Below are 525,029 nucleotides of genomic sequence, written 5' to 3' on the forward strand. Positions count from 1 at the left end.
AAGAGAAAAGCTCCTACCACTAGCAACAGGTAACAGACAAGTAGAAGACAATAGAAATCAGGTGTACATGTCCTTCTAAGCACTATGAGGTAGAGGATAATTGTTATGTGCAGGGCCTGTGATGACCTAAGTCCTCTTAAGATGATGACTGATCTCTAGGCCTCATGTAGTAGAGAGAGCCGACATCCCCTAGTTGTCCACTGACTTCCATCTGCATGCCGGGGCATGCATCCACCCCCAACTCCCACATGCTCACATAAGCATGCATATAAAATAAAATGTAATAAAAAGTATGGCACTGTCAGGTATACAGTGTCATTTTTCAAAGGATAGTAGCTTATTTTAAAATGTAATATGAACAAAAAAAGTTTTATTTTAAATCTTATTTATTTTTTCCTATTTTAAATTTGTTTATTTTGTTTTGGGGGCAGGGTTTGTTTGTATAGCCTTGGCTCTGGCTCTCCTAGAACTAGCTTTGTAGTTCAGGCTGGCCTCAAACTCACAGAGATCTACTGGTCTCTGCCTTCCTAGTGCTGGGATTGAAGAGGTGTGCCACCACTGTCAGAATTTTTTTTTATTTTATTTTATTTATTTTTTATTTTTTTAAGATTTATTTATTGATTATAAGCTGTCTTCAGACACTCCAGAAGAGGGAGTCAGATCTCGTTACGGATGGTTGTGAGCCACCATTTGGTTACTGGGATTTGAACTCTGGACCTTTAGGAAGAGCAGTCGGGTGCTCTTACCCACTGAGCCATCTCACCAGCCCCAGAATTTTTTTTAAAGATTTATTTATTTATTTATTTATTTATTTATTTTGGGTTTTCGAGACAGGGTTTCTCTGTATAGCCCTGGCAAGATTTATTTATCTTATGTATATGATTACACTACACTGTAGCTGTCTTCAGACACACCAGAAGAGGGCATGGGATCCCATTACAGATGGTTATGAGCCACCACGTGATCGCTGGAAATTGAACTCAAAAAACTCTGGAAGAGCAGCCAGTGCTTACTTAACCACTGGGCCATCTTCCAACCCTAACTTTTAGTTTTTAATTATTATTTTGATTGTGTGTGCCCACGGAGGTTAGATAGAACATAACTCTGGCTGGGCGTGGTGGCGCACGCCTTTAATCCCAGCACTCGGGAGGCAGAGGCAGGCGGATTTCTGAGTTCGAGGCCAGCCTGGTCTACAAAGTGAGTGCCAGGACAGCCAGGGGTACACAGAGAAACCCTGTCTCGAAAAACCAAAAAAAAAAAAAAAAAGAAACCCTGTCTCAAAAAAAAAAAAAAAAAAGAAAGAAAGAAAGAAAGAAAAGAAAAGAAAAAGAGAAAAAGGTGGAGGAGGAGGAGGAGGAGGAGGAGAAGAAGAAGAAGAAGAAGAAGAAGTAACTCTGCAAAGTCCTTTCTTCCACCACATGAGTCGCAAGGCTCAAAGTCTGTTCATCATTTTAGGAGAACGCACTTTTACTCGCTCAGCCATCTTAGCTGCTCTTACCTATTGGGATAGGGGTGGGCGCTGGGAGGACGTTCCCTAATCAGGACTAGGTGCATTGCCACAGTGAAAAGAAAAACTACATTTCCCATGATGTCCCATACAGGAAGGAAGTGATCTCGGCCACCTCCCGTCATTGCTTATAGACCGGAAGCCGCTGCCTTAGTTCTCTTTCCCGTCTTGCAAGGTAGGAATGGCGGGCGTCTGTGTGGCAGCGGCTTTCGGGACCCCAATCCTCGTCCATCCGAAATTGGGGGACATCCGGGGGCCACTACCCAGGGCCGCCTATGGTCGGGATCACTCGTCAGGTCTCTCGAGAGCTTCATTTCTGTCAGCGTGGGTTGGCGGGGGGCGAAGAACGAGCGTAGCGCCGGAGATGGTCGCTGGGCCCTGTCGGCTGCCGTAGCCTGGGGAGGGTTGGAGGGCCTGTGTGGCGACTTGGGACCCTGTAGTTGGGGTTCCAGAACCTTCTGCTGAGCCTGCCTTGGCCACGTTGGGCTTCGCGACTGAAGGTGGGGAACCGCGTCCCCGGAAGACGCCCGGAGAGCACCGCTGTGGGCTACTTTGCGGAGCTGGGGCCTTCGTGGTGGCTTCGGGACCTAGGGCGACACCAGAGGGGGAGGTCTCAGGTGTTCCGTGCTGATGCATGGGTTTGGATTTATGGCAGGCCCGTTCCCCTGGGTCTGTCATAGTGTCCCGTGCTAGAGCAACCCGTGGCCCCGAACCATTGCCTGGCCTCTGTAGGCTGCTGGCACTGAAGTGGGTCGCACAGAAGAGCCTCGAGGTTCTGGGCTTCCTTGCCTGTGTAGACGCTAGCAAAGATTGTTTTTGGTTTTCTGATCACAAGAAACAGAAGAATAAGATAAGGAACCACAAAAAGATTTTTAGCAAAAAAAAAAAAAAAGAAACCCTAATAGTGCTAGATACTTAACCCTGTGTTTGGAAGGAAGAGTCGTTGAAAGCATCAGAGGATGGTTTTGATACTGGCTTGTTGACAAATGGTTGATAAAATGCCTTTATTGTTTATATCCCTAGATGGCGGGTGAAAAGGCGCCTGATACAAAGGAGAAGAAACCTGCGGCCAAGAAGGCTGGCAGTGATGCTGCTGCCTCCCGTCCCCGGGCCGCCAAAGCAGCCAAAAAGGTTGGCCCTAAGGTTAAAAAGCCCAAGAAGGCGAAGCCCCATTGCAGCCGAAACCCTGTCCTGGTGAGAGGAATTGGCAGGTACTCCCGATCTGCTATGTACTCCAGGAAGGCCTTGTACAAAAGGAAATACTCGGCTGCCAAGACCAAGGTAGGAGAGGGAAGGGATGGCCCACTACGATGCCTTATTCCTGCGTTTGAGGTCTGCCAGGATCCTGGGTTGATGGATTTGTCTTTGTAGGTTGAGAAGAAGAAGAAAAAGGAGAAGGTCCTTGCTACTGTCACCAAAACAGTTGGTGGGGACAAGAACGGTGGAACCCGGGTGGTGAAGCTTCGAAAAATGGTGAGATCTAGTTTGGGTTGCTTTCCTTGGGGTTAGGGTTGAGGCTTGTCTGAAAGAGGCTATGTCAGTCAAGTCTAGTTGGGATAAGTTCTCAGACTGGGGGTGTAGTTCATCGTTGGACCAGCACACTGGGGTTCTGGCTAGTCTATTGCTGGCAAGTGGAAAGTGAATATTTAAACTTGTGGTATTGATGTCTAGTTTTCCTTCTTGAAAAACCTGGGTGTGTTCCTTCTGCCAAGGTAGAAGAGGTATGGCGTCCTTTTGTACCTTTGCCTCAGGTAGTCTGATCTGAAACTCCCTTCTGTCCCACCTTCCCCATATTTGGCTATGACCTTAACTCCGAAGGAAGAAGTATGTTAGAGTTACTAGCCCCAAGGAAAGCTTGGGAATGGGTGGAAAGATGCCTCAGGGTAAGGGGACAATGCAATTCCCAGCCTCTGCTACAGGCTGTTTCCAGCCACCTGGAACTCCCACTCCCAAGGGTAACTCAGTGGCACTTGGCATACCCAGGGACACATACAAACAGCATTTCTTTCATCCCAGCCCTCAGGGGGTAAAGGTAGGCTGATCTCAATGTTCTAAGCCACCCAGGGCTACAGAGAAACCCTGTCTGAGAAAGCAAAACAAGCCAAACAATATTTTTAAAGGTTAGAGTGTCTGTCTCCGGTGTGCGAGAGGTTCCTTTCCATGTTGTTAGTGGGGCTTGACTCTTGGGGTTTTCAAGGCTGTGTCTTTGAATGCAGCTCTGGTGGACTGAGCAGATTGCTCAATGGCGTGTGGTACGGGTGCTCTCTCCAGCCTAGGTATTATCCCACTGAAGACGTGCCTCGGAAGCTGCTGAGCCATGGCAAGAAGCCCTTCAGCCAGCACGTGAGAAGGCTACGCTCCAGCATCACTCCCGGAACTGTCCTGATCATCCTCACTGGGCGCCACAGGGGCAAGGTGAGGAGTGTCCCCAGGGCCTGGCATGGGGGAGCAGCAGATCCTGGTCCTCCCGTGCCTGGTGCATCCTGCTTTTTGATGTACCATAAATATTTTCTTGTTCTCTGTAACAAGCTTTTAACCCCATAGTAAATGCTGTTATGAATGCCAGAGTCTGTTTCTGTCCCATCAGTGCTAGGACGAAAGGCATGTATCACCTCACTTCCTTTTGACAAGGTCTCATGTAGCCCAGTCTAGACTTGACCCGGAGTGAGTGCTGGATGTCTTCATGCTTGTACTTTGGTTAATTCTGAGGGAGGTTTAATTGTCATTTTTTTTCTATTTGACTTCCAGAGAGTGGTTTTCCTGAAGCAGCTGGACAGTGGCTTGCTGCTTGTGACTGGTAAGAAAATCCTTGGTCTTTTTGTTTTGACAGCAGAACCTTGGACTCTTTCCCTTCTCAGATACTAATGCTACATGATAAATGGACAGTGATGTTCCCTTCTAACACAGCTTGCTTAGGTTAGTGGACATATTCTTCTTGAGTGGACTATACTTTTTTTTGTTTTGTTTTTGTTTTTCAAGACGGTTTCTCTGTGTAGCCCTGGCTGTCCTGGAACTCACTCTGTAGACCAAGCTGGCCTCGAACTCAGAAATCTGCCTGCCTCTGTCTCCCAAGTGCTGGGGTTAAAGGCATGCGCCACCACGCCTGACACGAGTGGACTATACTTCTTAAATGATCCGTCCTGGTTTTATATAGGATGACCCCCATTTCTGCCCAGATTCCCTGGTAAACCTGGGTATGGTAGAGCTTCATGGGGACCCAAGCATTTTTATTAAGGACCACGGTCACAGAGCACCACCCTTGGGATTGCAGGTGCATATCACCTGCACTGTGATAGGAGACAGGTCTTGTGTAGACCCGGCTGGCCTCAGATCTGCAGGACTCTGTACCCTGAAATTTAGGTTCATCCCCACCCCCTTTCAGTTTTGGAGGTCAGAGGACGACAACTCAGGCCTTCCTGTCTTGTTGACTGACCATCCCTGTTTTATTTTTCTGTAGCAGTCAAGGGTTTAATTTGAGCAAGAATATTTTTTATACTGGCCAGATGTGCTTAACAGCCTGACTTTGATCCCTGAGACCTGTATAATAAAAGGAGAAAAGGGAGTTGTACAAGTTGTCCCCTCACCTCCAGTGGTGTGTGGCAGACAGATGTACTTGCACCTACGCAGAATGTCCCAAACCCAGCACTGATGCGGATCTCAAGGACAGGTGGTTCAGCCAGCCTCTGTGAAAGATCCTCTTCTCACCTGGGTCCCTTGAAAGGGGGTGGAGTGGATGGCATGGGGTTTTCTCCCCAAGATGAGATGTGAGCACTCAGGGTACCAGGAATGTAAAAAGGGTCATATCTCTGCCCCACCCAATTAACATTTTAGTTAAAGACAAATCGAAAGGACCAGACTGGCCTCAAACTCCAGAGATTTGCCTTCCTCTCTGCTGAAATTACAGGCATGTGCTACCTACCATGCCTGGACCAAATCTTAACTGTTTGATGTTCTTATTCAAATTTGTATTTTTCCTATAGGGCCTCTTGTCATCAACAGAGTTCCTCTGCGCAGAACACACCAGAAGTTTGTCATTGCCACCTCTACAAAAGTTGATATCAGCGATGTTAAAATCCCCAAACACCTGACTGACGCTTATTTCAAGAAGAAGCAGCTGCGCAAGCCCAGGCATCAGGAGGGCGAGATCTTCGACACGGAGAAGGAGGTGAGCTCTTCTGTGAACTCTGGTGGCCTGCTCTCCAGGTGGGAATGGGTAGAGGAGGCTACTTAGTGTTAAACCCATGAAGCGATTATAGTGTGGCAGTCTGAGTAGGCAAGCTCCAAGGAAAGGTTGGGAGTAGGTGGGGCTGTTCCTGCCATCCTGGTTCTTACCGTTTCCTTTTCTCTGTTTAGAAATACGAGGTTACAGAGCAGCGGAAGGCTGATCAGAAAGCTGTGGACTCGCAGATTCTGCCAAAGATTAAAGCTGTTCCTCAGCTCCAGGGCTACCTGCGCTCTCAGTTCTCCCTGACAAACGGGATGTATCCTCACAAACTGGTCTTCTAAATGTTAACCTAATTAAACAACTTCACATGTTCTTTTGGTGTCCTTTTGTGTGTTGTATGTGTACATGTTTGTTGGGTGAGTGTTTTGCTGGTGTTCCAGTGTCTTCCTCTGGCCCATTCTGGGAAGAGTACCTCCTGCTTAGTCTGAAGCATGTGAGCTAGGCTAGTCCACTGGATCCTGCTCTCTCTGCCGCATCCCCAGCTGGCTTTGGATTAGAGGCACATACACTGCCATGGCTGCCTTTTACTGTGGGTGTGGCTTTGCCCCCCTTTTTTTAAGCAAATAGAAAATGCTGCTGACTATACCAGATGTTTTTTGACTAGACTCAAGACTTTCTCAGGGTGAGAATTTAAGCACAAAAACCATCTCCAAGGTTCACAAACCTTGAGAGTGGGGTTGCATGGGAACAGTGTGTGCTGAGGGCCTGATCCCTCAAAGCTTTGTTACCAGTATTCTTGGCTTAAAATTTATTAGTGGCATTTTCTTGCATCTTCAATGGACTGCTGACTTGTGAACAGATCAAAACTAAATTGTGTGAAAGATGACAAGGGTCTTTACAAACCACGTCATCTAGTCATTGCAATTGTGGATTTTGGGTCATTCATCATACTCAGCCCAGTTTTTAGCCAGACAGCATATGTACTATATAGGTAAATGGTATTACTTTGTGGGTACATACTATGACATTCATGGAAAGCATTCCTCTTCAGCTAGGCATGGTGGTAAGTAAATTTCCACGTGTATTTTTGTTCCTGGTGTCCTCAGAGGTCAAAAGACAGCCTTATCCTTTGGGACTGGAGTTAAGGACACCAGATGGAGGGGCTGGGCAGTGGTGGCCCACGCCTTTGATCCCAGCACTTGGGAGGCAGAGGCAGGTGATCTCTGAGTTCGAGGCCAGCCTGGTCTACAAAGTGAGTTCCAGGGCTATACAGAGAAACCCAGTCTCGAAAGACAAAAAAAAAAAAAAAGCATACCAGATGCAGTAAGCTGCCAAGGTAAGGTCATTGCTAGGATTCTAACCCCAGTCTGCTACAAGAGCCATCTTTCCAGCATCACTGTGTGGATGCATGTGTATCACAAATATACCTGGTGTCTAAGGTCAAGAGAGGGCATCGAACCCCACCCCCAACACAACCACAGGCCATGCCAGTAGTGTGCTGTATTGTGAGGTCTTGCTTTGCTGGGTTAATGACTTCTGACTACTAGGGATCCTAGATGACATTGGATGATCTGTCAGTTTTTAATGCCTTGGTAAGTACCAGAATGCCCCATTTTTACATTGTAATGAATGATTCCTTGAGTGGGAGCTTTGCTTTGGGACAGTTCCTCTGTAGTCCTGGCTGCCCTGGACTCTAAGCTAGGCTGGCCTCACCTCTGCCTTTGAATGCTAGGATAAAGGCATGCACCATCACTTCCAGCTACAGAACTTAGTTCTCTTAGATGGTCCTATAATTGTCTTACAACACTATAACTGCATTTCTTAACACTTCTAAGATCAGTAGTTCCCAGCCTGTGGGTCACTGTCCATTTGGGGTCACCTACCAGGTATTTATGACTCATAACAGTAAGATTACACCTTTAGCCGGGCGTGGTGGCGCACGCCTTTAGTCCCAGCACTCGGGAGGCAGAGGCAGGTGGATTTCTGAGTTCGAGGCCAGCCTGGTCTACAAAGTGAGTGCCAGGACAGCCAGGGCTACACAGAGAAACCCTGTCTCGAAAAACCAAAAAATAAAAAAATAAAAAATAAAAAAAAAAAAGATTACACCTTTATAAAGGAGCAAGGGCATATTACGCTTGCAGGGTTTCTGGAACATGAGGAACTGTTGAGGGGTTGGCAGTCGGCATTAGGAAGGATGAGAGGCACTGCTTTAGAATTTGTAGCATGTCACAAAGCATACAGCTTACTGAGCTGCCTGGAAAGTGGTAGCTTACTCCTGTCCCATAGTATTCTAGTGTAGGGAGTGTGTGACTGCCTTAACTGTTGGAAAGCATGTTGAGCTATTTATTACTCATGGATAAAGTCTGTGCTGCTATAGTCTGTGGACATGTTGATTTGCTTGGGTTAAGTACCCCGTGCTAGCCTACATGAGTGTTTTATATATATATACTAGTGTTCTGTATAGTACAGTAGTTAGCTGGCCAATGAGCAGCCTTTCTGATAGTTTGAGGGCTTCTTGATCCTCCTGCCTTTTCCCGGGATTTCTGAGATTAAGGTAGAAATCACTATGTTCCCTTTGTGGACTGCTGATGGAACCTGGAGCTGCATGCCAGTTCTGTAAGCACTATCCACGCATGGACTTCCCCAGCCAGACTATCTGTGAAACTTATTAAGTACCTGGATGGGGACAGGAGGGCAGCTGCACCTGACTAATGCATCTTTGAAGCAAGTCTGTCCCTGGTCTTGTCACCAGTAAGTGGTTCTTCACAACTCTGCTTCCACTGTCCCTTTGGCAGGCAACAAGGCTGTCTGATGGGCCCACCCTGCCAGTTCGCCATGTGGTTGCTGGAAATTGAGCTCTGGATCTCTGGAAGAGCAGTCAGTACTCTTACTGATGAGCCATCTTTCCAGCCATAAATCCCCCCCCCCCAAAATTAAAGGATAATTATTTATTATTATTTGGTTTTTCAAAACAGGGGTAATTCTCAAATGCATGTGGACAAGTGTGTACCAAAGTGTGCTTAAAGAGGTCAGAGGTCAGCTAAGCCAAAGTTAGCAAGTGTAGAGGCTGGGGAGAAGGCTAAGAGCATACTGCTTCCAGAGGACCCTGGTTTAATTCCCAGCACCCACATGGAAGCTCACAGCTGTCTGACACCCTCACACAAATATGTATGCAGGCAAAGCATCAATGCACATAAAAAGTCAGCAAGGGATTTTGCCTCGGAGCCATATTACTGGCCCTATATTGGCTTGCTACCTATATGAATGTTTTACCTGCATGTGTATTTATGTGCGTCATATGTGCTCCTGGTGCCCTTGAAGATTAGAAGAGGACATCAGCTACCCCTGGAACTGAAGTCATGGCAGTTGGGAGCTGTCATTTAAGTTCTGGGAACAGACCCTCAACTTTTGGTAGAGCAGTCCCCATTCTTAACCATTAAGTTATCTCTTCAGACCCTGTATCAACTTTCTTGAAGTTTTTCTCATTCTGGCTTCCTGCTTGCAAACTTAGGACATGCTTTTCAAACAAATGGATTGATTACCCTTCCCCCATGTTTCTCACCAGGAATTAGGCCAGGTCTGTACTTAGCAAAAATAAATCACAATGAAAAATCTGCTTCCCACAGTGCTTCCTCTGGCCTAACCTGAACCCGAACCAGGAGCAAGACAACTCTTTAGATCAACGCCAGGGCCACACTTTAAAAAAAACTGGTTTTTTCCCCATATGTGCTGATGACACAGAAGGTAAGCTTACCAGTGTGAGCAGAGAGAAGCTAAATGTTTCTACTGCAGATTCACCCCAGCTCTTTGGTGCACGCACAGGTATGTCACTGAAACACAAGGGTTCCATTGGGGTTCAGATACTAACAGAAAGGATTAAGAAAGGAATGTGGAAGGTGCTTAGTGGGGAAGAGCACTTGGTCAACAAACATGAGGACCTGGGTTCGAATCCCAACACCTACGTAAGAAGCAGTTGCCTGTGGCCTCAGGATTAGAGGGTGGAGACAGTAGATCCGGCAAGCGCATTGGCTGGCCACTAGGCAGACTAGTGAGCAAGCTTCCAGTTCAATGAGAGACCTTGTCTTAAGGGAATAAAGCAGAGAGTGATAGAGGACTCACGAGCAAAGAGCTGTGCATCAGTGCATTCACATTTGGACAACCATGCATATATATGCAGACATATATACACATGCATATACAAAGATCGTTAGACATGCATATACACATGTGTATACACACATGAATATACAAATAGAGACTCATACATGTAGGGACATACACAGGCACGTGCAGACACATATTTGCATATAGAAGACACTACATAGGCCCTGGTTGTTTTTTTTGTTTTGTTTTGGTTTTGGTTTTAGTTTTTTGGTTTTTTTCCAGACAGGGTAGACCAGGCTGGCCTTGAACTCAAATCCGCCTGCCTCTGCCTCCCGCATGCGCCACCATGCACTTTGTTTTTTGAGATAACGTCTCCCTGCATACCCCTGGCTGTCCTGAAACTCACTCTGTACACCAGGCTGCCTCTGCCTCTGTGTCTGGCTCTGATGTAAACTTTTTTTTTTTTTTTTTTTTCTGAGACAGGGTTTCTCTGTGTAGCCCTGGCTGTCCTGGAACTCACTCTGTAGACCAGGCTGGCCTCGGACTCAGAAATCCGCCTGCCTCTGCCTCCCAAGTGCTGGGATTAAAGGTGTGTGCCACCACACCTGGCTTTGATGTAAACTTTTAATAATTATTTAAACAACCACCAGGGGATAGAGAAATGCCTCAGCAGTTTAAAGCACTTCTTGCCCTTACAGAGAACTCAGGTTCTTCAATTCCCAGAACCCACGAGGTGGCTCACAACCGTCTGTATTCCCAGTCTCAGAAGATCCAACGCCCTTTTTTGACCTCTGAAGGCACCAGGCACTCACATGGTTGCCGCAGACCCTTTTGGTCCCTTGTCTGCGTGGAACGGGTCTGTTGTGCAGGTGGGCAAGGAGTTGGTGGGAATTGATAGACAGACTCGACACAAGGGAGTGTGGATCTGAATGTAATTTGTCAAATCAAGCATCAAACTTTTTATACAGAAGAAAATAGGGAAGCCGGGCGTGGTGGCGCACGCCTTTAGTCCCAGCACTCGGGAGGCAGAGGCAGGCGGATTTCTGAGTTCGAGGCCAGCCTGGTCTACAAAGTGAGTGCCAGGACAGCCAGGGCTACACAGAGAAACCCTGTCTCGAAAAACCCAAAAAAAAAAAAAAAAAAAAAAAAAAAAAAAGAAAATAGGGAAGTTGGGTGACACACTGGCAAGGTACAAAGAGGTTTCTGGTTTCTTACACAAAACAGAGGAATGCAAACACGGAAGGACTGGCAGGAACCAACTGGGGTAAAGTTCAATGTTAACAACTGGGATCAAAAACAGCTGTGTGCCATGCCTGGCTTAAAAAATAATTAAAAAAAAAAAAAAACAACCAAGTATGCTGTACATGTCACTGAGAGAGGGTTGAGGCAAGAAGAAGTTCAAGGCCAGCCTTTGTCTATGTAGTGAGTTTAAGGCTAATCTGAGTTTCAAGAGATCCAGTTTCCAAAAATGTGGGCCACCCACCACTGGGATTGTTTTTGTAGTAGGAATGAATGAATATTTCTACAGATTTCCAACCTGAAATATGTAATTTAAGGCAACAATGCCTCGGCAGCCCACGAGGGGGCGCTGAGGGCACAGAGCATCCTTTGGCTGTCCAAGGGAATGGCATCTTGAAGATCGTAGTATTCAAAGTCGCTTCATCTTGGGGGTTTTCCTCAAAGCCAAGGCTGTTCCTTAGTTCTGCTAATCCAGTGGGGCTCCAAGAAGATTTTCTAGAATCCCTTTCATCGGATTTCTTTGCTTTTCTGCTCGCACTCCCACCCAAGAGCAGAAAAATAAGGCGACCCAAAAATGAACCTGGCCTACCGGATTCCTTATAAAGGAGATAGCAGAGTGTGCTTCCTCTTTGATACCGCGATCAGTGGTATGGGAATAATCGCCGCTCCGGGTTCATGTGTGTTTCACAGATGTGTTTTTATACTTTTTCCTGTCTTTGTCAATTCCCTTATAGATTTGCCTGGCAGCTCTTTCTAGAACTCTCTTTTAGCTGTACTCAGCTTCGGAGCAACTGCTTATCTCCGTGCCACACTTGCATGTTTGGGCACCCAAGACGGATTACAGACCCAGTTCAGACAATCAGCTAGAACAGAAATGCCAACAAACGGGCGAGACATTGCAAAATCCCCGAGGGGCCCTAGCCTGAGCCAAGGCCAGCAGCAGGAGTGCTAAACGTCCATTGATAAACTCACCCTGTCTGTCTTGGGGAGTTACTGCTCCCACACGGGTGGGTGACGGACAGGTGTCTTCCCGCTTGTACCCTCTTCCTCTGAGCTCTTGACAAGGGGCTGTGCCGGGACAGCATGGCCCCTTTCCCCATCTTGATTCTTTGTTCTCCAACCCCCCAAAACAAACAAACAAAGAAAGAAACAAATAAATAAGGTACAGAGGATAATTCCAGCTGGATGTTTGTATCCACTTGTAATCCCAGGACTGGAGGTGGTGGTAGAAGGATTAAGAAGTTTAAAGTCATTCATGGCTACAGAGCAAGTTCGAGGCCAGCTTGGGAGCCCTTGTCAAGAAAGAGAGATGGCAGCCGGGCAGTGGTGGCACACACCTTTAATCCCAGCACTTGGGAGGCAGAGGCAGGTGGATTTCTGAGTTCGAGGCCAGCCTGGTCTACAGAGTTCCAGGACAGAGACACAGAGAAACCCTGTCTTGGAAAAAGAGAGAGAGAGAGAGAGAGAGAGAGAGAGAGAGAGAGAGAGCGAGAGAGCGGGAGTGATGGCTCAGCAGTTGAGAGCCTTTGTTCTCACAGAAGGCTGGCGTTCAGTCTCAGTTCTAGGGAATCCAATGCCTTGCTCTTCACTCTGAGGCCACCAGGCACACATGTGGTGCACACGTTATAATAAAATGAATAAAAAATTAGAAAGAAGGAGGAAGGGCGCAATTAAAAAAAAAAAAAAGAAGAAGAAGAAGTCCTAAGTCATCCATTGGGGATGTAGCTCAATTGGCAGAGGGCTTTCTCAGAGTTCTCTGATGTCACCAGGCTTGCACAGGATGCACAGATATGCCTGAGGAAAACACACCCACTCCTGTAAAATAAGATCAATACATTTGTTTTGTTTTCTCCAGACAGAGTTTCTGTGTAGCCCTGGTTGTCTGGAACTCGCTCTGTAGACTCCTATCCAGCTACTTCTGACCCCATGTTGGGATTAAAGGCATCACTACCCCACTTAGATAATTTTGTTTGTTTGTTTGTTTGTTTTTGTTTCGAGACAGGGTTTCTCTGTGTAGCCATGGCTGTCCTGGAACTCACTTTGTAGACCAGGCTGGCCTCGAACTCAGAAATCTGCCTGCCTCTGCCTCCCAAGTGTTGGAATTAAAGGTGTGTGCCACTACTGCCCGACTTGAGCAGAGAAACTTTTTAAAAAAGATTTATTTATTAGTATATGTAAGTACACTGTAGCTGTCTTAAGACACACCAGAAGAGGGCATCAGATCTCATTATGGATGGTTGTGAGCCACCATGTGGTTGCTGGGATTTGAACTCAGGACATTCAGAAGATCAGTCAGGCTCTTAACCGCTGAGCCATCTCTCCAGCCCTTGAGCAGAGATTTTTTTATCTTGATCCAAACTACAGGAAAAGAATCCATTTTAAAAATTCCCACCAAATAGACTTATTTCCAGAGGGGGTTCTATAAATATTAATTCTTCAGCTGCCTCATCAAGGTATGTTGCAAATTAATTACCATTGTTCAATTATTAAATAATCATTCATTATTCAGTCTAAAGACATTAAGGCCTGAGCGTGGACTGTTTTCACTGATTGGGGAGGGGGATGAGAGTTTATGGGCCTCTTGATTCCTGATCTTAAACTATGAACACAAAATCTTAGAGCCACCAAAGCTGGGCATTGAGAGTTTGAGACCTGAACAGTTTGCTTGTTTAGCGGGTGTGAGTAAAAGGAATGAAGGGGTTCCCCTACAGCCCAAATAAGGGGACCAGGGGTATAGAGGAATCACTCAGGCCTGGGTTCAAATCTAAGATTTGGTGTTGCCTGGCTTTGTGACACTGAGGAGATAATGAGACTTGAACTTTGCCTTGCCAGCTAATGCTGGGACTGTGTCTAAGCTGTGACAAAGCTCCTGAGAGGATGAGCTTACAGATTAGAGAGGTTTCAGCCTGCTCGGCTGACTCTATTGCTTTTAGCCCTCTACTGGGGCAGAACACCATGGTGATAGGAGGGTGTGGATGAGGAAACCACTCACCTTGTGCTGGCTAGCCCAGAGTGGGGTGGGCGAAAGCACCGGGGAGTAGACAGGAGCCTTCTGCTTCCATATCTCCCACTAGGACCCAACCATGTCAGCCATTACCTCTCAATAGCCAAATAAGTTTGGAATGAATCACTCAGTCCATCCCTAGATGAGGTCAGAGCACTGCTGACCCCAACACCACTTCAAGCTCCACCTCCAGACACAGCGAGTTCCAGGACAGCCAGAACTACACAGAGAAACCCTGTCTTGAAAAAACAAGACAAAACAAACAAACAACAACAAAAAAGGAGCCAGGAGGAAAGCATTGCTTTTGTTTACTTTTACTTTTTAATTTTTTTTTATGTGTTTGACTGTTTGCTTGTATGTATGTCTGTGTGCCACATCTGTGTAATGATCTTGGAGACCTGAAGAGGATGTGAGGTCCCTTGGGACTGAAACTCAGGTCCCTTGGGACTGAAGTTATAAAAGGTGAGAGCTGCCCTCTGAGTGCTGGAAATTGAACCCCAGCCCTCTGGAAGAGCAACCAGTGTCAACCTGTCAATCATTTCTCCAGCCTAACAGCAATTGTTGATAGATACTTTATTTTCATCAGATGTCAGTGGCTTTTTTGTACTCTTTTTTTTTTTTTTCAGTAAATATTAACTATCTGCTGTGAGTTTTACCAGGTTCTCATGACCAAGCCTATTGTGTACCAGCCTTTAGTATTTTATATAATTTTATGTATTTTTTCAGATACGGAGTCTACATAGGCCTGGCTGGTCTGGAGCATCTTATGTAGCCCAGGTTGGCCTGAAACTTGATATGTAGACCAGGCTACCCTGCAACTTGCAATGGTACTCCCACTTCTGTCTTCCAAGCACTGGGACAACTGGCAACCCCCACCAGGTTTAAATGGAATATAGGACCTCAGGCATTCTAGGCTAACCCTCTAAGACTGAACTATCCAAGATCTTAGAGAAGACACCTGAACCTATCTCATTTAAAAGATAACAATGTTGATCCACCATAATCCTTCCAGAATGAGTTCTGGCCTGAGCAACCGGTGCACACCGGAGTAAGGAGGAAAGGGGACCAGGGTCATCTTCTCCCGGAGCCTTAGACTTCCTCAGATAGCATGGGAAGCAGGGGTGCCCAAGAGGCCATGCCTCTGAGTGCCTTGCAGCTGGGTTATAAAGCCCTGCCGGGCTGTGGGCGGGGCTAGATGGACAGGAGGGCGGAGCCTGTATTGTCCACCCCGCGGGGCATGCCGGGAACCCCGCCCCCAAGATGGCGTCTTACTGACAGTTGGCTGCGGAGCGGCAGAGGCGGATCCTGCTCGTCAGGGCGGCGGCGGCGGCGGCGGCGGCGGCGGGGCCGGGGGTCTCCCGGGCCAGGGTTGGAGTGCGGAGGGGGATGGCGGTGCGGAACGCCTAGGGCGGAGCCGCGCGGGCGAGACGGGCGCGGCAGGCGCGGCGGGCGCGGCGGTCGGCCATGGGTTGCTGAGGCGGCGGCGGCGGCTCCGCAGCGCCTTCTCTTAGCCATGGGCTCGTCGGCCGCGGCGGCAGCAGCTGCAGCGGCAGCGGCGGCGGCGGACTCGGCGCAGTGGCTTTCGGTGAAGGAGGAGACCATCTTTCTGCACGACGGACTCATCCGGGTCACCGACCTGGCCGAGCTGCCCAGCGAGATCCTCGGCGCTCCGGAGGCCGCCGACACCGACCTGGAGGTGAGTGAGGTTCCCCGGGAAGCCGCAGCAGGTGTGTGGGATCCCGGAGAGCATCTTCAGGCCCCGCGGCCCGGAGCCACGGCAGCCGCCGCCCGGCTGCTCCCCTTCCCCCCACCACGCACCGGGAGTCTCTTGGCGGGCGCGCCCAGGTGCCTGCGCTCCGGAGACCTTTTGTATTTTGAACGCTCGCACGGGCTCTGCTTCTTTTATCATAGTCCCAGCCCGGTGTTGATTTTGTATGCGTGTGTGTGTGTGTGCGCGCGCGCCTGCCTGTGTGTTGGAGGGAGCCCGGAGTGACAGCTGCCAGGGCTTCCTTCCTCCACCATAAGCAATTCTGCAACCTGTCTGTGCAGTGCCTCGGATTGACTTGACACCCGCGCCTTTGTCAGGCCAGCCGGGGGTGGGGTGGAGTGGGGTGGGGTGGGGGTTTGGACAGCGAGAAAGGGGATGCTACACCGCGGCCTGGGAAGGTTCAAGGGCGGGCGTGAGCGAGTATGAGTGTGTGTGTGTGTGTGTGTGTGTGTGTGTGTGTGTGTACGCGTGCGCGCCTCCGCGTGCGCGCGCCTCGGGGGGTCTTTCTCTCTCTCTCTCTCTCTCTCTCTCTCTCTCTCTCTCTCTTCCCCCCCCCCCTCCAGTCTAGGAGCGGTGGCAGGTGCAGCAGCCAGTCTCAGCAGTTGTGGTGTTTCTCCCCCCCCCCCCCCCCGCAAACCCCATCCACCCCGAGGAAACCAAATGTGAATATGGTGGATGGGAACTTTCCACCGACTGCGCTCAGTTTTCGCATTTGCCTAGAAGTGGGAATGTTGGGCTGTCGTGTTTTCATCCAGGCCAGGTGGCTGTTGACCCCCGCTTCCCCGTGGAGTGTGGTGAAATTCGCATTATCGCAGGGAGGGGGGTGTCCCTGGGGTACACCGCAGACGGGAGGGCCTCCCGCACTGGGAATCTTTTGTTTTGCGGTTTTCCATATACTCTGGTATTCAGTACCACCGACATTTATAGACATGGGGTAAAATCCCATTGCTGTGCGTTTCTGGAAGCAGCATGGATCTGATCGCGTTCAGCGAGACTTTGGGACATGCTCGAGATGCGAATGCGGTCCGCTGTTGTTTGTGTCTGGCTTTGAGGTTGCTTCAGAATTTCCGACTGTGAACTCTTAATTGGCATATTTTACAGTCTAGCCACGATAATATGGGAGTCGATAGAGAATCCCTAACGTGGAATCATAATACAATTATGTTTTATTTGAGCCTATTCTATAAAAAGCAAGGTGTGTCTGAGTTAACCACCTGAAAACTGCAGGGCTCTGATGGTATGATGGTAGACTCTTTATTTAATGGGCGCTGCTGTGGAAAGGTGGAAAGTGGATGGTGCTCTTTGTTCCTTAGAGACTAACCTAAATTTCTTGAGCCCAGACCGTTTGATGTATTCGGATTAGAAGAGGTAGACTTATTTTTAAAAACCAAGTTATTCAGTTAACATTACTAAAATGTTTACTGTCTCTGTCCTGAGTGACACATACAGCTAAGGAAAGACTATGGCGGAGTAGAGTAGATTAAGTCTTCTCCAAAAGGAACGCGTGTGAGTAATACACACTGGTACCAGCGGGAATAGGACTGTTTTGTTTTTAGTCTTTTCCAGTTACAGACTACAGTATCTAAGTAAGTAGTCTGCTATGCACACACTTACCTAGTTAATAATAATTCTTAACTGTATCCATCCTGTCAGATGCTATCTTGTTAAAGTCTCAAAGAACTCTAGAAGGTAAATCTTGTTACTTGTTGCAACAGTTGTATCCATTGTGTGGAGCTAGCAAGAACAGAGCAAAGCAAATGTGCAGTTTGCTCAAGATCTTTAATTTTTTGAGACAGGGTCTCACTGAATAACCCTGGCCGGGATGCTATGAAAACCAGGCTGGCCTGGAATTCATAAAGATCTGCTTGTCTCTGTCTCCCAAGTGTTGGGATTAAAGGTGTGAACACCACACTCATCCTTAAATAGTTTTTTTATACTTAGGATTAATTTACAGGGATGCTGGGAATGTAAATTGGATCTCTTTAACTGCCCATCTTATCTGTTTAGCCCTAAACTCAGCCTCTCATGCTGCAGAGCAAGCACCTCTTCCCCAGAACCATTTTTCCTAACTCCACTCTGGTTCCTCTGGCAACTGTTTCTTTTTCATTATTCAGGAAGATTAGAGATTTGTCAGTATTTTAAAAGGTATCTTTTGGGATGTTAGCCCTCCTATGAGAGACTGTCTCCCAGATCTCTCCAGTAGACTCTGAAGGAATAGCAGCTATTCTCATAGGGTCTATAATTATAGAATTCTTCCATTAATGATTTTAAATTATGAGGAATAAGACTGGAGCTCAGGTGAATAATTTATGAGGGACAACCACAGTGCAAAAGATTGTGGAGTTGAAAGCACAGAAGGTACATTGGAGATAATGCACCTTGAAGATAGAAGTGTTTTCCTCATTTTAGAAAGGGATGGGGAGGAGTTCTGCTGTGGTGGGTGTACCAGTCAAGCTATGGTGAGTAATCTGGCCTGGTTCTCCTGCCTCTGGGTTCCAGTGTTCCTTTTCTTCTTAGTGCTCTGCAAGGTTATATGTCAGTTAGAAAAAAGAATCTAAAGAGATGAAAATTGACCTGAAAGAGCATCTGGAGTCAATTTATTTCCAGTAAATTATAGTTAGATTTTTAAAGGGAAAAAACAAACCCACCCAATAAAATAGTGTTCTCAAAAAATTAATGGAAAGAGAGACTGCTACAGAGTATTGGACAAGATTTCATCAGAGACGCTGTTTTTGACCATCCAGGCTAACTCCCCTATAGCTGTGAAAGCTTGTGTACCTTACCTATATGCTATATTGTTAGATAATTTTAAGAGTTAAGATCACCAATCTTGACAAGTCTTTTCATAGTCATTGTAATTCTTGTCAATTAACTAATTGTGTAGATCCTAGTTTAGATAAGGAATCTGCTGTTATGATTTTGTTAAAGAGACCTGCTTATGTTTTGCTGCCTGTATAGTTAGGAAATGATCCTTGGTTTAAATATTCAGGATTGCAAACTTTGAAAAAGTTAAATGAACTTATTAGACCAAAAGAGATTTGTTACAGCTCTGATTTTAGGAATTACTGCTTTAATTGCAATTTTAACTTCCTTTGCAGTATCTACCACAGCTTTAGTTCAGCAACTACGTACCTCTCATTTTGTTATAGATAAACTGGAGGCAAAGGTTAATGCTTTTTAAAAAAGGTAGTTTTAGCAATAGATTGAGACAGGATATAGCAAATATTAAGGCTAGGTTAACAGAAATCTCAGATATTAGCAGAAGCCATTTAGATACTCGGAACATTGATGAATTGGCCAGAGATTTAAAGAATAACCTAAGTGCATTGAATCCCTTGGATTGGGTTCAATATATAATCTTGCTTGCTATTATTTCTGGCATTATTTTATTAGTAATCATTGTGTTTCCACTCATCTTTAGAGTTCTTCTGAGATCTGTAGCTACCATGAGGCAGGACATTCTGGAACTTTGTCTAAAGAATAAAAAAAACAGGGGAAACTGCAACATCCACTCCAGTAGTGACAAGCGCGACAGTAGTGACAAGCGCGACAGGCCCCAAAAACCTGGGCGCTGTCCAGAGGTCAAAAGTTCACGGAAACTTAGTCTCCTGGAATCCTGGCATCCTGTATAAAGAATGCTCCAATGTCCTTGCTTTTGTTGGTAAATGGATCTGTGTGCTTTCCCTTAATATTGCTTTATTACAAGTGCTCCTAAGGATTGATATTTTGACATATAGCTAAGTTAGATTCTAGGCAGTCCTTGATCTGACCTTGGGCATGGATAGCTAAGTCACTGCCCTACACAGAAATTTACCATTATTTAGGAAAAAGGAAGTTTGTGACCTAAAGAGGAACCAGAGTAGATACTTAGAACCTTATATAGCTGAGTTACACCTTTACACAAGTATTTACAATGGCCTAGGGGGAAGGTGGACTATACAGTAGACTAGAGTAGGGACTATGGCAAGGGCACAAAGCCCTTGCTCCTGGCTTCTAAGATTAAGTGGAGTTGTTTTTGGTCCCAGTTGTTAACATTGAATTTTACCCCAGTTGGTTCCTGCCAGTCCTTCCGTGTTTGCATTCCTCTGTTTTGTGTAAGAATCCAGTAACCTCTTTGTACCTTGCCAGTGTCACCCAACTTCCCTATTTTCTTCTGTATAAAAAGTTTGATGCGGGCTGGTGAGATGGCTCAGTGGGTAAGAGCACCCGACTGCTCTTCCGAAGGTCCAGAGTTCAAATCCCAGCAACCACATGGTGGCTCACAACCATCCGTAACAAGATCTGACTCCCTCTTCTGGAGTGTCTGAAGACAGCTACAGTGTACTTACATATAATAAATAAAATAAATCAAAAAAAAAAGTTTGATGCTTGATTTGACAAATTACATTCAGATACACACACACACAAAGAAGTAAGTGAAGTCTAGTGTTTTGGGTACTGAGGGCATGGTAGTGGATGAAATGAAAGCTTTACTCTTTAAAAAGCGTCCATTTCAGTGTGAAGATGTAGACAGCAGTAAATAACAAGTCTCCTACCTACAGTACAGCCCAACAGTGTCCTTGGACAGGATCCAGGATCTGTTGGATACCAAACCCACAGATGCTGAAGCTCTTGGACAAAGTGGTATAGTCTTAGCACAAAGACTTGTACAAGTAATTCGTGGCTATGTGCACAAGGTAGGCAGGGCTGGACTGCTCAGGAGATAATGATGTATGTTTGTTCTATGTCTGTTCCCATTGCACACAATCAGGCCAGGATACTGTCCACATAGTGAGCACTAGGAAGAGGAGCTTTGAAGTGCTGGAGGTGATGAGGGATGCTCACACAGTACTTCATCTGTGTGGATTCAGTAGTGTGGTGCTTGCTACAAAGCAAATTTGAGTTTTGCCTTTGGAAATTCCTCCTCCTCCTCCTTCTCCTCTTCTTCCTCCTCTTCTTTTCAGACAGGGACTCAGTTTGTAGACATAGTTGGCCTTGAACTCACAGGAAATCCCCTGCCCCTGCCTGCCCAGTATAGTATTAAAGGTGTGTACTACCAGCCCAACATTTTTCTGAATATTTTCTATCCACATTTGGTTGAATGGAAAGATATGGAGCCCACTGATGTGGAGGAAAGACTTGTGTATGTGTACACATGCCTGTGTGTGTGTGTGTGCATGTGTGTACGTGTGTGCTAGTACACATGTGTGTGATGACAAGTGATAAGAACTGTGGAAAAGATAAGGGGAGGAGATGGGAGTCTATTTCATATCCAGGTCAGGCAGGCTTTTGAGCAGAGACGAAGCAAGGTGAGTGTTCCTTATGGCTATGGGGCAAAGGACATCCTATACAAAGAGGAAGGACATCAGGAGCCAAGTGTCTGAGCAGAAACTATCCTCAGCTTGTTGGGAGCTCTGAGCCCTTATCCAGAAAGCAGACAGTGGGGGTGAGGGGAGAAGAGTAATGGGAGTTGAGGGATGCTGATGAAGTGGGGCCTCATAAGGGCTTTGAGTCTCATAGTGAATTAGGAATGCAGAGTGAAACGTATTCTTTTTATGTCAAACATGATAATAGATGTCATTGTGATATTTCATACATATGTCTCTTGCTTATCTTGCCCATCTCCTTTCCTTGTCCTTTGAAAGAGCAGGAGCTCTTAACCACTGAGACTTCTTCCCACAAAGATTTAAGCATGAAAGTTCAAGTATATTTTATGACTGCCTCAAACTGGAAACATTCCAAATGTTCAACAGGTGAATAGATAAGCAAGTGTGGAAATGTCCATACAGTAGAATAAAAGCAATAAAAAGTCATGCTCTGGGGAGATGGCTCAGTGGTTAAGAGCACTGACTGCTCTTCCAGAGGTCCTGAGTTCAATTCTCAGCAACTACATGATGACTCATAACCATCTGTAATGGGATGTAACGCCCTCTTCTGGTGTGTCTGAAGACAGCAACTGTGTGCTCATATAAGTAAAGTAAATAAATAAATTAAAAAAAAAATTCATGCTCTATTGATAGTACACAGGTAAGCCAGACAGCATACACTGTGAGATTCCATTGATCTGAAAATACAAGCTAGTCTGTGATGAGTGCCTAAAGAGGAAGTGTGCTGGGAGGGAGGGAGGGAGGGAGGGAGGTTGTAAAGGAGCTAGAGGTTCTGAGGTGATGGATGTTTGGGTTGTTTGCTTGTGTTACCATTTCACGTTCATATGTATATGTGTCAAAACAACTCAGATCCTACGGTTTAAATATGTGCAGTTTATTGTATGCCAATTATATTTCAACAAGCAAACACAGTCGCCGCATGCCCAGAGTGTGTTCTGGGTACTGTTTAGGAAGTGGAAGGCAGCAAGGGTTTGTATGTTGTTTGTTTTGCTTTTTAAAAGAAGAACATTTGGGTTTGGAGCTGCTTGGCTGAAACAGCCAAGGCTTTGTGTGCTGTGACATGCACACAGAACCTTTGGGATGAGGCTCAGGCTTTGATTGGTCTGTTCTGGAATGCTATCAGCTCTTCAGAACTGAGCTGCTAGAATTCCAGATTCTAGAATGGAGAGTGATAATGAATGAATGAACTGTCCCCGGTCACTAGTAGTTCCTTCCTTCCTTCCTTCTTTCTTTCTCTCTCTTTCTTTCTTTTCTTTCTTTTCTTTGTTTTTGTTTTTGTTTTTTTTTTTTTTTATATTTTTATATATTTTTATTACATATTTTCCTCAATTACATTTCCAATACTATCCCAAAAGTCCCCCATAGCGCCCCCCACTTCCCTACCCACCCATTCCCATTCTTTTGGCCCTGGCATTCCCCTATATTGGGGCATATAAAGTTTGCAAGTCCAATGGGCCTCTCTTTCCATTGATGGCCGACTAGGCCATCTTTCGATACATATGCAGCTAGAGACAAGAGCTCCAGGGTTCTGGTTAGTACATCATGTTGTTCCAACAATAGGGTTGCAGATCCCTTTAGCTCCTTGGGTACTTTCTCTAGCTTCTCCATTGGGATGTTTTTGTTTTTTGAAACAGGGTTTCTCTGTGTAGCCCTGGCTGTCCTGGAACTCACTTTGTAGACCAGGCTGGCCTTGAACTCAGAAATCTGCCTGTCTCTGCCTCCCAAGTGCCGGGATTAAAGGCCCCACCACCACCCGGCCACCAGTAGTTTCTTACTGGCATGCAGCCATCAAGTTCTGGTGGAAGCCACTGTGTTCTGTGAGTTAAGGAAAGGCTCAGCAAGCCACAGCATGAAGTAAGGGTGAAGGCAAGAGGGCTGTGGGGCCAGTTTGGCCAGCAGTTGAAAGTCACTTTTTGTTGTTTTCAGATTGAGCCGTATGTAGACTGCCCAGCTGGCTTTGAACTATTAAGGTAGCTGAGGATAACCTTGAACTCCTGGTTTTTCTGCCTTATTTACTTTATGTATATGAATACACGGTAGCTGTCTTCAGACCCATCAGATGAGGGCATTGAATCTCATTACAGATGGTTGTGAGCCACCATGTGGTTGGTGGGAATTGAACTCAGGACCTCTGGAAGAGCAGTCTGTACTCTTAACTAACGCTGAGCCATCTCTCTGGCCCCCACATTGTCAACACTTTTACCACCACTAGAGCAACAGCACATTGCACTTCATGCCAGGCTTTTGTGAGATGTTTCATGACTGTTCTCTAATTTAATCCCCACAAAAGCCTTCTGAAGTTGGTTATTGTTATCTACTCCATCCCCAGTGCAGAAACTGTAGCATAGACAAAATTCAGTGACTTGATAGAGAGCATAGTGGCAAAGCTGTCATAGCGACTGAAGTCTGTCTGGTTCCTGCCTAGGGTTCATCTTAACAAATCAGTCATTATTTCGGAAATCGCTAGGGATGTAGCTCAGTTGGTAGAGTGGTTGCCGCATGTACACAAAGCCCTGGGTTTTATCCCTCCTGCATAAACTAGAGTGGTGCCATGTCTCTTTAATCCTAGCATTCAGGAAGTAGAGACAGGAGGATCAGATGTTTTAGGTCATTCCTGCCTGAGTATCAAACTTAAAGGTAGTCTGGGTTACAGGGGACTACCCACCCAAAGCACAGGCAAACAACAAGCAGACACTGGCAAACACTGAGTCTGCGTTACAGGGGACTACCCCACCCAAAGCACAGGCAAACAACAAGCAGACACTGGCAAACACTGAGTCTGCGTTACAGGGGACTACCCACCCAAAGCACAGGCAAACAACAAGCAGACACTGGCAAACACTGAGTCTGGGTTATAGGGGACTACCCCACCCAAAGCACAGGCAAACAACAAGCAGACACTGGCAAACACTGAGTCTGCGTTACAGGGGACTACCCACCCAAAGCACAGGCAAACAACAAGCAGACACTGGCAAACACTGAGTCTGGGTTACAGGGGACTACCCCACCCAAAGCACAGGCAAACAAGCAGACACTGGTAAACACTGAGTCTGGGTTACAGGGGACTACCCCACCCAAAGCACAGGCAAACAACAAGCAGACACTGGCAAACACTGAGTCTGGGTTACAGGGGACTACCCCACTCAAAGCACAGGCAAACAACAAGCAGACACTGGCAAACACTGAGTCTGCGTTACAGGGGACTACCCACCCAAAGCACAGGCAAACAAGCAAACACTGGTAAACACTGTCAGGTGCCTGACTACAACCCTTGCACGCAGGACACTGAGGCAAGAGTATTGGTATGAGTCAGAGGCCTTCCTGGGCTGCAGAGTAAGATGAGCTGGGCATGGTGTGCATACTTAGAACTCCAGCAGTTGGGCAGCTGAGGCAGGATTGCCATGAGTTAACTATAGAGCCCAGACCCTGTCTCAACACTTCCTGAGCCACCATAATAAAAATGTATATTATTATTATTATTATTTTATTTTGGTAAGGTGCTATGTTGCTGTTTCTGGAAAGTTGTGGCCTCGAACTCACAAATCCTCCTGTTTCTGCCTCCCAAGTGCTGGGATTAAAGGCTTGCACCACCACTGCCCTGCTCAGATTTTTTTTTTAATACATAATCTGTTTAACTTTATTTTATGTGTATTGGTGTGAGGGTGTCAGATCCCTTGGAACTGGAGTAAAAGACAGTTGTGAGCTGTCATGTGGGTACTGGGAATTGAACCTGGGTCCTTTGGAAGAGCAGACAGTGTGCTCATAACCACTGAACCATCTCTCCAGTCCCCAGATTTCTTTTCCTAGCAGCAGAGATAGGTTTCATTTAGTTTTTTGGAGATCCCTGCAGTGTTCTTGCCTCACAACCTATTGGCAGTATGTTGAGGTGCGTGAGGTAATGGCTGGTCTCCACTTCAGTCCTTCTCCTTTCTTGTGTATGCTCAGAATCTTTCTGAGTAAAGCAGCCTTGATTAGTATCTGTCTTATAGGCTTCCATATCGATAAAACGCTCCCTCTTGGCCAGGGTGGGGTGTCCTTTGCCTGTTCTTCCCTAGGCCATAGGGTGCCTATGGTGTCAGTTATGTAAGGACTATCAAGTCCCCAAAGCATCCTGCTTTTTCTCCTTTCCCCTGCCTCCAGCTTTCTTTACAGCAGTCTTTGTGGGACGCACACTAGGAGTGTGTGAGCCCTCTTCATAAGATGTTCATCAGTCAGTAGTTGCTGATGACTGTAAACAACAGCAAGCGACTGATTATGGGATTAGCACAGTTATTTCAGATGGAGAGGAGGCTGCCGGAGCTGTGTAACTGCTACTTTTTTTCATGGAGTTGAACTAGTTACCAGTGTTAAAGAAGACGGCATTAGGAGTTGCATTCAAACACTGATACATTTAATAGAATGACTTTATCCCTCTTGGTTTCTCTGCAAGTCATCGAGGCCCTGCAAGGTGGAAAGGTGGAACCTTGGAGGAAACTTTTTCAGGATGAACTATATAAAGAAAAGTTTCTTTTTTCCTCAGGGATTTTTTTTTTTTTTTTTTTTTTTGGTTTTTCGAGACAGGGTTTCTCTGTGTAGCCCTGGCTGTCCTGGCACTCACTTTGTAGACCAGGCTGGCCTCGAACTCAGAAATCCGCCTGCCTCTGCCTCCCGAGTGCTGGGATTAAAGGCGTGCACCACCATGCCCGGCCCTCAGGGATTTTTAATCTGACTAGAATTGAGGGATCTGTGATCTTAGTTAGTGAGAAAGTTTCACATAGTTTGAGCTGAAGCGCACCATTTTCTTCAGTCATGAGTGTGGCAGACCAAGAGCCATATTGGCAGGAGCTGTAGAAGCTGTGGCTTTGTAATAGTTGAAGTTATAGGTGCTGTCACTCATGGCTCCTGTGTCTCTGAGCTGGCTGGTACTGCTGTCTATGCTTACTGGTGTTTAGGATGAGTGTGTGATCCTTCTTAGAGCTTGTTCAGTGTGCTGACAAATATGGGGCCTATGTGATAACACCACCATGGGAAGCTTTCTTCTTTGGCTAGTTCTGGAACCTGTATTTCACTATACTATAATAGGCTTCTTACAAACCATGTTTGATTCTGCCTTTCCCCCCTTTCTCCCAGTGCTGAGGATAAACCCAGAGCCTCCTGCATGCCAGCTAAGCTCTACCCCAACTGTACCCCTAGTCCTTAGGCCCGGGAGTTAACTTTTGACTCATTTGAAACTGTTACCTGGGCAAGGCCCATAGACATCTCAGCTGGAAATGAGTAAGAACAGACTCCAGTGAAGATCACGGGGTGTGCAGTTATTTGATGTACAAATGACCACACATCTGGAAACCTCTGCATAGTTTCTGTGGTAGGAAATGTTACTTTTCTGTAAACTTTCTATGATCTGTTGATGTTGAGCAGACCTGGTTTTCTTGTATGATCTGTCTGACTTCCTCCCATTTGCAAAACATTGTACCATTAGTAAGGAAGCTGGTTGTGTCTGTTTCTTTTGTCCCTTTGAGTCAGGCTATGAGATGTAGCTCAGATTGGTCACAGGTATGTCTCACCCAACCCCTAGCAACAAAGCAATTTTTTTTTTTTTTTTGGTTTTTCAAGACAGGGTCCTTGGCTGTCCTGGAACTCACTCTGTAGACCAGGCTGGCCTCGAACTCAGAAATCCGCCTGCCTCTGCCTCCCAAGTGCTGGGATTAAAGGTGTGTGCCACCATGCCCGGCTCAAAGCTATTATTTTAAAAAGAGATTTTAAATTTTTTATTTATTTATTTATTTATTTATTTATTTATTTATTTATTTATGGTTTTTCGAGACAGGGTTTCTCTGAATAGCCCTGGCTGTCCTGGAACTTACTTTGTAGACCAGGCTGTCCTCGAACTCAGAAATCCGCCTGCCTCTGCCTCCCTGGTGCTGGGATTAAAGGCGTGTGCCACCACTGCCCGGCTGAGATTTATTTTTATTTTATGTTTAAGGTTGCTTTGCCTGCATGTATGCACCATGTCTGTTCCTGGTGTCCTTGGAGGCCAGAAGAGGGCAGTAGATATCCTTTGGAGCTGGAGAGATGGTTGGGAGCAATCCTGCTGGTGCTAGGACTCAGACACTGGGTCTTGGAAGAACAGCCAGTGCGCTTAACTGCTGTGGGAGCTGCCTGGCCCAGGGAGCAATTTTTAAAGAAAATAGTTAATTAAGTGACCTTATGGAGTAGTTGCCACAAGTGTTTTTAAATGAGTTCGCCCCACTTTGACCTCTGTAGAGTATGATCATGCAATTGAGTTTTCTTCATTCTTTTTTTTTTTTTTTTGGTTTTTCGAGACAGGGTTTCTCTGTATATTCCTGGCTGTCCTGGAACTCACTTTGTAGACCAGGCTGGCCTCGAACTCAGAAATCCGCCTGCCTCTGTCTCCCAAGTGCTGGGATTAAAGGCGTGCGCCACCACGCCCGGCTTCTTCATTCTTTAAAGTGGGCTTTTAGACTTGCACGGTCAAGGTTCTTCACTCGGACCCCTTCAGGAGTTCTGCAGTCCTGTTGTCACTGCTATCCGCTGTTGCGCACTAGAAATGTGGCCAGTTCTCTATCCTACCTCACCCCCAACTATGTCTGCTGTTGTGAACTAAAGTCTAACACAGGCTATCACCTCAATGGCTGGGGATTTAGTACAGTTAGTTTGTTGATACAAGGTGTCACTGTGTAACCCTGGCTTTCCTAAAATTCCCTAAGTAGGTCAGGCTGGCCCTAAATTTGTAGTGATTTTTCTGCCTTGGCCTCCCTACTGCTGGGATCACAGGTGTGCACCAATTTGCTGCTGTTGTTGATACATAACTCTAGTTATCTCTCAGTCCTTGTATTTGGTGCCCACACCTCCCCTTTCTGCTTCTGGAGCTAAGTCCATATCTGGCGCAGCACTGGCTGTGCAGCACTGGCATCTTCACGTGCAGCCCAGCCAGTGCTCACTCTGCTGCATTAGATGCTTTGAGCATCATTTGGAATAGGGGAGGTTCTTCCCCCTTCATAGGTCCCAGGACCTTGTTCATTCCAGGTAGATGTTGTACCACTGAGTTGCTCCTCCACCCCTTGCCTGTCGGTTTTTGGAATGTAGAGTAATGTGGAGCTGCACAGACTGCTGTGCCCAGGCATTAGAGGATGATGGTATACTGAGTCAGTGGCACCTGAACTTGAGACTGAAGGAGGCTTGAGGGGCTTGTGTAGACACGGAGGGAGCGAGTGAGGTGAGGACATCAAGTTCATATCTAAATGACTTCCTGCTGAGCACTGCCACTTATCAGAACTTGTACTGCTCGGGGCGGGCATGTAGCTCATTGGTAGGATGCTTGCCTACCATGTGATGTCCTGGGTTTCACCCCCAGCACCACATGAAGCCGGATATATTGGGTATGTTTTACCTGTAATTTGAGTACTTGGGAGGTGGAAGCAGGAGGATAAGACATTCAGCAGCATCCCTGGCCACAAGGAAAGTTTGAGGCAGCCTGCCTGGTCAGGAACAGAGAAACTGAAAACTTCCACTTCCTGTTTATGAGATATTGTCCTGTAAGGATAAATGATAAAGTTATTAATGAAATAAGTGAATGGAGTTAATGAGGCAACTCACCCAGAATAGCAACTAGTATATGACATTTAATAATAACACCGTATGTGGGATGCAAGCTTTGATATTGAAACACCCATTATAATTCCAGTACTGGATCCTTCAAGGTTTTATTGGCATGGTGCATTCAAAACCATGCAATAGCGTGGATGAATAGATATTGATAGAGTTAAATAACTACATACTGATTTGATTGTGTCTTCAATAGAAATAATATAGTTTACTATTTTACTGTAAACATACGAGGCAGCCAGTGCTCCTAATGGCTGAGCCATCTCTCCAGCCCATGACAGGACTTGCATGTTACTTTCTTGAGTAAGAGGGGAAAAGATTGAGAGTTACTGGGCTTTCGTCAGTTCCCAGTCAGTCAGCGTTTGGAAAGCAGACATCTACAGTATGAGATAGCTGTAGTACAGCTGAGGCTTATTTCTGTTTGGACGCAGTGTCCTGTCAGCTGTGATGCCCCTTTTAGTTTTAGCAGCCCTTAGATATTCTTTGGGACTGAAGTGGTTCTGTCCTTGTACTTTAGTCAAATCAAATTGTGAGTTTATCTCTGACAATAAATATAAACTGGTGGCTGTTAACAGACAGTGGTGCTAGCCAGTCGGAGGGATCACATAGGGTGGAGATGTTAGTGACTGAACCCGGTGGCCTTTTGTTTACTCTGTTACATCCTTTTTTGGGACTATGTTACATCTTGATCAGTTTAATAAACAATGTATTGGTGGCAGGAATGTGCCTTGGTCAGTAGGACACTTGCCTTATGTGCATGAGGCCATGGGGTCAGTCACCAGCTCCTCATAAACTGAGTGTGGTAGACCAGGCCAGTAATCCCAGCACTTGGGAAGGTGATGACCAGGGACTCAAGATGACCTTTGACTATGTATAATATTGGAGATCAGACTAGGCTATATATGACACTGTCTCAAAACAGCAACAAAAAAATATCTGAATGTTAAGAAACCTGAAAGAATTACATTTTTACATTACATCTATGTGGTAGCATTAGAATGTGACCAAATAAATCTACCCATGTAGTAGAATGGAATAGCACGTTTCTTAAGTTATCGGGAGCTGGGTGGTGAGGTGCACATCTTTAATCCTAGCACTCAGGAGGCAGAGGCAGGGAGACCTCTATGAGTTCAAGGCCAGCCCGGTCTATAGAGTGAGTTTCAGGACAGATAGGGATACACAGAGAAACCCTGCCTCGAAACAAAACAAAACAAAACAAAAATAAAAACATGTAGGCTAATTTCTTTCATTAAATATGGACAAACATTTGATCTCTGTGTTCACTATTCATCTTTTTTGTTTTGTTTTTGTTTTTTTGTTTTTTGTCCCCCCCCCCCCCCCGACAGGGTTTCTATTGAAGGCGTGTGCCACCACGCCTGGCCATCTTTTTTCTTTTTTTTTTTTTTTTTTTAAGATTTATTTATTTATTACATGTAAGTACACTGTAGCTGTCTTCAGACACACCAGAAGAGGGAGTCAGATCTTGTTACGGATGGTTGTGAGCCACCATGTGGTTGCTGGGATTTGAACTAAGGACCTTTGGAAGAGCAGTCGGGTGCTCTTACCTGCTGAGCCATCTCACCAGCCCCATCTTTTTTATTTAAACAAAATTTAATTACAAAGTGCCAAGTTTCTTCTTTCTTTCCTTCCTTCCTTTTTCTCAGAGACAGAATTTCTTTGTGTAGCCTTGGCTGTTCTATCTCTGTAGACCAGGCTGGCTTAGAACTGAGAGAGATTTGCCTGCCTCTGCCTTCCCAGTTGAGATTAAAGTTGTGTGCCACCACTGCCTGGCTTTCTTTCATTTTTGATGTATTTTTATTATGAATATGTGTGTCTGTGCATGAGTATATGCATGTGACTGCTGATGCTCACAGAGCCCAAAAACTCCTCTGGAGCTTGAGGTGGTTATAAGCCAGCCACCCAAAGAACCAATCCAGGTCCTCTGTAAGAACAGTCAGTGCTCTTAACCGCTGAGCCATCTCTCTAGCCCTGCTTCAGTTTGTTTGTTTGTTTTTGTTTTTGTTTTTCGGGATAGGGTTTCTCTGTATAGCCCTGGCTGTCCTGGAACTCACTCTGTAGACCAGGCTGGCCTCCAACTCAGAAATTTGCCTGCCTCTGCCTCCCAAGTGTGTGCCACCACGCCCGGCATGAAACCCACTTGTATCTATCTAGATACTAGTAGCAGTTAATAGATCTAGAGTTTCGTGAAATGGTTTTTGGTGTATCTGCTTAAGTAGTTTTCTGAGCCACTCATGTGGTTTTTCATCATTAAAGATTATTTAAATTGTTTAGCTAGAAAGCTCTCCATGCCGTGGTGAGTCATGTTATGGAGACAGCAGGAGGAAGCCATCTGTACCCATCTCCTTATCTGTGTTCCAGCAGGCAGCAGACACGAGTCTTACTACTACGCCCTCTGCGTTTGGAGAGCCTGATAGTGCTCAGCCACACTTCTGACCAGTTGGTTAGCTAGCCCTGGAGCCCTCTCCCTTCCTGCATCTTGTTACTTTAGAAAGAGGAGATTTGAATTCTTTCTGAAACGGATAAGGCAGTTTAGAAAGGACAGCAAGGACTGGCTCTCTGACGCTCCTACATGGACAGTCAGGTGCCTGCCTGATATTTACTATCGGATTCATTGCTTTAGCTGTAAGGTGGATCTTTTTCTTTACTCTGGCTTGAGAGATGCTTGCACAAAGGAGGAGATGCTAGTGCCATCCCACTGAAGTGGGCTCCATCCTTTGGTAGAACTCCTGTTTTAAAGTGAGGCATTCTGGTTCTCAAAAGATTAGAAGTCTGAACTGGAGTGAGACCTGTCTCAAATGAAAAACCAAACTCTTGTAGTTTACATATCCATATCAAAGAAAATAAGCCAAATGGGTCAATCTTTCTGTAGACCAGGAAACAAAGTATCCAGTGACCCATGGACTGCCATTTCTACTCTCCTGGATTTCTAATATGAAAGCACTCTTCCTTATTTACCAAACTAGTGATGTTAACCAGAACTGACCAGCCTCTTACTAAGAGACCTAAGGATCTGGTGACATAGGACAGTCTGCTGCAAAGGCCTAGGGGATCAACCTCAAGGTCAGAGCAGCCTGGGTGTACATGGTGGGCATTGGGAATGTGTCCTGATGGAGCCTTAGACTTTTACATTTTTTTATCAGATTTTTTCTTGTTATGAAATAGTCTTACTTAAGGACTCTGTTCAGGTCTTAGATTGTTTGAGGACTCAAAGAACGAATTAATCTAAGAATTCTAATGTGTAAAGCTTGTAAGGACTTAATAGATTTCATGTAGTTACTGTTTCACCACATGGGCTCCTGGGTAGCATTAGCACACCGAGAAAAAAAAAGCCAAAATAGATGCCTAGAACCTGGCAGAAACAAATCCCCAAGTCTGCATTTGACCAGTGTAGACGAGAGACAGAGAGTGCAACAGCTGTGCTGTAGAACTCAGCAAAGCCAAAGCCAGAGGAACTACATGAAGTAACATTTTCCATTTTCTCTGTTTGTTTGTTTGTTTATTATTTGGTGTGTGTGTGTGTGTGTGGAAATGCATGCCATGAGTATGGAGGTCAGAGGATAACTTTCATGGGTCAGTTTTCTTCTGCCATGTAGGTCCCGGGGTTAAGGTTTAGATCATCAGGCCTGGCATGGAGTACCTCTACCTGCCCAAGCTATCTCATGATGCAGTGTTCTTTTTTTTAGCAATTCTGAACTAGTGTTCTTTTAGTAGTAATTCTGCAGATATTCTTACTGGTTTCATTGTTTGGGTATACTATAAATATATTCATGTTATTTTAGGCTTTTAAATTTTTTTCTTGATTTGTGACAAAGTCTCTGGGCCTGGCCTTGAACTCAGAGACTTGCTTCCCTCTGCCTCCCAGTGCTAGGCTTAAATGGTATGCATGTTTTGAATTTTAAGAAGACATTTTATACAAAAATAAAGACTACTATGTTCTTACTACCAGTAACCTTTCCAAAAATATAATGTTTTAGAAATATAAAATTGTTGAAGGTATTTCTGATGTTCCTTGTTTCATTTCTGGAATTAAGCAGAAAGTAACAATTCAGTGTTCTCCTTTGCATCAACTCTTGCCAGAAATAAAACCCTCCCACACCTGCTCACCATTCTCACTCCACCACATCCAGGAGCTATTTCTAGGAAAAGGTTGAAATGAAGAATAATGTATTTCCTGCTGTCTGCCATATTTGTACCATCATAGTGACACTTGGGCCAATTTCTTTTGCCATCTGTTCTCAGCATGGCTAAGTTGAGACTCATAAATCAATAAGCACAACAAATCTGTGTGTTTTCCTCTGACTTCGTCCATAGCATACCCTATTCACATTATGTCATAGTCTAATGATTTTCCTATGATAATTTGCATTCCTATTAAAGGGAATTTGTGTTTATTGTCTACATGAAAATGAGATTAAAAGTCAGCTATAATTTCTTCATTGCTGACTTTATTTATTTTGGTTTTTTGAGATAGGGTTTCTTTGTATAGTCCTGGCTATCCTAAAAATAGTTTTGTAGACCAGGCTGACCTGAACTTATAGAAATCCACCTGTCTTTGCCTCCCAAGTGTTGGGATTAAAGGTGTGTGCCACATTATCAAGCTATTGTTGACATTTTTGATGCTCTTTTTCTCTTCTGGACACAGAAGTGTATCAGAGAGGCATATTAAAGTCTGCTTGGTGAGGTGTGTTTCTCTCATCCATAAAATTGGTCAGTGCTTTTATTGTGCCTCTAAACTTACTTATCCAAATAGAGATACTGTGGTCACCATATGAAGTGTAGGGCTATTTAATATGTGTCCCTTCATTAGAATATCTCTTGAGTTAAACAATTTGATTTGTTCCAATCTTTTTTTTTCTGTGTTGTAGTGATCTGACTAAATATAAAATATAAAATTTATTATTTTTTCTAAAGATTCACTTACTTTTATGTGTTGTGCCTACATGTATGTCTGTGGGGGCTAGGAGAGCACATCAGACCCCCTGGAACAGGGGTTACAGACAGTGGTGGGCTGCTATGTTGGTTCTGGGAATTGAACCTAGGTCCTTTGAAAGAGCGGGCCATGCTCTTGCCCTCTGAGAAATTCATCTTATCTCAGTGTTTATTTCATGGCCTAACATCTCTGGATAAACTAAGAAGAGAGCTGTTTCTGCGGGTGTAGCTCAAACAGCATTCTATGTATTGTCCTATCACACGTCACTCATAAATGGAAGTGTTTATAGGTTCATCTGGCAAGCAGTTGGCACGAGAGCAAGCACAGCTTGGGACAGCATACTGTCCTTATGCTGTAAGTCAGCAGTTGTCACCGCCTGCCACAGGCTCTGCTTTGAGCATCATTGCTTTAGGGATTGGAGTGTGATATCTTTCTCCTCCATCCATTGGAGATAAGGGAGCTTGTGAAGCAGAGATGTGAACTCAAGCATCCAGAGTGCTCCCTGCACACTGATGGTCAGCAGGAGGGACAGTGTGCAAGCTGCTTCTGAAGTTTTCTCACCTTATTCCCCATTCCAGTCTCTTGGTTTTCTCATCTGTTTCTTTTTTTATTTTTAATTTAATTAATTAGGTTGTTTTGTTTTGAGACAGACTCTCTTTGTACAGTCTTGGTTATCCTAGATCACTAGGTAAATCAGGCTGGTCTCAAACTCACAAAGATCCACCTAGCTCTCTGCCTCATGACTGCTGCTCAGGCTAGCCTGAATTTCTTGCTCCTCTCCTGCCTCAGCCTCCTAAGTGTTGGGATCGCATGGCCAGCTCAGAAATGTATATCTTCTATAATAAACATGTATTTGTGGAAAAAGAAAGTAAATATGTAGTAACAATTCAATATTAGAGCCCTTGTAATACATAAATGGATATTTTATATAGCAAGTACATATGTTTATGGGAAAACAAACCTACAGCCTGAACAGTGGAGGTCCACCAAGACTGCAAGCTGCAGTCAGTATGCTAAAGTGGGGTCACAGCAGTTTGTTTGGCATTGCAGTGGTCTGTCTCTCTCTCTGTCTCTCTGTCTCTCTCTGGCTAAGACCATGTGAAAACAAATCAGATTGTGGCTGCAGAAGGGCACTGTGAGTCAAGTGTGAGGACCTGAGTTTGGCTCCCCAGCAGTAATATTAAGAAGGCAGGCACAGTGGCATGTGTTTGCAGTCCCAGCACTGGGCAGGAGAGTCTCTAGAGCTGCTGTCAGCCAGTGTAGCCAGTTGAAGAGGTGTATGTAGTTCAGTGATATGTTTAACAAATGCAGGTCCTAAAGGGTGAGTTTGGGATGGTCGAGGAATTGGACCTCTGACCTGAACATACACATGTGCAAACACACAAACACATTTGTGCATCATACATGCAACACATATGTATACGCAGTGAGGACAGTCAGGTAGGTAGGGCAGTCACTCAACACACATGTATTCATTTGCCCACCTCTGAGTTCAGATTGGTGAGGAGAAGACTCAAAGCAGTCACAGGAAGTGTAGGAGCCTCAGTCTTTGCTTCATGTATTGTTGCTGGTCTTCTTGAGATAAGGTTTCTCTGTGGAGCCCTGGCTGTCCTGGAACTAGCTCTGTAGACCAGGCTGACCTTGAACTCAGAAATTCTCCTGCCTCTGTTTCCCAAATGCTGAGATTAAAAGCATGCACCACCACTACCAGGACTGCTTTCTGTTTTAAAGTGATCCATTCTTTGTGGAAACCCAAATAGCTTCAACCCCTAGACTCTTATATTTGTTCATTTTCCTGTTGAAGAATACCTGTCTTGTGCTTAAACAGCAACACTGGCCATTTCATTTGAGGTTATAGGTTTCATTCTAAATAAAGTTTGGGTGGCAGTTGAGGGTGGGGAGATGTCTCAAGTTGTATCTGGTGAGACCTAGTATGGTGTGACAGACATTTGTCACAGAGCCTCTGGAAAAAGCCTAGGTGGGTATGGCCTTCAAACTAGTTTCCTGGGTGCTGATTAGGAAGCCCGAGTAGGAAATGTGAGGGGTGATGCAGAATGTGGGACAGCCATCAGTGTGATCTACAGCAGCACTTTCCTTCTCCCGCTGATGTGTGGTTCTCCAGGTGAAGGCCTTCAGTGAGTGGAGCCTTCTTAGTGTAGCTTTGGGTTCTAGTCAGTGTGAATATTGTTTTCCTGCCCCCATTACTAAGCTTACTATGAACACCCTTTTTGTGGGGCTGGAGAGATGGCCCAGCAGTTAAGAGCACTGGCTGCTCTTCCAGAGGACCTGGGTTCAATTTCCAGAACCCACATGGGAGCTTAGATCTCCCATATGGAGTCTGTTACTCCAGTTCCAGGGGATCGGACACCCTCACACAAATGCAGGCAAAACACCAATGCACATAAAATAAAAGTGAATCATTAAAAAATTCTTTGTGTATGTGTGTTTGTATCCATGTTCATGTGTGTGTCATGCACAAAGGTCAGAGGGCAGTGTCAGCTGTTGGTCCTCACCTTCCACCTTGTTTGAGACAGACTCTTTCATTTCCTGTGTCCACCAGGCTAGCTGGCCCACAAGTCTGGGGATGTTCCTGTTTCTGCTTCTTATCTCACTGTAGGAGTGCTGAGTTTACAGGACTTCACACCCACATACACCTTCACCTGCATTCTAGGGTCTGAACTCAGCTCCCCATGCTTGGATACAAGCACATTACACACTGAGTCATCTCCCCACTCATCTCTTCCTCCCCCTCCTCTGCCTCCTCTCCCTCCCTCTCTGTCTCCCCCCCCCCTTTCTTCTTTTAATTTGAGACAGAGCCTTGCTGTGTAATTCTGGCTATTCTGATACTCTATATACGGCCCAGGCTGACCTAGAACTTATGGCAGTTCTCTGCTTCTGCCGTCAAGAGAGCTGGAATTACAAGTTTTCTTAGGAACTCTTGAGCCTTGCTCCCAAGAGCAGGAAGGACTGCTGTTTGTGTTTTGATCTTTAGAACAGCATACTAAAGTGTTCCACGGTGCCAGCAAGATGGTTCAGCAGATAAAGGCATTTGCTACCAAGCCTGAGGAACTGAGTTCCATCCTTAGGACCTGCATGGTAGAGATAAAGAATCCATTCCTGCAAGTTGTCCTCTGACCACATAAATATCTCCACATGAACTTTCCCACATAAATACATAAACTTAGTATGGTTTCTTTTTATTAAAAAATGTGTAAGTTTCTTTATGTGTATGAACTTTGTCTGCGTGTATGTCTGTACATCACATGCATTCCTGATGCCCACACAGGTCAGAAGGGTGCACCAAATTCCTGAGCTACTGTGTGGGTGCTGGAAACAAAACCTGGTCCTTTGCAAGCACAAGAGCTCTCCATTACTGAGCCAACTTGGCAGCTCTTCCTTAATTAATTAATTTATTTATTTATATTTTAAAAGATGTGTTTATTTTATATATGCAAATATACTGTTGCTCTCTTCAGACACACCAGAAGAGGGTATTGGATCTCATTACAGATGGTTGCGAGCCACCATGTGGTTGCTGGGATTTGAACTCAGGACCTTCAGAAGGGCAGTCCATCCTCTTAACTGCTGAGCCATCTCTCTAGCCCAAGATAGGCTTTTATATTATGTAGCCTTTGCTGGCATGGGACTTGCCATGTAGACCTGGCTTGCCTTGAACTCACAGAGATCTGCCACCTTAGTGCTGGGATGCTAGGTGTGTCCCACCTACCTGGCTGAATATTTGTATGCATCTAGCCTGTATCATTTCTAGACAAACAGTTTGTAACTCAGAAGTGAAGTTGAAAGCAGCATTAAGAAGATACATTTTGTCTGGGGTGGTGGTGACTGAGAGGGTAAGATTCTCTCTCTCTCTCTCTCTCTCTCTCTCTCTCTCTCTCTCTCTCTCTAACACACATACACACTCACACTCAGCACATTTAAAGAAGATGTCAGGCTGCATGGTTGAAGTTTAGGAGTGCTGCTGCCTGCTCTTGCAGGGGACCTGTATTTGGTCCCTAGCACCCTCATGGCTTTGAGTCTGCATAACTCCAGTTCCAGGGAATCCGGTGCCCTTCCCTTGCTTCTTTCTGTAGGTACCCCACTCAGGTGGGGCACAGACATGTGACTCAGCAGTTAAAAGCACTTGCTGCTCTTGCAGAGGACTTGGATTTGATTCCTATTACTCACATGATAGCTAATAACTGGCTGTACCTCTAGTTTCATGGGGTCTGATGCCCTCTTCTTTCCTCCAGACTCACCAGGCATGCACATGTTATACATACATATATGCAGTTAGAACACCTATACACATAAAAAAATTGAAATATGTAGATCTTTGGGTCTGGAGAGGTGATTCAGTGGTTAAGAGCATTTACAGCTCTTGCAGAAGACAAGGCTTGATCCATAGCTATCTATAACTCCAGTTCCAGGGGACCTGATATCTTCTGGCCTCTGTGAGCACAGCATGTATATGGTTTACAGACAAATGTGCAGACAAACACACAAAATACAAATAAATAAATCCTTTTTAAAAAGAGACATTTTTGTGTATTTTACTCTTACTAACTTATGAAACTTCCATTGTTTTTTATCGCAGATGTGCATGTCTGCGTATGTGGAGGTTAAAGGACAACTTTTGAGAGTCCTCTCCTTTCACATTGGGCTTTGGGGATCAAACTCAGGTCGTCAGCCTTGGTGGCAGGCCCTTTTATCTACTGAGTCATGTTGCTGGCCTGTAACTGATAAAGCTTTTAGAAACATGAAATTGTGCTTCCAAATAAGACCATAGAAGTTGATTCTTTCTCTGATCACAGATAGGACAGGGCCAGTAGTTGAGCATATACTGACAGCGAAGCTACACCAGTGTGCGCTTTCCAATGTTCAAAGGAGAATGTCTACCCTTGGCTGGTAGTACTAGAATTTTGTGTAAGCAATGTTTGATGAGTCAATTTCACAAGAAGTTTCTGGGTTTTCCTTAGTTTTGCAAAGATGGGAATTGAAGAAGACCCAAGGAATATAAATTGTGTTCTTTTGTTTTGTTTTGTTTTTGTTTGTTTTTTTCCGAGACCGGGTTTCTCTGTGTAGCCCTGACTGTCCTGGAATTCACTCTGTAGACCAGGCTGGCCTTGAACTCAGAAATCTGTCTGCCTCTGCCTCCCGAGTATTGGGATTAAAGGCGTGCACCACCACGCCCGGTTCATAAATTGTGTTCTTTTGGTGGCTTCTCCTGGAGTATTTTGCTCTTGCCCTGTCTTCCTTCAACAGCACTAAGTCTCAGCTAGGAAAGGTACATTTAATTTTAGCTAGTCAGTAAGTTTTTCTGCACATTTGTTCTTTGCAGTCTGAAGTGACAGATGGATGTGATTTCTAATGTGAGGTCTTCCAATTGAGAAGCACTAGCTAGTGAAGCAATAGGTTTTCAGGCAGTTTTCTTTCAGCACAGCTGCAGTAGACATGGAGAAAGGCGTACACCCATGGCGTGAAGCAGCCAGTGCTTCTCCTGTTTCTTAGAGGTCCTTAGTGGGGTGCCATGGTCCTCAGGGATCTCGACTGAGTCATGCTCTTGCCTAGCACAGCACAGCAGTCAGCACACATGGGTGTAGATGCACTCAGTGTCCCTGAATTGGTAATTAGCTGTGTATGGTACTCATTCTGGGTCCCTTGTTCAAGTTAGAGCCTGACTGTGGACACTGGGGCAAGGGCGGTGTCTCAAAGGGAAGTGCGGCGTTAGAGTGCATTTGGAAGGGCGCCTACCTGTGTCCAGTGCTTTTCTCTTATTGTGCTCTGGTTGAGGGGGAAATGTGTCTGCTGTAGGATAGCACTGTTAGTCCTCTGCGCGTTCAGTACCTGTCAGATACTGGCACCCAATAGTGCCAGGTTCTCTGGTGCTTAGAGATGTATTAAGGTGGACTAAAATATAAGATATAATGACGGAATGTAAGGTGATTTTTGAATGCTCTTTTGCAGTGATATTATCAGGTGCTATTGAGTGCTTGATTGTCTTGTGCCAGGTGCTCTGCATTAGGATTTATGAACATTCCAAACAGCTCTTTCAGTGCTAGAGAGAAAGATGAACGAATCTGGGGCAGCATTCTTGAGGCCCTTATAATCTACCAAATCCTCCTGGTAGCTAACAGTTCTCTCTATATGCATGTTCAGCACGTAGTTAGTATGTCTGCTGGGTGAGAGTCTGAGGAGTGGAAACTTTCACTAAGGTGTTGTAGATCTCTTGTGGGGAAGCTGTCTCATCATGTTTCATGTGGGATGGCAGCAGCTAGCTTTCTTAAAGACACTACTCTCCCAGGTGGTCACTACACACCAGATTTTTCAACCTTAACACTGTTGATATTTGGGCCAGATAATTCTTGACTGTAGAGCTGGCCTGTACATTATGAAGTTTACTAAGTTGATGGTCTCTGTTACCTGCTGATAGCACCTTTGTACTTGAGATAACCAGAAATGACTTTTCTAGGCCTGGCCCGCTGTCTTCCTAGTGGCAGTCTCCCTTACTACTCCTTTCTTCTGTAGGCTTTACTGTTCCTTCAGACAGCAGGTGGCCCCTTGTAGAGAGAGAGTGAGGGATCACAGCAATACCCCAGGCCTGGCTTGTGCATCAGCTTTTGGGCACTTTATATCTTATGATGGGCATAGTCTCATTATATGGGGTATGTCTCTAAGGAAACCATTGAATTCTTCTCAGCAGTGAACTTGGTGACCACATTTTATTTTCCAGGTTGGGATAATAGCTACTGCAAGCTGCAGTGGCTTTTTTCACTATCATATATCACGGAAAGTGTGAATATGGCATATATGCATATGCATGCATATATGTATATGCCATATACACCCTTTTCATGGTGTGTGTGTATATATATATATATATATATATATATATTTGTATTATGTGTGCATGGTATTGTGTGTGTGTTTGATTTCCTTTTGAAAAAAAATTGCTTTTTTTTTTTTTTGCAGTCCCATTTTATGTTTAAAGAAGTAGAGTCAGCTGTGGTGGCATACAATTTAATCCCAGCACTTGGGAGTGGAGGCAGGCAGACCTCTCATTTAGAGGCCAGCTTGATCTATATGGTAAGTTCCAGGTTAGCCATGGCTCAAAAGTGACACCCTGGCTCAAAACAGCAAGGAAGGAGCAAGTCCTCATCACTGTCTTCAGAACCCCTGTGGCCTCTACAGTTTAGCCTGCTTTCTTCCTTAGAGACACTGTTGAATTTTTTTTTCTTCTTCTTCCTTGTGGTTTTATCATATTATGCACAAACCCCTAAGTAATAGAGAGCTGGGTTTTGTGTGTTTCTGAGGTTTCATTGTGTAATAGTCTGCCATGTGACATTTGGGCTGTTTTTTGGCTTTTTAAAAAATTATTTATTTTTTTATGTATATGAGTACACTGTACTTGTACAGTGAGCCTTCATGTGGTTGTTGGGAATTGAGGTTGTTGTTTTTTTTTTTTTAGATTTATTTATTTATTATATATAAGTACACTGTAGCTGTCTTCAGACACATCAGAAGAGGGCATCATATCTCATTACGGATGGTTGTGAGCCACCATGTGGTTGCTGGGATTTGAACTCAGGACCTTTGCAAGAACTCTCAGTGCTCCTACACGCTGAGCCATCTTGCCAGCTCCATGTTTCTGGCTTCTTGTATTATGAACCTTCCATGTTTTGCACTTCTGTTATTTCCGCTGCTGCATGTCTGTTTGCATAACTGAGAACAGCGTGCCTGAGATCATCAGCAGTGGGGCTGTGGCTGCCGTGACTACATGCATATGTGTTTCTGTGGGAAATCATTTAGGAGTAGTCAACTGCTGGGTGTTGCATGCTGAACAGTGACCCCTTAAGATAAAAGGTCCAACCCTAGGGACACAAGACTTCAATCTCAGCTACTTGAGAGCTGGAGGCTGGAGGGTTGCAAGTTCAAGGGTTGCAGAGTAAGTTCAAGTCCAGACTAGACAACTAGGTGAAATCACCACCATCATCATCATCATCACCATCATCATCATCAAATTGCTTTATTGCAAAGACCTCTCAGACAGCCCTGGTTGGTTTTGAACTTGTAAATATAGCCAAGGCTAGCCTTAAACTCTTGATTCTCCTGCCTCCATCTCTCAAATGCAAGAATTATATATATGTCTCATGTATGCCAGGTTTCAAGGCCCTATCTTCAAATAAAAATGTATAAAAAGGACTTGGGGGTACAGCTTGATAGCAGCCTGCTGATCTGGCATGTGTGAGGCTCTCGGTTCCATGCTCAGTTTCTGAGTACTAGGGAAATACCCTGGACCTTGGAGCCTGTAACCATGTGTTTCTTTCTAAGGAAAACAGGAGACTTTGTAGCTGCAGTAGGCCTAGATACAATCAGGTACACTTACAAGAGAGGCAGAGGGAGGCTCCCTGCCTGGATAACTAAGGCAGAGACTGGAGGAGTACAGCCACCAGCCCAGGAACGCTGGCTGGAAAGGAAGCTACAAGAGGTAGCTGGCAGAGCTATAGATGTGAGCCCCAGGATAGTGATCTGGGACTCCAACCTGCAGACTGTACAAGAAGATCTGTTGTCTTGAACATTTGTGCTGACTCGTTAGAGCAGCTACAGGAAGTCAATGAGGTGCATTTTTTCCCTTTTTAGCCTTTTGTAACAGGGCTTTAATATGTAGCTCTGGCTCACCTGGAATTTGCTGTGTAGAACAGACTGGCCTTGAACTTCCAGAGGTCCACTTGCCTTCTGCCTCCCAAGTGCTATATCTTTTATATTTCATCAGTAGGATAGTTCACTAAACAATTCTGCAAAAGTCATATAAATCATTGTTGGTGTTGGATTTTTGGGGTAATGGCTCACTGTACAGACCAAGCTGTTCTGAGTCTTCAGGTGTGTGTCACTGTGTCTGATTTAAACTTACTTGATATGTGTCTGGCCTTATTGTTTTGGCAAAAATACTCTTTTTTCAGATGGGCTATTCTTTATTTCTTTTCCTCCCCACCCCGCTTAGTACTAAGGATGGAACACAGGGTCTTGCTCTAGCTGAGTACTCTGTCATTGAGCTGGACTCCCACCCTTGCACTAGTCCTTTCCCAAAGAAAGATGCAAATATCTTTAGTGGCCACAAAAATGTAGATTAAGCCATGGGAGATACTAGTGCAGGTGCTAGCATGGCTCTGGTGAGAAGAGGTGGAGATAGCAGAGTTAGCTGCTGTGTGGGGGGAGTTGGGATTCTCACACACTGAGTGAAGTGTGAAATGGTGCAGCCATCTGAGATGTCTGTTTAGTAGGTCCTCCAGCAAATGGCAAGGTCTGTCCTAGTCTTAGGGTTATAGCATGGTAAATGAAAGCATGTCTACCCCACCTGCACATGGATGCTCATGGCAGCATTCTTCATTAGTGCTACCATGCCATCTACTGATGAGAGAGTAAACAGACACGGGTGGGTCTGCACAGGATGATGGAGTGAGAGCTGACGCATTGCACAGCATGGGCCTTGAAAACAAGGTGCTGAGGGAGACAGGCCATGAGATGTCAGGAAAAGGCGACTCTAAGAGTAAAACAGACCTTTCCAGGGTTGGAGCATTTGGAAAGTGTGGCATGACTATATTAGGTACATGGTTTCTTGTGTGGAGCGGTGATGACAGTGGTCTACAGTGTGAATATACTAAACACCTCTTGAGGGAAAACAGTCAAAGTGGATGGATTTTACCATATGTCAGTATATTACAGTATATCTTTAATAAAGGTGTTACTAAAAAATTACCTAGAGAACCTTTTTTTTTTATTTAAAAAAAGATGTATTTATTATTTGTACTGGCTATTTTTGTGTCAACTTGACACAGCTGGAGTTATCACAGAGAAAGGAGCTTCAGTTGAGGAAATGCCTCCCTGAGATCCAACTGTAAGGCATTTTCTCAATTAGTGATCAAGGGGGAAAGGCCCCCTTGTGGGTGGGACCATCCCTGGGCTGGTAGTCTTGGGTTCTATAAGAGGGTAGGCTGAGCAAGCCAGGGGAGGCAAGCCAGTAAAGAACATCCCTCCATGGCCTCTGCATCAGCTCCTGCTTTCTGACATGCTTGAGTTCCAGTCCTGACTTCCTTTGGTGATGAACAGCAGTATGGAAGTGTAAGCCGAATAAACCCTTTCCTCCCCAACTTGCTTCTTGGTCATGATGTTTGTGCAGGAATAGAAACCCTGACTAAGAAATTATTATACACAAGTACACTGTAGCTGTCTTTCACACTCGCCAGAAGAGGGAATCAGATCTCATTACTGATGGTTGTGAGCCATGTGGTTGCTGGGATTTGAACTCAGGACCTTTGGAAGAGCAGTCAGTACTCCTACGTGCTGAGCCATCGCGATAGCCCTAGAGAACCCTAAATAGAGATTTCATGGTCCCCGGCTAGACCTTCTGATTGAGAAGCAGATCTTTCTGTGCCTGAGGCTTTTGTAAAACAGGTTCACACAAGGACTCTGAGGCAAACTGTGAACTGTTAGCTCCTTACTAATTTCTGTTCCTGATCCATGGCAGTAGAGGCTCTGACTTCCTCTTCTACATGATAGCTTTTACATTTCAGAGAAGCAGCACCCTCATCTCATTTCTTTTGCAGGCCCTGCAACCCCCACTTCTCTAAACATTTCTCCTGGGACATGTTTTCCATGTTAGTTGGGTCACCCTCCTCCACATACTCTTCCTAGTTTCTTAAAAGCATCTTAAAATAGGGTGCTTGAAACTAAACAAGAGGGGCTGGAGAGATGACTCAGCAGTTAAGAGTTCTGAGCTCGGGCTGGTGAGATGGCTCAATGGGTAAGAGCACCCGACTGCTCTTCCGAAGGTCCAGAGTTTAATTCCCAGCAACCACATGGTGGCTCACAACCATCTGTAACGAGATCTGGCGCCCTCTTCTGGAGTGTCTGAAGACAGCTACAGTGTACTTACATATAATAAATAAATAAATCTTTAAAAAAAAAAAAAAAAAAAAAGAGTTCTGAGCTCTTCTAGAGGTCCTGAGTTCAATTCCCAGCAACCACTTGGTAGCTCACAACCATCTGCAATAGGATCTGATGCCTTTTTCTGGTGTGTCTGAAGACAGTCAATGTTCTCAACAGTTGAACTATCTCTCCAGCCCATAAGGTGGCATTTAATATCACAGATACCAGTTAGGTGAAGGCCCTTTTGGAAAATAGGAGCTGTTGAGAATGAGTTTGAATGAGCACGTTTTCAAGTGGGTGTGGAGCCATGCAGCTTAAGGGTTTGGTTCATTAGATTTAGTGATCCACCCTGAGTTTCAGCTTCCCCACTAGAGATTGGGTGCCACCCTTCCAATCACTGTTCATTCATCTGGTTCACGGGTCTTTTTTGTCTTCTTTGAACTTCCAAATACAGTCCCATTTGGCATGATTACTATCTGCATACCATGAACAATGGTAGAAGAATCAATAGAATGGATTAAGAAGTCAATTTGTGAAGGTTTAAAACCTAAAACTACTTAAAAACTCAAGTTTGCCAGTTGATCTTTGAACTCATGCCTGGTCCACCTGATGAGCTGATTTGGTTAATGTGCCATAGTGGGGACACAGTGTATAAAATAATGGGGCTCGTCTCCCTGGTTGTAACCAACATTTCTTTCCAGAGACTATAGAACTGTGGTGTCGTTGCTGGTGCCCAGCACCCAGCATCTGAGATGTGTTTTCTGTTTTACTTCCTACCCGTTATCCCAAGCAGGAGCATAGTCAGTGGGTGGTGAGGGGAACAGTTGGATGGTGCTGGAGACAACTCTGTCAGGTGTCAACTTCTGTCACTGGTGTCTGACTATGAGACATTTAGAAGATTGTTTTTTATTAGGTATTTTCCTCGTTTACATTTTCAATGCTATCCCAAAAGTCCCCCATACCCTCCCCCCACTCCCCTACCCACCCACTCCCCCTTTTTGACCCTGGGGTTCCCCTGTACTGGGGCATATAAAGTTTGCAAGTCCAATGGGCCTCTCTTTCCAGTGATGGCCGACTAGGCCATCTTTGGTACATATGCAGCTAGAGTCAAGAGCTCTGGGGTACTGGTTAGTTCATAATAATGTTCCACCTATGGGGTTGCAGTTCCCTTTAGCTCCTTGGGTAATTTCTCTAGCTCCTCCATTGGGGGCCGTGTGATCCATCCAATAGCTGACTGTGATCATCCACTTCTGTGTTTGCTAGGCCCCGAAGATTGTTTTTTATTATTTAAAAAAATCACCTCTAATCACCACTTAAAAAAACCTGTGTCTGTGACTCTGTGTGTATGTGTATGTTTGCTTGTGTGACTGGTTGTGTGTGTATCTGTGGTCGTATATGTGTGTGGCTGTGGCTGTGTGTGTGTGTATCTGAGTTTGTGTCTGACTGCATGTCTGTGTGTGTGTGTGTGTGTGTGTGTGTGTGTGTGTGTGAGAGAGAGAGAGAGAGAGAGAGAGAGACAGTGTACATGCATGCAGTTGCTTACAGAGGTCCAAGAGAGTGAGACAGATTCCCTGGCGGCACTGGAGTTATGGGCAAGTGTGAGTTATCTGATGGGGATATTGGCCACCAAACCTGGGTCTTCACCGAGAGCAGTAACTACTCTTTCCTGCTGAGCCAGCTTTCTAGCCCAGCTTGTTTATTGTTTTGAGAAAAAGTCTTATGTAACTAGGTTGGCCACAGTCTCACTGTGTAGCCAAGGGTCCCCTGGCTTCCTTCTGTACCCCAGGGCTGGGCTCACAGGTATATATTAGCACACCTGCACATGTACCTATTCTGACTTTAGCTATTGAGTCTTGATCAAATCAGATTTACCCCACAAAGAATATTTTCCTCCCTTCTATTAGATCCTTCAGAATAACTGTTATCTGAGTTTAAAAATCCGTACTCATAAAATAATAAAATTGTATTAAAGCTAAGAGTTACTTTGGAAGTCACTTCCTTAACTGAGGTGACGGTAGCATTAACCACTAAAGTACTTAGTGACCATTATGATTAAGGGTGACAGGGAGCTTCCCTTTTCTATAGCTTTCTCTGTTTTAAAGAGAAAAATGTTAATTTTCTAATGACATTTTGGTCAGGACCAGTGGTTCCATAGAAGGACCTGAGAGAAGTCATTCAGTGTTCCTAAGTACAGGAAGAGCATGCCCTGAAGCTGATTTACCAAACCCAAAGGTTTTGAATCTGCAGGAAATGGCTTGGGGCCATGACCTTCAAACTGGAGGATCTGAGAGTGGACGGTATCTGCAGTGGAGAGTGTCACTGCAGAGGTCACGGGCGGCTCTGGATGCTGCCAGGCCTTGTAATAAGCACAACTGCCACTGAAGTGCACAGACCATGCAATACCAGATTAATTATATCTTGTGGTTTGTGATTTCTTGCACACAGTTTGAGTCCTGGATATACCATCCACATGTGTGCACTTTTACTGCTATACACTGCTCTTCTACTTAGGGTAGCAGAAGTAACACATTCAAGACAGGTGTTTTCTTAACTCAGGAATCAAAATGTAATTGAGTACCATTAAATCCAGCAATTTATTCTTATTAGAAATCTACGGCATTAAAAAAGAAATCTGTAATATTGTTTCTGAAATACATGAATAAGCATGAAAGAATCTATAGTGAACTCCAAAATATAAATAAATATATATGAGGTTTGACATAAATAATATTTAATAGCAATATAAACTCAAAATTTAATATTTAATATAAGTAATAAATATTATAAGACTATACAGTATGTTGTATATTTATCTAAAAGTTCAATGGGTCTGGAGAGATTGCTCAGTAGTTAAGAGCACTGACTGCTCTTCCAGAGGACCTGGGTTCAATTTCTAGCAACCACATAGCTCACACCTATCTGTCACTGCAAATTTGTACCGGTAAGCTAGAGCGGCTGGACCAGCCCTGGGAAAAGTTGGGTGGCAGAGGCTTGGAGAAAAGCAAAGAAATTTCTGTATCCTGGATTTTGTACCATGTTCCCTCCTTCCTCTTTCTGGCCTTGACCTCCCCATCCTGCCCCAATCACCTCTGGGTGCTGAGATTATTAACCTGGACTGCTGACTGTCTTGGGGACTCTGTTACATCTGGTCTCTGTGCATGCATGCATGTATGTATACATGTATATGTGTATTTGGTGCTGAGGATTGTACCAAAGCAGGTTCAGCATGCACTCTACTAGTGAGCCATCCTCTTGCTGCTCTATTCTGGATTTTAAAAGGAGCAAACAGGAAAGCCTGGCACAGGGGCATCTCCATCAGTGAAGAACTAACTTTACTGTTCATGCTTTCTGTTTGGTTGGAATGGAAATGCATGCATACACACACACAGACACACACACACATCTACTTATCTGTCTGTCTGTCTATCTATTTTTGAAACAGGGTTTCTCTATGTAGCCCTGGCTGTCCTGGAACTCACTCTGTAGACCAGGCTGGCTTTAAACTCAGAGAGATCTGTCTGCCTCTGCCTCCTGAATGCTGGGATTGAAGGTGTGAATTACGATGGAATGGAAATAATTTTGATGTGATTATTTTTACTTTTAGAACTATTTCTGATTTGCTTTTCTTCATGTGTTTTTGTTTTTTTTTTTAAAGATTTATTTATTTTTATTATATATAAGTACACTGTAGCTGTCTTCAGACACTCCAGAAGAGGGAGTCAGATCTCATTACGGATGGTTGTGAGCCACCATCCATGTGGTTGCTGGGATTTGAACTTCGGACCTTCGGAAGAGCAGTCGGGTGCTCTTACCCACTGAGCCATCTCACCAGCCCATCATGTGTTGTTTATGTTGTATGTGTTAGGGGCTGAGGTTGACATCAGTGTCTTTTTTTATTGCTTTCAACTTTACATTGAGATGGGGTCTCCTAGTTGAACCCAGAACTTGGTATTTAGCTGGCATAGCTATCCAGCTTGCCCCAGGATTGCTCTGTATTTGCTTCCCAAGCACTGCAGGATTACAGGTGGCTGCCATGCCTTCCTAGTGTTTAGGAGGAAGGTGGAGGCCCTCTCCCAGGTTCTCACACAGACAGGGCAAGCACTTCATCCCCTGAGCTGTTTCCTTAGCCCCTTGTTTTCTCTTTTGAGAAGGGTGTCCCTCTGTAGCCCAGGCTCTGGAGAGCTGGAGTTAAAGGTGTGAGCCACATGCCCAGCACTGTGGGTTCTTTGTAGCGTCTACTGAACATATTTGCTTCCATGATGTCTCTGGGGAAGGCAGTACATAACCACTTCTCTATTATTTATTTATCTTTTTAGATTTTAACATTCGAGACCAAGAACCCAACGGAATTAGCAGAACGTTTGCGCTCTGTTTGTGGGAACCAGAGCAATGCCTATGCCCGCCTGCTGGAATACCGCCTGAATGCCTTGCGCGGACTATGGAATGCCCAGCGCCAGCTGGCCCTGGAGGAGCAACATGAAAGGGAAGGCTCAGGTGACGAAGAGACCTTGGCCCTGCTCAAGCGCCAGGGCTTGTTGCAGCAGCCTGAACAAGCCCCCTTCACGTCCCGGGTGGGCCTCCTGTTGGTCTTCCCCCTTATTCAGTCCCAGAGTAGAACAGACCCTTCCCTCTGTAACATAACTGCTGAGGTGCTATTAAACTGCCTGCGAGACTGTCAGCCTTTGAGCTTGACCAAGGAGCCTGCTGATTGTCTCAATGGGATAGAAACCTTGCTGTGCTCTTGGCTAGAGGAGACCTCGGACACAGGCCGACACATCCCACACAAGCAGAAGGAGAACGCTGCTGCTGCCCTGGTGGCTTTGGCGTGTGCCAGGTAAGGAGGATGACACGACACGCCACCTGGCGACCCTGTACTTCTGCATTTGCACCAGGCGTATTTCTTGGTACCGCAGCATGCACTTCTGTCTCAGTGTTGAAAGTCACAGCCTCAGTCATACATGTCCAGATTTTGGTGTGCTGCTCTGCTGTATTGACAGCCTGGAGTAGTAGCCTTGCCTGTAGCTGATGGCTCTCAGGTAGCCCATCTTCAGCCTCAGCAGAGGGTGCAATATCTGCATTTCCTCAAGGAGAAGGAAAATGTTGTAGAGACGTTCTTTCTTTCTTTCTTCCTTTCTTTTCTTTTTTTTAAATGATTGTCAATAAAGGATGTCAGCAAATTTCAGGATTGAGTTCTCACCTGGTTACAAGACTTAAGTGTGTTTCTGGACTCCTGCTTCATATATTCTTAATGTTTTATATTTATCTATTGTGTGTGAGTGTGTGCGCGATGTGGATGTCAGAGGGCAACTTTCGGATGCAGTTCTCTCCTTGCACTGTGTAGGTTCTGGGGATGGAATTCGGGACATCAGGATGGTGGGGAGCAGCATCCCCTGCTTGCCTGCTGAGCTATCGCAGCTGGGCCCCACTTTAACTGGATGGTGTCTCTGTGTATGTAAAGATGTAGTAGCCTGTGGTCCTCTGCTGATGTGACTGACACACTGTCACTAGGAAATATGCTTGGATGCTTGGAGTTGTTCCCTCCCCACTCAGGGCGATCTTACTGTGGGGTGATCTTCAGGCTGGTCTGCAGCTAGCCGCTCTCTTGCATATGAGGAGGAAGTTCCCTGCCCTCGCCTCTTGCTGAGGGAATTTTCTAGGAACCGTTACAACTGTGGCCTGCCTATTTTTGTAAAAGGATTTCTCTTTCTCGCCTCACAATTGACCTTTAGTTGACTGTCTACCTATCTAAGTATCTATTTAATTATTATTTTGGTTTTTCAAGACAGGGTTTCTCTGTGTATCCCTGGCTGCCCTGAAACTCTGTAGACCAGGCTGTCCTTGAAATCAGAGATCCACCTGCCTCTGCTTCCTGAGTGCTGGGATTAAAGGCATGCATCATCACTGCCTAGTTCTCTAGTTTTTGTTTTTGTTTTTTTTTTTTTAAAGGCAGGGTAGCATCATCCTACACTGTCAGCTTCTTTGCCTAAAGCAAACCATTAGAGGTTAGTCTCTGTTCCTGAAGATTATAGCTGACTTTGCAAACTCTGACATGACCTTCGCTCTAGACACTGGCTGATACAGGAATGAGACTGTCTGTAAAGGTTTCAGAGCAGATTGATTGATTTTTCTGCATATGCAAAAAGCAATTTATACCTTGGATAGATTTATTATCAATGTAAAAGTTCCATTTTGAGAAAATTCCCACTTATTACTACCTTTAGGCAGGATGTTGGGAATAATCAGCCCTTTAATTTTGAGCATTTCAACATTGGATGATTAAACTCACTTTTAAATTATAAATCAGAATTTATTCTAATCACAGATAGTTATTAAAATTGTTGTGTGTATTTGAGATTCCTAATTCTCTTTGGCACAAATGTGGAATTAATATTTCACTTCTTCCACCTCAGCCTTCTTCTCCTCCTCCCGCTTCTTCTTCCTCCTCCTTTCCCTCCTCTTCTATTAGGCCTGCTTACAGGAGCATGAGTGAGGGCTTATTTATATGGACATCTTACCAAAGGCTCAATCACTGAAGAAAATGTTTTCCTTTCCACAGCAACCTTTAACTGCCTATAGATCTTCAAAAAGGGTGAAGCCTCCTCAGCCCCTCTCCCCTCCATGGGGAGGATGGCTCAGTTTTGTGTAGGTCTCTCACAGGCAGGCAGCCAGCAGCTGCTCTGACTGTCATGTTACCAGACAGCACTGTCCCACAGCACTCCATTCCTTCCCAGCCTGTCTTTGTGCCCTTTTACCAAGATGTTCCCTGAGCCTTGGAGGAATAATATAGATGTCCCATTTAGGGCTGAGCATCCAACAGTCATTTTTTCTCAGTACTGTACCCAGTTATAGTGTGTAACTGATATCCAATGCAGAGTGAAGCTTTTCTGACCAAAGTTGACAGCAGCATTAAGCTATGAAGATGAGCATAAATATTTACAAGACAATTTGGTGGGCACAACTTATCCATAACAACCAACCATAGCACATTTCCCACGAGGACCTGTTGTCCTCCCAGCCACAGGCCTTTGATCAGGTTTGTTGTAGTGAGTGTGACTGCCCCCCCCCCCCCCCTTAGCAGTTATGCCATTATTGCACCAGTGAGGACCATCCTGCCTGACAGGTGAGTAGGGTGTGCTTAGGCTTCACAGCTGGATGGGACTGTTGATGGCTTTTCTTCCCAGCAGCCCACCTGGTACTGCCAGCACCGTGAAAGCTAGCCAGCAGCGAGGACACTTCCAGTTTCTCCTGCATTTGGGGGAGAGGATGTGTGTGTGTGTGTGTCTCCCTATGTAAGCCAGGGCCGACAGAGAAGGAGACCATGCTTGTCCCATCTCAGCTGTGTTCCCAGCATTAGCCTCCATGCCTGACTTACAGGTGATCCTTGTCTACCATCTCTCTGCGTGTAGAGCCTTGCTCACTCTTAGGCTGTGAAGATTCAGGTCTATAATTTTACAGAGCTAGCAGTTGACTGACCCAGGGATGATTCATTCCATAAGCTCTTCATGTCCACTGACAGGCATTCTCTTCCATGCTCAAGACACTGGTGAGCAGGCAGGGAGATTTATATAAGAGTGAGTCGGGTGGTCTCATACATGGATCAGAACGTTTCAGAGAGAGAAATTCACAGGGAGAGAAAGGGCAGGACGGATGGGTGTTTTCACCTGTGTGCCTGGTTCCTGCAGAGACCAGAAGACAGTAATGGATTCCCTGGGACTGGAGTTAACAATGGTTGTAAGCCATCATGTGGGTGGTGAACCCAGGCCCTCTGCAAGAGCAGGAAGTGCTCTTAACTCCTGAGCCTTCTCTCAGGCCTAAGGCAGATATTTTGGTAGACAGTGGCTGAGAGCAGGTGGGGAAGGATTGACAGGGTGTCTAGCATTTAAACTGTGGATTGAGTGATGAAAAAGAACTAGCACAAGAGCCAGCAGCACAGTACCCCACAGAAGAGCAGCAGCAAGTGGCAAAGAAGCAGGGTCATTGGACTGTAATGGAAGGCAGAAGACACAGGAGATGAAGTTGGTCTAGCCCAGGTCATATATGGGTTGAGAACCATTGAAGGGTTTTACATATTCCTCTTAAAAATGTGACTAAAAACAGCAGGTTAGACTGCTGTACAGTTAGTGGCTCTGCATTCTCCAAATGTTGGTGGTGTCATCCCTGTGTGTCTTGGTGCTCTCCCAGGGCACGGTGCCTGTTCAGCAGATGAAGGAAGGAAAATTGACAAGACTTAGGTGACAGGACAGTTGTACAGTTGTGAATGGGAGTGCACTGCTTCACCGCCAGCTGCCCTGGCTGCAGGTGGTGCCTTTAGACTGCGCTGCCTCCCTGCCTTGCCCTGTTCTTTGAGCCAAGGAGCAAATTAAAAAGAAGCCTGAGGCCTACGTGGCCTCCTGTTAGGTACTCCGTTTCTGTTGAGGTTTAGGCGCATGATACCCTCCAATTAAGGCCTAGCTAAGAGAAGAAGGCAGCAAGCAGAATCAGCCCATCACCTCCAGACGGTCATTAGTCTGGGCAGGTGCTGTTGGTTACCTGGGGTGATGCCAGGTGGGCCTTGTGCATCTTGAAAGCACCTTCTTTTCAGTCCTACTTACCTCCCAGACTCCCCAGAGCCTCGAGCTTTGTGAACGATGAGGACATCAGTGTGTAGTGAGCCCTGCATGTGAGATGCCGTGTGAAGTGGATGAACATAACCACATCACAGATCAGTTTGGCCACAGCGTTAGATGAGATCCTCTTCCATGGGGATCAGGTGGTACCGGACGGAGACTCAGTACGCGACCCTCCCCGGTGCTTGGTGCTTGAGCCTGGTGCTTTTCACTTTGTGTCTCTGCAGCTGTGAGGAGAGCATTTCCATAGTTGGAATTGTGTGGGGCTACTCACATCCTACCAGAGCCAGTGTTGTGGTGACGATGCTGAATTGTGCAGAGACCTATAACAGCAGATAGGCCTGTCTTGGAGCCTTGCCCTATGGTTAATAAAATCAACACTGGCTGCCTGCTTGCTTGGTTTTCAGTGTGGGTGGCTTTTCCATCCCTTCCTTTTCTCTCTAGGGGGTCACTGAAGACCTTTGTCCACACAGTTCACCTGCTGCAGAGACAGACTGAGCTGGGCTCCCTGCCTGTCGCCGATGTTTTATATAGGTAAGTTGTCCCTTCCTATTAAACAACTCGTTTCTCTAAACAAGAGTGCATAGAGGCTCTTAGGGACAGATTATTAAATCTTACCAATTAATAATTCATAGTTTTGACTAGATATAGAATCATAGTTAACTGTTAAAGGATGTGAGTGTTCTTTTCATTTTTTAATTTAAAAAAGACCTAGTAGTCTGTAATGAATTCTTACTGTAATATGAGACGACAGTGTGTTCAGTGTAGAGAAGAAATTGAAATCACTCATGATCTCACTATCCAGTAAGACCCACTTATATTGTTTGGGTCTGTGTTCTTCCTAACACAGGGCCTTCTTTATCCCTCATACACATTATTTAGTTATTTAGTAAAGCATATATTTAGCTATTTAGTAAAGCATATATTTAGGCTGGGGATGCAAAGTCAGGTGTGGTGGTTTATGTTCACTCTGGCCCTCGGAGATAGGGGCGGATTGATCAGGGCTAGCCTGGGCTACATGAGGCATAGTACTAAAATGTAAAGCCAAAAAATTTAAGTAAATAGAAATAGAATGAGACAGCTGGGCGTGGTGGCGCACGCCTTTAATCCCAGCACTCGGGAGGCAGAGGCAGGCGGATTTCTGAGTTCGAGGCCAGCCTGGTCTACAAAGTGAGTTCCAGGACAGCCAGGGCTATACAGAGAAACCCTGTCTCGAAAAACCAAAAAAAAAAAAAAAAAAGAAAAGAAATAGAAATAGAATGAGTATATATATATATATATATACATATATATATATATATATATAAATATATATATATTTAAAATTTTAAGCATGTTTTTATTTGCTTGTTTGTTTGCCTGGGTGTGGGTATGCACACATGGTGTGGAGTGTGTGTGGAAGAGAGCTAGTTACAGGACTCAGTTCTTCCCTTCTCATCATGCTGTGTCAGGGTCTCTTTTGCCTCTGTACACGCACTCCAGGCTACCTGACCACTCTCAGTGTTCAAGTGCTGGGGTAGAGAGGTGTATGTCGCCACATGGCATTTGCACAGGTCCCAGGACTTGAGCTCTGGCCTCAGGCTTCCAGAGCTGATGCTTTTGTGTACTGCGCTGTCTCCCTGGCCCAGCACCTTATAATTACTGCCTTGTAATTTTTCACTAAAATACACTGTAAATACCACTCAGATCCATATTTCTTTAAACCATTTGTGTTTGTTCTCTGAGCTGCTAAGTAGACTTTTAGTTCCTGGAATGGACATGCTCAGGTCTTTGTAATTCACCCCTTCACAGGTTGCTGCTTTTGGAAGGGGGACCTGGATCCCCATCCTGTTTGCTTGGGGGCAAACACATAGTATCTTGGGGATATGAGGACATGCTGCCAGCACCAGACAGCAACACTGGCTCCGGCTCTGAAAACAAAGGTAACACAAGGGCTTTGCTCTGGGATTGAAGTTGGGCTGTGAGAAGAGTGGTTTCAGATCACTGCGGCAAACCTTTTAGTGCAGCCCCTTGTTCCTCTCTACGAAAAGCTGAAGATCCCTGCACAGTGTGCTCATTGTTTGCTTGGTCAGTGCAAGTCTAAAGGCTGACATTCAGGGAGACAAGCCGAGGGACAGGCGTGACATCCCAGCCAAGGCCTTCCTGGGACCCTAGCAGGGTGACATGGCTTACTTCACTTGGTTTCAGGCTGTTTGAGAGGTGCAGTGGACATTTATAAGAGGGTCAGACATGCCCCGATGCCATTTCTTCTTCTTTTTTTTTTTTTCTTTTTTTAAAACAGGGTTTCTCTGTGTAGCCCTGGCTGTCCTGGAACTCACTCTGTAGACCAGGCTGGCCTCGAACTCAGAAATCTACCTACCTCTGCCTCCCAAGTGCTGGGATTAAAGGCGTGCGCCGCCACCACCCGGCGTCATTTCTTCTATTCATTAACTGTGCTCATTTATGATCCCTCTGTCCTAAAACAAAAGAAGGCTCAAGGAAGCTTGAACTGTTAAGTCCCTTACACAATGTAGGCACTGTTGGGATATTTTTATATAGTTTTGTAGGGTTATATGCCAGTTTTTTACATGAACTCAGCAAAAATGGCAGACACTCTCTTAAGTGACTGACTTGCCATACTTTTCAGGTGACTAGGGCCGCTGCATTGGCATGGGAACTGTTTAGATCAGCACCTGTGCTCATCAGTTCTGCTCAACACTTGGTACTGCCTCCCCTCTGGGCAGCACAGCACTGCTTCCAAACTGGTCTGCCACTGGGATTGGCCATCAGTTATTATAATGACCTTACTTACCATAACATTATAACTTAGAACATCATCATCTGTTACATAACTGATGAAGTAGGACTAAGAAAAGAAAACTCCCTAAAGATTCAGAGCCTGTCTAGCACACCTCTTCATTCCCAGCCCTCTGTGAGACTCCTTCCCAGTCAGCCCCAAGGCTGCTCAGCATCTTGCTTGCTCACTAGCTCAAGGCCTGGAGCCATTTTCTGATAGCCCTTCTGGAGAGGCCTAGGAGGAGGAGGTGCAAGGAAGGCTCTTTCCCTCCTGGACAGGGTTGCCAGAGAGCATGCCACCTGCTGGGCCCAGGTAGTGCTCAAGTGTGCTCTAGCCTCTGCGTGGGGCCTTAAGCTATTCTCTCTCTGAGGGGGGCTCCTGAGGGTGGCAGCGCCAGGCTGCTGTGCCTGCTTTTGTGTTTAGGTGGAGGGTGTGTTTCTTAGAATACTCGTCATTATCTTCTGCTCCTGGCCTCATTGCCCCCTTCCTCCTTTTTCCCTTCTCCTATTCTAATTTTCTTCCTTCCTCTTCTCCACTCCACCCCTTTTCTTCCTTCCTTTCTTTTGGGGACAGACAGACTCTTGTTGTGTGGCCCAGGCTGGTTTTGATTTTCAGGATTCAAGGAACCCTTTTTGTCTCAGCTTCTCTGGCTAGAACAGTTCTGTGTAGCTTGTCATACGGAAACATTCGGCATTGGCAGGATTTGTGAGGACGCTATCATAGAGCCTCTGGATTATCAACCAGTGTTGTTTAGTTGTTCCCCTTTGTTCCCCTTCACTCCCGTCTCGGCAGACTTGCACACGGAAGGACTTGGACTATGATCAAAAGTTGGGCAAGTAAATGGACCTTACGGGTTTCCAGTGAGGACATTTAAGGTGTCACGGGGTGGTGGGGCAGGTAGATCTCTGAGAACTGGAGGACAGCAAGAGTCTGCTGTCCGTGTGTCTCTCCCAGAGGATCTGGTTTGATTGCCAGCATCGGCACGACAGAGAACATCTATCTGTCTCCTGGTCTCGCCAGGAAGTGCATGCCATGGTGAGCATACATGCAAGTAACTGCCCATATGCATAAAATAACCTAAGTAAATCTCAGAAATACTATACAACGTTTAAGGTGTGAAGTTAATAATCTAGAAGGGTTATCTGCTTTCTTGTTTCTTCCTTCCTTCCTTCCTTCCTTCCTTCCTTTTTCTTTTTTTTTTTTTTTTTTTTGGTTTTTCGAGACAGGGTTTCTCTGTATAGCCCTGGCTGTCCTGGAACTCACTTTGTAGACCAGGCTGGCCTCGAACTCAGAAATCCGCCTGCCTCTGCCTCCTGAGTGCTGGGATTAAAGGTGTGCGCCACCACGCCCAGCTCCTTTTTCATTTTAGGATTAGTAGTTCCCTATTGTCCCAGATTAGACTGAAAATTTATGACAATACCAGACTCAGTGTGGGTTTGAGTGTTAGGACATTGAATTTCCTCTAGAGTGGTATGCTTCAAGCACACAAACTCCCTTGAAATACAGCGAGGGGAAAATTGTAAAAGTAAACACTGAAAGTTACCAACAGCCTCAATTTAAGGCTTTTTTTTTTTTTCTTTTTTTTGAAAATAGGTTAGTAAATCATTTACCACATAGAGAAACTTTTTTTTTTTTTTTTAGAATGGGGAACCAATAGGGCAGGTAGGAGATATAATTGCTGTTCTTTTTTTTTTTTTAAGATTTATTTATTTATTATATGTAAGTACACTGTAGCTGTCTTCAGACGCTCCAGAAGAGGGCACCAGATCTTGTTACAGATGGTTGTGAGCCACCATGTGGTTGCTGGGATTTGAACTCAGGACCTTTGTAAGAGCAGTCAGTGCTCTTAACCACTGAGCCATCTCTCCAGCCCCTATAATTGCTGTTCTTAAAAGAAAGGAGGTGACCGGGCACTGGTGGTACATGCCTTTAATCCCAGCACTTGGGGCTTGGGGGGAGGGGGGCATTGACAGGTGGATTTCTGAGTTCGAGGCCAGCCTGGTCTACAAAGTGAGTTCCAGGACAGCCAAGGCTACACAGAGAAACCTTGTCTCAAAAAGACCAAAAAAGAAAAAAGAAAGAAAGAAAGGAGGTGGTTGGGGAGATGGCTCAGTAGGTACAGGTGCTTGCTGCCACATCTGACACTTGACATTGGTCCTCAGGTCCCACATGGAAGGAGAGAACAGAGCCTGCATGTCGTCCTCAGACCTACACACACACATACACACACTAGATTAATAGATAAATGTAATAAGACATAAAAGGAAGTCATGCTTTCCTGCTATTCTCTCCAGATAGAAATGATGAACCCAAAGAACATGACTTTATTTAGTTCCACATTTGTTGTTAATATAACAACATAATTCCATTTCCATTAGGGAACATTGGCTTGGCACCAAACAACAACTTAGGTGCATTCCTGTGTGATCTGAGCTAGCCGCAGCTTAGCCCTTGAGGTACATGTTATTACCCTCATCTTAGAGATGAAGAGACTGCGGTTCAGAGAGGCCCCCAGTCCTGCAGTGAATGCCTGGTTCCCAAGAGCCCTTCTTACTAAATGCTTGTTCTCAGTCATGTCAGGTCAGTTAGGGTTGTAAACTTGACGCAGGCCTGTTGCTTTGCTTTTTGCAAAAGAGAAGAAAAATCATTTGGCAGGTGGACCAAGTGGCCTTCCAATAACCATCTGTCTTTATTCCTTGAAATCAATCCCAATTGCCACATGCTTTTTTCTGTTAGATTTTGGGGTTCAAGCCATCTACTACGGAAGTAACATTAAGATTGTTTTTAAATTAGGAATTCATGTCAGTTAATTCCTAAGGCTTTTTTTTTTAAATTAAAAAATCACTTTTTATAGCCTCATTCATTCTGTTGGGACTGCTTTCAGATGCTGACTTGGGACGCTGTCTCACCGCAGACGGGCATTACCTGTACACTACCAACTCAGCCGGAAGAGGAGTGAGCAAGCTGGGCTCTGGACTGCATGGCACGCTCAGGTCAGTGGTGGGGCTTGCCCACTGAGGCTCCGACTCTTCTCGAATGGTCAGCAAAGGAGGCACCAGCCAGTGTCCTGATCCCTTATGCTAGTGATGAAGTAGCAAGACTGAGCCTACAGACAGGTTCCTCGTCCCCACTCTGTAAGACCTCTCCAGCTTTGCTCTCACTGAGGCGCCTGCTCACCTGGCCAGAAGTTCCTCATAGGGACCAGCTTTTTAAAGAGGGCTTTTACTTAATACAAGACTGACTTATTTTACTTTCTGTGCATGGATGCTTTACCTGCCCCTGAGTATGTATATGCACACCAAATGTGAGGAGCCTAGTGCCTGTGGAGTCAGAAGTTCCCTGGAGCTGAGCTGCCACGTGGTTGCTGGGACTGGAATCTAGGTCCTCAGCAAGAAGCACTTTTAACTGTTGAGCCATCTCTGCAGCCTAAGATTTTTATTTTTAATGTGCGTGTGTGTACACACACACACACGCTCATTAGTGCAGTGTCCATGGGCCTGGCATCCCTGGGGTTGGGAGTTACAGGTAGTTGTGAGCTACCATATAGGTGCTTTGCAAGGGCAGGGAACATTCCTACTGATGAGCCATCTCTACCCTCTATCCCGTCACTCCCAGCTTCTTCAAGTCAGGGTAGCCCTGGCTGTCCTGGAGATTGCTTTGTAGAGCAGGTGGCCTCCAAGTCAGAGATCCTCCTGCCTCTGCTAGAATTAAAGGCCTGTACTACACCATTAGTCTTTCTTTTTTCTTTCTGGTCTCATCATAGCCCAGGCTGAGCACAAACTGTCTGTGTAGTCAAGGGCAACACTGAGCTCACACTCTTCCTGCCTTTACTTGCTGGGCTCTGGGATTGCCGTCTAAAAGGTCTTCTTATAAGGGGATGCCGAGACCTTGTTGTAAATGGACATGTTTCTGGTGAAATCATCTTTGTACTTGGATTTGTCATTAGACTAGCGACAATTTTCAATTAATAGATAAGATATGTGAATTCTGTCAAACCATCCTTGAGATGTTTTTATAGTTGAGATATATTTAGTCAGACCTTTTCTCTGATTTGTTTCCCTCCTTCCTCCATCATTATGGGGAATTAAATGTTTGCTGTAGTTTGTCAGTTCTGAAGTTAATATAAATTATGTTCCTTAGGTGAGAAATGTTTGTATTTGTGAAGGCCTGTGTAGTGTTGCAGCCTGAGATTCCACTCGTGTCTCTTGTGTCTTCCAGAGGGTTTGTGTACTGTCGCAATGAGGAGCTGGAGCCAGGGTGGGTGGCGTACGGCAATGGCCACCTACTCCATCGGCCTGTGTCTTTTGACAATAAACCTCACTCCCTTTTCCAGGTCATAGACCAGAACACCCTGCAGGTGAGTATGGGATACTCATAGCCAGCTCTTCTCCCGCATGGCCCCTTTCTGTTGGTATCCTTCAGGGGTTTCCCAGGCTATTTGACTGAATATGCTGTTTAATTTGTCTTAACCTTTCTTTATTTGTTCTTTATTTCTACTTGAATGAATTTGTTTTTTGTTTTTTTAGAATTCTTTCTTATTTTATGTATGTAAGTACACTGTAGCTGTCTTCAGATACACCAGAAGAGGGCATCAGATCCCATTACAGATGGTTGTGAGCCACCACGTGGTTGCTGGAAATTGAACTCAGGGCCTCTGGAAGAGCAGTCAGTGCTCTTAACCACTGATCCATCTCTCTATCCCTATTTAAACTATTTTTATATCTATTTTTATTATTACATTTATTTATTTATTTATTCATTCATTTTGGGGGAAGACACTTGCTTCTGGGGGTCTATCTTTTTCCATCCTGTAGGTCCTGGGGATGGAACTCAGATAGTCAGGCTTGGTACCAAGTGGATTTAGCTGTAGGACTGGTTAGGTTGACATCTTGCCATCTTGCCCATGAGTGTTCTTAAATTTTTTTTTAAAAATTTATTTATTTAAAATTTTTATTATGTGTGTGTGTGTGTCTGTGTAAATGCATACCATCTGAGCACAGGAGCCTATGAGGCATGAAGAGGGCATCATATCCCCTGGAGCTAGAGTTACAGGTGGTTTTGAGCCACCTAGCCCAGCAGTTGTATGAGTGTGGTCACTTATGCCACAGTTGATGTGTCCTGATTAGAGGAAGTGGCTTTTCTTCCGCTCTGAGACCTGAAGCTCAAAGTCAGGTGGTTAGATCTCACTGTTCTCTCTGAGCCAGCTGCCCACCTGCCCAGACCTGGGTTTTACGCCTAGCTGGCCTCAGGTTCATTGTGTAGGTGAGGATGACTTTGAACTCTGAGACTACTGCTAGGATCATAGATCTGGTACCCCACCAGTGAGCAAGTGTAGTTTGCTCTTGTTTTTGGGTCTTCCTACATATGTAGCCAGAGCAGTGGCTGAGCCAAAGAAAGGACTGACTGAGAACTGTCTTCCCTGTGCCCTGGAGGCAGCAGTAGGCTGCTCTAATGGCTCTTATTTGGGATTTTTCATCTTTTCTTTTTTTCCATTTTCTTTTTAAAAATCTGGTCCGTGCCTTTATTGGTTGTCATTTCCTCTTATATTAAGTGCCAGTGTCTGGTAACAGGCATCAGGGTGCTGGTGCACTTCATGCTACAGGCAGTGTGTACAGATTAAAGAGAGTAGGTCTGAAGTGTGTGTGTGTGTGTCTGTGTGTGTTCATGGAACAGCCTTCTTGCCTTAGCCTTTTTTTTCTTAATTTAGTATACAGTGTAGTACACTGTACTGTCTTCAGACACACCAGAAGAGGGCATCAGATCCCATTACAGATGGTTGTGAGCCACTATGTGGTTGCTGGGAATTGAACTCAGGACCTCTGGAAGAGGAGTCAGTGCTCTTAACCGCTGAGCCATCTCTCCAGCCCTTGCCTTAGCCTTTTAAGTTGCTGGATTAATAGGAGTGTGCCACCACATGTGGCTTAAATATATTCTTCCCCCAAGACAATCTCATGTAACCCAGGCTAGCCTTGAACTCATTGTATAGCCACAGATGAGCTTAAATTTCTGGTCCTACCTTCATGCTTTTGGTGCTGAGATTACAAGCATGTACTCCATGCCTGTTTTTTAAAATCTCGTTCTCAATGTTGGAATATCCATGTAGAGCAGATTTAAAAAACTTAGTAAATATTTTTCTATCACAGTATAACTTGAGTTAATGTCCATTTTCCTTTATTGTTTGGCTATTGATGTTTATTTTACAGTCTATTTTTTGAACTTTTATGTTCCTCCCATATAATTTTATGTGTTATTCTTAGATATAAATAACAGTTTTATTTTGATAAGGAACCTAATAAATTTTCCTTTTCGACTTTAAAGTGTCAGTGAGATGACACATCAAATTAGAATTTTTTTGTCCTGTGCTAGGCATACTCATGCACTGGGGAAGCAGAGGCAGGTGGATTTCTGTGAGTTCAAAAGCCAACTGGGTCTACAGAGTGAGTTCCCAGATAGCCACATCTGTCTTGAAAAAAACCAAGCTAAACAACCAAACAAACAAAAAGAATCTCTGCATCCCTCTAATGAAGGGCCTTTTTCCTAATCAGGTGTGCCAGACAGTGCCCATGCCCACCAGCCCCCTTCCTGTGGGCAGCACCATGAGCACTGTGCACCTTTCCTCAGATGGCACTTACTTCTACTGGATCTGGTCCCCTGCCAGTTTAAATGAGAAAACCCCAAAGGGACATTCTGTCTTCATGGACATTTTTGAACTTGTGGTAAGTTTGAATTCATTGTGTATCACTGCAGAAGTGTTTCTGTTTGCTTTCCTTTCAGGTCTATATACAAAGAACCTGCCACTTAAAGTGCTCAGTCTCCTCTGCACCGTTTTCCTCTTGCATGCCCTTGGAGGCTGCTGCTTTAGGGCTGTGTGGGGTCAGTGCAGTCTAGCTTTTTGAAGGCTCATCTTGCATGAGAGGAGGTAACCTTACTGCGTGCATTGCAGTGGATGGTCTTAGCAGAAATGTGTGTGGGTATAACTGAAATATCAAGACGGCCCCCCAGACAGAAGTGAGCACCTGGGAAGTTACAGTTGGAGCTATGAGGAGACAGTGGATGTCAGCTGAGTACTCACTGAGCAAATAGTGTTCTACCCTGCGGGTGGAACATAGCGATGGCCACGGGAGGTCCGCTGCTGATCCAGTGGAGCTTGAGTCCTGGTGCAGGGCGGTTGAGCGGTTAGGGGTGATGGTAGTGGAGAAATAAAAGATTACCCATAAGCAACTGAGAAGATAAATGATGATTTCAGGCCGTGAGGGAACCAGTGTAGTTTGCTAGATAAAGAACTTGGCAAAGCCAGGTGTGATGGTTTCCAGAAGGCTGGAACCAGAGGAGTGTCTATTTGAGGCCAGCCTGTGCTACATAATGAGTTTAAAGATGACTTGTGCTGCACAGCAAGGCAATGACTAAAAGAGGAAGAAAGAAGAGGGGCCTGGAGAGATGGCTCAGTGGTTGAGAGCACTGCCTGCTCCTCCCAGTGCCTACATGGCAGCTCACAAACATGTGTGACTCCAGTTCTAGGGGATCCAGTGCCCTCATCTGGCCTCCATGGGCACTTCACAGACATGGTGCATAGACATACATGCAAGTGAAACACAAGAGATTTCAGAATAAATTAGTTAGATTAAAAGATATCTGACACAAGAATAGAAAATGTCCACACCATGGTACGTTACTGTGAAATTTTAAATTACTTAGAATAAAGTGAGAATTCTGAAGTGTCTAGAAATAAAACATACACACATAAAGGTGGGTGAGGAATTAAGGAAAAAAATAGCCTAGTTAGTAGGTTTCTTGGTGCAAAAGTAGAGATGTGTTTTCATAACCCATAGGAAAATGATTCTCCAAGTGTGAAGACAACACATGGCTGTTCTTAGGTATCTGGCCGGATGGAGGGGATGTGACAGCTCAAATAGCCTTGCTGCAGCAGGAAGCAAATGCAGGAGAGGGGTCTGCTTCAGGTTGAAAGGAGGCCTTTGAATCATTTGGGGTCCTACTCAAACAAATCACCTGAGGACTTTGTGACTTCATCTCGTTCCTTCCACTGGGACTCACTTGGCAGCACCTACACCTGCCGAGGCATCTTGCAGGTTCTGCCTTAGACTCTTGATCTTCCTAACTTGAGTGCTGGGATTAGGAGCTGAGCCACTAGGCCTGGCTAGCTCCTTTCTTCCTTCTTTCCTTTCTTTTTTGTCTTTGAGACAGGGTCTCACTATCTTAGTTAGGGTTTCATTGCTATAAAGAGACACCATGACCAGGGCAGCTCTTATAAAGGAAAACATTTAATTGGAATTGGGACTGGCTTACAGTTTCAGAATTTTAGTTCATTATTGTCATGGTAGGAAGCGTATCAGCGTGCAGGGAGATGCTGAGAGTTCTACAACTTGATCCTCAGGCAGCAGGAGGAGACTGTATGTCACATTGGGCATAGCTTGAACCTACGAGACTTCAGAGTCTACCTCCATGGTGACACACTTCTTCCAAAAGAAAAAGACCACACCTATTTCAACAGGGCCACACCTCATAATAGTGCCCCTCTCTGTGGGCTAAGCATTCAAACACATGAGTCCATGGGGGCCATGCCTATTCAAACAACTGCACTAGCCCTGGCTGTCCTCAAGTGTCCCGAGGTCTGCCTGCCTCTGTTCCCTGAGTACTGGCATCAAAGGCGTGCACCACTGTTTCTGGCTTTCTGTCCTTTCCTGAACCTTCTCGAGGCATGCATACCACACCACCGCATAACCTTTCCCAGTGCAGAAGTGGCTTACCTTTGGCTGTTAGGTGGTCAAACAGCCTTTTCTTACTTGAGCTTGTAGCTCTGTGCAGTGGTTGATTTTAACACTATTACAGAAACTGTTGACCCTTCCCTGCAAAGGCAGGCACTTCTGGTCACTCTTTCTTCCTAGTCTTATGTGCCCATCACCCTAGCTGTCATGCGCCACAGCATGTTTCTGAGACCCTCCCTCCCCTCCACGCTGACTCCTCTTCCCTCATTTGACATGTGGCTTTCTCCTGCAGGCACTCAGGCAGCTTCTCAGCCGGAGCCTGTCCAAGGAGCTCAGGTGCATAATTCACAGGAGTCTGCTGTCAGCAGGGCCTAACTAACCGGATGGTCTTTCAGAATACCTTATCATGACATGCCCTTTATGATTACTAAGTAACTAACCAGTATAGGAAGATAGTTAGCTTTATGATCTAAATAAACGGAGTGCAGGGGCCAGAGATGACTCAGCAGCAGGTAAGGGAACATGGTACCATGCCCAGTTACCTGTGTTCAGTCCCCACTGCCCCTGTGGTGAAGGGGAGAGTCACTTCTATAAATAGTCCACTGACCTTCAACAAGTACTCTGATGCAAGTACACACACATACACACACACACACACACACACACACACACACACACACACACACTGTTTTAGTTAGGTTCTATTGCTGTAATAACACTTTCCAAAACCAACTTATAGTCCATCATGCCAGGAAGTCAGGGCAGGAACTTAAGGCAGGAACCTGGAGGCAGAGCTGACACAGACCCTACAGAGGAAAGCTGCTTCCTGCCTTGCTCTCCACTGCTTGGTCAGCCTGTTTGCTTTCTTTCATTTTTTAAAATTTATTTTAAAAGATTATTATTTATTTATTTTACATTCTGACCAAAGTTTCTCTTCCTTCCTCTCCTTCTAGTCCCCCCGCCCCCACTTCTCCTCTGTCCCCTATTCCCTTCCCCCTATATCCATCTACTCCTTGTTCTTTTATCTTCAGGAAAGGACGGGCAAGCAAACATGGCATAGCAAGCTGCCATAAGCCTAGGCACCTCCTCTCACTCGTATTAAGGCTGGATGAGGCAACCCAGTAGGAGGAAAAGGATCCCCAAAGCCTGCAGAGTCAGAGACAGCCCCTGCTCCTACTGTCAGGAGTCCCACAAGAAGACCAAGCTTATGCTGAGGGCCTAGGCCAGTCCCATGCAGGCTCCCTGTTGTTGGTTCAGTCTCTGTGTCAGCTTTCTTTCTTTCTTTCTTTCTTTCTTTCTTTCTTTCTTTCTTTCTTTCTTTCTTTCTTTCTTTCTTTCTTTCTTTCTTTTCTTTCTTTTTGGTTTTTCGAGACAGGGTTTCTCTGTGTAGCCCTTGCTGTCCTGTATGGAACTCACTTTGTAGACCAGGCTGGCCTCGAACTCAGAAATCCACCTGCCTCTGCCTCCCAAGTGCTGGTGTTAAAGGCGTGCACCACCATTGCCTGGCTGTCAGCCTGCTTTCTTATACAGTCCAGGATTGCCTGCCCAGGGGTGTCTCCACCCACAGTGTGCTGTGCCCTCCCACATCACTCAGATAATTTGAGCCTGGTTATGTTTGCGCTCACCTTTACTCCCAGCACTCTAGGAGGCCAAGGCAAGCAACCTCTGTAAATCTGAGGCCAGCTTGGTCTATGTAGTGAGTTCTAAGACAGTTAGGGTAAATAGTAAGACACAGTCTAAAAAAGTCACCCAGGAACACAAAACCTTAGAGGGGAGGGGAGGGAGGGAGGGAGGGAAGGGAAGGAAGAAAATACCTACAGGTCAGTTTTATCTTCTGGGGACATTTTCTCAGTTCAAGGTGTTCTCTTCCAAGGTGACCTAGCTGTGTCAGGTTGACAATAAAACTAACCAGCACACACAGAAAGGAGGAAGGGAGGGAGGGAGGGAGGGAGGAAAGAAGGAAGGAAGGAAGGAAGGAAGGAAGGAAGGAAGGAAGGAAGGAAGGAGTGCACAGGGGAGAAGGTTGAGCGAATGCGGAGGGCATCCTGCATAGCTGACTGTCCCAATCAAGAGACTTCTAGCAGTGGTGATGTGTGGTCACAGGCAGCTCCCCTCTGCTGGGAGCTTGACTGGCCTGTGACATTGAAGGTGGCCTCTCATCCCCAGGACACCCCACCACTGCCCAGTAGTCCAGTCTGAAGCAGAGGGGAGTTCTTCAGGGAGTGGAGTACTCACCAAGCTCCTGTGAGCCTCGTGCTAATGTGCAACAGTCACATGGTCAAGTTCAGAGTGGGAGAGAGCACAGCTGTGTGGGAACACAGGATAGATCACCCTGCTCAGGGTGCAGCCTCCAGAAACTCTGGACCTTTGAGGCTGCAGAACAGCCTGCTGGGCCCCGCTGGGCGCCCCTGTCTCTGTGCTTACCTCCAGAGCTCTCCTTAGGGCCTGGTGCTTTTGCCCTGGGTGGCTCCAGCTCCTGTAAGTGCAGCTTCACACACTGGGACTCAGTGTTAACTTGATCCTGTCATCTCTCACATCCTGGCTCTCTTCCCCTTCTCCCTAAGCTGCCCTCCTTTAGTCACCCAAGCTTTTTGTTTCCTTTTTCTGAAGCAGGGTCCTTCTATGGAGACCAGACCTGCCTCTGCTACCAGAGTGCTGGATTCAAAGCATTTGCTACCAGGCCTGGTTCTTTTTTTTTTTTTTTTTTTTTTTTTTTTTCGAGACAGGGTTTCTCTGTATAGCCCTGGCTGTCCTGGAACTCACTTTGTAGACCAGGCTGGCCTTGAACTCAGAAATCTGCCTGCCTCTGCCTCCCGAGTGCTGGGATTAAAGGTGTGAGCCATCATGCCTGGCTCAGGCCTGGATCTTAATTCAGTTTTAAATGAGTAATTACTGTATTTCTCTGGGTTTGTGTAGGAACATGGGAGCTAATCAAGAAAAAGAGAATAAAACCATAAATGCAGCTGGTGCTAAATGTTTGGGAAAAGTTGGGCAGTGGGAGAAACCAGGGTCTCCTTGCCGTAGGCGGCTGCTGGGGCCCTTCCTAGCAGTAGGCTGCGTGGTTTGCTTGGGACTAAAGGAAGTCTTGGGACCTGGCATCTCGATGCTACATCTAGACATTCCTGAAAACTGCAGACGGTTGTAGTGTGTAAAGAGGGGACAGAAAGTAACAGCCTGCAGCAGTAGGCCAGTGCGGCATCCAGGAGGAGGAAGGCTGGGACACTGTGTGGGATGGCCAGGCAGAAGCAGCTGAGGATTCAGCACCCACAGAGGCCAGGGGCACCAGATCCTTGGAGCTAGAGTTAAAGACAGTTGTGAGCCACCCTAGATGACGGCAACCAAGTGCTCTTACCCACCGAGGCATCTCTCCAGCTTGAGATTTATTCATGTTTTAGAATGGTTGTTGGTTGGTGTGTGTGACAGATTTACAAGGTGGCAGTGTGTCCTGGCCTGGGGAAGCCCCCAAGTCACTGCTAACTCACTAAGGCTCCTCCCAGCTGTGCCATTTTTTGAGGTCAGCAGCCATTCACCTCCCTGAGCTGCCTGGCTAAGAATTGCTAACCGGCCATGCCAGGAACCAGTGAGGGCATAGGCTTCCTTACAGACTATACAGGAGACCCGTCCCCTATCTCCTCCGAGTCTCTTCACTGTAGCCCTTCCTCAGGCCCAGGAGCAGTTGAGGCCGAGATGCATACAACAGGTGGAGTGGCTAGATACTCAAGTGAGGGTATCTGCCCTTCCCAACTCCTCCGTGAGAGATTAGTTAACAAACCAAGGGATAACCCTTTCTGCAAGGGTGTACAGCTGAACTCTCCAAGACGGTGGTTGCTTAGCCCAGAGTGCAGTCGCCCCCTACACTTAAGGATCTGCCAATTAAGTCCTTGTGCCCTAACTCTGCTTTTCCTTGCTGGTCACTGATGCTTTGTCGTCTCAGTTTGCAAAGCACTGCATGTACTGAGAGACTGTTTTACATTAGCTATTGATTCCTCTGAGGGCCAGATGGATAATGCTTTTGAACACCAGCTTAAGGGGATTGATTTTTGTCTGGGATGCTTTTACAGAGTTATATTTAGAGTTGTGTAGCATAAATAGAGCATGGGGTTTGGGTAGAACAATGCAGGTAGGAGGGGGTGTGTTAAATTTTAGGGGCAAAGAGGGACTTAAGTAGAAATGCAAGGCAGGGGTGAGAGCAATGAGACTGGGAGACATGGCTTAAGGCAGATGTAGTAGAGAAAATGGGGTGTTACCACAGAGGTGTTTGAGGGAGGACCTATGGGGAATGCCTTCTTAGTGCTGGGGTGTTGTATGACCAAGGCTGGAGGCAGGCTCCTCTCAGGCACCTGGCATTCAACGGCAGGCATGAATGAGTTATTGTGTGGTCGTTTCAGAAAGGTGAGTATGCGCAGAGGCTAAACAGTGGTGTAGTGTGCTCAGTTGGGGATGGTGGGAAGCTGGCTGCTAGTCAGGGACTGAGTTGGTGACTAAGGTCTGAGGAGGGGAATGGGCTAGCCCTAGACGGTCACAATGTGCCAGCTGATATCTTGGACGCCAAAGGCAATGACTTCTGGGAGCAGAGGTGTGGAGCTAGGAGGCAGGAGAGGAGGGGGCAGTGTCCCTGGGCTCTGCTTACTAATGCAAAGTAAGTGCTCACAAACACAAGCCAGAGTAAGCAGATGCCATGGACAAAAACAGGGGCTCCAGAGGGCTGTGGCCAAGGCCACCCGCAAGGGAGTCAAGGGCAAGGCAGAGCGGTGTCTCAGTCTTTAGGCTGCAGTGGGCTGTCCAGAGTTCTGCTCATTTGAGGTAGAGTTAAGAGGTAAACCTAGGAGGAGTCAGAAGCAGAGGGTGTGGGAGCAGAGCCGCAGTTCGGGGGGTGGGGGGAGTCCCATGATTTTTGGACTATACTTCTCAGTTGTGTCTTCTCTTGCCATTTGTATACCACCAGCCTTTCCTACTGGACCCTGGCTTTGCTTTCTTTGGGCTTCTAAAGACTTAGTCCCTGGCACCCTCATTTCTTTAAGGGCCGGAGCAGCAGGCCAGGCTTGCTGTCCTCCCTGCTGGGATGGATTTCTGAGGCCCTCCATGTCCAGGAGTCTAGGTTTGCAGAAGCATTGGTTATACAGGCCTCCTGAGATAGAGCAACATTCTTAGATCATTGTTTTATAAATGCATTCTAACACACACATGAACATGCACACATGCTGTTGTGTGTATGGAGGCCGTGGGACAACTTGTGGCCATGGGTTTCCTTCCACCGTGTGTCATCAGGTGTGGCAGCAAGGACCTTTACTTTCTGAGCCGCCTCACCAGCCCAGATCTGAGTCATTTGGCAGTGAGTTGAAGCAGACTGTTCTATGTTTAAGAACAGAGAAGGTTGTCAGAACAGAGAGGAAGAGGACAGTAGAGAGGAGCCAGGACCCGGAGGTAATCTCAAGTGCCTGTGTAACATGCTGCTTCTTAGGAAGTTGCCGACGGGGAACCTCAGGGTCTGGGCCTTGAGTTAAGAGAGAAAACAAGCCGGGCATGGTGGCGCACGCCTTTAATCCCAGCACTCGGGAGGCAGAGGCAGGCGGATTTCTGAGTTCGAGGCCAGCCTGGTCTACAGAGTGAGTTCCAGGACAGCCAGGGCTACACAGAGAAACCCTGTCTCGAAAAACCAAAAAAAAAAAAAAAAAAAAGAGAGAAAACAAGGAAGAGAAACGTTCTGGGCAATACCCTGAACCTTTAACAGTAAGGTAGGCTAGGGAAGGTTTTGAGAAAAGAAGGCAGACACCTCATGTGCAGCTCTGTAATCCCAGTGCTGGAAGTCAGAGCAGCAGGAGTTCAAGGCCAGCTTTGGCTGCATATGAACTTGAGGCCCTCCTGGATTACATGAGATCCCAACTCAAAAGTGGAAAAGAAAGGTGGAGGGAAGGAAAAAAGGCAGGGAAGGAAAGCAAGCAGGTGCTGTGCTTCGAGTCAGACTCCGGGTTGTTGGGAGACTTGGAAGCATCAGTGCTGAGTGAGAGAACTCTGTGCCCCACCGGGGCGCACTTGAAGCTTGGAGGGTGTTTTAGCCAGGCTGTCTTGTTCCAGGACTCCTCTGCCATGGCCAGGCAGCTGGCTACTGCAGGAAGAGTGTTTCAGTATTAGAACTAGTTAGGTTTCCAAAACACATTAGCCTCACAGTAGTCCTCGGCAGCAGATCACAGACTCGTGGGTTTGTCCTCCCCTGCCTTCCGTGTACCTGTCAGAAGGCTCCTCATTAGTGAGCAGTGACCTATGGGACTCGATACTTGTTTCTATAAACAATGTTTTGCAGATTGTATTAATGTTGGCTGATTTCACTTTGATTATGGGCTGCCATGAAAGATGACAGCTCTGAGATTGAGTTTAGCCTTCCCTGCCTGAAGCAGCATCTCTGGAGCATGGGAGTGGTCTATATGGTGAGATGTGTTTGCTCAGGTGGATGGGAAACGCTTTGTAAACACCCAGGTCACAGACGTAGTCTCAAGATACCTGCTGACTGAATGGAAGTATTATCTCAGGCCCTCTTTTTTCTTTAAATATCAGGTGGAAAATGGGGTATTTGTAGCCAACCCGCTTCAGGAACGCACAATCCTAATGAGAAAAGAGGGTGAGTCTGCTAAAAGCATTAACGAGATGCTCCTGAGCAGACTGTCTCGGTACAGAGCCTCTCCATCGGCGACTCTTGCAGCCCTGACTGGCTCCACCATCTCCAACACGCTGAAGGAGGATCAAGCAGGTGGGTTGTCTCTTCCTGACCACCTGCACACGCAGGCGCTGCAAAGTGCCCAGCTCACCTCCCCTGCGCCTCTGGGCTATGGGCACCGTGGAGCCCTGGGCAGCTCTCCCTTCCTGGAGCTCTCTCCGCCATCACTGTCAGGGAAGGTGTGCAGAAAAATGCAGCTAGCTACAGCAGTACACAACACAGTCCTAGCACTTAGGAAGGTGAGGCAGAGGGATCATGAATTGGAGGCCAGCCTACACTGTGAGATCATCCCAAACTCCCCATGCTCTCAAAAAAAAAAAAAATACAAAAAGATTCTGGCCGGGCGTGGTGGCGCACGCCTTTAATCCCAGCACTCAGGAGGCAGAGGCAGGCGGATTTCTGAGTTCGAGGCCAGCCTGGTCTACAAAGTGAGTTCCAGGACAGCCAGGGCTATACAGAGAAACCCTGTCTCGAAAAAACCAAAAAAAAAAAAAAAAAAAAAAAAAGATTCTGGATCTGAGCTAAAATTGGATTTGATGTTTTTTTGTTAATCCTCCCACTGTTTAAAATACTAGGAGGAAAAGCTCTTATGGTGAACTTCTATGAAGCTGCCCAGTAAATACTTACTGTGTGTTAGAATGTAAGGACATGGTGGCTCATGCCTTTAATCTCAGCACTCGGGAGGCAGAGGCAGGCGGATTTCTGAGTTCGAGGCCAGCCTGGTCTACAAAGTGAGTTCCAGGACAGCCAGGGCTAAACAGAGAAACCCTGTCTCGAACTCCTTCCCCCGCTCCCCCCAAATGGACATTGTTGCCATGGGCCTCTGTGGTGTCAGTGTGAATACTTTAGCCTGGATTAGTCCATTCAAGTTAAAGGAGATAGTTTGCACAGAACAGTTCTTTTTTTATTGTAAGTGAATGTTTTTGGAGTTGGCAAGATGGCTCACTGGGTAAAAGTACTTGTGGTCAGGCTGGTGACCTGAGTGTGGCGATTGGGACCATGGAAAGGGAAAGCAGAGAACTGACTCCACAGAGTTGTTTTCTGCCCTTCATATGCAAACATCCGCATACACATAAACACACACTCGCACACATGCACATAAACAACATACACATAGACACCATATAAACAGACCACACACACACAACACACACACACACATACATAAACATATGCACCACACAGACACACAGAAAACAAACAAACAAACAAACAAACAAACAAGTGTAAGGAGCACAGCTCAGAAAGTAAACACTTTCAGACAGGCTAAAATCTTCATCTGTATTTATACCTCCATTCTCACTGTATGCCTTTCAGTATATTTATTAAATCTTCTTTCTCTAAAGAAAGAAAACAGAAAAAGAAAAAGAACAACCTGTCTCCTGCCTCTACAGCAACCGTCCACCAAGATCTCATGTAGTCAAGGATGGCCTCAAACTCTAGGTCCCTGTCTCTACCATCTGAGTAGGGCGCATAGGAGTATACTACCGTGCCCAGCAGCTAGAGCTGTGTGCGTGTGTGTTTTATTTATTTATTTATTTATTTATTTATTTATTTATTTATTTATTTATTTTTTGGTTTTTCGAGACAGGGTTTCTCTGTATAGCCCTGGCTGTCCTGGAACTCACTCTGTAGACCAGGCTGGCCTCGAACTCAGAAATCCGCCTGCCTCTGCCTCCCGAGTGCTGGGATTAAAGGCGTGTGCCACCATGCCCAGCATGTGTTTTATTTTTATTTCTGTTTATCACACTTGGTTCCTCTGGAGGCCAGGAGAGAGTGTTAGATCTCCAGGGACTGGAATTACAGATGTTCCAGTACCCACCATGAGGGTATTGGAATTGAACCTGGATCTTCTGGAAAATCAACAATGGCCGTGTCTCCGGCAGTGTGTGTGTGTGTGTGTGTGTGTGTGTGTGTGTGTGAGAGAGAGAGATATTAATCGATCCCTTGAACCCCAAAAACTGTATATAGTTGTTTTTTGTTTGTTTGGTTTTTGTTTTGTTTGTTTTAAAGACCTTAAAAGGTGATAGTATGTTGAGCATTTTTAGCAGGGTGTGCTGACTCAGTCCTGTGATCCCAGCACTTGGAGGAAAGAAGCAGAAGGATTGCTGTGTGTCTGAGGCCAGCCCCAGCTACAGAAAGACTCTATCCTGCCTCAAAATCACACACACACACAAAACTGCAACAGAATACATTTAGATTTTTGTGAAAACTGGTATATTTATTCAGACTGTGACTTTGTTGTACCTTTATATGAATTTTTGTATTCATTTAACATGATGTTGTACACTGAAAACCTACTAGCTCTGATCTACATGGATCTGTGAAAATTAATTAAATATTCACAAAGTCTGAAGCTTTGGAGCTAGGCAGATAGCTTAGTTGCTAAAGTCGTGCCAAGCAAGAATGAGGACCTGAATTCAATCCCTAGCATACAAGGAAAAAAAGCTGGGTATGGTGGTGCATGCTTGTACTCTCAGAACTAGGGGTCTGGATCTCTATGGATTCAAGCCAACATGGTCTACATAGTTCCAGGCCAGCTAGGGCAACAAAGTGAGAACTTCCCTCAAAACAGAAACAAAAAAATAAAGTTGACGACTCCTTAGTAATGTCACCTGAAGTTGACCTCAGGCCTCTACACCCATTCATTTACACACTTGATACATACATATGCAAATATATATGTATATCCCACAATCAATAAATAATAGAAATAAAAGTAATTTTTAAAATGTAAAGTTCTATTTTGTGATAAACTAAAACATACTACTTGACAGTTAGTCAGTCTGTGAGAACCTCTTAGCGAACATTAGACTATGAAGCCGCTGAAGTTTTCTACTCACTCATAACTTTATGGATTTTTGTTATCCCAGAAATTGATGTCCTGAAGGAAGAACATATTTGTTGAGGGCTTATGTTGTTTTGTTTTGTTTTGTTTTTTAAATGGAGCTGTTTGAAATAGAAGCATTCACAATATCAGAGCGAGTAGGTTTCCATGCTGCTCTTGCACAGTACTAGAGTTGGGTTCCTAGCTGCTCACAGCCACCTGTCACTCCAGGTCCAGCAAGCCAGTGCCTTCTCGTTTCTGTGGGCAAACTAAAAAAGAGAAAGATTTCATTTTGCATATTCTTTTAACCTAATTCCCCGAGAATGGTTTTCTGTTTGTGAGACCTTGAACAATTCGACATGTTTTATAGCCTGACAGCTTCCCAAAGCTCTGGTGGACTTCCCGCTAACTTGGTTGGCCCTCTCTGAGCTCACCTGCTCTACACTTCAGTGCCAGGAACTGGGGAGGTGGTGTGCATCTCACACCTCCTGAGTAGACATTATTCTGTATCTTCTGTCACTGACCCTCAGAATACAAGTGTGTGTGCTATGGATCACTGTAAGCTATGTGGATTTAAAATTCCCCTGTGAGAGAGACGCTGAAAGCCCGGGCAGCTGGAAGACTTGGTTGATGCTGTGATAAGAGCTGTTTGCAATGACTGTAAAGTCACAGACTTATCAAGGATTAGCCTTAAGCTGGGCACTCTGGGACCAGAGTCAGGTGGTTATCTGTAAGTGCCAGGCCAGCCAGTGATATATTGTTTCAAAAATTGTTTTTTTTTATAAGATGAAAAACAACTAAAATAGGGTATCAATTCCCAGTTAAAGCTCAAACAGTAGGGATTCTGTTTTGAGATTTATTCCAACTGAGCCTTTATTCTTTTGGAAAAATTTTTCGGGCCCTTAGGCATACTGGCCATTGGGAACAACTTGAGGACAGTCAGACCATCCCATAGGAAGGAGACTTGGGGGTCAGAAGATAATTCTTGCTCTTTCTGCTTAATCTTTTTATATTTATTTTATATCACGTATGTGTGTGCTTTGCCTACATTTATGTCTGTGCAACACTTGTGTGCCTAGTACCCTCGGAGGTTAGATGAGGGATTCCGATCCCCTGAACTAGAGTCAGTTGTGAGCTGCCATGTAGGGGCTGGGAATCAGAGCCCTGTGGGTCCTCGGGAGAAGCAGTCAGTGCTCATAATCACTGAGCCATCTCTCTAACCCCCTCTGCCTAGTTGTAGCCTGTCTTTGTTTCAGTTTGGACTCCTCATTATAGCCAAGCCAATTTATAATCCCGTTCATAAGAATGTGAAAGGCTTTCAGTAAGCATTTTCTTTCCTTCTCCAGCAAATACTAGCTGTGGCCTTCCTCTGAAAATGCTGCGGAAGACGCCCATGTACACCTGTGGCACGTACTTGGTGATGCTGGTGCCACCTCCAGGAGGGTCAGGCAGCTCTGCCACCCGCTCTCTCTTTGGTGGAACAAGTGGTCTGTCATCTTTAAAGAGTAAGTATGTTTTATTTGGAATGCTTCTTCTGATGTATCTCTGCAGTCGTCACTCTTCTGCTGCTATGATCAACACCATGACCGAGGCTACTTAAGGAAGAGAGGGTTTAGTTCTAAGGCTCTAAGGGTCTGCCTTGGAAGGGGAGGTATGGCAGCAGAGCAGGAAGCCAAGAAATCACATGGTTTGGTTTTGTTTTATTTTGTTTTTGAGACAAGGTCTGTCTATAACCTTGGCTGTCCTGGAACTCTGTCCATAGACCAGGCTAGCCTTGAACTTCCAGTTATCTGCCTGCCTCTGCTTCTGTCTCCTGAATGCTGGGATTAAAGATGTGCCCACTACAGCCCGCTCAGAAAGTCACATTTTTCATCTCAAGCACGAAGCAGAGAGAATGAAGTGGGAGTGTGGCTGCCTTGCAGCTCTCCAAGCCTGCCCCAATGCCGTCTTTCCTCCTGAAGGGCTGTACCTCCTCTTACTTTCTCCAAACTGAGGACTGAGTGTTCAAACGCATGAGCCAATGCACACCACCACAGTCTCTAACTTTGAAATAGAAAGCATTCTTATTTCTTGTTTTAAATGTACTCTGTTACAGTTGCTCTCTGATAACACAAAATAATAATGGTTGATAAGTTATGGGCTGAAGATCTATTAATTTATGTGGTGCTGAGAATGGCACCCAGGCCACGTGTTCTGCCGTTCTTGCCCGGAGCTATTGCCCAGCCCTCAAAATGTAACTTTTTAAACTTGGTTTTATTTTTTCCTGCATTGTCTTACCATGTAGCCATATCTGGTCTCAAACTCGCAGTAATCCACCTGTTTCTGCTTCTTCAGTTTTGGGATTATAGGTGTGGGTCACCATGACTGTTCCCAGCGTTCCATTGGTCTCGTTAGCATAGCTGTTCACTGACTGGAATTCAGGCTCATTTGATTAGAACAGCTCTTGGCAGACCGTTACCATGAGAATGTGGTTGATGCGTGAAATGCTTCCTTCTGTGGCCTGCTCCATGTTGGTCACCATGGGCATCAGCATGAGGAGACGCCTGGCTTTGCCCTTAGACCATGGGGTTGCTAGGTAGTTGAAGGCACCTGAGCTTGCCTTCAGGAATTCTGAGGAGTGATGGTGTCTATGACGACTAGAAATGGTCATTAATACTTCCTCACTGTTAGAAAGAGGGGGCAAAGCCGGGCGTGGTGGCGCACGCCTTTAATCCCAGCACTTGGGAGGCAGAGGCAGGCGGATTTCTGAGTTCGAGGCCAGCCTGGTCTACAAAGTGAGTTCCAGGACAGCCAGGGCTACACAGAGAAACCCTGTCTCGAAAAACCAAAAAAAAAAAAAAAAAAAAAAAAAAAGAAAGAGGGGGCAGGTATACATGTTACAGACCGTGAGTGTAGATATCTTCGTGGAGTGGGACAGAAAGGAGAGGCTTCTTGGGCTCTCAAGTTGGAGTGGTGAGAAATAGGCAGTTATCTTTGTGCGGGCAGGGGAGGGAGGGAGGGGCTCCTGTGATAAAGCACACTGGAGAAGAGATGTGGTGAGCAAGGTCACTTTGTGAGATAGAACCGAAGGAAATATAAGAGGAGGGCTGGGGGCACATCTCAGTGTAATATTTACCTAGTATGTCCAAGGCCCCAAGTTTTATCTTCATGGGTAGAAGGAGAACTAGATAGTATAGTTTAGTCTAGAAATCGTATAGTTCCCACTGCTATGATGGGGAGGAAGAAAAGGAGAGAAACATAAGAGGTCCTAAGACTGTGGAGAAGGAAGAAAGGAGCCATGAATGGTGGAGCACACCCATAAACCTTAGTACAGGGTTCTCAGCCTTCCTAACGATGCCGGGACCCTTTAGTATAGTTCTTCATGTTGTGGTGACCCCCCCAATCATAAAATTATTTTGTTGCTACTTAGTAACTGTAATTTTGCTATTGTTATGAATTGTAATGTAAATATCTTATATATAGGATATCTGATATATGACCCCTGTGAAAGGGTCAGTCCACCCCCAGAGGGTTGTGACCCACAGGTTGAGAACCACTGCCTTAGTACTTGGGAGGATGGAGAGTCATAGCTACTTAGTGACTTTGCGGCCAGACTGCGAAGGAAAGACCACAACAAGAGAGAGAGAGAAAATGGTGCCTCACACCTGTAATGTCAGCATCTGGGGAGCTGAGCAGGAGAACCAGGCGTCTGAGGCTAGCCTGGGCATCATGGTGAAACTCAAGCAAACAGGGTGGGTGTGATGTCAGCAGTAGTAACCAACACTCATGGGAGTGCATGGCAGCCATGAGGTAAGGACCTCTCCTAGTTAGGATTGTTACTGTTATGATGAAACACCATGTCCAAAAGCAAGCTTGGGAAGGAAGAGCTGTATTTCATACTTCCACATTGTGGTCCATCACTGAAGGAAGTCACAGCTGGAACTCAAGCAGGGCAGGAACCCAGAGGCTGAACCCGAAGCAGAGGCCGTGCAGGGGTGCTGCTTTTTTATGGGATCCAGGACCACCAGCCCAGGAATGTCACTATTCATAGTGGGCATACCTTACAGGCTTGCCTCCAGTCTGACCTCTTGGAGGCATTTTCTCAGTTGACACTCCTGTCTCTCAGATGGCTATAACATGTGTCACGTTGACATACAGCTGTCCAGCACAGCACTTTATATTATCTCTGCTTTGCAAGTGAGAAACCTGCAAGGTTAGTAACACCCCCATGCCATGGAGAAGAGGTAGAGCCAGAATGCAAACCCCTACCCTACAGCCTGTCCTCTTCACTGCCCCGTTCTCCTGTGTGTCTGTAAGAGGGACAGCGAGAGCCAGGAGGGAGAGCGACCTCATAGCAAGGCTGACAAGGCCAGCTGAAATCCTTCCTACAAGCACTGCCACTCAAGACTTCCTTCTGTGCTTTCTCTCTTTTGACCTTCTAATATGGAAAAACACCTTCATGTCAACATTGCTGCTTTAAATCACTCTCAGAAACAGTTTAATATCAAGGTTATGAAGACGTTTGGTCAACATTGCTTTTAGGGGTCTTCTATCTGTGTGTATTTTCTGTTTTTTTTTGTTGTTGTTGTTGTTATTATCACTAAAAAACAACAAAATAGGAATTTTCAAAAGAAGTCTGATTAGGAGCCTAAAATGAAAACTTTAAAGAGTAGTCTTCAGGATCATTAAATAGCTGTCTGTTTTCATAGTCCTGGCCTCCAGTTTGGTGTATAACATCTCAGATGGCCAGTTCGCAAGTCGTGCAGATCTCATAGATGCTGCTGGAAGCTCTCTGGGGCGTGGTGCTCTTGTACCAGGATTGGGTAAGATATGCCTGTTTCCTTGGAGCCTGAGTGATTGATTTTGAAGAATCTTGTCAAGTCTCTGTGGCACTCCAGTGTCCTTAAAAGAGAGAAATGCTAGTACCCTTTAATTTAGGGACTCAGTGTGCAAGCTCCCATGTATAAACTTGTCAGGTGAGCTGCCATTGAAGACACTGAATATTAGGTTGTAAAACGATGCCATCACAGTCCTTTCCATACAGACGTGTTCCTCTGAACACATGGTAGCAAATGACCCGGTGCTGTACATTTGGCTTGCTCTTTGTCCCAACTACTAAGGAACACACCGAGGGGCTTTTGACTCATTATTGTGCGTGGTTGTTACCTGTTCCTATGGTTTCGTGGGCCTTTCATGAAAACCACCTGAGTGCATCCGTCCCAGGAACAGACCATATGGATGATCTGTCCCTTCTCACACAGGAGCTGAGCAAAACTACAAATTAAGTTTAGATTTTATGCTCAGTCCCAATTTAGTCTGTTGTCATGTAGATCTTTTGGGCTGTTGTGGGAAATATGTGTTGGGGTGTGCAGTGGCACAGCAGCTGTGTGAGCCGTGTTGTTTGCAGGTGCCTGTTATGATACCATGAACAACATGCTATGGACTTGCTCAAATGACTACATCGACCAGTGGTGCAATCCTGGGAACCAGGCCTTCCATTACGTGTGCCAGAGACTGGGTGTCAGCCATATCATCACCGAGCCCAAAGGTGAGCAGCACGCTCAGACCCAACTATGACAGACTAGAGGAGCAGCGGTAGCTGGGGACATGGCGACAGCTTCCTTCTTAGAATTTGAGGAGAAACCTGCTGTTGTCTGTGGCAGGGAAGGCTGGCCGTGTAGAAGGAGAAAGCATGTAGTTCAGTGGAGGTTTGAGGAACTTGTAGGGTTCTAAAGAGAAACCCCTATTTCCCTCCCACAATCTAAACTTAGATGTAAAATTTAATTCCTGGTGCTAGAGAGGCCTCGTGTAATCTCAGCACGGGACAGGCTCAAGGAGGAGGACTGCTCTGTATTCTAGACTGCCCTGGGCTACAGAGTGAGTTCTAGTTTAAGCTGGGCCAGACTGAGGTCTTACCTCAAAACAAAACCCAAAACACAACATTGATTATTGGTTCTCAGGCTAGAACCCCCTAAGTGCTGGGATTAACGATGTGGGCCGCTGTGCTGGGCAGTGTTGACATTATTAAGAGCAACTGTCTTGATAAGGGGAAGAGAATAACTCCACTCGGGAGGCAAATTCTCTCTCTGTAAAGTATTATTAAAACAGACATTATCAACAAAGTAAGAACCATCTATATCCAGGTTTTGGAAATTGGTCAGTGGAGTCACCATATTATAAATAACTACAGGGGCTGGGGAGATGGCTCAGCAGGAGAGAGCACTGACTGCTCTTCCGAAGGTCCTGAGTTTAAATCCCAGCAGCCACATGGTGGCTCACAACCACCCATAATGAGATCTGATGCCCTCTTCTGGGATGTCTGAAGACAGCTACAGTGCACTCACATATAATAATAAATAAATCTTTAACAACAACAACAGAGTGCTGAAGAGATGGCTCAAAGATTAAGAGCACTGACTGTCCTTCCAAAGGTCCTGAGTTCAATTCCTAGCAATGACATGATGGCTCACAACCATCTGTAATGACATCCAATGCCCTCTTCTGGTATGTCTGAAGACAGCTACATTGTACTCATATACATTAAATAATTCTTTAAAAAAATAAAAACAACAACAGAAATAACAACAGCAGCAGCAACAACATTCAGGAGGCAGAGGCAGCGGATCGCTGTGAGTTTGAGGCCAGCCTACTCTACATAGTTCATTCTAGTCCAACCAAGGCTACAGAGTGAAAGCTTAAGCAACCAACCACCTCCACAGTCCCCTCAGCCTGCTGGGTTAAGGCAGTGCAAGCCTGAGGTGTTTTTAACTGAGGCTGCTCTAGTCTCCATTCAGCCTTGGTCTCGATAGCCATTCTGCCAGGGTGGGGCCTATTGGGAAATCTGCAGCTTTGCTTCCTGAGGGCTGAATGGATTTGGGGCTGAGCAGCTGCAGCAGCAGCACCACCAACACCACCACTACCACCAAAACCAGCACCAACACCAGCACCACCACTGTCTTTGGTACCAGAGAGAGAAAACCAGACTCAACAGAACAGCAAAGTATCTGGAAATTTGATGAATCTCTACAAGGGCCTCCATATGGTGTCCTTAGTAAGGGACCCTGAAGGACCCTTGTTATATGCTCATGTCTAGATAAATGTAAACTGAAAACATTGTCAGAGGGCCAGATGGAAGTTATATCTCAGGGCAGAGTTTACAATTGCCAGAGCTGGCACAACACACCCATCCTTACAAACAGATCCACATAGAATCAAAGTCTTACTAGCTCAAGAGGTTGGGATGCCACCTCTGACTATTGGTTAAGTCACCAAGTCTTGAAATAAAACCCAGACCTGGGAGTATGGCTCAGTGTACAGCAGACTGTCAGAAGGAGCAAGACCCTGGCTTCCATCCCTAACACCAGACGCAAGAATAGTAACAATAGTGAAACAAGGGGTTAAAGAAAAGAAGCCCAGCTACACTAGAGATACTGGCTTTTTAGAAGATAGATTTATAGCAGCATTATAAATATGTTAAAAAATAAAAACTAAGCTGGGCGTGGTGGCGCACGCCTTTAATCCCAGCACTCGGGAGGCAGAGGCAGGAGGATTTCTGAGTTCGAGGCCACCCTGGTCTACAAAGTGAGTTCCAGGACAGCCAGGGCTATACAGAGAAACCCTGTCTTGAAAAACAAAAACAAACAAACAAACAAAAATAAAAACTAACGTAAAATGTCTTGGAAATTTTGAAGAAAAGTGTGATGACTATGACAAGTGAATAGAAACTCTAATAAAGAACTACACAATTAAAAATTGAGGCGGGGGGTGGGGGCTGGAGAGATGGCTCAGCGGTTAAGAGCACTGACTGCTGTTCCAAAGGTCCTGAGTTCAAATCCCAGCAACCACATGGTGGCTTACAACCATCCTAAAAGACATCTGATGCCCCCTCCTGGTATGTCTGAAGACAGCTACAGTGTACTTACATATAAAATAAATAATAAATAAATATTAAAAAAAATTGAGGCAGAGTCTCATGTATTCCAGGCTGGAATCACATTCACTATGTAGCCAAGGATCTTCAACTAGTGACCCTCCTGCTTTCACCTCCCAGTGCTGGGTCAGACACCCAGCTCTGTTATGCTTCATGCAGCTAGACAAACACGACCCACTGACCTACATCCCCACCCTCAAGAAATTCTTAAAACCCAAACCACTATAACTCAGTGTGGTAAGTGTCCAGCAGAGCCAGGACTATCTGGAGGAATGGGAGTTTGGCTACCTGGTGAATCTGGGGCTAGCCTGGCTCTTATGAGCCTGTGTCTAAACTCAAGTTCTAAGCTGTGAGAATAGCACAGAGGGCATGTGCCTTTCACTCACACTGTGTCCTAGGATATACCAGCCTGACAAGTAGGTGGGATGCTGACACTGACATGACAGCCTGCTTGCTGCACTCTCCCATTGCTGACAGTGGTTAGGAGTCCTCATCATACAGAAGGGCATAAGTCCACCCCACAGAGAGAGAACCTGTAGCAATCACTTCAGTGAGGAACATGCTATTATTTATTGTGTGGGTGCATATAGGTGTGTATCCGCTCCACCATGTGCATTCTCTACCTGCTTCACCACCCTGCCAGCCCCTGCAATTTCTTTAATATTTGTAGAGTTAGTGGTGATTTCTCTGGTTTCATTTCTCATTTTCATATTTTTGTGAACTTGCTAAAAATGATTGGCTTGCTTTGTCCCTGTAAAGTGGGAAGGACTTTTTTTTTTTTTTTTTTGGTTTTTAGAGACAGGGTTTCTCTGTATAGCTCTGGCTGTTCTGGAACTCACTTTGTAGACCAGGCTGGCCTCGAACTCAGAAGTCCACCTGCCTCTGACTCCCAAGTGCTGGGATTAAAGGCATGCGCCACCACTGCCCGGCCATTTTTTTTTTTTTTTAAGTTGTGTCTTGTTTCATGTGCTGGGGTCGGAGCCAGGGCTGTTGGGAGGAAGCAAGTGCTGTAACAGCTGACAGTCCCCGTCCAGGACTGTTTCTTCACGTCCCCAAGGGACCTACTTGTACTTTGCTGATTTAGATTATTTTCTACCTCCATCCTCTGAATGCCCAAAACCATCCATGAGCCATATATAAGAAAATGCTTGCTAATTTTTAATTGATACACATCTATCTTAATGGGGTAGAAATGGGGGGTGCTATGAGAGGGGTACTTCTTCCACCCGGCAGCTTGAGGGTGGCTCCACTTCTTGTATATTAATTACCAGCATGGGCTGAGCTGGCCTGAACTCCAATCTGAGCTCTCCCACTTTGCAGCTGTGTGATTTAGGGTAACTTAACCTCTCTCACTCATTGTGTACTCTCCTGTAAAACAGGGCTAATTATAACCATGTATGTCAGACTTTATCTCATTGTTAAGGACGTATAACCAGCCCAGGAAGTGATAGCTTATCACTCTCTCCTACAGTTCTCCCATGTTTTTGTTTGTTTGATTTTCAAGACAGGATTTCCCTGTGTAGCCCAGGCTGTCCTGGAACTCACTCTGTAGACCAGGCTGGCATCGAACTCAGAAATCCACCTGCCTCTGCCTCCTGAGTGACGGAATTAAAGACATGCGCTACCACTGCCTAGCTCAGTTCTGTCATATTTACATTCCACACTCTGATGGGAAAGGTTTGGAACAACATTGGCACTTTTGGGCACCAGGAGCCTGTCGTTGTGTGTACACAGCTTCTGTACCCTGGAGAGTTGTTCTCTCCTCACCATGATTCCTTTGCATCTTCCAGAAGAGGCCATTAGCACAAATGAAGTCATAAACCAGTCACTGCACCATGTAGGCGCCATGTGCATTCACCAGCTCAACCTTCTAGCTGCGAATCCCAGCCTTCCCATCACTAGTGTCCTGGGCAAGCAGCACCCAATTGAGGCACGACATCTGAGCAGCATCTGTGACATCATGGAGAAGGCCATGGTTAATGGCGACACCTGCATTGTACGCTGCATCCTCGTCGTCTTTCAGGTACATGTCAGCATATGTGAGCAAGATGGCAGGCAGGAGGTTGTCCTCCATCCTCTGCGTTGTACATGGATTAGGGGATGATGCGGTAGCCCATCACTGCCAGTGTGTGGTATTTACTGTGTGCTGTTGTGCAGTCGGAGGGTCGAGTTTGAAGTGCACCTGCTCTCTTCTGTAAGCAGCATGTCCATTCCTTTAGAGGGCTGTTTTTTACCCCTTGTGGAGTGAGCACACTTAGCTCTGCCCATTATGTTTCTGTAGGTGGTGTTTAAATTTTTCTTCAGCCCACAAACTGAAAGGAACCGAGACATCATTCGGCGGTCAGGATTGCTTCTTTGGCAGTTGTTGATGGCACCAAAAGATCAAATCTGTCCTGAAATTCAGAAGGAGGTCTGTCTTGCCATCAGGTAAACAGCAAGTGGGTTTTCTTAGTGCTCTCCGCAAAGTAGGTAATGCACAGGGACTCTCTCTGTAGGTTGAAGCCTGCATAGCTCAGCTCATCTGGAATCTGGACCTCACCAACTGAAAAGCATTTTCCGCAGCAAGCAGCAAAGGCAGCCTGCAGGAATTAGCGATCCGCCTGCCTCAGCGTCCTGAGTGCAGGGATTAAAGGCGTGTACCAACACCACTACCACCACCACCACCTCCACCGTCACCTGCCTGGCAAAGCTCTTTCAAGGGTTGCAAATGTGCAAGCAGCTAGGTTGTTCAAGTGTGAGTGTGCAAATGTGCAAGCAGCTAGGTTGTTCAAGTGTTAGCATGCATATGTGCAAGCAGTTAGGTTGTTTAAGTGTGAGAGTGCAAATGTGCAAGCAGGTAGGTTGTTTAAGTGTGAGCATGTCTGGGCATTTTGAAGCATGCTTTGGTGTGAGCAGCCCTAGTGTCTAGAGTTTGCTCTGCCATTCACATCGGCTGTGACTTCTTTCTCCTCAGGAGTTTGGTGACTCATAGGACAGTGCTTAGTTATAATAGTTCTTGTCCGAATCTTGTATGGTTGCTGAGATGGCTCACTGGGAAAAATCACTTACCACCCAAGCATGATGACCTGAGTTTAATCCCCAGAACCACTGCAGGAGAGAATCAACTCCTGGGGGTTGTCCTGTAACCTCCAGACATACACTGTGGTATGAACATACCTGTAGTCACATCACACACACACACACACACACACACACACACACACACATACAATTATAATAGTAATTTAAAAAAAATCTTGTTGAGATGAGCATAGCAGCGCACACCTTTAATCCCAGCACTTTGGAAGCACAGGCAGGCAGTCTCTGTGAATTCAAGACCAGTGTGGCCTACATAAGTGAGTTCCAAACCAGCCACAGCTAAACTTCATCTAAAAGAACAACCAAAAAAATAAACCCTCATAGATTCGGTACTGATTTTATTTTTCTTTAAACATGTTTTTTAATGTGTGTCTATGCCAGAGTTCAGTGTTGAGACAAGGTCTCCATGGAACCACTTGGCTAGATTCGCTGGCCATCCAGCCCTAGGAGCCCGCTAGGCTCCACCTGCCACCAGTGGGGTCCGGGCATTGCTGCTGTGTCCAGCTTCTCCGGTGGCTTCTGGAGAGAGAACTCAGGTCAAGTTCTTTCAGAGAAAGCATTTAATTCAATGGTCCACCCTCTCAGCCTCCTTACTGGTGAACTTAGAGGCTGGGGTCTAGTGAGAGTTGTTGTTTTGTTTATGGCTTTGGGAGGTGGCATTTTCTTCTTTTTTGTGTTTTTGTGTTTTGTTTTTTGAGACTGGGCAGCCAGACTGACCTGGAGGTTGAGATTTTCTTTTCTTAGCCTTTCAATTTCTGGAATTACAGGCATATGCCCTCATGCCCAGCTATTATTTATTGTGAATTAATGAATTAATTTTTGAGACAGAATCTCAGTATGTGGCCCTCCCTACATCCATCACTATACACACCAAGATGACCTCAAGTGCAGTCTTTTTTTTTTGGTTTTTTGAGACAGGGTTTCTCTGTATAGCCCTGGCTGTCCTGGAACTCACTTTGTAGACCAGGCTGGCCTCGAACTCAGAAATCCGCCTGCCTCTGCCTCCAAAATGCTGGGATTAAAGGCAAGTGCACCACCACCGCCCAGCCTCAAGAGCATATTTTACCTTAGGTGGCCTCAGTATTGTTTTTTTATTTGTTTATTTTATTTCCATCCATTTTCATAGAAGTAGAGCTGTAATATGACCACATGTAGCATAGAGGCTACTGGAGACTGGGACAGTTGGCTCATAGGGGTCCTCTGGCAGGAGTGAGTACAGATGGCAGGATTTAGGGTTGGTTTGTTTTCCTTCTCGGTTTTTTTCACAGAATGTTATGTTTTGAGTTGCTTCCTGTTGAACATTAAATCCATAAATCAAATGTGGTGCAGGCAGATACTCCTGGAAACCGGATAGTCTTGTGCTGTCCTTGTGATGGCCTTTTAAATGCATGAGACATAGGACACATTCCAGCTATGTGCTAAATCTGCAAACTTGATTGTATGCCATAGCTCAGGAAAGAAAAAAAAAAATCTCTGATGACATTTTCCTCCCTGTTGTCCTAGTATTCTGAGAAAGCTGAGGTAAGGAGTTGTCTATGCCACGTGACTTGTTGCACAGCCTGTGTAACAATTGGCTTGCCCATACTGACTTCTCATAGCTCTCAGGTTCCCCTTTAATGGTTATTCATGGAGTCTGTCATATGTTATCATTTTGGTAATTCACTGGCAAAAGATTGGAAAGATGTCTTCTATCAGAGAAGTGATTGGGGTAAACTCATGTTGATGAATTTAGGTCCTAGCTTCTCCTGGGTAGGGAAGGTGAAGGTCAGCATCTTCCTGTTTGTAACCCAGCTGGCCTTGAACTTGAAATGAGATCCTCATCTCTCAGTCTCCCAGGAGCTGTAGTTAAAGGTGCATACCACCATATCTGTTTAGACTGGCATCTTTAAAAAAATTTAAATAGTTTGTATTTTCTAGAATTTTTTAACTTGTTGACTTTCCTGTCATTTCAGCTCTGGTTTAAATATTTTATATCCGGGTGAAACAGAAATTAATAACTTACTTAAGCTGGTCTTAACAGAAGGTGAGAATTTTCAGAATTATCTTTGAACAACTATGTGTGTGTGTGTGTGTGTGTGTGTGTGCATGTTTACTTATAAGAATTGAACCCAAGGCTTTGAGTGTATTAAGCACTTACTCGGGCACTGATTATATTACAAAGCCCCCCCCTTTTTTTTCTTGGAAAATAATTTATTCACATTCTATATCCTGGGTACCGCACACCTTCAGTTCTCATGGAGTGCCAGAAGTTGTTAGATTCCCCCGAAATTGGAGTTATCCATGTGGGTACTGGGAATTACTGAGCCACATCTCCTGAGAGAGACAGACAGACAGACAGAATCACTAAGTTTCCCATGCTAGCTTTGAACTTTGAGTTCTCCTCCTTCAGCCTCTGAGTAGATGAATATACTATTCTTTCTTGTTCATTTTCTTTCTATTAGTCAGCATACTTGAAGAAAAATGTGTATTTAGAGCTGGTGAGATGGCTCAGTAGTTAAGAACACTGGCTGTTTCTTAAGGGGACTTTGGTTTGGGTCCCAGCACCCAGATGGTGGCTCACAACCATCTGTAACTCCAGCTGTCGGGATCAGATGCCCACTTCTGCCCTTTGCTGGCCCCAGGCATGTACTCAGTGCATATACATACATATAGACAAAACACACATAAAATATATCTTACAGCACACAGAAAAGCTGTTGCTGTCATTCATGGAGAGAATGTTTGCTTACCATGCAAGAGTTTCTAGCTTCCTCCTGTCACTCAAACAGCAGCAGCACGTGCATGTCCACAGCAGCCCCACTTCAGGGTGAAAGCGGAGGCTGTGATTCGAGAATTTTTAAGCGTTATCCCTCTTCCTATGTCCTGACTCTAAAATCTGGAGGATAGATGTTTCTCACATTTAAAAATAACCAACTTCTTATTCTAGCATGGTGTCACATGCCTGTATCTTGAGCACTCAGGAGGTAGCAGCAGGATGACAAGGAACTCCGTGTCATTTTCAGCATACAGAGAGGTCAGGTCATCCTGGGGTGTTCCAGACTCTGTCTCCAACAAAAGAGAACCAGCTAACCAGAAACAATCTCATGATGATTTCTAACCCAGGGTGTGTATGTGTGTGTGTGTGCTTGTTTTTTCATATATTTGAAAATATGTTTTAATTTAGACTGAACACAGCAACAGAAGACATGGCAGCACTAGTCTAAGGAAGGAGCTAACCACCCGGCTTTCTGACCCAGCAGGAGGAAAAGTCAGACTTGCAGCGACGTCCTGGCGAAAGCTGGGCTGGAGGTGCTGCTTTCTGCACGAGTGCTCCTAGGTTGTGCTCCTAGCTTGTCCTCCATCTACTTTTTTTGGAACCTTTTTAAAAATAACATCAGTTTTCTTTGAGCAGGAGGTGCAGTTTGTTAAGATAGTGTTCCAAGCTGACCTTGAACTTGTAGCAGCCCTCCTGCCCCAGCCTCCCAGATGCTGGACGTACAGCCCAATTAGATAGGTGGCTTTTCTAAGTACCGTTGCCAGGGTCACTCATGGCTTTTTGTCCTGTATCAGGAGAGAGAAACAGTGGACTCTCCCAGCTTCGTGATGTGATCCTCACCAACCTGGCCGAGCAGCTTCAGAACAACCGATTCGGCAGTGATGAGGACGATCACTACAGGTGAGACCATTAGTTCTCTCTCTGTGCCTGTGACTAGACCCCCCCCCCAACCCCACCACCACCAAGAGCAGCTACAGAGGAAAGGATTTATTTGGGCTTCGCAGTTTCAGAAGTATAAGGGTGCATCCTGGTGAGGAGGCCAGTCGCAGGTGTGACAGCAGGCGTAGGAGGCAGAAAGCGTGAACTAGAAGTGGTGCAAAGCCTTAAATCTCAGAGCCTGCTCCCAGGGACACTCTTTCTCTAGCAAGGCTACACCCATTAAGACCTCTCCAAGCAGCACCACCAAATGCCCAAGCCTAGGGGGACATTCTTATTCCGACCACAACATATCTATGCTGGTCAGGACTAGCCATTTTTCTAAATGATAACTTACATTTAAATGTATTTGATCATTAGTTTCCTGCTATAGCTAATAAGGTGACCAGCATGTTGAATCTAAATTCTGGGCCTACTGAAATGTATTAAACCCTGCAGCTGTCCTAAGAGCTGAGGTAACCTGTTTCAGTGCTTCGGGCCTGGGGATGTCCTTAGCAGAAGAGATGCTGAAGGAGCCTCGTGGGCAGCAGGCTTGCTCTCTGGGCTAGAGTCCATGGGGGATGCCTTTTCTCTCTCTATTGTATTCACTTCTGAAATACTTGCATTGGGTAGGGCAGCATTTGGCTGCAGAGTGTCTGATTAGTTGGATGGCCTGCTGACAGAGTGAATTAGCCTCCAGTGGTGCCATACCACGTGTGCCGTGTGTGCTTTCATGCTTTATAGACTCAATGATGAGCTCTTACACTACATCCTGAAGATTGTCGTGCGGGAATCCTGTATCCTAATCACCAAGTGCCAAACGGTCTCCAAGGACGACTTCCAGAAGCTCCTCTCGACGGTGCCTGTAAGTGAGGACTTCACTGAGGCAGTGACTGAGCTTACCCCGGAAACGCACATGTGGGCGAGTCTGCTCACTCGGAGAGCTTTCCTAAGAAGGGAGAAAAGACAGACAGAGGCACTCCTTCCTGAGGCTGCTCTCCAGTGTCAGATGCCTGATTGTTTGACTATGGAAGTTTGGTTTTTTTGTAGTGAGAGTTTCCTCTGTTAATTTACTGGTTTTTAAACAGCCTGTTTCAGAGGCTGATGGGAACCAGGAGGTTGGTTCCTGAAGGGTTGGGGTGGAGTCTGCTGTAGAGATGTGAGAGACACAGGGAGAGTGCTGAGGGATGAGAGCTGAGCCAGTCTCAGAGGCCAAAGGGGGCCACGTGTGGAAGGCAGGAAGGCCAGTTAGCGCATAAGAGCCTGCACTCAAGAGTCGTGCGTCCACGTCCCCAAGAAGCCGTGTGCTCTTGTGGGTGCTTCCTCTTTTGTTTCCCTTGTGGATGTCTTTTAAAAACACAAAGAGTGTACAAGCCCTTTCAGTCACAGGGAGGTCACTTACTGTCCTTATTTGTGTTGAAGGCTGCATCCTCCTGCCTGCGCTATCTGATGGCGGTTCAGAACCACCTCCTCAGTAACACTGTTTTGATTAAGCCTGATGAGAACGAGGACAGTGACAGCTCCTTGCAGGGAGAGACATTGAAGGTACAGGTAAACACCGAGCTTTATTTCAAAGACGCTTTCTCCACAGCTGCCACGTTGCTGCACACTGTGACGTTCACAGTGTCGGTTAATGTTTGTGAGAAGTATGAGGCTGCTCACTGCTCTGTCGTCGCCCAGTGGTTACATGTCTGTGACTCTCATGATGTGTTCTCATATGCTCTGGTGGTCTCTGTGCCTTTGTTTCTTTTTGTTTTTCAAGAATTACAAGTTTTGCATTCGCTCACAAGTGATCTCATTGCACCTTAAAGTCAATCTGAGAGCATTACATTTGAGCCACTTCCAATATTTGGATGATTTAATTATTTTTTATTTAAATAACTTAAAATGATAAATTTGGTCTTTGTATGAGAATTTCTAGTTATATAGTTAATTTAATTTTCTGTTACTATTTTTAAAGTTCGCATCTGTATAAACTCAGTCATTTGTTTGCATATAATAATATGGCACTGCACAGATGGTTTTTATAGCAGTGGTTGTTGTAAATCTGACAGATAGTCAGGGATCTCATTTGCATTGTTGTTGACAATTTCATCTTTGAGAGCTAGTGGCATATACCCATAGTCCCAGGACTTGAGAGGCTGAGCCAGAAGGATTGTGGACAAAGGCCAGCCTGGGATACCTCGTATGTTCTAGGCCAGCCTGAACCACAGTCTGAGAGCTGGTGAGATGGCTCAGTCGGTGCTGGCTGCTAAGCATGAGGAACTGAGCTGTGTTCCTGAGACCCACGTGGAATGAGAGGGCAGCTCTCAATGGTCTCTTCTAACCTCCACAGTCAAGCCATGCTCTTGCATGATCTGGGTTCAGTCCCCATGGCAGTTCACAGCCACCCCTCACTCCAGTTCCAGTGGCTCTGATCTCTCTTCTGGAATCCATAGGTACCGTCACACTTGTACACATAAATTCATGTAAGCTCACGTACACATATATAAATTAAAAAAAATAAACTGGAGCTGTGTGTGGTAGTACATGAGTTTAATCTTACCTTTTAAGAGACAAAGGCAGTTCTGGGCAGTGGTGGCACATGCCTGTAATCCCAGCACTTGGGAGGCAGAGGCAGGCAGATTTCTGAGTTCGAGGCCAGCCTGGTCTACAGAGTGAGTTCCAGGACAGCTAGGACTGCATGGAGAAACCCTGTCTCAAAAAACCAAAAAAAGGAAAAAAAAAAAAAAGAGAGAGAGAGAGAGCGAGAGACAAAGGCAGGTGGATGTCTTTGAATTTAAGGCCAGTTTGGTCTTACATAGTGAGTCCTAAACCCACCAGGACTACATAGTGAGACACTTATTTAAAACAAAACAAAACAAGAACCAAAAACAAAACCAATTTTCAATGAAAATATGGAAAGCCTGGTGTAGCTGCAGCCGCCTGCAACTCCAGCCCGCAAGAGGGAGACAGAAGTGGACCTGGCACAGAGCACTGGAGCTAGAAGAGCTCACCCTCTGGTGGGTGCATGGGCGCTCACAGCTAGTCTGGGGTATGCAAGACCTGGCTCACACAAAACAGAAGGAAAAGTAATCATTGTGGAAAATTAGAGAAATTGGTATAAACCCTGAAAATCCCTCTCTGTAAGTGCCAGTCCTGTGCCTGTCACTTGTCAGGCCTGAGTTCTTAAAACACATTTCTGTGAGTTCAAGGCCAGCCTGGTCTACAGAATGTGTTCCTAGACAGCCAGGACTGCTCAGAGAAACTTTGTCTCAAAACAAGCAAACAAACAAACAAAATGAAATAAAAAAGACAAAGAAAAAATTATATACAGACATAGAAAGACTCTTTGCAAAGGCAGAATGGGCTAGGTGGTCTGGGCTAGGTGGTCTAGCATTTTCAAAATAAGCAAGACCCAGAGATGCTATATAGAGATAGTTCACTAGTATATTTTTTTTAAAATCATAAATGAACTGAACAGTTAAGGGCTGTTGCCTTGTTTATGTTCCCAGACAGTCTATGCCATTCTTTCCTGTTCAGTATCCCATAGCTGCTGCTGCTTAGCTGGGCTTTGTAACTTGGTGCATTTAAAATGTGCTGGGCTAAGACTTTAGGACAAGGCCACTTGTCCAGTTTGAGCATGCTGTGGTTTGTCTCATCTTACTCAGTGCCTGTCCATACGCTTTTTACTGTTGTGTTTTCTCTTTAGCTGTGCTCAGACCTACCAAGGCAGTCCTTCACCTGGGCAGCGTCTGGGCTTCCATGTGCTGGATGGGACGGGAGCTAGGCCTTGCCGCTAGACACACAGTGCCTTCCTTCCCTGTGAAATACTGCGTACTTTTAGCTGCACTCCAGACTCTGGCCTCCTAAATCAAATTCCTACCTGCCACCCAAGAGGAGCTCACTGCACTGAGTTTCTACTGGCCTCATCATTTCATCTGGAAATGTGTCATTAAATAAACATGTCCCATCATGTTGTCTTTATAAGTGTGCATTACTCATCACAAGACTGGAAACTAATCTTATGGTCTCTTCTGCCCAGGAGTTAAAGACCAGTATCTTGGCTCTTGCCACCCAGATCCTGACTGGCTGTGATGAGGTCCTGGAAATGCTGCAGCAGGTCACCACAGCCCTCATTAACAGTGACATACCTGACCGAGAGCAGAGGTGAGTATGGGGGTCGCCGGCTACGACTGATCAAATGAGACCCTTAGCCTGGCCCTCCAGGTGATCATCTAGTGTACAGGCATGTTTGCAGGAGGGGCTGGGATGGTACTGCATAGCCCAGGGCAGTGGGAGCAAGGTTCTGCTGGGCAGCCCAGCTCCAGTGTGATCAGCACTTCAAACTGGCCTTGCTTGCTTTCCTTTCCTTTTCTTTTGAGTTTTCCTTCCTTTTTTGCTTCTTTCCTTCCTTCCTCTCTGTTTCTTATTTCATTTATTCATTCATTCATTTTCTAGACAAGGTCTCTCTACTCATTATATCTACTCTTTCGGACTCATTATATAGATAAGGCTTGAACTCACAGAGATCCACTTGCCTCTGCCTCCCATGTCCTGGAATTAAAGCATGCACCAAGACTCCCAGCTCAGGTTTGCCTTTCAACCATTTGCCTTAGTGCTATGACGAGTTCCTTTGGGGAGGAAGTGACTTATTGGCACAGCTAATCATCTGCTGCACAGAAGATGGCACTGACACAGCGCATCAGCATTGACTCACATTGACTCTTCCAGACGCAGGGGACCTGTAGAGAGTGAGGCTCTTCCACAGTAACAGCCTTTCCTCTGCCATGTTTGCTTTTCCAGATGTTAGACACTGGATTTTTATAATGTGGACATTGAGATATATTGACCTCATGTGAACCTGGTACAGTCTTTGCTTCAGGGTGTCTGTCCTGTGTCTCGGTTGTTGCCCGTTTGTAGATGGTAGATGGGAATTGGGCTGAGAACACTACAACTCAGGGAGGCATTGCACCAAGACTTGTGAAGATGTTTGTTCTCTCCTGCCAGCTCATGGGACCTGGTAGGGTGTAATGGGGGACACTGAAATGGAGCACCCAGTTTTCCTTCCAACAGCAACATCCTCAGTAACTTTGGAGAACTCACAATCCCCCAGCAGAGAAATGCAATATTAAAAGAGTGATTTTAAAGACTAAGTTAAAATATGCCGATTTAGTAGTCGGTTCATACACAAAGAAAGTTGAATGGTAGTTACTGAGGCCAGAGCAGGGGAGTTATTACCAAACAGGTGTAGACTTTGGGTTTTACAGGCTAAGGAGAGTTAGAAAGATGGTCAGTAATAATGGCTGTACATTATTCTAATTCTGGAATGTATGCTTCAAAGTGGCTAGGATAATAAATTATGTTAGGCATTTTTACCACCATAAAAATTATTTAAACAAATCTACCTGCTTCTATGATGTACATGTGCCTCAGGTGCTACTCAGGAGTGGTGGTCTCAGAGGATAAGCTGGCACATCCACTTTGTAGCCCTTCACCCTCCAGCACAGGACAGAGGCAGCAGCCCAGAGCAAAGAGCTCTGGAAGGGCACTAACCACTTAGAGAAGTCACAGCATTTCAGGACCTGTTTATGGAGGGCTGGGCGGGGCCTGGACATGCATGCTCTGGACTAAAAGCCTCCTCCTCCTCTCCCTCCCTGGTGGGTTTGCATAGAATTGACTAGTTTAAAGAGATTGTTTAAGAGGATGGGCCGGGCACAGGATGCGATGGTTGCTCTTCATGCTGAATTTGCTCAGAATGTGTACTTTCCTGAACTTCTAGGTTAAAAGGCTTGGAGCAAGTTACCAAGGCCACTATGCTTGGTCACCTTCTCCCGGTGTTGCTGACCTCCCTGATGCACCCCAATCTACAAACCCTGACCATGGCCGACGCCCTGATGCCTCAGCTTGTGCAGCTGGTGCTGTACACCAGCCAGGTGGGTCCCATACTCCACTGACAGCTCTCAGCTTGCTCCACAGGGCGCTAGAAACACAGCCAGTCCTTTACCAGAACCAGGAACACTTTCACACCTAAGATACAAAGTCAGTGTTTGTGTGACTTAATGAGTGGCTCTGGTCTGACCAGCTGTGAGCGTGCTAGTGTCAGACTGACAGCCTACTGGATATACATTGTCCTGAGTTCTTGCTAGCTGAGAGTTAGGTGCAGGAGGGGACTGGGAGGTGGCCTCACTAGTGGGCATACTGAGAGAAGGATGACAGCTAGGACTGTGAGGATGCAGTGTGACTTGCAAGTTCATGTCGGGAGCTACCTGGGTAACACACAGATGGTTTAGTCTCTGGCAGTTCTGGGGGTAGGGGGTGAGGGGGATCTGGTTAGTTGATATTGTTCTTCCAGTGGGGTTGCAATCCCCTTCACTCCTTCCCCTAACTCTTCTATGGGGTCCCTGGGCTCAGTCCAGTGGTTGACTGAATATCTGCATCTGTACTGGTCAGGTGCTAGGAGAGTGTGGATGGGTCCATGGCTTCAGCTACATATGTAGCAGAAGACAGCCTTATCTGGCATCAGTGGGAAGGGAGGCCCTTGGTCCTGTGGAGGCTCAATGCCCCAGCGTAGGTGGTTGCCCAAAGGGGTGAGGGGTGAAGGGAGAACCCCTTAGAGACAAAGGGGGGATGGGTTGGGGGGTTTGTGGAGGGGAGACCAGGAAAGGTGACAACATTTGAAATGTAAATAAATAAAATAATCAGTAAAAAAAAATTGCAAGAGTTAAAACAAAAAATTAACCAAACAAGCAAAAAAAGACTCACAGGTGGTTTATGTTTTAGACGGCCTTGCTGCTTAAAACCCAGTGTCCAGTGTTTGCCGAGGTGAGCTGTTCCCCATGTGGCACCTCAGACCAGAAGTGCAGGCTTTTTCCTGATGAGAGGTAATGTGTGCATGCGGTGAGAGCCTTGTACTCCTTTTACGAGGGTTAGCTAACTGGAAAAGAAAATACTTTAGGGCCAGGATTCCATAACTACAAGAGTAGTCTAAATTTAAAGGGACAAGTTAGACTGCATTCCCCTTTAAGTGAAGGAACCTGCTCAAAATTGACTTGAAACTCTTACTATAGTGGACATACAAGAAAGATTGAGTTTGGTAGATTAACTTTCTTCTTTGTTCTTTGTGGTTCTCATTGTAGCTGTGAGTTGTTGTTTTGTTTGAGACAGACTCTCACTTGTATAGTCTGCATAGATACAGTCTATCTATGCAGAAGACTGGTCTGCCTGCCCCTGCCTTCTGAGTGCTGGGTCTGACAGTGTGCACAACAACCACCCTGCCCCCCCCCTCCTTGTTTTTGGTTTTGATTTTGGTTTTGGTCTTTAGTTTTTCAAGACAGGGTTTCTCTGTGTAGCCCTGGCTGTCCTGGAACTCACTCTGTAGACCAGGATGGCCTGGAACTCAGACATCCTCCTGCCTCTGCCTCCTCAGTGCTGGGATTAAAGGCGTGCGCCACTATACCCAGCTGGCTCCCTTGTTTTTAAGGAGACAGGGGATCCAGGGCAGAAGTTTCCTTGTGTACAAGCTCACTTGGGGAGCTCAGGCTGCCCTTGGACCCTGAGCCTTCAGCATGTGCCTCCTTCCCCAGTGCTGGGCCTATCTTCTTACACATCAGTGAGCCTCTGCTGTCAGGGCAGATCTGTAGCAGAGCTGAAACAAAGGAAGTGACCTCATGCAGCCAAGTCCAGAGTTTGAGTTTGTGTTCCACAGCCTCAGGCTCAGGCTCTTGCAAGCTCAATGAGAATGGAGAAGGGGCTTTCATGGTCACCTCTCCTGAGTGAAACTACACTGGAAAGAACTAGATACTCGTGGAAAGCAGCCCAGCCTGAAGTCCCACCCTAGTCACTTGTGATGGGCGATAGTGAGGCCTTCTCCTGGCTGCTGTTGCGCATCCCCTTGGAGGAGTAGGAAGTGCATGTGTGGAGCATGAAAAGTGATGCAATGCCTACTGACAGGACAGGAGGGATGTGAGCACAGAACATTTCCAAATACTTGCTTCTCAGTGCTTCCATGGTAGAGTGTTGTCATGCCGTGTGGGCAGGGAATTGAAGAACCGTTTCTTAACTTGTGTTCTGCATTTCAAGTTTGTTTTGTTTTTGTTGTCCTTGTTAAGCTGCACTGCTTTCTCTTTCTCTGGTTTTAGAATGCTAGAAGAAAAGGAAGAGCCAGGCTTCCTCACTGGCTTAAAGATCCCCGCACCATGGGCTGCTGGGAAGACCGTGGAAACAGTACACCCTGTCAGAGACAACTATAAGTTTAAAGAGACTGTTCATATCCCAGGAGCTCGCTGCCTGTACTTACGATTTGACACCAGATGTTCGTCACAGTACGACTATGACAAAGTAAGCAGGAGCCAGTTGTCACTGCTGCCTCGACTTAGCTGCTTCTTATTTTCCTTTGCATTGCTCTCCATGCCTCACTCATTTCTGCCTCGGGGCCCTCTCTGGAGACTCCCTCAGGTAGTGCTTTGGCTGGTGTTGACTGAGGAAGTTGAAGAGCCTCACCTCTGTGTCTGACTGCAGTGCTGTAGGCGTGCAGACAGTGTCACTCTAAGTACCCATGAGCTTGATTGTAGATAGAGGACTTCCTGTGGCTCTGCTACCTTCTGCCTTCCCTCTTGACAGTCGTGTAGGTGTGTGGTGGCTGTTGATCTGGAATGGTCTCACTGCCCTCTTCTGGAGGCTTCTTATGTGTCCTGTGGAAGAAGGTGGCTTTTAGAAAGGTTCAGATAGGCCTGAGTCTGGCTTGGTTTTTCTTCTTTGCCATTATTTCAGACACCTACATAGACTTTGAGGAAAATCAGTTTCCAGCTGGCGACTTAACGACCATTCAGAAAGGGCAGGGTTTTCTTCTATTGCTGTTGAGTTGGAGTCCTGAGGAAAGAACACACAGACCAGCGCTGCGCATGCTGTCTGCTGCTGCTGCTGGTGGTCAGCCATAGGGCACCTCTGCCCGGGGCAAACAGAGTACAGACAGATGTCTTAATCTCATCATAGGAGGTTTTTAGATTAAAGGTAACTTAGCCACACTTGCCTTGAGATGGTGAGACACACAGCCAGATGTTAAATCTTCTTCCCTGTTAGATTTTAGGAGAGTCAAGCATCTCAGATATTTGGAGGAGTTGAAAATGTGTCCTGAAAACTCACCTCAGCCTGCAGCTAAGATGCTTCATGGAGCCTGGCTCTGGCTGTCCTTGCCTCTTCTGTTCAGGTGGAGTGTCTGCAGTGCCTCATGTGCAAGCAGACGTTACCCCTTTAGTTGGTATTGTTTTGGTTTTTCTTTAAAAAGTGATAATTTGCCTCTTCTGGTATGTGCTGAGTTGTGCCTGCTGCATACATTACAATTATGATGCACAAGGAGGCTTCCCACATAGACAAAAATATATTGACTTTCCCCATGGTCCCTGGCTGGTGTCAGCGAGAGGTGTAAAAGGACAGAGCTTGCGAGCTGACAGGCATCCAGAGTTAAAGATGGAGCTCTCACATCCTGGCTTAGCTGCATCTGTGTACCATACACTCAGGCTTGCTAGTTACAGAAGCCAGAGAGAGTGCTGTTTCCCCCGGACATACTTGAATGCCAAGTGACTTGCCACTCTCTTCTGTGATAGAAGCAGCCAGTGAGGGCCAGATGACTCAGTAGGAAAGGCTCTTACAGCACAAGCCTGATGGCCTCACATGTATTCACCAAAGCCCATGAAAAAGAGGAAGAGACAACTAACTTGACAAAGTTGTCCTCTGGCCTTCCCACATGGGCCGTGGTACACAATCCCCCCATGCACATATACCATGCAAACACAACTTTAATCATAAACAAACCAGCCAATTAGATAAAACTGGGTGATGGGAGGACAGTATTAACAGATGAAAATTGTCCCTATAAGCAGCAGTCACCTATATTTGTGTCATTTCTTTATGCCATTAAGCAATGTTTTAAGAATGTGTGCTTGTTTTCACTTCGTTGCATTTTTAAATCCTTATTTCTTCATTTTTTGTTGCTTTTATTTGTATTAGGGATCAGAACCTGCCTATATTAGACACTACATTCATTTTGGGGAGGACTTAAGGGCCAAACTGCACCTGTTGTTAATGAGTTCTGATAACTAGGATGAAAATAGCAATCTGAGAACTACACACACATGGTATGATTAGTTAGATCTTAGTGTCCCTGTGCCAACTGAGATTTGAAAATATGAGAAATGTGCCTGTGAATAATTTCACTCATTATTTTTCTTTCACTGCCTTATAAATACCAATAGCTGATTGTCTCCAGACTTATATCAGCTAGACTTCAGATATGATGATCTATTAGTTACATTATAATGAATGATACCAGGGTCTGGCTATAAATGTATTTTTTACAAATATTTTTTTGCAGCCTCTTTATTTGTAGATGTTGTTTTTGTTTTTCTTTTACAGTCTAACGGTCTATTTTCTGTTTTGAAGTTGGTGATTTATGCGGGGCCTAACACAAACAGTAGGAAGGTTGCTGAGTATGGAGGCAACACTCTGGGATATGGCAGCCGGAGTGTCTTAGGAACTGGCTGGCCGAAGGACTTGGTGAAGGTATGGGATCAAGTCACAACTTCTTTCTAGAAAAAGGAAGGTGGTCGTAGGTTCTTAATGGGCCTGAGGACTAAGTGTAACCCAGCAAGCATTCGCAGTGGGACTTGAGTTAGTTACTGCCACATTGCTAGGCCTATAGTTCATAGTTAGTCAGGCACATAGTTAGCTAGTTAGGGCCACATTGCTATGGCTGTTGCCTTCCCACTTCTATTAGAATTACCTTCCTTTTGCTTGTAGGACATCAGACCCCTGTCCACACTGGAGCTTCAATCCATCCACAGGGTTCTTTGTGGTCACTGGTTGTCAGAACTATTTCTTGGGGGTGGGGCTGCTAGTTTTCCCAGGGTCCTTTTCTGGACATTGACCATAGAACATTGCAGTTTAAAAGTTTTGAATTAATGTTTTAAAGTGTTTTCCTGAACCTGTGAGTTGCACATACAGTGTACCTACTTTAGCTGGCCAGTGACAGTCACTGCCTGGGGTGTCTGGCTGAGCCATGTCCACAGCTGCTGCTCTTTGCCTCGTCACTGACACAGTGGGCTTGGAGAAAGACAAGGGAGGGAGCAGAGCAGAGTGCAGATGGATCTCTGTGAGTTCTCAGACAGCTGGGCTGCACAGAGACCCCATCTCAAAAAATCAAATAAAAACAAATAAAGCAATCAATCAGTCAGCCAATCTCTGAAATATATTGCTCTCTTGGAAATTGTTTGACTTTTTTTTTTAAAGTTCATTTCCTCCTTCCCCTTAAATCTTAAGGTTGAAGGCGATACAGTCACCTTCTCCTTTGAAATGAGAAGTGGCCGTGAACACAACACTCCTGACAAAGCCATGTGGGGTTTTGCTTGCACAGTCCGCGCTCAGGTACTGACCGTAACCCTGCTGTGGGCAGAGTGAACTCTCCTGTGTGCCTTGCTGACATAGGTCATATTTGCCTTGGGAACGGGGCATAATATGAGCCACTCTTCCATGTGTCTCTTCATCAACAAGTAGGGGCTGAGCAGGAGTGAGTGGGCATTTCATGGAATGAAAAGAGCTATAACCTAAAATCAGCTCAGCAACGCCAGAGCCTCTGTGGCCAGGACTCTGAGGCCTGGCAGTGACCAGACTCCAGCATGTTCGTTCAGGGCAGAGGCAGCTGGGACACTCAGTTGACATAAGCACATAGATTTCAGGTTAAGACATGAAATCCCCTTGGGTTGGACTTGGAGGTTGCCTGAGCTTGACCCACCATAGACCTCTGAGGCAGAGCTGTGGGCTAGCATGTGCACCCTGTGAAGCAGACAGGGGACTCTGTCCTCTGTTTAATCAAGCAAAATGGCTGCTTCTCAGAAAGCATGTGGGTATCTTGAGATGCAGTCGTTGATGAAGTCGAGGTCTGCATTTGACTATACAAAGCTGAGGACAAGCAGCCTCGCTTCCTGCACATGATTCTTGTCTTTTCTGATAGGAAAAGACCTAATTCTGTGGTTACTCCAGGGCCACCCTCTATTCCTGATTCCTAATTCCTGGGTTCTGTACCTGGTTGCCATAGCAGCTGCACTTGGTGCTGCTCTACAAAACCTGGTGGGGATGGTCCAGTGTGGTGCAGCTAGCTTGCAGTACTCTGCCAGACTCCACCGACTCATGCATGTGGTTTGCCCCTGTCTGCCTTGTAGGAGTCCTCGGAGGATGTCTCCGGAGGCTTGCCCTTCCTGGTAGACCTGGCCTTAGGTCTGTCTGTGTTAGCTTGTTCCATGTTAAGAATCCTATACAATGGACCAGAAATTACCAAAGAAGAGGAAGCTTGTCAGGACCTGTTGCGATCCAAACTTCTACAAAGGTAACAAGGTCTGCATGGAGCTAGTTCTGCCCACAAACAGAAGTCGACTTCATGTGGAAAGCTGCGCTCAGCGCACTTCCCAGCTAGCTGTGCCCAACCCTCTCGCTGGTTCCTAAGTGTCTTAGGAATGGCCTTAAAATGGCACCCCTGCCTTCCACTTGCTACCTTTTCGTTAACATCTTGGAACTGCATACATTTTTTTTCTCCGGCCTAAACCCCATACAATTGAAGGCTCCCCAAAAGGAGGGTAGATGTCTGGTGAACAGTCAGACATATAGGATGGGGGTGGTAACCACGTGATGCTTTCACCTTTACTAGGTTTCCTAATAACATTGGGAAGGAGGTAGACTCCCAAGATTCTTCCAGCAGTGGTCAGCGTAGCCTCTGTAGGTTTGCTACTACGCACTGCATACATCTTGTGAGCTTCCACGTGTCTCATGTAGCTGCAGCCATCCAAGTAGCTTTCCAGAAATCTTAGTTACAGGGCAGTGAAAAGCCTTGTCTCTCTCTCTCTGTGTCTCCCTAGGTGCCAGTGGCAGGTGGAGGCCAATGGTGTTATCTCCCCTGCCCTTACTCCGAGTCCCTCTCCACTGCCTCTGACCATAGAGGAAGACAGAGAATTCACCTACCCCGCGGATGTCCTTGTGCCTCCAGTTGGGAACTACTTCGACCTGCCTCGGATCAGGCTGCCTCCAGGAATCATGATAAAGCTCAGGGAAATTTCTGGCCGTGCACGACCTCAGTTTAGACCAAGTATAAAGTATGTTCAGAGAGTGGGGGTGCAAGCAAACCATGAACTTTAAGTTTACCTGGGGTGGGGGGTAGCTCAGTGGAAGAATGTTTTCACCTTAGGTGTAAGTCTCTGGGTTTGGGCCCCTTCACCATAAAAACATTAGTTCAGTTAGATGAAAATCTTGTATTTACTTGATGGACCAGAGCCAAGTATTTAGGTGAGCCCACCAGGTGGCCAGCGGGTCTCCCTATGTGGCCCTCCAGTCACAGTCATAGACCCCGGAGCATTGGTATGCTCCACTTCACATTTGTTGAAACTGAGAGTCTGGGTCTGTGCGTGGGTTTAAGTTTCCAGTGGGATTCCGATGCATGGTAAAACTTGGCAAGTTCTAGATCTTTCTGACAGTTTGACCTTGCAGTTGACCTCAGCTTCTACTTTTGATTTCTGTATAGTCTGGTAACTCATCTTTATTTGTGATTCCCTGGGAAGTGACAAACCTGAGCCTTAGAGTCACATGTGTGCTGTGCTGTTCTTAGCCTGAAGCCTTCCTGCACGGGGCAAAATCACCCATTTCAGAGAAAAATTTAAAGAGTAGATAAAATTTTTAATTAAGCAAATACATAAAACATTTTTTGTTGTATTACTTTTTTGTGGGATGGGTGCATATGACACACGTGTGGAGGTCAGAGGACAACTTGCAGAAGTTGGTTCTCCTTCCATCACGTGTGTTCTGGGTCCTTGTACTTGGCCACAAGCCCCATTCTCCAGTAAGCCCTCTTGGCTCCATAAACTGCACTCTGTTTAAACCTGTATCCACATGCACTACAGCAGTCTCAATACTGCATGAAACCAGTGCCAGAAGGCAGGCGAGTAGTGCTGAAGCTCTGCGGGGGTGGGGGGTGGGGTGGGGGGTTGTTTTGTTTTTTCTTTTAAGTTCACTTTACATCTTGATCACACCCTCCTTCCCTCCTTTCTTCTCAGTCTCACCCTTACAAATCCCTTTCCCTTGTAGCTGTTATTATTCTGTGCAGCCTCACCTGACTCTTCTGTGGCCACCACAAACTGGCACTCTGGTGCTCAGACTTAGTATCCAAGCCAGTGAACCAGCCCCCAGCTTCCAGAACATCTGCTCAAGAGCCTTAGTTAGACCTGTTCCCTCTGCGATAAGACTAGCTCAGAATAAACACATCTCACCAAGGGAGAGGGCTTTCATTTTGATGTTTGCCTTGGTCAGCCAGTGTCAGTTTTATTAGCTGATATACTAAGCTGGTTGCCAGCACATAGTGTCTGCAATGCCACCGTCTCTTCCTCTAGTGTAATACAAGGGGTACAGCGAGCCAGTGTTTGAGTTGAAGCCTACAGTTTCCAGCCTGTTGCATATGGTGCTACTGAGTTCCATTTGTACACACCTGACTGATGTCCATTGTCACCGCAGAGAAGTGATCCAGCCCGATGTCATGGAAGAAATGGTGGTGTCCTGTGTTATTAAGCACTTGAACTTGGTTGACGCGCTGCAGTCACTGATCAATTTCCAGTATCAGGAAGAGCATGCTGAGGAATATGACTTATTGTGTAAAATTATGGGAGAGACCTTTAAGAAGCTCAATGCCATGGAGAGACAACTGCAGGTGAGTGAGAATGGAGCCATGAATCCGCTTTTGGGAACTGAAGGAAGCGGTCACTGGCTGTCACCTAATGCCATGCTCACAGATTGCCCTCATTTTGTCTTGCATCTCCGACATGTTGTATGGTCAACCTTCCTAGAGTGTGGCTGAGCTGGAACAGAAGTGGCAGAGTGAGGCTGAGGACGCCATGCAGGGGAAGCTGGAGAATAACATGCCTTTCTTTTATGACTACCATTTTAATGAGGTCAGTGCAGCATGTGAGTAAGCACGGGGGCATGCCACTTAGAGGGCAGCGGGGCGCTCACACATGCGTGTGTGCAGAGAAAGTAGTGCTACTTTCTGAAACCTGAACACTGTGTGACACACCCATCCTTAAAAGGTTAAATGAAAAGCAGCTAGATTGATACATTAGGATATACAAGTAATTGCTTTGGAACTGGTTGGTAGCCTTGTACGAAGGCTAAAGAAGTTATTAAGCTGGTGAAAGCCTAGTGACCTGAGTACCAGCCCCAGGAACAATGGTGGAAGGAGCTGTCCTCTAACCTCCACACAGGCACTGTGGCACAGGTGTGCACAGTCCCACACTCACACAGTATTATGTAAGAAATAAACAAATGTGAGGAAAGGAAATTACCATTATTATCAGATTTTGCTTTCAAACCTTAAAAACCAAAACAAAAATTTAAAAATATGGTTTGAGTTGGAAATTCCCAGAAAATAGACCATGGAATTTTTTTTTTAACGTTTATACTATCATATAAAAGTATACAGTTCCAGGAAGATTCTGGGTTCAAAGTCATCATGTGTTACAAATTGAGACTCTGTCAAAGAGTTAGGCCTAAGGCTCTAGTGCCCTGGTAGAGCACTTGCTTCTAAGGCCAAGGCACCGGTTTAATTCTGCAGTGCAAAAGTGAGAGCAGAGGCAGGGATCATTTGTAGAGCAGCAGGGGGCACAGAGCGGATGTGGTAGCTGGTCCGACTTCCGTTTCTCAACAGTGTACCTTGAGCTTGGTTCCTGCAAGTCATGTATACCATCTTTTCTTCTTGATTTTTCCTTCTTTAGAACAAAATGAAAGAACTAGAGCTTTTGTGTTCCATGAAGGAAGTCTCCTTTGATGGAAATGATCTTGAGAACATGGTCCTCTCACTGAGGTTAGTGATGCCACTCACCCGCCAGTCTGACTTCCCACCTTGGTGCTCAGGACACCACGGGTCCAGTCCCTCTTAGGTTTTTCAGGGTTGTGGGCTCACCAGATACTCAGAGTTAAGCTTACCGGTAGGTCAGCAGCTTTGGCTTGAACTCTGAGAAAATAGCAAAGGCATTTAGAGGATCCTTGGATGGAGCAGGGGCAGGTGAGCAATGTTCCCTGGGAGACAGACTGCTTACTTCCTGTCCTTGTCCCAGAAGGCTGTGTGTGGTGAGCCAGAGAACGACTAAACCCACCCCAGTCTCTCTCTTTAGGGAGAAGTTCCTCCAGGAAGTGAATTCTCTTGCTCAGAAGCCCTCCCACCCACTGGCCAAAACAAAGACCCTGGTGAGGAGCCTGATGAACCGAGCAGAGCTGCTGCTGCATGTCACCATTGCGGCCCAGGCCGGACTCACCAGGAGCATCTCAGGGACGCCAGCAGAGACGCCTGGTACTGTGCCAGGCTCTGGCCTGACTCTGTTCATAAAGCACACATCAACTATCTTTACAGAATCCACTCCTAAGTTCTCCTAAAACAACAAAATAGGGGATGTAAACACGTTCCTTCTTGTCTCTGTACTCTCTATAGTCTCTTAAGACTGGATCCCTATGGAGTCATCCTGAATGGGTCTTTGTTGGCTAGGAAGAACCCCTGGGGCATCTGAGGAGAGCAGTGGCTGGCATTTAGTGCCTGCCTAACTAATGAATATGCAGTTGGCATAGAGTTCAGTCCCATGGGGGGGCGAGGTGTCCAATTGGTGCTTCCGTTTTGCACCTTCTTGCCTTTTTTTCTCTGTTCAGTCTTGGACACTGAACCTTGGACTTTCTGCATGCTAAGCAAATGCTGGACCACTGAGCTATAGCCCCAGCCCTCCTGCTTTTCAGAGTGCTTATGATGAAGTGAACACAGATAGTTATTAAGTGAAGTTTTGTCCTCTCTTTGGAAAACCACTTTAATAAAAGGACTTTAAATTTTTAAGCTAAAATACAGTCTAACAACATAGTTAGGTTTTTAAAATGACTATACCACACTCTCTTTGCTTTGCTTTGCTAGCTACAGGGTTCACTGGCTGAACCCTGACTGAAAGTGAAGATGCAGTTAGCATTAGCCTTCCATTCCTCTTAGCTGTTGCTCTGCCTCCCTACTAATAATCAGACAGCAGAAATGAGCAGTTTCCCTTTTTCTTGCAGCGTGCAAATCAGCTTCAGAAACAAAGGTGGCGTCTCACGCTGTCCGGCAGCCTGTTTTCCTTCGAAGCATGTCTGCTCCTTCTGACCTGGAAATGATTGGTAATGAAGACTTGGAATTTACTAGAGCAAATCAAAGGTAACAGTCCTTGGCCGGAACAGGACCCTAGGGTGTGGTTGCACATGGCTTTCAGCTCGGCCTCCCTAAGCGTGGCTCTTGATCTATTACAGTCTTGTTTTCTGTAGGCGTCGGCATGTGACCAGCCACCGCAGCAGCTCCTTTACACTTCTGCAGTCACTGGCCATCGAAGACAGCAGGGACAAGCCCACTTACAGTGTCCTGCTTGGGCAGCTGTTTGCTTTCATTGGCACCAACCCTGACCAAGCGGTAGGTCAGAGTGTGCAGACCTCTGGAGTGGCCCCTGGCAGCTGGGGGATGTATGACAGTGGAAGTCAGTGTCCTTGCTGTTGTGCATTTCAGGTGTCCAGTAGCAGCTTCCTTTTGGCTGCACAGACAAGATGGCGGCGGGGGAACACTCGGAAGCAGGCCCTAGTGCATATGCGGGAGTTGCTGACTGCTGCTGTGCGAGTTGGGGGAGTCACACACCTGGTAGGGCCAGTGACAATGGTCCTTCAGGGTGGACCCAGGTCAGTGGTTCTGTTACTTCACACTATTGCATCCACCATGGGCAAGAGCATGTAGTGAAATTTGCTAATGTCTTTCTTCAAAAATGTTTTTGAGGGGTTAAAACAGCCCTGGCTATCCTGGAACTCATCTGTAGATCAGACTGGCATCAAAGTCAAACTCATAAATCCGCCTGCCTCTGCCTCCCGTGTGCTGGGATTAAACGTGTGTACCACCACTGCCCCTCTATACTCAACTATTTTTATAGCGGTGTTGTATCCTGAGATGTTTTTCAAAATCATTACAGAAGGTGAAGGTCTCTTTTATCTCTTCAGTCCTAAATTGTCCCTTATTCTTTTTTTGGGGGGGTTGTTGTACCAACGATATGCATAAAGACCTTCTTAATTCTCTTTGTGCATGTATGTATGTACATGTATAATGTATGCACATAGATGGGCTTTGGTTACAAGGTTGCCCCTATAATTATGGTTGTTTTTCTCAGTACATCTTCCATATCACTGTCTTTGGGTTTTTTTTGTTTGCTTGTTTTTTTGGTTTTTCAAGACAGCCCTGGCTGTCCTGGAACCCACTCTGTAAACCAGGCTGGCCTCAAACTCAGAAATCTGCCTGCCTCTGCCTCCCAAGTGCTGGGATTAAAGGCATCCTCCACCACGCCCAGCTAGGGATCTACTTCTTTATTGGTTTTTTTGTTTGTTTGTTTTGTTTTTAAATTTTTATTTATATGAGTACACTGTAGCTGTCTTCAGACACAACAGGAGAGGGCATGGATCTCATTACAGATGGTTGTGAGCTACCATGTGGTTGCTGGGAATTTAGCTCAGGACCTCTGGAAGAGCAGTCAGTCAGTGCTCTTAACCTCTGAGCCATCTCTCTAACCCTGTCAGGCTTTTGAAATCAGACTTTTACCCACTAACCTGTCTCTCTGGCCCCCAGTTTCCTATTTTTTTGTCCCCCTCCCCCAGTTTCCTATTTTTAAACTCAACATTATTTATGTTTACAAATGCATTTATATTATAAATCTTTGTAGATAAATTTGATAATTTCAGTCCTCAATGAATACTAAGTAAGATAGACTCAGCTCATGCTGAGTTTGTACTGGGAAAGGCTCATTTCCCAGCACCTGAGCTCTCATGCTCCAGTACCTGGAGCACGACCTTGAAGGAGACTCTTAGCTAACTTGTCTAGGCCTTCGCTTTTGCATTAGTGTAACTACAAGTCCAGTCCTCAGTGCTGCACACGATATGACAGACATGTCTCAAATAATTGGTTTATTATCAAATACATTTGAGAAACGAGTAGCGGTTCTTTGCTCTTACAACTGTTGTGTGTCATAGCTTCATCAAAGGTTCTGACAAACCTGCAGCAGAGAGCCCTGTGTAACGTTCCCTAACCCAGAGTGCCTAGGGCTTTTTATTGTTGTTGTTGTTGGTTTTCGTTTTGTTGTGATTTGCTGTGGGCATCTTGTTTGAGGAACCCCTAGGAACCCTTCTCAGCACTCCTCTGTCTCCTGCAGCAGCTGAGTCCACACTGAGCCTGGTGGTCTCCAAGATGCCGTTAGCTCCAGATTCTTGGTGCTGGGCTTCAAAAGGGCTAATGTGCTTCCCTTGTTAATGTCCCTTATCATTGATGTCTTTGGGAAACCTGAACTTGATTTTGTCTCACAGAATTGAAGAGCTCACCTGTGGTGGGATGGTGGAGCAGGTCCAGGAAGCCTTTGGTGAGACCATGACCTCTGTTGTGTCTTTGTGTGCTCGGTACCCTATTGCTTGTGCGAACAGCATTGGACTCCTGTGTACCATACCTTACACCAGGTGAGGAGTGTGATGTATCTTTGCCATATGGAGGTCAGATTCAATGTGGCCAAATAAGTAGAAGGCAACTTTTTTGTTTTGTTTCATCTTTTTTAACTTATAAAATTGGATTTTTGGGAGCTAAAGAGATGAATGAACTGTTAAGAGCACATATTGCAATGGAAGAGGATATGAGTTCAGTTCCTAACTCCAGGGGATTCTTGTGTGTGCAGGCACCCAAACACACAAAGTATACACCACACTAGGCACTGACACACACATAAATAAAAATAAAACCTTAAAATTGAATTTATTTGTTACAAACCTCCTAAAGCTTTTGTCCTACTGTGAGGAATCTAAAGTTCATTGCTTGAGTTGTCGTGTGGCCAAATGTTGCCACTAGAATTATATTACACTACATAGATTTAGAGGTTCAGAAAAAAAGACATATCTGGCAAGAATCTTTTGTCTTGGCACATTTCTTTTATTTCTTGGGTCACTTAATTAGTAGCTTGGAACTGTTAAGTGTTCATGGGCTCATTCTTTGAATGCTCTTATAATATATATAATGCTTATAATAACATCATTACTGGAGTGCCAGGTGTGGGAGAGTGCTCAGTTGTGTAGATGGCTGGCTGCTCTTCCAGAGGACCCACGCTCAGTTTGAGGCACCCGTATGGTGGCTCACAACTGTCTATAACTCCAGTTCAGCAGACACACACAGTGCACAGATAAACATGGAGATAAAAAACATGAATAATTATTTGAAAATAGATTATTATTTGGTCTGTTACTGAGATGACTCATCAGCTTCTGGCCTGCTATTCTGTGTTAACAAACCTGGTCTCCAATGACATCACCGTGACAGGAAAAGCGTCCTGGTTGATTGTACATGGCAGCACCCTTAACACAAAAACATCCCCGATACCCAGAGGCTTCCTGACCCTTCACAAAGGCTGTCAGTGTGGTCCATCCCTCTCTGCTGTTCACCAGGAGTGAAGAGAAGTGTCTGGTCCGAAGTGGCCTCGTGCAGCTCATGGACCGACTCTGCAGCCTGAGCAGCCAGACCGAGTCCAGCTCCAGTGAGAAGCAGACGAAGAAGCAAAAGGTGGCCACCATGGCCTGGGCTGCCTTCCAGGTGTTGGCTAACCGCTGTGTGGAGTGGGAGAAAGAGGAAGGTGAGCAGCCTTCTACTTCCTTTCCACTCCCCATGGGTGTAAGGGTGTGAGGGGAGGTCTTTATTAAACTAATCATCTGGTGGCCTTTGCTGGCTGGCAAAGTCAAGCGACTCTGCCCAGTAGGGATGATGCCGGATCATTTCCATATAAATGTTCTTATGGCACTAACAGTCTCCATGTAAATATTTCTGAGAAATAATTGTGCCTTTGTATTTTAAAGAGAATATTTTCAAATTCTATTTTCAGTGGGCAATCCAAAGTTAAAAGTTAGCTAAAGGACTGAAGAGTTGAGTCAGTAGTTTAGAGTACTGTTGCTCTTACAAGGCCCCAGGTTCAGTTCCCAGCAGCACCCACATCTTTTTTGTTGTTGTTGTTTTGTTTTGTTTTTGTTTTTCAAGACAGGGTTTCTCTGTGTAGCCCTCGCTGTCCTGGAACTCACTCTGTAGACCAGGCTGGTCTTGAACTCAGAAATCCTCCTGCCTCTGCCTCCCGAGTGCTGGGATTAAAGACGTGCGCCACCACCGCCCGGCAAGCATCCACATTTTGGCTCACTATATATGTAACTCCAGTCCAAAGGGACCTTAAAGCTTCCTCTCCTCTCCATGGGCACCAGGCACACACGTGATACACACACATACATGCATATAGTTAATGCTGTCATTTTTATTAATTTTATTTGATTTTTTGAGACAGGATATCTCTGTGTAGCTTGGCTATGATGGAAGTCATTCTTTAGACCAGTCTGGCCTCAAACTCAGACATCCACCTACCTCTGCCTCCCGAGTGCTGGGATTAGAGGAGTGCGCCACCACTACACTTAATTTTTTTAAAGTTAACTAAACAGTAGTTTTCATTAGTGTTCATGGTCTGTGAACATACCTTGCTTTTGTTTTGTTTGTTTTTAGTCAGCATACAATGTGGTACCCACTCTATGCTATGGAACAGACTGGCTGGGCTGGATATCCAGCAAAGCTCCTGGGGTGGGGTAGGGGATGTGAGCCAGAGGACTGAAGAGCATAGGTTCAGGTTCTAGACCCTCATGGGAAACTCAAGATATGCTGCGCCCTTTACAAAGGACACTTAGGAAGTGAAACTACGGTGACATGGAAATTGGTGTTACTCCTCTATTCTATATGAGTTCATTGTAATTCATTCTCAGGAGAAGGTCTCCTCTTAGCACAGAATATTTATGTGTAGATATTGTCTACTAAGACTGACTGGTTAGTAGAACATTGAAGAAGATAAAATGTGTCCATAGGACGCTTTAATAAAGGCAGGGAGAGTGAGAGGGGGACTTCACCATGCCAACAGTCTGGGGTGCTTCCCTCAGTACTCACTGTTCTTCTGTTCCTCTGTCAACTCTGAAGGTGGCTCCACAGAGGCTGTGCACTCAGGGCTGGCCCGGCAGGTGTCCAGTCTCCTCACCAACCACCTTGCCCGAGCCACCGAATGCTGTGGCAACCAGGCTGCTGGGAACGACGCCCTCCAGGATGTCCTGAGCCTTCTCAATGACCTCTCCAGGTAGGGAAGGCCCGGCAGAGCTGATGAGCAACCTGTTTCCCCCAGTGTTGGGAATAACTTTTGCTTCTGTTGGTTTTTGGAACATCTAAGTTCCTAGACCTTTTAACACACTGGTGCTTGAAGAATATTTGTAGAGAATCTAGTCACTGAAACAGCATCTCTAGTCTGAAAATGTAAGGATTATCTAGAGGAACAATGCACTGTTGCTTGCACTTGGTGGCATCAGCTGCCGGCCTGGCAAGCATTCCACCACACTTGCATTCAAACCTAAATGTCAGCTACTCCGAGAGGGATGTAGAGAATGAGCCAGGCTGGTGAGTTGAATACAGCGTTATGTGCACAGAACCCCAGCCGGTCTCAACACTGTACACTCAGAGCCAGTCAGGACCTGTAATTACTTTGTTCTTTTGCGCTGTATCCTTAAACAGGAATGATTCTCTGTGGGGTTAATTATCCCACATTCCCATGTCATGTACACGACAGTGTGTTCTTTGGCTTTTGCTGGCTCCGTAGGTTTGGCTGTGGCAGGTCACCCATGTTGGGTGTTGTAGCACTGTGTGACAGCTTTGCTCTTGGCACAAGTTTTGAGGGCACAGGCGTGGAATTGCAAAGCTCCTAGTTCAGAGTTCTAGTTTTTGTCCTCTTTGAAATACTGTGAACATGTGAGCTTGAGCTGCCAGAGGTCAGAGAGGATGAGGAGACCCCCCTTCTCTGGTGTTAGGGGTCAGTTTTATGAGCACCTATTAAATATTTGCTGCAGATCATCACTCCCTGCACACAGAGTCTCAGGTCCCTGCCTTCCTCCTTAGGTCTCAGCTCGATGTTAGTCCAGCTTCACAGAGAACACTTACCTCTGATGTCTGCAGTGACCTCAGCAGAGCACCCTTTTCTTTTCTCTTCTTTGCTTTGCTTTGCTTTTCCTTTTCCCTTTCCCTTTCCCTTTCCCTTTCCCTTTCCTTTCCTTTTTTGTTTGTTGTTTTTCGAGACAGGGTTTCTCTGTGTAGCCCTGGCTGTCTTGGAACTCACTCTGTAGACCAGGATGGCCTCGAACTCAGAAATCTACCTGCCTCTGCCTCCCGAGTGCTGGGATTGCAGACGTGCTTCACCAACGCCCCGCTCGCCCTTTTCTTCTTCATCTTTCAGGAGCCACATAGGGAAAGCCATCTTGAGCCAGCCAGCCTGTGTTTCTAAGCTCCTCTCACTACTGCTGGATCAGCGTCCATCCCCAAAGCTGGTATTGATCATTCTTCAATTGTGCCGGGCTGCTTTGCCTTTGATGAGCGTGGAGGACTGTGGGAATGTAGAGCTCCCACCCTGGAGCTACTCCGTCCCCTCCCTGAACAGCGAGCAAGAGGACCCCAGTGACCCTGCCTCCAAGATCGCCTCTCTGCTCTTAGCCAAGCTGGCAGACTATGTGGTCCCAGGTGAGGTGTGCCTGCCCGTTCATCAGGATGGTCTGGGAGTTAAGTCCTGCTTGTGGCCGGGCCCCCAGATGTGTCTGTGTGTTCTGTGATAAAGGAGAGAGATGGGAAAGGGAGGGGAGCCTCACAAATAATTCTGCAGTGTTTCTGAACGGGACTTGATGTTTGCTTTAAGGATGTCAGACGGTTCTCTCTCCAACTGCTTCTGAACCTGACACCACACTGACAAAAACCAGTCCTAAGAATTCCTTAAAAGGAGATAAAGATCCTGGAGAAGAGAGTGAAGCAGTGGATGGCAAGCTCTCCATATTTATCCACAAGCGGGAAGACCAGTCCTCCCATGAGGTCCTCCAGCCACTGCTGAGGTGACTGCAATGACTATGATAGCTGCATGACATCAGAGGCCACCTGTGTCACAGCCACTGTGCCAACCCTATGCTGTGGTCTGCCTTAGTCCTCTTGACAACCCAAGTAGGCACAGGCGGAGTCTGCCACTCCTAACTGCAGGCCCGGGCCTCTCGAACCCCAGTGTGAGCCAGCAGAGGTCTCAAGCATGTGGTGAGCCTCTTGTGTCCTCTGGGGTCCGCAGTGACTTGCTGCAAGAAGGACAGTCAGTGCTTCCCTCTGCAAATTCGGCCATGTCACCTTCTCCTTTCAAAGAGGTGGGGAGGCCTGCTGTATAGCCCAGGGGCACTTAGATGGCAGAGCAGTCTCTTCATACAGTGATCTTTGAGCTCATCCTCGTGGGGTGAGTCCCTTATTTGCCACAATGGCATGTGAAGGCAGGTAGCCTCATCTGAGCATGGTCACGGTAAGTGTTCAGGTACAAGCCGCTGCAGCACTGATATATTGACACTCATTCTGAGGAGAGGGCACTGGATTATTAGGATTGCAAGTTGGGCCTTCCCTGCAGGCCCTGCAGGCCCCACATGCATGCTGTTGTTGAGCCTCCTGACAGACTGGTATAGTGTTCAGAGGTCCTCCTGTATACCAGGGTCCTAGCCACAGCTGACTTCAGGGTCTTGTGTTTGCCCTGTTCTTTTGTTTGTGCTTCATTTTCATGTAGGTGTTTAATATCAGAATTCTTTTGTTTTGTTTTCCAAGACAGGGTTTCTCTGTGTAGCAGCCTTGGCTGTCCTGGAACTCACTCTGTAGACCAGGCTGAGACTCACAGAGATCCGCCTGCCTTTGCCTCCTGAGTGCTAATGTCAGAATTCTTACAAACAGACATCATGGGGCTGGAGACATAGCTTAGAGCACTGCTGTTCTTCCAAAGAGCCAGGGTTCAGTTCCTACGACCTACATGGCAGCTCACAGCTGTCTATAACTCCAATTCCAGTGATCTAAGACCCTCACACATACATGCAGGCAGGCAAAACACCAATGCACATTAAAATAAATCAATAAATCAAAATCATTTAAGAAAACAGCAGAAGCAGGGCAGTGGTGGCGCATGCCTTTAACCCTGTCTTAAAAAAAAAAAAAAAGAAAAAGAAAAGAAAAGGAAAACAACAGACTTTGTTTTAGGTCATAAAATGTCTATAATTATGAAAAAAGTTATTTTTTTTAAAAGGGAGATTTTGTTTTATTTTATCTTTTTTATTGGTTTTTCGAGACAGGGTTTCTCTGAGTAGCCCTGGCTGTCCTGGAACTCATTATGTAAACCAGGCTGGCCTCAAATTCAGAAATCCACCTGCCTCTGCCTCCCAAGTGCTTGGGATTAAAGGCACCACTGTCCGGCCAAAAAAAGGGATATTTTTTAAGAGATGGATTTTAAAAGCTACTTTTAGATCCAGCAAGATGGCTCAGCAATAAAACTCACTGCCACTAAGCCCGGTGACCTGAGTTTTATCTCCAGAACCTACTTGATAGAAGGGGAGAACCGACTCCCATAAGCTGTACTCAGATGTCTGCATCCACAATGCGGTGCATGCACACATGCACACACTAAAGCCAGTTTTAGCGCTATACAGGGCCTGCACATGACTTGGTTACTTGGTGACACAGGCCCCTTGTCACATTCCCCTGCAGTGGCTCACTTTCTCTGCCTTCCTTCTTGCAGTAGCTCAGAAGGTCGGCCCTTTCGACTCGGCACTGGTGCCAACATGGAAAAAGTTGTGAAGATGGATCGAGACATGACCAAGGTAACCACACGGCGGAAAATGACACACACACCTTTGCCACACTTTGGAACTTCCAGAAGAATTCAGGGGGTTTTTGTTTTGTTTTTATTTTTAAGAAATTGCTTTTTAAAAAATTGATTCAGTTGGATTTGTTAGCATGACCTGTAGTCCCAGCTGAACTGAAGCTCAGACTTACTACGTAGCCAAGAGTGATTTCCAAGTTCTGATCCCACTGCCTCCGCTTGCCATGAGCTGGGGTTACAGATGTGTCCCTGGTGTATGCGGTGCTGGGGATGAGGTTACAGAAGTCTTCCTGGTGAATGTGATGTATCCGTGGTGTATGTGGTGCTGGGGACTGAGCCCACAGCCTCACACATACTTGGTAAGCATGTTCCAACTGAGCCACATTCCTCAGAAAAGGACTCAGATTCCACCTACGATTTCTTCTTAGCCCTTTAAAGAAAGGTTTATAGTCTTAAAATCATTTGGAAATTAAAAGGGTGAAAGGCTGCTAAGAGAATAACACTCAAGAATTACCAAGGCTGAGGGTGTGGCTCGGTTGGCAGAGCACTTGCCCTGCATTTAATCCCCAGCATTTTATAAACCAAGAGTGGTGACATGTACCCATGGTCCCCATGCTGGAGAGGTTAAGGAGGTAAGAGAATCCGAAGTCAAGGTTTTCCACCACTATATCTCAGTCTGAAACTAACCTTACTCTAAAACAACAGACAAAAGGAATTATAGACAGAAGATCATAAAGGTATAAAATATGTTCATATTCACAACTCATTAAAGGAATAAAAGCAACAGTGATGAACAGCTTTTTAAACCTGCATTTTCACAATCAGGTGTGGTTATCAGAGATGTAGTACTCATTAGTATCAAGTGTGGGTGAATGCACATCTCAAAGTCCAGGGTGAAATACACGGTGGATGTGTGCGCCTTTTATCCCAGCACTCAGGAGGCAGATGCAGGCGAGCTCAGAGTTCCTGGTTCACCAGGGCTACATAGTGAGGTCACAGCATGTTCTTTGAAAACCAAGCAGAACATTATGTATCTAAAAATAAGGGATAGCTAAAGACATTAACACACTTGACTAATGAGATGCCAGGCATCTAGAAGCAAAGTCTAAAACCAGTTCAGCAGATTGTGATCTGTGTGTAGAGTCGGACAATGTAATCACAAAAGTTGCTGTTTACAAGGATGAAATCTACAGAATTCAGAGTGTAGGGAAATTGTAACGTGTGCATGTTTTATGTGGTTTATGGGGATGGGGGAGAGATCTGAGAGGGTCTGAGCTGGAAGAATGAATGAGCAATGCAGGTGTCTTCAACCCAACCCCAGGGTGGCTGCTGTGAAGTGATCACAGAAGAGGCCTCAGCCGCCCTCAGGAAAGCAACCAAGTGGGCACAGTCGGGCCTCATTGTCAGTGTCGGGCCACCAGTGGAATCCATCAACCCAGAGACTGTGAGTGGGCTGTCTACAGGTGACAAGAAGAAAACTGCCCAAACCTCCATCTGCCGAGAAAGAAACTCTGAACTGGCCAGGTGAGTCTCTCAGGGTGCTCCCCTGGTGGTGCTCTGCCAGACACACTGCAGAATGGTTTGTTAGTAGGATTTGAATCTATACCATCTCTTGACCTGCTGAAAATAAGGAGAAGGGGCAAGAACTACTCAGTGTTGTAGAGGCTGCTCCCAAACACTGCCTAGGACTGTTCCAGGGGAGAGCCTCAGAGGCAGTGCTGAGGCTGAGTGGGAGCCTAGGGAGTTGCTCCCAGCCAAGAGAACACGGAAGCTAAAGGGGCCTTCTGATGTCAGTGAGCTGCTTGCACATAGTGTTTGCTTCTCCAGTCTCTTACCCAGGGGTAGAGTCAAGGGCAGTGTTGCCTGGACGGAGCTTATGGTGCTGTGCACCTGCAGGGAGTAACAGCTGCAATCTGTGACTGATCCCCAAGGTTTCTGTGCTAAGACCCTTGGGGTCCATTGTTCCAGGGTGTGCTAGTGAGCATTCCCTAACTTATTTAGCTCTGGAGTGGAGGGTCAGGGGACTGCATTGTCCCAGTTTTGACTGTATCATACCATTACAGATCCTGTGCATGAGCAAAGTGACCATGTAGGAGCACAAGAGAGTTGACGGAGCCAACTCAGGCTTTTATAGAGCCCTCCTGAAACTAACCCTTGCCAAGCCAAGTCCCAGTGATTCACAGACCTCCAACCTTCCCCAGGTCTCACTGGCTCTGTTAGTGCCATCCCAGGAACACACTTGAATCACTGTGGATCCTTGGGAGACAAATGATACTTAGATCATAGCACAGAGAATTCTTCACATACCACACAAAAAAAAAAAAAAAAAAAAGAAAAGAAAATTTAGGAAGTGGTTTCTTCCTGGTGTTCATTTTGCTTGTCATTTGTTAGTCAACAAGTTCTGTTTGTCATGTGTAAACCATGCATTGTGTAAACAAGAAATCTTTCCATCCTACATTAACTCTGAAACCACTTTTCTATAACACTCCCCCTTAAAACTCTCCCTCCTCACACACACACGCACACAAACACACACAAGGTTTCTCTGTGTAGCCCTGGCTATCCTGAAATTCACTCTATACACCAGGCTGGCCTTGAAGATCCACCAGTCTCTACCTCCCCACGTGCTGGGATTACAGGCGTGTGCCACTATGCCCAGCCTTTTTCTGTACTTTTAACTATCACTGAGCACTGAAAGGTTTCTGTGTTCACACTTGCAGAACTGACCCCGTGCGACCCTTCATCAGTGGACATGTGGCAAACAGCATGGCTGCAGAAGTGATCGCCTTGCTTCACAGCCTGCTAATGGCGCCAGAATCTAATGCTGCTCAAATATGGACCACAACGGCAGAAAAGGTTAGCAAGGGGCTTCTGCTCATCCGTGGGAGCGAGAATGAAGCAGCATGAGAGTCATGCATGACGGGGCCATCCAGGAGAGAGCGCTCCCAAGTTAGCCAGACACAGCTACTACACTCCTAAGTCTCCCCTGCCCTACTGGGGCTGACTTTGCAGAGAGACCTGGCAGCCCTTGTTTGTTTTTGTTTGCCTCAGACTGGTACTGATGTAATGATGTTATGTATTCTTGACTTATTGGCCATGGTCATTCTGGCCATGGTCAGAGCCCTAAGGAGGCCTCTGCAATTGCACTGCTGAGGGCTCTGGCTTGCATTGCTCTGTCACACAATGGTCTAGGTGCCTGAGCATCAGCTCTATAATAACCAGTTCCACCTTTTTTTTTTTTGAGACAGGGTTTCTCTGTATAGCCTTGGCTGTCCTGGCACTCACTTTGTAGACCAGGCTGGCCTCGAACTCAGAAATCCGCCTGCCTCTGCCTCCCGAGTGCTGCAATTAAAGGCGTATGCCGCCATACCCGGCCTAGTTCCCCTGAAGCATGCCCTGGAGCTGAACACTGGAATGCAGACAGTGGGGATAGTTTCCCTTGGGTGAATGCCTGCTTGATTTTAGTTGGTAACACAGTGATAGCTTCTCCCGTATTATAAAGTTGTATACTCCTAGCTCTGTCTGATACCATGGTACCCATCACTGGCTACACTGGTAGCTTTTGTCTCTTCTATATCCAGAGTTTCTGTGATAGCTGGGCCCTAGGGCACTGTTAGTCATTTCATTAGTCTTGGGACCAGTAGCCAATTTCCAAAGCTTTAACTCCCAATGCTTGCCCCACTCCATCCTCTCTCTCGTTTGTTTGTTTGTTTGTTTGTTTGTTTGTTTTTGAGACAGGGTTTCTCTATGTAGTCCTAGCTGTCCTGGAACTCACTCTGTAGACCAGGCTGGCCTTGAACCCAGAAATCTACCTGCCTCTGCCTCCCAAGTGCTGGGATTAAAGGTGTGCGCCAACACCACCTGGCCTTCGCTCTCTCTTTTTAAGATTTATTTTATCTTACGTGTGACTGTTTTGCCTATATATATGTATGTGCATACCTGATGCTTGTGGAAGTCAGAAGAGATTGTCAGATCCCTCACTAGAGTTACAAATGATTGTGAACCAGCATGTGGGTGCTGGGAACCAAACCCAGATCCTCAGTGAGAGCAGCAACTGCTCTTAGCGACTGAGCCATCTCTGCAGGCCTGCCATCCTCCTCCTCACCCACAGGTTCTGTCTCGAGCATTGATGTACATTCCACAACTAGGGAAGTATGCAGAAAGCATCCTGGAGAATGGGAGCAGCAGTGGCAGGAAACTCGCCAAGCTTCAGAGGATTGCACGCCAGGCAGTTGCCGCCCTCTGTGCACTCGGAGGCTTTAAAGAGACAATCAAGATAGGCTCCGAGGTCCAGGTAACCCACCGCTGCTTTCCCTGGGAATTGCTATTACCCTCCCCCAAACACTCACCACAGCTAACCAGTGCTTCCACTGTCGTTTACCCAGAAGGGCAGCAAGCCTTGTTCCTTCAAACTCAGGAATAAAAATCAGAACTTGCTGAGTTTCTGTCGACATCATTCTGTACATTGCTCAAATGCTAAGGCAGTGCTGTCTAATGTTACCTATGGGACTCATGTCCTAGGTATTGTTACTGCTGAAAGCTTGGGATGACAGCATGTCTCGTTGTTGAGCGTTGTGGGCTTGTGGGTTTTTTGTTTTTTTCAAAGATTTATTTTATGTATGTGGACAGTGTCGCTCTCTTCTGACAACACCAGAAGAGGGCATCAGATCTCATTACAGATGGTTGTGAGCCACCATGTGACTGCTAGGAGTTGAACTCAGGACCTCTGGAAGAACAGTCATTGCTCTTAACCACTGAGCCATCTCTCCAACCCTTAGACTTGTCTTTGGCTTAGCTCCACACCAGAATCAGTGGTTACTATAGCTGCCAAGCCCTCCCTCTTGTCCTGTTAGATAGCTGTGCTCACTTGATCCTGGCAGGTGGTACTAATAATCTCTGTCACCAGGTTTTAGGTAGAGGAATATCAGGAAGCATTGGAGTTGTGGCTTCTATCAATGAACAGGAAGGTATAGCTACAGTCCGGTTCCCTCCTGTAGACTGCCGAAGGACGTCACAAGCGGCAGACACACTGACTATTCCGTTGTCTAGACTTTGTGTTCCAAGGTCAGAGGTAAGGCAATGCTTGTGCAGATGCTGACTCTGGCTGTGGGTGGGCAAAGGCGGTAGAGAAGTGAGGGGCTTCACTTTCACCTGGGATACCAGCTGTAATGGGTTTCACAGTGACGATGGTAGGAAATTTTTCATCTAGATGTTAGCTAGGAATATTCCACAGTATATGCTATTTTTGGTTGTTTTGGTCTGGTTTCTGATATTCTTTGGTGGTTCTGGTCACATACTGATAATGCCTTTGTTTCCTGTGCCTTTGCCTTGGCCTGCCCGTCTGCTGCAGGCACTGCCTCTTCATAAGCTGTCCATTACTGAGAAGGTAGTCCAGGCAGTGCAGTCCATGCTGCTCCCTCAGGAAGGAAGCCTCTCTATCCACACCTCTCTTCCTGCAACAGGAGATGGCTCAGCACCTGTCATGGCAGTTGTCCGGCTTCTGGCTGAAATCAGAACCAGGTAAGTTGGCCTGGCCTTAGTGGGTCCATGGCCCGAAGCTCATGTCATCTAAGTAACAGGCACTGTAGTTACGCGCCACCTACTGCAGCTTTCATTCCCAGGTCTTCCACCTCTGATTGCATCCTAATACCGTAGTTCAGAGGAAGGCTGAGCTGTTCGTTCACCTGGGAGAGGCAGCTGCTACAGTGTGCTATGCTGTCACGCTCACACTGGCTGTGCACTGACTGCTCTGCTAAAAGAACCTGATTGACAGCAGGAATTACATGGCCACTTTTTCAAGGAACTCAGTTCCATCACTTTCCAATCTAGTGATAGGATAATGCGGGAGTTATATCGGGGTAGTGTCAGAGAGATGTCTGCCTACACATTCGTTCACGCTCCACTAAAGAAGAGGAACAGGGTTCTACTGCAGAGATGTTTCAGGTATATGCTGCCCTACCTGAGAGACATCAGATGTAGGTTTTCTGTATCTGGGTCTGGTCTTCTATAGCTCTTTCATTGCTCACAAGGCATAGGGAGGCAGACCCCATACTTTGTGTCTCTTAGTGGGAACAGCATTGCAGCAGTGACTGGGCAAAGGCAGAAGGCTTCTTAGACATCTCCTGGTGTCTGTGGGGAGTGGTCACAGAGCCATCCTTAAATTCAGAACCTGCGGCTGCTCACATCTGTATATGGAGTGGCACAGCACAGGTGTGGCGCCCGCAAGTACTCCAGCCTTGTCAGATGTCCCTGGTTTTCTGAGCTTCCTTGTGCGGTGCCGATGCTGTGGAAGGACTGCAGTGCCAGCAGTGTTGTTTGGGGACAGTGGCCAGCAAGGAATGTCCATATACATTTACTATGGGAGAAGCTTTTCCAGATATTTTAAGTTTGGAGGGTCAGATCCATAGGTCCAGTCCCCATGGGTGTGGAGGGCCAACTATATATCTCAAAGCCAGTCTGCTGGGAAAAAAAAAAGAAATAGAAGTGACAAATTTGATTGGAGTGTTTTCACAGTTGATGTCTTAAAGAATGAGCATTGATGACTCTGAAATATTGTGAATCTTTTGGCATTAAGAGCATGCCTGGTCATGGCACAGCTTTTAGAAGACAGCCTGTTTTGTGAAGAGTTCATACAGCAGTGTCCAGCAGCTGTGGAAGTTCTGAACCTCGTAGCCCAGGAGTGCAGTGCAGGTGAGTGCCAGCGAGCCACTGTGCGGAGTCTCAGGGACTGTCCACATTCATCCCATGCTAATCTCAATGACGGTGCTCCTCACAGCTGCCCCCCACCCCCATACACACACATACAGGGCCTTCAGCCTTTGTGTAAGGTCCAGGGCCATGTTCCCATGAATGTGCATTCTGACTGTGGGTTGGGGACATTTGGGGTCTAAGTGCAGGCTTTGTATTGGTGTCCTTCTTCAGGACAGCCTGCATTTATGTAACTGCAGCAGGTCTGGAACTTGTGATTTCGACCAGGGTCGCCTCATACCTCGGTTCCATCTGCCTAAATGCTAGGATTAAAGGCAGTACCGCATGCCCAGGCAACATTAATATTTAAAATCAGTTTAGATTTTTACATGCAATGGCCTTCACTTGGCATGAGTGGGGCATGCCAGCAATCCTATAACTATGGAGTTTGGGGCAGGAGGGTCAGAACTTCCAGGCCAACTAGAGCTAAATTGTGACTTTTAGGCCAGCCTTAACTATACACAAAGGCCCTATTTAAAAAAAAAAAATAGGGGCTGGAGAGATGGCTCAGCATTTAAGAGCACTAATTGGTCTTCTGTAGGTTCTGAGTTCAAATCCCAGCAACCACATGGTGGCTTACAACCATCTGTTATGAGACCTGATGCCCTCTTCTGGTGTGTCTGAAGACAGCTACAGTGTACTCTATAATTAAATACATCTTGAAAAAAATTAAAAAATGAAATAAGAGAGTGGGTCTCCATTTCTGAGATGATAAGAATCATAAGTATCATTGCTAAGTGTTTGTCTTATGCCTGAGGCTTGTGTACGGGCTTCGCTTAAATAGACAATCTCACCCTCAAATCCCTTGTGAGCCTAGGTGCTCCCAGTGCTCTGGGTTGGGGTTGGAGGCCGTGGGGAACCCCAGGCTACCCTACTTCAGGCTTGTTACCCAGTGAGCCTAGCTGTTGAGCTTTGTGAGGAGACAGAAGGCTCAAGGTGGTTCCTCTTGTGTAAGGAAGAATGTAAGAGGTCTGTGTGTAATGTTGTCATTTGGTGCCACTCCTGGAAGCTGTTCTGTGACTTGCTGTGTCCCTGCACAGGAGAGCGGCTGGCAGTTGTAGAGATGCAGTGTGAGAGGCTCAGGATGCTCTACAGGGACTGCGCTCGGCCCCCTCCACCTCCGCTGCAGGCTGACCGGAGACAGGTGAGACACTTGTGCCTTCCTACAGGCTGTGACTCTGCTGCTGAAGAAAGGCAGGCAGAGGGGTATGACATTAGAAAGAGCACCTGGGGCTGCCTGTACTCTGAGTGGAGTTTCTGTCTAGAAGGAGCATGTGCAGACCTTTGGTAGCTACACTGTCACCTTTGGGTGTCCAAGAATCCTGAACTGACATTTTGAATGTTGAAACATCATACTATGCAGCCGAATTTATTAACATCTTTGAAGTCTGAATAAATAAAAAGACAGCTTTAAGCAAAAGTTAGGGAACTGGAGAGATGGTAAAGTGTTTGGGCTTCCCAGCCCCGGGCATGGAGATGTGCCCCTGTGACCCCAGTGCTGCGGCATCAGGAACAGCAGAACCCCTGGGGCTCCCTGGTCAGCAAGTCAAGCCAAATCAATGAAAGACTGTGTCTCACAAACAAAGTAACTGGTGGGGAGAGACACCCGGTGCTTCTATGTGGATGTATGTAAAACATACAACACTAAAAATGTTACATATGTGTATTAGACTGTAATACTCTAATAAACTGTGACTGAGTAATAGCAAATGTGAAAAAATTGCCACATTTATGTTTGTAGCAGCTTTAGTCACAATACTCAAAAGTGAAAACTGGCTCATCAACTATTGAATGAATTAGCAAAATAAGATAATATCCAAGCCCTGAGTCATGACATAACCACATACAGGCCACCGCATGGTCCCACAGGTTTCCAGATTCCACTTATGTGTATAGAAAACCCAGAGAAGAAGCATCCGGTTGCTGTAACAGGCTGGAGGAGGAGAGAAGTGAGTGAGCGGCTAGACCTTAGTTTCTGCTGAGTGTGTAACTGCTTACAGCAAGGGAACACACGCTCTAGACCAGAGTGTGGGGTGGCTGCTCAACTCCACGAGCATGTCAAGAGGCAGGCATGTGCAGCTTGACCTGGCAGACTGTATGTTGTGAGAGGCAGGGGTGTGCAGCTCGACATGGCAGACTGTATGTGTGAGAGGCAGGGCTGTGCAGCTCGACCTGGCAGACTGTATGTGTGAGGCAGGGCTGTGCAGCTCGACCTGGCAGACTGTATGTGTGAGAGGCAGGGCTGTGCAGCTCGACCTGGCAGACTGTATGTGTGAGAGGCATGTAAATAAATTAGTGCACATAATAAAGCCTGCACCAGTGTCACTTGACATCTAGCCGTCTTTAGTTACCTGGTAAACACATTGAGGTGTGGTTTAAAAGGCAAATGGTTTCTTCCGTCCTTTGTGTTTGTGTGTCGCATCCAGCTCTTTCTTCCCAGCAGAAGTGAATCGTATCAACAGCAGTGTCCACCACATGCTGTGCACACTAACTCTCAAGGCTGCACTGTCAGGCTTGTGACCTCATGATGACCTGGTAGCCATATCCTTTGTTGGCTGCGATGCTTTGTATAGGGTGTGTTGGACTTGGTGAGTGGAGAGAAACTCTCTCATAGGAAAGCCTGACTCTTGAGCAATAAAGCATGAGAAGACAGGGAGACAGACAGCGACCTAATAAAAACACTGTCACCCATCTGAGCATGTCCTCAGATGCAGCTCCTTAAGCACTGAGCTAAGATGGTCCTGTGCATCTGTGCGACTGGGTGAGGATGAGCATGACGAGAGAGAAATGTTGTTTAGAGAGAAAACCAAAGAGCAGCTTCAGGAGCCTGAGAAGTAGCCATGGGAAGATGAGCAGCTGCAGCTCAGGGCTCACCTCCATGGGGCAGGCACAAAGAAGGGGTTGTCTCTCTCTCTCTCCTTCCCTTTCCCTTTCTTTCTTTCTTTCTTTCTTTCTTTCTTTCTTTCTTTCTTTCTTTCTTTCTTTCTTTCTTTCTTTCTTCCTTCCTTCCTTCCTTCCTTCCTTCCTTCCTTCCTTCCTTCCTTCTTTTTAAAAATAAAAACAAAATAAAAATCAAGTTCTCATTGAGACTTTAAAAAACAAAACAAAACCATAAAGTGTTCATGCTAAGTGTGGTGGTGCACACCTTTAATCCTGAGCATGCAGAAGGCAGAGGCAGAGGTAGGCTGATCTCTGTGAGTTTGGGGCCAGCCTGGTCTGCAGAGTGAGTTCTAGGACAGCCAGGGCTACACAGAGAAACCTTGTCTTGAAAAACCAAAAACCAAAACATAAAGCTTCTCTTAAGATTTATTTTGACTTTTTGTGTCTGGTGTCTCTCCTGCCATGAGCGTGCAGTGTGAGACCAGAAGAGTTCCCAGTGCTCTCGCCCCTGGCCATCTCTGTAGCCCAGAAGACAGACTTGCATCATGTATGATGCTGATGCACAGGGAGGGTGTCATTGAATGAGAAGCCATGAGTAGCAGGTGTAAGACTTTGGAGTCCATTCCCAGCATTATAACAAAAATGCAAAAGAGAAAAGAGAACCCAAATTTTGATCATATAAGATAGAAATTATTTCTTCTCTGAGAGACTAATGAGATTTATCTGCTTTGTTGAGTGGAATCCTCCCTTTTGTCCCCAATTGCAGCCCAAAGAGATCACCTGGAGCCCTTCTCGAGTGTTCCCTCCAGTTCGTGCCTGCATGTTCTCATCTCACCTCACCTCTGTCACCTTCCTGGCTGACCCCAGCGCTGGAGGAGGTCTTCCCCGGGGCACGTTCATCTATGCCACCTCCCCCCTGCCTGTTCAGGTGAGAAGGTTCCTGTCAACCTGCCTTTTTTCATACCTCTGACTGGAAAGAAGCGGCAGGTGCTAGGCCTGGCCACCTGTCCCCTCTGACATCACCCTCTGCTGCCGTCTCTTCAGGCCCCATCTTTCTACTGGGAAATTGAGATTGTTTCCTATGGAGACACTGATGATGACACTGGACCAATCGTCTCATTTGGCTTCGCTACAGAAGCTGAGAAGCGAGATGGGGCATGGACCAATCCAGTGGGCACTTGCCTCTTCCACAAGTAAGGAAAAGTGCTGCCCAGCATGGGTGGGCTCCCTTCATCCCAGCATTCAGGAGGCGGCCAATTGTTGTGAGTTTGAGGGCCACCTGGTCTGTTAGTAAGTTCCAGGCTAGCCAGGGCTGCATAGTGATACCCTTTCATGGATCAGGATTCCAGGGAGAGTGACTTCCTGTAGGTGTTATGGGTATTCAGGGAACCAAAGCGGGGCTGTGCAACTGAGGAAATGTGGAGAGAAAGTGATATTTTCCTCTCTGGTGCTTGTGTTCCTCTCCATGGTTCCTTCCTCGTAGCCCTGCAGCAGGAGCGCGTCTTTCTTCTTCCCATTCCGTTCTGAATTCACATACCATGCTGCTGCTCTGCAGACTGGCGTCTGTTGAGCTGTTATCCTAAAGCAACAGCAGAGTAGCCTCAAGCCAAGTGTGGACCTTGCTAGTTGGAGTCTGTTAGTGTTTGGGAAAGCATTGCTCTTGATTGCAGGGGGTTCCTTCCTTGCCGGCCCCTGCCTTCTCTCCCTCCTTCCCTCCACGAGTCTCAGCCTTGACTCTCTTGTTCTCCTTCCAGCAATGGTCGAGCTGTACACTACAATGGCTCCAGTCTGCTGCAGTGGAAGAGCGTCCGCTTAGATGTCACACTCTCTCCTGGTCAGTGCGGTGGGGCCTTCTTACCCTGCATGCCTCTGTGGGTGCCAGCCTTGGACCTAAATGGTTTGAAGTTAAATAAACTTAGCAATTGGAAATGGGTCATTTGTCATTGAGTAAAAAGTAAACACTTGCCCTTGTCGTCTGAGTTTTATACCACAGCTCTCATATTCTGAAGCCCTTCCCTTAGAGCCTCTATCTTGTAACTCAGGGGACAGATGGGGCTGCTTTTGGCTCTCATCACATAATTGCATATTAGAAGGTCACCTGATAGTAAACTGGGAAAACGTGTGTATCCTGCTCTCTGCTGTAGGTGATGTGGCAGGAATCGGCTGGGAGAGGACCGAGGGGACTCCACCTCCTCCAGGGCAGCCAGCCAAAGGTCGGGTGTACTTCACATACTGCGGGCAGCGCCTCACACCATACCTAGAAGATGTCTCTGGTGGCATGTGGCCTGTGGTTCACATTCAGAAAAAGGCAAGTCACATCGATAGGAGAGAAGAACAAATTGTTTTCAGAAATATATCCTGACCAGAAAGGGAAAGAAAGGGCTTTGGTATAACTATTCCTGCACAGTGATGGGCACAGGCAGCCAGGATGAATGTGCTTCCTTCCTGGTGGACCCTGCAGGCTTGGATCTGTTGAGCTGTGTCCAGGGCTTAGTGTGGACTTGCTCTCACCTCCCCTGAGCCATCCTTCCTTAACAAGGAAAGGAGCACTCCTGAAATGTCTGAAAATAGCTTGTGAGTCACAGAGAATGGCAGATCCTTAGAGAGTTCTCTGGGGAAGACTCAAAAGTTCAGCACTCCTCTTCCCCAGCATCCAACACACACACAGTCACACACACATACACCTACACTCATATGCTCACATACATACATGCATATACACACAGTCTCTCTCTCTCTCTTCCCCCCCCTCTCTCTCTTCCTCTCTGTCTCTCTGTCTCTCTGTCTCTCTCTCTCTTTCTCTCTCTCTCTCTCTCTCTCTCTCTCTCTCTCTCTCTCACATACACACAGACACGGGCTGCTGTTGACTTTGAAGGAGTACCTAGGGAAGCCTGCTGCTCTGTCCGGCATTGTTACTGGTGACATGCTGCAGCCCCTCATCTTCATGCACTCCACAGTCCGTAGCCAGATGCCCATCCTCATGAACTCGGCACAAGTCAGCAGCAGGACACAGGTTCAAAACAGAGAAAGATGCTTCTCTGGGCTTCCTGTCTCAGGAGAAGCCATTTCTCTCCATGCCCCATGCTTTCATTCACTCAACAGATGTTTACTCAGCATCTGTGTGTGAGCACTGTGTTGAACTTAGGCAGAGTACAAGGCGTTGATGCTGTCGCGCTGTAATCAATTGGAGCAACTAGACATTAGTCAGATAATCACAGGAACATGTGGGTGTAATCACAAAGAAATAAATCCTCAGAGTGTGGATCTAGTCTCTAAGTGCCAAGCATATCCCTGCCCTCTGCAGTCGTGGTGTGTAGGCTAAGCCTGGAGCTCTCCATTGTCTCAGTGGGAAGAGTGGGAAGAGTGTCCCGGGCTCAGAGAGAGAGAGAGGAGCAACATACAGTGCTGTTGGGTAGAGCACAGCCACTGGCCCGTGTGGTGCTGCAGCCTTGTAAGCCAGTTCTTGAGAGCCAAGTCAAGACTGATGGAGCTAGAGAGATGTTCCTCTAGCTAACACTAGTCCCAAGGGATTCCACACTCTTTTCTAGCATTCTCTAGACACCAGCCACACATGCGATATACAGCATACATATGGGCAAAATTTTCGTACACATTAAATAAGTAAAAGAGGATGGTTCTTGAGAGTCTTGAGGCTAGCCTGGGCTACATAGCAAAACCCTGTCTGTCGACCAGGAGAGGGTAAGGTGTCAGATACAGTGAGTGGCAAGGAACCCGAGCACGTGTAAAGGGAGGGCCGGAGGGGCAGACAGCCACGCAGCACGGTGCTCCAGGCACAGCTCACACAAGCCTACTCTGGGCTTGCTTCTCCCGCCTGCCCACTGAAGTGTACTTCATTGTTTGTAAATCCAACAGAAAGAAAGAAAATCTAGATAATTGTAAATCCTTTATTTGCTCTTTCTAGAACACAAAAACTCGAGCCAATTTTGGCTCCCGCCCATTTGCGTATGCTGAAGGACAGGCCCACCGAAATGCTGCCGACCTGTGCACTGACCTGGCAGAGGAGATCAGCGCTAACTTTGAGGCCTTGCCATTTGCCATGGCATCTGACAGTGACAACGATGCTGGCACCAGTATTGCATCAGACCCAGGCACTCATGGGCCACCATGCCGGATTGCAGCAGTGGCCACAGCCCAGCAGCGTAAGCCTCTTCATTGCCCCACCCCACCCCACCTCCCACCCCCTGCTGCTAGTGCTGTTGGGGCTAGTCCTCAATGCAGGGAGACAGTCTCAATAGAAAGACTTGGGAGGGGAGGCAGGTAAAACTGGAAGTGTGCCCACTCCACGGTGCTGACCCTGTAGGTTTGGGAGGTATAGTACAGGAACCTAAGAGCCCAGACATTTACGTGAAATCACTTCACTTGACTGTGTTACTCATTTGTTTAAATCACTTCTTATTAAGAATCTCTTTAAACTGAGGTCATCAAGTAATAATAAAATGGTAGAATTACAGACATGGGTAGAAAGCTATGTGCTACAATGTTTCCTGATCATGTAAAAAACTTATAATAAACCAGCTCGGGTGATTTAGGCCTATAATCCCAGGTATTCGGGTGGCTGATGCAGGAAGATAATAAACTCAAGGCCAGCCCCATCTCAACATTTAGATAGATAGGCCAAGAGATACATAGAAACATGGCTAGATGCATAGATAGATAGATAGATAGATAGATAGATAGATAGATAGATACACAGACCATAGATGCATAGATAGATAGATACATTGACCATAGATGCATAGATAGATAGATACACAGACCATAGCTGCATAGATAGGTAGATACACAGACCATAGATGCATAGATAGGTAGATACACTGACCATAGATGCATAGATAGATAGATAGATACACAGACCATAGTTGCATAGATAGATAGATACACAGGTCTTAGATGCATAGATAGGTAGATACACGGGTCATAGATGCCTAGATAGGTAGATACACAGACCATAGATGCATAGATAGATAGATAGATAGATAGATAGATAGATAGATAGGTACATACATACATACACACACACATAGATATATAGATACATACATAGACAGACATACAGAGGCTGGGGACATATCTCAGTGGTAGAAGCCATGCCTAGAATGAACAAGACTCTATCCCTAGCCTTGTGAAAGAAGAGAGGAAGGAATGGACTGTGTTTTGTTACAGAATACGACAGTGACACCTCCTGCCACTATAAAGTAGAGCTCAGCTATGAGAATTTCATCACCTCAGGCCCAGACCCCCACCCACCTCCCATTGCGGATGATGAGAGTGATGATGACGACGATGATGACATTCCTCAGGTAAGACTCACAGCCTGGCTCATGGCTGGGACTTGGGACATGGCTATGTCCTTGTGTGAGGAGTTATCTCATCTCTCTGAAATGCCCATGAGTAGCCATGTCTGCTAGGCAGAGCTGCCAAGGCCCATGTGTTGCAAGGTGAAGGACCTTGATGGTAGCTCAGCAGGAACCCAAGCTGCAGTGAGAATGCTCCGGTGCCTGGGAAAACAGGGAAGAGCATGCCGGGAGGGATGGGGGAAGGAAGGAGAGGTGGCTGGGAGGGACCTGAGGGTCTGTGCTTAGGCCAGGCTTGAACAGGGCAGTTGCTTGCGGTAGAGCCACACGGGCCTGCGTGAGGCTCTTCCTCGGCTCACAAGCTCCCTTTCTGTACAGGAGGACCACTACGCCTTGCTGGTGAAAGCATGGGAGACCAAGGTTTTCCCTACCATCCGGAGACGCTTCCGCAATGAAGCCGAGCGAAAGTCGGGCCTAGACCAGATCAAGGGTGCTTTACAACTAGGTCTGCTGTGGTTTGTTCTCCTGAAGGGTCACTGAGATACGGTTCAAGGAGAGACTCTCCTCAGATGGGACGTCTGGCTTGATGGTTCTTATCCTATTTGTCACCGAACTCAGGGTCCTTTGCCTTCCTGAAGTCCTCAGTGCTTTCCGTTTTGTTTTGTTTCCAAATTTGTGGACATGTCTTTACTGGCTTACTATCATTAATACAATAATGCCGTTTCTGCTATAAAGTATAACTGTATCTCCTTCCTATGGGAAGAGACAAAGCAGCTGGATACTAGACAGGAGGGTGCAAGTTCAAGACCATCCTGGGCTTCATAGTGACCCTGTCTCAAAAACAAAGCAAGCAAGCAAAGGCCCTGCAGGACATGAGTGGGTAGGAGGTGCTCAGCACCACTCTCTGCCTCTCTCAGCAGTGTTTGTTGTAGCACAAAGATGGCAAGACAGAAACACACACTGCTCTCACACTCTCCTGCCTCCACAGTTGCCCTGTTGTTTGTTCTCAAGAGTTAGCTCAAGTTAAACGCCACCACAGTCCCGTGTCCTTGTTGGTCCTGAGGAACTCCAGCTCCTCCCGCCCTGTTGCTGCCCTGGCTCAGGTGCTTTCGGCCTTTGTCACACTGGGCAGGACAGACCTGAGGCCCTAGAAGTGACACAGTTAATATCTAAACAGGGTACAAACTGTCCTCCCAGCCAGGGCACAGAATGCTCTGCATCCATCGGTTCATTCCAGGCACCCAACAGTGCTCCCTTGGTCTGAAGATTGTGTTCCCTGAGGTGTTACTTGGTGTGCTGTGTTTGCAGGCATGGTGGACATCGCCCGGCAGACCGTTGAGTTCCTCTATGAGGAGAATGGCGGCATCCCCAGAGACCTTTATCTTCCTACCATTGAGGACATTAAAGACGAAGCAAACAAGTTCACAATCGACAAAGTTCGAAAAGGTTTTGTTTTTGCTTCCTCCTTCCTCCGTGTGTGACATTGCCCTTGAACGGAGCAGCTGCTGGCTCCCCTAGGACACTCTTACTCTGAGCGATTGACCTGTCCAGGCTCAAGTGTCCTGGTGGGCCTCGAGAAGGCTACACATGTGTAGCCACAGGTAGTTTCTCCCTCCCACACGCCCTAGAGCCCACTGGCATAAGCAGCTGTCAGGGCTGGGAGTAGAAGAGAACTGAGGGCTTCAGATAAGCTTCCTGGCATTGGCATGGGCCCATTCAAAGTCATCCTTGCTACGCAGTGAGCTTGAGGACAGCCTAGGCTAGGTGAAGCCCTTTTTAGAGTGGCCATGTGCTCTCCCCTAACACAGTCCATGACTCTGAAGAAACAACAGAAAAGCACACACACAAAGATCTTAGGCCACTCATTTTCTTCTGCCTCGAAATCTTTACAAAGCTACATCATAGCTGAGGGTAGGGAAATGGTTCAGCAGATGAGAGTACTGACTGCTCTTGTAGAGAACCCCCGTGGCAGCTCCAGGAGCTGACACCGTCTTAGCCTCCAGGCACCTAGATATGTGGCATACATACACAGACACGCAGTGTTTACATAAATAAAAATACAGGTACAGCCGGGCGTGGTGGCGCACGCCTTTAATCCCAGCACTCGGGAGGCAGAGGCAGGCGGATTTCTGAGTTCGAGGCCAGCCTGGTCTACAAAGTGAGTGCCAGGACAGCCAGGGCTACACAGAGAAACCCTGTCTCGAAAAACCAAAAAAAAAAAAAAAAAAAAAAAAATACAGGTACATTTTAGTGCCAGGTATGGTGGCCCACACCTTTAATCACAGCACCAGGGGTGAAGAGGCAGATAGCTCTCTGTGAGTTTGAAGCAAGCCTGGTCTCCATAGTGAGTTCCAGAGTAGCCAGGGCTACACAGAGGCCTGTCTCAGAAAAATCAAGCAAGGACAGTGGTAGTCACATCTTTAACCACAGCAGTCAGGAAGCAGAAGCAGGCAGATCTCTGAGTTCCAGCCAGCCTGGTCTACATGGTGAGTTCTAGAACAGACAGGGCTACACACTTAGTTTGTCTCAAAAAACAAAAAGCAAATAAAACCACAAAATAGTACCTCTCAAAAAACCACATCACAGAAAAGTGGACGAATATCTGTTTCTGTGCTCCCTACCCTGTTTATTTTCTCTTCCTTTGGAGGCTGGGAGAGTGTGGCTCACTGGGAGAATACTGAGGTTTGGGGTTCAATCCCCAGCATGACTACCAACAACAAAGTAGTTGCTCTCAAATGTTTGTCTCAGTGGTGCTCACGACCATCACGCAGCTGTGTAACCACCAAGCCATTTCCTCTCTTTCTTGAGTAGATTCATATCGCCAGAGAAAGTCTCAGCTCCCCTACCTGCCCATCCTTCCCACTCCCTAGACTCCAAGAACTGTGTCTCTGCTTCCTGTCTACAGACTTAACCTGTTCTGGACATTTGTGACAAATACACCCATTTAATATGTGATCTTTCAAGCCTGGCTGCTTTTTCCAGGCTCAACCATTACTTCATTTGTTGTATTGTCAAGCAATACTTCATTGTATAGTTATATATACCCCTTAGTTGTTTCCATTCATCACTGATGGGCTTTGAGGGCTTTGAGTTGGCCCTACTCTTTTTTTTTTTTTTTCTTCTTTTGGTTTTTCGAGACAGGGTTTCTCTGAAGTCCTGGCTGTCCTGGAACTCATTTTGTAGACCAGGCTGGCCTTGAACTCAGAAATCTGCCTGCCTCTGCCTCCCAAGTGCTGGGATTAAAGGCGTGCGCCACTATGCTCGGCTTGAGTTGGCCCTACTCTTTAGCTGTGAGGATTAATGTTGCTCTAAACATTTGTGTTCACACTCTTGTATGGGCATACATCTTCATTTCTCCAGAAGAAATATACATGTACTATAATAGATTGGCATCTGTAACCATAAGTACAATTGTTAGGTGATACAGTAACTCTGTGTTTAACCGTTACTTTGAGAAACTGCCAAATACTTCCCAAAGCAACTGGACCGTCCTACATTCCCAGCAGCTCACCAGCTACGCATGAGTGCTCCAGTTTCCTCACATGGGTGGCAGGAAGTTCCATCTGTCTTTTTCCATCAGACCTTGCTGTTGGTGTGAGGGCTCTCACTGTGGCTCTTATACACAACTCCCTGGTAACAGACAAGCAAAAATGAGCATCATTTCATGTGTTATCTTTTCATTTCTCTTTGGAGAAGTGCTTATCCAAGTCCTTTGCCTGTTTTTAATGGCTTGTCTTCTTAACTCATAAATTGGAAGAGTTTACCATTTTATTATCACCTTACAGGCTGAGCTGTGTTCCTTTTACTGTTATAATGAAACTGAGGGTATTGTCACATGCTACAGAGCAATGTTAGACCCTACAGTGCAACCTCCCAAGGTGACGTGGTACTTCTTCTACCTCCTCAGGTCTCACGGTTGTAACCCGCTCTCCAGACAGCAGCAATGTAACTAGCAGTACCGTGGGAACTGCTCTGCCAAAATTTGCCATCCGAGGGATGCTAAAAACCTTCGGCCTTCATGGAGTCGTCCTAGATGTTGATTCAGTAAGTAAATAGCCAGTCAGGGTACTCCAGTCCTGTGTGTGGAAAGTGGCTCCCGTGCCCATACAAAGGGACTATAGGATGGGGCTCCTAACATGCACATGTACAAGGTCCTGGGGTTCTGTCTTCAGCTCCATGCCGACACGTGAAAAATGGATTTTGCTTTTAGATTTCTTTTCAAGTTAAAAACAAGGAAACCAGGCTGGAGAGGTGGCTTGGTAGCTAAAAGCACTAACTTTGCTTAGTCATTAGGAACAGAGTTCAAATCCCAGGACCCATGTCAGTCAGATAGCTCACAGATGCCTTCACTTCAGCGCTAAGGGATCAGAAATGTCTTCTGGCCTCTGTGAGCACCCAAACCCACACACGTGCATATAGTCAGTCACATGGAAAAACACCCAGAAATACACATAACATAAATCTTAGAAGAGAAAGAAGGATACCAAGTGGAAGTGCATCTGTGGGAAGGCTAGGTGAAAACGTGTAATGACTATGGGAGTGAGGCTGCACCCAGCTCACATCTCCAGGACAGAGCAGAGCAGCCCATAATCCTCAGGCTGTGTCATAGACAGAAGTCAGAAATTAAGGCTTAGGGTCCGGGATTGCGGAGATGGATGGTAGGAGAGAAAGAGATGGTTCTGGGCGATCATCGTACTGACTCGGCGTCAGTCCCTTCTGTCAGGTGAGCGGCGGTGCCCATCAGTGGTTGTCTCCATTTTACAGAGATCTCTCCTAAGGCTCAGGAGGACTCAAAGGGGCAGGAGTAGCAGGCAGACAGCGACTGACATGAGGGAGGCCAGAGGTTTGAAAGCTGCACCTGAGCCTCATTCCCAGCCCCTATGCTAATAACTTTTAAAAAGCAGAGCATCTGACAGCTGTGTTTTATTGGTGGCAATTAAAAGTAAGCTCATACGTATGCATTCTGGATTCAAATACCAATATAATTTTTACTTAGGGATTATGAAAGATTTACTTAAAATATAAGCTATACAAATTACAAAATAACACAAAGGTTATTTTAACAAAATTTGAGTTTTCAAATTTTTACTTTTAAAATTTTTTCCTGTTTTTCCTGAAGACTTTTTTCTTTTTTCATTTTTTAAGATTTATTTATTTTGTGTATATGGGTACACTGTAGCTGTCTTCACACACACCAGAAAAGGGCATCAGACCCCATTACAGATGGTTGTGAGCCACCATGTGGTTGCTGGGAATTGAACTCAGGACCTATGGAAGAGCAGTCTGTGCCCTTATCCACTGAGCCATCTCTCCAGCCCTCCTGAAGACTTTTTTTTTTTTTTTGTCTTCCCGAGACAGGTTTTCTTTGTGTAGCCCTGGCTGTCCTGGAACTCACTCTGTAGACCAGCATGGCCTCGAACTCAGAAATCCTCCTGCCTCTGCCTCCCAAGTGCTGAGATTAAAGGTATGCGTATGCCACCACCACCCAGCTAAGACTTCTTTTTAAGACAGTGTTTTACATGTTTTATTATGTGTTAATTTATAATTAAGAATGTATTGAGTAAGAATCCTTAACAGGTAGGAGCACTTGCTACTCCTATAGAGGACCTACCCAAAACTGCAGTAACTCCAGTTCCAGGGAACCTGTCACCTTCTTCTGCCTCTGTGGGCATCAGCACACAAGTAGTATACACGCACACATACAAGTCAACACTCAAACAAATAAACAAAAAAATCATCTTTAAAAGAAAGAGACATTTGTGGGAAAGTATCTCAGTCAGTAAAGTCTTTGCAGCTCCAGCACTGGGACCTGAGTTGAGAGTCAGCAGTGTATCCATGACCCAGGGCTGGGAGGAGGGTCTGAGACAGGGCAATCCCCAGGGCTTGCCAGTCAGCCAGCCACAGCAGCCAAAGGGGAGCTCGGAGTTCAGTTAAGGGGTTGTCTCAAAAAAGTGAGGTAGAAAGCAACTACCTTAAAAACACCAGCCTCTACACATGTATGTACACATGAGCATATGCTCCCTCACACACCACACATATGCACACACCAAAACACAAAAGAAGTTGTAGTACTGTACACCAATAATCTCAGTAGTCAGGAGGCGGTGGGAGGGGAATTGAGTGTTCCAGACCAGCCTAAGCTATGCAGCAAGACCCAAAGGAATTGTGTGTGAGGCTCAATAGTAGAGTAGATACCACGTGTTCATGGCCCTGGGTTTGATCTTAACACACACACAACCCCAACAAATTGAACCTTCAGAGATGACTCAGCAGTTAAGGGCCTGCACTGCTCAAGCAGAGGACCTGAGTTTGCTTACCAGCCTCGACGTTTGGCAGCTCAACACCTACTGCAGTCACAGCTCCAAGGGCCCCAACAGCCTCTTCTGACCTCCAAGGTTATCTGTTCTCAGTGTGCATACACACACACACACACACACACACACACACACACATACATACATATAGGGGGAGAGGGAAGGGGGCACAGAGAGAGGGAGAATCTTGAGTTCCAGGCCTGCAAGGGGTACACAATGAGACCATGGCTTACAAACAATACTTTGGTGATAGGGAGATTAAATAAATATGTGTACTGTAAATTCTCTTTGGGCTCATTAATTTTGTTTATAAAATAGCAACTAGATACAAAGTATAGCATAATATCTGGAGATTTAATATCTACGTATCTTTGCATGAGCTTGAAAAACTGAATCAGGTCTCAGGACAGCAGGTTGAATGCACACTTCTTCCTGCAGGTGAATGAATTGGTGCAGGTGGAGACATACCTGCGGAGTGAAGGGGTGTTGGTGCGGTACTGGTACCCCATTGATATGCTAGAAAGGCCCCCTGCAGGCTACCGGAGGACTGCCACCAATGGCCTGGTCACACTGGACAATACCAACCTTCAAATTCACAGGTAAAATGGAGCCTTTCTTTCTTTAAGGGAACAGATGCACAACTAGAAGACTTTTCCTTCCAAGCTAAGAGTTGGCAGGAGAGACATGGCTTGTGTCCCATGTACTCTGCTGTATACTTGGGACGGAGCCCACTAGAGAGAGAAAGCCAGGGAGATGAAAGAAGTCAGGAGGGACCAGATGACACATCCAGTTCAGCCATGGGGGGAAACAACCAGCTGTCTCTTTCTTGGTGACCAAGTGTAGCCTCAACACTGGCTGTGTATATGGTACCATGCACGATTCTAGATGGGACAGGACTGCAGTGGAGACAGGCCTGCCCTCTACAGATAAAAACTTAGTGATGACAGTCACCATTCCCTGCCACACACTACTAAATAATGCCCCTAAGACTCAACAGACAGAGGCAGGAGAATCTTTGTGAATTGGAGGCCAACCAAGGGTTGTGTTTATTAAAAATGAATCATACATAAAAATTACTGCATGACTCGTTCCTTCCCTCCTAGAAATCCCTGCTGTAGTTGAGAAGAAGGCAGAGAAACAAGTGCATTCTCTGCTAAAGGTCTCTGCAGATCACCTTCATGCTCCCTGTCCCTTAGCGTCACAGTTCCTCCTCTTCACACCCGTGTGTGCCCATAGCTCAAGGGTCACTCGAATTTGACACATCGAGCCCTAACTAAAATGCAGTCAAGGACAGCACACCAATTTCCCTCCAGGGCATCAGTGTGGAACTGAGCCTAGTATACCTCTAGCTCCCCCTCCCCTCTCCTAAGAGTATATAATCCTGGCTAGCCTCAAACCCTCATAGCCAAGCCTCTTGTCACTGTCACTGTCCCCAAGTGCTAAGATTACCGCAGCAAGCCACCATGCTCAGCTTGGCTCTGTCTGGCCATTCCACTGGAATAGTACATTATTCTGTGGAGTTGTCTGAAACTCGGTCATCAGATCCAAACAGGCCTCGGCCAGGTGTAGTGAAGCACTTAATCCCAGCACTCAGGAGGAAGAGGCAGGCAAATCTCTGTGAGTTCCAGGCTATTCTGGTCTACAGAGGGAATTCCAGGACAACCAGGGCTACATACTGATAACCTATTTCAAAAACAAAACAAAACAAAAAAACAGAAATCAACAACAAAAAACAGAAAACAAAAACCAGGCCCCAGTGGGAAACACTTAAGCAGACCACAGGACAGGAAGGAAGACCAGCAAGCACAGAACTGGCACTTCCACAGGGGTCAAGTGACAGTGCAGGTGTGTGTGCACACCAAATCAGAGCCAGCACCTTTGAGACAGCATGAGGTAGAGCTCTGAGCTCCCCTGCCTGTGCAGTTCCTCTTCTACACCTGCAGTGCTTTTCAAGGGCAGCTGGACCAAGGCTGTGTGAGGCTGAGGAAGGGTTCAGATAACCCAAATGTAGCGTGAGGTGGAAGTTAGATCTCATCCAAAAGCTTCCTTCTCTGGTCCTCTCAGTCTGCAGGGTCCACATGAGCCATTTCTTCCTCGGCTGTGAGCTATGACCTCTCAGCCCTCCACATCCTTCTAGACCAGAGGTTCTCAATTTTGTGGGTTGAATGACTTTAACAGGGGCTGTGTATCAGGTATCCTGCGTATGAGATATTTATATTGCAAGTCATAACAGTAGCAACATAACGGTTATGAAGTAGCAACAAAATGATTTAGTGGTTGGGATCACCTCAGCATTAAAGGAGCAGCATCAGGAAGGTGGAGAACCACCACTGCGGAGGCAGCAGATGCTCTCGAGCACTTTGAAAGGGTGGGGTCAGGGCTGAGTCAAAGCTTGCTCCTCTAGTCAGAGCTTCCTGTGGCTTCTCAAATAGAGGCTTAAGAACTGTGCCTCACTCTCATCACCCTGTGAACCTCTGAGGCTGCTTCCCTCCTTGGCTTTTCCTGTTCTCTGCGCACTGGCCTCACTTCTTCATCGGGGATCTGTGTGCTTCTCTTGTGCTGACTGTTACCATGCTTTGTCAGTCAGTCGTGTGGAGCTGTCGCTCTATATGGCTCTTATAGACACTGTTGCTATGAATTTATGCTAAGCTTTTGTGCAGATGGATATTTTCATTTCTTTTTCTAGGATGTTTTTTAAATTGGGGTAAAAAAAAAAAATAACCTAGAGAAAACTATTGTGGCTTTTATTTAAAACTCAATTGAAAGCTGGGCGTGGTGGCGCACGCCTTTAATCCTAGCACTCGGGAGGCAGAGGCAGGCGGATTTCTGAGTTCGAGGCCAGCCTGGTCTACAAAGTGAGTTCCAGGACAGCCAGAGCTACACAGAGAAACCCTGTCTCGAAAAACCAAAAAAAAAAAAAAAAAAAAAAAAACTCAATTGAGTTACTTGAAACACAGATTATAGGGCCAGAAGAGAAGCCTGCGATGTAGTGACATCATCCTAATTGTTGTTGATCCCACACCGCCCCAAGAGCTCTGCTCAGGTGTGAGGACCAGACACACTCAGGCTGTTGCCTTTTTCCCTTTCCCTCAGAGAGCTGCTGCGATGTGAGGCTGCACTGGCCCGACTGTACTGTCGCATGGCCCTGCTCAACATCTTTGCCCCCAAGCTACCTCATTTATTCACTCGGCTCTTCCACATCCCTGCCATCCGAGACATCACATTAGAGCACCTGCAGCTCCTGTCCAATCAGCTCCTTGCTCCTCCCCTCCCAGGTAAGACACTGCTCGAGGATAAGAGCACCAAGGTTGAGCATGGTCACACAGAATGCATCCTAGCATCCTAATTCTCCATGGAGACTCACGGAGGCCTGTGGTAGCCGTGCTAACTGCTCTTAGACAACTGAAGGGCACTGTCACCATAGTCATCTAATGACCCACTGAGTACTCACTGAATCCGGGACTGCTGTCACACATTCTGCTTGGCCCTGGAGAGTCAGACCGAGGTTCCCTTGCAGGACCTGCTCTAGCTGTTCATGTAAGACACTAAGCCCAGGATGCTTTAAGTGAGGACTCCCTGTGCCCATCTGGGCAGGGCTAAGTGAGGGAGTCCTTCATTGATCCACCCTGGACTAAGGACTCCTGTCTACCCCTGATGCATCAGCTTCCCTTTTACCTCTGAATACTCAAGGCAGGAGGCACAGGCACCCTACCCAGACCCTGTCCCAAGCAACACTGAGCTCATGGCATCCTCAGGATCCCAGTCAGTGTATGCCAACCACCTCCCCACTAGCCTGACACCGCCAGCCTCCACCAGCCCACCTAGGGGAATGCATCTATAAGAGGAGCGTCACACGTGCCTCAACATACCTTAGTAGAGCCCAGGCTGTCCCAGAGCAGCTGGATAGGCCGTCCCATATTGGTCTCTAAGAAACTTAGCAGGGGGGCTGGTGAGATGGCTCAGTGGGTAAGAGCACCCGACTGCTCTTCCAAAGGTCCAGAGTTCAAATCCCAGCAACCACATGGTGGCTCACAACCATCCGTAATGAGATCTGGCGCCCTCTTCTGGAGTGTCTGAAGACAGCTACAGTGTACTTACATATAATAAATAAATAAATCTTTAAAAAAAAAAAAAAAAGAAACTTAGCAGGGAAGATGGCTACAAGGGTAGAACCCTAAGTTCTAGTCACCAGCCCCCACATGAGAAGCTGGGCACCTTGGTGTGCGTCTGTCACGTCAGTGTGAGGGAGACCGAGATAAGTGGATGTCTGCGGCTCACTGACTAGCCATGTTAGTCCAGTCCAGTGAGGGACCCTGTCTCGAAAAAATACGATGAAGAGCTACTAAAGAAGATACCCAACACCAGCCTCTGGCTTCCACAGCCATGCACACACATGCATACATGAACATGTTGTGCATACATATTTGAAGCACTGTGTTACTGCTAGAAGGAAAGCACAGGTTTCAAGGCCAGTGCCCGAGACTCCCTCCCAGTACCCTGATGGCCCAGGCCGCTCTGTCTCCCATTTCCTTCTTGGGGGTCCCTCCGTCTGTGACTGGCTGCTGCGGTTGTACTATTGACCCTTCCCTTTCCTGTCCACAGATGGCACCATCAGCTCCAGCTCCATCCTCCTGGCACAGTCTCTGCAGCACTGCATCCACTCCCAGAGCTGCTCCGCCACTGACCTCTTCTACCAGGGCAACTCGCAGACGCTGAGGGAGTGGCTCAGCGTGGCCATCACCCGCACCCTGCACCAAGGAGAGGACAGCCTCCTGGAGCTGACAAAGCAGATCTGCGCCTTCCTGCAGGTACAGGCCTGAGCTCACGGCCCCAGCTCTGGACACCACTGAATAAGCATTGCTCTGTCATGCTCCACCCCTGGGCAGCTTCTGCTGGAGCTTTTCTGCTCTAGGCACCCTTCTCCCCAGAGGCTGCCAGCATCTTGCATGGGTTACAGCATGTGTCCTGGATAACGCAAGATGATGGTGTGTGCCCTGTGTCGGTCGGTCAGGGGCCACATTTGCTCATTGTGTGTGTCCTTTCAGACAGCACCAGAGCAGTTCCCCTCCGAGGAATTCCCAGTGTCCGAGTCCAAAGTCAGTATGGATGTGAATTTCCCTGGAGCAGCTTTTGTTGTTGTGTCTTGCAAAGAAAGTCAGTCTGGATTCCGCAAAGAGTAAGTTATCTTTTCTGCAGAAGATGGTGCTGGGGAGAGAAAGGCTGAGTGGGTGCGTTCCAGCAGCACTGCTCAGGAATGGGTCTCCAGCTGGCTTTGCCCTCAGTTGCACACTACCTTTAAAGCTAACTTCCTGTATCTGCTTGTGTGGGGAATTAGGCTAGAGAGAACAGCCTTCTAAAGGTGGTGCCAATGACTTATGCCCAGTGCATGGCCTGGTCAAGTCTGTCTTAACCCCCACTTCCTCTCAGCTCCTCTTTGTACAAGGCTCCGTGGGCACGTGTGCTCGTCTATGGGCTTGGCCATAAAGTGAAGCGTACCGGCCAGCTGAACCTCATTGAGGCTGCCTGCTACCCTCGAGACGCCTCCCCAGCCAACACTGGGCTCGCCCCTCCACCCACAGCTGACCAGTACCCTTCTGTGGTTCTTTCCACAGACAAAGTCCACATCAAACTAGGTGAGTGTCTCTCGGCTCACACTGTTGTGTGGTGGGCAGCAGTGCTCTGCTGACCTGCTTTTGGGGGCTCCCAGGCCCAGTGGCTGAGTGAAGAAAGAAACAGTCGGAACAATGTGTTTGAGACATCAGATTACAGGCCTAGCGGAGGCTGCCAGGCACAGAGGGATGGCCTTCTACCTGAGCCACCTGCACAGGGCAGCAGGCTCATCCCTCAAGCCCTCACAGGCGCCAGCAATCCCAGTTTTTGAATGGTCCTGGAGCTTTTGTTATAAATCCTCTGGTCTCTGACATAAGACGAGGCCTATGAGCACCTACTGCTCTTCTCTCTGGCCTCCGGGCTTTTGGGTCTTGAAGCTGTCCTCATCAAAGCCAGCTGAAAGGAGAGAAATCTTAAATCCAGACTTCCGCTCTCCCTCAGTGTATCTATCTGTCTGGTATGGGTCCCCAGCCTGGCCCTTGAGTCTCGTGCCATCAGGGGATGAAGGGATACTTCCTTATGATCTTGTCACCACTCAACAACTTCACAGTGTTTTCTCTCGATTTTCTTTACTTCCTCTTTTTTGTCTCTATGTAGCCCTAGTTATCTGGGAACTCACTGTGTAGACCAGGTTGGCCTCAACCTGGCAGAGATCCACCTGCCTCTGCCCCCATGTACTTGGATTGAAGGTGTGCACCACCGCCTGTAGCTGTGGGTCTCAAAGCACTGGGTAGCTTTCCTTGCCTCACTTACTCCTTCCTTATTTATTTTGCTCTGGAGCCCAGACTGGTTCCAAATGCAAACTCTTCCTACCTCAGCCTTGCAGGGGCACAGATGGAAGCAACCATGCCCAGCTGCCCGTTAGCTGCCCTTGTGTTCCACAAGAGCAGGTGTAGTACAGGGCTGGCTTCTGGCTGCCACACCCGTAGATGCGTCTACCTGTAGACCCTGGGCAGCAGGTGCTTTCTTGGTTGTACTTGAGTCAGATGCAGCCAATCACCTGTTTTTTTCTGGGCCCTTCTCTTAGGAGTGTCCCCACCACCTGGAGCAGTGCTGGTCTTGCATTCTCTGCCCCTGGAGTTCCCGCTGGCGATGGCCTTTGCTGAGCAGCTGCTGTCCTGGAAATCAGAGGACAGTGACGGGAAGTCAGAGGATGAGCCTGACAGCATCCCTGCCTCTGTCCTCCTGCACGTGGTGGAACTGCTGGGTGAGGTGCTCTTTCTTGGAACAAGTATAGAGAGGTGGATGGGGGGTGGGCAGTGGGCTACCCATCACCCCACAGCTACAGCCTGTCAGAGCACTGCCGCTGAAGATAGGCTTGGGAACAGATGTCACACACAGTCCTGAGTCCAAGTCTGTGCTCTACCAGGTTTCACCACTATACTGAATACATACACATACACACACACACACACACACACACACACACACACAAACACAGTGGCAGTCACCTATGAAACAAAGAATAATATTGTCATGCCTTAAATTGTTAAATGTTTGCCAGGCATGGAGGGAGAGACAGGCAGATATCTCTGAGTCTGAGGCCAACCTGGTCTACATGGTGAATTCATTCTGGCTAGCCAGAATTACGTAGTGAGACTCTGTTTAAAAGCATGATATCCTGTCTGTCATAACTTGACACTGAAGAGCGACATGGATGTGAGGAGTGCCCAGATGGAGCACGACAGCCACAGAGCTGCTGACAGACTTCAAGCACACTGAACTCACAAAATGGCCAACTTTCATGTGCAAACTTACTTGAAGTAAACATTAAACTTTAATCCAGAGCTGGCCTGTTGATGGTTTAGGGGTGACTTCCACTGATGGCTGTTCAGATGAATCAGGACATAACGTGGGGCTGAGTGGCTAGAGGTACAGATGAGCGTGTGCTCAAGCAAAGCCAGCAATTTGGTGACGGTGGAGTCAGGGTGATGGTTAGAGAGGAGTGAGACCCTTCCTGCTGACAAGGAAAACAAGCCAGGCGGCCTACACCAGGGCCTCTGGGCCATGGGACTAGCCCTCACTGTTCGCTGATGACTTGCCAGGCCTGTGTGCATTTGTCACAATGCTTTATTTTTTTATTTTTTTTAATGTAGACAGTGTCTCATTTTGTAGCTGCCCTATGAAAACCAGGTGGCCTCAAACTAGATGTACACAGCCATAAATTTTTATTTTTATCTCAAAAAAAAACCAAAACAAAACCTAGAGAAGTAAAAATTTTATGATCTTCCCTATTTTTCAACAGTGGCATCTACATTAAGGAAGGTTGGACAGTGCTTCTTGCAGGAGCAGATAATTTGTGCCACTATGAACGTGGGCGGTAGGGAAGGAAAGACATGGCAGGGGTGACATAAGCCTTGAGCCTAGACACAAGGCAGGCATAGGAACCCACAAACTTGTTTTCAGTAAGGACTTGCAAGCAATGTCCTCCCAGGGAAGCAGGAAGCTCACTGCCCTCCCTGGAAGGTTCTGCACCTGAGCAGAAGCAGCCTTGGGAGCCCCAGAAGAGCTCTACCCAGTGCAAGCCCATCTGGATAGAACCAACTGCAGCCTGCTCCCTTGCAGCTGTGGACTCAGCTGCCTCCATGGGACATGGGCCAAAAGGTTCACTATCTCCTCACAGCTGATCACATACTTCAGCTTCTACCTCCTTCATCTAGGTCCAGGCAACATGAATAGCGTTGGGGAGCCAGAGCAATAGCACAATTGGCCAAGTGCCTGCCTAGCATGTACAGCGCCCTGAATTCCATTCCCTAGCCCTGCAGAGATCATGTGTACATTTGATGTCGAGAGCCACACCACCACGCCCGGCCGTCTTGGTTGTTTCTTATTTGTTGATTATTTTTGAGACTAAATCTCATTTAGCCATCCTGGTCTTGTTTTTGTTTTTATTTATTTATTTATTTATTTTATTTTATTTTTCGAGACAGGGTTTCTCTGTGTAGCCCCGGCTGTCCTGAAACTCACTTTGTAGACCAGGCTGGCCTCGAACTCAGAAATCCGCCTGCCTCTGCCTCCTGAGTGTTGGCGTGTGCCACCACGCCCAGCCAGCCAGCCTGGTCTTGAAATTGCTATGTAGCCAAGGATGACTTGAATTCCTGCTCCTTCTGCCTCTACTTTCAGAAGAACACTGGAATTATAGACATGCACAACCACACTTGACTCCTTTCTTTGCTGTGTGCGTGCACTGTGCGAGTGCCCATGCATGTGGAGATCAGAGGCCATGGTTAGGAGTCTCCCTTGGTTGTTCCCCACTTTAGTTTTTGAAACAGTCTCTTACTGAATCTGGAGCTGGCTGCCCCCTGTCTGCCACAGAACTGGAATTCTACTGTGCCCAGCTTACATGTGGGTGCAGGAATCAGACTCAGCTCTTCATGCTTATTCAGCAAGCACTTTACCAACTGAGCCTCCTCACCAGCCTCTTTCTTTTCTCTAAACTTAATTTCAAGGAATTTTTACATCCCTATTCTAGAGGGAAAATCAGTATACCTTTGCCATAACTATAAACATGAGTATAAGAGAAATACAAGGAAAATAAATACTATTATGAAATTTTACCTAAATGCTGTAATCCACCAAAGGCTGCTATGTTAAAGATATGGGGGTATGGGAGGACTCAGCAGTTAAGAGCATTTGCTGCTCTTCCAGGGGACTGGGATTCAGTTCCCAGCATCCATGTGTAGCTTACAACCACCTATAACTCTAGTTCCATGGAATTTGAAATCATCTTCTGGTCTTTGTGGGTGCCTGCACACACATGGCTGACAGACACACTGATATAACACATACAAATAAATAAAAATAAAAACCATGAGCTGGAGAGGTGGCTCTGTGATTAAGAGCACTTACTGTTCTTTCAGAGGACCTGACATGAAACTCTGGTTCTAGGAGCGCTGACACCCTCTGACCTCATGGATACCTGTACACATGTGGTACAAACAGTTATTCAGGGGCACACATACATAGAAATGAAACATTTATAAATTTTACTTAAAAAAGTAAAAACCAATCTTTTAAAAAAAGATTTTCTTAAGGTCCTTCCTTCCTCCTTCTGTCCCCCATCTTCCCTCCTTACTCCCCTTCCTGCTCTCTATTCCCTGCCTCCTTTTTTTCTCGATTCCCTCCCCTCCCCTCAGTCGGTCCTCTCTGTTCATTCTTTCTCCCTCCCTTTCCTGCTAGGCAGTACTAGGGGTGAAACTTAGGGACTTGAGCGTGCAGGGCAAACACTGACCCTGAGCTGTGCCCAGCCCAGAGCAAGGCTCTCTAAGGTGACTAAGTTGTCAGCCTGTGTTTGGGAAGTGAGCTGGGTTGTTCATCCCCTCGTGGCAGGCGTCTAGTATCTTGGGAAATATTCTATTGACTTCTCACCACTCCTCCACTAAGCAGTGCTGTCTGTCCTGTGCTCCAGAAGCAGGTGGCAGGGCGTGCTGTCCCAGGCATGGGCTAAAAGCCATGGCCAGTCTGCATTGGAGCTCCGTCTGTAAGTTCCATCACAGCTCAGAGCTATTCCTGGGAAGCAATGAGCAGTGCTTGCGTGCTTACTGTGTTTTCTGTCTGTCTCAGGAAACTTCCTGTGGACTACAGACATGGCGGCCTGTGTGAAGGAGTTGGTCTTCCACCTCTTGGCTGAGCTCCTACGTACAGTACACACCCTGGAGCAGCGGAAGCACCCAGCAGGCCTGTCCTCCTCCATCGCCCTCCAGCTCAACCCCTGCCTGGCCATGCTGATGGCCTTACAGTCAGAGCTGCATAAGCTGTATGACGAGGAGACCCAGAGCTGGGTCTCGAGCAGCGCCTGTGGGGGCTCTGGAGCAGCAGCTGTGGGCGACCAGGGCAGGTTTTCCACCTACTTCCACGCCCTCATGGAAGGATGCCTGGCAGTTGCGGAAGTAACCCTACCTACCAATATCAGTGTCACAGCTAGCGGGGTGACCTCAACGACCACCCCAAATCTCAGTGACTCGTCCTCTTCCTCCTCCTCCTCCCCAGGACAGACACCACAGAGCCCTAGCCTACTGTCCAAGAGAAAGAAAGTCAAGATGAAGCGGGAGAAGGCCTCCTCCTCCAACAAGCGACAGTCCTCCCGTGCCTCAGACGCAGACTCCACAGTGCTCAGCATTGGGGGAAGCAAGCCTGAAGACATGCTGTGGTTCCACCGTGCCCTCACCTTGCTTATCATCCTTCGGCACCTCACCAAAAAGGACCCACAGGGCCTGGGTGTAACGAGCGATGCCATTGCTGATGCCTGCCAGGCCCTGGTGGGCCCCACTGCCCATAGTCGCCTGCTTGTGATCTCTGGCATTCCCACCCACCTGGATGAGGCTGTTGTCAGAGGGGCCATCCGCAAGGCCTGCAATGCCCATGGCGGTGTCTTCAAAGACGAGATCTACATTCCACTGCAGGACGAGGACCCCAAGAAGCCAAAAGACAAGGCTGAGGGCAGCGACAGCAAGGTGGAATCTGAGAAGCTGCTGGGGTTCCCCAGTGTGGACAGCCTGGAGGGGAGCACGTCGAGCAGCCTGGCCCCCGCCATGAGCATCAGCGCCTCGGCCTCCACCAGCCAGGCCTCGGTCTGCAGTTCACAGTGTGTCTCACAGACTGCCAGTGACCTCTCAGTGGACCCACTGCCCTCAGGCCTGGAGCTTCCTGTTCCTCCTGTTCTGTTGGAACCCCATGTAGTGTCCAGTCAGGAGAGCCTGGACATTTCCTTATGCAGCACCGGCAGCCTGGGCAGCCTGGGCAGCCTGGGGGAGCCTCTAGACAATCCAGAGACAGCATCTGTGTCCGACATGGGCTCAATGTACACGGTCACTTCCCTGGATACCCAGCCCCTCGCAACGCGCCCTATCAAAGGCTTTGCAGTGGTGGAGGTAATAGCTCTCAGCCCTGAAAGCTGCTGCTTAGCCCTGACCTAGCCAACATGGCTTCTCCATGTTACTTCCAAGGTGTTAGCTAGCAGGCAGCATGGGATTCTGGGGAGCTCCTGGGCAACTCTGAGCAGCTGCTTTTCTTGAGGTCCAAGAGGGACATCCTGTGTGGTATTAGGAGGCACAGGTAGCTCATTGCTGTGAGCAGGGTGAGGGTCTCTGGCAGGTCCACTCCAAGACCATGGCTATGTTTTGAGAGGCACTTTGCATGGTGCCAGCGTGTGCTCCAGGAATGCCGTGTACAGGTGCCAGGTGTGCCCCGGTGATGGCTACTGCAGATGCCACAGGTTTCTTGGGCTACCTTGTTTAGAAATGAGGCATCTAATGACTTCCTGCACTCTTACAAGAGTTAAGCTCCAAGGTAAAACCCAGCCCTGGGGTGCAACACTTGTTGGTGTTCAGAAAGCCCTGGGCTCCCGCCCCAGCACCTCTGTAAGAGTAAGTGCTCACTCTTTTGGCTACATAAAGCACAGGGGCAAGGACTTTTATCAGGGGCTCCCCCAGCTGGGCCACCTTCCTGGGGACTGGGCAGCCTTTAGGCTCCAGAGCTTCCCAGGGAACAGGGTCAGCAGTGCCCATGGCCCCCACGCAGGACCCCTCAGAGCTCACCCTTCCTCCTTGTTCAAACAGATCAGGTCCCGAGCCAAAATTGAGAAAATCAGAGCAAGTTTATTTAACAATAATGATTTGATTGGTCTGTCAAGTCTGGATGGTGAAGACGAACTGATGGAAATGTCAACAGAGGAGATTTTGACGGTGTCAGTGGTGAATCAGAGTCTGTTTGACACTCAAGGGAGTCCAGGGCTAGAAGATTACTTCAGTGACAAGTCAATTAAAGGTGAGTTGTGGGCTGTGTGTGTTTAGTGTTTATAGTTTCATTTTTATTTTTTATTTTTAAAGATTTTATTTCATGTATATGAGTACACTGTTGCTGTCTTAAGACACACCAGAAGAGGGCATCAGATCCCATTACAGATTGTTGTAAGCCACCATGTGGCTGCTGGGAATTGAACTCAGGACCTCTGGAAGAGCAGTCAGTACTCTTACCCACTGAGCCATCTCCCCAGCCCTCCCTTTTATTTATTAATTCCATGTATGTATGTGTGTGTGAGTGTGCATGTCCATTGCCATACTTGTATAGAGGTCAGAGGACCACTTGTGGTAGTCCATTTTCTCCTTTCTCCGTGTGGGTCCCAGGGATCAAACTCAGTTCCTCAAGCTCACAGGCAGGCACCCCTACCCACTGAGCCATCTCACAGGCAGGCACCCTTACCCACTGAGCCATCTCACAGGCAGGCACCCTTACCCACTGAGCCATCTCACAGGCAGGCACCCTTACCCACTGAGCCATCTCACAGGCAGGCACCCCTACCCACTGAGCCATCTCACAGGTCCAGATTTGAGTTTTTAAATAGAGTCTCACATAATCCAGGTTGGCTGTGGATTCCCAATGTAGCTGACACTGGCCTTGAACTCCTTGCTCCTCCTGCCTCTCCCATTCAAGTACTAGGATCATAAGTTTGAGCTACCACACCATATCAGCTTGAGTTATGTTCTTTTATTTAATTTTTATGCCTTTAGTGAGCAGTTTTAAGTATACAGAAATTTTGAGCTCTATGCTGGCTGATAGTGGCTGATGGTGTGATTCTCTGTAGGGTATGAAGAACGCTCGAATTCAGCCCCAGTACATGGGGCTTTGTGTTGTGGGTGGGCAGGGAGCCACAGCCCTTGTTCCAGCTAGAGACTCTGAGGCAGGCTCTCCATGGGAAGCCCCACCGTGGGCTTCCTTGTTATAGTATATTATTGTGTTCTGTCCTGTGCAGACTCAGACGGGACTGCTTGTGTTCACTGGACTAACCAGGGGCTGGAGTGACAGCTCAGCAGTTAAGAGCACTGCTACTCTCCCAGAAAACCTGAGTTCAGTTCCCAGGGCCACATCATAGTTCCTATAAGACCCCATCTCAAAGGAGGGCTGGCAAGATGGTTCAGTGGCCAAATGTGCCTGCCAGTAACCCTGGTGGCTGCCTAAGTTTAATCCCTGGGACCTACAGTGTTGGAAGACTACAGTAGTTGTGCTGGTGCAAACTCAAACACACACACACACACACAAACACTCTTTCATAAATAAATACATGGGTCAAATGCCAGTGACTGTTCATAGCAGGCAAATGTAACACGGCACTGCTGATGTGGAATGTCTTGTTGGTCATAGGTGCCTTACATGGTCTGCCTTAGCAGCTAGCTGCCTTGCTGCCCACAAGGGCTCCCAGTGTTCCTTTGAGGGTGTATTCTGCTGCCCCTTAGGAGATGAGCGGCATAGAGTTTATTCACAGATGCCCAAGCACTTCTTGTTATAGCCTAGGCTTCCCTACTTTGAACCTGGAATGCACTTTTAGCTCCTGATTCTTTTGCAGTCAAGCCAAGTACTGCTGGTGCTCAAAGCTTTGCTAATGCACATTTGGGCCTCATTTTGCCCCTGCCTCCATCCTCACCCCCTCCTACATACACACATGCACAGTGGTCTCACCATGTAGCCAGTATTGATCTTGAATTCCAAGTCCTCCTGCTTCAACTTCCCAAGTGGTGAGATTCCAGGTGTATGGCACTGTGCCCAGCCTGAGAGAAAGAGCTTTTCTCTCTGTGCACCCTGCCAGTCTTACACGCTCTCTCACAGCACAGTGGTCCATTTCCTCACTCTGAACAGCCACAGGCCCTGACTGCCTGGGTGTTCTTTTTCTTCTTTGGATTATCTAATCCATTGCTGCTGCTTAAATTAAGATAAGCTGGCGCTGAACAGATGGCTCACTCAGAGGGTATTCGTTGCTCCTGCAGAGGACCTAGGTTTGGTTCCCAGCGCCTACATGGCAGCTCACAACCATCCATAGCTCCAGTTCCAGGGGATCCAGTGTCTTTCTTGCCTCCTCTGACACTAGGCATTCCTGTGTTACACATACTTACATGTAGACAAAACAGTCATGCACAGAAAATAAAAGTAAGTCTGAGAGTAGACTCAGAGTGAGTGTGGTAGTACACTCCTTTAAAACATAAAATAATGGGGCTGGGGAGATGGCTCAGTGGGTAAGAGCACCCGACTGCTCTTCTGAAGGTCCGAAGTTCAAATCCCAGCAACCAAATGGTGGCTCACAACCACCCGTAATGAGATCTGATGCCCTCTTCTGGTACGTCTGAAGACAGCTACAGTGTATTACATGTAATAAATAAGTAAATAAATAAATCTTTAAAAAATAAATAAATAAAATAAAATAATAAGCCGGGCGTGGTGGCTCATGCCTTTAATCCCAGCACTCGGGAGGCAGAGGCAGTAAGATTTCTGAGTTCGAGGCCAGCCTGGTCTACAAAGTGAGTTCCAGGACAGCCAGGGCTACACAGAGAAACCCTGTCTCGCCGGGCGTGGTGGCGCACGCCTTTAATCCCAGCACTCGGGAGGCAGAGGCAGGCGGATTTCTGAGTTCGAGGCCAGCCTGGTCTACAAAGTGAGTTCCAGGACAGCCAGGGCTACACAGAGAAACCCTGTCTCGAAAAAAAAAAAAAAAAAAAAAAAAACCAAAAAAAAAAAAAAAAAAAAAAAGAGAAACCCTGTCTCAAAAACAAAAAACAAAAAAACAACAACAACAAAAAAAACAAAACTAAATTAAGGTGTGTTGATGTACGGGGACAAGTAGACCTGAGTGCACGGCAGCTCTGAGTTCAGAGCCCAGAGAGAGCCAGGAGGCCTATGGCTTCCATGCAGCTGTGACAAAGAACAGAGGACATGGCTGAGTTCTGTCCTCACTGCAAGAAAGGTCGAGTGTGTGACGAGGGTGAGGGCCTGAGGACGAGGACTCAGGTGGCTCCTTCCAGCCAGTGTGTGCTGTGCAGAGACAGCGCAGTGAGCACAGAAGCTCTCAGGGAAAGCCTGGCTGCCTGGTGCAGGCTCCTGAGTCCCGTGTCATGTTGACCAGAGGAAATTAATTCTACTCCACACACATGGTGGTATGCACACACTTCCACCACGTACACAGCACACACATGCGTTAATTTTCTAAATGTGTGGTTGCTAGCTAGGCAAGAGAATCAGAAGTTCAGAACAAACCTCAGCTATAAGACCCTGTCTTTGAAAACAAAATGTGCAGTTGCTAGAGAAGATGCCTGCAGAGTGTGGCCTAGCATAGCATGTTCATGAGATTTACTTAGCCTTGTCCTGTTTTGTAACAGGTGAGAAACTGGTACCTGGGGCCAGAGAGGTCCTGACAGAAATATTTAAAAGCTGTGCCCACTCAGAGCAGACGCTGAGCCTGACACCAGCCAAACCCATCAGGGTCTCTGACATCTATCTTAGCAAAGAGCAGATCAACTCCCAGACTCCAGGCAACCTCCTACACCTCTTCTTCACCAATGTCCGGCCTCCAAAGAAAGTGCTGGAGGACCAGCTCACACAGGTACCAACCACGCCATCCACATGCCCTCTATGCTGAGAGCCATGGGTTTCTCGTCTGGACTGGCCTGAGAATCTTGCTCTTCACTTTTGTGCTCCACAGATCCTGAGGAAATACGGTGTGCCCAAGCCCAAACTGGATAAGAGCAAGTACAGCAAGGCTGGGAAGGAGCAGCACCCGGTGAAGGTGGTGAGCACCAAGCGGCCTGTCACCAAGCCGCCTGCCAAGGACAAAGCCGTGCTCAGCAGCCTCAGGTGCACCTTCAATGAGCTTGGGGACAGGGTGGCTGTGGGCGGCCTTCTGCTCCTCCTCCTGAGCTCCATTCAGCCCCCTCAGTCCTCAGCTCCATTCACTGCAAGTTAACATTTCACCCTGCCTGTGAGTGGGGTAAAAAGCGAACAGGTATTGAGTGCTGAGATGAGAACACGTGGAGAGCGCATCATCCAGCCCAGCCCACATTATCCATGCACAGAAGCAGTCATTCTAGAAAGGTTTCCTGATGCGAGTAAGGAAGAACTGACTTGGGCTGGGGACACAGCTCAGCAGCAGAGTGTGCATGCAGCAGGTACAGGACTCAGGTCCTTCTGTATATATGCATGTATCACTTTCTTACTTGGCATAAAATTCAGAAGAGGCTGTGACAGAAAGATCAAGGGCTACCTGGCCAGAGAATGAGTTCCTAACTTGTCTCTCTCAAAGCAGAGAGTCAAAAGAGCACTGGAAATAGCCAGACATGACAGCAGGCACCTTTACATTTAGCTCTCAGAAGACGGAGGCAGTTGGATCTCTATGAGGCCGGATTGTTTTACATAGCAATCTTCAGGCCAGCCAAGACTACATAGTGAAGCCCTGTCTCAGATGAATGAATGGGTGAATGAATGAATGAAAGAATGAGTAAATAATAAAGTAGGGCTGGAGATATAGCTCAGTGGTAGAGCATTTGCCAAGTGTGCATGAGGCTCTGGGTTCATTTTCTAGCACTAGATAGATAATAAGTTAATTGATGCTCTTTCCTGACTTCAAAGTCCCCTTTCCTAAGTATTCCATATTTGAGTTTTCATGTATGTGTAGTATAATTTTCTTAAGGTGGAGTCTCGAGGCTATCAAGGTCAGTGGTGCATTCCTTGTGAGTGTACACAGAACCAAGAGTTCAAGGTTACTGCACAGTGTGTCCAACCTAGTCTGTGTGAGGACCTGTTTCAAACACACAAAGACAGGCTCTTACTCTAAAACCCCAGCTAGACTCAGACTAGTGACTGCCCTGCGTCAACTCAGGGATCACACAGCTAGGCTGCCATGCCTAGCTTTAGTTTATGACTCAGACCCTCACTGTTCTGATAGGCATTGCTCAGGGTGTCTAGAGAAGTCGTGTGAGTGACCAAAGCAATCCTCCACCCTTTCCTTAACCAGCTGTGTGCAGATGGCCCTGTCCTGCACTCAGAGCTGTCTGTCCATCCGTGTCCTGCTCAGCACTGCTGCTCCATGGTCTCTTGGGAGCATAGAGAGTGGGAGTAGAACTGAGAACCTGAGCTTGTGAGTTCATTCAGCCCGACTTAATCTAGGTAGCTAGTCTTGTACTGGCTGCTTCATCAGACAGTGCCACTCTGCATATATAGGAAATGACTGAAAAGACTCTCAGGAGCCCTCACATCTTAAAGTGTTGATGTGTCTTTAGAGTGGACTCGGCCTGAGTTGGGGGTGTGAGGTTCGGTGTCTCCTGTTGGAGGCAGTGTGCACATGCCCATCCTAACTGCTGAGCTCTGCTCTGTAGCAGGACTGCACTGAGTGAGAAGAAGCCGACTGTGAAGCCAAAGTCACCCGAGAAGAGCAAACCAGACGAAAAGGATCCAGAGAAGTCACCCACCAAAAAGCAAGAAGGTACTTCAGTGGCCGGAGAGCCGGCTTCCGCTCTGGGGACAGCAGCCCATTCTAGGACAGGTCACCCACTGAGATGACCCAACTCTTTATGGTCCCTGCTTCTCTGAGGCTTAGCTGAGACAGGACAGTGATGGCCATCAGCTTAAGGGAGGTAAAAATAAGGTGTGTCACGTGGGTGGTTACAGCTGAAACAAAGAGTTGGAAATCTGCTCCAGGCACTTCCCTGAATAGTGAACCAATGAGGGGCTCTAAGACAGCAGAGACAGGGGAAGCTGTGTGTGCTGTACAATTGTTATGTCAGCCTTGTGCTTCTGAGACTTGGGGAAACTAGGGAGATAGAAAGTCATGACAGAGCCTGCATGGCAGGCTGAGTGCGGAGGCTGCGTCATACTCTGGCTGAATTGGGGACAGCAAGAGCACCCCCGGGAGCACAGGGAGGGGCGCTAGGTAGAGCCACAGTGTGCGGGCTTCCCACCCGTGACAGTGCATGCTTTTCCTCCTCTCACTGACTACATGCAATGCTGCACCATCAGTTCCTGAGGAAAAGTACCTAACTCTGGAAGGATTTCACAAATTTGTCATTGACCGAGCCAAGCAAGACATCCGCAGTGTCTGGAGGGCAATCCTATCCTGTGGTTATGATCTTCACTTTGAGAGGTGAGACACTGTCCGTCCTGTAGGTTGAGTCCTGGTTTTGACTGGAAGATGTCTTAGCTGTGGTTCTGCTGGGAGATTACAGGCACCAACAACCAGCTCTCTTTTTTCCTTAAAAGCACATCAGGCCTGTTGTCCTGGGGCCCATTTGCATGATTTCATTTAGCTTTAATGACTTCTGTAGTTATCATGATTCTCCAAATGCTACCAGACTGCATTTGTGCACATGATATGGTCCATGACCAGGACACTGCTTTTTCTAGAGTCTTCTTCAGATTTCCTCTGCCCTCTATTGTCCTCCAGCCTAGGAAGGACCCAGCAAGGCAGGGCTCGCCAGCCTCTCAGGGCCCACTCCTGTCCACCGATAAATCCCAGGCAGGCAAGGAGCGTGCAGAACTAAGGAGGTCAGCACTCTAAATCACAGAGGTCCTGCAGCCTTGTCTGCAGTTGGGCTCGCTGAGTCAGAAAGGAGGAAGTATCCAATACAGACTTTCTAAGAAATCGTATTTCAGAGATTTACTTGGCCGAAGAGATCCCATGATCGCAGGGTGCATTTCCCTGGGTGAGGATTATTCATTGCCTTTGGAACATGCTGTCCCCTGTAATTTAGCCAAATGTGGGAAACCCAACCCCATCATTTGTGGTCCTGGGAGACTATGTTTGCACTCTGCCCTGATTTGAGATTCCACTTACTTATTGTAGACATTAATTAGCTTAGAGGGACTTTCTGGACTAAGAGCTGTAGTCTTCAGTGGGAGGGGACCTACAGGGCCATCAGTGGAATCTGTAGAGTGTTCCTGTGTGTGGCAGTGGGAGGAGTCCCCCCTCCTCACCACAGACTTCTCTAAGGGCAGCCATAGCTGACACCAGGTCAGCTCACCAAGTGGGGCTGTGCAAGAACTCACCAGTGAGAAGGGACTTGTGTGTCTGAGACCCTAGTGTGCGGCCAAGCTGGCCTCCAGTGTGAAGAGAGCAGTGCTACACCCTCCTTTCCCCTCCCAAGATGCTGTGGCCACCTGCACACATGGCTTCTGGCCACTGGGCAGCCCAGCCTTTCCCACCTCAAAGCTCTGGGTTTGTGGAAGAAGCATGTGCATACTGACCACATAACTGTTCTGTTGATGACAGAAGTAAACAGGAGACCCTGTGGCTGTGCTCAGGAACCGGCTCTCCCCATGTGCTTTAGAGGTTGGTGTCTTCAGCCCTGTTGAAGACATTGCCAGCAGCCTGACTTGTTCAGGTTTTCACACCCTTGATGCTATAGGGATCCATTGAGGTCATTCTCTTGGTCGCCTAGAGTTCCACTACAAGGTATAGCACAGTTAGGAGCTCTCCCTGTGAGTGGGCATGGACTAGTGTAACTGTAACAATACAGCTTGGTAGGGAATCCCTGGTGACCATACCTTGCTCTGTCTATCCTAACAGCTGAGCAAGTAAATGGTGGAATGGGGTTGCCCAACTAGGGCAGCCATGTTGGTACCTGGCTGCAGCAGCTGACCAGTACATGGGTGAGCTGGGCACCATGCCACCTGCTTCACAGGCAACCTCACATTGAATTCTTGTGACATGGTGTACCAGTACTGTTCTGAAGTCATGTCACGGGTGTGCGCTTGCCTCAGGTCGCTGAGTGGGCTCCATGTCACCTGAGGACCCTATTCCTCCACCCGATAAGAGGAAAGCACAGAACATGTGGGTTTCCAGACTTCCCACAAGGCTCTTCCATGCCCATACCCCTGATCTACTTGTACTTTGAAAGAGCTTTCCCTTTCCCCCCACATCCCTAAAGAACTCTCCCTGTCATGCCTCAGGTGTGCCTGCATTGATGTTCGACATGCACAGAAGGCCTCCAGGAAGTGGACCTTGGAGATGGATGTGGCTCTCGTGCAATACATCAACCGGCTGTGTCGCCATCTTGCTATCACACCAGCACGGCTCCATCCTCATGAGGTGTACCTTGACCCAGCGGATGCTGCTGACCCCAGGATGGCCTGCCTCTCAAGTATGTGGCCTCCAGGGGTTCCCCCACCATGCTGCAGAAATACTTATGGCTCTCCATGTACATCAACTGAAAGGCTGTAGGGGGCTCTTAAACTGGCCACCTTAGTCTCTAGCCTTTGTTTAATGTTCATTAAAACAAACTCAAGGTGGGGTAACAGGCTCAGAGTAGACAGACACCTTCCCGCATGCCCGCCTACTGTGGTCAGGCTGCTGTGAAGTCAGAGGTCAGGTCTCTGATCTGCACTAGAGGGAGAGTCCTTCAGGGAGGTCCATTTCTCTTAGAAGCATGGGATGAACAGCAGCAGAGCACTGGAGAGTCCACCCCTCCACGTAGGCAGCATCCTGATAGAGCCATGGCAACGTGGCACACAGGCACCTCAGGGCCACCTCCCCTGGCAACAAGGGCAGGATCCTTGCTCTTCTGGTTGCCAGGAGACAAAGATGGGCAAGTTGTCCATGATGGGAGTCTCTTACCAGGGAAAGGGCACAGCTGAAGGGGGCCCGGGAACTAGTTAAAAGGCAGTGTATAGTGGCACAGTTTCCTTGTCACTACTGAAGGCAGCTGGGTGACAAGCATACCAGGCTCTGCACTGCTTTTTGCCACTTCTTATAACTGTAATTATTTCAAAGTTTAAAAAACATGTAGGGTCAAGAATGTAACTGAGGAGTGAGTGTTTCCCTGCGATGCAGAAGGCCCTGGGTTCTATAGCCACAAGATTTCCTAAGACCTTATGCAGCCCTGGAATGGCCTAGGGAAGGCTAGGGATAGGACTTGAATCCAGGGCCTCACTCCATACATCTGCTTGTCACTGGCTTCTGTTCCTTAGGAGCCCCTCCCAGGGATAAAGTCCTCTGTGGGAAGCCCCTGATCCCACTCCAGTCATCCTTCCTAGGAACAGACACTTCCTCAGTTTGCCTGTCGGGGCTCGGGTGACACTCAGCCTGATCACCTTTTCCCTGCAGATGTGCCTATTGAGAGCTTACGCCTGCGCTTCGCATTGCTCCAGTCTCTCAACACCACACTGGAGACCTTCTTCTTGCCCCTGGTAGAGCTGCGTCAGACACCCATGTATGCACACAGCATCGCGGCCCTGCTGAAGGAGGCCAAAGGTGAGTGCTGACAAGAAGGAAGGTCCCGCCCCTCACAGCCATCAGGCAGGCCTTCTGTCAAGCTGCAGGATCCCCAAGAGGAGCTATTCAAAAGTAGCCTGAGCTTGGCATGGTGGCGCACGCCTTTAATCCCAGCACTCGGGAGGCAGAGGCAGGCAGATTTCTGAATTCGAGGCCAGCCTGGTCTACAAAGTGAGTTCCAGGACAGCCAGTGCTATACAGAGAAACCCTGTCTCGAAAAACCAAAAAAAAAAAAAAAAAAAAAAGTAGCCTGACAGCCAGGGCTATACAGAGAAACCCTGTCTTGGAAAAAAAAAAAAAAAAAAAAAAGTAGACTGAGCTCTGAAAAGAGAAAAAGTGTAAAAATTCAAAGCATTCATTAATAAAGTTGGTGGCATCTCCCCAAGGTGTCCTTAGGAACTAGTTGGTGTGAAGTTGTCTGTTCAGTCCTTGTTTTATACTTGGCATGTCATAGGACAGGAAGGGCAGAAGCAGATGGAGTCAGGGAATAAGGCAGAGAGGGTGACAGGAAAACACTAGCGCCCCCCTCTGGTCATTCTGCATGTAAATGCGCCCTCACACCAAACAAGAGGAGCACTGATAGAAAAGACACCTGTGTTAATTTCCGTCCTCCATATAAGCACACACACAAGCAGATGGCATTTTACATGGTGTGCTTGACCAGACAGCATTCCAAAGGGTTGGGGGATTAGTCTGCATGACCCCCTCTCACCCTCTCAGTTACAGGAGTGACTAGGAGTCAGGAGAAACAACTATATCCTCACCTCTCTGCCATATTTCCTTCTTCAGGGCTGATCTTCTATGACACAAAGGTGACTGTGATGAATCGGGTGCTAAATGCAACTGTACAGAGGACAGCCGACCATGCAGCACCTGAGATCACCTTGGACCCACTGGAAATTGTGGGAGGTAAGGCTGGCTGCATCCTGGGAACTTAGTACTTAGACAAGTGGGCCCTGAAACCCCAGGGACCAGAGAGCGGTGAGGCGCTCCAGCCCTTGCTCATCTGCTCTTCTGTCTGTGCACTAGACTCCTGATGTGTGCCTTCCAGGTCCAGACGGGCAAACAGAGGTGCTTAGCCCTCCCTGCTCCCACTGCCTTTCCTCTCTGGCTATAGCAGGGGTACAGACGCCATTGTAGCTGGTAACAAGCCCTGCTTCTGTAGTTAAAGGCAGGGCTGTTGTGTAGAGCAGGTGTGAGTTCTAGAGAAAGAGATCTGGGGTTCCCTGAGTCAGCTGCCCAAGCACCACATATGTACAGCACAAAGCTCGGCCTCTAGACCTTATTACGATCCCTTCTCACTTCCAGGGGAGATCCGAGCTTCTGAAAACTCCTACTTCTGCCAGGCTGCCCGGCAGCTGGCCTCCGTGCCATCTTCTCAGCTCTGTGTCAAGTTGGCCAGTGGCGGCGACCCCACATATGCCTTCAATATCCGCTTCACTGGGGAGGAGGTTCATGGCACCAGTAAGTGGCTCTTGGGCTGGGTGCAAATGCACAGGCCTGGGTGGGCTGTGGGGGTGGGGCACAACATGATGATACCCCGCTATCAAGGAGAAAGGCCACAGTCAGGTCTGTAGCATAGTCCTGTCTTCCCAGTCATCTAAGACAGGAACATTATAAAGTGAAGACCAGTTAGTTTATTTACCCAGAATTAAGTTCAAGGCCAACCTGGGAAATTTAGTGAAATCTTGTCTCCAAATGTAAAACGTAGAGAAAGGGAGGGCTGGGAGTGGGAAGAGCTGGGTACGTAGGGTGTGGGGAGTATAGACTGTTGGGACATAGAGGGGCTGGAGGTATAGGAGACAGGGTCATAAACTGATAGAAGTGGAGAGGAATAGGGTGTAGGAGCTGGGGAAGCAGAGAACTTAGGGTAGAGGGATGGGGTATAGAGGCTGGGTGACTAGAGAGCACTGGGGGTATACAATACAAATGACAAGGTAAATGTCCTCCTCGTTGTCCTAGGCTACAGAAGTCAGGCTAACCTCCACTGACTCGTCCTGCCCCCCCAGCCACCATTCCAGGTGTGGGGAAACCACACCCTTTTAGGCACATTTGTCCTACTCTTACTGTGACATTGAACAGCCACCCACAAGCCTTTCCCATCGAGAGGCCCAGCTGAGCAGCTGCTTGAGCCCAGTTGCTCCAGTTGCCCGTGAAACGGAGACATTGGGATCTGTCCATTAAAGCAGTACCTGGCATCATGACACTCATTGGCAATGGGGAAGATAAGCAGAGATGTCCCTTGGCCCTGCCATTCACTTTGTTCCCAGCCACTCAGGACTTTTTTTCCTGTTGTAAGTGGGTGAAGAATGTCCTCTGCCCCCACTTCCCTCTGTTCTGCACCATAGGCATACAAGCAGCCTTAGTCTGGGAACCCCGTAACCAGAGCCCTGCTTCTATGAGCAGCTGCGTTCCCAGGTGCCAGGCGCAGGCTCCCTGCTCACTGAAGACCAGTCCTCACCACTGCACAGATAGGAACTGGGACAGCAGGAAGCTCGGCATCCTCCCAAGTCAGCCAGGCTCTGCAGCTCCATGCTCTCAGACCTTAACAATCTGCCCCAGATGGACCTCCCCAGGGCTCACACCCAGCCTACAGTGTCCTAAATTGCCTGTAGCCTTCTGATCCTTGAATGCCAGCAGAAGCATCCTGAATAGGCAAGACAGGGGGGTCCCAGAAGTCTCTGCAAGGCTGCCACTGTGGCCATCATCTGTATTCACTTACCAGGGCCAATTCTGAGAGATGGTGGGAGGGAGGAGGCACTGGACAGAAGCAGCTCCCTCTTTACTTGTCAGCCTTCAGGTTCCATTCCTTCCCTGCCCCTCCTCCCATGGGACAGGAGACAGTTAGGCTGGGCACAGGTACCTTTATAGAGAGCTAGGGTCAGCATCTCAGCAGGCTCAACCTCAGGACTCCATGCGAGGCTTCGGTGCATACACTGTAGGCACTGGTGAGTGGCCTGGGACCCTCCACAGAAGGCTTGTCTCAGGGCCTAGCCTCTGCCATCCCACATAACTGACAAAAGCAGAGGCTGCTGCTGCCACCCTAGGATGGCATGTCCATAACCAACATACATAACCATGTCCACTGCCAAGTGCACAAGTGACTTGTGGTCCCAGCAGACCATGGCATATGGAGGCAGTGCTCTCCAGGTAACTCTTGAGTCCGCACTGAGACCTGCCTGTCTGTGCTCTGCAGGCGGCTCCTTCCGTCACTTCCTGTGGCAGGTGTGTAAAGAGCTGCAGAGTTCCTCACTGTCGCTGCTCCTGCTGTGTCCCAGCTCTGCAGTCAACAAGAACAAGGTGAGGCAGGGGCTGTGTCCCTGTGGTCCTGCCCCCTCTCCACACACATTTCTGGCCCCGGTGGGTCAGCTTTGATGCCCAGCTGACGGAGCATGAGAAGTGGGCGTATCTTCACTGCAGCCTCCCTCCTGCCTTGGCACGTGCTCACAGGTGACTTGACCTCTCTCGTGCAGGGCAAGTACATCCTGACACCAAGCCCCATCACCTATGGGGAGGAGCAGCTGCTACACTTCTTAGGCCAGCTGCTGGGGATCGCCATTCGTGCAGATGTGCCTCTCCCCCTGGACCTGCTGCCCTCCTTCTGGAAGACGCTGGTTGGCGAGCCTCTCGACCCTGACCAGGACCTGCAGGAAGCAGACATCCTCACCTACAATTATGTCAAGAAGTTTGAGAGTGTGAGTGACACCAGGGCAGGCCCCAGGGTCATCTGGGCCAGTACTCTGTGAGGACCCATGCTTCCTTCCAGGGAAGAGAGCCTGGGACCCTCCACAGAAGGCTTGTCTCAGGGCCTAGCCTCTGCCATCCCACGTAACTGACAAAAGCAGAGGCTGCTGCTGCCACCCTAGGATGGCATGTCCATAACCAACATACATAACCATGTCCACTGCCAAGTGCACAAGACAGTTGAAATGCTGCAGGCAGCTGAAAGAGAGGGCATGCAGATATATGTTTGGCTTGAGTGTCGAGCTGTTGGGGGCTTCAGGAAGGGAGCAAGAGGTGCACATGGGGCCCCTCCAGACCCCAGAGACTTGAGGATATGGCATTCCTGCCTCTCTTTTGCTCTCTTGGAACAACACGAACTGAGGCAACTCATAAACAAAGCATTTTCTTGGGGACTTGCAGTTTCAAAGGTTAAGTCCATTATTGTCATAGCAGGAATCAGACAGGCACAGTGGTAGACTAGTAGTTGAGAATTACATCCTAATCTGAAAGCAGAGAGGGAGATCCTGGGCCTGGCATGGGCTTTTGAAACCTCAGATTCCACCTCAAGTGACACTTCGTCCCCCACCTCCTGACAGCCTGGGCTTTGGGTTCCATGAGCCTGCTCCAGAATGCAGGCACAACTCTGAGCTGGCGGCAGCTCTGTCGAGGCCTGATGTGGGCCCATGAACATGCCAGTGTTTGCCAGCTGAAGGACAGAGTTCCACTGCCTTGGCAACAGAGCAGCAGTCAGCTTCACCCTGCCTGTATCCCACAGATCAATGATGAAAGCGAGCTGGAGGCCTTGTGTGCCGAGATTGCCTCCCAGCACCTGGCCACCGAGAGCCCTGAAGGTCCCAAGCCCTGCTGCCGGTTCACCTACCTGACCATGACTGGCGAGGAGGTGGAGCTATGCAGCCGTGGCCGGCACATCCCCGTGGCGTGAGTGTGTGACTTGAAAGGGCTGCACCACACTAGTGAAAGGGGATGTTCCCAGGGGAGGGCGTGAAATCGGAGGAAGGACACAAAGTCAGAAGAAAAGATGATCGTTAACTAATGGCTTCCCTTAAGGTAGTGAGTGGTTCTCAACAGTGGGTCCTGACCTCTTTGCTGTCAAAGGACCCTTTCATGGCATCATCTAAGACTATCAGAAAACACAAATAAGCTGGGCGTGGTGGTGCACACCTTTAATCCCAGCACTTGGGAGGCAGAGGCAGGCGAATTTCTGAGTTCGAGGCCAGCCTGCTCTACAGAGTGAGTTCCAGGACAGCCAGGGCTACACAGAGAAACTCTGTCTCGAAAAATCAAAAAAAAAAAAAAAGGAAAAGGAAAACACAGATATGTATATTAGGATTCATAACAGTAACAACTTGACAGTTATGAAGCGTCAGTGGAAATAATGTTGTGGTTGGGGTCACCACACCATGAGGAACTGTATTAAAGGTTCTCAGCACTAGGAAGGTTGAGAACCACTGCCTTAGGGCAGTAACCGCTCTTAAGGAGTGGGGTGAGCCGTGAAGCCAGGGCTGGACCAGCCAGCTGGGGGGATGTACCGTCATAGCTCTCCCCTTGCCTCACTGGTGGTCCTTGACCCAGCAGTTGGGAGAACAAGGATATCTACGCCGCAGCCATCCGGAGCCTGCGGCTGCGTGAGCTACAGAACATGGAGTGCGTGACAGCCGTGCGTGCTGGCCTGGGCTCCATCATCCCCCTGCAGTTGCTCACCACCCTCAGCCCACTGGAGATGGAATTGCGTACCTGTGGCCTCCCATACATCAACCTGGAGTTCCTGAAGGTAGGTAGCCCTTCAGGTCTGTCTCAGCACTCTGCCCTCACCACGGCTGCCTGTGCTCTGGTCCACATGCAGCCCCTGTCCCACCCTGCCTGGGATCAGGCCAGGCCTGCTCACACCTGGGCCTTTCTTCCCCAGGCCCACACCATGTACCAGGTGGGGCTGATGGAGACAGACCAGCACATCGAGCTTTTCTGGGGGGCATTGGAGATGTTCACCCAGGAGGAACTGTGCAAGTTCATCAAGTTCGCCTGCAACCAGGAGCGCATCCCCTTCACCTGCCCTTGCAAGGATGGGGGCCCTGACACTGCCCATGTGCCGCCGTACCCCATGAAGATTGCCCCTCCAGATGGCACAGCAGGTATTGCCCTTCCCAGCTCCTGTTGGAGGTGGAACCCTTAGGTCCTCATGGAGATCAGTGACCAAGACCCAGGTCAGGACTCTGCTGTACGAGGAGGCTTGGTGAGCGCTGTGGCCATGCAGCCCCGATGCTTTGTCAACATTTAAAAGCAGCCAAGGAACCACAGCTTGAACATTGCTTACCATTTTCTTACGTTCAGCTCTGCAGCACTAGAGACTAATTGCAGGGACTCATGTGAGCTGGGGAAGCTGGGGACCTCCAAGACACCCTAGATTCTCACCTTTCAAATACAGAAAGATGATTTGTGTTTCAGGTTTGTGATAGCATCGTATGTATCATAGGCTGGCCTCAGACTCACTGTGTAGTTGAGGGTGACCCTGAACTTCTGATCCTCCTGCCTCTACCTTCCAAGTGCCAGGATTATAGGTGTGTACCACCATGCCCAGTCAAAAGGACAATTTTGACTCCGTGTTGGGGAATCAAACCCTAGTCTGACAAGTAGGGATTTTTACCACTGTACTGAGGACAGTACAAGTTTGACCCATGGAGCCCACATTTTGAAAAGGAAGGCAGGCCAGACAGGATGACCAAGGACCAGTAAAATGGCTCATACCTGACTTAAATTCTATCCCTGGGATCCATGTGTTGAAGAGAACTGACTACTGCAAGTTGTCCTATGACCTCTACACATGTGGTACACAACACATACACACACATACACAAAACAATTTGTGTATGTGTGTGTGTGTGAGAGAGAGACAGAGACAGGGTTTCTCTGTGTACCCCTGGCTGTCCTAGGACTCGTTATGTAGACCAGGCTGTCCTTGAACTCACAGATGCACCTCCCTCTGCCTCCTTAGTGCTAGGATTAAAGATGTGTACCTCCAACGTCTCTGCCATCCCTCCACCTCTGCCCTGTTAGACCTTTTTTTTTTTTTAAGATTTATTTATTTATTATATGTAAGTACACTGTAGCTGTCTTCAGACATCCCAGAAGAGGGCGTCAGATCCCATCACAAATGGTTGTCAGCCACCATGTGGTTACCAGGATTCGAACTCAGGACCTTTGGAAGAGATGGCTCTTAACCTCTGAGCCATCTCTCCAGCCCCCCCTCGTTAGACCTTTTTTTCTTTTTTTTTTTTTTTTTTTTTGGTTTTTCGAGACAGGGTTTCTCTGTGTATCCCTGGCTGTCCTGGCACTCACTTTGTAGACCAGGCTGGCCTCGAACTCAGAAATCCGCCTGCCTCTGCCTCCCGAGTGCTGGGATTAAAGGCATGCGCCACCACGCCCGGCTCGTTAGACCTTTTTAAAGCCAGGCATGGTAGCATACTTGTGATCTCAGCCCTGGAGAAGCAGGGATAGGCTTACTGTAGCCAATCCAGCCTGCTTGACCATCTCCAAAGTCAAAAGATAGGCTGCTCCTTCTGTCCTGCAAACATGCAGAAATGCATGCACAGAGTGTACCTGCACAAATAGGCACACACAGACCGGTTGCTAGATAAACAAGTGAGTGTCCATGAGACCAGCCTGGAGGCAGAAGCCCGTCTCCAGCCCTCTAAAGTTGGTGTTGTGTCTTGTGTAGGTCCCCCCGACTCACGCTACATCCGAGTGGAGACCTGCATGTTCATGATCAAGCTCCCCCAGTACTCCTCCCTGGAGACCATGCTGGAGAAGCTGCGCTGTGCCATTCACTACCGCGAAGACCCTCTCAGTGGCTGATGGGCGTGAGCCGAAGGATTAGGCTGTCACCAAGGCACCATTCTGCCGGCTTGGGAAGCTTGCCAGTTGAGGCACATCCCTCCAGGGCCCGAGTGAGGAGCTAGCGCCGTTTGCTTTCTGAACTTTCCTCCGTGTCCCAGGGCCACCTGGAAGACACTTTTTGTATGTGTCCGTTTTGTGAGGGTCCGTTCCTTTGCTGCCTGTTTGTGGTACATTTGTAGGATAGTTTAGTTCGCAGACAGTTTATGTCAATTTGATCTTCCTGGACACTGTTTGTTCTTGGTGGCTTCCAGATGCTGGTGCCACAGGTTCAGGTGGTTCCTCATCACAGAGCCACTCGTGGAAAGCTGAGGGTGAGATGACCTCAGCCACACAAAGTATCCTGTTCTCTCTACAGAGTATCTCCACAAATGTGTGAGCAGTCCTCAGTCCTGCCCTCCTGCCCTGAGCTGGCAGGGCCCCTCCTTCCATCTTGAAGTGGTTGAGCCAGTGCTCAAACATTCAAGAGACACAGGGAACTCATGTGTTAATCTTCCTGCTTTACCGTGTGTTCCTGGCCTTGGTTTTTTTTTTTTTTAGAAGTCCTACAGAGGCCCCCCTGTCTCCTCCCATCAGGCAGCCCTATCTGCCACCTGTCTCTTCTGGGCCCCTGGGCTGAGTCATCTGTGGACACCTCAGGAGCAGACAGCCAGGGGCTACTCCAGGCCTTAGCTCACAGACAGGTTGGGTACGGCCTGATGGCTGTAGTTGACAGACAGTGGAGCTCGAGGGGTAGTGCCGAGTGGTTCTCTCTACAGCTGACTGCACAGGAAAGCACACGACTCAAGCCTACCCCACTCTGTGCTCAGAGCCCAGCCCTCCTCACTACAGTGCTGTAAGACGCCCAGGGAAGGGTTACAACCCGTGTCTAAAGACTGTCTGAGGTGCTCTGCCCAATCAGGGCTGCATCAGTGACCCAGGCAGAGACTGCAGGGGAGTCCTCTGTGCCCTGGCTGGCCTGCCCAACACCCTTTACAACCAATGTGTGTGTGTGCCAGGGCTGAGCTTCCTTGCAGGCTCACCCACTACCCCAGTGCATTTGTGCCCCAAATAAGTCTTTGTCCAATGGTACTTTGTTCAAGAACAGCACATGCCAACTGTCGGACACTGTCACTCGGGCCTCCCCAGTTGTCACAGAATGGCAACACTGTAGCTATTGTATGATATTGTGCACACAGAAGTTCTGAGGAGCGTGAGGAGCTCCTCTCTCCACGGCACCTGGCCTGCTTGGAAGGCGCGCAAGCTTTAGGGCTGGCACGCCAGCACCCATCTCCTCCCTGTTACGCTTAGGAAATGCATTGAGGACCATTACAGAAAACACCCCACCCGAGGAACTGATACACCCCAGCTCAGTGTGTGGGCCACGCCAGTCACTGGGCTGTATGGAAGTGAGTGCCCAGAGCAAGCCCTGCTCTCCCTGAAGATAGTGGCCGCTGCTTGGGACCACCCCAGTGGCCTCAAGGATCCTGACTCCGTTCTCCAGAAGGCAGGAGCCTCTGAATTTTAAAGTGGGTTTTCATTCCTGTACCTTCAAATCCGTGGTTCCCCTCAATTCTCTGCCCTTGAGAGGACTTGGGATTCTGTCAGCTACCTCCCCAGGAGGGTTCTGGAAGCATCTGTTAGCCCATTCCTTGATTAGATGACAGCTGTGAGTGAGATATCTGCTGCTAACTCAGCTGCTTCTCCTAGAGAGCACACTGAGGTCCAGACAGATCCCAGCCTTGGCCCTGAACAATGTGTGCTGTAAAGTTACTTGATGTATATTTATTATAATTATTTATGACTGCATTAACAGACTTCCCATCCAGTCTGATGCTATTTACACTCTGCTGTGTAAAGGAAGCTCACTACAGGAGAAAGTCACACCAATAAATGACCTTCATCTGACTGACGGACCTAAGAGAGTGTGGTCACCTCCTCTGACTGACGGACCTAAGAGAGTGTGGTCACCTCCTCTGACTGACGGACCTAAGAGAGTGTGGTCACCTCCTCTGACTGACGGACCTAAGAGAGTGTGGTCACCTCCTCTTGCTGGCACTGCTAGGTGACTCTTGACACCCAAGTGTCACAAGTGCCTAGGAATTAACATCTGCACTCTCTGCACTCCATTAGCTTTTGAATTCCCTTCCTCCTGTTCCAGGGTGCCACCCACTCTGTCCTGACAGTTACTCTGTGCTCATAGAGCCTGGGGTTTTCCAGAGCCAGCTGTCACCCTAGATGAGTATGGATGTTCCCAAACAGTCCTTCTGGGGCAGCAGTACATCTAGACCTGCTTGAACAGCAACCACCCACCCCAGGGAGCCCCTGTTGTCTCAGGGACCCCTCCCACTGCTGCATGGTCATCCTCACCCAGACTCCTAAACACAGCTTCATCATAGGGACAGAAGGGACCCAACCAACCAACCAGCTCTCCTTCTTCATCCTATTGCTCGAAACAGCACAAGCCACCACTCACTCATTGCTATGTTCATCAAGGCCTCCCTGCTTTACAGCACCGCAATCTTCTTACAGAGCACGTTCAGAAGGCTCCTCAGCCTGTGCTCCCCTTGGCAGAGGAGCCTGGTCTACATATACTGAGTTCCAGGCTAGCCAGGGCTACACAGACCCTGTCTCAAAAAAAAAAAAAAGTATAGAATTGGAGGGCCTGTGTACCAGGACAAAACAACAGAATTTCAAGCAGATTTGGGGACCAGGGGACTTTCAAGTGACCCAGAGGAAGAACCTGTAAGTACAGGCTTCTGGGGTGTCCGTGGCAAGTGCCAGCTGATGGCCACAGTGAAGGCTGCTGGGAGCTGCCTTAGGGCTTTGTGTCTCTCCTGACATGGAGGAGAAAGTCTACACTAGAAATGGACACCAGAGATGCAATATCCAAACCCTAGCAAAGTATTCATTCCATTAAATCAGAAAAAAAAAAAAAAAAAAAAAAAAAAAAAAACAGATGTGAGACACAGCAGACAGGCTTTGAAGATTAGCATTGAAACAGTTTAAGGATGAAAAAAAGTTACCGTCTATGGAGACAAAAGGGACATTTTTACATTGTTAGGATTGGATCAGGGCAGCAGTAAACACTTATGCACAGGGCCAGCCGACTCCCAGTCCCACAAGAGTACAAAGCGCCCTGTGTCAGAATGGCTTCAGACTTCCTAACCTACAAAGTGAAAGACACCTTCTAACCCTAGCTGAGCCAGGCTCAAACCGGCACACCAAACAACTGGGACAGTCACATCTGTGGTACCAGGGAAGGGCAAAGTTCAGATGGGGTGAGGCATGGGGGTGCACTAAAGGGAAAAAGGGAAAGTGCAAGGCCAGCCTGCTCTACATGAGACACCACCATCCCAGAAAAAGAAAACGGGCATGTGACTAGGATCGGAGTTCATTAGATGGCAGGGCATGTGCACTGACTGGAGCCAGCACCAGGAGGGCAAGGGCTGCCACAAGACAAGGCCAGTCTGGTCTACTGTGAGATGTCTGCTCAGCCCCACACAAAATGCACCTTTTATGAATGAAAAAGCCATAATGAAACCCATTTCTTAGAACATACACTAATTTAAAAATACATTTAAACAACTCTGAGAATGCAGAGGGAATGACAGATACCTAAGCACACATGATAGTTTGAACAAGAACAGTGTCAAAGGAATGGCTTGGAACCACAGCTGTGAACACCAGAATTGCTAAGACATTAAAAAGTGCAAGCCAGGGGCTGGCAAGATGGCTCAGCGGGTAAGAGCACCGATTGCTCTTCCGAAGGTCCTGAGTTCAAATCCAAGCAACCACAGTGGTGGCTCACAACCATCCGTAAAGAGATCAGACACCCTCTTCTGGAGTGTCTGAAGACAGCTACATTGTACTTATGTATAATAATAAATAAATCAAAAAAAAAAAAAAGTGCAAGCCAGGCGTGGTGGTGCACGCCTTTAATCCCAGCACTCGGGAGGCAGTGGCAGGCAGATTTCTGAGTTCGAGGCCAGCCTGGTCTACAAAATGAGTTCCAGAACAGCCAGGGCTATACATTCAGAGAAACCCTGTCTCAAAAAACCAAAAACAAAACAAAAAAAAAAAAAATGCAGACTCCTGAGAATACAGGGAGATTAACTTCTGGCTACACTTGTCTTCAGTTTCATGGCACGTGCCTTTTCCTAACACGCTGCACACTCAAGCTTAGGTCCCCACCAGGAGAAGATGCTTCTCACTCTGAGATCCCCAGAAACTGCCACTTAGGATAGCAGATTGCTAATGGCCCACAAGCCAATCCATTGTCATTTTACCATGTCCAATCCACACGGTGTCCTGTGAGTTGAGAGTTCTCCTTCCTGGGAGCCTGTGCTCCATCCTCACCAGGAACAGACCCAAGTTGCCCTGAACCCTTTCTGCCACCTCTTTCAAGTCCCACGAGGAAGTCGGTGACAGCAGAAGCCATGTCCTCTGGCTCCTGAGGAAGGTTTTCTAAGCCACCCTTGGTGAACCTGGTGTCTAAGTGGTATATCCTGGCTACAGTATGTCTCATTTGGAGAAAGACTAATTCTCCGTGTCCTGGCTTTGCCGAATGAGTATCAGCAGAAGAGTGTACGGCATCTGAAGGAAGGGGCAGTTCTTTCATCTTAATCCCTGACAAGGCTGCTGAAGCAGGATCGCTTGTCCTTCAAAGGCTCCTTCTGGGGTTCAGGTTTTGTGTTTTGCTTTGAGACAAATCCTAAGCTATCTTCTGCAGTCTTCTAATGGCTACAAGTGTGCATCCCCATGGCTGGCCCAGGATTAAGACTTCTAAGAAGAACCCTCCATTTTCTCTTTTGTCAGAAACAACTCCCTAGGCACCAAGTATTACCACAGCTGCAATGAACTCTGAGTCTCCTCCAAAGTTCAAATCTTGGAGGAGATGATTGGCAGCTCTTAAGGTGAAGGAATGCAGGAGAGTCAAAATCTTGAGGCCAGCCTGGTCTACATGGAATGTCTTGGGGGGGGGGAGCATAAGCCTTGAATTCTGAGCCCTCTGAGTAGGAAGCCATGCTGGGGCATCCAACAAAGAGCTCAGTCATCAAATGTGCCTGCAGCCTAGAAGATGAGGCGGGAAGATTTTAAGTTCAAGGCCAGCCTAGGCTACACAGTGAGACCATGCATGCACACTCCCCTCCATCTCTATGGAAAGAATCACAAGCTGAGCTCTAAATACAAACTTTATTTCTATTACAAGGAAATAGACAATTAGAACAGTAAAATAAAAAGGGGAGGGGCTGGCGCCTCCGTCCTCATGAGGGCAGGAGTGGCCCTGGTGGGGGCAGCATGAACAAAGCAGTACATTCCTCATCAGGAACAGAGAGAGGGGGTGAGTGACCCGCAAGGACGAAAGTGGCCTCCAGTCCGTGTCCCCGCCGGACACGTGCCTTTTCCTAACACGCTGCACACTCAAGCTTAGGTCCCCACCAGGAGAGGATGCTTCTCACTCTTGAGATCCCCAGAACCCTCGTCTCTGTCCATCAGGACCACAAAGCACCAAGAAGCAGTGGTGATGACATCACTAAGGATGGAGCCCTTATGGGCCAAGAGGACCACAGACGCGCAGTGCTGATTTCAAGGCTGTTCAACAATGGCAGCTCGGGCCTCCCAGCTAGCCCTCCCTCAAACCCAAACCCCACAGCACAATCGCAAAGACACAAAATGGCCATAACCTAGGAAAAATTACAATCTGGTGTCTCTCCTGCCCAGTGAGCCCAAGAGGCAGTTGGACATTGCACCAGCACGTTCTGTTATGCGTGGGGTGGGGGCTGCAAGAGCCCCCAGAGTCACCATTACTCCTCTTCCTCCTCCGCATCCCCCGCTCCCTGCTGCTTTGGAGGCTTTGCCTGTTGGATAAGTAGTGAAAGGACAGACATATTGGAGCTGCCTGGTTCCCAGAGTGCTTCCCTCAAAAAAAGCCAAAGAATGGACCCTAAGCTACTGGGTGTGTACCCAGCACATTCTCTGAATTCATAACCCCACCAGCCCCAGCCATGTCTGCATCTGCCCTGAACATCACTGCGGGATCCCGGTTACCTTTGCTGCTCTGCTGTGGTAGCTAGCAGCTTCAGGGCTGACCCGAGAGCTCCGACCACCTTCACTCCTCCCACTGTAAACAAAGAACATGAGTCAGCATGCTGACATGGGAACTCAGAGGAGATAGGGTAGCAGCGACATCAGACAAACCCAGACCCCTCAATGAGCCTGGTGGGGGCCACCTAGGTAAAGCACAGGCTGAATAAGGGTGAGGTTCTGGGATCCTCCCCTAGCACCACTGGTGAAAAAAAGGCAAAGCCCTCCATGGCTCTCCTTTCCTAATGTCTGTGACCACGCGTGGAAATAAAGGTATGAGTTTTTCTAAAGTCCCCGCGTTAATTATTCTGCATGTGTGCAGTGTGTAGATGCACGTGCTATGATGTGTGTGGTGTGCAGTGTGTAGATACACGTGCTATGATGTGTGTGGTGTGCAGTGTGTAGATACATGTGCTATGATGTGTGTGGTGTGCAGTGTGTAGATGCATGTGCTATGATGTGTGTGGTGTGCAGTGTGTAGATACATGTGCTATGATGTGTGTGGTGTGCAGTGTGTAGATGCATGTGCTATGATGTGTGTGGTGTGCAGTGTGTAGATACATGTGCTATGATGTGTGTGGTGTGCAGTGTGTAGATGCATGTGCTATGATGTGTGGCGGTGGCCAGAGGACAACTCAGTTTCTGAAGAGCAAACTCCGGCCATCACACTTCCATGGCAGTGCTCTGAGCACAGATTCCTCCCAGCAGCACCACACTACCTGCCCCTGCTTTCCTCAGCCACTGTGGGCTCCATCCTGGGGCTGCTGCTTACCCAGCTCCGTACCTCCCAGGGGATCCATGAGGAAAAGAGGGCGCAAAGTTTTCTGGATAGAGATTTTGAATAGAGTGGATCACTGGAGCGTGCCTGGATGCTGTGGGCCCATTCTGGCTGCCCCGCATCTGCCCACGCATGTCCTGGCTGTCAGAGTTGTTGAGTTTCAGCACACCGGGAGGGCTACGCTGGCAGTCAGACCTGGGCCCTGACGGTGAGTTCAACAGTCGGTTGCAGGAAGCCACACTGTTCATGGTTCTGTTAGGAGACATCGAGTAGGTGGGGCCTTTCACTGATTCCGGCTTGACATCATCCATGTAGCCAGATGACAGGTCTCCTGGGAAGAGAAGGTGGCAGTGGCTTTAGGGGATAGGCTACCCTAGCTGTTACTAGCAGACTGTCATGGCGGACAGCCCACTCTACATGCTGATGTTATGATCCTCAAGGCCAGCCTCCTAACTGCTCAGCAAACAGATGTCAGCAAACTATGAAAAGCCATTTGCACTTGGCTTTGTGGTGTGAAGTTTCAGAAACATGCACCCAGCTAGATGGTTTAAAAAAGCAGTCAGGAGCCACAGCTTACTGTGGCACTGTGATTCACAGCTGTCTTGGAAGCCATAAGCCTATAAAGTCTGCACTTAGGTCAGCTTGGGGTAATGTGGGGACCACTTAGTCTCAGCAGAGTCCCCCAAGAGACCCTCATGCGTGGGAACGGGAGGCACAGGCAAGCCTCCCAGGGAGCAGGAATGTGAAGCAGGCTAAGGCGGCAGTGGCTGCAGCCTCACTCCCTAGCTCAGCCCCAGTGGATACCCTGGTGTTTGACCCGCCTCCTGGACAGCTCTGCTGAAGCGTTTTCTGGCTGCGAATCCTGGGCTGGGATGCCCTCGACTGCATGGTGGTTTGCTGTGGCTGGGCGTTGGTCACACTGGTCCTTTAAAAGAAAAGAAAAGAAAAGAAAAGAAAAGAAAAGAAAAGAAAAGAAAAGAAAAGAAAAGAAAAGAAAAAGGAAAGAAGAAAATGAGTACCTGGGATGCTGGGAAGAGAGGTGTCATCAGGTTGGGAGATCATCCCACCCCACACACAGCAGACACAGACAACCAGGAGGAAGCCGAGTCCTGGAACTAGAGTGAAGCCATCATGGGCTCCTGAGGCTCTGGGCAAGGAAGAAGCAAAGGCTGGTGGTCAGAAGAGCATGCTCTGTCTATAGTGTTTGTGTCATGGCTTAGGTGACAAGCAGCGGTTTTGTCCTTGAAGTGGGATATGTACAAAGAGCAATGAAAGGCTGGCGCCTGCCCCACTGGCTCTTTATACAACTGACGGCTTTGGGCGGGTGGGGAGCATTTTTCCCCCCACTAACCGCATAGGATCCCAGACTGGAGAAACTGAAAAAAGGACTTTCAAGTATGCAGTGTAGCACCCTTCTTTCCAGAAGCCTTGGAAGGAGTTCAGAGCCAGGGCACCACAAAGGCAGAGCTGGAGCCCAGGTCTCATGGAGCACAGGAGAGCCTGCTGGTCAGTCAGACTGCATCTGTCCGCTCAGGGACATGCTTTCTCCGCCCTCTACTTAGCCTGTGATACCATGAGCTCAGCAGGGCTCTGTGGACGGAGTGTAGCTGGAAGGTGAAGAGCACCCCAGGGATTCTCACCTGATGGTAGAACAGCACCTCCTCTTCCAGCTGCACCCCACAGAACTCACAGGGGATGATGATGCTGTCTTCCACAGCAGCTGAACTGCTCAGACCCATTAAAGTGTCAAACTGGTTACTTGTTGCTTGTTGTAGAAAGTTCTGGAAGATGGTACCAGGATCTTCCACACCCCTGACGGAAGAGCTGCCCGTATTGAGTGAATGTAAGGCATGAGAAGGGTTGCAGCTTGTCTGTCATCCAAAAGACATGTAAAAAGTAAAGAGAGGTCAAGGAAAAATTACATCAGTAAACACTTTCGCCAAGAAACTACTGCCCCTGAGTGCTGCGGTGCTGGAAAGGCCAGAGAGCTCAGCTCCACGCTACTGTTCCCTATTGGGCCTGTGCCATCCATCACACGGGACCATACCATAAATATGGGCCAAATAGTCTTTCATCCTTACTAGAGGACCAAACACTAGATGCATTTAAAGTATTCAATCCCATTTCTCAAAGAAGGATATGTCCTGTCACCCAAAGCAGAGACTACATGGCACCTTTAGATATGCTCACCACTTAGACCAGTCGACTAGAAAGGGTTCATGACTCCCTCAGAACCAGACAGTGCTGTGTGCCCATGATCCCAGTTGCCTGGGACGCTCAGTAGCACAGCCACAAGGTGAGGTACTTGTGTCACACCTTACAGAACTCAGTAAGGCCTCTTGCAGCTTGTTACACTGACCAGAACCTGCTCACAATCCTGTCTGGCGCTGTCGAGTACCACACACCTGATGGTCAATGAGCAGTTCCTCTGGGTACAGCTCCTCACAGAACTCACAGGGCAGCAGAGTCTCGTCAGCAGCACCTGGAGCCACAAACAAGCAAGTGCCGGTCACCCTCCCTACCCTGCAGAGTACGTGACACCCAAGTCTGACGCGCAGGTGGGTGTTGGACTGCCAATGAAAAGGACACAATATATATTCCAAAACCAATTCAAGGAGAGGTTTCACAGGCAAAGAAACAATTAGGTAAGGACAGAATGAGCTCAAGATACGGAAGAACCCTGTAAAGAGCTACCAAGCAAGAATCCATGCATGATGGCACACGCTGGAGCCTCAGCACTTGAGAGGATGAGGCAGGAGAGTGAGTTCAAGGATAGCCTGGGCTACACAGAGATAGCTTTAGAAAGAAAGAAAGAAAGAAAGAAAGAAAGGAAGGAAGGAAGGAAGGAAGGAAGGAAGGAAGGAAGGAAGGAAGAAAGAAAGAAAGAAAGAAAGAAAGAAAGAAAGAAAGAAAGAAAGAAAGGAAGGAAGGAAGGAAGCAAGCTGTAGAAACACCAGTACAAGGAGGTCCTGACTGAACTGGATCCAGACATGAGACATGGGAACCAGCCAGACACAGGGAAAACGCTCTGTGGACTTTCCAAAAATGCCCCTTTGGCTGGCATGGCACATGACTTTCATCCCGTCTGTCCCCCAGAGGCAAGGACAGGCAGCTCACTGTTATTTCCAGGCCAGCCAGGACTGCATAGTGAGACTCTGACTCAAAAAAAAAAAAAAAAAAAAAAAAAAAAAGATTTAAAACAACAAAATCCAAAAGTACCAATGCATAAAAACTTGGAACAAAGTGCTACATAACAATATATCAGAGTGAAGAACTTGAGTCAGGCAGTGGTGGCGCACGCCTTTAATCTCAGCACTTAGGATGCAGAGACAGGCGAATTTCTGAGTTCGAGGCCAGCCTGGTCTACAGAGTGAGTTCCAGGACAGCCAGAGCTATACAAAGAAACTCTGTCCCGAAAAACCAAATTAATAAATAGATAGATAAATGGAAAAACTCAAGAAAAGAAAAGAAAAGAAAAGAAAAGAAAAGAAAAGAAAAGAAAAGAAAAGAAAAGAAAAGAAAAGAAAGGAAGGAAGGAGGAACTTGGCCTGGAGAGATGGCTCAGCAGTTAAGAGCACTAACTGCTCTTCTAGAGGTCCTGAGTTCAAATCCCAGCACCCACATGGTGGTTAACAACCATCCGTAATGAGATCTGACGCCCTCTTCTGGTGTGTTTGAAGACAGCTACAGTATACTCATGTGTGTAAAATAAACCTTTAAAATAAAAGAAAGAGGAACTTTTGTGGCATTTGTCTTCTTTGCATAGGAGAGTGCTCTTGTTGAACACATGCCACAGTATTTAAGCACAGAATACCCTGTGCCTATTAATCTTTTTAAAGAACTTAGGGGAATATGTGTGGAGGTTGGTGTGAAGAGAGAAAAGGGAACACAGACGAGGGGCAGGTGGGGATCTATACAGTTCTCAGAACAGTTCAGAATAAGGTCAGAAAATCAAAAATAAGGTGAGTTCTATCTCATTAAGTATTTCTGGTTTCAGAAACTCTATCTCGAAAAACCAAAATAAATAAATAGATAGATAGACAAATGGAAAAACTCAAAAAAAAAAAAAAAAAAAAAAAAAAAAGGAATGAGGAACTTGGCCTGGAGAGAGCACCGACTGCTCTTCCAAAGGTCCTGAGTTCAAATCCCAGCAACCACATGGTGGCTCACAACCATCTGTAATGACATCTGTTGCCCTCTTCTGGTGCAACTGAAGACATATAATAATAAATCTTTCAAAAAGAAAAAAAAAAAAGGGCTGGTGAGATGGCTCAGCAGGTAAGAGCACCCGACTGCTCTTCCAAAGGTCCTGAGTTCAAATCCCAGCAACCACATGGTGGCTCACAACCTTCTCTAACAAGATCTGATTCCCTCTTCTGGTGTGTTCAAAGACAGCTACAGTGTACTTACATATAATAAATAAATAAATCTTTAAAAAAAAAAAAGACAACCCATTTTTTCAAGACAGTGTCTCACTAAACCACCCTATCCTGGAACTCACAGAGACCTGCCTGCCTCCGCCTCCTAAGTTTAGATGTTTGTCTGTCGTGGGAGAGGGGCACAGTCAAGCCATGTGCAGCTCTCGTGGTGTCAAAGACCAACTATGGGAGTTACTCCAAACCCAGACAAGTGCTTTTACCCACTGAGCCTTCTCACCAGCCCAGTATTTTCAATTCTATATGAGTCATATAATGTAAGACTAACAAAAATTATAGTGATTAGGGGCTGGAGAGAAGGGCACTTGCTGTTCTTGTAGAGGTTCAATTCCTGGCACCTACATGCTAGCTCACAACTGCCTGTAACCCCAGCTCTGGGGGATCCAACACCCTCTTCTAACCTCCCAAGGCACTGAATGCATATGATACATGAACATACAAGCAAGCAGAACATACATAAAAATTAATAAAAAAAAATGTTGCCGGGCGTGGTGGCGCACGTCTTTAATCCCAGCACTCGGGAGGCAGAGGCAGGCGGATTTCTGAGTTCGAGGCCAGCCTGGTCTACAAAGTGAGTTCCAGGACAGCCAGGACTATACAGAGAAACCCTGTCTCGAAAAAACCAAAAAAAAAAAAAAAAAAATTGTAAAGACTATGCAAAAGAAGCAATCTTACCCTTTATGTCACCTAGAGATATAGGCCCAGCACGAGCTGGATCAGGCACAGACTCCCAGAAGCCCTGCTCTACCATGCTGGCGGCCTGTCCCTCATTCTGCAGACTCAAGGCCAACATGAAGTCCAAGTGTGCATTATTCTCAGCGCTGTCCTTTGGGGACTGCCGGCTTCTGTTCCTTTCCTGCCTTTCTTGTTCTTCAACTGGGGAAGAAAGCAAGCATGCATGAGCACACTAGAGATGGGCACAAGCCAAGCCTGACAGGCTGTCAAGACCAGCAGAAGCCTGCCAATTCACTGGCACCCTGAGCCCTCTGCCTTCAGGGATTTCTGAACTTGACATGTGCCATCAAACAATAAGCCACTGGGATCATACAAGTGACCAATCAGCAGGGTCACGCTTGGTAACTATGAGACAGACTGGCACTGGGCTCAACACTGCTCTCATCTCATCTGCCCCGTCCCTGTGCTAATGAGCCCTGGTGACAACCTGAGAGCATGCTACAGGTGCCTCAGAGACTAAGGACTCCGTCAGCCCATCGCCATCCATCCTAACAGCAACAGTGTACCACAAGGCTCATTATTCCTGCTGTACAGGCAAGTGTGGTATCCTCCCCATTGTTACCCAGTGACTGTCATGTTTCTAGCATCAAGATCTATTTGTCTCCAAAGTCCTGTTGCCCTTTGGTCCTGGGATGGTGGCACCACCCACTTTCTAATGCCAAGCACAACTCACAAAGATTATTTTGAACTGGAAACTGGACTGCCATGCTCCTCTGGTTGGCAGTCCTACTGTAGAAGGGGTCTGCCTCAAAGGCTTGCAGGGGCCTTCCAGGGAGCCTCATGGGCGGGTCCAGAGCCTCGATTTGTCTGAGGAGCTGGGATGCGATCCAGATTCTGTCCTGACTCCAGGGCTCGTCGTAAGCCTCCGGAGGGATGGCAGCCTCCGTTCTCTTTTCCTCCTCCACTCTCCCACAGACTTCAGGGTGAGTCTTCAGCTCCTTCACAAGCACGTTGCGCCCACAGCTGCCACACAGCTCTGTCCGGGCTCCACAGTAATCTTCATGCTCCTTCAACTTGACAACAGAAAGCTCCAGATCACAGTGCTGGCAGATGGCGAGCCGCAGAGGACACTCTGTCTCCTGTAAGGCAAGGTGGCCAGGGTGTATTATACACACACACACATGCTGGAGTTCAGCACTGGGCAAGAAACTAAGTATCGACTTCAGCCTTCTCTAACCTGGGCAGGAATGCCTTGCTTTCTAACAAGGAGCTGGAGGTCTGTGGGATGGTTTTACAACTATAGTTACTTGCTGCCAAAGCTGGACAGCCTGAATTTGAGGCCCAGGAAGGAGAACTGACTCCCACAAGATACCCTTTGACCTCCACATGCACACATTATATATGACCTCAACATATAGAACAAGCCAGGAAGGCACCAATAGGGGCAAGAACGCAGCCCAAGGAAGGAGTACAGGAGCTAGGAGCCCATCTGGCAGGGTCAGTAAAAGTTTCAACTGGGCTATAAGCAAAGGTTTGCATGCAAGGTGATGGAGAACAGGCTTATACAGGCTTGCTTGCTGCATGAGGCTCTGTGGTCTCAGCAGGGCCTGGCCCCAGAAGTGCATCCCTCCTTCCTTCCCACGGACACTAACCGCATGCTGCTTTAACTGCCTCTTCTCCAACTTCTTGTTGCATTTACAGGTCACCTAGGATGAAAAGAGTCAATCCAGTGGCCCTGTCACAACACCTTTCCCCGGGGACATCTGGGGATGGGTGGGTCACCTGACAGTGCTCTGCAGCCATGTGAACGTCCATGTCAGATTTGGGGAACGGTTCCTTGCAGACAGGGCACACACCAATGTTCCTTTGACAGTGGATTTCATGGATGGTAAAATTAAATACAGGAATTTCCTTCTTGCTGCAGAAGTAAGCGGAAAGAAAGGCAAGCATTACTGTGTGACCCACACCCTCTCTCACACAGTACCACCACATGGACACATGCCCTGTCAGTGTTTGGTCCCCAGCGACATTTTGGTTTTGTGTTTGCCTTTTCACACAGGAACTCATGGAGCCCAGGCTGGCCTCAAGTCACTCTGCATAAAAGACCTGGATTTTCCTCTCTCCACCTCACAAAGGTGAGGCCTGTAGGTGAGACCCAGTGTGCCCAGCTTGTGTTTTGAGACAGGTTCTCACGCTGTCACTGTCGTATAGACAAGCCTCCCATTCACAGCCATCTTCCTGCCCTAGCTTACTGAGTGCTGGGAATGGAAACCCCCTGGCCTGCCTAATGACTGTTATCTCTGTGTGTTTGACTTTCTCGAGTCACACTCTTGCTAGTGTAGTTCCAATTGGCCTGGAGCTCCTTCCTCAGCCTCCAGGTACCGGGAGGCTCCTATCGCTGATCCTCCCATGGCCTGGAATGTCCAGAACCAGAAGAGAAGAGGTGACAAATATTTCCATGTTGGTGTGATGGTTCAAGCCTGGCAACCCAAATGTCACCCCAGGATCCACAGTAGGTAGAAAGGACTGATCCCCAAAGGATATCTATCCTCTGCCCTTCACTTGCACACCATGGTACACATGTGCGTGCATACAGAATAAATACATATAGTATAATAAATAGACACCATTTAGGACAAAAGCATTTTTAATCACAACAGACTTTTCTTTCCTACTAACTGCCTAGTTGTACCTCATGCAATTACAGTGCGGAGGATCCTTTTCTGAAGATGACAGAGAGCCAGATCCAGGCATGGTCGCGTACAACTTGGCAACCAAGAGGATCCAAGTTTGAGGCCAGCCTGGTCTACAGAGCAAGTTCCAGAATGACCAGGGCTACACAGAAAAACCCTACCTCAAAACACCGAGGGGAAAAACGAGAGGTGGCAGAAAAGGCTCCAAAGACCTTTATTTTATGAAACAGGGTCTCTCTATGTAGACCAGGGCTGGCCACAAACTCATAACAAATCCATCCACTTGCCTCTGCCTCCCAAGTGTTAGAATCAAAGGTGTGGCCACCATACTTGGCTCAAAAACCAACAGTTTTATTAGATGTACTGACGTTGTGTATAAATGGTTTGCCTACATGTATGTATGTGCTCCATGTGCGTGCAGTACCCATAGAGGCCAGAAAGGGCATCAGATCCCCTGGAACTGGATTTATGGATGCTTTGAGCCACAGTGTGGGAACTGAACCCTGGGAAAACTGAGCCTAGGTGCCCTGGAAGAGCAACAGGTGCTCAAGTGCTCTTACCCACCAAACCATCTATCTAGCCCCCCCCAAAAAAAACTTTTACAAAAGATATAGTTAATATTCTTACATGCATGCATACATGGGGACGTGCGCAGGAGGGCAGATGCCGAGAGGCCAGAGGCATCCGATTCCACCTACAGCTTGAGTTATAGGTGACTGTGAGCCACCATATGTGGGTGCTAGGAACTGAACTTGGGTCCTCTGCTGTAGTAGCAGCAGCTCGTAACCACTGAGCCATCTCTGCAGCACCCCCAGAGCAGCTTTCAAAACCTGCAGTGTGAACAGTTGCTCAGACAGGCTGCTGTGGCTAGGTCTGTCGTCCACGCTAAGCTGCTAAGCTGCTTTTCTTCTGTGCGTTGCTCTGCACCAGGCAACCTTGCTCTCACTAGCTCCTGCACTGTGCCTTCTGAATCCCTTAGCAGTTATTTATACACTGTCCCAGACTCCCTCCAATGACAACAGACTGGGAATCAGGATGGCTCAGCCACATGCCATTTTGCTTCTCAAGTGACATTTTCTTATTTTATCCACATCAATGGTGACAAAGCCACTGACTTATGCAGACATGCAAATGACACTTGGGGACTCTCTGAAGTGGCAAGCAGGGAGCACCAGTGAAAAGCTACTCTCTAAACTATGCCCTTCAGCCACCCACGAGGGCAGGGCGAGCAACGGAGCTCTGCTCAAACTCCCCATCAGCAGGCCAGTCTCCCCCACCAGTGTCTCCCCACTACATCACGTGGTAAGGGAAGCCCAAAACCAGCTACTGCACTGCGCTCACTTAGTGGGTACAGCACTTGCTGTGCCAGCTTGAGGACCTGTGTTCAGATTCCTGGGCACGTGTAAATGCCAGGAATCGTGGCAGAGACAGGCAGACTCAGGGCTCGTGGCCAACCAGTTTTGCTGAAATGGCAAGCCACACTCTCACACATGTGCATGTATGCACACAAACAGAATACACAGTTCTTTCTCCATTAGTTTTAAGTAAGAGCGTTACAAGGCTGGAGAGATGGCAGAGCTCTGGCTGCTTCTTCAGAGGTCCTGAGTTCAATTTCCAGCAACTGCATGATGGCTCACAACCATCTGTAATGGGATCTGATGCTCTCTTCTTGCCTATGGATGTACAGTGTATATGCAGCAGAGCACTCATACATTAAAAAATAAAATTAAATTAAAAAAAGCAAATCTTAAGGGGAAAAAAGAGCCTGTCTTCTTGAGCTGGAAAGATGGATTCAATCCCCAGCACCCACTTGGCAGCTCACAACTGTCTGTCTACAACCTCAGTTCCAGAGGATCTGACACCCTCACACAGACATATGTGCAGATAAAACACAATGCACATGAAGTAAATGAATAAATAAATCATAAAAAAGAGAGAAAAGAGAGAATTAGTAGACCTAGGACCAGTGATGCAAGCCTGTGATGTGAGCATGCGGGAGGCTCAGGCAGGTTGGAGGACCCGGAGCTATACTAGTCTATGAACCAAATGTACAGCTAGTCTGGGGCTACCCACCTTGTAGGCTACAGCAAAATCTTGTCTCCAAGGAAGAATACCAAACCAAACTAAGTAAAATGCAGCATGTACCAGCAGGAAAACAGCAAAATAAATTCTTGAAGAAGCCACATCAGGCCCCGCAGGTAAAGATGCTTCCTAGACCCGAGTCCTGCACAGTGTCCTGAGCACAGCTTGTATGCCCTCTCACTCACAGACAGCATAGCGGTGCACGCGCATGCTGTCAGTCCTCAGGAGGACCGCTGAGAAGCCCTGGGTCCCCTCCCCACCCCTGAGAAAGACCAGTTACTACTGTCGCTACATATGGCGGCTCCCAGTGCTTGGAGGGTAAGACAGAAGGTCTTCGAATTAGGTCATCTTTACTTCGGAGCCCACATATCCAGTCCCAGGCTAGCCTGGGCTATGTAGGAAGGCCCTGCCTTAAAACACCCTCTACAACAAAAAAAAAAAAGGAAAGAAAGAAAAAGTTCGTCCTGAGCTGCTCAGCAAATTTTTCCATCACTACATATAGAGCCAGGTCAGGAAGACTTCGTCCCAGGCACCCCAAGACAGCCTCGTGACCACTGAGGGAAGTTCTTCCTTCTACAACACTGGCAGACACACATGTGGATCTCTATGAAGCTCAATGACAGCTTGGTCTCAAGCAAATGAACAAAAATGACCACACTTTTTCGAACATATGAAAAAAATCAGTTCTCAGCCAGTGCTGGCACACACCTTTAATCCTGGTGCTGGGGACCCAGAGGCAGGTGGATATCCCTGTGAGTTATCAAGGGCACAGGGTGAATCTACAAAGTGAGATCCAGGACAGCCAGGGCTACCCAGAGAAAGCAGGTCTCTGGGGAAAAAAAGTTAGCTCCCTTCTTATATGTGAGTAAGGGCTGAGGGTAGCTCATTGGCTGAGCTGGCCACATGACTGTCTGCCGTCCCTACCACTACCCACCCCCACTCCCAAAGAAGGTGAGTGAGAGTCCAAACCACTCCAGTATTACTTGTTTGGTTTTTAAGAAGGGTCTCCCTATATAGCAAACTGTAGACCAGACTGGCCTGGAACTCACAAAGATCCTCCTGTCTCTGCCTTCTGAGTGCTGGGACTCAGGTGTGCACTGCCATGCCTAGCTAAGTATCTTTAAAAAAAAAAAAGTTTTATTTCTTTTATTTTATGTGTATGGATGTTTTGCCTGCATGCGTGTCTGTGTCCCTGGTGTCCAGAGAGTCCAGAGGCTATTGGATCTCATGTAAAAGGAGTTCCAGAGACTTGTCAGCTACCACTGGAAACCAAACCTGGGTCCTCTGAAAGAGCAGGCAGTGCCCTTAACCACTGAGCCACTCCTCCAGCCCGGGACCCATCTTATTAAGTTATTAAAGACAGAACAGAGCCCCCCAAGTCCCAGTTTTACCATTCCACTCCCTCTTCTACCCAGAGAAATCTTCTTGTCAAATTCTAAACAAGCCATCTGCCCAAATGATTAAAAGGCTGTAGTTACAGTGACTTGCATAGTTTAGAATCACATACGGCCAATAAACACAATACAGCCTGCCAATAAACCACCTAAGTCTTTACAGAGCTGCTTTGTCCTCTAACTATGAGATTCTATGTCTTACCAGTTGTCACACAGCCTAGAAGCCTGGTCATCTCGAAACTCGGCCATCTCAGCTCTTCCTGAAAACTGCAAAGGAAAAGGTATCACTTTCTGTTTCATTTCTGCTCTCGGGATGACAAGCAAAAAAATAAAAACCTGGGGTATTCCTTTTCATCTTCAATGTAAAAAAATAGGACTTACAAAATGTTGCCCCCTCCCCAAAGCCTTAAAATACAAAGAATTCCCTTATGACCTTCACCCAACTTCAGTAAAAGTTAATGTTATTAAACCCTAATTCTTTTTTTTTTTTTTTAATGTAACCAATCCTCAGGCCTTATTCAAATGTCAGTGAGGAGACCACCTATCCCCGCTCTCTGGTTCAATTTCAGTCCTGGGTGGCATAAAGCTCTTAGATGTTACTACTTACTCTAATTTGAAAGCTCTCTCGTGTCTAATCTCTCACAGCCTTGACCGGCTAATTAGTACCTTAATCAGAGCCTGCTAGCGAAGACTGGCAGTTACTAAGAGTTTCTAGCTACTGGCTAGCTATTTTGTAACCAATCCTTCCATTTGGGGGCGGGGGTTGTCTGGTGTTTTCTTGGACTAAATTCAGGCTCTACACATTTGGCAGGAGTATTCATCAAACTAGCAGGGGCTCAAGCGATACGGGGCTCTGTGTTCCCTGACCAGGCATAAAACTGGGCATGATGGTACATGCCTGTAAATTTACCACTAGGGATATAGAGACAGAAGAACCACAAGTTAAAAACCTTCTTGGCGACCTAGTCAGTTCAAGGCCAACCTAGGATGGATTCGACCCTATTTCCAAAAAAAAAAAAAAGCAAAACCAAATGTAAGCAGAGCGCTAATATTGGACATCTTATCAAATGGTACGATGCTGACACTGTCTACTTAGGTGTTTCTCCTCGGCCAAATCTGAGGCCCTCCCACCCGGGCTCGCAGGGCAAGAGCAGTCAGCTCCAGCCCTTTCTCTCGCTTCCCGTCCAGGATACAAGGCAGCTCCGATGTTTACATCACTCTTTCCCACGACACAGAAATAGACTTCACTGCTAACAAAGCGACAGGCTGATCTGGACACTGTCAAGTCACCCGCCAGCAGCCTCAGCGCCCGAGCAAACTGACACTGTTTAACGAATCCAAGAGTCCAGTGTAGCAAAGCCCGGAAACCAAGCAAAGGTTCCTTTTCAATACCCTAAGGCGAGTGTCTGCGGGAAAGCACGCAGACAAAGAGGGCGGCGGGACGGACTGACAGACCTCTAGCGACGGCAGGGAAGACTCAGCGGACCGGGAGGCCGGGGGAGGCGGAGGCAGGCCCGGCCACACGCCACCGCGGCGCCTCGGGGAGCGGCCGCTCTGCACTCCGCGGGCCCGGGCGGTTGGAGCGGGCTGGGCCTCCGCCTCCCGCCGCGAGCCTGGGTCACGGCCGCCACCTCCCGCCCCGCCCCGCCCCACCCCGCCGCCCGCGTTCACCTCCGAGCCCAGCGGGAACGCTACCGCCACCGCCGCCTCGGCCGCCCCGAGCCAACAACCGCCCAGCTGCCCAGCCGCTTCCCACCGTCGCCGAGGGCCACGCCCATTGGCCAGCCGTGGGGCCCTGATGGAAGTCCATTGGACCGCAGCGCTGCCGTTTCCTCGGGCCCGCCTCCTCATCCTCCATTGGCTCACAGCTCAGGGGGCGGATTCCGAGGGTCATTTCCCCGCTCCCCACACACACACCTCTGGAAGCGGTGGCATCTGCATTGATTGCCAGGATGGTGCAGGGCAAACGTCCGGATGAGCCTACGATGACTGTGGGTGGCGTTTGCGCTCTGTCATGGGCCGTTAATACCCACTCCTTGTCATCCTTGTCATGAACGCTTCCTCCTGCCATACCTCTTTGAGGTGTCAGAGATTCCGATGTGCCAGCCAGGGTCTCCTTGCGGGGCCTGGTGGCTTCTTCCTGCGCCTCGTACCTTATGGATACAAAGGGGGGGGGGGGTGTGGAATTCTAAGTCTACGCTGGCGTGTAAACTGCAAACAACATACAGCTGTGGGACTGGAGAGACACGTCTCCACAGCTAAGAACGCTTGCTACTCTTGGAGAGTTTGGTGTTCGGCACCCACAACAGGTGTTTCAGAACCGCCTGTAAGTCCAGCTGTAAGTCAGGATATCAAGAGATTAATCATCATCTCATCATCATCGTCATCGTCGTCATCATCGTCATCATCTTAACAAAAGCAGAGCACAGAGGCCCATGCTTTTAATCCCAACATTTTGTCCTCAAACTGCCTATGTAGTAAGGATCACCTTAAACTCAATCAATATCCTCCTGCCTCCATCCCTGCCAGTGCTGGTTTTGCAGGCTGATGCTACCGCATCCAACTAATTGCCACGTGCTTTTATTTCCCTCAAATAATATTTTAGGGAACTGCGGGCTCACTGCTGGCTCTGCGGCTGCTGCGGGTGCCCGTGTTTCTGTTTTGTTTGGGGCTTTGGTTGTTTTGAACTAGCAAACTGTTTCTGAACGCGATGGCATCGTTTAACGTTCCCATTGGGAGTGGAAGAAAGTTCCAGATGCCCCCCCCCCACGTGTTCCCAGGGTGATATAAATACATCCTGAAGAAATAAACAAGAGAATGGCAGTCATCCTCGTGTCTCCTGGAAACAACTCACAGTCCTCGATGTGAAAGTGACTCAGAGGCTCCTCTGGAGTTTACTGGGGGAGGAAAGGACAACTCAGGAGGAGGAGGACAAACAGCGAGGAAATGCTGAGTTACCTCAGCCTCCGCCTCCGCCTTGGCTTAAAATTTTGGGTTTGTTAAAAATTAAAGATTTTGGCTCGGCATGGTAGCACACGCCTTTTACCCCTCTCCCTCCCAGCTCTGAATAGGCAGAGGCAAGTGGATCTCTGTGAGTTCGAGGCCAGCCTAGTCTACAGAGGGAGTTCCAGGACAGCCAGGGCTACACTGAGAACCCCTGTCTCAACTATTTCATACATCATGTGTGAAAATGTCATGATGGAAGCATGTGCTACTAAAAACACTTAAAATTAATAAGATTTGGTCGTGGATATCCCCCCCCCCCCCCCCCCGGTCTCCACACGCGTAGCAGATTAACTGAATCTGAATGTCCTAATCTAAACATCCCCTCTGGGCTCAGACAGTTTCCACACTGACTGTGGAATTTTGGATAAAGCCCCAAGGGAGGTGGTGCCCTGCCCTCTGAGCCCAGCCAAGCTCCAGGCTTTGCCAGGCTGGGGGAGGGGAGCCCCTTATCCTTGCAAAGACTGGCATTACTACCAGCACCCCCTCCCCCCTTCACGCCCATCTTCCCAAACCCTGCCTCAGCTCCTGGCTCAGCCTCTCCCTGACCTGAAACTTCCTGTGCTGGTACTTGCCACTAGACCCTTCCCTTCCTCCCTCTGTGGATCCCAGCAGCTGCTGAAATTCACCGATCCCTGGCCTGAGGCCCTGCTTGTCCTAGGACCTCATGGAAGAGGCCCCATACTTGCTGAATTAGATCAAGTTGTGCGTGGCTTTTAACTCTAGCTTCTCCCACTTGATGGTTTGGGGTTTGCTGCTTCCTGATAGACATTAACCATTACCCACGGGGGAGGGCTGAGGGGGAGTGGCTGGAGAGATGGCTCAGCGGTTAAGAGCACTGACTGCTCTTCTAAGGGTCTGAGTTCAAATCCCAGCAACCACATGGTGGCTCACAACCATCCGTAATGAGATCTGACGCCCTCTTCTGATGTGTCTGAAGACAGCTCCAGTATACTTACATGTAACAATAAGTAAATCTTTTTTTTTGCCGGGCGGTTGTGGTGCACGCCTTTAATCCCAGCACTTGGGAGGTAGAGGCAGGCGGATTTCTGAGTTCGAGGCCAGCCTGGTCTACAAAGTGAGCTCCAGGACAGCCAGAGCTATAAAGAGAAACCCTGTCTCGAAAAACCAAAAAAAAAAAAAACAGTAAATCTTTTTTTTTAAAAAACAAAAGTCACCCTCCTAGTCACTGACCAACACCAAATTTGTTTTCTCTTGAGACAGGATCTAACTGTATAGCCCTGGCTGCCCTGGAGCTCCCTGTATCGACCCAACTGCCCTCAAACCCTCAATGCTGTCTGCCTGAGTGCTGGCATTAAGGACATGCACCACCACACATGACTCCAAATGGAAATGAAATCGAATTCCCCTTGGAAATGTCTTTTTACTCATTAGTGCTGTTGTGTGTAGCAGGGATGCTGTTAGCGTGGCTTTGGGTCTGAATCAGGCCCCTCCTCTCGCTGTGTAGGTTCCAGGGATTAAACGTTAGTTATCAGGAGTAAACAAATACATTTACCCTCAGAGCCATCCCAAGAGTCCTAGGTTCCTTTTTATCTTGCAAGAAGTGAATCTCTGGATCCTTGGCAATGGAGGCAGTGCCCAACCCATGCCGTCTCTTCCTCCACCCATCTTCTTCTCCAAAGCTGCTGGGACAAATATAGTGTCTGTCTGTGTTAGTTTACATTTTATTGGGTTATAATTACATACAGTAAAGTTCATAAATATTTTTATTATATTTATTAATTTGCAAGTCAGTGGTGATAGTGTACAGCTTTATGCCCAGCATTGCGGAGGCAGAGACAGGTGGGTCTCCAAGCCAGGCTGGTCTACAGAGTGAGTTCCTGAACAGCCTAGACTACACAGAGAAACTCTGTCTCAAAAATAAAATAATAATAGTAATAATAATAATAATAATACACACACAAAGGAAATGTATTCACAATTGTACATCCAAGCCATTCTGTTGTCTGATTGTCTTGTTAGCACCTATGGTAGTAGCTCCATCCTCGCTCTTTTCTCCATTAATTTCTGTGTCCATGGACTTGCCTGAGGATTTCATATGAAAGGAAGCATACAACTGGCAAATCTTGTGGCTGGATTTATTTAGTTTATCTATCTGTCTGTCTGTGTATATATCTGTCTGTCTATCTTCCCATTCATCTATCATGAGTGTGTATATCTGTCTGTCTGTCTGCCTGTCTGTCTATATGTCTGTATGTCTATCTGTCTACCTATCTTGCAGAGCATTTTCTACCTCTGCCTCCCAAGTGCTGGAATTACAGGTGTGTGCCACCACACTTTTTATGTGGTGCTGGGGCTCGAACCCAGTGCTTCGTATTTGCTGGGCAAGCACTCTGTCCACCCCTTTCCCATGCTTTCTTTTCTGTGCTGAAGGTCACAAGCTACACTGTGCGCTGAGCACCTGCCTCAGCCCTGGTTCCATTTTTTGTTTTTTCATAGTCGCAGCAATATCCATTATTACTGGGGACACAGTTGTGAAACTGGCGCTAGAAGTCAGTTCCCCATGGGAGGCACTCGGCTCTGGAACATTCCGGGGGTGTGTTTTCTGAAATGCAATGTGCACACTATTTTTCCAGTTCTAAAACAGAGAGCCGTTGGTGACGCCAGCTATTGAAGAGAAGGAGGAATGATTGGGGGTTAGATTGCGGGCCAGCCATGCTGTTTGGGCAGGAAGGAGGGGGTTCAGCTGACATCTGGGGACTCATACATACTCATACAGAAGACAGGGATTGGACCAACATCCTCAGAGCATGCTGGGACACCTTCCAGGCTGTCTGGTTACCAGGCAGAGTTCCCTGGAGTTGTGGCTCTATCCCTCCCCTGATAGCTTCATCCTTCAGTACCTGCGCAGAGCCTTCTGGTGTCTGCAGCGGGAGATGCCTCACAATCACGTGCATCTTAACCTGTTTAAGTTTTTTTTTTCCAGAAAACTCTCTCTCTCTCTCTCTCTCTCTCTCTCTCTCTCTCTCTCTCTCTCTCTCTCTCTCTGCTCTACCTAAGAAAGTAAACACCCTACCCAGCATGATGGCACACACTGTAACCTTAGCACTTAGGAAGTAGAGGCAGGAAGAGCAGGGATTTAAAGTAATTCTCAGCTACATAGAGAGTTCAAGGCCAGCCTGGGCTACACAAGACCTGTTTTAAAACTGAAAGCTGGGGGGTTGGAGAGATGGCTCAGAGGTTAAGAGCACTGACTGCTCTTCCAGAGGTCCTGAGTTCAATTCCCAGAATCCACATGGTGGCTCACAACCATCTGTAATGGGTGTCTGATGCCCTCTTCTGGTGTGTCTAAAGACAGCTACAGTGTACTCACATATATTTTTACAAAAAAATCTTTAAAAACAAACAACAACAAAACTGAAGCTAGGCAGCCAGGTGGTGTCAGCATGCCTTCAATCCCTGTGAGTTTGAGGCCAGCTTGGTCGACAAGGCTATGTAGAGAGACCCTGTTTCAAAACAGCCCAAAATACAAAAGAACCTGAGAGTAGTGGCCTCACCTTAATCCAACAATCTGAAGACATAGGGTGGGGAAGTGGGAGGTTGGGGGATGGGGAGGTGGGAGGATGGGGTGGGGAGGGTATATCTATGAGTTCCAGAATGGTTACAGCTACACGGGGAGACAGACACTGTCTCAAAAGCTAAATAAATAAAAATCCAATGGGAGTAAGGCAGGCAGTTTACAGTGTGTGTGTGTGTGTGTGTGTGTGTGTGTGTGTTGGGGGGGTGGTGTTGAAATGCCTACCTTTAGGTTTTTATCAGCTTGACAGGAGCTAAAGTCATTCAAGAAGAGGGATCTTCAGCTGAGAGAATGCTTCCATTGGACTGGAGTATCTTCTTGACTAAAGATTCATGCTGAAGGGCACAGCCCACTGTGGCTAGTATCACCCCTGGTCAGGTTGGTCTGGGTATAAAAGAAAACAGAGCAAGCCACGGGGAGCAGGCCAGCATGAACCTTCCTCATGGCCTCTGCATCAGATTCCTGCCCTGAGTTCCTGTCCTGACTTCCCTCAGTGACCTGGAAGCTTAAGACTCTTTCCTCCCTGGGCTGTGTTTGGCCATAGTGTTTATTCCAGCTATAAATACCCCAACTAAAACACCTCTTGATGGCATAAAGCTAAGCTCCTTTGTAGAGATGGCTTAAAGGCTGCTTTCACAGAGGGCCCAAGTTCAAGTTATCAGCCATCCACACAATGGCTTATAACAGTCTCTGAACAATTCCACGGCGCCTGACACCCTCTTCTGGCCTCTGCTGGAAGCGGACAAGCATGGGGTATCCAGACATACATGCAGGCAAGGCATCCATGCCCATAAAACATAATAATGAAAAAAGTGTAATACAGAGAACAACACTAGGGAACCACAGAATATGATCAAACTGATCAAAAGAATAGAAACACACATGTATCCAAAGCAAGGGCTACAGAGATGGTTCAGTGTTGTTCACTACAGAGTGCTTGCTGATCTTTTTTTTTTTTTTTTAAGATTTTTATTTATTTTATGTATGAGTGCTCATTCTGCGCCATTCTGTACACCGTTGCGCCAGAAGAGGGTGTCAGATCTCATTACAGATGGTTGTGAGCCACCATGTGGTTGCTGGGATTTGAACTCAGGACCTGTGGAAGAGCAGTCAGTGCTCTTAACTGCTTAGCTATCTCTCTGGTCCTACTTTATTTGTTTTTTGTTTTTGTTTTTCTGCAAACCAAGTTGACTTCAAACTCTTAGAGATCCGCCTGCCTCTGTCTCCCAAGTGCTGGAACTAAAGACGTGTGCCACCAAGCATGCTTAGAAACACACTTTCACCACAAAATCGACAAAGATCTAAAAGTTTGAGAAAGGACCGAATGGACAAGAGAAAGTCACTCTTTACCTGCGGATGCTAAGTGCAGATTGGCACCACCTTGGTGGAGGAAATACTTACCTAAGCCTTAAATGACAAAGCAACTCAAGTCTCAGCGACTAGAAATCGAGACAGCAGGAGGATAGACGTTCAAGGTCTTTAGTGGTAGGTTATCTTGAGTATGTAGTGAGTTTGAAACCAGCCTGGTCTCCAAACAAAACCATTTGATGACAGTTGAACTACATACATCTAAATAATGTGTAAAAGAACTCTACATATAAGGCTGGGTATGGTGGCACATATTATTAATCCCAGCATGTGGAGCTAGAGGCAGGAGGATCTTTGTAATTTTGAGGCCAGCCTGGTCTACATATTGAGGGCTAAGACAGACAGACAGGACTACACAGTGAGAGCGCAACCAAAAAAAAAAAAAAAAAAAGAGTCTAAAAGGCCAGACAAGGCAGCTCACAACTTTTTAAAGGTGGTTGAGTCAGGATTATTGATGTGAATATCAGACAAGCGACAAGCTTTAGATCCATAGTGAGACAGTCTCCAAAATTCCATAAACAAGGCTCAGTGCTTACGGAGCAAATGAGCAAAGTTGAGGACCTGGGTTTGACCCTTCCAACTTGTGTAGAAATAAAACCATGTATAGAGACGCAGGCTTGTATCCCCAGCGCTGGGAGGGAGAGACAAGTAGATCTCTGGGGATGTCTGACCAGGAAGCCCATGGTCGAGTTGGCCAGCACCATGTCCCAGTGAGAGACCCTGTCTCAAAAGGCAGTAAAGAGAATAAAGTCAAGAACGCACACATATGTGCACCCATGCAAGCATGTTTTGCAACACACCTAAATTCCAAGCACAATTCTGAAATAATATACATCTGATCAAAAAATCGCCTATGGTCTGTTTTATTAAATGAGAAAAAATAAGACATGTTCTTTCTAATATTGAATATTGGAACATGGCTGAGGCCATTTGCTCTCGTTTGTCACCTAGTGGACACAATTAGAATTGCAAGGAACCTCGGCTCCGGATTAAGCCAGAAAGGGGATGCAGGTCGAGCCTCTCCATTTTGATGAGGAAAACGGACTCCTTGAATTTTTGCAGGTCAAGACCATAACCAGTTTATCTAAACTCTTTTTTGTTGGTAATATTTATTTTCATTATTTTGGGAGCTGGAGAGATGGCTCAGCAGTGAACACTGGCTGCCCATGCAGAGGACCCAAGTTCAATTCCCAGCACATAGTGGCTCACATCTGACTGTAACTCCGGCTCCAGGGTATCTGACGCGCTCTTCTGGCCAGTTTATTCTGTGAAGAGTGAAAGGTTAGGAGGAGGTACCAGGACGTCAAGACCGACTTGAAGAGTCTTTTGGGCAAGACACCCAGAGTCAACACATCCAAGTCCTGCATCGATATCGCTTCCTGTACCCCCCAGCTGTGGTGCACAGTGTGGTGCATCCGTGGCTCTTCCTGCCCATTAGGAAGAGGACCTCTTCCAAGAGCAACTCCTTTAGCCTATCTGGAAAAGTTGAAGACACCATTTAATTAGCACCTGCTGTATACCGTAACGACACCTAGAGGTGTTCCGGGTTCTCAATAGCAGAACAGAGGTGGGGTTTTACGTTCATAGGGAGTCACTTTGTGCCCTGAAATGACTCAAGCCTTTCTTTGAAAGGGTGTGGAAGCTGTCTTTGCAGAGCAGTTAAGGACAGGCCTACAGTTGGCTCCTGGCTTCCCTCTCTCAGGCTCTGGGGACAAGGGATAAGAATGATTCACCCTGCTTAAATTCTAAACAGACTTTAAGAATACAAGGAAGTGTATCCCATTGAGGGCTGACCTGACATTCTAGAGACTTCTCTTAGGAGGCCTATAGCACCCTAGCCTTGTCAAGTCCAGAGCTAGCTGCCAAGCCAGTCTATGTTCCCATAGAGCACAGACATCTGAGGTAACAGTAAAGACAGGGGAGAGAGGCCATAGGTCTGGCCAAGAACCAGCTCAGCTCCACCCTCCCTCTCCCCACACCCACAAGTAGTAAATTTTTCCACTCTGAAAATTCTTTTCATTATTTTTTTTTTCTGACAAGGTTTCTCTGTGTAGCCCTGGCTGTCATAGAACTCATCCCATAGACCAGGCTGGCCTCAAATTCCGACTTACCTGTCCTCCCAGTGCTGGGATCAAAGGCAGACCCCACACTACCCGGCTGTCCATTTTGCAAATCCTTGAGTCTCAGGTTCTTCACCCATTCCTTTCCCTTGAGTCAGACTGAACCCTTGCCTCCTTCCTCCTCTCCCATCTTATCCAAGCCATTCCTGGTCACATCTTCCCAGAATGGTCTAGAGTCACTTTATCTAACTCCTGCCTTCCTACTTAGCTGTTCAGGTGATTTTGCTTTGCTTTGCTTTGTTTCTTTGGAACCAGGGCCTCATGTTGCCCAAGCTGGCCTCAAATGGGTTATGTACATAAGTCTGGGGTTAAATTTTTTTTTTAAAAAAAGAATAAGCATCTGTATTTACATGTGTTTATGTGCACTGTGTGTGTGCAGTGCCCATAGAGACCATAAGAGGGCGTCAGATCACTCAAAACTAGTTACAGGGAGTTGTGAGCTAACATGTATGTAGGGAAGGTATTGATTCCCTAATTGGTTTTTGATTGTGTCAATAAAGGAGGTAGAAGCTAATGGTTGGGCAAAGAGAAAAAGGTGGAATACACCTTTAATCCTAGCACTTGGGAGGCAGAGGCAGGAGGATTTCTGAGTTCGAGGCCAGCCTGGTCTACAGAGTGAGTTCCAGGACAGACAGGGCTACACAGAGTAACCCTGTCACAAAAAAACCAAAAAAACCAACCAAACAACAACAACAACATTTTGAGCCCAAGGTTTGTACAGGAAGAAGTGTTAAGCTCATTATGAGAGCAGAGTGTTTGGTTCACAAAGTTTCATGGGAATCAGGCTGGCATGGTAGGTCAGGCCTGGCGTCCCAGCTTCCTTGAGGGCTGAGGGAAGGGGATCACCCGGACTGCAGAGGAAGTTCAAGCCCACCGTGGACAAGTCCTGTGACTCCCGTCGAAAAATCAAAAGTAAAGAGAGTGTTAGGGATGCCATTCAGTGGTAGAATGTTTTCCAAGTATGCATGAGGACCCAGGCCCAATATCCCGATCAACAAAAACAAACCAACAATAAACCCCCCACCAAGCTAGTGTGGCAGCATACATCTATGCTCCTTGAATTGAGGAAGTTGAGGTAGGGGGATCAGGACTTTGAGGCCAGCTGAGACTATGTCTCCAAAATCCAACACAAGAGGCTGGAGAAGGGCTGGCAAGATGGCTTGGTGGTTAAGAGCACCAACTGCTCTTCTGAAGGTCCTGAGTTCAAATCTCAGCAACCACATGGTGGCTCACAACCATCTGTAATGGGATCTGATGTCCTCTTCTCGAGTGTCTGAAGACAGCTACAGTGTACTTATAATAAATGAATCTTAAAAAAAAAAAAAAAGAGGCTACAGAGATAGCTCAGCAGTTATGAGCTCTGTTTGCTCTGCCGTACGACCAGAGTTTGGTCCCCAGCGCTCACGCTGTGGCTCACAATGTGCTGTGACTCAAGTCTGGGGATCTGACACACTCTTGTAGCCTCTGATATGTAAGGGAGTGTCTGTACACATAAAAAGAATAGGGCGGGAGCGGGCTCCAGGGATGTGAGATTTGGATAAGCAAGCATGATGTCTTGGCTTCTGATCCTGAGCACACATGGGAAAGGCTGGGCTTGCCTTACTGTAGCTTTAATCCCAGTGATTGGGGTGTGGTTGGGAGCCAAATGGAGGATGGCAGAAACTTGCTGACTGCCAGCTCAGCTGAAAAAAATAGCCCACTCCATGTTCAGTTGAGAGACCCTCTCTCAGGTGAATGGGATGAGGACTGACAGAGAAGGACAAACGGCCACCTTCTCTCGCCTCTTCAGGTACTCATCACCCCCACACATGTATGCATACATACAAAAATACTGAGAACATTCTGTGTACTGCCTGGGTCTATGTAGTTAAAAATTCTGAGCCTAGGCTGATTCAGGCGTGTATATGTGTGTGTCATTTTCAATGTAAACTTTAATTAAAAACATTTATGTGTATAAGCATTTTGTCTGCATGTACAACTAACTGTGCAGCACCTATATCCAGTGCCCAGAGGCCAGATGAGGGCCTCAGATTCCCTGCAACTAAAGTTACCAACAGTTGTGCTGGGAACAGAACCTTGGTTAGTTTTCCTTCCATTCTTCCTTCCTTCCTCCTCCTCCTCTTTTTCAAGACAGGGTTTCTATGTGTAGCCCTGGCTGTTTTGGAACTCAGACCAGGCTAGCCTAGAACTCAGAGATCCATCTGTCTCCACCTTCCAAGTTCTGGGGCTAAAGGCCAGTGCTGCCAGACCTCACTTTTGTCTATAGTTTCTAAAAGATAGAATCAGCTTTCACATTTTTACAGTGGATTACAACCTTTCTGAAGCTGCAACCTTTTAACACAGGGCCTCATGTTGTGGTGACCCCCACCCCCAACCATGAAATTATTTCATTGCTACTTCATAACTGTAACTTTGCTCATGTTACCAATTTTAATGTAAACATTTGAAATAGAATGAGAACCACTGGGGCTGGTGAGATGGCTCAGTGGTTAAGAGCACCCGACTGCTCTTCTGAAGGTCCAGAGTTCAAATCCCAGCAACCACATGGTGGCTCACAACCATCCGCAATGAGATCTGGCGTCCTCTTCTGGAGTGTCTGAAGACAGCTACAGTGTACTTACATATAATAAATAAATAATAAATAAATAAATAAATCTTAAAAAAAAAAAAAAGAATGAGAACCACTGTGGTAGCCGGAGAGCCCCTCCACACTTTGGGTATTGGGAGTGCCCACACAGAAACACACATGAAATAAGCCTTTAAAACTTGTAAGGGACACATTGAAACAGTTATACATCTGTACAGGGTACTATGTATTGCCCCATACTTTTATACATTGTGTAATGTTTAAATCCCTAAGCTAAATCAGCTCAAACATGTACCATTTCTTCTCCTTCTTTTGAGACAGGGTCTTCCTATGTAGCTAGCCCAGTCTGACCCTTACTAGCCTCTTGCCTTAGCTCCTTCAGTGCGGTAGTTACGGATATACACCTTACATACCACTAAAGCTACAAGATTCACTGGTCTGTGAAAGTGTTACAAACGTCAAGTCCAGTTACATGCTGCTGGAGAAGAGGCACCATGAACCGAGGGAAAAATTGTTGGGGCAAGGAGGAATGCCAGCCAAATGGGGCAAGCAACCACTTGGTGGGAGAACCTTTTTATTTTTATCCATTTCTTTATAGGGACAGGGTCTCTACATAGCCTTGGCTGTCCTGGAACTCATTATGTAGACCAGGCTAACCTCGAACTCAAGGAGATCCGCCTGCCTCCGCCTCCCGAGTGCTGCGGATACCTTTAGCTCCTTGTCACTCTCGCCTCCCAGATAGCACTCATACATAACCCTGGGTCGTGCGATTTGTAAATCTGTACAAAGAAAGCTCATTATTCCGTCTAGCGCCGTGGGAATGTTAAAAGCAACCTACTTAAAGAGCTTGCACTAGTGTCTAGCCACGCACAGCACTGAGTTCAGGGAACGGGTGGAGGAGGGCTCGCAGGCTTTTTCTACAGTTTCACTGTTGGGCAAGCACGCTCCCAGGGCTCCCACTCAACAAGTTCCAGGTTGCTTCACCATCAAGGGCCAAAACCAACTGGTTCTTCTAGCTGTTACAGTCAGCGAGATTAAACCGCATTCTCGCTCTCCAAGCCTTCAACCGCGACAACCGCCCCTGGGGTCCCGATGACTCCTCAGGCAAAAAAAGAAGAAAATCAAACCACACCGCCAATTAAAGGAGAGGCGAGCCACCCTTTCTACGCAGGCGCACTCCGCCGTACCTCCCCTCCACTATCGCGATACGTCGGCGAGGTCGACGCTGGCCCTTTAACGGCCCCTTCCCGGGGACCTGCTCAGCGCGTGCGCACTGCGGTTCTGCGCTTGTCATCATGGCGACGCGGGGCCATGTGCAGGACCCTAACGACCGGCGCCTCCGGCCCATTTACGGTGAGTACCCCGGAGCCGGTCTGTTAGCCACCACGGCGAGACAAAGCGTGCCCCGGTTCGGGCGAAGGCCAGGGAGGGTCGCTGGGGCCGCGCGCGGGGCGGGGCGGCGAGGGGGCGGACCGCGCGGTGCGCTAGGCCGCAGCCTCGCCCTCGCTTAGGCGCCGACCCCGGCGTCGCTGGTCCCGGAGGCGACACGACAACGGCGGGTGCGCGCCGCTGTCAACGCTGCGCGGATCGCGCCGCCGCTTGGAGACCGGCGCTCCCGGCAGGTTGCTTTATTCCAGCCGCTCCCGAGGAACCCCCGCGGGGTCTTTCTTGCAGGTGACAAGCGGTCCGGCGCAACGGTGGGAGCGCTCGCCTCGGGAGGGGAGATACTCCAGTGATGATGGCTCTGGGTACCAGGATGAGGATACTGGGAGGGCTGTCTTACAGGATGTAGTCTAAGTGCACGTGGGGAAACTGAGACCCGGAGAAGGGAAGGGGCTGATGCAAGGTCACTGAGACCCGAGTCCCATCCTGATGCTGGAACAGCTGCTCTGGGCACACGTGGGAGGCGGGGGGGAGGGGGTCGCGGGCCCAGAATAGCGGGCAAGAGATGGCAGGAGCTGGTGTTGCCCGAGCGGTCGGCCAGGCTGCTGGAATGGAAGGTTTTTTTGTTTTGTTTTGTTTTTTTTTTTTTTACCTTTTAGCACCGTGTCTGAGGTTTATTCTGTGCCTCTTGACTTCCTCGTGCTTTAGCTTGCGTGGACTCCTCTCCACGGCGCGCATCCCAAACCCCGCAGGCTTTCAAGATGTGTCTTTATCGTCATCTCCCACCGTAGTAGAATAAAAAGAATCACCTTTGCAGTGACTGAGATGTTCTGTTATTGGAAGTGGTGCCTTATTTATTTATTTATTTAATTTTATTTTGCGATGTCTCGCTCGCCTCGTTGATGGTTGTATGGTCTTGTCTCAGGTAATGATGAGGAAGGGAGCTATATCAAGGTCAGTGCTTTTTTTTTTTTTTTTTTTTTTTTTTTGCTACAGCAGACCTCAGTTTTCAGTGTGGCTATGGGTTTTGGGCTCTTTCGTTTTTAGGGGTTCCCCCCTCCCCTTGGCAGAGTGGGTGCTTGTGTCTCTAGCAAATTGGTACAAATGTGGGTTCTTGCCAGTTTGATGTCTGTGCACCACATGCATTCCTGGTGCTTGAAGAGGGGCATCAGGATGTCCTGGAGCTGTAGTTACAGACTGTTGTAAGCCAGGATGTGGGTGCTGGGGCTGGAACAGGACCTCTCTATGTGGCCCTCGACTGTGTGGAACTCATAGAAATCACCTGCTTTCTGCCTTCCGAGTGCGGGGATTAAAGGTGCCACCAAACCCAGCTGCTCCTTCCTTCCTTCCTTCCTTCCTTTCTTTCTTTTTTCTTTTTCGAGACAGGGTTTCTCTGTGTAGCCCTGGCTGTCCTGGAACTCACCTTGTAGACCAGGCTGGCCTCGAACTCAGACATCAGCCTGCCTCTGCCTCCCAAGTGCTGGGATTAAAGGCAGGCACTACCACTGCCCGGTGCTCTTTTCTTTTTTTAAGTACCAGGTCTTGAACTCCTTAGAACTGGACTCAAGCTTTCAGCTCCCCTGCCTGTGCCTCCCAACTGTTGGGATTACAGTCACATGGCCCTATGTCCAGCAATCACACTTTCATATGTGTGTGTGATGACATTTTTTTTTAAAGATTTGTTTATTTATTATATGTAAGTACACTGTAGCTGTCTTCAGACACACCAGAAGAGGGTGTCAGATCTCGTTACTGATGGTTGTGAGTCACCATGTGGTTGCTGGGATTTGCACTCTGGATCTTTGGAAGAGCAGTCGGGTGCTCTGAGCCATCTCACCAGCCCGACATTTTTTTTTTATTCTATTTGTTGAAGAAATGTTTTTTGGGCGTGTGTGTGGTGGGGTGTGGTCACATGAATGACATTGTGAGCCTGTGGAGTTCAGAGGACATCATGCAAGAGGAAGTTGGTTCTTCCCTATCATAAAGGTCCTGGGCTATCATAAATGTTATCAGGAATGATGGTAAGTACACCTCACCTCGCCATCTCAACAGCCCTTGGTGCTCTGTTGTTTGATGGCTTACCTTCCCATCACTTGTTTCTAGCAGTAATGGCCCTGTGGTAATCAAAATGAGTTCAGAACACTTAATCCAGTCTGTGCCCTTGAGCTTTCAAGGCGCGCGCGCACGCACGCGCGCACACACACACACACACACACACACACTCCCTGTAGACAGCTGGAGCAGGAATACTATTGCTCTTAAGTGATTTATCCAGCTCAGATACATCCTGGACTTGGGATTTGAACTCCAGGCTAGGTGTCTTTTTTTTTTTTTTTTTTTTTTTGGTTTTTCGAGACAGGGTTTCTCTGTGTATCTCTGGCTGTCCTGGAACTCACTTTGTAGACCAGGCTGGCTTTGAACTCAGAAATCCGCCTGCCTCTGCCTCCCGAGTGCTGGGATTAAAGGTGTGCGCCACCACGCCCGGCCAGGCTCTTAACCACTGTGTTAGAAGTTGCGTCACGTTGATTCTTCTAAGATTGCAGGGGTGGGGGCTAGCGGGAAGAGGACTCAGATTTCCCCATGGCTGCACATCCTGCTTTTGCAGTCCCCGTGTGGACCAGGCTTGTCTCTGACTTTCCACTGTCCTGCTTCTGGGTAATAGAAAGTAAAACCTAAGTTAAGGGTTCATGGTTTGTGAATCACATCCTTACACAGACAAGGAATGTTGACTTCTCCTTTTTCTGAAAAGTCTTTTATAAAAAGACTAAAACCTTTTTTTTAAGAATAATTAGATTTATAACATTGTTCTTGAAGACCAAGGGGAACTTTATTGGTCTTATATTCAGTTATGTTTTGAATTGCTCAATAAAAAGTACCATTTTACATTGCCAAACATCAGGATATATTTATTAATCAGAAGCGACAGGTCATATTTTCAAAGTGAAATCTGAATTATGTGGCTTTTGTTAACAGCTAGTAGAGAGAGTAGAGGAGGGCTTCTGAGGGGCTAACATAAAGTGGATAGGCCTTGCTACAGGCTTCGTACTTAGAGCTCCTGAACTGTATTCAAACACATCAATGCTCCCAAACAACTGGTAATCCTCAAATCCAGACAGTACTAGCTGACCCATGAGCAAGCTCATCAGCTTGTAGCTCAGCCATAGATTGATGTTCAGTGCTGAGAGCTAGTCACTGGGAACTGGAGGCTGGACAGATCCGTGGGCTCAGGCTGTAAGCAGTGAGTTGTAGGTTGGGGTTGAACACAGGCTTCTGTAGTCCAGACAGGCCTGCAGCTTCCCTGAGTTGCTCCTGCTGGTCTCAAGCTCAAGACCCTCCTGTCTCAGTCTGTGAGGGCTGGGATTAGAGGCTAGTGCCAAGAGCCATCCTTCTGCCTTTTTGAGATAACCTCTTGCCAGTTCTCACCAGTTGACACTTTTGTTTGAGTTGGGAAGCCCGGTGCTTTTTTCCTGCTATTATTGCCTATGTTGGGGCTGTGAGGTGGCTCAGTGCACAAAGGCACAGGCTGCCATTCCTGATCATCTGAGAGTCATCCTGGGAACCCACATGGTGTTAGGAGAGAACCTTCTCTGGGAAGTTGTCCTCTGACTTTGAGACACACAGCACCAACCTGTGAACACACACATGCACACACAAAAATCCTTTGTTCTAATCTGTTTTGCATTGCAGTCTTAGATTGGATCAGGTGTAACACGGTTACAGCAGACTCCAATGACAGTCACTTCATTGATGAGGTAGGATGTTTCCCTTGGGTGTCTAGTCAAACCATAGGGCAGGTAATTATTCTACTGTAGCTCATTAGTAAAAACTTGAAAGGTCTTCAGTCAAGGGTAATTATTTATTCTGAGTCTTTTATTGGGCAGTGTCAACTGTGAATCTTAGAAGTGATGAGGTATAGGGTGAGTGGTGACTGTTGCACGTTTGCTTGTGTGCGAGAGTGTGTGTGCAAGTGTACCTGTGTGCACATGTAAAGACCAGAGGTCAACCTTGGGTGTCATTCCTCAGGTACCTTCTACCTTGTTTTTTTGACTTCGGGTCTCTTTGGCCTAGCACTTGCTAGACAGACTGTTGAACTCCCAGTGACTGACCTGTGTCTGCCTCCCCAGCACTGGGACACACGTGTGCCACTGTGTTATCCTTTTCACTTGGTTCTAGGGTTCAAACTCAGCTCTCATCTGTCTGCATGACCAACACTCCTGAGCTATTATGCCAGCCCATTTGACTTTCTGTAGAAATTTCACTTGGTGCAATATCTTTTCTTAGCTGGGCAGTGCTGTTGCCTGCCTTTTATCCCAGCACTTGGAGGCAGAGACAGGAAGATCTTTATGAGTCAAGGCCAGCCTGGTCTACAGAGTGAGCTCCAGGACGACTGGAACTACATACTGGACTACTGTGTAGCTAAGGCTACAAAGCTGGGGGAGGGGTGCAAAACAAAACACCACCCAATATCTTTTCTTCTTTAGTGAGAATATAAACACCCCAAAAGCCATGGTAGTGTCTCTCCAGTGTAAGTATGCCACAGGTCAGTGTTTAGCACTGGGGTCAGGGAGAAAAGAAAACAATTGTTGGAAAAAGTTACATGGGATTGAGGATAATAGAATCCTGATAATGAGAGACCTGTTAACCCACTAACCAACCCCAAGAGTTAACAGCAGCCCTAGAACCAATTTGTAGACCAGGCTGGCCTCAAACTCATTGAGATTTACCTGCCTCTGCCTCCTGAGTGCCAGGATCAAAAGCAGGCGTGCGCCACCACGCCCAGCTGTGACCATAACTTTCTTTCTTTCTCTCTTTCTTTATGGTTTTTCGAGACAGGGTTTCTCTGTGTAGCCCTGGCTGTCCTGGAACTCACTCTGTAGACCAGGCTGGCCTCGAACTTTGAAATCCGCCTGCCCCTGCCTCCTGAGTGCTGGGATTAAAGGCGTGCGCCACCACGCCTGGCTCTTTTTTTTTTTTTTTTTTTTTGAGTACACTGAAGCTCTCTTCAGACACACCATTACATTCAGATCCCATTACAGATGGTTGTGAGCCACCATGTGGTTGCTGGGAATTGAACTCAGGACTTCTGGAAGAGCACTCAGTGCTCTTAACTGCAATCTTTCCAACCCCTGTAATTAACAATTTTTATTAACCAGATGAACTGTCATCTTGGAGGCTTTACTGCTGAATAAGCTCACCATTTCCAGTTCTGTCTGAACACTGGCTGGTTCAATTCAGCTGTTCTGACCCAAACTCTTGTCCAAGCTGACTGATTCAAACTTACTTCTCACTGAACTGCTCTGCTGGGCCTCAGAGCAGCTCTGGCAACCTGTTCTAGTCAGCTGGCTCCTTGTCATTCTCTGGCAGGTTCTGTCTTCACCTGCTGCCTGTCTGTAAAACCGTCCCAGTAAAACTGCTTGCTCGCTCTCTCTTTCTCTCTCTCTCTCTTCTTCCCTTCCCTATCTCCTTCTCTCTCTCTCTTCTTCCCTTCCCTATCTCCTTCTCTCTCTCTCTTCATCTCTCTCCCTCTCCTCCATTCTTTCTGTGCTGTCCTCTTGAGAGTTGGGCATATCCTATCTTCATTCAGTTCATTCTGTCAGATCTTTCTCTAATCTGTCACTTTCACACATGACTGCATCATTCACAACCTTAACCTTCGTTGTTTGGGGTTAAAGGTGTATGGATGGCATGTCTGCATTCTAGCCAGGTCACACGAACCTAGGTCTTTGGATGTGATTCCTTGCCAGAGCCGCCTGTTACTAGATTAAATTCCTCTACAGGAGGTGCTAGAGTAGAAATGGAACCAGACAGCAGAGGAACAGGGTCTGGAAAGCTCTTTTCTTTGAGAGGTTGGCCCTTTCCATTTCGTTCAGGTTGACCACACACCAGTTTGTAGCCAGGGAAGACCTTGCGCTGCTGACATTCCTGCCTCCATTCCCTGGATGCTGGAATTGTAGGTGGCTGGCCTCTTGTTCTGGTTTAAAAGGCAGCAGGAAGCACTGAAGGGTTTGTCCACTCATCAGACTTGTGTTCTAAGAGAAAGCTCAGAATATTGGGTCTAAATATTAGATGTTTTTATCGCACTTTTGTTGTTGTTATTATTGGATGTGTTCAGGTGTTTTGTCTGCGTGTGTGTCTGCATCCCATGCTTACCTGGTGACTGGAAGTGAGAAGAAGATGTCAGCGTCTCTGAAGTGAAGGTGTTTGTGAGCAGCCGCGTGGTTGCTGGAAATCAAATCCCACTCCTGTGGTGAGCAGCCAGTGCTCTTGCGAACTGAGCCATTCCTCCAGCCCCCTCTGCTTTTTAAAAGATGGCAAGGCTGTTAGGCTCAGTTCAAGAGGATATAGTCCGTCCAAGTGGGCAAGGCACGGGAATGGCTTAAAATGGGCAAATGATGGACTAGATCACATGGAGATATTCTTTGGTCCTTGTGTGATCCTCTTCCCTCATCTTCCTGATTGCTGGAATGGCAGGCATGCACCACCATGCCAGGCTGGCATTTTATCTATCTATCTATCTATCTATTTATGGGTTTCATGGTGTGGCCCTGGCTGGCCTGGAACTTACTATATAGACCGGCTAGCTTTCAGATCACACCGTGGCACATGTGTATTCCACACATATACAAATAAATACAAAAGTACAATATTTTTTTCTCTTTAATCCTAGTATTTGGGAGGTATAGGTAGATAGATTCAAGGCCAGCCTGATGTACATAGCAAGTTCCACCTAGCCAAGGTTACATTGAGACCCTGTCTCAAAAAAGAAAAGAAGAAGATAACCAGGAAAAAAAGAAAAGTTGAAGGTGATTTTGGCTGCCTATTTTGGCTAGGATACATGCATAAATCCCTAGGTCACCCCTCCCCAATAGTTATAATATGTATCCTTGTTAGTAACAGAAACTTGTGTCTTTTGTTGGGAGGAAACAATAAAAACAAAATGTCACTAAATTCTTGTCTGCACCCTCCATTAACAGAAACAAAGAGAAGTAAAGGTACTAGTGACAATGTAAGAGAGGCATAGTGGAGCCTCGCTGCTGGCTGCAGCAGAGCCTCGGGGAAGGGCTGGTGCTTCACCCTGTGAAGCTTCGCTGCTGTCTGACTTCTTTTTTTTTTTTTTTTTTTTTTTTTTTTTTGGTTTTTCGAGACAGGGTTTCTCTGTGTAGCTCTGGCTGTCCTGGAACTCACTTTGTAGACCAGGCTGGCCTCGAACTCAGAAATCCGCCTGCCTCTGCCTCCCGAGTGCTGGGATTAAAGGCGTGCGCCACCACGCCCGGCTGTCTGACTTACCATGGGGATCCAACAGTCCCCTACCAAACCACAATTACCTGTGAATAACTTAAAAAGACTTACAAACTTAGGCTATCATTAACTAGTGTGTGAATGCTGACCTTAAGATAGCACATATTTACAGAGCAAAATACTATTGAGTTTTTTGGGAGATAGGGCGTTGTGACTACCTGGAGGTCATTGCTAAGTGACATAGGCCAGACACAAAGGAAAGTGTGCCTGCCAGGCCTTGCACTGTGAACACACAGAAAGAGTATTACAGGGTTGTAGGGTCGGTGGGTAGGGATACAAATGGGGCAGTCACTTGGACAGCTGTGTCTAGAATTTGTTGCAGGATTTTCTTTGTCCAATCACATTAGGGCAGTGGCAGGGCAGGCCTGTGATTGGACAGGAAAAGGGAGGTGGAGCTAGGAGTTTGGGGACACAGAGAGAGGTAGCAGGGGAGAGAGAAGAGAGAAGCCAACATGGAGGCAAACGAACAGGAAGATGATCCTGATAGTGGTTTTAAACAGCCACAAGTAGCTAAGATGTTCACAAGGCTAGAATAATTGGGTTAAAGCTTTATCTTTATCAATTGGCTCTGAAATTACTGTATTGGCATCTTGTAAATTGTGATCTTATTGTTATATAAATCTGATTGGATAATTAAGCTTTAAGAGTCATGTTTCTTCTGGGTAACTAGGTATTGAGATGGCTGATCACGGGGTGTGGGGGGCGTTGTGTGGAAGTGAGATGAACTCGATATCTGGGAGAGGTAGCTCAGCGGTGAGAACACGCCGAGCGGGAGCCCACTGGGACATAGTGTTGTGGCTTGCCAGTACCCGTACTAGAGCCGGAACACGGACTGGTGAGGCAGGAGAGATGGCGGGTTGACTTTAATATTTCCCACAGCAAGAATTCCCGTGTCTCTGGGCTGGAGAGATGGCTCAGCGGTTAAGAGCACTGAGTGCTCTTCCAGAGGTCCTGAGTTCAGTTCCCAGCAACCACATGGTGGCTCACAACCATCTGTAATGAGATCCAAAGCCCTCTTCTGGTGTGTCTGAAGAGAGCGACAATGTACTCACATACATAAAATAAATCTATTTAAAAAAAGAATTCCCGTGTCTCATATGCTAAACATGTGTGACTGCACAGGGGTGGTTGGGTACCTGTGTGAGGCCGTGGGACACCCGACTGTGGTAGTCATATCAAAAGTGTCGTGGCATACACCTTCACACACAATAAGCATTGGTTTTAAATGGGCAGAGAGCCCGGGTTCCTCACAGCAGAACCTCGTTTGGGTTTTGGCAGGTGTACTCGCACCCTGCCGGCTTCCTTTCTCCTCCCCGAGGCTTTGGGTAAAATGACCGTTATGGTTTTTTTCACTGTATTAGAGTGAGAAATAAATTAGGGGCAAAATAAACACTTGATGTTTTATTGAAGGAGCTTTGAGGCCTGTGAGTTAAAAAAGTAATTCTTACTGTGTGCTGTGCACTGCACACCTGAGGTTAGAAGGCCACTTCGGGAGTTGATTGTCTCCTACCATGCCGGTCCTCAGGTTCTAACTTGGGTAATCCAGCTCAGTGGTGTGTGCCTTCACCTGCTCAGCCATCTTGCTGGCCCCAAGGATTCCTTTAAAAACAAAACAGTAAGTGGGACTGGAGAGATGGCTCAGTGGTTAAGACTACTGGATGCTCTTTCAGAGGTCCTAAGTTTAGTTCCCAGTAGCCATATGGTGGCTCACAGCCATCCCTCTATCATGGGGTCCGATGGCATCTCTGGCATGCAGGTGTACATGCAGACAGTACTCATACTAAAAAATAATATTGTAAAAAAAGATTTTAAAAACTCCAGCTTTATTGCTTAAAGATATTTTAACTTTTAACCATTCACTGTTTTCCCAGAGATTGAAAAAGAAAAATCAGGGGGCTGGATGGCTCGGTGGTTAAGAGCACTTGTTCTTCCAGAGGACCCAGGTTCGGTTCCCAGCTCCTACATGGATTCTCACAACCACCGTAATTCCAATTTCAGGGGAATCTAATGCTTTCTTCTGACCTCCTCTGGCACAGCATACACATGGTAGACAGACAGACAGATAGACAGACATGCAGGCAAAACACCCATACACATGAAATAAGTAAAATCTCCAAAAAAACAAAACAAAACAAAAAAAAAACCCACCAGGAAGGGAAGAGAGAACTTGGTGACTGTGAGCTACCACATGGATGCTGGGAATTAAACTCAGGTCATCTGCATGAGTTGCAAGCTCCTGCCGCAGAGCCATCTCTCCAGCCTGTCTTTGCTTTTTAACAGAGAAGTTTAATTAGTGCCTGCTAGGGTGGTGCCAAGCAGCAACCGAAGAAGCCATCATCAGAAGAAGAGTTTGTGGGGGCCTCGAACTCAGAGACGAGTGCAGGGATTACAGTTGTGAGCTGCCACGCCCAGCTTCAGGCCTAATGTTTAAATAAACAGTTAAGGTGCTCTCTGAAGACTGAGCAAGCTGTGTTTCCTGTGTTTAATGCCGAGGGATTATGATGACTCATTTTTTTCCCCATAGATTATCTTGATAACGGAAATAATAAAATGGCGATTCAGCAAGCTGATAAACTGTTGAAGAAACACAAAGATCTTCACTGTGCAAAGGTAACTACACTTGCCCTGTAGTTGCTCATATTTGTGCCCATATTGTACATATTTTTTGAGGCAGGGTCTCTAAATAGCTCAGGTTACCCTGCTGTGTTGGCCAGACTGACCTCAGACTTAGAGAGAGCCACTTTCTACTGCCTTCCGGGGGTTGGCATCAGAAACCTGTGCTGTGGTGCCCAGTTGTGAGTTGTATTTGTAATTTTTTTATTTCTCCTTTTGTTTGTTTGCACATGGATTTTGGTGCACATGTGAGTACATGTAGAGGCACAGGTGACATTTTAAAGATTTTATACCCTGGCAGTGTGGCACATGCCTTTAATCCCAGAACTTGGAAGGCAGAGGCAGGTGGATTTCTGAGTTCGAGGTCAGCCTGGTCTACAGAGTGAGTTCCAGGACAGCCAGGGCTACACAGAGAAACCCTGTCTCTCAAAAAATCAAAAACAAACAAAAGTTTTATTATGTGTGTGTTTGTGTGTATATCACCCCCCCGGCCATGGAGACGGGAATGGGCATCAGGTCACCTAGAGCTGGAGTTACAGATGTTGTGAGCTGCCTGACCTGAGTGCTGGAATCCAAAGTTTGCTCGTCATTATAGACCCGCAAGTGCTTTTAACTATGGATCCACTTCCTCAGCCAAACCTGTTTATTTATTTTGAATCAGAGTCACACAGGTCTGGAATGTGCCAACTAGGCTAGGCTGGCTGGCAATGAGATCGCTTGCCTCTGCCTTCCCAGCACTGGGTTAGGAGCACACGGTGGACATCTGGCTCAGCAGTAGTGCTTTAGGGAGCACTTTGCTGGGCTCGCCCTTTGCCCTCTAGCCCCCCCCTGGCTTCACTGTGGCCCAGGTGCAGGACCAGGGCTCGTCCTTTCACCTTAGCTTTTCTTTCTTTCTCTTGTGTCAGGTTCTCAAGGCCATTGGTTTACAGAGAACTGGCAAGCAGGAAGAAGCCTTCACCTTGGCTCAGGAGGTGGCTGCCCTTGAGCCCACAGATGACAACTCCCTGCAGGCCCTGACGATCCTCTACCGAGAGATGCACCGGCGTAAGTGACTTTCCTTAGCACCCCTGACTTTGAAGATGACAGTAGAGATGAATGTGTCAGTTGTGGCCAGAATAGCCTTGACTTCAGTCCATAGCCATGCAGACCTTACCTTCCTACTGAAGGCTGGGGTCACAGGTGTGGTATGAGTTAGTAAATAGATATGAAGGCCTTCGCTTTCCATGGGAGCTTAACATAGCAGAAGAGACGGTGATCAAATCGAGGTGGAGAACTAGACAGGGCAGGCCTGCAGAGGAGACTGATTGAGCCAGTTACTTCAGTGGGTCTAACTGAGGGAAGAGAGCACAGGGGAGTCTGGGCTCTGGGAGAAGCATGAAAGCCTAGGACATGACATCACAGGGGACCCTGGGAAGCGACAGTTGGTGTCACTGCACGGTGAAGGCCTGGAAGTACAGGACAGTGCTCAGATGGGACAGTGCCTCCTCTTTTAGTGGCAGGAGGAGCCCTTAACAAGCCAGCACTCTTAACCCATGGGTCAAGACCCTTTTGGGGTCAAATATCAGATATCCCAAATTCTAGATATTTATATTACAGTTCATAACAGTAACAAGATTATAGTTCAGAAGTAGCAATGAAGTGATTTTATGGTTGGGGGTCCCCACAACATGAGGAAAGTCTCTCAGCATTAGGAAGGTTGAGAACTGCTGATTTAACCAGACAGGACAATGAAGGGCATTAGGACTTTTCTCACGGAGGCATAATTGAATCCTGCTTCTCTTCCTCTTAGCGGAGTTAGTCACAAAGCTCTATGAGGCGGCTGTGAAGAAAGTTCCCAACAGCGAGGAGTACCACTCTCACCTCTTCATGGCCTATGCCAGAGTGGGCGAGTACAAGAAGATGCAGCAGGTAACCACACCCAGACGTGGTATGGCATCAAGTTCAGCCAGTTACATCATATTGTTCAGGGTTTTGAAAGGCTTTACTTGGAGAAGTGAGCCTCTGGCTGGCTGCAGGTGTGTTTGCTTTGCTTTAGTGTCAGCTCCAGATTGCTCTCCTGGGTGACATTGCTGTTCAAGTTCCAGAAAATGAATGGGCAGAAGTCTCAGAGCACAGTGACAGACAGACAGACAGACAGGGTTCTAAAGTTAAGTTTATATCCATCCAGTTAATTAAGCTGTTTTAGCTTTCTGAGAGCTTAATAAATTCACCAGGGGAGAAGTACCCATGGCTGAAGTTTTTCATTCTTGATTGCCAGAGGTGGATTATTTCTAGTGATCTTATTTTAGGAATTTTTTTTTTTTTTTTTTTTAGTTTTTCAAGACAGGGTTTCTCTGTGTAGCCCTGGTTGTCCTGGAACTCACTTTGTAGACCAGCCTGGCCTCGAACTCAGAGATCCACTTACCTCTGCCTCCCTAAGTGCTGGGATTAAAAGCGTGCTCCACCACTCCTGGCGAGGAATTCTTTGTGTACATTTGATGAAGTCTTTTTTGGGCACAGGTTTGAACTGGCTTCTGAATAAAGCTGATATTCTAGAAAAATGAAACCTGTGTTCTGAAGCGAAGTAGCTATGTTATGCTAATATTTATGTATTACTGTTTCGGGGGTTGGCGTGTTAAACCAGGGAATGCATGCTGGCTATGTTCTCAGACCTTTAGAAATTGCATTGGGGCCTGGAGAGATGGCTCAGCGGTTAAGAGCACTGAGTGCTCTTCCAGAGGTCCTGAGTTCAATTCCCAGCAACCACATGGTGGCTCACAACCATCTGTACTGGGATCTGATGCCCTCTTCTGGTGTGTCTGAAGACAGCTACAGTGTACTTACGTACAATCAATCAATCAATCAATAAATACTTAAAAAAAAGAAATTGTGTTAGGGCTGGGGATGTGGCTCAGTCAGTGAAGTGCTTGCCTGGTGTGCACAAAGCTCTTGGTCCAGCAGAGGATGAGCTGGTGTGGTCGTGCGCGCCTGTGATCCCAGCACTCTAGAGGTGAAGGCAAGATAGAGCGCCAGCTTGTACTAGAGAAAGACCCTTTCTTGCCCAAGAAGACCTTCAACTTGATATACTCCTGCCTCCAACTTCCTGAGTAGCTGGGATTGTAAGTGTGTGTTACAAAGGTTCTGTTTCTGCCTGCTGAGTGCTGGGTAGGTGTGTATGACACACCTCTTTTTAAATTTGAGTTTTTGTTTTAACTTGTTCTTTGCCGTAGTATCACATTGTAGCAATAGGAAGTCAGGTAGGGTAAAGAAACTGAAGTAGTACAATCCTCCCTCAGGGTCAATGTGTATATTCCTATAAATTTTTCCAGTATAAGAATTTTTTGTAGTTTTTTTCTGTTCTTCCAGAAGACACAGCTTTAGTTCCCAACACATGGTATTTCACAACCATTTATAACTGCAGGTCCAGGGGGTCTGACCCCCTATTCTTATCTCCTTGGGCATTTTTATTTATCTGTGTGTCTGTGTGGGTATATGCACATGAGTGCTAATTTCCTCTGAAACCAAAGGCCTTAGCTCCCTTGGAACTGAAATGGAGGAGATGCTGGGCCTCCTGATGTGGGTGCTGGGGCTTGTACGCCTGAAGGAGGAGCATATATTGTTAGCTGATGAGCAGTCGCTCCAGCCCTGTCTATGGCTTCCCTTTAGTATGGAATGGAAATAGTCTTTAATTAGCAGCAGTAACACATACATACACATTTTTCTCCCCGTGATTTTTTTTGAGAGCAGATTTCATTTCCCAGGCTGACCTCCGGCTTGCTGTGTAGTCAAGTGTCCCCGAAGGGCTGCTGCTCCTGCCTCCACCTGTCAGGTGCTGGGACTGCATTCCAGCTGCACTGTGTTGGACCCGGTCTGTATGGATCCCAGCACAGTTTCTTCTGGGTATATTTCCTTTAAGGCTGTTAGACACATGTCTGTAGCATAGCACTAATGGAGTTAAGGTTCTTCTCAATGGGAAAGGCCTCCAGAACCTCCAGATAATACTGCATATTCATTGTTGATTTAGGCTGTGTCACAAACTCCTCCCTCCCTAAAGTCTTCACAGTGAAGGTTCTAGCCCCAAGTGTGAAACATGGTGACGAGAAGTAAGAAGTAAGGCTCCACTTGCACACTTAGTTCTTTAAAGGTCTGTATTTATTTACTTAGAGATAGGGTCTCAGTGTTGCTCTCAGTGTGCTAGAACTCACTCTGCAGCCCAGGCTGGCCTCGAACTCAGAAATCCGCCTGCCTCTGCCTCCCAAGTGCTGGGATTAAAGGTGTGCGCTACCACTGCCCGGCAATTTTTATATTTATAGTAATCAAGATGTCTTAATTTCTCTTATAAATTTCCCTTAAATTATATATAAAACTGGCTTTCTAACAGTCTTCACCATTCCTCTAGAGTGCATATGCCCTAATGTTAGGCATGGGAGCTCCTTGCTATCTGCCTCACACTGGGTGTCTGCTGTCTCCTGCCTGCCCTGGTTCTCCTTCCAATGTGCATCAGGGCCTCTGTCCACCATGCTCTATCCTGGTGCAGTTTCCCTCACCTCTTTGGTTTCCTTGCCTCTTTGCAGTCCTGTAAAGACACAGACTTATAAATATAATTTTTCCATCTCTTTTAGATTCTTTTTTGAAGACTTTACAGGCAAAATAGTTGTGTTTCTTCCCCATGAAATTGTTTTCTTTCCTTACATTTTTGCTGCTGAGATTGAACGTAGGGCTTTGCAAATACTGGGCATGTACTCTTCCTACAATGCCTAGCTTTTGGCTTCTCTTTCTTTGGTAATTCTAGAGATTGGATCCAGGGCTTTCTGGTTGTTAGACCAGTGTTCTGCTAAGCTGTCTCCAGCCTTCTTGGTCTATCAGAAAGACAGCTCTTAACCACTGAGCCATGTCTCCAGCCCCATGACTCGGTTTCCCTGATTTTGTTGAGACTAAGTTTCCCTCCTGAGAACTGGTTGACTTTCTCACCTGCTTGTGTATCATAAATATCTTCAGCCTGGTCTAAAGCTTTGCTTTGTCCTGTGAGGTCCATCTGAGATGGTATTTTCCAGGGCATTTCATTGTAATACTTCCCCATTTTCTCTTAAAGAGGGGAGGACAGCCTGTGTATCTCGCCTTTCTTGGAATCACCTAGCATGTGTTTTATCTGTACATTGTTACTTTCATTAAGTGTATGTACTTGCTTGTGTATGCTTATGCTCATGTAGGTACAGGAGGCATCAGATCCCCTGCACTGGAGGAACTGTGCCCTGCCTGACATGGTTGTTGGGATCAAACTCAGGCCTTCTGGAAGAGCAGTGCATGCTCTTAACCTGAACCATCTCTCCAGCTCCTTTTATGTTTATTTATCTGTGTGTGTGTGTTGCTGCGTGCTGCATGTATGTCTGTGAACAGATTCCATAATCATTTCCTATGATTATGAAAGGTTGTAAGCAGCCGTGTGGGTGCTGGAAACCAAACCTGGGTCTTCTGGAAGAGCGGCCAGTGCTCATAATGGCTGAGTCATCTGTCCAGCCCTATGGTATGCAGTCTTAGTCCCTGAGCTGTATACTTTTTTGTTGCTGGCTGAGTAAATTTTAACTTGTTGGGTGTGTTGTGCACCTGGGAGATGAGTTCAGGAGAATCAAGAGTGTGGAGTTTTTCTCAGCTCCACAGCAAGCTTCGGCTGCATGATAAGCTGGGCCCGGAGAAGAATCTAGGGATTGATAGATAACTTAGTTGGCAAAATGCTTGCAGTGTACACATGAGGCCTGAGTTTGATTTCCAGTACTCAGGTTCAGAATAAAACAAAACACCCATCACTGTGGTAGCTTGCTCCTAACCCCAGTGCCGAGGAGGGAGATAGTCCTTGGTGCTTTCAGGCTAGTCAACCCAGCTTATGACAAGCCCCAGTCCCTGTGAGGACACAGTCTCAAAAAGCAAGGTGGGCAGCTCCTAAGGAATGAGCCCGATGTTGCCCACTGGCCTCTACATATGCACACTTCTGCCCTTATCTGCATGGTCACACACCATCCCCGCATGAAGAATCGTTTGTGTAGTTTACATTTTGCCTTCTCTCCTTTGTGCTGGATTTTGCTCATACCTGGCAAGGGTTCTTTTCTTTGAGTTTTAAGGGATTTGTGGACAGCAATTTATTTAATCTCAAGTATGCTTGACTCATTCTAGTTACCTCTGTTTCTGTGCACCAGCTCCGAAGTGTGGGAATGTTGTATAAACACAACAAAGGGGTTAATTTTTCCATTTAGTTTTTGTTGTTGGTGGTGGTTTGTTTGTTTGTTTTTGGTTTTTCAAGGCAGGGGTTCTCTGTGTGGCCCTGGCTGTTCTGGAACTCACTCTGTAGACCAGGCTGGCCTCGAACTCAGAAATCCGCCTGCCTCTGCCTCCCGAGTGCTGGGATTAAAGGTGTGCCCCACAACTGCCTGGCCCCGTTGTTTTTTTTAAGTAGAGTCTTAAGTAGCACGCTTATTCTGTAGCTAAGGAGACCTTAAAATTATTGTCTTGGCCTTGAACTTTTTTTTTTTTTTAAGAGTTATTTATTAGAGGGCATCAGACCCCATTACAGATGGTTGTGAGCCACCATATGGCTGCTGGGAATTGAACTTAGGACTTCTGGAAGAGCAGTCATTAGTGGTGCTCTTACACTCAGTCATCTCTCTATTCTGGCCTTGATCCTCTGTCTCTGCATCTCAGGTTCTGGGAGGCTTGCTCATTCCAGGCTTGCCTCACCGTGCCTGGTTGATGGGCTTGGCTGTAACTATTGGTAGCTTGGAAGGAACTAAAAACTTGAGCTCAGCCTCTATCTGGCTTACCTTCTTTGCTGTGTTTGCTTCAATGTTGACTTCAGTGAGGGTTGCTGCTGTGGCTTGTTTGCTCTGACAGAGCCTCAGCCCAAGTTGGCTTCAAATTCCCTACACAGCTGACTATGATCTTGCCCTGCCTCTGTCTCCCAAGTACCTGAGACTAGCAGCATTTGTCCATGAGCCTGTGTCTGGTTGTGCAGTGTTGGGCATTGAACCTGGGGCTTTATGCATGGTGGGCAAACACTGCCAACTGAATTCCACCCACAGCCTGAAGATCACATCAACTGACACAGTCAGGTTCTGTGGGTTTTGGTGGTCTTCCTAGGACTATTTTGGGATGAGTTTTGGACTTGCCCTTTAGAACAAGGGTTCAAAGGTTGAGCTGTCACTTGGCATTTATTTCCTTGTGTTTCTGTTATGAGGAGGTTACTGGGTACTGCCACCAACTGGGGTACGTAACTGTGTTGCTGGTCTCCTCGGGAATGTGCCGCACATTCAGATTTATTTCTGTTTTCTTCCCAGTTTATTCGTCGTTCTCCAGTTGATGTTTTCTAAATCAAGCTCTCTGTCTTTCAGGCTGGCATGGCTCTGTATAAGATTGTCCCCAAAAACCCTTACTACTTTTGGTCGGTGATGAGCTTGATCATGCAAGTAAGTATTCAGCTCAGGGTGGGGTCCAGGCCTGTCTTTACCATCATTGTTTGTAATGAACTTTGAATTTGAGTAACACATTGTACCAGTGTCAGGAGGGTCTTTACAAATCACCTGTTGGTAGTGTTTGGTAGTCTCTGTTTAATTTGTATTGTATGTGCCTAGATATTTTTCCTGTACCATGTGTGAGCCTGGTGGCTGCTGGAGCTAGAAGTGGGGATCTCATCCCCTGGAGCTGGAGTGACAGACATTTGTGAGCCACCATGTGGGTGCTGGGATCAAACCCAGGTCCTCTGGAAGAGCAGCTGGCTCTCTTGACCACTGAGACAGTTTTTCAACTTCCTTTATTTAGTGTTTCTGTCTTGCTTTGAGGCAGAGTATCTCCTTGTACTTGCTATGTAACCTAGGTGACCTCAAACTCAAGCTCCTGCTGCTTCCCCGTCTTGATTTTGGGGTGGCCACGATGCCTAGTTGCTGGGATTCTCTCAGTTATTCATCAGTTCATCCCAGGCTGCCTCCCAATTCAGTATGTGACAGTGGAGGACTACAGATGTGCAGCCCCACAGCTGGCTTGTGTCTGTTACTTCTGAGCCTCAGTTTCCTGTTTTACAGAACGGGACATGTGTGTGAATCACAGTGAGCCCCTGTGAGGAGAAAGGGGGTGGGTGGCTGTGGCCAAGATAACCCGTAATAGACTTGGGTATGGTGACACACACCTGGGACCCCCAGCACAGCAGGAGGGTCTGGAGTTTGAGGTAGAACTAGGGTTCAAGTGAGACTGTGTCTGAGAAGACAAAAAACGGCCTGACAGACCATGGTCCGGAGTCAGAATGACTTTCACGTTTGTGGGGCTTCAGCACATACCATCCAGCTACTAGGGGAGTGAATCACCTTCTCCTAGTTTCTTTATCTGCAAAGTGAATGTGCATTTAACTTGTAAGGTTGTTTCCTCAGGGTAATGAGCCCTGAGCAGAATCTGCACTGCAGGGTTAACAGTGGTCCTGGCTTTAAAATGGCAGCTATACAGTAATTCTTCTAGCTGTGGAACGGCTTCCTTCTTGGTACTTGGGAAATGTATGTCATACCCAGCGGACACTCATCCCTTTTTGAATGGTTGTAGATGAATGTCAGATTAGCCTGTCAAAGCTCTAGGTCTTAGAGTGGAAGCTGGGATTGTAGGATTTGTGGGATGCAAAGGTAGCTACTATGTAGCGTATCCAAGTGGTGGATCCAGATTAAACCGGATATGTACTCAGTAAACAGGACAGAGTCACAGGGCACAATGGTTCTCTGCATGGTGACATGATCAGAGCAAGCAGGAGAGAGATCAAAGCAAAACCCGTATCTTTCCTCTCACAGTCTATATCTGCACGGGATGAAAACCTCTCCAAAACCATGTTTCTGCCCCTGGCGGAGAGAATGGTAGAGAAGATGGTGAAGGAGGACAAGATAGAGGCTGAAGCTGAGGTGAGTACACCGTCCTCCATTCCCCAGTGTCTGCTGCTTAGCTGTGACCCCATAGGGGCCTCCGGTAGACAGTACTGGGCAGCCTCAGCTCAGGCACAGTGAAGCCAAGCTATCTCTAGCAAGTGCCCCCGCCAGGGTTTGTGTGCAAAGGGAAGTCTTGCCATGGTTCTGAACGTTAAATAATTGTAACTGTTTGTGTCTTCTGCAAGGTTGAACTTTATTACATGATCCTGGAGCGCTTGGGAAAGTACCAGGAAGCCCTGGATGTCATTAGAGGAAAATTAGGAGGTAATTTATAAAGTTTTCTATTTTGTCTTTAATTTGAAAATGAAAATTGGGGCTGGTGATATGGCTCAGCGGGTAAGAGCACCGATTGCTCTTCCTCCGAAGATCCTGAGTTCAAATCCCAGCAACCACATGGTGGCTCACAACCACCCATAATGAGATCTGACTCCCTTTTCTGGGGTGTCTGAAGACAGCTACAGTGTACTTACATATAGTAAATAAATACATCATTAAAAAAAATAAAAGCAAAAAGGTTTCTGGCATAATTAGAAGCCAGAGAGATGGTGTTTGTTGGTGGTATAAAGAAAAACAATTTGAAAATGAAAATTATTTGTGGTTAAAAAAAAAATGCTGGGCATGGTGGTGCACGCCTTTAATCCCAGCACTTGGGGGGCAGAGGCAGGTGGATTTCTGAGTTCAAGGCCAGCCTGGTCTACAAAGTGAGTTCCAGGACAGCCAGGGCTACACAGAGAAACCCTGTCTCGAAAAACCAAAAAAGAGAAAAAAAATCCCATGTAGCTCCGGCTGGCCTCAGATAGTAACCCTTTGCCTCAGTCTCCTAAGTATTGGAATTACAGGCCAGAGTTATTAGTCCTGGCAAAGCTATCCTTTTTGGATTTTGGAGACAGAGTCTTGTGCAAGTAGGTCTGACAGGTCTGGAATTGATTATATGGGTCACAATAGCCTCCAGCCTACCCTGGCTGCTGTCTTGTGAGCTTCCAGATAGGCATTGACCGTCACACCTGCGCCAAATTATCTTATTATTTCCTAAAAGGGAGTTTCTCTGTCTTTCAAACATTTTACTTCTACATGATGTGTGTTTTGTCTGAATGCATGTCTGCATCATGAGTGTATAGTTACCACGTAGGCCAGAAGAGAGCATCCGATTCCCTAGAACTGGAGTTAGTCACAGTAGTGATGACCTGTAGTGTGGGTGCTGCGAACTGAACACTGGTCCTCTTCAAGGGCAGCCCTCTGGAATGACGTGTCATCTGCCTCCACCTTCTTTAGAGAGACGCAGGTCTGTCTCTGTTTTGAGCTACATTGATGATGTACTTGCTACATCTCTACCTTTAAACTCTTCTAAGCAGTTTTTGACTTCTGCTTTAAAACCTCATCATTCTTAACTCATTTCAGTTTAATCCTCATCAGTGCTTCAGAGATGTGTCACTTGAGCCTCCCAGTCCTGATTGAGTACACACACACACACACACACACACACACACACCCCGAAGCCCAGTATGAATCATCAATAATTACCAAAATTCCTTGCCAGAGAGTAGTTTTGTATTAGGAAGCTGGTTTTGTAGGATAGTAAGTAGTATGTGTTCTGCAGTGAGTTTATTTTCTCGCAGGAGCAGGGTAACGCAATGTTGTCTTTCCTATGATTGGATTTTATTCTGAGACATGAAACCAACCCACCACCTTTTATATTTTTGATTTTAGAGAAGTTGACAAGTGAAATTCAGAGTCGGGAAAACAAATGCATGGCCATGTACAAGAAGCTGAGCAAGTGGCCGGAGTGCAACGCCCTTTCCCGACGCCTCCTGCTGAAAAAGTGAGTCGGTGCCACTGCTCGAGAGCCATGAGCCTGTGAAGGCTTCTGGGCTTCTAGACTGATGCTGGCGTGGGTCGTGAGAGGTGATTTATTTTGGGGTAAGGTTTAACGGTGCCTTGGCAGTGATGGCTGAGTTGGGTCTTGAGGATGAGCACTGTATCACACTGGCCTCCACCCCAGCCTCTACTTAGAGTTCACCGGGAAGTGTTTCATTAGGTTTTTGACTATCTTGAAAAGCCTCAGCCTCTCACAGTCTCTGCATTGCCTTCTTGGGGGGCGGGGGAGGGTACATGGAAGGCATGATTAGAAATTCAGTTGCAGTCACGGTTCCTCAGGCAGCTTTGTTTCAACGTGGGTTTAATCCTTTGTGCATCATCTGATCTGATTTTAGCTCAGATGACTGGCAGTTCTATTTGACTTATTTCGATTCTGTCTTTCGACTGATTGAGGAAGCCTGGACGCCGCCTGCTGAGGGGGAACAGTAAGTGGTCACCCTTCTCACTTTCATAGCTTCATGTTTTTATTTTTCTTTAAGTAAGGAGTGATATATATGCTGCATAGTTTATTGTATTTTAGGAGTCATTTATTCTACTAGCGTTTGTGTGCATATATATATATATATATGCACCATGTTATGCCTGGTGTTCAAGGATGCCAGAAGAGGACATTGGATCTTTTGAAATGAGAGTTGTTGACAGGCGTGAACTAGTATGTGGGTGCTGGGAACTGAACCCCTGTAAGAGCAACCAGTGCTCGTAACTGCTGAGCTATCTCTCCCGCCCACACATTATATTTTAGAGGGGTTGGTTTGGTCAGCTTTCATTGAATGACACCTTGGGTGGAGTTTCTTTCTTTCTTTCTTTCTTTTTTTTTTTAAAGATTATTTATTTATTTATTTATTTATTATATCTAAGTACACTGTAGTTGTCTTCAGACATTCCAGAGAGGGAGTCAGATCTCGTTACGGATGGTTGTGAGCCACCATGTGGTTGCTGGGATTTGAACTCCGGACCTTCGGAAGAGCAGTCGGGTGCTCTTACCCACTGAACCATATCACCAGCCCCCTTGGGTGGAGTTTCTTAACCTGTGTTCTCAGATGGTTGTTTTCTTTGTGGAGTTCCAGTGCCTCTTTCTGTGCACTGGGAGTTGACCCTATGCCAAACCTTTGCAGCACTGAACTGTATCCCCAGCACAGAGCTGCTGTTTTGCCCTAGCCTGAGTGCTGGGATTATAGGCATGTACCAGCATGTCCGGATTATAGTGGTGCTCTGTGATGGAGCAAAAGGACTTCCTTGTGCACCAGCAATGCTTTATCTTCTAATAATACATTCCTTTCAAAATAACCTTTTTATTTTGCTGTAATAAACACATACATCCTGAAAGGCTCCTTTACTGTAATGAATGCATGCACCCTGGAAGGCTCCTTTTAGTCCCCATATGGCACTTGGTCTCACTTGACCTACCAATGTGACAAATCCTGACAGTACCTTGCTTTCCCACTTGCTCTTGTTGTTTGTTAGGTTAGCGCTGTGTGCCATTAGAGAAGGCATTCTGTTGTTGTTGTTTTGTTTTTTTGTTTTTCAAGACAGGGTTTCTCCGTATAGCCCTGGCTGTCCTGGAACTAACTCGCTCTGTAGACCAGGCTGGCCTCGACTCAGAAATCCGCCTGCCTCTGCCTCCCGAGTGCTGGGATTAAAGGCGTGCGCCACCACACCCGGCTTGAGAAAGCATTCTGATGTGTCTTCTTCCCTAAGATGCTCTTTCATAAGTGCTAGATGGAAATCTGCTTTTTTTTTTTTAAGTGGCTCAAGAGTAATCTCTCAGATATTTCATAATTCATCAATGTCTCTGCTAATGATAGTAATTGGGTTATTACAGAGTTTTTCTTTCTCCTTTTTTATAGGTAATACTAAGCAAGTTTGAATTGAATCTTTTATTTTTTCCCTAAGTAAAAGACTTATTTATGTGAGTACACAGTAGCTGTCTTCTGACACACCAGAAGAGAGCTTCAGATCCCATTACAGATGGTTGTGAGCCACCGTGTGGTTGCTGGAAATTGAACTCAGAACCTCTGGAAGAGCAGTCAGTGCTCTTTTTTTTTTTTTTTAAATATTTATTTATTTATTATATGTAAGTACACTGTAGCTGTCTTCAGACACTCCAGAAGAGGGCATCAGATTTCCTTACGGATGGTTGTGAGCCACCATGTGGTTGCTGGGATTTGAACTCAGGACCTTTGGAAGAACAGTCAGTGCTCTTAACCGCTGAGCCATCTCTCCAGCCCGCAGTCAGTGCTCTTAACTGCTGAGCCATCTCTCCAGCCCTTAAGTTGAAGCTTTAAAAAATAGTTTTTGTTTTGTTATTTTGAAAAGCTTCATAGCTGGGTGTGGTTGCACACGCCTTTAATCCCAGCACTCGGGAGGCAGAGGCAGGCGGATTTCTGAGTTCGAGGCCAGCCTGGTCTATAGAGTGAGTTCCAGGACAGCCAGGGCTACACAGAGAAACGCTGTCTCAAAAAAAACCACAAAAACAAAAAAGCTTCATTTAGCCAGGTGTTGAGCACACACCTTTAATCCTAGAAATCAGGAGTCAGAAGTAGACGCATCTCAGAATATGAAGCCAGCCTGGTCTACAGAGCTAGTTCCAGAAGAGTCAGGGGGACACAGAAATCCTGTCTGGAAAATCCAAACCAAAACAAAAGCTTTATCTTACCTGTTTGTGTGTGTGTGTACTTGTGTGCCACCACATGTGTCAGAGCAGACCTCGTGGAGTGTGTCCCTCCTCCTCTTCCTGTGGGTCCTACCATGGAGCTCAGGTGCGCAGAGCCTCCGTCAGGTGCTTTGACAGTGGTTTCTTTCCTCAGTATCCAGGACCGAGGTTAAGTGTGATTTTGTAGCTCGTTACCTATGGGATCAGGCTTTCTCACATCTGCTTGCTCTTACCTGCTGGCTCCCTGGGGCTACACCACTACCACCCAAAGCCCTGCTGGGACAGACACAAGCCCAGCCCTCTGAGCATGTGAGGCAGGTGCACATGCTGTCTTGCTAAGCCACACTTCTGGCCCTTGAGTTTTCTTTTGTGTCTTTGAGATAGGGTCTGTGTAAGTAGCTCTGACTGTCTTGGAACTCTGTTTACTGGCCTGGTTTAGAACTCACGGAGATCTGTCAGCCCAGCCTCTTCCCTCTGGTGCTGGCAGTCCTTGGCTTTTTTTGCTCAGTGTCCTGCTGCTTCCTGCAGGAGGGGCTGCAGCGTGACATATGCCGCCACTGTTCGCCTGTTGCTGCTGCTGTTCATAATAGCATACTGCTGTTTCTTAAGATCAGTCTGACTTGTGTTTCCTCCCAGCTCCTTAGAAGGGGAAGTACACTGCTCTGCAGAAGATGCTGTGAAGTTTATAGAGGACAGGATAACGGAGGCATCACAAAGCTCTCGACATGTCCGAGGCCCACACCTAGCTAAGCTGGAGCTCATCAGGCGCTTGCGGAGCCAAGGCTGTAATGATGAATACAAGCTGGGTAAGAAACCTTAGGTGGTGGTGAGCCCTGAGAAGCTGAGGCCACCCCCAAATCTTGAGTGCAGGCCTCATTATCAATATGCTTAATATGCTTATTACCTGAACATAGCTGCCAAAGATGGTTGATTTACAAGATCCATCTGCTGACCATGGTCGGCTTGGCTTTTTATATTCCTGAATGTTTAGTCCATTGGGTCCTTGCTGACCCAGTTTAAAGAGAAATTCCAGTCTCACCATTTTTAAATTTCTCAGACGGTGTGAATGTTCTCTGCTTTTGCTTTTTTAAGAATGGATCTCAGAAAATATGTAATAAAAAAATATTAAAAATTAAAAAAAAAAAAAAAAGAATGGATCTCACTCAGTAGCGCAAGCAGCCCTGGAACTCCGCCTTTCTGGTGTGAGCTCCCTCGAGTAGCTTTACTTTTTAGGAGGTGGGAGGGTGGCCTGGAGGTGCCCTGTAACTGAGGAGAACTTTAATCTGCCTCTCCCTCCTGAATGCCGGAACTACAGGTGTGCCCTCCTAACTCGTACTTTTTTCTTTTATTATAATTTTTATTTTATTTTTTGAGATGGTGCGCTGTGGTTAAAGTTGTGTGCCACTGTTTCTGGCTTCAGACAAAGTTAAAGTAAATAAAATAGATCCTTTTCCATCAAGTGTGTCACTCTAGACATTGCCTCAGTCTGTGGGTAATTGAGTGTCCTCCTCTTTAAGGTGACCCAGAAGAGTTAATGTTCCAGTATTTCAAGAAGTTCGGGGATAAGCCATGCTGCTTCACAGACCTGAAGGTGTTCGTTGACCTCTTGCCTGCCGCCCAGTGCACACAAGTACGTGGCTGGCCCTTGGTTCTGCTCGTGCCTGAAGTGTCTGCTTGCATGCTAGTTCAGGGGTGGGCAGTACAGTAACTGAGCTACGGCCATAGTGCTTGGCATTGTCACATCCTGTCAGTCAGGTCTAAAACCAGCAGAGAGCCACACTCACGACTTCTCCCTAGCAGTAGGGCTGGCTCAGATTTGTCACCTGTCAACAGGAATTTCATTTTTATTTTTCTGAGCTAGGATCACATGACCCGGGGCCCTGTATCCTCAGCCTTTTAGTGCTGAGATCCAGAGTGAGCAGTGTAGCCTGGCCAACTTCTCATCTAGAAGCTGGCACTTTGTAGCCTTGACTGCTTGTGTCCTTACCTGCAGGGCAGCCATCTACAGCCATCCATACATACCCCCTGCGCTCTAAACCACCGGCTGTTAACCTTCCCAGTGCTGCAACCCTCTAATAGAGATCCTCCTGTTGTAGTGATCCTCAACCATAAAATATCTTGTTGCTACTTTATAACTGTAATTTTGCTACTGTTATGAATTATAATGGTATACAAGATATCTGATACGTGACCCCTGTGAAAAGATTGTTCACCTCACAGAGGGGTCACAACCCTGGTTGAGAACTTCTTCGCTAGACTGTTTCATACTCAAGATGCTTAGTGCATGTTCCAGAGCTATCCTTGGAGTCCTCTGCCAACCGAAGAGCAGTGTGCCTGCAGTGGGACAGAGCACCAGGGCAGCGATAGGGCCTGGAACTTACTCACTAGTAACCAGTGAGTGCCGGAAGCCATGCTGCCCGTGCCAAGGCTGATGCTGTGTGACCTTTCACCCCACAAGGGTCGAGGGAACTGAGGGCAATGGACTGCCATGTCTTTATCCACTAGGATGCAGCACTTCAGTGAACTTGGGTGACTGTCTAGGGCACATGTGTGGCACAAGCCTTGTCCTAGATCCACTGAGAAGCCCGTTGTGTCAGTGGGGTTCTGAAAGACTCTCTCCATTGTCTTAGTGGAACTTTTCTTGGGATGCTTGTGTACAGGACTCAGACCTACATACAGCCTCTGGGATAAATTGTAAAATGCAGAAAGAGTCAGGGTTCTAGGAGCATTTGAAGGTTTACACGAGAGAGAAATAGTTGAGTGGGAAGATTGGTCTGGGAAGGCTGTATCTGAATGGCTGTCCTATAGAAGAGCAAGTAGAGCAGGGAAGACGTGGTTCAGAGAAAAAGGAAGTAGTCAGGATCCCCCAGAAGGAGAGTTTTATTTTGGAGGAAATGAAAGTGAGAGTCCAGGTGGTCATCTGGACAGATCACTCAAGCACTAGTGAGCAGGTCATGAGCTGAGCAGCAGGGGCAGTGGTCGGCAGTGGCTCATGCCCAGCAGTGCTGATGTCCTGGGTGGGGGGGCACAGCTGCTCTGAGGCCTGCTCCTTCCTGTGCTGCTGATGGGCCTGTGTAACGTTGCCTTCTGAGCAGCCATGTTCAGTGAGATCTCAGTGATCAAGAGTGCTGGCTGTTCATAGAAACCCAGGGTTGATTCCTGACACCCACATGGTGTCTCACAGCTCTCTGTAACTCCAATCCTAGGGCATCTGTAGTGCTCATGGAAGCATCTCGTCTGCTCCACATAGTAGTGCACAGACAAATGAGGCCAAACACCCACCAATACCCACAATAAAATGGGTGGACAAAAAGGATTTCTCGTGGTCTAGTCTGTATAGCAGTGGATGACCTTGAACTTCTAGTTTTCTTTTTGCTTTCATGTCCCCAGGCATGTAGCATTACACGTGGTCTGCGTGAGCTAGGGGTTGAACAGCAGCTGGTAGTAGAGAATGCACAGTACAGCAGTCCTTTTTTTTTTTTAATTATTTTTAAAGACTTTATTGTATATGAGTGCTCTATCTACACATATGCCTGCATGCCAGAAGATGGCATCAGATTCCTGTATCATCATTGCAAGACACTACATGGTTGCTAGGGTTTGAACTTGGGACCTCAGGGAGAGCAGACAGTGCTCTTTAAGAGTATGTAAGGTTAAGAACCGCTGGGCCATCTCCCCAGCTCAGCAGTTCTCTCGCAGAGTCTCTCAGGTGTCCTAAGTGCGCTTGCATGGTGTGGCCTTTGTTCATCCCATCTGCAGTTCATTAACCAGCTCCTTGGAGTTGTTCCATTATCGACGCCGACAGAGGATAAGCTTGCCCTGCCGGCCGACATCCGAGGCCTGCAGCAGCATCTGTGTGTTGTGCAGCTGACACGGCTCCTTGGCTTGTACCACAGCATGGATAAGAGTCAGAAGCTGGATGTGGTCAAAGAACTGATGTTAAGGTACCAGCACGGACTGGAGTTTGGTGAGTAGCAAACGTCAGGTAGTGTTCATCGCGTGCCCCTGCTTTGTGAGTACTGCTCAGCTTTCTTAGTCCTGCTGCCGCCGCCGCCGCCGCCGCCGCCGCCGCCGCCGCCGCTGCTGCTGCTGCTGGGTGGTTTCTGCTCCTCTCGTCAGCTGGGCTAGACCATGGCTCTTAGATGAGCTCATGATTTGTGAGGATTTTCACACTTGGGAGCTGTGATCTTATATCCTCATAAAGGCTGTGTGAAGCAGAATAGTGTATACTGTAAAGGAAATGTTGAGTGCAGAAGCAGGGGCTTCAGACAGGGTTTGCTCTGCACCTAATGCTAATGCACACTGCTTGGTAGAGGCGTCTCAAGAGCACTGCTGTCCAGAACTGCTTGGCAGGGGCGGTTGGGCCCTGGTTCTTTCCCTTCACCTCAGACTTCTTTAGATCATCCTATTGTGGCTAGCATGTGTTCCTTCTCCCCTGGATTCCTGTTCCAGTTGAGTGTGGCTTCTTTTAAACCTTTGGTTTGTGTTGTCCCCCCCCACCCCCAGTCCATCTATCCACTCATCCATCCATTCACCCACCCCACCCATTCTTTCCCCCATCCATTCCCTTCTTCGCAGGGATGGAGGCCAGGTCTACATGCACACAACGGCAAGCAGTCTATGCCCATTCTGCATCCCAAGTTATTATTAAGGCTCATATTTGTCTTCAGTACTCCTGCTATTCCCACTTTCCTACTTGTCATTTTTCTTCTTTAAAAAGCAAACAAGAGCTTCCTGTAGCGGTACTTGTTGAATAACTATTAAAACCAGGTGTGTTTTTCCCCTCCCAGGGCGCTCTTGTTTGAAGACAGAGTTGCAGTTTTCAGACTATTACTGCCTGCTCGCTGTTCATGTGCTCATTGATGTATGGAGAGAAGCAGGTAGGACATCTGTGTCAGCTCCTGAGCCTGCTGGACGTGGAGGCTCACACTGTGCAGACCACGCATTGGGGCCTTAGGCCTAGCTGTCCCTGCCTTCTGATGAGTGTGACTCAATCAGCAGCTATCTGATTGGTTTTTAAATGTATTTGATTAACAACTAATCACTGTGAAACAGATCTAGGGTTAAAATAGAACCACACTGATTCAAAAGCAGATGGGCAACCCCACAGAACAAAAAAAAAAAGCCCTTTTTATTTAGCTTTAAAAAAATAGTAATAAGTGATTTTTTTAAATTGTTTTTTGAGACAGGCACTCACTTTGTAGCCATGGCTCTGAAACTTGCTCTGTAGACCAGGCTGGCCTGAAACTCAGGGATGTACCTGCCTCTGCCTCTGCCTCCTGGGGGCTAGGATTAAAGATGGGGACCACTACAGCCCAGCTTTTTACATCCCCCCCCCCTTTTTGAAGATTTACTTATTTCTCTATATGAGTGGTGTATGTGCATGTATGCATTCATGACAGAATAGCCATCAGATCCCATTACAGATGGTTGGGAGCCACCATGTGGGTGCTGGGAATTGAACTCAGGACCTGTGGAAGAGCAGCCAGTGCTCTTAACCTCTGAGTCGTCTCTCTATCCTCCAGCTTCCTTTTTTAAAATATCATTTTGTATGTTTGTGTATATATGTGTGGATACGTGTGCCGTCACTCATGAGTTACAAAGATCACCATGTGGGACCCAGGGCTCAGACTCAACTGCAGGCTTTGGTGGCCTTATGTGCTGAGCCATCTCTCTGCTCCTGATAGCAGGTTTTTTTTCTTTTAAATATCATGTGATATTTTTAGTACAGTTACATAAGGAATAAAATGATATATCTTGTATGGTCTGTCTTGTGGTTAAAGCCCTTCAGGAGGAAGGCTAGCTAGCATCCTCTTGTTCTTCAAAGTCCTTCTCTTTTCCGAATCTGAGATTCTGTGAGAATCCATGATTATCTTTCCAATATATACACATCCTGGATTACTTTTGCACAGCTCTATTTAAGCACTGATGTAACTACTCGAGGACTTTGTATTTAGGGGAATTCCTCTTTTTTTTTTTTTTTTTAAGATATATTTATTTATTATATGTAAGTACACTGTAGCTGTCTTCAGACACTCCAGAAGAGGGCATCAGATCTCATTATGGATGGTCGTGAGCCACCACGTGGTTGCTGGGATTTGAACTCGGGACCTTTGGAAGAGCAGTCGGTGTTCTTAACCACTGAGCCATTTCTCCAGCCTGGAATTCCCTCTTTTGATCCCAAGTCTGTGTCTAAAATTTTTATGCATCCAAACTCATTCATGATTCATTGTTGTTAGGAAATTCCGTGCTCTTAAAGCTGAGTGGATAATGTGTTTTGATTCTAGGTGAGGAGACTGCAGTCTGGCAGGCCCTGACTCTGCTGGAAGAAGGCTTAACCCATAGCCCATCCAATGCTCAGTTCAAATTGCTACTTGTTCGGATCTACTGCGTGCTGGGTGCATTTGAACCAGTGGTGGATCTCTACTCCAGTCTCGATGCTAAGCACATCCAGCACGACACCATTGGGTTGGTAGTATACACTCAGAGTACCGAGCAGGCAGCTTCGTCGAGCCTAGGAAGGTCACTCGTGTAGACTGTAGCAGTGCAGGGCTCCAAACACTAGCCAGAGCGCAAGGGTTTGTGTCTCCGACTGCTTTAATTAGAAGGGTCAGATGCTTTCCCCAGAGATGGTGCCGGCCATCGTGCGAGGCCTGCTTGTGCTCTTTTGCTGCGTGAATCCTTCAGACTTTCTTCTATTGCCACTGACCCAGGACTTCCTTTTGAGTCTGAGTTTGGGCTATGCTATGTAGTTATTCGAATCGAGGAAGCGAATGTCGTGATCGTTCTAGTTATTATCAGGGTGTAAAGAAAGAGCTCTCTTGATTTTCTTTTAATTTGATCCCATGAGCAGGATCCTTCTGGCAGGGGTTTTTGTTTTTGTTTTTTTTTTCGCCTACTCTCTCTTTGCCATAGTAACTTGGTGCCTAGTATTTGACAGTAGAGGGAGGTGACTGATGTTTTCTCTGTTCTTCCTCCCTAGCTATCTTCTGACCCGATATGCTGCATCCCTGGGTCAGTACGCTGCTGCCTCCCAGTCCTGTAACTTCGCACTCAGGTTTTTCCACTCCAACCAGAAAGATGTAAGTGAAACCCACTGGTATCGTGGCTTGCTGCTGACTGCCTGGTGTAGAGTGCACCGCCTAGGGTCACAACACAGAGCCCCCGGCGCCTGGCTCTTTAACTGGCAGGTGCCCATAGACCACTAGGGAGAGGTATTGAATTTGCTCAGTGCTCATGTCTATAATTGAATCCTTAGAAATGTCCGTTTCTAACGGGGCACTAACAGACTGAGACATCTCACGTCCCTCAGCTTTGCGTTTCACATGCTATCCAGGGACTTCCCAAGATTTCCAATCTTGGAGCAAGGGGCTCCAAGTTTGGGCCAATAGCAGCCCCTACTGCATTTAAGGGCCAGTTTGTTAGAGCTGCCCAGGGCGGAGTCTAAGAGGATCTGCATGTAGTCATCCCTGCTGCTCCCTGGGCCCACGTGGTTAAAGTTCTTTCAGGAATCCACATGGTCTCAGTTGATGGTCTTGCAAAACTGGAGCAACACCAGGAGCTAGTATGTAGAGACGGTGTGAGTCTTTAGAGTGGCCACTACTGCTATTCTTCTATGTGTGGCTAAGCCTCACTTCTTAGAGTTTGGCCATGCCTGGCTTAGCCAGGAGCTTCCTAGTTTCCTGGTCTCTCAGCATCCTTGAGCTTGGTGAGGAAGTTGCCATCTGTGACTCATCTTGACAAATACTCTTGAGTCTTGAGGTCTTTCCTTTAAAGTCTGTCTTCCACGTGCTTCCTGAGAGATGTGTTAAAGAATAAAGAAGCAGGGCAGACGCATGTCTGAGCAGTGTGTGTTCTGTGCCATAGGTGTGAAGCAGCTGAGGATAGCTTTGATCCTAGAGAAGGCTGGCCTCTGCCTCAGCCCACTCCATCAGCTGTCTGTCTGCTTATCCTATGGGGATTGGTAGCTGTGCAGACCTTCTCCCTGCTGACAGAGAAACCTGTGACCGCACAGCACATTCAGGAATGTGTGCTTGCCATCTCTTTCTGAGGGATTTACTAACTTAAGAACTGCTTCCTCATCTTTCATTATTCTCACTCTTCTGTATTTATAAGAAGAGGTTAAAGACATTTAATTTATTGAATACTCTTAAAATTTGAGACAGTGTCTTGCAATGTAGGTGAGGCTAGCCCCAAGTGCTGTCTTCTTGCCTGGCCTCAGAGGAGTCAATGTTTTGCTATGTTGCCTGTGGCAGGAATCACTAATGTAGTTAAATGTACATGATGCTGAGCCTGATAAATTACCAGTTTACTAGTCAGGGAATAATAATCCTCTCCTTGAGTTTAACTGGGGCTACTTTAACCATTCTCAAGTAGACCATCTGTAAGGACCAGAGGCAGTGCTGATACCCATAGCTATAGTAAGGAAATGGAGCCCTGCGCCTGTTGGGGTAGCTCTCTGTAAAGCCCAAGCATAGTCTTCTGCAACCTTCACTTGTTCTGGGGGTCCCCAGATGCTTTTTCCCTTGGGCTACTAATTTATTTCCCTTCCTAATTAGTTCTTTAACAAAGCACTTCTTAAATAGGCAATCTGCTGTTGTTAGGGGTTCAAAGTTACCCTTGGATGGTCCTGCTGTCTTGTTAGGTGTCACTGTTAGGTCTTACCATTGCCAAAAGTCAGGTAGTTTTAAATGCTCCCTTTTGGGGGACAGAGACATAGGGCAGTGGTTAAGAGCATACTGGGTTTGCAGAGGGCCTGAATCTACGTCTGGTGGATCGTGACCATTTGTACCTCCAGGTCCAGGGGATCCACCCAAACATACATTGGATAAATACAAATAATAAGGATATTTTAAATTTTTTTCTTTGAAATCTCTATTTTAGATATTCATATTGGCCATCATTTAAGGTCTGATACCTATGTGTTTTGCTAATTTTCATAGCACTCAGGGTTCATTTTTAGGGATTCTTCTGGTGTCTGACCGGGAGTAGGTGTGGATGCATGCTCTGGTCAGCAGTCTTTAGAGTGCCTATGGCCGCTTGTTTGGCTGTGTCCCATGAGGTGCCAGGCTTCAGCAGGGATGTTCTCAGCCTCCTGCTACTGCTCCCTGGGCCCTTGACTAGCCCTGCAGAGCCACTATAATGTGGCATTTGAAGAGGACTATCTCAGGCAGATGCACAAAAACTGCAGCCACTCCTGGTGTGTTGAGACTGTAGTTTTCTTCTGGTTTTCCCTTGTTTCTGTCATGTAAAAGCTGTTGTCTGTTTTCTCAAGTGAAGTTCTGTGGACTGCTCAGACACTGAGCTCCCACTTGAGGGAAGGCTTGTCTCATGTTGGAACTGCAGTCTGCCCAGAACCACCCAAGTCTTGTTTGCATCCTGGCTAGCTGGAAGTGTTTCCAAGCTGTAAGCTCCCATTACAAGGGTTGGCAGTTAGCCCTGCTGTGTCTTCTAAGTTGGGGACTATAGGAGAGAAGTCTGACTAAGTGTGGGCCTCTTGATGAGGCATGCCAGTGTCCTCAGTCAAGCTGGCAGTCAGTCCTACACCCGCAGGATCACACATAATCTTTTTAATTTTCTTGTGTCCGTCCGTCTTTAATCTCTCCAGATACTGCAGGCAAACAGCTGACCGAGGTGTCCCCTGGGGGTTTAAAAGCCGCATCGAATGCAGTTGACTTAGCGCCTGTGGCGCAGCCCCACGGCTTGAAATGAACCCTGCGAGGCTGTGTATCAGAGGGTATGTTGTTGACTATTGGCCTATTTTTCTCCTGGGCAAATTACTCAGGCATAGTGGAAATGGGGGCAGAGCAAGAAACAAAAACTAGGCAAAAACTAGCTTTTCTAGTAAGTGTCTTTTGTGCAGACATCAGCGTTCAGCTAAATACTTACTTCCCTTGGCCCAAAGGGGTGATCTATCTTCTGATCCTAGTGGCCTGGGCCCACTCTGAAATGTTCTTCCCTGAGATTTGCTTGTGTTGTGCCAGGACTTTGTGTAGAACTCTCTATCTTGGCTCTGCTCTGCAGCATCTCATCCGATAATTTTAATCTGAGTCACAGTACACTTGGGAGCGCTCCCTTCACTTGCTTGTCTGGGGCAACTGAGCAGTTTGTGTGCTCAGGAAACTTGGTTCTTGATGGCTTCCTCAGCGTTCATTATGACAGTCCTATTGGTGTCTTGTTTGGTGTGTTCTGTCCTGCTGCAAGGCTCATCCATCACCTTGTGTCTGGTACCCACCTAGGAGCAGTGTCTTTCTGAAGGAGAGTGGTTTCATTTTGGGTGGGCTATGGTCGTGTGAGTATGGCATCCTTAGAATCTTTGAATATAGCACAGTTTGTCTTAGACACAGACTAAACGGTGTAAGATTCCTGTTGGAATGACATTTGCCAAAGTCTTGGCTGTTGTGATAGAAGATCCTCTAGGTCTTGAAAGACATGACTGCTAAGTCAGGACTGGAGATAGTAACGGCTGCCTCAGGGCTAGCTGTGTAGTAAAGGAGACATTGACTCCGCTGCAAGATTAAAGACAAGGGCCGGGAGTGATGGCGCACGCCTTTAATCCCAGCACTCGGCAGGCAGAGGCAGGCGAATTTCTGAGTTCGAGGTCAGCCTGGTGTACAGAGTGAGTTCCAGGACAGCCAGGGCTATACAGAGAAACCCTGTCTCGAAAAAATCAAAAAAAAAAAGATTAAAGAGAAGGAATGTTCCCCATACCTGGGACCACTCTGTGGCCCAGACCTCCAGAGACTGACTAGGCCAGCCTTGCTTCTAGTTTGAATGGTTAGCTTGCTGGCAAGTGGTGCTTGCTTACATTGCCTGACCAAGGGAGTATTTATACCAAGGTGATGTCTTTCCTCCTCAGACCTCAGAATACATTATTCAAGCTTACAAATATGGTGCATTTGAGAAGATCCCAGAGTTTATCGCTTTTAGGAACAGGCTGAATAATTCTCTCCACTTTGCACAAGTACGCACTGAGCGGATGCTGTTAGACCTTCTACTTGAAGCAAACATGTGAGTACCTGATGGGAGGCAAGGATGGACTGAGGGGCCAGACCTAATATTCATGGCTGTCAGTAGCACGGTTAAGGGAAAAGGGAGGACAGGAAGACAGGGGAGATACAGAGCCTTGACCCTGTTGTAGAGAATGCTGGAGGGCTCTGGCTCAGATCCAGTAGGAAAAAGGTCTGCCCTGGGGACCAATCCGGCTGCTTACCCACTCTATCCTGCTGGTTTTCACTTGCTATGTAGTGAGATGCCATGACTTGTCTTGGTTCCATTTGCCCTCATTTGAGACCATGTTTTCTAAAGTAAATCCTTTCTCTCGTTCCAGGAAAAGAAAGTCCTGCCTAATGTTTTCATGACTATATTATTATAAAAATAAAACTTTAGTACAGGGGAAGACAGCTCAGTGTGTAAAGCACTTTGGTGAGGGTGTGAGTTCTGATCCCCAACATCCATGTGTAAATCAGGCATGGTAGTGCATGCCTGCAGCCTGGTGCTCACAGGAGGTTCTCTGGGGCTCACTGGCCAGCCAGCCGAGCCACATGGTGAGGTCCAGGTTCAGGGAGAAACCTGTCTCAAAACACAAGGTAGATAGAGACAGAGGAGAACACCTGGTGTAGACCTCTGGTCTCTCTAGGTATACATAGTCTTGCACTTATCTCTCCTCCCTGCCCCCAAGTCTAAGCAAACCTTCTGTATTACAGATCAATTAGCTTGGCAGAAAGTATCAAATCAATGAATCTGAGGCCAGAGGAAGATGATGTTCCATGGGAAGATTTGCGAGACAACAGAGACTTGGATGTTTTCTTCAGTTGGGATCCAAAAGACAGGTAAGAGGAACTCAGCAGTGAACAGTCAAACGGTGAATCCAAAATGTTAGGAAGATTCCTTTATACACAAACATGTGTTCACCGTTGGAATCAGAGAGCAGGGACACAGCCCATCCCTCTCTGTGCTGGACTGCCAAGCTGGGTCTGTCCTTGGCGTGCTGTATGAGCTCTAAGTGGAGGGAGACAAGCTTCACCAAGATGCAGTCCTTAGGCTCTGGAGAGGAAGGCGAGACATCTTCAGTGATTTTGGCTTTCCTAACATCTCAACCTTGCATATATAAATGCTTTTAATCTCTGTTAGTTTTGAAAGGGTTATGGCAAATTGACAAATTGGTGTCTGTGTCTGCATATATGTGGTGTGTGAATATATGTATGTATACATAAGTACAAATTTATTATTGTTTTTTGAGCAATACAGAAGATAAGTATATTAGCCAGGTATGGTTGTTGCCTGGAGGCAGAGGCAGGCCAGAACTCTGAGGCCAGGGCAGTCAGGACAGCCAGGGCAGTCAGGACAGCCAGGGCTACACAGTGTGATCTCATTTCAGGAAACAAAAAGGTAAAAATACTTAACAACTGATGTCTTATTCTAAGCCACATGCAGACATGAATAGCCCAGGCACGACACACTGACAGACATGCCATGTGCTGCCGTTCTGCCCTCTTTGCATCATGTAGTTGAGCCAGGCCTCTGCGTGGCCTGTTTCCCGAGTATGTTTTAGCAGCAGTTTTGTTTAAAACTTTCCTCAGAGCCTGGCATGTTGATGCCCACCAGTGATCCCAGCACTTTTGAGAGTTGAGGCAGGTGGATCGGGAGTTCAAAAACATTCTCAGCTACACAGCAAGTTCAAGGCCTGTGTTATAAGAGGCCCAGTGTCAGTGAGAGAAAACCAAACTTTCTGGGACGGTTCTGTCATTTTTTGGAAGCAGCTCATCAGCCACTGCGAGAGCTGCCTCCGCTTTGCTCTTTCCCACCTGCTCGGGCAGCCTGCAGATTGTTATCCTCTAGAGTGGCCTCTGGTCACACAGATGAGAAGCACAGTCTTCAGAAGAGTCAGAGGGACCAACAGCTCAGTGGGGCAGTGGGGGAAGGGCTCGCCATTAACCCGAGTTCAGTTCTTGAGATCTTCCTGATGGAAGGCCTCCATAACCTACAAACACAAAATAAAGAAGTTTTCATTTTAACACTGCTCTCTCCAGTTCAAGAATGGAAATTAAAAGGACTCCTGGCCACAGACTTTCTGACCAGGCTGAGACGGTGTCTGCTAGTTGTGGAACCTGATACAGTGTCACTCTGCTATGTTAGAGTCCAGGACTTGGGAGGCAGAGATGCAGATGGGTCAGGAGTTCAAGGTCATCTTTTATAGCAAATTTGGGCCATCTTGGGCTATATGGCCGTCTCAGTTTCCTCGTTTGGATTGACGTTCTCGGGGTAACTAGGAACTACGCAGGTGAGGCTCTAACTACAGCTTCTCTTCTAGCAGAGATGAAGGGATGGCTGCGGGCAGCAAGGCTCTGTAGGGATTGGTTACTGCCTTGTATTTAGGTGACGTGTAAAATTTATAGCCTTCTAGAGGGGGGGTTAAAATTCAACCTGTCTGCCTAGGAAGTTAGGGCACAAACATGTAAGACCTGTGTATGAGGGCTTTGCACACACTGATTTGTAGCTTATCAAAATTACACTGAGTAAGCTGGCAGAAAGACCTGCAAGGCAGTGTGTAGTTGCTATACTGCACCACTACAGCTCATCCCAACCAAGAGTATGTGGAGGGCCAGGGAAAGTCTGGGGCGCTGGTTTCTCTTCCCTCCATCCAGGAGCAGAAGCAGTAGTCAGGAGGAAAGGGTGATATTGCGCAGTGTGTGCTGTTTCTGCCAGGGCAACTGGGTGACGAGGGTACAAGGTGTTTAGCAGGCGGCTCTGTCACCAGTACTAATGATGTGTTCTCACGGCTAACCGTGCAATGGTCCTTCTGCAGCACACTGCAGCATTTATTTATCACTAAAGAAATGTGGCAGCCGGGCGGTGGTGGCGCACGCCTTTAATCCCAGCACTTGGGAGGCAGAGGCAGGCGGATTTCTGAGTTCGAGGCCAGCCTGGTCTACAAAGTGAGTTCCAGGATAGCCAGGACTATACAGAGAAACCCTGTCTCGAAAAACCAAAAAAAAAAAAAAAAAAAAGAAATGTGGCTCACAGTTAAGACAGGTCGGCCCGGTGCCATCCGTTCCTTTCTCAAGAAGAGAGAGGCCACTGGATCTAAAGAGACTGTGCCTCAAAAAGAGATGGTGCAAGTGTTGCCACCAATTTAGGATTTTGTGTATTTTTTGTTTCTACTTGGAATTGAGCCCACGCCTTACAAAGGGTGAAGGTGTCCTGTGCCATTGAGCTGAGCCCCAGTGCAGTCCTGCGCTCGTATACTTGTATATGGAGAGATCTGAGGCTCTGTGGGAGCCTGTGGACTCCTGCGTGTTTGAGTAACTTGGCACTTTTACCACCTACCCCGATTGTCTGGCGTCTGAACTTTTTGTATCATTCATGTTTTAATCCTCAGAGCACACATTCCTCGTGGGGAAAGGACCTCTACAGGCTGCCGTGCACAGCCTTTTGTTGTGAGGCAGGTGGTAATCAGAGGCTTGCACTGAGCCCCAGGTGAAGGCAGAAACTGTACTGAGGTATCCTGATAGGGGGAAACCAAAGGCTCAAAGCTTTGGAGGCAGCAGGCTGAGTAAAATGGACGGTCTGGGGATGTTTCTGTTTAAGGAATGTTTCTGAAGAGCATAAGAAACTCTCCTTGGAGGAGGAGACCATGTGGTTAAGAATTCGCTCCTTAACGTTGAGGCTGATCAGTGGACTTCCAAGTCTTACCCACCCTGTGGAGCCCAAGAACTCAGAGAAGATGTCAGAGAACGGTGTGTCCTCCCGGATCGACATCCTTCGTTTGCTCCTCCAACAGCTAGAGGTGGCCGTGGAGATGGGGAAGCGGTTTATTGAGAAGGAAATTCAGGTATTATCAATAAGTATTTGCTGTTGGAGGCGCAATAATTATCCCACCAACTGTGGGTGTAACAGAGAAGGAGGGATGGACAGTCTTGGTTGGGTATTGCTCTGTCTAAACCCATTCGTCAGGAAAAGCTAAACAGCAGCTGTTGGAGGGCTTTTTCTTTCCCTTTTTTCCCTTTGAGATGGGTTCTTGGTGTATAGTTCTGGATGGCCTTAAATTTGAAGTCTTCCTGCCTCAGTGTTGGGACCACGGGAACACACCACCCTGCTCCACTAATACATATGGCCTTTTCCTTGGTACTATGGGAGTCAGTTGCTGGCTTCCTGATGGATGGATTTCTGTTTTATTCAGCACTTATAAGCCCTGTTTCATACTTTGGTTTTCTGTCTTTTTCCAGTACCCCTTCCTTGGGCCTGTTCCTACCAGGATGAGCAGGTTCTTCAGTTCTGGCTGCTGTCAGTGCCAGGTCCAGTCCTTCCATCTGGTCAGTGACGTGTATGAGCTTGACACCAGTGGCTTAGGTAAGTATGCATGCAGGGGCCCGTGTTTACTGGACCTTTATGATTAAGAATGTAGTAAGTGCCAGAAATGCTAAACGCTAAACTTACGGGGAACCAGACAGACTCATATGTTGAGCCCCAGCTGCATTCCTGCATGCTGATGGATCTGCAGTTCAGGCAGCATAACTGGCAAGTCCTGCTGGAGAGCCTGAGACAGTCTGTGTCCAGAGCAGCAGCCAGTGTCCCTCCTCCATTGACAGCTCTGCCTTTCTGCCTCTGTGTCTTTCAATCGTGGGATTAAATGTGTGCATCTCAGGGAAAAGGCCCTGCTATGACTACTTGTTAGAATTGAGTTAACTGTTGCACCTTTTCAGATTCTTACTACTTCAATTTATTTTATTTTAGTATGTGTATGGCTATTTTGCCTGTGTGCATTTCTATGCATAATGTGCATGTCTGGAGCCCTCTGGGCCAGAGTAGGGAGGGTCATATCCTCTAGACTGGAGTTATAGTTGTGAGTCACCTTGAGGGTAATAGGAATTGAACCTGGTTCTTCTACCACAGCAGCCAGTACTGAGTTCTCTCTCCAGCACCAACTTTTTGGGGTGTGTGTGTGTGTGTGTCTCGGGGTGTGCAGGGGAGGGCAGGTGCCTATGGAGACCAGAGTTGTCAGCTGGGTTGGAGTTGGGGATCCAGGCCATTATGAACATCCTGAAATGTGTGCTGGGAATATGCCGAGCTATCTCTCCGGGCTTGCTGCTGTAGGTATTTGTCATTTGTGTGTTTGCTTACTTAGTCTGTGTGTACCACAGCACTCACTCTCCTTTTACCAACAACTGGATCTGGGGGATCAAACTCGGCTTTGGTGACAGTGGCTTTCCCAGCCCACAGGTTTTTTTCAGCATAGCTTGTGGGCTGGGCTCGAACTCAGTCTGGTTGCCGAAGTGTGCTGGGCGCTGGGATCACAACTCTATGCAATCATGCCTAGTTTGTTGCTTTTTCTTTAAAAAACAAAACAAAAAATTCCCAACCCAATGTTGATTGCTTGTTTTTCATTTCAGAGGGTACAGTGGATATCCAGGAGCGAATAGAAAGTGGTCTTACGTCTTTACTAGAGCTATTGAAAGGTGAGTTTTTATTGTCGATTCCTGAATTGTGCTTGTGTGTCTGACAGGAGCTCAGGGTATATAAATATATATGGAAGGGTTTGGAAATAATAAGCTTTTCTTTTTAATTTTAAAAATTATTTTTTCATCTTTAAAGTTAAAGGTAGTTGTTTTTGTGTGTAGATGGTCTTCATGTATGTTCCAGACTTAGCTCACACGTCCTGTGCAGCCCAGGTGCTTGTGGCCTGATGACCCTCCTCCTTTACCCTAGCATTACAGGCATGCAACAGCATTGTGCCTGAGAGTTAAACTTAGTACAGCAGGACTTGGAAATGAGCATAAATGGGATGGTAGTGGGTGTGAGCTTCCGTGGACTCAGTTGGCCAGTCTTAACAGTATGAAGTGAATAGTCTCAGTTGACATGGGCGAGCGTGTTTGTGGAGGTGAGAGAGGTGGGTGTGTGGGAGGGTGTCATGAATGTGCAGAGGCTGGAGATTGAATGTACCTCTTACCTCGCTCCACCTTATTCTCCGACCCGGCGCGAGGCGACTCACTGAACCCGCAGTGCATTGGTCTGACTAGTCTAGTGCTGGCCCAGAGACTCTGCTGTGCCTCACGTTCATGTGGCTGCTGGTGATCCCAGCACTTCATTAACCAGGCCCTCTTTCCAGCCCCATGCAGATGCTCTCCTCTGGTGGTCTTCTGAGCCTTTTAGGTCACAGTGGCACAGGGCTGCTAAACCACCCAGTCTGTAGTTATGATAGCCTGTACTTCAGATCTCTTAGCTGATGGCTAGCATGCTTTTTTTGTGGGTTTTTTTTTTTTTTTTTTTTTTTTTTTTTGGTTTTTTGGTTTTCCAGACAGGGTTTCTCTGTGTAGCCTTGGCTGTCCTGGAACTCACTCTGTAGACCAGGCTGGCCTCGAACTCAGAAATCCGCCTGCCTCTGCTTCCCAAGTGCTGGGATTAAAGGCGTGCGCCACCACTGCCCGGCTATAATTTTTAAGACTACTTTTCATATTTTGTCGACTATAGCACGTTAATTGTTAAGACTAGTTACTTTATATGCCTTGACGCTTTGTGTGAGGGAAGTTTTATCTTTTGTTTTCTGATGGTTCTGAGGACGGTGTCTGAAACTGAGAGCAGGCCAGGCAAGCACTGGTGCTCAGCTCCACTCCTATTCACTGGAGCTTTAATTTGTTTGGTTTTTTTGTTGTTTTTGTTTTGAGATGGAGGTCCCATTTTGTAGCTCTAGGCAGCTTGGAACTTAGTATGTAGACCAGGCTGGCCTCAAACTTACAGATCTTCCACGCCTCTGACTTCCAGTGCTACCAGGCAGACCTGGCTTGAATTAAGTTTTTATGTTAGTTATTTTAGATTCTACATTCTAAAAGCATCAAAACTTACAGAGAATAATAGCATAAAACCTTTTCTCCCCCTCAGGTGTCTTCAGCACATGTAAAGGTGACCTCTTAGAAGTTACAGATGGCAATGTGAAGACCCAGCCTGCAGTCCTAGAGAATCTGGTCTTCTTCGTTGAGGTGTGTCTTCCTCCTGCTGAGGGCCTGGCTTGTTGCCTCTTCTCCGCAGCAGAGCATGGGCTTTACACCTGCAGCTTGTCACTGATTGTTTAGGACACTAGATGCCATTTTTGTCATTTTTGAAAGTGTTAGTTCGTGTGTAATCGAGACTGGCCTTGAACTCTGGACTCAGCTGCAGCCTCCTAGGAGTCATGGGCATATGCCAGCACCCTGACAGCAGCAGGACTCTTGATTTTAGTCAGATTCTTTCTGTTGTTGTTTAGATTTATGTGTATATTGTGTTCCTGTGTGAGTTCGTGTCTACCTTGCATACAAGTACCTGCAGAAGGCCAGAGCTGCCATGTGGGTGCTGGGCACTGAACCTAGGTCTTCTGTAAGAGCAGACAGCCCTCTTCAGTGCAGAGTGTTCCCCCAGCCAGTGGTGTTGAGTAGTCAATGAGCACACACATACCGTACCACAGTGTGGGATAGGAGCCAGCTGGATGCTCAGGACACACAGCCACTAACTGCTTTGTGGAGAGCTCCCACATGCTGGGATGTGGGCTTTCCACTTAGCAAAGGGACACACATATCCTCCCTCTCCTTAGGGAAGGGAAGGAAATGGAGACTAGCAGAGGGAGAGCCAGGAGGAAGGACAATGCGGTCAGCTGTTAGAGCAGCAAACTGGGACAGATGCATAGGGGATACCTTCCAAGGAAGAAGTGTTTGTGCTTGCGCATAGTCACAGCTGCCATCCTGGTTGGCTTATCCCTTTCCATGGTCACTGGTTGGCGTCTCTGGCTGTTGTGCAGATGCCTTAGTGTACCTTGTGCTGATGACCTTGCAAACTTCCTCTTTCAGACTGTTTCTGTCGTCCTTTGGGTGTCCAGTTACTGTGAAAGTGTCTTGCGACCCTACAAATTAAATATCCAGAAAAAGAAAAAGAAGAAAAAAGAAATGAGCATCATTATGGTAATGACAAAGAGCAGCCGACCGCCTGACCCGGCCCGATTGCCTTGCCTTCCCCTGTTCCCTACACATTCTTAGAGCTGTCAGGTCTCTGAGGCACATTTGCTGCAGCCTTTCCTTTAAGGGCTGTGCTGTGTTGCCTGGGCTTGTCCTGACTCTTGATCCTCGGCCTCCCCAGTAACTGGGACACAAGTATGTGTTGGTTTTAAGACAGTCTCACTATGTAAGGCAGCTGTCTCTCAACTTACATTGTCCCTGCCACCGCTTCCCAGGTTCATCCTTACAGTAACATGAAGATCCTTCCCTAGGTCCACTGAAAGAACAGTGCAGTGTGTCCCAGGAGCTAAGTTAGCAGCTAATGGGTTTCTCCAAAGTGTATCCATTCATCCCTGTGCTCACAGCATCAGACACTGAATGCTAGGAAGTTATCATACCATGCTAGAAAAATGGGTTGTTTGGGAAGCTGATAACAGCTTTGTCATCTTCTTCCCCAGCCTCCAATCTTCACCAGTTTCCAAGACTACGTTACTGGACTTGAGACTGTAATTTCCAATGCTGTGGATCACATTAAAGGACTTGAAGCCCATCTAATTGCACTTAGACTTGAGGAGCTCACGTTAGAGGAGACCTGTATCTCTACGGTAAGAGATGGATGGTGGCAGGCAGCGAGGATTGTGCACAGGTGGAAACTTTCTCCTGAGGGTCAGCTAATGCCCAGTTCATCACAGATTTATTTCACTTATACCCAGCTTGTCATAAAATAGCTCTGTGTCTGAGCTACTTGGGAAGACTCACATTTTTCTTGGTCTGGGGTACACACCTGTTGATCACAGCCTGTGCCATGTGTGCCTTACATGAGTCACTTGATGCCAGAAATGGCTTTCCCCTTCCATAATCTTTATGAACTGAAAATGCCATTGGTGGTGTGCGTGAGGTCACTATAAACTGAGCGACTGATTTTTGAGCAGACTACTTGTTTGTTTTGTAGGAAGAAAGAAAATTTTCAAGGACTGTGCAGGGGAAAGTCCAGAGCAGTTACCTGCACTCACTTCTGGAGACGGGGGAGCTGCTGAGAAAAAGACTTGAGACTACAAAGAAACTAAAAATTTAAGGAATTCTGAACCATAGGCACCGAAGGTTCCGCAGCAGAAGATGACAGCACCTTCCCCAGCAAACACAACATCTGGCTGGCATTGTTCCAATCCAGAACTTCCTCACAATGCATGAAGGACTTTGGTCGTGAATTAATTTTTGAGGTATTAAATATATACAACAAATTAAATTATTGTATATAAACCAGAAGCAGGACCCTCATCTGGGTTTACCACTCTTTATACCTGTCCATACATACAGGACAGCAACAAGAGCACCCCACCTCACTCCCAGCACCAGGAATGGCTGGGGCGGTCATTTCTATACAAGCAGCAATAGAGAATAAGTATAGCATCGACCTCAGAGCAGGTGGGCTGCTTTGTCATCATGCAGTGGGAGTTTGGGTTGGGTACTGTAGCCGTATGAGGCAAAAGCAGGTGTAGGAGACCCGGGAGCCGGACCCTTCCCTTAGTGGCAGGTTCCTTGTGCCGTCCCACAGAACCGGGATGGGCCCACAGAGGCTCAAGGGAGATGTGGCTGAGTTCGTGCCACCACAGGGCACCGCACATGACACAGGTGCTCAGTTTTGGCTTCATAGTCCCAGCAGCCAAGACATCCCCAGCCCCACTCCTGGGAGAGCTCAGCCTTAGGGCAGTGAGGAAGTCTGAGTTCTGCCCACTTTGAGGAGGAAATCTGAGCACAGCCCACCGTGAGCTTCGTAAGCTGCTGAGACTGAGCCCCGCTGCTCTTCTGGGAAAGGTGGAAGAGCTGTTGGAAGAGGTTGTACATGGTGTGTGCAGGCGAGTCTGATATTTGTGTCGTCGTTGTTAAGTCACATTGTGCAGCCGATTCATGAGTCACACACAGATACGCATATGCATAAATATGCTTGGAAACAGATTTACTACTCTAGTGCTTTTAACGGGGGAGCTTTGGGACGGAAGGAATTGTATATGGGTTTAACCTAGGTTTTAAGTTTTAGGTTGAAAAAGGTATGTTTTATAATGGGCCTGATGTTTGTGTTTTGTTGACACTTAAGAACTGCATCAGGTGTATTCATGTTGTTCACCTAAGGTTGGTGGTCTGGTCCCTAAGCCTCCAGCTTAAGAGGCTGGTCTGCAAGAAGATGAAATTGCTCTTGATTATGTCATGCCGAGCTCCGACAGCGCTTTCATGACTGTTTTGTGTCTGAATCTCCTCTCTCACTTCTGTTCTTGTTCCCTGTCACTTTATTCCTGAGTGTAACTGTAAGGTGAAAGATGACTTGGTGAGGATTGGTCTTTGTGCTCCAGCACAGCATTGCATCCTTTATCGTGACTGTCTGGGATTCACAAGGCAGCATAGTGGTTAACTAATTTACTTGTAAGGAAATGTGTGCAAACTACTTTCTTACCTGTAGGATGTGCTGGAGCCTACACCATGGTTGCATCAGAGTATCACGTGCTCCATCCCCAAAGAAAGGGCCTTTTTGAATAAGATGGGTTGAAGACCCTGATTTTGACTTGCCTCGAACACCACCTTGTGGTACTGTTCTGTAGTTGTGGCCTGTTTCCCATGGGACTGGGTGGGCATTTGCTTGCACTGCCCTGGCTCCTGGAATAATGTTTCTTGGGATATTCAAATTGTGCTGTGTGTTCACGGTCACACATGCTCTAAATCAAGCTCTGTCAGCTGACCATGGTCCGTATGGACTGCATGGGCTGGCTATGACCCTCAGGCATAGCTCCTTCCTCTAATGGTCTATCCTGTCAGTCTCCTGCTCTAACATGTAGGGCCTCCACTGGTCTTGTTGACGAATAATGTCATGTTGGGGTTACACTTCCTCTGTTACTTGCTGATTTTCTTACTAAATGTAGCATTTCAATCAGATCTAATTCTTACATTTTGAGATAACTGTAAAAAGAGTGAAATTATGAAATGGCCACTATCTTTTATCCGTTTATTCTTTTGGAAGCTGTCATGCACTATACATTGTGTACAGTTAAAGTATATATATATATCTATATTCTTACTGAGTGAACGCCTCCTCTCCCCACGCCTGTATGTCACTAGCATCTAAGGAGAGTGCTCAAGGCCCAGTGCTGCTGCTGCTGCTGCTGCTGCTGCTGTGGTTTATATGGGTTTTGTTCTGTTTTGTTTTTGTGTGGTAAATTGATATTTAAAAAACAACAAAAACCACGACTACTGTTTACAGACTGAAAAAAAAAATCACTGCTTTTTATACTACTGAGATCCTAAGTCAAGACTTTGCAAAGCAGGAATGGTCGGTTACTACTTTGCTGTGGGCGGACGGTCCTCTGTAGTCTCCACATGATGGAGAGTGCACAAACCTAGGTGTGCTGCCGCCGACTTTGTATATTTTCATAATCTTAACTGTTCGAAATTGCATTATATTTTGCAGTCACCACATTCAAACTGTATATGTCTTTCATTTCAACTTTTTCAATACAAAAAGGGGTTCAATTTATCTGCAGGTTTGTTGAGACTCTTCCTACTTTTTTATGTGATTTATTGGTATGGGAATTCTGCTCTTGAGAACTAAGTGCAGGCAGGAAATCAGCTTTAACTGGACAGGCTAATTTACATAAATGTTTTTATTTTAAGTTGGCACTTTTTCCTGTTTCGTTTTTGTTCAGTCTTAAAAGTTAGAGCTTCCAAAACAGTGTACCTCATCTCAGTTCTGTACTAGTAGCCCTAAATATGGGCTAGCATGGGGCACTCCTGTAGATTCAGCTTTAAAGAGGTGGAGGCAAGAGGATCAGGTCAGAACCATGCTCAGCTACTAGACACTGATTAAAACAAATAAATGAAAATAAACAAACCCCAAAAGATTAAAGGTCAGAACATAACAGATGTTGCACACTCCCATTATTAACTAACGGGTGAATCTGAGCAGGTGTCATGGGCCATATGTTCGTTGCTGAGCCCCTAGGTCCTACTGGAAGCTGTGTGCCGACGTATGTCAGAATGTGTGCAGATCTGAATGAGTCGGGGGCAAAGGCCCCTCATAGCAAAGCACCCCAAGGTTTCATTCAGGCAGTCCGCTAACACGGTGGAAGTGGGAGCTGCTTTCCTCTTTGTCCTGATAGTACATGCCCTTAGCAGGAAAAAGATGAGTGCTCGCCTGTTCTTAACCTTCCTGACACGGTGCAAATCTGATTACTGCCTTGTTGCCAAACATGGGACAAGTCATATAATTACACGTTATTTGGGGTTACGCACAGCACATTATGTTCTGGGGGGAAGAGGAGGGATACAGCTTTATTCAACTCTAGCTTCTCTGTGTCCCACAAACATTGCATGAGTCCCATTAAGAGTTAACACTGAGATCCTTTTTTTCAAGACAGGACGGACTTAGGGCTTCCCTGTACAGTCTTGGGTTTCTTGTCCTGCCCTACTCTACCCTATTTTCAATGGCATTTTTACTCCTGAATTAGAAAGGGCCTCTTTACACTATTTGAAAAAATTGCAGATTCTTTAGAATAAAATTCTTTATATTAGATCCAGTGTATACTGGTTCGGGCTACTGAGGAATTCCCTTAAGCTGTATGTAGCTGCTTAACCTTTTTTTTTTTTTTTTTTTTTTTTAGTTTTTCGAGACAGGGTTTCTCTGTGTAGCCCTGGCTGTCCTGGAACTAATTCTGTAGACTAGTCTGGCCTCCAACTCAGAAATCCACCTGCCTCTGCCTCTCAAGTGCTGGGATTAAGGCATGTGCCACTGCTGCCTGGCTGTTTAATCCTAAGGAGGACTCTAGGCAGCCACTATGAGAGCCAGGTGACTGCCCTGTCCCAGTGCTGCTGGACATGATCATCTGCCTGCAGAATACGTGGAGACTGCATTGCCGTGACATATGCAAATCCCTTAAACACATTCAGCTCAAGATAGGAGTCATAGTAACTTAAGTCTTTCTGCTCCCAAGCTCTTGAAGTTAGAAATGGCTACAGTGAGCCCAAGCCATCCTGTCAGGGCTCAGGGGTAGACTGCCAAGGTCCTGTTCTATCTCAAAAAAGAAGAGACTGGAAGAGACTACTTTGTTGTTTAGATTTAGCCTGGCCTAGATACATATACAAACCAGAACAGCTAAGGCGAGTCTGTGTGCTTCTGAAGCACCTAAAGAGAGTCTAAAATAGACTACAACTAAAATTAAACTAAAAATTAAAATATTAGCAGCTAGAGAGATGGCTCAGCAGTTAGAAGTCCTGGAGGACTCTTCTAGCGCCTACAAAGTGGCTCACAACCATCTACTACTTTAGTTCCAGAGAATACAGCACCCTCTTCTGGCCTCTATAGGCACTGCAAGGACACTGGATATACAAACATGTAGGCAAGCAACACTCAAGACACAGAAATTTAAAAAAAAAAACAAAAACTGAAGATTAGCCGGGCAGTGGTGGCGCATGCCTTTAATCCCAGCACTTGGGAGGCAGAAGCAGTTGGAATTTCTGAGTTCGGGGCCAACCTAGTCTACAGAGAGAGTTCCAGGACAGCCAGGGCTACACAGAGAAATCCTGTCTTGAAAAACCGAAAATAAAAAATTGAAGATTAAAATACTAGTCTTTAGGTATCACATATATTCCTGAGGTGTAAATCCTGTGCACCCTGGACATGGGCCACTCTTGCACAGATGGTTCACATTGATGGCCTCCGCTACAGTGTGCACGGGGTTTCATCTGCTTTGTTTCCAGGTCACTTTGAATGGCAGTCTGGGGGAAGTGGAGGAGCTTGAATGGCTCACACTTCTGCCAACTGTGTCGAGCACACTTGTATCTGCTGAGGAGTTCCAGTCCCTACCTGGCGGGTGGATCAAAAGCTGGGAGTTTATAGCAAGTGATTTTTGTGGGAGAGTAACTTATATTTTACATGTTGGAACTGGAATGAATGCTCATGTGATTTTTGTTTTTGACACAGTCTTAGGTAGCACAGGCTGGTCCTCAGATCACTGAAGCTGACCTTGACTCCCAATCCTTGTACCTACCCCACTAGTGCTCAAAACAGAGATGTCACCACATTGGCTTTCGTTGTATAAATTCTAAAAACAGTACATTAGTAAAAGAATTTGCTTGCTCTATAGAGATATGAAACATGATACCCTGTTGCTTGTTCACATAAGGTCTGAGTATAGACTGCACCCTGTATCTCACCATACATGGGCGGCCATGGAAACATAAGACCTAAGGAAGGGTCTTGCAGAATAGAGTGCACAACAGCAGCTTACACTCAAAGCTGAACTCTGATCATAGGCTAAAAGTATTATCTAAAAAGAAAACCATCTAACCAAAACAGACTTTTATTTGATGAGAATTACACTCGTCAAGGACCTGGGCAGCAGCACCTCCCTCTGTAGCACCGACTCCTGGGGGGGGCGGTGGGGGGATCTCACTGCCATCTTGACTGAGCACACAGGCTCCCCACAGACTGGCTCTGGGGGTGTCCTAAGTATGCTCTCAGCAGCATCAATGTCTAGGCACACTCGAGGCACAGGCTTTTGGCTCAGGCCTGCTTTGCTCCACTGCCCCTTTCACCCCACAGGGGTCACACAGCCGGCAGGTAGCTAGCTCTCCTTTCCTGCCCCCGGCAAACCCTGGGGAACCCTTGTGCCCGGTCACAGCTCCTCCTTCTCAGCCCCCTTCTTCCGGAAGGCAGTCAGGATGTTTAAGCTCTTCTGCAGCTCTTCTTTCTTGCTGTCACTCATCTTGTTCTCTATCAGCTTACCGATCCGGGCCATCTCTGAGGCTGGAAAGTCCTCACCTTGGTCCAGGATCTTCCCCATGATCTTCAGGTACTGGCTAGCCCACTTCTTCTCTGTTTCCTTCACACTTAGGAGGCCATCCTGTCCCTGTTTCAAAATGGCCTGTCGGGCCTCTACGCTGGAGGCCTTGATAAACTCGCCTGCCAGGGCATCGTATGCAGGCAGGCACCCAGGCATGCCCAGGTAGACCCCCTGCCCCTTTAGCCAGCGCTGGATGGCTCCAACCTTAACTGCCCCACTGTACAGCACAGGGTTCTCCAAGTCCCCGTCCCGGAAGAGGTAGAAGACTGGGTAGCTCTCCTTGTCCAGCTTGTACTTCTCACTCAGCTCCATGTTCAGCTTGTCGCCATAGTCTGTGGACAGAAAGCAGACATGAGGAAGGAGCAAACTCAAAGCTAAGGTGTAGTTGAATGTGAAGCTTTGCCGGAGACCTGGGTTCGAGTTCTTTTCCTTAGCTGTATGGCTTTACTCTGCCGTTCAGTGATGCTTATCTTCCTTTGGGTGTTTTGGTTGGTGGTTGTTTTTTTTGGCGGGGGGATATCTTCTGAATACCGTGTCCAGTACTTGCCAGAAACTGTGGGTGTGAGGGCCCAGTCAAGCTCTGTGACACTGCAGGGATACCACTGAGGAAGCATGTGGAAGGGTGAAGTGTTAAATACATACATGGTGGTAGCTGGAACCCATCTCTGAGTTCCAGGACAGCCTGGTCTACACAGAGAAACAAGAAAAGACAGAGTAGTAGTCTCCAGGCAAAGTGAAAGTACTAAATCTCTCTCTCTCTTTTTTTTTTTTTTTGGTTTATTATTATACATACGTACACTGTAGCTGTCTTCAGACACACCAGAAGAGGGCATCAGATCTCATTAAGGGTGGTTGTGAGTCACCATGTGGTTAGTGGGATCTGAACTCAGGACCTTCAGAAGAGCAGTCAGTGTTCTTAGCCACTGAGCCATCTCATCAGCCCCTCTTTCTTTTAATGATTTATTTTTCTATACATCAGTGTTTTCTCTGCATGTATATTTGTGTGAGGGTTTCAACTTGAAAACAGATTGCAGACATTTGTGAGCCACCATGTGGGTTCTGAGAACTGAACCCAGGTCCTCTGGAAGAGCAGTCAGTGCCCTTAACTGCTAAGCTATCTCTCCAGGCCCCTAGGTCTGGCATTTAACTGCCCCCCCATCAAGTCTTAAGGATCAGGCCATAGGTCTGTGATGCAGGGTACAGTCCCATACTACTTCCTTCACAGAGGTATCATCAAAACTCGTGGAAAGCCGCAGTGGTCTGGCCCAGAGTAGACACAGGATCAATGCAGTTACTCTTCACCAAGCTCTGAGGGAACTGACTGGAACTTGAGACAACTGTCTAGCTGCCCTGGAGAAGTGTGCTAGCCAGCTAGCTCTACTGCCACCAGTCCACAGTTGGGAGGACACAGGGAAGGTCCTGGAGCTGCAGGCCTCCCAGCTGAGGTGATCTTAGTCCTCAGGTAACAGTCCAGACAAGACTGAAATCTGGTGTCTTCGGATCTCTGAGCTGTCACCACTAGATGCTGGTGACCACCACAATTGTAGAAACTGCCCTTCAATTAGTGGTGGCTCGGGCTCATTCCAGCTAACCACCACAATCCAACACTGGCACAGAAACTGAAAGGAAGACAAGAACAAGAGGAAGACACTCCTGTCCTTGCCTTACATGGAGGGATGTGGTTCTGAGGGAACAGTTTTCTGTGGGACAGGTGAGGGTTTGGTAGAGGGGCACTCGCTCTCTCTAGGCATCATCTGTAGGCTGCTCTGGGTCAGCACCTGCTAGAGCGCAGCTTGCTGCAGGCACCTGGTCCCAACAGACCACAAAGCCAGCTTCCTCAGGGAAATGGTTCAGAGTTATTTAGTCCCCGTCCCCAGTTATCCTGGACTTGTCCATACCTGAGATCCCCACCTCTGCCACCAAGAGATCCTCGCTGGAGGCTGAGTTCTCAGCCAGACGCTTGAACTCATCTTGCTTCTCTCCATAGGGGTACTGGGTGTCGAACTTCACCAAGACGAACTTGCTTTTGGGAATGACCTGAGGGTGCACAGAGCTGAGCGAGTCGGGTGTTTAGGGACGTTGAAGGCCAACCCCCTTTCCCAAGGGGCCCCTGTTTAAGAGACACAGGGAAAGCAAGCCTACACAGGAGAAGCTGTCCTAGGCTAATTCCCTTAAAGCTTAGGACTTGCTTTCTTTACTGTCACACTGGGTATAAGTTCCCACTAGCAAAAGACTGTCGCAGAAGTGGTGGTGCACGCCTTTAATCCAGCACCCAGGAAGCAGGGGTAGGTGGACCTCTGAGTTCCGGGACAGCCTGGTCTACACAGAGAAACAAGACAAGACAGTTGTTCATAAACCTTTCCCTCAAATGCAAGGAGACCCATGCAAGCTCCCGATAGGTCTGCCATCTCAGGAGGTCCTCAGTACACACCAAATTACAAATCTGCTAAAAGCAAACAGCCACATTAAGGTGTCCAGACCACTCAGGCTGTAGAGGTCAGACTTCCGTCAATGCTCCTAAGACCACAGTACCACAGTACCTTTTTGCTACTTGTGTCTTAAATTGTCCAGGCCAGAATTTTTTTAAAAAAGATTTGTTTTATGTTTGAGTGCTCTATCTGCATGTAAATCTGCACACCAGAAGAGGGCATCTAAAGTCATTTCAGATGGCTGTAATCCACTATGAGAGACTCAGGACCTCTGGAAGAGTAGCTGGTGCTTTTAACCGCTGACCCATTGAGCCTGAGGCCAGAATTTTTTATGACATAGTTCACAATCTGAATGACTTCAGTTTAGCCAAGTATAATGGTGTTTGTCTATAGTCCCAGCCAGCACATGGCGCACGATGTAGGTCAGCTCCCAAGAACTAACCCTGATGGATACCTATACCCACTGAACGTTCCTTACCATCCTTGTACCCCATCTCTCCTTTGTCTATTCAGAACCACAGCCTTCTGTGTCTCATTTCTTTGCTACCATGTTTTAAAAACTTGTTCACTTTATAACACGTGACAGTACTTAAAGCCTCCCCCCCCCCCTTCTTTTGGAGTCAGGGTCTATTTAATTGAGGCTAATTTGTCTCGTTTCCCAAGTGCTCATGTGTATGTCAGCACACCTTGCTTAGCATGCTGGATATTTTTCCCTCCAAGTAAACCACACTATCAAGTAATAGCTGCTTGAGTTGTTTCTTCCCCTTATTATTGTAGATAGCACTGCCCTGAATGTTCACACATGTGTTTTGCTTGAGCACACAGATTTGATGCCAGCTGGTTTTGGACAGGAGTTTTGCCTTCTCATCTTCAACTTTAAAACAATTACTTTTGGGCGGGTGAGATGGCGCACCCGACTGCTCTTCCGAAGGTCCAGAGTTCAAATCCCAGCAACCACATGGTGGCTCACAACCATCCGTAATGAGATCTGACGCCCTCTTCTGGTGTGTCTGAAGACAGCTACAGTGTACTTACATATAATAATAAATAAATAAATAAATCTAAAAAAAAAAAAAAAAACAATTACTTTTAATTCTATGTGCATGTGTGGCTGTGTGCATGAGTACAGGTACCAGAGGAGGCCAGAAGGGGGTGCTTGATTCCCCCTGGAGCTAGAGTCACAGGCAGCTCTGAGCCACCTGACATGGGTGCCAGGAACTGAGCTCACATCCTCTGCAAGAACAGTGTTTGCTGTTAACCACTGAGCCCTCTCTCCAGCGGCCACCTCCAGCCCTTCATGCCTGTAATGCAGTGGTCCCAAATTGTCATTTTTGTCACAGGCAAATACTGTAGATTAAAAGAACTTAATGCCGGGCATGGTGCCGCACGCCTTTAATCCCAGGACTCAGGAGGCAGAGGCAGGTGAATTTCTGAGTTCGAGGCCAGCCTGGTCTACAAAGTGAGTTCCAGGACAGCTATTCAGAGAAACCCTGTCTCGAAAAACCAAAAAAAAAAAAAAAAAAAAAAAAAAAAAACCACCAAAAAACCTTATTTTTGCCATCTCCTTGGTTTTTCATTTTTAAGGATAACACTGCCTGGGGACATGAAAGACAGAAGCCATGGGAACAGGTCTCTGACACAAAAAGTCCAGAGCTCTAAGGGCCCAGCAGCAGGAGAGACTGAAAATATAAACCAGAGCATATCCCTGTGGCCCAGCTGGCCTTGTTTCTGCCTGGAGGCTCCTTCCTGGGTTCTCTTCTGGCTTCCTCTATCACTCAAGACTCAGCTATTTTCCCTTCTAGTGGACAGAACTATGCTAGTCACCTATCGCTTCATTCTCTTAACGCTCTCCTCCCATCTCGCTCAGAAACCGTATTGTTATTTCCTGTGCTTTCCACTAAGATGTGTATTTCTAAGAATAAGGACTGTGTTCTAGTGCACTTCTCAAGCCCCCATGTCTGGCAGGTGGCAGGCACTCTGAGGAATGAACACAACTCTAGGCTTCTTAGAGAGCTGACACTGCATGGTGTCGAGTCAGGGCGGGTTGAAGCAGGGTGGTGCATCAAAAGCCCAGCACAGAATCCCTACCCAGGGGCATACATCTGTAACCACAGGATGGTTGGACACTGAAGTAGAAAGGAGATTATGGCTAATGGGAGGTAGTAGTGGTGTTCTGTACGTGTGTTTACGTGTGTGGGTGCCATGGGATGATTGAGGTCAGAGGATAATTTGTGGGGGTCTGTTCTTTCCCCTGACCACGTAGGTCCAGAGGATTGAACTCTGGCCACCAGGCTTGGTGGAAGCTTGCTGAACCATCTCACGGGCCCTCCACTGGCTTTAAGACATGGTCATTAAGTTTCCTAGACTGGCCTTGAACTTTTGACCTTTCTGTCTCTCCCTCCCCAGTGTGACACCATGACTGGCTGAAATTTTGTATTCACTGAAAAAGAATCTGCTAAGAGCCCATCACGCCCCAGACACCATTCTAAATGGACACAGCAGTGACCAACACTGGGCCTCTCTGATGGAGCCTTCTAGTGATGGTCGGAAAGAGCCATGAGGAAACAGTTTTCTTTTTTAAGTTGGAGATCACTGAAAGGCGAGGCATGTAACAAGATTCCTGGACATAACACCAGGAGGCGCCCTTTGTCTTTTAAGAGAGAACAGTTTGGAAGAGACTGGAGAGGACACCTGTTCACTCACGGGAATGCAACTCATTTGGTATGCTGTGGAGAGTCAGAAAAATACCTCAGGTACCTCAGGGCATTGGTGGCACACACCTTCAAACCCAGCACTAGGGAGAGTGGCAGAGGCAGGCAGAGCTCTCTAAGTTCGAGGCCCGTCTGCTCTACAGAGGTAGTTCCAGGACGGCCAAAGTTACAAAGAAAAGCCCTGTTTCAAAAAAAAAAAAAAAAAACCAGACCAAAAAATAAAAATCATATCAGGTACTTCATAAACATGTCATTGTCTATGAAATATGAATGAGAAGCTGAAAATGGCAAGGAGTGCCCTCGCAGGTACCAAAGAGAGCAACAGGTCAGTCTGGGCAACTGAGAAAGCGAGGGGACGAGAGAAGTTAACATTTAACCTAAGACAGAGCCATGAGAAGTAACCTATTCCAAAGATGGCAAAGAATGTTCCAGTCACAAGGAACGGCCACAGCGGATGGACTAACAGCTGTGAGCTAGGGGTAGTCAGAGAAGGCTTGTGTTGCCTGGAGATGATTTGAAAAGGGAACAAATGACTAGGAAATGAGATGGAATAAGGGACGTTCCCTATAGGGCTTGCTACTGTATTAAGTAGAATCTCATGGTGCTGCCTGGTGGCCTGTGGGGTTGAGGGGAGGGAGATGACACCCTCAGGGCAGGTCCTTAAAGATGGAGAAGCAGCAACTGACTAAACCCATGGTGCAAAATGTCCTTTTTATTCACACTTGGGCTGTGGTATTACTAGGCTGCTATATAGGTTGAATGGATGACTAATAAGATGCTTAATTTTTTTTTTAATAAAAAACTTGAATGGGTTACACGTGTAGGGGGTCCTAACAGCAACCCTTTCCAAAACAGCCCTGTCCAACCCCTCCACATAGGCGCCTTTAGAGTCCCCTTCTGCGTTTTCAGTTCCTCATTCTGATACAATAAGAAAATGACCACGTCTCTCCGCGCTGAGCCAGCCCAATAGAGGAACTAAGAAGATTCTGGTAACTAGAGACATGCACGAAGAACTGTGTCCACAGAGGCCACTGCACTCAGCCGGCAACATTTCTACCGTCCATTTGCCCAGTCTTCGAAACCAATTTTTGTTTTAAAATAAATAAAATTGCTGAGGGTAGTGTAGTTTCTTTCATACCTTGACCGGGTTTTGTTCATTTCGTTCTCCACTCCCCCAAGATGCTCTCTACAGGTAGGAGACCTGCAACCTTTTTAACCCTTGCACTTTGTAGGGGGGCCGTGTGCGGTCTGAACCCCGTTTGCATATGCCCAAGAACGCTACAATCTATCCTCCGAGGAGCAGACTGGCATGCTAACCCAGTTCCCTCGGCCATCTCCACTCCATCGGAGAGCCTAGGAGCGTCGACCTCGCCCCGCCCTCCGGTCTTCCACTTGTGACTCGTGGATTGGATCTTTCCTGTCATTATCTTTTTCCTCTGTTGATGAAGGGAAAGGGACACTTGGTTCCCTTTGACTGCGCTTTGGTAGCTTTTTGTTAAAAAAAAAAAAAAAAAACAGATGTAGCGAGTACCGGGGCTGCAAGGATGCCGGGTGGTCAGGGTGCGCCCCTGCTCTGTCGACACTGGGCCTAAAGGATGGTGGGGCGTCTAGGGATGGTCCCCAAGGACTGCCTGCTGCTGCCACCCATCGGGGCCCAACGTCCCCGTGGGCTCGCGCTGCCACGGGCGTCTATCTGCACCTGCACACGACCCCCCTCGCCCCCCGCCCTCATTACCTTGTAGAAAGTGACTGTGTCCAAGGGAAGGGCGCCCTTCGTGTGCAGGCCGCTGCCGCCGTGCGGAGCAAAGAGGAGCAGCAGGCCCAGGAGCACGGACAGCAGTGGGGAGAGAGAAGCAGCGCCAGGCACCCTGGCGGCGGCGGCCATCACGCCGGATGGTGGGAGCGGGAGAGACAGACTGGCAAGCTTCAGGCGGAGCGCTCCGAGTGGGCGGTCACATCACGAGGAGGGCCGTCCTGCCGGCGGCGCGCATGAGCGCACGAGGCCACCGCCACAGCGAGATGCTATGGCCGCCTCCGGGGTGGAAGGAAGGGGCGGCAGAGGGGCGGGGCAGAGAGAGGGAGCGGCTGCGCACGCGTGGTAGGCAGGCGGGACGGGAGGCGGGGCGCGGCAGGCCTGCCGCGCACGCGCACTTGGCGCCGCTCGGCTAGGCCGGGTTTTGCTGCGTTCTCGCGCGAAGCGCCGCTTCGACCCTTCCCCTCGTTGTCTTTTCTCTCGCCTCGGAAGAAGACGTGGCGGCGTCCCTGCCTTCCCTGCGCTGGGCCGTCCTGCGGTCTCTTGAGACCCGCCGCCTCCCTCGGTTAGTCAGCTGTTTGTCACTGGTAGTCGCTATCCTGCCCTTGTAGACCCCCGGTTGCAGCTCTGGTCAGGCCCGCGGGGACACTTAGGCAATGTGACCTCCCATGTCGCAGGAGGTTGGGGAAAAGGCCTGTTCGCCTTCGTGCTTTTTGGTCAAGTGTGGTAGGTGGCACAGGCCTAATTTCAGCATGAGGCAGGGGGGTGACAAGACCAGGCTGCGCTGTCCCGTTTACAAGGACTAGCTTATGGCAGGTTCTGATTGTCTTCAGCACAGGGATAAAGGCTCGAAGGAATTCCTTATTGGAGACGACAGAGGGATCGTGGCCAGTAGGCTGTGTGACCCAACACAGGACCTTCAATCCCAGTGCTAGCTGGAAAAACTGGCAGGCTGGTCTCTGAGTTGGAAGCCAAACCTCATCCACATACTGTGTTCCTGGAACTAGTACCTACCACATCTAAGTTCCATCCTTAGCACCCAAGGGGGAAAGCACGTCTTTAATCACACCACTCCCAAGGCCAAGGGTGGCGAACCTGAGTTCAAGGCCAGCCTGGTCTACAGAGTGAGTTCTAGGCTATTCACAGTCAATGAGGGTCTTCAAAAGACAGACAAAAAACAGGCTGGGTGTGGACTACTTGCCAGTACTGGGGAGGCAAGGAGGATGCCCAAATCGGGTTGGGGGTGGGGGGAGAGGGGGAAAGCGAATGATGAATGAAGATAGGTTGGTCAGTGGCCTATCCATGTATACAAATTCGCACACACACACCTGTAGAATCATGAAAAAGCTAGACCATGTTGTGCTTTTTTTTTTTTTTTAAATTACTGTTAAATCTCAAACCCTGGGTGAGATAAATGGCTTCGGTGACTAACATCAAAGTGGACCTGGCCATAAGGTTCTCCCAGAATCCCTCAGGGTATGACAGACATGCCCTGCTCCCTACCCTAAACTTCTCCAGTCCAAGGGCTGGGCTGCCCTTCCTCCAGCCACCTTTCCCTATAATAATCCAGCCATTTAAGCTATGGCAGTCTCTTGGTCAGTGTCTTGACCCAGGCTGCCCCTCTTAACTGGGACTCTCCTCCCCTCTCTCCTCCCTTCCCCCTCTCTCCACATGGCTCATGGTCATGTTCACTCCGGACTGTGATCTTCCTTTTTTAGCTGTGCTTTTTACAGCTGCTGCCTTATGACCACCCCTCTAATAGACAGCTAGGTGCCCTGCATTTGACTGGCCGTACTGACACATCTAACATCTAACACAGACTGTGCAAGTATGATGCACCACTGGTCATTCTGCCGCAGTGTGACACGGCTATGTAGGTCCTTCTTTTTGACTTGTGTGTGTGGTGTCCAGACTGCTATCCACCCAGTAAGTATTAAAATCTTTCCTCCCCGTCCCGTGCCTTTTCAAATCCCTGCAGAGGTATATCCTGCCTTTGAAGAACCTGTATTACGAGTCCGTCCTGCTCACGCATGTCAGCACAGTATCCGGGAGATACTTTGTGAGCATGACTTTGAAAAGTAGCGAGCACTCATGAAGCAGTAGGAATCAGGATGTGGTGCCGCACGCTGAGCACTGTGAACCTATGTAAAGGCCAACTCAGGAGCGGGGGCAAAATAAAGTCTCTCACTGACCTAAGGGGTTTACAGCCACCAGAGGCCTCCATTGGAGTGTTGCCAGATTTGTGTATGACAACATTCCACAGAGATGAAGAAATGGCTGGGTGTGGCTTTAGTCCCAAGCCTTCCTGGGAAGGAGAGTGCCGGAGACCTGAGGAAACCTGAAGACTTTGGAATAAGCAGTATCCTCGACGTGGACTAAGTCCTGTGCCTCCGATGCACTGTAATTGCATTTGGAGAGAGAATTACAGTAATTACAGAAATAGTTAAACCTAAATGAAATCCTACAGGGGGGCCCCAATCCAGTGGGCCTCGTGTCCCTTTACGAAAAAGAGATTACAGCTGGACATGATGGCCAGCGCCTTTGATTCCAGCACTCAGGCGAAGGCAGGTGGGGCCCTGTGAGTGGGAAGCCAGCCTGGTCAACCTGGGTTGAATGGTGTGACCCTCTCTCGCTATAAAAATGACTGAAGAGAATGCATCAGAAGGGAGAAGACTGAGGCTGAGGGCAGTAGGGTATCTAGTGCAGTATTTAAAGGAGGTGAGAGACGTTAGCTTTAAAGGAGGTGAGAGAAGTTAACGTCTGGAAATTAGGAATGGCATAGGGAGTCGGGTGGGAAGGGGAGGGGCAGGGATCTGGGAAGAGCTGGAGGAGAGAGGTAAACGTGCTCAAAATGTACAAGCCTCTCAAGAACAAACAGTACTTGCTTTAAGACGTGCCTCAGTTGGCCTGGGTGGAAGCTGAGACGTAGGCCGTGTGTATAACATTCCATTCTCAAGTGTGTGACTGAAGAAAAGTGCAATCAAGAAGCTTTGGCAGGATGTCTGGACTTGGTGGCGTACCCCTTTAATCCTAGAACTCTGAAGGCACATACAGGCAGATCTGTGTGAGTTTAAGAACAGCCTGGTCAATAAAGCAAGTTTCAGGCGAGTGGAGTGTGGCCACACAGTGAGACCCTGTCTCAAACAAACAAACAAACAGACCCTTCTGTAGGAGAGAGTTTGTAAGGCTTTGGTAGACAAATAGATTGAGGTAGAAGTAAGAACCATATGAGCCTGCTCCAGCTCACTCTGCTGTGTAGAACTGCTGCTCTCAGGCTGTGCAACACTCTGGCCACACACTGAGGCTAAGCTCCAAGGAAAAATGACTCTACGACATGTTCACACAAGTCAACAACTGCTGTCTGCCGCCACACCAGAATGTATGAAGTGATAAATCATTCCTTTTGTGTGAATAAACAATGCTCCCTGCCTGTGACTATCAAATCAAAGCAGAGACTGTACTCATGAACTTACCTGTTGCATTGGGTATAACCCCTCACGTGGCACTGTACAGAGTTCCCCCATTTTGGCCAATCACTTGTCATGAGCCTTATCTAAGAAACTGGCTGAAGTGAAAGACTGTTCTGAGACTCCAAGTGTAACCTCTCTATCCTGTGGTGCTCTGTCCGCTTCAGATCAGCAGTTGAAATGGCCAGACACCTGGGCCTGTACTGAACGCTGAGCCGGAACAGCTGTGTCTGTGTATCTGTTCAACTTCAGGAGAGCTTCCCTAAACTCCGCAGCATCTGTAACCCCCGTGGCCATTCTGTAATTGGTATAAATATATCATTGTATGACAGGGTGATGTGTGATCTAAGAGTTAATACTACTCACTAATCCTGGCCTTAAAGGACCCGTGATTGCTAGGATCGTGAACTCAGAACTACTTGTAAAGTTGCAGCCAATGGAACTGACGTAGCTCTGAGAATGTATTTGCATAAGAGGAACTCCAGGTGCTGCTGGATATGACCTTAGAAGAGGAGAGGATGTTTAACCTGGCTACACCACCTTCCGTGGGGCAGATGGGGGATACAGGGATGTGTGTGCCGGGACGTGCAGGTCTGGGGGAAGGGAGAGGGACCCCATACCTGCCGATCTCAGGAAGAGGTTTCTGGGGTTTGGACATGCTTTGACCCCATTCTTGCTCCTGGCTCCACGGGAGGAAGATTACGTCCATTAGATTGGCCTGTATTTTCTTGATTGCCAATTGATATAGGAGGTCCCAGTCCACTGTGGGCGGTTCCATTCTGAGGTAGGAAGGCCAGAGCCATATAAAAAAAGGTGGCTAGCTGACAACGAGCCTGGCAGTAACCTGGTAAGAAGTTGCCCCTTAATGGTTTCTGTTCAAGTTCTTGCCTTGAGTTTCTGCCTTAGCTTCCCTAGATAATACACTGTAAAGTATGAGATGAACTAAACCCATCCATCTCAAATTATCTTTAGTCATGATGTTTATCACAGGGACAGAAAGCCAACTAATACACATTATAAAGAATTTAGCTAGTCTGGTCTACAGAGTACGTTTCAGGACAGCCAGGGCTACACAGAGAAACTCAGTTTCTAGAAACAAACTAGCTGAGCGTGGTGGCACATGCCTTTAAGCCCAGCCAGCACTTGGAAGGCAGAGGCATTTGGATTGCTGAGTTCGAGGCCAGCCTGGTCTACAAAGTGAGTTCCAGGACAGCCAGGGCTACACAGAGAAACCCTGTCTCAAAAAACCAAAAGAAAAAAGAAACTAACAAACATAAGATAACTTAGCACTATAATTAATTATTGTATATATCCAATAGGTATGTGTCATCAAAGATAGCAGGATCTAGTCTTTGGTAAATTTGAGACAAGAACTCAATGTGTATATTATACAAAATTATCTTTAAGCCGAACTGCCATCTTTAGGAATTCAGGTGTGTCCCAAGGCCAAAAGATGATCTCAGCTTCCTTTCCAGAAGGACAGATGAGCCTGGCGTGGTGGCGCACGCCTTTAATCCCAGCACTCGGGAGGCAGAGGCAGGCGGATTTCTGAGTTCGAGGCCAGCCTGGTCTACAGAGTGAGTTCCAGGACAGCCAAGGAAACAGAGACACCCTGCCTCGAAAAACCAAAAAAAAAAAAAAAAAGAAGGACAGATGAGAGCACCATAGGACCCTCACCTGAGTATCCAGCCACTCCTCCCAACCAGTTGTTTGCAATTCTGCCCAAACTGTATGTGGCCTTAGGGAGGAGCTCCAGTCCCCAGGCTGGGAAAGACCAGGAAGGAAGCTTCATCTGGCCACAGGCCAGCTTTCATCCATACTGGGTGCAGACCTAGGGTCACCAAGGCTCCTAGTCTTCATGTATGCCTTGTAAGTAACCCTAATAAACCCATGGTAGGTTCCCCAGGGTAGACTATGGTAGAATCAATCTTTGTTTTGTCATTAGAAACTTGTGGCAAGGGGAGAAGACATTGTTTAGACTTCCTGCACCCCAAGATGAGAATAGAGACTTCTATAGATGTGTGTGTGTGTGTGTGTGTGTGTGTGTGTGTGTGTTCAGAAAGTGCAGAAACAGTGTTGACTTTACCTTAATAAAAGAGAAAATGAGCCGGGCGTGGCGGCGCACGCCTTTAATTGGGAGGCAGAGGCAGGCGGATTTCTGAGTTCGAGGCCAGCCTGGTCTACAAAGTGAGTTCCAGGACAGCCTGGGCTATACAGAGAAACCCTGTCTTGAAAAAACCGAAAAAAAAAAAAAAGATTCTTATAATCCAATAAAGTCTACAGGAACCATAAAGCAGATCCTGCCCATATGGGTTTTGCTGGGAGCCAGGCTGACATCTCCTCGAGAACACTGAGCTGTAGCCAGGCTAGGAACCTGACCTGACCATGCACACGTCAAGGGCACAGACTATGCCAAGTTTTCCCTACTGGCAGCAGTATATGCAGGTTCCTACTGGAAACTGGCCTGGAACTTACAGAGATCTGCCTGCCTCTGCCTCCTGAGTGCCAGGTGGGATTAAAGGCATGTACAACCATGCACAGCTAAATTTGTATTTATGTTATTTATATGAGTACACTGTTGCTCTCTTCAGATATACCAGAATGGTTGTGAGCCATGATGTGGTTGCTGGGAATGGAATTCAGGACCTCTGGAATGGAAGCACAGTTAGTGCTTTTAACTGCTGAGCCGTCTTTCCAGCCACAAATTTTGTTTTGTTTTTGTTTTTTGTTTTTGTTTTTGTTTTTTTGGGTGGTTTGGTTCGGTTTGGTTTGGTTTTTCGAGACAGGGTTTCTCTGTGTAGCCCTGGCTGTCCTGGAACTCACTCTGTAGACCAGGCTGGCCTCGAACTCAGAAATCCACCTGCCTCTGCCTCCCGAGTGCTGGGATTAAAGACGTGTGTCACCACACCTGGCTTAAATTTGTTATTTTTATATCATGAAATTTCTTACCAATTACTCTGTTCAAATTTTAGATACAATCAATGTAGTTATTCACTCCAAGAGAATACATTAGTCTGGTACGATTTTTTTTTATACACCCATTTCATCTTAGTGGTTGTCCAAATATACACTCTCTGGGAAGTTCATCCTAAAATCCTGCTTCAGATGAATTAAGTCCCTTGATTTCTAGTTGCAAGTTCTACCCACTTCTCAAAAAACATGGCCTAGAGGTACACACCAGTAGTCCCAGTACTTGGGGCTGAGGCAGGAAGATAGTGGGTTTGAGACCAATTTGGGCTACATACATACATATATACATCACAGAAAAAAAATCCCCAACAATAAAAAATATTTTTTAATTTAAGAAAATGTTTTCATTATTAACCAGTTTTCTGTCAAATTTCTATTTTTTCATGAAATTTTAAATTTTCCATTATTTTGTGGGGTTAACCTGAAGACACCATAAAAATTCTTACAATGTAATTTTTCAGCCCAGGAATAATGGATTTCTTTTGAGAAGTTAGATGTTTTCATGTAAGCTTCATCTTTAATTCCCTCTTCCAATGTTTTGTGCTTTTAATGTTTGTTTGAGGTTCCCTGCCCCCAACCAGGGGAAAGACAAACATCTGTAGGACTCATTATACCACAAATTCCAGCAATTTGACATTTCTTTTGTTCCACACTTTATTTTTTTATATAACCCATACACCATACAATTCATCTTTGCACAGTTGTAGGCTTAGAATTTTCAAGACCTACTTTAAAGGTAGGGAGGAAGATGGTTAACAGGACTAGGGGATGCCGGCCTGTTTAGAAGTAGTTCTTTGAAGTGATTCCAATCTTCATTGTCAGCAGTCCTGTCCACTAGCAAAACACCAAACCAGTCAGCAGCAGCAGCTGGGTCCGTCTCCACTGACCAGCGTGAGTCTGAGGAAGTGGAAAGAAGCCTCAGCAACATCACGAGAAGTTCGGCTGTGTGCACCTCTCCCCGTGAAGTCAGACAAGTGAAGATCAGTGAAGAAAGCAAGGCGAACCAGTGCCAGAGCGTCCTCAGCGAAGCCCAATGAACACCAGTTCTGTTCACTGTCTGTTAGGCTCTGTGCAAACATCACATGTCCTCTCAAGCGGCAGCTCCAGCAACACATCCCAGGCCCTTTCACAAGGCAGCTTCCAGAGAAACATCTCATGATACAACTTGGTCTCCAAAGAAACCAGATATTTCCATGTCGCACCGTACACAGTGTTTTCTAGTATACTCAAGTTTAGCAGCCACCATTACTACCTAGTTCTAGAACCTTTGTCACACCCAAAGAGAACATTTGTGTCCATGAATAGTCACTCTAGTGGGGCAGTGTTGGTGCTGGACTTAATCCCAGAACTGGGGAGACAGATGCAGACAGATCTCTTGAGTTCAAAGCCAGCCTGGTCTACCGAGTGAGTTCCAGGACAGCCAGGGCTACACACTCCAACTCCTTCCTAAAGTAGCCATCTAGTTCCAGGCAGGCATGGGTATGCACTTCCTGTCTCTAGAGATTTGCCAGTTTTAGACATTTCTCCTGAATGACTCCTGAGTGTGCACCTGGTTCTTTCTTCACGTGTGTCAAATTTATCTCATAGAATATAACAGCACTTTTTTGCCGGTTGTATGATTCCCTACATTGTTTTTATCAATTTACCAGTTGACAGACATTGAGTTATTTCTAATTTGAACATGATTACATTTATTTATATTTCCTTTTGTGTGGCAGTGTGCGTGTGCCACAGCATGTGTGTTAAAGTCGGAAGACATTGGTTCTCCTCTTCCATCCTGCAAGTTCCAGGGATTGAGCTCAGGTGGCAGCCCTTTTACAAAACTAAGTCATTCATACATTTGTCTATTATGATGTTCAGGGTTTTTGAGGGACGTGTGTTTTGGGGTTTTTTGGGTCATGTACCTATTAAAGCTGAGACTATACATGGGACTATGTTAGCCCATTAGGAAGCTGCCAAAGTAGGAGCTGGAGAGATGGTTCAGAGGCTGTGAGCACTTACTGCTGCTCTTCCAGAGGATCCTGGTTTTGTTACCAGTGCCGGCATGGCAGCTTGCAAATACATGCACATGTACACAGGCATATGTACACAGACACATGTGCACGTACAGGCACATGCACACACAGACATGTATATGTGCATTCAGGCACATGCCACATGTACATACAGGCACATGTCACATGTACACACAGATATGCCCATGCACAAGCACATGCGTACATATGCACATACACACATGGCCACACAGACATGTACATGCACATACAGGCACATACACAGGCATATACACACAGACAGGCACATGCACACACAGGCAGAGGCACACAGACAGGCACATGCACACAGACACATGTATATACATGTACAGGCACACACACATGGATACCACATGCATACTTGCACATGTATACAGACACGTGCACACAGACACAAATATATGTACACAGACACATGTATACACACACACACACACCCTCACATGCAGGGCAGTAGCATAGACACTTTAGGAATGTGCCAAAGGGAAAGGTTCTCTGAGGCTGACAGTCAGTAGACTGTTCTCTGAACAATCTAACTTTGTCTTGAGGAACAAAGAAGCCTTTGGTCCAAGAGCATTTTCTTATCATTTTCTTATCACTTGGTGACAGTCATTAGTCTCCACACCCTTAGGAGGTAGACATCATTAAGGACCTCCAAATGTTCCCAAGACTCTTTGCTACTGATCTGTGATGTAGATGCCTCCCAGTACTTAGATTACCATAAAGACCGTTACTAAAATGTCCCACTAACCAGCACCTGCCCTTCCACTCCTGACTGCACTCTCTCTCTGATATGAACTCCTACCATGCAAGTGATTGCTAACATAGTCAAGAGTTGGGACATAGCTTAGTGCTCAGCATGCATGTGGGACATTTGCCAGGCTCTGGGCTCAGTCCCCAGCACTTAGACACAAGAGAGATGTTGCAGAAACATGTGAAAGGATGGTTAAAGCAATGAGAGCTTTTGAGTTCCTTTTCCCCAGGCTCTGCCAGCTCTCTCCACAGCTGTCCACAGGCTCTTCTATACCCTGCCACCCTATCCAGACTGTGTTCTATACCCTGCCACCCTATCCAGACTGTGTTCTATACCCTGCTGCCCTATCCAGACTGTGTTCTTGGTACTCAGACCACTGCCCACGTGATATAAGCTCCTGGAAGGCTCTGTCTACACTTTGTCTTTGTGTCTCCCATAACACGTTGATTTATACAATATGTACATATAATACATATACATATATACATATTGTGTGATATAATAACATGTTAATGTTGAATATAACAAACATTTAATGACCTCTTATTAATTTTCACTACTACTAAAACTTTTAATTGAATGTGCCATCTTCCTTAATCACTGTGTCCCCAAACAGGGACAATTTTTAACAGACCTCTGTTTTACCCCATTTCTTTCTCTTCCTTTTTTCCCTGTTCCATTTCTCTTTTGAAAGTTTTATTTTTTTAATTGTGAAAATGCTCTTTGCCTTTTATTGTTCCCGTCTCTTGCTTCATTTATTTATTTATTTATTTGTATCACAATTGCCCCCCTTCAGCCCCCCCCCAAAGTGCTTCCCCTATGCCTCTGAGAGGGTGCCCCCCCCCGGGTATGCTCCCAGCCTTGAACTTCAAGTCTTCAGAATTAGGTATCTTCTCCCACTGATGCAGGACAAGGCAGCCCTCTGCTCCATATATGTTGGGGGCCTTGGTCCAGCCAGTGTATGCTCTTTGGTACAATTTGGTTTCTTCTGTCACCTGCTTCTTCTATTTTTGGCTTTGTCCTTGGCCCTTCAGTCTCCTGCCCTTAGGTACAGGGCAGGATTAGATGGGGTGGAGCCCAGCTGAGGTAGGGGTGGAGCTACCTGTTCAGAGACTGACTGAGAAGGGCCTGGGCTTGGAGGGTAGCAGGAACTAAAGTCTTTATGGCCTTCCCACTGGAGACCAGCCGCCTGGAAGGCAGATGGGAGCCTGTAAGTTCAAAAGCTGACCCCCCACCCCCACCCCATTTCTGCTCCCTTCGTCCTGTCTGCTGCGTGTTTTACTCACAGTGGTTCTCTCCTTACTAATACCTTTTCCCCTCTCATCATTTCCCTTCTTTTCTGTCTTGCTAACTTTCTGTCAGTCAGTCAGCCCTACTTGGTGTTCTCACCTGTCAGTCCTCAGACGCTAGCTAGCCTTTCCTCTCTGTTTATGCTTGTTCCTGGAGTTTCCTCAACTTGGCTTTCTCATTCAGTCTGCTCTGCTCACTGCCCTCTTACCGTTTGAGTGTTTTTTAAGGACTTGGGTTGAGGGCAGTACAGGCCCTGCCTTCCTCCACAGGCCTGTTTAGGCTCCACTACTTGAAGGTCTGTGCTGAAGAAATGGTTAATAAACACCAAAAGGAAAATTAGGTTGAACATTAAATGTAAGAGACTGACACTCACTCTCTCTTTCTCTCTCTCCCTGTCCCTCTCTCTCCCTCTCTCCTTTAGCTTTTTCCTGCAATACAGTGGATACAGTTTGCTGTGGCTACTCTGAGGTATGTTTTTTTAAGTCTCATATGACTGTTGAGCTCTCGTGACCAGCCTGGAGAGCTGTTCAGCTTTCCCCATAGTCTTGCTCCTGAAGACTGCAGTCTACTTTTTAGTTAGAAGTTCTTTCCCATGTTGATCATTCCTGACTAGTCAACTCGGGGCCTGGGGAGATGTCTTGGTGAATAAACTGCTTGTTTCTGGCCCATGAGAGCCCAGATTGAGATCCCCAGCACACACATGGCAAGCTGGTTGTGTTGTTTCCAACCTGAATCAGCTTTGGGACGCAGAGACGGGGTGGGAGCTAGCCAGTCTGTGAATCTGAGAGCTTCGGGTTCACTGAGGGAGTACGGCTCAGAAACTCAGGTGGAGCGTGATGGAGGCTGACAGCAGCCTCCCTCTTTTTTTTTTTTTTTTTTTTTTTTTTGGTTTTTCGAGACAGGGTTTCTCTGTGTAGCCCTGGCTGTCGCTCCTTTTTTAATTTTTTTACTTTTATTTATTTATTTATTTATTTTAGCCTCCCTCTCCTGACTGCTCACCACACCTGTACCCAGGAACAAGAACTGGAGGGAGGGAGGGAGGGAGGGAGGGAGGGAGGGAGGGAGGGAGGGAGGGAAAGCAGTCATCTGAAGTGAGGACTGGCTCAGGCAGCCTGCATCAGGCATTTGCCTCAGTACTGTGTGTGGTAAACGCTGAAAGACAACATGGTGGCTCAGATCTAATCCCAGCACTTGGGGACTGAGGCAGGAGGATTACTGAGTTTGAGGCCAGCCTGGTCTGCACAGCGGGTTCCAGGCTATCCAGAGGCTACATCCTGAGAGAAATTGGAATGGTAGTGAGAATATGGGCACTGCCCAAAACAAGATGACATGCAAATGTACAAAGCACTCTAAAGTAAAAAACGTGTGTGGTATATTTTATATCAACTATGTCAATAAACAGTAAAAGTCGGAGTCTCATCATTGTGATGTAATGGTCGTGGCCTGTGTCTCAGTGTTATAGGCTCCAGTTCACTTCTCACCTACATCGCGTTCCAGAGCCCACAGAAGTCTGCAGAGGTGAGCCGTCACTTTCTGTTGAGTTTGACCTGTTAGTGACTTAGCCTTCAAAGTAAGTGCCAGGAAAGCACCTGCCTGTGCACAGTGGAATAGTTTTATGCTGGTTTTATCAAGCCCTCATTATTATAGATGGGATTGTTTTCCCCTGTTCACAGGCAGGACTGCAGCTACCCCCCAGTTACTTGAGATTAGCTATAAATGTGGGTCTTGAGTACTGTGAATTGTTAAGAGTAAGGAAGCTGCTGTCTGAAGTCTGAGGCCAGAACTAGGGCTAAGTGTGCTGAGGCCCTCCTCCAGGTGAGCAGTTTGTGCTCCCACAGTCTGTCTGTCTGTCTGTCTGTCTGTCTGTCTCTCTCTCTCTCTCGTTTGTTTGGTTTGGTTTGGTTTAAGACAAGGTATCTCAGCCAGGTGTGGTGGTGCACACCTTTAATCCCAGCACTCAGGAGGCAGAGGCAGGCAGATTTCTGAGTTCGAGGCCAGCCTGGTCTACAAAGTGAGTTCCAGGACAACAGGGCTACACAGAGAAACCCTGTCTCGAAAAACAAACAAACAAAAAAAGACAAGGTATCTGTACATTATCAATTCTCAAACTATGGGTGTGATGCCTCTGAGGATCCATGACCCTTTCACAGGGTCATCAGAGACCATCTGTAAACCAGACATTTACATTACTATTCAAACACTAGCAAACTCACAGTTATGAAGTAGCAATGAAATCATTTTATGGCTGGGGTCACCACAACATGAGGAACTGTATTAAAGAGTATCAGCATTAGAAAGGTTCAGAGCCACTGGTCTTATATAGTCCTGGCTATCCTGGAATTCAGTCTGTAGAACAGGCTGGCTTCAAACTCACTAAGATCCTCCTGCCTCTCATCCAGAATGCTGGGACTAAAGGTGTGCACCACCATGCCTGGCTTAGGTGAGCTTTCTGATCTTGACCTTGGGAGAATCATTGGAGTGATTCAAGAGTCCTTTGAAGACTTGGATCCTTGAAATACACTTGTTTGTTGTCCTGTCCTCCTAAGCAATTACAGTTCCAGAAAATAAATCCTTGATAAAAATAATCACACCAAAATGTTAAAGTTAAAATCTTCCTGTTGGGCATGTTGAGACTCTACCTCAAAATAACACACACATGCACACACACACACATACACACACATAAAAAAAGTACTGGCAACAACTTGCTAGCTCAATAAAGACCTTAAAAGACTGGGAACAATTATTGCTGTAGTCAGAAAAAATGGCACAGAATTAGCCACAATGTGGTTCAATCTGTAAGTGGAGAGTTTCTGATTTAGCCCATTACACATATGAGGAAACTGAGGCCCAAGTTATGTAGCAGGAAGCAGAGCAAGGCTTTTCAGAACACCAATTCTCTCTGAGTTAAACAAATGTAGTATTTATTATAGTCTAGGCATATTTTTGTCAGTGCTTTAAACTCTAATATTTCTTTGTCAGTCTTTTTATGAATCCCAGGTAGTCTTGCTGTATTCTGGGTAGCTTCTAATTCTTGATTCTCCTGCCTCTGTCTGCTGAGTACTGGGAACGCCAGTTTACCCTGCCACACCTACCTACATACCTGGTTAATACATTTCAGATTTCAAGTTAGCTTGTTAAATTCCACCAGGGAAATCTGTAGAGAATAAAGTGCATCTAATTTATAGTCCATTTAGAGAGAATTGCCACTTTACAATATCTTACATTCATGACCACTACCTATTTCTTAGATTATCTCTGGTGTGTCTCCATAAACATTTTATATTTGTTATATAGAATAATCAGAAAAGATGCCAGCTGGTACACATATTTAATCCCAGAACTCAGGAGGCAAAGGCAGGTGGAGGCCAGCATGGTCTACATAGCAAGTTTCAGGCCAACCAGGGCTATAGAGTGAGACCCTATCTCAAAAAATAGCTAACAAGTAATAAAATAGCTAACTAACATGTAATAAAATAGAGTGATTAAAGACTGTTGGAACCTGGAAGACACAGAGACACTAAAGCAGCTGAGGGCTTAGGGATGGTTCAGTGAGCAAGACGGCATGCTGTGTAGGCCGGAGGCCCTGAGTTCAGATCCTGGTGCTCAGGTAGAAGGTGGGGCTTGACCAACCAGTACTGTGGTTTCTGGAAACAAGAGCAATGTGGGCGTTGCTGGCCATCAGCCTAATGTGGACAGTGAGGGACCCTGTCTTGACAAGTGAGGTGTAGACTGGAAGAGCAGGAGTCCTCCTCAGGCATCCACACACCATGCCCAGGAACACACTTCCTCCAATATGAGCACACATGCAAACATGCCATACTCACACAGATACATAAAAAACAAGAAAAAATAAAGACTTTATCAGTGTAGTCAGAAGGCAAAGGCAGCACACACACACACACTATATGCCAATATGGTATATATATGCCAATATGGCATATATGTATGTGCCGATGCCAATATGACATACACACATCATATCGGCATCCCCCTCAGCTCCAACTGTAAACATACAGCTGATGACATCATTGACCTATAGCACTTATGTCACAGCTCGACCATAAAGCTTTCATCTGCTCTATCTTCAGCCCGGTGACTGAGGAAGGAGTGTCCTGTGGGTGAGAGCCCTCTTAATCCAGGACACAGATGCCTTCCTATCTGGAGTCTTATTTTTACATTCTCCATAGTCAAGCAATGGCAGAAGCCCCAGCAGAGTGACACCCAGTTCATAATCAAAGCATAAAATGTAAAGATAATTTGTTCTCCTAGGTACATCACTGAACTAAATTAAGATTTTGTGGCTTTTGACAGATAAAGCCACTCTTGTATCTGAGCTTCTCTGACCTGCTCCTGGGAATTTGCTGGCTCATAAAGGCACTTCTGTATGGAACTGCAGCAGCCCACAAGGACAGCATCTGCTATAACCTACAGACCGCGGGGGAGGTAAGCACCCCTAGACTCAGCCGACACGTCACCATTCAGATCAAGCACAATTCAGATCGGACAATGGACACGCATACTCATTTTTTGTTGTCACACTTTGATACAACTGCGAAGGTGGACATTGTGCCTCACAATGTCCCAGCACTCAGGAGACAGAGGCAGGAGGATCTCTTTGAGTTAAAGGTCAGCCTAGTCTATGTTGTGAGTTCCAGGGCAGCCAGGGCTACATTAAAAAAAAAAAAAAAAAAACTGACATCAAAAATAAAATAATCAAAAGAAAAGAAAAGAAAAAAAGAAAGAAAAACTACTGCCAAGACTGAGTGATGACTCAGTGGGCAAAGGCACCTGCCACCAAGACAGGACTTCTGTTGTACACACACACACACACACACACACACACACACACACAAAACCTGTATGCATGTGTATGCTTGTGGGTACAATGAACAAATAAATAGAATTCAAAAATGGCTACTGCTGTGAGCAGTCTGAGAGATGACTCAGTGGGCAAAGGCACCTGCCACCAAGACAGGACTTCTGTTGTACACACACACACACACACACACACACACACACAAAACCTGTATGCATGTGTATGCTCGTGGGTACAATGAACAAATAAATAGAATTCAAAAATGGCTACTGCTGTGAGCAGTCCAGAGACAGACGTGAGAGGATCTAAAGCTCCAGACCCATTTGGGCTATGCAGAAAAACCCTTTCTTGCTGAGGTGGTGGCGCATGCCTTTAATCCTAGCACCCAGGAAGCAGAGGTAGGTGGTAGGCTGATCTCTGAGCTCCAGGCCAGCCTAGTCTACAGAGTGAGTTCCAGTCCAGCCAGGGCTACACAGAGAAACCCTGTCCCGAAAAAAAAAAAAAAAAAGGAAGGAAGGAAGGAAGGAAGGAAGGAAGGAAGGAAGGAAGACCCTTTCTTAAAAAATAAGTTCAAAAAGGGCAAAACAAAACATTATTTCTAATATAATTTTTGAAAATTCAGAAAGATATACAACACAAAACTGCCCACACATAGTCATATAAATTTATATATTACAATACTTTTCAGAATTTTTATTTATATATGTTTTATAAAATAACAGATTAATGTTTTGGGGTTGTTTTGTTTTGTTGTTTTTTTTGGGTTTTTGTTTTTTTTTTTTTAAAGATGTATTTATTTATTATATGTAAGTACACTGTAGCTGTCTTCAGACACTCCAAAGAGGGAGTCAGATCTCGTTACGGATGGTTGTGAGCCACCATGTGGTTGCTGGGATTTGAACTCCTGACCTTCGGAAGAGCAGTCGGGTGCTCTTACCCACTGAGCCATCTCACCAGCCCTTGTTTTGTTGTTTTAAGACAGGGTTTCTCTGTGTAGCCCTGGCTGTTGAACCTCACTCTGTAGACCAGGCTGGTCTTGAACTCTTAGAGATCTGCCAGCCTCTGTCTCCCGAGTGATGGAACTAAAGGCATGCACCACCAAAGCTGGCTCAGGAGGTTACCTTGGTGTTTTTCTTCCTCTCCCCTGTCCCCTGTCCCCTGTCCCCTGTCCCCTGTCCCCTGTCCCCTCTCCCCTCTCCCCTCTCCCCTCTCCCCTCTCCCCTCTCTTTCTCTCTCTCTTTTGGGGTATGTGGCCTCTTTTTTCTTTTAAAATGTATTTATTCTTTTTATCTCATGTATATGGATTTTCTTTTGCCTATTTGTATGTACGTGCACCATGTGCATTGTACGCCTGGTACCCAAGACAACCAGAAGGTGTTTGATCCCCTGGAACTGAAGTTAGATGGTTGCAAGCCACACTGAGGGTTTAGGACCTGAATGCTGGTCCTCTGTCTCTCCAGCCCTTCATTTAAATATTGTTTGTTTGTTTGTTTGTTTGTTTGTTTGTTTGTTTGAGACAGGGTTTCCCTATGTAGTCCTGGCTGTCCTGGAACACTCCACCCCTCCTCTCTCTCGATGTAGACCAGTCTGGCCTCGAACTCAGAGTCATTTAAGTAGTGTTAACAACCACTGGATCCTTTGATTTAAGATAACTGATGGCCTTCAAGCTCGGTCCACATTGGCATTGAAACCAGGAGTCCCTATGTACATGTTCTAGTCTAGCTGCTGCTATGTGCCTTGAAACAGGGCGTGAGTCAGAACATTACAGTCTGTTCTCTACCAGAGTGCACAACATCTCTTCACATGAGTGTGAGGATTGGCTGGCTAGTTCTCATACTTATAGTGCTGGTTCAGTTTTCTTTTCATCGGGGTTGGATAGGGCATGTCTTTTTGTAAACACAGTTTTATATGTATAGTTCTGCAGAGCATGGTAGCCACGGGAATGGGAGCTAGAGGATGTCTTGTTCATATTATGGCTGGGAGGTGCAGGGCCAGCAGGCACCAGCCTTTCTCCCTCTCCCTGCTCCTCCCATCCCTGCCCTTTGTCCCAGTCACTGTTCTGTTGCTGTGAAGAGACACAGTGACCACAGCAGCTCTCACAGAGGAAAGCAGTTAACTGGGGCTGGCTTACAGTTCAGAGGTTGAGTTCATTATAAGCATGGCAGGATAAGGTGGCAGGCAGACATGGCAGTGCTGGAGAAGGACCTGAGACTTGTACATCTGGATCAGCAGGCAGTAGGAAAGAATATGAGCCACTAGACCTGGATGGAGCTTCTAAGACCTCAAAGCTGGCCCTCAGTGACACACTTCCTCCAAGAACACCATACCTACTCCAACAAGACCACACCTCCTAATCCCTGCCAAGTAGTGCCACTCCCTAATAATCAACCATTCAAAACTACGAGTGTGTGGGGGCCATTTCTCCTGTGAGCACACTCGTGTGTCATACTCAGTGTGGCACCCATGTTCTGTGTGACTGAGACATTGGAGAAGCTATCCAGTGATGTTCAGCATTGTCCCCTTCTCACGTGGACTTTAGATTAGGGATGACAGCATGAGGAGACTGAGCACAGCCCACAACATTATATACAATTACAAATGGATGTCAAGGTGCTGGGGCCTAGGAAGACCAGGGATCCTGCTCTCTTCACTGTCTGCATGATAGTCAGAGACCCGCGGGGCCAGTCATATCTACATACCTTTCACCCTGACACCCACACATCAGCACACTCATCAGACATCCCAAGTGCACACCAGCTTCTGAAAAGGAGAGAGAAACTGCCTCTCTTGGTCGTCTGAACAGTTCTCACTCTGCCCCCTCTGCCACTCATGAGCAGGTGGCATTCAGTAAGAACCAGGCCATGCTAGTGATGACACAGAAGTCAGGCTGCTGTCTCCCTTCCCACACCCTCCGCAGCCTCTGCCACAGTGACAAGGACCACTGTTCCAGCTATGCAGTAGCACTATACCCCGAGGGCCACCCCATTCGTCCCCTTTCTTCCTGGACGTCTGATTACTCCTAGCATCTGATTCCATCTGAAGCATCCACCCCAGGTGACTGAACTAGAGCTACTTCGTAGCAATTGTAGACCCAGGAAAGTGGGTAGAGTCAATGTGGCTAATATATTTTTCCCATATACATATCTCTATATTTATATATTAGATATAGGCACAGAGAGGTGGGAGGGGCACCGGCTCGCCACGAGCCCCACCTCCATATCCAGTCACCCACACACAGAAGCAGCAAGGCGTTACATGTGGCAGTTTGAGAGGGAGAGGGTGAGGCCTGGGCTCCTCAGGGAAACTAGCCCTTGAGACTTAGGAATGTTCTGTCAGGGAAAATGGGGTGGGGTTTCAACAAGATGAGCAGGGCAGAGCTTAGGCCGTGTTCCTACTCAGGGCCCTCCACCCCTCCGTAGCACAGGTCCTAGGGCAGTCATAGCCCCTCCATTCCAAAACGGTCTACCAGAGCAGGGACTAGCAAGGGTAGATAAAGACTCAACAGCAGAGATCAGCTCTGGGGCCACCTCATCACTCAGGCTATGGGGAGATGGGGCAGGGGGTTGGAGTGGGAGAAGCCTGCTTAAAGCAGGAGACCCCAGCACAGTAAGAGAAGGTGGCCAGGCACACCCTTGGTCCAGCCTGGGCTTCCGGGGTCTGAGTTGAGCAAAGTTCAATGATACAATTAAGGTCCTTCTGGAATGGGGAATCCAGGATACCTAGAATGTGATTGAGCTGGTCCAGGTAGTGCTTGCCTGGGAAGATGGGCTAGCTAGAGAGCATCTCAGCCAGAATGCAGCCCACAGGCCAATGTCAATGGATTCGGGGTACCCTTGGAGTTATGCATGATCTCTGGGGCTCAGGACCAGCGTGTGGCCACATACTCTGTCAGAAAGCCAGTGTGGTCATGCTCACGGTCAGCAATCTGGGCCAGGCCAAAATCACAGCTCTTAAGGTCACAGGTGGTGTTGATAAGCCGATTGGCGGGCTTCAGGTCCCAGTGCAGCACATTGGCTGAGTGTATGCACTTGAGGCCCCAGAGGATCTGGTAGAGGAAGTAGCAGATGTGGTCACTGCTCAGGGGCTGGCTCTTAAACAGTTTGCACAGGTCTGTCTCCATGAGGTCCTGAACAATGTAAATGTCTCCAATGGCTTTCAGGGTGGGTGCTCTGAGGATGTCTCAGATGCCTATGACATTCTCATGGCAAAATTGCAGCAAGATCTGGGTTTCCCCTCAGCGTGCGCTGACAGTAGGTTTGATGCTCAAAGGGGCTGATCTTTTGATAGCCACTCTTGTCTTGCTCACATGGTCATAAGTTGAGCTGACCATGCCATACTCGCCCTCCCTCACTGATGTACTGCAGCTGCGTGTAGTGTGGGCCCATGTCGAGTGGCTGCCCCTTTACCCCCTCCATCTCCCCCAGGACCACCAGAACGACCCCAGCAGTTCCCGTGGGCTCCCTGCCCCTGCAAGCTCCACAGCCACCTCTGTCGCCATCTCCACTCCTCCCGCCTCCTGTGGCTAATATCTTAGTGAGGGTTTCTGTTGCTGTGAAGAGACACAGTGACAACACAACTCTTATAAAGGAAAGCATTTAGCTGGGGCTGGCTTACAGTTCAGAGGTTGAGTGCATTATCAGAATGGCTGGGAGCATGGTGGCACACAGGAAGATATGGTGCTGGAGAGGTAGCTAAGAGTTCTACATCTGGATCGGCAGGTTGAAACCTTAAGGCCCACCCTGAGTGACACACTTCCTCCAACAAGGCCACGCCTCATAATAGTGCTGCTCTGTGTAGGTTCATGTGCTGAACCCACCACACCTGGCTTCTTCAGGTTTGTCCCCACCCCACCTCTCATGAAGGCTATGATTCCTATGAGCTTCGGTTGTCTGAAGGTATCAGTCACCCTCCATTCTCAAACTTTCTCTTACCATGTACCACCCTGCCTGTCCCCAATACTTGTCTGGCTTTATAGAGCTGAGGATTAGCCACGGGCCTGCCTCACTCTGGGTTTTGTGATGAATACAGCTGTGACAGGTCTGGATTTTAGAGTCAGAGTTAGCCTACACATGTCTCCTTCTGCTTTGTAGATGAGGGGACACAATCCAGAGAGGCTAATTGACCCAGCCAAGATCATATATCAGTGCTGGGAGTCTGATACCTTGACTCCTAAACTCTTTCTGCTACCCTAAAAGATTTTCAAAAGCAACATTCTGGAAGAGAAAGGTACTAGTTTTTCATGAGTGAAATTTCTTGAGAGGCAGAGCCATTGTTGGAGGGACACAGCAGAGGGGGATGAATGTTTTACACATGGGCTGAACTGCCACACTGCCACAGTTCTAAGACTCAGCCTGTCCATGGGCCTGCCACTCCAAAGGGAGAACTCACATCGTCCATTTTCTTTTTTTTTTTTTTATACTTTTTATTTTTTATTTTTTTAATTTATTTATTGATTATATGTAAGTACACTGTAGCTGTCTTCAGACACTCCAGAAGAAGGAGTCAGATCTCGTTACGGATGGTTGTGAGCCACCATGTGGTTGCTGGGATTTGAACTCTGGACCTTCAGAAGAGCAGTCGGGTGCTCTTACCCACTGAGCCATCTCACCAGCCCCACATCGTCCATTTTCTCACCACAGGAAAATCGGCAGTGCTGTGCAGCCACAGTGTCCCCTGCTTCTGTGTCTCTAGTGGACCACACTGAGGGTGTGGAAGTTCCAATTTAACCAAAGAAATGAGCCTCTTGCAGCCTAAGCGGCCAGCACAATGTCTTCCCTGGCTAGCAAGTCGAGCTCTGACTTGGGCCCCCTCCCTTTCCTACAACACATAAAAGCCCAGTGCAGGAGGACAGGGAGCAGAGGGGCCCAGGTTACCCCACAAGCTTGCTGCCGACTTTGCGTGGGGCAGGTCCTTGGAGTGGGGTTATGGTCACCAGTGGACTGGTTCTTGTCTAGTTCGGCCTAGTCTTCATCCTGGCTTTGGCTGTGTTACAGCTTTGGGAGTCAGGGTACTTTATCCTTCTGTAGTCTCTCCACAAGGTCATCGGAGCCTCCAAGTCCTGGGCTTCCAGGTTTGGCTGTTAGCACCACCCTCTCAGCTCCCTCTGGGAGGAGACCTACTTCTTCCCACTTCGTCCTCTGCAAGGCCTGGGCCTGGTCGCTGCCTTGAATTCACTCTGAGAAGATAGCTACGCCTGTCACTCTGCCTCTTGCTCATTATCATGTCAAGTATCATTTTTCTTGTTGTTTGTTTTGTTTCTTTGAGACAGGGTTTCTCTGTGTAGCCCTGGCTGTCCTGGAACTCAGTTTGTAGCCTAGGCTGGCCTCACAGAGATCCACTTGCCTCTACCTCTCGAGTGCTGGGATTAAAGGTGCCCCCCACACACATATACACACGCAGTGAATTTCCTTTTATTAGCTCATACTTTCACCCTTTTTTTTCTTTCTTTCTTTTTTTTCGAGACTGGGTTTCTCTGTGTAGCCCTAGCTGTCCTGGAACTCACTCTGTAGACCAAGCTGGCCTTGAACTCAGAAATCCGCCTGCCTCTGACTCTGCCTCCCAAGTGCTGGGATTAAAGGTGTGCACCACCACTGCCCAGCTGTGGATGCTTTGTCTTCTCCTGGAGCAGCTCCATTACCAGTCTGTGGATGGCGCTCTTGGGCTAAGCAGCTTAAGCTTTAGGAATCATCAGGCTCTGCCTTGATTGTTTTCCTTCTGTGCCAGATGAATAGATGGACATGGGGTAGAAATTAGGTTGGTTCACCTTTTGTTTGTGTAGCTCAATCATGTGACCACTGTGCCCAAACCTGACTGAGATAATGGGAGTTGTTCAGGGAGCCCGGGGCTGTGAAGACAGGCTTGGTCCGGCTTGAGTGCCTGGGTCCACTTCACCGAGCTGGAACACAGGAAGTCAACATTGACTCAGACCCAGTCCTCCATACGGGATCTTACTAGGAAGCCGATTGCTCAGAGAACCCAGCTGTCAGGAATAATTCTGGTTTTGACTGATAGGATATTTGGGGTTTTCTAAGGGTTATTTCTTTTGTCAACTCAGCCAGTCAGTGAACAGGTCTTCTGGTGCCACAGTCTGAGTGAGGCCTCTTCTCCTCCTGCAGCATCTCCTCTACTCCATGGTCTGAGCTGCTGAAGTGTCCTCATTAGACTATGTGCTTGTTCTAAATTGTCCCCTAGGTCAAGCCTGGGGTAGGAACAAATTCTGTGTCTCCTCCCCAAGACCCCAACACTGATGGGCTCTGCTCAGCTTCTCTTTGGCAGGAGCAGCTGAAACAAGAGCAGGGGGCAATGACAGCGTCACAGATGGGTGTTCTGAAGTGATGGGTTTCTAGTTCCTGAAAGAGCTAGCAAGCTAATGTAGAGATGTCAGTTTGGGCCACAAATGGTATGAGGTTTGTGAGTTACAGTTAAAGTTTAGTATGCTCAGCCGCATAGTCCTGAACTGAAATTCCATCCAGCAATAAACAGGACAGCAATGCTGGGTGGTAGGTGGTGGCAAACGCCTTCAATCTCAGCACTCAGGAAGCAGAGGCAGGTGGAGCTCTGAGTTTAAGACCAGCCTGGTCTACAGAGTGAGTTCCAGGACAGCTGAGGCTACACTGAGAAGTTCTTTCTCAAAAAAGAAAAGAAAAGAAACCTTGGTAGTGACAAGTAGCCATGTACTTTTAAACCCAGCTAAAATAGCCAAGTCACAATGTTCTCACTTAAGCAGGAATAATGATAAATTCTTAGGGGGATAGTGAGGACCAAGCCAGACAAAACTGAAGAGTGCTTGCCCACAGTTAATGTGTACTAGTATATTTGTGGAGCTGAAATAATGTTCACTTGCAAGTTTGATGTTTGCTTCACGTGGTTAATGGTCTGTTACATTCTTCATGTCTGTCAATAGAGAGCATGCTGTTGTTTGAAGTCTCCCATTAGATTTCAGGATCTTAGCTGGTTACTATGTTCTCAGTGCCTGTCTGACCTCTCAGGCTTACCTCTCCTAACTTCAAGCCTAACATTTTACATGGTACTGTGCAGATCTCTGCAATCTGAGGGGCCATAGAGTGCTGGTCCTTGAGAATCAAGAAGGAAGTCAGATTCAACAAGACTCAGTAGCCAGTGTTGGTTCAGACTTCTACAGTCTGACCTTGGCAGATTATTTTAGCCATATTTAAGCATGGCATAATTCTGGAAAAAAGTTTCCTAATAATAATTAACTCAACCCTGAGTGTGCAACAAGGCTTAAGGCATGTTTAAAATGCTCAGTGACTCAGAATGCTCAAGATAGATAAGGGTCTAGAGAGAATGGCTGGAGTCAGGAGTGGCCTTGGCCATACAGATAACATAGAAGTTACCCAGGCCATACCAATAACATCTCCCATAAAGATGGGTTTTATTGAGTAAGAAACAACACTCAGGATAAAGGTGTAAGGAGGAAGAGAGTCTGGGATAAACTTATCATATCGTCTCTGTTGAGTGGTTAACATTCCTGGTTTCTCCAGTACTTATCTGTGAGCATAGGGACTTTGTGCACTCTGTGGTGAGGGGCTAGTAGTATTATCATTTTATCATTGTTTTGTTTTGGTCTTTTGTGTGTGTGTGTGCATGCAAGCTCACGTGAGGGGGATCCTCCAATTATTTAAATATAAAGGTGGTATAAAACCCTTTTCAACATTGAAAGCATATGATAAATAATGAGATTATTGACATAATTGACAAAAGTTGAGAGTAAGTATATACTTAATTGGAGACTTCTCTGTGGGAACCTTGATATGTTTTTTTTTTTTTTAAAGATTTATTTATTTATTATATGTAAGTACACTGTAGCTGTCTTCAGACACTCCAGAAGAGGGCATCAGATCTTTGTTACAGATGGTTGTGAGCCACCATGTGGTTGCTGGGATTTGAACTCTGGACCTTCAGAAGAGCAGTCGGGTGCTCTTACCCACTGAGCCATCTCACCAGTCCCCCTTGATATGTTTTACTAAGAATTAATTTTAGGTGCATTCATCTTATAAATAAGCTATGAAGAATATCAAGATTTGTTTATTTGACAGGATCCCATAGCCTCTCTAATGTGGAGCTTGCTTTGAAACCCAAGCTAGCCTCAAACAAATGGCAGTCTTGCTACCTCAGTTTCCAAACACTAGGATTGCAGGTATGTGCCACCACCTGACACCTCAGGGTTTTTCTTTTTAAATTCTGGTTGAATACCAAGATTGTGAGCCAGGCTTGGTGCCATGTCTATAAGCAGCATTTTGGAGGTAGAGGCAGGAGGAGTTACAGGTCATGCTTACCTGCATAGTGAGCTCAAGGCCTGCCTCGGAAACAGGAGACCCTGCCTCAAAACCAGAGCCAAAAAAACATAAAGAAGATCAAGACTCTGGCCTTTGCCGTTTGGATACACTTAAGCGACTCCGACCTTTGCCGTTTGGATACACTTTAGCGACTCCGACCTTTGCCGTTTGGATACACTTTAGCGACTCTGACCTTTGCCGTTTGGATACACTTTAGCGGCTCTGACCTTTGCCGTTTGGATACACTTTAGCGGCTCTGACCTTTGCCGTTTGGATACACTTTAGCGGCTCTGACCTTTGCCGTTTGGATACACTTTAGCGACTCTGGCCTTTGCCGTTTGGATACACTTTAGCGACTTTGACCTTTGCCGTTTGGATACACTTTAGCGACTCCGACCTTTGCCGTTTGGATACACTTTAGCGACTCCGACCTTTGCCGTTTGGATACACTTTAGCGACTCTGACCTTTGCCGTTTGGACTCTGACCTTTGCCGTTTGGATACACTTTAGCGGCTCTGACCTTTGCCGTTTGGATACACTTTAGCGGCTCTGACCTTTGCCGTTTGGATACACTTTAGCGGCTCTGACCTTTGCCGTTTGGATACACTTTAGCGACTCTGGCCTTTGCCGTTTGGATACACTTTAGCGACTTTGACCTTTGCCGTTTGGATACACGTTAGCGAGTGTGGGGAAATGTGGGCGGGCAGCTCATTTCTCCTCGCCTTGGCTTAGGTTATGAATGTAACGGTAGAAGAACAGTACCTTCCGATGCTGGATGCGCCTTTCTTTTTTCTTTTTTTTTTTTTTTTTTTTTTTTTTTTTGGTTTTTTGAGACAGGGTTTCTCTGTGTAGCCCTGGGTGTCCTGGCACTCACTTTGTAGACCAGGCTGGCCTGGAACTCAGAAATCCGCCTGCCTCTGCCTCCTGAGTGCTGGGATTAAAGGCGTGCGCCACCACGCCCGGCTTTGGATGCGCCTTTCAAAAGCTCTTTCCTTTTGAGCTGGTGAAGCGGTTCAGTGCTTTAGAGCACTGGCTGCTCTTCCAGGGGACCTGGATTTAATTCCCAGCACCCACATGGTGGCTCACATCTGTCTGTAACTCCAGTTCCAGAGGATCTGACGCTCTCACAATGACACACATGCAGCAATACACCGATGCACATAAAATAAATATATAAATCTTTAAAAAGAGAGAAAGCTTTACTTCTCTTATGAAATCAGGACGAGATGTTAGCGTGCACTCTGCTGAAAGGCCTGAAGTCCAAATGCAGTTACTGTGAAAGGCTCTCCTGCCTGCCTTCCTCACATGATGGAAATTAAATTGCTGTTTGCCTGATGGAATTCTGAAGACAAAGGGTGAAGGGTTTGATGAGTCGACTCATGTAAAAGACAAAGCAGGGCAGGACGTGATCATTCTCTTTGGTAATGAAGACTGTGAACGTTAACTATAATAACCCACACTTCTGACACCGTCTTTCAGGCTGATTACAGATTTTTAAGACTTTAAAGGAAGGGTTAGTATGTCTGTCTGGTTCAGGAATCTGTTTCATGATATCCTGGCTCCCTCTACTGGCCCTGAGTGAAATTACCTATTGGGTTTTGTTTGGTTTTTAATATAGGATCTCACCCTAATACAGGTTGCAACAGAACTCAGTATGTATCCCAAGCAGGTTTTTTTTTTTTTTTTTTTTTTCACTCATAGCGATCCTCCAGCCTCAACCTCTCAAGTGCTGGGATTACAGACATAAACCACCTTACTGGCTTGCTGCTTTTTCCTTCCCCTCTCTTCATCTTCCCTCCTTTGGATGTATGTCCATGAGCAAGTGTGCATGTGTGTGATTAGCAAGTGTGCATGTGTGTGATGTGTGAGTGTGTGTGTACCTGAGATTTGAAATCAGGTCGTCTGCTTGTGGGGCACCCGCCCTTACCCACGGAGTCATCTTCTAACTCTCTTGGAATTTTTAGATTGGGTTTCATTCATGTAGCCCAACTGGCCTGGAATTTGTACTATGTAGCCATGCAGGAGGAACCTGATGTAATAAAATTGATTTGGTGCTATAAAGGATTCACTAAACAACTGCTTAGGAATATTAAGTCACACTAAGTAGAATCTGGCTCAGGCGGCCCTGCCTGTGCTGTGTCTGGAGATGAGTATAAACCCTGACTTGTTAGAGAAAACTGAACCACACGGAAATTCACAGTTGCTGAGGAAGCCTGTTAATGTTTGTTTACCAAGACTGACCTCTGATTAGGTACCAGTTCCAAAACAAGAGGAGATAACCTTAATTTACAACCAGCCATTAGGCCCCTCCCCATATCAAAGAACTTGTCTCCAATAGGCAGCTCAAGGGGTCAGCTAGAGGTCTCTGCTGTCAGTAAGTCTCTGGGGAACCCTGGGTAATGCGGTGCACACCTTTAATCCCAGCACTCGGGAGGCAGAGACAGGCAGATTTCTGAGTTCGAGGCCAGCCTGGTCTACAGAGTGAGTTCCAGGACAGCCAGGGCTACACAGAGAAACCCTGTCTCAAAACAAACAAACAAAACAAAACAAAAAACAAAAACAACAACAACAAAAACAGCGCTGGTTCTGGCACTATCCTTGTTGTTTAAACTCACATCTGCCTAAGAGGCCAGTCTTACAGTCTGCCATCTTTGTTTAAGTTGTTTAAAGTGTAACCTGTGGCCAGGACCTGGGAGAGGTTTAAAGATGGCAGTTTAGGTGGAATTATAGGCCTCAGGTCTGTATAGGATGTCAGTTTCCCCTCTAAAGCTGCTCCTCTTGTCTGCATTTGTCAGAACTAGTCATGTGCTATTACTAAAGGGGTTTCTCTTCATCAACCTCTAAGTTTATTTAGGGATTTCTTTCTGGGAAAGTGTATTAATTTTGTTATAGCCAAGGATAGCCTTGAACTCACCACCATCCTCTCTCTGCTTCCTAAGTACTGGGATCCCTGGCCACCACATGTTGAAAGTGCGTGTGCATGCACTGTTATGGTAAGGTAACTTAGGAGAACCTTTATACTGAGCTTATTAATTTACTTTGGGGGTCAATTTTTACCTTTATTTCTGTGGGTTTGAAACCAAAATGGCCTCACCCTCCTGTAGTATAGCCCCATGTTTATCCTTCCTTTAGTTGTCATCAACTCCCCTTTTCTTCTGCAGTGTAGACCCCAAAATGTACATCTCCCCAATCAATTTAGACACTGTGATTCTCCTCAGACCCTGTGGGGGTCATCCCGTTACTCTCCAGAGTGCACTGGCAGTCAGATGCTTCTCTTCCTGTCTCCCTGGCAACCGATATTTCAGTCCACATTCTGGCCCTGTAAGCCCTATCTGTAGTAATGGACCTTCTGGGTTGTTTCAGTTCTTTTTCCTATATGGGTAAAATTCTGTTTCCCAGAGTTACTTATGCTAATTACACTAATTATGTCTCTCTCTGTGTGTGTGGTGTGTAAGTCCCAAGGATTGCCAAGCTTGGTAGCAATTGGGTCTACTTATCTCGCTATCTCTCTGGCCTCTGTAGGTGCTGGGGATCTAAACTTCCCTCATGTTGGTGTGGTAAACATTTTATCCAGTGAGATGTCTCCCCACTCCAGGTTTTGCTTCTATGAGACTGAAGTGTAAATTCTGTTACCTTACCTGTAACACCAACTCATCCCCTACATGGTGTCATGCGGATTCTCTGCTAGCCTATGAATTAGCTCTTTTGTTCTTTTTAAAGATACATTGTATTTGTATTTAAAGATACATTTATTTTATGCATATATGTGTGGGCACGCACGCACACACACACACACACACACACACACGCATGAGGCTGCCTACACAGTCATGAAGAGGGTATCAGATCACCTAGAGCTGGAGTTACAGACAATAATGTGCTGCCTGATATGGGTGATGGTAACTGAGGTCCCCTGCAAAAGTGGCTTTCTAACTAAGTCATCTCTCCAGTTCCCATAAGTTCTTTTTTTTTCTAAATGTTATTACATTTATTAGAGTATTTTACCTATCTAAGCTTACATGCCATGGTGTGTGTGTGTATGTGTGGAGGTAAGGAGACAACTTGCAAGAATCATTCTCCCACTTTATAAATCCAAATCTCAGCTCTGATGTGAGGTTGTAGTGAGTGCCTTTCCCTGCTGAGTCGCTGCTCTAGTGCCTGATTTTAAAAAGATGTCTTTAAAAATCACTGCTAGGGATATATCACTCAACAGATTACTTGCTTTGCACAGATGAAGCCCTGAGTTCAGTCCTGGCACTCCATAAACTTGGAGTGGTACAAGCTTGGGAGGTGAGGCAGGAGGATCTGTGTGAAATCAAGAGGCTAGCCTGGTCTACAGAGTGAGCTCTAGAACAGCCTCAGAAAATTTCAGGGTTACGGCTCTTATAGAAAGCAGCTCTCTCAGATGATAGGCCATGAAACACCTTGTATGCATGCACTTTATTTGGGGTGAATTAAGGGCCGTGTGTGTGTGTGTGTGTGTGTGTGAGAGAGAGAGAGAGAGAGAGAAAGAGGGAGAACCTTAGTGGGAAGGGGTTCTTCTTAGGGTCACATTTCATTAGCTGAGGCCTGAGGTTCTGGGGATGCCTCATTTGTACGGAGAGGCATTCCAGGGAGTTGACCCTGTAATGTTGCCAAGGACTATGTGACATTCCTCAGGTAGAAGATTGGGGTCAGGCTCCCCAGATCAGATGGAGCAGGGGAAGCCCTGCTAAGGGAAGGGAGTCCTCCGTTTTACACCAAACTCAGGAAAGCTGTCTAGACATGGTAGGAGTGAGGAAAACAGCAACAGTAAACAAATGGAAAATCACAGTAGAAAAGGATTCCTGAGCATGGAATGGTGGGTGGGTGTGGTTCTGAACAGTCTGAGAGGTGAGGTGAGGCTGAATGGTGTGGGGATGTGGAGCTCACCTGAGATTAACAGATGAAGGAAGCCGGAATGGGACACTGACAATGGTTATGTGACTTTCATCTAGATTTTCTACCTTGCCTCACTCCTCTACACCGTCAGCTACATCTGGTGTCTGTACACGGAGCTGAGGAGGAAGAGCGGCCAGAGTGAGCGGAGCACTGTTGCCCAGGTAAAGCATCTGTGGTGCCTGGAGCTAAGAGGAGCTGCTCCCAGGTGCTCAGTGAGCGAGCACAGGGGTGAGTGTGGAAGCTGACGACATGCACTACCACACCTGACTCCCACCAAAAGTTTCCGTGTAGGCACACTGCTGACGCTACGGCCATTCCTGCTGCGCTAGAGTCAGTAAGGGGAATCTTTGGCTCTATGTCAGCCATCGGTGTTACTCATACAGGTCAGGAAGAAGACTGAGCGGGTGCTGTACTTGCTGACTCGGGTGTCAGGGTGACAGATGTCAAAGGATCATGTTCTGCTCTGCTGTGCGTGTTCAGTATATGGATGAGGGACAGCTGTTGGTTTACAGAAAGGCAGAGGGATGCTTCCATGGTAGTCAGAAGCCAGGAAGCAGCCAGAGAGCACTTGTCACTGTCCAGTATTACAGGAAGAGAGAAGACCAAGCCCACAGTGTGTTCTTTAGTGTGTGTGTGTTTCACACAGCATGCAGTCCATCTGTTCTGAGTGTGACGATCCACTTCTTGGTAAACTTGTTGAGTTGTAGTCGTCATACCCACTTCAAGGTATGTCCTTCCCCAATGAAATCTCTCATGATATTTACCATTAAGTCCTTTATATCCTCTGCTCTAGGCAGTCAAATGAATGTCCCTTTCTACAGACCTGCTTCAGGATCCTTCATGTAACAGTAATACTGTATGTGTGTGCCGTGTGCATGCAAATGTCTGTTATCATTTAGCATGGTGCTTTTATTATTTTTTTTTTCTGATACAGAGGAACATTTTCCCTGTAGGTATGACAGAGAGTACCCTATAAGAGTGTGGCACCACAACTGGTGGCAAGCAGTTTTTCCATCAGCAGCTACCTCGAGTGACCACAGAGCACTTCTAATGTGGCTACACAGTGAAGGAACTGAATGGGGGACCTCAGGCTTTGAGGCAGAATCTCTCTCCAGAGCCCTGGCTGGGGCAGGACTTGAACTTGCTCTGAAGTTTAGAATGACCTCTAACTTGCCTCTGCCTTTCCCATTCTGGACTTGGAGGCATATGCCATCACCTTTTTGTTTTATTCAGTGTTAGTTTTCATGTAAATCGCTATGTGGTTGCCTATACAACCCACAACTCCACTCCACTGCCATTTTCTTTTGCTTGCTCTAGTGTTCCACAGGCACAGGCATTCTGTAACTTAAGCTTGCATGGTTTCTGCAGTTAGGAAGGACCTGTGGCTACCTACACCTTCACATGCTTGTCTGTGTAACACTGGAGTCCTTGAAATGAAAGCGCTAGAAGGGCTGGGCATCTGCTTCCTTCCGTCTGCCTAAAAGCCCAGCAGCTCCCAGGGCATCGTTCATTCCTTCCCTCAGAGCAGTGGGGCTCAGCTGGTTGAGTGTGAAGTCCATGAACGTTTCCATTGTAATATTGAGTTCAGAGCAGTCATGCTGCTGTAAGTTGTTAAGTATCTGATGCAAGTGGGGAAGTACTCCTTTGTCTGCCTATTTGAGAGTGCTGTGGCTTTGAACCCAAGACTTTTCTATAACAAGTACATATCCCACCACACTATGTAACCCAACAAATTGTGTGTGTGTTGTATGTGTAGTGTGTGTACCTGTGCTTCAGTGTAGCACTCAGAGGTCAGCACCTGCTACTTTCCTCAGTTGCTTGCCACCTTTTTGCTCTTTGTTTTTTGAGACATTGTTTCTCATTGAACCTGGATCTTGCCATCTGGTTTGGTTAGCCCTCCAGGATCTGTCTGCCTTCCCCTGCCCTCTCCACAGTTCTGGGGCTTCTGGCATATGCTCTTGTGCCTGGTATCTTGCCTGGTGCTAGGGCTCTGAACCCAAGTTCCTGTGCTTGCTCAATGAGTGCTTTATCTATGGAGCTGTCTCCTAGGTCTGCAGATTTTTAAATGTTCTGATCTCTAAAATGCACTGATTTCTATCCAAGGGCCCCTTCGACTTCGTCATGCCAACATTGGCCTGCTAATACTTAGTACTGGCTGATTTATGCATAGCTTCATTCATCTATACCTTTCTGGGTGTAAAAGCAAAACGCAACCCTCTGATTTCGTGCATGCGTTTATTCCTTAGAGAATCTGATTCAGCACTCAGACCCTTGGTTAAATTACTTCCTGTATGTGTCTCTGTGGATTCTGTTGGTGGTGGGTGGTGGTTTGTTTTTAGCATAGCAGTATAGATAAAACACTGTCATCTCCAGTACCAGGGAGAACAGACTCTATAAAGAGCACGTTACAGAAGCAGCAAGGCTGCTGGAGATGCGTCTGTGCACTGGTGAGTGGGCAGCTGCCAGCGCTCTAAGGTCTTTGGCACAGTCCTAACATTTTTCAATCTGCTTTTTTCCCAGGTGACAGATTATGTTTGCCAAGGTGGTCACATATTGTTCCTTTTGTCAAGGTAAGGTTGTTGTTCTTCCTAGTAAGGTGGCAAGGGAACAAATGGCCTGTCATTGCCACTGTCACTCCTGTGTCTTTACAGAGCGCTGCATGATAGAAAGCAACAAACACGTGAGCAAGGAGTCCTTTCTTCCTTCCCTGGTTGGATATTAGCTCCAACCCTGTAACACCAGTCCTGTGCAGCTTTGAACCAACCTCTCCTTTGCATTTCAGTATGTGTACAGGTGTTTGTGCATGTGGGTGCACACTTGTGTGCATGCCTGCAAGCATGTGACGGCAAAACTTGGTGTCAGCTCTTTCCTTCCTCAATCTCTAGCTTATGCATTGAGGCAGTCTCTCACTGAACCCAGATCTCAGCATACCTGCTAGCTGGACCAGGTGCCGTATGCTGGGGAGTCACGTCTGTCTCCAGTGCCAGGATAACAGGCAGGCCTCACTATCTACCAGGTTTTTTTTGTTTGTTTGTTTTGGTTTGGTTTTTTTTTTTTTTTTTTTTTTTTTTTTGAGACAGGGTTTCTCTGTTTTAGCCCTGGCTGTCCTAGAACTCACTTTGTAGACCAGGCTGGCCTCGAACTCAGAAATCCGCCTGCCTCTGCCTCCCGAGTGCTGGTCTACCAGGTTTTTAAGTGGGTTCTGGGTAACCCACTGTACCCCACTGTCCCCACCACAGTCCCCAAGCTTATGTGGCAAATACTTTACTCTGTGAACCCAAATCTCAAGTTATGAACCTCAATCTCAATCCTCCTTCAGAAAGAATCTAGTGGTCACATCAGTTCTAGATTTTATAACTTTTGCCCCAAATCCCTTCTAGGGCAATGGCTGTATGTAAGTGGATCCACCGCTGTCTGCTTAATGAGTGGGCACACAGAGAGGCAAGGAAGAGAGGGACCTGGCACTGCAGGAAGGAGGCCGGACACACTTGTTCCAGAGTTTTCTTTCACTTAGTTTTTCTCAAGTACATTTTGTTTTGTTTTGCTTTTTTAGACAAAGGCTTGCTATGTATGCAGTTCAGGCTGGCCTCAAATAAAAGATCCTCCTGTCTCAGCTTCCTTCATGCTAAGATTACAGGTTTTCTTTCTTCCTTCTTAGACTATGTGTATGTTTGCATGTGTCCATCACATGCGTGTGAGGAGTGTGTGTGTGTGGAAGCCACAGGTGTTGAGTGTCTTCCTCTGTCCCCCTGCACCTTGTTTTTTTTGAGACAGTATCTCTCACTGAAACTGGAGTGTACCAGTAGGCAAAACCACCTAGCCAGTGAGTTCTGAGGACCCATCGGCCTAGCCCCAGGGGCACAGATGTACTACTGTGCCCTGCCTTTTCATGGGGGTCTGACTTGGTGTTTCTGCCTGCATAGCTAGCAACCCTTACCGAGAGTGCCAACTCCACAGCCCACCTTACCGAGAGTGCCAACTCCACAGCCCACCTTACCGAGAGAGCCAACTCCACAGCCCACCTTGAGGTCCTTTAGACTTTTATCTGATTAAAATTCCAAAGAGTCTGAAAAACTTCTACATAAAATCAATTTCCCACCTCAGTTCTCCAGGGAATAGAAAACGAGGATGGCTGTGGTATTCAGTGTTTTTCTTCACATATGTTGGGGGCTGGTGAAGGAATGTGGTTGGGGGAAGGGCATGAAAATTCTGGATTATTGCACAATAAATGATCTTCTTCCAGCCTGATACCTCCGCTGCTGATGACGCCTGTGTTCCTTTTGGGCAATGTCAATGAATGTTTCCACAACTTCAGTGAGAGCCACAGGTAAGGAAGGACCACCTCTCTGATTTTCATTTGTTCTTTTCTATAACAGTATAAAAGGGGTGGGTTCTAGCCAAGGAGTTTGTTTACTTGTGGAGGTAGGTCCACTGGTAGAATGCTTGCCCGGCTTACACAAAGCCTTGGGTTGGATCCCAGCACTGCAAAAAAATGTGTGTGGTAGTACACACCTTTAACCTCAGCATTATAGGAGATAGAGACAGAAGATCAGAAGTTCAAGGTCATCCTGAACTACTTTAGTGTGAAGCAAATCTGGGCTGTATCAGACCCTCCAAAAAAAAAAAAAAAAAAAAAAAGCTAGGTTTTTGTTTGTTTGTTTGTTTGTTTTCTTGACAGGGTTTTTTTGTGTAGGCCTAACTAGAACTCACTCTGTAGACCAGTCTGGCCTCAAATTAGAGATCTATCTGCCCTGCCTCCCAAGTGCTGGGGTTAAAGACGTGCACCTCCACATCACCTATCTAAAACTGCTTGTTTTGAAAATGAATTATAGTCATAACAAGATGCAGTCAGGCTGAAGAGACACAAGGAAACATACAATATAACATGACTTCAAGATAGTCATCTGTAGGAAGGAACAAGATGCTATAGTTGCAAGTATTGGGATCTGGGAATCGCCACACAAACCACATGAACTCCAATCTCAGTTAAGCAAGAATAATTTATTGAACACATCACTATACTGGACGTCCAGGACTACAGTAAGGAAAAACCTAACTGAAGCACCAGTCTGTCTTCAGGGCAGGTTCTTTATAGGAAAAACCAGGTTCAAACATTTGAAGGCAAGCAATGAAGTGGTGTAACAGTTCTGGCTAAGGAGACAAAGTATCATCAGCTAATCTGTAACCTGATTGGTCCTGAGTGAAGTAAGAAGGGTGGTGGGGGCAGGAGAGATGGCTCAGGGGTTAAGAGCACTGGCTGCTCTTCCAGAGGTCCTGAGTTCAAATCCCAGTGGCCACATGGTGGCTCACAACCATCTGTAATGAGATCTGATGCCTTCTTCTGGCCTGCAGGCATAATGCAGGCATACATGCTATATACATAATAAATAAATAAATAAATAAATAAAAGGGTGGGGGACAGGTGGTGAGCAGGGAATTTTAGAACATTGAGATAACAGAGTACAAGTGATCCAGCCATAACTTTTTGGCTTATTAATAGCATTCTTTAATGTCAGCTATGGATAATTGCTTCTGCGAAGTGGAGTCTGAGAACCTGAACCTAATTACTCTTTATGAGCAAAATGGAGACTGAATACAAAATGACTGCAGTGATGTTAAAAGGGCAGGCCTCAACCGCAGCAAGAGCCAGGAACATGAGAAGCATAGTCACTCGCTGTGCTGGCGGAGGGAGCCTCAGCTGAGGAACTGCTTCCATAAGTTAGGGCTGCAGGTGAGCCCTTAGGACATTTTCTTCATTAGTGATTGATGTTTGCGGCCTCATTCAGTGGTGGAGCGATGTGGAAGTGTCAGATGGCTTATGGCTGTGGTGGTTCATCCCAAGGTGACTCTTGGGCTCTATAGTACCGTCCCGTCCGCTGCTTCTCTTCCCAGGTGTATCCTAATGCACTCACCGCCATCAGCCACGCTTGAGCCCCTGCCTTCTACCAATACATCTGTCTGCAGCACGCTCTATTTTTATGGTGTCACCATTTTCCTGGCCAGCTTCTTCTTCAGCTTCCTCACCATCATGGTAATGTACTATCCTGTCTGTGGTTGGGGAAAACAAAGACTGGGAGAGACAGGCTGGAGTGATGCAAGAGGCATTGCCTATGGTCCCAGCACTAAGGAAGGGGCTGTGAGATTGTAGCTCAGTTGGGAGAACTGAGTGCCTGACTGCATAGGAGGTTGAGGCAGGGGATCAGAAATTCAAGGTCCCCAGCACTTGGGAGGCAGAGATAGGCAGATTTCTGAGATCGAAACCTGCCTGGTCTACAAAGTGAGTTCCAGGACAGCCAGGGCTATACAGAGAAACCCTGTCTTGAAAAAAACCAAACCAAACCAAAACAAAACAAAGCCAAAAAAAAAAAAGAAAGAAAGAAAGAAATTCAGGGTAAGAAAAAAAAATAGAAAGAAATTCAAAGTCCTCTTCAGTTACACATAGCCACTAGCTGGGGTGTGTATGAGATCCTTTACATAAAATGGGAGTTACAGAAGGATGCTGATGTCGGGAGCGTGGTGGTGCACGCTGTTAATCCCAGCACTCGGGAGGCAGAGGCAGGCGGATTTCTGAGTTCGAGGCCAGCCTGGTCTACAGAGTGAGTTCCAGGACAGCCAGGGATACATAGAGAAACCCTGTCTCAACCCCCCCCCCCCAAAAAAAAAACAAGGATGTTGATATTAAGTTCAAAGCAGTGTTTCATCATAACATACTCAGAGCAACAGTTTTACATGGTCCTGCCTTATCATTATGCATGCCTGTGACTTTATCCTTGGACCTAAATGTTTTTCTTTGAACACTTCTCTTATTAGTGTGATTATGAAAGCTCATTGTATTTCTTATTATGCAGACTTTACTATCTGTTCTGAGGAGTGGGCACATTCTCTTCCTGACTCTAACTTTATTCTATCTTTCTATCAACTAAGTCCATCTCTAAAACCTTTCTTCCTAAAATTATTTGAATCAAATTAGGAATTCTATAGAATTATTATCTATTTGTCTACATAGCATCACTACAAGACAGTACATCTTCATAGGTCTACAGAGATCTTCTCAAAAGGGTGGGCTAATGCCTAGTGATAGTTATATATTTAATAATAATAGGAAAAGCATATTAATAGTAGGAATCTTTCCTAAAATAGATCTTTCCTGGGCCTTGCCCACCAGAACCATCATAGACTTTAATCCAAGGCAGACCTGTCTCAGGAAGGTCACCTGCTGGTTTTTTGCTTCTCTGATAGCTCCCGACATGGGGACAGTGCAGACCTATGTAAGGAGCTTGACTCAATCACTTACTTTGCAACTCATGACTAAGTGGATGCTGGGTTATATTTGGAGCTGACTGAGAAGAGAGATGAGTCTGCTCAGGTTAGGCACTCTGACAGTTCTAGGCTTAGGTCTAAAACAAGTTAAAACTGCCCTGGAGCTGGTCATGATGCAATCCAAACTGAGAGGTGAAGCAGAAGGATATCTGGGGGTGGGGATACTGAGGGGGTAGGAGGATGGGGGATGCTAAACAGTGAGCCCAACTCAACACGATAGCCAGCCAGATCTTATGGAAAACACCTGTATTACCAGCACTTGGACCAAGAGGTCAAAACTATGCCCTATGCCCAATCATAGAGCAAATGTGAGGCCAGCCTGGGCTACAGGACACCCTACCTCTGAAGACAAACAAACAAAACCAAAAACTAGAATTGAAGTTCTCAGTGTTCCTTAAAGCCTGTGGGTGTTAAACAGGGGACCTGAGTTGTCAGTACAACTACTCAGATTTGGTAAGATTTTTTATCAAGATTATTGGCTGTTCGTGCTTCTGAAATGTCCCCTGGTTCTTCAGCTCACCCTTGGCAGATCCCTGGAAAGCGGGGAGAACCATTGCATTTCTTGTAAGGATGAGAAGAGGGTTTCTAAAACTCCTTTTTGCTCCGAGTTGAGAACTTAAGCTCAGCCTCTGCACTAATGGACCTCAGGGTACTAAGCATAAGACGTGCTAGGAGGATATCTAGTAAACCATTTGAAGAGATGGCTAGTTAGAACTTACCCTTAAGTTCCTGGGTAGGAAAGTAGCTCATTAGCAGTCTGTGTACCAACCAACCACGTGCAAGTCCCACCTCCACAAGAAAACAGCAGCCTTCCTGTGCATATTGTGATTTGTCTGAGGGCTGGGAAAGCTGGGGTTGACGATACTCACTTATGAAAACCAGAAGTCTGGTGCATATCTGTTCCTCTAAGCGAAACTCTGGGTCTGGGCCAGTCTCCAAAGCTTGCTTGCATGCTAAGGGTAGGAAGATGGTTTTTCCGGACATGACTCCTTATAGAGTAGCTCTCTAAAACATTTGCCAAGCCACAGGCCAACTCTTCACGTTCACACTCCTGTTTAGGTCTTACTCGTCCATGCCCAGACGTTATATAAGAAGTTTGTGAAGTCGACGGGCCCTCTGGAGAGTGAGCAGTGGGCAGTGATTCACACTGTGGGCCAGCGAGTGCGTTTCTTCCCAGTGGCCTTTGTGTGCTGCTGGGGTCCAGGTCAGTACCTTAGTCAAAAGAGTTGGCGGTGAAGAAGACGACTGTAGGGTTGGTCAGACAAAATCCTGCCTGCGCATTCCTGTCCAGCTTGTAAATTTTATTTACTTATTTTTTGTTTTGTTTTTGGTTTTTTTGTTGTTTGTTTTTTGAAACAAGGTCTCATTTTATAGACTAGGCTGGCCTCAAATTCACAGAGATCTACCAGTGTTGGCCTCTGCCTCTGGCTCAAGTCCTGGGATTGAAGACATGCACCACTACACCCGGCATTAATCTGCAAATGTTAATCAGAAAGGACTAGAAGTCAAAGGCCAGGGGCTCAGAGGCTTATATAATCGATTATATAATTGATTAGCACTGACCTTCAGCATCCTACAGCTCCTACCCAGGAAATGCACATGCACGAGGGCTGACAGCATCTCACACACTGTGTTTGCAGCTGTCACCCTGCTGATCATGAAGCTGACGGAGCCTCAGGAAACTTCCCTGCACATGGCCCTCTCTGTGCTCCAGGTAATGCCTTCCAACACCACGGTCTCTGTCTGCACCGCTGGGCCCTATTCTCCTGCCCTACCATTTTAGAGCACACAGTTTTCCTTCACTGTACAGCTTTGTGCATTGCAAAGAGAACCATGTGATTTTTATGCTTACTTGTAAGGAATATTAAAACCTTCTCAAAGGCAAGCTAGTACCAGTACTTCTGGGTATCGTGTGCAGCACGTGTATCTCTGGGCAACTTTGTTTTGATATGTTGAGGCCATGGCACATCCAGAGTAAAGCAAATGGTGCAGACTATGCTTAGTGAGCACCGGACAGTAAAGGGATGCTGGTCCTCTATCCTCCATTATCAGAAGAAAGCTTGTGTACTGTGCTGATTTAGAACGGTGTTCTCTGAGAAACGGATCCATAGTGGAAGCTATTGGACTGCCATCATGTATACAGCAAGCAATCTAACTAGCTGTGAGCAGTGTACAGCAAGGCGCAATGCTAAGTCTGTATGAGCTTGGGTATCTATTGTTCAGTAGCTCAAGTGAGAATGTTGCACTTGGGGTGGGACCTCCCACCACCTCTCCCCCCATACACACACACACACACACACACGATGTGTAACTATGCTTTAAAAATAAGGGCTAAGGGACCTACCTGTTCCTGGACTTAACAAGACTGAAGGTTGGGCTACCACTCTTCATCTCCTCTAGGCTCTCACAGCAGCATCCCAGGGGCTGCTCAACTGTGGCATTTATGGCTGGACACAGTGCAAGTTCCAGCAGATAAAGCGTGAGCCTCGCCGTGACGCAGACACTCAGACCCCACTGCTGTGCTCACAGAAGAGAATTTATAGCAGAAGCCCAAACCTACTGGAGTCTCCTCTTGCCCTTGCTTCCAGTTCCTCCACCGTTCTTTGAGACCCTAGAACGGGAATGTCAGGGAGTGAATGTTTCACATGAGTGGACTCTCCTCTGGCCATACCCGAGACTGAAGAGCTGAAAGGAAATGTGGGCTCATGGTCAGTAGCAATTCTGGGTGAATTCAGAAGCAGCTCTCTAACTGCTCCTTCAGAGAGATACAGCCGCTTTCCATCTAAGAGACTCATTGCTTTGACAAGTACTAGATCTCCTGAAGAAAAAATAAATTTCAGGTTCATATGTATGTGTGTCATTTGCAAGCTCTCTGCTCCACAATGGCAAGAGAGGTAGGAAACCATGCAGCAACTTGTAGTTGTGTGGCTGCACCTATTGCAGTAAGGTGGCGTGGAGGCCTGAGGCTGCCCACACAGCCAGATCTTGTCACAGACCTCATTCTTACTGGTTTAGTGCTTTTCAACTACTTTAATAGAACTGTTCTAGTTGGGTTTTTGGGGGGGACGGTTCGAGACATGATTTCTCTGTGTAGCCCTGGCTGTCCTGGAACTCACTCTGTAGACCAGGCTGGCCTCGAACTCAGAAATCCGCCTGCCTCTGCCTCCCAAGTGCTGGGATTAAAGGCATGCGCCAACACCGCATGGCTAGAACAGTTTTTATATACTTTTTTTTTTTTGTAAAAGTTTATTGAACACAGAAGTAGGCTTCCATCTGAAGTATTTATGCTGGGCAAAGCTTTCTCAGTGGTCATTACAGCCATGGCGGCAGAATCATGTGCCCTGTCCAGGGTCATAGTTGCTGTGGAAACCACAGAAGTACCATAGTTACAGCCAAAATTCCCAGACGGACAGGAGCAGTAGTCACCACAGCTCAGCCAGCCCCAGGGTCTTCAGTGTTCCCAACAGCATTACTCCCTGAGCCTTACCAGGCCTAAGGCAGCTCTCTTGCTTTCTACATAGCATCAACTGTCAGCCCAGCATGTAGACAGCTTCCTAAGGTTTGTTTCTCTCTCTCTCTCTCTCTCTCTCTCTCTCTTTCTTTCTTTCAAGATTTATTTATTTATTTATTTCATGTATGTGAGTGCACTGTAGCTCTCTTCAGACACACCAGAAGAGGGCATCAAATCCCATTACGGATGGTTGTGAGCCACCGTGTGGTTGCTAGAAATTGAACTCAGGACCTCTGGAAGAGCAATCAGTGCTCTTAACCGCTGAGCCATCTCTCCAGCCCTGCTTTGTAAGGGTTCTATTGCAGACATATTGATAGAAATGTATTTCTGGGCAGTGCTGAGATCGGAGGGTCTCCAGAATTTGGGTCAGAGACACAGGTTTGTGCAGTGAGCACAGTGACCTAAACTGAGGTTCCTGAGCGCACACCCATCAGTCATTGTCGTACAGGTCAAGAGTTCTGCCAGATAGAGGGGTGGGGAAGGTCCCAGCAGATACATAGAGCTGAACCCAGAAGAAACCCCTGTGCTTTGGCTTGTGGGTCTCATTGGCATCTAGTCTGTAATAGCTAAAGCCAAAGCAAGAGTCATATCTATGTATGAGAATATAGTTTAAGGCTGGGAGGTGGTGGCACACGCCTTTAATCCCACCACTCGGGAGGCAGAGGCAGGCGGATTTCTGAGTTCAAGGCCAGCCTGGTCTACAAAGTGAGTTCCAGGACAGCCAGGGCTATACAGAGAAACCCTGTCTAGAAAACCAAAAAAAAAAAAAAAAAAAAAAAAAAACAACAACAACAACCAAACAAACAAAAAACAGAATGTAGTTTAAATAACTATGGAGATACTAATATCCCATGGGACACTAGTAATAACAAATAATATAAGGATCATTGAGATGGGGCTGGAGAGATGGTTCAGTGGTTAAGAGCACTGACTGCTCTTCCAGAGGTCCTGAGTTCAATTCCTAGCAACCACATGGTGGCTCACAACCATCCGTAATGGAATCTGATGCCCTCTAGTGTGCGTCTGAAGACAGCTGCAATGTACTCATATAAATAAGAAATAAATCTTTTTTTTTAAAGAATCATTGAGATATAAGACTTAGTGAGTTGCCTACTTTAGAAAAAAATAATTGGCTTATTTATAAAAGATGGCCCTGAATGTAGATGGTACACATATGTATTTATATGAACATGGAAGGGGGGTTGGAAAGTATGGAAATAGGCTCCAGAACAAAGGTTTAGAGATCTGTAGTCAGTACAGACAGGAAGACGGGATATGGTGAGCAAGAGAAAGGAAGACATCATTTGTTAAAGGGAGGAGCATGCAGAATTGGAGGAGCACTGGGGTGGGAGCTAGTGTTGTAACAAACATACACTGAGCCCAGGGTGGTAGGGTGTGCTCACCACTGATTGGATGCTCCATAGGCCATGATCCTCCAGGTGGGGTTGCCTCCAACATCCTTAAACTCCATTCTTAGGCCTGGACCCTCATCCCGACTTTTGTGATGCTAAAGTTCTTTTTATTTGACAGTGGTAAACATCATAGCAAACTCAAGTATGGACACTTCCTTATCCACATTGTAACAGTTCAGCTATGCGGCAAGTGTGTAGATCTTGTCCTCACCAATTCGAGGAAAGTGAAGTGTTTGAGATTTTCCTTTGTATGATGTGAAGTTAAAAAAAGCCATTTTCACACATGTAAAGACAAGTTTTATCTGTGGCTCTGACTAAACAAATAAGTAAGACTTTGAAATGTCTGTAATTATAGTTCATTATGTCCACAAGCTTCACAGACCCAGAATCTACCACATTGGGTGGGAGGGGCATGGCCAGAGCATTGGAATGCTCTCCTGTGCAATGGGAAAGTTTTCTGTGGTGGCTCACTAGATGATACAGGGTGTGTGCTTATGGAATAGGGCAGTGGAAGACAGACAGACACACACACATACACATCAGGAAGGCACAATTAGTAAGACACAGAAAATTTTGAAAGCTGAGTTTCAATGCTATTTTACAGTTTTGTTTAAACCAATTTTTTTTCTATTGCTGGAAGATAAACTGGTTTTTTTTTTCCTCTCCTTTGGGAAAAAAAAAGCCATTTGATTGAGTTGTTCCCCATTAAACCATAATGATAAAATTCTGTTTCAGAAGAAATTTGGAAGCCGGGCAGTGGTGGCTCAGGCCTTTAATCCCAGTACCTGGGAGGCAGAGGCAGGCAGATTTCTGATTTTAAGGCCAGCCTGTTCTACAGAGTGAGTTTCAGGACAGCCAGGGCTACACAGAGAAACCCTGTCTTGAAAAAAGAAAAAAAAAAAAAGGAAAAAGAAAAGAAAAGAAATTTGGAGGAAAAAGCAGCCATTTTCTTTTTCAAATAAATGTAACCCTTTGAGCTGTATGTGGTAGTTTACAAGTGTAATCTCAGGATTCCAGGGCCTGAAGCAGAAAGATTACTGTGAGGTTGAGGCCAGCCTAGGCTACATAGTTGGAAACCTGTCCCTAGGCTACAAATATGAGACACTATATAAAAAACAAAAGTAACACTTTAACCTCATCAGCCACAGAGCTCTATCAATTCGGGGATATCTTGTTATTTTATTTTTCTTCAGTTGCACTCCAGACAAGGGAGTGCAGTTTGACTCAGTGGAATAAGAAAAGATGAGGTCAGGCCCAGTGAGAGACACATTTGACCCTGTTCCCTCAGGGAGAGGCACAGTTGATCCTGGTCCCCCAGGGAGGAGCATGAGCCCTGGACTCGAGAGCATCGCTGTCTTCAGCGTGTATTCTACACTCTCATTCCCCTTTGTTTCTCTCTCTCAAGTCTGGAGGCAAATACAGAATCTGGAATTGACTTTAGGAAACTAAGGGAAGTGCCAGGCTCTTGGCTGGCTTGAGGCAGGGAGAGGATGGCAAGCCATCACTAACTAGGCACTGTTGTGGAGTCTGTAGCTGAATGCTATGGGGATACTGACATGTAGACTACTGGACATTCTCCTCATGCTTCCATAAACACGTGGGCAAGATGACTCATGAGAAAGGCTGTCCTGTGTAGAAACAGTGATAGCGCAAAACAACATTGCTTTACTTTATGTTGGTTTTAGACTAAGCCTTGCTGGGTAGCCCAGGCTGGCCTTAAACTTGCAGTCTCCTCGTCTCGGCCTTCTGAACGCTGTCAGTATGGCACACACCGCTGCGCAGACGGTCTTAGTGCTGGTTGCTTCTCCTCTTATTCTATAACATGCATGCTTGCATGCTTGTTTGTTGCGTGGTGCTCATATGTGTCTAGGTGTGGGAGTGTGTGTGCTCACACATGCAGCATCTTCCTCTCATGCCCCCTGCCTGTTCCTTGGAAGCAGGGTCTTTCCCTGAACTGAGAGCCTGGATTTTCCAGGCTAGAAGCCACCAAGCTCCAGTGATCCCCTGCTTCGGCCACACTGTGTTCTGGGCATGTATAAGATGCCTGTGTTGCAGGTGAGTGTGGAGATCTGAACTCTAGCCCTCATGATTGTACAGCAAGCACTCTTTGACCCTGAGCTATGGCTGAGGTCTATAATGCTGGCCTCTCTATTCCAGATGTAAAGTCAGGCATTCCTCCTTAATGAGTACAGCCCTGCACACAACAAAATGGACTCAACACATACATCCATGGGTCTTGAAAACATGTCTAACAGTAGTAATTTTATTTAAAGACTCGTCCTTGAATATATATATTTTTGGGCAAGTTAGAAGAATGAATGTCATGGAAATTGTCCTTACATAATAGGTAATTGTTACTTGAAAGTCCTGGGAACAGTGAGAAATTCGGGAACATAGTATATTGCATACAAAAAAAAAAATCTATGTGGAAGAAAGCATTTTCTGGTGACTAAAAGATCAGCCCAAAGATACAAGAACAAGAATATCCAAAGCTATAGGAGAAGTTCAAATGAAATGTGTAAACTAAAGTACTGAAAGAGTATGTAAACACCTGTCCACCGAACACTAGTGACAGACGGCGCCTTCCTCCCTTGCCCACTGAGAGAGGCAGCTTCCCACAGCCTCTGCTTCCTGGAGACTCATTCTCAGGGCTGCGAGAGGCTCGGCTACTTATTGGCTTTATCTCCCCCACTTATTCCTTTCCCTCTTCTTCATCTTCGTCTTTCTTTTCTGCTGCTGCTTCTTCATTTGCCTCTTCTGCTCCTTCCCCTTCTACTGCTCCTTGCTCTTCTGCTTCTTGCTTCCAATACTCCAACTCCTCCTCCTCCCCCCGTTCAGCCTCTTTTGGTAGGACCTCTTCCTGCTCCTCCTCCTTCCCTTCTGGAAGCTCCTCGAGCGCTGAAGGCCCTGCTTCAGAAACAGTCTCTGACTTGGTGTAGGCACTTATGATGCATATGATTATTAAGAGTATCATGAGCACTAGAATGACAGCCAGGACGATCAACTTTAAGTTAAGGATCAGCTCCTCTGTACTAGATTGGGTAGAGTTTGGTCCTGTACTACTGTCATCTGACAGAGTAACAGTAGGACCACTGTCCACACTGCCCCCAGTACCTTCCTCTGTGCAGTTAGGAGGTGCAAAGCCGACTGAGCAGTGGCAGTTCCCCAGGTCATTGCACACCCCGTGCTTGTTGCATTGTCTGTTTGGATCACAGGGCAATGTGGGTGGGGTGAAGTCCCCACAAGTGAAGTTCTTACAGACTTTGTCTTTGCCACAGTAAGTGTTGTCCCTCACGTATTCCTCATTGAGGGCATCCTTCATGTCAAACACAGCTAGACTCCAGCACCAGTCCTCGTTCTCAGGGACCTGGATCAGCAAGTCGTTCGGTTGGATTTGTGGCAGGAAGGCCACCTCTGTACATATAAGTTTTCCACACATTGAGTTTTTATCTGAACACTTGGTATACGTTCTTGGAAACTTAGAGGAGAAGCCACAGTTTCCAAACCGGTCTCCTCTTGAGTTCAGAGAGGTGTAGCAATAATCTGAGGCAGATCTTGAACCGTGCCCAAAAATATGTGAGCACTGAAAGGTAGGGTCCATGCACTGACCATTAAAGCACAAGAAGGATTCGTGGCACTCAGAGCCATCCTGGGCTTTCCTGTCCTGGGGACATGCTGCAGAGGTCCCATTGCAGTATTCTTCCAGGTCACATGGTCCGTCAGCAGGACGGCAAATATCTCCTTTCTTTTTAAAGTTACATTGAAAACAGCAAAGTTCATTGCTGCACACTGAGTTGTCCTTCAGTTTACAATTTTCATCACAACACTGGCTTTTCTCACAGTCACTGCCGCAGTCACACTCCTCCAAGTCCTCCACCACACCATTCCCACAATTGGCAGCTCTGCGCATGCGGCTCTGGCGCCCAGGCTCGTCAAGCAGGCACGCCCCTCTGTGGTCGCGGAGGAAACGGAGGAAGTGGTCAGAGCTGCAGTTACTGAAGCCACTGTCCTTACTGATCTTCTCACGCATGAGGCAGAAGTGCTTGGGACCACAGGTGCAGGTCGGGTGGTCGTGCTGGATACCCAGGTTGTGCCCGAGCTCGTGGGCCATGAGAGCCGCGAACAGGAGGACATCTTCATGATGGAAGGCCTCCACGGCCGCCGCAAACTCACCCGAACAGGCACCGTGGAGAAACGCCTGGCCCTCGTTCTCTCCTGGGCGATGCCCGACGATCAAGTGTGCCACATCGTGCCTGACCCGGCCCACGAGTTTCTCCTGTCTCCAGAAGTTGAAATTCCTGAGTGTGGTCCGCAGGTCCACTGGGACCTCTATCGGGTCCCCCTCTGTCCAGATTTCCAGGCCCACCAGCACCACCTCTGTGTTTATCCCCCTAGTGAAGCTGTTGGCCAGAGCAATGATGTCCACTACTGCCTGGACCGTCGCGTTGATGTTACTGCCCCACATCTGGAACCGCTGGTGGTTGACCACCACAAACATCTCCACATACTTGGTGTGTGACCACCAGTCAGTCAGAACCAGTAGGTCATCGGGCTTCCTGCTTCTTGGTGGGTGGCTGGTGTCCCCCGGGCTGTCTTTGGGAGTGACACTGCAGGAGACCACAGGCTGATGCTCCATGGTGTAGAGGATGTGTTCAAAGTTTTTGGAAGAGAGCATGGGCTCAATGCCATAGGATGTTTCCTCTTTAATCAAGACCCCCCTGAGGCCTGAACAGATGTTGACAGAAACAAAGGAGCCTGGCACCCCTTCCATGTAGCCTTCATAGTGGCAGTCCTGGGAGGGGAGGGGCATCTCTTGCCCCAGGATGCCATTGTGGTAACTGTAGACTGGGAAGTTACTCTCAGAGTAGTGTCCCTTTACCTCGAGGTGAAGCAGCTGCTTTTGGCCTTGCATCAACAGCATGTAGGACACCTTCCCTCCAGGGTCTTCCCCCCACTTGCCTGGCAGTCTCTCGGGGATGACAGTTTCATAGGAAGAGTTATATACAGATCCAACGTCACAGAACGTGCTCCGGAGAAAAATTATTGCCAAGAGCAACATGGCCACCAGCCTGATACACCAGTGTTCTGGGATTTTCCCCAGCTTTAGTCTCTCCATCTGGGGAGGCCAAGTCTGAAGTGTTCCTCCAACCTCTTACAAAGCTGCATGGGGCTCTACTTGAAAGAGAAAGTGGACGCTGAATGTCTCGCTGTGGCTGAGTCTGCCATGATTCTTCTGACTCAGTTGATTCAGTGGGGCCTGCGTGTTGAATGTCAACGACTGCAGTAGCTCTCCTGATCTGGAGGCCCGGGTATTATCCCTACATCTATGTTACGTGTTTTAAGTGTTGGTTCCTCCCACCTCCGTGAGCTCAGCTTTCTGGCTGGGTCTGGTCCTGATGAGTCTGACCTCTGTGCCCTTTCAGACAGTTTCTGTTCTTGGTTGCTTCTTTCAAAGTCAGCTCCTGTACTCCATCTCTAAGTCCCTTTGACAAGATGGAGAGATGTGCCGCGACAGACTGACTCTACAGTGTGGGACTGTACCTGACTCAGCAGGAGCCACACACGGAACACCCCTCCCCCACTGCTCTCAACTCTTCCTGTTGTCAGTTGCTCAGCTAACCCCAGATGTTCCAAATCAAGGAGCTTGGAGATACTCTAGGTGGGCACACTCTGTTATACCTGGTTCCTGACCTCTAAGACCCTTGCTCTGTAGACAGGAGCATTCTAACCCAGGACAGGTTTTGAGCTCTGAGAAGCATGATGGATAAACACAGATTTAGGAGACCAGACTGAGAGGTCAGGCCCCTGAGCTGTATGATGGAGCACAGAGTGGCTAGGGGCACGGCCTGTGGAGAGGAATAGCATCACCCTTCACAGCCTCCAGACCCAGCTTCTCAGAGGCCATGGAAGATGCATGGTAGCCTCCTGCTAACATGTCCACAGTGGCTGGCATCTCAAAGGCCTAGCTCCAACACACTGATTCCCTAAGGTTATGTGTGGTTATATGTGTGTCTTTGTTTATGTGCCAGTGTTGTGCCAGGTCGCCTGAACTCTTAATCTTCCTCATGGTCCTGGCAGCTTATAAGATTACATGTGTTAGCCTTTCTTCTAGCCTCTATGTACCCATGTGTACATGGGTCACATGAACTGAACTCATTCAGGTGTGCGCACAGGCACACTAAGTCTTCACACAATATCTTATTTGTGTATCTTATGAGACGCAGTACATTAATCTTACATATATAAACATGAATGATAAAGGGGGAGTGCTTTTAGTCTACAAGTGGCACACCACAAAACCTGTCAAAGCAGCGGCTTGCTTCTCCTTCCCACCCCAGGCTACAGCCAAAGTAAAATGCCACTTCAGGAATAGTTAAAAATGGAAGCTCCTGTCAAAATGGCCCCACCAGGACATCTCAGCCAACAGCCAGCACTGGAGCCTTTCCCACCTCAGCAGGAGAGGCCCCTCAGGAGCTATCCATGGCCCACTGCACCTCCTCTCAGCCTCTCTGAGCAGCCCCACAGACATGGAGCAAAAGCCAGCTGAAGCCAGGAAGGACTCCCTAGCCTGACCCTTGGATGCAATGCAGGGAAAAGCGGGTGAAAAAGGCCACCAATCCCTGAGCTCCCAAGCTTAGGATGTGAGTCCTTGCAAGCAAGCCACAGCCTTTCCTGGATTCATCCCTTCTCCTCCAGGATTCTTCCCTTTAATAAATCTCCTTTATGAGTCTTACTGTGTGGAGTGGCTTTCTCATCAGAAGAAACCAAGAAGAAAAGCTAGGAGAAGAAGAAGTGAAGAGAAGAAGGAACAGGGCTGGGGCTCTCAAGCTCCTCAGCTCAGTCAGGGGTGCCCTCCCCTGGGACCTGCAGCACCTCTGCTAAGGAGGCTGCCATGTCCCAGGAGACCCGCCCATCCAAGCAGAGACGCTTAACAATATTTCCAGCTCTTCAAATATTAGTCACTTCTATATGTTGGGGATCTCATAATTTTCTACCAACTTTGAAGCTTGTTAGATTGTTTTTATAGATAGTTTTACCCACTGTGCTACCAAACATTAGAACTAAGAAGCAAATCTCTTGTCAGTGACCCTTACTGACCTGTTTTCCACCTCCCTCTCCCTACCCCGTCCCTGGTGAGCATTGTCCACGATGTTCTTGATCAGCCTTTCAGTTTCCACAGAGGATTAGCACCCGTGGTCTTCTCTTGCTTTCTGACTTCCATCATTTGGTGTGATCTCCAGTGCCCTCCCCATTGTAAGAAAATGAGGTTGGCTGCATGGTGTGAGCCCAGCTGCAGTCGCCACAGGAGAGCAGGTGTGTGTATGGCACAGCGATTCATCTCTGGAAGTCTAACCGACTGTGGAGCTGCTAAGTCCAAGAGATCCTGTAGTGTCTTGCATTTGGTGAGGATTCTCTCCATGGTGGTGTCTGTGATAACAATGCTGATCACTTCCCATCAAGAACCCTTGCAAATTCCCCTCACATCCAAGTTTGCTTTTGGTCCTTCAAGATGTCTCCTGATTTGATTTCTGATGCCTCAGTAACTACTGAGGATGTGCAGTGTTTCATACGTTTCTTGGCAAATTGGGTTTTTGTTTTTGTTTTTGTTTTTTTCAAGACAGGGTTTCTCTGTGTAGCCCTGGCTGTCCTGGAACTCACTTTGTAGACCAGGCTGGCCTCGAACTCAGAAATCCACCTGCCTCTGCCTCCCAAATGTTGGGATTACAGGCATGCACCACCACTGCCTAACTTTTTTTGGTTTTTTTTTTGGATGGAATGTTTGTCTTTTGAGACAACATCAAAGGATGAAGCACAGGTTAGCCTGGAAGTAATTAGGTAGTCCAGGATGTCTTCCAATTAGATATCCCCCCACTTCAGCGCAAAGTGGTGGGGTTTGAGGCACTAGAGTCTCTTCTTAATCCTCCAGCCCCCTGCCCTCATATCGAGGATCAAATCTATGTTTTGTATGTGCTATGTAGGCTCTACCTCAGAACCGCATGAGCAGCTGTGTCTTCTCTGGAGAAGTGTCTACTGAATTCCTTAGCCCATTTAACAATTTTGACTACTTTGGGTTTTGATGTTGAGTTTTGTGTTCTCATCATCTGCTCTCAGAAACTGAGCCCTTATCAGATGAATGGTTTTCAGGTATTGTCTTAGGCTCCACAGGCTTGGGTCTTGCCTCTGTAGTTTATTTAATACATATTTAATTCTCCTTTTTTACTTGCCTGAGTCCTTGGAGAGGTTTCTTAGAAAAGGAAAGCATTGTCTACACAGTGTCTACCATTGTCTACAGCAGTTCTCAACTTTCCTAGTACTTCCAGGCTTTAAACACAGTTCCTCATGTTGTGGTGACCCCCCCACACACACACCATAAAATTATTTTCATTGCTACACCATAACTGTAATTTTGCCATTATTATGAATCATAAGGTAAATATTTGATATGTAGAATATCTGATATGTGAACTCTACCCAAAGGGATCACAATTCACAGGTTGAGAACCGCTGCCCCACACCTTTGCCTTGCAATTTCACCCATGCTGTCTGTGGCTCAGTGTTGGCAGTTTTACATTTCCCTCGAACTCACTAGGACTTGGAGTCTTTGAACCTCTCTGCCTTCCAAGCGCTAGCGCCACCACAACCAGTTTATGGGGTGCTGGGGAGCAAACCCTGGGCTTCATGCCTGGTGGGCAAGCACTGGACCACAGCCCGGGCCCTTACTTAGATTTCTAATACATTTTGAGTTGACTCTTGTGTATGTTTGAAGGGTATCCTAGCCTTCTTCTCTCACATGTATTATCCGACTTTGCCAGGGGTGTCTATTGACGGGACTGTCTTTTCCACTCTGTGTTCTTGGCACTGTTGTCACGTGCCGTGCTGATGGTTGAACAGAGAACTTTTATGACTGGTCAGCTTGCTGCCTCTTGCAGTGTGCTAAAGAGAACAAAACCCCAAAGAAGGGATCTTTGTCTGCTAAGCTGCTGGCTCTCTGTCCATTTCATCTGTCTTTGTATCTAGTCGCATGCCGGTTCCTTTTTTTTTTTTTTTGAGACAAGGTGTCACGTAGCCCAGACTGGCCTAGAACTTGTTATGTTCTAAGAATGACCTTGACCTCCTGAATCGCCTTTCTCCCAACCTGAGAGCTGGGATTACAGAGATATATCACCACACCCAGTTTTCCGATTTCTTCAACTAGTTCTTTGACAGTTTCATATATGTGCAGGACAGTCTGGTCACGCTCACCCTCTGTGCTCCTTTCTCTTATGTCCACCCAACACCGTACCCCTACTGTCAAATGCTCAGCCTCCTTTCATGACGTTGTTTTGTCTTTGTTTTTGCACTGTGGTCCAGACCCACTAGGTTGAAGCATGGCCTCTCTTGGGCATGACTGGAATGCTGTCCACTGGCACACAAGTAACTCACAGTGGCTACTTCACTGAAGACAGTGACCTGGTCTCTTCCCATAGCCACTAGCTCCTCTGGGTGGAATGGGCCGCGTATGCCCCTCCTGTCTGTATTGGAATGGTGACGACCTCAGACCTGGGTAACTGCGACTAGTGTGAATTTCCTGCGTGCTTCCACCGCACCATAACCTTCCTCTCAACCATCCAGGCTTCTACATTCTTTCTGCCCTCTCTTCTGCAACATCCCCTCATGCTCGGAGGGAGGGGTGTCAGTACCCCACTTAACGCTAGCACAGTGACAGTGTGTCTGTCATTAACCACCAATTGCTTCACAGAGAAGCTGCTCTGACCAAGGCTGAGGGCAGCACTCATCTGAATAGGAGCATGAGTTTGTAGGAAGTTCGACACTTTCGCTTAACAAAAGGAATAATAGGTTTCCTTAAGTTTTGTGGTCTCACTTGTCATAGGCCTTTAACTTGGTCCATAGAAGTGGCATGAACTTGCTCCTCCAGAGCATGCCTCGGATCTAATCAGAGGTCAGGGCCCCAGACAGTGGTGAGCTGTTGTACTGGTATCTCATGCTTGGTGAGTTGGTACTGTAGCATCATGGAAGGTCTGAAGCTGAGGAAGAGCAGTGCTAACCTTTCTCCCTGTGTTCGTTACTGCTCTATTACTGTGACAAAACACCATGACCAAGGCCACTTACAGAAGAAAAGGTTTATTTGGGGCTTACAGTACCAAAGGAATATGAGCCCATCGCCATGAGGCCCGTGGGAAAGTATGACGACAGGTACCCAGCATGGCAGCATAAAACACCTAGAGTTGGGGCTGGAGAGATGGCTCAGCAGTTAAGAGCACCGACTGTTCTTCAAGGGGTCCTGAGTTCAATTCCCAGCAACCACATGATGGCTCACAACCATCTGTAATGGGATCCGATGCCCCCTTCTGGTGTGTCTGAAGACAGCAAGAGTGTACTCACATATATAAAATAAAGGGAAGCTGGAAGGAAATGATTGTATGCAAGAATAACGTGTGTGTGTGTGTGTGTGTGTGTGTGTGTGTGTGTGTGTGTGGTGGGTGTGGGTGGGTGTGGTGTGGGTGTGGGTGGGTGTGTGTTTAAAAAAAAGCACCTAGAGTTCACATTCTCAGTCCACAAACAGGAGAGACAGCACACCAGAAATGGCAGAAATCTTTGAAATCATCAAAGCCTGCCTTCAGTGACATACTTCATCCAGCAAGACCAACCACCAACTAGAAGCCAAGTCTTCAAACATCCAAACTACAGAGGGACATTTCATTCAGTACACAACAGTCCTGCAGCTGCCTGTAAAGCAACTCCCAACACTCCATAAGGAAGATTCGAGCTAAACTGGAGTTCTGTTTTGTTTTTTTTTTGGGGGGGGTGTGTATCATGAAACCAAGACACGTGGTGTCTTCAGTTATAGGATCTTTTTTTTTTAAGATTTATTTATTTTATTTATATGAGTACATTGTACCTGTCTTCAGACACACCAGAAGAAGGCATCAGATCCCTTACAGATAGTTGTGAGCCACCATGTGGTTGCTGGGATTTGAACTCAGGACCTTTGGAAGAGCAGTCAGTGCTCTTAACCACTGAGCCATCTCTCCAGCCCCAGTTATAGGGTCTTACAGTCCAATTCTGGTGGCTAACCCAGAGCAACAGGATGGCCTGCATGCTTTGGGGCCTCTGGGAACTTCCTGGCTAGCACTCCTGAAGAGGTTTTATTGTGTTGTAGGGTTGAACCCAGGGCTCCCTGCATGCTAGGCAACCAACCATTCTTTGAGCTGGGCTGCGTTCCCAGCCTGCTGCGTGGATTACTATGACACTGAGTGAGGGGCACTGACTTACTGTTGTTGCTGCAGTTCAGAGCTGGTTTTTGATATCCTATGCTTTTTGCTTGTATATTTGTGTGTGTGTTTTGTCTGTTGTGTGTGCAGTCTATAAAAATTTTAGAATTCCTTTTTCTATTTCAGGAGAGTCAATAGTTTTTTGTTTTTGTTTTTTAGAAATTGCATCACATTCATAACTCATTGTTTTAGGTTTTCAAATTTTGGACTCAGCCATTAAAGGCTAGGCTCACAACCAAAAATAAAGATTTTCAAATTTTATCAGTGAGAGCATTTTGCCTGTGTGTATGTGTACACCAGAAACTTGGAACTCAGAGAGGCCAGAAAACGGCGTCAGGGCTGGTGAGATGGCTCAGTGGGTAAGAGCACCCGACTGCTCTTCTGAAGGTCCAGAGTTCAAATCCCAGCAACCACATGGTGGCTCACAACCATCTGTAACAAGATCTGACTCCCTCTTCTGGTGGGTCTGAAGACAGCTACAGTGTACTTACATATTTACGCCAGGCGTGGTGGCGCACGCCTTTAATCCCAGCACTCGGGAGGCAGAGGCAGGCGGATTTCTGAGTTCGAGGCCAGCCTGGTCTACAAAGTGAGTGCCAGGACAGCCAGGGCTACACAGAGAAACCCTGTCTCGAAAAACCAAAAAAAAAAAAAAAAAAAAGAAAACGGCGTCAGATCCCACAGAACTGGTGTCACAGACAACTGTGAGCTGTCATGTGGGTGCTGGGAACCGAACCTGTATCTTCTACAAGAACAAGTACTCTTAACTACCGAGCATCTCTCTGGTCATGCTCACTGGTTCTATCTGGCTTCTCACTCAATTGTTCTACTTGGCCTCAAACTAACTCTGGCAATCTGTTCTCTCATCTTCTGGCTCCTTCTCACTCTCTGGCTGGTTCCATCTTTACCTGTGCCTAACTGTTCTCTCTTCAACCTGTCTCTGTAAAACTCTCCTGATAAAACTGCCTCCTCTCTCTACACACTCTCCTAAGTGACTTCCCTTTCCTCTCTCTTCTCCTAAGAGTTGGGAATATCCAATTCTGTCAAATCTTTCTTTGATTTGTTACTTTGTCTGCCATTCAATTAGACATCTCTTTTACACATGGCTGCTTCCTTCTGCAAACGAACTTTACATTTATTGTTAGGGATTAAAGATGTGTACTAAGGGCAGGTCTGTATTCCAGCCAGAAGGATTAAAGGTGTATACTAAGGCCGAGCCACACCACAACTAGAAACAGGTTTTTCCAGTAGACAACACAATCTCGGGGTTCAGAGTGTGATCAAATATCCTGCAACCATTAACTGTGCACGTATCCACTGGAGATTTTGGACTCTGTCATCCATAGCAATATGGACCTACCATAGAGTTCTGGTTGGCACCTGACAGCCATAGCAAACACTCTTCGTTAAAGAAGCCACCTTTTCTTCAAGGTGCTTGCTTAGCATTTTTGTCAAAAAATCGGTTCTATGGCCGGGGGGTGGTGGCACACACCTTTAATCCCAGCATTCAGGAGGCAGAGGCAGGCAGATTTCTGAGTTCAAGGCCAGCCTGGTCTACAGAGTGAGTTCCAGGACAGCCAGGGCTACACAGAGAAATCCTGTCTCAAAATACCAAAAAAAAAAAAAATCGGTTGTAGCTGAGTGGGCTTCCGCGTGCGTTCTGTATCCCAGCCCATTCATTGTTCCACATGCCTTTTTTGTGTCCTGCTGACACTGCTTTGATTACTATGACTCTGTGGTTTACTTTGAAGCCATGTATGACAATATCTCCATTATTTTTGCTCAGGATTGCTTTGGGTATCTGGGGTCTTTTGTGCTTCAACTATGAAGAATGATGTTTAGATTTTAATCCAGATTCTTGAATCTTTAGATAGCTTTAGGTAGAAAGCCATTTTATAATATTAATTCTTCCAAAATCCGTGAGCGTGGGAGGTCTTTCCATCTTCTATTGTCATATTAGTTGGGATGACTAAGTCTGAGTGTGAGGCTAGAGAGAGTCACAGAACACATGGAATGTGTCTATATATTAAGGGAATTTATCATAATGCCTTATGGTCAGTCTGTAGTCCAACTAACCAACAACGGGCAGCTGTGAATGGGAAGTCCAAGGCTCTGGTTGCTCAGCCCCAAGAGGCCGGTTACTCCAGCTGGTCTTCTATAGGAGTTCTAGCAGATTTGCTGGCAAGGAAGAGCAAAGAAGACTGAGTTGTCCTTCTTCCAATGTCTTTATGTAGGCTTCCAGCAGAAGGTGTGGCCCAGATTAAAGGTGTCCATCACATGATCTGGAACTTGCTTTGTCCAAGGCTGGCCTTGAACTCAGAGATCGACTTGCTTCTGGGATTAAAGGAGTATACTGCTTTGCCTGGGCCTAAGCTTTTGATGGCCACTATACTTCAAGATCTCCAGCCTCAAGATTTGCCCTCCATTTCTGGATTGTAGTTCATTCCAGATATAGATAGTCAAGACGACAACTAGAAATAGCCCTCACAAGTGTCTTCCCCGATTTCCTTCTTCGGTATTTTGAAATTTTCACTGCAGAGATGCTGGGCCTGGTGGTGCATGCCTTGGAGGGCAGAGGCAGGAAGATTTCTGAGTTTAAGGCCAGCCTGGGCTACAGAGCTAGTTCCAGGACAGCCAGGCTAAGCAGAGAAATCTTGTTTTGAAAGGAAAAAAATATTTTTTTTTCTCATTGCAGAGAATTTATTCCAAGGTATCTTTGAGGCAATTGGGATTGGAATTATTTCCATGATTTTTCCCAGTGTGTTTGTCATTGATACACTGGAAGGCTGCTGATCTCTGTGTCTGGGCTGTGTCCTGCCACCATGCTCACCCTGCTGAGAGTGTTCATCAGCTCTCAGAGCTTTCTGCTGAAGCCCACTGAGTCTGATACACAGAATCTTGTCTACACACAAGGATGCTTTGACTCTAGCTAAGACTTCAAGCATTCTCCCCAACAAGAGCAGACTCTCTTGCTCCTGACCTTAGTGGGGATGCTTGTGAGTTCTTCTTCCATTCACGCGATGTCAGCTAGAGATCTGACCTATAGAGTCTACCTACCATTGAATGTTCACTCCCTCTGGGTTTTGTTTTTGTTTTTTGAGACAGGGTTTCTCTGTGTGGCTCTGGCTGTTGTGGAACTCACTCTGTAGACCAGGCTGGCTTCTGGTCCTGCCTCTACCTCCTGAGTGCTGGAGTTAAAGGTATGTGCCACCCCTGCCTGGCAGCTTGCAAGATCCGAATAGGGAATTTTGCACCTATATTCTAGGTAGATCTGTAAGTAGCTTTTCCTTTTGGTTGCTGCTGTTGTGTCTTAATCTGGTTTTAGGATCAGGATAACACTAGCTTTGTAGTGTGAGCTTCTCTCAAAGCCTGTGGCAGATTTGCAGGGACATCCTTTGGTAGGGATTTTTTTTATATATAATTAATGTATTAATTTAATTGCCTTTTATAGATCTGTTTAAATGATCATCTCATTTTGGTTTAATTTTGGTTAAGTCATACGTGTCTAGAATATCACCCTTTTGTAATTTCAACTTTGGTGAGATGTAAGTTTTTAAGAGATGTCCTATGACTCTAAATTTTATTGGTTTCTGTTAGGCTGGCTCCATTTTTACTGATATGTTCATTAATGTAGGGTTTTGCTTTCGTCAGTTTGGTTAAGGCCTGCTCACTGTTTGTCTTGGCAAAGAACCAGTTCTTCATTTCACTGATCCTGTATTTTGCATTTTTAAATTTCCACCTCATTAATTCTTCCTATATTATTACATTAATACATTAATTATTCCTACATTAATACATTAATTATTCCTTCACTATTTTCAGACTTAGCTTTTTCTTGTTTGCCCAAGACCTGAAAAACATCATTATTTATATGAAATCTTTATAAAACCAGGAGAGAGTGTCAGATCTCTTGGAGCTGGAGTTGCAGCCAGTTGTGAGTCCCCACATGGGTTCTGGGAACTGAGCCTGGGTCCTCTGAGAGAGCAGCTAGTGCTTAGTGAACTTTGCAGTCCTTGTCTCTGGGATTATTATTATTTTTTTTTAAATGAAGGTACTTACAGCTGTGAACTTCCCTTGTAGGACTGCTTTCATTGTACACCGTAGGTTTTGGTCTATTGTGTCTTCACTTTTGTTCAGTTCTGCAACTCTTTTATTTTTACCTTATGCCTATGAATGTTTTCCCTGCATTGGGTATGTGCACTGCATACATAGCTGGTGTCTGCAGAGGCCAGAAGAGGGGGCTCTATCACCTTAAACTGGAGTTAGGGACAGTGGTGAGCCACCCATGGGTGATAGAAACCAAATCTGGGTTCTCTGCTGGAACAGCCGGTGCTCTTACACTGAGCCATCTCTTCTGCCTTTCAGTTCTAGGAATGTTTTGAGTTTTCTTTTTCATTTAATCAACAATTCATTTGTCAATAGTCTCTCTCTCTATATATTTGTTTTTCCTCCTCCTCCTCCTCTCCTTCCTTCCTTCTTCTCCTCCTCCTCTTCCTCCTCCTCCTTCTTCTTCTTGTCTTTTGTCTTCTTCTTTTTCTCCCTACTCCTCATCTTTCTCTTTCTCTTCTTTTTTTGAGACAGGGTTTTTCTGAGTACCTCTAGCTGTCTGGAACTCACTTTGTAGACCAGACTGGCCTCAAACTTATAGAGATCCTCTCTGCCTTCCAAGTGCTGTGATTAAAGGCATGTGACACCACTGCCAGCTAGTAGTGTTATCTTGATGGATTACTCTACTAATAAGTAGGAAATTACCCTCTTAACCCCTCCTCACGAGTTTTTGTTGTACACCCATTACTATTAAAATACCGATGCCTTCTTGTTTCCTAGTTCCATTTGCTTGGAATATTTCCCCATATTTTCTTCCTCAGATAGGGTTAATCTTTAAAGGTGAGCTAGGTTTCTTATAGGGAGAAATAATTACTGTTTTGTAATTGAGTCTGCTAGTTTGTGTCTTTTTATTGAGGAATTGACACCACTTACAGTGACTAGTGAAAGTGTATTTTAATTCCTGTCATTCTGTTGGCTGTGCAATGGTTAGTGTTCTCCTAATCCTCATTTGTTTGCTGTTGCTCTAGCTCTTAGTGTTTCTCGGTAACGGAATCTGATTTATCATTCTCTTTTGTCTACAGAATTTCTTCTAGAACGCTCTGTAGAGGTAGCTTAGTGACATAAACTTTGTTGGTCTGTTTTTATCATGGTGCATTTCTATGTACCCATCAGTTATAACAGATGACTCTGCGAGCAGTAGCAGTGTGCGTTGCCCTTTACATCATCATCTTATGCCCTTCTGACTTTAAAGTTTCTGTTAAGAACTCAGCCCTTAGTTTTGTTAAGGCCGACTTTATAGTGACATGGTTTCTCACCCCATGCAGTTGTCAGGACACTTCCTGTGTGCTGTACGGCATGGGGAATTTCTTCCCTGATCCCTACACCTGCTGTTGTCTTTTGTACTTGGATGAGCCTCTCTTTCCCTAGATTTTGAAAACTCTCTACTTTGATTGTATTGAAAATACTTTCTCCAGGAAGTGGTGGTGCATGCCTTTAATTTCAGCACTTAGGAGGTGAGGCAGGCAGATCTCTGAGTTCGAGGCCAGCCTGGTCTACAGAGTGAGTTCCAGGACAGCCAAGGCTATACAGAGAAACCTTGTCTCAAGAAAAAGAAAAGAGGGCACTGGATCTCCCCTGCAGTAGAGCAGTTTGTGAGCTTCAGACACACCAGAAGAGGGTGTCAGATCCCATTACAGATGGTGGTGAGCCACCATGTGGTTGCTGGGATTTGAACTCAGGACCTTTAGGAAGAGCAGTCAGTGCTCTTAACCACTGAGCCATCTCTCCAGCTTGACAGTAAGCTTTTTTTTTTTGTTTTGTTTTGTTTTTTGTTTGTTTGTTTGTTTGGTTTTTCTTTTCTTTTTTTTTAAAAAAAGATTTATTTATTTATTATATGTAAGTACACTGTAGCTGTCTTCAGACACTCCAGAAGAGGGCGCCAGATCTCGTTACGGATGGTTGTGAGCCACCATGTGGTTGCTGGGATTTGAACTCTGGACCTTCGGAAGAGCAGTCGGGTGCTCTTACCCACTGAGCCATCTCACCAGCCCTGTTTGGTTTTTCGAGACAGGGTTTCTCTGTGTAGCCCTGGCTGTCCTGGAACTCACTCTGTAGACCAGGCTCCACACAAACTTTTTAAAGACAGACAATTTCTGCTTCATTCTCATTACTGATTTTCATTGTTTAAGTTTTCTATTTTTTAAGAACAAGGTCTAACTGTATAGCCATGGCTGGCCTAGAACTTAAAACTTGCTTTATAGACCAGGACAGCCTTGAACTCAGAGTTCTGTCTGCCTCCACACACCACTACCATGTCTAGCAAGGCTTTTTAGTCTTAATTTAATTTTGGTAGGCTACATGAGTTCACATAATCATTTCTTCCAAGTTTTCTTCATAATGTCTTTGTGTGTGTGTTTGTGTGTTTCTGTGTATGGGTGTGTGTGGTGTACGGGGTATGTTGTATGCAGTGGATATATTTGATGTGTGTATATGTGTTTGGTGTGTATACGTATGGTGCATGCATATGCGTATGCTGGTAGCTGTACTTGTGTGCAAGCTTTGTACAGCCCAAAGCAAGGCATCAAATTTTTTTCCTATATTTCTGTTGCTTTCTATGTTCATGGTGTTTCTGCATGGCCCATAAGCTTTCAGGTTTTGCCCTTCTTACTCTCCAGGGCTGCTCTGCAACCATGCACAGTCATGCTTGGCCTTTTCTGCAGTGCTAAGGATTCAAACCCAGGTCCTGTTGCTCGTGGAGCAAGTGTTCTTACCAATGAGCACCTGAAATCCACTCGAGACTTATTTCAAATGATAAAAAGTTCTTTCATTTGGGGAGCAGTACAAAATTTAGGCATGGTATGAAGATGTACACCTCGAATCCCAGCAGCAGAGGCAGGTGAATCTCTGTGAGTTAAAGGCCAGCTTTGACTATGCACTTGAGTTCTAGGCCAGGAAAGGTTTCACAGTGAGACCCTGTATCAAAACAAAACAAAACAAAACAAAACTGGAAAATATTAAAAATGGGTCCGGATAGATAGCTCCTTAGTTAGGAATCCTTGCTATTCTTGCAGAGGGCATAGGTTCCACCAATATGGTAGCTCACAACCTTTTATAACTCCAGTTCTAGGGATCTGATGTCCGCCTCAGCACCAGCCACACATATGGTTTAGGTATGTACATATGAGCAAAACATTAATACATATAAAATAGAATTTAAAAATCTAAAACTAAAATGTTTTAAACTACACCAAATTTCAGGAGATACGCACTGAAAAAAACAAAACAAAACAAAACAAAAAAACAAACAAAACCCCCCCAAGAAACAGTCTCTTTTACAATGAAAGAAAGCTAATAACCACACTTGATCCTGCCACCACCTCACAGTTCTCTTCTTTGAGTTTGCACCATATAATTGGGCCAGTGACCTGGCTCAGTGGGTGAGGGAGGACACTTGCTGCATCTTCCTCATTTCAACAACATGTCCACAGGAGATGTCCCTCCTCTAGCAAGATAGCATCAGTCAGCCCCACAGCTCTCCAAACACGCGTGGATGGCCAGCTTGTCTGCTGATTGCAGACACAGACACCTTGCTGTCTAGTGGACATACCCACTGTGTCTTTAGCTGGCATCTCATACTGAACACAGCCGTGTCTGCTAGTCGCACTTCTCCCCATCCCAGCTGAAGGCAGGTCAGTGAGTCCACGTTCTGAGCTGTGTTGCTCTCAATGAGTCTGCTCTGTGGGCAAATCCTTTTAGCTTTGTAAGGTGCTGTCATATCTCAAGGGATTACAATATTCCCAGAGCAGTGGTTCTCAACCTTCCCAGTGCTGTGACCCTGTAAGGCGGTTCTTCACGTTGTTTCCATTCCTATTTCATACCTATAATTTTGCTACTGTTATGAATTATAATGTAAATATATGATAGCAGATGGTCTTAGGAGACATCTTAGGACAGACCCCCGTGAAAAGGTAGTGCACTCCTAGGTTGAAAACCACTGCAAGGACCTAGATTCTACTATCTAAGGTCTGTCATGCTGAAGACCAGAATCTTCTACTTGGCAAAACAAAGCAAGAGTTGATAAAGTTCTCTAACTACACAATAAATTGCACATTTTATTTTCATTTATTTTGTTTTTCCAAGACAAGACAGGGTTTGTGTAGTTTTGGCTGTCCTGGAACTCACAAAAATGTAGTTCTCTATGTAGACCAGGCTGGCCTCAAACTCAGATATCCACCTGCCTCAGCCTCCCGAGTGCTGGGACCCAGCTGAATTGCACATTTCTATTGTAAGGGTATTTATTACTCTGTAGTACAGGCCAGCCGTGCATTGGTGTCAGTTCTCCTGCCTCCGTCTCCCTAGTGCCTCCTTACAGGCACAAGGCCCCAGACTTACCTGGGAACTGGATCTAGGGCACTGCTTGTCAAGACACCACTGACCTCCATTCGCAGCTAATGGTCAGTTTCAAGATACTTTCCAAATAATCAGATGCTGCAGGAGGCTCTTAATACATTCCTCCTTTTCACTGCAGGGAAAGGCTCGAGTGACACAGAATGTAGGCTGCTGGCTAGAGTACCCACCACTTGCTCTGCTTGCCTGTTTCTGGGGAGATTAGAACAGTGACCGTGGTGTCAAACCTTCTGTCACACAGAAGGAATTGTGCTTTGTACTAGCTCTGTGCCTCAGAGGAAATGTTCACAGTGCAGACCTTGCACATGCAGACCCTGGCAACCCACAGGGCCACAGCTGCCAGGCTGGAGGTGGAGAGACAGATGCAAACCAGCCGCCCATGCAGAGGACCCAGCTAGCACTCACAGGACCGATCACAGCTGCCTATAGCTCCATTTCCACAGGAACCAATGTTCTCTTCTGGCCTCCTTGGGCACAAGGCATACAACTTGTACACATACAGATGTGCAGGCAAATATTAATACATACAAAATAAAAATAAAATTTAAAAATCAAATTCAATAGAAAACCTGGGAAAAATAAGTGCTACAAATCTGAGCTCCGCACTGGTTGGAGCTGTCCCTGAGGCTGCTTTTCTGTGCCCAAGTACCTGAGATCTGGTCTTGTCCCATGAGGGTGCCTTAAAACAATAGATCCTGCTGGGGTGGGGGCTGGGGGGCTGGTCCAGGCCGAGCACACAGGCCTTTAATCCCAGCACTTGGGAGGCAGATGCAGGGGGATCCCTGTGAGTTGGAGGCCAGCCTGCTTTAGAGAGTGAGGACCAGGAAACAGAGAAACCCTGTCTTAAAAAAAACAAAACCAAAGGAAAAAAACCCCTAAAGATCACACAGTATGAGGATGACTCGTTTGAAATGTTTCATCTGAAGTAGAAAAAAAAAAGGCCTTATTATTTATATTTATTTAAAATGCCTTCTATTTTATGAACAGGAGCTGACAGGGCAAGTTAGAACATTTAGATCCCTTAACATCATTCAGGATATAATACCAGTTGTTTCTGAGATGAGCAACACAAGTATATAGACCACACATTACACTGAGCAGTGTAGATGCCGCATGCCCTAAAATCCACTTAGGCAAAATTGCCCTGCAAATACAAGACATCGATAGCAACGATCCATGAGAGGATCTTAAAACTTCACTGAGAGTCAGAGTCTGACCAGGACGATGAAGACGAAGACTCTGATGAACTCGGTGGGGATACTACTTCTTGTACTTCAGACCAGAGGTAGGCGATCAGCATTAGACAGCACAGTAAAACGACAAGAAATATAGGGACCACAAGCACCATCACTTTCAGGTTTACCTCTTCATCCTCCATCTTATCATCTGGACTCTCTTCAACCAGAAAAGAGAGACTCAAGTTTCGATCACCGGGCTTACCAACAGGACCACTGTCCACGCTCCCCCCATATCCTGGACTGCTACAGTCAGGAGGGGCGAAGCCAGCATCGCAGTGACAGTGCTTGAAATTGTTGCACACTCCATTCCCATGACACATTTCCTGTGGCTCACAGTCGTACTGGAGCACCCCATGACCAGTGCAGATATACTCCATGCAGACTTTGTTTGGGGCACAGAAGGTGCCGCTCTGTACATCTCCGTCATCCGGGACATCTGTGATGTTATAGGCATCCATACTCCAACACCAGTCCTCTCCATAAGGAACCTGGAGGAGTGAGTGTAGGGGTTTGACTTGCGGCAGGTATCTAACATCTGTACATACCAGTTTCCCACAAAATACATCCTCATCGGAACATGTTTCATATCTTAAGTTAGCGGAGGTGGGATGGCCACAGTTTCCAAACCGGTTCGCCTTAGTATTAACTGAAATATAACATTCCTCAGGGGCAGATCTTGCAGGATACCCATAGATCCTTGAACATTGTTTATCAGGGTTCTTACACCAACCCCCCGAGCAGTAATAAATCCTATCACACTGTGTGCCATCCTGCATGTAGCTGTTTGCAGGGCATTCCTGAGCACTGCCATCACAGTACTCGGGAAGGTCACACACATCCTCTGCAGGACGGCATAAGCTCCCTTTCTTCTTGAATGTACATTTGTAGCAGCAGAGTCCCTCACTGCACTGCGCACCCTCCTTCAGCGTACATGTTGGCGAACAACATGGGTGACTGTCACAGTCACTGCCACAGTCACACTGCTCCAAGTCCTCCACCACACCATTCCCACAATTGGCAGCTCTGCGCATGCGGCTCTGGCGCCCAGGCTCGTCAAGCAGGCACGCCCCTCTGTGGTCGCGGAGGAAACGGAGGAAGTGGTCAGAGCTGCAGTTACTGAAGCCACTGTCCTTACTGATCTTCTCACTCATGAGGCAGAAGTGCTTGGGACCACAGGTGCAGGTCGGGTGGTCGTGCTGGATACCCAGGTTGTGCCCGAGCTCGTGGGCCATGAGAGCCGCGAACAGGAGGACATCTTCATGATGGAAGGCCTCCACGGCCGCCGCAAACTCACCCGAACAGGCACCGTGGAGAAACGCCTGGCCCTCGTTCTCTCCTGGGCGATGCCCGACGATCAAGTGTGCCACATCGTGCCTGACCCGGCCCACGAGTTTCTCCTGTCTCCAGAAGTTGAAATTCCTGAGTGTGGTCCGCAGGTCCACTGGGACCTCTATCGGGTCCCCCTCTGTCCAGATTTCCAGGCCCACCAGCACCACCTCTGTGTTTATCCCCCTAGTGAAGCTGTTGGCCAGAGCAATGATGTCCACTACTGCCTGGACCGTCGCGTTGATGTTACTGCCCCACATCTGGAACCGCTGGTGGTTGACCACCACAAACATCTCCACATACTTGGTGTGTGACCACCAGTCAGTCAGAACCAGTAGGTCATCGGGCTTCCTGCTTCTTGGTGGGTGGCTGGTGTCCCCCGGGCTGTCTTTGGGAGTGACACTGCAGGAGACCACAGGCTGATGCTCCATGGTGTAGAGGACGTGTTCAAAGTTTTTGGAAGAGAGCATGGGCTCAATGCCATAGGATGTTTCCTCTTTAATCAAGACCCCCCTGAGGCCTGAACAGATGTTGACAGAAACAAAGGAGCCTGGCACCCCTTCCATGTAGCCTTCATAGTGGCAGTCCTGGGAGGGGAGGGGCATCTCTTGCCCCAGGATGCCATTGTGGTAACTGTAGACTGGGAAGTTACTCTCAGAGTAGTGTCCCTTTACCTCAAGGTGAAGCAGCTGCTTTTGGCCTTGCATCAACAGCATGTAGGACACCTTCCCTCCAGGGTCTTCCCCCCACTTGCCTGGCAGTCTCTCGGGGATGACAGTTTCATAGGAAGAGTTATATACAGATCCAATGTCACAGAACGTGCTCGGGAGAAAAATCAATAGCACCAAAATCCCTACTTTGACAGATGGCACTAGTCTCAGACCCACGTTCCAGTGCGGTGCCGCCCAGATGAGAGGTGTTAGCTTAGCTTCCTTTACGGCTATTTGCCTGATCTGTGGGGAAGACAGACTGGAGGCAAACCCTCTCCCCGCTGCTGCCACTGACATGGCTCCAACAAACTGCTGATGATGGAGGATCTCTGTCCATCAGCGGCAGCGCTCTCTGCTTTTCCCAGACCCAGGCACCCAGACCTGTGCCTGTGCCTTACTGGGGAGCTTCCCAAGAAACCGTACGGCCTCAGGCTGTGTATCTCTCCTTTCTTTCTCCTGGCCTTGGTGGATATGTGCAGCACAGGGGCTTCTTTCAAGTGGAAGAGCTTCAGTGTTGCTTAAGTTCCTTTGACATTCATGGAGATGAGCCCTGCATCTACAGTGGCTCAGCCGGTTCTGTGCGTGTCACATCATCTTTCCTCCTCCACAGGTCATGGGCCCCTGACATGTTAACCAGCTCATACTTCCAGACTCAACATTCTGCAGGGTCTCGGGGGAGGGGACAGAGTTCTCTGGGTTCTCTGAACAATTAAGAGTTCTCTGTTGTCCTGCCTCGTTCCTCATTCTTACAGTGGTCATGTTGGATGGATAGCTAGTTCTCTTAGACTGCCTGATTCCTTTCACTGGTACACGCGAGCACGCTCACGCACACACACGCACATAGTATTTAGATGTTTTACTTTCCTGTATCCTGTGTCTACCAAATGAATTTTGGCTTTAAAATATGATTCTTCTCTATGGAAATTTCTAAAGCATAAGTGTTATATGATCTTATTTTTACCACAGAAATATATTAGAACCTGAAATCTAAGTTAGTTCTCCCAATGGTCTCACCATAAAAATGAAGACAGACTGGTGACTCTAGTTAAAGCAACAAAGAAAATGGAAGTGGGCTCTGGAAGAACTCTCACACTTGCTGACTGCAGTTGGCTTGCACGTCCCATGCAGGTCCGAAGCTTTAGTTTCCCCTTAGTGTTCTCCCTGTATTTAGCATTATCCATTAGAAGGAAAACAGAAGTTGTGTGGGCACATGCCTTCCCCCAGTTCTTCATTTTCATGCATATACACTTTAAGATTAACTAAATGAAACTCTGTCTTTTAGGTGGTATAAAAATAATTTTATGTTCTAAGCGAAATATTTACAACCTAAATCATACAAGGTATAACACTTGGCATTGGAGATTCAGAAAGGTGGTACATTACTGTAATCCCAACACCCAGGAGACAGAGACAAGAAGATCACAAGTTCAAGGCCCATATGGTCTTTGTATGAGTTCCGAGCCAGCCAGCCATCCAAAGCAAGACCTTCTCTCAAAAAGCAAGGCCATCACCACCAAAAAAAAAAGGAAGGAAGAAAAAAAATGGAATCAGATATTGGATGCCACCAAGAAAATATATATATTATATATTCTCTAATAATGGAAAAACAGTCTAATATAGATATATAGATATGTACACATATATATCATATATATAGATATATAGCTATATGTATTATGTGTGTATATGTATGTATATATATATATATATATATATAAACTTGTGGTTTCTCCCCTCAGCCAGTGATGCTTGCTTCCTATCAGACAGCATTAGCATTTAGCAGACAATGCATACTCTCACTTCACAAACTCACTTGACAGTGGGCGGGAAAGTGAGGGTCCTCAGCCATCAGCCACTGAGTAATTCAAAACCTCTTCCAGTACCTGTTCTGGAAATGACCAAAGCTATTTATCCCTCTGCTTCCCTGTGTCAGAACTAACAAACGTAACAAAGGTTAAGGCATAAGACAAACAAGAATCAATAATGGAAAAACAGTCTACTTTTTAAACTTAAAAATATGTAATTAAAATGAAATACTTAATTTTCCAGTTCTCAGATTGAAACTCATTTTCTGTGGTAAGCAGGCAAGAATTTACCAGGAATAGAAAGGTTTAACTTCCAGCTAGGGGTAGATTTTTTAATTATTAGCAAAACTGATTCATGTTAAAACATAACTTACTGACCTAGAAATACACAAACCAAATTGTGCTCTGACTTAATGTGCCTAACCAGGTGAGTGACGAGAGCCAGGACATCTCCAGAGGGGTTTTACAGATATCCACCATAGTTCTCATCTGGACAAACACAGATACAGACTTCATCATGGGGCAAGAAGAATGTAGCTGAAAGCTGCTGAGACATGCCATGCATAGGAAAAGGGAAAGAAGCCAGAAGATGTGTGTCCCTTTCAGCCGTTGTACACTTCACCGCAGTGAAGGGGGAAACACCCGAAGCTTTTACAAGACATCCAAAGTGACATTTCTAAGATGAACACTAGAGTTGGTGTGCCAATGGTTTCTCTAAAGAGAAGACTAACAGCTAACTCGTCCCCAAGGAAACACTGGATTCTAACCCCAGGAAAGGTGCACTGGAGGTCTGCAGGCACCGGAGAGCAAGTGTGGCCTCCCTGATGATCTAGGGGACAGGATTTCACTGAAAACATGCCCTAATCCAATTCTCAGCTACAGTTTTCTGGCTGGAAATTTTGTGTGAGATTGTTTTCCTCTGCTAAGTGAGTTCCTGCTACCCTGGACAGTAGCCCCACTTCTCCTTACAGCACTACCCACCTAAGAGTAACAACCTGTCCTCCCCTGCGACCCCAACAACACTGCTCTTCTGATTTTATTGCACAAAGCATCCTTACTACATGGTGGCATCCTTCTGACACCTACCTACACTTCAGGAGTTAGGAAGTCACAAAGCCCCGAGGAATCCTTTTGATAAGGATTAAACAAAAGTGAACATCTGGGGCTGGTGAGATGGCTCAGTGGGTAAGAGCACCCGACTGCTCTTCCGAAGGTCCAGAGTTCAAATCCCAGCAACCACATGGTGGCTCACAACCATCCGTAACGAGATCTGGCGCCCTCTTCTGGAGTGTCTGAAGACAGCTACAGTGTATTTACATATAATCAATAAATAAATCTTTAAAAAATAAATAAATAAACCTTTAAAAAAAAAAAAGTGAACATCTGACAAAGGGCTTGTCTTATCTGTGTCCATTAGCTCCTCTGGGTGCCAACAAAGGCAACTACAGCTCTAAAAGCCCACCATGAGTACAGGGACTGGCTGTGCCTGTATACACAACAGTTAACAAAAGGAAACAGCTACTATCTGGGCAATAATTCTATTTCCTGAGAATAAAAAATACTGACGAGCCAGGCATGGTGGAGCATGCTTTTAATTCCAGCACTCGGGAGGCAGAGGTAGGCAGATTTCTGAGTTCGAGGCCAGCCTGGTCTACAGTGAGTTCCAGGACAGCCAGGGCTATATAGAGAAACCCTGTCTCAAAAAACAAAAACAAAACAAAACAACAAAAAGATACTGACGAAAATAAACACAGCCTGGAGGATGTCATTGTCTAGGCAGAACCACTGCTCTGGACAGGCATGAGAGAGAAACAACCAAAGAACAGTGAGTGGGTCCTCTGATGTTGTTTCTCAGCAAAGTCCGACTAGAAAGCAGTCAAGGGAGCAGGGCAGGTGGTGAGCGCCTGTACAGTGAAGCTTGTTCTGGAGCAGAGGCCAGATGGGTGCAAGGATGACAAAGAATAAGCCAAAGCGAATCCCAGTGGGCCTTGGGAACACACCCACCCGACAGGACCCACATGAAGTAGGAGATGAGGGAGGGGTGAGAGAGCCGAGGCCATGCTCTTTTGCTTCTCCTGCAGGTCGTGAGTGTGCGCACCCCGGGGGCTGTGGCAGGCAGCTGACAGCACTTGGTTCAGACACAGGTCAGGGCTGGGACTCATCTAGCCGAGGTGCAAGGAGCAAACACCCAGAGCAAAAGGGACTGAGACTCCACAGTGCTCGATGCAGCAATTTACTGGGCGGAACCATGGCATGGTTCCTTTACCTACCTCTGGCAAGCAGCTGTAGTACTTTACTAAAACAAACCAATCTTCCGTAAGACTCAACCATCCTACATTAATATATGTATTACTGGAACTGAGCTTGTTAAAAAACAAAACAGTTAACTGTTAAGAAACTTGAACTTAAATCTATATAGCAACTTAAAGCAATAAGGAAATGAAATTATGATTTATTAATTTACATAAAAATTACTTTTTACATTAAGGAATAATTTTTCCAATTGTTAAAAACAGTTTTAGCTGTTACTGCTGGGGCTCGTGGGGAAGGGTCTGCTCTTCAATCACCTGCTTTACAACCTCTGCCAGCTTCAGTCGGTCAACTTTATCTGTGAATCCGCGACCTGAAAGGCAAGAAAGAACAAGATGAGCACAGTTCCTCACAAGCCGAAATTCAGTCCACACTGTCCAGAAGCAGTTCAGAGGCCCCACTTTCAGGCAGCAACCGAGCTCTGAGCAGTTTCTCTAAGCCAGAGATCACTGTACGTCTGACAATAGACTCATACCCAAGCATATAAAACTCCCACACATGTGTAAGAAAGCTACAAGTGGGTAGATGACAGTCCAAAGATTCCAACAGGTACGTCACAAGGAAGCAGACAGCAGACATGCCTGGGAAATCTCAGTCGTGTGTGCCCCCTACCCCGTCTCTACACACACCATCCTCACTAAGCTCTGGCCTCAGAGACCATCTATGTCCTAGTAAGCATGGGGCAGGGGCTGCATCTCACCATTCCAGCTAAAACTCTGCAGAGCATCCCTCAGGAGCTTGCACTCGCGGTTGTACTTCCAGGCCTCCTGCATTACCTCATTTAGCTTCTCATCTTCATTCTCTCCTGTGGGCAAGAATGGAGAGGAAGTTTGACTTCTCTGTAGCATCATGGGATTTTTGTGTTAAAGACAGAAGGTCTTTATGCTGTCCCACTAGCTGAGAAACTGAAATAGCACATACAAGCTGCGAGCAACCGGCTCCCCAGGGCACCAGGATGACCCTCCTATCACTGAGCCCTTCCAAGTCTGCATTTTCACACAAATGTGACGACATCCCAGGCTGAGATGTGAGATGTTTCTGAGCAAAAACATCTGGCCAAGTGAAGGAGAAGGTAAAGGGCTGTGTGGGCTACCATTTTCCTAAGCACATCCCTTGCTTCTGAATGCTCAGGCAAGTTCTCTGAGTGCTCTTAATTCCCAAAGGATTTAGGGAGACGGGTTAATCTAACCTTTTGTGACCTCATCTACCATGAGCATCTCCGTCATCAGCTGAGAACAGCCCCTCACTTCACAGCCGGCGAATCCCTAGGGAGGCCTTGGGATAAGAGGTCCCTCCGGCAAAGGCAAGCATAAGGCCGGGACAGAAGCCACAGCAGGGCTAGTCATGAGCTTGTGCAGTGTTCTTTTTACACTCACAGAACAAGAGACACAGTGTGTCACTGTAAAGGTTCTGGAAATGATGCTGATGGCCTCTACGCTATCCTCGGACCCTGTCCACATCTCCATTTTTCACTCTCTACTTTGTGACTTCATTGTGAGACTAAGACAACAGAAAATCACAGGCCACAATCTGGCACTGGCAGTTAAGCCTAACCTAGAACATCAGAGAAGACCAAAGATACAGAACTTACCATGTATCTATCTGCTCACAGTGTATTTCCTAGTAATGTGGACTCATTTATATAATGTACTTAAAAGACAAATCACAAGCTAATCTAATCCTCTTGTCTCTCTCTCTCTCTCTCTCTCTCTCTCTCTCTCTCTCTCACACACACACACACACACACACACACACACACACACGCAGAACATTAGTAAGTGGCATGACCTTTACCAGCCTGGGGGAGGATACACTGGGCAATGACATCTCGAAGCTTTTCCAAGGCAACATTTGAGTCCTCAGTTCCATTCTCATGGTCGTGTATATAAATACCATCCTTTGGCTTGGTGCTTTACAAATGTGGGAAAGACAAGAGCAAGGTAAGACCTCAGAACCCAGCTCCAAATCACGACACCAGGGTATTCAGAAAAGTAACTACAGAATGTGTCCAACTCCTGGGTAATTTAAATGTCCACACTTTCTGTAGAAAGCAGATGAAGGCAGACTCCCCACTGAGCTCTCAGCACTCACCATTAACCATGCCTGCCATGAAGACGATCAAAGAAATGCGCTCACTCACCCCAGCAGCTTCCTCTTCCTGAGAATGGGGTTGTTGACAGAGTGCAGGGGTTTGAGGCTGACCTTGAGGTCCTGGATCCTCATGTTTGCCAGCTGCTCGGCGTGCGCCTGCTGGATCCCCGCAACCACCGCCTGCATGCAGAGACTGCTATCAGTCCAAGGCTGCCTTGCCTGCTGGACTTTGCTATTTTTGCTGTTACCCATGTTCGTCTTGAACTCCTGGACTCACATGACTTGCCAACCTAAGTTTCCCAAGTAAGTGCTGGGTGTGCTGTGTCACTGAGCCTGACTTTGCAGCTTGTGTCCACATTTGTTACTTGGCACTAAAAAGGTGATCTAAGGCAAGGAGAACATAAAGCATGCTGTGACATTTGGTCAGGCAGAGGAGTCTCCCCATGATTAGTGAGGCCCAGGGAACAGTGGGCCACAGTCCAATTAGTCTTCTTCCTTGGCAATGAATGGGGACAAAAATTTCAGTAAGAATTTCTGGGGCTGGTGAGATGGCTCAGAGGTTAAGAGCACTGGCTGCTCTTCTGAAGGCCCTGAGTTCAAACCACATGGTGGCTCACAACCATCTATAATGAGATCTGCTTCCTCTTCTGGAGTGTCTGAAGACAGCTACAGTGTATTTACATATAATAAATAAATAATTAACAACAACAACAAAAAAGAACAAAGGAGCACAAGGCCAAGTTAGACTATATAGTAAAACACAGTCTCAAAAAAAACAAAAAAAAAAAAACAAAAAAAACCCCGGGCAGTGGTGGCGCACGCCTTTAGTCCCAGGACTTGGGAGGCAGAGGCAGGCAGATTTCTGAGTTCAGGCCAGCCTGGTCTACAGAGTGAGTTCCAGGACAGCCAGAGCTATACAGAGAAACCCTGTCTCGGAAAAAAAAGCAAAGCAAACAACAGCAAAGAATTTCTAACAGTGCTGGACAGATGGCCCTGCAGTGATGAGCACACACTGTTCCTACAAAGGACCCAACTTCAATTCTCACGCCTTGTACGAGGCAGCTCACAACCGCCTGTAACTCCGGCTCAAGGGATCTGAATCCCTTCTTCTGGCCTTAAGGCACTTTTGTGCACATGGCATACAGATAAGAAAATATGCCTTCATATTCCTCAAAACAGAAGGCAGCCTTCTTCCAGGGTGATCTACCTCCTCAGAGATGTCCCTGATTCTAAATTCCCACAGCATGGAAGATCTGGTTTCTACAATCCTTACTTTGTTTTGTTGGCCTGATTTCAAAACCTTGCAGTGAGGATCTTTATGTTCTGTGCCACTAAATCCACACCCCAAGTGGAAATGCTATTCCTTTGAGCCTTCTCTTGGATTGACTTTTCAGGACGAAGAGCAGTAACATGTGCTTGCCACTGTTTCTCTACATCCATATTCAGTCACCATAACTTCCCTTTCACAACTTAAGCATCACTCACCTTATCCATCATCAGCTGGGCAGAGGGTAGCACATTATCCAGGGCCTCTGTTGAGTTGAGCCAGGGATGGTCCAACACTCCCTCGATTGTGAGTCTTTCCTCTGGTTTGACTTTCAGAAGCCTTCAAAGAAAACAGACCAACAGAGACAACATGCACAGATTGTTCCCAAAAGAAACAAAGGAAGGTCTTGGGCTGGGCTCCAAATAGCCCTGGCTTCTTTTGACTTTCTACCAACTCCTACAGGCCTAGAGCTTCTAAGATCAATGCAGGAAGGGATGCTAGTCACATGTAGTGTGTATGGGTAGATTAAGGCTTGAGATTTCCTGGGCAGCAGATTGAAAGTAGTACCAGAAGTTTTGTTCAGAGCACATCATAGGATGCAGCAGAGAGGCCAGCAGGCCTGCCTGTATTCAGTCCCCACACTGGGTTTCTGGGACAATCCTTAACTACTTTTGGTTGATAGTACCTGTGACTTAGCTGGGAGTCACGCCGTTTCAAACAGGAGGCTGTTATCGCAGATAAATCTAGACCCATCAGATGGTAGGGCCTCGGCTTCTCTATGTTCCAGTCAGTCAACCACTACGACCAACCATCACATGGCACTTTCTTCAAAGCCCAGCAGTCTCTGGACCAGCCACATTTTGGTCATTCGCCTAGCTCACCCCAGCATACTCCTGGGCTCTCTGCAACAGCACCTCATTCCAAATGTCTGAGTCAGGAAAGCCTACATCCCTTGGAGAGGCCCAGGTCAGTGAGAGATCTTTGTGTCAAGGAATAAGCAGAGGAAGAAGAACAGGGGGGGAATGTGGAGAAGGCCTTAAGAATGACCTCTGACCTCTACACGCATGCATACCTACACTCACAAGAGGCAGAGAGCCCCCAAGAGGACACCAAGGTTGACTAGAGAGCTGGGCATGTGGTATGAAAGCAGTATGAAGATTGGTGGGATTTCAAACCCTGCTCTTACCTCATGAGCAGCCCTTCTTTATAAAGACTCCTGAACAACCATCTCACTTCGTTCTTAACCACTGAACCATCTTGCCAGCCCACCACTCCACTTTTTTAACCTTTTTGTTTTGATACAGGGTCTCTGTGACCCAGGCTGGCCTTGAATTCCTAATTCTCCTGCCTCAGCCTTCCATAGGTTGGCAATACAGGAAGGCATGAGCACAGCGCAAGCTCACTCTTGGAGGGCCTGCAGTGACCAGGACAGTCCCTTCCTGCTTCCCTTCCTCTCAAAACCCAGAAGGAATCTGATGAGTCAGGCACAGCCCTGCTTTCCCCACAGGCAGCAGAAGGAAATGTGTGTTGTTTTACACTCTGCGTCCTTTATCTCCTTGCTAATAAAGTGCTGTAGCAACTCTTTTTCCCCCCCATAGGCCAAGTCTTGATTTTTATTACTTAAAAAAGTAGCATTTCGAGCTGGGCAGTGGTGGCGCACGCCTTTAATCCCAGCACTTGGGAGGCAGAGGCGGGCGGATTTCTGAGTTCAAGGCCAGCCTGGTCTACAGAGTGAGTTCCAGGACAGCCAGAGCTACGCAGAGAAACCCTGTCTTGAAAAAAAAAAAAAGTAGCCTCTCTATTTTGCTTTCTGACTCTGTGCTATGCCTTCAACATTTTCACAAGGATTCTGCTCCTCGATAAGGAAAGCCCACTTGATGCTGTCACAGACACACTTGGCAGCACACATGGACCCACCACAGGCCCCACTGACATGCTTGTCTTAGACAACCTCCTAAGGACTTTGGGTCTCCCAGCACGGACCCCTCGCAGTACGCCTGGGCGCATGCCACATGTGGAATTAGGAGCTTTCCCAACCTCCTTGGTGTAAAGGTAAACAACCCCGTTGCCAGGCGTTCCAGACAGCCTCGTTTTGTTAGAGGCTGTGTAGGTCAAACGCTGGACCACCCTGAGTGCCTCTACCCACCATCCCTGGAAGTGGAAAGGAAAGCGCTGTATCAACTCTTAGGCAGTCACTACCCCTAACGCTTTTCAACACTTATTTTTATTTTATGTATGAATGTCTGGCTGTATGCATTCCTGTGCATGGGTGCAGTGCCCAAGGAGACCAGAAGAGAGCATTAAGCACTATAGGACTGAAGTTAAAGGCAGCTATGTGCTACCACGTGGGTGCTGGGAACCTAACTGTGGAAGAAGCAGTGCTCTTAAGCATTGAGCCCTCAGCCCTCAGCCCCTGCTATCCCCAATTCTTAATGAATCCCCAGTTTAGTGTTTGTCAGAGCCACCACATGGCACAGAAGACTGGGTGTGGTCCTGAGACCAGCAGCACACACTGCAACAGTAGAAAAGGAGTAAAGGGCCGGGCGTGGTGGCGCACGCCTTTAATCCCAGCACTTGGGAGGCAGAGGCAGGCGGATTTCTGAGTTCGAGGCCAGCCTGGGCTACAGAGTGAGTTCCAGGACAGCCACGACTACACAGAGAAACCCTGTCTCGAAAAACCAAAAAAAAAAAAAAAAGAAAAGGAGTAAAGGCCAAAGATCCTGTCCTGAAACCCTAGCATCAGCCCCACCCACGCTGGCTTATAGATGAGAAGACACAGGCTAGCATGGAGTGTGCATACTAACACTCAGTCCAGCCTCGACCACACGGTGAGTTCTAGGCCAGCCAGAGCTAGAACAAGATCCTATTTCAAAGCAAAAACAAAAACAAAACCCAAACAAAACAAGATGACAAAAGAGAGATGTTGAGGAGGGAAGGGGAGAAGGACACGGCAGGAGGCTGGTCACTTAGACCCGGGTCTAACAGTCATGGAGACTTACTTCCTCACAACATCTTTAGCCATCTCTGAGATCTGGCTCCACTCTTCTTCTGGGAACTCAAAACTTCCTGTCATGATCTTTTTCCGCATATCCTTTGGGATAGTTCGACTATGGTGTTTGGAGTAAAAAGGAGGATATCCGCACAGCATCACATAAATTATCACCCCTAGGGACCACAAGTCACAACTCTGAAAGCAAAATAGAAAATAATCACTCCCATTAGAGAAGAGTCTCAAATTAAGGTTCAGGTGTCCCAACACCTAAAGGCTAAAATCACCAAACTTCACAAGGACAGTGACACCTGTTAGCCACCAACAAGGCACATTTCTCATGCAAATGAGGCCAGCCTGGAGCAGAAAAGCCTGCTTGCACTTGAGTATGCACTGTGTCAATGTGGACCAGGGAGGATAGAGAACCACTGCTGGGCACATGTAAGTTGGTGTAATGTGACAAAATTTGGAGGTCTAAAGACACTCTGCTGGTGACACATGACAACCATGTCTGTCCTACTCTATTCTAATTCAAAGATTTTATTTGAATTTTTTAAAAAAAAATACTATCTGAAGAAAAAAAAAACACTGTAAGAGCAGAACTTCTCTAGCTACAAGCCTCAAACAGGAGATTCCTCTCTCAACGCTCTCCAGAACACCGGATGTAAGACACGGAGGTACGAGTCACATTTCACACCACCTGTCTCTAAAACAGTTCTGGTGAGCCTCATGGTGAGAGGCCACACAGGCAGGCAGTTGTCTGGAGCCACTGCCAGCAACTGCGCCTGGCTCACTCAGATGGGTCTGGGTATGCAGTCCCATGTCCTAAAGGCTGCATACCATACAAGCTCCATCAGGTCAAGTGTACAGCAGGCAAGGATTCTCCCAGTGAGCCCTCGGCATCACAGTGCTTTGGTGAGTCTTGTGTGATGTGTATCTGTGCTTATGGGGGTGGGGTATGCACATGCCTATGCACTATGCATGTGAAACCAAAGGATGTCTGGTGTCCTCCTCTATCACTGTTGGCATTGTTCCCTTGACCTGCCATTCCACAGGGGCTCTGAATACTCCTGCCCAAAGTGCAGCTTAAGCTGGGCAAAAGTAGTGCACACCTTTAATCCCAGCACTTGGGGGAGGTAGAAGCAGGTGATCTCTGTAAGTTTGAGGCCAACCTGGTCTCCAGAGCAAGTTCCAGGACAGCCAGGGCTACATAGAGAATCCCTATATTGACCCGTTCTCCCCACACGCACACACTAAAAGTGCAGCTTGGTGGCTTAAACAAAGCCACATGGCTGGAGTGTGTGGACCCACAGCAGCAGCTGTCCCAGGCCACTGTGTCACCGATACCTAGTTTGAAGTGCCCAAAGAGAAAACACACATTAAAATCTAGTCAGCAACTCCAAGATCCATTTCCAGAGATGCTGGCCTCCCTCCACACAGCATGTTTGTCCATGGCTGCAGATTCAGAGGGCACCACATAAAGCATTTGCTATGCTCAGAAGACAGTGTTCAAATTAGACAGCAGCTGCTTCAAAATGTGCCTTTTTATCTTTTTCAAATTGGCATTTTACAAAGTACCAAAGGATGGTTAATATACAACAGCAATGTGCTCTGGAGTTTCAGTTTCTCAAAAATGGCCTTTATGTCTAAAATGACTGCCAACCATGTCACTTCAGTGTCATCAGAGGATAACTTCCTATCTCATCAGATTAGAGACTGGGATCCCAGGTCACTTGCTGTATTCCAACTGCAGCAGCAGCATGAACATCTCACAGTGGGAAGAAGCTAAGCACCTCTCCCTTTACCTTGTTGTAAGTGTAGGGTGTTGGCGAGGTAGGTATGATGCCAGACTTCTCCTTCTGGTGCCTTCTCTGCGCTTCCAGTACCTAGAAAGGAGTTGGACCAAATGTTTGTTGGAAATCACATCACCAACATCCCACAGCTTGAGACAGACTACAGGAAGGCTAAAGATGAACTGGCAATCAACAATAAAAAAATAACTCAACATCAATTTAACACGTCCAGCCAGCTATGTTGGCACACACCTTTAAGCTCAAGCCTGGCATACACAGGGAGGACATAGCTTCAGAACATGATTGAGACCCTGTCTCAAAAACAAAACCCCCTCTCCGGGTAGTAGTTGCTCAGGTCTTTAATCCCAGCAGAGACAAGCAGATCTCTGAGTTCAAGGCTATATATACAGCCTGGTCTATACAGTATGAGCCAGGACAGCCAGGGCTACCCAGAGAAACCTTCCTCATGTTCCCAAACCCAGGAACCCTAAACACCACCTATGTCTTTTCTCCCCAGCTATTGTTACCAATCAGAATTGGCTGGGAGCAGGGTCCCTCAGTATCTTATGAGAGGACTGTCTCCAGCTAACAGTCTTTTTATCCAAATTAACATTAGAAACACAAGCCTGGCAATGGTGCCGCACACCTTTTAATCCCAGCACTTGGGAGGCAGAGGCAGGCACATCTCAAAATTCAAGGCCAACCTGGTCTACCGAGTTCGTTCCAGTTCAGCCAAAGCTACACAGAGAAACCTAGTGGGGTGCTGGGGCGTTGGGTTCAGGCAAGTTGGCAATACACCAAAGAAGAAAACAGGCTTACCTGAGGTGCTACATAGTAAGGGGTAAACTGGGGTGTCATCAAATCACCTTGGTCAACTTTAGCAAACCCAAAATCACATAATTTCACTGGGGCGTCCTGAAAGAAAACAAACTGGGGTTAATACCACATAGCTGTCAGTAAACACTTTATGGAAGCTAGGTGTGGTGGCTCATGCCTGTAATCCTAGCACTGTGGACTCTGGGGCAGGAGGATTACCATGAGTTTCAGACCTGGCCTGGGAAAAGCATGTGAAAGCTGTCCTTAGTGCAGGGGCTGTAGTGTGCTCAGCACCTAGGAGCACTTCCTGCTCTTGCATAATGCTTGGCTTTGGGTCCCAGTACCCATGCGTCAGCTCACAACCACCGGTAACTCTAGTTCCAGAGTATTCCATGCCCTCTTCTGGCCTTCCCAGGTACTGCATGCACCTTCAGGTAAACTGCTCATACACATAAAACGCATCAGTAATCTAAAGTAAGAGAGAAGCAAATCTACGAGGTCAGCCCCGACATATACTTGTGAGCACAGCTCTGAGTTCAGAGTCTTAACAGGCTGGCCCTCCTCTCATCCACCCAGCCTCACTCTGAAGACTGGCAACTGGAGCAACTGACTAGTATACTGAACATGGACAGGAATCCAGGAAAAGAACACAGCCTATCAGGGCTAACAGCAACTCTAACTGAACTATGTCACAGCATGTTAATTCCTGCCTCTCCCCAAAGACTGTCCAGACAATACGCAAGTTCATAAGCCCCACAGATGTATCTGTACCATCCAAATCACCCATGCCACCGGTGTGGCAACAGTTTTGAGGCCCTAACAAGGAAAGAGTGGGACGCTGAAGTATTAGAAGCACATGCCTAAACCTCCTGTGCACGGGCTCAGTACAGCAGCAGGAAGCACACACCTGCAATCCCAGCACTCAGGAAGCAAAGGCAGTTTTAGGCCAACCTAGTTTACATGGGTTCCAGGCCAGCCTGGTATGACAAAAATTAAACCAGCCTGAGGATGTACATCAGTTGGCACAGTGCTGGCCTACTGGGTGCGAAGTACTGGATTCAATCCCCACAGTCACATAAACTGAATCTGGTGATGCATACCTGGAATCCCAACACTCAAAAGGAGGTGGAGGCAGGAGATCAGAAGTTCGAGGATATCTTCAGCTACAGAATAAGTTCAAGGCTGGCCTGGGATAGACAGACCCTATCTTTAAAAAACAGAAACTGAACAAAACAAAACAAAGTGACAGCATCAAATGAGGAAAAGCAGTCGTTCTCACCAGAGAGTTATCCTTGAAAAGCAGATTTTCAGGCTTGAGGTCTCTGTGCGCAATGTTTAGCAAGTGACAGTGCTGTAGAGCCAGGGCTATCTGGAAAAGGGCACAGTGGACCAGCCACCTCTTAGAAAAGCACCATCTCTAACACCCCTAGTGTGAGAGCTCAGGGGTTAAGTCAGTTACAACTGTGGCTAGTGTTGCGTACACAAGAAAAACTAAGAAAGACTTGGGACACCAAAAAACACAAATACATTGGCCTTAGTTTAACTATAACCTACATTTTCTGAACAGGCATGACTACAAAGGATCCTCTATCAGAATAAAGCGGTGGACACATCCTGTAAGAGGCCTGGCCACTCCTTTACCTGTGCTGTGACAAGTACTGTGGGGTCCCACAGGCAGCAGTCCACAATAAGAAGGGCTTCCCAGTGGACCCCTGCTGTGACCCCAGGGCTGCTCCTCCAGATATCTGCACCCTAAGGAGCTGAATGGCAGGCAATACCTTCCAACCAGCCAGCTTGACTTCCTATCTCACGAAAATGCATCTGTCTGTGTAGACTGAGACAGCTTTTATTTTACAGATGGTCACATCTCATCCTTTAGTCTTAATGTTGAAAAATGAATGGTGTAATTTAAAAGTTAAATAGTTCCTCAACTCTTGTGATTCTTCTCAGCACCTCACACAGTGGTTAACCCTAGTCAACCAGAACGGAGGGATCCAGAGACACTAGAGAATGGAGGTGGACACTCTGACGAGCTTTCTCACAATGCTAACTGTTGTGGCCTCATGCTTTCCTATGGTCTACTTGCTTGGTATGAAGACAGGCCTGTCCCCTCTATGAGGGAATTGTATGGGACATAGAATGTTTCTACAGTAAATAAAATACAATATAACCAAGAATCACTCACTATCACAAACCCACAGAAATGATGGGTGATTCATGCAAGAAACATCTTAGGTACAAATTCCTGAGAACAAGTTGATCCTAAAGGTCTTTTAGGTGATAGCAACAGCATCAAATGCTACCGGCCCACAGCTGTCCACAGTTAAGACGGTGGGGGAAACTCTCAGAGCACCCTTGGGAAAGGTGACAAGCAATTAAAAATCCAGTCCTCCCTCCCAAAGTATAAAGGGTCAGTGGCACTTTTAGGAAGATGTCCTTCCTTTCTGATTATAACAAAGCAGGCAATGAGAGGTCAAATGGAGCTTTTCTTTAAGCTTCCCTTCCCACAATGCAATTGTACTGCTTTACAAGGTAGTCGCAGTTTGGCTGGTACCCGGGTCGGGTTGGGGTCAACTTGCCTGCTTTGTTACTTGGCTGGCTTGCTTCTCTGTAAAGTGCCGGTGCTGGCTGATTCTGTGAAATAGCTCTCCCCCTTCCATCATCTCCATTACAATTAAGAGTCGAGCCCTGTTTGAAAGCATTTGATTTTGTTAAGTTAAAAAAAAAAGAAAGAAAGAAGAAAGAAAAAAGGAAAAGGAAAACCCTGAAGCATCAAACACTGACCTAAAGTGACCTCATCCACAAAATATGCAGCCACTGTGTCCAGGGTAAGCTAGCCACTAACTAAGTGCAATGACTCTCATATTCTCAACTAAAATGTAAAAAGGAAGAAAAAGAAAAAAAAAAAAACAAACAAACACGAACTTCTGGCTCCTAGTCCCTAGGACTATGAATGCTTCTGCTTGCATCCAAATGCTTTCAGCATCAGAGCACACTTGGGAACCACAATCGACTTCCCACTGGCTTTACCAGCACAGCTTCTGCACCCCCTTTCCCATGTGCATTTCCCGCAGCCTGAGACACTGGCCTCACAGACTGCAGACTGCACTTACACTAGCTCTGCTCTTTAAGGTTCTGAGTGCAAGGGAGGAGGTGCCTTGCTTGCTGCCTGCCACACTGCAATGACAGGGTTCCCAGCTCAGTCTCCACCTAAGGGACTTCCCAAACTGAAAGAGTGATCATGGTTTCTTCTTTCAGAAGGCAAGTCAGGGCAAGCAGGGGGCATCTCTGCTGCATTACTTCTAAGACTTGACCTGGAATGCTGGAATGACAGTTAGGCCCTTCTTGCTGATTTGAAATAGAATCTATTTTAATTCCTATTTATTTATTTAGAACATAGTTTTACTATGTAGACCAGGCTAGACTGCAATGCATGATCCTCCTGCCTCAGCTTCTCAAGGGCTAGGATTATAGACATGCACCAACTATACCTGGCTCTTTAATGTTTTATTTTCTTTTTAACTACACACACACATGCGCGCGCGCGCGCACACACACACACACACACATACACACACACACACACACACACACACACACGGCATTAGAGAATAAATCCAGGGCCTTAGGTACGCTTGGCAAACACTCCATCACTAATCTATAATCCTCAAGCCCTTAAACATTTTTTGAAAAGAGAAAATAATCAAAATAATGGTGGAGGAATGGAGCAAATGAAATAAGATTCCCCAGGGGCGACTGCCGAGAGCTCGGTGACGAGAGCCCAGGCACTGGGTACAGAATTCAGCTTTTACAACACAAGAGAGACAGATAGGGAAGGGCAGGGCAAGAAAAGAGTGCACGTCTGCAAGTGTGACTTCCGTGGGCACATGGTGATGGCCCTGTCCAGTCTTACCTGGGGCTGGACTCATGAGGGAACTGTACACTGTTAGCAAACACTTCAATAATCTCAACTATGTTGGGGTGTGTGGCACACATCATGTGCAGGCGCACCTTAAAGAGAACACAGGAAACATGCATGTGCAAAAGAAATGCCATCATTTTCCCCACAAACACCCCATGCTAAAAAACCTGACCATGCTAAGTCCAAAAGGAAAGGCCACTTTCTGTAGAAATCCTCATCACCCAGAATACGACGACCCAAGTGTTTCCCTGTCCAGACCATCTCCTCAGCCTTCTCCGAACAAATAAAACCGTACAACACATTTACTACACCCTCTGGTAACAAATGAAAACATACATAACTCACTGTATTTCACAAATTACTGCTACTAATTTAAAAAAAATTCGTGAGGTGACTAAAGACGGTCTGCTAGCTCTCCATATCAATAGAGCGCTTGATAATGGTGATGTGAGGAGAGCTGCTTTATGCATCTCTTTATTTTCCAGGGATCTGCCTCCCTTAACTGTAAATACATATATATTCTTAGGCTCTAAAAACATTTAAACAAGGGCAGGACAGACAGCTAAGTGGTTACAAGTGTTCCCTGCTCTTCCAGAAGACCACACCTCAGCCCCAGAGCTCACACTGCCTGGAGCGCTGAGGCATCCAATGCTGTCTCAGGCCTGCATACTCTCTCTCTCTCTCTCTTTCTCTCTCTCTCTCTCTCTCTCTCTCTCTCTCTCTCTCTCTCTCTCTCTCTCTCTCTCTGTGTGTGTGTGTGTGTGTGTGTGTGTGTGTGTAAGCCAATAAAGGAACATACCTCATTTCTAGCTTTTGGACGATCGAGAAGAATTTTCAGTGCAAACCGTTCTTGAGTAGATTTCTTCACACAGACTCTAGGTTTAAAAAGAAGTCCCAATGCCAGTCTGGATCTCCATGGCAAGGCCAGGACAGCATGGCCTGACAGAGCCCATCTCAGACGCACAGGAAATGAATACAAACGCCTTCCCCTAGAGCAGCGGGTGGCAAAGGAGTCGCCTCTTCCTCTCCTCAGCCACCGCCCCTTACCAGAGTCTCATCCTCAGCAGGTAATGTCAGCCTACTACCAAAGTACTGAAGAAATGACAGCCTCTCAAAATGGCCCACACTCTTATTTCTTACTTCTTTATATCGTATGACTGTTGTGCTGCATGTAGGTTTGTTCACCACCTGTCCCCAGTGGAGATCAGTAAAAGTCATCAGAGCCCTGGAAGAGGAGTTCCAGTGGCTGTGAGCCCCCTTATAGGTGCTAGGAATCGAACCTGGGTCCTCTGCAAGAGCAACTAATGCTCTTAACCTCTAACCCATCTCTCTAGCCCCACCTTTTATCTTTTTAAATTTGCATTTAAATTCATTTTCTGTGTGTATGGATATGCATATGGAGGTCACAGAGGAACCTGCAGGGATCAGCTCTCCCCTTCCAGTATTATCAATGGACTCAGAGATCAAAATCAGGCCATCAAAATGGTAAACGAGAACCTCTACCCAACAACCCATCTCATTGGTCCAATATCTTAACATCTTAAAATTAACCCATAAATACTACAGATGATGTGACTTTGCTGCTTAGCTGTTTCTAGCTATAAACAGTAACAAAAAGCGGGGCAGTGGTGGCGCATGCCTTTAATCCCAGCACTCGGGAGGCAGAGGCAGGAGGATTTCTGAGTTTGAGACCAGCTTGATCTACAAAGTGAGTTCCAGGACAGTCAGAGATACACAGAGAAACCCTGTCTCAAAAAACAAAAACAAAACAAAACAAACAAACAAAAAAAACCCAACCCCCCCCCAAAAAACCCACTAACCAAAAGCCTTTACAAAAGGGCCAGTGAGATCCCCAGGACCCACACAGAGGGAGAGAACCACCCGCTGAAAGTCATCCCTTTGACCTCCACACACCCACTCATAACAACGCAACAAACAGGTGAATAAAGTGAACACCCGTTGCTGGAGCTCAGTGGTATGTGTGTTCAATACACACAAAAGCTGACACTAAAACAAGTCCAAAAAAACAAACAAAAACTCTACAGTTTAAACTCAGGCCAATTCTTAGGGCGCATCCCAGGCCTGTAGCGCAAGGCATTTTCCCATGTCTGTTTCCAGAACAACATACCTACTTCTCAACACTGGCTTACCTAACTGGACCACTAATTCCGGCTCCCAGTTTCTGAGTCCAATTGATACTATATTCTTCTAAAATGGAGGTCTCCTATTAAAAAGAAGAAAATGAATAGGAGGGGCAGAGATAACTCTACTGTTAAGCTAGATTATTAGGCAGAGGCAGGACAGCCATGGGTCAGCACCTCCCCTCCTAAGGCAGTCTGCAGGCTTTATAATCGTACACTTGTCTACATGACTGCCACTGCCTCCCAACCACTACCTCCCAATAACATAGGTTCGAGAATAAAGGGAAACTAGATAAGTAACCCGCCTGAGTGGTCTATTTAAGTAGACAAATGATGCTTTATAGACAGTGTATGGGACAGACATTAGGACTTTAAACAAGTGGCAGAACATGTCTTCACTACAAATGACAATCGAGTGTAATTTCTGAGAGTCCAGAAACTGTGTCAGTTATCTGTAGAAGCTTACATCCTTCAAACTGTTCAACGTGTATGGATGGGAGAGTGTGGTGCTTGGCCCAGGGAGTGGCACTATTAGGAGATATGGCCTTTTTAGGGGAACTGTCACTGTAGGGGTTGGCTTTGAAACCCTCTTCCTAGCTGCCTGGATAACAGTCTGCTCCTGGTTTCCTTTGGATGAAGATGTAGAACTCTCGCATCCTCCAGAACCATGCCTGTCTGGACGCTACCTTACTTCCTGCCGTGATGATAATGGACTGAACCTCAGAACCTGTAAGCCAGCCCCAACTAAATGTTGTCCTTTTAAGAGTTGCCATAGTCATGGTGTCCCTTCACAGCAATGAAACCCTAACTAAGACAGGAGGAGAGTGAACTCTCAGGCCTTATCATATAATAAATAAATTAAGAATGATAGGGCTGGTGAGATGGGTAAGAGCACCGACTGTTCTTCCAAAGGTACTGAGTTCAAATCTCAGCAACCACATGGTGGCTCACAACCACCCATAAAGAGATCTGATACCCTCTTCTGGTGCGTTTGAAGACAGCTACAGTGAACTTATACTAATAAATAAATCTAAAAAAAAAATTAAGAATGATAGTTTGGGCTGGCAAAATTGCTCAGCAGGTAAAAGCACTGACTGCTCTTTCCATGGTCCTGATTTCAAATCCCAGCAACCACATGGTGGCTCACAATCACCGGTAATGAGATCTGACTCCCTCTTCTGGTGCGTCTGAAGACAGGTACTGTGTACTTATGTATAATAAAAAATAAATCTTTCGGCCGGATCGAGCAGGGATTGAGCGAGTGGATTGACCGGAGCAAGCAAAGGTCCTAAAACTTCAATTCCCAACAACCACATGAAGGCTCACAACTATCTGTACAGCTACAATGTACTCACATATATAAAATAAATAGATAAATCTTAAGAAAAAAGAATGATAGTCTACTTGACAGCAGAGTATTCCATCCACATTAGAGATGGGGTCAGACACTTGCTTTCACAGAAGGGAGAATGGCACTTTTACACCCATCCTAGACCACTTGTCCTTGGAGACAACCCACTACAACCACCTGAGAATGTTGAAATTAAAAACAACCCAACTGGGGCTGGAGAGATGGCTCAGAGGTTAAGAGCACTGACTGCTCTTCCAAAGGCCCTGAGTTCAAATCCCAGCAACCACATGGTGGCTCACAACCATCTGTAGTGAGATGTAATGAGATCTGATGTTCTCTTCTGAGGTGTCTGAAGACAGCTACAGTGTACTTACATATAATAAATAAATTAATTTAAAAAAAAACAAAAACAAAAAAACCCAACGTCCACGATGGAGTGGATCAAGTATGCTTTCTCCACTCATCTTTACCTGGGTAAGCCATCAACATTCTCTGGGGCTCAATAACAAAACAGGGAATTTTCATAGTCATAGTGTGAAAGGCAGGCAACTGCTTTCCATAAATATATTTAAAGTTAGACAAAAATGTCAAAAAACAACAAGATTGTCAGCCATGAGGGTTCTCTGCTCTCCTTCCAGCACACAAGAGGCAGAGGCAGGCAGACTTCTCTAAATTCAAGGCAACCGAATCTACATGAGTCCCAGACCAGGCAGAGCTACACAGTGAGACAGTGTCAGTTGTCAAACAGTATAAACAAACTGAGAACTGTCTGTTTTTATACCCACTAGAAGTGAGGTCAAAAGCCAGCACACAGCCTGGCTCCTCCAGCTTCCATCCTCCATCCAAACCCCCCAAAACAGTCAGTGGGGTTGTTTGGGGTCATTTTAGAATACAGGGTACTTTAAACTCCCCAGAGCTTGTGTGAAAGGTAACAATGCTGGTGCTCTAGGGGGCAGGGAAGAAAAGGGGGGCAGGACAGGTGAGACCAGGTAAATGTGTGAGAGAAGGGGCAGCTGTGCTGAGCTCAGAGAACAGTCCTGGCCAGGAATGCAGACTATATGGGTTTAGAGGGCAAACTGCTACATAGAGTCAAAGAATAAGGCCAAAGTGAGCTCTCCACAAAACTGATAAATGGACTGGAGAGAATGAGAGGCCAGGGAAAATCTAAGGCCAGAAGTGACTTTGCAAGTCAACTCCATTCAGAAAGGACTCCAGAACCACAGGGGTTGAATGGCAGGGGGTAAAAGCCTCAGGAGTTCAAAACACTGGATAGTCTCAGCCCACATCAGAAGCTAACTTACTCAGAGGCCAAGAACAACAGCCCTGATTTGACATTAGCATGCACAAGGAAAATACAATTCCCTTTAATTCTAGGCAGCTACAAATACCGGGAAGAGTGAAAGTCCAGCGTAACTATGTTACCTAGTGTCCAATTTTTGAACAAAAATTATTAGATATATAAAACCCAACTTACCATCTTATGCGGTGGTGGTCTGAATCAGTAGCAACTATCTCTGAGCACTGGATACAAATTGATAGGCTTTGCAAAGATATGATGGATTCTGTTTTGTTTTTTGAGACAAGTATCACTATGTAGTCCAGGCTGGCTTGTAACTCTCCATGTAGACCAAGATAGCCTTGAATTTACAGAGTTCCAGGCCTCTGCTTCCTAAGAGCTTAGCTTAATGGTATGTTTCCCCTTGTCTTATCTATTTGATTTTAATTACGTGTGCGCTCTGGAGGCCAGAAGAAGGTGTCAGATCCCTTAGAGCTAGAGTTATAGACTACTGTGACTGTGAGCCACCTAATGTGACCTCTAAGAACCAAACTGGAGCCCTCTACAAAAGCAATACATCCTCTTAATCACTGAGCCATCTCTCCAGCACTCCCCAGAAAAAGTTCGGGATTTTTGTTTCCTTTTTTTTTTTTTTTTTTTAAATATGCCCAAAGAGGATTCAGTAGCCAATCGGAGTTGGATCCTTGGAACCCACATGATGGAAGAAGAACCAATTTCCATGTGTGTACATGTACACACAGACACACAGACACACAGACACTTAAAATGTATAATACATTTAAAGACTAAAAGAACAATATTGATACTGAGTCAAAACTAAGGACATTTCATTTCTTTTTTGTTTTGTTGATCTGTTTTTGTTATGGCAACTCACTGTGTTGCTTAGGCTAACCTTGAACTCCTGGCCTCAAGTACATGCCATCATAGCCCAGCAAATATACATTATTTTCAATGGTGAAACAAAATCAATGAAGACTAAATGTATGAAATTGTCAAATACACAGAAAAACATGAAGAATGTTGACACAAAACAAAGCTGTCACTTTAAATTTAAAAATACTCTAAACAAAGTCGACTTTAGTAGGTGGTGGTGGCGGGGCGGCAGCAAATACCTTTAATCCCAGCACTCAGGGAGACAGAGGCTGATGGATCTTTGAATTTGAGGCCAGCCTGGTCTACAGAGTGAGTTCCAGGACAGCCAGGGCTACACAGAGAAACCCTGTCTCGGAAACAAAACAAAACAAAAAAACAGAAAAGAGTTTGACCTCTTAACTCTTTGTGGCCAAAGACAACCTTGAACTTTTTATTTCATTTTTTTTTTGGGGGGGGGGGGGGTCTCCGAAGATGAGAGGGCAACTTGCCGGAGTTGGTGCTCTCCAGCCATGTGGGTCTAAGGATCTTACTCTCTCTGGTCACCAGGCTTGGGCTGAGGCTCCTCTTCCGAGCCAGATATTAAATCACAGCATTGGCTGGGATCCTCAACTACTGATCCTCCCGTGTGAGGGGTGGGAGGTGACCCCTCACCGTGCCAGTTTTATGCAGTGCAAGGGATCAAACCCAAGGGTTCATGCATGGTGAGTACTCTACCAGCTGGCTATATTCCCAGTCCCGTTTGGGTCGTTTTAGAATACGGGGCGCTTTAAACTCCTCAGAAATAAACTCTTGATTCTTGAGAGTAGACAAGAGAACAGAAGGAAATGAACGCACAGAGGAGGGAAAAGCCAAAGAGCAGGTTTTGGGCAAAGGTAAAGCAACTCCTGAAGTTGAAGGTCTCAAACAGGCTTGGTTCAGAACCATCAGGAGGGGTCAGAGCCACTGCCAAGTGTCGCAGTGGGTCACTAAGATGCAAATGGACGCAGTTGGAGGTGATGGAAACATGAGAGTCCTAAGAAGCCCTCTTAAATCCCACTCATATGAAGTATCTCCACACTACTCAACTTCGTTCTAGCTGAGTACGAATTGCATCAACCAAGGAGGCTAGAGGGAATCGGAGACTCCACCCTACACAAGCCAACACTCTGGGCCTTCAAATGCGGTCCCCTTCCCCGGGAGGCCGAAACCCGAACTAGATTCTAGGAACTACAACCTCTGCCTCCCATTCAAATTCTCTCGATTTCCCAAGGCCCACGATGAGCGGAATCGCGGGACAAAGCAGGGGACGGGTTGCATCTCCCGCTTACCTTGATGGCTTTCTCCATGTCGCTGTCCTCCGACATGCTCCGCTGGGCTCCCACAGCCCGAAGCGGCGGAGGCTGCGCGGCTGTCCCGTCCCCTGGCAGCCGAGGAAGCAAAGGGCTCGGAGCACGGGGAGACGGGCAGCGACCGCCCCTGGGGAGCGGAGGGGATGAAGGCCCGGGTGCCGGCTCGGCTTCCGCAGGCGGCTCTAAGCTGGTGGCGGCGGTGGTGGCGGCGGCAGCGGCGGCGGCCCCTGGGGACAAGCCTTTGTGCTGGGCCCCGCGCAGCCGCTTCCCGGCCTCATCCCCGGCCGGGGAGGCAGGCTCCCGGGGCAGGGCGAGGCGGGGAGGGGCCCGGCCTGGAGCGCCGTGCGGGGCTTTGGCGGGGCCGCCGCTTAGGCCCGGGTTCGCCAGCTCCTGAGAAGCCTGCGCCGCCGCCTCCGCCTTCCCCGCCGCCGGCACCAGCACCGTAGCGAAGCCGAAGCCGAGCCCGCCGCCGCTGCCGCCGCCGCCGCCGCTCCCACTGTCGCTCCAGCGCCACACATCGCCGGGACGCCTGCGCCGGGCAGTCCGCCGCCCGCCCGCCCGCGCCGCACCCTCTGCAGCCTCACGCCAGCCATGCTGCCGCGGGGCTCTACGACCACCCAGCCCCGCGCGCCCCTCGCCGGCATCCGCCGGCCTTTCCGAGGCTTTCCCGAGCCGCGCGGTGGATGTGCAGGCGCCAGCCGGGTCGTCCCCGGGGCGCGCCGCACGCAGCACAGGCCCCCGGGCCTTCCACTGACGTGGCGCTGGGTGAATGACGTTAGACGGCGCGAGGGCTTGCCTGCCGAAAGAGAAGCGGAATGCAGGGAGGGCGCATGCGCGGGAGTCCGCTGCCGGGTGTCTGTGTTTTGAGCGAAACCTGTGGCTGCAGCCAAGGAGTTGGCTGGGAACTGGGAGGGTAACGTCGGACGTACAGAAATCTGGCTGTGTGGGAACCAACCTGATCGTGCTCGTCCAGTTTATGAAGCAGAATTGAAGGTTTGGTTGAGTGATTGATTGATTGATTGATTGATTTTTCGAGATAGGGTTTCTCTGTGTAACCCTGGCTGTCCCGGAACTCATTCTGTAGACCAGGCTGGCCTCGAACTCCGAAATCCGCCTGCCTCTGCCTCCCAAATGCTGGGATTAAAGGCGTGTGCCACCACCGCCGGGCTTGAAGGTTTTATTAACGATTGCTTAAATGGAAGCTTATCCATGAGAGAGTCATAAGAGACGAGAGTATACACAAAGGAGTTTAGTACACGTCCTTTCTGTTAGATTTCTGAGGCAGCTCAAAGGAACAGACAGGGAGCAAAAGAGAGATGGGAGCCTGACCTCTTAACAGTCAGGACTGTGTTTACTAGTGCGCACAGCAGGGGGCACAGTCCTCCTCCTGGAAGTTGGACTTCTCTACCAGAGGAAAAAGCTGGCTTCGAGGAGCCTATATAGTAAGGGTGTTAAGAATGCAGAAATATGGGGTGAGAGGCCTCAGGCCACTCCCCATTTCGTTTCGTGAAGTTATCTAAATCAATTTAGATATTAAAATCAAAACTTCCAAGTTTTGGCCAGCAGTGGCCTTTGTCCAATGTGCATGGAGGCTAGATTGGGACCAAGAGCTGAGCAAGTTAGTGTCTTGAGGTCTCCCCAATAGAGAGCTCTTTTAGATTAGCCTTCAGCCAGGCTAATGGTATGTCCTTTGGAATGGACAGTTTGGAACCCATGGCAGGCGTGCAACCAAGGTAAAAACATGGGTTAAATTGAGTCACCCAGGGGTATCCCTCAGATTTTCTATTAACCAAATGTAATGAACATAGTTAAAAGAAAGAAAAAAAAAAAGCCGGTAAACCTGAAAAAAAAAAAATAGCTTAGTTAGGAACTCCACTACACCCAGTGCTGCACCTGATAACCAGAACCCAGTGACATCACCCAAGATAACTAGACACAGCCCTAGAACCCCATGGCCTCCACTGGACAGTACTTAAACAGAGACAAGAGCAATGCTCTGCACATCTGGAGAGACCTTGATTGGCCCTGCAGCTGGACAGTCTTCCCCAGGATCCTGACCCTTGAATCAGAGTCCACTATTAGAGACTGCACCTGACCTTTTGCTAATATGTCATACAGGTGAGCAGCCTAATACAACATACCTTGCTATACCAACTACCTGTGTCTACATTCTTGCTCACAATAAACGTGCTTCAAAGGGAGAGTGAGCAACCCCAGTCTCGCACATTCCCAGGGGTCAAGGTACGGGAAAAAGTACAGGAAAAGTTCCTAGAGCTTTCTGTCAACCAAGTCAAGCAGGCTGTATCAGTCAGGGTTCTCTAGAGTCACAGAACTTATGGGCAGTCTCTATATAGTAAGGGAATTTGTTAATGACTTACAGTCTGTAGTCCAACCCCCAACAATGGTCAGCAGCAGCTGTGAATGGAAGTCCAAGGATCTAGCAGGCGCTTAGTCCCACAAGGCAAGCAGATGAAGAAGAAGAAAGAGAGAGAGAGAAAGAGAGAATCCTCCTTCTTCCAATATCCTTATGCAGGTCTCCAGTAGAAGGGGTGGCCCAGACTAAAGTTGTGTACCACCACACCTGGATCTGGGGCTTGCTTTGTCCCAGATGACTGTGAACTCAGAGACCTTGCCTTAGTCTCCTGGGTTTCATAAGCCACTATGCCTCAAGATCTCCATGGCAAGGTCCAGGTCAGAAACTTGTATCTCCCAGCCTCAAGATCAGGATCACAGGTGATCCCTCCAGTTCTGGATTGCAGTTCATTCACACTGACAACCAGGAATAGCCACTACACAGGCCAATGAAGAGTTCCCAGAACACCAGCAAATGATCCCACTGCCAGTGGAAAGCCACTGGAGCCTTTGAGCCAGTCTCAAAGATGGAAGGGCCCTCACAGATGTAACCAGGTTGCCTTGGAGTTAGGACCCTCAGGTTATCTTGTCTGAATGCTTTGGCTGTGTTAGATACATGATCCAGTTGAATGGCGAGTTGGCCTCCTCTTAGGTTCAGACTGTCAGAGCAAAACTGAAAAATGAGAAAGACGCCTCAAAGAGATGTGGCCCTTACAGGCCACCCTAGGGCATGGGACCAGCAAGCTGAGGAGATCAAGGGAAGTTCATGAGGGTCCTTGCAGGTACTGCTGTTTGGGCTGTACTACAAAGCTCTGATGCTCCCATGACTACAGCTCTCACAGTGTCTTAGTCAGGGTTTCTATTCCTGCACAAACATCATGACCAAGAAGCAAGTTGGGGAAGAAAGGGTTTATTCGGCTTACACTTCCATACTGCTGTTCATCACCAAAGGAAGTCAGGACTGGAACTCAAGCAGGTCAGAAAGCAGGAGCTGATGCAGAGGCCATGGAGGGATGTTCTTTACTGGCTTGCCTCCCTTGGCTTGCTCAGCCTACTCTCTTATAGAACCCAAGACTACCAGCCCAGGGATGGTCCCACCCACAAGGGGCCTTTCCCCCTTGATCACTAATTGAGAAAATGCCTTACAGTTGGATCTCATGGAGGCATTTCCTCAACTGAAGCTCCTTTCTCTGTGATAACTCCAGCTGTGTCAAGTTGACACAAAAATAGCCAGTACAATTGACCCCTTGTCAACTTGACACACAAACACATCACTAGTAAGCCTCAACCCTTACATTCTTATTCATCCCCAAGATCTAAATAACTTTAAAAGTCCCACAGTCTTTACATATTCTTAAAATTTCAATCTCTTTAAAATATCCATCTCTTTTAAAATCCAAAGTCTTTTTACAATTAAAAGTCTCTTAACTGTGGGCTCCACTAAAACAGTTTCTTCCTTCAAGAGGGAAAATATCAGGGCACAGTCACAATCAAAGCAAAAATTAATCTCCAACCGTCCAACATCTGGGATCCAACTCACGATCTTCTGGGCTCCTCCAAGGGCTTGGGTCACTTCTCCAGCCATGCCCTTTGTAGCACACACGTCGTCCTCTGGGCTCCAGATGCCTGTACTCCACTGCTGCTGCTGCTCTTGGTGGACATCTCCTGGTACTGGCATCTCCAAAACACTGCGTGACCCCTTCAGTCCTGGGCCTTCAATTACAACTGGGGCTGCACCTTCACCAATGGCCTTCCATGGCCTCTCACAGTGCCGAGCCAGAGCTGCTGTGTGACCCCTTCACGCCTTCAAAACCAGTACCACCTGGGTGACCCTTACACATTACCAAGTCCCACTGCAGAAGGAGTACAACCTTGCCTATCTCTGGAACACAGCCTCTTTGTGCTTTCAGAAAACACTTCCCAGAAGATGTCACCTCAATGATGCTGGTCTCTTCTTAATCACCGCTAATTTCTTAGCTCCAGCTAACCAGCATCAATAGTCCCAGTACTGCAAAGTTTTTGCTCTAGTAGTTCTGGTATCTTGTTAATCACAGCTGATTCTTCAGCCCCAGCTAACCAGAACTACAAAATCTTCACAATCAAAACAGCAATGGCCCTGAAAAAAGTCTTTAATTTTCCCTCTGAAATTTCACAAGCCAGGCCTCCATCTTCTGCACTGTTCTTAACATTATCTTCCAAGCTCCTACACAACATCTGACAGAGCTCTTAACAACGAATGGATCTTCAAGCCCAAAGTTCCAAAGTCCTTCCACAGTCCTCCCCAAAACATGGTCAGGTTGTCACAGGAATACCCCACTCTGCTGGTACCAATTTGTCTTAGTCAGGGTTTCTATTCCTGCACAAACATCATGACCAAGAAGCAAGTTGGGGAAGAAAGGGTTTATTCGGCTTACACTTCCATACTGCTGTTCATCACCAAAGGAAGTCAGGACTGGAACTCAAGCAGGTCAGAAAGCAGGAGCTGATGCAGAGGCCATGGAGGGATGTTCTTTACTGGCTTGCCTCCCTTGGCTTGCTCAGCCTACTCTCTTATAGAACCCAAGACTACCAGCCCAGGGATGGTCCCACCCACAAGGGGCCTTTCCCCCTTGATCACTAATTGAGAAAATGCCTTACAGTTGGATCTCATGGAGGCATTTCCTCAACTGAAGCTCCTTTCTCTGTGATAACTCCAGCTGTGTCAAGTTGACACAAAAATAGCCAGTACACACAGTTACCCTTTGCCAGCAGCTATAGGCTAACTGTCTCCCCACTGCACCACATATTAACAAGGGAGGTATATTTGTGGGAGGGCTCAAGTCACTAATGGACCCTGGATTCCCTTTCTGAGTTTCTGTGCTGTGAAGATTTCTGAGGCAGGGATAGAGAGATGGCTCAGTGGTCAAGGGCACCATCTGCTCTTCCAGAGGTCCTGAATTCAATTCCCAGCAACCACATGGTGGCTCACAACCATCTGTCATGAGATCTGATGAGGTTCTGTTATGTCTGAAGACAGTGACAGTGTACTCACAAACAAAAATAAATAAATAAATCTTTTTTAAAAAATTCTGAGGTAGTTCAAAGGGACAGGAAGTGGGAAAGAGAGAGAAGCCTGACCTTCAAAAGATGGGATTGTATTTATTGGCAAGAGGCAGACTCTTCCCGAGGGAGAGGAAGAGGAAAGAGATGGCTTCTACCCTTTACGTGGGGTCTACGGGCATGTGGAAATGTTTGAAGCCTGTTCCTTGCTACAGTCCCTGTCACTCAGGATTGCCTCTAACCCCTAGAACAGAGTCCTTCTGCCACACCAGCTCATATAACATCCACTCTTCAAGATCCTGGCAGGACTTTGCCTGCATTGCAAACAGCCAGGACACTGGGGAGTGGACTGCCCTTGGAGGGCAACCAGCACCTGTCCACTCCTATCGGATGATGGCCTGGTCTGACTTCTTTCATGCCAACTACAATCAGACAACTGCTCTTCAGCCATCTCCACCAAGGCAGCCTCTGTAGACTCCCTGCCCCTGCCCTCTCGTTCCAGCCACGGTTAAAATAACATACCCTCATCACCACTGAATTAACCTTGTCAACAGGACTGTCCTCCCGGTAATAGTAGACACTCCCTGTCTACTCCCCAGTTCATGTCACAGGGCCCTCTACTATCAAAGCCTTGGCTTTTCTTTTCTTCACATAAAGGCGTTCTACTCACAGGCCCTGCTCTGAGAACACCCCAGAAGCCTCTTTTGTTGTTGTTTTTCCAAAACAGGGTTTCTCTCTGTTGAGGGGACCAGACCCAACAGTCAAGTACTGAGGCAAGGCACAGATAGGTGATCCAGAGAATGATGACCTCAGGCCATTAACTCTCTCTTACTGCTCTGGGGCTAGAGACTAATGGCATATGGCAATTTAACTCTCTTGCTATTCTGGGGCCAAAATCTGGCTTCTGGCAGCTAATTCCTGCTGATAGTAGCAGGGGATTAAGAAAAGAAACTTAGTTACTTCAGGCTCTTTAGTCTTTGACTCAGGGACCTCTCAGCTGGCCAGGTGAGAGGCTCTGAGTTCCTTAACGCTTTGTGAACCAGAGAGAAAAAAAAGAAAAGAAATTCAGGCACACAAACACAGTGGACGAAGCACAGAAGGTTTACACCACCACTCTGTGGTTCTTAGTTTTTATCCTTTCTCAGGATAATTGGTCACATGGTTTTTTAAGCATTTTTACATCCCATAAGTTCATAGTAAGTTTAAGGCAGTAGTTCATATCATAGGTCGATAAGGTTTAGGGAGTTACAGTAGAATTGTTTACACGTCTTTCCATTAAGACTAGTACCTAACTGAACATTCCTTATCTATTTTTTAGCTCCTCAAGTTCATTTAAAGTTTAAGACAATAGTTTTTATGTCACAAGTTAGCACAGTTTTGTCAAGAGACAAATCACCTGCCTTGGGTCTTATTACTTTGAAGTCTTGTATAGATAGACCGAGCAGTCCATCATTTATTTTCTGTCCTTGCACCTACAGTACATTGCCAAATCCCTGTCTGGGAGCTTTAATTAGCAGATAGTGACCTCATTCCTAACCTAGAAAGAATGTTTTCCTTGATCATAAATTTGTTCCAAGCCTGTTTTCTTCTTTTCCTAGTTCTTTTAGCTCATGACACAAGAAGGTACACAGACCTCTATTTATGGCTTTTATTCTATAGGGGGGCTTGAGACTATTTATGTCCATTTAGGAGTTCTACAAAATCATTATCAGGAATTATGAAATCATCAATTCCTTTAAACAGCATATTGATTCAGTAGGAAATCTGCCCAACAGAGTAGATAAATACCCAGGAAATCATTAAGTTATGTAATAGTGGCGGGAAAGGCAGATCAGCTGGAAGCAATCCTGGGATGAAGTCTCTGGGGGGCCTTGCCTCTCGGAGCACACCCACTGTAGCCATGCACAATGGTGGGCCACCTCCAGAAAACTCACTTGTGTGTCATAGCCTTTCCTAGATGGCTTCTGACATGGTGCATTCTCGGCTGTAGACCAAGCTGGCATCACACTCAGAGATCTGCCTGCCTCTGCCTCATGAGTGCTGGGATTAAAGATGTGCAGCACCAGTGCCCAGCAGAAACCTCATCTTTTTAACTGTTCTTGCACAACTACATTTCTCCCAACGCCCCCCCGCCCTGACCCCTAGCTATCCTCTTCCCCTTCGCACTGTACTAGCACAGGACGTATTCAGTCTCAGTCCCTCTCCCTCAGTATGGGAATTGCCTTCCCAGCCCTCAGCTGGAGAAAAAGCGAACAGAAAGTAAATGTTTTCCTCTCCCCACTCTCCTCCATTCCTTTTTCTTTGTGGACTGTCAACTTATCTCCTGCTTATGAAGAGGCAAAAAGTAGCAAGAAAGATTCCATCTTTTTTCTCTAAAGTCTATTTTAAGCTGTCGTCCTTGGGGAAACCTTGGGGAAAGCTGCTGTCTTCTGTTCTTGGAATGATATGGCCCCCACCCTTGGGCTCTGGGAAAGAGACCACCAAGTTTTCCCAGTAGTCAAAAATAGATATAACAGCTTACAACAACAGGAAAAACTGATTCTGATAACAGAATTAGCTAATCATTCCCAGATCAAGATGCCCCCTTTTCAGATGTGTGATCTCTCCTTGTTGTTTCAATAAACACTATCAGTTTGAAGGTTAACATTCTTTTACCCATTTACCCAATCATGTAAGGCAAAGGCTTGAAAGCCCAAGCTGGCAAATTTTCCCTATATAAACCCTAAGCCCCTAGAACTGAGTGTCATTTTCCCTGTTCGTAGGGAGGGTTGTGACCGGAGTCTAAACTCAAATAAAGACTCTCATGTCCTTACATCGGAGTTGTGGTCCCTGGTGGTCTCTTAGGGGGTCTCGCAAACTGGACATAACACTTGCCCACCAACTGGACAGGTACCTGTACCCTTGGTCACATCCACCCAGACGGTTCCAACGGACTGATACCTGTCTCCCCTCCACACAGTTGATCCAATATCATTGGGTTATGCAGATGGTCACTCTTCTCAATGTTCTCAGGATGACTATAGGAGTAGACTAGAGTATGGGTAGCTTGTCTACCTCACTATTCTATTTCAGAGTGTTGTCAGAGGATCTTCCTGACTCTCTAAAGCAAAGTTACTTCCTGACTCCCCACAAATATTGTCTGAATCCAGGACCAGCTGGACTCCCTGAGAGGCCTGGATCTCATCATGACAGAAAAGGGTTGCCTCTGCCTCATTCCACAGGAAGAATGCTGCTTCTACCATGATCAGTCAAACTAGAGTTAAAGCTAAAGGAGAGGCAAGAAAGACTCTTGTATAGCTCTATAGCTAGCCATCTTCCTGGAACTTCCCTGGCTCCTGCCACAAATAAGCTCTTTTGCTGTCATAATTTTGTTCCTGGCCTCCAGGTCATGCTTTTCTCTGTCTCTCTAACTACAGGAACACATGCAGGCCTTCACCAACCACAAGGTGACTCAGGTGGGGTGTTCTTCATAACCAAAGGAGCTTGTTATTCCTAAGCCTCCCCTGCCCTCTACTACATACAAGGTCCATGGGAAATAGCCAGAGAAAACTGCCCTTATTTCTTATGACTGAAAAGACAGGAATGGCATAGCTTAACATCAGCGACACCATCTTCTCTCGGTCTGCTGACTGGGGTGCCTACAACATAGTAACAGGCTTCAATTCCTCAGATAGACAACCCTCTAGGAAACACAAAACCTACTGTCTTCCACACAACTTTGTGGGATTATATCTCTCGACATTATTTGGAAATGTCCCTCCTTGTAGTTGTGATGGTTTGATTAGGCTTGGCTCAGGGTGTGGCACTATCAGGAGGTGTGGCCTTGTTGGAGGAAGTGTGTCACTGTGGGGGTAGGCTTTGAAACCCTCTTCCTAGCTGCCTGGAAGTCAGTCTTCTCCTGGATGCCTTTGGATCAAGATGTAGAAATTTCAACTCCTTCTCCACCACCATGTCTGCCACCATGCTTCCTGCCATGATGATGATGGACTAAACCTCTGAACCTGTAAGGCAGCCCCAATGAAATGTTTGCTGTGTAAGAGTTGTCTTGGTCATGGTGTCTCTTCATAGCAATGGAAACCCTAACTAAGTTATCAATCAAGGTCTGACCAGCTAACCTTAAGCTTACCCCTATCTCACTCCTAATAATGCTGCCTTCTGTGACTCTCTCTGGGGTCACTCTCTGTGCCTTCTGTGGATTTAATAAAAGCCTGTCAGTACCTAGTTAGTTTCTCTGGGAGCATTTTCTTTCAGGGGTGTATTTATTTTTATTTTTCTAGTGATGACTTGTAACCATATTGACTCCCACAATTATCTTGCCCCCTAATGGAGTCCACTATATCCGTTCCATGGATGCTTATATATAAAGACACACCTTTGGTTTGCCTTAAAACAAACCTCAAGGCATTAGGTCTAGCAGGCCTTTGGTACACCTGCCAACTGACGTCTGGGGCCAGTACAAACTGGACAATGAGAACACATGGCCTGAACGTGATACTCTTGATTTTCAAGTTCTCTTAGACGCGGACAGCTTTAGGAGACAGCATGATAAATGGCCTGAAGTTCCTGTGTACTAGCTTGCTTTACCTCTGAGGACATCCTTTCTGCCCAAAATGTTCCTTGTATTGTAATATCCAAAATAAATTCAAAACTACCCAGTACCTTCCCCCTTCAAAAGGACTTTCAAAATTGTACTAGCAGGACAAGTACAGAGTCAGATAAAAAGCTGGCTGACTAAACAAATATAGAAACATAGTTTGTTGTTTTGTTTTGTTTTGGTCGAGACAGGGTTTCTCTGTGTAGCCCTGGCTGTAGACAGACTGGCCTCAAACTCAGAAATTTGCCTGACTCTGCCTCCCAAGTGCTGGGATTAAAGGCGTGCGTCACCACTGCCCAGCAGAAACAGTTTTAATGGTCAAAATTACTGAGCTTCCAAAACAAGATTAACAATTCCCCTACCACACCTCACACTAAAAACTTCAAGGATAGACAAAATGAGAGTCACCCTATACAAATCAACCAATGTCTAAAAAGGTTATAGGCTACACCAATTAAAATAAGCCAAACTACCCTGGTGCCTATATCCAGCCCTTACAAAGGTATACAAAGTGTTCTGGGTCTCTCCTCCGGCCTGCATACTGAGAGGGGGCTCCCCAACATGTTGGATAAGTAAAATCCTCATGCATTTTGTAATGATGGCGGTCTCTATGGTCTTTGTGGGTGAGGGTCTTTTGACAAGCTACAACAGTATCAACCTCTTCTCGGATTCCCTCTTCCAGCCCCCAGAACTGCCCAGACCTCTTCCACTTTCTCTGACCCCACTTATGAACCCTCATCTTGTCCAATTTACTGACACCCAAACACACCCCAACTCCACCTACCTCACCCAGTACATCCCTAACCCATCTCCCTGTCACCGACTGCCTGACTGCCTCTCCCTGACTTCCCTGGCTTAGACTCCCACAGGTTTCTTCCTCCCTCCACCCCTCACAGACAACATCCTCCCCAGCCCACACGTTTACCCTGAGAGGTTGTAAGCGGAACGCACACATCCTGTTCTGCCTTGTGGACAGGGGCCAGATCCAAACAACATGGAGATCTCTTTCCAAAAACCCTACAAAATATAGAAAAGAATTCCTCACCAAGGTTTATCACTTAACTGGGGAAAGAGTTACAATATCCTCACCTCAACCCCGACCCCATTTTAAAAGGAAAGTATCTGGCCATAGGCTCAAGCCCATGCGGATTGTGGTGACAATGAACAAAATTCAGCCATCAGTTCAATAGCAGACAAAGTGGTCCTTGCTGTCCAGCCTGACCACTGCGCAGGCCCTAGCCTGAATCTGGCGCCAACGCCTCCCGAGCGGGTGCATGCAAATTAAGGTGCCGGCAGACTGACCAATCCCAGGAGGACACAAAGCTTTTCCCTGTGCTGGGGTGTATATAAGGAGTCCTCCCTGGGTGCCCGGGGTTCCCGAAGCATCGAGGCATTCCTGCAATAAAGCTGTTGAGAAGAATCCAACCGTGTTGCGTTTTTCCTTGCCGGACGAGGTGAGCGCAACAAATTGGTGGCCGGCACAGGGACCTGAGGATCTCGTGGATTCAGAACTCTTCAGCTGAGGAACGGCGGTACCGGTAAGTCTCCCAAATTGATCCCCGGTTAAAAGGGGGGATATGTTTTTCTTGTCCGTGGACCCAGTGTGGGTAGCTCTTATCCTTGTTTCGTTTTTTGTAATTTCTGGCCTCTGCTTTTGTTTGATAGAAGCAGTTAAGGCAGGTCAGAAAATTCTCACAGAACAACAACAAAGTATGTCAGAGGAAGATAGGAAACACATAAGCAAAAGAAAGAAAAGGGGTGAAAAAGAGAGAGAAAAGGAGAAGGGAGAAAAGGCAAATTCAAAAGGAAAAGGAAATAATGAGAAAGGAAAGGAAATAGCAAAAATATATCCCTCATTAAAAGACTAACAATAAGTTCAGCAAGTTCTGACTCCAGTGACTCAGAGCTTGATAAAGATGAGGAAGCTGACCTAGAAGAAGAGGCAGCTCGGTATGAGAGGGATGGGTATGATCCAGATTGGTCATACAAAACCAATCCTTTAAAAAAAGGGGGGTCAGCTGGCAAAAGAGTAAAATCGAAAGTGCCGACCACTCCACCTTTTAACCCTGAGTATACAGGAAAAAAGGAATCCACAAAAGCTGGTAAACAAGGTACCTCATTTTGCCCAGAGGTTTGGAAGGAAGTTGGACTGACTTTCCCTGTCTTCTTAGATGGCCAGGGACGACGGTATCATGAGCCAATAGATTTTAAAACTATTAAACAACTGGCTGAGTCAGTCCACACCTACGGGGTGAGTGCGACCTTTGTAGTTGCACAGGTCGAGGCGCTTGCTAGATATTGCCTCACCCCGGGGGACTGGAATAATATTACTCGGGCTTGTTTGTCGTCCAGACAGTATTTAGACTAAAAGTCCTTGTCCTATGAATATGCAAACAGTCAGGCAGCAGCAAATTTAGCCACAGGACAAGATCCTCAGAGACATTGGGATGCAGACATGCTTCTGGGTTTAGGATGTTTTGCTTTAGATCAAACAAATTATCCTGAAGCAGTCTATGCCCAAATAAATGAGGTAGCTACCAAAGCCTGGAAGGCATTGCCAAACAAAGGCACAGTCTCAGGCAATCTTACAAAAATCTTGCAGGGTCCCACAGAACCATTTTCAGATTTTGTAGCACGCCTCGTTGAAGCAGCCGCTAGAATTTTTGAAGCAGCCGCTAGAATTTTTGGAGACCCTGATACAGCTATGCCTGTGGTGAAGCAGCTAGTATATGAGCAATGTACTAAAGAATGCAGAGCAACCATTACACCCTATAAACATAAAGGTTTAGAAGTATGGATGAAGGTTTTCAGAGAACTAGGGGGCCCGTTAACCAATGCAGGCCTAGCGGCAGTGGTAATACAGTTGGGCAAGTTTGGCAATGATGCTTGTTATAAGTGTGGCCAAAGAGGACATTTTAGAAGAAACTGCCCTGAAAATGAAAAACGGGCCGCATTAGATAAACATAGACAGCCAGGCTTATGCCATAAATGTAGGAAGGGAAAACATTGGGCTAATGAATGCAAATCTACAAAGGATAGAGAAGGCCGACCATTACAAGCAGGATATGGTAGCACCAGGCCAAAAAACAGACAGCGGGGCCCACGTCCCCAGGGCCCTCAAATATATGGGGCTCTTCAGAAAGACCAGAAGAAACCTTGACCGTCTCTCCATCATTGGAGAGACCACGGAGAGCCACTACTGGCTCCGCAGGATTGGACCTCCACTCCACCACCAGACTCGTATTAACCCCACAGATGGGGGTACAGCCCATAGATACAGATTTTAAAGGCCCCCTTCCCAAAGATACTGTAGGACTATTGCTTGGCCGCTCATCTTCTGCTTTAAAAGGATTACAAATTACCCCTGGAGTGATTGATCCAGATTATACGGGGGTTGTGAAAATCTTAGTGGCCTCCCCCAGTGGCATTTCAGCTATCTTCCCAGGAGATAGAATTGCTCAATTATTTTTTTTTTAAAGATTTATTTATTTATTATATGTAAGTACACTGTAGCTGACTTCAGAAACTCCAGAAGAGGGCGCCAGATCTCGTTGCGGATGGTTGTGAGCCACCATGTGGTTGCTGGGATTTGAACTCCAGACCTTCGGAAGAGCAGTCGGGTGCTCTTACCCACTGAGCCATCTCACCAGCCCGAATTGCTCAATTATTACTGTTGCCAAGTTTGCATAAATATTTTCCAGCAAATAGTAAAATAAGAGGAAAGAGTGGACTAGGTTCTACAAGTTCTCGGTTCACTTTCTTATCAATGGAATTAGGAGATCGCCTCATGTTAACTTTGGAGGTTGAAGGACGATCCTTTCTGGGGTTATTAGACACAGGTGCAGATTGAAGCATCATCTCCACTCATGATTGGCCGCCAAAATGGCCTTCGCAAACCTCATCTCAAAGCCTCCATGGCCTAGGTTATGAGACTGCTCCCCTTATAAGTGCTAAGGAATTGACTTGGAAAAATGAGGAAGGTAAGTCAGGGAAAATTTTTCCTTATATTGTAGATATTCCTGTGACCCTATGGGGTAGGGATGTCTTAACCAAAATGGATCTTAGACTAACTAATGATTATTCCCCACAAGCCCAAGAAATTATGTCTAGTATGGGCTACACTCCAGGAAAAGGGTTAGGAAAGTCATTACAACGCATGACTATGCCAGTGCCTGCAAAGTTCAAACAAGATAAAAAGGGATTGGGTTTTTCCTAGGGGCCATTGAGGGTGGTATACCCATTACTTGGAAAACAGAGGAGCCTGTATGGGTTCCTCAATGGCCTCTTTCCTCTGAAAAATTAGTAGCTGCCAGAGAATTAGTAGAGGAACAATTGAAATTAGGACATATTAAACCTTCCCAGTCACCTTGGAATACACCCATTTTTGTGATTAAGAAAAAAATCAGGCAAATGGAGGCTCCTGCATGATCTTCGAGCCATTAATAATCAAATGCAGATTATGGGCCCCATACAGAGGGGTCTGCCCCTACTTTCTAGTTTGCCCAAAGAGTGGCCTATTATAATCATTGATATTAAGGATTGTTTTTTCTCTATTCCCCTTGCATTGTGTGATAGCGAGCGCTTTGCCTTTACTCTTCCTTCTGTGAATAATGAAGAGCCTGATAAACGGTATCAGTGGATAGTTTTACCTCAAGGGATGGCAAACAGTCCTACTATTTGTCAACTTTTTGTAGGAGAAGCCCTACAACCTGTCCGTAATGCATTTCCAAAATTAAGGATAGTACATTATATAGATGATGTCCTTCTTGCCTCAAAGAATAAAGAAAGTTTAGATGAAGCCTATATTAAGCTAGTAAAAGAATTAGAAATGGAACAATTATTTATAGCTCCTGATAAAGTTCAAATGGGAAATTTAGGAGAGTTCTTGGGTGCTCGATTTACTCCACATTTTATTACACCTCAAAAGATAGAATTACATAAACATCATTTGAAAACATTGAATGATTTCCAGAAGTTGTTGGGAGATATAAATTGGATTCGTCCATATATGAGGCTATCAAATTTTTAATTAATCCCTCTTTTTGATATATTGAAGGGCGATCCACAGCTTTTGTCACCTCGTTCTCTCACCCCTGAGGCACGAGTAGCATTAGAAAAGGTAGAAAGGTGTTTAGAAAAGGCCAAGCTGTATAGATGAAAAGGAGAGGACATCCTCCTATGCGTTTTGAAGACATTCCGTCAACACAACAGTGTTGTGGCAGTCAGGTCCTCTATTGTGGATTTATCCTCATGTGTCTCCCAATACAACCCTTGAATATTATTCCATTGCTGTAGCTCAATTAGTGATTTTGGGCATTAAATCGTGTATTCAACATTTTGGAGCACCCCCTCAGAAAATCATTACACCTTATAATGCTAATCAAATACAGATCCTAAGTTCTTTGATAGATGATTGGGCCATATTGTGCTGTAGTTTTGATGGGGAATTAGATAATCATTATCCCAAAGATCCTTTGCTACAATTTTTTAGTGAACATCCAGTGATTTTCCCCAAAGTCACAGCATCTAAACCCATATCGGGTGCATTGGATATTTATACAGATGGTTCTAAAACAGGTATTGGTGCCTATGTAGTTAATTCTCAAAAACCCGTTCTTTTTCAATACAATCCTGGCACCCCACCACTTACTGAATGTAAAATTGTGTTGGAAGTATTCAAAGCTTTTAAGGAATCTTTTAATCTAGTCTCTGATTCGGCTTATGTAGTAAATGCAGTGCGTGCATTAGAAATTGCAGGACCCATTAGACTCACCAGCCCTGTGTGCACCATCTTATTAGAGTTACAAAAATTGATTTGGAAAAGAACACATAAATTCTTTATTCAACATATTCGAGCTCACTCTACCTTGCCACGCCCTATGGCTGAAAGAAATGCTTTAGTGGACGCTAGCACTCGCATGGAATTTATTTTTCACGCCACCCTACTGGAGCTTGCAAAAGATTTTCATCAATTGTATCATGTTCCTGCTGCCACACTTCAGCAGAAATTTGATATCTCTCAAGCCTCAGCACGAGATGTGGTGTTACGATGCCCACAGTGTGTACAATTTCACCACCCTCCTCATGTTGGTATTAACCCTCGCGGATTGATCCCTTTAAAACTGTGGCAAATGGATGTTACTCATATCTCAGCATTTGGAAGATTAAAATATGTTCATGTTTCAATTGACACCTCTTCAGGTGTCATTTTCGCCTCCCCCATGTCCGGTGAGAAATCCCGCAACATGGTTGGCCATTGCCTAGAAACCTGGGCAGCTTGGGGAAAGCCAGATAGTTTAAAAACTGATAATGGCCCCGCATATACATCAAAATCATTTCAAAACTTTTGCAAGATAGTGCAGATTAGTCACTCTACTGGCCTTCCCTACAATCCACAGGGCCAAGGTATTGTGGAAAGAGCACATTGAACCTTAAAAGAACTCTTACAAAAACAAAAAGGGGGAATCGCCAATGGCCGGCCACCCAAAGAACAATTATCTTTAGCCCTCTTTACTTTAAATTTTTTAATTCTGGACAAACATGGTCGTTTGGCTGCAGATAGGCATGCCATGACCTCGCCTAAACAGGATGTCAAATGGAAAGATGTCTTAACTGGAAAATGGTATGGCCCAGATCCCGTTATTTGGAGATCCAGGGGAACTGTTTGTGTTTTTCCACAGGGTCAAGAACACCCGATTTGGGTACCAGAGAGCCTGATGTGAAAATTGCTCCCCCGACAGAGATATAGATTGTAATAGTTCCGGAAGGACATGTTTTTTAGCAGAGTGTTGGCAGGGTATACTGCTGTCGTTGTGAAACTTCCCACCTTTGTGCCTATAGTAGATTTTGAAATATTTGCCACCTATGCCCATTGGTGCTACTTACTGAGTGGTCCAATTTGAAACTCTTTTCTTCAAATCTTTGCTTCTGTTTGAGAATGAGTTCATTCACCAAGAAATTAGGATAGAGATGGTCAATATTGTCCACAACATAATTACACTTGGGACATCTATTATTGTCCTCTAAACTCTGATGAATACACTTGTAGCAAAAGCTGAGGCCACATTTTGTCATGTATGCCTCCTCAATCATATCAAAGCAGATGGGACTCTCTCTTATTTAATAGACTTAGTTCAAGAACAGGTTGAAGAATTGTATAAAGTTGTACAAGCTAATTTCTCTCAGTCTCTCAAACAGAGTCGCCTCTTATCTGAGTACCTTAAAGAAAATTGGTCGGCTAAAGCGGAGCAGTTGTCCAGAAAGCTGCTCCTCCAGATTGCCAAACACAACAGCACTCAACTGGATCCTGTCACCTTGGGGGACTTCACCTCCTGGATCACCAATGCCTTCTCATTCTTTAAGGAATGGGCAGGAATGTTAGCCTGGGGGGGGGCAGTGGTCCTCCTGGGTTGTGTCTTTTGTATCTGGCTATTGTGTCGACTCAAACGAGAGCACACTCAGTATAAGGCAGTGGTGTACCAAGCATTGATGGCGATTAAAGATGGCGCATCTCCCGATGTTTAGCTGGCCTCTTTAAAAAATTAAGAATTTTCCATAGGTTGCCTGGCAGTCGTAATCACACAGATCCACGGTATCCAGTGATGGGCAACTTTCCTTATGCACAGACCAACCTAAAACACGGGACCTGGAGGTGATAGGGTAACCCTATGACGGGTAAGGCTGTGACATGAAAGGATTGACCTAAGACAGGAGCTGTGGCCGATGGACAGACTTGCCCAGACCTAGTCCAGCATCATATTATTAAACAAAAAAGGGGGAGATGTAGGTAGCCTAAAAGATGGCGCTGGTTTCCGGTACACCATGGCTGTAAACAACACCACTGCATAGGCACTAGCCCGAATCTGGCGCCAACCCCTCCTGAGCGGGTGCATGCAAATTAAGGTGCCGGCCGACTGACCAATCCCAGGAGGACACAAAGCTTTTCCCTGTTCTGGGGTGTATGTAAGGAGTCCTCCCTGGGTGCCCGGGGTTCCTGTAGCATTGAGGCGTTCCTGCAATAAAGCTGTTGAGAAGAATCCGACCGTGCTGCGTTTTCCTTGCCGCAACAACAAAGGCTGAATCCTGATAGCCTTCCAATACCCCGACAATTAGATTCTCATGAGTAACCAGTTTCCCCTCCAATGACCTCTGCCCAATCAATACCTTGCCTCTCGTGACCCAGTTATCCAACTCCTGTCTCTCCTGCCCTGGAAACAGGCACGTCAGGGGTATCCACATCTGCTAACCACTTTCAACAAACCCCAAAGGCCTTTTCCAACTCGCAAGATAAGATAACAGCCGCCATCAATACTTTTCAAAGCCAAATAGATTCCCCTCAAAGGGGTGGCTCCAAAATAGCCTTCCCCTGGATCTCCAAGTGTCAGGAAAAGGGAGAACATACCCTTTCTCCAAGAAGAGTGCTACTTCTATGTCAATCAACCAGGGACCCTCTGAGACATCCCCCCAAAAGCTCAAAGACTGGGCATCAGGATTACTCAAGTATTCAGAAACAAAAGAGCCTGGTCCATTTTAGGAAAATGGGTATGCTGGCTGGGAGTTTGGATTTTTGTTGGTTTTAGTGTTTTGACACAGGGGTTTCTCCGTGTAGCCCTGGTGTCTGTGGACCAGGCTGGCCTTGAACTCTAATTGCATACTTTCAAAGGCATCTCCAGGAGAGCACAGCTACCAACACATGAGTCACAGACAAGTCAAAACTCTTCACCCACCCCTATAAGCCTGGAGAACAGCCCCTCAACACCCCAACCTCCTAAGCAGAAAGTATGTGTCCCCCACACACCTACACCCCATATCTGTCTTCATGATTTGGAACAAAGGGTTAATGACCTTAAAGCAAAGAGCCTTAGGAGGGTTGAGAAACTCCTGAGAGGAAATCCAAAATATGGATGAGACATGTGCTAGCATTTACTAAGCTGACATCACAGCAAACAGACCAACAGATGAAATTTCCACCCCCAAAATAGCCTTTTGTCCCCTCCCCTACAACTTTCAAACCCAGTGTGTCCTGGCTCATGGTCTACCCTTGAAGAAATACCCCTGCCCTTCACTGTTCTGACTTAAGGGAGGTCCATTTCTATGAGGTCAGTCTCCTGTCTCATCTTCATGCTTCTGGGTCAGACCCTTGTGTATAGACCCGGAATCCTGGTCTGTACTCTCTACCTGGGTTCTGGGAAAGGGGCCTCAGGACCAGCTTTACCCCTTAACATCTTAGTGGCTTTTCATTCAGTCATTTACTGAGGTCACTGTACCCACTGGGTCAGGCCCACTAGGCTGGGGAGAGAGTAGGAAAGAAGCAGGGGCACATGGGCAAGAAGACAACACACTTAGGTAAGAGTAACTCTCTGCTAAGTGTGTATCTCTCATGTGATGTCACACGAGTCTCAAGAGGGAACATCTGGGCTGAGGCCACTGCAAGGAAGAGGAGGAGGTTACGGACATCAGAGGAAGAGGGGTTGGCAGAGGAACAGTGAGAGACAGTCTGAAGGGACAGTGTGGTGGTGCACACTTTAACCCCAGCACTTAGAAGGCAGAGGCAGGCAGGTCTCTGAGTTCCAAACCAGGGCTACATAGTGAGACCCTATCTTAAAAAGGGGGGGGGGTAGGTAACACTGGAGAGATGACTCAGGTTAAGAGCACTGGCTGCTCTTCCAGGAGACCAGGTTCAATTTCAAGGACCCACATGGGAGCTCAGAAGTGTCTAACTCCAATTCCAGGGGATCTAACACCCTCACACAGACATACATGCAGGCAATACACTAAATCACATAAAAAATTTAAAAGATCAAAAAAATTGTGTCAGGCACACGCCTTTAATCCCAGCACTTGGGAGGCAGAAGCAGGAGGATTTCTGAGATCGAGGCCAGCCTGGTCTACAAAGTGAGTTCCAGGACAGCCAGGTCTACACAGAGAAACCCTGTCTAGGAAAAAAAAAATTGTGGCCAGGCAGTGGTGGCAATTGCCTTTAATCCCAGCACTCAAAAGAAAAAGAAAGAAAAGGAGGAAGAAAGAAAGAGGGGTGGCGAGATGGCTCAGCGGGTAAGAGCACTGACTGCTCTTCTTAAGGTCCTGAGATCAAATCCCACCAACCACATGGTGGCTCACAACCACCCATAATGAGATCTGACGCCCCCTTTTGGTGTGTCTGAAGAGAGCTACAGTGTACTTATATATAATAATAAATAAATCTTTGGGCCGAAGTGAGCAGGGTTGACTGGCACAACAAAAGGCCCTTAAAAAAAAATTCAATTCCCAACAACCACATGAAAGCTCACAACCATCTGTACAGCTACAGTGTACTCATATGCATAAAATAAATAAATCTTTAAAACAAAAAAAAAAAAAGAAAGAAAGTGGAAGGGAGAAAGGAAGGAAGGAAGGAAGGAAGGAAGGAAGGAAGGAAGGAAGGAAGGAAGGAAGGGAAAGAAAGAAAAAAGAAAGAGCGAGCCAGGCAGTGGTGGCACATGCCTTTAATCCCAGCACTTGGGAGGCAGAGGCAGGTGGATTTCTGAGTTGAGGCCAGCCTGATCTACAAAATGAGTTCTAGGACAGCCAGGGCTACACAGAGAAATCCTGTCTCAAAAAAACAAAATAAAAAAACAAAAAACAAAAAACAAAAACAAAACAAAGAAATTCATATTATGATTCATAGAAAGTAACAAAATTACAGCATAGTGAGGGCCCTAAAGCAGTGGGGTGGTCCCCACAGCAAAGAGCTGCCTGCCTTGCAGCCAGTTTCTCAGCAAAAAACACAAACCAGAGGACTGACAAAGACAACTTGTCAACAAAATTACCATGCCCCGGGATGGAGCATTGGCTGCTCCTGCAGAGGACCCAGGTCAGGTACCCAGCATTTACATCATATATACACTCATATATATTAAGGGTCCTTAAAAAACCCACTATACCCTGCAAAAATCATCCTTCAGAACCAAGAGAGAAATAACGGATATGTAACGGATATGTAAGTACACTGTAGCTATCTTCAGACACACCAGAAGAGGGCGCCAGATCTCATTTCGGATGGTTGTGAGCCACCATGTGGTTGCTGGGATTTGAACTCTGGACCTTCGGAAGAGCAGTCGGGTGCTCTTACCCACTGAGCCATCTCACCAACCCGAAATAACAGATTTCATAGGTGAGCAGAAGCTAAGGGAATTCTGCTAGGTCACTCCTATAAACACCCTTCAAGGGACAGCCAAGGAGCTCCACACTCGCGAGAGCGAGATCATCAACCACTCTCAGGAAAACACACAAGAGTGGGAAACTCACTACAAGTCCCAGTATGCCGCAGTTGGCACAGTGCCTGCCTAGGGGTCAATCCTCAGATTCAGGAAAACGAGATGTGATGCACATCTGTAACCCCAGCCATTTGGCTGTAAAAGAAGGATCAGAAAACCAAGGCCATCCTTGGCTACCTGGTTTGAGGCCAACCTGGGATACATGAAACTTTGTTTACAAAAATATTCAAGAAAATGTATACATTGTAAATACACATGCACCTACGATGGAACCACTCAAATACAAATGGCATATACTGTGTCTTCTACTGTGAACGCACATCATGACCAAGGCAAGTCTTACAAAGCACAACATTTAATTGAGGCTGGCTTAGAGGTTCAGAGGTTCAGTTCAGTATCATCAAGGCGAGAGCATGGCATCATCTAGGCAGACATGCTGCAGGCAGAGCTGAGAGTTCTACATCTTCATCTGAAGGCTGCTAGCTAGTGTTAGACTAACTTCCAGGCAGCTAGGGGGAGGGTCTTAAGCCCACGCCCACAGTGACACATCCACTTCTACGAGGCCACACCTCCAAATAGTGTCACTCCCTGGGCCAAGCACATACAAACCATCACACTATGAGAGCTAAAAGTAAAGAGTCCCACACCCGACTCGCTTGAATTTATTGTCATCCACGGTGACAATCAAGAAGGAAGCAGCTGTTTCACCACACTTTAGGACTTAGGACAAATGTCCTGGGAGACAGGACAGACACTTCCTCCAGCGGCAGAAGGGCACGTTGTACCCATCAGCATAGAAGACTTCTCTAAGATAAATATTATATAGGTTAGAAATCTTGGAGCCAGGCAGTGGTGGCCCACACGCCTTTAATTTCAGCACTTGGGAGGCAAAGGCAGGCGGATTTCTGAGTTCGAGGCCAGCCTGGTCTACAGAGTGAGTTCCAGGACAGCCGGGGCTACACAGAGAAACCCTGTCTCAAAAAAAAACAAAAAAAACAAAAAAAAAAAAGAAAGAAAGAAATTCATATTATGATTCATAGAAAGTAACAATTAACAATTAATTAAAGTAACAGTACAGTTATGCTGTAACAGTGAAATAATGTTATGGTTGGGGTCACCACAACATGAGGAGCTGTAGTAAATGGCCCTAGCATTAGGAGGGTTAAGAACCATTGCCCTGAGAAGTGCTGAATGAATGTAGCCCCTCACCCTGCCAACTATGGCTGCCTCCCTGTCCTCGGAACACATTTAGGCCCTGCCAATGCACCCTTTCTTCTCCTTCCTATTTTTTTTTTTTAAGATTTACTTATTTATTATATGTAAGTGCGCTGTAGCTGTCTTCAGACACACCAGAAGAGGGCATTCGACCTCATTACAGATGGTTGTGAGCCACTATGTGGTTGGTGGGATTTGAACTCAGGACCTTCTCCTGAAGAGCAGTCAGTACTCTTAACCACTGAGCCATCTCTCCAGTCCCTTTCTTCTCCTTCTTAAACCTCACCCTGAATCCCATTTCTCTTTTCAGGAAGATGAGCCAGACTTTTGCTTAAGCCAGGTATTCTCATCTCATGGCGTTCTCCCCCAGTTCTAACTTACATATTGATTTGGTATCTGTCTGCCCTTCCCTGGCCTTCCCTATTGAATTATAAGTAATCTCCACGTGTCTGGTCAGACTTGTCTTCAACTCCCAGCCATCAGCAGGTGTTAGCCCACATTTATGAAAGGGCAAGATGGTAGAGACAGATCCCTGAAGTGCAAAAGCTTTCTTCCTGTGATGTTTCTACCATTGTTTGCCAAGGACGTGGCTGTGGTGGGCAGCGTGGTTTTTCTCCATGCACCCCACCTTCTAATGGCTGCTCCCAGAGCTCAGACGGTCCCAGGGTCAGGACCTAGAAAGACACAGCCTCTGCCTTGGGTGTCTTCTCTCTCTGAAGGTAGCCAGCTCCCCGTAAGAGAAATACCACAAGAAGCTTATTGTCTCATTAGATGCAGAAAGGGCATTTGGCAAAATCCAACACCCCTTCATGATAAAAGTCCTGGATAGATTAGAAGTACAACAGTGTAAATAACTCAGTACCCAAGGCCTGGGATCACCATCTTCTGATGTCCCCTAAAGAGGTCACATCTCCCACTTTGCCCTCTATAGCACACACAGCTTGTCTCACAGGCTCAGGCCAGCCCCATTCTACTGCAGATGTTCTTGGCAGTCATCCTATGGCATTGGCACCTCTAAAGCACCAGGCTCTCCCGCTGCAACTGGGCTGCATTTTCACCAATAGCCTCTCATAGGCTCTCTTCATGGTGGCAAGCTTCAACATCTCAGCATGACCCCTTCAGTCCTGGGTCTTCAACTGCTACTGAGGCTTTTTCATCTTCACCAGTAACTTCTCCTGGACTCTCACAGTCAAGCCTCAGCTGCTCTCTGTGACCCCTCTGGGTCTTCAAAACGAGTGCCACCTGGGTGACTCTTACACATCACCAAGCTGCCCGCATGAGGTGCAACCTTGGCTGTCTCTGGAACACAGCTCTGTGCTCTCAAAAAACACTTCCCAGAGGATTTCACCTCAATGATGCTGAGTTCTTTTTTATTGGGGGTTGGGGAGAGAGGGTCTCTCTCTCTCTCTGTGGCCCTGGCTGACCTAGAACTTACTCTGTAGACCAGACTGGCCTCAGACTCAGAGATCTGCCCCACTGCTGCCTCTCCAGTGCTGAGATTAAAGGTGTACACACCAACATCACCTAGCTAGTACTGGTCTCTTCTTAACCACCAATAATTTGTTAGCATCAGCATTATTGTTCCATCAGAGCAAAGATTTCATTTTAGTCATTCTTGATAAATTATCTCTCTGCTAGAGGAATGAGCCAACTCAAGCCAGATTAGACTATAATAAATGCAAGTTTATTGAGAAGCTGCTCTCAGGCAAGTTCACTGTCCCCAAGGGCTGAGGCCAGGGAAGTCACCATGGGGAGAGACAAGGGGCAGTGGGAGAGAAGGAGAAGGCGATCAAGGAGACCAAAATAACTGGGTTATATAAGAAGGAGCCTCTGAGGGAAGGCCCCAGCCGGTGAACTGGAAAGTTCAAGGTTGGGGGCAGGGTCTGCCAGGTAGGGACTGAGGGATACTGGGAGAACCTGGAGCCAGGTCTGCTTTGATATGTAAAATATGTACCTCAGTCCCTTGTCCCTATTTTTGGGTCTGAAACCAAAGAGTTAATCTCTTGTTAATCAGCTAGCCAGAACCACAGATTTTTTTGTTTTGTTTTTTTGTTTGGTTTGGTTTTGGTTTTGGTTTTGGTTTTGGTTTTGGTTTTGTTTGTTTGTTTGTTTGTTTGTTTGTTTTGAGACAGGGTTTCTCTGTGTAGTCCTGGCTGTCCTGTAACTCACTCTGTAGACCAGGCTGGCCTCAAACTCAGAAATCTGCCTGCTTCTGCCTCCGGAGTGCTGGGATTAAAGGCGTGCACCACCACTGCCCAGCTTTTTTTCTTTCTTTTTTTTTTTCAAACTATACAATAGCCCCCAAAATCTTTTTTTTAACTTTCTTTTTAGATTTATTTATTTTATGTATGTGAGTACACTGTCCATCTCTTCAGACACATCAGAAGAGGACATTGGATCCCATTACAGATGGTTGTGAGCCACCATGTGGTTGCCAGGAATTGAACTCAGGACTTCTGGAAGAGCAGTCAGTGCTCTTAACTGCTGAGCTATTTCTCTAGCTCCTCTGTAGTCTTTAAATGACTCTCACACTTCCTTCTGGAATGTCACAAGCCAGGCTTCTGTTCTCTGCCTCACTCTCCACACTGTCACCTTCCAAGTTCCCACAGAACAGCTTGCTCAATGGCTTTTCTAGCCCAACGTCCCAAAGTCTTTCCACAATCCTCCTCAAATTAACAGTCAGGTCCATCACAGCAATACACTACTCTCCTGTCTTAGTTTCATGCTGTGATGAAACACCATGACCAAAAGAAACCCGGGGAGCAGAGGGCTTATGTCACTCACAGTTCCAAAGAACACAGTTCATCATCGAAAGCAGTCAGGAGGGGGTGGAGAGGTGACTCAGTGGTTAGGAGCACTGACTGCTCTTGCAGAGGATTCTGGGTCCGTTCCCAGTAACCACATAGCATCTTGGAGCTGTCTGCAGCTCCAGTTCCATGGTATCTGACCCCCTCCAGAAAAAGGCACATTTGTGGTGTATACACACACACACAAGCAAGGCACCCATGTACATAAAAGAACTCAAATGCCAGGCAGTGGTGGCGCATGCCTTTAATCCCAGCCAGCACTTTGGAGGCAGAGGCAGGCAGATTTCTGAGTTCGAGGCCAGCCTGGTCTGCAAAGTGAGTTCCAGGACAACCAGGGCTATACAGAGAAACCCTGTCTCAGAAAAACCAAAAAAAAAAAAAAAAAAAAAAGAACTCAATCAGGGCAGGAACCTGGAAGCAGGAACTGATGCAGAGGTCATGGCGGGGTGCTGCTTACTGGCTTGTTCCTCATGGCTTGCTCAGCCTGCTTTCTTAATAGAACGCAGGACCAACAGCCCAGGGATAGCCCCACCCACAATGGGCTGGGCCCTCCCCCACTGCTCGGCCTCAAACTAATTTTGGAAATATATTCTAGTATCTGGTTCCTTCTCATTCTCTGGCTCGTTCTGTCTTCACCTGTGTCTATAGTCTTCTCTCTTCAACCTGTCTTTGTAAAGCTCTCCCAGTAAAACTTCCCCCAGACCACCTCTCATTTCTTTTTTTTTTTTTTTTTTAAAGATCATACAGTATGTTGCTTTTTGCACCCTGGTTCTTCCAATTAGCACTGCTCACCAGTTTGATCCACATTAAAGCATGTGTCTGCATTTAATTTCTTTTCAAAGCCAAACAGTACCCTACTGTATAGATCAAGCACATTTTATTTATTTATTTATTTATTTATTTATTATATGTAAGCACATTGTAGCTGTTTTCAGACACTCCAGAAGAGGGCATCAGATTTTTTTGTTACAGATGGTTGTGAGCCACCATGTGGTTGCTAGAATTTGAACTCAGGACCTTTGGAAGAGCAGTCGCGCTCTTAACCGCTGAGCCATCTCTCCAGCCCCCCCCCCTCATTTCAATGCTAACACTGCGCATGAGTAGGCCCCTCCCCTCCTGCTGTTAGTTACTGAATCCAACCTGTCCCCACTGCTCTGATGAAGTTTGGTCTTGCTGTGTATGGCAATGCTAAGTGCCCCTGCAGAACTTGCCCTGCTTTTCAGCAACTTACAAAACAATGAGATTGTGTCTGTGTGACTCTCACCTTTAGCTCCTTGCTGGTACTGCTTACAAAGGAGTCTACACTAGACCCAAGTGATACTATGTGACCTCTGCCCCAAGTTATTTCTGATTGGTAAATAAAGATGCTGACAGCCAGTAGCTGGGCAGAAGAGACATAGGTGGGGTTTAGGATTCCCAGGCTTGGTCAGAGGAGACCCACAAGGAGAGGAAGAAGGTGAAAGAGGATGAATGTGGGGCACCGGATGTGAGGAAATAAAGGGAGTGGGAGAGATGACCTGCGTCCCACCAGAGCTCCGGGGCTCTGGGCAGGCAGACATGGGGGACTGCCTGGATCTCTCCATGCAACCCCAGGTGGGCATCTGGCTGTGGGAAACCACGAAACCCCAGTCTGCGGGGTTTCGCAGACTTTCATGGTCCAACAGAGGAGAAGTCTCCATGGGTTAGGAGCCAAGAAAATATGGCCCTGAGGGCTGGCCTGTTGGAGTTAAAAACAGCCCAGTTGAAACATGGTGTAAGATTTGTGGTAGCTCAAAATGACCACTGTTGTAAAAAGTTAAGTAAATGTCAAGATGTTCTTTTCCCGGAATTGGCCTCCGGTCCTTAAGTTTCCTCACTAAGAGACAGACCTCTGATTGTTTAGAAAGGCTCACACAATGCCTCTGGTCCTCAAGTTTACCCACTAAGAGATAGTCCTCTGAGTGTTTAGAAAGGCCCACACAATGCCTCTGGTCCTTAAGTCTGCCCCCTTAATGCGGTTAAAGGTTAACCAATGATAAACTGCCAGCCCTAAACTGTGACTGAGAACTGTTCTAAAAAATGTATTAAAGGTGTGTGCTTTAGCTACTTGGGGTTGCTTCTATCCCGATTTCAGGACGACCCCAGCATGCAGGATCAATAAACCTCTAGCGTTTTGCATCGATCTCCGTCTCTGCGTCTCTGGGAGTGAGATATCCCGGACATAAGGCTTTGGGGTCTTACAAGAGTCAGTGATAACTTAGGGATATGGATTGCAGAGTAGATTCTAACAGCAGAGAGGGTAGATATCTACCTAGCTCTTGTGCTGTTTAAAACTTATTGTAAGTAATGAAAGTTGTGTGTCGTTTATCCAGGAACTGAATGGTCAGAGGCAGGGTAGAAATCCTGATTTGGGATTGTTTACCTTCTACAACACTGCTCTGATGTCATCACTGCTGAGTGATGTCACTACTCTGGTGCCATCACTGCTCTGATGTCATCACTGCTCTGAGTGATGTCACTGCTCTGGCATGCACTGAAGAAAGGAAGGGAGAGATGGGGAAAAAGATGGTGTTCTAGGGACAGTTGGGTAGTATGATGGTTTGTATATGCTCAGCCCAGGGAGTGGCACTATTAGAAGGTGTGGCCCTATTGGAGTAGGTGTGTCACTGTGGGTGTGGGCTTTAAAACCCTCATCCCAGCTGCCTGGAATCCAGTATTCTACTAGCAGGCTTCAGATGAAAACGTAGAACTCTCAGCTCCTCCTGCACCATGCCTCCCTGAATGCTGCCATGTTCCTGCCTTGATGATAATGGACTGAATCTCTGAACCTGTAAACCAGCCCCAATTGAATGTTGTCCTTGTAAGAGTTGCCTTGGGCCAGGCGTGGTGGCTCACGCCTTTAATCCCAGAACTGGGGAGGCAGAGGCAGGCAGATTTCTGAGTTTGAGACCAGCCTGGTGTACAAAGTGAGTTCCAGGACAGCCATAGCTATACAGAAAAACCCTGTCTTGAAAAACCAAAAAAAAAAAAAAAAAAAAAAAAAAAAAAAAAAAGAGTTGCCTTGGTCATGGTGTCTGCTCACAGCAATAAAACCCTAAGACAGGTAGGGTTCAGCGTGTCCCCCAAAGACTGCTAGCTTGTTCCTCCGTGGCTTTCTTCTATGTCTGCTTCATCTGTGTGATAGCTGCAGTCTCTTATGTCATTTGTTACAAGACCTTACCCTTCCAGGACACACCCTGTGCGTCACCCTGTTCAGTGTCGATGGTATGGATCCAGCCTGGTCAAACTCAAGTATCTACTCTGCCCAGGGGAAGGAACAGAGCAGAGCCCCAAGAGCCAGTGGGGAAGACAGTTTCAAAGTGGGGGTGGCTAGGTGGGCCTCTCAAATTCACTGCAGACTGTGAGGAGACAAGGGAGGAGCAGGATCAGAATATCCCCACCCCCCACCCCCCACCTCCGCAGATGTCTTCAGTGTAGATATCCACATTGACAGGTATCCTGTCCTGTTGATCGGACTCCCCAAATCTGTTATGTGAACTGTGGTCATGTAAGAAAACAAACTAGGTAACAAACAAACACGCAATACAGATGGTGGGCAGGTATAATGTTGGCAATCCACTGGGATAAACTAAAAAAGGAAGGGGAAATGAAAGACAGCAAGAAAATGGGGGAGGAGGGGAGGGAGGGAGGGAGCAGGGCATGCCTGACCACATGGGCCAAAATATCGAGAATGGATACGTCATCTTTACTTCCAAGATTCAGGGGCAGAACTATGAGGATCTTTGAGAGTTGCAGGCCAGCCTGGTCTATAGAGTGAGTGCTAGGATACTCAGGGCTACACAGAAACTTTGTCTCAAAAGCAAACATAGAAACAGAGAGGCCCAGTGAGATAGCTTTAGTGGGCAACTGTTACCAAGCCTGATGACCCTCATTTCCTCTTGGGTGTGGGACAGTTCCATGGAGGACCAGGCCACATTGTGATTCATCTGTTGGTAGATGAAATGTTGAGTGAGGTTTAGCATTTCCCTTCGGCTGCTGTGAAGATCCATAGGAAGGTTTTTGTTGGGGATCCCTATTTTCTTGCAGTTCTCGATTCCTTCCACCTCGTGGGTTCTAGGAATCAAACTCAGGTGGTTCTGTTCGGTGGCAAGCTTTCTTTACTGCAGAGCCATCTTGGAAACCCTGTTTTCAGTTCCTCCCTTTAAGCCAACTTGCGGTCTTGATCCCTTCAGAGGATATCGCTGTGGTTCGGCCATTGGCCACCAGGCGGCGCTAACATCTGGGTCTCCGCTCCAGTACCCGCGTGCCTTTTTGTTGTGCTCAAGACCCCAGCATTTCCTCCTGAGGATCAGAGAAGGCCAAACCCACAAACAACGGCTTTGCACCCAATACTCCTGTGATCGGCCCATATCCAAGTACCCAGAGAGATCAGGCTCCTCCACGGAACCTGAGAACCTTGTTTTCACCCCTAGACAGCTGCTTCCGGCCCAGAGGGTTCCTTCACAGAGGAAGGATTACCGTGTCTTGGGTGTGGAAGCCTGTGCTTCAGGCTGCTCATCACACCTGCCTGCTTAGTTCCGGATTAACTGCTTGTCTCGAAATGAGTTGGATTCACACGCCCGGGGCCAAGAATTACCACCACCACCACCACACACACCCCATCCCATTCTCCCTACTGCTCTCTGTCTCACTGACTATAAGAGAATGCGTGTGCATCAGACTGGGGCTAATTTCTCACGTTGCAAGTTCTAGTCTTCTTTGGATAGTGGGGATGCGTCTCCTGGTGGCGGGGTGGATGGTATGACTCGGATCTAAGCTTCATCCCATCTCTATAGCACTAGCTTGATGGAGGTATTCCACATCAACCGGACCAGACAGTGTAGACACCAGGGCCACAGGCATTCTCCTTGCAGGGTGTTGGGGAGGAAGGCTGGCTGGGCAGCAATTCTAAGGATCCAGACACATCAGAAGCCAGAATGGGCAATGAAGCTGGACGGAGGTGGAGCTTGAGAGATGAGGAAGCCCTTTGGAAGTGGAAAGAAGCAGTTTCCAGCCCTCCAGGACTCTCACCGAAGACCCCTCACTCCCCCCACTCCCTCCCTTCCTCTTGTCACCTGAGAGGAATTTGGCTTCTTGAGACTACAGTAATCCTCCTGCAGCAATTCCATGACACACTTGCCAAATGTCATGCAGTCAGTATGTGCAGTGTGGTGCTTGGATTGGCGTTTCCATGCTAAACTGTGCACACTATGAGGAAGGGAGGGCCCACTCCTGCAGGTTTCAAGTGCTCACTTTGCTGCTTACTGCTTACAGTGGTCACTGTGGTCGCCAAGCTGCCTGGTGGCCTGACACCACCCCCCCCCTTTCCTTTTTTTTATTGAGACAGGATTTTTTTAAGTCCAAGCTGGCCTCAAACTCTTGGTAATCCTCCTGCCTTCTCTAAACCGTCTTCTAAATCTTGGGATTACAGGGTGTGTCATTACAGGCAACCACCCAATTTTTTTGTTTTTTCCAGACAGGGTTTCTCGGTGTAGCCCTGGCTGTCCCGGAACTCAATTTGTACAACAGACTGGCCTTCAACTCAAGAGATCCAAGTGCCTCTGCCTCCAGGTACTGGGGTTAAAGGTGCGAGGCACCAGGCCAGGCATATGATCTTTAAAAATTGTATTTACTTACTTATTTCATTGAGTGCGCATGCGCATACAGGGATGTGTATATGGAGGTTGAAGGACAACTTCAGGGCGTCATCAGCCTTCTACCCTCAGCTCTGCCTCTGACTGGCTAGTTCTAAAGCTAAGCCCACCATCCCTTTCTTGTGCCCATGAGGGCAGCTTGCTCTCCACACCCTGTTCACTCACTAGGTGAATAAGATCTGTGACCTTCGCCCCTAAACTTCCCGGGCTCCTGTGGACCTTGGACAGGGCAGGTACCAGGCAGCTAATCGTCATGCATAGCATAAGAGTATAAACGGAAATTCTGAAAATAAGCACGCACTGGTGCGGGCTGCATGCATCGGTGTGGCCCTGTGCTCGGTGTGAGCATCATGCCTGCAGCTGTTGTACCCACATGGCATATTTGCCCACCTATCAGCTACTAGCAACCATCTTGGCTCCTGGGCTTCCAGGATTGAGTACTGCAGCACCCATGCAGAGCTAACCCAACACCCCAAAACACAAGCGTGGCGGCACCAAGAGTTGTTTAACTTCTCACAATCACTATTGCTAATTGCTGGCTTAATTTTTTTTTATGCCAATCATCATGAGCATTTCTGTATAGGGAATAATCACAGGTTGGGCACAAGGTGGCCCTTGAAAGCACTTTAGGACAGGGCAGCGTTGAGATGGTCACAATAACCCCATTTATACACAGGGCAGAGGTCACGGGTAGCTAAAACCTCTAGGAATGGAACCTTCTGGTACAAGAGGGAGAAAGCTCACATAACTGGAGCCCTGCTCAAGAGCTCTCTTGGCCTTCCACCGGGAGTGGATCCCTCTGTCCTTCAGCAATGTCATTACATCTGTCACACATCCAGGCATCTGCAGTGACCATAGCCTGAACCAGAGTCTGCATTGCAGCCGCCAGTCACTGCCACATTCTTATTCCCTGAAAATCTACCTCCGCGGGCCATCACCTGCCACCTCCATCAGGTCACTGTCACTAATACTTCCAGGCTCTCTTGGTTCTGGTAGTTCGAGAGGCAGACCTTGCACTGTGCACATGACATGGCTCTGCTCTGCTCTGCTCTGTGCCCCAAAGAGGCCGCAGAACAGATTGGGAGAATAGAGTCACTTCTGGAAACTGTCTTTTGGCTGAATCGACTCCAGGTTAGCAGCATGCCAACTGATGCCGAGCCGTGAGGTCCCTTGGTTGAAAGCTGACCTGGCTCACCCTTGGAAAGGATCAAATGGGTGTCACTACCTCCTCTGGCCTGTGAGATAGGCCAGTGTGAAATTCCAAAATGTAGCCGCAGCCAAGGATAGTGACTCCCCTCTCTTTAGCTTACATCCCTCCTCGTCAGCCTAGAATTACTTGTGAGAACCAAGGTCCCAGGTACCAAGAGGGGGATGAGGCTAATAAGATATACATGATACCATCAAATAGTGGGGACATCCTGGCATCCCGCGTGTCCAGGAATAGAGGGGGGGGTCTTGCCTTTCATGACTTCTAACCAGTAAACACCAAGACGCTAGTGTTCCACAGAGCTAATTCAATTCTAAGGACAGCCTTGTCTCCTCCCAAAGCAGGGAGTTACGGAATGCAACAGAGATAAGACTCAGAATTTATGTCTTAGAGAACTGACCCCGTGGCTTTGATCTGCTGATTTTTATTGCTCATTTGCTGCTTAGGGACTACGGGTAGAAGGCAGCATCCTGCACATCTGGATGCGTGAGCAGTCTGCATTGAGCTTCATCCCCTACCCAGTTTATCAGGAGCTTTCCCCCCACCAGCCCAGCCCTGTTTATCAAATTCTGACTTTCTTGGCCCAAGACACTTTGGTGAAGGGGTTTCTCTTTGGAGGCGCAGTGTGTGTGGCGGTTTTTCTCAGTATATCTTGTTGGGTTTTTGAGAACTGCAGGCTGAGGAAGCTGGCATGCCGCTTTACGAGTTCTTCTGTGGCACTTTGACGGTGACCTGTGGAAGGTTCGGAGAAGCAGTTAATTCTTCATAATGCCAGGAGGTCCCGTTGGGGACGAGAGCCCCTCTCTTCCTTCTCACATCTCCTTGACAGCAGCCTGACCTCTGCAGGAGATCGTAGTGTATCTCCTTCCCGGATGCTCACCCAAGGACCTAGGGGACATCTGCCAGTGTCGGGGAGGGGGGCGCCCTTTCTGGGGGATTGGATTGGAAGGCATCATAGTTTGGTAGCATCTGGTGAGTTAAGGTCAGGAAGCTGCAACATCTGGCACTGTATAGCCCCCAACAAGGAGCCCTCAGGGTCTCTCTGAGGAAAAGGCTACGTCCACAGGCGTCTCATCAAAGAAAGGCCCTCATGGCCCAGGGCTGCACCTCAATTTGTAGGTATCACAAAGTGTTCTAAAATCTGCCTCTATCTGCATTTTCTTTACTTTGCATTCTTTATGTCAAGAGACAAGCACTTCCCACATCAAATGTGCAGTAAGCCATTTTTAAAGGGATCTATATTCCCTTTAATGGCTGGTCAGACATTAACACACTGGGATTTATGTCACACCTGACTTTTCTTTTTGGACAACCTGTGTCCACATCACTGTCACCCTCTTTGTGCTTCCAATGGGGTCTGGGCTATGTTCCCGTGGGCAGAACTGGTGCCTTGGATCTGCGCCTGCTCACGCTCCTTACTGGATGCCCCTCACTGCTCTACCCACTGGGGTCCTGCCTCCTCTCAGGCTGACCAACTCTGTGGCAAGTGACCACACAGGCCTGTTGTGGGCAAGATCCTAGAGACTGTGTCTGAGCCCCTCTGTGGCTTCTCTGGCTTAAACTATAAAGTAATCACAAGTACTAGCTTCCGTGACCAGGAGAGGCCAGGCCACGGAGTCTGAAGGCTGTGTACGTACCGTCTTCACTTCTGTGTACGCCTGCAGGCCATACTCGCCCAGCTCCCTGCCACTCCCTGACATCTTATAGCCCCCAAATGGAGACTGGGCCCCAAACACATCGTAGCAGTTGATCCTGTTATCGGAGAGAACACACAGGTCAGGTGAGGGACTGTGTGCGGTTCCAGGCTGTGGATAGCCCCACCATCACCACCTTATATGGAAAATGGAGGCAGGGGCAGGTCACGAGGAACACTCCCTGTCATCCTTGTTGGTGCAGATGTGGTCACAGATGGGTATCAACACAGCACACCTCCCTTTCTTTTCTTCCTTATCTTTTTTTTAATTTAATTTTTTTCTTTCTTTTTTTTTTTTTATCATTTAAAACTGAGTTCCTCTGTATATGTAGACCTGGCTGTCCTGGAACTTGTTACATAATCCAGGCTGGCCTTGAACTCACAGAGATAAATCCGCCTGCCTCTGCCTCCCAAGTACTGAGTTTAAAGGCATAAGGCATGCGCCATCACCACCCCGGCTCGCTCTTTTAAGTTAAAAATTAATTTAAAATGTTTGTGAAAACTCTGCACTTCAAAGCATTCGGCTCAGGCTAGCAACATGAGTGGATGGGTAGGTGAGAAGGGTCTGCTACCGAGCCTGGCTACCAAGTTCAATTCCTGGGACCCACATAAAAGAAAGAAAACCACTTATGTCTTATGACCCACATACATTCACTGTGGCAGGTGTATCCCTGTACATACATACAAACACACACACACACACGCACACACACGCACACACACACACACACACACACGCACGCACGCACACACACACACACACACGCACACACGCACGCACACACACACACGCACGCACACACGCACGCACGCACACACACACACATACTTAAAACAATGTTTTTTAAAGAAGGTCCCAGCTTGGTGGCAGTACCACACTCATGGGAATATGGTCTAACCAGAAGTCTTCTGGATTAGGCCCTAACTGTCTATCTTCACAGTATTAGTAGCATCCTAAAAAGAAACATTAATGGTCTCTTCCTGCCCCCTCCCTCCAGGCCCAGCATCCACTAATGGAGCACCCCCGTGGGGCTGTAGAGTCAGTCAGATGATATGAAGGTTAGCAGCACCGGACTCCTGTCACTTAGCGTCATGTTGCCATGGTTACACACACTTCAACCAGCACCAGGACTCCATTCCTTCTGAATCACTTTCCACTAGGGACGGGCTGCCTTCTGTCTGTTTACCCACCAGCTCAAGAACACTTGAGTTGTTGCTACCTGTTGGCTCCCATGCCCGCCACCTGTGCACGCGGGTCCTGTGAGAATGTATTATTTTCCACTGGCTCACACCATGGCTTCTGGCCTTTAGCCGTTACAGGGTGCCGATGCCTACCCACAGGAGCACAGAAGGCTTCTCTGGACACAGTCACCTATGATGAACTTCTTGAGGGCCTGCCAGAGCCTGTGCTCCACAGTAGCTGACTATTTTATTCCAACCAGTCAAGCCGAGGGTACTGATCTCTATGCAGCCCCATCCACGTTTGCTCTTTCTTTAATCCTAAGTGATGAAGCAGGCGCTGAGCAGTTGTTTATGCTCAGCCTGGGCTCTCACAGTCACAGCTCGGGAAGGGAGCCCATCAACCGCTTCGTGGGATCTGGAGGGGGCGGGGGCAGTGTCCTTCTCCGGCACAGGAGAACCAATTCTGGGGTTCTAGATATTTGGGGAGATATTTTACTGGGTTGAGGAGCAGCTCTTACCACACAGTGCCAGCCTGCAGAGCTTGGGACAGGTAATTGGCTTTATCCAGGTCCTTTGTGAAAACGGCGGCTGCCAGCCCGTACTTAGAATCATTGGCCCGCCCTACAACCTCCTCAATGGTCTTGAATTTGAGGATTTGCATCACTGGTCCAAAGATCTGGAGGGAGCAACAGAGAAGGAAGGATGGAAGGAGGGGGGGGCCTGCTCCCCACCTTCAGGACTGAAAAGTGTCAGGAAAACACAAATACTGTTTAGCCTGAGACCTGACCTAGCCAGTTTGGGACTTCAGCAGTATCCCAGATCCTGGACTACAAAGGAAGGGGACAAGGACTGGCAGCACTGGCTACCTCCTGGGTAGTCTGTGCTTTGCATACAATTATCTTATTTCTAAACAGGCTCACAGGGAATGAAATATGTTAGCATGTGAACTTAGCCTAGAGAATTTAAGACTGGCTCCCATCCAATTTAACCCAGGGGACAAGGCACAGGCTGGCTGCTGAGCAAGCTATTGTGAAATGGCCTCTGGTTTCTCTTGCTTTTTTTTTTTTTTCCAGCAGTTTCCAGAACAGGCCACTTGTTCACGTAGCTCCTCTTCCCATGATGGAGAATGAAATTCAGAAACCAAGACCTACGTGCAAGATGTGCTGCGGTGGCAGTCGGTGCCGCCACCTCTGACCTGCCCAGAAGCCCACTGAGGTATGGGCCATTGTATGAGCACCTACCATGAAACCAGCATGTTCATCGAGCTGGGGCAGAGGAGCCTTAGAACTGGGAGCCAGGAAGGAAGTCGCTGGGAAGTGGCAGTCTGCAGTGACTGGGGATGAGGGGAATGGGGTCCGGACTCCACAGGAAGAGGAACTATGTCTCCACAATGATTCCCAGAGGGGACAGGGGACAGGGGACAGAGCAGAGGAGGGGAGGATGCCCAGGAACCTCAGAGTCTGGATGGGAACTAAATCAAGGTATCACAGGCTGATGCAGAGCACACTCAGGCAATCGAGACCCTTGACACTGTGCTGTCCTGCATACAGCTTCCTGGCTGAACAGCTCCATGCAAGCTCAAACAGAGAGGAGGCGTGCAAGAGCTATCACGTTGGGTAAGAAGTCAAACACGGGGCCTCATCTGATGTCTTACTTGGGTCAAAACTATGCAAAGGGCTAGATGAGCCCATTCCCAGACTCATGACTTCCAGGGGAAAGAATATAAAGTCCTGTGGGCTGGGCTACGTTGGGGAGACGTCCCAGAAACCTTAAGGGAACAGCAACATATCCGAATCTTGGTGTAAATAACTTAAGGCATGGAGAGAGCGCAAAACCAGAGTTTGGGGGACACCATCAAAACTGGACCAAATCACCCATCTCTCCTTCCTACTAAAAGCAGCAGGGCCCAGGGGCTCACCTCCTCCTTGGCAATGGTCATGCCGTCTTTTACGTCCCCGAACACGGTGGGCTGGATGAAGTAGCCACGGTCCGCGGCAGCGCCCCCACCACACAGCAGCTTCGCCCCTTCTTGTTGTCCCGATTTGATGTAGCCAAGGATCTTCTTAAACTGAGTTTCATCCACCTGAGGGAGAAGCACAGAGGACTGAGAAGCTAAGATCAGGGCCTCTCTGCAGTTTTGGGCTGAGAACCTACAGCCAGAGGTAGCTGGGAGGGAGATGCAGGTCTTTTAAGGAGCAAGAGTCAAAGAGAAAATGGCCAAGGTCAGAAGCATAATGCCAAAGAGAGACGCCACATCCTTTACCACTAGGCAAGGCACATCATACCATGGTGTTTCTTTAAATTCAGAGATTAGCAAAATGAAAACACAAAAAACATAGGCTATTAAGGGAGTGGCTCCTTAGCAGGTTTGGTGGCCATTCTCCTGCCATGGTCTATGAAGAATAAGAAATAACAGGCCGGGCGTGGTGGTGCACGCCTTTAATCCCAGCACTCGGGAGGCAGAAGCAGGCGGATTTCTGAGTTCGAGGCCAGCCTGGTCTACAAAGTGAGTTCCAGGACAACCAGGGCTACACAGAGAAACCCTGTCTCGAAAAACCAAAAAAAAAAAAAAAAAAAAAAAAAAAAAAAAAGAAATAATAGGACTCAAGACAGGAGCTGGGGTCTCCCCTAACAGGATACACAGGCAGTACCCTGCTGAGGAGACACTTGAACCCAGCCCCACCGAGGCTGAGCCATCCAGTCCTTTCTGCTTCGGCACGCTGGCTTTGGACTCCAGGCTTAGCAGCAGCTGCCTGACTTACCTGAGGCCCCTGCTCCGTCCGGCTGTCGAAGGGGTTCCCCACCACCCGAGACTTGGCCCGGGCCACGCTGCGTTCCACGAATTCGTCATACACATTCTCCTGCACGAAGGTCCGGGAGCCTGCGCAGCAGCACTGGCCCTGGTTGAAGAACAGGGCAAAGTGGGCCTGCTCCACAGCCCAGTCCACTGTGGGAGGAGAGAGTGAGAGAGAGAGAGAGAGAGAGAGAGAGAGAGAGAGAGAGAGAGAGGTGAAACAAGGAAATGTTAACTGCCAGTAATGCTCACCCACAAACCCTGTTCATAACATCAGGGGTTAGTGCCTGCTGGGGGCCAGTGCCTGGCCAGAAGGAAACAGAACCCTCTTCCCTTTCTGAAGACTGTCAACTGTGAAAGAGACAGAGGAGGGGCTGGAGAGATGGCTTAGTGGTTAATAGCACTGACTGCTCTTCCGAAGGTCCTGAGTTCAAATCCCAGCAACCACATGGTGGCTCACAACCATCTGTACAGTTACAGTGTACTCATATACATAAAATAAATAAATAAATAATTTTTTTTAAAAGAAAGAGACAGAGGAAAGGAAGTGTCTCGTAGAGAGGACGTGCTGAGGTATGGTGGTCTAGGGGCCTGTGCGTGGGCAGTACAGGGCTCAGGCTGGCCCTAATGACAGAACGGGTAGCGACTACGGAGAGAGGTCAATGTCAGACCACACGGGCCCCCCAAATCAATCCCACTGGAGCCAAGGCCTCGCTGCAGCCCCCGGAACTTACTGTCAGCGTCAGACATGATGATATTGGGACTCTTTCCCCCCAGCTCCAGGGTTACTCTCTTGAGGTTGCTGCTCCCAGCAGCCACCTGGATTAGGTGACCAACCTGCGGAGACACAGACACCATGGACTGCTGTTAGCAGGGGGAAGGAAGCTAGATGCTCCACACACGCAGTCACTGGGTCCCAAGAGACCCAAGAATTCACCTTCCTCTGCTGCCACTGAGCTCATGACAAGAACCCAGATCTGTGCCAGGTGCTGGGTCTTGGACTCAGCCCTCCTGATGCCCTTAGAGGCCGGGATGGCTTGAGGATGAGGGGACTGAGGCTAGGAGTAGCCAAGTCGCATAGCCAGTTACCCCGATAGCCAATGAGGAGGCAGGACCCAATCAAACTATTGTGTGGCCTCCTTCCTGGCTCAGTGCTGTCCTGTCTGTGAGGGCAAGCACAGATTACCACTCTTCCCCAGATACCCAGAGCCTGGCACAAAGATGACCCCACACATGCCTCTACAAGGAGGCCAGCCCCTCTGTGAAAGCCTCCGACTAAGGCTGGGTGTGGAAGGGGCCAGGAGGTAAAGCTGTCTGGAAACCACTCTTGTCTTGAAGGAAGATGAAATATTGTATGAAGCCAGAGAGTCCCAGCCCCCTGGAGTAAGTGCTGACACCATCCCCGCCCCCACCTGGAGGCTGCATCCAGGAGGCTGGCAGACCACAGAGAACATAGTCCTGAGCTGCCTTCTGGCACACATATGAGGGCTGTCATTTAGGGACCCAGAGGCATGAAGGGATCAGGTCCTGAGCCTGAGCCACCATGCTGCAAACCTGAGGGCCTGAGACACCTTACCTCCGTGGAGCCTGTGAATGCCACTTTGTCCACACCCTCATGGGATGCGATGGCAGCCCCGGCGGTAGGGCCGAATCCGGGAATGATATTGACCACACCAGGGGGGAAGCCTGCCTGTAGGGGAAGCCAGGAGATGTGGATGTCAGCCTTTTGCTCCCGGGGCGTTGACAAAGAAAACCTATTGTCCCCAAAAGTGATCTGGGGACACATGCAAATGAAGGCCACTCCATACTACACGAGCCACCCTACAGGGACTCCTAAAAGTGGCTGGGACAAGGAGCCTGGCTATAGGGTCCTCAAAGGAGCTGACAGTTCTAGAACAGTGCCTTTCATCCTTTAGAGAGTCTTGTGCCACAGGCCCCAGTGTGAGAGACAGTAATATGCACCCCTCTGCTAAAGGTACTGAGGCCCAAGTTCCCCTCTGACTAAGGTACTGAGGACCAAGTTTCCCTCTGGATAAAGTGTGAAAGACTTCATTGACTCTGGTTAAGGTACTAAGGACTGAGTTCCCCTCTGGGTAAGGTACTGAGGACCAAGTTCCCCTCTGTAAGGTACAGAGGACAGATTTCTACGACAGTCTCAGGGGTCCAAGGCTTTCCTCAGATCTCCTCCAGAGCAAGCCATGCGAGGACATTCAGAGGTCACAGCAGAAGCAAGCCACCCACCTCCTTGATCAAGTTGGCCACGTAGAGCGCGGTGAGCGGTGTCTGCTCGGCCACCTTCATCACCACCACGTTCCCGGTTGCCAGGGCTGGGCCCAGTTTCCATGCTTGCATCAGGAGTGGGAAGTTCCACTGTACAAAACAACAGTCAACCAACTGCGGGTGCTCCTCAGAGAGACACAGCAGGTGGCAGGAAGGACCACTCCTGAGGGGCCCTACTACTTAGCCATGGGTTGGGACACTGGATGAGACTGGTAGCTGATAGGGACAGAGGCTCACACCTATTAGCCTCTTGGGTACTAGGTACCCTGAGAGTTCCTGACTCCCCATGATCAATTGACTGCCACTATTCAGATGAAGAACTGAGGCTTTATAGGGGATAAACGATTTAAACCTATCCCACTAGACTCGCCAAAGCCTAACCATCACCCAGTCACCTTCAGGTGATACCTCCAGGAGAATCTCCCACTTCGCAATGGACATACCCCATTTTTACCCCAAATGAGCATGGTTAACCCAAAGTTTCCCCCCCCCTGGCACCATGACTTCCAGAAGGGCTAGTTAGTACACACTGGAATGATCTGTCCACACACGCCCACAGGCTCATGGCGGGTGTAGCTGAAGAAGTCGCCGTCGATGGGAATGGTTTTCCCATGGTACTTGTCAGCCCAGCCAGCGTAATAGCTAAAAGAAGAAAAATCCAAGCATGTCTAGCCTGCACTACACGGCAGAGAGATGCCCTCGTACTGCACTGACAACAACCCTGGCATTTGGCTTATTCCCAGAAGGAAACAGATGACCACCAAGACATGGGGATCTACTCTCTCGAAGAAACTTCGGAGCCCCAGACAAATACGAGGTCCACAGCCTGGGCTGTTTCCCACCTATTCAGCATACTTGATGGAGACTCAGTCTTTTAACTAAGTGCCTGGGTTTATTAACAAGTGTGTAGGGCCAGCCCAGCACTGGAGGATCACAGGTATGACCAGTGGAGGAAGGCAGACACATCCTGGACTAGCCTCTACCCATGATGCTCATTATCCCAATCAGGGTACACAGATGACAGAAAAGCAGAATTGCCAAGGGAGAGCCAGTGTGTGGTCATGGCGTGTACGGTTAGCCTTTAGGAAAGGGAGGGACAGGGAAGATTCAGGATGAGGCATGGGGGTTTGTAGAAGAAAGATTCCTGAAGTGAATAGGGTCTGCCAAAGCTGAACAAGTTGGGACTTGAGTTTCTTAGGCTTAGCACATCTGACATTTTGATTTGGACAATTCTTTGTTGCAGGGACTCGTTCTGTGGGTCTCAGGATATTTAGCGGTGTCCCTGGCCTCTCTGAGACAGAGCTAGCTGCACCATCCCTGGCAGTCATGACAGGACATGCCTCTGGAAGCGCTCACTGCCCCTGGGGATATGATGACCTTGGCTGAGTCTCCCGCGTTATGGAAGACAACTCCTGCCATTTGGGCACTGCTGCTCTCTGCCAGCCACTGTCCATACCACAGTCTGTCCAAACAGCCCCTGGCTGGGCAGACGCAAAGCAAGCAGGTTGCAGACCCTTCCCCAGGATGTTGGCATTTGGTCTAAGGGATGACAACATAAAAGCTGGCCCTGAAGAAGCCACATGTGGCAAAAGAAGAAATAAGGGAGTGGGGTTGAGACGCAGGCCTTTCACTCTGAGACATGACTCTTGCTATTGTCTATAATGGGCAAACGCCAAGGGCTAATCAGCCACCTCATTGGTCATTAAGATGATGATCAGGCTGGAGAGATGGCTCAGTGTTAAGAGCACTGACTGCTCTTCCAGAGGTTCTGAGTTCAATTCCTAGCACCCACATGGCGGCTCACAACCATCCGTAATGTGATTTTTCTTTTATCTTTTTCTTTTTTTCTTTTGTTTTTTTTGAGACAGGGTTTCTCTGTATAGCTCTGGCTGTCCTGGAACTCACTTTGTAAACCAGGCTGGCCTCAAACTCAGAAATCTGCCTGCCTCTGCCTCCCAAGTGCTGGGATTAAAGGCATGTGCCACCATGCCTGGATTTGTAATGGGATTTGATGTCCACAGCTACAGTGTACTTATATACATTAAAAAAAAAAAAAAAAGATGTTGAAAAACAACAGAATCAGCAAGCAGAACAACTGTCGAGCCTTTAGCCAGGCTAAAAGAAGAAACCAAAGCAGAGGACTGGAAAGACTAGACTGCCGGAAACCATGAACAACTGAAGATCAACACATTAGATCCCTTAGTAACTGGCCATTTTGTTCCGAGGACCACAGAAATTATGGACCACAGCTCAAGACAGAGGAGAATCTCAGAGGGCTGACTTAGAAGGCTGGTCTACACCGAGGGATTTTCTCATGAGAAGGACCCTGAGTGGAGGGTCCAGTCCCTGTGAGCTTCTGCATCTTTTTAACTGTTTCTCCCTCCTGGCATTGTTCCCTCCCTCTTCTCGACGGCCAGAACAAAGCCCATACCGGAGACATTTCAGGACCATGTCCAAATCCACCAGGTACGAGATGACATAAGGCTTGCCGTTGTCCAGGGTCTCCAAGGCCTGAGGAGAGACCAAGGTTGGCAGACATGTTGGTGCAGGAATAAAGGGAAGTAAACGGATGACCAGTGACCCTGGGCCTGACTGGACAGGGACGGTGGAGGCTCAGGGTGAGTCTCCTCTGGACCACTGACTGTCTCCGGTATATTTGGACCATTGCCCCAGCTTCTCCGAACAGGGAGAGGGGTTGAGAAGGCGTGAGGAGCTAGCTTCACCCACTTCACAGACAGACTTTTAAGTTTGGTCCTCACCCAGATCCAACTGTTAGGAATACAGAAATGGTCAAAAAGCACGCTGATGTGGAACGCCTGTCACACATATTAAACATGCTAGGCAAAAGAACAAGTCTCCCCAACTCCACCTCAGAAACTCCAACGAGGACTAACCCTGAAGGATGGGGAGGGGGCAGCCTGGATGCAGGGAGATGAAGTCATGAGTCCAGCAGGAGGGGACAGTGTGTGCAAAGTTTCCAGGGCTCCAAGAAGCCTGGCTGTCAAAATAATGAAGGGGAGCCAGGCAGTGGTGGCGCACGCCTTTAATCCCAGCACTTGGGAGGCAGAGGCAGGCGGATTTCTGAGTTCGAGGCCAGCCTGGTCTACAGGGTGAGTTCTAGGACATCCAGGACTATACAGAGAAACCCTGTCTTGAAAAACAAAACAAAACAAAACAAAACAAAACAAAACACCCCCTCCCCAAAAACCCAACAATAACAACAACAAGAACTAACCAAGGGGAAGCAGGAGGGTCTGAACCAGTGAGTGGCACAGCTTGCCCAGCAGTGGAGCCTGCCAGGTTAAAGACTTTGTCCCCAAACTTCATGAATTGAATGCCATGGTGTACCTGGACAGTTTACTCTGGTGACCACCATAGAGAATGGGGCTCCCTTTGAGTTTTCCCATCAGGGTGGCCAAGATAAGGGCCTGGCCCACCATGCAGAGTGGCCCAAGGGAGGTGACCAGCTACAAAGGGCCTGTGTAAGAGAAACACTCCTCCTCTTCCAGAACTCTTCCATCTTGGCCACATCAGGGCAGACACGGAGATCTTAGCTGGTTAGGGAGAGGTAGATCCCGAAAGTATCTGTCCATCAGATACCATTATGATCCACGAGCAGCAAGGCCTCTGGGCATCCAGGGGATGCTATGAGCTTCATTCGCTATAGCTCACTTCAGCTGTAAAACATGTGGGCAAGAGGGCTGAGGACTCACCGCTAGGTAGGTCCGGTCCCGTTCGATGAGATCCGCCAATCGATACAACAGCCGGCCCCGGTCAGATGCATCCATGCGGCGCCAGGGTGAGCCCAGCTGGAAGGCTGCACGAGCGGCCTTCACTGCCTTGTCTACGTCCTCCTGTAAAACAGTAACCCTGGGAGCTCAGACCTCAGCGGTGAATGCCTCCCAGTCCTGTACACCCCACTGCCAAGCACTCCATGGGCCAGTCAGTACAGGCAGTGCAGGAAACCTCCCAACACAGTCCTCCAGGGCCCCGAACCTAAGCCACCAACATACACCCCCACCTGGGGGTGTGATGGGAAAACCTCTGGCCATTAGGAGCAAGAGGCTCCTATGACTCAATCCTTAGAAAGGGACCCTGTTTCCGTGCTTCCAAGGAAGCAAGTCCAGCCGAAGGAACCATTCCTTGCAAGATGATGGGATTCGGGGCTGGTGAGATGGCTCAGCGGTTAAGAGCACTGACTGCTCTTCAGGAGGTCATGAGTTCAAATCCCAGCAACCACATTGTGGCTCACAGCCATCCTTAATGAGAAACAAATAAAAAAATCCTATGGGCCGAAGCGAAAGGGAAGGGGGGAAATAAAGGGGAAAAAAAAAGGTGATGGGATTCCCTAACAGCTGGAGGCTGGGCAGCCTAGCATATCCCGCACAGGGGGAACTGTGAGCTGAGAGGGGGGCACAGGGCTTTCATTTAGAATAAATACATCTACCATCGAGATACCCCATAAGCCAGAAAAACACAGTAGGTCCTTTTCTCAGTAGGTATAAAGGAAAGGACCATCTCAATACGGAGGCCAGGAGCACTGTGTGGTAGCAATACCTGTAGATCCTACACTCGGAACACAGCTTGGGAGGACTGACCCAAGTTCCAGTATATATATAGCCTGGGCTATATATCAAGTTCTAAGCCAGCCTACGCTGCAGAATGAGACTCCACCCCAGAAACAAACAAAGCCCAATCTACAGGGATATAAGTCACCAGGTCTTACCTTGTCCCCTTCGGCCACCTGGCAGATGACCTCCCCTGTGGAAGGGTTGACGGTGGGGAATGTTTTCCTGCTGACGGCGTCGTGCCACTCATTGTTAATGAAGATCTGCAACGAGAACAAAAAAAAAAAAAATTGTTCTCAGGTCCTGCTTTCAGCTCTATCGAGCACCGGTAAGGTAAACAAGAAAACAAAATTAAACAGAATAAGCACGGAGATGTAGATCAGTGCCAGAGAGCTACAGATTCCAGGTTAGAAGCACAAAAAATATGCACATGTCAAAAGCAGAATCCTACTGACCCCATGACTTTTTGCGGAATAACGAGACTGTTCCCGATGTGTCAGTCAACCACCGCCGGGTAACAAACACCCCCAAACACAGTGGCTTGAGACCATTCACTAAGAGCTGTGCCCATGGGTTGAGCTCCTCATGTGACTGCAGTCCATGAGTCACCTGGGCAGGATGAGCAAGGCATCTCTTCCTTTATTCACCCAGTACCATATGGACCCTTGGTTTCCTGACAGCATGGCGGAGCCAGACTAGTCAGCTGTCCGGGCAGCTGGCCTTTCTCTCCAGGGAGTCCCAGAAGCAAGCAGAAATGTCTCCCCCGGCCTCGTTTCAGAAGCTGCTCTCTCCGTTTGCTGAATTCTATAGGTCAGAACGTGCACGAGAGAATATCTCATGTATTGTACGGATACGTCGCCTGTCAATTAAAAAGCCTACAGCTTACGCAGGAAATAGAGGTGGAACATTCCAGAAGAGAAGGATTCTGGGATAGAGCCAGACACACAAGATGGACCTGGGAAGATGTGACGGGACGGACGCATGGGACCTGAGTACAGGTAACCAGCCACATGCCAGAATGTGGGCTAGAATAAATGAGATACTTTTAATTATATCAAGTCAGAGAAGAGCCTAGCTCTATGGCCAAGGTATTTGTAAATATCGTTTTGAGTCTGAGTCTTCTTTCTTCGAGCATGGTGCTAGGAGGAAGAATCAGAGACTAACTTCAACCAGAATGTGTCACAGGCCCAGTCCAGACTCACAGAAGGGGCATGAGCACCCCTTTTCTCTTGGACAAACAAGAAAACACTTAACAGCCAACCTCTTTAATTATTGTTTGTTGTTTTGAGACAGGGTCTCTCGGTGTGGCTCTGGCTGTCCCAGAACTCATTCTGTAGCCCAGGCTGGCCTCAAATGTACAGAGCTCCACCTGCCTCTGCCTTCTGAGTGCTGGGATTATGAAAGACTCACAACGTGAGGACTCCCCCATGTTCTGACTCAGGAGAGGCGACACCCCAAAATCACCCACAAGAAACGATCTTGCTGCAACTGCAAGAGGATTTTTATTCGAGAGCGTTCTCGGGCCCATGGTCATACACCACACAGGGGTAGAGGACCATGGCGCCCCGAGTAGCTGAGTAAGGGGGTATTTAAAGGAAGAAACCACAACTCATGAAGGTGGGGAGGGTGTTGTTGGAAAATACCAAAAATACCAGTTAAGAGTCACAAGGAAGTATAAAGTCACAAGTGTCAGGTTATCTCTCAAGACAGTTTCTAAGAGCCCCTAACAATCTAAGAGCCCCTAAAGATAGCACATTTGCATTGTAGGTTCCAGTAATGGTCAGGGTGCCATTCTTTGAATTGAACCCAGGAAGCGGGTGGGTGGAGGAATGTCGCTATCTGTTTTATGACCAGCACCTGGAGCACTAAGCCACAAAGGCTACACTCCCAAGCCTGGGCCCAAAAGCCTCGAATTTTGTTTTTACTTCTTCAATTAAAGGTGTGCGGCACCATATCCAGCTAGCCATCTTTATTCTAGGGAGAGATGGTCTTCAGTAGATCCATTCCCCTCTGCAGCACACACTGAATAACTTCCAGGTCAGGCTCTGTCCCATGCTGGGGACAGTGGCCCAGTTCAGTGATTAAGGACATAGGCTGAAGGTAGAATTTGGACTAAAGACTTGGACATTTCTTGGACCTGGCTTTGTCGCCAGGGTTAGGGACTTCTGACCCTGAAGGTGGCCCAGGCTTCTTTACCTCCAGAGCAGATTCCACGATTCCCCTTCTAAGGTGACGTGCCCAGGCATGCCCTGCCATGAGCAGCTGGCTATGTTGACTGCAGTGGGCATTGGGCGTCTTGGGTAGCTGAATTTTCTACACCAGTCACAAATTTCTCTCAGTGAACTGCACTGTGCAGCTGTTCACTGCCCGAATCTGACAAGATACATGTAAAGGTGAACTCGACTGTCAAGCTATGCTTGTGTGGTTTCAATATCCACCAATATTCATCTTTAATTAATTAATTTCCTAGACCCATATAGTTCCCAGTGAGGGACTTGGGTGTGAGGCTCAGACTTGAAACCCCCCCCCCTCTCTCTCTCTCTCTCTCCCCTCCCCCCTCCCTCCCTCCCTCCTTCCTTCGAGGTTCAAGTGAAGCAAAGGGGAGGAGGGATCGGAGGGGAAGTGGAGAGGACTTGGGGATGGATGCAGAGTGCCACAGGCTCACAAATCCCTCCATGGCAAGGCAGCACAGACAGACGTTAGGAGAGTGCTGGAGGGCCAGGCTAGAGGGCAGGGAAGCATGGCATGAGCTGCTCCTTGTCTACACTGCACGAGCTCCATCTGCAGGCACACCTGTGAGCACCAGCACCAGTCTTTTTGTATGTTTTTCCAGACAGGGTTTCTCTGTGTAGCCCTGGCTATCCTGGAACTCACTCTGTAGACCAGGCTGGCCTCCAACTCAGAAATATGCCTGCCTCTGCCTCCCAAGTGCTGGGATTAAAGGCGTGCGCCACCACTGCCGGGCTACCAGCACTCGTCTTAATTCTCTCCGCTTCACCATGTATAGGAAGGGACGGGGGAAGCCTGGCCATGGGTTCACATCCACAGCAGAGACAAGCGTTCAGATGCCAAGACCTTGTTATCTGCCCTCTTCCAACTCCAGCCATGGCCCAGATCTACCTGCGAGGTTAGAATACTCGTCCCCAAAGTATCTCCTCAAAGCTAAACATGGAGGCGCATGTATATAACCCTAGTACTTAGTAGGCTGAGGCAGGAGGATTGGCTTAAGGCCAGCACACAGCACATAGCAAAATCCAGTCTCATAAAGTCATAATAATAATAGTAGCACCCAACAAAAATACAGTTGCCATCTTTCTGTCTTACTCACCACCCCCCACCCATGACTCACCCCACCCCCACCCCACTACACTTTATTCTGAGGCAGGCATAGACTGGAGTCCAGCCCCTCCCCATTGGGAAGCTGGGGAAATGAGTCTCAGATGTCTGTATAAGAATTGTCTGTATGAGAGATGTGCAGTTCTGGGCCAGGACTCCACCACAGGCTGTTTTTTAACACTATCCTAGAAGAGGACAGCCATCTACAACTGAAGATCTCAGACCAGGAGTGACTCAGCCACCCGGCTCTCCCCTCCAGACAGAATTCATGAATTTATCCCCAAGAAGTTCTCAGGGCAGTTTGCAAACATCAGGAAGTTGGACAGAGAGAGGTGGCCTAATCAAACTAAGTGGTCATGGAGCACTGTCCCACCCTGCCTTGTCCCTGTGCTTGGAGGCAAGGCTGGAATATGCTGTGTCATTCTTCCAGTCTGTGGGAGTGACTGGTCAAAGTTCTGTCCTTCCTTCCTTCTTGGCTGGTGAAATAAGAGATTGCTGAGTTCATGGTCCCCATTTCCTCCCCGCCACGCCCCTCCCCTTGACCCCCAGCCAAGCACTGGTGGGGAGCCAGGAGGGCAGGGCACTCTCACACAGCCCAGCACAGCCAGCGCCTTCAGACCACAAGAGGGCAGAATCCAAGCCACAAGTCCACTGGCTCCTAACCCTCCTGGCCCCCAACCAAGGCCTGCCTTTCTTATGTAAGGTGCTGGATGCATTTGCTCTTCAGTTGCTAGAACACACAGGTCAGGAGGTGATGCTCTGAAATCTGAAGTAAAATCCAAACAGTGTCTGCCCGTGTCAAGAGGGTTTCACAGACTCTAGGTGTCCTCTAAGCTCTGGCAGTAAGTCAGAGCCGCCACCATGACAGGCACACAGGGCCAAGGACCCCAAGAGTTTTGTGGAGGTACACACCCTTAATCCCAGTATAAACTTTATAAATATAAGAGCAAACCTTTAAGAAAACTCAGCTAGATACATTGGCATTTTATTAATTTAATCCTAGAAATCTATGGGCCAACACGGGGGGGGGGGGGGAGGGGGCGCGGCGGCGTTCCTATTCAAACCACAAGCTGAGATATGTGGAAATTCTAGAAAGAATTTCAAGTTGGTTGTTTGATTAACTGTGTGTGTGTGTGTGTGTGTGTGTGTGTGTGTGTGTCACAGCGGACATGTTTTTGGAAGTCTACCGTCCTTTCCTTCTACCATGGGCCTTCGATGGCTAGAACTCAGGCCATCAGGCCCAACCACAAGCATCCTTGGCCGATGAGCCACGCCGTAGGGCATCAAGTTTGTTTTGCTTTTAAACTAAAAGAGTCAAAGAATTTCGTTTTCACACTCACTACAGAAGTGAGACTTGCACTTTCTGGTCCCAGCCCCTTCTGGAACTGTCTTTTCTTTTTTTTTTTTTTTTTTTGAGACAGGGTTTCTCTTTTAGCCCTGGTCGTCCTGGAACTCACTCTGTAGACCAGGCTGGTCTCGAACTCACTCTGTAGATCCGCCTGCCTCTGCCTCCCAAGTGTGGAACTGTCTTTAACGGGAAAGGGAATGAATCTTCCTCCTCAGCATGGCCTCCAGTGATGGAAGACGATGATAAAGAGCCCCTGTGCCTTTAGCTGTAGAGAACACTGCCAAGGGGCAAACAAGAGGACTCATTGGCAATATTCTCTCTCTCTTTTTTTTTTTTTTTCTTTTGGTTTTTCGAGACAGGGTTTCTCTGTATAGCCCTGGCTGTCCTGGAACTCACTCTGTAGACCAGGCTGGCCTCGAACTCAGAAATCCGCCTGCCTCTGCCTCCCAAGTGCTGGGATTAAAGGCTTGTGCCACCACTGCCCGGCAGTAATATTCTCTTAAGGGTGGTCCCGGTCCAGGAGGAGCAGCATCACACTGTGAGAGGGAGGGTCCATCGCTGGCTTCCCAATGGAGCACTATCATCCCCGCAGGGAGGACCCAGGAGTCTGGGAGACAAGGACCATGGATCTTGGCCCCCTGAGAATAGGAGCTGCAGGTGTCTTTCTGGATCAGATGCAGCCATTGTTTTGTGAATCCTACTCTATCTAAGGCAGCAGGCAAGCTCTTCCATCCACTTCCTACAGCTGTCTTTGCGTCTTTGCAGCAGGACTCCGGGGAGACGTGCAGTCCCAAGGAAACCTGGGCACTAGGTTCTGCGGGCAGATGGCTGCCCAGTTTGCTAAAGAAAGCACCATCCTGGGAATCCCTTTCAAATCCTGATGCATGGAAGTCTCCTAGGATACCCACGATCCTGGAGTGCTTCACCTCCCACACGGGTGATTCCAAAAAAAAAAAAAAAAAAAAAAAGTTTGGTTTAGGGAATTCTTCTGGCTTTCTCGCTTTTTCATTCCTTCCTTTATTTTTATTTTAGTTTATTCCTCCTTTATTGAAGTAGATTAGGCTAGCCCAAAATCCATAATCCCCTTGCCTCAGGCTCTTGAGCGTCACCACGCCCAGCGCCTACCAGCGCTGCCCAATCTCTCCCACATCTCTTTACTCTGCTTCTCCTCTTTGCTATAATCAAACCCAAGGCCTGCAGCACGAAGCAAGCGCCCATCTGCTTCTTAAATGGCAGTTATGTAACCAACCAGTGAACAGCACCAGATAGCATTTGCATTACAAGATCCCAAGGGGGTCAAGTTCCAGATAAGCACAGACTGCCGCACATATAGCTGTACTCTTTAACATCAAAAGCGCCTAGGGTCAGCTTGTGGTCAAAGCTAAGGGGAACCCCTGAGAAGTTCAGGCACTGAACCCCCCGCCCCCCAGCTCCCAAGCCAGTGCTTTTTGTACTGCCAAATTTATCGTCGCCCCTCCCAGGAAGGAGGTGGGGCTTAGCTCTATTTTGGAACTTTTGCCAGGATAGTGAGGTTTTAATTTGTCCCTGTGCTTAAACAGCTAGTAATTCTGTCTCACCATGACCCCTGACCCTGGCTCATTCCACCGCTTTCCCACCTCTTCCCACACTCTGCTCATGTTAACTCCCAGATATTTCACATTGGTTCCCTAGGAAGTGATCGTATCTCTGGCTCCTTCGGCACAAAGCCACAGACATTTTCATAAACAGCAAGCATTTGTAAATTCAATATTTACTCTAAGGCAGTTCCTTGCCAAGCAGAAATACAAACTAGACCACAGAAGCGGCTCCTCCCAGCTGATTTCAAAGCCTTGATCAAATGTCTCCTTAAATATTTACTCTTTTTTCTGACCCAGAGGGGCTTCATCCTGAGGTAGCTTATCTGTCTGTGCTCAAGCTAAGCGCAAAGCCTGGTTTCAAACCTATGGCCTTCCTGAAACCCATTTTGTGGCAGGGATAACAGTAACTCATAGACTTAAAGAACTGTGGATAGGCCGGGCAGTGGTGACACATGCCTTTAATCCCAGCACTTGGGAGGCAGAGGCAGGCGGATTTCTGAGTTCGAGGCCAGCCTGGTCTGTAGAGTGAGTTCCAGGACAGCCAGGGCTACACAGAGAAACCCTGTCTAGAATAGTGGACAGGAGCTTGGAGCTCAGGATGTAGCTGACGGGTGAAGGAAGGTTCAGGAAATAGCCCTCAGTCCAGGGCCAGATGATAGGGCTTGGTTATCAGGCCAGGCATTATGGAGACATGCCCAAACTCATGCTAGACTCACCTTGACCCCACCACAGACAGGACTGCAGCCACTGCCTTTGAGTAAATATTGAATTTACAAATGCTTGCTGTTTATGAAAATGACTGTGGCTTTGCACCAAAGGAGTCAGAGATAGGGTCACTCCCTATTGTAACGTATCTGAGAGTTGACATGAGCAGAGTGTGGGAATGGGTAGGAAGGTGGTGTGGAATGGGTCAGGGTGGGTCATCCATGTGGTATCCATGGTGGCCAAAGACATCTCCAGGCTCTGTGGGTCACCCCTAGCTTTCTATAAGAGTAAACCAGTGCTGGGTATGGTGGCACACACCTTTGATCCCAGCACTCGGGAGGCAGAGGCAGGCGGATTTCTGAGTTCGAGGCCAGCCTGGACTACAAAGTGCGTGCCAGGTCAGCCAGGGCTACACAGAGAAACCCTGTCTCAAAAAACCAAAGGAAAAAAACATAGTAAACCAGTGGTGTAACCAGTGTGGGGGGCCAGTTCAAATAAGCTATGGTCACACTCTGTATCCCAGGTTAGCCCAGCACTCACTCTGTTGATGTTGCTGGCAGGGTATCTATCAATCAGAGTCCTATCATCTTTGTCCACAACTTCTCTCCGGCCCTGCCCCCTTCATCATCTCTCCACCTCCGCCCCCTCGAATTCAGTAGTGTAGGTTTGTCTAGCCTTGAGCCTCCTGCTTCTGCATCCGGCATCCCCCATGCCGAGATTGCAGGTATGCCCCTGCACCATATGCCGTATTTTTTTTTTTAACTATTTGATTACAGCAAATGCACTTGAAGCAAATAAAATACAGCCAAAGTCACCTCTTCCCACAGGCGTTCCCTGCCCTTTCTTCCCCGACCACTCAGGAACACACCAGGCTCAGCTCACCCTAGAGCAGTGGTTCTTATCCTTCCCAATGCTGTGACTCCTTAATACAGTCCTCCACGATGTGCTGACCATAAAGTCATTTCCGTTGCTCCTTCCCAGCGGTCTGCTACTGTTATGAATCCTAATGTAAACATTTTTGGAGACAGAGGTTTGCCAAAGGGGTCTCAAGCCACAAGTTGAGAACCACCACCCTAGACAATATTCCCTCCAGTCTGCTGGTACACGCTGTACACGGTGAAGTGTCCAGAGGCAGGTCTTGGTTGGTGAGCTTTAATTGACTTAATGTACTTCATATTACAAAGAACGAAGGCCGATGGGTCTTCCCCTTGCAACATAGTCTTTGAGACCCAGCTGACTCTGCCAGCCACCCAGAAGCATCCACCTGCAAGTGCTGCCTATGGGAACTCTTGCAAGTTCAATCAAGGGCGGTGAATGTTTCCCGAGACCTCCCACCACACTACAACACTTTCTATACCGCAGGTGTAACAGTGTAGCAACTGAGAAAAACCCTGGGTGCTGGAGACGTGGCTCAGTAGTCAAGAGCACTGGTTGCTCTTGCAGAGGATCTGGGTTCAATGCCCAGCACCCACATGGCAGCTCCCAGCGGTCTGTGACTCCAGTTAACCAGAGATTCTGATGCCCACTTTGCTCAGGTACCAGGAATGCACACGCACACGGACATACGTGTAGGCACATACACTCACACATGTAAAATAAAAAATAAATCTAAAGAAAAGTTTCTCTGTAGGGAGATTGTCTCTGGCTCCTTTCCTGACTGTCGGTTCTCCTTGATTCCTGGGTGTTGGGTTAAGAGGCTAAGAATAAGGACTGAAGTTTAGTGAACCCAAAGCTCCCACTCAGGCTCCCCACAACTAGTTCTCAGTTTTAAAGACAAGCCCAAGTTCACCAGCTAATGTTGGTGTGGCGCAGTAAACTAAGCAACAAAGTCCTTACCCAACTGGGACATGCAAGACCATGGTAACCACAAGCAGGCCCTGCTGAGGGCTGAGGAGCACACCCCCACCCCCCTTTTGTCCTCACAACCACCCTGCGACAAGGGGGGGGGCGGTTATTGACCCATTTTACAGATGTGGCCACTGAGGTCCAGACTTGCCATTCACCAGACTTGACTGCACATTCCTCCTGGGTTTGTTACTTGCCACTATGCGGAAGCTGCCGCTTTTCACTTGGGACTTGGGACCTTCTAACTCCTGAGGCCCATCAACAGGGGGTGTGGCAAACAGTTAAACCTGAGGTGGAACTGTATATGCTTTTTTTTATTGTTTTTTTTTCCCCTTTTGAGACAGGTTCTCCTATAACCTAGGCTGACTTGCAACTCACTATGTAGCCAGTAATCTCTCTGGCCTTCCCGTGCCTCCATCTCCTGAAGGCTGGGATTGCAAGAGCTCACACCTGGTTTATGCATTGCTGGGAATCAGACAGGGCACGGGGGGGGGGGGGGTGGGGGGGGGTGGGGGGGGCAGGGGTCACCAACCAAGCCCACCCCTCTCTCTCGATCTTGTTAGTTCCTGATTTTTGAGGCAGAGTCTCGTGGTGTTCCCACTGGCTTAGAGCTCAGGATGTAGCTGACACTGACCTTGAACTCCTGTCCCTTGGCTTCCCAGGTGTCGGGATTAAAGGGAGCCTCGAGGGAAGAGAGGTTCACCAGCTTTGGAAAGAGGAGAAGCGGGCAACCATGTGAGATCTCAAAATGCAATGGCCACAGAGGCCGCTCCTACAGGCCAGGGGAGCTTAGCAACTAAAGTTTAGGGCAGGTGGAGAGATGGAGATAAGAAATTGGTAAGGGCTTTTCCAGGCGGGAGATAGTAGCGCCCAGCAATTGTGTGCTAAGGCAAGTTGAAAAAGAACAAATTTTGTGTGTGTGTGTGTGTGTGTTTTCTGAGGATTCAAGGGAAGCTGGGTGGGGGCTGGTAGTGCGGTCCACTCCCTGGAGGTAGAGGTGCCGGTAGAGCATTAAACGACACACTATTGATGGTACCCAACCTGGTTTGCACATTCATTACAGACTCTGGCACACAGAACTGGTGATGCTGAGGCCCAGACAGAGGCATGAAGCCATCCATACACCCATGGTGCCGAAGGTATCTTTATATATCTTCCATGCTTGCATCAGGAATGGGAAGTTCCACTGTACAAAACAACAGTCAACCAACTGCGGGTGCTCCTCAGAGAGACACAGCAGGTGGCAGGAAGGACCACTCCTGAGGGGCCCTACTACTTAGCCATGGGTTGGGACACTGGATGAGACTGGTAGCTAATAGGGACATATCTTAACTGTTCTCCAAACAGCGACAAAATAATTAAATGTAAAAATGAACTTCACTGATACTGGGTGGATTTCAGGCCTTGAGATCTGAAATTCACATAGGGGTAAAATGTGCTTCTTTCAGAAGCCACACTCAGGGATCCGTTCTGAGGGACGCTGAAGTCACAGAAAGTATCACCCACCCAAGAAGTTTACCTAACCTGTGGTCGCTCTTGGGACAGAAGGTGAGAGGACTCCAGAAAGATGAGCCAAACCTCGTTTAGCCTGCTTTGGTTAGGCAAGAAGGTGAGGACATTCAGATGGGGCCACGAAGCTTGAAGAAAAACATCCCTACTGGGATGCTTGGGCCCTGCAGGTGCCCTTGGAAGCAAGCCCAGAGTCTGGGGAAGCAACCTCAAGGCCACACTGGCTGCTCCTTGGGGCAAATGGCCCTAGTGACAGCCATAGAGATTATGCAGGGACACACAGAACCCAGAGCCACTGCTTCCAAGTCCTGGTGTCCCTGGCAGCAGGGTTTGCAATGATGCCACACTTTTAACACCCCAAGGTTTCTAGTGTTCCCTCCACAAGCTGCCTGGCTTAGGGCAGAGAGCTTGTGTTCTCAAAAAAAAAAAAAAAAAGCCTTAAAAGCAGCTGAGAAAGATAAGCAGTGTTCCGGAGACAGAGTGTTGAGGGACCCGAGTGGCAGGTAGCCAGCACGCTGTCTCCCACACAAACTCATAAAAACAAAGAATGGAGCAAGGCCACTCGCATTAACAGTGCTCTTATGAGGTGTGCAATAGGTCAGTGCCATGAAACTTCTGTAATGAACGTGTATATCCTTGTGATGTCGAAAAAGGCAGCAATGGGGGAGGGGATTCACTCTAAAGCCCCCACCCCCACCCACGGATCACTCACAACTGAATCAAGCCAGAGCACGCATTAGGACCTGATACTTTGTGCCCTGCCTCCTGGTGAACCAGAGGAGCAAAGCTATTGATCAGGTGCTTCCTCTTGCGGTCAATTCCGGCTCTTTTTGAAGTTCAGCTCCTTCAAGCCTGACTGATTGCCTCAGCATCAGCTGCCAGTTAAAAAACCAGCAGCTACTGAAATTTACAGCTTGTATTATGCAAAAGATGGGTTGTTTTGTTTTTGTTTTTTTTTTTTTTCCCCTTGGATTGACTCCTTGTAGCACTCCTCATGGGCATTTTCAAACAGGTCCTGCGCATGTGTAAATGGCTGCCAGGTCCTGGAAGTACACACTGCAGAAAGCCAGAGGCTAAGGCTACAACACCGGTGGTCAGCAGTCCATCTGGAGGATGCCCACGTTCGACATGAGATCCGACCACTGCTCCTACCCGGAGTTGCAAGATACCATGGAATGTTTTGGCTAAGGGCTTACTTTTGGAATCCCAGAAGAGAACCCAGACTTCACCATAACTTGGCTCTTTAGGAACCTGACCTGACCTCAGTCTCTTGGGCTGTGTAGTGGGGATAGTTATAGCATCAAATTCCCAGTTCTAAGGCTTATGGGTTAAAGACTGAATTGTTTAGGACACTGCCCTGCACAAAGGTTGGGGGAGGGGACTTTTGGGGAACCCGGACTGCAGCTCACACCAAGTGCCAAGTGCACGAGGCCCTGTAGTATCAAGAGACATGGGATCACTGTCGCCCAGCACTGGGAAGCCTGGGGCAGGAGAATTACAAGTTCAAGGCCAGTTTGGACCACTTAGTGAGATCCTGTTTCAAAGAAAAAGTAGAGAGAAAGCTGAAGACCGGAGGTGGTAGCTGCGTGTCTGGCTTGCACAAATCCAAAGTGGGGTGGGAGTGGCTGACGGAAGAAAACAGAATTCCGGGCCAGCCTTGGCTACAAAATGAGATCCTCTTTCAAAATAACACATCAAGATACCATCCCTGACTGCTTTCCCATTTTACAGAAGAGGGCAGCCAAGTCCCACTTGTTGCACAAACAAAAAGAATACTTCACAACCACGTTCTTTCATGTGATTCCAGACTTTACCAAAACTCAAAAAGCTAAGACAACATTCCAAAGTCCCGGTTGGGTAAGAGCGGCCACAGAGGGGTCCTGATCCAGCTTTTGCTTCTGAACTCTGGCTCGGGTCTGCGTGAGTCGGGTAGGGGTGTATGGGAGGTCTCGCAGAGAGGAGCTGGGACGGCGGGGCCTTCCTGGGTGAACCCGGACCGCGCAGGGAAGGAGCAGGCTGCATCGATGCGGGATAAAGAGGCCCAGGACTGTCCCAGGACGAGAGGGGACACAGTGCGGCCACATGGGCAAGGGAAAACGCGCGCAAAGATCGCTGGGCGCGGAGGGGAAACTGAGGCCGCGTCGCCCGCTCCGTCCCGCCCTAGGGCCCGAGGAGGCGACGGCGAGTCTCACCTGGTTGCAGAAGACCTCAGGCTGATGGTTGGGGGCTGGCACCGCGCTGGTGGCGGCGGCAGACAGCAGGCGGCTCAGGCGCGGTCCGCGGCGGACGGTGGTGAGTGCGGCGCGCAGCATGCTGAACTGAGCGGAGCTTAACTGACCCGAACTGAACTGAGATGGGCGAGCCGAACGGAGCCGAGAGAAGCCTTGCCGATCGGAGGGCGACTGCAGCGTTGAAGAACAAGTCCTCGCCTCCTCCCCCTGCACCCGCCAATGGGAGGCGGAGAAACGGGGGCGTGGCCAGGGAGTCCCAGCCCCACACGGCCTAAGGGGCGCGACCCCTGGCTCCCAAAGCCAAGTCAGAGATGGAGTTTGCAGAACCCTGAGAAAGCCTAGCCAGGGTGGTGTGCGCTCCTAGCAGGGTGGCTGGCGCCTAAGGCTCACATCTGTGTAGATATGGCGGCGAAGAGAAGTCATGAATGCGGTTATTTCATGAACAGCCTGGGAATGGGCACTTGAGGTGCAGGACGGCATTGGCTAGAAAGAGACGTGGATGCCTGGTCACTCATGTGCCTTTCAACCAGGTGAATGCAGCACTAGGCTAAGGAGATGGTGAGAATCTTGGCAGGGGCTTCTGGGTAGTGCAAAGAGAAGTGTTTTGAAACCCAGGAGCCCCAAAATGGGTGGAGCCCTTGGAAGCTGAGGCCCAGCCTGTTTCTGAAGCACCCAGCAGGAAGAGACTGCTGTGTATGAGCGTCGGCCTGCTTTGGTGACTCGAAGGATATTGCCACCCGCGCTGTAATAGCCAGTGACCAGACAAGGTGTCTGGGCGCGTTTCCTGGTGGGCCTCTCATTTTAGCACCGGACAGCTGAAGTTGTTCCGGACTCCGCACCATTAGCACAAAACATGAGGAAAAAAGCATTTAAGAACCTCACAGGCTGGTCACATGACCCACCGTAGGTGCAAAGGAATCTGGGAAACTGAGAACGCTGTTGGGAGAAATTAAAAAGCCACTGAGCAGATGTCCAGATTCCCCGGGGGTCTGCACTTACAGAAACCCAAAAGATATGCTCGAATTTCATATCTCCCTGGAAACTGTGCAGCTCTGTATTAGTCAATCAGGTCAGAATGAAAGCTTGGCTCAGAGAGACACACAGGACCTCTTTGTTTTCGGGAATTAAAAAAAAAAAAAAAACCAGCAGAAAAATGGGTCTGGGCTTTAATCTCAGGAAGTAGAAGCAAGCAAATCTCTAGAAAGCTCGAGGCCAGCCTGGTGGTCTACATATGAGTTCCAGCTAGCCATCACTATATATATATATATATATATATATATATATATATATATATACACACACACACACACACACACATATATATAGTGGACCCTTCAAAAGCTTCACCTGCAGGACCCCTCTGGATGTGTTTGCTTGTTCGGCATGGCAATTTTGCCTTGCCAAAATGTTTTGGATAGGATTGTGAATCTCCACACCCATTTCCTGCAGGAAGATGTCCCCATTCACTGTTTGTAAAAGGGCTACTTGCTGTCTCATTGACTACAGGCCCATTACCATTTAAAGAATTTTCTATGGGTGACATTTAGGTGGCTTCCAATCTTGGGCAACTACAAACAAAGCCCCGGTTTGTAGAGCCACTGAGTCACGGGACATTTCCTAACTAAATACTGATAGTGCTATACACACGCTCCTCCTCCATTTATGACTGGGTGTGGCCTTTAACCCTTCTCTGGTTGGAAGTATCACAAATCAAGAATGCGTTGAAAGTCTACTTTCGGGCTGAAGAGATGGTTCAGCTGTTAAGAGCACCAACTGCTCTTCCAGGGGTCCCCAGTTCAATTTTCAACAACTACATGGTGGCTCAGAACCATCTGATGCCCTCTTCTGGTGTGCCCGAAGACAACCGCAGTGCACTCATATACATAAAATTTAAAAAAACCGCCGGGCGTGGTGGCGCACGCCTTTAATCCCAGCACTCGGGAGGCAGAGGCAGGCGGATTTCTGAGTTCGAGGCCAGCCTGGTCTACAAAGTGAGCTCCAGGACAGCCAGAGCTATAAAGAGAAACCCTGTCTCGAAAAACCAAAAAAAAAAAAAAAAAAGAAAGTCTACTTTCTCGTGGTACCTGCCCTGTAATGTCAGCATTCAGGAAGTAGAGTCAGGAGGATCAGGAGTTGAAGGTCAAACTGAGCGACATAAAGAGTTCTAGGCTAGTCTGGGCTATAGGAGACTCTATTTCAAACAAATACATTACTTCGATACCCCACCACAGAACACAGCTTATCTACTGTCATGTCGTCTGTCTGTGCCCAGCCCTCATGAGGTCGGGCTGACTGGGAGCCCAGCTGGCTGAGCATCTTTTGGGAGGATTTTTTTTTTTTAATTTATTATATGTAAGTACACTGTAGCTATCTTCAAACACTCCAGAAGAGGGCATCAGATCTTGTTACGAATGGTTGTGAGCCACCATGTGGTTGCTGGGATTTGAACTCAGGACCTTTGGAAGAGCAGTCGGTGCTCTTAACCACTGAACCATCTCTCCAGCCCCTTTTGGGAGGATCTTATAGTTAGCTAGGGGAAAAAAAGAATCTGTGTTCAAAAAGTCTATAGTCTTGCCAGGCAGTGGCGTTGGTGACACACTCCTTTAACCCCAGCACTTGGGAGGCAGAGGCGGCAGGCAGATCTCTGAGTTCAAGGCCAGTCTGGTTTACAGAGTGAGTTCCAGGGACAGCCAGGGCTACACAGAGAAACCCTGTCTCAAACAAAGTCTTTAGCCTAGTCTGTCAGCCCAAGTGCTGCCACACCTCTACCCCCTTCTGGCTATTGTTATCATCAATACTGTTAGTATCTGTTCTGATAGCCAGCAGTATTGCTCTAGCCAGCATTTCTGAGGAGTGAGATTAAATGTCTTTGTCTGTGTACACTTGTGTTTTCTACTCTAGGTTTTAAATGTTCCTGGGCTGGGGGCTGGAGAGATGGCTCAGCGGTTAAGAAAACTAATTGCTCTTCCAGAGGTCCTGAGTTCAGTTCCCAGCAACATGGTGGCTCACAACCATCTATAATGGGATCTGATGCCCTCTACTGGTGTGTCTGAATACAGCTACAGTATACTCATATAAATAGAATAAATCTTTTTTTTTTTTTAAAGATTTATTTATTTATTACATGTAAGTACACTGTAGCTGTCTTCAGACACTCCAAAAGAGGGCGCCAGATCTCGTTACGGATGGTTGTGAGCCACCATGTGGTTGCTGGGATTTGAACTCTGGACCTTCGGAAGAGCAGTCGGGTGCTCTTACCCACTGAGCCATCTCACCAGCCCCAATAGAATAAATCTTTAAAAAAAAAAATGTTCCTGGGCTGGCTCCTTTGTTTTCCCATTTGGTTGATGATTGTTCTTTTGAACTGGAGTCGTAAAAGCCCTGTGCGAAGTGGGTTTTTTGTTTGTTTTTGTTTGGCTGATTTTAGACAAGGTCTCTCTATGTAGACCGTGTTGTCCTCCAACTCAGAGGTACACACGTGCTACTATACCTAGTGCTCTGTGTGTGTGTGCGTACACTCCTCAATGTAGTTTCATTTATCATTTCTTATTGGCAAATGATAAGTAGTCAGAGATTTCTGAACTACAGCTTGTTTATCTATCACACACACCAGTGTGACAGCAATTTTTATTGATTTCTTGTGGGAGGATCCTATAGTTAGCTAGGGGAAAAAAAAGAATCTGTCTTTTTTTTTTTTTTTTTTTTTATTTATTATATTTAAGTACACTGTAGCTGTCCTCAGACACTCCAGAAGAGGGCACCAGATCTCGTTACGGATGGTTGTGAGCCACCATGTGGTTGCTGGGATTTGAACTCTGGACCTCTGGAAGAGCAGTCGGGTGCTCTTACCCACTGAGCCATCTCACCAGCCCGAATCTGTCTTTTTAACCTTTTTGTTTGTTTTCTTGTTTATGTATTCTGAGTCAGGGCCCTGCTGCCCCTTGGGATTATCCTGATGACTACCACACTGTTTGTACGCTGAAGGGGAAACCCTGGGCTTCCAAGGATGCCAGGGAAGCACTCTATCCACTGAGCCACATAACCCTTGCCCCCAACCCTATTTTACTACTGTGAAGAACCCCCTCGCTCAATTTTAACCTGCACCATTCAATGCCAGTCGTCCAAGGGACAGGTCTGTGGCTTAAAGGCTAGCCTGGGCTTCATAAAGCGATTTGGTTTCAAAAGCCAAACTTTGGAATGGAATCAAACAGAAGAAAACCAAAAGCTATCATTCTGGGGCGAGGGATGTAACTCAGTGGCAAAAACCTTGCCTGCCGTGCTGTAAATCCTACTTATCAAAACTCAGTAAAAGGACTGGGTAGGATGAGACCCCAGTGTCGGACAGTGCCACCGCCCTACGGGAATCCATCCTGTTGCTTGCCAAGAGAAGCACAGGGGATATGTTGCTATCCCTGTTCTAGGATAGACCGCGGTGGTGAGAGAAGATGGTGCAGGATCGCCCTGCCTTGATCATCTTCATAGACATGTTGGCCATGTTGGCCTGGAGCCCATAAAACTGGTCAGACCGGATCATCACCAAAGCAAGACCATTGGGTCCCACAGCAGGTTGCTCAAAGTCACGTGTCCTTCCCCACTGGGTACCAGGACAGTTCCTGATGGACACAGGATGGTCAGGGGTCATCATCAGATCCTTCCCTTGTATCTTCTGAAGCCATGGTGTTCTCTCTCTCTCTCTCTCTCTCTCTCTCTCTCTCTCTCTCACACACACACACACACACACACACACACATCTATTCTTGTGGGAGACTCCACTGGGAGTCCATGGATGTTGGGGGAACTTTACCTTGAACAGATGGTAAACTTTTCTGAGAGGCTCCTCAGATCAATTCTCCTGATAAATTCAGGAGGAACTGAGAATGGAAAGCAGGAGACTCCGGGCAGCTTCCCAGCAAGCGAGTGCAGTTTTGCCCAGCAAGGGTCACTTTTATTGTTACAGCTGCTGTAACAGGTCAAATCTGAAGAATTCAAGAACAGCTACCCAGGCTTGCACGCAAATCTCCTTCCTCCATGCCTAAAGCATGTTCGAACTCAGTCTCTCCAGAAACATCTTCTTGAAGAGACTCCCAGGAGGCTCAGGTCACAGTAACTGTCGCAGACTGAGCTGCTGGATAGGATGTAAGAACCACACATTGTAGGCCATGCCAAACTCAGCATCTACACTCTGGGCGCTGCTGGCTCCTGCAGCTTGGACTGATTCTTCAGTTCCATCTTAGCCACCTTCAGCTGGTCATCACCTAAGCGCAGGGTTCGGGCCCAGCCAAAGAACTGAGCCAGGGGGTAGTCACTGCTGAGGCCCGCTGCTCCAAAGGCCTGGAAGACACAGAGTGGAAAACAGAAGAAAGCCTGAGTTCTAAGAGTGAATGCATGCTCAAAACAGCTGGCAACAGCTGTCTCAATACTTGCAAGTAGAATGCACTGAACAAGGGACATACTGTTCTGGGAGGCCTGGGGTGGGAGATGGGGTGGGAGATGGGGTGGGGGCGCTAGCTCCGTTTGAAAAAGAAGGTAGCAGGCACAGCGGGAGGCCAGTCCAGCGCTGCTCACCTGAATAGCACGGTCAATTACTTGATTGGCCATGGAAGGGACGACCATTTTAATCATGGCCATCTCTAAAGCTGCAGCCTGTAGGAAAAGGCAGAGGAAAGAAAAACACGATGAGGAGCTAGGAGGACAACAGAAAGCCAAACTGACTGTCAGGGTAGATGCTGGATACAGTGCTGTGGTCAACAGTGGACCAAAGCTAGACCTAGGCATCCTCAGGCCGCCAGCAACAAGGGCATCAAAGAACCCGGGACAGAATATCTGGCTCCACTACCTGATAGGGCAGCTCTTGCCTGGGTCTAGGACCCCTGCATAAGAGGCCGGATAGCACAACAAGCCACATGCATCATGGTCACCCACCATAGGAGATGGGTAATGTTGCTATGGGAACAGGCTCCTGTGTAGACTAATGCTGTATTTGGACCATGTCTGCGGGGGTCCTTTCTCCCAGCTCTCCTCCTTCATCTACCTCCATGCACCAGCATGGTCCAGGGCTGACCACTTGGTGGAAGTTCACCTTTCTCCTGGGGCCTTTTCTGGTTTGCAATAGATGACCCTCTAGAGTTCAAACAGAACAGTAGCAGTCATCATTGTCCAAGAGCTGAGCCTTCCCACGGTTTGCCAAACAAGGAGAAACGAGTAGATTCCAGTGTTACTTCAGGGTGACCCCTATCATTTCTGAAGACTCCCACCTTATTTCCAGCCACATCCATGAGGTGAGCAGCTTTCAGCACCAGCAGCCGGGCCTGCTCGATCTCCACACGTGACCGGGCAATGTCTGCCAGGATGGTGCCCTGCTCCACAAGGGGCTTCCCGAAGGCCATGCGGGACATCACCTACAGACACCAGAGGGACAAGGCTAAGGAAGTAGGCCTAGAGAGGCCCTGGAAGGCTCTGAGTGGATGACTACAGAGGAGCCAGGCACACAGGACAAGAGAGAGCAGATGTGGGAACTGCCTGCCCGACAGACAGCTAACTGGGGTTGAGGGTCTGAGGTAGGCAATGCAGAGCTCACTACAGATGACACACCTATAGAGAATGTCCTGCAGAGGCTGGTGGCTGATTACAGCTACAGTGATCCTGGAGAGCTTGGAATGGTACAGGTCCAGAGCCTTGAATCTTGGGCTATCACTCACAGGACCTCAGTAACCATTTATTGCCCACTTCTGTCATGACAACAAACCTTGTGACCAAGGGAAATCTGTCTGGAATGTGAAGATCGCTACCTTCCACCAACCCAATAGCTGAGAAGGTTATCAGAGACAGACAGCAGAGATGTGCCACACACTCCGGTCAAGTCTGCTTGGCAGGCTGAGAAGCCTGGAAGCACTCACGAGGAAAAGTTTCATGGAAACTCACCTCCTGGAGCTTTGGCGTTCTCATTTATCCATATACTCATACCCTATTCCCACATTAGTCTGGTGTATGGAACTACGAGCTTTCTCTTAGTATTTTATTATAAATGCCTTTTAAGATTAAATTCTGATATAGTTAAGCCTCCCCAGTGTTCCAAGATCCCAGAAGCCAATGAATTTGGGTTCCAGCAGGAATGCAGTAAAGAAGTTACCTATTCAGTAACTAATTAAGCATTACAAAAGACAGAGCCGCAAGCCTTTAATCCCAGCACTCGGGAGGCAGAGGCAGGCAGATTTCTGAGTTGGAGGCCAGCCTGGTCTACAGAGTGAGTTCCAGGACAGCCAGGGCTATACAGAGAAACCCTGTCTCAAAAAACAAAACAAGGGGCTGGTGAGATGGCTCAGTGGGTAAGAGCACCCGACTTCTCTTCTGAAGGTCCGAGGTTCAAATCCCAGCAACCACATGGTGGCTCACAACCATCCGTAACGAGATCTGGCACCCTCTTCTGGAGTGTCTGAAGACAGCTGCAGTGTACTTACATATAATAAAAATAAATAAATCTTAAAAAAAAAACAAAAAACCAAACCAAAACAAACAAACAAAAGACGGAGCCAGTAGCTCAGAGCTGATCTGCAAAATATTTACTAAGGACAGTAGCAAATATCACCCAAACAAGGGACTACCATGAAAGAGCCAGGGAAAACCACTGAGATAGAAATCTTCAGTACAGTGCATTGCATATTAGAAGCAAGTTGGTGAATTCTCCTGACAAATGGAGATTTTCCAGATACTTAAAAGTTACACTCATATAAGAATTTAGCAAGGCCTAGGAAATAGGGGGGTTGTGATATTGCATTATTCCTGAGGCCTGCTAAGAGCAGAACCCCCTGGTGCTAGCCTTCACAAGGTTCTAAGGTATAGCACTAGAGTGTGAAATCCTTGCCTGTCACTAAGCTGACCCTAGGCAGGACTGCTTTATCTTTACTGTAAACATTTACCTGGTTCCTGTAAATCCTTTTGAAGTTATTCCTTTGTTTTGTATCAGGTAACTTCAATGTACCTTGCCTGCTGTGACTTCCGGACCCCTTGTATTTTCTGTACTATATAAGACTGGTGTTCACTTTGTGAGACTACATTCAGATTCTACACAATCGAGTGTTGGTCTGTCTGTCACCCGCCGACGCCTTGCCCACCTGCCCCAGAGACTTGTTCCATGCAGACAAAGGGACCCAGAGGGTCTGCGGCAGATATGTCTCTGCCTCGTTTGCTTGAAGCACCATCAACACAACTGAAAGTGTTCTATGACTTTCTCCTTTGTTACTATACGAACTGCATGAAGATGGATGTGGTAGCACAGATGCTTAATCCCAAAGGTGGACCTCTATGAGGTCTATGCTGTGTGTATGTGTGTGTGTGAGAGAGAGAGAGAGAAAGAGATCACAGTTAGATCAAGTCTTTCAAGAAAAGAGAGCCAGGCAGTTGTGGCACATACCTTTTATCCTAGTGCTTGAGAGGCAGAGGCAGGGGGATCTCTGTGAGTTTGAGGCCAGGCTGATTTACAAAGCAAGTTAGTTCCAGGACAGCCAGTGCTACAGAGAGACACCATGGCTCAAAAAACAAAACAAAACAAAACAACCCAAAAATGCAAAACAAAACAAGAAACATTGTAAACCTTAGCAAGGTGGAATCTGAGGTAATCTAAATCTATATTCCTGAGCAGTGCACACTCACATGTGGCTCTGAAATAAGCTCCCTTTGAGGCTGAGGAGAGACAAGGTGTTTTGTATTGGTTTTCTTTTTTCTTTTTTTGGTTTTTCGAGACAGGGTTTTTCTGTGTAGCCCTGGCTGTCATGGAACTCACTCTGTAAACCAGGCTGGCCTCGAACTCAGAAATCCGCCTGCCTCTGCCTCCGGAGTGCACCACCACGCCTCGGCTTGTTTTGTTTTTCTTTTTTTCTAAATATTTTTTATTAGTTATTTTCCTCAATTACATTTCCAATGCTATCCCAAAAGTCCCCCATACCCTCCCCCCAACTCCCCTACCCACCCGCTCCCACTTTTTGGCCCTGGCATTCCCCAGTACTGGGGCATATAAAGTTTGCGTGTCCAATGGGCCACTCTTTCCAGTGATGGCCGATTAGGCCATCTTTTGATACATATGCAGCTAGAGTCAAGAGCTCTGGGGTACTGGTTAGTTCATAATGTTGTTCCACCTATAGGGTTGCAGATCCCTTTAGCTCCTTGGATACTTTCTCTAGCTCCTCCATTGGGGCCCTGTGATCCATCCAATAGCTGTGAGCATCCACTTCTGTGTTTGCCAGGCCCCAGCATAGTCTCACAAGAGACAGCTATATCAGGGTCCTTTCAGCAAAATCTTGCTAGTGTATGCAATGGTGTCAGCATTTGGAGGCTGATTATGGGATAGATCCCTGTTGTTTTGTTTTTCAAGACAGGGTTTCTCTGTGCTGTCCTGGAACTCACTCTGTAAACCAGGCTGGTCTCGAACACCTGCCTCTGCATTCCTAGTCTGTGATTAAAGGTATGTGCCACCACTGCCCAGCCCAGTTCTTCTCCCACCCCTTTACTGACAGCCAGACACAGCTTCTGGCCAAGACCACTCCCAGGGAGGAAGGAAGGAAGGACTGAGGGAACTCCACCAAGGCGCACATCACCACCTGCTGGTGACTGCAAGCCTCACAGTCTTGAGCTCCAAGGGCAACGAGAGTCAAAAGGATGCGTGTTTTATTTATCTATCCCTAGGATATTAATTTTTACAAAAATAATATATCCTGTGAAGTGACTGTCAGCTTTAATTCAAAATACAGGAAAAAATACCGAGTATCCCACCACCTACCTGATGATAGTATCTGCTTGCTTCAAATGATTTTCCAAAGCTTCCAGGAGATTGGCTAAGACCTCACCTGAAGCTCACCACAGAGGACTTAAGCCTTTGTTGGATGTTATCAAGGGAGATGCGAATTCACTGGTGAGAAACCAAAGGCTTTGCAAGAAAGTAGAGGAAGTTTCTGCAATCAACTGTTATCAATTGTAACCAATGGTAATCAAATATTAGCTGCGTATTCTAGTTAATGTGACTCAATGTGCCCACAGCAATTCTTTGGCAAAAGAGAATATTAATGTAGAATCATCTTTCTTCGTCTCCAAGTAAAGATTGTTTTGTTTTGTTTGTTTGTTTGTTTGTTTGGTGCGCCACCACACCCGGCCCAAGTAAAGTTTTCACATCCTATTATGACACTGTTGTGGTGTTAAAAAAGAATTACAGGATAAAAACATGAAGGTATTTAAAAAAAAAAGTCTTAAAAACCTGCCTGTTCTTTGTTTTGAACAGCAATTAAATTGGTTATTGCAGCCGGGCATGGAGGCGAACACCTTTGATCCCAGCACTAGGGAGACAGAGGCAGGCAGATTTCTGAGTTCGAGGCCAGCCTGGTCTACAGAGTGAGTTCCAGGACAGCCAGGGCTACAGAGAAACCCTGTCTCGAAAAACCAAAGAAAATAAATAAATTGGTTATTGCAGAACATTGATACTTGGCCTATTGCACAGCAAATTTTTTAGGTAAAATTGATAATCATTATTCAAAAGATAAGTTGTTAAAAATTGCTTCTATGGCTGGGCGTGGTGGCGCATGCCTTTAATCACAGCACTCGGGAGGCAGAGGCAGGCGGATTTCTGAGTTCAAGGCCATCCTGGTCTACAGAGTGAGTTCCAGGACAGCCAGGGCTACACAGAGAAATCCTGTCTCAGAAAACAAAACAAAACAACAACAAAAAATGCTTCTATGAATGCTTTTGTATTTTCTGTAAATTTATGTATGCATCCCATGAAGAATACATCTACTGTATTTATAAACAGCCCTTCTTCCAGAGAGAAGTATATGTGACAAGATCACATGTTTATTCTTTTGAATTTCCTCCTCCTTCAGCACAGATAATTGAATTGTGTGCTGTAGCCAGTGTTTTGAAATGTTGAAAAATCAAGTTTTAATTTGTATACTGAAAGCCAGTATATATATATGTATATGTGTGTGTATATATTTGTATATATATACACACATATATACATATATATACACACACACATACACATCTCAGGGCTTACAATTGCTTGAAATTGTTCCCTTTTTGGATACTGCTAATTCTCAAAATTGCAATTGTTTATGCTTATATGAATCAAGTTAAGAAAAAATACTGTTCCTTTAAAGGACTATCTTTGGACATTTAAGAACTCATCCTAGATTGCCTGGACAAGACCTCTTAAGGTGATGTTGCCCCAGATTTATATACCAGGCAAATTATAAGCCTTATACAAGAACAATTGGCCATTTAATCCCCTTCTTTACATCATCACAATAGTAATGGTGTGAGATAATGAGGCATTGTTAGAGAGTGTGCGTGTCAAACGGTAAAGACTTGTTCTCAGTGTCCTCAGTGTCTACCTGTTCCACATAATGGTGTCAATTCTCCAGGAATTAACTTATACTTAATCAATTACTGCAAATGGACACTCCTATTTCTGATTTTAAAAAAATAACATATGCACATATGACTATTGATACCTTTTCAGGCTTTCTAGTTGCTACTGCTCTAACAGGAGAAGCAAGTATAAATGTAACTAGTAATTGCCTATGTTAATTTTTTTATGCTTGTTTTTTGTTGTTGTTGTTTTTTGTTTTTTTTTTTGAGACAGGGTTTCTCTGTGTAGCCCTGGCTGTCCTGGAACTCACTCTGTAGACCAGGCTGGCCCTGGTTTCTCAGAGCTTCCTGTATTTTTGATTTACACGTAGGGTTTACTCATCACCAGAATAAGTTTTCACCAAATTGTGCACTGCTTATAGAAGCCTAAGACAAACTGTGAGCGAAGACTCCTGAAGTTTGAACCCACACCAGCTTGGTCACACCTAACTGAACCCCCTGCAGATCCTCACTCTGCTGCCATGGTAGTAGCAGAGTCCCCAGCCTTTAAGGGGCCCATGCCAAATGACTTTTGTTTGAGACAATGTCATACTCTAGTCTGAAAGTTTCAGCAATCCTCCTGCCTCAGCTCACCAGTGCTAGAACTAAAGGCATAAGACACCATGCCTGGACATACTGACCAAGGAAGCTGTTATGCACAGGGCCAGTTGCTGTGACCCCAGGGGCACAAACAGGCCATGCATGATCTAACCTCGGGATGTGCTGGGAACAAATGGTTCCTGTCTGCCACAATCCTCTGGGGTTGGGAACCTTGCCCTCAGCCACCATGAAGCCAGGCCTTGGCTTCTGGCCACCTAGACAGAGAGGTGCCCATCCTACTCTAGAAGCCAGCTGTAGCCATGTAAAGTACATGCAAAACAGAGATGCAGATTCCAGGCATGAACACTGCCCTGTGAGCTCTGTTCTTAGAGGGAGACCAGTGCTTGAAATTCCTCAGCCAGCAACAGTGGGTTTGAGTCAATGTGGGTACAGGGGTCTTACCCGTGTCTTCATGAGTGCCAAGGCCCTCTCTGAATACCCAATCAACCTCATGGAGTTATGAATCCGGGCACGCCCCAGCCTGCCCTGAGCGATCTCAAGGGCTCTGCCCGGGCCCAGAAGTATGTTTTCCTTGGGCACACGCACATCCTTGAACCGTACTTCAGCATGGCCACCTGAAACACCAATATGCAGTTTCTTTGGATGTCTGTATACCTTGCTTTGGTTAGGGCTATCTACAGGCACTGGCCTTAGGCTTCTAACTGGGTCACAGCTAAGGGAGGGACAGTGGACCAAGAAATACAGAAAGGGAGTTGATATCTACAGTAAAAACAAGTTATTTTATTTGTTTACTTGTTTCTTTGTTTGTTTCTCCCTTTTTTTTCTTTCTTTTTTTCTTACTTGAGACAGGGTTTCTCTGTGTAGTTGAACTCAGAGACCTACCTAAATCTGCTTCCCAAGTGCTGGTATTAAAGGCATTTGCCATCACTGCCTGTATATGATGTCAGCATATAGGCATGGTACATTTGGGAAGATCAGAAGAGAACTTTCAAGAGTCAGGTCTCTTCTACCATGTAGGTCCTGAGGATAGAACTCAGGCTGCCCGGCTTGCAGCAAGCATCTTTATCTACTGAGTCATCTCACTGGCCACAAATTATTGACCATTTGATTTATTTTTACTTGTATTATGTGTTGGTTGTGTGGTGTGTGTGTGTGTGTGTGTGCATATGCCCAAGCATGTGTGAGGAGCTCAGAGGACAACCAGCAGAGCCAGCTAGTTTTCTCTACCATGTGGGTCCCAATGAATCAGGCTTGGTGTGAATGTGGTCAGTGGAGAGGTCCCTCCCTTCACACAGGTGAGGGAATCTCATGGGGCTGTGGCCCACACAAGACATTTCCAGGAGGATGCAGGCCTGGTGCTTCTGCCTGCCTGTCTCCTTTCATGGAATCTTGCTTATCTTCTGAGATCAGAAGGGTAAGGCAAGCAGAAACACCTACAGGCAGTCTGCTGGGCGGCCATGCTCCTTAGGAAATGAAAGTCTGGGCTGGGCCTCACAAATACCTTCAGATCCTTAGCATGTGGCAAATTCTGAACAGAACCAGGGCTCCCCAAAGTGCTGTCAGGTATTAGAGCCACACTCAGGGAGACTGACTCCGGGAGATCTAACCTGGAGGATCCTCCAAACCAAACACCGACAGAGGCCGGATGACTGTGATTCCTGCAGAGTCCATGGGAACCAAGAGCATAGATTGTTGCTGGTGCCTTGGGGCCTGTGGGTCTGTTTTTCCCATAAACACACAGAGTTTGCAGTGCGGATGCAGGATGCCTGTCAGGAAGAAGAGGGACAGAGCCTATCAGTGGATTCCAGGACTATGGATCCTCTGACCACATGGAGCCCCGGCCTGTGAAAAGCAAACCTATGACCTGATAGATCTATAGGATCAGAGAGCCAAGTATAGGCCCCAGAATGCACATAGAGCCACAGGATCAGAGATGCACATGCGGCCTTCAGACCAGACAAAACTTATCACAGGGAGATGGGAACCTACCACAGTTACTATATGAGCAATGTTTTAACTTTCCTGTGTAAGTGTTTGTATATGTGTGTAATGCTCACAGAGGCCAGGAGAAGGAACCAGAGTCATATCTAGTTGGGAGCTGCACTGTGGGTGAGTGCTGGTCTTCTGCTAAAGCACTCAGTGCCTTTAACTGCCTAGACCTCTGTCCATCTCCATGAGAAACAAAGTTTAAAAACTATCATGTTAGACTTAAAAAACAGAAACAAGATATCAAAGCAGGTGTTCACAGTGCCTCTGGAATGCTAAGCTCCACATGAGGTAGTGGGCCACATGGAGGATGTCCACCATGGAAGGGACAAAACAGCTCACAAATCCATCCCCAGGGGAGCAACCAAGATAGAACTGGTTAAAAAAGCCTTAGATGAGAGTGCGCCCTCCTGTGGACACTTGTGGTTGTACACTGAGGACAGAGGCCCTCCTGGAAATACCACACAGACCTCTGAACTGCTTCTCAGGCTTCCCTTCTGGTGTGTGCTTCAGAAAACTGCTTCAGACTCCAAGAAACCTCTGCTCTTCCAGCAAGCCATTGTTGTGTTTTCTGGGAGGCCTGGAAGCTTCTCTGGCTGGCCTCTGTGAGAATACCAGCTCTGTTCTCTCCATGTCAGAAGCGTAACATGTAGGCTGGAGAGATGGCTCAGTGGTTAAGAGCGCCTACTGCTCTTCTGAAGGTCTTGAGTTCAATTCCCAGAAACCACATGGTGGCTCACAACCATCCGTAATGAGATCTGACGCCCTCTTCTGGTGTGTCTGAAGACAGTTACAGAATACATACATATAATAAATAAATTTTTAGGCAGGAGCAACCAGGGACTGAGCAAGCAGAGTTGACCGGTGTGAGCAGAAGTCCTAAAAAATCCAACTCCCAACACCCACATGAAGTCTCACAACCATCGGTTCAGCTACCATGTACCCCATATACATTAAATCAATCAATCAATCAATCAATCTTGGGGAAAAAGTGTAACACGTATGCCCAACTGGCACACTGAGCAAACAGAGCGAGTAGTTCAGAATCCACCGTGATGGAGAGAGGGACTGGGGACACAGATCGAGATGGAACACGTGCCCAAAGCACAAGACAAGGCACACTTCTCTCTCTCTCTCTCTCTCTCTCTCTCTCTCTCTCTCTCTCTCTCTTTCTCCCAAACCTGCCCTACCCCCTTCTCCCTTTTCTCTAGTCATAGGTGGTTCTGAATATTGGATTTTCCCACGTGGTCAACAGGTACCTAAGAACATGAGAAAAGAGGAGGCAGGATGAATTCTGAGGGTGCTTCTGTAACATGAGTCAGAATCTATTACAGAGGGGGATGGAGGAAAAGTCAAATGTCTCAGTGAGCAGGTGGTAAGCATTCACTTTATAACAATCATAAGGTTAAAAACATTAATTTTGGGCTGGTGAGATGGCTCAGTGGGTAAGAGCACCCGACTGCTTTTCCGAAGGTCCAGAGTTCAAATCCCAGCAACCACATGGTGGCTCACAACCATCCGTAACGAGATCTGGCGCCCTCTTCTGGAGTGTCTGAAGACAGCTGCAGTGTACTTATATAAAATAAATAAATCTTAAAAAAAAAAAAAAAAAAAAAAAAACATTAATTTTAGGGCTGGAGAGATGGCTCAGCAGTTTAGAGCACCGACTGCTCTTCTGAAGGTCGTGAGTTCAAATACCAGAAACCACATGGTGGCTCACAACCATCCGTAATGAGATCTGATGCCCTCTTCTGGGGTGTCTGAAGACAGCTACAGTGTACTTACAAAAATCTTTAAAACAAAACAAAACAAAACAAAACAAAACAAAACAAAAAACATTAATTTTAGCCGGGCGTGGTGGCACACGCCTTTAATTCCAGCATTCAGGAGGCAGAGGCAGGTGGATTTCTGAGTTCAAGGCCAGCCTGGTCTACAAAGTGAGTTCCAGGACAGCCAGGGCTACACAGAGAAACCCTGTCTCAAAGAACAAAAACAAAAAACAAAAAAAAATTAATTTTTGTGTGTGCTTTGCCTGCATGTGTGTATGTATGCACACCACAAGATGGGTGGTGCACAAAGTCAGAAGGGGGCATCAGATCCCCTGGAATTGGAATGATAAGATGTGAGCAGCCATGTGGCTGCCAGGAACTGAACCCAGGTCCCCTATGTGGGGCATTGGGCTATACACAGTCTGGTCTCCAGTTGAGCTGAGATCTGAACCCTGGAATGGTGATAATTCACCTACATGCCATGGTAGGTGTTCCCTCATGTCTCCTAGACTCAAGGCTCCTGTCGAAGTTACCGCCCCCACAGCCCCCACAGGAGAAGTGTGGTTAGTAGTCACATAGACAATGTCCCAAGCTTCTGACCTCCAGGCTGCACTCCTCCCAAGTTACCTAGCAACACCATAGATAACAGCCACCATAAGAGGAGTTGCTTGGCCCCACCTCACTCTCTTACTCTCTCCTCTTACTCTCTTACTCTCTCCCCCTCTTCCTCTCTTCCGCTTTCTCTCTAACCTCTTACTCTCTCTCATCTCTTACTCTAGCCTTTCTTCTCTTTCTCTTTCCCCCTTCTCTCCTTTTGGTCATGGCCTGCCCCTCTCTCTCCCTCTCTCTCTCTGTCTCTCTCTCTTCTCTCCTTTCTCCCTGCCTTACTAAAATAAAACTCTAAAACATAGACTGTCTCTGTTCATCAAGGCCCGCTGCGCTTGGACATGGGATAGGCTTTCTCCTAATGAGTCGTTTCTAATCTCCCAATGGAAAGCCTTCCTGTGCTCCAGTCAAGGCCTGGACTAAGTACTCTCACCTATGTGGGAACTTCTCTCCCTCTGCCCTCTCTCCCATAACCCTGGGGCCAAGGGTGTCACCTAAGGGCCCCTGGTATCAGGGGCTGCCCCTTGTCCACACCCTGTCAAGTGGGGTCGGTGGCTTAGATGCCCACCCAGGGCCTAGTGGAAAGTGTCTGGCAGCCCCCCCCCATGTCTGCCTGCCCAGAGAATGGGAGGAACTCTGGCTGGATGTGGGCTTTTTCCCTCCCCCTCCAAGAAGACTGCCAGCCAAAATGGCAGGGGCAGAATAAAGAGAGAAGGTTCAGTTAACCGAATCCAAGCAATCTGCCTGCAGGGGTTCAGCCATAGGTGTGGTCATTTGGTCCTCAAGAGCCTCCAACACAGCCCCCCACCCTGACATACTGCTCAAATTGGGCCCCAGAGGCCTCCTCATCCACACAGACTGAAAAGTTTAAAAAGCATATTCCTCTCCAAGTACCTGAGGTCCACCACTTGTGACCATTTATGACATAGGAGCCATCTTCCTCTTTGATGGAAGCCTCGATGTTAGAGGCATCTGAGGAGGCCACCTGGACAAGAGAGAGCACATGCTGGTTAGAGTTCCTAAGGACCTACATCACACAGGAGCAGACAGCAACTGCAGGCTAGTCAAAGGCAAAGAAACAAACATGGTACCTTGCGATCAGTCATGGCGAAGCATGAATGGATCCTGCCTTCCAACAGCGGCACCAGCCAGCAGGCCTTCTGCTCCTTAGTGCCATACCGCACTAGGATCTCCATAGTCCCCATATCAGGGACAGTGCAATTAAATATCTGAGGAGAAGAAAATCATTTGTGTCCCCTATGTCTCCGACCTCTTGGAAGAGGCACATTTCTGACTCTCTGACAGACAACTCATGAAAGTGTTTCCTCTCCCCTCAGAAGAGCCAGACCCACATTGAAGTTTAATCTTAAACCCCCCTCTCTGAGTTTAAGGACCCGGAAACAGAAGCCCCTAGGTGGTTCCCCTGAGTGGATTATCTATACAGGCTTTTTTCAGCTGCCTAAACTTGCCTGCCTTGCCCATAGGAGATTCCAGCTGTGTGGAGCCCTGAGATGGACTTTCCACATGCAGTGGTTTCTGCTGGCCATGTGTGTATGTGTTTGGGGGGTAGGGGGACGTGTTCTCACAGGCTGAGAGAACTGTTAAGACTGTACCTCGGCCGGGCGTGGTGGCGCACGCCTTTAATCACAGCACTCGGGAGGCAGAGGCAGGCGGATTTCTGAGTTCGAGGCCAGCCTGGTCTACAAAGTGAGTTCCAGGACAGCCAGGGCTATACAGAGAAACCCTGTCCGAAAAAAACCAAAAAAAAAAAAAAAAAAGACTGTACCTCAGAAGCATACAGAGACATGCCCATCACTTCACACAGATGTGCATATTCCACGTTAGTCAGCCCTGCTCCGTACTTTTTCTCAGGATCAGTCTCCAAGGGTAGGAAAAGATTCCAAAGTCCTTCAGCCTTGGCTTTCTCCTGTCAGGGAAAAGGCGAGCAATATCATTGAATCTTACCTTTAAAAGTGTATATAGATATATAGATAGATAGACAGGTAGACAGACAGATATACATACATATATATTTTATATATACACATGTATAATATATATTTCATATATATACACACATATATAATGTATATTATACATATGTGTATATATATACATATATATATATATATATTCATACAATAAAAATTTGGTCAGAAGTGGTATTATCTATAGTCTCCCCTCCCCCAGCCTGGAACCTGCTTGCTCAGGGGTGGAGTTTCCTGCTCATTCGTTCTGCCACGCCCACTGCTGGACCGTGCAGCTTTGCTGTTTGGAGCCACACACGTGTTCACCCTGCTACTGGACCCCAAGTTATTTGGCAGGAATCGGGTCCCCTTCCCCCTTCCTTTATAACTGAGTGTCTGAACAAGTAAAAATGGTGCTTTGATCAGAGACTTGGCTCCGTTTCTTCTTTCGCCACGTCTAGTTCCTCTCTTTTCAGCTCGAGTTGCCATCTCAGTCGTTCTCATTGCGAGCTGCTGGCCAGCCGCAACAATTATCCATCTTTAACCCCAGCACTTGGGAGGCAGAAGCATGTGATCTTTGAGTTTGAGGCTAGCCTGGTCTACATGTTAAATTTCAGGCCAGCTGGGGTTGCACAAAGAGATGCTGCCTCAAAAAACAAAATGAAACAAACAAACAAACAAACAAAAAAACCAAAAAAACAAAATCTGGGTTGTAGTGGTGCACACCAGGCATGCAGAGGCAGGAGGCTCTCTGTGATTTCAAGCCTAATTTGTTCTACAAAGCAGATTCCAGGACAGCCAGGGATACACAGAAAAACCCTGTCTCAAAACAAACAAACAAACAAGGAAAATAACATATGTGTATGAATGTGAATGCAGGGCCCATGGAGGTGAGAGGTGTGGTGTTGGAATGTCTGGACCTAGAGTTATAGGCAGTTGTGCGTCGCCTGATACGGGTGCTGGGAACTGAACTTGCATCCCTACAATAGCAGAATGTTCTCTTAACCTTGAGTCATCTCTCCTGCTGAGGTCAAATCTTATCCTGCGCAGTGGCGCACAATGGGGAGTGAAAGGTGCAGTCAGAGACACAGCATATACCCAAAGCAGTGCCAAGGCAGACCCACTGGCTGGATACAAACCTGCAGGCGTGGGTGGCATAATGAGAGAGAACTAGCAAGGCCCATGTGAGTTCATTCCATGTCTCCCTATCCAAGGCCCGGTGATGCCTCGTCATGATTAACACTGTTTCTGTGACAGTCAGGAATCCTATTGGAACACAGCCAGCTCCTGAGGGGGACTTCTGAGACCTCTGAGGGCTGGCCCTGAGCAAGCGTCCTTTCCAGAGTTATTTACTCAACTAAATAGTGAACCTCTCTACTGATGTGGGCAGCACCAGCCCCTAGGCCAAAGGTCCATATGGAATAAATGGTGGAGAAAGGAAGGCATCTGGTATAGGTTTACGTGTCCCCTTCTGCCTCTGACTGTCACCCTGAGGTGAGCTGCCTTCCACAGGCTCCCTACCTGTGTTGTCCTGACTGACCACAGGCACCACAGACTGAAGGTGTGTGTCAGAATGGTGAGAGAACTGTAGCAGCCAAAGCAGGGTGAGGGGGACACTTTACAAATGCTCTGCTTTCTGCTTCTGATACCATCTCTAAAGAGAATTTGGCTACAGAATTCCCCTAATGTGGCTTGTTTCTGAACTCTGTGTGACAGATGTCCATTTGACCTGATGAGTCTCTCTAAGCCACAGGTCGTATTACTCCATCTTGAGACAGGGTCTCAAGTAGCTGGGGTCAGTGTGAACTTTTTACCCTCCCACTTCCATCTCCCAAGTATGGGGATCACAGAAGAACTTACCACTCCCCTTTCTCATCCCAGCCACACATGCCCCGCCCCCAGTGACAGGATGAAACCTGATTAACCAGCAGCTGCTTCTCCCTAGTGATGGGATACCAAGAGGATTCCTGTCAGCCTCCTTGCCTCTGGCCTCAGTGGCTAGGGTCAGTCACCCTGAAAGGCTGGCTTACCTTGAGGTCTTCTATCAGCGGGGAAGGGCTCCACCTGTCGGCCGAGGCCTGGTGTCTCTGCAGCTCTGGCTCCAGCGGGTACACCTTCTGTTCTATAAACTGCATCAGCTGCTCACACAACTTTCTGACTGGAGGAGACAGGCCCTCTGGAGAGACGACCAGGCCTCCCTTTGCCTCGTGAGAAGGGGAAGCAGCTGCTACAGTGCTGTGACCCCTCACACCCGTGGGAGTCCTCGGGGACCTCGGCCCCGCCCAGGCATGGTAGGATCTGGTCAGTGTTTTGGTGGCTGGCATCTCTTTGAAAACCCGGAACCCTTCTTTGGTGGCAAAATCCCAGGCCAGCTCAGCCATGGACTCAGTGAGCTTTCCACTTTGTTGGGCTGATGCCGAGCTTGCCTGGCCTATGGAGAATGGAGGGAGAACTGATTACCCATAACCACCCTGCGGATGTGTGAGTCAGTGACATGGCCCACACTCTGAGGGCAGACACTGCCACTGGCTGAACACCGGTCCCCACCAGGGCCCTGGACTTCCAGGCAGCACTACGATCTGTATCTGAACTTGGTGGACGGGGAGACTGAGGCTGGAGAGGGTGGTAAGTCTCTAAGCCTGGGAACCAGAAATTGGAGGTTGGATGTCCCCTGCTACTTGGCCTTTCTTTTCCTAAAGAAACGAATTTAAGCTGTGGTGGTACACTCCTTTAATCCTAGCTGTTAGGAGGTGGTGGCAGGCAGATCTCTGGGACAGAGCAATTCTAGGACAGCCAGAACTACACAGTGAAACCCTGGCTCAAAACAAAAACAACAACGACTAAACAAACAATTAGGGACACCCGAAATCACTTCTGCAGCACCAGGAAGCTGTAAGAGATTCTACTTGTTCCTAGATCAGCCCCGTGGAGACGATGATGACAGGGCCAGTTTCTAGCACCATTTTCTCTGGATAATAATGCCAGTGGCATGGAGCAGGTTGGCATTTTCCTCTCTCTGTTTTTTGTTTGTTTGTTTGTTGTTTTTTGTTTCCCTGACAGGGCATCCTGGAGCTTCCCAGATACAGGTGAGGATGCTCCTGAACTCTCCATCCTTGAAATCCTTTGATAGAAAACCAACATTTCTCAGTGCAGATGGCTCCTGCCCTTGAAGGGAGCAAGGACCAAACATCCTTAAAATGATAAGAGGCCTACTCTTGGACCATGAGAAAAGGACAATTAAGTGTTCCCAGACAGCTGTGACAGTTTGTAAAAATACACTAGCTCCTGACAGCACCATAAAGTTACTTCCCAGGTCAGGAGGGTCCCCTCCTGGCTCCATGGTTCCTCCCCTCTGTCTGAGCAATGTTATCAGGTTTGAAGGATGGCTTTCCCATGTCACAGACCAGTTTGAGGATTCCAGCTTATACATATATATATATATATATATATATATATATATATATATATATGTATATATATATATATATACACACACATATATATTCTCTCTATATATACTATATATACTCTCTCTATATATATCTATAGATAGATAGATATCTATAGATAGATATAGAGAGTATATATAGTATATATATATATGTATCTATAGATCTCTATCTATCTCTATCTATATATACTATATATGTATATAGATAGATTATATATATATATATATATATATATATATATATATATATATATCACTGCCACGTACTTTGGTTGAGTCAGTTTGACAAAGCGAAAGCTGGGAAGCTGGCTCATGAAGCAAAGAGTTTCAAGGAAACTCTCTTCCTGGAGTCTGGCACTCTCTCCCTAATCCATATAACCCATAAAAATAATTTTCCACTCCCGCATTAGTCTAGTGTATGGATCCACGTGCTCTCTATTTAGTATTACCTTATTGGTAAATGCCTTTTAAGATTGTATTCTGAATTAGCTAAAACCTCTCCCAGTGTTCCAAGATCCCAGATAGCAGCAAGGAGCTTAACCTATTCAGTAACTAATTAAGCACTACAATAAATCAGAGCCATTAACTCAGTTGTCTGCAGAAAGAGACTGGAATTCTCACTGAGATAAAAATTTTACCACAAGCTACATTCCATGCCAAGAGCAAATTAATATACTATCCTGATAAATGGGGATTTTCCAGACAAGATAAAATTTAACAAGGCCTAGAGAATTTCGGGGTCAGTGACACTACATTATTCTTGAAGCCTGTCAAGAGTTAATAACCCCCTGGTGCTATTAACACTAAATTGTGAAACTCTTGCATCTGTGCTAATCCCTAGTGTAAACATTTATCTGGTTCCTTTTGAAGTCACTCCTCTTGCACCTGGAAAACTTCAATGTACCTTGCCTGTTATGATTTGCAATTTTTGATATTCGCTGTAATATAAAAAGTCTGAGGCTCGACCAGAAGATTACATTCAGATTCTGCACAACCTCTCCTGTGTATGTCTGTTTGTCACTTCATCCGACTCTTTGTCCATCTGCTCGAGAGACTCGTTTTACGCAGACACAGGGGCCCAGCGGGTCTGCGGCAGGAAAGGCTTGCAATCTGGGTCTGATTCGTGAAATAAAGGCTCTCTTTGTTTTTATATTTGACTTGCAATTCCTGATGTTCTTCTGGGGTTCACGAGAACTGGGCAGAACAGGAGGAAGCCAACAAGCAACAGTCCTCCATGGCTGCTGCTTCTGTTCCTGCCCTCAGGTTCCTGCCTTGAATCCCTGCACTGAGTTCTCTCCATGATAGACTCTGGCCTGGGTGTGGAACTCAAATAAAGACTCTTTCTTCCCACGCTGCTCTTGCTCATGGAGTTTATCATGGATGGCAATGGGAAGGGGCAGGGGCAAGATGACAACAAAGCAGTTTCTGTCCTGGCACTCAGACCCAGGTCTGTGGTACACAGCTGGGAAGAGGCTGTGTGACCTTCGGCTCCTCCCAGTCTCCTCCCCTCTTCCCCACTGTCTTCTTGCAGAGCTGAGAATGGACCAAGGGCCTGGTGGGTAGTAGGCAAGCCCTCTACCACCGAAATACATCTCAGCCCAAGCCATGTATTCCCAGGGCCTAGTCGGTCAGCCTGTGCCACAGCTAGCCACTGTCACTTTTATTTATTATTAATTAATTTATTTATTTATTTATTTATATGTACTACACTATAGCTGTCTTTAGACACACCAAGAAGAGGGCATCAGATCCCATTCCTGATAGTCGTGAGCCACCTGGGAATTGAACTCAGGACCTCTGAAAGAGCAGTCAGTGCTCTTAACCACTGAGCCACCTCTCCAGCCGATTGTTTAGTTATTTTTTGTAGTCTCCCTTCCTCCAGCCTGGAACCTGCTTGCTCAAGGGTGGAGTTTCCTGCTCATTCGTTATGCCACGCCCACTGCTGGACCATGCCGCTTTGCTGCTTGGAGCCACACACGTGTTCACCCTGCTACTGGACCCCGAGACCATTCGGCGGGAATCGGGTTCCCTCCCGCTTCCTTTATAACTGAGTGTCTGAACAAGTAAAATTGGGCTTTGAACAGGATGAACTTGTCTTGGCCTCGTTTCTTCTTCCTCCCCGTCTAGCTTCCTCTCTTTTCAGCTCGGAGCTGTCATCTCAGTGGAACCGTTCACGTTGTGGGCTGCTGGCCGGCCCCCAACAATTTTTAAAGGAGGAAAGATTTACGTGGACTCAATTTTGAGGCTTCAGTTCACTGGCACGGCAGAAGAAAACAGCCCACATCATGATACTGGGGCAAAAGACAGAGTTCCTTGTGTCACTATTTATTTATAGACAGTGTTTTGTTGTAGCCTCCAAACTACTCTCTGCAGTTAATTGTCCTGTTTCTTGGAAGCCTCACCAAAGGGAATCCAGTGTTGTGTGCAGACAGTCTGCCTCTGTGTTTTCCTCAAAGAAGCTCCCATTTTCCCTCCTGCCGGGGCAAATACAGTATGCAGACAGCTGGTTTCTGTGCTGAGTCCCCCCTGCAGCAAGCTCAGGGCTCCCTCCCCCTCCCTGACCACTCTGAGGGAACCCAGTCTGGCACTAGAATGGCACTGTCCATAAAAACCTCCCTTAATGCTGGGCGCATCCTAGCACTCCGGAGGCAGAGGCAGGCAGATTTCTGAGTTCGAGGCCAGCCTGATCTACAAAGTGAGTTCCAGGACAGCCAGGACTATACAGAGAAACCCTGCCTCGAAAACAAAACAAACAAACAAACAAATAAACCAAACCAAACCAAACCAAACCAAACCAAAACCCCCCTTAATGAAAACACCCTGAGCAGCCACAAATGCTAGTTTGAGACAGCCTCCCCATCTCTACATTGACAAAAACTAGCTCGCTCTCTGATAAACGGCCGAGCTCTCCAGGTGCCTGTCCTTGGGACCTTAAACAAATAACAAACTCAAAGAAGACTAAGGCCCCATGTCTGAATGATAAAACAAAGGCAATCAGAGTTCACAGACAGTAATGGCCAGCCAGAAAATTAGTTCCTGATAACCCCACAAAAGGTACTTTTTTTTTTTAAAGATTTATTTATTTATTATATGTAAGTACACTGTAGCTGTCTTCAGACACTCCAGAAGAGGGCGCCAGATCTTGTTACGGATGGTTGTGAGCCACCATGTGGTTGCTGGGATTTGAACTCTGGACCTTCGGAAGAGCAGTCGGGTGCTCTTACCCACTGAGCCATCTCACCAGCCCCGAAAGGTACTTTTTAATTCTCTTCCCAGCTACAGTTCCGTCCCACCAAATAGTATCCTGTTTGACTTACAACCTAAGCCCGCCTCCACTCCCCTTCACCCTAAGCATTCAAAGAATTCCTAACTGCACTATATATAAACTCAATGCTTTCTGGACTCGTGGTTGCATGCCAGCACCTACATCGAGGTGGGGATGCTTGCAATCTGAGTCAAGACTCGAAATAATAAAAAGATTCTTTTGCAAGTTGCAGCTGACTTCGAAATCTGGGGCTCCTCTGGGTATCCCTCAGAGTCAGGACGTAATGGTTTCATCTAGGTCAGGCTATCCTTGAATTTACTGTTTAGCAGAGGATGACCCAGAACAACTGATTCTCCTGCTTCAACCTACCAAATGCCACATCTGGCTTATGTAGTGCTAAGGACTGAACCCCGGGCTTCACGCATGCTACCAATTGATCTACCTTATTTTCCATAGGTCATTAAGAAAAACGACTCTGGGCAGCTGAATAATTTTCCTCAAACACTGCCCTTAAGTGGGGCTTAGAATTTGACCCTCAGGCCTATCTGTCTCCATTTTCCCACTCCCACTTCCTAAGAGTTAAAAAGAATAAGGAGCTTACCCTCAGCCACTGTCCCTGGAGAAGGCACGAGAACTCCGCCCATGTCAAAAATGACTGCTCTGTAGCTTCGGCCTCCAGAATGTGACCAGCGGAGGACTCCCTGATGCCTGCCCAGGGGATGGTTCAGGGCCGTGGTCCTCCATGCCCAGTGCAGAGAGGAAGGCTGGAAAAGTCTTCTTACCCACATGGTGAGATGGAGGCTGTGTGGGGAGAAGGTTCAGGGCAGCCTGAGCCACAGCTTCTGTCCAGGGTTGGGGTTAAGTTAGGGTAGGGTATCCCTGAGCTGGCTGCCACCCACAGCTCCCGGCTAAGGTCCAACCAACGCTCAAGCCCCACCCACAGCTGGCTTCAATGACTGTTCACAAGGGGCCTTCACCCTCAACTGCTATAACCACGGAAAAGGGGGGTTGAGCCCTGAGTTTCCTCAGTCCCAATTCACCTGCCTCAGCCCTGTCTGTGCTTGCTCCTGAGACCCCAATCTCCTGCCTTCTTCTCTCACTGCAGATGTCTCTTCAGGGACCCTGGTGGCTCCCTGCTCTTTCCTCCTTCCTCCCTCAACAGCCAGAGAAATCCTTCAAAGCCACAGATGTGACCACATCTTAACCCCATTTTGTTTTCATGGTTAGTTTGTTTTTGTTTTGTTTTTGACACAGAGTTTATTCATGTAGCCTTGGCTGTCTTGGAACTCACCCTGTAGTCCAGGTTGGCCTCAAACTTAGAGGTCAACCTGCCTCTGCCTCCCAAGTGCTAGGATTAAAGTCCTGCATCACCAGCCTGTCTTATCCCCATTTAAAATCTTCACTGGAAACAGTGTGTGACAGTCCAACTGCAGGAGATACTAGCTGACCTGGAAAACTTAAAGAACCTGTGTGTTAGTAACCCTTTTCATTGCTGTGACCCACTCCCTGACAGAGTAGCACAAGGGAAGGATTTGTTCTGGGGCAGAGTTTCAGAGAGCTTATTTCGTGGCTGTGCATGCAGCTCCATGCACTTGGCCAGAGCATCATGACAGAAAAGAGGTTTGTACTTCATGGCCAAGCAGGAAGCAGAGAGGGAACATAGGAAATGGCCAGGGCAGGACCCCAGGGCACACACCAGTGACTTGCTTCCTCTAGCTGGTCTGCACCTCTCAGGATGCAACAGCTCCCAACAAAGATATCTCAATACAAATCTGTCGTGAGATCAATCCACTGACTGGGTCCAGAGCCCTGAGAGGTAAACTGTCTCTGGACCCCATCGCTAGAACACCAAGAGGCCTGGATTCCTAACTCTGGAGGCCCTCTTATTCAACAATGAGAAAGTAGGCTTTTATTGGGGCTTGCAGGGCTACACCTATAATCTCAGCACCAGGGAGACAGAAGCTGGGGGTGTCTCAGTGTCTCCAGGCCAGCCTGGGCTACATGAGACCCTATCTCAGACACAGAAACAAACTCTGAATAGACACAGAAACTGACTAGCAAACAAAACCAAGACCTAAAAAAGGAACCTTTCGGGGCTGGAGAGATGGCTCAGTGGTTAAGAGCACTGACTGGTCTTCCAAAGGTCCTGAGTTCAAATCCCAGCAACCACATGGTGGCTCACAACCGTCTGTAATGAAATCTGATGCCCTCTTCAGGTACATCTGAAGACAACTACATTGTACTTAGATACAATAATAAATAAATCTTTGGGAAAAAAAAGAAAGAAACGTGAGAGCTTAAAGAGAAGAGGGCCCATTAAATCTTTGGGAAAAAAAAGAAAGAAACGTGAGAGCTTAAAGAGAAGAGGGGCCAAGCAGCTCCTTAAAAAAAAAAAAAAAGAACCTTTCGTCTTTTTTCTCTTTTATTCTTGAGAGAAAAAAAAAATCTTGCTCAACAGCCCAAGCTGTCTCATGTGCTTGGGTCCAGGCAATCCTCCTGCCTTAGTCTCCTTACATAGCTGGCAAGGGAGGGACATATGGACTGTTGTGCCCAGCTAACAAAAGATCAAATAGTAAACCATGAAAATCTCAAGATGTACCAATTCATCAAAATTTGGCTGCATTTTGTAGTTAAAACAAAACAAACCCCAAACCCCAAACTCCAGACTCATGAGCCTCTTTCAATTTTCGTCTTTCCATGCTGAGGCCGAAGTCTATGAAGGACAACACCCTGATGTGGAGGCAGAGGTTCCAGGCTTATGCTGCCACTTCTGTGTTGTGTATCCCTGGGGAATCTGGCCTTTGTGCACACTAGGCAAGCACTCTGTCCTGCTTCTCTCCAGGCCTTGGCACCTTTGTGCCGCCAGACCAGAGCCTGTTCCCCTGCTTCACCTGGTTGGTCAATTTCTACTCACTGTTACACCTCAGCCTTGCCCTCTTCTCTGTAGATTTTATTTCTTTTCCCCATGCTGACTGTGGCATTTTTGTGGTGGGCTCCCACCCCCAATGTCCCTTTTTCATAACTGTCATGGAGTATTTAACCTCTACAAACATTAACAGTTCTCCTAACTGCTTCTATGGTAAGCCCCACAAGACAAGGACTGCGTTGTCTTTTAGACAGCCATTCCCTGGGGCTTGGTGCTAGAGTCAGAACAGCTCCTCAGGCTAAATGACCTGAAGGATGAGAAACAGGATAGATCAGAAAATAGCATGGAGTCCTGAGGATGCATGGCTGTATCCCTAGCACATCAGAGGCAGAGGCAGAGGCAGGGCAGCCTTGAATGTCCAAGCTAGCCCAGGCTAGCCAGCAAAGAAAGGGAGAGAGGGTGCAGGGAGGGAAGAGCTAGGGACAGGCTTGAGTGGCTGACATCCAGGAAGAGCTGTGACTCCTTGTCCCCTCCTGATTAGCAATGCTAGTTTCCTGGCACTGGCATCTTCTATACCACAGTGCATCTTTGTTTTCTCTTTGTCAATCAGAATGAGGTTAGACTAATGTAGGCTTCCTGCCTCAATCATATTTCATAAACGACCACACGGTGTATAGTTTTATATTATTGACATGGTGTTGTAAAGACATAAGTGATCTTGTGTTTGACTGGTTTACACATCTGCTTCTGCTATCCACTGACAGTGAGGTCCTAGATATGTTAGCCTCTCTGAGCCTCAGCTTCTTCCTCTGTAAAATGGGGACAATTACAGTACCTATTGCAAAGGTGGGGGCAGGTTTCCATTGCCTAAAGTACAGAATGTAGAACTATCACGTTAGTGTGTGTCACACTACTTAGAGTTATCTAACACTTGACTTGGGGGTGTGCCTCAGCAGAATGGCTTGTGCTTAGCATGATGAAGACTCTAGGTCAACCTCAGCACCATAAACTAATGTCCGACACAGTCAGATGATCTACACTGTGTGGATGCATGGTGCATTTTTATATATGCCCATTATTCTCCATGAGGGAGGTGTGATTTGGCGAGATCCATGCAAATTTTTTGGTGGTCATCATGAGTTGACATTACTACTGAGGTCTATGGTTCATAGACACACATACATGTACCCAGAAAGGGTTATTAGGACATGAAATGTGAGCAGAAGTTGGGAAACCCTGGCATTAAAAGGATATGAGACATATTACATAGGAAATAGTGTGAGTACCTCTATATATTGTATGTTCCTGTTACAGGTACCATTTGTATACATGGTCTCTCCCGGACCTCTTACATTATAGCATGTACATAATATTATCTGCCCTGTCGTGTCATGTTTTTTTCTCCAAATATGCACTTATCTTACCTGGTTTTTCTCTTTCTGTCTGTCTTTCTGTCTTTCTTTCTCTTATGTGGGTGTGTGTGTACTGGACATCATGTCGATTATGTCGTCTGTGTTTGTGTGTTTATTCTAGACACTGAACCCAGAGCTATAACCCAAGCATTCTAACACTGAAGTGCATTCCTCAGTGTGTGTGCTCACTATAGCACCTGCACAGAGGACAATCTTGAGTTAGTTCTTTCCTGCCATCTGTGAAGCACAAAGCCTTCAGCAGAAGCCTGTAACCCTGGCACTGGCGAGGTGGAAAAGGCAGGAGGGTCAGAAGTTCAAGGACATCTGATTCCAATACATAGAGAACACAGCTTATTTTTCTCCAATATATAGGGTTCTCAGTATCTTGGGCTACACCAGACATTGTCTCAAAACAACTAAACAATGGCCAGAAGGTGGTGAGGCAGGACTGTATCCCACAACTCCGGAAGCAGAAGCAGGCAGATCTCTGAGTTCGAGGACAGCCTGGTCTACAGAGTGAGTTTCAGGACAGTTAGGCGTACTTGGAGAAACTGACTGGGAGAAGAAAATAATAAAAACAAACAAAAAAATAAAACCAAACAGAATCAACAACAAAACCAAATTTAACCATGACCTCTAGGCTTTACAGTGTATACCTGTCTCTATACATCGTTTCATTTCTCAACCCTGCAGTTATGTAATAACTAGCTCAGGATCGCACGAGTGCCGAAGCTTGTCCTGTCTGGGGCTCTTTTCTTTTTTCTTTTCTTTTCTTTCTTTCTTTTTTTTTCTTTTCTTTTTTTTTTTTTTTTAAAGTTTTTTCGAGGCACGGTTTCTCTGTATAGCCCTGGCTGTCCTGGAACTCATTCTGTAGACCATGCTGGCCTCCAACTCAGAAATTCGCCTGCCTCTGCTTCCCAAGTGCTGGGATTAAAGGCGTGCGCCACCACACCCGGCTCTGGGGCTGTTTTCTGTGTCCGCAAAATCATCATCCCACGCAGCCCCGCAGTGCTGGGCTCTCAGTGGATTATCTGTGAAGGCACTGCGCTCCTAGCCAGCCCCTCGCCATACCTGCAGAAAGTTACAACCCTGAGGTCGAAGACCCAGGAACCCTCAGATTCACGGTGAACCCTGCGGGAAAACTAGGGAGGACAAACGGAGGAGACAGACGCAAAACAGAAACGAGAAGGCTCAGCGTGCACTGCGCACGCTCCTCGGACACTGTCCAGACAGCCAGGGGGGTGGGGGTAGGGGGATGGGGGCAGAAGCGACTGACGAAAGCGCATGCGCAACTTGGGCCGCGCCCCCTCCTACCGACCGGTGCGCGTGCGCGACCCCGCGGGTCAGAGACGGCGGCCGACAGGCGGAAGCGGAGGTTGTTGTGGCTCGGCAGGCTGCTGAGGCGGCGGCCGCGGCTTCTGAGGCGGTGGCGGCGCTGCCGACCGCGGGCCGCTCGGCCTCTGGGCTCGGGCCGCAGCCTTCCGTCAGCCCACCGGGGCCCACGCCGTGCAGGTGACCGATCTTTCTGTACTTTGAGCTAAAGATCGGAAGAGTGGGAGTTTAAAGGCAGCCAGGGGTACAGTTGTGATCTCACGCCAGAAAAGACAGGAGGTCACGTCCAAGTGTGGCGGTCGTCCAAGCCTTTATCCCAACTGGATTCTGGATGGAGCTTCAGTCACTCTGTACACTTGATGTCTTCATGGATGGTTTGCTGTGTCAGCATGTCCTCACTGTGTGCCACAAGAGTGTGGTTTTACATATTTCTTCTAGATTCAGGTACCTGTCCAGTGTCTGCCACAGCTACCGCACAAGGCATCGGTGCCCGGAAGCCGCTGTCCACCTGGGCAGCTGCTCTGCCTACGACAGCAGCCATTTCTAGCTCTACTTTTAGTTTCTTTCTGTCTCCCCCTTCCCTCTCCTTTCCTCTGTCTCTCCCTCTCTCCTTGCCAAGTACAGTTCTACCCCTAAACTCTCAGTCCCTGTCTGTCTGTTTTAATGGAAGCAAGGTCTCAGGTCTAGAGATGAAGTTCTGTTGATGAATTCTTGCCTAGCATAGAACTGAGGCTAGCCCCCAAAAAAGGATACCCTGGGTGGAATTCCTAGCACTGCCTAAAACAGACATGTTTTAGGGAGTTGGACGCTTGAGGACCCGAAATTCAAGGTCATCCTTGGCTACATAGAAAGCTTGAGGCTAGCCTAGTCTACATAAGACCCGTTTCAAAAGCAAACTAGGGCCAGGCGTGGTGGCGCACGCCTTTAATCCCAGCACTCGGGAGGCAGGCAGAGGCAGGCGGATTTCTGAGTTCGAGGCCAGCCTGGTCTACAAAGTGAGCTCCAGGACAGCCAGGGCTACACAGAGAAACCCTGTCTCGAAAAGCAAAAAAAAAAAAAAAAAAGCAAACTAGGGGACCAGGGAGGTGCTCAGCAGGTAGAGCATTTCCTGCTCTTGCAGAGTCACAGGTTTGGTTCCCAGCACCCAGGCTGAACAGCTCACAGCTGGTTGTTACTTCACAACCAGGAAGCTGAAGGTCTCTTCTGGCTTCTACAGGTACTGTTTCACAGGTTGTATAGAATATACTCAAGCACACACATGTGGACAGGTATTATAAATCATAACTCTAGGATGGAAAGCAAGCCCTCACCACATAAATCTAGCTGATGTGGCACTCATGCAAGCAAAGCTATCCTTGAGCTTCTGGTGTCCTTCACGTCTCCTCTGAGTGCCCCCTACACACATGCCCCTCTGCACCTGCCATCTTCTTCATGTCTAAGGAGAGGCAGGGGCATTGGAGCTTCCTTCTTGCCTCTGCCTACTCTTGCCTTCTCCTTGCTCTTCATGACCGAGCAAAGATGGAATGGGTGCTTGATACACCTTGAACTTCCTCACTTGGTGGCACTTCGGTCACTTACAACTGTATCCCACTTCCTGACACGTTGACCCATCCAACAAAATGTGTTAATGACCAATGAATATTAGTTCATTATTTGATTGTCGTGGAAAGGGTTACCCTAGTGGGCATGCTGTCACACCTGTAATGCTATCACTTGGGAGGTGGAGGCAGGAAGATCAGGAGATGAAGGTCATCTGCTCTGAGGGGCAGCGTTTCCTGTGTGTGTCTGGAGAGGAGAGCAGCTCAGCAGTTAAGTGCACTGGCTGCTCTTGCAGAAGACCCAGGGTAGGTTCCCAGGACCCACATTGGGCTAGTCACAGGCACTTAGAACTCCAGCTCCAGAGGATCTAACACCTTCTTTTTGCCTTGGTAGGTACACACATACACATGACTATAAGCCTGTTTAGAAAATCTGGCTCAGGCCAGGTGTGGTGGCACATGTCTTTAATCCCAGCACTCCGGAGGCAGAGGCAGGCAGATTTCTGAGTTCGAGGCCAGCCTGGTCTACAAAGTGATTTCCAGGACTGCCAGGGCTACACAGAGAAACCCAGTCTGGAAAAACCAAAAAAAGAAGAAAAGAAAAGAAAAAAGAAGAGAAAAGAAAGTCTGGCTCAGAACAGGGTATAGTTGCAAATGTATTTAATTCCAGCACCTGGAAAGCAGAGGCAGGCAGGTCTCTGAAGAGACCCCAGAGAATATCTTCTTGAAGAGACTCCCAGGAGGCTCAGGTCACAGTAACTGTCGCAGACTGAGTTGCTGGATAGGATGTAAGAACCACACATTGCAGGCCATGCCAAACTCAGCATCTACACTCTGCATGCTGCTGGCTCCTGCAGCCTGGACTGATTCTTCAGTTCCATCTTAGCCACTGTCAGCTGGTGTACTTCATCAGGGCCATCAGCGAAGCGCAGGGCTCGGGCCCATCCAAAGAACTGAGCCAGGGGGTAGTCACTGCTGAGGCCCGCTGCTCCAAAGGCCTGGAGACACAGAGTGGAAAAACAGAAGAAAGCCTGAGTTCTAAAAGTGGCAGGCTGCTCAAAACAGCTGGCTACTGCTGTCTTGACTGAGGTCCCCTGTGTCACTATGTGTCCCAGACTTCACATAGGGCCATATTGTCATCCTTTGGATGCCCTGCTCACCAAGCCCATTCTCCATGGTTTGCTTCCACTACTGAGAAAGTTCTGTGTGGGACCAGGTGTCAGGATGTACACCCCACAGAGTCAGGGCACTGGGTATGAACAAGAACAGGGCTCCTTAGGCCTGAGGTCCACTAATGCAAGAAGAATGCACTGAACAAGGAACATACTGTCCTCGGTGAGTGGGCGTAGGGTAAGGTGGGGTGGGGTGGGGTACCAAGATCAGTTTGGAGAGCCAGGCAGTAGTGGTGCACGCCTTTAATCCCAGCACTTGGGAGGCAGAAGCAAGTGGATTTCTGAGTTTGAGGCCGGCCTGCTGTACAGAGTGAATTCCAGGACAGCCAGGGCTACACATAGAAACCCTGTCTTGAAGAAAACAAACAACCCCCCCAAAACAAACAAACAAACAAACAAACAAACAAATCAGTTTGGAGAGGAAGGTAGCAGGCACAGAAGAAGGCCAGTCCAGTGCTGCTCACCTGAATAGCGCGGTCAATTACTTGATAGGCCATGGAAGGAGCTACCATTTTAATCATTGCAATGTCTAAAGCTGCAGCCTGCAGGAGAAGGCAGAGGAAAGAAAAACATGATGAGGAGCTAGGAGGACAACAGAAAGCCAAACTGTCAGGGTGGCTGCTGGATACAGTGCTGTGGTCAACAGTGGACCAAAGCTAGACCTAGGCATCCTCAGGCCGCCAGCAACAAGGGCATCAAAGAACCCGGGACAGAATATCTGGCTCCACTACCTGATAGGGCAGCTCTTGCCTGGGTCTAGGACCCCTGCATAAGAGGCCGGATAGCACAACAAGCCACATGCATCATGGTCACCCACCATAGGAGATGGGTAATGTTGCTATGGGAACAGGCTCCTGTGTAGACTAATGCTGTATTTGGACCATGTCTGCGGGGGTCCTTTCTCCCAGCTCTCCTCCTTCATCTACCTCCATGCACCAGCATGGTCCAGGGCTGACCACTTGGTGGAAGTTCACCTTTCTCCTGGGGCCTTTTCTGGTTTGCAATAGATGACCCTCTAGAGTTCAAACAGAACAGTAGCAGTCATCATTGTCCAAGAGCTGAGCCTTCCCACGGTTTGCCAAACAAGAAGAGACAGGTAGATTCCAGTGTCACCTCAGGGTGACCCCTGTCATCTCTGAAGCCTCCCACCTTATTTCCAGCCACATCCATGAGGTGAGCAGCTTTCAGCACCAGCAGCCGGGCCTGCTCGATCTCCACACGTGACCGGGCAATGTCTGCCAGGATGGTGCCCTGCTCCACAAGGGGCTTCCCGAAGGCCATGCGGGACATCACCTACAGACACCAGAGGGACAAGGCTAAGGAAGTAGGCCTAGAGAGGCCCTGGAAGGCTCTGAGTGGATGACTGCAGAGGAGCCAGGCACACAGGACAAGAGAGAGCAGATGTGGGAACTGCCTGCCCGACAGACAGCTAACTGGGGTTGAGGGTCTGAGGTAGGCAATGCAGAGCTCACTACAGATGACACACCAATAGAGAATGTCCTGCAGAGGCTGGTGGCTGATTACAGCTACAGTGATCCTGGAGAGCTTGGAATGGTACAGGTCCAGAGCCTTGAATCTTGGGCTATCACTCACAGGACCTCAGTAACCATTTATTGCCCACTTCTGTCATGACAACAAACCTTGTGACCAAGGGAAATCTGTCTGGAATGTGAAGATCGCTACCTTCCACCAACCCAAGAGCTGAGAAAGTTATCAGACAGTGCCAGAGACAGACAGCAGAAATGTCTCTGCCTTGTCTGCTTGAAGCACCATCAACAAAACTGAAAGTGTTCTATGACTTTCTCCTTTGTTGCTATACAAACTGCATGAAGGTGGGTGTGGTAGCACAGATGCTTAATCCCCAAGGCAGAGGCAGGTGGATCTCTATGAGGGGTGTGTGTGTGTGTGTGTGTGTGTGTGTGTGTGTGTGTGTGTGTGTATGTGTGTGTGATTCATAGTTAGATCATGTCTTCCAAGAAAACAGAGCCATGCAGTTGTGGCACTTGCCTTTAATCCTCGCACTTGAGAGGCAGAGACAGAGGCAGCGGGATCTCTGTGAGTTTAAGACCAGGCTGGTTTACAAAGCAAGTTAGTTCCAGGACAGCCAGGAAAAACATGAGAAAAACCATGTGTTTAAAAACACACACACACTCTCACTCACACACTCTTTCTCTCTCTCTGTCTCTCTGTCTCTCTCTCTGTCTCTCTCTCTCTCTCACATACACACACACAAAATGGACTTTTGAGATGACTCAGCAGGTAAGAGCACTAACTGCTCTTCCAAAGGTCCTGAGTGCAAATCCCAGCAACCACATGGTGGCTCACAACCATCTGTAATGGGATCTGATGCCCTCTTCTGGTGTCTGAAGTCAGCTACAGTGTTCCAGCTTAGAAAGGGCTGAGAGTTGGGCCTGGAGGGACGGTTCAGTGGTTAACAGCACTGACTGCTTTTCCAAACGTTCTGAGTTCAATTCCCAGCAATCACATGGTGAGTCATGCAATCTCTAATGACATCTGATGCCCTCTTCTGGTGTGTCTGAAGACAGCAACAATGTACTCAATAAAATAAATAAATAAATCTTTATTTAAAAATAGGGTCTGAGAGTCAAAAGCATTCTTCTCTCATGTGTTTTATTTATCCCCGGGTACGTAATTTTTACAGAAATAATATATCTTATGGCATGACTGTCAACTTTCATTCAAAATAGAGGGGAAAAAAATACCTACTATCCTACCAGCTACCTGATGATAGTGACAACAGGTGGCTTTTCAGGGCTTGGTGTGTCTGTAGAGTGAGCTGTTTGGAAGGCTGAAGTAGGAAGGTTGTTTGAGTCTAAAAGTTTGATACCAATCCGAGCAGTACAGTAATCCCATCTCAAAAAAGCACGATTGTTATTTGTGCTTCCAAACTTCCTGCATGCATTTAAATGTGCACATAGATGCAGTTTCAAAGTCTTAGTATATATTTTGAACATGAGGGGCAGAGGACCACTTGGAGGAGTTGGATCTTTCCTGCTATGTACGTCCCAGGAATCAAACTCACTTCATCAGCCTTGGCAGCAGATGCTGAGCCGGCTTACTGGTCTCGCTCCCGCCATTTGTTCTGCCCATTTGTTCATTTGAGACAGGGTCTTTCCATGTAGCCCTGGCTGTCCTGGAACTTGCTATGCAGACCACACTGGCCTCTGTCACAAAGAGACCCACCTGCCTCTATCTACAGATTGCTTGGGTTCAAGGCAAACATCATGACTTCTGTCCCTGGCAGCCTGCTTTAAAACCATATACTTTAAGATCACAATGAGTTCATTTCTATACTAAGAAGTTAGGTTTCAACCAGGGATGGTGTAGTGCCTGCACCCGAGTCCCAACAAGGTCATCCCTGCCTACGTGGAGATTTCCAGGCCAGCATGAGCCGTAAGAGACCCTGAGCTGTAAGAGAGGATGCTGTTAGTAGTCTGGAAGCCTTTGTGCTTTGTGGGTAGGGACCACACCTGATCCTCTTGCAGAGACACCCTGCCCCAGAGCCTTAAATCCTCTTGCAGAGGGACCCTGCCCCAGAGCCTTAAATAGGTTTGTTTTTCTCAAGCAATGTATAGAACCACCTCTATGAAAGGCCTCACATGGTCTTTACAAAGAGTCTCAATGCCAGCCAGTAGTGGCGCATGCCTTTAATCCCAGCACTAGGGAGGCAGAGGCAGGCAGATCTCTGAGTTTTAGGCCAGCCTGGTCTACAGAATGAGAGGACAGCTGGAGCTACACAGAGAAACCCTGTCTAAATTTAATAAAAAAAAAAAAAAAAAAAAAGGTCTCCATGCCATCACTTCTGATCTATATTCAGCTTACTGTGTTTCTCAGAGAGCTTCCTGTATTCTTTGATTTACACGCAGGGTTTACTCATCACCAGAATAAGTTTTCACTAAATTGTGCGCTGCTTATAGAAGCCTAAGACAAACTGTGAGCGAAGACTCCTGAAGTTTGAACCCACACCAGCTTGGTCACACCTAACTGAACCCCCTGCAGATCCTCACTCTGCTGCCATGGTAGTAGCAGAGTCCCCAGCCTTTAAGGGGCCCATGCCAAATGACTTTTGTTTGAGACAATGTCATACTCTAGTCTGAAAGTTTCAGCAATCCTCCTGCCTCAGCTCACCAGTGCTAGAACTAAAGGCATAAGACACCATGCCTGGACATACTGACCAAGGAAGCTGTTATGCACAGGGCCAGTTGCTGTGACCCCAGGGGCACAAACAGGCCATGCATGATCTAACCTCGGGATGTGCTGGGAACAAATGGCTCCTGGCTGCCACAATCCTCTGGGGTTGGGAACCTTGCCCTCAGCCACCATGAAGCCAGGCCTTGGCTTCTGGCCACCTAGACAGAGAGGTGCCCATCCCACTCTGAAAGCCAGCTGAAGCCATGTAAAGTACATGCAAAACAGAGATGCAGATTCCAGGCATGAACACTGCCCTGTGAGCTCTGTTCTTAGAGGGAGACCAGTCTTGAAATTCCTCAGCCAGCAACAGTGGGTTTGGGTCAATGTGGGTACAGGGGGGCTTACCCGTGTCTTCATGAGTGCCAAGGCCCTCTCTGAATACCCAATCAACCTCATGCAGTGATGAATCCGGCCAGGCCCCAGCCTGCCCTGAGCAATCTCAAAGCCTCTGCCAGGGCCCAGAAGTATGTTTTCCTTGGGCACACGCACATCCTTAAACTGTACTTCACCATGGCCACCTGAAAGACCAAAATACAATCTCTTTGGATGTCTGTATACCTTGCTTAGGTTATAGCTATCGTCTGGCACTGTTCCCAGGCCTTGGGCTTCTGACTGGATCACAGCTAAGAAGGGGACAGTGGACCCAGAAATACAGAAACTGATGTCTACAGCAAAAACAAGTTATTCTATTTGTTTCTTTCTTTTTTTCTGTTTTTGAGATAGGGTTTCTCTCTATAGACCAGACTGACTTTGAACTCAGAGATCTGCCTGCCTCTGCCTCCCAAGTGCTGGTATTAAAGGCATTTGCCATCACTGCCTGTATATGATGTCAGCATATAGGCATGGTACATTTGGGAAGGTCAGAAGAGAACTTTCAAGAGTCAGGTCTCTTCTACCATGTAGGTCCTGAGGATAGAACTCAGGCTGCCAGGCTTGCAGCAAGCATCTTTATCTACTGAGTCATCTAACTCACTGGCTACAAATTATTGACCATTTGATTTATTTTTACTTGTATTATGTGTTGGTTGCGTGGTGTGTGTGTGTGTGTGTGTGTATGCGCATATGCCCAAGCATGTGTGAGGAGCTCAGAGGGCAACCAGCAGAGCCAGCTAGTTTTCTCTACCATGTGGGTCCCAAGGAATCAGGCTTGGTGGAAATGCCCACTGAGCCATCTCACTGGGCTTGTGGTTAAAATAGGATGCAGGACAAAAGCCTGCAAAATGAGAAATGGTGCATCAGTCACCTGGAGATGGGCAGAAGTGTCGGTGTGAATGTGGTCAGTGGAGAGGTCCCTCCCTTCACACAGGTGAGGGAATCTCATGGGGCTGTGGCCCACACAAGACATTTCCAGGAGGATGCAGGCCTGGTGCTTCTGCCTGCCTGTCTCCTTTCATGGAATCTTGCTTATCTTCTGAGATCAGAAGGGTAAGGCAAGCAGAAACACCTACAGGCAGTCTGCTGGGCGGCCATGCTCCTTAGGAAATGAAAGTCTGGGCTGGGCCTCACAAATACCTTCAGATCCTTAGCATGTGGCAAATTCTGAACAGAACCAGGGCTCCCCAAAGTGCTGTCAGGTATTAGAGCCACACTCAGGGAGACTGACTCCGGGAGATCTAACCTGGAGGATCCTCCAAACCAAACACCGACAGAGGCCGGATGACTGTGATTCCTGCAGAGTCCATGGGAACCAAGAGCATAGATTGTTGCTGGTGCCTTGGGGCCTGTGGGTCTGTTTTTCCCATAAACACACAGAGTTTGCAGTGCGGATGCAGGATGCCTGTCAGGAAGAAGAGGGACAGAGCCTATCAGTGGATTCCAGGACTATGGATCCTCTGACCACATGGAGCCCCGGCCTGTGAAAAGCAAACCTATGACCTGATAGATCTATAGGATCAGAGAGCCAAGTATAGGCCCCAGAATGCACATAGAGCCACAGGATCAGAGATGCACATGCGGCCTTCAGACCAGACAAAACTTATCACAGGGAGATGGGAACCTACCACAGTCACTGTAGGAGCAATGTTTTAACTTTCATGTCTAAGTGTTTGTCTGTATATGTGTTTAGTACTCACAGAGGCCAGAAGAGCGTATCTGATCTTCTGGAATAGAGTCATAGAGAGTTGTGAGCTGCACTTGGGTGCTCTGCCAAAGCACCCAGTGCCTTTAACTGCCTAGATAGATCTCTGTCTATCTCCATGAGAAATAAAGTTTAAAAACCATCATGTTTGACTTAAATAAAAGAAGCAAGATATAAAAGCAGGTGTTCATAGTGCCTCTAGAATGCTGAGCTCCAAGTGAGTTAGTGGGCAAATGGAGGCTGTCTGCCACCAATGGTTCAAAACAGACAGCACACAAATCCATCCCTGGAGAAGCAGCCAAGATAGAACTGGCTACAAAAGCCTTTGAGGAGAGTGCGCCCTCCTGTGGACACTGGTGGTTGAAGACCGAAAACAGAGGCCCTCCTGGAAATACCACACAGACCTCTGAACTGCTTCTCAGGCTTCCCTTCTGGTGTGTGCTTCAGAAAACTGCTTCAGACTCCAAGAAAGCTCTGTGCTTCCAACAGGCCATTGTTGTGTTTTCTAGGAGACCTGGAAGCCTCTCTGGCTGGCCTCTGTGAGAATACCAGCTCTGTTCTCTCCATGACAGAAGTGTAACTCATACGCCAAAGACAGCCAATGGGCACACTGAGCAAATGGATCAAGTGGTTCAGAATCCACCGTGATGGAGAGAGGGACTGGGGACACAGATCGAGATGGAACACGTGTCCAAAGCACAAGGCACACTTCTCTCTCTCTCTTTCTCTCTCTCTCTCCCAACCCTGCCCTACCCCCTCCTCCCTTTTCTCTAGTCATAGGTGGTTCTGAATATTGGATTTTCCCACGTGGTCATCAGGTACCTAAGAAAAGAGGAGGCAGGATGAGTTCTGAGGGTGCTTCTGTAACGTGAGTCAGAATCTATTACAGAGGTGGGATGGAGGAAAAGTCAAATGTCTCAGTGAGCAGGTGGTAAGCATTCACTTCATAACAATCATAAGGTTAAAAACATTAATTTTTGTGTGAGCTTTGCCTGCATGTGTGTATGTATGCACACCACATGATGCCTGGTACTCAAAGTCAGAAGAGAGTATCAGATCCCCTGGAATTGGAATGATAAGATGTGAGCAGCCATGTGGGTGCCGGGAACTGAACCCAGGTCTGCTGCAAGAACAAGTGCTCTTAACCCCTGCACAATCTCTCCAGTCCACTGCTTAAGAAACATAATGAAGCTGGGTGTAGTTGCCTAAACCTTTAACCTCAGTACTTGGAAGGCAGAGACAAGTGGATCTGTGGGAGTTCAAGGTCAGCGTAGTCTACATAAACAAGTTCCAAGGCAGACAGTCCCTAGCTCAAAAATAACAACAACAACAAAATCCATAAACAAGCAAAAGAATCATGAAATCTGTTAAAATCCTGTGGACAACGTAGCATTTGATTTCTTCATTTTTGTTTGTCTGTTTTGTTGGTTTTTTTTTTTTTTTTTTTTTTTCGAGACAGGGTTTCTCTGTGTAGCCCTGGCTGTCCTGGAACTCACTTTGTAGACCAGGCTGGTCTCGAACTCAGAAATCCGCCTGCCTCTGCCTCCCGACTGCTGGGATTAAAGGCGTTCATTTTTGTTTTTTTTTTTCCAGACAGGGCCTCATGTAGCCCAGGCTGGCCTCAGACTCATACATGACCAAAGATGACATCCCCACATTTGTGTTAACCTCTGCCACTATCTCCCAGGTTCTGGGATTCCAATTTGCACAGCACCATGTCTAGCAGGTATATGGATTTTTGACAAATACATAAATTTGAGCCTGGTATAGTGGCACACACCTGCAATCCCAGCACTTGGAATACAGAGACATGAGGATCCAGAACTCAAGTCCAGTGTCAGCTACACAGCAGTCTGAGGTCAGCATAGACTAAGTGATACCTTATCTCAAAAACACTTGCCAGCTGCTACAGCCCTAGGTAAGTGACTGGTCACCCCAAGTCCTAGTTTCCTCCTGTGATATGGGATGGGGTCTGGGGAACCCTCCCTTAAGGGAAGTATGGGAGCTCTATGAGCTGAGGCGCAGAGACACTCGGAAGCCTCTAGTACTCAATGCACCTAACCGCAAGGGAAAGAGGAAGCCACCAAGAAGACTACCAGCCAAAATGGCAGGGGCAGAATAAAGAGAGAAGGCTCAGTTAACAGATTTCTAGAGATCGGCCTGCAGGGGATCAGCCATAGGTGTGGTCATCAGGTCCTCAAGAGCCTCCAACACAGCCCCCCACCCTGACATGCTGCTCAAATTGGGCCCCAGAGGCCTCCTCATTCACACAGACTGAAAAGTTTAAAAAGCATATTCCTCTCCAAGTACCTGAGGTCCACCACTTGTGACCATTTATGACATAGGAGCCCTCTTCCTCTTTGATGGAAGCCTCGATGTTAGAGGCATCTGAGGAGGCCACCTGGACAAGAGAGAGCACATGCTGGTTAGAGTTCCCAAGGACCTACATCACACAGGAGCAGAGAGCAGCTGTGGCCCAGCCAAAGGGAAAGATACAAACATGGTACCTGAGGCTCAGTCATGGCGAAGCAAGAACGGATCCTGCCCTCCAACAGCGGCACCAGCCAGCGGGCCTTCTGCTCCTCAGTGCCATACCGTACCAGGATCTCCATATTCCCCGTATCCGGGGCAGAGCAATTAAATATCTGAGGAGAAGAAACTCATTTGTGTCCCCCACATCTCTGACCTCTTGGAAGAGGCAGGGCAGAATCTATTCCATATCACTACACTGTGACAACTCATAAAAGCGTTTCCTCCCCTCAGAAGACAGGGTTTCTCTGTAGCCCTGGCTGTCCTGGAGCTCACTCTGTAGACCAGGCTGGCCTCGAACTCAGAAATCTGCCTGCTTCTGCCTCCCAAGTGCTGGGATTAAAGGCGTGCGCCACCACGCCCGGTTCACACATTGAAGTTTAATCTCAAACCCTCCTCTCTGAGTTTAAGGACCCTGAACTAGAAGCCCCCACAGCCCACACCCCTAGGTGGCCCCTCTAAATAAATTCTCTATACAGGCTTTTGTCAGCTGCCTATACTTGGCCGCCTTGCCTATATGAGATTGCAGCTGTGTGGAGCCCTGAGATGGACTTTCCACATGCAGTGGTTTCTGCTGGCCATGTGTTTATGTGTTTGGGGGGGGGTAACGTGTTCTCACAGGCTGAGAGAACTGTTAAGACTGTACCTCAGAAGCATACAGAGACATGCCCATCACTTCACACAGATGTGCATATTCCACGTTAGTCAGCCCTGCTCCGTACTTTTTCTCAGGATCAGTCTCCAAGGGTAGGAAAAGATTCCAAAGTCCTTCAGCCTTGGCTTTCTCCTGTCAGGGAAAAGGGAAAGCACTAATCACCGGATTTTACCTCAAAAGGTGTGTGTATTTACGTGTGTGAGTGTGTGTGCGCGCACGTATGTGTGTATATACACACAAACACACATACATATACACATACATATACACATACATATATGTGTGTGTGCGTGTGCATGTATGTGTGTATATACACACATATATATGCACATACATATACACATACATATATGTGTGTGTGCGTGTGCATGTATGTGTGTATATACACACAAAAACACATACATATACACATACATATATGTGTGTGTGCGTGTGCATGTATGTGTGTATATACACACACACACACACACATATATATATATATATATATATATATATATACACATACATATACAAATACACATATATATGTATGTGTGTGTGTGTGTATCCATAAATGGTATTATCCATCTTTAACCCCAGCACTTGAAAGACAGAAGCATGTGGATCTCTGAGTTTGAGGCTAGCTTGCTTGGTCTACATGATGAATTTCAGGTCAGCTAGGACAACACAGAGAGACAATGTCTAAAAAAAAAATACCAAAACCAAAAGCTGGGCTGTGGTGATGCACACCAGGGAGGCAGAAGCAGGAGGATATCTGTGAGTTTGAGGCCAACCTGGTCTACAAAGCAAGTTGCAAGACAGCCAGGTCTACACAGAGAAACCCTATAGGCCACCCTGAAAGGCTGGCTTACCTTGAGGTCTTCTATCAGCGGGGAAGGGCTCCACCTGTCGGCCGAGGCCTGGTGTCTCTGCAGCTCTGGCTCCAGTGGGTACACCTTCTGTTCTATAAACTGCATCAGCTGCTCATACAACTTTCTGACAGGAGGAGACAGGCCCTCTGGAGAGATGACCAGGCCTCCCTTTGCCTCGTGAGAAGGGGAAGCAGCTGCTACAGTGCTGTGACCCCTCACACCCGTGGGAGTCCTCGGGGACCTCGGCCCCGCCCAGGCATGGTAGGATCTGGTCAGTGTTTTGGTGGCTGGCATCTCTTTGAAAACCCGGAACCCTTCTTTGGTGGCAAAATCCCAGGCCAGCTCAGCCATGGACTCAGTGAGCTTTCCACTTTGTTGGGCTGATGCCGAGCTTGCCTGGCCTATGGAGAATGGAGGGAGAACTGATTACCCATAACCACCCTGCGGATGTGTGAGTCAGTGACATGACCCACACTCTGAGGGCAGACACTGCCACTGGCTGAACACCGGTCCCCACCAGGGCCCTGGACTTCCAGGCAGCACTACGATCTGTATCTGAACTTGGTGGATGGGGAGACTGAGGCTGGAGAGGGTGGTAAGTCTCTAAGCCTGGGAACCAGAAATTGGAGGTTGGATGTCTCCTGCTGCTTGGCCTTTCTTTTCCTAAAGAAACGAATTTAAGCTGTGGTGGCACACTCCTTTAATCCTAGCTGTTAGGAGGCGGTGGCAGGCAGATCTCTTGAGTTTGAAGGCAGGCTGGGACAAAGCAATTCTAGGACAGCCAGAACTACACAGTGAAACCCTGGCTCAAAACAAAAACAACGACTAAACAAACAATTAGGGACACCCGAAATCACTTCTGCAGCACCAGGAAGCTGTGAGAGATTCTACTTGTTCCTAGATCAGCCCCGTGGAGACGATGATGACAGGGCCAGTTTCTAGCACCATTTTCTCTGGAGCACACTAGCATTGTCCTCTCTCTGACTTTTTTTTTTTTTGGGGGGGGGGGAGCAGGGCTTCCAGGAGCTTCCCAGATATAGATGAGGATGCTCTTCTTCTCTATCCTTGAACCCTCACTTTACAAGTGTGTGCCACCACAGCTGGCCCTACACACACACACTTCCATGATGAAGAGAAAACTGAGCCTTCTACCATTCTGACCAAACCTATCTCCTGGAAACCTCTGTGGCCATCAGGCCAAAGCTTACCTGTGAGTGACCGCTTATAGACGCCTTGTAGGATTGCAGCCACACGGAAAAAGGAGAAAGCCATATAGAAGTTCCAGTTGTCGATGGGTGGGATGCCCATGTGAAGACAGTACATCCTGAAGTATTCCTCCACAGTGGGGATGCCCAGCTTTGTCACATCCTGGTCTCTGAACCCTGAGAGGAGAGACAGAACCATCCCTGAGTGGTTGGTAACTTCATTCCCCTACCACTAGCCACCCTGATATTCTGAAGGCCACCATGCTCCTGAGTGTAGGCTTTCACAGCCATGAGGCCGCTGGGGAGTCCTGTGGCTCCTTGCTCTAGCCATGGCCTAAGGTAAGCTACTTACTGATTGTTCCCTCTAGGTTTCAGACCAAATTAACAGTCAACAAAGGATCCCCCCCCACCCCCCCGCCCAGGCCACAGCTCCCAAATGGAGTCATCCCCAACTGGTCATTTGATCAGAAACAGTCCCCGAGGGGCCGCTGGTGGAGGCAGAGGAGCTGCGGGCAGAGATCAGTGCCACAGCACCCGCCTAGCGTGTGCCAGGCCCTGGGTTCACGTGATGCCTGCCTCACGCTCACAGAGAGACACCCAGATACAGATGTATAGACACACAGAGGCATAGGCATCAGGAGAACAATCTCACTGTATTATGAAGCAGATAAAGATGGCAGGACACTAGCTTTACTGATTTGCTTGCACTGTGACATGTGACACCTGACTAGAAGCCTGAACAGAGTATCTAAATAAGGAATAAATCAAGGGCTGGAGAGAGGCTCAGAGGTTAAGAGCACTGGCTGCTCTTCACCTGAGTTCATTTCCCAGCAACCATATGGTGACTCACAACCATCTGTAATGGGATCTGGTGCCCTCTTCTGGTGTGCAGGCATGCATGCAGGAAAACTATTATATACACAATAAATATTTTAAAAAGAAATATGAAGTTTTTTATGAAAAAAGGAAATAAATGCCTTAAATTACATCTATGTGATAAAAGTTGTTAATGCAAATTAAGTCATCAAAGAAATATTTAATGAACATCTGTCCAAGCTATACACCTAGACTGGACATGGCAGCACAGGCCTATAACTCCAGCACTCTGAGGCAGAGGTAGGAAGATCATTAGAGTTTAAGGCCAGCCTGGGCCACAAGCAAGTTTCAATACACTCAGGGCTACATAGTGAGACCCTGACTCTAAATAAATAAATAAATAAATAAATAAATAATAAATAAATAAAGGGCTGCAGAGATGGCCCAATGGCTAAGAGTACCTGCTGCTCTTACAGAGGACCAGAGGTAGGTTACCAGCACCTATGCCAGGCAGCTGCCTGTAACCAGGGCTCAGGGAGTTTCAGTGCCTGCCTCTCAACTCTATGGAACCTACCTGTGTACACACCCACCCACATATGTGCACATAATTAAAAATAAGTCTTAAAAACAAAACAGTTGGACATGCTTGGAGCATGACTTCAATCCTGACACTTGGGAAAAGCAGGGGTTTCTCTGTAAGATCGAGGCCACCCTGGTCTACAGAATGAGTTGCACGACAGCCATGGCTACGTGGAGACAACCACCACAGTGTCACCCCCACCCCTAGTCCAAACCAGACTGAAGCAAGGTATCTGACTACATAGAATAATGAGATCATAAAATTATATGATAATGCCTTTTTTCAATAGTAGACTGGATGCAGTAACGCATGCCTGAAATCCCAGCACCCAGGAAGTGGAGGCAGGAGGATCAGGAGTTTGAAGCCAGCTTCAGCTACACAGGGAGAAGGACAGCCAGCCATGAGAGCCTATCTCAGAACAAACAACCCAGAAAGAACAGACACAAAAGACAAAGACAGATGTGCAAATGGAAAGGAAGGCACAAAATGCATCTGGGCAGATTGGCAAGAGCTTGTCCAGAACCTATGGTAAAATGCAAGCTGATGCGCTAGAGTGTCAGCTGGCATGCAGGAGAGTCAAGATGCACCCACAGTGCCAAAAGGAGGAGGAGGAGGAGGAGGAAGAGGAAGAGGAGAAGGAGGCAGAATAAACTAAGTAATTTAATGGATCATTCTATTCTTACCCCCACATTCCAGGGACAATGTTACTGGAACCCCTTGGACCTCACTTTGGAGCCCCAGCCCAGTGACATCAGCCAGTGCATGCCACAGGACTTGCTGTGGAACTGGCTCCTACCTCTCAGCATGGGAAAGCTGGATGGCAGGTAGTGAGCCAGGCAGCTGTAGGCCACATCAGCAAAGGGGTCTCCTAAGGTGGAAAGTTCCCAGTCCAGGACAGCGAGCACTTCTGCCTTTTCAGGATGGAATATCAGGTTGTCCAGCCTGAGAAACCATAGAAGGAATGGAGACAGCTGGAGACACTATTTGCCCTTCCGAGTCCGCCCTCCACCAGCCTGTATGCTGTACAAGGCCAATCTCTAGGGCTCCCAGGTCCTCTGGTTCCCAGCTGGCCTCAGTGAGTCAAAATCATCAGCAGGGCATGGGATGAGCTTAGCTGTTCATTCTCCCAACTTCCCTACTGAGGAAAGCCAAGGGCCACATGGGATTCATAGCCTCTCTGTGATGTCCCTAAAGCAGGCCGACAGAGTTTCTGGACACACTTGCCAATTCTTCACTCCATGAAGTACCCGGCTTCTGATAAGTGCCAAGCGATGCTGAGGGACTTCCGGGGTGGTGGAGGTCATGGAGACCCAGGGGCTACGATGCTGGGAAATCACAAAGCCACAGAAGATGGCCTGGGGAGCCCAGCTGTGGGCAAGCCTGCAGAGGACTACAGTCCCAGCCAGGAAGCCACCATGGTGGACATGGCCTGTTGTGTCCAACCTGTCAGCCAAGGGGCCTCGGCGAGTTTCTTGGGCAGTAAACTACAGCAGAGCATGGTGGCCCAGGCAGAGCCAGCTGCTTAGGAACCCCACTAAGGTTCCAGTCTGTTCAGTGGCCTCTGAACCACAGTGCACTCCTTCCTAAATTCTCTAGTGGTCTCCGAGTCCTTCTGATCCCTGACAGAACTCTAATGTAGGCTTGATTTACAATAAATAGGAGGGGCTGGAGAGAGAGCTTAGTCCTTATGAGTAAGCATGTGCTGCTCTGGCTAAGTCCTGAGTTAGGGTCCCAGCACCTGGCTGAATTTGGCCTGTAATCACCAGTCCAGGATCTAACTCCCTTCTGGCTTCCATGGGTATCTGCACTCACTAATATACATATAATCAAAAGTCAAATTAATCATAGAAAGAAAAATAATCAAACATGCAATAAAATATAGGAAGGACCACATGCCGTGTTGCTGGTTTTCCTTCAAATCTCTAGCAGACAAACACTTCAGGTTCAGCTAACGGCCCCCACCCTTCCTCCTTCCCTTCCTTGAGTTTGGTGGGCATTTGTCTCACGGTTTTCTGTCTCTTTTGGCTATGTGGGCACTCAGAAGCCACAGACAGCATTCTCTCACTCCTTGGTAAACCTGCATAAGTATCACACATACTGATTCTTTAAGAACTGAATCTTTGCCAGGTGTGGTGGCGCATGCCTTTAGTCCCAGTACTTGGGAGGCAGAGGCAGGCGGATTTCTGAGTTCAAGGCCAGCCTGTTCTACAAAGTGAGTTCCAGGACAGCCAGAGCTATACAGAGAAACACTGTCTTGAAAAACCAAAAAAAAAAAAAAGAAAGAAAGAAAGAAAGAAAATCTTTTCTCCTCAGTATGTGCCCCTTGAAATTTATTTAGGTTGACTGAAATACAGCCAATCAGCATATTTTAGCTGCTAGGTAAGATCCCAACACACCACCAAACATGGCTCATCATGTGCTACAATTACCAGCATGCTGGTCTCTTTGCAGCGACAGGCTGTACTGGAGGAGAATGGACGGTTGTGGCGGGCTCCCTTTGCCTGCTTTAATGGCTGTAGTGTTCAGATCCAGCAGTCTTAGGTTCCTACCTCCATCAAGATACATGCCCTCTGCCATGTAGCGGCAGATGAAACTGTCTGTGATGGCCAATATTACTTCTAAGGGGATCTTGGTCAACTGTGTCGTGGGCTTCCCCACAACTGAGAGGCCGTTAGACCGCTGCTGGCTGTCTCCTGCCTGCTTTTGTTCTCGGTCGCGTTTGTGGACACTTGAGAGGTGGCACGGACAAAGACCATGGAGCAGTGGTGTCCAATGCTCACATTTTAGCTACCCTTCCCTGCCACAGAGGGAGGGTTGCATGGGGGTGGGGGCGGGGTTTTAGAGTCCTAGGTAGAGGCTAGTTAAAGACGTGGAGGGTGGGGGAGAAAATTCTCAAGTAGGGTGGGGCCTGAATGACAAGTGTGGCTCCACAGCAGACCTGCAGAAGCTTCTGGAAGCAGGGAATGCTAAAATGTCCCCCAAGTGCCACAAGAACAGAGTCCAGGGCAGCCATGGGAGGTCAGCTGGAAGGCACACTGATGAAGGCGGGGTCCTAGACTCAGCACACGCCCCAGCAAACCCCATCTACTCCCTGACCACTCTCACTTCCAACGCTGACCCCAGAGGAAGTGGGAATGCCATAGTTGTACCTGATCTCAATAGTGTTCCCCCACCCAGCAGGCGCCTCCTCCCTACAGGCAGATGGGACAATGTCTGCATGTCATTGTGGTGGTCACAACTTGGGAGCGGGGCTGCTCTTAATATTTAGCGAGCAGAAGCCAGGAATGATGCTCCATCTCCTAAGGAATGATTCCCACCTGCAATATGGACGAAGACCACTGGCTTGATCTTCCCCTGCACAAACCTTGCCACATCAGTTTGCACATGGGCTGCTCAGCCCCCTGGCAGCTATGTCTACCTGAAGTCACCATGCACCACTGTGGTTCTCTGTTGCCTGGGAAGGTGCAGTGGCAACCACTGGATAAGCCTCTCCATCGCTGGGATGCTGCTGGTTTCTGCTGCTCGGTACTGCTTGGTCCAGGTTTGCACCTGGCGAGGAATATAGTCCCCTGAGGGAAAGAGGGTTAGGACATGGGATGCTATTCCAACAGCCTTAGACGTTTGGCAAATTCACCAGAGCCATGAAAACATCAGCAGCTCTGTGCCAGGGCTATGTGTCTCAACACGTTCCTGTGACAGCGACAATTCCTATGAGATGCTACTGCCAACAAGAAAGCCACCAGCTACTTTGCCTCAGCCAGCTCAGCATAGTCTAGGCATTATTCCTCCACAAGGAAGCTTCTATCCTGACCTCTTTGAAATTTGTGAGCTTCTCAAACACAGCCGAGGGGATCTTCTTGGTTAAGTCTAACAGCATCAGGCTTAGAGCATGGAATCCAGCTACACGAGTGGGATCCAGCCCTGCCGCATTCCATCACTGTGATGACGGGCACATGCCTAACCCTGCTGTGCCTTCCTTTTCTCCTCTTGAAAGGCTCTGCCCAGAGCCAAAGGGAAGATAAAATGCATAAAGTTGAGTCTGGCATAGTGACACACTCTTTTAACCCCAGTACTTGAGAGGCAGAGAGAGGCAGGCAGATCTCTTGAGTTCGAAGCCAGTCTGGTTCATAGAGACAGTTCTAGGACAGCCAAGGTTACACAGAAAAATATCTTAGAAATCCAAAAGAAATAAATAGTATTAAATTAAAGATGGGTGAGAAGATCATTTGAGACAAGTTCAAGGCCAGCTTGGCAATCTAGTGAGACTCCTGACATAGTAAAAATAAAAAATCTTTCTTTTTTTTTTTCAAAAAATGAGGCCAAGTGTAGCCAGCAGTGGGTACACCTTTAATCCCAACACTCAGGAGGCACAGGCAGGTGGATCTCTGTGAGTTCAAGGCCAGCCATGTCTACAAAGTGAGTTCCAGGAGAGCCACAGAGAAACCTTGTCTAGGAGGAAAAGGGCCAAGTGTGGTGGCATACTTGTGACCCAGCACTAGTGAAGCAGAAGCAAGCGGATCAGGAGTTCAAAGCCATCCTTAGCTACATTTGTTTGTTTGTTTATTTTCCTTTTCAAGACAGGGTTTCTCTGTGTAACCCTGGCTGTCCTGGAACTCACTCTGTAGACCAGGCTGGCCTCGAACTCAGAGATCTGCCTGCTTCTGTCTCCTGAGTGCTGGGATCAAAGTTGTAAACCACCACCGCCCAGCTCCAATAAAATAAAATAAAATAATAAAATAAAATAAAGATAACTTTATAAAAAGAAAGAAATGAAGGACGGGGTGGGAGAGGGAGTCTGTGCTAAGCAGTATGATCAGCATGGGAAAGAAAGGAAGGATTAAGCAGTTTACTGACAAGAAGCACCAAGAAAAACAGAGTCCTCAATTAAGCCCGGGATGTCCTTATCTAAGGATGAAATGAGCAGTGAGCAGAACCAGTTATGATTAGCCTGGATTTAGAACGTGAGCGGGGTTGTGTGTCAGCACCCGAACCTCCCAGAACCTGACAGCAGAGCTTTGCTTGGTGAGAGGAACTGTCAGTGAAAGATGGGCTGTCCCTGCCAACCTTGCTTGCCGAAGCTGTCCAGGCTGGTGGCCTGCAGGTCCACACTGTGAATTCTGCACAGGACTTGGTTCATGGCAGTGTATATGGCTTCCCGCCGGTTGGGCTCCAAGCCGGGCAGGGAGGGGTCTTTGTAGATGATGCCCGGGCAGTACTCCATCAAGTAGAAGGGGGTGCCGATGATGCTGGCAGGGACACAGGCGGGGCTGTCAGCCATGGGACCCCTCAGTTTCTGGGAGGAGATTTTGGGAGAGGGGGCACAGGTCCTCTCCTCTCCTTTGTGCAGAGAACTGAGATTCCCAACGCCCCTCAAAACACCCAGCTCGGTGTGCACACACCCACTTTGGCCCGTGTGCAGAAACCATGGAAGAGGTAACGTTGATGTGGTAATTACAAAACCCATTTACTGAAAGGGGAGTGTGGTCTGGAGTCTGGGAGCAGCTTGAAGTCTCACTTCTGCCCTTGGCTGCCTGTTCTCACGCCCAGGAGACTTAGTAAGAAACCTGTCAGAAGATTTCTCTCTTTCATTTGCTTCCTTTGACGCAGGGCCTCATTCCATAGCACGGGTTATCTTCCAACTCTAGATCCTCCTGCCTCAGCCTCCAGCGTGCTGGAATTCCAGGCCTGTGCCCTATGAGTGTCTGTCTATGAGCAAAGACGAAGGCACATACATCACGCAGCACAGGTAATGGGGGTCAGAGGGCAGCCTCCTGGGCGGTTCACCTTTCACCTTGTCTGAGCTAGCATCTCATTTTCCGAGTGTGTGCAGCAGCCAGCTAGCTGGCCCACAGGCTCAGAGATTCACCTGTCTCTGCCTCCCTTCTTGCTGCAGGAGCGCTGGGATGGCAGGTACTCTGTCTTATGTGGGATTTGAACTCGGGGTCTCATGCCTGTGCAGCAAGCGCTTGTCCCCACTGAGCCACCTCTCCAGCCCCTGGTGCCTTTCCCCCTTTTGTTTTATTTTCTGTGTATGGCTGCTTTGCCTGCACCATGTCTGTGCCCCAAGTGCCAGTGGGAGCCAGAAAGGGTGTGGAACAACCTGGAGCTGGGGCGACAGGGGGCTCCGATTGCTTCATCTGTAAAACCTTCTCAGCTTTCAAACAGAGAATGAGTGCACAGAGGTCCTGGGCAGCCATCAGCATCCCTCCTTATTCCTGATGATTTCATTTTCCATTGAATGTGAGCAGCATGCACCATTATTTAAAGGCACTGAAGGCACATGAGCCACCTTATGGTATTCAGGAGATGAGCCATCCATTAGTCATGACTAGGCAGTATTTTATAGCTCTAAAAAGTGGTTCTAGAGCCAGGCATGGTGGAACACGCCTTTAATCCCAGCATTTGGGAGGCAGAGGCAGGTGGATTTCTGAGTTCGAGGCCAGCCTGATCTACAGAGTGAGTTTCAGGACAGCCAGGGCTATACAGAGAAAACCTGTCTCAAAAAACAAAAAAACAAAAAAACAAAAACAAAAACAAAAACAACAAAAAAAGTGGTTCTAGGGCTGGTGAGATGGCTCAGTGGGTAAGAGCACCCGACTGCTCTTTCGAAGGTCCAGAGTTCAAATCCCAGCAACCACATGGTGGCTCACAACCATCCGTAACGAGATCTGGCGCCCTCTCCTGGAGTGTCTGAAGACAGCTACAGTGTACTTACATATAATAAATAAATAAATCTTTAAAAAAAAAAAAGTGGTTCTAAAATCTCTTCAATTATGTGTGTTTATCCTGACTTGAAACACATTCTTTCTTTCTTTTTTTTTTTTTAATGTATGTGGGTGTGCACCATATATGTCTGTGCACCACAGTGTGCTAGGTGCTTGTGGAGGCCAGAGAAGGACACTAGATCCCTCAGAAATGGAGTGATAGCCATGAGCTGTCATGTGGATGGTAGGAATTGAACCCACGTATTCTGCAAGGCTGGCAAGTGCTCTTAACCACCGAGCCATCTCTCCAGCCTCATGGAAAACATTCTTAGAGGAGCTGAGGAGATGGCTCAGTCAGTAAATGTTTGCTGCACAAGCATGGTGATCTGAGTTTGGTTTGCAGAGCTCACAGGAAAAAAAAGGTATGTGGTCTCCCTAGCAACTGAAGCACTGGATAGGTGGACAGGTGGATCGCTGGGGCTCTGGCAAGCCAGCCTAGGCTAGAGGGCTGGAGGTCCCAGTGAAGGACTCTTTGTCAAACAAACAGATGGCCCTTGAGGAACCACACTTAAGGTTAGTCTCCACATGCTTACACATACGTGTGTACTGATACTCATGAACATGCAATGCACACATAACATTCCTGGGACACACTTGGAGTAATCCTAGCATTGGGGAGGCTGAGACAGAAAGAACTAGGAATTAGAAGTCAGTCTGGGCTACACAGTAAGACCCCGTTTCAATAAATGAACAAATAAATGACTGGGCATATAAATTTCTTCAAATATTAACAGCATTTTTATCTACAGTGTACACAGATGTTTCTGTGTTGTGTTTTCTTTCGATTGTTCTGTATACTTGAAAATCTTTCTAATCAAAAATGAAGGAAAAAGGGAGGCTCAGCTGGGAGAACAGCTTAGTACGAAGGAGCAGTGCTGGCTTAGCACAGAGCCCTGGCCCCATCCCCGCTCCCAGACAGGCTGTGTGCTGCATGCTCCAACCCTAGCTCTCAGGAGGTGCAAGCAGAGAGATCGGCTGTCCAAAGTCATCGTTGGATACAACAGTCTCAAAGACAGACAACAGACACACACATAGAGGCAGGGGAAGGGGGAGAGAGGAGGAAAGCTACAGCAGTTTAAAGCACTTAAAAAGTAGTGCAGAGCATGATGGGACACTTCTGTTAATCCCAGCACTCAGGAGGGAAAACAGGAAAACAGGTGGATGGATCCCTATGAGTTCAAGGCACCCTGGTCTACACAATTCAGGATAGCCAGAGCTAGAAAGAGAGGCCTTATCTCAAGAAACAAAACATTTTAGAGCACAATTAATGTGTGTGTGTGTGTGTGTGTGTGTGTGTGTGTGTGTGTGTGTGTGTGTGTCTGTGTGTATTATTTGCTTAAAGAGAGAGTCTCTTGCAGGGCAGTGGTGGAGCACACCTTTAATTCCAGCATTCAAGAGTTCAAAGCCAGTTTGACCACAGAGTGAGTTCCAGGACAGCCAGGGCTACACCGAGAAACCCTGTCCCCCCATGGCCCATGCAAAAACCAAAAACAACGAAAAAAATATCAGACCTGGTGACACACCACAGAACTCAGGCAGGCATGGTGGTATCTGTGAGTTTGAGGCCAGCTTGGTCTACAAAGCAAGTTCCAGGACAACCATGGCTCTGTTATACAGAGAAACCTGGTGTTGAAAAACCAAAACCAAACCAAAACCAAACCAAAACCAACCAACCAACCAAACAAAAAGAGGTGAGGAGTGGAGGTGGGGGTGGTCATCTCTCTATGGAGCCTTCTGCCTCTGCCTCCCAAGTGCTGGGATGTGCCCCATCCAGCTAAGTGGATATGTATTTGGAATGCTAAGAAAGCTATTCTGAGCATAGACACGCTTTCTGAGGGACAGGGTCTTCGGGCTTCTGGGGGAGGTAGCTCCAGGTAATTCTGTCATCTCTAAGGAATGGGCTCCTGAGTTAGCAACTGAGCTATTTTCTCCTGTAGCCTGAGGACACAATGATAAAAAATACACACATCTTTACCTTGAGTCTTCACAGAGGTCAAGAACAGTAGGGACAGGGACTCCAGCATTCGCAAGGGCTTTCATGATCCTGCCAGGACAAATACAAACTTAGCATTGTAAGATAAATTGATAAGATTTTCTTCAACTTGCTTTTCTGATTTCAAACATAGTACATTATCTATTGGGGTGGGAGATGGTTCCATTGGTAAAGTGTCTGTGGCACAAAGCCCTGTGCTTAGAGCCCAGTGCCCACGTAAAAAGCTGAGCATGGTATTGAGGGCCTCCAATGCCAACCGTGGGGTGCGGTCAGGGAGAAGACAAACAGATTGCTGAACTCCCTGACTGGCACAGCTTCAGGCTCAAACAAAAGCATGAGGGAGGCCAAGGCAGGAGGAGCTCTGAGTTCCAGGCTAGACTGGCCTACAGAGTGAGTTCCAGGACAGCCAGGGCTACATGGTAAGGCCCTGTCTCAGAACAATGACAGATGGCTCTGCAGCTAAGAGCCCGCTGTCTGCTCTTGCAGAGGGCCCAGGTTTGGTTCCCAGCACCCACTTGGCAGCTCAGAACCTTCTCAAACTCCAGTTTCAAGTGCTCAAATACCTTCTTCTGGCCTCTGTGGGCACTGTATGCATCTAGTACACAGACACATGTTCAGGCAAAACACCTACACACATAAAAAAGTCATAAAGGTGGAGAGTGGTGGAGATCTCCACATACATGCATATACATGTCCAGGAACACCCAACATACATGTGCATGTACCACACAAATACATACAAACACATAACACATGCAATAAAGTTAAATGAAGAATAATGTGTTGGGGGTAAGCTGTATAGCAGTGGGAGGAGGCTTACCCAGCATACACAGGCCCAGACCTCCATCCCCAGTGTGGCAGACAGAAGGAAGGAAAGGAGACAGGGAGAAAGACTACACCAAGTCAAGTGTGTGCCTGGGACCCAGCATTGGTCCCAGGCATTATCTCTTCCCAAAGCTGGAAGAGACAACAAGAAAGAGAAGCCAGGACATCACGCTTCCACTTGGCCACACACACTGCTATGCAGTGGAAAGAGGAGAAGGAGCCTTCCAGGAGAGACTCCATCCAACCCAGGCTTCCGAGGGCGCTGCCCTCCTATGTAAGAGACCTGGAGCTAGAGTTCTGTTATGTGCCTTTACACTATCCTGGTGGCACAGATTTGGAATCCCAGCTCCTAGAGAAGCTGAGACCAAAAGGTCACAGATTCAGGACTTTACCTGAGCAAGCTGGAAAGACCATGACTGAGAGAGTCCATGGTAAGAACATTTACAATAATCTATGTGTTATGGTGGACATGTGTATGCAGGACGAGGAGGCACAAGTGTCACAGCATGCATGTGGAGGTCAGAGGACAGCTCTGTGGGGAGGGGACTCTCTTCCATCTTCCTATGGATTTCATAGGAGCTCGGGCCACTAGGCTTATGCAGTAAGTGCCTTTGCCCACTGAGCCATCCTGACCCCCCCCAAATCAGAACCCCTCTATTTTAAAGGGCTGGAAGTTAGCCCAGTCAGCACCCTGGCTTCTGCACAATCCTCAGCACCCCGAGTTCAATTCCCTGCTGCACATAAAAGGCTCAGCACAGTGGCGCATGGTGGTAATCCCAGAGCCGGGAGGTAGAGACAGGTGGATCCCGGGGACTGGCCTGTCAGCCTAGCCTAGTCAGCCAGATCCCAGGGCAGGATCATGCCAAAAATCAAATGGCCATCAAGGACCCATACCAAAGTTGACCTCTAACCTCCACATGAACATACACAAACTTGCACACACTTATGCACACGCCACATAAAAATAATCAATTGAAGTTAATTTAAAATAATTTGATATAAAAAGAGTGGGAGTGACGTCTAATCCCACTGATGAGGCTCCGGTGTGAAAATCAGGAGTTCACCATCATCCTTGGGTATTTTTGAGGCCAGCACAGACTACATGAGACTGTCTCAAAATGGGGAGGGGTAGGGGAGAAAGAAAAACTTGGGTACCTGGGAGACTGAGGCAGGAGGATCATTTGAGTCTAGGAAATAGAGAGCAGCCTGGGCAATACAGTGAGACTTTCTTATCAAACCAAAACCTTATCAGAATGAAAGTAGGTAAAATTCTCCTGTTCCTGTGTGATAGAGACCGACAGTTACAGCTTTAAAAGCTCCAGGGCAGCCGGGCACAGTGGTACATGCCTTTAGTCCTGGCACTTAGAGGCAGGGGCAGGTGAATCCTGAGTTCAAGCCCAGCCTGGTCTATACAGCCAGTCGGTCAGGGCTAAACAGTGAGGCCATGTCTCAGAAAACAAGCAGTGTCTGAGAGAGGCTGAAGAGATGGCTCAGTAGTTAAGAGCACTGGCTGCTTTTGCAGAGGACCTGAAGTTAGTTCCCAGCACCTACCTGGGGGCTCACAACTATCTCAAACTCCAGTTCCTGGGGAGCCAACACCTTCTAACTTCCATGGACATGTGATAAAGGTACATACATGACATGTGGGCAAAACATTAATACACATAAACTAAAAAGAGTGTGTACCACTCCCAAAACCCACATGACAGTTTACAGTAGCCTATAACTCCAGATCAAGGAGACCAAACACTCTCTTTTGCCCTCCATGGTCACCCACACTCATGTGCATGTGTGCACAGCCGCAGACATATGCATACATATGCACACATATAATTAAATTTAAAATCTTATTTTTTAAAGAAGGCAGGGACTTCAGGGCAGTCCCACAGAAGCTAACTTGACAATTTAGTATGAAGCCTGTCTGTTGGGGATACCAGATAGACAACCACATTGTGCCCCCCCCGAAACTTACCTGAACTCCCTTTCTATGGCATGGGCAGAAGGGAGGAGGGTCCCCGGGGGTTTCTTCCTCAGGACCAGCTGACGGTCAGCCAGCCTGATGTAGTACGTTGGATTTGACTGTCCATGATCAAACTGAAGGAGCTCCATGGGGCCTGTAAGGTTGACAGGACGAAACACTCAGACGGGAGCAGGCCCTCTGTGATCTGGACGCGTGGCTAGCCCTTCTTCCCAGGGAGGCCTGCCTCTGGCATGCATGATGTCCCCATGAAAGATCCTGAGCAAGGGACACTGCCCTCCCTGGGTACAACTGAGTCCTGACATATATACTCAACCCACACGTGGTTACAGCCTCAAAGGGAGCTTTCTGAACACAATGGTCACCTCCTCTCTGTCTGGGTGTGCATCTCCAACTCTATGAACACAGGCTCATGGGTTCTGTTTATCGGTCCTAACAGTCCTGGCAACAAATCCAGAATGTCCCTCATGGGGAAATGTCCTAAGCCTGAGCTCAAATGTGCCCATGTCTGTCCTCACCCATGTCCCCCCAAACCATGCCCGACCCTGGCATGACAGGAGACAGGAGCCATCAGAGCCAAAGCTACCGACACAAGACATACTTTCCCAGCCTCTAGGCTACATTCTGTGGCTCCTGAGAGAAGCAGACCTCAGGAACCCGTAGTTATATAGGAAGATGTGTTCCTCTTGGCAGGAGAGGGAGTGGGTGCAGGAGCTGGCCGTGGGCTGGCCTGGTGAGCTGCCAAGTAACCTGTGGCTAGGAAATAGCACACTGTGGGACTGTAAGTGAGAGTCCTCTAGAGGACCAAGTGGAGGGAGGGGACTGTCACCAGGAAAGATTTCAGAAGCTCTGAGATGCCTGTTTCAGAAGGTAGAGTGCAGAGAACAAAAGGGGAGCCCCCTTGCCACTTTTTAAATCTGCAACATTTTCTTTTTCTGGTGCCGGGCACAGAAGAGCCAGGGCTTCACCCATGTTAGGCAAGTGTTAGATACTGAGCTGGATTCCCAAGCTCTAAAGTCACATAGCATATAGATAGTCACTGTCACTGTCACTGTCTCAAAACAGACTATTGTCTCCAGACTAGTGTGCACAATCACTCACTGCACACACTGTCCCTCCAAGATCCCTCCTCCTCAGTGGCTATTCTCAGGCAAAGGCTACCCCTCCACCTCCCAAATTCTAAGATGGAGTGCTGGGGTGAGGTGAGACTGTGCTCTTATGGATCTGTAACGGCAACTGCATACTACATCTCGTTGGGAATGGACAACCACGCTGCAGTCCTTACTGCAGAGGAAGTTCTAGAGACAGGAAACCTTCCCTACCGGTGGAGTGGGTCCCCAGCAAGCCCTTCAGGTACTTCTCCAAGGCATCTTGTGGAATTGCCATGGTCTTCCTCACAGGCCGGGTGTTGGGAACGCCCAAGTGCAGTGGGAAACCCAGTCGAGCCTCCAGCTCCTTCACTGCTGTCTCGGGCCTGTCAACCTGGTTTCAGAAAAACAGAAATCCCAACTTGTGCCCATCAGCCTGGCCCTCACCCTGCCTGTGTCCCTGAGGGCCACACCTGAGCCCAGCGGTTCTCAACTCTCTCCTACTGCCACCCTTTACAGCAGACCCTCATGTTATGGTGACCCCCCGGCCATGAAATTATATTTGTTGTGATTTCAGAGCTGTAGTTTTGCTACTTTTATGAACATAATATAAATATCTGATATGCAGGATGTCTGCTATTCCTCCTAGAGGGGTTGTGACCCACATTTTGAGAACTGCTGCCTTAGGGAGACCAGCCCCAAAATCCAAGGTCAGGTCTCAGATCATAGCCACTAAAGCTGCCCTCAGCTGCCCTTAGCTCAGAGGAAACTCCTCTTCTAGCTAATCTTGCGCCTTGCCTAACACAGAAGAGTACCCCAGACAGGTTGTCAAGAGGCCAGGATGGTGATAGACTCTACAGTCTGGGAAGATACAGATGGACAATGCAGAGTTCAAGGCCAGCCTGGGATACATAGAGTCTCTATCTATAACGAGCAAACAAGAAAAGCTCCTGCCATATTTTACACAGGGTAGAAAGCTGAGCTGGCTCTGGCTCTGTGGCCTGTGAGCTTAGCAGGGAAAATGCAGACAAACGACCCTGCCTTGGGACACCCCCACCTCTGGTAGCTGCCTTGCTTCCCTGCCAGGACCTAAAATGATCCTCATGGCCTGTGGCTCCTGGCCCCTCCATCTAGAAAAGGATTGCTCAGACCGCCTGTGACAGTCAAAGCCTACTTTTCCCACCCTGCCTCCTTCCAGCACTGTGGATATGAGCAGCTTGGCCCAGATTTCATAGTTAGTCAGAAGCAGAGGGACTCTTCCCATGGAGTCACCAAGGAAAGTTTCAGGTACACACAAGAAAAGATAATATGGACATACTTGTGTTAACTAGTAAGGCAGTTCAGGAGACAGTCAGGATTACCTTGATGGTGTGAATGCCCAGGCTGGCAGCCACTTTTAGATTAGATCCCAGATCATCAAGAAAGATGGCATCTGAGGGCTGCAGGCTCAGCCTCTGTAGGCACAGCTGGAATATCCTGGGATCTGGCTTACAGATGCCTTCCAGGCAGGACTCAACCACCTGCGGGGAGAGGGTGGCTCTCAAGATGCAGCTCCCACAAGCACAAAAAGATGGTGTGGGGTTATTTCCTATAACGGGAAGCGTTCTGGAAAATGATGTTACCTTAAAATGAAGGATTAGAAATTTTCAGGATACAACCTAGGGGCCCATACTCAGTGTCAACTCTAAGGAAAGAAGACAGGCTCCTCACAACCCCCCATCATGCTGTGGGAATGGCGGGTAGGACTCAGGTCATCAGGCTCTGTGGCAAGCATCTTCACCCAGGGAACCATCACGCAAAGCAGTGAGGTATTATGGGATGGCACTGGTCTGGAATTGTGCCTCAGACAAACAGTGGAGAATGTCAGAACCCACATGAGATGTGGTAGTATAGGTGAGGGTTTGAGTGTGCAGCGTAAAGGGGTCTCCACCTCATCAATACTTGGTCATAGGCACAATTATGTTTTTTAAAAAAGATATATTTGTATATTTTATGTATATGAGTGATCTTATTCTTAGAATTATTTATTTTATGTATAGGAGTATGCTGTAGCTGTCTTCAGACACACCAGAAAAGAACATCGGATCCCATAAGACTTGGTTGTGAGCCACCATGTGCTTGCTGGAAATTGAACTCATGACCTCTAGAAGAGCAGTCAGTGCTCTTACCTGCTGAGCCATCTCTCCAGCCCGAGTGCTCTGTCTTAATGCACAGCAGAAGAGAGAGTCAGATCCCATTACAGATGGTTGTAAGCCACCATCTATGTGGTTGTAGGGAACTGAACTCAGGGCCTCTGGAAGAGCAGCTAATGCTTTTAACCTCTGCCACCTCTCCAGCCCTGAGCTCAATTATGCTTTAATTAAGGGCCCATTTTGCTGGAGGTGGTGGCACAAAGCCTTTAGTCCCAGCATTTGGGAAGCAGAAGCAAGTGGACCTTTGTGAGTCTCAGACCAGCCTGGACTTTGTAGCAAGTTCCAGGTTGTCAGGGCTATATTAAAAAAAAAAAAAAAAAAAGGTAAAATTAATTCAAATAAAGGCCAGGCCTTTAATCCCAGCATGGGAGAGACATAGGCAGGTGGGTCTCTGAGTGTTCAAGGTCAGCTTGGTCTACAAAGTAAGTTCTAGGGCAGTCATGGCTACACAGAGAAACTCTGACTTTAAAAATAGATAGATGGATGGATGGATAGAAAGATAGATAGATAGACAGATAAACAGATAATAAAAAAGGCCAAAAGCAAAAGACAATTTTCAACTTATTACACCTAATCCCGATTCGGGCAGATACGTGAGTAGAAACCCACTTCCTGGAGACTGCTAGCAGGAAGCATTTAGAGCTAAACTCAGAGCCTCTCCGGCACACCCAGCACCTTGTACTCACCACATCAAACTGTTTCCGGTCCAGGGGCAGGAAGCTTTCCCCACTGGACAGATGAAAGTTGTTGGTGAGGACTGCAGTCTGGAGGCCTTTTGCTCTGATCTGAGAGATGGCCTGAGTCATCACCGGGAACTGCTTTGTCACCTGCTCACTGGTCATCAGAGAGAAATAGGAGCTCACGGGCACGGAAGTCTTTGCCTGTGAACAGGAGAGGAGGCGGGAGAATTAGTGTGGTTATTACTGTGGTCCCTCGTGGCCCACAGGCAAATCCATTCCTGGCATCCTATTGCTGCCTGGATGTGAGAGCCCAGGGCCTAGCACATGACTTTAGAGTCTGCACTAGTATTTTGAGAGTATCCTGAGTATCTCAGTATCCTGAGCAGACAAGCCCCCAATGCCTAGGATCAAGTGATCCTCCTACTTCAGCCTCCATTCTATCCAGGACCACAGGTAAGCACCGCCTTCCCTGGGTATGTGGCATTCTTTAAAAACACATTTAGGAGCTGGGCTTTAATGACAACCTGGGAAGTGAAGGAAGAGGACCTGAGCTTTTGACGTTAGCCAGGGCACCAGAGAGACCCCTTCCCAAACCCGGCTTCAAAAATGAAAAAAGGAACAAATCCCTTATTTGGAATTAGGATGATTAAAATAGCCAGAGATGTTGCCCTAGAGTTCTTCCTTCTGCTCTTGTCAGTCAAAAAAGGCAGACAGTCAGAAGAGGGTACATTAAACTTTAAAGTGCGTTCATCAGGTATCATTTATCATTAATAGCCTGCATGATTCTGTGTCGTACCTTGCCACAGTTTTATGAATTTCAGTTTCAGATCAATATTAGGTTTAAAAAAACTATTAAGTATTTTATTTTACACGTGGGTCTTTTGCTTGCAGGTATGTATGTACACCATGTGTGTGCCTGGAGTCCTCAAAGTCCAGAAGAGGATGCTGGATTCCCAGAAGTGGAGTCACACATGGTTGAGACAAAGTGGGTGATGGGAATCGAACCCGGGTCTTCTGTAGGAGAAGCACGCGCCCTCAACTACAGAGTCATCTCTCCAGTCCAGTGTTTGCTTGATTTTAGATTCCAATCTATAGGGTTTGCAAACAGGTTTCAAAATCTGCAAATGCCAAGTCTTGTGGGCCCAGATAGGTTTTATAATATTGTACAGAAATGTAACTAAATAGCAGGCAGTCAGCCTAGAGAGTGTGTGCAGGTCAACCACTCTTCTGTTGTGGCTTTGAGACAGGGTCTCACTCTGAAGCCCTGGCTGCTGGCACCCACTGAGATCACATACCCTGGCCTCTCCAGTGCCTGGACTAAAGGTGTACACCACTTCTGCTCAATCCTTCTACCTCTGCCTCCTGAGTGTTGTGGAAAGGGATGGATGAGCCACCAGACCCTGACAAAGGTTTCCAATGCTCACAAAGTTGTACAACCATCACCATCAGACGGGAACTTACTGTCCTAAAGAGAAACCAGGCCCAGGAACAGTCTCCATTTTTCCTTCTGGAAAACCCCCCATATGCTTTCTGTGCCTGCAAACTCAAGCAACGTGGCATCTCACCTGCAGCTCCTCAGTGTCACCCTGAGCTGTGACTGGCTGGCACAGTGTCACCCTCCGAGCTGTGACTGGCTGGCACAGTGTCACCCTCCGAGCTGTGACTGGCTGGCACAGTTTCAAGGCTTGCTGTTGGTCTTAGCATTTTAGAAATTACATTTCTTATGCAGGGGAATTGGTGATGCACACCTTTAATCCCAGCACTCTAGAGGCAGAGGCAGGTGGATTTCTGAGAGTTCGAGGCCAGCCTGATTTACAGAGTGAGTTCTAGGACAGCCAGGGCTACTCAGAGAGAATCCTTTGTTTTTAAAATAAATAATAAATAAATGATATCTCACACTTGTGAAGTCTGAGGACAACTTTCAAGAGTCAGGCCCTCCCTGCATCATTTAGATTCTGAAAAGTGAACTTCAGGTTGTCAGGCTTGGTGGTAAGCACCTTAACCGGCTGAGCCACCGCGCTAGCGCCACACTGCAGAAATGTCAGGCACAGTCATTCAGCAGCATAAAAGATACTTTCACCATAGTGTCCTTTTATGGAAGTTATTACTGGGTTTAAATTGTCTTTTAGTGGAGCTTTGAAGGTTACAGAAGTTACTGTACATGCAGAGCTTAAATAGTGCACAATGCAGAGAAAATGGCCCCTGTTTATTGATTTAATCAGCTTTGGCTCATAACCATTAGGCTGGTGGTTCGTGTTTCAGTGTCTGCTGTAGCTTACAGTAAAGAGCCAGAGTTATTTATTCATACACGAACCCAATGCTGAGGGCCTAGGCTTGCAAGGAAGAACTTAAAAACAAAGGCAGGCTATTAGGTTTTCATTTTAGTTCACTTAAATCAATGTTATGGCTGAATGGGAGCATACTTGAGGTCAAGAGAAAACCGTGAGAACACCAGACATGGGGGCAGAAGGATCAGCAGCTCAAGGGCACCGTGGGCTACAGGGTGAGTTCAAGGCTGCGGTGGTCTTCATCCCTGTCTCAACACCCCTCCTCTGAACAGAGAGAAAGGGAAGAAACGTTCGTCACTCACGATTTCAGAGCACAGTCTCCCGAATTCTTCCAAGAAGTGCTCCGTCGTTATCTCTCCTTTTATAAACCTTATCCAGGGCCCACTGTCACCACCTCTGATGAAAGCCTTCATTATAGTTCCAGAAGGGACATGATTCTGCGCCTCCCATCCTGAAGGACACAACACACACAGGATAAGGAGTGCACCACCCCGTGGCTAGGGTTTGCTGAGCTCGGGAGTGACAGCCACAAGTCCTGTGGTATTGCTGTGGTGGCTGTGTGTACTCCCGGGAAATCTGTATTCTCACTCTGAGGAGAGACGAACGCAGACGGGGAGCAGGGCTACTGAGGGTCCAGTCTCACCCTCTCTTGGGTTCTCACAGAGGCCAGGTAAGGATATCATCTCCCCTGAAGCTGGAGTTCCAGGCGGTTGTGAGCCGTGGGACAGGGAACCACATTCAGGTCCTTTGCAGGAGCAGTGGGCGAGCTTAGCCATCAGCCACCTCTCCAGCCCGGAGCTTCTGTTTGGAAGCACTTTTTCTGGGAAAGGGGAACCTATGTCTTGAGACTATTTGGTATAAAGAGAGAAACAGCCGAGTTTTCCAGAAGGACCACTGTCAAGGCAGCAGACACATGCAGGGAAACAGCAAGGCCTTTTGTTTTTGTCTTTGTTTTTTTGAGACAGAATTTCTCTGTATAGCCCTAGCTGTTCTGGAACTCACTTTGTAGACCAGGCTGGCCTCTAACTCAGAAATCTACCTGCCTCTGCCTCCCAAGTGCTGGGATTAAAGGCGTGTGCCACTACCACGCGGCACAGGAAGGCCTTAAAAGCAAGGCTTCCTCAGCTTCCCAGTGCTCTGATGGGCACAGCCTTGCTGCCCATCCCAGAGCTGGCAAGCCTGGATGGAAACTGGCACCCCTGTGTACAGTTCTAGGATGTAAACCAGGACAGCCTCTGTGGAAGGCAATCTGGCAGTTTCTGTCAAAAAAAAAAAATCTTCACTGTGTGTTTGATGTCATAATTTCACTTCCAGGAATTTCTTCCAGATATATTTACAAAGGAAGTGAAGTTCCCGTACAAGGCTGTGTGTGTGGAACTGCTTGTAGAGAAGAGGTTTTAAAAGGTAAATCTGTATGCATAGAGGGTTTGCTATGTCTGTCATGACTATGACTCGGGGGCCCCATCAGTCTCTCTGGGTTCTTGGGTTTTGTCTCTTCAGCACTGGAGCTGTCCACAAGGCAGGCACCCTGCCACAAGCACACCCTACCCTCCAGCCTGTATCATCTCACTGGAACACAGACACACCTGCACTCTCACAACAGGGACCAAGGTGACTAACTCAGAAACCTATTTGTGGCAGAGATGGTACAGCTCATAAAACTGGCATGGTCCTCTGAGGAAAAGCGTACTAGCCCTTAGAGTAAACCTTCACCTACTGGCATGACAGTGTAGGGAAAGATGGGGTGGGGGTGGGGAGGTGGAGTGGCAGAGGGGAGAGCTCCAGTGGAGTGGGTGCTTAGCACACACAAGGCCTGCCTTGATCCTACCGCCATGAAAAAGTAGAGTTGTCAGAATCACCCACCAGCTAAGACAAAAAAAAAAAAAAAAAAAAAAAAAGACAGAGAGCAGTGCACACACTCACGTGAGCATACTCGCAAACACACACTTACAGAGGCAGGATGACCTTCTCCGTTGTCATCCTTAGGAATACCATCCATCCCCTTTAGGATAAGTGACCGCAATGACTGGAGCTCACTCAGCTATCTAACTGGCTGCTCATCCAGCCCCAGGGATCCTTGCACCCTCCTTGCCTCCACCTAAGCAGTGCCGGGCTTACAAGCGCAGGCCAGCAGAGTCAGCCTTTTCCCTGGATCCTGAGACACAACACAGCTCCTCCTGCCTCTGAGACCGGCACTGCCCCTCTTGAGCCCTCTCCCCAGCCCTGCCACCATCGTCCTTTAGCCCTGAGTGATCCATAAATGGGGTTGGCACAACTGGGCCTGTCACCCAGGCTCACCTGGATCGCACAACATAGCCCAGGCTGCCTTCGAACTCTCAGTGATCCTCCTGCCTCAGATTCCCACGTATTAGAATTACAGATTCGAACCTTCCCATCAGTCTCGAAAAGAATTTCTCAACTGAGACTCAAAAGTCTAAAACTATAAAGAAGGAAACAGATGGTCCTAATGGTACTTTAAAAATGCAAATTCTGGTATGGATCCTTTCTCAAAAGAAAAAGAACCATCAAAAATATTATAAATAAAATCAAAGGGTGGGGGCTGGAGAGATGGATTAGTAATTAGGAGTGTTTACCGCTCTTGAATGGACCCAACTTCAGCTTCCGCAGGCACCTGCACACCATAAACTCAGGCAGGCACACACAAATGCACATAAATCAAAATAATGAATAACTCTCCAAACCACCATTGATGATATGACTGACAAAAGGCTCCTGCTGCAATTCAGCAAGAACCAGGAGGGACTCACGGAAAACGATATCAAAGTGACCTACAGACATACAGAAAGAGGCAGCCAGAGGACACAAAATGTCACAACTAGGCAGCACCGAGCATGGTGGCACATACAGGTCACTTAGCAGTACCAGGTGGACTGTGCCCTGAGCCACAGCCCTAGCTTGGATTCCTCTTCTCTTTTCACTCAGCTTACACGAGTTAGTTAACTTTTTTTTTTTTTTTAAAGATTTATTTATTATATGTAAGTACACTGTAGCTGTCTTCAGACACTCCAGAAGAGGGCGCCAGATCTCGTTACGGATGGTTGTGAGCCACCATGTGGTTGCTGGGATTTGAACTCTGGACCTTCGGAAGAGCAGTCGGGTGCTCTTACCCACTGAGCCATCTCACCAGCCCAAGTTAGTTAACTTATAAAGCTTAGAAATGATAAACTAGGGACTTGTGTTGGTTAGGGTTTTGTTTTTTGTTTGTTTGTTTGTTTGTCAGTTTAACACAAACTAGGGTCATCTGGGAAGGGAGAACCTCACTTGAGAAAATCCCTCCTCCAGACTTTTCTGTAGGCCAGACTGTGGGGCACTTCTCAACTAGTGATCGATGGGGAGGGCCTGGTCTATGTGAGTGATGCTACTTGTGGCTGGTGGTCCTGGGCTATATCGGAAAGCAGGGTGGGCAAGCCATAGCGAGAAGGAAGCCAACAAGCACCAGTCCTCCATGGCCCCTGCTTCTGTTCCTGCCCCCAGGTTCCCACCTGGAATCCCTACCCTGATTTCCCTCCATGATAAAGTCTGCCTAGGGTGTAGAACTCAAGTAAAGATGACTCTCCTCCCACGCTGCCCTTGCTCATGGAGTTTATCATGGACGGCAATGGGAAGGGGCAAGGACGGGACGGCAACAAAGAAGTTTCTTTCCTGGCACTCAGACCCAGGTCTGTGGGACACAGCTGGGGAAGAGGCTGTGTCACCTTGGGCTCCTCCCAGCCTCCTGCCCTCTTCTACCATGTGGTTGCTAGGAATTGAACTTAGATCCTCTGGAAGAACAGTCAGTGCTCTTAACCACTGAGCCATATCTCCAGTTCATTGTTTAGTTGTTTTTAAAGGAGGAAAGATTTACTCAGTGATGGAGACTTCAGGTCACTGGCTTGGCAGAACATGACAGCACATGTCATGATACCCGGGTGGAAGACAAAGTTCCTTATGTTTCTATTTGTTTATAGACGAAGTTTCATCTAGCTCAGGCTATCCTTGAACTTACTGTTTAGCTGAGGATGACCCAGAACACCTGATCCTCCTGCTTCAACCACCAAATGCCACACCTGGCTTCTGAGGTGCTAAGGACTGAACCCAGGGCTTCATGCCTGCTACCAATGGATCTACCCGATTTGCATAAGTCATTTCCTTTAACTCTCCCCCCAAATCCCAGGAGGGAGGGTCCATTATTAGCCTAATTTACTGACAAGCAAACCTGACTCTGGGCAGCTGAATAATTTTCCTCAAACACTGCCCTTAAGTGGGGCTTAGAATTTGACCCTCAGGCCTATCTGTCTCCATTTTCCCACTCCCACTTCCTAAGAGTTAAAAAGAATAAGGAGCTTACCCTCAGCCACTGTCCCTGGAGAAGGCACGAGAACTCCGCCCATGTCAAAAATGACTGCTCTGTAGCTTCGGCCTCCAGAATGTGACCAGCGGAGGACTCCCTGATGCCTGCCCAGGGGATGGTTCAGGGCCGTGGTCCTCCATGCCCAGTGCAGAGAGGAAGGCTGGAAAAGTCTTCTTACCCACATGGTGAGATGGAGGCTGTGTGGGGAGAAGGTTCAGGGCAGCCTGAGCCACAGCTTCTGTCCAGGGTTGGGGTTAAGTTAGGGTAGGGTATCCCTGAGCTGGCTGCCACCCACAGCTCCCGGCTAAGGTCCAACCAACGCTCAAGCCCCACCCACAGCTGGCTTCAATGACTGTTCACAAGGGGCCTTCACCCTCAACTGCTATAACCACGGAAAAGGGGGGTTGAGCCCTGACTTTCCTCAGTCCCAAATCTGTCTGTGCTTGCTCCTGAGACCCCAATCTCCTGCCTTCTTCTCTCACTGCAGATGTCTCTTCAGGGACCCTGGTGGCTCCCTGCTCTTTCCTCCTTCCTCCCTCATCAGCCAGAGAAATCCTTCAAAGCCACAGATGTGACCACATCTTAACCCCATTTTGTTTTCGTGGTTAGTTTGTTTTTGTTTTGTTTTTGACACAGGGTTTATTCATGTAGCCTTGGCTGTCTTGGAACTCACCCTATAGACCAGGCTGGCCTCAAACTCAGAGATCAACCTGCCTCTGCCTCCCAAGTGCTAGGATTAAAGTCCTGCACCACCAGCCTGTCTTATCCCCATTTAAAACCTTCACTGGAGCCGGGCGTGGTGGTGCACGCCTTTAATCCCAGCACTCGGGAGGCAGAGGCAGGCGAATTTCTGAGTTCGAGGCCAGCCTGGTCTACAAAGTGAGTGCCAGGACAGCCAAGGCTACACAGAGAAACCCTGTCTCGAAAAACCAAAAAAAAAAAAAAAAAAAAAAAAAAAAAAACCTTCACTGGAAACAGTGTGTGACAGTCCAACTGCAGGAGATACTAGCTGACCTGGAAAACTTAAAGAACCTGTGTGTTAGTAACCCTTTTCATTGCTGTGACCCACTCCCTGACAGAGTAGCACAAGGGAAGGATTTGTTCTGGGGCACAGTTTCAGAGAGCTTATTTCGTGGCTGTGCATGCAGCTCCATGCACTTGGCCAGAGCATCATGACAAAAAAAGAGGTTTGTACTTCATGGCCAAGCAGGAAGCAGAGAGGGAACATAGGAAATGGCCAGGGCAGGACCCCAGGACACACACCAGTGACTTGCTTCCTCTAGCTGGTCTGCACCTCTCAGGATGCAACAGCTCCCAACAAAGATATCTCAATACAAATCTGTCGTGAGATCAATCCACTGACTGGGTCCAGAGCCCTGAGAGGTAAACTGTCTCTGGACCCCATTGCTAGAACACCAAGAGGTCTGGATTCCTAACTCTGGAGGCCCTCTTATTCAACAATGAGAAAGTAGGCTTTTATTGGGGTTTGCAGGGCCACACCTATAATCTCAGCACCAGGGAGACAGAGGCGGGGGGCGGGGGGGGTCTCAGTGTCTCCAGGCCAGGGCTACATAAGACCCTATCTCAGACACAGAAACAAACTCTGAATAGACACAGAAACTGACTAGCAAGCAAAACCAAGACCTAAAAAGGGAACCTTTCGTCTTTTCTCTCTTTTATTCTTGAGAAAAAAAAAAAAAATCTTGCTCTGTAGCCCAACCTGTCTCAGGTGCTTGGGTCCAGGCAATCCTCCTGCCTTAGTCTCCTTACATAGCTGGCATGGGAGGGACATATGGACTGTTGTGCCCAACTAACAAAATAGTAAACCATGAAAATCTCAAGATGTACCAATTCATCAAAATCTGGCTGCATTTTGTAGTTAAAAACAAAACAAAACAAAACAAACCCCAAACTCCAGACTCATGAGCCTCTTTCAATTTTCGTCTTTCCATGCTGAGGCCGAAGTCTATGAAGGACAACACCCTGATGTGGAGGCAGAGGTTCCAGGCTTATGCTGCCACTTCTGTGTTGTGTATCCCTTGGGAATCTGGCCTTTGTGCACACTAGGCAAGCACTCTGTCCTGCTTCTCTCCAGGCCTTGGCACATGCTGTGCTGCCAGACCAGAGCCTGTTCCCCTGCTTCATCTGGCTGGTTAATTTCTACTCACTGTTACACCTCAGCCTTGCCCTCTTCTCTGTAGATTTTATTTCTTTTCCCCATGCTGACTGTGGCATTTTTGTGGTGGGCTCCCACCCCCAATGTCCCTTTTTCATAACTGTCGTGGAGTATTTAACCTCTACAAACATTAACAGTTCTCCTAACTGCTTCTATGGTAAGCCCCACAAGACAAGGATTGTGTTGTCTTTTAGACAGTCATCCCTTGGGGTTTGGTGCTAGAGTCAGAACAGCTCCTCAGGCTAAATGACCTGAAGGATGAGAAACTGGATAGATCAGAAAATAGCATGGGCACTCAGGAGGCAAAGGCAGGAGGATTTCTAAGTTCGAGGCCAGCCTGGTCTACAAAGTGAGTTCCAGGACAGCCAGGGCTATATAGAGAAACCCTGTCTCGAAAAACAAACAAACAAACAAACAAACAAACAAACAAACAAACAAAAGAAAATAGCATGGAGTCCTGAGGATACATGGCTGAATCCCTAGCACATGGGAGGCAGAGGCAGAGGCAGAGGCAGGGCAGCCTTGAATGTTCAAGCTAGCCCAGGCTAGCCAGCAAAGAAAGGGAGAGAGGGTACAGGGAGGGAAGAGCTAGGGACACGTTTGAGTGGCTGACATCCAGGAAGAGCTGTGACTCCTTGTCCCCTCCTGATTAGCAATGCTAGTTTCCTGGCACTGGCATCTTCTATACCACAGTGCATCTTTGTTTTCTCCTTGTCAATCAGAATGAGGTTAGACTAATGTAGGCTTCCTGCCTCAATCATATTTCATAAACGACCACACGGTGTATAGTTTTATATTACTGACATGGTGTTGTAAAGACACAGGGATCTTGTGTTTGACTGGTTTCCAAATCTGATTCTGCTTTCCACTGACAGTGAGGTCCTCGATATGTTAGCCTCTCTGAGCCTCAGCTTCTTCCTCTGTAAAATGGGGACAATTACAGTACCTATTGCAAAGGTGGGGGCAGGTTTCCATTGCCTAAAGTACAGAATGTAGAACTATCACGTTAGTGTGTGTCACACTACTTAGAGTTATCTAACACTTGACTTGGGGGTGTGCCTCAGCAGAATGGCTTGTGCTTAGCATGATGAAGACTCTAGGTCAACCTCAGCACCATAAACTAATGTCTGACACAGTCAGATGATCTACACTGTGTGGATGGCTTGTGCACTTTCATATATGCCCATTTTTCTCCACAAGGGGTATGATTTGGTGATATCTACGCTTTTTTTGGTGGTCATCACCAGGTGATCATACTACTAAGGTCTATGGTTCACAGACACACATACATGCACCCCAAAAGGGTTATAGAAAGTGAAATTTGAGCAAAAGTTGGGAAATCTTGGCATTAAGAGGCTGTAAGACATATTACATAGAAAATAGTATAAACACCTCTATATATTGTATGTTCCTGTTACAGGTACCATTTGTATATATGGCCTCTCCCAAACCTCTTACACAATGTATACAATATTGTCCATCCTGACATGTCATATTTTTTCTCCATATATGCACTAATCTTACCTGGCCTTTCTTCCTTTCTTTCTCTTTCTTTCTTTCTCTCTTTCTTTCTTTTTTCCTTCTTTTCTTTCTTTCCTTCTCTTATGTGTGTGTGTCCTGAACATTGTTTTGATTATATCGTGTGTATTGTGTGTGTGTATTCTAGACACTGAACCCAGAGCCTATACCCCAAGCATTCTATCACTTAAGTGCATTCCTCAGTGTGTGTGCTCACTATAACACCTGCACAGAGGACAATCTTGAGTTAGTTCTATCCTGCCATCCTGTGAAGCACAAAGCCTTCAGCAGAAGCCTGTAAGTAACTCTGGCATTGATGAGGTGGAAAAGGCAGGAGGGTCAGAAGTTCAAGGACATCTGATTCCAATACGTAGAGAACACAGATTACCTTTTCTCCAATATATAGGGTTCTCAGTATCTTGGGCTACTCCAGACCTTGTCTCAGAAAAACTCAAAACCTCAAAACAACTAAACAATGGCCAGATGGTGGTGGGGCAGGGCTGTATCCCACAATTCCAGAGGCTTAGGCAGGCAGATCTCTGAGTTCGAGGACAGCCTGATCTACAGAATGAGTTCTAGGACAGCTAGGTGTACTTGGAGAAACTCTGACTGGGAGAAGAAAACAACAAAAACAAACAAAAAATAAAACAAAACCAAACACAACCAAACCACAAAACCAAATTTAACCATGACCTATATAGGCTTCCCAGCGTATCCCTGTCTCTTACACAGCGTTTTGTATCACACAACCGAGTGGTTATGCAATAACTAGCTCAGGATCACACGAGTGCCGAAGCTTGTCCTGTCTGGGGCTGTTTTCTGTGTCCGCAAAAATCATCATCCCACGCAGCCCCGCAGTGCTCGGCTCTCAGTGGATTATCTGTGAAGTCATTGTGCTCCTAACCAGCCCCTAGCCATACCTGCAGAAAGTTACAACCCTGAGGTCGAAGACCCAGGAAGCCTCAGAGTCTCTGCGGATCCATAGAGTCTCGGTGTGCCCTGCGGGAAAACTAGGGAGGACAAACACAGAGAGGGGTCAAACGCAAAACAGAAGCCAGACGTCTTTGGGTGCACTGCGCACGCTCCTCGGACCCTGTCCAGACGGTCAGCCAAGGGGGCAGAAGCGGCTGCCGAGAGCGCATGCGCGCCCTGGGTCTCGCCCCTTCGCGCGTGCGCGTGCGCGTGCGCGACCCCGCGGGTCAGAGACGGCGGCCGACAGGCGGAAGCGGAGGTTGTTGTGGCTCGGCAGGCTGCGCGCGACGGGGGCTGCCGCTGCTGAGGCGGCGGCCGCGGCTTCTGAGGCGGTGGCGGCGCTGCCGACCGCGGGCCGCTCGGCCTCTGGGCTCGGGCCGCAGCCTTCCGTTAGCCCACCGGGGCCCACGCCGAGCAGCGCCTGTCCTATGAGTGTGTCACTGGTGGTCATCCGACTGGAGCTCGCGGGTCACTCGCCGGTCCCCGCCGACTTCGGCTTCAGCGCCGCCGGTGAGTCGGCGACCTCGCGCCGGGCCGGAGGGTCGGCAGCCCTCGCTCCACCGGCCCCCGGACTTGCCGGGCGCCTCTGCTCGACGTCGCCCTCGCTGCGAGAAAGCGCGGCCCGGGGCGCGGGGGGGATGCTGTGCGCTTTTCCCAAGCTGGCAATCAGACAGGCCGGTGGGGAAACGATTTGCCCAAAGTTAGGTGTGAGTGCTGGAAACGCGAGTTTTAACCCAGCCGGGGACCGAGAGGCTGACGTCTTCACCACCGGCCACAGACTTCCTTAGTGGGCCATGCAGCTTCGATTCTTCCCGTGATCGTCACAACCTTACCTGATAGCATTGAGGCTCCTGAAGTTGGAGGCAGGAGGACAGACAACCAGAAACCAGGCAGGGTTACGGGGGAAACCTGTCTCAACAGACAGACGAGAAAACGGTGTGTGTGGGAGGGCGATTGCTTGGTATCTGTCAAGAGTTTTGTCATGTCTGAATCAGACTTGGTCTGATATGTGCCATACGGACTAAATGTCCCAAGTTGATGGAAAAGAGAAACGGACACTTAGTTTGGAGAGCTGGGCTGGCGCTCGTTCTCGGAAGGATGGCATCCTGGACACTCTGTGGTGGGTCCATTCTTTGGAGCTGCAGTAGAAGAGTGAGTTGTGGTCTTTCTTGTTCTTTGAGACTCCAGTGGCTTGATTTATTTCAAGGTTACAAGCGACTTTCCAGAGCTCAAAGTGACCCCTAGATCTGAAAGTCAGTTAAGTTGGCACTAGGCACAAACAGGTAACTTCATCCAGGCCCAGTCCTGGAGACATTTATTCAGCAAAGCCTAGGGGGAGAGCTCCTACTGTGTGCTTAGATGTGTGGGTCAGGTGCTGAGAAGCTCCTACTGTGTGCTGGGTTGTGTGGGTTGAGTGCCATACTGGGCAGGCCTGGTGCCTGCCTCAGAACTGATGTTAAGGAATTTCGGTCACATCTCCGGCTTTCTGAAATGCTGCTTATTCATGAATAAGTAGAGGGACAGAGGCAGACACTGGAAAAGGGCCTCATCCCGGGGGACGCGCCATAGAGGAGCAGGAAAGCTATTGATTGAATAGTGCCAAGAAGTGAGAGGAATTTGTTCTGTCATTCGGTATTAATCTTTCATGTGTTCTCCAGCTGGAGAGATGTCCGATGAGGAGATCAAAAAGAAGACATTGGCTTCTGCTGTCGCCTGTCTAGAAGGGAAGTCAGCCGGGGAGAAAGCAGCCATCATCCACCAGCACCTTGGCCGTCGGGAAATGACGGATGTGATAATTGAGACCATGAAGGCCAGCGCAGGTATGCCCACAGGAAGCCTGGCTGTGTTGGAGTACTCTGCGCCCTGGCTGGTTTTGTTTTTTGTTTTTTGCTTTTTGCGGTTGATGAGCCGCTGGGGCTGGGTGTATTTGTTAATGAGTATGGCCTTGAAGTTGTAATCTTGCTACGTTCACCTCCTGAGTGGTGGGATCATGTGTATGCACCCGTACGTCCAGTTTGCGTCCTGCTGGGCACAGACCCAGGGCTTCATACATGTAAGGCTAGCGCTCTCCCAACTGAGGTGTAGTTCCAGCATGCTTTTTCCCCCCCAGCATTTGTGTTCTTTATGTGATTTGTGAAGCATATTTCATTGTCTTTTTTGAAAGGGTTATTTAAACCCTGAAGTTTGGAAACATACCCCAAGACCCTGTTTTAAGAGAATAATACAGGAGAAACTAGATTGGCTGTCACAAAGTGGGCTCTCCCCTCTGGTGGGAGTGCTCATAACTACTAACTCTGCTCCAGTGGAGCAGTTCCTGGGGAAGCCTGCTGCTGCCCCATCCCTGCCCTACTGGCCTACACAGCTGAGGAAGTGGATGCTTTCTGCATCTATAGCATAGGTGTGGTCAGAACTGGAAGGTTCAGTTTTCAGAGAGCCCTGACTGTCACTGAGGAGCCAGGGTGAATGTTGCCTGCTTGTGTTGGGATGTGGGAGGAGCTTCTGTTGGGTTTTGAGAGTGTTAAGGGATTTTTTATTATTATTATTATTAAATTTTATTTATTTACATTCCAAATATTGCCCTCCTACCCCCCCCACCCCCGTTGTTAAGAGATTTTTACAAGGGTATGAGGAGATGTTTTTACGCAGAGAGAGCTGTACATGTTCTTGAGAGACTCCCAAACCGAACAGTTCAACAGTATGGTTTGTTGGGTTTTGTGACAGGGTCTCTTACATCTGCAGCTTTCCTGCTTCAGCTTCCTGGTGCTGGGATTACAGGCGTGAGCCATCATAACCAGCAGGAATGCAATGTTGTAGTTTCTCTGTCACAGTTCCCCTTGCACTTGAAATTCTAACTTTCTTAGGCTCCTTAGGCTTATTTCCAGCTGTTTGTGATCTGCTAATTTTCACTTTGTAAGATGAAGTGAGAGACACAGTGGAAGAAAAGAAGCCTTCAGCAGCCCCTGTCTCTGCACAGAGAAGTAGAGAGCAGAGTGAGTCTGTGAACACAGCCCCAGAGTCTCCATCCAAACAGCTCCCAGACCAGATTTCCTTCTTCAGTGGCAACCCTTCTGTTGAAATAGTCCACGGCATTATGCACCTGTACAAGACAAAGTAAGCCCAGCTCGCTTCCTTCAGACTGCTCTGATTTTTGCTTTGAGTAGGGAGAAAACTCTGTGCCCGAAAGGAGGTCAAAGGCTAAAGCTTTGACAACAAACTTACTGCCCTTAGGTACTGTGGACTACAGAGTTCTGAGTGTTGTATGTTTGACAGTGTAGATTGGGCCAAAGCTCTCCTTACTCAAAAACAAACATGTAGATGCACGTCAGAAATGCTTGGGAAATAATCTATTAACCGTTAGGCATGGGTATTGATTAGGGGATTGAAAACAAAAGGAGTCAAAGCACCTCATGCTTATGTCTGTACCAAACCGCAGGAGCCAGGTGATAGTAATTGACATGCCTGTTTTCGTGACTTCTTTATTTTGTTTTAGGGTTTTTGTTGGGTTTTTTGTTTGTTTGTTTGAGACAAGGTCTGTAAAGGTAAGGTGTGCACCATTAGGCCTGGCTTTTACAATTTTTTTCCCCTGTTTAAAAAAGAAAAAGCAGCCGAGTGTGGTGGCGCATGCCTTTAATCCCAGCACTTGGGAGGCAGAGGCAGGCAAATTTCTGAGTTCCAGGCCAACCTGGTCTACAAAGTGAGTTCCAGGACAGCCAGGGCTACACAGAGAAACCCTGTCTCGAAAAACCAAAAAAAAAAGAAAGAACGAAAGAAAAAACTTTCTTCTGGAAGCCCAAGAAAAGGAGGCACTTAGATAACCCACCAGCTGGGTCTTCAGCTCTCAATACAATAATTTGTTGATGTCTCAACAACTGTCTTTGCCCTAACTTGCCTGCCATGTCCCTCCAGGGAAGCTGGGAAGCAGCCAGTCATCGGGTAGCCATTTTGGATCCCAGCCATGACGTCTGTTTTCAGCATATCAAAAGCAAATTGCACTGTAGAAGGTTTCTCTCCCTCCTTCGAAGCTGTTCAGACCAACAGTATTTTTTCTAATCTCAGTCCCATTGTCGGAGGTTAGAATTGTTGCATAGACTTGTGCTCACTCTTCTTCTGGAGCTCCTAAGACAAATGTCACAGTTGCACTGTGCCTCAGTTAAACATGGGACTGGAGACATGGCTCAGAGGTTAAGAGCACTGGCTGCATTTGCAGAGGACCTGGGTTCAGTTTCCAGCACCCACAAGGTGGCTCACAACCATCTTTAACTCTAGTTCCAGGGGTCCATGCCTTTTCTTCTAAGCACCAGGCCTGCATGTGGTGCACAGACATATGTGTAGGCAAACACTCATACCCATAAAAATAAATATCTTTTGAAAAGAATAAAACACTGAGTGTAGTAGTCTAAATTAATAACTGTTTAAATCAAGATTAATAATTCTGGAGAGGTGCTGTGTGAGGTGAAAACAACCAAAATACATTGTGTGAAATTCTCAAGGAACTAATCCAATACCTTTTTTAAAGATTAAAAACTCTGGTTAGGGCTTGCCGTAAAGTGCACCGCAGACACGTGGAAAAGGACCCAGGTACCGATGGTGTATGTTTCAAGCAAACTCACCAGTTAAATATTTGAGTTGATTTGTAAAATACTAGCCATTTTATTTTTCACATTTTCTCAGACAAAAGAGTCATTTGGTTGTTGTTCTCCAGACTTTTCAAGACGGTCTCATTGTCTTCCTCTTAGTAAGATGACCTCTCTAAAAGAAGATGTGCGGCGCAGTGCCATGCTGTGTGTCCTCACCGTCCCTGCCACCATGACCAGTCATGACCTTATGAAGTTTGTTGCCCCATTCAATGATGTAATTGAACAAATGAAAATCATCAGGGACTCTACTCCGAATCAGTACATGGTGCTGATCAAGTTCAGTGCGCAGGTAAAAGTTAAGATGCTAGACACCTCTCTGCTGCAGACGGGCTATAGAAACTGCGATGCCAGTTTTGTGGGTTTTATGCCTCAAATTCAGATATGACTCCTAGGGTGTGGTTGGTGAGGTTGTAGCCCCAAGGCTATTAGAAATACAATTACGTTGGCCTTTTTTTTATATATAATATACATTTATGTATGTGTATGTATGTGTGTGTGTGTATATATATATGAATGAGCACACTGTGACTGTCTTAAGACACACCTGAAGAGGGCATCAGATCCCATTACAGATGGTTGTAAGTCACCACGTGGTTGATGGGAATTGATCTCAGGACCTCTGGAAGAGCAGCCAGTGCTCTTTAACTGCTGAGCCATCTCTCCAGTTCTTTTTTTTTCTTTTCTTCTCTTTTCTTTTCTTTTTTTTTTTTTTAAGATTTATTTATTTTTATTATATATAAGTACACTGTAGCTATCTTCAGACACTCCAGAAGAGGGAGTCAGATCTCATTATAGATGGTTGTGAGCCACCATGTGGTTGCTGGGATTTGAACTTTGGACCTTCAGAAGAGCAGTCGGGTGCTCTTACCCACTGAGCCATCTCACCAGCCCCTCTTTTCTTTTCTTTTCAATAAGTTCTCACTGTCTAGCTCTGACTAGCCTGGTACTTGCTTTGAAGACCAGGCTGACATGGAATTCACAGATATGTCTCCCTTTGTCTCTCAAGTTTTAGAACTACCATACCCAATAAAAACAAAAACAAAAAAACCCTAAATGACCAAATCAGCCATGAGTTGAACCTGGAATCTTCTGATCTATATTAGAGGCATTACCCATTGTTCCACTAGCCTGCATTCCCATAACTTAAAAAGCATTTTTTTAACGATTATTTTTTTGGTTTTGAAGATTGGTCCCAGCACCTCACACATGCTCCTCCATTGCCGACACCCCCCCGACCCCTTTTTTACGTTGTTACATTTTGAGATGGTCTAGCTGAGTTGCCCAGGTGGCCCTTGGTCTCACTCTGTAGCTCAGATGTGCACTGAACTTGTGTTCTCATGCCTCTGTCTCCCACCCACATAGCGTGATGACAGACGGGCACCACCACACCTGACTTATGCATCACACTGGGTGTGATCTCCAGCTCATGTGTACTTATCCAGTGGACACAGAAGCCCAAGCACTTGTGTCATTGTCCCCAGTTCTTTGATTCTGTTTGCAAGATGCTCTTTGGAGTGCCCATGGAGGTCAGAAGAGCGTATCCCACCCCCTGGAGCTGCAGTTCCAGACTGCCCCCCACATGGACGCTGGAAACTAAACCCTAGTCCTCTGCAACAGCACTGTACTACCTATCTCACCCTGTCCCAGATTTTTCCTTCTTCTGGTTTTTGTTTTTGTTTTTTTTCCTGTTTTTTTTTTTTTTTTTTTTGTTTTTTGTTTTTTGTTTTTTGTTTTTCGAGACAGGGTTTCTCTGTATAGCCCTGGCTGTCCTGGAACTCACTTTGTAGACCAGGCTGGCCTCGAACTCAGAAATCCGCCTGCCTCTGCCTCCCAAGTGCTGGGATTAAAGGCGTGCGCCACCACGCCCGGCGTTTTCCTGTTTTTTTGTTTTTGTTTTTGTGTGTTTTTTTTTTTTTTTAAATTCCAAGACAGGGTTTCTCAATGAGGCCCTAGGTGTCCCTGAACTAACTCTGTAGACCAGGCTAGCCTCTAACTCACAGAGATGGCATTCGGATCAAAGGAGTGTGCTACCATAGCTGGCTTCAGTTTTTGCTTTTTTTTTTTAAACGTTGGTGTTGATTGGTGGAATATTGAAGTGTTAAGAATGATTGACAATACAGACACCAACAGATGCCCTGAAAGAACAGAGGTGTTCTTAGACCTGAAATGGCTTGTACAGTTTTGAATTAGGAAGGCTGTGTCATTTCCTCCCTTCCTTGTACTGCTGTAAGCATGTTGGTTCTTAAGAGCATGTGTGTTTATATAGAAACATAGCATGAGGTGAGTTTTACTCATGTCCCCGAGGGACTGTCCCAGCTTTGGATTTACTCAAGCTTTTTTTTCTATGTTTTTATATCCTGTGATATTTGTCCATTGAACTTTGACCATGTTAGCCAGGTGGTGATGGCGGCACAAGCCTTTAATCCCACCACTACAGAGGCAGAGACAGGCAGTTTCTGAGTTTGAGGGTACACTGGTCTACAGAATGAGTTCTAGGACTACCATGACTACAATTTGTGGAAAACTAACTTCTCTCAGCTCCGTGGTCAATGGTTTCCTCCAGATCAAGTGTCCCATCCTGCTAGTTGACAAATTGGTGTTTTGACAGATCATTTGTTCTTGCCACTCTAATGGGTTCCTAAGGTTTGTGGGTGAAGGGAACTCGTGACACAGACTTCCTTGTCCAGGAATGCAGGGTGGACGGCGGTGGTGGGTGTTCAGTGATATGTGTGTGTTATGTGTGTGGTCAGGGAGGGCAGCTTGCAGGAGTTCTCGCTCTTCTCCATGTAAGCTACAGGGATTGGGTTCACGATATTAGGCTTGGGGCAAGTGACTTTACCCACCAAGCCATCTCACTGGCCCCTGCATACAACTTTTACAAGTTACACACCACTTATTCATTTTGTATGCGTATGTATGTTGTGCTCACGTGTAGATCAGAAGACAACTTTCAGGAGTTGATTTGCTTTTTCTACCATGTGAGTCTCAGCCTGTGAGGCTTGGTAGTGGACGCCTTCACTTGCTGAGCCATCCCACGTAATCTTTTTTTTCACGGCAGTGATTTACTAAGTATTTCTGGCTGGATTGGAATTAGCCACTTCTGCCAGGCTGGCCTCAGGCACAGAGATCTGCTCGGCTCTGCCTCCAAAGTGTTTGGCTTAAAGATATGTACTCCCATCCCACATCTCCATATGTAATATTTAAAGATACTTTCTTTTCTTTCTGACAAGTTCTCATCTGTGTTTTATACTGTGGATTTCCTTATTTATCCCAGGCTAGCCTTGAACTCTCAGACATAGTCCTCATCTCAGCCGTCTGACCTGGGATTATAGGCATGGACTTGAATGCCAAATTTGGGCTTATTATGTTCTTAGACAGTTTATAATTTAGTTCTGTGCCTTATCCTTCATGGTACTTGTTAATCCCTGGTATAGTGTAGACACTATAAAGTATTGCTGTTACTAGTGACTTAAAAACAATGGCTGTCCCCTCACCACTCCTGTGTCCCAGTTCTAGCTCTGAGAAATGGCCTTCTCCATCTTGGTGATTAATGTCTAGCGGTGTGACTAATCACTAACCTCTCGGCCGCCAATTTCCTCACCTTTGAAACAAAGACTCAGAACCCTCCTGCCTCCAGGGGACACCAGCCAAGAGTCTGGCTGCAGGCAGGACTGTGAGGACCAAGCTAGTGTCACGGGGCCTTTGATGTTCTCGCTGTTCTTGGCACTAACTGGAATCACCGAGTCTGACCACTTAGGGAGCTGCTGGCCCATGTCTCTGGAGCACCACCTCAGGAGACGTCCTGTCAGTCAGGGGTGAGGTCTATTTCTGACCTGAGTGTCAACTTCTGAATCTGGGTCTACAGCAGAGTTGAACACCTTGGCTTTTGTGTTTTTAATTTTTTAGGACTTATTTTATGGGGCATGGTGACACATGCCTTTAATCCTAGTACTCAGGAAGGAAGCAAAGGCAGAGAGATATCTCTTGTTGAGTCTGAGGCTAGCCTGATCTGCTTAGGGACAGGACAGCTGGGGCTCTCAAAACACAAAAACATTTTAATTTTCCATGCACTTGCATGTATGTCTGTGCGCCATTTGTGTGTAGTGTCCATGGAGGTCAGGAAAGGGTGCCGCATTTGTCTGGAGCCATGTGTTGTTGCTGTGAGCCATGTGTTGTTGAACTACAACTGGGTCTTTTGAAAGAGCAGCCAGTGCTATTAACCACTGAGCCATCTGTCCAGCTCTCAAAACACATTTTTAATATTGCTAGTGGTAGGGTGCTTTGTAAAGTCAAATGGACGACTTAGTACTCTTTCCTTTTGGTTTGGGTTTTTCAAGACAGGGTTTCTCTATGTAACAGTCCTGGCTGTCCTGGAATTTACTGTGTAGACCAGGCTGGCCCCGAACTCACAGAGATCCATCTGCATCTGCCTCCCAAGTGCTAAGATTAAAGGCGTGTGCCACCACCACTCGACGACAGCAGTGCACTCTTATACTCAGAACTGTGTTGAAGGGACCCACAGAACAGGTATACACATAGGACCCAGCTAGTCACTTCCCAAAGTTAGGTCAGAAGCATCCTGTGAAGATTGTAGCCTGAGTCCATATAAAGGCAGCTTTCGGTGTTCTCCTGTCTTTCCCTGAGAACTCAGAAGTCTTGTTAGTGTCCTGTAATCGCTGTTGGCCCTAACTGCCTGCGTTTACTTTCTTGTGTGTTGGTAGCAGTCCCTTCCACCCCAATCCCTTCCAACACCGCCCCTTCCTTCCAATACTATGTAGTAGAGAAAGGTTAGAGGGGAAAGCGGGTGTAGACCTAAGGAGCCTACTTCCTGCTGACAAGAGTTCCCTGGGCCAAGTCCAGTCTTTGTGGTCAGAATATCTCCAGCCAGCAATCCAGCAGTAACAAGCCCTGCAGCAGGCGGGGCGGCAGCCACCACAGGCCTTCCTGAGTCTTTCCCATTTACACCCTCTCCAGAGTCCCAAATGTAAACTGTCTTCAGCTGGCAAAAATCAAGCCCCTCCTAGCACAGGAAACATTCGGAGTTAACGGCTGTGGGCAGTCTGAAGCAGCCCCATATCCCACACCTGGGATTACAACAAAATCATTCACAGAACATAACTGGGTTTTTTGAAAAACCAAAATTCTCACTACAAAACCAGGGCTGTCAGGCTTGGTGGCAAGTGCCTTTACTTTTTGCATCATCTTGCTGGCCCCTGCCCTCTCAGCTTTCTTTGGAGGTTTGGGAAAAGTCATAGATTGATAATATGACCTTGAGGAAATCTAGTCTTTGAGGAAGGAATTTGTAAGTCATCATCAGAACATGAAAACCAAAATGGCTGGGTCACGGTAGGGGCCTCCCTCGTGTGCTTATGCAGGACTGCCTGGGATTCTGGTCCTCTTAAACATAAAAGCATGGAGAGCCCAGCTGGCCAGTGCTGGTACACACCTTTCATCCCAGCACTTGGGAGGCAGAGGCAGGCGGATTTCTTGAGTTCCAGGACAGCCAGGGCTACACAGAGAAACCCTGTCTTGAAACAAAGAAACAAACAGTAAAAACACACTCAGCTCTGCAGCTATCTGTGACAAGTCTGGCAGAGGAAGCTCTGATCATAATGGGTTGTTCCTCTCAGAGTTGAACAACAAATTAAACAAAACCTGAAGTTGGCATTCTTTAAATTTCTGGTTGTTTATAATTCTAGCATTTAGTCTCTCAGGACAAGGTCTCCTGAGGTCATTAAAACTGCCCTAAAGCAGTGTTTACTTTTCTGTGTATGAGTGTTTTGCCTGTGGGTACGTCATATACTGTAATGTGTGCGTGTTCTTGGAGCTCCGAAGAGTGCATCTGACCCCAACCACTGAAGTTAAGGATGGTTGTGAGCACCATGCAGGTGCTGGGAATCAAACCTGGGTCCTCTGACAGAGCAAGTGCTCTTTACACTGAACCATGTCTCCAGCCCCTGCCCCTCAGACTCGACCCTTCCCTTCCTCCCCCTTCCTCTCCCCTCCCTTCCCTTCCTTTCCCCTCTGCCTCCCCTCCCTTCTTCCCCTCTACTTCCCCTCCCCTCCCTCCCCCTCCCTCCTTTCCCTATCCCTCCCCTCCTCTCCTCTTTCTTTCTTTCTTTCTTTCTTTCTCCAGACAGTTTCTCTGTCTATCCCTGGCTATTTTAGAATTCACTCTGTAGACCAGGCTGACTTAAAACCAGCCTCAAAAGTACATGTCTTTGATACAGATGAACAGTTCCCTCACAAATATAATGTGCACAGTGTAGGTTGGGTTTAGTCTCCTACCTGTCCTTTCTGTGATGAGTCCTGTTATTTGGTGAGCGCTTAACACATCTCATGATCCAAGGAGGCCTCTGTTTGTTCAGCAGCCTTAGTCAGTGTCTTGTGCTGTAGAAGTTGAGCCCAGCCTGGCTCCTTCCTTAGTAAGCACCTCAGCCTGTGAGATTTTTCTCTTCATCCAGTAATGTCTCTGGGGACACTGGAGGATGGGGAGGCCTCTTCATTGTCCCACAGCCAGCTCTACATACGTGAACTTAAAATTCACTGCCCCTTCAGTCAAACTACATCAGGATTGACCGCCCTTCTTGGGGCTGAGTTTAACCAGTAGGCTTATGTGAAGAAAGCATAAATAAGCAAAAATCCAAAGTGCAGGTCTGGAGAGATGGCTCAGCAATCAAGAGTGCTGGCTGCTCTTGGAGGGGATCTTAGTACAGTCTCTGACCAACCAATTGGCAGTCATAACTGTAACCACACTTGATGGGGATCAGACGCCCTCTTCTGGCCTCCTCAGGCACTGCATGCATGCGGTACACACACGTACAGGCAAAACACCCTTACACATAAAAATAAATGTAAATCTATGAGCTTACATGACTGGAATGGAATCAGAAACTGTTGTACTGTGGCTTTGAGATTGAGGGCCTGAGAAGGAGAGGCAGGTAGGATGCTTTGGTGGAACAGCCTTGATGGAAGAGAAAACAGTTTTGTTTTTGAGGAAGCTGTCCCCATCCCCTAAGCAGCTCATCAGCATGAGTAGTGCTGAAGCAGGCGGCCTTCCTTTGTTTAGTCTGATGCCCCTGCTGGGACAAACTGAGTTTAACACTGGAGTCGTCTTGTTGCTTTACACTAAGCCTGATCCAGTGTTGGTTTACCGTTACCTTCTCCATGTCTATTCCAATTTATGTCCACCATGAAAGAGCAGCTCAGTGTTGAAGGCTGGTTAGTCTGGGTTGTGAACTGCCACATGCGGAGCTGAGCCCTGGATCTTAGGGAGAGCAGGCAGTGCTCTTAAAAGCCCCAGTGTAGGACACCTTGATCTGCCGAGGCATCCTGACAGGTGATTGGTGTGGAGTGCTTCCTCAGTCAACTGAAGACGAGCTGGCTTTTCATACGTACTGTTCCTTATTCTTTAACAAGATGATAAGTTTGGTTTGGTTTTTCTGAGACAGGGTTTCTCTGTGTTCCCTGGATGTCTTGGAACTCACTCTGTACAACAGGATGATCTTGAACTCAGAGATCCGCCTGCCTCTGCCTCCCAAGTGCTGAGATTAAAGGCCTGTAGAAGGATGCCCAACTTTCTTTTTTTCTTTTTTCTTTTCCTCAAATGAATGATGGTTCTTTAAGGGCATCATGTATGTATGTATGCTTGTATGTCTTTATTTATTTATTATATGTATGTGAGTACATTGTAGTTGTAGGCACACCAGAAGAGGGCATCAGACCCCATTTCAGATGGTTCTGAGCCACCATGTGGTTTCTGGGAATTGAACTCAGGACCTCTGGAAGAGCAGTCAATGCTCTTAACCTCTGAGCCATCTCTTCACCCTTAGCCTCTGCACCCCCGCCCCCATTTTTTCCAATTTTTGTGTGACAGTTACAATTTAGTTCCAGAATTTTAAGAAGTATGTGTCTTCTTCCAAGTGCCACAAAAATAATGACTACTGGGGAAAGAACTGTCCAGAAACTTGTAGACAGATGGCAGGTTGAATGTTCTCTGCTCAGCACATGGCACTGCCTTTTGCCTTCTCCTCTGATTGCAAATGTGTGGGGATGTGGGAATGGAGAGTGCATCTTCCATGACCAGCCTTTATTTTCCCCTCTCCCTATGGTATGCACAGGCTGATGCGGACAGTTTCTACATGGCGTGCAATGGCCGCCAGTTCAACTCAATCGAAGATGACGTCTGCCAGCTGGTCTATGTGGAAAGGGCTGAAGTGCTGAAATCTGAAGATGTAAGTGTGAAGTCTTCTTACATGTGATGAAATGTTGATCTGTACAGAATTGAATGTTAAGATGCTTGCCAAACATCAGGAATAGGCCTTCCTGTAGAGACTGAGAGTAGAAACAAGATAGGCTCTGGGGTCTGGGAGAAAAGGGGAGTGGGAGGGGCCAGCAAATAGATGTAGAGGTTCTTCTGGGCTAATGGTTTGTTGACGGATGGTGGTGCCGGATGTAGGATGAATGGAGTAGTTGGCCTGGACATACTAAAATCCACCCAGTTTAAAATGGAGAGTCTTAGCACTGAATAGGGAGGGGCATGAATTCACAGGTGGTTTGGCAAGGTCAAAGCTAACATTGCAAGGCCCTTCTTAAAAAACAAACATACTAAAAAATTTTATATCTCAGTTTTTAAAGATTTATTTATTATTTATTTTATATATATGAGTACATTGTAGCTATCTTCAGACACTCCAGAAGAAGGCGTCAGATCTCATTACAGATGGTTGTGAGCCATCATGTGGTTGCTGGAAATTGAATCAGGTCCTCTGAAAGAGCAGTCAGTGCTCTTAACTACTCAGCCATCTCTCCTGCCCATTATATCTCCTCTTTAAGATGTAGAAAACAGGTGTGGTAGCACATGCATGTGACCCTAGCACTCAGGAAACAGAGGTAAGAGACTATTGAGTTGGAGGCCAACCTAAGCTATATAATAAGATCCTGTCCCCAAATCAAAGTAAAGAAAAGATTTCTGCCCTGTTTAAAACCTATCCCAGAACGATGGAGTACAGTTTGGAGCAGAAAGAAGCATATTTGTTCAAACTATTAACCCCAGTCTCCATCCTAGCTTTTTGTTTTAGGGTTTCTGTGTAGCCCTGGCTGTCCTGAATCTTGCTGTGTAGACCATGCTAACCTTGAACTCACAGAAATTCATCTGCCTCTGCCTCCCTGGTACTAGTATTAAAGGCCTGTGCTACCACGCTTAGATTTTTGTTTTGTTTGTATAAGGCAGGCTGTCCTAGAACTCACTATGTAGAGTAGGATGGCCTCAAACTCATAAAGATCCTCCTGTCTCTGTCTCCTGAGTGCTAAGGTTCAGTCTTGCTGACTACATGCTCTGGCTCTCATCTGCAGCAGGGCAGCTCCCTCGGAGCCTGGCCTGTACTACTGGCTCACTAGGCCATTTATAGTAAATAGCAGACTTGGCTCTGGAGGCCAGAGAGCTTCCATGATGCTGTAAGATTCTCTTCCTTTTCAAGGAGATCTTAATAGCCAGGCTTTCTCACGATTTTAATCCTAGTATTTGAGACAGAGGAAGGTAGATCTCTGTGAGTGTGAGTCCAATATCTCCTCTACAAATAGAGTTCCAGAACTGTCAGGGTTTCACACTCAGCAGATAAAAGGTATTTCCTGCCACAGAGCCTGTGAACTGAGTTCAGTGCAGGGAACCCACGTGGGTAAAGGAGAGAACTAACTTGTGAACGTTGTTCTTGGGCTTCCACATGTGTGTAATAGGTGTACACACACACACATATGCACACATATATTCTAAATATAATGTAACTTATTTTTTAATTAGCTATTTTGGTGTTTTCAAGACAGGGTTTCTCTGTGTATCCCTGGCTGTCCCCGAACTCCCTCTGTAGACCAGGCTGGTCTCAAACTCATAGAGATCAGCCTGCTTCTGCCTCCCTCTGCTGAGATTAAAGGCATGTGCCACAACTCCCCAGCCCATAAAAATTTAATTTAAAAAAATTTAAAATAGACCCTAAATTAGACCCAGAAGCTGGCCGTAGTGATGTAGGCCTGGAATTTGAGCATTCAGGAGGTAGAGTCCAGAGGCTGAAGAGATGGCTTAGCACTTAAGCTGCTTCCTGCTCTTGTGGAGGACACAGGTTCAGGTTTTCAGCTCCCTATATGGCAGCTCACATTGCCCTGTGACTCAAGTTCCAGAGGATCCAGTGTCACCTTCTGATACTCACCGGCTCATGCATGCACCTGGACTATGCACATGTGCACACACGCGCACACACACACACACTCAGACACAGACATATACAAGTACAGGTTTTAAAATTAAAAAGGTAATGGGAAGAATTTTAGAACATCAAGGCCTTCAACTACTGCACAAGTTTGAGGCATACCTGAGTTAAGCTACACATCCAAAAGAAACAAAAAAGCAAGATTTAAAAAGGGGAATGAGGGCAGGTGGGGATTGGGGGCTGGAGAGATGGATAACAGTTAAGAGCTCTGGCTGCTCTTATGGAAGATTTGAGTTCAGTTCCCAGCACCCACAAGATAGCTCACCACCATCTTGTTAACTTCAATTCCAGAGTATTTGTTGCCCTCTTCTGGCCCTCATGAGCACTGCACATATGTTTAGTACCCAGACATTAATGCTGGCAAAACACCAATACATATAAAAATTTAAAGCCGGTTGTGGTGGCGCACGCCTTTAATCCCAGCACTCGGGAGGCAGAGGCAGGTGGATTTCTGAGTTCGAGGCCAGCCTGGTCTACAGAGTGAGTTCCAGGACAGCCAGGGCTATACAGAGAAACTCTGTCTCAAAAAAACAACAACAACAAAAAAAAAAAATTAAAAAAATTGGAGGTGGAGAAATGGCCCACTGACTGCTCTTCTAGGGGTCCTGAGTTTAATTCACCACAAGGTGGCTCACAACCATCTGTAATGGAGTCTGATACCTCTTCTGGTGTGTTTGAAGACAGTGACAGTGTACTCACATAAAATAAATCTTTTAAAAAAAATTTTAAAAATGAAAACTTTGTTAAATCTCTTTATAAAGTAAAGAAAGGGGGCTGGTGAGATGGCTCAGTGGGTAAGAGCACCCGACAGCTCTTCCAGAGGTCCAGAGTTCAAATCCCAGCAACCACATGGTGGCTCACAACCATCCGTAACGAGATCTGGCACTCTCTTCTGGAGTGTCTGAGGACAGCTACAGTGTACTTACATATAATAAATAAATAAATCTTTAAAAAAAAATAAATAAATAAAGTAAAGAAAGGCAGCAGATGCGGCTTGCTCTCTGAGTCCTTGCAAAGCTGATTCAGGTTTGCTAAGAGTTCCAGGTGAGCCTGGCCTACAGGGGGACTCTGTCTCCAAAAGTGAACAAGAAAAGCCAACAAGTGTCTTGTTTGAAGAAGATGGCAGAGGGTGACCTGTGGGCCTTAACCAGATGTTTCCTGTAGGGCGCCAGCCTCCCCGTGATGGACCTGACAGAGCTGCCCAAGTGCACTGTGTGTCTGGAGCGGATGGACGAGTCTGTGAATGGCATCCTCACCACCCTCTGCAACCACAGCTTCCACAGTCAGTGTCTACAGCGGTGGGATGACACCACGTGAGTGAAGGGGCTGCCCCCACCCCCACCTCGTAATCCGAAATACCCGTCAACAAACACTGCTAGTCTTTGGCTCTGCAAAGCTGGGATCTCAGAAGTGAAGAGACCTCAGTGTCTCTTCTCCCCTTCTCTCAGGTCTTGTGGAAATTGTCATTTGTATAATTTTTCTTATTTGTATATCTGTGTATGTGTGTGTGCATGAGTTTATGTGCAGCACATGCATGCAGGTGCCCCAGAATGCCAGAGGGCATCACATTCCCTGGAAATGGAGTTAGTGGGTGTCTGTGAGCTGCTGTGTGGGTGCTGGGAATGGAACCTGGTTCCTCTTTCTGCAAAGGCAGTAAGGGTTCTTAACCACTGCTCTATCTCTGCCATTCAAAATTGGACCTCAAATACCAAGACCTTTTAAAAACCCTTTTCTGGCCTCTGTAGGCACCTGCATACATGTGTGTGTGCACATGCTCGCGCGCGCGCGCGCGCGCGCGCGCGCACACACACACACACACACACACACACACACAGAGACACACAAATGAGCTGAGCAAAGGTGGTACATGCCTTTAATCCCAGCATTCAGAAGGGAGAGGCAGGTGGATCTCTGAGTTTGAGGCCAGCTTTGTGTACAGAATAAGTAGAGCCCAAGGCAGCCAGGGTTCTGCAGAGAAATCTTGTCCTGAAAAACCAAAAAGTGAGTAAAAATAGCCAGGCAGTAGTGGCGCATGCCTTTAATTCCAGCACTTGGGAGGCAGAGGCAGAGGCAGGTGGATTTCTGAGTTCAAGGACAGCCAGGGCTACACAGAGAAATCCTGTCTCAAAAAAACAAAAAAAAAGGGCTGGTGAGATGGCTCAGTGGGTAAGAGCACCCGACTGCTCTTCCGAAGGTCCGGAGTTCAAATCCCAGCAACCACATGGTGGCTTACAACCATCCGTAACGAGATCTGACTCCCTCTTCTGGACTGTCTGAAGACAGCTACAGTGTACTTACATATAATCAATAAATAAATCTTTAAAAAAAAAAAAAACCAACAACAACAACAACAAAAAAGTAAAAATAGAAGAAACTGTTAAACTTAAGAGTTGGCAAGATGACTCACAGATTAAATAGCTTGATTCAAAAGCCAGGTGAGTGGCCATACCTATAATTCTATACTTTGAGCTAAAGATTGGAAGATTAGGAGTTTAAAGGCAGCCTGGGCTACAGAGTGATTCCACTCCACAAAAAGAGGAAGGTCATGTCCAAGTGTGGTGGCCATCCAAGCCTTTAATCCCACCTGGATTTTGGAAGGAACTTCAGTCATTTGGTTCCCTTGATGTCCTCATAGATGGTGTGAAGTGTCGATATGTATTCATTGTGCTACAAATCTTGGTTTGGAATATTCTGTGCAGCTGTTCTGCCTCCTCCAACAGCCATTTCTAGCTCTACTTCCCAGTTTCCTCCTCCCTATAGTCATTCCTCTGTCTCTCTCTCCCTCTCCCTCTCTCCTTGCTAAGTACAGTTCTACCCCTAAACTCTCAGTCCCTGTCTGTCTGTTGTTTTAATGGAAACAAGGTCTCAGGTCAGAGATAAAGTTCTGTTGGTGAATTCTTGCCTAGCATAGAAGTGAGGCTAGCCCCAAAAAGGATACCCTGGGTGGAATTCCTAGCACTGCCTAAAACAGACATGTTTTAGGGAGTTGGATGCTTGAGGACCCGAAATTCAAGGTCATCCTTGGCTACATAGAAAGCTTGAGGCTAGCCTCGTCTACATGAGACCCGTTTCAAAAGCAAACTAGGGGACCAGGGAGGTGCTCAGCAGGTAGAGCATTTCCTGCTCTTGCAGAGTCACAGGTTTGGTTCCCAGCACCCAGGCTGAACAGCTCACAGCTGGTTGTTACTTCACAACCAGGAAGCTGAAGGTCTCTTCTGGCTTCTACAGGTACTGTTTCACATGTTGTATAGAATATACTCAAGCACACACATGTGGACAGGTATTATAAATCATAACTCTAGGATGGAAAGCAAGCCCTCACCACGTAAATCCAGCTGATGTGGCACTCATGCAAGCAAAGCTATCCTTGAGCTTCTGGTGTCCTTCACGTCTCCTCTGAGTGCCCCCTACACACATGCCCCTCTGCACCTGCCAGCTTCTTCAGGACTAAGGAGAGGCAGGGGCATTGGAGCTTCCTTCTTGCCTCTGCCTACTCTTGCCTTCTCCTTGCTCTTCATGACCGAGCAAAGATGGAATGGGTGCTTGATACACCTTGAACTTCCTCACTTGGTGGCACTTCGGTCACTTACAACTGTATCCCACTTCCTGACACGTTGACCCATCCAACAAAATGTGTTAATGACCAATGAATATTAGTTCATTATTTGATTGTCGTGGAAAGGGTTACCCCAGTGGGCATGCTGTCACACCTGTAATGCTAACACTTGGGAGGTGGAGGCAGGAAGATCAGGAGATGAAGGTCATCTGCTCTGAGGGGCAGCGTTTCCTGTGTGTGTCTGGAGAGGAGAGCAGCTCAGCAATTAAGTGCACTGGCTGCTCTTGCAGAAGACCCAGGGTAGGTTCCCAGGACCCACATCGGGCTAGTAACAGGCACTTAGAACTCCAGCTCCAGAGGATCTAACACTTTCTTCTGGCCTTGGTAGGCACACACATACACATGACTATAAGCCTTTTTAAAAAATTTGGCTCAGAGCTGAGCAGTGGTGGCGCACCCCTTTAATCCCAGCACTTGGGAGGCAGAGGCAGGCGGATTTCTGAATTTGAGGCCAGCCTGGTCTACAGAGTGAATTCCAGGACAGCCAGGGCTACACAGAGAAACTCTGTCTCAAAAAACCAAACAAACAAAAAAAAAAAATTTGGCTCAGAACAGGTATGCAGAGGCAGGCAGATCTCTGAGTTGTAGGCCAGCCTAGTCTACATAGCAAGTTCCAGGTCAGTCAAGGTTGTATAGTGAAACCTTGTCTCAAAAAAAGCAATAAAAATTATTGGTTGTGTGTGGTAGTTCACATCTTGAGTCTTAGCACCTGGTTCTCAGTGAGCTTGACATAGTGAGTTCAGGGCAGCTAGGACTATGAAATCCTGCCTCCATCATGTAAATAAATTTGAGAGAAAATAAAGCCAAAGAGTAAGCATAAAGAAGGGAGGTTCAGAGTCCAGCTTTCAACCCCTGTATAACTCCATCTTCATCTTCCTGTCCTGGATAGGTGTCCTGTGTGCCGATACTGTCAAACGCCAGAGCCAGTGGAAGAAAACAAATGTTTTGAGTGTGGTGTCCAGGAAGTAAGTAACTGGGATGTGGGATTCTTTTCTGCCCAGTACAGCTTAGATTCTTTGTGAGATGAATTCTTTTTTGTCTGTAGTCGGGTGTGTGAGTACACAGATTGTTCATGCTTTTATTTGCTATTTATTCTTTTAAAAGACTGAGATGCTCACCAATTAGTCACTTGTGAATCTGTACTTAGGACTCCGCAAAAGCCAGAAAAGGGAAATGGTTGACCAATAATGTTGAAGGTTGACCTGGAAGGTTGGGTCTTAGAACTGTATTATTCGGAAGTCTGTGGAAGAAGTCCCCAAGTCTTCTTTCCAAGTCATATGGGCCAGGTCATGTGCCTCCCTCCCCAGTCTCCAGTTGAGGTCTTCCCCCTTGCAGAACCTCTGGATTTGTTTAATATGCGGCCACATAGGCTGTGGGCGGTACGTGAGTCGGCATGCTTACAAGCACTTTGAGGAGACCCAGCACACATACGCCATGCAGCTCACCAACCATCGAGTCTGGGACTATGCTGGAGGTACGTGCGCAGCTGTTTCCTGATTTAGATTCTTTCCTGTGGAAACCTTTCACTGGTGGTGTGGCAAACTCAAAGGGTGCCATGCCTCTGCCTCAGGATGACCTGAATCAAGAATTATAGAGACAGTTTAGATGTTTGTTCTTGCCCTCTCTCACTCGCTGATGGGCAAATGATTGACCAGTTTCAAAAAAAAAAATCATACATCGGTGCATTTATATTTCTAAAAATGACCAAAATGTGTCATAGTTAAAAGCATGGAGAACTGGCTGGGTGGTGGTGGCTCAAGCCTTTAATCCCAATACTCAGGAGGCAGAGGCAGGAGGACGGATCTCTATGAGTTCCAGGCCATCTTTGTCTACAGAGCAAGTTCCAGGACAGCCTGGTTACACAGAGAAACCCTGTTTTGAAAAAGCACTAACTTCTCCTTTGTTTAGATAACTATGTCCATCGACTGGTTGCAAGCAAGACGGATGGAAAGATTGTTCAGTACGAGTGTGAGGGCGACACCTGTCAGGAAGAGAAGATAGATGCCTTACAGTTAGAGGTGAGATGCTCTTGGCTGTCACTTGTCAACCACTATTGCTGCGTGCGTGTTTCCATTTTCTGGAGAAAGATGCTTTGACCTTTTCATGTTGTCATCTGCCCCATGTCATTGCTGGGAAGAATTTCTAAAATGCTTCCTTTTTGAAAGTCTAAGCTGGGGCTGGTGAGATGGCTCAGTGGGTAAGAGCACCCGACTGCTCTTCCGAAGGTCCAGAGTTCAAATCCCAGCAACCACATGGTGGCTCACAACCATCCATAACGAGATCTGGCACCCTCTTCTGGAGTGTCTGAAGACAGCTACAGTGTACTTACATATAATAAATAAATAAATGTTTAAAAAAAAAAAAAAGAAAGTCTAAGCTTCCCTAAACCTTACTACTTTTCACTGTGATGTTCCTGGTTGTCTTAGGTTCAGGTTCGTTAGTTAAGGCAGTTCAGCAGCAATAAAGCCAAAGGCATCATGTTGCTGTAGGAGGCTACACAGAAGCTGGAAATGGAACAGACTGGGTCAGAGTGGACCCCAGCAGCACCTTCTTCCCTGGTCATTCATGTATAGCTGTGTGTTTATCGTACGTGCTTTGTGAATTGGGGCTCAGTTACTTAAAGGCATTTTGGTTTTATACATGTGAAGGACCAACACGCTTAGCACACTGGGGTTTTCCCTCTGAGAAGCCATGTGTGCAGGGCAGTCCTGTGCTGCCACTTGTTTGCTTGGTGATGCTTTGTTGTCTTTTGTGGATTTTGGTTTATCAAGTAGTTCCAGATTGATCTCAAACTCATGATCCTCCTGTCTCCACTTCCCTGGTGATGGGACAACAGGAGTGAGCTAGCATGCCCACACAAAATTCTGTTAATGAAGGGGAAGTTTCAGAATGAGTCCTGTTTTATGTAAATTTAAAAAGAAAAGTCTAACCAGGAAAACGAACCCAAAACTCCTGGTTTTCAGGAGTGGACTTTGGAAATTAGTTCATTTGTAAACTCTTTGAGGTTTTTTTTTTTTCCATGTAATGTATATGAGTTTGTCTGCATGTGTGTCTGCACCATGTACATGCTTGGCACCTGAGGAAGCCAGAAGTGGGCCTCAGACCCCCTGGAACTGGAGTTAAAGACAGTTGTGAGCCACATCTGTGTGCTGGGGACAGAACCTGGGTTCTCTAAAAGAGCAGCCTGTGTGTGTTTTCCCACTGAGCCATCTCTCCAGCTCTTCATTTGTAGATGCTATAGCTCTAATAGATTCAGAAAGTGGCCTTCAGTATAGCTTGTATTCTTAATAAATTACTATATTGACAGAAAAGAATAAGTATCTCTTCCATATGAATTTTGACTAAGGATTGTTCAGGAACTCACTGGCCTTGAACTCAAGAAGTATGCACGCTTCCCACATGCTAGGATTAAAAACATGTGGATACCCCACCACAGCTGACCTTGCCCACAAGTCTTCACACCCATAGCCCCATCTTGTTGTGTCAACACCTAGCATCTTTGTTGTCCTTTGAGTTGAAGAGGCCCTGTGTCTGGTCCTGCTTTCTCCAAGTGCAGGTAGGTGATGTCTGTTCAAGTCTCATGTCTGTCAACAGCCTCTGAATCTCATCTACTCCCAGAAGTCCTAGCAGCCCTATTGCAATACTTCCCTACCTTTGGTCACACAGTACTGTGGGTTCATGCCATCATGTAACAGTGGAGATCCAGAGACCAAATGTAGCCCTCATTTCCAGATTTCACAGTCTAGGCAGGGTGGTTGGGAAGTAAACCTTCAAATAGTGCTACTGTAGTTCCAGTGGGAGTGCAGTGGGGACATTTCCCCAGTGTGCTGGATAGGGATTGGTTAGACTTTCCTCTGTGGGGAGGGGTGCTGAATGTGGAACCAAGAGTCTCATGTATGCTAAGCTCACACTTTACCACTAAACTATACCTGTAGCCCTGAATTTTACATAGATTCAAAGCCTCCATTCTTAAAATTGTTTGGACCAGAAAAATTTTGTGTAAGCATGCCTTCACACTAAAGAGGTAGAGGTATGATGATCCGGAGCTCAGGTCCATCTTGACATTTGAGACCAGTCTGAGCCATAAGAGACCCTGTATCAAAATCAAAAACCGTGTTAGAAAGATAGCTCAGTCAGTCAGTTGTTTGCCATGCCAGCATGAGGACCTGAGAAAAAAGAAGTAGTGGTACATGTGTGTAACCCCAGCACTGAAGAGATGGGATGGATAGATCCCTGGGACCCACTGGCTGGCAACCTAATCTACTCGGTGAGTTCTAGGCCAGAGAGAGACCCTGTCTCAAAACTAAAGTGGAACAGTACCTGAGGAATGACATCTAAGGCTGACTCTGCCTTCCCCCATGTACACATGTGGGTAGAATATATGGGCTGGAGAGATGACTCAGTGGGGGCACATATTGCTCTTCTCTGAGGACCCGAGTTCCATACCCAGCACCCACATCAGATGGCTTAGAACTTCTGTAACTTCAGCTCCATAGGAGTCAGGCACGCTAACTGCTGTGGTCGCCTGCATTCATGGGCATGTGCCCCCATACATATAATTAACATAATAATAATAAGGATACATACAGAGCATTTTAAAGGCAAAAATACATTGCATTTTTACATTTTTCCCAGCTGAATTGCAAATTCCACTCTGTACCTCTGACCCAGTGCCTGTTGACTCTAGTTGAACCCAAGTATAAGATACTTTCTGGTGAGCCTGACATGGTAGTGCAAGCCTGAAGTCCCCAGTTGATAAGGTTGGAAAATTGCCAATGCCTCAAGTGTGAGACAGCAGGGCAAGGCCATGTCCTTATGTCCTTATTCTTTCTCTCATATTCATTCTGTCTTCTCCTGGCTGGCTTGGAACTAGTTAGATGAGCCAGGCTGACCTGGAGTGTTGAGATTTAAGGCACGCCCATCCCAGCCCCACAGGTGTTTGCTCTCTAATTTCATGAGGTTTTATGGTGGGTATGTGAGCACTACCCGCTGTGGAAGGAAGGAGTTCTAGAAGCTGTCAGAGGTCAGCGTTGCTGGGTGTCATAGTTGGTGATGGCTCTCATCGCCCACTGTTCTGTTTCTAGTACTCGTACCTGCTGACAAGCCAGCTGGAATCGCAGCGGATATACTGGGAGAACAAAATCGTGCGCATAGAGAAGGACACGGCAGAGGAGGTAAATGACTTGGAGACGGAAATGCTATAGCAAGGCAGGTGGAGAGGGCAAAATGGCAGGGAAAGGGATGTGAGGATCTTTCCCTTTGATGCCTGATGATGGAGAATTGCTTTCTCTAAAAGGATCGACTTATAGGGTCTTGATGGTTGGGATCTAATGATATAGTGTCTCGGCCGGGCGTGGTGGCGCACGCCTTTAATCCCAGCACTCGGGAGGCAGAGGCAGGCGGATTTCTGAGTTCGAGGCCAACCTAGTCTACAAAGTGAGTTCCAGGACAGCCAGGGCTATACAGAGAAGCCCTGTCTCGAAAAACAAACAAACAAACAAAAAAGATAAAATGTCTCTCACCTGTCAGAACTAGCACTTGGTACAATCCCAATAAGAAGGTAAAAATGCGTAGGTGGTACTCAGTGACCGCCCAGCCTCTGCTGCCTCCCAGCACAACCCAAACTCCATAGACGTCTGTGTGAAGGTTTTGTAACATGGGTCAGCCGCTGGCACGTCGGCTTGGGAACAGGGCTGTGGGAGGCAGGTGAGCTTCTGTAGCTTTGTAAACTGAGGGAAATAAATCAGGCAGGAATGGTGGGACTTCTGTGGTCTCCCTGGAGAATTACTGGTTCAGAGCTGCAGTTACCAGATTTTAACTAATTACCTTAAATGTGACATACATGGTGGCCTATGCCTGTAGTTCTATATACTCCGGAGGTAGAGGCAAGAGGATTGTTTAATCTCAGGAGTTTGAAGTGTCATAGTCTGTTATTTTATTTTATAATTTGAAGATTATATTTTATGTATATAAGTGTTTGACTATATGTCTGTATGTGCAGTGCCTTTTGAAGCCAGAAGAGGACATTAGTTCCCCTGGAATTGGAGTTACAAGTGACTGTGAGCTACAGTGGGTACTAGGACCTAAACCAAGGTCCCCCCTACAAGGGGAGACAATGCTCTTAAACAATGAACCATCTCCCCTGCACCCATCTCCCCTGTTGTTGGTGGTTTGGGTTTCGACTTCAGCACATAGAGTGTGATGTGATTTGCAGAAGCCTGTGCAGGAGGCCTGAGCTCTGCATGCTCCATTTTCTACTTTGTAGCATGTTCAAGGAACCTTGGGCGCTGCAGAGAAGAGGATTGGAACATGTGCACACAGGGCTTGTGTGTGTGTCTAGTAACATTTCTCACAGTAGTAAATGAAGTCTTCATTTTCTAAATGATCCGTCTAATAACGTAGTCCCTCCTCTCACTGGGACTGCAGGTGGGAGGCTCCACTCCAGCTCCTCACTAGTTCTCAGTTGTCCATCAGCTGTTTCCCTGGCTACACACCAGCTCCTGGTCCTTATTTATCCTTAAAAAAAAAATTGTTCTCTCAATTTCTCATGATTTTTCTTGTTGTCATAATGCCATTTAAGTGACTCAGCTCGACTTTCTAAGTTTGGTTTGTCCTGGTTATAGAGACAGTGATAGGGGTGTCCCAAGAACTGTATGAGTCTGCCTGACCTCCATTTGCACTTTCAGATTAACAACATGAAGACCAAATTTAAAGAGACCATCGAGAAGTGTGACAGCCTGGAGCTCAGGCTCAGCGACCTCCTGAAGGAGAAGCAGTCTGTGGAGAGGAAGTAAGTATCCCTCGGTCCTTAGCAGCCACCAATGCCCACGGGTTCTTCTGCAGAAGCACCTCTGCTTCCTGGGGAACACCCTCACTTTCAGCATGGGCATCATACAGGTTTCTGGGGGTCTGCTTATAGTTGGATCAAAATAACAGTGACTTCTCATTCATGTTGTTAGGGGTGAGCAAGATGGCTCAGCTACCCAGCTTGATAATCTGTGTGGGATCCCAAAACTCACGTGTTGAAAGAACTGACTTCCACACATGTGCCTTGGCACACGCATATACATACACACGAATAAATGTGGAAACCAAAGCAGGTCCGATTGCTGTTCCACTTGAGGTGGGTGCCAGGTGGAACACCAACCTCCCTGCAGTCCATGGTTACGTACCTTCCATTTCTGCCTTCAGCTTCTGAGCCATCTTGGCTGAGAGCAAGTTAGGAAAACCATTTTGTCTAAGCTGGTGTCACAGACTCCCCCTGGGACAGGACCTAATGGCTAGTGATGCTGAGCATGGAGCAAAACGCATGAGCAGTGTGGCAGGAACACTGGCTGCTGCTGCAGTGGGGAGGAGGGGTGTGACTGCTGACTTCTGAGGTCCCTGAGCAGAAAAGGACAGAGAGCAGGTGGAGCCAGTTCTGTCTCCCTCTGTTTTGCTCCAGGTGTACCCAGCTGAACACCAGAGTGGCCAAGCTCAGCACAGAGCTGCAGGAGGAGCAGGAGCTGAACAAGTGTCTTCGAGCCAACCAGCTGGTGCTGCAAAACCAGCTCAAGGAGGAGGAGAAGCTGCTGAAGGAGACCTGTGCCCAGAAAGACCTGCAGATCACCGAGATTCAGGAGCAGCTGCGCGATGTCATGTTCTACCTGGAGACACAGCAGCAGATCAGCCACCTGCCTGCGGAGACGAGGCAGGAGATCCAGGAAGGCCAGATCAACATCGCCATGGCCTCAGCGCCCAACCCACCCTCTTCCGGGGCCGGTGGGAAGCTGCAGTCCAGAAAGGGCCGCAGCAAGAGGGGCAAGTGACCATCAGAGACTTGTCCCTGAGACTTCCTGGGCACCACAGGGTCTGCTGGGACCTTTGCTGAGCGGAAGTGTGGGCCCTAATAAGTACGTCTGAGGACGAACTGCGGTCGTGTGGCTCCTTCATTTGTTGCGTGTAGTGTGAGGAGACTAAAAGAGGGGGAAATGTTGGCAGCACTTCCCAAGGGTGAGTCACCTCATGGCCATTCTGCCTTCCAGCTGGGTAGCCCCCCGGCTTGTGCGGTTTTCCATTGTATTTATTTAGTTGGCGCACTTGCAGTTGGGTTCCAGGGTAAATCTATGACATGACGTAACCTTCCTAGCACTAAAGGAATTCCAGCATTACCTAGCACTAAAAGCACAGTGCCTCCCAGAGGCCCAGCTGCCTTCAGGAGAGGAGCCCGCTGCTCACTGCCCACTGCAGAGGATCTTTCCTGCCATCCCTCCCTCCCTTCTCCTGCAGAGTAGAAGAGAGAGCTGCTTGCATGTCATAGAGAAAGGGCTAGGTTGTAAACCAAGTACAGGCTTGTCCTCAGCAGCCTGGCTTGGGGCAAATGGAGTATACCCAGTTTAGGAAAGACAGTGACAGCTCTCTATTTCTGATGACTCCATCCGAAATGTGCCTGTCAATAAGAAAAGCCTTCCTGGCTCCTTCTCAGCTCAGGTAACTGAGAGTGTCCTCCATCCAGCAGGAGTCAAAGGGCAAGCCTAGCAAGCCATCGAGAGGCCTCTGACAAGCTGATATGTGTTGCTGGGGTCAGTGGATACTGACTGTTTACAGGCAGGGCTGCATGTTCAGGTCGCAGCTAGAGGGAGCTTGGGCAGATTTCAGTTACTCTTTTATGATCGTTTCAAAGGCTGCTTCTCACTCCAGAAACCAGCTTCAGCAGAGCCTCTTCCAAACAGCCATACAATACTTAATGTGACCAACAGAGGGGCTATGTGCCTCTCTTTAGAGCCAGGAACATCAGGTAACTTGTAACAGATTAATTGAACAGAATTGAGGGGACACCATGTTGGGATTTAGCTTCTAAAAGAGCCTGGGCAGTTGACAGCAGTGTGTAGTAAGTACAGTTTAATTTTTTGCTTTATCATCAGCCAAAGGTTTAAAATGTCACACTTTAGGGACTTTTTTTTTTTTCCGACTGACTGGACCTCGTCCTTTGACCGGAATGTCTGACATGTCACCACGTTGCCTGTGTTGCTGATCACCGTCCAGTTCGGTGGAATGTGCTGTAATATTTCCCAAAATCCCACCTGTGTCTGCAGAGTGAGTGCGCTCAGACTCAGAACTCTGTAGCCGGCTCTTCCTCAGGGCAGGCCAGCACTGCAGATCCTCCAGCCCGAGCTACACAGGCGGCTGGGGCTGGGGTTGGGGCTGGGGCAGAGCCGCCTCTTCCAGAGCTTCTATTTTATCTAGAACGCGTTTTACACTGTTACAGTCTCGCCGGCTCAGCCCCGCTTGTCTTGCACATCTGACCTTGCAGAAGCTGGGGTGGGTGGTAGCATGCTAATTAAGAGAATCCGAAGTAGTTTCCAGAGCTGGCTCCCCTTTTCATTACAACCCACCCAGCAGCCCTGCCTCCCAGAGGAGAGTAGCGCTCTACCACACAGGTTGGGAGAAATGCCTGGGAAGGCTGTGGCCAGCAGAAGCAGCCGACAGGCAGAGGTTTCCAAACTACTTGAAGGTCTTTTAAAAATGTTCCAGGAAAACAAAAATCAAGATGTGTAAATAAAATGTTATTTTAAAAGGTCAAAGAGTTATGTTTGAGTCTAATTACCCAGGACGGAAGCTGTTAGTATGTTCTTCAGAACAGAGATGAAGCAAGCCTTCACCACACTCCCTTGGCCAATGAACTCTTAACTAAAATGACCAGGTCAAATTTGCATCTATGGTGTTGCTTGGAAGCATGTGACTTTTTTTTTAATTTACTTTTTTTTTAATTAATTTATTTATAATATGTAAGTACACTGTAGCTGTCTTCAGACACCCCAGAAGAGGGCATCAGATCTCATTACCAATGGTTTTGAGCCACCATGTGGTTGTTGGGATTTGAACTCAGTACCTTTGGAAGAGCAGTCAGTGCTCTTAACCACTGAGCCATCTCTCCAGCCTCTTAATTTTCTTTTTGGGGAGCATGTGTCATAAGAGTGTCATATTATATGTAAGTACACTGTAGCTGTCTTCAGACACTCCAGAAGAGGGCACCAGATCTCGTTACGGATGGTTGTGAGCCACCATGTGGTTGCTGGGATTTGAACTCTGGACCTTCGGAAGAGCAGTCGGGTGCTCTTACCCACTGAGCCATCTCACCAGCCCGTTTGTTTTTTGAGACAGGGTTTTTCTGTGTAACTGCCCTGGCTGTCCCGAAACTCTTTTAGACCAGAGGAGAGATCTGCCTTCCTCTGCCTCGGTGTCGGGATTAAAGGCCTGCACTACCATGCCCAGTGAAGTGAAAATGTTTTTAAGTGATAAGGAGGAAGACCTTCTATTCAGAACCCCTCAGTCTCCCCAGTGTCAGAGTCCCATTTCCCTTCCCTTCTGTGCTGTGAACTTGATGTTTCCCCCTCAGCTATTGACAAGGGCAGTTCTCACTTGTGCATTAGGAGAGCTGACTCCTGGAGAGAGGTACTTAGGGTCTCTATGCTGACTGGTCACTGCCATCCATAATCATGTTAGGCCCTGTGTTTGTGTGTATGTGTGTGTGTCCATCCTTACAGAGGCCAGAGAAGGCTATTATGTGTCCTGCTCTGTCATTCTGCCACGTTTTGAGACAAGGTCTCACTAAGCCTGGTGCTAGACTGGCAGGCAGCAAGCCCCAGTGATCCTCCTGTCACACTGGGTTACTGTGGTCTGGGTCACATGGCTGTGTCCAGCTTTTTACATGGGTTCTGGGGATTCGAACTTGGGTCATCATTGCCTGTACAGCAAATACCCACTGAGCCATCTCCCCAGACACCACCAGCCCCTTTTTTTAATAAAGAGTTTCACTGTGGTAAAGGCTGGCCTTGAGCTCCTGCCTCAGTCTCCCAAGAGCCACAATTGAAGGTGTGAATTTCGTTGTCACTTTGGTTTAGTTTTTTTTTTGAGACAGGGTCTCTCTCCATAGCCCTGGCAGTCCTGGAACTCTCTAGAAGATGCACCCCAGATCTCTGCCCCCCACACTCATGCTGGGATTCCAGGCATGACCGAGAACGCCTGGCCTCGCCATCTTCATTTTGTAATGATACTTCAAGACCTTGAGTCTCTGAACATGGCTCGAATCGAGATTCTCTTCCCCCCCCCCCCCACAGGCCTCAGGCTTTACATTGCTGGGCCAATGCTAGCCTGGGCTACATCAGAGCACTATGAACCCAGAAGCCAAGGGAACATGACTTCTGCAGCAGCAGCTTAGAATTGTTTGTCCCTGCTGCACTGAAGGGGCAGACAATCTGCCGTTTCACACAAGATGCCTACAGTCTTTGGGACTAATGCTGAATGGCTTTGGGTCAAAAATTTCTCACTGGAATTATCTGGAGAAAAAAAAATGTGGCTTTGGTACTTGGCACAGAGCAACTCTGCAACCCATAGCGTTTGTTACTCCAGGCCAACTACCAAGCTCATTGCATGAACTAAAGCAGCTTTGTATTCTGTCCAAGAGCTGCTCTAGAGCCCCAACTTCGAGACTCTTTCAGATCTAGCCGATTCTGCATGGAAAAGAGCAAGTTCCCCTTCTGTGTCCTCCACACAAAGGCCACAGAAACCCAGGATCATCCCAACCTACGTGCTATGACTGCGGGACAGTTCTCATCACACCAACTAGTCTGTCAGCTGGGCGTGGTGGCGCACGCCTTTAATCCCAGCACTCGGGAGGCAGAGGCAGGTGGATTTCTGAGTTCGAGGTCAGCCTGGTCTACAGAGTGAGTTCCAGGACAGCCAGGGCTATACAGAGAAACCCTGTCTTGAAAAACCAAAAAAAGAAAAAAAAAAAAGAAAGAAAAAAACAAAAAACAAAAAAAAAAACAAAACTTGTCTGTCACTCCCAGCTAAGATGTCATATAAGAAAGCCATTCTGACCTCCCTCCACAGAGAGACCTAATGCCATGTTTTGCCCAGAAGTAGCATATTGCATACTGAGCCTCTTGTATATTACTGTCCTGATTTACAGAGAAGAGCCCGAAGGCTGGTGGGGTCGGGGGAGGTAGCATAAAGTGCTTGCTGTGCAGTCGATGGCTTGAATCTGATCCCTACCACCCATGTAAAAAGACAGGCTTAGCAGCGTTTAGTTGTGATCCCAGCACTAAAGGGTAGAGACAGGATCTCTAGCGATCAATCACTGCCCAATGTAATTAATAAGCCCCAGGTCCTAACAAGAGACCATATCTCAAGGTGGGAGGAGCTGCCCTGTACTTAGGGAATGGCACCTGAGGGTGACCTCCAGCCTCCACAAGCTGGTGCACACATGTACACATGTGTCCACATAAACACACACACACAAGTCAAGTGTGGTTACAAGCACAGGCTGCTCTTGCAGAGGACCTGGGTTTGGTTTCCAGCACCCAGATGGTAGCTAATAGCCATCCCAAACTCCAATTCCAGGATCCCCAAAGCTCCTTTCTGGCCTCTGAGCAGCGGGTACACATAAAATAAAAAATAAATCTTTAATCCCAGTACTCAGGAGGCAGAGGCAGGTGGATCTCTGAGTTCGAGGCCAGCCTGGTCCACAGAGTGAGTTCCAGGACATCCAGGGCTATACAGAGAAACCCTGTCTCAAAAAACCAAACAAAAAAAAGAAAGAAAGAAAGAAAGAAAGAAAGAAAGAAAGAAAGAAAGAAAGACCACCACTGCCTACAATCTTTAAACAATTTAAAAGGTCAAGTGTGCATTATTTCCAATGCCACCAGACAATAGGAGCACACAGAGTCCCGCAGCTGCAGGGATCTGTCACCAAAGCATCAGCACCTTGGTCTTTCAGACTATTCTGTTTAGCTCCATAGACTGAGACATCCTCACCACCCGATGAAACTGGCCAGTGTCACCTTATATTAATTAGGATCGCTTCGTACCATGAGGCTCCTTCCTGTATGGAGTGAGAAGGACCACAGGCTCCCTCCTGAGCCAGAGTAGATTGCAGGGAAAGGCCTAGAAGTGAAGAATCAGCAGAAGGGGCTGGAGAGATGGCTCAGTGGTTAAGAGCACTGACTGTTCTTCCAGCAGGTCCTGAGTTCAATTCCCAGCACCCACATGGTGGCTCACAACCATCTGTAATGGGATCAGATACTGTTAGGAGACAGTGGTGTTAGGAGTTCCTCTTGGAAATGCTCCGACAAGGAACAAATTTTTGATCTCCTTTGGGCAGAGGTTCTGCCTACTCTGGCTAGAGCCACCAGAAGTACCTTAAAGTCATCTGTAGGGAGACATCTGTGGGGAGACACACAAGCTCAGCCCCTTCAACTTCTGATTCCTTTCCAGTCAGACAGAAGCATGTAGCCCCAGTCTCCCCAGTCTCTTGCAACACTAGAGTCACCACGTCACACTCCCTGACATGTTCTTTGTGGGGTTGGGGGGTAGGGGTTGGGGGTGGGTGGAGCGGACCTAAAAATCCTCTCTTAAGTGCAGGCAGGCCCCAGGAAAAGTGGCTTCTTGCATTAGTTCCCAAGCTGCTAAGAATCCACACTAACTGGCTTGGATCCCAGGTGGGGCCAAGTGCAGGACACAGGGCTCTACAGGAAGGCCCAAAGGCCTCTATCCAACCCCCTCCCCACCTCCACTCCCCAGCACAGTCACCTTCAGTTAACTAGGAGTGTCCCTGGGCTGGGGGCTGCCAGAATTGTCCTGATCCAGAGGGTCAGGCTCCATGTCCGTGCTGGCCCATGCTGGCTCCCAACCGTGCACTCTCTCTTTGGCAGAATTCCTGGTCCTATTTGGCTGCATAAATGCTAAAGTTTGCTCCCTTGTTTATTCCTCTGGAAATTGGCTGCTTCTCCCCACCACCCTGCGCTTCCTCTCTGCCTCTCCGGGTTGTAAATTAGAATACCCTGGGACTTTAAGAGATGTTTTGCAACATTAATGTGTGACTATGAGACTGTGTGACTATGTACTGCACAGGTTGCACAGGCTACAGCACCACGTGAAGGTCAGAGGACAACTTTCAGATGTTGGCTCTGAGGCAGGGTTTCTTCCTGCTGCTGAGCCGTGCACTCGAGTCTGGCTGGCCTGCAGAACACAGCTAGGTGACATTCTTGTTTGTGCCTCCCTTCTTCCTATAGGAGGCCAGGGTTCCTGATACACAGCCACTGTATCTGGCTTTTTTATGAAGATTCCATTGCTGGGGCTTTCAAAACAAAAAAAAATCTCAATAAGTAAAAGCAATAAAAGAAACCTAGGGCAAGCAAGATGGCTCAGCAGGAAAGAGTGCTCACCGTGCCAAGCCTGGCAGCCTGGGACCCACATGGTGGAAAGAGAGAACTGATTCCTGGCAGCTCTGTACATGTGCCATAACACGTGTGTGTGTGTGTGTGTGTGTGTGTGTGTGTGTGTGTGTGTACATGCATGTTCGTGTGGAGCCAAGCTTCCTATGTGAAGGTTAGAGAACAACCTTCAGGAGTTAGTTCCCATGCATCAAATTCAGGTGGTCAATGTTGGTAGCAAATAGCTCTACCCACTGAATCATCATACTGGACTCTAAATAGAATTTAATAATAATAGTAATAATGACTCAGGTTGTCAGGGTTGGTAGCAAATAGCTCTATCCATTGAACCATCACTCTGGCCCGTAAATAGTGTTTAATAATAATAATAGGCTGGGCAGTGGTGGCACACGCCTTTAATCCCAGCACTTGGGAGGCAGAGGCAGGTGGATTTCTGAGTTCGAGGCCAGCCTGGTCTACAGAGTGAGTTCCAGGACAGCCAGGGCTACACAGAGAAACCCTGTCTTAAAAAAATGGAAAAAAAAAACAACCAAAAACTAATAATAATAACAATATTTATAATATTATTAATATTGGACAGGCATCAAGACCCTCCTTTTCCATCTGCTTTGTTGATTTCTAGCAAACCATGTCCTCACCAATATAACCTTCAGAACATGGTTGATTCTAAGGGACCCACAATGGGTCACCATTAGTGTATGTGACACAGAAAAGTCTAGAACATTCCTCCATGAGCCAGTCTTCCGACACCGTTTATCCAGTTAGGCTCTCCAGACAAGTAGACCCAATCCACCTTCCTGCCCGGGTGGCCTTGTGCTTGCCAAGTGTCCCAGGTGGGAGCCACTCTGGAGCTGCTGTTTTCCTACTGAACCCCAAGGCCACGTCGCATCTGGGAAGTTGGCCCTGCCTGCACTGATTCCAACCCTGGCAAGTGGGCACAGCCACCACATGACAGACACTGGGAAAACTGAGGCTCAGCGCAAACAGGAAAGGACTTGGCCAGCCTGGACTCCAGTCACTAGGCTGGAAAATGACAAAGCAGCGATGGACACCACCAGAACCGGAAGCCTGGCGGTTGCCTAGCTATGCAGATGTTAGAAGGTTTTTAGGTGATTGGGGATGGGCTCCTGGATGCTTCTCAGCAGGCAGGGAAACCAGCGTTTAGAAACTAGCATTCTCGATCATAGGAGCAGCTGAGGGACAGCTCTGGCCTAGGTGGGAGGGGCTGGCCATCCCCAACTATCTGAAAGATTACCATCTGGTAAAGAACAAAGACCAACACCGCATCGACCTTAAGAGTTAACCCAAATGTGCCTGTCAATCAACTTGCGGTTTGAGAGCACCCCTCAGGAATGCCTTCCCTTCCATGGACTTTTAATAGTTTAGGGGCCTGGCATGGTGGCATAGGCCTTTAATCTCGGTACTCCAGAGGCAGAATCTATCTTTGTGGGTTTGAGAACAGAAGAGTCTGCAGAGTAAGTTCCAGAACAGCCAGGGACAGCTATGGAGAGACCCCCTGTCTCAAAAACAGCCAAGTACATTTAGGAGCCAACAAGATGGCTCAGCTGGTAAGGGCACTTGACGATCTGACTTTGATTCTTAAAATGAGAGACTTGATGCCACAACGTTTGGACCTCCACACTCATGTATATACCACAATCATAATCATCATCAATAAGAGAGATGGCTCAGGACTGGCAAGATGACTCAGTGGGTAAGAGCCCTGACTATTCTTCCAAAGGTCCTGAGTTCAAATCCCACCAACCACATGAAGGTTCACAACCATCTGTACAGCTACAGTGTACTCATATACATAAAATAAATAAATCTTTAGAGAGAGGGGGCTCAGCAGATGAGAGGGCTTGTTGCTCTTTGCAGAGCTGGGTTCAGTTCCCAGCAGCCACAGAGTGGCTCACTACCACTTGTAAGTGCAGACCCAGGGGATCCAACTGTCCTCTTCTGGTCTTCACGCATGCACATGTCATACAGACCTACATACAGGCAAAACACCCATTCTCATAAAAATAAACAGCATAAAGATAAAAAGCCTTCCTGAAACCTTTTTGGCCATGGCCCACCCTCACCCTCAAGCATGTCCCCACTGTGGTCTCTCTGACTGCCAAACATTTTTTCATTCGTTTGTTTTTGAAACAAGGTCTCACACTGCATAGCCCTGGCTGTCCTGGCGCTCACTCTGTAGACCAGGCTGGCTTTGGCCTCAGAAATCCACCTGCCTCTGCCTCCCAAGTGCTGAGATTAAAGATGTGTGCCACCACTATCCTGCTCTTATGTTCCTTCACTCTTGACAGAACCTGGAACTCTCTAATGGACTCTGCTGTGTTCTTGCCATGCTCGGGGAAACAGAGGAGAAGCCAAACTGAGGCGCGCATGGTGATAAGGCCAGGAGAGACGGCACTCACCTATTATCCCTGTAATTGGAAACTCAGACAAGAGAATGACGAGTTTGAGGCTAGCCTAGGCTACATATGGCCCTGTTTCAAAAAACCAAAAACAGTGATCTGACTTGAGCCCCATTCTGGTCTATCCCCACTAACTGGACCTTGAGCGCATCAATGATGCAGCCTACTAATTATTACATATAAGTAGGGCCAGGCCTGGTGGCAGGCCTGCAACCTCAGCTCCTAAGGAGTTTGGGCTACAGAGTAAGATCAAATCTGGCCTGAGCAACTCAGTTAGACATGCTATTGAAATGCAAAATAGAAAAGCCTGTTTCCCCCTACCCCCACCCCGCTCCCCCCAAATTAGTTACTAGCCAGGCATGGTGGCTCCTGAACACAATCCTAGCCCAGAATAGGAATATTGCCACAGTTTTAGGTTAGCCTGGAATTTGTCATGAGTCTGGGTTATCGTGCAAGACCCTATCGTCATCCTATTCCTGCCCCCACTCCCAAAACTATAAACAAGCTAGCCAGAACTAGACTGCAAGGCCCTGCTTCATCTGCAGCTTAAACCACTATGGGAAGAAAATGGAAGGGAAGATACCTAGAAGCCACTACAGATAATCTGCCTGGGAAGGCTAGGAGGCAATATGGTTGGCAGGTAGAGATCAGCTTTGTATGTGGATATACGAAGGCGCGGTAAGAACGTTGTCTTTAAATTTGTTTTTAAATATTTATTTATTTTATTTATATGAGTACACTGTAGCTGTCTTCAGACACACCAGAAGAGGGCATCAGATCCCATTACAGATGGTTGTTAGCCACCATGTGGTTGCTGGGATTTGAACTCAGGACCTTTGGAAGAGCAGCCGGTGCTCTTAACCACTGAGCCATCTCTCCAGCCCATAAATAAATCTTTAAAGAAAAAAAAAAAAATAAGAGAAAGCTCTTGGGGTCCTAGGTGGTACTCTTCTAGACAGACAGACAGACTTCCCTTTGACAGCCTCATATGTTCAGAGTGATTTAAGTCCTGGAACTTTTTATCTTTTTTTTTTTTTTTTTTTCTGTTGGGCTGTCCAGTTCCAGGGCATCCCATACCATCTTCTGGCCTCCAAGGGCCTCTGCATGCATGTGAGCATACCCACACATATACTCTTGTTTGTTAATCTTAAATTCCTTATTGTGTATGAATGTGTGTGTGTTAGTGCATGTGTATATGTGGGTGCACATGTACATGTATGCACACGCATGTGGAAGGTGGGATAGGTGTCATCCCTTAGGAATGATTCACTCAGCTTTACTGTGTTTTCCCTGCACGGATGTATGCACACCACATGCATGCTGTGCCCCTGGCAGAAAGAGGTGCTAGATCCCCTGGAACTTGAGTTACAAATTATTGTGAGCCGAGTCACCACATGGGTGCTAGGCACCAACCCTGGATCTTCTTCAAGAACAGGAAGCAGTTTTAACTAATGAGACAGCTCTCAGGCCACTCCACCCATGGTTTTTGCATCAGGGTCTCACTGGGACCTAGGGCTTGCCAATTAGATGAGGCTAGCTGACCAGTGAGTTCCAGGGTCTCTCCCCAGGGCTGGGATTGCAGCTTTTCACTGTTGCACGGGGCATTTACATAAGTCCTGGCGATCTGAACTCATAATCTTGTGCTTGTATGATGGACAGTCCACGGGCTGAGCTCTCTCGCCAGCCTTGTGTGGTGTCAATTCTGGGTAAAAAGCATCCAGAGGCTGTGGGAGCACAAATACTCGTGGGAACAAGCAGAAGTGACACTGTAGGTCATTTTTTTATTTATCTGTTGCATTTTATTTATTTGTGTGTGTGTGTGTGTGTGTGTGACAAGCACATGCATGCCATGAATGGCATGTAGAAGTCAGAGGACCATTTGTGGAATTGCTTCTCTTTTCCAGCCATCTGAGAATCAAACCCAGATCCTTGAGCTGGGCAGCAAACACCTTTTACCCACTAAACCATCTCGCTGTCCCTTCACTGTCACGTAGAGACAAAGAAGACAGCCTCCTTGTGAGTCCTGCAATCTGTTCTCTCCTGGGCTGTCACCTAGGATCTTGCAGATGCTGGAAGGTCAGGCCTGTCACCATCACTCTGGTTATATACAGACTTGTGTCCTCCGCCACTCCCCGCTGTGACTTTTTCCTCTCTCAGCTTTGAGACTGAGTCTTGCTTCACAGCCCAGGCTCCTTTAAACTCATCTTCTTGCCTTGGCTTCCCAAGTCCTAAGATCACACCACCATGCCTGTCCCAACTATGGCTGGCAACCAGTTCTATGCTGTCAGCTCCCAGCCTAGGCCTTCCACCGAGCCCCAGTGCACAGGCCTGGCTGACTGCAGATCTCTGCTGGTCCGGATACACACGCTCCATCTTTTATTCTCCCCCACAAACTCCGGGAAAGATGGCAGTGGCTCCTTGTCAGGATGAGGAGGTGGAAATAAACGGGCATTGTTCCCAAGTTCCCAGAGGCCAAGATTAGTGAGCACAGTAAGGGGCAGGCCCTGGGCTGTGAGGGAGGAGAAGAGGCCTGAAAGCTGTCAGTGTGTGCAGCCCACCCCCACCACATTGTTGACAAGATGGGATCTTGATACATGGCCCAAGCTGGCACAAAAATCACTTTGTAGGCCGGGGTGGTGCTGGCACACGCCTTTAATCCTAGCACTTGGGAGGCAGAGGCAGGCAGATCTCTGAGTTTGAGGCCAGCCTGGTCTACAGAGTGAGTTCCAGGACAGCCAGGGCTACACAGAGAAACCCTGTCTCGAAAAAACAAAAACAAAATAAAAAAACAAAACAAAAAACAAACAAAAAAAATCACTATGTAGCTCAGGCTGCCTCAGCCTTCAGAGGATTGAGGTGATTTTTTTTTTTTGTTTCTTTCTAATTTTTTGGTTTTTTGGGTTTTTTTGTTTTTGTTTTTGTTTTGTTTTGTTTTTTTGAGACAGGGTTTCTCTGTGTAGCCCTGGCTGTCCTGGAGCTCACTTTGTAGACCAGGCTGGCTTCGAACTTAGAAATCTGCCTACCTCTGCCTCCCAAGTGCTGGGATTAAAGGCATGCACCACCACTGCCTGACTCTTTCTAAATTTTTTTTTTTAAAGATTTATTTATTATATGTAAGTACACTGTAGCTGTCTTCAGACACTCCAGAAGAGGGCACCAGGTCTCGTTGCGGATGGTTGTGAGCCACCATGTGGTTGCTGGGATTTGAACTCTGGACCTTTGGAGGAGCAGTCGGGTGCTCTTACCCACTGAGCCATCTCACCAGCCCCTCTTTCTAAATTTTTAATTGACATAATAACCCCCCTGTTTTTGTTTGTTCCAACTCTGACCTTGTAAACCTCTCATGGTGATGACCTTGTCACCCACCCTGGAAGCTGCTTGTCAACTGTCCTTTGGTCCCAGCTTTCTGCCTGACCCTAAGGTCTATGCTTACGTCATACCCAGTGTCAGAGAGCATCCCAGCCAACTCTCCCAGGCAGATGCCGCTGTCGTTTTGTTGACAAGGTAAACTGAGGCATAGGTGAAGCCCCTTGTCCTACGGTCACCTGGCTGTCAGGGAATAAGTATTCTACCAAGGCCAGTGTCCCTAATGGCATGTTGTCCAGAAGTAGAAAGGACAAGGGAGAAAAACTGGATCTGCTGGAGGTAAAGAGGACATGGCTGTCACTGGGGACCCAGAGCTCAGAACAGGACTCAGGTTTCCAGGATGTGTAGCCAACGCTGGGAGCATGAAAAACCAAAACAGGTAGGAAGATTTAAGACAACAGGGTAGGGCAGGGCAGCGGTGACACATGCCTTTAATCCTAGTACTTGGGAGGCAGAGGCAGGCAGATTTATGAGTTCGAGGCCAGCCTGATCTACAGAGTGAGTTCCAGGACAGCCAGGGCTATACAGAGAAAGCTCAGTGGTTAAGAACACGGACTGCTCTTCTGAAGGTTGTGAGTTCAAATCCCAGCAAGCACATGATGGCTCACAACTATCCATAATGAGATCTGATGCCCTCTTCTGGGGTGTCTGAAGACAGCTACAGTGTACTCATATAAATAAAATAAGTAAAATTAAAGAAAAAAAAGACAACAGGGTTTCATTCAGATGGATCTGGTGACAAAGCCTATAATTTCAACACTCAGGACAATGGCAGGATTTAAGTCCAGCCTGGGGTATAGAATGAGACACTGTCTCAAGAAGACACACACACACAGGTGCACACGCACAGGCACACATACATACACAGACATACACACAGGCACACACACACATACACAGATGCACACACACACAGACACACACACACATACAAACACATACCCCGTTTATTTCTATGAATGTATCTGGAATTGGGTTCCATACTAATGCCCATTCCTCTGTTGAGAGATGCCCAAGGTGGTTCCATATCGTGTTGTGTTAGAGGGACAGTGAACCCTGCTGAACCCGGATCTGTGACATGTCATCTGTGAATCCTTCAAGTGGATAGCCAAACTGGGTCTGTTGGTCAATTTCTTTACTTTGGTGTGTGTCTCAGTTAGGGTTTTACTGCTGTGCACAGACACCATGACCACGGCAACTCTTTTTTTTTGTTGTTGTTTTGTTTTTGTTTTTGTTTTCTCGAGACAGGGTTTCTCTGTATAGTCCTGGCTGTCCTGGAACTCACTCTGTAGACCAGGTTGGCCTCCCACTCAGAAATCTGCCTGTCTTTACCTCCCAAGTGCTGGAATTAAAGGCGTGTGCCACCATGACCGGCGACCATGGCAACTCTTATTAGGATAACATTTAATTGGGGCTGGCTTATAGGTTCAGTCCATTATCATCAAGGCAAGAGCATGGCAGCATTCAGGCAGACGTGGGGCTGGAGAGTTCCAGCTCTTGTTCCAAAGGCTGCTAAGCAGAATTCTGACTTCCACGTAGTTAGGAGGAAGATCTTAAAGCCCATGCCCACAGTGACACACTTCCTCTAACAAGGCCACACCTCCAAATAGTGCCAGTCCCTGGGCCAAGCATATTCAAACTACCACAGTGTGGGCTTTTTTTTTTTTCAAACTCCTTTGAGAAAGGGTTTCTCTGTGTAGCCCTGGCTGTCCTGGAGCTCACTCTGTAGACCAGATTAGCTGTGAACTCACAGAGATCGTCCTGTCTTTACCTTGTAAGTGCTTGGTGTGGGCTCCTTAAAAGACGTATTTTTATGTTTAATTATGTCTATGTGTGGGTCTATTCATAACTGAACTTGGATTTATTGCTCTGTTAAGAGTAAGTATTGGGAGCCGGGTGTGGTTGCGCACTCCTTTAATTCCAGCACTCTGGAGGCAGAGGCAGGCAGATTTCTGAGTTCGAGGCCAGCCTGGTCTACACAGTGAGTTCCAGGACAGCCAGAGCTACACAGAGAAACCCTGTTTCGAAAAACTCAAAAAAAAAAAAAAAAAAAAAAAAAAGAGTATTGGCTGGTTAGATGGCTCAGTGGTTAAGAGTACAAGTTGCTATTCCAGAGCACCAGGGTTCAAGTCCCAGCATCCATGTGGTAGCTCCGACCTGTCTGTAACTCCAACTCCATGGCTTCTTATACAGACATACATGCAGGCAAAACAAACCAATGCACATTAAGTATGAACAAATTTTTATGTATATTAGAGAGATAATGTATGTATCAAAATATATCATTTTATAATTTGTAATGTGTTTATATTTATTTATATTCATTATATTATATGTCATATATCATATAGTACATATTATATATTAGATTAATATGTTATATATTATGTATACATAGTATATATTATATTATGAATATTGGAGAGATAGAGGAGTAAGTGTGCTTGCTCTTAACCCCTGAGTCACCTCATCTCTCCAGACTCTGTTGGTGTTTAAAAGAGGATCGATCTCATGTAGCCCAGGCTGGTAGCTGAGGATGACCTTGAACTCCAGAACCTGCTGTCTCCACCCCAAAAATGATAGGATTATAGACCTTTGCCACCCTAACCCCGTGTTTGTTTTTAATGACATTTATCCACTGTGTGTACAAGTTCCACTGTGTGCTGCAGAGGTCAGAGGACAGCTTTTTAGAAATAGTTCTCCCACCGTATAGGTCCTGGGGATCAAAGTCAGATGTCAGGCTTGATGACAAGCACTGTGACCAGCCTGGCCTTCTGCCTGCCCCTGCTCTTTGTGGCAGTTTTTTGTTGTTTTGGGGACAGAGCCTCCCTATGTCCTGAAACGCACGGTTTAGATCAGATTGGCCTCTGCTTCCTGAATGCTAGGCTTAAAGGTGTATATCAGCATTTGTCTGGTTCTGTTTGTATTTTTCAGACCTGATCTTGTTCCATTATGCAAACTGGTCTCCAAATCCTGGGTCTAACTAAGTAATGGTCCTGTCTAGAATCTGGGACCGCAGGCATGTGCCAGTAAGCTCAGCTTGCCGTAGAGCTCCCGGATTGCTGCACTGAGTGGATACCCAGGGCCGTTTTTTTTGTTTTTGTGAGTTTCTCAGCCTCCCTCTCTTAAGTTTGGGGCTCACACGGAACACTGGCAGAGAGCGTGGCTCATCCCAGGGTTAGTCACTGCTGGGGCTGGGGCTGAGCCCAACTTCCGCGTGGGAGCAGGGGAAAGCCTGAATGGAAAGAGGCAGGGAAAGCGGAGGCTGGCAATGCATGGAGCCTCCAGGAGCTGGAGGCGAGGAGCTACGACAGGCAGGCAAGCAGCTTCGGAGGAAGGCCAGCTAAATTTAACTCCCAGTTAAACCCCGGCTTCATTCCCAGTGTGTGTTTACCAGAAGTCGAGGGAGAAGATGAATGGGGATTCATTTCTGACTCAGAGCCCTGGTTGAGTCCCCTCTGCCCTGGAAATTTTGTAATATTGTATCTCTTTTTAATTGCCCAGTCTTAGCAAAAAAAAAAAAAAAAAAAAAGTTAACTATTCCGTACTGATGTCAATGTACTAAGAGAAAGATATTGTTTTCGAAATTAAAGTCAAATGCATATAGCATAAGAGTAACCATTTTATTTTCTTTTACTTTATCTTATAGACAGAGTCTTGTGGTGTAGGCAAATGGCTTTGAACTTGAGGCACATCTCCGGCTTCAGCCTCTGAGTGTTGGGATCATAGGTGGGTACCACTATGCTGGTTGCACTTTAACCCCTTGAGACAGGGGTCTCTTGTAGCTTGGGCTGGCCTCAAGCTCTGTAGCCCAGGATGGCCTTGAACATCCATCCACTCCCCACCCATGATTGACGTAATAACTTCAGGTAAAAGCCCCAGGGCTTCATGCAGGCTAGCCAAACACTTTATCAAGGGAGCCACGTCCTCAGCCACGTCTCAACCACATCAGAGTGACTATTTTGGTGGCATTTAATGCTCATTGTAGCTAGCACTCTCATCAGCTTTCAGAACATTCTCCCCCAAAGAGGAGCCAGGTCTTCCCTTCCCCTCGCTCCTGAACTCCCTCTCAGCCAGTCTCCCTGTCCCCTCCCCCCTCACACCCAGAGCTTGCCTCTTCAGGACAGTGCATTTACTCAGACTTCTGGGACACAGGACTTGTGTTATGTGCCCAGGTCGGAGATTCACCCATGGCAGTGTATGTCGACATTTCCTATGATATTCTACTGCATGGCCGCACCATATCTGGTTTCTGCCTCACCTGCTGACAGGTATTTGGGCTGTTTCTGTCTTTTGGCATTTGGGAGCCCCGTAAACAAGGGGCTCTATAAACACAAAACCTGGAGCAGGGATTGTCGACAGTATATAGAATTAAATTTAGAGTCACCATATAGCAACAAACAAACAAACCCAACCAAAATATAAAATAAAGGCAAATATAATTTAACACTTAACTCCTTGTCACTCCCATTACTGCTTTGTGGTGTCATTTGATCTTACACACCTGCTTCTTCTCTTCCCTTCCCTTCCCTTCCCTTCCCTTCCCTTCCCTTCCCTTCCCTTCCCTTCCCTTCCCTTCCCTTCCCTTCCCTTCCCTTCCCTTCCCTTCCCTTCCCTTCCCTTCCCTTCCCTTCCCTTCCCTTCCCTTCCCTTCCCTTCCCTTTCTTTCTTTCTTTCTTTCTTTCTTTCTTTCTGACTTTTTGAGACAGGGTTTCTCTGTGTAGTCCTGGCTGTCCTGGAACTCACTTTGTAGACCAGGCTGGCCTCGAACTCAGAAATCCACCTGCCTCTGCCTCCCAAGTGCTGGGATTAAAGGCGTGCGCCACCACCACCTGGCCCCTCCTGCACATTGGTGGTGTGGCTCTGCCTTTTCCGGCAGAGCCCAGAAGAACTAGGTGCAAATGTCTCTGCATCTTTGGGTTCGAGAAAGTTCCAGCTGACCTGGGTGAGAAAACCACTGTCCCTTTATGAAACCTCAACTTCTCTTCAAAATACAAGGGGGGGAAAAAACCAGTTATGATCTGAATAGAGTAGAATATGATTCAGGGCTGTGAGCTTCACATTGCTGGGTTTCATTTATTTTTGTTTGTTTATTTATTATTTTGTATAGTGTCTCAGGCTAGCCCAGAACTTGCTCTGTAGCTGATGATGATCTTGTTGATCTCTGTGTGTCTACCTCCCAAATGTTGGGGTTATGAGCACAGACCCAGTTCTTTTTTAAAAAAATATTTATTATTATTATTATTAATTATTGGTTTTTCGAGACAGGATTTCTCTGTATAGCCTTGGCTGTTCTGGAACTCACTTTGTAGACCAGGCTGGCCTCAAATTCAGAAATTCACCTGTCTCTGCCTCCTGAGTGCTAGGATTAAAGGCCTGCGCCACCACGCCTGGCTAAATATTTATTTTTAATTATGCATATGGACATATGCCTGTACATCTGAGTTCCGGTACCCGTGACAGTAAGAGGCATTGGACCTCTGGAGCTAGGGTCACAGATGGTTGTGACATGTGGGTGTTGAGAACCTTACTTTGCTTGAATCCTCTCAGAGTATCGAGCACCGCTAACTGCTGAGCCTTCACTCTTGCCCCACACCCCAGCCTTTTGATGAATTTCTCCATTGAGTCAAAGTCAGAGACAGAAACTTGATAGTTCCTAGAGACAGGGACTCTCCTGCTATAATCCCACCAGCCTGGGGCCATCCTGAACTACAGAGAGGCCACAAGGCTAGCCAGGACTACTTAGCAAGACCCTGCCTTAAAAGAAACAAAGTGAGGGCCTGCCAGGTGGTTCCCTTTGTCTCTGACTCCCAAGTGCTGAGGATAGAGGGCATAAGGGCATGTGCCACCACTTTCTGGTTTCTTCTGAGGTTGTGTGTGTTTGTGTGTGTGTGTGTGTGTGTGTATGTGTGTTTGAGAGGTGGAGGTTGGCAGGCCTGTGGTTGTCAAAGGGCAACTTTTGGGAAGTTTTTCTTTCTGCCTCGTGGGACCTAGGGATCAAACATCAGGCTTGGTAGCAGGTAGCTTGGTATGCCAAGCCAGCTTGGTGACTTCCATTATTTCCATGGAGATAGGGGTGTGTTTTTCAAAGTAGTCCAGGCTGGCCTTGAACTCAGAGATCTGCCTGCCTCTGCCTCCCAAGTGCCGGGATTAAAGGCGTGTGCCCCCACCGCCTGACTTTTTTTTTTTTTTTTCAAGACAGGGTTTCTCTGTGTAGCCCTCGATGTCCTGGAACTCACTCTGTAGACCAGGCTGGCCTCCAACTCAGAAATTCACCTGCCTCTGCCTCCCAAGTGCTGGGATTGGGATTAAAGGTGTGCGCCACCGTGCCTGGCTGAAAAATATTTTTAACACCTGATGGTAATGGGCATACCTTTTATCCAAGCACTCGGGCAGATCTCTGTTATTTTGAGACCAGCTCTGAAACCACAGGTTGCCCACAAAATTTTCCTGGGGAGGGGCTTTGTAAATAAAAACAAAAAAGGGTCCATTGTGGTGATATACACTTTTTATGCCAGCGCAGAAGAGGAAGGTGAAGGTGGATTTCTATAAATTCAAGGCCAGCCTGATCTACTTCTGGAGTTCCAAGCCAGAGTTGGAGCCATGAAAAATTTCATTCAACATTTCTATGGAAAAAGAGTTCTTTCCTCTGTGTCAGCTGGTACCCAGCTTCTGCTCTGAGAACAATGTCGCTGCAGCATCAGTATTCTATCCCTTAGCTAAGACAAAATGATCATCCTCACATTGGAAGACAGCTTGTTTAGGGCCTGGCCCTCAAACGCTTTGCCAGGTGGTCACTGTGTTCTGGGCTGTGTTAGTGCAGGGCCCCGGGTCCTCAGAACTACAGGGACGTGTTACTCTATACAATGCCTTGACTATCACTTTCCTGCAAGCCTCTGACCTGCTCCACGTGAACTCCTCCCACCCTGCCCCGCCCCTGGTGGACTTTTAGTCTTTTGGGATTCCTGGAGTGTCCACAAATAGATTAGCCTTTAAGAATTCAGAGTAACTGTAGTTAGGGGGGAAAAATCCTTGCTGTAATTAGCCACGGTCCTATTTTTGAAATTACATCTGCAAAAACTTGAAGGGGGACAAATGGGGGAGGGGAGGGCGGATCAGTGCTGATTGGAATCTTCATGCCTTTGACAGGGAAATCAAGAGCATTGAGGGAAGAATGTGTCATCGCACTGGAAACACAGCGCAGGCGAAGTGAGCTGAAGAGAAATGATTGCAGGCGGGAAAATAAAACCCCGAATCACTGGGCACGCAGGGCACGTGACCCCACACTGTTGTAGCCGGCAACAGCAAATCACTCAAAATCTGTCTCCAGATCCTGAGACCCTATTAATCGCTTAAGTGATCAGAATTAACAGTGCCTTGTGGCATCCTGAAGAGTCACTGAAACTGTATGTCAAGTGGAGTGGCCACAGGACCCAGTCACCAAATCTTGAGGGATTCTCTACCAATTCTCTTATTGCTGAAATATTCTGCCCCGCCCTTTCTGTTTTTTGAGAGGTCTCTCTATACACTCCCTGGCTATCTAGGAACTCACACAGATCTATCAGCATTTGCCTTCCAAGTGCTGGAATTAAAGGCATGGGCCATCATGCCTGGCAGAGTCTGGAGCCCTGATCATTCTGCCTCTACCTACACAATCATGGGTGTGTACTGTGTTGTCAGTTAAAAATTAATCATATTTATATAATTTTAAACATTTTATATATGTGTGTATGTGTATATGTGTGTGTGTATGGAGGGGGCAGGGAGGGAGACAGTTGGTTATTTCCGTCCACCATGTGGGTTGTCCCAGGATCTAACTTAGGTCTTTAGGTTCAGGGGCCAGTATCTTTGCTGGCTTGATCATATCTTTTTTTTTTTTTTTTTTTTTTTTTTTTTGAGACAGGATTTCTCTGTGTAGCCCTGGCTGTCCTGGAACTCACTCTGTAGACCAGGCTGGCCTCCAACTAGAAATCCTGCCTCTGCCTCCCAAGTGCTGAGATTAAAGGCATGCACCACCACTGCCCAGTGATCATATCTAATTTTATGGGTTAAATATTAAGAATACTTTTCTTCAGCCAGGACTATACAGAGAAGCCCTGTCTCAAAATATAAGACAAAACAACTTTGTTTTTTGTTTGTTTGTTTAAGATGTTTATTTATGCACATGTGCCTGCATGTATTTATTTGAAGCATGTGCACACAGGTGTGCACTGAGGTCAGAGGGCATTGGACCCCCCGGAACTGGTGTTACAGGTAGTGGTGAGGTCCTGCATGTGGGTGCTGGGAAGTGAACTTTGTTCACTGCCAAGTCATCTCAGCAGCCCCAGCAACACATTTCAGTAGCAGAAGTCTTTTAGAATGACATTCTTTAATATCTTTTTTTTTTTTTTTTTGGTTTTTCGAGACAGGGATTCTCTGTGTAGCCCTGGCTGTCCTGGAACTCACTTTGTAGACCAGGCTGGCCTCGAACTCAGAAATCCGCCTGCCTCTGCCTCCCGAGTGCTGGGATTAAAGGCGTGCGCCACCACGCCCGGCTCTCTTTAATATCTTTTTCTTTCTCTCTCTTTTTTTTTTTCTTTTCTCTTCTTTTCTTTTCTTTGTGAGACAGGGTCTGGCTGTTCTTGAACTCAGAGATCCACCTGCTATTTGTTTCCAGTGCTGGGATTAAAGATGTGCACTTCACAGCTGGCCTTTTCTTTATCTTTTTTTTTTTTTTTTTTTGGTTTTTCGAGACAGGGTTTCTCTGTGTAGCCCTTGCTGTCCTGGCACTCACTTTGTAGACCAGGCTGGCCTCGAACTCAGAAATCCGCCTGCCTCTGCCTCCTGAGTGCTGGGATTAAAGGCGTGCGCCACCACGCCCGGCTTTTTTTTTTTTTTTAAAGATTTTATTTTATGTGTATAAGTACACTGTAGTCTTCAGACACACTATAAGAAGGCATTGGATCCCATTACAGGTGATTGTGAGCTACCATGTGGTAGCTGGGAATTGAACTCAGGACCTCTGGAAGAGCAGCCAGTGTTCTTAACCGCTGAGCCATCTCTCCAGCCCTCATTGTCATTCTTTTAAGAAAATACTTATTCCAGGCATGGTGGCACATGCCTTTAGTCCCAATACTCAGGATGCTGAAGAAGTACCATCCTTCTGAGTTCAAAGCCAACTGATCTACATATTGAGACTGAGACTCTAAAAAAAAATAAAACTAAACTAAAAAGCACTTTTAAAACATTGTGGGCTAGCCGGATGGTGATGGTGTATGCCTTTAATTCCAGCACTTGGGAGGCAGAGGCAGGTGGATTTCTGAGTTTGAGGCCAGCCTGGTCTACAAAGTGAGTTCTAGGACAGGCGGGGCTATACAGAGAAACCCTGTCTCGAAAAAAACAAACAAACAAACAAAGAAACAAAAACACAAAACAAAACATTGTGGGCTGGAGAGATGGCTTAGTGGTTAAGAGCACCGACTGCTCTTCCAGAGGTTGAGTCCAACTCCCAGCAACCACATGGTGGCTCACAACCATCTGTAATGGGATCTGCTGTGTCTGAAGACAGCTATAGTGTACTCATACACATACATACATACATACATACATACATACATACATAAATCTTTAAAAAACATTGTGTGTAAGCCGTGTGTGGTGGTGCACGCCTGTAATCCCAGCACTTGGGAGGCAGAGGCAGGTGGATTTCTGAGTTCGAGGCCAGCCTAGTCTACAAAGTGAGTTCCAGGACAGCTAGGACTCTACAGAGAAACCCTGTCTCAAAAAACCCAAAAAAACCAACCAACCAACCAACCAAAAAACAAACAAACAAAACCAAACACCAAAACATTGTGTGTGTGTGTGTGTGTTGGGGCCTGGTTTCACACAGCTCATGCAGACTCAACCAACAGAAGATCACATCCCCTCCCTGTTCCTTCTGCCTCCACCTCCCATAGCACAGGCTGGGATGCCATTAACTAGGAGTCCTGCAAGTTGTTCCTTTGCTTCCCCACTAATCCTGGTATGCATCCACTTTCCCAAACACAGGTCTGAGTAAGAAGCTGCTATGGTATTAGCTCAGATTCGGATTTATCTGCAAAGAATCCTGAAGGCACCTGAGACTTGCAGGAAGTGCACTTAGCACATCTGGGTCATGTACAGGAGTGCCCCGTTGCTGAACAACAGATTATAGTGTGAGGACCGTGTCATGTCACCGAGGATTCTTGACGATGAGAACTCAAGAGTCACTGACTGGTCCACTCAGGCCACCAGTGGATTTTATGTGTGAAAATGACCCCGGACTAGCAACACAAGCACCAGATGGTGATGAGTTCAGCTGCAGTCCAGTCCTAGAGAGACAGCTCGGCTGGGAAAGTGAGCAGACACAACTTTGACTTTGATTCCCCAGGCCAACTAAAAATGTTGGATGTGCCAGCACACTGTTAATCCCAGCACTCGGGAGGCAGAGGCAATCAGGTCGCTGTGAATTCCAGGCCAGCTACGACTACAAGGTAGAGAAGGATTTGGGAAGTCACCTGTTTATCTCTGGCCTCTTTAAACACACACACACACACACACACGCAAGCATCAACATGCACAGTGCAGTTCAACTTGTTGATCTAAGCTCAAGGCCTCCGGTATTGCCAAATGAGACGTAGCAGAGGCTTCAGACATGGAGGTTTGACTAAGGTATGGCCTGTTACCAAGTTCATTCACATGCCTCTGCTACCCATCCAGTCCCTGCTGCTTGTTAGCTGAGGCCCCAGGTCCTTGCCCAGTACCTGTAAAATTTAATTTAGAACTTTACACCTAGCTTTTCCTTTACACATAAGTATTTGTTTTGTGTTACATGTGTGGGTGTGCACCTGTGGCCAGCCAGCAGACAACTATAGTAGGAGCCTAGTCTCTTTTTTTTTTTTTTTTTTAAAGATTTATTTATTTATTATATGTAAGTACACTGTAGCTGTCTTCAGACACTCCAGAAGAGGGCACCAGATCTCGTTAAGGATGGTTGTGAGCCACCATGTGGTTGCTGGGATTTGAACTCTGGACCTTCGGAAGAGCAGTCGGGTGCTCTTACCCACTGAGCCATCTCACCAGCCCGCCTAGTCTCTTTTAATCCATGGGTCCTGGGGCTTGAACTCAGGTCCTCGGGCCGTTTCTTATATGTAGCTATCAGTGTCAGGAAGTTTTGTTCAAATTCTCTTCCCTTCCCAGTGTGCTTGGCACTTGGCCTTAGCTGTTCGGTTGGCGTAAGTCTTTTCTTAGTCTTTTTCTCCCCTGTTTTCCTTTCGGTTATTTAAAAGCTTATCTTGGTGTTGGGGAGATCACTCAACACTCAATGGTTAGTGTACTACTTGCTCTTCTAGAGGACCCAGGTTCAATTCCAAGCATCCACATCCAAGCTCACAACCACCAACTCCAGTTCCAGGGATTTGATGCCCTCTCCTGGTCTTTGCAGATACCAGGCACACACATGTTAACACCAACATCCATACACATAAGAATTAAACTGACTTGTTAAAAACAAAACTGCTGGGCGTGGTGGTGCACGCCTTTAATCCCAGCATTTGGGAGGCAGAGGCAGGCAGATTTCTGAGTTCGAGGCCAGCCTGGTCTACAAAGTGAGTTCCAGTACAGCCAGGGCTACACAGAGAAACCCTGTCTCGAAAAACCACACACACACACACACACACACACACACAAACAACTTTAAAGGGACCAGAGGGATGGCTCAGTGGTTAATTTCATTGTCTGCTCTTCTAGAAGACAGGGTTCAATTCCCACCACCGACATGGCAACTCACATCTCTCTGTAACTCAAATTTCCAGTGGATCTGACTCCCTCACACAGACCTATGTGCAGGCCAAACACCAATGCACATAAAATAAAAATTATATATTAAAAAACCTTTAACATGAACTTACCGGTATTAGTATATATTTTACTAATTCAATTTAGGAATCAGGTACTGTTTTTTTTTGGGGGGGGGAGTTGGTGGTTGGAGACAGGGTTTGTCTGTCTAGCCCTGGCTGTCTTGGAACTCACTCTGTAGACTAGGCTGGCCTAGAATTTAGAAATTCACCTGCCTCTGCCTCCCAAGTGCTGGGATTAAAGGCGTGCGCCACCACTGCCGGGCTCAAGTAATGTTTTAAACCCTAGATTTGTTACTTATTTTGGTTCCTTTTGGAAACAGTGTTTCACAGAGCTGGTAAAAATGTACTGTGTAGTACTAGCCAAGGCTGGCCTTGAACTCTTTTCCTTCGGACCTCTACCTCCGAACGCTGGGATTCAAGGCTTTGCTTTCATGTCAGGCTTCTTCAGGGTCACTTTTTCAAGGACCACTACATTTAGGAAGGCTAACTTTCCCTTTCTCCATGTTCTTGGGAAATAACAATGACCTTTTAGAAAGTGTTCACCAGGGGCTGGAGAGATGGCTCAGCGAGTAAGAGCACTGACTGCTCTTCCGAAGGTTCTGAGTTCAAATCCCAGCAACCACATGGTGGCTCACAACCATCCGTAACAAGATCAGGTGCCCTCTTCTGGAGTGTCTGAAGACAGCTACAGTGTACTTTCATAAAATAAATAAATAAATAAATCTTTAAAAAAAATTAAAAAAAAAAAAAAAAAAAAAAAATAGAAAGTGTTCACCAAATATGACAATTTTTATTTGGGCTATGTAGGTTAATTGAATTTCAACTGGACTACTAGTGACTCTTAAATACGTTCTAAGTTTTTCTTTTTAATTATTCACAGGTGGACCAGGGGTGTGGAGCTGGAGAGGCAACGCTATACTCCCTTTCTAAAATTGACACCCCAGATCCATTTTTCTCCTTTTTTAAAAGTCATATTTATGGCCAGTCATGGTGAAGCAGGCCTTTGATCTCAGCAGGCAGGTGGATCTATGTAAGTTCCAGAACAGCCAGGGCTGTTACACAGAGAAACCCTGTCTCGGAAAAAAACAAACAAGAACAAAAACCACCACCGACAAGGTCATACTTATTGCTTATATATGTGTGGCACAATCCAAGGGTGGAGGGCTGGGGACAGTCCCAAGCATTTAAGTTTTCTTCTTCCATATGCCAGCTCCAGGGTTAAGAGTTAGGTGGTGAGCTTGGGCAGCCTGGCCCTTAACCTTCTAGCTATCTGCTAGCTACTTTTAAAAATCTATGTAGACCAACAAGTCTGGAACTCAAGAGATCCAGTTGTCTGTCCAGTGCTGGGATTAAAGGCATGTGCCTTAACCAGGGGTAACTCCTCATTGAATTGCCCCTTCTTGAGACTGGGTCTCTTGTAGCTTAGCCTGGCCTAGAATTCCCTCATGAAGGTGAAGATGACCTTGACTGTCTAATCCTTACATTTCCCAAGTGCTCGTACTACAGGCATGAACACCATGCCTGCCTTTAATTCACTGAAATGACTTTAATAGGTTGAGGGGGATTTTTTTTTTTTTTGTCCTCGGCCCATCATCTTCTTAAGCAATTTCACTTAGAAAAGAAAGAGAAAAAAAAAATCCCAACTTAAACTCATTTGAAAAAAGTTAACTATTTGTTTCCAATTTAATTACAACACCTTAAAAAAAAAAAATGGACCAGTGTTTGGTGGCCTTCCCGAGTTAAAGTAAAAGTTTTTAAAAGGGGTCAAGGTCTAAAGTTGACATTCTTGGGAAGGTCTGTTTAGTCTCCACCGAGGGAGACCCCATCACCCAGTTCTACCAATCAGGTCCATTTCCCTTCCGGTAGCCTGAAGGAGGAACTAAAGTCCGAGCGAGCAAGGGGGGGGAAAAAAGAGGGTTCAAATGAAGGTCAGAGACCCAACAGTTCGCCGGGGTGAATAAAGTGGGGCAAAGTGAAGGAGCTGGCGGTGGCTTCTGGGGTGGCAAGCTTCCCCTCGCTGGCAGGGCAAGCCCGCACGCAGTGGCACCTGGGGGCCTACTGTGTGCCAGGCCCCGATTGCAGTCCCCGCCCCGAAGGCGCCCGCGGGCCATCCTCTAAGTTGCGATCTGGTGGGGTGGGGGTGGGGGGTGAAACCAAGGTCCTCCAAGGGGGTCGAGGACACCCGA

The 525,029-nt window shown here is 47.2% G+C and overlaps 13 protein-coding genes, 1 non-coding gene and 1 pseudogene across 37 annotated transcripts; 6 read left to right on the forward strand and 9 right to left on the reverse strand.

The window, feature by feature from the left end:
* Window positions 1-1,632: 1,632 nt before the first annotated feature.
* Rpl6 (ribosomal protein L6) lies at window positions 1,633-6,045 on the forward strand. 2 transcript variants are annotated; one of them, XM_021162542.2, is made up of 7 exons: window positions 1,633-1,682; window positions 2,531-2,788; window positions 2,879-2,980; window positions 3,779-3,922; window positions 4,256-4,304; window positions 5,488-5,672; window positions 5,861-6,045. In XM_021162542.2, the coding sequence occupies exons 2-7, from the start codon at window positions 2,531-2,533 to the stop codon at window positions 6,011-6,013; spliced, it is 891 nt and encodes a 296-aa protein (XP_021018201.1). In that variant the 5' UTR covers window positions 1,633-1,682; the 3' UTR covers window positions 6,014-6,045. The 2 variants fall into 2 exon arrangements, with proteins under 2 accessions (XP_021018201.1, XP_085693228.1); XM_085837102.1 differs by lacking the exon at window positions 1,633-1,682 and adding an exon at window positions 1,768-1,803.
* LOC115031185 (small nucleolar RNA SNORA42/SNORA80 family) lies at window positions 2,140-2,269 on the forward strand. Its single transcript, XR_003836805.1, has one exon. It is a non-coding gene; the product is annotated as a small nucleolar RNA SNORA42/SNORA80 family (small nucleolar RNA).
* A 9,209-nt stretch (window positions 6,046-15,254) lies between the features above and the next one.
* On the forward strand, window positions 15,255-167,135 carry Hectd4 (HECT domain E3 ubiquitin protein ligase 4). Of its 7 annotated transcripts, none has more exons than XM_029477883.2 (76): window positions 15,255-15,715; window positions 48,949-49,466; window positions 53,683-53,772; window positions 55,030-55,160; window positions 58,899-59,007; window positions 60,233-60,371; window positions 62,560-62,730; window positions 71,290-71,482; window positions 75,623-75,781; window positions 78,965-79,078; window positions 79,663-79,803; window positions 83,976-84,208; window positions 84,467-84,612; window positions 87,216-87,286; window positions 88,813-88,918; window positions 89,678-89,798; window positions 90,356-90,484; window positions 92,958-93,082; window positions 94,695-94,848; window positions 95,696-95,796; window positions 97,054-97,252; window positions 99,326-99,472; window positions 100,229-100,333; window positions 101,128-101,291; window positions 101,818-102,051; window positions 103,460-103,652; window positions 103,789-103,893; window positions 104,713-104,801; window positions 105,112-105,287; window positions 106,028-106,163; window positions 106,256-106,412; window positions 106,506-106,672; window positions 108,335-108,481; window positions 109,454-109,638; window positions 111,006-111,159; window positions 112,303-112,583; window positions 112,756-112,945; window positions 114,643-114,724; window positions 116,048-116,250; window positions 117,447-117,582; window positions 118,838-119,020; window positions 119,633-119,797; window positions 120,077-120,246; window positions 121,301-121,416; window positions 122,514-122,617; window positions 125,120-125,281; window positions 125,398-125,546; window positions 126,108-126,187; window positions 126,498-126,661; window positions 128,276-128,513; window positions 129,538-129,674; window positions 130,047-130,173; window positions 130,977-131,114; window positions 133,576-133,712; window positions 136,421-136,581; window positions 139,076-139,257; window positions 140,585-140,790; window positions 141,028-141,158; window positions 141,410-141,615; window positions 142,620-142,799; window positions 146,156-147,462; window positions 148,150-148,357; window positions 151,735-151,958; window positions 152,058-152,209; window positions 153,727-153,833; window positions 154,367-154,490; window positions 156,296-156,486; window positions 157,449-157,595; window positions 158,406-158,525; window positions 158,925-159,080; window positions 160,813-160,916; window positions 161,090-161,311; window positions 162,115-162,278; window positions 162,936-163,131; window positions 163,267-163,489; window positions 165,073-167,135. In XM_029477883.2, the coding sequence occupies exons 1-76, from the start codon at window positions 15,257-15,259 to the stop codon at window positions 165,207-165,209; spliced, it is 13,578 nt and encodes a 4,525-aa protein (XP_029333743.2). In that variant the 5' UTR covers window positions 15,255-15,256; the 3' UTR covers window positions 165,210-167,135. The 7 variants fall into 7 exon arrangements, with proteins under 7 accessions (XP_029333743.2, XP_029333744.2, XP_085693230.1 ...); XM_029477884.2 differs by having other exon boundaries at window positions 153,730-153,833; XM_085837104.1 differs by having other exon boundaries at window positions 106,271-106,412.
* A 3,274-nt stretch (window positions 167,136-170,409) lies between these two features.
* Trafd1 (TRAF-type zinc finger domain containing 1) lies at window positions 170,410-185,123 on the reverse strand. Of its 4 annotated transcripts, none has more exons than XM_021162573.2 (12): window positions 185,044-185,123; window positions 183,575-183,639; window positions 178,986-179,121; window positions 178,856-178,909; window positions 177,937-178,342; window positions 177,204-177,404; window positions 174,498-174,574; window positions 173,733-173,963; window positions 172,897-173,017; window positions 172,099-172,423; window positions 171,279-171,351; window positions 170,410-171,088 (listed from the first exon to the last, which is right to left on the reverse strand). In XM_021162573.2, exons 2-12 carry the CDS (start codon window positions 183,619-183,621, stop codon window positions 171,035-171,037), a joined length of 1,725 nt encoding a protein of 574 aa, XP_021018232.1. In that variant the 5' UTR covers window positions 183,622-183,639; window positions 185,044-185,123; the 3' UTR covers window positions 170,410-171,034. The 4 variants fall into 4 exon arrangements, with proteins under 4 accessions (XP_021018232.1, XP_021018229.1, XP_021018230.1 ...); XM_021162570.2 differs by having other exon boundaries at window positions 172,087-172,423; XM_021162571.3 differs by lacking the exon at window positions 185,044-185,123 and adding an exon at window positions 184,828-184,979 and having other exon boundaries at window positions 172,087-172,423.
* A 12,142-nt stretch (window positions 185,124-197,265) lies between these two features.
* On the forward strand, window positions 197,266-243,360 carry Naa25 (N-alpha-acetyltransferase 25, NatB auxiliary subunit). The gene is made up of 24 exons (XM_021161999.3): window positions 197,266-197,341; window positions 207,195-207,280; window positions 208,189-208,327; window positions 209,073-209,191; window positions 214,642-214,716; window positions 216,076-216,183; window positions 216,393-216,471; window positions 217,915-218,026; window positions 218,418-218,507; window positions 221,372-221,541; window positions 222,253-222,365; window positions 224,495-224,702; window positions 225,526-225,615; window positions 227,023-227,203; window positions 227,718-227,817; window positions 231,594-231,745; window positions 232,441-232,566; window positions 235,325-235,568; window positions 235,963-236,086; window positions 237,127-237,192; window positions 238,613-238,710; window positions 239,551-239,661; window positions 240,153-240,299; window positions 240,647-243,360. The coding sequence occupies exons 1-24, from the start codon at window positions 197,284-197,286 to the stop codon at window positions 240,767-240,769; spliced, it is 2,919 nt and encodes a 972-aa protein (XP_021017658.1). The 5' UTR covers window positions 197,266-197,283; the 3' UTR covers window positions 240,770-243,360.
* A 2,662-nt stretch (window positions 243,361-246,022) lies between these two features.
* Window positions 246,023-253,716, reverse strand: Erp29 (endoplasmic reticulum protein 29). The gene is made up of 3 exons (XM_021162637.2): window positions 253,397-253,716; window positions 248,420-248,558; window positions 246,023-246,853 (listed from the first exon to the last, which is right to left on the reverse strand). Exons 1-3 carry the CDS (start codon window positions 253,544-253,546, stop codon window positions 246,354-246,356), a joined length of 789 nt encoding a protein of 262 aa, XP_021018296.1. The 5' UTR covers window positions 253,547-253,716; the 3' UTR covers window positions 246,023-246,353.
* An 82-nt stretch (window positions 253,717-253,798) lies between these two features.
* Tmem116 (transmembrane protein 116) lies at window positions 253,799-293,298 on the forward strand. Of its 9 annotated transcripts, none has more exons than XM_085837108.1 (11): window positions 253,799-253,979; window positions 264,353-264,399; window positions 265,386-265,449; window positions 268,246-268,377; window positions 283,023-283,127; window positions 285,487-285,536; window positions 287,210-287,293; window positions 288,859-288,997; window positions 291,346-291,490; window positions 291,927-292,000; window positions 292,687-293,283. In XM_085837108.1, the coding sequence occupies exons 7-11, from the start codon at window positions 287,229-287,231 to the stop codon at window positions 292,891-292,893; spliced, it is 630 nt and encodes a 209-aa protein (XP_085693234.1). In that variant the 5' UTR covers window positions 253,799-253,979; window positions 264,353-264,399; window positions 265,386-265,449; window positions 268,246-268,377; window positions 283,023-283,127; window positions 285,487-285,536; window positions 287,210-287,228; the 3' UTR covers window positions 292,894-293,283. The 9 variants fall into 9 exon arrangements, 8 of the variants coding, with proteins under 8 accessions (XP_085693234.1, XP_021018365.1, XP_029333843.1 ...); XR_015046999.1 differs by lacking the exon at window positions 253,799-253,979 and adding an exon at window positions 263,759-263,851 and having other exon boundaries at window positions 291,856-292,000; window positions 292,687-293,295; XM_021162706.3 differs by lacking the exon at window positions 253,799-253,979 and adding an exon at window positions 263,759-263,851 and having other exon boundaries at window positions 292,687-293,284.
* Window positions 272,291-273,608, reverse strand: LOC110294091 (mitogen-activated protein kinase 3 pseudogene; annotated as a pseudogene).
* Window positions 293,299-297,446: 4,148 nt separating the features above from the next.
* Window positions 297,447-300,546, reverse strand: LOC110295397 (disintegrin and metalloproteinase domain-containing protein 1b). Its single transcript, XM_021163915.2, has one exon. It carries the CDS (start codon window positions 300,323-300,325, stop codon window positions 297,902-297,904), a length of 2,424 nt encoding a protein of 807 aa, XP_021019574.1. The 5' UTR covers window positions 300,326-300,546; the 3' UTR covers window positions 297,447-297,901.
* Window positions 300,547-314,809: 14,263 nt separating this feature from the next.
* Window positions 314,810-322,251, reverse strand: LOC110295393 (disintegrin and metalloproteinase domain-containing protein 1a). The gene is made up of 2 exons (XM_021163908.3): window positions 320,024-322,251; window positions 314,810-319,695 (listed from the first exon to the last, which is right to left on the reverse strand). Exon 2 carries the CDS (start codon window positions 318,505-318,507, stop codon window positions 316,132-316,134), a length of 2,376 nt encoding a protein of 791 aa, XP_021019567.2. The 5' UTR covers window positions 318,508-319,695; window positions 320,024-322,251; the 3' UTR covers window positions 314,810-316,131.
* Window positions 322,252-322,447: 196 nt separating this feature from the next.
* Window positions 322,448-342,940, reverse strand: Mapkapk5 (MAPK activated protein kinase 5). Of its 4 annotated transcripts, none has more exons than XM_021162147.3 (14): window positions 342,173-342,938; window positions 337,354-337,427; window positions 336,003-336,078; window positions 335,195-335,292; window positions 333,861-333,969; window positions 332,561-332,650; window positions 331,285-331,380; window positions 330,478-330,558; window positions 328,683-328,870; window positions 325,902-326,022; window positions 324,466-324,596; window positions 324,120-324,235; window positions 323,026-323,130; window positions 322,448-322,638 (listed from the first exon to the last, which is right to left on the reverse strand). In XM_021162147.3, exons 1-14 carry the CDS (start codon window positions 342,206-342,208, stop codon window positions 322,541-322,543), a joined length of 1,419 nt encoding a protein of 472 aa, XP_021017806.1. In that variant the 5' UTR covers window positions 342,209-342,938; the 3' UTR covers window positions 322,448-322,540. The 4 variants fall into 4 exon arrangements, with proteins under 4 accessions (XP_021017806.1, XP_021017805.1, XP_085693236.1 ...); XM_021162146.3 differs by having other exon boundaries at window positions 324,114-324,235; window positions 342,173-342,937; XM_085837110.1 differs by lacking the exon at window positions 332,561-332,650 and having other exon boundaries at window positions 342,173-342,940.
* Window positions 342,941-374,738: 31,798 nt separating this feature from the next.
* Window positions 374,739-399,627, reverse strand: Aldh2 (aldehyde dehydrogenase 2 family member). The gene is made up of 13 exons (XM_085837111.1): window positions 399,364-399,627; window positions 387,010-387,114; window positions 385,997-386,137; window positions 384,715-384,794; window positions 382,814-382,925; window positions 382,245-382,373; window positions 381,580-381,693; window positions 380,738-380,840; window positions 379,972-380,156; window positions 379,128-379,292; window positions 377,728-377,885; window positions 375,972-376,086; window positions 374,739-375,066 (listed from the first exon to the last, which is right to left on the reverse strand). Exons 1-13 carry the CDS (start codon window positions 399,481-399,483, stop codon window positions 375,034-375,036), a joined length of 1,560 nt encoding a protein of 519 aa, XP_085693237.1. The 5' UTR covers window positions 399,484-399,627; the 3' UTR covers window positions 374,739-375,033.
* Window positions 399,628-404,320: 4,693 nt separating this feature from the next.
* On the reverse strand, window positions 404,321-429,912 carry LOC110294930 (acyl-CoA dehydrogenase family member 10). The gene is made up of 11 exons (XM_085837112.1): window positions 429,748-429,912; window positions 425,000-425,199; window positions 419,713-420,113; window positions 417,502-417,642; window positions 416,807-416,944; window positions 416,610-416,700; window positions 412,962-413,120; window positions 411,796-411,968; window positions 405,657-405,800; window positions 404,968-405,045; window positions 404,321-404,733 (listed from the first exon to the last, which is right to left on the reverse strand). Exons 2-11 carry the CDS (start codon window positions 425,184-425,186, stop codon window positions 404,578-404,580), a joined length of 1,668 nt encoding a protein of 555 aa, XP_085693238.1. The 5' UTR covers window positions 425,187-425,199; window positions 429,748-429,912; the 3' UTR covers window positions 404,321-404,577.
* A 2,277-nt stretch (window positions 429,913-432,189) lies between these two features.
* LOC110294356 (acyl-CoA dehydrogenase family member 10) lies at window positions 432,190-472,631 on the reverse strand. Of its 3 annotated transcripts, XM_085837113.1 has the most exons (21): window positions 472,420-472,630; window positions 467,803-468,002; window positions 463,757-463,905; window positions 461,173-461,367; window positions 459,656-459,814; window positions 458,529-458,688; window positions 457,201-457,342; window positions 454,386-454,454; window positions 450,711-450,892; window positions 449,065-449,215; window positions 446,443-446,588; window positions 444,254-444,427; window positions 443,046-443,446; window positions 442,183-442,323; window positions 441,515-441,652; window positions 441,318-441,408; window positions 438,549-438,707; window positions 437,276-437,448; window positions 433,868-434,011; window positions 433,183-433,260; window positions 432,190-432,544 (listed from the first exon to the last, which is right to left on the reverse strand). In XM_085837113.1, the coding sequence occupies exons 2-21, from the start codon at window positions 467,987-467,989 to the stop codon at window positions 432,374-432,376; spliced, it is 3,210 nt and encodes a 1,069-aa protein (XP_085693239.1). In that variant the 5' UTR covers window positions 467,990-468,002; window positions 472,420-472,630; the 3' UTR covers window positions 432,190-432,373. The 3 variants fall into 3 exon arrangements, with proteins under 3 accessions (XP_085693239.1, XP_085693242.1, XP_085693240.1); XM_085837116.1 differs by lacking the exons at window positions 449,065-449,215; window positions 450,711-450,892 and having other exon boundaries at window positions 472,420-472,631; XM_085837114.1 differs by lacking the exons at window positions 446,443-446,588; window positions 449,065-449,215.
* Window positions 472,632-472,702: 71 nt separating this feature from the next.
* Brap (BRCA1 associated protein) lies at window positions 472,703-500,549 on the forward strand. Its single transcript, XM_021162535.3, has 12 exons — window positions 472,703-472,981; window positions 474,130-474,291; window positions 475,387-475,582; window positions 477,208-477,397; window positions 485,229-485,342; window positions 488,535-488,683; window positions 491,876-491,951; window positions 492,322-492,460; window positions 492,895-493,004; window positions 496,071-496,160; window positions 497,673-497,776; window positions 498,431-500,549. Exons 1-12 carry the CDS (start codon window positions 472,900-472,902, stop codon window positions 498,792-498,794), a joined length of 1,776 nt encoding a protein of 591 aa, XP_021018194.1. The 5' UTR covers window positions 472,703-472,899; the 3' UTR covers window positions 498,795-500,549.
* Window positions 500,550-525,029: the final 24,480 nt, after the last annotated feature.

This window comes from Mus caroli, unplaced genomic scaffold (genome assembly GCF_978045245.1).
Source record: "Mus caroli unplaced genomic scaffold, Mus_caroli_1 scaffold_4, whole genome shotgun sequence".
NCBI lineage: Eukaryota > Metazoa > Chordata > Mammalia > Rodentia > Muridae > Mus > Mus caroli.

Bases quoted from the DNA above. Each gene is read 5' to 3' on its own strand.
- LOC110294930 (XM_085837112.1), bottom strand. From the start codon at position 425,186: ATGTGGGTAAGAAGACTTTTCCAGCCTTCCTCTCTGCACTGGGCATGG. The intron at 420,114-424,999 runs GTAAGCTCCTTA...CATTCTCCATAG, and splicing joins TCCAGGGACAGTGGCTGAGG to GCCAGGCAAGCTCGGCATCA. The intron at 416,701-416,806 runs GTACCATGTTTG...TCTCTTGTCCAG, and splicing joins TCGCCATGACTGATCGCAAG to GTGGCCTCCTCAGATGCCTC.
- Rpl6 (XM_085837102.1), top strand. From the start codon at position 1,783: ATGGTCGGGATCACTCGTCAG. The intron at 1,804-2,530 runs GTCTCTCGAGAG...TTATATCCCTAG, and splicing joins TGGTCGGGATCACTCGTCAG to ATGGCGGGTGAAAAGGCGCC. The intron at 2,981-3,778 runs GTGAGATCTAGT...TGCTCTCTCCAG, and splicing joins TGGTGAAGCTTCGAAAAATG to CCTAGGTATTATCCCACTGA.
- Naa25 (XM_021161999.3), top strand. From the start codon at position 197,284: ATGGCGACGCGGGGCCATGTGCAGGACCCTAACGACCGGCGCCTCCGG. The intron at 224,703-225,525 runs GTGAGTAGCAAA...TTCCCCTCCCAG, and splicing joins CCAGCACGGACTGGAGTTTG to GGCGCTCTTGTTTGAAGACA. The intron at 227,818-231,593 runs GTAAGTGAAACC...TTTCCTCCTCAG, and splicing joins TCCACTCCAACCAGAAAGAT to ACCTCAGAATACATTATTCA.
- LOC110295393 (XM_021163908.3), bottom strand. From the start codon at position 318,507: ATGTCAGTGGCAGCAGCGGGGAGAGGGTTTGCCTCCAGTCTGTCTTCC.
- Trafd1 (XM_021162570.2), bottom strand. From the start codon at position 183,621: ATGGCCGAGTTTCGAGATGACCAGGCTTCTAGGCTGTGTGACAACTG. The intron at 173,018-173,732 runs GTGAGAATCCCT...TTTCTTTTAAAG, and splicing joins AGGTGCTGTTCTACCATCAG to GACCAGTGTGACCAACGCCC. The intron at 171,089-171,278 runs GTAACCGGGATC...CTTATCCAACAG, and splicing joins ACCACAGCAGAGCAGCAAAG to GCAAAGCCTCCAAAGCAGCA.
- LOC110294356 (XM_085837113.1), bottom strand. From the start codon at position 467,989: ATGTGGGTAAGAAGACTTTTCCAGCCTTCCTCTCTGCACTGGGCATGG. The intron at 461,368-463,756 runs GTGAGTGACGAA...TCCTGTTCACAG, and splicing joins GGAGACTGTGCTCTGAAATC to GCAAAGACTTCCGTGCCCGT. The intron at 459,815-461,172 runs GTGAGTACAAGG...CTCTCCCCGCAG, and splicing joins ACCGGAAACAGTTTGATGTG to GTGGTTGAGTCCTGCCTGGA.
- Aldh2 (XM_085837111.1), bottom strand. From the start codon at position 399,483: ATGCTGCGCGCCGCACTCACCACCGTCCGCCGCGGACCGCGCCTGAGC. The intron at 380,841-381,579 runs GTAAGGTGTCTC...GTGTCTCCGCAG, and splicing joins CATTCACAGGCTCCACGGAG to GTTGGTCACCTAATCCAGGT. The intron at 376,087-377,727 runs GTAAGAGCTGCT...CTCCGATAACAG, and splicing joins CTGCAGGCTGGCACTGTGTG to GATCAACTGCTACGATGTGT.
- Brap (XM_021162535.3), top strand. From the start codon at position 472,900: ATGAGTGTGTCACTGGTGGTCATCCGACTGGAGCTCGCGGGTCACTCG. The intron at 472,982-474,129 runs GTGAGTCGGCGA...TGTGTTCTCCAG, and splicing joins CTTCGGCTTCAGCGCCGCCG to CTGGAGAGATGTCCGATGAG. The intron at 477,398-485,228 runs GTAAAAGTTAAG...TGGTATGCACAG, and splicing joins TGATCAAGTTCAGTGCGCAG to GCTGATGCGGACAGTTTCTA.
- Mapkapk5 (XM_021162146.3), bottom strand. From the start codon at position 342,208: ATGTCGGAGGACAGCGACATGGAGAAAGCCATCAAG. The intron at 336,079-337,353 runs GTAAGCCAGTGT...TTTTAAACCTAG, and splicing joins GGAATTAGTGGTCCAGTTAG to AGTCTGTGTGAAGAAATCTA. The intron at 324,236-324,465 runs GTGAGTGAGCGC...ACATTTGTAAAG, and splicing joins AGGAAGAGGAAGCTGCTGGG to CACCAAGCCAAAGGATGGTA.
- Erp29 (XM_021162637.2), bottom strand. From the start codon at position 253,546: ATGGCCGCCGCCGCCAGGGTGCCTGGCGCTGCTTCTCTCTCCCCACTG. The intron at 248,559-253,396 runs GTAATGAGGGCG...GTGCACCCTCAG, and splicing joins ACACAGTCACTTTCTACAAG to GTCATTCCCAAAAGCAAGTT. The intron at 246,854-248,419 runs GTATGGACAAGT...TTCTGTCCACAG, and splicing joins GGCAGAGGTGGGGATCTCAG to ACTATGGCGACAAGCTGAAC.
- Hectd4 (XM_029477883.2), top strand. From the start codon at position 15,257: ATGCCGGGAACCCCGCCCCCAAGATGGCGTCTTACTGACAGTTGGCTG. The intron at 119,798-120,076 runs GTAAGGCAATGC...CGTCTGCTGCAG, and splicing joins TTTGTGTTCCAAGGTCAGAG to GCACTGCCTCTTCATAAGCT. The intron at 125,282-125,397 runs GTGAGAAGGTTC...CCGTCTCTTCAG, and splicing joins CCTCCCCCCTGCCTGTTCAG to GCCCCATCTTTCTACTGGGA.
- LOC110295397 (XM_021163915.2), bottom strand. From the start codon at position 300,325: ATGGAGAGACTAAAGCTGGGGAAAATCCCAGAACACTGGTGTATCAGG.
- Tmem116 (XM_021162706.3), top strand. From the start codon at position 263,804: ATGGCCTTCCCACTGGAGACCAGCCGCCTGGAAGGCAGATGGGAGCCT. The intron at 283,128-285,486 runs GTAAAGCATCTG...CTTTTTTCCCAG, and splicing joins AGCGGAGCACTGTTGCCCAG to GTGACAGATTATGTTTGCCA. The intron at 288,998-291,345 runs GTAATGTACTAT...ACTCCTGTTTAG, and splicing joins TCAGCTTCCTCACCATCATG to GTCTTACTCGTCCATGCCCA.